The sequence below is a fragment of the Elgaria multicarinata genome, chromosome 10 (genome assembly GCF_023053635.1).
Source record: "Elgaria multicarinata webbii isolate HBS135686 ecotype San Diego chromosome 10, rElgMul1.1.pri, whole genome shotgun sequence".
Taxonomy (NCBI): Eukaryota; Metazoa; Chordata; class Lepidosauria; order Squamata; family Anguidae; genus Elgaria; species Elgaria multicarinata.
In genome coordinates this window covers 1,163,747-1,740,462 of record NC_086180.1, presented here as the reverse complement: position 1 = coordinate 1,740,462, position 576,716 = coordinate 1,163,747, and the positions used below count along the sequence as shown (strand labels likewise).

Genomic DNA, 576,716 nt, shown 5'->3' with positions numbered 1-576,716 from the left:
GCGTGTGTGTGTGTGTGTGTGTGTGTGTGTGTGTGTGTGTGTGTGTGTGTGCAAGTAGCTTGCCTTGCCTAGGGTGTAAAATAGTTTGTCACCAGCCCTGGAGCCCATCTCTGCAGTGTGCAAGTGGCAAAGGTCGCGTCATGGAGTGCCCGCGAGGCCTTGGCTCCCACTGACCAAGCAGAGATGGTGTCGGAACGGCACTACAAATATGACGTAATACTTCCAACTAGAAATGTTGGCAAACTTTTCGGAGCTCTACACTTTGGACCTTGTAAAAGTCCACCTCAAAGGTCAAGCAAGCTTTGAAAACTGAGCCAGAGAGAAATTTGCAGCTCAAGCACTGAGTCGCCCCAGACCTAAAGACCTCCCCTCAAGTCCCCTGGGTAGAGCAACGGGAGCAGGAACAGCTCTTGAACACACTTCCACCTCCCAAGGGCTGCCAGGAGGTTTTCCCCGAGCAGGTGAGCAGTGCATCAGAAAGGGAGGCCCGGAAGAGATCCAGTCAATTGCCCGCCTGCTCTTAGGGTGGCTGCAGTGCTGCTCTCCTGCTCTAACACCCAGGAACTGACCTTGGAAGCGAAGACAGGAGAAGGTTATTAAGGATGGGGGAGTGTTTGGGGGAGCAGGTCAGAGAGGGCAGGAATGGGCAGGTGACTTTAAAGTCTGGACTGGCTCAGAAAGTAAGCTGGGCGGTTTCCAACTTCTGGGGAAATAGCTGGTCTTATTTCCGAGCCCATCTGATGCGAGCTGAGGGGGATGCCGCCATGGCTGCCCTCCACCACCAAAGAGCACTGATCTCCCTCCTTTACCCAAGGTGTGTTTTAAGTCAGTGGTACAGGAGATCAAGGAGGGTTTATTATCATGAAAAGAAAAAGGCAGAAAAGTTAAATGAGCACTTAGTCAGAGATGCTGGTCTTCCCGCAGCTGTCTCCCATCTTCCTCCTCAGATGGTCGAACCCTGACTCCGTTGACAGCGAGACGAAGACTGGGGCTTCGAATGACCTTTCTGTCATCTGCATCGGGTCTGAATCTCAGCCTACGAGCCAAATGCCTTGGCATCGCCTGCTCCAGATTCTGGATTTCGACATACTTCAAGCAGCATCTGGCAGCGAGGGAGCAAGAGGAGCCAAAGGCCAGGAAACGTCAAGCGACGTTGATGACCGAGCGCCACTAAGTGCTTGGTGCAAGGAATCTAATGGGAAGCTAATGCCACGTCAAGGTTGGCTTAATCCATTCTGAAGGCAACAGCGTAGCCGTGGCTTCAAGGAGGCTGGAACAGGCTGCGAAGAGACGACCCTCAGCCTTGCCGGTCGTATTGTGAGCTGCAGCTGGCCATCTTGGGGCAGCCCAGGAATGGGTCTTCTGCACAGTGGCATCCGCCTCATGGCATCCCATCCCCCCTGGTATTCAGGAGGTGCCAATTGGGGTGCATTTTAGGTGCCTGTTAAAGGCTCATTTCTTTATTCAGGCCTCCACAGGCTTCTTTGTTAGCTAGGGTGTTGTGAATATTTCATTTGAAGCTCTATGTGTGTGCATTATATAAATGCTTTTATGTTCATTTAATTATTTTAATGTACTTTATGTTTTGCAGGTAAAGCACTTAGAGATATTTTTAAAACAATGGAAAACAGTGCATTTATTATTTATTTATTTATTTATTACATTTCTATACTGCCCAATAGCCAGAGCTCTCTGGGCGGTTCACAAAAACTATTTAAAAAATAAATTGCCATTGTTGTCGTTATCACCATCACCATCATCATCATCATCATCATCATCCTCATGCTCTGCATATTAAAAGGCCAAAGGCCCAGGTTGCAACAGGGCTTACAACCGTCAGTGCTTGCTGCTGTGTGGCGTACCACAAGGTGCCATCCTTTCCCCAATGCTATTTAATATTTACATGAAACCACTGGGAGAGATCATCTGGAGGCCTGGGGCAGGGTGCTATCAGTATGCTGATGACACCCAAATATATCTCTCTATGCCTTCAATAACAGCATCAGCTAAGGAAGGTGTGTCTCCTCTGAATGAATGCTTGGAGGCGGTAATGGACTGGATGAGGAAAAACAAACTGAAGCTGAATCCAGACAAGACGGAGGTGCTTGCTGTCAAAGGTCATAACCTGGGTTTGAAGGTCTGTGAAACAGTTCTGGATGGGGCTACACTCCACATGAAAGACTGTGTCCGCAGCTTGGGGGTGCTTCTAGATCCGTTGCTCCAAATGACAGCCCAGATAGATGCGACGGCCAGTACTGCCTACTATCAGCTTCAGCTGCGCCCCGTCCTAGAGTCAGAAGACCTAAAGACGGTAGTGCATGCACTGGTAACTTCGAGGCTCAACTTCTGCAATGCACTCTACCTTTGTGACTAGTCTGGAAATTTCAATTAGTTCAAAATATGGCACCCAGGCTGGTCAGCGGTACACCTAGGGGTGAGCATATTACCCCAACATTAAAATTTCTCCACTGGCTGCCAATTAGTTTCCGGATGAAGTACAAAGTGTTGGTCATTACCTTTAAAGCCCTGTCTGGTTTAGGTCCAGGCTACCTGTGGGATCGCCTTCTCCTGTACAATCTGCCCCGCACACTTAGGTCCTCTGTGAAGAATCTACTTCAGTCTGCCAAAATTAGGCTGATAACTATTACCCAGAGGACCTTCTCTTCTGCTGCTCACAGACTGTGGAATGGCCTGCCGGAGGAGACTCAACAACTTAACAGTCTTTTAGCATTTAAGAAAGCTACAAAGACTGATCTATTCCGGCAGGCCTATCCAGTAGAATTTTAGGATGTTTTTAAGATGTTTTAATAATGTATACTATGTTTTTAATTTAGATTTCTGTATTTTATTAGGGCTGTGCTCCGCTTCTCCTCGGACCGGAGAAGCAGAAGTGGATCGGGGTGCTTCGCCAGGCGAAGCACCCCAATCCGCTTCTGCTTAACTATTTTATCAAGATTTGTCATTGCTCTCCTCCCAAGAAGTAAACGTCTTCTGATTTCCTGGCTGCAGTCAGTGTCTGCAGTAATCTTTGCGCCCAGAAATACAAAGTCTGTCACTGCCTCCACGTTTTCTCCCTCTATTTGCCAGTTATCAATCAAGCTGGTTGCCATAATCTTGGTTTTTTTGAGGCAGTTTTTTTAACTGCCTTTTACAGATATAGCACCGCAACCATGAACAGTATTTTACACAACCCAATATACAACAATGTGTACATAAGTCCATTCCTGAACAGCGTTTTATCATTTACAACCATAAATAGCCATAGAATAAACTTCACATAAGTTGGCAATTGCTATGGCCAAAGAATAGAAAGGCCTGATATGGGATTGCCCTGCAATGTACAAAGGATATAGTCATATAAAACAGTTAATATCTAATAAACTATTGTAAGAAATCCGTATGTATTGAGAATGATGGGGATCCAGATAGGGGTGGAAAAATCTGTCCATTTTGGGTTTTAGTTTCTTGGTTTTTTCCAGTCTTAAGTTTGGTTCATCATGAATTTTGAGTTGTTATTTTTTAAATGGCATTAAAATGCATTTTTGTATGCATTTCTGCCCAAAATACATACTCATGAAAGCAGTTTTCCTAGAATGATGCACTGTTTCCCTTAATATGCACATTTTGTACACTTCCTCTATTGGAGAATTCAACTGCAAAATTCGGAGAAGTGTGAATTTTGAACGAACGGAGCTTTGGTTCATAAAGTGGTTTAATTCTCATTACAATGTGAACTGAACAAATTGCTCCCCCATCCTTAGTTCCAGTCCAGCACATCTGGATGACACCAGGCTGGGGAAGACTGCTCTAAAGGAGGGGGTGGACAACTTGTGGCCCTCCAGATGTTTTGGCATACAACTCCCATAATCCTTTACCATTGGCTGTGCTGGCTAGAGCTGAAGAGAGCTGTAGGCCAAAACATCTGGAGGGCCACAAGTTGCCCACCCCTGCTCCAAAGCAGCCCTCTACTGCTTTCCCATTCACTGTGCAGTCACAGCAGTAACGCTGCATATTATTTGGAACTTCCCAAAACCATGCTTTGCAATATCACACTGAGAAATCGCAGAAGGTGAAGGGCACTGCAACATCAAAGTGTTCCGCCTTGTGCACATTGAGAAATCAAGGCAGGCACCTGGTGAAATGAGCTGGGTGCGTTTTGTACTGAAGATGGTTTCTTTTTCCCAGGGGAAATGTGGGTCAGTTTTTGGTTTGGTAAAAGCAGACTCCACACCCTTTGAAGGCCACAAACCACCCAAGGCCAAAATAATGAGAGAAAAACATTTTAATTCCCATAGGTGGAGTTCGGGTGGGTGGGTCATTATTATTATTAGATGTAAAGCAAAGGTGCAGAATCTCTTTCAGACGCGGACTGCGTCCCATTCAGGAGCAGCTCTCCGGGGCCATATTCCAGCAGTGGGAGGGCCAAGGAAACAAGCACAGGTTTGCTTAAACTCTTATTGCCAGTAACGAAGCATTAAGAGTGGCATTCCAATCTTTTGGGATGGGGGAAAACTGTACAAAAATTGGGGAACTGCCAATGATTGAAGGTCTAGGGAAAGGGAGTGATGCCAGAGCAAAGGGACCTGGCCGCCTGGGGAACTGAATTGGGTCGCACTCAGGCCAGCTTTGGCCTATGGGCCTGAGGTTCAACACCCCTGATGTAACTTACGTCATGTAAGGTACTATTTCTACCATAGGTCACCATCTCTTCTCCTAGTTCATATCCTGACACATTTCCTATCTCTGTTGCCCGAATTGCAGACAGACCCAGGATCCCATCTTGGAATGGCCCGCAATCCTGGATTGTCGGATTGTAATGATTGTCGGAACCAACCAGAGAGAGAGAGAGAGAGAGAGAGAGAGAGAGAGAGAGAGAGAGAGAGAGAGAAAGAGAGAGAGAGAGTTGTGTTTTCCCACCCCTACCCCCAAGGCGGTGAAATACCCACACCCGTTGCAGCGGGGTTAGCAGGCATCTGCAGTGGTTCCTGTGTCATCTGACAGGAAATCTGTGGCATTTTGCCCTCATTCCAGCAAAAAGAAGAAACAATTAAAAAGGGCAGTGTCCGTAGAGTCCGCCAGCAAGAGCAACCACCACTTCCGGCGATGCTCTGGCCAGCATAGACTTTTTCTATGGTCATGTAGCCCCGCATGGCCGGGGCGGCTGCCACGGTCTGAATTGCACCACAGGCACATCGGAGGGAGGCTTTGAAGTTATCCATGGAGCCGGGAGGGATAAGTGAAACATGGTGCTCCACAGGAGTAATGGTCATGTGAAGGGTGCACAAGTCTTGGTTTTCTTACCCTTTCCCACCCCACACCCCCCGTGAATGGGTGAATGTGGCCAAGGTGTATAGTTGTGATTAAGATAAAGAAACTGGGGTTATTGCTAAGACGAATGTTATAAGTAGTCAGATTTTGACCAGAGAGACCCTGGGAGACTGAGAAGCATATCAGACATGATTTACTTCTTCACACCGCACAGAGTTAAATTAAGGAATTCACTGCCACAAGATGTGCTAATGCTCACCAGTTTGGAGGGCTTTAAAAGGGGGTTGGATTCATTCCTGGAGGCGAAGAAGGCGGCTATCCATGGCTACTAGTCCTGATGGCTATCTGCTACCTCCAGTATCTGAGGCAGTAAGCCTATGTACACCAGATGCTGGGGAACATGGGTGGGAGGGTGCTGTTGCACCGTGTCCTGCTCATGGGTCTCTGGTCAACAGCTAGTTGGCCACTGTGTGAACAAAGTGCGGGACTAGATGGACCCTGGGTCTGATCCAGCATCAGGGCTCTTCTTAGGTTCATATAATTACTTAAGCTTTGTGACCCATACTTGCCACATAGGTAACTATACGATCTTAATGCTGACTGCTTTGTGGTTGTGAGGAATAGGACTTTAATTTTACTAAGAAATATGCTAGCCATGATTTCTATTAGGCTTCTAAGCATCTTAATTGCATTGCATATAGCAATGTGTTTTGCTTGTTTCATCATTGCAAAGATTTGTTACTCTTCAATACTGTCTTGGCAATAAATACATATTTCGTGGTGCCACTTTGTGTTATTTAGCTTGAGGGGTGTTTCAAGAATCAGAACCTAGACGAATTAATTCTTGAAGCCCAAAATACTCAGCTGGGATTCCAACATTTGTTGCTGAGTGGGCTCTGGGCATATAGCTGCTGTTTTCTCCCTAGGTCAGGTGAGTCACAGACACACCTGTTCAAGTAAAGGAAACGAGCCAGTTGGATGAAGCAGGAATGGTTTATCTGTCTCTGGGTTCTCAGGCAAGCAGAAAAAGAATTTGAGGAGCAGATTGCTAAAGATATAAAGATAGGGTGACCATATGAAAAGGAGGACGGGGCTCCTGTACCTTTAACAGTTGCATCGAAAAGGAAATTTCAGCAGGTGTCATTTGTATATATGGAGAACCTGGTGAAATTCCCTCTTCATCACAACAGTTAAAGCTGCAGGTGCCCTGCCCTCTTTTAAATCTGGTCACTCTAGTATAGCTCCTGCAGCTTTAACTGTTGTTATGAAGAGGGAATTTTACCAGGTTCTCCATATATACAAAATGACATCTGCTGAAATTTCCTTTTCTATGTAACTGTTAAAGATACAGGAGCCCTGCCCTCCTTTTCATAGGGTCACCCTAATAAAGACCAATAATAAACATTTCTTTAAATATTGCAGTAGCAGGAAACCAGCCACAGATAATAAACATGTGAAAGGGTCCCAAAGGAGGATCGAGGAATTGCAGAGGGCTGATTTATTCTTTGCACCTGTCTTCTCTGCAGGTGTTGTTGGACAGATGCCCATGTCTGAGCTGCTTTATTCAGACAGGGCACCTGAAGAACTGCATCAAATGCCGAGAGATGTTCTAGAGCTTGTTAACAAATTAAAATTGAACAGATCCTTCTGTGGAAATGTATTGCCATAGAGCATGGGGATAAATCAGGGACACCAATTTTGCATCAAAGCCCTGAAAGGGGCTACAGATGGAATTTTAAAATACAAGGTGTTCAACAGTTGAGCAAAAGGAAACCCTCCTGCCCCCCGAAGAAAATCCTTGCATTGGTCTAGAACTGGCCCTGGTTTGCCTGAGGCCACCAAGCAAGGCCGTGGTGGAGACAAAGTCCAGACATGGGAACTTTTAGGATGCTTTGAGAGTGACAACAAGCATGCAGAGATAGGGATGGTCCAGCAGAAATCATGAATGGCCCATACAAAAAGCTTAGGACAAAATCCCTCACCAATGGATCCAAGTAAACTGGGCAGTCATGAGATAAGAGGGCAGTTCAGCTGGACATCAGGAAAAACTTCCTGACGGTTAGAACAGTCTGACAATGGAATCAATTGCCTAGGATCTCTCCCAACTAAGTCAATAGCTTCAGAAGGATCTCTCCCAACTGAGTGAATAGGCAACAAAATGGCAAGTTTCAGAAATAAAAGCCACGATAAATCAGTGTGAAACCTGTCATCTTCATCCTGAATGTGAAAATAAATTAATTTCTCATTTATCCCCACCACTCAAAACAAGTACATCCTAGACCACTCTTTCAATCTTGACATGGAAGAACAAAGACAATGATCCCCCAGTCTCTGGGATCTACAAAATTCTGAATGAAGGTGTGGTTGTACCATTGGGCCTTTTAATTTCTTCTCCTGTTTATGGAAGGATTTCAAGTCACTTTTTCTTAAATGAAAAGATTCCAGTTTGCATCTGGCTTTAGAAAACAGAGTTGCCTCTTCCAAGGAGATGAAAATGACCAAAACAGATAATTCACAGAAAGGGTGTAAAGGACACCACAAGGGAGGGAAGGAAGGAAGCAATTCTCCCATGTGGATTAAGTCTGTGATCATAGATACATTTACCTGGAAGTAAGTGTCATTGAACTTAATGGGACAAACTTTTGAGTAGACATGTATAGGATTGCAGCATGTATCAAGCTCAGTGAGAGAGGAGAGAAAAGAGGAATTTTGACTGGGCCCAAGAAAATTCGGGTGACTAACCCTCGGCTTAAGAACTGGCAGAAGATTCCACCCGAACCACCAATCTACTGGATGCCAAAGAAAATCAGAGAAAATAAAACCCCAACTGTTACGTTTGGGGGCGTGGGTTTGTGCCTCCAATTCTAATTCAAAACTGCCCAAATGAATTCCGGAATATGCACAGCAACATCTGTTTCTCATTGGAAGAGCTCGGCTTTCTCAAGTAGCACCTTCCATCTTCATCATCATCCAAAGATTCCCACATCACAACTTGTCTTCTTGCCTTCCACCCCTTCAGCCTCCTCCCCTTTTCCTCCTTTCCAAAAAATGTGACTTTGAACTTTCGACTCCATGTAAGATGGTTGGAGGGAAACCGTGATAAGTCCCTGGGGATCTATTCCATCTTTATTCCCATTATCTGGCTTTATTCTTTGTAGCTTCTTGGTTCTTTAAATACCACTTTGAGCTCTTTGACGCCAGGGGCTCTGCGATCAAGCAGGGAGAAGGAAACATCGAGGATGGACTTGAATGCTGGATATTGAACATGGAGGAACAAAGACAACTCCCCCTTTCCCAAAGGCTTTGCTTTGGCCAAACTCTTTCTCTGCTCTAAGGTTAGTTGAGGTGCAGACAGATTTTGCTGGGAGCCAAAACCAAAGTCAAGTTTAATCTGTTCACCTCCCAACAATTTCATTGTTCTGTGGGATTGTGAACTATGTCCAAGCATGGAAGCCTTTACCAAGGGGTGTGGTGGAGCCTGGATAGAGAAGAGTCTTAGACAGTGTGGGAAAGGAGATGGGAGGCGGCTTTTTTCTGCATCTTACTATATTCTGGTGAAGTTATCTCATGATATGATGACTCTTCAAAATATTGGGTTACTATTCTCTTTTATGTGACAGTCTTATGTGTTGTATCCAATATTAGTCTTTTAAGTCCTATTCATTTCAATGAGTCAACTAGCATTTGATAAAACACGGCCTTATGCCATATCAGTTTAATGAGGTTATAGGTCCAACTAGTCCAGTATGCTGGAGTAGACAAAGGTAGGTCCATCTTGTTGGTCATCCAATCAGATAGTCCTGGGAAGCCCACAGGCAGGCAAGCAATAGCCCTCTCCCAGTGTAGCCCCCACTGAACTGAGAAGTTCTATATTTACCTATCATAAATTGACCAGCCACCTCCTCCTCCATCACCATGAATTGGGTTGCTGTCCCTTTAAAGCCGTCTACCATAAATTTGTTTGTTGTCACTGAGAATAATTTGCAGAACCATGAGGCTGCAAATTATTCTGTGACAAAAGTTTCTCCAAGGTCTTAGGCATTGCTACCTGAGATCCTTGAAGTAGAGATCCCAGGAACTGATCTAGACCCACCTTCCCCAATGTGGATCCATCCAGTCCTAGAGACACAGAACATTTGGCAAGACCCTGCAGGAAGAGTTCTTCCATGAGCTCCACTGAAATAAACAGAAGCTCGTGCAGAAAAGCTTCATTCTGGGTCTTTCCCATTAGCTCTGCTGCTATGTTGGGGTCCCACCCGTTTTCTTACATGGAGTTTGTTACATCACACTTAGAACCAGCCTGGATGGAACAACCTTCTATTTGCACTGAGACCATGGCTAGACCAGGCTTATATCCCAGGATTGTCCCGGGGAGCCTCCCTGTGCATCCAAATGACACACAGGAGATCCCAGGAGCAGGCAGGGACGACGCCTCCATTTGCCTGGGATAATCCTTAGGTCTAGCTAAAGCCTGAGGCCGTTGCTAGATGAGGCATTAGCACGGTGTGAGGCCTGGTCTCCCTCCTGTGCATCCAGATGATGCACAGGGGATTCCGGGGTCAGGCCGGGCTAACGCCTCCCTTAACCCAGGATAAGCGGATTCGCTTATGGCCTGGCGACTTCCGTGGCTTTTCCTGGCTGCTCGCTTACACGAGTAGCCGGAAGAGGCCACGGACTGGGCACAGCACTCCATAGGAGCGCTGTGCCCATCGGGCCGGGGGGAGGGGAATCATGGGGGGGCATGGAGGGGGCATCGAACATGACGGACGGGGACAGGGCATGGCAGACAGGGGGAGAAGAAGAATGGGGATGGGGGACAGGGCATGGCGGATGGGGGGAGAAGAAGAACGGGGACGGGGGACAGGGCATGGCGGACGGGGGGAGAAGAAGAACGGGGACGGGGGACAGGGCATGGCAGACGGGGGGAGGACGGGAGAGCAAGTGGGCGGGGGGGCATCACACATCGTGGGGGGGAAATCAGGGGGAGCGGGGAACCCTTTATTTGTTAAAAAAAGCACTTACCTTTCCGGCAGTGCGCTCCTGCGCACATGGCCCTTTAAACGGAGGAAAAGCGGAGCAAGCGACGGGGCTTTCCCTTGCCCCGTCGCGTGTTGACGTGTGGAAAAGGGCAACGGCGCACGCTAGCTGTAGCGCGCCATCGCCCCTCCTCCCAGACGGATTTTCTGGTAGGTCTAGCAAGGCCCTGAGTTCTGTGGGTTTATCTTTCACATTTGGTGTTTAAAATAGGCTCACGCTGCCCAACATTCTCTCTTATCTTCTCTTAAAGTACTGTATTTCAAGGAAGAAGATTTCACATGCATTCCGTTGGATAATATATTTTAAGCAAGGAATCATATCCTGATGTGCAGCCCAAAAACTTTCTCCAAAAGCTGTCTGCTGAAACTCCCACATTAACCGACTTCCACACTGAGTTCAACATCCGAGGCGCTGCTCTGTCTTTTTCCATCTTCAGAGATGTGCTTGATGGAGACACAAGAGTGCACCTTTTCAGTAGTAGCACCAAAATTGTGAAACTCCTTCCGGAGAGAGGTTCTATTAGCGACTTCTCTCTCTTGAGTCTTAGGAGGGTAGCAAGCACTTCTAAATTCTGCCATACCTTTCAACTCCTTTAAACTGATGTGTTTTATGTCCACCTTGTATTGCAGTTTTAATAATTTAATTGGCAATTTGTATTTGTTTTTAATCTCATTTTTACTATATTTTTGTGGTTTTAATCTGGACGTTGTGTGTGTGTGTGGGGGGGTGTCTTTTGAAGACCAAAGGGTGTTTTCTAAAATAAATAAACAACAAAATTCATACTCTTTCCACCACTGTTCCTAGCAAACAGATACAATCAAGTGTCAAACAACACAGCAAACTTTAGAATGTGATGTCTAATCTGGATTTACAATTATCACTGGGTCCTCCCTTTCCTTAAACTTACTTTGCTGCATTTTTAGACAAAGACATTTCAAAGCCTTTTTTTTTCTTTGCATAAATTGCTGTTGATGAATGAAGAACACCTTTGTTTGTTTCAAACTTGTTTAGAGTAAGATGTAGGCAAGATCGGCTAATATTGCCCCTGAGGTAGAAGCTTGCAAGATGGGATGGAGGTAAAAATAAAAAATGTACAAACAAAAACTTGTTTATGATTCTCTTTTTCATTTGTTGACTAAGTTCTCTCACTTCAAAGGCTTCTTCTCCAACTCAGTACTTGCCTCCGAGGCATCAAACACGTCAGTATTTGTAGGGCAGAAGGCAAGGTGTTGCTCCCAAACTCTCCCAAAATCTCTTCCTCTAAGTCTTGATCGTTTGCCTAGGGAAAGTTCACTCCCCCAAATTCCCTCTGAGGGGCTTGGTGTCCTCATGCCAGGGACGTGTCTCATCTGGTGGTGAGGAGCTCTTGGAGGTATTGTTCCAACACAACACTTGTGTAATTTCTTCTTTTTGGCAAGCCCACAGTTGTTCATTATGACTGTCTTTGTTTCTTTGATATGGATAATAGCCCAAAGGTAATGTTGATTGCATGCTTTAGCCCCTTGATGAACAGAAAAATAGCTTGTCCACAGACTGGGAAGTGAAAATTGACTCAATTTCTTGCATTTTATTTATTTGTTCGTTTGTTTTATTGAATGTATTCCTTTATTATGTATGGGAGGGTCCCACCCTTAAGAATGCCCTAAAAACAGATTAAAATGGAGATTTAGTAATTTGGTATAGAGAAATGGTGTCCACCCCCTGCCTTGTAAATTTGAAACATACCAGAAGTCAAACATCATGGTTCTCTTTAGTCTAGTGTTCAAACCCTGATGACTAGAAGCCATATATTAGGACACACTTTTGCTCTAAAAAGCATTGTATCCACCCTTTTCTCCAAATTAAGCCTGGTCTGGAGAAAGTGGCTGGAGAGATGTCTTCTCCCCAAGAAGGGCTGTTTGCATTGGCAAACAGGTCCACCATCAAGACCTGGACCAGCATGCAGATGCTAGGGCTCACTGGGAGGGAGCCTGCGTGCCACGACATCCTTTCCTTCCTCTTACTTTTTTTTTTTAAAAAAAAAGCATTTTACAGTCTTGGGAGGCCAATTGGGCATGTACATGCTTACAGATGCTCATTTTATTATTTTTACTTTAAAAATATATTCTCCTTTTCTACAAACCCACACACACACAAAAAACAACGTTGCATAATCCCATATAAATGTATTTAGCATAAAGACAGCAGAAGCAAATACATTTTATTCCTGTAGTCAAAAGGATGCTATGATTTACGTGAGTTTAAAATGGGAAAGTGCACACGTACCTCTCCTTTTTATTGCGGTTGGCAAACAGAGATTGGTCAGGAATGTAGAACCAGTTGCAAAGCACGGAATAGCAGGAGTGGAGAAGAGAAGTGTTAGTCTTGTGCGACAAAACCAAAGTACTACTCAAGGTCATCTAAAGCCCTCTCCCTGCACCTGAAGACCATTAACTCTAGAGTCTAAATGTGTCCGACTGTGCCACTCTGAACAGTGGACTCAGGAAAGAAAAAAAAACCCAATGTCTTCAGCATGACACACATAATTAACACAGGTGCAAAAGAGACAGGCTCTGGTGCTGAAAGAATTTATACAAAATATTTTTATTTGTAGCCAAAGGTGCTCAATGTTTCGGACTATGAGTGCTTTGTCAGGCGCTATAACAATTCAAATCTTTCCTTTTCATCAAGCCCAGGTGAGGCAGTGGCTGTTCTGAACCAGTGCCTGGGCACGGTGGATGAGGGCTAACAAACTGAGACTCAATCCAGACAAGACGGAGGTACTGTTAGCGGGTGGTTCATCTGTCCGGCGAGGGGATGTTTACCCTGTCCTGGATGGGGTTGCACTCTCCCTAAAGGATTGGGTCCGTAGTCTGCGGGTGCTCTTGGATCCAGAACTGTCACTGGAAGCACAGGTGAACTCCGTGGCAAAGAGCACCTTTTATCAGCTTAGGCTGATATACCAACTGCGCCCTTATCTGGACAGAGATAGCCTAGCTACAGTTATCCATGCTCTGATAACCTCTCGTTTGGATTACTGCAATGCGTTATACGTGGAGCTGCGTTTAAAAATGGTCCGGAAACTTCAGCTGGTACAAAACAGGGCAGCCCGTTTACTAACAGGGACTGGCCAGCGAGACCACATCACGGCAGTCCTTCTACAATTTCATTGGCTGCCAGTCCAGGTCCGGGCCCGATTCAAAGTGCTGGTATTGTCATTCAAAGCCCTAAACAGCTTGGGGCCAGGTTAATGTAATAAATAAATAAATAAATAAATAAATAAATAAATAAATAAATAAATTTGAAGGAACGCCTCCTCCCATATGTGCTTGCCTGGACCTTAAGATCATTCACAGGGGTCCTTCTCCGTAAGCCCCTACCAAAGGAAGTGAGGTGGGTGGCTACTAGGAGGAGGGCCTTCTCCGCTGTGGCACCCGTTCTGAAGCCACCACCCCAACCCCCAACCCCAGCACCCTGGCTTCAAAGCCAGGAGCGGGCACTGGCTTCGAAGCCAGGACACTGGGGTTGGGGGGCGGCCGGGACGGCGGCTTCGGAACAGCGCACCTGGAAGCAGCTTCCAGGCGCACCGTTCGGCGCCTTCCTTTGCTTGGCAGCCACTTGAGCTGCCTCTATGGCAGCGCCGGCCCTGCCTGCTTCACTACTTGCAGCCTTTTGGGAAAATTCCAGGATGCTATTGTTTGCAGCCTTATCTGCATCACAGCCCACACAATCCTATCAATAGGCTTGCATTGTCTTCTGCGTTGCTCACTCCTGTCCTAAATTCCGTGGCCTGCGGTAGAGCCCATGTCCAGTTTTTCCAGTCTGCTGCAGCTAGCCTGCTACACTGCGTGGCCCTCTTGAATCCGAGATTGCTGGGAGACTGACAACGTCATCTGAGTCCTTTGCATACAACACACAGCAGCAGCAGGCTATAACGCTGGTGTGATGGAGCTCTGACAGCCTTGTGGCCGTGTTGCTGTCTGTTGCTGAGCTAAGCAAGGAAAAGTAGAAATGAGAAGGTGAAGAAGCAAGCAGAAATGAGAGAAAAGATGTGGGGGGAGCTGGAGGTGGTGTGAGATATTTGGAGTTAGGAAAAAGACATAAGGGAAGCTAACAGAGACAGGGGTACAGGGAGGCCTGTGGGATGAAGAAGGTAACACTTGGACCTGGGGGTGAGGAGAGAAAAAGGTTATGAGAGAGATGGGGATACAGAGGGAGCTATGACTGGGGGAAACAGACAGGTGATGGGGATGAGAGAGACGGAGGGTCAAGAGACAACACTGTTAGGTCCAGAGAGAAAGGGATGGCAGAGACAGAAAAAGAAGAGCATGAAAGGTTAGTTAATAATAAATACTCTGATCAACAGAATCTCATGCCACTATAAATCTATTTGTCTTTCTGTTGTCTGCCACAAGATTATTGCCAAATTGCAATACAGCTATCCCTCTGGGATTTGTCGTCTCACGCTGGCTTTGCCTAATGGACTGGCAAATGGGTTGGCAACTCAAATTCAGTTTATTCCTGTGGCCATGAAACTCAGCAAGCCTGGGGAATGTCTCCAGCCGTGGTCCCAAAGAACCGAGCAGCTGCACCCTGCAACAGCTGCAGCTTCTGGACCAAGCATGAGGGGAGCCCCACAATCCAAACGGGGGGTTACCAATGCAAGGACTGCAGTGGCCGGGGGGAGATCATAGAATCATAGAATAGCAGAGTTGGAAGGGGCCTACAAGGCCATCGAGTCCAACGCCCTGCTCAATGCAGGAATCCACCCTAAAGCATCCCTGACAGATGGCTGTCCAGCTGCCTCTTGAAGGCCTCTAGTGTGGGAGAGCCCACAACCTCCCTAGGTAACTGGTTCCATTGTCGTACTGCTCTAACAGTCAGGAGGTTTTTCCTGCTGTCCATCTGGAATTTGGCTTCCTTTAACTTGCTTAGGAAAAGGGCGCAGAAAGAGGGGGAATCTTTCCAGCCCCCCTTCTCTCCGTTTCTCTCCCCTCCAAGCACAGACCAAGGGGCAGCAGGTCACGTTGGCAGTTGAAACCAATGGGATTTACTTTTGAGTAAAGTAAATCCCCTCACCCTGCCTGGACGCTCCCTCCCTCCCTCCCTCCCTCCATGGCTCCTGCTTAGGAAAAGCTCCCAGGTGTGGAAAGAGGGGAAATCTTTCCACCACCACCACCCTTCAGCGTTTCTCTCCGAGGAGGGACAATGGAAGAAAAGAGGAAGTGGGAGGAACAATAAGCAGACGGGGACTTGAGGGGAAAAAACGTTACAGCATGCATTACGTGGCCCAGAGTGCTGCATTCCTACCAGAGAGGAAAACGGTAAGAAACGTCTTAATACCTACGTGTGCCCAGTGACATTTTAAATCAGTATAACATATTACGTTTACTGACTGACAAAACGACGTTATATATACCGATGTAGATCTGCTGCAGGTTATCACTGCCTAGGAAAGAGCAGCGCTGATTTACCAACCTGAGTTAGCAAGAGGCGTTCGTCACCACAGGAGCAATTGGGGGACAGTCCCGGTTGCCCTGGAGATCTCCGTTTTTCCGGAGGTCTCTGGGGGTTCCCGGTTCATCTGGGCACTTGAACCTCTAATGACAGTGATGGATCCAGGAGTATTGCCAAACTATGCACCTGTGCTTTCTGAGGAAGTGCAGCCCCATCTGGAACAAAAAACTGCACAACTCTCACCCCTGGGAACCCCCCAACCATGGAGCATTTTAAATAAATGCTACATTAAAAAAAGACTAACTAACTAGGGCAGTGCATGGACCCCCCAATCCGCTCCACACCTGATCCACAAATTCCGGATCAGGCCTGCTCCACCCCACGTCGATTCGCCTACGGGCCGTTCCGCTCCACTGCAGAGCTCCAGCTCCGAATCGGAGCTCCGCAGCAGCGCTGCCAGGTAAGACCCCCCTTCCTTCTCCCCCCTTACCTGCGTCCGTCGTGACCTGGTCTTCCAGTTTGAGCCTCAGCCTCAGGTGAAGCCGCTGTCGCCGCACAGACTGCGGTGGCAGCAGCGGTGGCGGCAGGTAAGGCCCCCTCCCTCCTCCCCCCTTACCTGCGTCCATTGCATTCCGGCAGCAGCTTCACCTGAGGCAGAGGCTCAAAGCGGAAGGGCAGGCTGCGGTTACAGCCTGGTCTTCCGGTTTGAGCCTCAGCCTCAGTTGAAGCCGCCACTGGACTGCAACAGAGGCAAGTAAGCCCCCCTCCCTCTGTCCCCTTACCTGGCTCTGCCGCCGTCGCCGCATGGACTGTGGCAGCGCCAGGTAAGCCCCCACTTACCTTTTTTTCAGAGTTCCTGATCGAGGCGAAGGATCCGCTTGGTCTCAATCCTCTTTGCCTCGATCTGCAGCCCCTCGATCCGCTTCATCTCCGCCTTTGTCAGAGGTAAATCAGGCCGCCTTGCTATCGCTTCTACACTCCGATGCAAAGCGGAGTACAGCCCTATAACTAACAGGGGTTTCTATTTAGGAGCCTGGAAATGCAAGCATTGGCCTGGTGTTCAATGAAGCTACTTTGTGTGAATGCATAACCTCTACTTAGAATCATAGAATAGCAGAGTTGGAAGGGGTCTACAAGGCCATTGAGTCCAACCCCCTGCTCAATGCAGGAATCCACCCTAAAGCATCCCTGACAGATGGTTATCCAGCTGCCTCTTGAAGGCCTCAAGTGTGGGAGAGCCCACAACCTCCCTAGGGAACTGATTCCATTGTCGCACTGCTCAAACAGTCAGGAAGTTTTTCCTGATGTCCAGCTGGAATCTGGCTTCCTTTAACTTGAGCCCGTTATTCCGTGTCCTGCACTCTGGGAGGATCGAGAAGAGATCCTGGCCCTTTTCTGTGTGACAACCTTTAAAGTATTTGAAGAGTGCTCTCATGTCTCCCCTCAATCTTCTCTTCTCCAGGCTAAACCTGCCCAGTTCTTTCAGTCTCTCTTCATAGGGCTTTGTTTCCAGACCCCTGATCATCCTGGTTTCCAGACCCCCTGATCATCCCTTAAATAATTAATTCTGAATGCTAAGGATTGGGTATCTCTTCTTTAAAAAATGTCCAATAAATATGCCATCTTTCAGTGCCATCCTAGGCATCCACTGCAACTGAGGAAAGAATCCAGTTTTAAGCATCTCTTAGAAGAGGCTTGAAGAACGGGGCTGCTGCAGTCTAGGAAGGCCAAGCAGATGAAGAATCATCAAACTCTAGGATTCTGGAACCCGAAAACAGACGGAATGAAATTCTTGATCCATCCTATGAAAAGATTCTCAGTGGATGGTACAGTGTGGCCAAAGGTGTCTTAAAGATCTTTTCATCTCTGAGGCTCCTTTGCTTCCAACAGGAGAGAGTCTAACATGAAAGGGTTAAAAGGGAGACAGGATGAAAACAGTGTGACTTGGAACAGGCTTCCAAAAGCCTTGGGGGTGAAAACAAAATGGAGAGGGGGAAAGGGTGGGGGGAGGGAATGAGAAAAACAAGTTTTGTTTCCAAATAAACATGCTTCTCCTCCCAGTGTTCAGGTACAAGGTTCGCGTAATTAGATTCCGCTCCTTTGCCAAGTCTCGCCTCCACGGGGGATAAGAATACCAACCCAGCAAGCATTTCTGTAACGAGCTAGGCCCAAAGCAATTGACCTCGCCTCAGTCCCTGACGTTCCCCTGCAAGGCCTCCTCCCAATGGCACACATCAGTCTGGCTTAATTTCCCAAGCCCAGCCCCAAGATGTGGGCCCTGGTCGTCATTTCGTTAGTTAACGGCCTCTGGGCAGGGCGGTTGTGTCTCTGCAACAGAATCTCTTTTACGAACACTAGGGTGGAAAGGGGAAACAAAAGGTTCTCACCAAGAAAGTCCCAGCGTTACTATGAGCAACCACCTTCAACCTACTTCACATTTTCCATGATATTTTTTTTTGCTGGAGCCCTTCGTGTGTGTGCGTGTACCTGTGTTTCTGCATGCATGCAAACATACACACATGCTATAGCTAAAATGGAAATGCTACACAGATTCAACATTTGGGGAAGAAATTATAATGTTTGGTGGGGGGATTTATTTGCAGTTAAGAAAAATAATCCTGCATTTTCTTGTGGATTGCCACTGTGCCAGGCTAAATGTACCTCATCTAGAGTATTGCATTCAGTTCTCGGCTCCACAATTCAAGAAGGATGCAGACAAGCTGGAGCATGTCCAAAGGAGGGCAACCAGGATGATCAGGGGTCTGGAAACAAAGCCCTATGAAGAGAGACTGAAAGAACTGGGCATGTTTAGCTTGGAGAAGAGAAGATTGAGGGGAGACACGATAGCACTCTTCAGAGGAGGGCCAGGATCTCTTCTTGAGCCTCCCAGAGTGCAGGACACAGAATAACAGGCTCAAGTTAAAGGAAACTAGATTCCAGCTGGACATCAGGAAAAACTTCCTGACTGTTAGAGCAGTACGACAATGGAATCAGTTACCTAGGGAGGTTGTGGGCTCTCCCACACTAGAGGTCTTCAAGAGGCAGATGGACAACCATCTGTCAGGGATGCTTTAGGGTGTATTCCTGCATTGAGCAAGGGGTTGGACTCGATGGCCTTGTAGGCCCCTTCCAACTCTGCTATTCTATGATTCTACCCACCTCGTAGGACGTTCTCCAACCCTTGCATCACTTTCATATCCCTCCTCTGGACAAGTTCCAGTTGGTCAATATCCTTTTCAACTTGGGCTGCCCAGAACTGGATACAGCAGCCCTCCAAGTGAGGTCTGAACAAAGCAGAATAGAGTGATTGTATTAATTAAGGTTTATTTTCAATGTTGCATTTATTTTATTTTATTTATTTAAAACATTTGTATCCTGCCCTATATCATTAAGATCTCAGGGCAGCGTACACATAAAAGCATACAGTATAAAACAATAAATATACACAGCTAAAAACAAATTAAAACATGAACCAGGTTAAAACAATATATAATTTAAAAGCAGTAAAAACAATTAAAACAGTTAAAACAATGTGCCACCTCAGTGAATTTAAACATTAAAGGCTTTGTTAAAAAGCCATGTTTTTACTTGGCGTCGAAATGCAATCGACGTTGGCGCCAGTGGGGCCTCCAAGGAGAGGGCATTCCACAGTCGGGGTGCCACCACAGAGAAGGCCCTCTCCCTTGTCCCAGCATAGCGTATGTGTTGCGCTGGTGGGATGCGGTTAACTGTTGGTAGCTGCTTTGTGCCATTTCCTGGCAGAAAGGCAGGGTATACAATAAATGAAATAAATGAATAAATAAATGCTGTGGGCTTATAGAATCATAGAATAGGCAAAGCAGGAGCTCTACCACTGAGCTATGGCCCCATCCTAACTGGGAGGGCTTAGCAATTCTTCTGTTGTTATTAATGCAGCATGGAATAGTCTGATCTTGGACCTAGACCTTACCATCTCAGTTCATAGAATCATAGAATAGCAGAGTTGGAAGGGGCCTACAAGGCCATCGAGTCCAACCCCCTGCTCAAGGCAGGAATCCACCCTAAAGCATCCCTGACAGATGGTTGTCCAGCTGCCTCTTGAAGGCCTCTAGCGTGGGAGAGCCCACCACCTCCCTAGGTAACTGGTTCCATTGTCATACTGCTCTAACAGTCAGGAAGTTTTTCCTGATGTCCAGCCGGAATCTGGCTTCCTGTAACTTGAGCCCGCTTCTCCACATTCAGCAAAAATCCCACCACTTTACCAGGGCAAAGTCTTGTGAAGTTTCCGCACTTTGACCAATTGGCAAAATACATTCGCTCCCATTCCTTGTTTTTGCCAGTTGCTTCCCAAAGGTTTCAATTCTACCGCCAGCACATGGTGCTGTTTTATGGCGCATTTTCCATTTATTACTGCACTTTCAGAGTTTTATAACATGTTGGATTCCCACTTGGAAACAGCGCAAGGCATCGGAGGTTGACAGCATCATGAAAAGGACCCGCAAACTTCTGTAAGTGACCGATCAATGAGCGTGTAATAAATCACCCATGTTTTGAAGCTCTGTTACTTCTCATGATCTAGACAATATATTTCTGTTGATGCAACCTAAAGAGGCATTAGCCTTTTTAGCTGCTGGCTCATATTTAACTCTACTAAAAACCCTAGATCCTTCTCAGCACATGTACTGCTGTCAAGCCAGTTGTCATTCACCCTGCTGCATTTGTGCAGCTGATTCTTCCTACCTAAAGGCAAAACTTTACATTTGACTTTGTTGAAATCCATTTTGTTGGTTTTGGCGCAGTTCTCTATCCCTTTTGTGTTGTTTCTCTAAACTAAACAGCCTTCAAGTTATCTTCACAGGGAAAGTGATCCAACCCTTCCAAAACACTGGAAGTGGAAGCAACTTGTCAAGATGATGAAATTCCCATAAAAACAGAAACGTTGGTTGGGTGAGGATGAGGTAAGTGAGGAGCGGCAGGTTTGATGACAAATACAGTAGAAGTGGGGAGGGGGGAGCACAGGGGCCCAACAGCCCCGATACTTGGACATGGCGCGCTGCTGCAGGCAGGAACGTGTTCGGAGGGGAAGCACTTACTTGTACTGAAAGGTTCAGGTGAAGCAAGAGGCCCCAGACGTTTGGCAGTGAAGAGGTGAGACCTGATAGTGGTGTCATCTCTTCCTAGGTGGAGAGGTCTGGAGCAACATTTCAAGGGTGGGGGGAGGCACCTGGGGCTGACTCCGTGAGTGTGTGTGTGTGTGTGTGTGTGTGTGTGTGTGTGTGTACCTGTGCACAAAGTGCTTTGGCAGCCTCGTACTCAAATGGGAGACCCTGGAGGCCGTGGTGCACACAGGCGGATGGTGACAGCAAGTAGCCCCCTTCCGAAATTAGCCTCCGGAGCATGTGCAGAGGAGGAGCTGGCGCTGCCCCCAGTCCCTGCTAGCTTCACCTCCAGACCTTTGTCCAGTTGGTCTGGAAAGGGGAACTAGGCACATTTGGCAGAAGGCCTGCAGGCTCCCCACCAGGCTCAGGGGCCCAGCACAAACAGGCCTGCTGGCGGCACAGAGCTCCGTGGGCACGCTCAGCTGAATGGGCAGAGTTTCCCCAGAGTTGCTTTCAAATTGTTTTTGTTTTGGTTTTAATCTGTTTTAAGGGGGTTTAAAAGATGGCTCAGATGAAAAGTTGAACTCGTGTAAAGTGTAATGCTTCTTGGTTATTTTAAATGAATTTTAAAACTGGGTTTCAAACTTTGTTGATGGCTACTAGTCATTATGGCTATTTGCTACCTGCTGTATCAGATGCAGTCTGTCTTTGTATGCCGGTTGCTGGGGATCGTGAGCTGTAGCACTCATGTCCTGCTTGCGCAACTTCCCACTGGGTTTCTGTTTGGACACTGGGGGAACAGAAAGTGGGAGCAGATGGGCCCTTGGTCTCCTCCAGCACAGCAGTTCTTATATTCTTATACTCTGTGTATAACTTTTGTCTATGTCAGTGGTTCCCAATTGGTGGTCCACAGCCCCAGGGGGTCTGCGTAACCCACCCAGGGGGTCCGTGGCACCATTCACATATTCACCATTCATTTCTGGAGTCCACTGATGACGAATTCCTACCAGAAGTAAAATATAACATCACTGAGCACCTGCATGATTTAGCGACTAGCTTCAGAGATTACTTCCCTGCACCTAATCATGAAAACTCCTGGAGAAGGAATCCTTTTGAATGTGGTGGTGTACAACTAACAACTCTGTCTGCAGAAGAGCAAGATGCACTTGTTGACGTGATTTCTGATGGTTCATTGAAACCATTTTTCAAAGAATATAGACTGGACCAATTCTGGGTGAAGGTTTTTCCCAATTATAAGAAGTTAGGTGAAACAGCTTTGAAACATCTAGTTCCCTTTTGTTCCACATATCTTTGTGAACAAACACTTTCAACATTTTCTTATTTGAACAAGCATAGAAATCGGCTCGATGTTGATCCAGATTTGAGAATAAAAGTAGGAAATATTGAACCGGATGTGGAAGGGATTGTTTGGGACAAAAAGGGGCATGATTTCTCCCATCACATTTAGGTTTAGTAGCTGCTAGAAAAGTCATAATTTGTTCAATTGTAAACTAGACGTTAGTAAAGTTAAATTCGTCTTTATATTCCTAACTAAATCATTATCATTTTTGCATGGTAATATCACAAATTTTATGGTCTGTTTTTTAGTATACCTCAAATCCTTTGCTTGTTAGGGGCTACCCCTCATTTTCTCAAAAAAAAATTTGCTTCACACAGGTAACTACCATAGAGATAACCATTTTTTCAAAAGTAGGGGGCCCATGGCTTGGCATTTGAAAAACAAAGGGTCCGCAGTACTTAGCTAATTGGGAACCACTGGTCTATGTAATTGGCTAAAACCTGTATTTGGTTGCCATCAATAAATTGATTGATTGATATATTCTTAAGCCATTTTTCATGTTTGCACATAATTTATGGTCTTTAAAGCAAAATGAACAAATTCTCTCCCACTCCTTACTGACACCAAGCAATAACTGTGGTGCAGGATTGGTCCCTGGATCACTGTACAAGTGCAATGAGGGTGGGCGGACAAGAGGAATTCTTCATGGCATCCTCATCCCTCTACAAGAAAACAGAGTGGTGAGATTGACTAGACTAGACGGTCTGGTCAATTTTACTCCCAGGAGTGCTGGATGGAGGGATGGGTGTGTTCAATTCAAAGAGAAATAAAATTTAAAAAATAGAAGTTGAAAAAACCAAAAAAACGAAGATTATGGCAACCAGCTTGATAACTGGCAAATAGAGGGAGAAAACGTGGAGGCAGTGACAGACTTTGTATTTCTGGGCGCAAAGATTACTGCAGACGCTGACTGCAGCCAGGAAATCAGAAGACGTTTACTTCTTGGGAGGAGAGCAATGACAAATCTTGATAAAATAGTTAAGAGCAGAGACACCACACTGACAACAAAGGTCCGCATAGTTAAAGCAATGGTATTCCCCGTAGTAACCTATGGCTGCGAGAGCTGGACCATAAGGAAAGCTGAGTGAAGGAAGATAGATGCTTTTGAACTGTGGTGTTGGAGGAAAATCCTGAGAGTGCCTTGGACTGCAAGAAGATCAAACCAGTCCATACTCCAGGAAATCAAGCCAGACTGCTCACTTGAGGGAATGGTTTTAAAGGCAAAACTGAAGTACTTTGGCCACATAATGAGAAGACAGGATACCCTGGAGAAGAGGCTGATGCTAGGGAAAGTGGAAGGCAAAAGGAAGAGAGGCCAACCAAGGGCAAGATGGATGGATGATATTCTGGAGGTGACAGACTTGACCTTGGGGGAGCTAGGGGTGGCAACAGCCGACAGAAAGCTCTGGCGTGGGCTGGTCCATGAAGTCACGAAGAGTCGGAAGCGACTGAACAAATAAACAACAAATCCTGCCCTATATCATTAAGATCTCAGGGCAGCGTATAGATAAAAGCATACAGTACAAAACAATAAATATACACAGCTAAAAACTTATTAAACCATGAAATGAATTTGGAAACAACCAAGCATAGCTTTGCAAAACAATATTTATTTATTTATTTATTTATTAATAATATTTCTACACCACCCAAGAGCTGAAGCTCCTTTTAAATAAGTGGGTTCTTCCAAAACACATAATTTGTAGCAATTTTAAGCTAGTCATAAGTACAAAAGGGATTTTATTATTAAAATACGTTGGGATCATTGATTACATAATTAGGGGGGAAATGCTGTACATTTGATCACTCAGTGAATACTAGATCCCAGTGGGGTCATCCCATGAAGCTGATTGGTGGGAGATTCAGGACAAATAAGAGGAGGGACTTCTTCACACAAGTGCATAGTTATGGAACTCACTACCACAAGATGTAGTGACAGCTACCAATTTGGATGGCTTTAAAAGGGGGTTGGATGAATTCCTGGAGGAGAAGGCTATCAATGGCTACTAGCCCTGATGGCTATGTGCTACCTCCAGTATCCGAGGCAGTAAGGCTGTGTGCACCAGTTGCTGGGGAACATGGGTGGAAGAGTGCTGTTGCACCATGTCCTGCTTTGTTGGGCACTGTGTGAACAGAGTGCTGGACTAGATGGACCCTTGGACTGATCAAGCATCAGGGCTCTTCTTATGTTCTTATGAATTTAAAGTATGGCATAAAAGGGCCCCCCAAAATTGAAACTCAGCTCTGATCTGAATGGAATATATTATTTCCAGATAATACAATTGTTCTGTAGACTTTGCTACCCTTCCATACTTCCCTAAGCAAAGAGTCATTCTGCCCCCACCTCACAGAACCCCCAGCCATCACCAGCTATAACCAACTTTTATTGTTAAGTGGATTAAAATTATACTCCTTCACCCTTCATATTTGACTAAGGACATACAGATTCTGTTAGATCTGTCCTGTCTGTGTTTCTCAGGTTGTCTGATGACTTTTAGTCCATTGATGTAATCAGATTTTTTTTGTATGAGAACTTTGTTTATTTGCAAATGCACTAATGTGCATTTGTGCCATTACACAATTGAGAACATATGAAGAGCCCTGAGGCTGGATCAGACTTCAGACCTTCTTTCTATCCTGAACCTAGAACAAAGCTTATTATGAATCTGTTACAGGATCATATCGCAGGGAGATCCTAGAATAGCAGAGTTGGAAGGGGCCTACAAGGCCATCGAGTCCAACCCCCAGCTCAATGCAGGAATCCACCCTAAAGCATCCCTGACAGATGGTTGTCCAGCTGCCTCTTGAAGGCCTCTAGTGTGGGAGAGCCCACCACCTCCCTAGGTAACTGGTTCCATTGTCGTACTGCTCTAACAGTCAGGAAGTTTTTCCTGATGTCCAGCTGGAATCTGGCTTCCTTTAACTTGAACCCGTTATTCCATGTCCTGCACTCTGGGAGGATCGAGAAGAGTTCCTGGCCCTCTTCTGTGTGACAACCTTTTAAATATTTGAAGAGTGCTATCATGTCTCCCCTCAATCTCCTCTTCTCCAGGCTAAACATGCCCAGTTCTTTCAGTCTCTCTTCATAGGGCTTTGTTTCCAGACCCCTGATCATCCTGGTTGCCCTCCTCTGAACACGCTCCAGCTTGTCTGCGTCCTTCTTGAATTGTGGAGCCCAGAACTGGACGCAATACTCTAGATGAGGCCTCACCAGGGCTGAATAGAGAGGAACCAGTACCTCACGTGATTTGGAAGCTAGCTTCTTCCTAATCATACTAGCTTCTTTTTTTCATTACTAGCGTAATGCTGGTGTCACTTTAGACACTAGTAGTCTGCGGGCGAAATATACTGTTCCTCGACTCCCGCTAAGTCAGTCCTTCAGTTCCTGTATGAAGGCTACTTTCTTTCAATGCAACTGAGGACTTTTGGCCCCTTGCTTCCTCACAGTCGTTACTGCTGAACGACATTCGCTTCTTCCCCTCAGGCCTCAAGCCCACCTCTTTCCCTCTTCCCCCACATTTTAAAACCTGGATTTTCCTAGAGCTGGTTCCTTTCCTTTGCCACCACTGCCTCAGAGAATTTGCCACCACCACCACCACCACCACCCCTGCTGCCAATATGGCCAGCAGGCTCCACTCACAAAACCCAAGGCCCTGCCTCTGTCTGGGCCATTGTGAGCTACATGGGAACTGTAGTTCCCCAACCACTTCAGGCTTCTGGTCAGGTGCAGAAGCATACTGTTTAACTATTAAAGCTTGAGCTTTGAACTTTTTCAATGCTTCAAAAAAAATTGCATGTCTCCACTGCTCAAGCTTTAGTTTAAAACAAAAAATGAGCAAAATTGGCTTGGTAGATCTCAAGTAATAAGCCTTATACTACTGTATTCTTATACACAATTTAAAACTATTTGAATTGTAGAATCATAGAATAGCAGAGTTGGAAGGGGCCCTAAGGCCATCGAGTCCAACTCCCTGCTCAATGCAGGAATCCACCCTAAAGCATCCCTGACAGAGGGTTGTCCAGCTGCCTCTTGAAGGCCTCTAGTGTGGGAGAGCCCACAACCTCCCTAGGGAACTGATTCCATTGTCATACTGCTCTAACAGTCAGGAAGGTTTTCCTGATGTCCAACCGGAATCTGGCTTCCTGTAACTTCAGCCTGTTATTCCGTGTCCTGCACTTTGGGATGTTCGAGAAGAAATCCTGGCCCTCCTCTGTGTGACAACCTTTCAAGTATTTGAAGAGTGTTATCATGTCTCCCATCAATCTTCTCTTCTCCAGGCTAAACATACCCAGTTCTTTCAGTCTCTCTTCATAGGGCTTTGTTTCCAGACTCCTGATCATCGTCGTTGCCCTCCTCTTGTCTGCATCCTTCTTGAAGTATGGTGCCCAGAACTGGACACAATACTCTAGATGAGGCCTAACCAGGGCCGAATAGAGAGGAACCAGTACCTCACGTGATTTGGAAGCCATACTTCTATTAATGCTGCCCAAAATAGCATTTGCTTTTTTTTTTGCAACCACATCACACTGTTGGCTCATATTCAGCTTGTGATCTACAACAATTCCAAGATTCTTCTCTTTTGTAGCATTGCTGAGTCAAATATCCCCAATCTTATAACTGTACCTTTGGTTTCTTTTTCCTAGATGTAGAACTTGGCATTTATCCCTATTAAATTTCATTCTGTTGTTTTCAGCCCAGCACTCCAGCCTATCAAGATCACTTTGAAGTGTATTTCTGTCTTCCAGGGTATTAGCTATTCCACCCAATGTTGTGTCATCTGCAAATCTGATCAGCGTTCCCTGCACCTCCTCGTCCAAATCATTAATAAAAAAATTTGAAGAGCGCCGGGCCCAGGACTGAACCCTGCAGTACCCCACTCATTACCTCCCCCCAGTTTGAGAAGGTTCCATTGATAAGCACTCTTTGAGTCTGATTCTGTAGCCAACTGTGAATCCACCTAATAGTTGTTCCATCTAGCCCACTTTTAGCTAGTTTGTTAATCACAATATCATGGGGCACTTTGTCAAAAGCTTTGCTGAAGTCAAGGTATATTACATTCACAGCATTCCCACAGTCCACAAGGGAGGTTACCCAATCAAAAAATGAGATCAGATTAGTCTGACAGGATTTGTTCTTGACAAATCCATATTGGCTTCTAGTAATCACTGCATTGTTATGGTGTTTTGAGAGAAAAGTCACTAATTTCATCTTTTCCTCTTCTGTTTATAATTTCTGTAACTCTTTGCCATGGCCCCCCTCTCTCCACCACCACAACTACAAGCTCCATCCTTTACAGGAAAGATGTTCCAGACCTGCCCTGTATCAATCATATCCATTGCCTTTATTCTGTACATTTCTCTCTTCTGGTCTCTGACAAGTCACTAGGTATATCAGATTCCAATATTTTGATTTTATAGCCAAAGGGGCTGCTAGAGACCTGGCCCTGAGACCCAAGGGAAAGGCATTCTCCAAGATGGTGGCTAAGATATATGGAATTGAATCAGCTGAGTTACAAGAACTCGTTGAAGTTTAATGTACAATTGAAGAAGGCACCGGATCTTGGAGAAGGAGGGAGGGAGCCTTGGAAGGTACACAGCATCCAAAATAAACACACACCCTGGACTTGTCCTGAAAGATTCATGGAACTTCAGTCACAATGAGAATGAGAGAGAGAGAGAGAGAGAGACAGACAGACTTTGAGATTTCAACCCAAGCACCGTGGCTTGCCTTGTGACCTGGTGGGTGGAGGGGTGAGCCCTGCCCTGATGGGAAAGCTGGCACCTGAAGGAAAGGTACAGCCCAGGTTTTTGCGAAACACCATTTTATGCACCCAGCTATGTCTTCTCTGCAATCCACTCAGGCGCCCTCTTGGCCAAGACTTGGCCAAGCAGTTACAGGGTTCCCTTGCATTCAGACTTTCTACACCAAGAGATTCCACAAGAATGCTGCCCCTATGGGAAAGTCTCCCACCCCACTTCTCCCCACAGCTGCCATATTTTCTTTCTAACTCCTTCTAAACAGCATTGGTCACTCTAGCCAGTAAGAGAAACACACACACACACCATTTTGTGACTGTATAGCTTCTAGTCTCATCTTGCTTGTATAGCACCACTGAGCATCTCCAAGAGGCCTACTGTCTAGCTCTCCGAATGTTATCACTGACTCAGTATCAGTCGATCCCCTCAGCTCCCCCTCCTTTCTTTTACGTCTCTCCACCCAGCAACCTCCTCGTGTGTTCTCCCCTCCCCCAACCCCATTCTTCCCCCATACAATCTCCTCTATCACCTTCCATTTCCCCCCTCTCTTTGCCTTTCGGATTTCAGGGGGGTGGATTCAGGGGGCTCTCAGGGACACACTCTAGGGGTGACCAAAACGACTGAAGACCACCGTCACGTCTTATGAAGTTCTTTCTGCCAGTAATGAAGCTTTGGGAGGGGCATGTCAGCCTTCTAGAATGGGGGAGGGGGAAGCTGAGAAACACCCAATGATCTGCAGGTGGGGGGAAGTGGGTGGGGCCAAGGGAAGGAGGTGGAAACCCCAGTGGGCCATATTTCGCTCATGAGCCTGAGGTTCAACGTCCTTGGACTTGAGTGTTCCTTCTCACTGCTCTCCCTCTTCATCCGACGCGTCCCTCTGGCCAACGCCCACAGCAAGACCATGGTCTGCAGGAATGCTCCTGTTACCTGCTGCTCCCTGAGCTTCCTCTCCCCCAGTCCTGTTACAGATCTGTCAATGCCTTGTCAATTCACTGTAGAAAGAAACACGAAAGAAGGTTCACCTGCAATTAAGTTCAGTTACAAAACACCCAGGGCGAAACCCATCTCTATTCTGCCCATCACCTAGCACTACCGAGGTAGGTACTAAGTATGAGTTGGATCACAACAGCTAATGATTAGTAGGGTGTGACAGGGGCGGCCTTTCACAACAGCCCTTGCAAGAGATGGACAGAGATGCCAAACAGCTGTCAGAAGATCCCAGGATTGGAGACTCCCTACCCATAGCTTTGAGGGACCAGCTGTCCTGTTGACTCTTCAGAAATGCCTCCTGATACCATCTACCCTTACCTTTAAGTCCATGGAAGCCACCACCCATGGGTCAAAGAAATGTCAAGCCATAGGCAGGAGTGAAAGCCTTGCCCAAATGTTAACATTATACTCACAGTCAAAGAAACATGGCAGGGTCCAATGAAAAATGCAGCCCCTGTGGCAAGACAGGCCGCCATCTGCAAAAGATGGCTTTCTGGCAATGTGGAAAGAAGCAACACACACAAACATGCCACACAGAACAGAATGAACACAGATGGAAAGGGCAGTCTGGAAGGGACTCCTAGGATACATGCAGTAGAAACAGATGCAGAGAGTATTTCGGAGGCCTTAGCTGCATGAAGGCCGAAATTCTATATACAGTTAACTGGGAGTAAGTCCCATTGAATTGAATGGAGCATGCCCCTGAATAGGATTTTGCTGTGAACATTGCTTATGTTGGAGAGTATAAGAAATTGTGCTAATAACCACAGTAAGGGTTCCAACACTGTAATGCAGATGGACATTCACAATGGCCTTACGTGAGGTGGGTAGACAACCAAAAGAGCATGGTGGGCTCATGGTTGTTACGATGTTCAACATGATATAAATCACACCTATAGTACTGAGTGAAGAGACATCCAAAGACCCCTTGCTCACAGAAGCAGCTTTCAGAGATGACAGGAGCCAGACCTGCCATCCAAGTATCATTTCCTAAATGGACTCCATGCAACATTGTTATCTTTTCGGCACCTGGTTAAGACCTTTCTCTTCACCCAGGTGTTTAACAACATATGCTGAGTTTGTTTGTTTTTAACGGACCCCAGAATAGCTGTTTTTATAAGGATACTATGTTTTTATGCTTTTAAATTTTGTATATTTGTTTTAATGTTTACTGTTTTTAAGTTTTGTAAACAGCCCAGAGGGCTTCAGCTATGGGGCGGTATATAAATGCAATAAATAAATAAATATAAATAAACTTGAAAGATGTCCTGTTTGTGTGAAGAAACGCTGGCCATGTCTACACCAGCCCTATATCCCGGGATCATAGAATCATAGAATAGCAGAGTTGGAAGGGGTCTACAAGGCCATCCTTTTGTCGCCAGCTGAAGACCTCTTTATTCTCTCAGTTTTTTAACACTTAATTTTAACTTAAATTTAAATTTTACTCTTCTAACTCTGCATTTTAATCTTATATCGATTTTGCTTTGTGGTTTTATCCTGGTTGTACTTTTTATACTGTATTTTGTATTTGTGCTTTTAACCTGTTGGTTGTTTTATTATGGTTTTAATTTTTGTGAACTGCCCAGAGAGCTTCGGCTATTGGGTGGTATAAAAATGTAATAAATAAATAATACATAAATAAATAAATAAATCAAGTCCAACCCCCTGCTCAATGCAGGAATCCACCCAATGCAGGAATCCATCCATCGTTCCTGTGCATCCAAATGACACACAGGGGATCCCGGGAGCAGACAGGGATGATCCCTCCATTTTCCTGGGATAACCCTTAGGTGTAGAAAGGGCCTATCTGACAAGCTAAGTGATTGACTGAATTAAAGGATCACTTAATGAGATATTGCAGAGTAGTTCCTTAGTTAGAATTGTTCAATGTTATCGTGATAAATGCCCCTTCGGGGTGTTTTCAATTAAGACATATGTGGCGCTATTTATTTATTTATTACATTTATATACCGCCCCATAGCCGAAGCTCTCTGGGCGGTTTACACTAATGTATATGTTCCATGCCAACCCTCTAGAGGGCTTCTGGAGTCAGTGTATGTTGGGCCAGAATGAGCAACAAGGGGCATTCCTGCTCTGCGAAAGAAGTAGTCCCTACAGTATTGTGTGCCAGAGTTGTGAATGGGAGATACAGACGTAGCAGAGGGGCTTAAGCCAAGGCACTGCCTGGCTGCCATTGACAATGGGAAGGGCCCGATCCACTCTGTACAGATGAGCCATCTTTACACGTCCAAACCTGGCTCTTCCCACTCTAGGGATGTTTCAAGATGGCAGGGCAACGCCAGCAATCAGAAGGCACTCAGCAGCAATTCTGCCTTTTCTTACTTAATAAATTTTCCAGGGTGAAAATTCAGGAGGACTACAAGTAGGAGACCTAATCCCCTAACACAGACCCATGACACCCCCCCACCCTAAAATTCCATGAATGGGACAGGATAATAGCAGCATAAAAACCTCGCCTGGAAGCTCCCTGGGTGTTGCTGGGTTCGTCGGAAATGCATGAATCACTGTCGTTCAGTCAGTTGCACTGGGTTTGTATTCTGATTTACTAGAGCCACAGATCTGAAGACAACAGTGGTTGGTTCTCCACCAAATCCATAGGATAAATGAAAAGGAAGGAAGTGTTTGGCGTCTCTGGAAAAAGGGCAGAACCCCAAAACACACACAAGCAACCTCCCGTCTGCTTCCTGCTCCCCTCCCTTTGGCTCCATACAGTTCTTGACGTTATAAGAGTTTATGGGAGCAATTCCAAGGAAGGGTGGATAATGGCTGAGGTGGGGGGAAGGAGTAAGGAGTGTCCTTCTATGTAATTTACCAGCCTGTTTTAATTAAGCCCCTGAGGCAAAGATCCTGAAAGTAAGTATAATTTGTTGCAGGAAAAAGAAAAAAGGAGAGGAGAGGAAGACACAACATATATCTCCCAAGTTTCTGTGCATGATGAATTGAGTGTTAAGAATTTAGGGTGTTACCTGTTGCTGCCTCCTATCATTACCAACCTGTGAAATCAGCCAACATCAAAGAAGCATGCATGGTATGCACCATTTCCTCATCATTGTTTATATGGAAAATTAAGCTTTAGCAATGCCAGCCATTGTGTGTTAAATATCCTGAGGCATGAAAAGGATGGTCTCAGAGAGGTGAGCAGGACTGAGGTCTAAGGATGGCAAGGTACACCTGGGTTCTGGAAACTGGGAACCATTCGCTGTCAACACCACCACTCCTGACAAAATGTGGAAAGTGGAAAAGCGCTGAGATCTGGGTGCCTTTGCTCACAGAGGGCCGGATCACCTATGCATACAGATCTCTGGACCTCTTCTCACTTTCCATGCCTCTCATCCTGAAGTGGCATCTGGGATGATTACTCTGTGGTGCCCATTCATACAAACAGGTTCTCACTTGATAATGCTAGAATCGACAGCTGATGAGCGTCAAGTGTTGAGTAACAAGACTGCATTTTGCGGAAATGTAATCTTTTCTCTTTTCATGGGTGCTTTAAAGCGTTGCTATTATTGTTGCTATTTATTTATTTATGTCTATGTAGCACTATCAATATGCATTGATCTTTCCAAAAGTGGGAGATGACGGGTGTGACGAAATGATGATTTCTTTTATTGTTTCTATGTGTATGTTTGAGTGTTTGGGTCAGGTTTGGATTTGCCAAATAAAATTCTTTTATTTTCAGGAAATGGTAAGTAAGTGGGAGGGGGGAGTTAGAATGAAGAGCAGGGTGAATGGTGTCATCCGATTGGTTGGTTGAGTTAGTTAAGGAGAGTTAGAGGAGTCAGTCAGGAGTTTTGTGGAGTCAGGGTTGAGGAGTTAGTGAGGGTAGGAGATTTTGTAGAATAATTCTTAAAGTGTCATTTAAAATCTGTTTCTACATGAATAAACTTTGTTCTTAATCTGTTAAAAAAAAAAGCCACGTCTGCTCTGTCATTGGCGTTACCTCAGGTAGACAATACACTCTCACACACAAAAGTATATTATTCCCTCGTTCTTTTAGAAAATGAAGAATAGGCAGCGAAAGACGGGTGTGATAATAGGCATCACTGAAGTAGGTGATGCTACAAGGGGGCACTGCCCCAAGGAGGTCACAATTTAAAACAGGCTTCCCCAAACTGATACCCTCCCATCAATTGGAATAAGCAACTGCCATTAGTTAAAACCCACTGCATAGAGGGGGAAATAATTGGTGAAAAGGCACTAAATGATTAAGAAGGAAAAGGGGGAAATGGCACAGGATGCTATAGACAACTTTATTGTGAACAAGCCCAAGGCATTTTGGCCTCTTGCTTTCTCTTAGGCCTTCTTCAGGGGATTGTAACAATGTCTGCAGACATTATTTAAAACAGGTTGTCTTTGCCCGCTTTTGCTGTAAAAAGACAAAACTTGTTAATAAATAGCATATTTATTATTATTTATTTATAAAGGGCCATCAATTTTCATGGCGCTGTACAGAATAAAACAAAACAAGACAATCTGCCGTATGGCTAACAATCTAAAATCACCGTAACAGACAGGGGAGGGAGGGGGGAAACAGTAGGGGTAGGGACATTAAAACTAAATCTAGACTAGTATGACCACGCTACGGTTAAAAAGCTTTCGAGAAAAGAAATGTTTTCAAGTGAGATTTAAAAACAGAAATTGACGTCGTGGTCCGCAAATGCACTGGAAGAGAATTCCAGGCATAGGGGGCAGCGAGCGAGAATGGGTGAAGACGAGCGAGAGATGTGGAAACTCTTGGGCAGGTAAGAGACACGGTGTTATTGGAGCAGAGGGCACGAGCAGGGTGATGAAGTGAAATAAAGGACGAAAGGTAGGGAGGAGCCAGATCATGACAGGCTTTAAAAGTAAGAAGAAGAAGCTTGTATTGGATTCTATAACAGATAGGAAGCCAGTGGAGGGATTTTAGAAGCGGGGTGACATGATCAAAACGACGAGCCAAGAAAATAATCCTAGCCGCCGAATGATGAATGGAGTCCAGTGGAGACAAATGAGAAGAGGGAAGACCGGTCAACAAAAGATTACAATAATCCAGACGAGAAATAACCAAAGCATGAACAAGGGTCTTGGCGGAAGAGACCGATAAGAACGGTCGATTCTAGGAAAGTGAAGAATTAAAAATAAAACCAAGGCTACGGGCTTCCTCAACAGGATGGAGTGTAACATTATTAATGGTGATAGAGAAGGAAGAAGAAGGAAGAGATTTAGGAGGAAAAACTAGCAATTCTGTTTTTGCCATGTTCAGTTTCAGTCGGCGCTGCAGCATCCAGGCTGAAACATCCGCGAGACAGGCCAGGATACGATCCTGAACATCAGAGGACAAATCTGGGGATGAAAGATATAGTTGAGTATCATCAGCATATAGATGGTGTTGAAGGCCATGGGAACGAATAAGATTACCCAATGATAGCATGTAAAGGGAAAACAACAGCGGGCCAAGCACACAGCCCTGAGGAACTCCGACTGAAAGGGAAAAGGAATTATTGCAAGTTTAATTTACTATTATGTTTATATACTGTGTTTCATTCTCTTGCAAGGAATCCAAGGTCACCTAGTAATGAGCTTCATGGCCAAGTGTGGACTAGAACCTGGATCTTCCAGATCCCCATCCAACACTCCAACCACTCTTATTACATGAAGGCAAATACAACTTGATAGGTATAACTGAAACTTGGTGGGATGACTCCCATGACTGGAATATAGCAATTGAAGGATATAACTTGTTCAAAAAGAACAGAAGAAATAGAAAGGGAGGTGGAGTTGCACTATATGTTAAAAATACCTATCCCTGCACAGAAATACAGGCGGATCAGACTGGGAGCCCCGTCGAGAGCGTCTGGATTAAAATAAATGGGGCTAGGAATAAAAAGAATATGATAATCGGAGTCTACTACCGACCACCCAATCAAGGAGAAGACGAGGACGAAACTTTTGAGAAACAAATTGCCAGTGTTTCAAGGAAGTGTGATGTAGTAGTGATGGGGGACTTCAATTACCCTGATATCTGTTGGGAGACCATTACTGACAAAAGCGGCCCTTCCAAAAAATTCCTGACATGTATGGCTGATAACTTTCTCCTACAGAAAGTGGTGGAAGGAACTAGAGGATCGGCAATCCTTGACTTGTTATTGACCAATAGGGATGACTTAGTGGATAAAGTGGCAGTTACGGGAACTCTGGGGGAAAGTGACCACGTCATACTTGAATTCTTGATTATGAAGGAGACAAAAGTCGAGCGTAGCCATACACGTACTCTGGATTTTAGGAAAGCTGATTTTAATAAACTCAGAACTATAATAAGTAAGGTCCCGTGGCAAGGGAGCCTAAAAAGAAAAGGAGTGCAGGATGGGTGGGAGTATCTAAAAAATGAAATTTTAAAGGCACAGTTACAAACAATTCCAACGAGGAGAAAAGATAGAAGACAACAGAGGAAACCAATGTGGCTCCACAAAAAGCTTATTGATGAACTGAAAACAAAAAGGGCTCCATATAGGAAGTGGAAGGAAGGCCAGGCTACAAAAGAAGAGTACAGACAAGTGGCGCAGAAGTGCCGAAATGGCGTCAGGAAGGCTAAAGCTGTGAATGAGCTGAGATTAGCGAGGGATGCTAAAAGCAATAAAAAGGCTTTCTTCAGATACGTGAGTAGTAAAAGACAGAGGAAAGAAATGGTGGTTCAGCTGCTTAATGAGGATGGCAAATTGATAACAGACGACAAACAAAAGGCTGAAGTGCTCAATTCCTACTTTGCCTCAGTCTTCTCCCAAAAGCGGGTCTATGACCCCCCTGGAAAAAGTGAAGCTGAAGTTGAGGGGGCAGGATTGCAGTTTGAGATTGATAAACAAATGGTCAAAGAACACCTAATTTCCTTGAATGAGTTCAAATCTCCAGGGCCCGATGAACTGCATCCAAGAGTAATGAAGGAGCTAGCGGAAGAACTCTCAGAACCTTTGTCTATTATCTTTGCAAAATCATGGAAGACGGGTGAGGTGCCGGATGACTGGAGGAGGGCTAACGTTGTCCCTATCTTCAAAAAGGGCAAAAAGAAGGAACCTGGGAACTACAGACCAGTCAGTCTGACATCCATCCCTGGGAAAATTCTGGAGCAGATTATAAAGAAGTCAATCTGTAAACACCTTGAAACCAATGCAGTGATTACTAGAAGCCAACATGGATTTGTCAGGAACAAATCCTGTCAGACTAATTTGATCTCATTTTTTGATAGGATAACCTCCCTTGTGGACTGTGGGAATGCTGTGGATGTCATATATCTTGACTTCAGCAAAGCTTTTGACAAAGTACCACATGACATTCTGATTAACAAACTAGCTAAAAGTGAGCTAGATGGAACAACTATTAGGTGGATCCACAGTTGGCTACAGAATCGGACTCAAAGAGTACTTATCAATGGAACCTTCTCAAACTGGGGAGAGGCAACGAGTGGGGTGCCGCAGGGCTCAGTCCTGGGCCCAGTGCTCTTCAACATTTTTATTAATGATTTGGACAAGGAGGTGCAGGGAACGCTGATCAAATTTGCAGATGACACAAAATTGGGTGGGATAGCTAATACCCTGGAAGACAGAAACAAACTTCAAAGTGATCTTGATAGGCTGGAGTGCTGGGCTGAAAACAACAGAATGAAATTTAATAGGGATAAATGCCAAGTTCTACATTTAGGGAATAGAAACCAAATGCACAGTTACAAGATGGGGGACACTTGGCTCAGCAATACTACAAACGAGAAAGATCTTGGAATTGTTGTAGATCACAAGCTGAATATGAGCCAACAGTGCGATATGGCTGCAAGAAAGGCAAATGCTATTTTGGGCTGCATTAATAGAAGTATAGCTTCCAAATCACGTGAGGTACTGGTTCCTCTCTATTCGGCCCTGGTTAGGCCTCATCTAGAGTATTGTGTCCAGTTCTGGGCTCCACAATTCAAGAAGGACACAGACAAGCTGGAGCGTGTTCAGAAGAGGGCAACCAGGATGATCAGAGGTCTAGAAACAAAGCCCTATGAAGAGAGACTGAAAGAACTGGGCATGTTTAGCCTGGAGAAGAGAAGATTGAGGGGAGACATGATAGCACTCTTCAAATACTTAAAAGGTTGTCACACAGAGGAGGGCCAGGATCTCTTCTCGATCCTCCCAGAGTGCAGGACACGGGATAACGGGCTCAAGTTAAAGGAAGCCAGATTCCGGCTGGACATCAGGAAAAACTTCCTGACTGTTAGAGCAGTGCGACGGTGGAATCAGCTACCTAGGGAGGTTGTGGGCTCTCCCACACTAGAGGCATTCAAGAGGCAGCTGGACAACCATCTGTCAGGGATGCTTTAGGGTGGATTCCTGCATTGAGCAGGGGGTTGGACTCGATGGCCTTGTAGGCCCCTTCCAACTCTGCTATTCTATGATTCTATGACACTACGCCACACTGCTGCTTTAAGTAAAGGTCCTAATTGAAGCTTGCAGTTGTCTTTAGTCTCAAGAGTGGTGAGGCACAACCTGCGTTGCAGCACCATCATTCTCAGCCAATGGCCATTGGAGTTGAGCATTGCAGTCCTACACAGATGGAAGTCGCCAGTTTGGGGAAGTCTGGTCTAAAACTTACGGGGACAACAGAGGAAGGGGCAGCAGAATGGAAGCCGGACAACTGTGAAGCATTTGCACGTCTAACGGTTATATGTACTTAGCATATGGAGGCGAGGGTGTTGCGCGAAAGGCATCCAAATATTTGTAGATGTAGATATACAGAGCCAGGGGAACCTGGAAGTGGAAACATTTAAAGCTGTGGAACCTGGGCTTACTCTGAGTTGGCTTGCACAGGATTGCACTCTTAGTTATCCAAATGCAGATTCCTCCCATTACTTGCCATAGCAGGGCCTGGCGGCTAGAAACCAAGGATACCTGACAACAATTGATACTTCATTAATCATGTTATTCTGTTTAACATTCAACTAGGAATGATTTAACAAGCTGCAGGAGCCCTGCCCTCTTGACCAGATACAAAGGAGGGCAGGCCTCCTGCAGCTTTAACTGTTGTGATGATGAGGGAATTTCAGCAGGTTCTGCATATATACCAATGACACCTGCTGAAATCCCCTTTTCATCACAGCAGTTAAAAGATACAGGAGCCTGGTCCTCCTTTCCATAGGGACACCCTACTATTCTTATTTCTCCCAATGTAGCCAGGTTTGCCACTGACACCACTAACACCTAGATGAAGGCAACCCTGCTAAGCTAAGCACCTTTCTGGTTCCAGTACTTAATCGATTCACTTGTGGCAACCTTGCTCCATTTCCCAGAATGCTTCTCACAACACAGAGATCACATCTTTTTTCTGATCACTTACAATCAGCGAACACTGATAATTAGGACTAGCACTCCTGTGAAATACAATGAATTCTTACCAACAATGCATGTTACATTCATACTCTGCGACACATTCATATCAGAATTCACAACAATTGAGTCCCCCAAGCATAAGAATATAAGAAGACCCACACTGGCTCAGACTAAGGGTCAATCTAGTCCAGCATTCTATTCACACAGTGGTCAACCAGCTATCTGTGGGAAACCCACAAGCAGGACATGAGTGCAACAACATTCTCCTGCCCATGCTCCCCAGGAGCTGTTGGATGTAGGCATACTGCCTCTGATACTGGAAGTCAAGTAATATAGAGCCATCATGGCCAGCAGCTATTGGTAGCCTTTTTTGTTGTTGTTTATTTGTTCAGTCGCTTACGAGGAATCTGTATAACGACCAAGTAGCAACGGTAAGAACAGACCACGGAACAACGGACTGGTTTAAGATTGGGAAAGGAGTACGGCAGGGTTGTATATTCTCACCTTACCTATTCAACTTGTATGCAGAACACATCATGCGACGTGCTGGGCTTGACGAATCCAAGGCTGGAGTTAAAATCGCAGGAAGAAACATTAACAATCTCAGATATGCAGATGACACCACATTGATGGCTGAAAGCGAGGAGGAGCTGAGGAGCCTTATGACAAAGGTGAAAGAAGAAAGTGCAAAAGCTGGGTTGCAGTTAAACCTCAAAAAAACCAAGATTATGGCAACCAGCTTGATGGACAACTGGCAAATAGAGGGAGAAAACGTGGAGGCAGTGACAGACTTTGTATTTCTGGGCGCAAAGATTACTGCAGACGCTGACTGCAGCCAGGAAATCAGAAGATGTTTACTTCTTGGGAGGAGAGCAATGACAAATCTTGATAAAATAGTTAAGAGCAGAGACACCACACTGACAACAAAGGTCCGCATCGTTAAAGCAATGACATTCCCCGTAGTAACCTATGGCTGCGAGAGCTGGACCATAAGGAAAGCTGAGCGAAGGAAGATAGATGCTTTTGAACTGTGGTGTTGGAGGAAAATTCTGAGAGTGCCTTGGACTGCAAGAAGATCAAACCAGTCCATACTCCAGGAAATAAAGCCAGACTGCTCACTTGAGGGAATGGTATTCGAGGCAAAACTGAAGTATTTTGGCCACATAATGAGAAGACAGGATCCCCTGGAGAAGAGGCTGATGCTAGGGAAAGTGGAAGGCAAAAGGAAGAGGGGCCGACCAAGGGCAAGATGGATGGATGATATTCTGGAGGTGACAGACTTGACCTTGGGGGAGCTAGGGGTGGCGACGGCCGACAGAAAGCTCTGGCGTGGGCTGGGCCATGAGCCCAATCCCCCTTTTTAAAATTTATTTATTACATTTTCTATATCACCCCATAACTGAAGCTCTCTAGGTGGTTTACAAAAGTTTAAAGCCATCCCAGTTGGTGGCCATCACTACCGCTTGGGGTAGCAAATTCCACAGTTCAACTCTGCGCTGGGTGAAGAAGTCCTTCCTTTGATCTGTGCTGGGTCTCCCACCCATCAGCTTCGTGGGATGACTTTCCAGCCAAGTTGTTGCACGCGGCTGCTGTGTGCTGCCCCAGAGCCAGGTGCATTTCAACAGTAGGCAAGGAAATGGTACATTTTATAGTATGTTAATGCTTTTTTATGAGCTCCGTGGATATAAAGAGCGACTTGAGTGTCAGGTGTAATAGCCTGCGACTTCCTCTCTACTTTTGAAAAATGCTTCCTTTCAGAGCGTCTGAACTTTTTAATGGCAGGGTAAGAGCCACAACCGTATGTTACAGCCGTGCAAATTACAGGGTGCTTTAGGCAACTTGTTAATTCCGCTTTATGAGCGTTCATCGCATTCTTGGGCAAAAGTTGAAAGCACATTGTTGGCCGTCTCCCCCCTAAATTTATTCTATGACATCCAAAAAGGGCTTCCAACATCTAATAACTAATTTATGAGTATTAATAACTTGTCGTTATGTAGCAGCTTTGATCCAGAGATATTATAAAGGATGGTGCATGTACCTAAGTACATATAGAAAGATGACATCCTAAAATGAAATTTAAAACTGCAGCCCTGCAACTAAAATCCCCACTCCAAGTAGTCATATTTCAATGAATCAACGGAGACAATTCCTTGGGAAGTCCTTGTGCGCAGGCCTCATTGAAAGGAATCTGGCTGCAGCAGGAGAACTCCCTGGTGGATTGTGCCCCATGACTTATCCCCCAACTGACTTTCATGGACACCCTTTATTCAGGAGCTGTGATTAGGAGTCTGTCTCAGACAGACACTAACATGGTTCCCCATCCGAAGAGCGCTGCAGCTGGATCACACCACGTCCAGCCACCCGCCTCCCACAGTGGCCAACCCGGTGCTTCCAGGAAGACCACAGGCAGGCCATGAGGAACACAGTCCTTGCCTCCTTCCTTCGTTCCTACCAGCAACTGGCATTCAGCTGTATCCTGCTGAAATAATGGATGGCCCAGGCAGCCCTATCGTCACTCCATGGATTGGTCCAATCCCATTTGAAAGCCAGCTGTGCTTGTGGCCACCCCTGCATCTTGTAGCCGTGGATTCCATAGCTTCATGGTGTGTGAAGAAGAAGACCTTCCTTTTAGTTGCCTGGAATGTGCTGCCCATCAGTTTCATGGGACTCTGTTTGACCTAGGAACACGCTCCTCAGAGAGACTCACCTAGCACCACCCTGAGTGTCTTTTAGGTGACCTTTTTATTTGCTCAGACCTTGGAGGTATTCTGCCTTTAGGTGTTGTTGTTTTAAGAGCATGTTAGAAATTTTCTAAATAAATGTTTTAAACAGAGGATGGCACTAGCTTTTAATATTATGAGATGAGAGAAAAACTCCAGAGTGCCCAATGTGCAATGAGAGGAGCTGCTGCTGCTGCTGCTTCTGGCTTGACGTTGAGGTTCGACAGTTTAGCCTGCATATGATCCCTGCCTAATTAGATGCTGCACAGACCTGGCGCAGACTAAGGCTGGGTGAAGTGAAACAATGCAAAGGAAAAACAAAGGGGAGCAGTGCAGAATCTGAGATCATGTGACGCAAAGCAAGGCAAAAGCGAAGTGGTTCAGGCCTGAGGCAAGCACGGAAGAACTGCCCTCCTGGAGCAGGCGAAGGGTTATCAGTCAGTCTCGGGGCTACGTTTCTACAGATGCCTCTGGCAAGCCAACAGCAGAGGGGGAGATGGCCTTCACCTGCGGTGGTCCCAAGCATTTCATGCTCAGAGGTTAGCTTGCCACAGACCACTGAGGCTCCATTCAGCGATCATGGCTAAATGGAGTCATTCGCCACGAATGACTCCTTTCGAAAGCTTTCTGAGCCAAGACAATATCTAGTGGTGGTGAGTTCTGCAGACTGGTTGTGCTTTCTGTGAAGAAGAATTTTCTTTCTCTTCTCCTGAACTGACTACCAGTCAACATCCTTGGGTGATCCCAACTTCCAGAATGATAGGGGGAGGGGTGTGTGGAAGCTGAGAATTCTGTAATTAGGGTGACCATATTTGGGAAACCAAAAAAGAGGACACCTAGTGTGTGTGGGGGGGGAAGCAGCTTTCTGAGTCCTGCAGAAAGTACTTTATTCCCCCGCCACCTTAAAGAACCCGATTGGAGTGGAGGAGGGGAAAGGATTTCATTCTGCACCACCACCATCCACTCCAATTGGGGCCTTTTCTATAATGTCCACGAATGACCCACTTTCCCCTTTAAGACCTCAATTGGAGCTCAGGGTGGGGGAATGATGTGCCTCAAGAAAGCATGTCATTCCCTCCTGCCATGCTAATGGCAGCCTTAAAGGGGAAGGTGTGTCATTCCAGGACATTATTGAAAATTATAGAAAATCCCCCCTGACACCATGGAAAGAACAAAAACCAGGACAAATCCGGGGAAATCCTGACAGTTGGTCACCCTACTGTAATACTTTTATAGGCCTGTTTCATGCCCAGCCATCCTGAAATATAATCTTAAGCATTGTTATTCAAAAGTAAGTCCCTCTAAATTCAATGTGATCTACTCTTTAGTCAATGTGCATAGGACTGCAGTGGTAAACATTTTTCTTTCTATTTTATTTTTAAAAAACTGGTAACACCAAGCACCAAGTCCCTGCTCTGCTCACACCCAGTGCTCATAGATTTCCTTTAACGTGTTTCTCTCTGCATGCCAGTGGGAGCTGGCTTCCTTCCCTCGCTGCTGTGGACCTGGTCCTGATCAGCCCCCCCACCCTGGATGCTATTTGCAGTTGGGTTTTTTGGTGTGTGTTTTTAAGTATAACCTTCAGCCACATTTACTGTTAATTGTTTTAGATTAGGGATGTGCTCCGCTTCTCTTCGGTTTGGAGAAGCAGGAGCGAGGCGGCCTAATTCGCCTCCGGAAAAGGCGGAGGTGAAGAGAGTCGGGGGGCTACGGATCAAGGCGAAGAGGATCGCCTCAATCCGGAGCTTCGCCTGCAGGTAAGTGGGGGGGAGGGGGACTCATCTGGCGCTGCTGGCACCGCCATCCAAGCGGCGTGGGGGGGCAGCGCCAGGTAAGGGAGCAGGGAGGAGGGATGCTTACCTGCGTCCGTTGCAGGCTTCAATTGAGGTCCCGGTTGAAGGCGGAAGTGAAGGCCGAGGCCTCTTCCAGCTTCAACCAGGGCCTCAATTGAAGCCCGTGATAGATGCAGGTAAGGGGGCGGGGGGCTGGCCTACCTGGCGCCGCCATCCATGCGGCGGCGGCTCCAGGTAAGGGAGAAGGGAGGAGGGACACTTACCTGCGTCCATCACGGGCTTCAATTGAGGCCCCGGTTGAAGGCAGAAGTGAAGGCCGAAGCCTCTTCCGGCTTCAACTGGGGCCTCAATTGAAGCCCGTGATGGACGCAGGTAAGGAGGCGGAGGTGGCTTACCTTGCGCTCTTGCGCTGCCGCCACCCATGTAGCAACGGTGGTGAAGCTGGATCTCGCTCTGCAGAGCGGAGCAGGAGACGGGCGGAGCAGCACGAAGAGGATCGGGCCCGATCCGGATTTTCTGGATCAGGCCACAAAGCGGATTGGGGGGTCCATGCACACCCCTATTTTAGATGTTTCAAACTGTTTTATTTCTTTTATTGTGTGTTAAAGGTCTTATATTATGTTTTATCATGCTGTATTTTAGAGTTTTAATTTTTCTGATCAGCGTTCAGAAAACGCTATTGTGCGTTATAAAGATGTAATAAATAAAACGAAAAGAAATGTGCTCTGCGTCGTATGTAATCTTTGCCTGGCTGGAGGTTTCCCATCTAAAGGTGTGAACATACAATGCTGAAAAATGAAAATGAAATAATTTGAGAGACTCTGTGCAACTTTAAAATGACAGCAGCAGCAACTTACATTCAAGCTCAGTGTGAATGAAGTTAGAAGATGGTTGACTTTTGGTTGGGCCCTCCCCAAGGCGGCTGGATATTTTCCCAAGATACGGATTGTTCTCATTTCAGACTTCGATCCCCCGCCCCCAGCCCCTTGTTTTGTGTCTGGACAAGGGAGAGAAGGAGCCCTGAGCAAAGGCAGCCATCAAATCTGCTCCAAAGCAAAGGCACCTTTCCAGCCTCAGTCCGTTGCCAAAGATGGCAGCCTCTGGGTGTTTCGAAACCACTTAGCAGTTCAAAAGAATCCCTGATCTTTGTTATTGCAACATCCGTTCCAGCCTATAGGGTTCTTTCAGTCATGATCAGTTTACATAATCATTTTAAAAGTGATAAAGGATTTAAAACCATAAAAACATGCAACATACACAAAAACATCCGTCTAAAAACGACTATAAACAACTTTAAGCTGTCAGCCAAACCTAAAAACAGATCTGGGGATCAGTCAGGCTCATCTCATATTGCTAAATGCCTGGGAAAAGAGAAAAGTCAGGAAGATCATTCTGCAATGGGGGGGGGCACCACATAGAAGGCCCCCTCTCTTGTTGCCGTCCTCAGAGCTTCCCTCGGGGTAGGCACCCAGAGGAGGAACTTAGATATTGAGCGTAGTGTACAGGTAGGTTCATGTCAGGAAAGGCATTCCATCAGGTATTATGGTTCTGAGCCATGTAAGGCTTTATCGTTTAGAACCAGCACCTTGAATCAGGCTCAGAAACATGCAGGCAACTAATGCAAGCAGGACAGAGTCAATCTTATATGTTAGAACATTCTGGTCCCCATTATAAGTCTGGCTGCTGCATTTTGCACAAGCTGTAGCTTCTGAACCATCTTCAAAAGCAGACCCACATAGAGAGCTTTGCAGTAATCTAACATGGAGGTTACCAGAGCATAAACAACTGAAGCCAGGTTATCTCTGTCCAGATAGGGGCATAGCTGGGCCACCAACTGAAGATGCTAAAAGGCACCGTGCCACCAAGGCCACCTGAGCTTCAAGTGACAGAGATGGTTCTAGGAGAACCCCCAACTATGAACCTGATCCTTCAGGGGGAGTGCAACCCTGCCCAGAACAGGTTGATCAGCCTCCATCCAGGCAGAAGAACCACCCACTAACAGCATCTCACTGTTGTCTGGGTTGAGTTTCAGTTTGTTAGTCTTCATCCAGTCCATTGTTGCAGCCAGGCACCAGTTCAGCACATCTACAGCCTCACCTGTTGAAGATGAGAAGGAGACATAGAGCTGTGTGTCATCAACATACTAATGACAATGTACTCTGAAAAGCTGGATGACCGAACTCCATGGTTTCATGTAGATGTTGATCAGCAAGGGAAACAAGACTGACCCCTACAGAACCCCATACTGGAGAATCCATGGGGCCGAGCAATGTTCCCCAAGGACCACCTTCTGGAGCCGGCCTGCCAAGTAGGAGTGGAACCACTACAATGCAGTGCCTGCCACTCCCAACTCAGCCAGATGTTCCAGAAGGATACCATGGTCGATGGTATCGAAAGCCGCTGAGAGATCAAAGAGAATCAACAGAGTCACACTCCCTCTCCTGTCTTTCTCCTGACATAGGTCGTCATACAGGGCGACCAAGGCTGTTTCCGTGCCAAAGCCAGGGGCAACGTCACGTGAGCACTGGGCTGCAAAAACACATACCAGGCATGGCGAGTCTGCGATAAATCGCTGGTGTGATGGAGCTCTAGCTCAAACTATTTCTCCATCTAGGCCAGTATTTCCTGCTCTGACTGACAACAATAATGTTATCTCCTGCCATCCTTACCATGCATTTGTATGGTAGGGGATATAAATCAAATAATTAAACATTAAACAGAGAGTTCTCCAGCAGAGGTTTTTCACCTCATGTGCCACCTGGTCCAGGCAGGGACTGAACCTGGGAACCTGGCGTTCTGGGGACAATACAGGTGCTCTATCTCCCCCGGAGCTATGGCCCCACCTCTGTACCCACACCCTTCTCATTGCAGGGCCCAGAGGTGACCTAGGACCTTCAGGTTAGAACCCACAGAACATCAGCAGAGACAAGGCACAGGGAGAGAGAGCGTGTGGTGCAAATCTAAGGAACGGAACCTCCCTTCCCCCACCCCCGCCCCCGCCCTTCCCTTGTGCACAATTTCTTCTTCCCACCCCCAGCAGTGTGAAAAATGAATCTCGGCCCATCCATCCATCCATCCACCCTTGACACGCACCTGCTGAGGCTCCACTGGCAGGACTGCGAGGCGCTGAGGGAGCCTGTGCCAGTTCCTCTCGCCTTCCCCCCTCCCGCTGCTTGGCTCGCAAGGCAGGCCCGGTGGTTTTGTGCGTGTTTTCACAAGGTGCCACTCCCACTCCCGAACTGAAGAGATGACAAGCATCATCCGTCAGGCCCCCTGAAATCTTGTAACCGCCAGGCGTCTCCTGCCAAACAGAGCTTTAATCCTATTTGGGAAAGATTAGGGAGATATTTCACATGACAGCTCCTTACTACAAGATCCTTCTGAGAGGTAAGGGAGCTGCTGTCCACAGCGGAGGCAGCGAGACCAGAAGGGAGGCTGAGGCAGTGCCAGAATCCATTTGCAGAGCTTTCCAACCCAGGGCTCAGCCAGGGAACGTGGAAAGTGACGTTTTGAGTGCCCCTGAGCCCACGCAGAGTGCTTCCTTGTCCTGCTAGAGTAAACCTCACCTGCCCCCTCCCCCACCCCAGCCTCCGTGAGTCCCAACATGTTTCAGGCTGAACTGGCTCTTCCTCAGGCGAAAGCAGCGGCTGGGAGGTGATTTCCCTGCAGCAAGTGTCCTCGGGTTCATTTCCTGGCATCTATGGTTAAAAGTTCTTCAGGTATCAGGAGATGAGAAAGTCCCTCTTCTGCCTGAGATCTTGGAGAGTCGTTGCCAGTCAGAGATGACACCCTTGTGGCAGATGGACCAGTGGTCTGGCCATAGGTCAAGCCCAGGGTTCCCGCCTGGCAAAGAGCAAGGAATAGTGCTGCATTCCCACACCTGCACACACATGTTTCATGCACTGGAAGTTCTACCCTGACAACCTTCCAGCATGACTGGAACTGACGCCTGGTCTCCTCTTGCGAAAAATGCAGATACGCAGAGGACACGGAATGAACATCCTCAGCTTTTATGCAACAAAATCCCTAAGGAATCATCAAGCCCTGTTTTGCCGGGCTAAGAGATGATGTTGACAGAAGGAGAAGGCACCTGTCCACATGATAAGCCAGGGGGCACCAGGGGGAAGGATCGCAGGTGGGATGGTGCAATGGTACCGGCCAGTCAAGCATGGTTCATTCCATAATCATTCCACTCAGTCAATGGGACCATGCAGTAAATACTGCAACAGGTTCACCTGCAGAATTTTCAAAGTCAGTGAGAGATTTGGAGGAGACTCTCTACGATCAACTGCCTGTGCTTCAATTCTTACCTGGGTTTGTATATTGATACTCCAGTTCTAGCTGAGGTTCTTCTTCCCTCCAAAGCCTTGACAACAGACTCAGATGAGGAGATCCTTTTGTAACATTCTTTTCCGACAAAGTGTTGTTTTTCAGCTGCAGGCTGTCAATGAAAGCTTCCCCACTTGTACGCAATCATAGGGGCAGCAGTCATCCAACCCTGGAAATAGGCATGGCTGTGTTTCCTGTTCGTAAGATGTATTTGATCAGGGAATAACAGGATGAACAGACAAACTGTGCAAAATTTGTTTGAACCCAACTAAACAAGTAATCAAGATCACCCTTCTAGAACTTCTTGCACAGCCTTCTTGCACAGTTACAAGATGGGGGATACTTGGCTCAGCAATACTACAAACAAGAAGGATCTTGGAATTGTTGTAGATTGCAAACTGAATATGAGCCAACAGTGCAATATGGCTGCAAGAAAGGCAAATGCTATTTTGGGCTGCATTAATAGAAGTATAGCTTCCAAATCACGTGAGGTCCTGGTTCCTCTCTATTCGGCCCTGGTTAGGCCTCATCTAGAGTATTGCGTCCAGTTCTGGGCTCCACAATTCAAGAAGGATGCAGACAAGCTGGAGCGTGTTCAGAGGAGGGCAACCAGGATGATCAGGGGTCTGGAAACAAAGCCCTTGAAGAGAGGCTGAAAGAACTGGTCATGTTTAGCCTGGAGAAGAGAAGATTGAGGGGAGACATGAGAGCACTCTTCAAATACTTCAAAGGTTGTCACACAGAGGCCAGGATTTCTTCTCGATCCTCCCAGAGTGCAGGAACCGGAATAACGGGCTCAAGTTAAAGGAAGCCAGATTCCGGCTGGACATCAGAAAAAACTTCCTGACTGTTAGAGCAGTATGACAATGGAACCAGTTACCTAGGGAGGTTGTGGGCTCTCCCACCCTAGAGGCCTTCAAGAGGCAGCTGGACAACCCTCTGTCAGGGATGCTTTAGGGTGGATTCCTGCCTTGAGCAAGAAGAAGAAGGTCAGACAAAGTTGTGTGGGGACCCACCAGACTCAGCTCATGCAAGATATTGTAAATCTGCACGAAGTCAATGTGGAGAATTTACTTACAAAAGCAGAATCCCATCTTACTCACAGTGGGCAGGAAACCATTGTTCAGTCTGACAGGAAACCTATGTACATAGCAATTTTGGCAAACTAATATTTAGTTCGTACTACGAATTTGTTATTTATTGGAAAAGATGACTATATGAACTAGTGTGTCAATTGGATTCACTAGAAATACGCACCCTCAGGAAGGTTGGGTAACCATATGTAGGGGAGAGGTCAACACAGGGAACAGACCTCTCCAAAGATGACTTCCCTGCTGTGTCTTGCTGCTCAACTTTCCTGTGTTTCCAAGGAATCCAATTAGTGGTCATTGTTAACAACTAAAGACATCATCTGAGATCAATTGTCCCGGAAGACAACAAGGACTGGCAAAGGGCTTTCTTCTCATGAATGTTAGCAAAGCAGATGATCTGAGAGGCGGGAAGAATCTGTGGGCCATCTGTAGGCAGGCAGGGAGATGCATGTGAGAGAGACTGATCTGCAGGATCTCCACGGCTGCAATGAATCCACAGAGTTCTTTCTTAGGGCTCTGTGCAGAATCGGTGCTGACATGCACTTCACACTATGCCCAAACACATGCAACAGCCACGTCTTTAGTAATCAGGAAGTCTGAGAAATGTGTGAGCTTGAGGAAGGTGTGGATATCCCGTGTCTGGCATCGCAAGGAGGGGGCTCATCCATAGGATAATCCGCTCCTCCAGTACTTCCTACAGCTACGTGTCTGGACCATGGATAGGAATGGGAAGGCCCTTGTGGGACTACAGTGGCCCAGTGGCTACAGTTTGGGCACAAGGAGACAAGAGCTAGATCTACACGACTGCTTTATGAAGTGCACTGATAACTGTTGGAGCACATTAGACATTCCATATACTGCTTTCATAGTGATGTTTCCTGTTTCTATTTCACATTATCCAAAATACCACGCCCTATGATGTATAAATGTGCAAGAGGGATATAGCATGACGGGATCATAATGATTTGACACGTGGGGTAGATCTGGCCCCCATCTGAGAATTGGGATTGAGATCATCTTTGTTTCCCTGGAGAACCCCAAGTCCCCAGGAGGAGACTGTAAGTTTCTGGATTTCTTTTCACGGGGAAGGATCAGGCTCCTTCTTGACAGTCCTTGTCCTGATTTCCTGCCCCACATTCAGGCACAGTTGTTGAAGGCCAGGTGGCACAATATGGCACTGTTGAAAAGTAGGTCTGCCTAGGTTGTTCAGGCAGAGGCCACCAGCAGAGGGCAGGTAAGGTCTTCTGGAAGGAGAGTCAGCTCCAGTGGAAGGCTCCATGAGAGGCCTTGGCATGCCATGAGGCAGCTGCTTCCTTGGAGGAGGCACAGGGTGGCGGGTGGCTTCTCCTCCACAGCCTGTTTGCTCTTCCTTCTTCCAGCCACCAATTTTCCCTCCATCTTCTTCCTTCAAAACCTTTTGAACTTCAATTGCCCGCCTTAAACATATTGTCCCTTCTCTATTTCATGGAACTGTCCATGAGATGATGATGATGATGATGATGGGGATGATGATTTAAATCATCCCCTACCGAGAGAGACAAAGACAGAGACAGAGAGGCCAATACCACCCCTTTTTAAAACCTACAATCTTTGAGGCTCTAGAAAGCCTCTTCCAGTGACCTCACAACCACGTCATGGACACAGCGCAACGAGATGGGACTTTGAGAAGCTGACCTGGAAAGTCTGGTACAAAATGAGGCTCCCATCTCCAAAGCTAATTCAGATTAATGGTTGCAAAGGAAATATCTGTGGCGTTACACCACACAAGTCAGTTCCCTAATGCACATCTAGAATTTGTAAGTCTGGTGTGTTAGAATGTTGACCTGAGTGGGTGGAGTTAGAATGTCTTGGGAGGGCGAGGAGTAATATATAAGGGAAGGACTGAGGGGATTGTGAGCTCTCTCTGGGTTAGCTCTTGGTGTGTAGAGTACTTAGGTTCTGGAGAATTTGAGGTTCACTGTAGAGAGTAGTGTCTATTGAGGGTGGTGTTCAGATAGTCAGTTGGTGTATATTAATCAATACTGATAATAAAGTTCAAGAGTGAAGGTGTGAGAGAAAGGAAAGTGTGTATGTGAATGAGTGAAAGGATTGGATGAGAGGTTTTAAAAAGTTTTTTTTTTAATGTTTTATTATGAAACAAAGCTTGTGAACTTTTAAAATCAAATTTTAATCAGTTTGTTTTAACTACCACAAAAATCCCACGTGTCTGTTTGGCATTTATCATCTGCAGTTATTTACATTTTACACCCACTCTGACAATAATTCACCTCAGTACGTATAGTTCACAGTGCTTTGATTTATTACTGAAATCCTTCCAATTTAACCCCTTTCTCCACATAGTTTGGAGAAAGGCGGTGGTTGTTCCTCGTCTCAGGCTCCTCAAGTGGTGGGGCTTAGCTTGAGAAGGGAGTGTCCGCGGCCAAGCCTGTTGTTCAGAGCCTGTGTCGTGGCAATATCCATTTTTCATCTCTCTGGGATCAGTCTAGCCAGGGACTGGGAAATTTGTTCAGGATACTTAACTTGAAGGTGAATGCACATTCACTGACCAATTGGTGAGGTGTAAGAAGGATGAGATGTGGGGAAAGATAAATGTTGCCATCTAAGGTAAAGTAGCAGGCAAACAAATCCCATAACAAGTAGGATTGACCAACTTAGCTTCATGGACTCCCAAAATAGAGTCTAGACAGTTTAAACTGTCTGTAGATATTCATCCCAGGAATGTGAGAGAACAGAAATTCCAGTGTTGTGGACATAACTGAGTTAGGAGAATTGGCCTGAAAATGTTCCCCAGCCCCTTCTTCCTAACATCATGGAGGTCTTACTATGATTAGCAAGCATCCTGGAAACTACATTTCCCAGCAACCCTGGAAATTCAGATGCTGGCATTCCAGGGACGGCAGGAGAAATGGAGACCTCAAAGGAAGGCTTCCATGAAATCTCCTTCATGCAGCTTCCACCACAATGTAAGTGTGAAGATAAAGGGCAGCTCCATCATAGAATCATCGAATAATAGAGTTGGAAGGGGCCTATAAGGCCATCGAGTCCAACCCCCTGCTCAAGGCAGGAACACCCTAAAGCATACCTGACAGATGATTATCCAGCTGCCTCTTGAAGGACTGTAGTGTGGGAGAGCCCACAACCTCCCTGGGTAATTGGTTCCATTGTCGTACTGCTCTAACAGTCAGGAAGTTTTTCCTGATGTCCAGCTGGAATCTGGCTTCCTGTAACTTGAGCCCGTTATTCCGCGTCCTGCACTCTGGGAGGATCGAGAAGAGATCCTGGCCCTCCTCTGTGTGACAACCTTTTAAGTCTTTGAAGAGTGCTATCATGTCTCCCCTCAATCTTCTCTTCTCCAGGCTAAACATCCCAGTTCTTTCAGTCTCTCTTCTTGGCTCTGCCCACCCAGGTTAGGGGTGGAGATGGGGAAGGCAGGCAAAGGGCTCGGTATTCACCCCACCTCTCTCTATAAACCCCCCTTGCATTGAGCAGGGGGTTAGACTTGATGGCCTTGTAGGCACCTTCCAACTCTGCTATTCTATGATCCTAAGATGGCCAACCTTTCTTCCCTTGCTCACTTTAAATACATCCTTTTGGGGGTGGGGGGAATACTGGCCAGGACAATAGAAAGGAGGTAGGACTAGAGCTCACCACATGCTTGGCATACAGAAGGTGCTCCTAGGTCCGCCTTTTCCAACCTGGGACTCTCCACATGGGAATGATGGACTCTGACTCCCACCGTCCCCAACCAGCATGGCCAATGCCCCACATTTTCCTTCCAGCAACACCATGGACCGCATTTATTTACTTTTTCTCTCTGGGGTAAACTGTTTCATATATTGCCATCTGCTTGGCAGCCACAGACATTTTGACTCTGTGCTTTGTTCCTTCGCCTGTGTGTCTTTTTTTCCTTTCCCCCGGCCCTTGGAGTGTCTTGTGCAAACTGCAGAATGCTGGATTTAGCACCCTGAAATTAGCAAACCAGATTCCTGCTTGCTTCTCGTGTAATTAGCACCTGCAGAGATGCCCCGGAGCAGGGCGTTGTCCCTTTGTATACCCATAAAATTTGCTGTTGCTTCTTGCAGTGCTAAAAGTTGCAAAACGCCTCGTGTTTGCCTCCCTAGCAACCAGCACCGAGCCAATGTGGTCCAACAGACAGAGAGCCGGTCCGGGTGATGTTCCCAGCTCAGCCATGTGCTCTCGCTGCGTGTCTCAGAGCAAGTTTGCCACTCGAAACTACAACTCTTCCAGCTTGCTGATGGAAGTTTTGAGCATTACTAGGAGCAAAAGGCTAAGCTTCAATGAACTTTAGCCTAGAAACTCCTGCAAGTGCCTGGGTGTGGAGATGTCCATGTGTCTGTATGCTCAGCCTCAGTGAAGAGGAGCATTTTTTTACTTGGCTCAGCAATACTACAAAGGTGACCATATGACCGGATTTGCCCGGATTTGCCGGGATTTTTGATGGCAACTCCGGGAAGGGGAGGGGAAATCTGGATTTCCCCCCCCCCCCAAAGAGCAGCTCTAATGGGAATTAACAAAAATGCTTATAACTCTGTCATTTTTTAAGATAAAGACATGAAACTTGGCACAATGGTAGCTCTTAGGAAGGGCTTTAGTCATACCAAATTTGAAAAGATCCATTAATTCATTGATTTTTTAGGAATTTTTTAATAATTGAGGTTTTAAAATTATTATTTTTTAAATCGTCATTTTTAAAGATAAAGAGATGAAACTTTGCACCATGAAAAGATTTAGGTAGAGCTTTAGCCACACCAAATTTGAAACAGATCCGTTCATCCAATGGTTTTTTAGGAATTTTTTAAAAATTGAGGTTTTAAAATTATTATTTTTTAAATCATCATTTTTAAAGATAAAGAGATGAAACTTTGTACCATGATAGGATTTAGGTAGACCTTTAGCCACACCAAATTTGAAACAGATACGTTTATCCATTGATTTTTTAGGAATTTTTTTAAAAATGAGGTTTTAAAATTATTATTTTTAAAACTGTCATTTTTAAAGATAAAGAGCTGAAAGTTGGCACCATGATAGCTTTTAGGTAGAGCTTTAGCCATACCAAATTTGAAACAGATCTTGGGCCAGTAGCAAACCCTGTTAACAACAACAGCAGCTTGCAATGAGTGAAGATACAGTCAGAAAAGATATTTGAGGGAAGGGGAGACTGTATCACACAGAGTATAGCAAAAGCTTCAAAGTACAGCAAAACCTACAAAAGTAGGAGTGAGTGAAGTTAATTTCAGATATATTGAATCTCTCACTTGTTCTTTATTTCAGTGATTTTAACATTAAGATGTTATGTAGAACAGATTTGTCTTAAATGTGTGCTGTAAAATCAGACATGTGACCAAGGCTATGTTTGGGTGGGCACGCCCCCTTGGTACTTGACACGCCCCCTTGGGGGCGACCATGTTGTCCTCCTTTTTGGTTTTCAAAATATGGTTACCCTAAACAAGAAGGATCTTGGAAGTGTCACAAGCTGAATATGAGCCAACAGTGTGATATGGCTGCAAGAAAGGCAAAGGGAGGTACTGGTTCTTCTCTATTCGGCCCTGGTTAGGCCTCATCTAGAGTATTGCATCCAGTTCTGGGCTCCACAATTCAAGAAGGACGCAGACAAGCTGGAGCATGTTCAGAGGAGGGCAACGAGGATGATCAGGGGTCTGGAAACAAAGCCCTATGAGGAGAGAGTGAAACAACTGGGCATGTTTAGCCTGGAGAAGAGAAAATTGAGGGGAGACATGATAGCACTCTTCAAATACTTAAAAGGTTGTCACACAGAGGAGGGCCAGGATCTCTTCTCGATCCTCCCAGAGTGCAGGACGCGGAATAACGGGCTCAAGTTACAGGAAGCCAGATTCCAGCTGGACATCAGGAAAAACTTCCTGACTGTTAGAGCAGTATGACAATGGAACCAGTTACCTAGGGAGGTTGTGGGCTCTCCCACACTAGAGGCCTTCAAGAGGCAGGGATGCTTTAGGGTGAATTCCTGCATTGAGCAGGGGGTTGGACTTGATGGCCTTGTGGGCCCCTTCCAACTCTGCTATTCTATGATTCTATGATTCATAGCCCACTTTTCTTTTCCTTTTTCAAGAAACCCAAGGCAGTTCATATAGTCCTCCTCCTCCTCTCCATTTTAATCACAGCAACCCTGTAGGTTAGGCTGAGACTCAGTGGCCCAAAGTCAGCTTCCTGGCCAAGTGAGGGGGGGGGGTGGCTGGAATCCAGAACTCTCAAGTCCCAGTCCAGCACTGCAGCCAACTACACCACATCCACACATTTTCACTCACTCTTCTCCCCCGACCGAGCTCCCAAACGTACAGACAGTAGAGGAATATTCCCGCTTTCAGCCTTCCTCCACCTGATGCCCTCCAGATTTTATTTATTATTTATTTATCGATAAATGACGTTATCTACCACGTTATTTGCTAAAAAGCCATCAAGGAGGTGCACAACAGTTTAAAACAAGAAAAAAAACCAAGAAGACTGAAAATAGCAAAGCATTAAAAGATAAATAGCTTACTTTCAACGGCTAAACTGATAAGACATGTCTTCACATGGCCATTAACCTGCTGGCTTTGGGTAATGGGAGTTGTAGTCCAACACATTTGGAGGGCATCCTGTTGGGGAAGGCTGCTCTAGCTATGCCCTTGGGGGCTGTGGTACCACTTTGGGGGAGGGGCTGCTGGTCTATGTGGTTATCGGAAGATCTCTCTCACACACACCCCAACTTGCTGGTTCTCTTCACTGAATGCCTATTCTTACCACCGAAGAGGGCCCAGGCACTCAGAATGTGTCTCCAAGACAGAAATCTCTTTGCTTTTGCAGGTGTTTTTAAAGTAACTGTTTAATCTCTGTTGAGTACAACGCTCTAGTAACTATGTATTGTTATTATGAGGATGAAACAGGCAACCACAACTCTTAAAATACACTGGGATTGTGGTGGCGGTGTTTTTGACATTGTTTTGCATGTGGGAGGGGTGTTGCCATTTATCCATAAATATATTGAAGAGCCAGCTTCTAAATGTTGCTTGGAATGTTGTGTGTATGTCCCCCCCTCTCCAACACACACCCACACCCACGTATATCTGTAGCAATACCTGCGCTCAGAGGAAAGACAGCTTTGCAATGAACTCCTTGCACAGCCCTCCTTTATGTGTGAGTCTACAAAGAGTAGAGGCAGCCAGCTCCACCATTGCAAGTGGCATGCACCCTGCAGACCCATTCATCTTCCAACTCTTGAACCCTCTTTTTCCTGGGCATGAAGCACCCAGCTTTCTATTGCTTTTGTCTGAATCTTCCTGGAAATCTTTCCAAAAGCAGACTTCTGTGTCCATTTTCACATCTTTTTCAATGACGCAGTTCATTGATTGTTTTATAGTGTCTTCAGTTGACCTCTCCTGGCCTGCCTCCCAGCCAGCCACCCCGGGAGTCCCGGGAGGGGGGTGTTCTTGCATGTCCCAACAAGTATGACAGAAAACATCTTTGCAGAGTCTCCTCTCAGCTTTCTCACAGCTGAAGGAATTCCATGCTGCTCCCCCAAACGATCACACCTCATACAGAACTCGATTAGCCTGCGTCTGCTGGAATTGAGCAACTCCAAGAATCACTTACCGAGAAGAGTTTTACAGAGCAGTTTTCCCCAAGCTGATGTCCTTCAGATGTGTGGGCCTGCAACTCCTCAGACTCAGGGGTAGAGGGGATTCCTCATTCAATTTTTGTGAACCGCCCAGAGAGCTTCAACTATTGGGTGGTATAAAAATGCAATAAATAAATTCCTGACCCCTGAAAAAGCTCAGGACACTCACTGAAAGATGATAGCAATTGAACTGACGGTGGCATTTCTAAGAGTACAACAATCTAAAGCTCACAACTAATCCAAGAATATTGACTTAATCAATCATGGCCCCTGACCCCCAGATGTGGCCCATCTTTGGTCTAGGGAATAAAAGCTGCCCTTCTTGGCATCTTCCAACCACCACATCGCATCCAGAGAAGTTTGGAAAAAAAGGAAGAAGGTAGCAGGACGCAAGGATTCCAGTGGGGCTGATCCACACCAGACTCAATCTGGGCCCATATTACTTGGCCAAATGTTGAGGGACATTGTGCAAAAAAGAGTGGTCCACCCATAACCAAAGACAAGCTTCCTCCTTATGTTTTCCTCCATTGTGGAATTGGGGGAAATCTCCACAGCAAGGGGTCCTAGTTCACCTGGACATTCTGCTGGACAGTCTCCACTGAGAAGCCTGAGAGGCGAATGCTCAGGCCTTGATTTTCCTTCCCTCTGTGGGCCTTCAGAAGTTCACTAACGCCCTCACAACGCAAAGGGTTTTGCCAACCTACCTGTAAGAGTCAACGATTACATAACGTTGCCTTTGAAGCTTTTGGAAGCTCATGGGAGCGCTTGGCCTTTATTGCAGGGCGTGGAAGGCTGTAGAAGGGATGCCTGATGCAGCCCTTACAAATTGATGCTCTGTTTTCCTTTGAGTAAAAGGTGCTAATTAAATGTGGGAGGTGACGAAATACACTTTTATAGGATGGTGTCACTTAGCCTGCCAACCTTTGCCCTTGAAAGGGATTTAGATTCCTTTGTTTTAAATGCAGGCTTCTCAGTATGTATATTCATCGCCACTACAGTGATTCTGGCTTTATGAAATGGGGTTGACTTCTCTTTAATTGGTGTTATGGCTATACTTTGGGACCCTAAGGAAGGCTATATATTTAGGGATGGTGCAGGCATCTGGCAGAGGCCTGAGGCCCAGTGATTTCTCACCACCTCAGCCTCCCAGAAGCCAGTTCGCAGAACCCTGCACTTGCACAAGATGGCCACACTCTGAGTCGGGCAAGTGAGTTGGGATCTAAATAGACCATTTACACCTGTAATTTTGCATAAATGGGCCCCTTACAGCTGCCATTTACACAAATGGGCCTTTACTGAAAAGGCCAAGCCTCCATTTTTATGCAAAATAGTGACTTAACAACCCTACATACATTTAAAATAAAACAGAGTTTTCTTTAAAATGATGGGTACAGCTGCTTCAAAAAACAAACAAAACCAATAACAATTATGCTTGTGTTTCATTACTTCAGTGCTTCTGTGAAATTGCTTTGGCCACCAGCATAAAAAAATAAGATACATCTAGGATAACCTAAAAAAGTAAACAAAATAAAAGGAAATTTAAAAATACCCTATTTTATATTGCCAGATGGGAGGAAGGCCCCATATTTCAGCCATATCTTTCAAAGAGCTGGTGGGGGTAGTTTCACTTGCTTTTAAAATAAGAATAACTAAATTTCAGTGAGTCATCTGGAAAGAACCAGACGCTTATCTTCCCTGGATATGGCACCTTCTGAGCCAAAAGTGGAATCTGTTGACATCTTTTCAGTGTTCCAGTTTTTAAAACCAAGACATAAGGACGAATTAGAACAGAACGAAGACGGAAGAGACGGCTGCAGCTGGTCTTTCCACAATGGAAGGTACCATGGACAGCGATGGATCGAGGTGACCTTCCCCTCATCAAGTGCAAATCATTGCATCGGTTAAGTTGAGACTGAGCGTGGCAGGAGGGCTCAGCTGGGTGAAGGGTCCTGCGTGGACCAAGTGAAACGAGCCGAAATTTGACCTGGCCCAGTCTCCAGGCTGCAATGAAGTTTCACATCTTTCAATGCTGGGAGGAAATTATGTACTGGTTTTAAACCCCCTAGAACTCTTTACAGATAAGGTGGAGAATAAATGTTTCTAAATAAATAAATGCTGCACTCCATCTTTCTTGTTTGCTTGTTTTTATTTCCTGTGAACTCTCTTTGCCTAGAAAGCTAGCTAGCACATCAGGGAGAAGGTTTGTCTGAAATCCTCTCCCTGATCCACTCATTTTAATTTTGCTTTTAAATTCAAGCTTGCAGTTGCCATACTTACAGCCTGAAGTCATACAGTCCAGGAAAGATTCTGCCATGTGCTGTTTCTCTTTCTTTTTACTTTATTAACATTATTTCTAGGCCTAGAAATAATTATTTTTATTCATTTATTTAGTACGTTGAAAGTATTTCTTTACTATTATTCTCCGTGAGCCCCTGCCAAAGGAAGTGAGGCAGGTGGCTACTAGGAGCAGGGCCTTCTCCGCTGTGGCACCCCGGCTGTGGAATGAGCTCCCCAGAGAGGTCCACCTGGTGCCTACACTGTACTCCTTTCGTCGCCAGCTGAAGACCTTTTTATTCTCTCAGTATTTTAACACTGAATTTTAAATTAAATTTAAATTTTACTGTTCTAACTCTGTATTTTAATCTTATATCAACTTCTGCTGCGTGGTTTTATCCTGGTTGTGCTTTTTATACTGTATTTTGTGTTTGTGCTTTTAACCTGTTGGTTGTTTTATTATGGTTTTAATTTTTTGTGAACCGCCCAGAGAGCTTTGGCTATTGGGCGGTATAAAAATGTAATAAATAAATAAATAAATAAATAAATAACCACGTTATGTCCACACATTTGAATCAGCACTCAAACTTAGAGGTTCACAGGAAGCTGCCTTATCCCAAGGCCTCTCCTAGCTCTACCTGGAGATGTCAGTGATTAAACCTGGGACAAATGTTCTACCTCTGAGCTGTGGCTTTCCCCAATCTATAAAGGCTACCTTGCTAAATTACGCCAAAGGTCCCTTGAATCCAGATTTCTGTTTCCAGCAGCCAGGTGGCTCAAGGATGTACTGCCCATATCACATTTGTTTAGCTGTGTGACAGCTGCAAGGAAAATCAAACAGCAAAAGCTTGCAATTTATCTACGGTATCTAAATATTAGATGTCACAGGATGATATTTCCAATGACACCCACAAAAATGTTTCCAACTTTTCAAAATAATTGAGATCTAATTAATGTTTACCCAGTTTGAGTAGATATATCAGTATTGCACAGGGGGTGGAGTGAAGGACCATGGGTAAAAGCCCAGGGCACCCCTGTGCTTCATAGGAAATGCAGCCGTCCAGCATGTCTAAGTTTATAGAATCATTGAATTAAGCCGTACATCATTTATTATTTATTTATTTATTTATTTATTTATTTATTTATATAGTACCAACAATGTACTTGGTGCTGTACAGAATATACAAATAAAACAGCGATACCCTGCCTAGAGGCTTACAATCTAAAATCACATTAAAACATATGAAGGGGGGGAAGGGGTTCACAAAGCAGAAATAAGAGAAAAATCATAGTAATAAAAACAGTAAATCAAGCTAAAATACCAAAAGCTTGTTGGATCCTGGAATGGATCTTGGTTATGTTTTCCATTGATTTATTAATTGCTGAGGATCTGGAAGAACAGAAGACTCAGCAGAAACTTAAAGGTCAACTCTACAACTGGACATTGAGTGTCATAATTGAATAATTGTCTAACTGATTGTCTCCAATTAAGGGTTGCAAGGAGTTGCATCATTGTACAAGTTGTCTATAAAAGTAAATGTATTTTCATGTTCACTACTACTTCCATGTCCCTTACCCAACTTGATGTGAGCTGTATTGACTGACCGTTTGTAAGTATTTGTATCTGTACTGCCATAACTAAATTATATATTTATTTGCCAGTAAAAGGTTTATTTTAACCTACATAAATCTCTGTCTTAATTCACGTCTTTGCTGACTTGGCTGAGAACCGCTGCAACCTCTGCTAGTCTCTGGAAGGCCCAGACAGAGACTTAACACAAAAGGTTATGTGCCAGAAACCCAGTCTGTGCCATAACTAATCAGCTTCTAAAGCCATAACTCAACAAAGCTATGGAAAACAAATGAGTTTTCAAACGCATTTTAAAATCGACAACGGAACTCATGGTACGTAGTTGCTCTGGAAGAGCATTCCAAGCAAATGGGGCAGCCAGAGAGAATGGGCGAAGCCGGGCGAGAGAGATAGAGACTCTTGGGCGGGAAAGCAACATAACATTTGTAACTGAGAGCTTCGGCTATTGGGTGGTATAAAAATGTAATAAATAAATTTGAAGAACGGAGGGTACGAGGGGGATGGTAGAGTGAAATGAGAGAAGAAAGATAAGAAGATGCAAGACCATGACAGGCTGGATCTTCAGGAAGGTCTCCTGCACAAGCCCCATTTAAATTAGTGGGAGATGCACAATTTGGGAGGAAGTTTAAAAACTGGTTTGCAAGGAACAGGCATAAGAACTCCACGTTTCTCTTGAACGATGGTGGCTGCAACTTGGCTATAGCTAGGAATGAGGAGCCTAGTGCTAAGATGTCCGTATATGGCCTGGCCCATCTCCCTTGGGATGCTGAATGGAGAAGAGTTGGCAAAAAGTGCAAAGATGAATTCCTTTTTCTTGCTTGGATTCTCTGGTCTGTTTTGGCTGACAGCTGAATAGGTGGACACTAGAGGACAGACATCCTACCTACCACACACATGGATACTAAACGCCTTCAGTGGGCAGGAGAGGAACAAGTCTGGGCTGTTTGTGCAGGCCTGCTGCTTCTTGGCTTCCCTATAGCAAGGCAGCCTGAATGGTGGGGTGTGTCTTGGGGGGCTGGAGGAAGTTCCCTCCTCTTCTTCTCCCCCTGCTTCTGCCTCTCTGCTGTCAGGGAGGGGTGGCAACGTATCGCTTTACCCTATATACCCTACAGCCAATTTCTGAATTCAGCCTCTTTTGGCTAAAGATCGAAAATGGGTGCACCCAAGAGATGGAGGTCAGGGAATGGCTTAGTTTGCATCTATGCTGTGCTAACACTTTGTCTTCGTTATGCAATCAATGCTCTCGCTATTATTATTACTATTAATAACAGAGTTATGAATTCAGTTCTTACCCTTACCTAATCCAATGATGCTCTGGGCAGCTTCCATCAACCGTCCATGGCAGGCTAGTATTATTCTCCCCACATTGCAGCTGAGCAGCTGGGGCTCAGAGGTGGAGGCTTGTTTCGGGCCACCCAGAAAGCTTATGGATGAACGGGGGGCTGATCCTTGGGCTGGCAGCTCCACATTAATGCAGCAGCTGAGCAATTCGCAACAGCAGCCCTCTAACTCCAGAGTAATACTCGCACAAACTTTCACAGAACTGCTGTGGGTTAGTGGGCAGACCTCCGCTGCCGCCACCACCCACCCCACCAGTAATTCAGCTGGTAGCCTCAGCAAGTTACCATCAGCTTCAGAACCTCACCCATAAAATGCTACTCTATAATGGTTATAATGATCCTTGATGATCTCGCAACTGAACAAGGTAAATGGAGTGGAACATGTTGCAGGTGCATGGAGCCACATAGGCAGACCGGAAGTAATCCTCAGCTTCGAGTGTGGGCATATCCTTGTAGCACAGGAAAACCAGAGTGAGATGGGAATGTCAGAAGAGGCCTGCTGGAACACACCAAGGTGGTCCCATCTGGTCCAACCTTCTGTTTCCAGACACGATTAACCAGATTCATAGAATCATAGAAAAGGGGCTGGGGTTGCTGATGCTGCTACTCTGAAATAGTGGGAAGTAGAAGAAAAGTTTCTGAGGATCTCTGTGCTCCAGGAATTGTTGAAACATAGAATCATAGAATAGTAGTTGGAAGGGGCCTACAAGGCCATCGAGTCCAACCCCCTGCTCAATGCAGGAATCCACCCTAAAGCATCCCGGACAGATGGTTGTCCAGCTGCCTCTTGAAGGCCTCTAGTGTGGGAGAGCCCACCACCTTGCCAGGTAACTGGTTCCATTGTCGTACTGCTCTAACAGTCAGGACATTTTTTCTGATGTCCAGCCGGAATCTGACTTCCCAAGAGGAGCATAACAGAGCTTCTCCTACTGTTTGTCCCAACCTGCATCCAGAATCCAGAATCCAGGAACAGCTTGAAGGTTGCAGGGATTTGTTTATTTATTTATTTATTGATTGATTGATTTCATTTATATACTGCCCAATAGCTGAAGCTCTCTGGGTGGTTCACAAATGAGTGAGTGAGCACAGAGCACAGAGGAAGCATCTGGCATTTGAGCTGGAGATGCAAATGCAGACAGTGTTTTGTAACCCTTTGCCGGTACGTGTGTGTGTGTGTGTGTGTGTGTGTCTGTCTGTCTGTCTGTGTGGTGTACATGTGGGCAGCCCTGACAAGCTCCTGTCCATCTCCAGGCAGGTTAAGGCAGGATGAGGCTCCAAAGGGTTGTCAAGCCAGAGTCAGGCTGAGGGCACCCCAGGGATCAATTCCAGGGTGAGTCACTAAAAAGGGCAGACAAGCATCAGAGTCGATGCACAAGGGCAGAGTTCACATCCAGGGCAGAGGTTTAGGGGTGTGGACAATGGAAAGAGATTATAGGCAGCAGTGGGTGCAACTGTCCTTCCCACCTCGTGTCGAGGCCACCATAGCGAACCCTTGCTGCTCTTCCATCCTGCGGTCCCTCCTTCTCCTGTCTCCAGGATGCCACAGCAAAACGCATCTCAGAATCACACGTGCCCCTCCCCAGGAGATCCTGGCCCCCCATCCCAGTATTTCTACGAGAGCTTCTGCAATCTCCTTGCTAGTTGCAAGGAGATTGCAACTCCTTCGCTCCTCTGATGCCCTGTTTCTCACCTGCTCAAGGGTCTCTCCTTCCCTTGCTCGGCTTCGTCCATTTTCTTCCGCTGCCCCTTACGCCTGGAACGCTCTTCCAGAACATTTGAGATGAGAACTACAAGTTCAATCACAGCTTTTAAAGCTCAGCTAAAAACTTTTCTTTTTCCTAAAGCTTTTAAAACTTGATTTTGTTCCGACTTTATACTGTTAGTTTTACCCTACCCAGTGCCTGTTTGCATTCTCTTCCCCTCCTTATTGTTTCATTATGATTTTATTAGAATGTAAGCCTATGCGGCAGGGTCTTGCTATTTACTGTTTTACTCTGTACAGCACCATGTACATTGATGGTGCTATATATAATAATAATAATAATAATAATAATAATAATAATAATAATAATACTTGGAAAGAAGCGTGACCAGAGCATAATGTGACGCAAACAAGCAGCCCCTTCTGAGGATGAGAATTTTGTTAGTTTCATTAATTTCTTTCCACACAGAGAACTGGGAATGATTGTTCCACATCTTACTGGTAGAGACCCTCAGAGGGATTATTGCAGTGCAATATACATGCTTTTTTTAAATGCAAGACGTACACTATGGCGGGATGTGAGAGAGGGCTTTCTCGGTGGTGGCCCCCAGCTGTAGAATGCCCTCCCCTTGGAGGCCCCAGTGGCACCGGCAGTGGCTTCATTTCAGCGCCAAGTTAAGCCATGCTTTTTTAATTTATTTATTATTGATTGATTGCATTTCTATACCGCCCAATAGCCGAAGCTCCCTGGGCGGTTCACAAAAATTAAAACCATTAAAAGTATAAAACAAACAGTATAAAAACATGATATAAAATGCAATATAAAAGCACAACCAGCATAAAATCAGCAGCAGTGCAGAAATACAAATTTAAAAATACAAATTTAAAACAGCAAAGTTAAAATTGAATTTATAGACTGTTAAATGCTGAGAGAATAAAAAGGTCTTCACCTGGTGTCTGAAAGAATATAGTGTAGATGTCAGGTGAACCTCCTTAGGGAGCTCATTCTACAGCTGGGGTGCCACAGCAGAGAAGGCCCTGCTCCTGGTAGCCACCTGCCTCACTTCCTTTGGCAGGGGCTCACGGAGAAGGACCCCTGAGGATGACCTTAGGGTCCGGGCAGGTACATATGGGAGGAGGCGTTCCTTCAGATAACCTGGCCTCAAGCCGTTTAGGGCTTTGAATGTCAATACCAGCATTTTGAATCTGGCCCGGACCTGGACTGGCAGCCAATGAAGTTGTAGAAGGACTGGCGTGATGTGGCCTCATTGTCCGGTCCCTGTTAGTAAACGCGCTGCCCTGTTTTGTACCAACTGAAGTTTCCGGACTATTTTCAAAGGCAGCCCCACGTATAACACATTGCAGTAATCCAAGCGAGAGGTTATCAGAGCATGGATAACTGTAGCTAGGCTATCTCTGTCCAGATAAGAGCGCAGTTGGTATATCAACCTAAGCTGATAAAAGGTGCTCTTTGCCACTGAGTTCACCTGTGCCTCAAGTGACAGTTCTGGATCCAAAGCCTTTGATGGCTAAATTCATCAAGCTTGCACATACATAGATCTAATTGTTTCTTTTGTTTTAAAATTCTATTCTAGTTTTAGTTTGATTAACATTTTAATTTGTTTTTAGCTGTATATATTTATTGTTTTATATTGTTTATATGATTTTATCTGCATGCCACCCTGAGATCCCAGTGATATAGGGCAGGATACAAATGTTTTAATAAATAAATGAAATAAATAAATAAATAAATGCTATGGTCTGGAAACTTCAGCTGGTCCAATATAGAGCAGCAAGTTTGCTAATAAAGACTGGCAAACATGACCATATTATTCCAGTATTTTTCCATCTGGGTGGGCTGCCTGCCCATGTCTGGGCCCGATTCAAAGTGCTGGTACTGACTTTCAAAACTCTAAATGGCCTGGGGCCAGGTTACCTGCAGGATCACCTCCTCCCATATGTGCCTGCCCAGACCCTAAGGTCATCTTCAGGGGTCCTTCTCCATGAGCCCCTGCCAAAGGAAGTGAGGCAGGTGGCTACCAGGAGGAGGGCCTTCTCTGCTGTGGCACCCCAGCTATGGAATGAGTTTCCCATAGAGGCTCACCTGGCACTTACATTGTGCTCTTTCCAGGGGCCAAGTGAAGATCTTTTTTTTTTCCCTAGGCATTTTAATCTTTCAGTTTCTGTTCTTTTAAATCTGCTACTGTATTTTATTTTTTGCATTTATTTTGCCTTTTACTTTAATTTTATACTGTAGTTTTAAATTTTTAGACGTTTATATTGTATCTTATATTGTACTTGATGGTTTTAATTGTTGTGAACCACCCAGAGAGCTTTGGCTATTGGGCAGTACAGAAATATAATAGATAAATTATATTAGGAAAATTACTTGCAAAAAAAATGTGTATATTGGGCAAAAATGCATGCAAAAATGAACCAGTTAGGAGACATGCAAAAAAATGCTTATAAATTTTAATATGCAAATGAGATGAATGGAATGCCGCCATGAAGAACCTCAGTGGCAGGGCCTTCTCCGTGGTGGCACCCACCCTCTGGAGGACCCTCCCTCTTGTGGTTCGGGAGGCGGAAAACATAATATCTTTTAAATGTCTCCTGAAGACATATCTTTTTACACAGGCTTTCCCTGGTTTTATATTGCCTTTTTAAACTTTTAATGTTTAAAATGTATACTTGTATTTTATGGTTTTTAATTGTGCACTGCCCAGACAGCTTCAGCTGATGGGCAGTATAAACATGTAATAAATAAATAAATTGTTAAAATCTCAAAGTTTGAGATGACCCAAATTTAAGACTGGAGAAATTCTCAAAAGTTCAAGGTGAACTGAATTTAAGACTGAAAAAAATGGGAACCGAGAGAAACTGTTACGGAAAGATCCGTCCATCCCAACTCAAGTGTACAAAACTTTGCATTCACTAAGAGCTTTATCACACCAGTGTTATACTGTGCAATCACTGTGAATTGTGGGCAAAGGACTCCGAAGTTTTCCAGCTTATAATCTGCTTTTATTGTGAAGTACTCCCACGCATCCTGCTTTAATTGTGCTATAAAGGGAAAAGACCCGCCCTATTTTGCTACTAGTTTTTGAGCGAATCATTTGTTGTTTTCTGAGCGGCCACTGGGGGCACAGCAGCAGGATTTGATATGTTTAAAGAAAAATTAAACAAATGCTTACATCTGTGTAAACTTTAAAGCTAAAGACATCAAAATTGGCACAGTAATAAATACTAAGGAGAGCTTTAAGGATACCAAATTTGAATTGGATTGGGTCATCCATTGATTTTTTAATGATTTTTTCACATTCCCCCCCTTAAACCCTTTGCAAAGGATCTTAGGAGTGCTGCCACCCAGGGTGTGATTTAGCAACAACAACAACAACGCTGACAGCTTAGCGCTATAGGGGATAATTCGAGGGAAACTGGTATGTGGGGTGAAGCTCTAATGGGGAAGAAAACTCCAAATAACTCAAGGCAGACAGTTTGTTACACCCACAAGCAGCTCCCAAACAAGACACCAATTTGAGGGGGGCTGGAGACCCCAGTCCCTGACCGGTAGAAAGAAGAAAAATGCAGCAGCCAGATTGATTTCGGGAACCAGAAGGTTTGACCACATAACACCTGCTCTGGTCCGCTTGCACTGGCTGCCTGTATGTTTCCGAGCCCAATTCAAGGTGCTGGTTTTGACCTATGAGCCTTACACAGCTTGGGACCACAACACCTGATAGAGCACCTCTCCCAACGTGAATATACCCAGTCACAGGGTGCCTACTCTGAGAGAGGCTCGGAGTGTGGCAACGAGGAACAGGGCCTTTTCAGTGGTGGCCCCCAGTCTGTGAAACGATCTCCCTGATGAGGCTCGCCTGGTACCAACACTGCTATCTTTCCAGCGCCAGGTTAAGACTTTCCTCTTTGCCCAGGAATATGGCGGCACATCTTAATCACCCACATGTGTTTTTTTTTTAACGGTTTTTAATGCTTTATGTGTGTATGTTCTGTATTTTAAAACTTTTAATTTTGTATACTTGTTTTTATCTCAATTTTGGAATTTCTGTAAACTGCCCAGAGAGCTCTGGCTATGGGGGCGGTATATAAGTGCAATAAATAAATGAATAAAAAAAGAATAAAGAAGTATGGGGAACAATGTCACATAGGAGGCATGTTGCTTCACCGCCTGGTTCAGAAAGAAGTCACGCTCCCCGATTGCAAAAGCTTGTTTACAAGAAACCATTGCGCAACGTTCTCCACCAACACACCTCCATCTTGAACTCCAGCAACAAGTGTCACATCGACAGCCCTGCCAAGTCGTGTTAACGACTCGGAATTCATTTCCCAGATGCTGCTCACAGGAAACCTGCCCACAGGTGTTGAGAGGCCCGCAGCCTCCCCCATGAAGTAGGCGGCTATATAGTTCAGGAAGGGTGGCTGGTTTGAACCCCCCAGGGAGGGTGCAGGGCTTGTGTGCACAGGCACAGATTTTCATATGAATGCACATGGGCTCTCCGAAGAAATTCCCTTCCCACACCCAGAGTCTTGGCCTGCTTATCTCACATATGCAAAAGCCATGATCTCCAGAGTAACACACAGGTTGACAAGCCCTGTGGGGCAGGGATGGGGAGCCTGTTCCGTGCTGGGGGGGCATGAGAGAAGTGAACCTAGAGATGGGAGAGTTACAGCTCATTTGCACATTTTCAGTGGTGCAGTGAACATAACTCACCCGCTATATCCGTGAAGCTGAATTGCGTGCTTTATAGTATCGACTGAGGCCTTAGCTAGACCTAAGGTTTATCCCAGGATCATCCCTGTTCATGTAAATGACACACAGGATATCCCGGGAGCAGGCAGGGACGATCCCAGGATAAACTTTAGGTCTAGCTAAGGCCTTAGTTTCCTTAAAAAGGTAGCTTCAGATGTGCAGTTCCCAGGCGCAAAAATCGTCATTTTCGCTCTGTCTGACTCTCCTCACCACATGGAATAATAGAATAGTAGAGTTGGAAGGGGCCTATAAGGCCATCAAGTCCAACCCCCTGCTCAATGCAGGAATCCACCCTAAAGCATCCCTGACAGATGGCTGTCCAGCTGCCTCTTGAAGGCCTCTATGGAAACAGTTCTTGGAATTTGTACTATTAAAGGGGAGAGGGAAAACACCTCCAGAGGAAGTAATGAGATTTTGGAAATATGAATAAGATCCCGTGGTTGGGGGGAGCACACTTTTGTTAATTATGATTATGTTAAATGGAATTAAGTTAGAATATATGTTTATTAAATTGTTTACTTTATATTATTGTGCATTATGGGGTATTGTTTTATATTGTATTGTTGTATTATTTGGATGTTTTTAAAATTTCTTTTTAAAAAAAAGAAGAAGAAGAAGGCCTCTAAGGTGGAAGAGCCCACAACCCCCCTAGGTAACTGGTTCCATTGTCGTACTGCTCTAGCAGTCAGGAAGTTTTTCCTGATGTCCAGCTGGAATCTGGCTTCCTGTAACTTGAGCCCCTTATTCTGTGTCCTGCACTCTGGGAGGATCGAGAAGAGATCCTGGCCCTCCTCTGTGTGACAACCTCTTAAGTATTTGAAGAGTGCTATCATGTCTCCCCTCAATCTTCTCTTCCCCAGGCTAAACATGCCCAGTTCTTTCAGTCTCTTTTCATAGGGCTTTGTTTCCAGACCCCTGATCATCCTGGTTGCCCTCCATTGTCGTACTGCTCTATAAGTCAGGAAGTTTTTCCTGATGTCCAGCTGGAATCTGGCTTTCTTTAACTTGAGCCCGTTATTCTGTGTCCTGCACTCTGGGAGGATTGAGAAGTAGGGTGACCATATGCCCGGATTTCCCCGGACATGTCTGGAAATCCCGCCCCCAAGCAGGATCCGGGGGGGAGATTTCAAAATCCCCCCAAATGTCTGGGAAAATCGCGGTCCTGCCACTCCCTCCCATGGCCCAGGCCTGCGTTGCTGGTGGGGAGGAGCTGGGAGACTTGTCCTCTGAGAACATCTTTCCCTACCCCCGCCCCCCAGCAACACTCTACCCTTCTCCTCTGTGCTGGTGTAACCACACCAGCACACAGGAGAAGGCCTGCGTCCTGGGAGCAAACACGGAGCCCCGCCCCTTACCTCTCATTGCTTTGATGCTTGCGTCAAGGCGATGAATGGTAAGGGGAAGGGGCACATTTTTGCTCCCCTTACCTCTGAGCGGCTCTGGGAGGGCTGCGTTTTTCATTCCCCGTCCTACTCTACCCTACTCTACCGAGAATGGTAGAGTGTCGCTGAGGGGCGGGGGTAGGGAAAGATGTTCTCAGAGGACAAGTCTCCCAGCTCCTCCCCACCAGCAATGCAGGCCTCGGCCATGGGAGGGCGTGGCAGGACCACGATTTTCCAGACATTTGGGGGGATTTTGAAATCTCCCCCCAGATCCTGCTTGGGGGCGGGATTTCCGGACATGTCCGGGCAAATCCGGACATATGGTCACCCTACTTCTCAATCCTCCCAGAGTGCAGGGCACAGAATAACGGGCTCAAGTTAAAGGAAGCCAGATTCCAGCTGGACATCAGGAAAAACGTCCTGACTGTTAGAGCAGTATGACAATGGAATCAGTTACCTAGGGAGGTTGTGGGCTCTCCCACTTTAGAGGCCTTCAAGAAGCAGCTGGACAACCATCTGTCAGGGATACTTTAGGGTGGGTTCCTGCATTGAGCAGGGGGTTGGACTGGATGGCCTTGTAGGCCCCTTCCAACTCTGCTATTCTATGATTCTATGAAATCAAAATAAAGCATATTATTGTTGTTGTTGTTGTTGTTGTTGTTGTTGTTGTTGTTATACCAGAAAGAGTCCTTTATTTCAGGGGTAAAGTGCATAGGACTTTGAAGTGTAAAGTAGCACTTCATAGGGGTGATGTTTTGCTCACAGCTCTGTCTGTCAAGAAGAGAAGCAAAACTCCTTTGGGACTTTTCCAGTGCTAACCAGTTCCACCTGTTGCTGAGACTGTGGGCACACTTTACTAATTTCTAACCATCTGTACTTCTAATTTAGTTTCTCTCTCTCAGCCCAATACATTATCTTATTTGTTTAGATTACTTTTCCAGATTCCTCTTCAGAAACAGAAAACGTGTCTTATTTCCCCTCCACGCCCTTCGCCGGCTGCCATTCAGTTAATCTTCCTATCTGGATGAATTATTTCTCTTGATGGTCCATTTATCAGGCTCATGTTAGTTCTCTCTCTGATGCACTTCCAAAAAGAAAAGAAAATAAGATCCAGACAACTTGCCCCCAAAGCATCCACTTCTCATAATTCCTTGTTATTGCTAAGATGCACACTCAATCAGAGTTGAACCATGTCGGCCAGCCTTCTCTGCCGAGTTCCCGGGCCACCTTGCTTGACTTCTTTATAGCTCTTTCAACCCATTTCCAAACCCTTCTCCTCCACCACCACCAGCCCTGTTTCGCAGACAGGACTTGCTTCACGTGAAGCTTTTCTGAAGGGAGAGGAGGTCAGCCACAGACTCATATGACATAATTTGGTCTCTGATGTAATTAGAACCTTCATTCATATTTGTGAGAAACCCAAAATGGTCCCCTGGATTTAGCATGCTTGGAAACACCCACATACTCCAAGCATAATTCACAATGTTGGTGTTTACCATTAAAGCCTGACACAGCTTGGGACCTGGTCAATGGAGGGATATCTTCTCCCACATCAACCTGCCTGTACACCAAGATTTTCTTAAGGGGCTCTCTGGAGGAGAGGCGATATCCATGCCATCTGAAGAGGTTGGTTGCTATGTGGGGGGGGGGCAGTGACAGCTCCAGTTTTTGGAGGTTCCTTGAGCAAGACCCCCTCAATGGGAGGGGGACTTTCTCAGTGAGTCTACCTTCTCACCAGCTGCTACTGCTTCTTATCCTCTTTCTTACCATTGCTAACACTTGCTTGCTTGACTGGAAGAAAAAGCCAGTGAACAAGGAGACACTGATGATGAAGAGAAGAGTAACTCTTGTCTGTGTGTCCCACCTTGGGTGGGGCCCCTCGGCAGGTGCCCTACCATGGCTACCTTTGCGGCCAGCCCTGATGGGCAAAGAGGGCCCTATTTGTCTGTAGGCAGCGTAGGCTTGCCTGGCACCTACACTAATTTCATTTATTTATTTATTTATTTATTTTATTATATTTTATTTATTTAGAATATTTATATACTGCTCCCCACTGAAAAATTTCAGAGCGGTGTACAAGGTATAATGAAAATAAAAACAGAATAAAACACTTAAAACAAATTTTAAAAGAAGCAAATACAGAGACTCAAGGCTGCATATTAAGGAAAGGCTTCCTGGAATAAAGATGTTTTCAGGAGGCACCAAAAGGAGTAAAGTTTGGAGCCTGCCTGACCTCCAGAGGCAGTGAATTCCATAGGAGGGGAGCCATCACGCTGAAGGCTCTTCCCCTGGTGGATTCCAATCGGAGGATGGATCTATGTGGAACTAGGATAACCTCAGTGACTGGGCAGGTTGGTAAGGGAGAAGGTGCTCTCTCTCAGGTATCCTGGTCCCAAGTTGTTTAGGGCTTTGTACACAAGTACAAGAACCTTAAACCTGGCCCAGTAGCGAATAGGCAGCCAGTGCAGTTACCTCCACAGAGGAGTTACATGCTGGAAAGAGGCAGCTCCAGACAACATCTGAGCTGCAGTATTCTGCACTAGCTCCAGCTTCCGGAGCAGCTTCAAGGGCAGCCCCACATAGAGCGCATTGCAGTAATCCAATCTTGAGGTTACCAATGCCTCTACCACCATGGCCAAGCTATCCCTGTCCAGGAGAGGCCATAGTTGGCGAACCAACCGAAACTGGTAAAAGGCACTCCAAGCTTTGGCAGCTACTTGAGCCTCCAGCGACAGAAATGGGTCTAAGAGTACCCCCAAACTACGAACCTGATCTTTCAGAGGCAGTGCAACCCCATCCAGAACAGGCAATGAACCTGTCCCCCGGACTCGGGAACCACTCACCCACAGGGTGTCCATCTTGCCAGGATTCAGTCTCAGTTTATTGGCCCTCATCAAGCCCATTACTGAGTCTAGGCACTGGTCCAGGACCTGCACAGCCTCACCTGATTCAGTTGTCACTGGGAGATAGAGCTGCATGTCATCAGCGTATTGATGGCATTTAGCTCCAAATCCCCTAATGATCGCTCCCAACGGCTTCTTATAGATGTTAAATGACATTGGGGACAAGATAGTGCCCAGCGGCACTCCATAGCTCAATTGCCAAGAGGCCGAGGACTGGTCACCCAATGCTACTCTCTGAAAACGACCCCGTAGATAGGACCGAAACCTCTGTAACACAGTGCCTCCGATGCCCATCCCATGGAGTCAGTCCAGGAGGATACCATGGTCGATGGTATCAAAGGCCGATGAGAGATCGAGCAGGTTTAACAGGGATGCATTCCCCCTGTCCCTCTTTCGATAAAGATCATCCATCAGGGTGACCAAGGCTGATTCAATCCCGTAACCAGATCGGAACCCAGACTGGAATGGGTCTAGATAATCAGTATCCTCCAAGAGTGCCTGCAGTTGCTCCACCTCAACCCTCTCAAGTACCTTCCCTAAAAAGGGGGTGTTTGTGACTGGGCGGTAGTTGTCTAATACCACTGGGTCCAGGGTGGGCTTCTTAGTGATTTTAGGCACCAACATTAGGGTGACCATATGAAAAGGAGGACAGGGCTCCTATATCTTTAACAGTTGTATTGAAAAGGGAATTTCAGCCGGTGTCATTTGCATATATGGGAAACCTGGGGGAATTTCCTCTTCATCACAACAGTTAAAGCTGCAGGTGCCCTGCCCTCTTTTAAATCTGGTCACTCTAGTATAGCTCCTGCAGCTTTAACTGCGGTGATGAAGAGGGAATTTCACCAGGTTCTCCATATATACAAATGACACCTGCTGAAATTCCCAAGGTGCTAGTCCCACACGCTGTTCACACAGTGGCTAACCAGCCAACGGCCAGGGATGAACAAGCAGGACATGGTGCAATAGCACCCTCCCACCCATGTTCCCCAGCAACTGGTGTACATAGGCTTGCTGCCTCTGATACTGGAGGTAACATTTAGGCATCAGGACTAGTTGCCCTTGATAGCCTTCACCTCCAGGAATTTGTTCAACCCCCTTTTAAAGCGATCCAGATTGGTGGCCATCATGGCCACCATCATGGCCACCTATCTGGATGGCTTTAAAAGGGGGTTGGATAAATTCCTGGAGGCGAAGGCTATCAAGGGCTACTAGCCCTGATGGTTGTGTGCTATCTCCAGTATTCGAGGCAATACTTCCCAACCTTTTCATCTCTAATGTATTTTCCCCTTATTGTGATTGTTTCAAGAACTGCTATTTACTTTCATTGTGTTTTATTATGTTTTCATTGGTTATTGTAAACTACGCTAGACATTTTATGCCCCTCCCTTGCAGACTAGGAATGTGTTAAATACATGAAATGACCCAATCTTATAGTATAGGGTGACCAAATGAAAAGGAGGACAGGGCTCCTGTGTTTTTAACAGTTGCATAGAAAAGGGAATTTCAGCAGGTGTCATTTGTATATATGGAGAACCTGGTGGAATTCCCTCTTCACCTCCACAGTTAAAGTGCAGGAGCTATACTGCAGCTATACTGTGAACAGATTTAAAAGAGGGCAGGGCACCTGCAGCTTTAACTGTTGTGATGAAGAGAAAATTTCACCAGGTTCCCCATATATACAAATGACACCTGCTGAAATTCCCTTTTCAGTACAACTGTTAAAGATACAGGAGCCCTGTCCTCCTTTTCATAGGGTCACCCTATTATAGTATTCGATGGGTCTACGTTTGCAGCTACAAAGCCCCTAGGACAGTGGAAAGTTGAGGATCCATTGGGTACAAAACCCAATCTTTGCTCCATGGATGGGTCAACCAATGAAGTGGATTTGCAGTTAGTGGGTTCTGTAAAGAGAAAGAAGAAACACACTTCTTCACAAAACACGTATTTAATTGGTGGTGTTCACTGCCACCAGATGTGGCGATGACTCAAAGGGAAACTATAAGAATGATAAAGGGGAAAGCAGAAAGGAAAAGAGAGAGTGTTTGAGGAAAGGATTAAGGAGCGACGTGTGTTTAACCACATGAGAGAGAGATGAAAGGGTAGACACGGGGCAACTTTCAAAGTATTACAGAAAGGAAAGATTTTGCACTAAAGTACTAAACCAGAGAGTGCAGGAAATTCAACCCAAAACTGGGGACAGGTGAGATTTTTGTTGTTTCAGCTGACATGAGAAAGACCTCCTTGCTACGATATGTGCATTCATTCCACAGATTATGCAGGTCTATGCAGTGCTTCCAAAACCTGCAAAACCTGTTATTTATTATTTATTTATTTAAAATATTTATATCCCGCCCTATATCGCTAAGATCTCAGAGTGGCGTACAGATAAAAACATACAGTATAAAACAATAAGTATACACAATTAAAAACAAATTAAACCATGATCCAAGTTAAAACAATGTATAATTTAAAAGCAATAGATACAGTTAAAACAGTTAAAACAATGTTCCAGTGAGTTTAACCATCAAAGGCTTTGTTAAAAAGCCATGTTTTTACTTGGCGTCGAAATGCAGTCAATGCTGATGCCAATCGGGCCTCCAAGGGGAGGCCATTCCACAGTCAGGGTGCCCCCACAGAGAAAGCCCTTGTCCCATCATAACGTATATGTTGCATTGGCGGGATGCGGAAAAGGGCTCCTCCAACAGATCTAAGGTCTCGGGCAGGCATATATAAGGAGAGGCGCTCTCTCAAGTATCGAGGTTCCAAGCCATTTAGGGCTTTAAACGTCATTACCAGCACCTTAAATTCCAACCGGAAGCGTATAGGCAGCCAGTGCAGTTCCTTTAAGACCGGTGTTATGTGGTCTCTGTAAGATGTACCCGCCAGCAGTCTAGCTGCTGCTTTTTGCATTAGCTGCAACTTCCGCGTCGTCTTCAAGGGCAGCCCCACGTAGAGTGCATTGCAGTAGTCTAATCGGGAAGTTACCAGTGCATGCACTACTGTGGCTAGGTTGTCCCTGTCCAGGAAAGGCCGTAGCTGGCGGATCAGCCGAAGCTGACCCTAAGCACTCCGTGCCACAGAGTCCACCTGGGCCTCCAGTGACAACGATGGGTCTAGGAGTAGGTGATAAAACAAAATTAATTTATGTGTACTCCACTGGAAGTGGTGACTGAAGGAGGAGAGGGTTCACATTGGCTACTTCCATCCCCTTTCATGTGCAGAACTGACAGTTCCTCCTCAAAAGGGTGAATTCAGCTTCTGTTATCACACCAGCTTCCATTCTCCTATAGATGTTTGCCTCCCTCCGTCAGAGGGCTTAAACTCTATGAAGAGCATCCTAAATGTTTGCCAGTAGCTGCACACTGACTACAGAGGGGATTGAATCTCTTGCTCTGGAGGTTTCCAGGAAAGGAGTTGAGTGATCGTCAGTTGTTGTGGTTTTACGCAGGGCTGTGTGCTGCATCAATGTGTGGGGAAACTGGGCGGCATAGCTCACTGAGACTCTTCGTTTTCATCTATTCCCACCCCCCAAGGATCAAGTCTTTAACTGTGCATGAAAGTGTCTGAGGCAATAATAATAATAATAATAATAATAATAATAATAATAATAATAATAATTTTATTTATTTATTTCTTACCCGCCTCTCCCTTTGGATCGAGGCGGGGAACAACGTTAGTACAACAATACAATATAAATTAAATACATAAAATTAATTAAAAGAGCATATAAGACCAATACAAAATAATAATCAACACATCTTTAAAAATTCTTAGGTTTCAAATTCATCTGGGTAGGCCTGCCGGAAAAGGCTAGTCTTTAAAGCTGTCTTAAATTCAGAGAGAGAGTTTATTTGATGAATCTCCTCTGGCAGGCCACAATCTGGGAGCAACAGAAGAAAAGGTCCTCTGGGTAACAGTTGTCAGCCTAGTTTTGGCTGACTGAAGTAAGTTCTTCCCAGAAGACCTGACTCTGCAGGGCGGATTGTACGGGAGAAGGCGATCCCGCAGGTAACCTGGACCAAACCATGTAGGGCATTAAAAGTAATGGCCAACACTTTGTACTTCTCCTGGAAGCTAATTGGCAGCCAGTGGAGGGAGTTTAATGTTGAGGTAATATGGTCACCCCTAAATGTACGGGTGACCAGCCTGGCTGCCATATTTTGAACTAATTGAAGTTTCCGAACGAGGTACAAAGGTAGCCCTATGTAGAGCACAGTGCAGAAGTCGACCCTCAAAGTTACCATCCAGAGGGGAGGGGAGGGGAGGGGAGGGGGGATCAGATTTCCCATGGCGGTGGTGGTGGAGAGAAACTATGGGGGGAAATCTTGATTTCATAACGTAAAACATGAACATGTGATGTTAACCTTATGCTAAGTCATGCCGTTGGTCCAGCAAGGCCAATATTGCCTCCTCTGAGTGGTATAGCTTTCTAGGATATCATCCTTCCCCATCCTTTAGAATCATAGAATCATAGAATCATAGAATCATAGAATAGCAGAGTTGGAAGGGGCCTACAAGGCCATCGAGTCCAACCCCCTGCTCAATGCAGGAATCCACCCTAAAGCATCCCTGACAGAGGGTTGTCCAGCTGCCTCTTGAAGGCCTCTAGGGTGGGAGAGCCCACAACTTCCCTAGGTAGCTGATTCCACCGTCTCACTGCTCTAACAGTCAGGAAGTTTTTCCTGATGTCCAGCTGGAATCTGGCTTCCTTTAACTTGAGTCCATTATTCCGTGTCCTGCACTCTGGGAGGATCTGGGGCTTTATGCCTGCCAGGCGACTTCTCGGCCACTGAGATACACAGCACTTCTTCTTCCACTGGGATCCCAGTCAACTCTGATTCCGTGTCAGCCACCTATCAATTGAAATTGAGCAATGTGAAGCAATCTGAATAAGAGTCAACTTTATGTTTATTTATGCTTCAGGCAATCACCATCACCTCCTGCCTTCCAGAAACCTCCGGAAGGCATATTAAGCAACCCCAGATCTGTTGGGATGCGGCTGTGTCAGAAAAGGATGAAACTCTACTGGAGGAAACCGGAGGGACATAAGCTAGTCCAAGAATGTAAACAGCCCACCATGGATAATTGGTGAGGAACTCCCAAGTGGTGAGCAGGAAACCGCCAAACACCGGGGAAGGCAAGAGCGCCCCAAGAGGGTGTGGAGCCCAGGCCACCAGGCCAGGCTGGTATGCAAAGAACAGAAGGCAAGCTTCAGGAAAGGCTTCAGGAAACTCAGGCCCTTTCTACACCTAAGGATTATCCCATGCAAATGGAGGGATCGTCCCTGCCTGTTCCTGGGATTCCCTGTGTGTCCTTTGGATGCCCAGGGATGATCCCGGGACAATCCCGGGGGGAAAGGCAGGTGTAGAAATGGCCAGAGACTTGAGTTGGGCTCTACAGGAACGAGAGAGAGAGAAATAGAGAGTGAAGGGTCTCTGGAATAACAGGATAAGAAATCTCCCTGTGGAACCCAGAAGAACAGAGTAGGGGACCTTGTTGCTCATTTGGTCCAGTTCCCCGCAAGCAAGCAGTAGGAATTGTCCCTCAAAGTAAGGGGGAAAAGGAGAAGGGGGAGATTCTTCTTATCCACACTCATCATCACAAGTGCTGGACCCTCCAGGGGAAAATCTTACAAGACCATCCAGCTCTAGATGATGAACTGTGTCCACCTACATCCGCCCAGCCAAAGACTTGCCTGGCGTCATCGCAAATGCCTCCCAGTGGCAGAGATTACCAATATATTTTCCCCCAGGAGTCCTCCTGGCCCAGTGTTTCACCACTCAAACAGCCACATTCTTCCTGATAATCAATTTCAAACCATGTTGCTGTTTTGCCAAATTGATCACTATGAGGTATTACTAGCCCAAGCCACAAGTCTAGGAGTGGGCAACCTTTTAGGCCCATGGGCACATTTGGAAATTTGAGAAACTGTTCTGAGCACAACCATGGAAGGCCTACCTGGGGTCGTCATGACTAGTCACAAAGGAGATGCCACCTGCCCAGAGGCTTTCATGGGGGATTATGAGTAGCAGCTAGACACTCCCACTTCATAGAATCATAGAATCATGGAATAGCAGAGTTGGAAGGGGCCTACAAGGCCATCGAGTCCAACCCCCTGCTCAATCCTAAAGCATCCCTGACAGATGGTTGTCCAGCTGCCTCTTGAAGGCCTCTAGTGTGGGAGAGCCCACAACCTCACCAGGCAACTGATTCCATTGTCGTACTGCTCTAACAGTCAGGAAGTTTTTCCTGATGTCCAGCTGGAATCTGGCTTCCTGTAACTTGAGCCCGTTATTCCGTGCCCTGTACTCTGGGAGGTTCGAGAAGAGATCCTGGCCCTCCTCTGTGTGAAGCAATCCCAGAGCCCAGTGAAAAAAATATTTTTTTAAAAAAATCTAAATAAAAATTGGATACCTTGGTGGGCACCCAAGGAAAGCATCTAATGTTGGTTACCCCTGAGCTAGTCCTTTCAACCAGCATTGCTGCAGTTCATGCAAGTCAGTGGATGGTGATACACCTCTGGTTCCTCATGGGCTCTTTGGGAATGCCAGTTCGAGAACCTGTTGAGGAACCCCTTGGCTGAATGAGGAGCTGCGCCTGAGTTTCTAGCCTCCCTACCTAATATTCTATGCATTGCATCATGTTTGTCCCTAAGGAACCATTTGAATATGTGTTGGAAGGATGCATGAATTGTCCTCAGAACTGGGTAGGAACTTGGCTTTGGACATATCAATGCCAAGTTTCATTAAGGCTTACTTTTGTTGTGGATTAATTGGGGTGGGGGTGGGGTGGCTTTGGCGGATCACTATTCCGTCGCCTCAATTCCCCATCAGTAACAAGGGAAGGCCCAGAAATGTTGTGACAGTGAATGCAAAAGAATGTGGTGGTTCTTGTTAACTGACTGTGGTGGATAAAAGGTGAGTAGCAATGGTTGGGGCATGCGCAGATGCCTCAGTCACTGAGATGGCCATACTCTGAAAACTCCAAACGTAGCTAACTAGATGCTTCCTTCTGGAGAAAAGATGTTGTCAAGTGCAGGAAGGCTCAAGGGCCCTTAACCTAGGAAGTTATTAAATGTCAGGGCCATTAACTGTCATTATTGCCATTACAAACTGTGGAACTGAAGAAACATCCCCTCGCTGCACCTCGTGCACTTCATCCCCTGTGTGTGCACACACAGAGAGCTATAATGACCTTTTCAAGCAATGGAAAAGCTTCAAACTCTGCCGTGCCTTGTCATATGCACATCATGCTCTCATTGCAATCCAGAGACAAATTTCCCGTCTGTGCAAGCAGGTCAGCGCCCCCTCAGTGCTTCCTGCCGTGGGGTACGAAGAGCAGGGCAGCTCATACTTCACGCAGAAAGCTTCCTGACTCCCCACTGTTGAAATGCCAGGCTCCTGTTTCTGCATGCAAACTCAAGCACGCGCCATGCAAATCAACTAGGTTTCTTGCGCCCCAGTCTCTGGGGCCATGGGGTTTCTCAAAGAGCGGCAGAGGGGATAGCATCGCCATCCAAAGGGCCTCGGTACGGACGTTCACGGGAGGGAGCAGAGTCTGCAGGGGTGGGCCAAGAGTAGGGTGACCATATGCAAAGGAGGACCGGGCTCCTGTATCTTTAACGGTTGTATTGAAAAGGGAATTTCAGCAGCTGTCATTTGTATATATGGAGAATCTGGTGAAATTTCCTCTTCATCACACCAGTTAAAGCTACAGGTGCCCTGCCCTCTTTCAAATCTGGCCACTCTAGTATAGCTCCTGCACTTAACTGTGTTATGAAGAAGGAATTTCACCAGGTTCTCCATATATACAAATGACACTGGCTGAAACCCCCTTTTCTATGCAACTGTTAAAGATACAGGAGCCCTGTCCTCCTTTTCATAGGGTCACCCTACCCAAGAGGGACCCAGTCCACAGAAGCTCCAACCTGGGAAACCGGAGGCCTTTTGCAACTGCTAAATGCCACATCATCCGTCCACAGCAGGCTAAAATGGGGGCGGCAAGTTGCAGAATCCAGGCTGGCATCCTGAGTGTCAGTCCAAGAGATCCATGGATAAACTGGGGATCTACACTACTGCATTTAAAGCGCTTTAAAGCACTTTGAAAACGTTTTGAAAACTGTATATGCAGTGTGTCCTGGGCCCAAACAGTTGTCAAAACTGTTATAAAGTGCTTTAAAGTGCTTTAAAGCAGTAGTGTAGATCCTGCCAGGGTCTGTCAAGCACACTGCAACACAAGGCGCCCTGAGATACCTGAGGGGGTTCCAATCTCAGGCAAGAAGACGTGCTGTGACTCGAGGCATTTCCCCAGGGCTCCTGGAAGTCGTTGTTGAGTAAGGAACACAGGTGGAGAGATAATAACTTGCTTAAGGCTACACAGGGGGTCTGTGATGAGATTTGCCCATCTGCAAGCTTCAGCCAGACCATCCAAACACTAGAGTTTTATTTCCGTAAGCAGTGGGTCTGCTGCTGCCTGCTTTGTCGTCATTTTGGCTGCCTGAATGAATGTCCGGAACACTTCTGGAAGCTGCTGTTTGAGACCGCCAGCGTGTCAGGTGGTCAAGCTGTGCTTTTGATTCCTGCGAAGTCCTTCTGCAGGTGCTCAAAGATCTTGAATCGAAACGTCTGGTCTGAGATGCACTTCCTTGTCCTTTTAAAGCCCCTCAGGACAAGTTTATATCTCCTCCTTTTTAGTCTAAGACAGCTTTATACATGGACTTCACCAGATGGCCGACACCGAAATCAGATTGACTACATCCTTTGCAGCCAAAGGTGGCGGACATCTATACAGATGGTAAAAACAAGACCTGGAGCTGACTGTAGTTCAGATCACAAACTTCTTTTTGCACAATTTAGAATCAAACTAAACAAAATAGGGAAGACCCACAGATCAGTTAGATATGAGCTCACTAATATTCCTAATGAATATGCAGTGGAAGTGAAGAATAGATTTAAGGGACTAGATTTAGTAGATAGGATCCCGGAAGAACTATGGACAGAAGTTCGCAACATTGTCCAAGAGGTGGCAACAAAAAACGTCCCAAAGAAAAAGAAAACCAAGAAGGCAAGATGGCTGTCTGCTGAGACACTGGAAGTAGCCCAAGAAAGAAGGAAAGCAAAAGGCAACAGTGATAGGGGGAGATATGCCCAATTAAATGCAAAATTCCAGAGGTTAGTCAGAAGAGATAAGGAATTATTTTTAAACAAGCAATGCACGGAAGTGGAAGAAGACAATAGAATAGGAAGGACAAGAGACCTCTTCCAGAAAATTAGAAACATCAGAGGTAAATTCCAGGCAAAATGGGTATGATCAAAAACAAAGATGGCAAGCACCTAACAGAAACAAAAGAGATCAAGAAAAGGTGGCAAGAATATACGGAAGATCTGTATAGGAAGGATAATAATATCGGGGATAGCTCAGACGGTGTGGTCAGTGAGTTAGAGCCAGACATCCTGAAGAGTGAGGCCTTAAGAAGCATTGCTAATAACAAGGCAGCAGGAGACGACGGTATCCCAGCTGAACTGTTTAAAATATTGCAAGATGATGCTGTCAAGGTGATGCATGCCATATGCCAGCAAATTTGGAAAACACAAGAATGGCCATCAGACTGGAAAAAATCAACTTATATCCCCATACCAAAAAAGGGAAACACTAAAGAATGTTCAAACTATCGGACAGTGGCACTTATTTCACATGCCAGCAAGGTAATGCTCAAGATCCTGCAAGGTAGACTCCAGCAATTCATGGAGCGAGAATTGCCAGATGTACAAGCTGGGTTTAGAAAAGGCAGAGGAACTAGAGACCAAATTGCCAATATCCGATGGATAATGGAGAAAGCCAGGGAGTTCCAGAAAAACATCTATTTCTGTTTTATTGACTATTCTAAAGCGTTTGACTGTGTGGATCATAACAAACTGTGGCAGGTTCTTGGTGGTATGGGGATACCAAGTCATCTTGTCTGACTCCTGAGGAATCTGTATAACAAACAAGTAGCAACGGTAAGAACAGACCACAGAACAACGGATTGGTTTAAGATTGGGAAAGGAGTACGCACGGTTGTATACTCTCACCTTACCTATTCAACTTGTATGCAGAACACATCATGCGACGTGCTGGGTTTGACGAATCCAAGGCTGGAGTTAAAATCGCAGGAAGAAACATTAACAATCTCAGATATGCAGATGACACCACATTGATGGCTGAAAGCGAGGAGGAGCTGAGGAGCCTTATGACAAAGGTGAAAGAAGAAAGTGCAAAAGCTGGGTTGCAGTTAAACCTCAAAAAAACCAAGATTATGGCAAACAGCTTGATTGATAACTGGCAAATAGAGGGAGAAAACGTGGAGGCAGTGACAGACTTTGTATTTCTGGGCGCAAAGATTACTGCAGACGCTGACTGCAGCCAGGAAATCAGAAGATGTTTACTTCTTGGGAGGAGAGCAATGACAAATCTTGATAAAATAGTTAAGAGCAGAGACACCACACTGACAACAAAGGTCCGCATAGTTAAAGCAATGGTATTCCCCGTAGTAACCTATGGCTGCGAGAGCTGGACCATAAGGAAAGCTGAGCGAAGGAAGATAGATGCTTTTGAACTGTAGTATTGGAGGAAAATTCTGAGAGTGCCTTGGACTGCAAGAAGATCAAACCAGTCCATACTTAAGGAAATAAAGCCAGACTGCTCACTTGAGGGAATGGTTTTAAAGGCAAAAGTGAAGTACTTTGGCCACATAATGAGAAGACAGGAGACCCTGGAGAAGAGGCTGATGCTAGGGAAAGTGGAAGGCAAAAGGAAGAGGGGCCGACCAAGGGCAAGATGGAGGGATGATATTCTGGAGGTGACAGACTTGACCTTGGGGGAGCTGGGGGTGGCGACGGCCGACAGAAAGCTCTGGCGTGGGCTGGGCCATGAAGTCACGAAGAGTCGGAAGCGATTGAACGAATAAACAACAACAAATTTTTATAGAATATAGCAATGTGGGATGTAGTGATCTCATACCCACTTACCTTGGAGTAATCCCCGTTAAATGCAATGGGACTTACTTTGGAACATGGGATTTCACTGCAAGCGTGCCATATACTCCCACGCTTGGGAGTATACGGCACCAGACGCAGCAGGACTTACTTCTGAATACACAGGCATGGGTTTGTGCTGTGGCACTCATGTTCTGCTCTGTAATCTAAATAAATGTAATATCTGTAAAATGCCATGAATGAGGCAGGGTCTTACAGGAAGAAAGCCTCATCTGGAAGCAGCCATAATTACTGGACATAAGTCATTATTGTCCATTGGGTTCAAGAGGCAGCCGGACAAGCATCTGTCAGGGATGCTTTAGGGTGGATTCCTGCATTGAGCAGGGGGTTGGACTCGATGGCCTTGTAGGCCCCTTCCAACTCTGCTGTTCTATGATTCTATGATTCTATTAGTCCTAAAGACTAATACCTTCAGTATGCCTCTAAATACCAGTTTCTGGGGAACACTAACAAGAGGGTGCTGTTGTACTCCTGTCCTAGTTCTCGGCTTCCCAAGGGCATCTGGTTGGCCATTGTGGGGACAGAAATCTGGACTGCCAGCAGGGCTCTCCTCATGCTAACTAATTTCCTCTCTAATCCAGATAAGATAAACCTGACCTTGCTGGGATAGAGGAGGAGAAGTTAGTTCTGAAAGGGCTTCCAGGCCTGTGACAGAGCGTCAGATCAATGCAGAACCTCAGTGCAGACTGCCGGGAGCAAAGGCAAACTCGCTCCCTAACAGACCAGACCGGTTCAGATTGCGAGTTGTTTGAAAGAATGAATATCCACTTCACATGTCCTGGGCCAGAACCTTGGCACTGGAAATGAGTTCCTTCCTGTCTCAAATTAAGCTCAGCTCCCTGAGGTTTTCCCAGAGTAATGCCAAGGTAACTGAGATGAATATCTCTTACGGGAATGGTAACCACACCAGAAAACCAGAGCATCATTCCAGGCACGCCATGTGGCTTCCAAATTCACTTCGTTCATAGATTATTTTCATGTTGTGTAAGTTAATGGTTTGTCCACAATGACAAATTTCAGCTGCAATTGAAACATTTTGTAGCTGTGCAACAGGAGATAGGTAAAGCTCACCCACCTGCCAGGGCGGATCCAACGGGACTCGCATTCTTCTGGGGGATGCGTGTGCTGGAGGAGGCAGGCGGGGTTGAATCTGGCCAGGGAGAAAAAGGAACGGAGCTTCGGAGATGGCTAGAAGCCCCAAGGCTGCATGGGGAAAGGTCTGGCATTGCTTCCAACCATTACCATTCCATGCTCAGAGCTCACGGACATTTGCATGCCTGAAAAAAACACAGCAAGAAAAACCTTTAAATCAATGTGCGACCAGGCAGGTTTTACAACGTTTTCTTTTACATTACTTTTTACTCAGCCTCCGTGTTAAGCTGGGGATCACTTGAGGATCACGATTGTTATCTGAAGGGCTCTCGCCTGCTCAGTTCACCATCCCTTTCGGAAAGTGTGGAGAAGGGGCAGCCATAGCTCAGAGGCAGAGATCCTGCTTCCAATGCAGAAGGACTCGGGTTCGATCCCTGGCATCTCCAGGTAGAGCTGAGGGTGGGGAAGAACCTGCAGTCAAGTTCCGAAGGTCCAGAGTTCCGAACTGGGGGAGGAAACCCAAGGCAAGCCATGTGCCCGAACACCAGCTGGACACGAGCTGTCACTCTTTCTCTTTAAGCAGAGATGGCAGAGAAGACCTGGCTGCAACAGCTGGACAAGAAAACAAGAAAAGGGAAAATGAGGCTTTTTCTGTCATTCGGCAGCTGGGGGGAAAGGAGTTGCTTTGGGACTTAATGAAAGGTGATTATTTGGGGGGATCGGGGGGGCAAAATTAACTATTGGAGTAAATGAATTGAAGGAGAATTGATGGATGAGTTCATGGATGAAAAACAGACTTGTTTTCCTTCTGTAAAATGGGTGGTGTGCTGTGATAAAGCCAGGGATTTGCACCAAAAGGTGTGCCCAGAGAATGCTCTTCTCCCGACCGCACAGGCAACATGCAACATCATCACCTTTCTCTGAACCTCCCTTGCGTGAGACTATTGACACATTTTTAATGTGTTCTGAATTAATTAAGAGTTTGGGCTGGGCGCTTTATCCCTTATCACTCATTGTGGGACACCCTTGGGGAGATGAATTTCTTTCAAAAGACTTCTCTAAATAGAACGGAATATAAGCAGTGTGATTCCCTCAGCAGCTCGCACAGAGAAACTAGGCGATACCTGAGAGATAGGAGAATCTGGCCAGGAGGGAAAGAACCAATCAGATGCAAAATTTCAGTTGGGCTGGTTGAGGTAAAAATGTAAGAATCTGAACCCCACTGGGTCATAGAATCATAGAATAGTAGAGTTGGAAGGGGCCTACAAGGCCATCGAGTCCAACCCCCTGCTCAATGCAGGAATCCACCCTAAAGCATCTCTGACAGATGCTTGTCCAGCTGCCTCTTGAAGGCCTCTAGTGTGGGAGAGGCCACCACCTCACCAGGCAACTGATTCCATTGTCGTACTGCTCTAACAGTCAGGAAGTTTTTCCTGATGTCCAGCTGGAATCTGGCTTCCTGTAACTTGAGCCCCTTATTCTGTGTCCTGCACTCTGGGAGGATCGAGAAGAGATCCTGGCCCTCCTCTGTGTGACAACCTTTTAAGTATTTGAAGAGTGCTATCATGTCTCCCCTCAACCTTCTCTTCTCCAGGCTAAACGTGCCATAAAGCCACCTCCATCCATTTATTCTGCCCTGTGTAAAGGAAACACGGTCTTGGGTTTAGCCTGGTTCTCTGGCCCATCAATTTCACTGGATGACCCACAAGTTCTAGTATTGTAAGGGGGCAAAAAGAAATCTCTGTCTACTTTCTTCATACTCTGCATAACTTTTTTTCTAAACCTCTCTCATATGCTCCCCTTGGTGACCATTTCTCTACATTGAAAAGGCCCACATCTTTTAGCCCTTTGGAGAAGTCATCTGCAAATGTGCATAGAGACTTGTGTCTCACACTGGAGAGGGGCACATAAGCTTGTCCACCATGCTGCTCCCCCTGACTTCAGATGGGTTCTGAATAGCCCTGGTCCCTCCCAATGCGGAACCTCCAGAGAGAGCCTTCGCTCCTGGATGTGCTGCCCTTTCATGGTTCCTCAGCGAGGCTTCTCCATCTACACGTTGCATCATCATTCTAGCTTATGCTACTGAACAGCTCCATCCATTCATGGAGCACCCAAGAAAGTCGACAGCAACCTGAAAAAAGATGTAATATGAACACCAGGCTCCCCTTTCTCTGTTTAAAATAGATATAGGCCGTGTGTGTGTGTGTGTGTGTGTGTGTGTGTGTGTGTGTGTGTGTGTGTTCAAAACTGCATATAAATAAAACTATGCAAACAAATGGAAACCTCATCAATCAACTCAACGGGAGCAAGCCTGGCCAGGTCAACACTCAGTCCTCAGAACCCAGGTCACCCTGGGAAGACCTCATGGCCCGGAGGCCTCTTTTGGCCCACCTGCCTGCCTGCCCCCTGGCTGTTGGGTTTCCTGATGGCAGTGCATGGGTTTGGAAAGCCTGCCAGCATTTTAGGATCCCCAAAGCTGGGTTGCGGATAAACCTCAAAAAAAACAAGAGTATGGCAACCAGCTTGATTGATAACTGGCAAATAGATGGAGAAAACGAGGAGGCAGTGACAGACTTTGTATTTCTGGGCACAAAGATTACTGCAGACGCTGACTGCAGCCAGGAAATCAGAAGACGTTTACTTCTTGGGAGGAGAGCAATGACAAATCTTGATAAAATAGTTAAGAGCAGAGACACCACACTGACAACAAAGGTCCGCATAGTTAAAGCAATGGTATTCCCCGTAGTAACCTATGGCTGCGAGAGCTGGACCATAAGGAAAGCTGAGCGAAGGAAGATAGATGCTTTTGAACTGTGGTGTTGGAGGAAAATCCTGAGAGTGCCTTGGACTGCAAGAAGATCAAACCAGTCCATACTCCAGGAAATCAAGCCAGACTGCTCACTTGAGGGAATGGTATTCAAGGCAAAACTGAAGTACTTTGGCCACATCATGAGAAGACAGGATCCCCTGGAGAAGAGGCTGATGCTAGGGAAAGTGGAAGGCAAAAGGAAGAGGGGCCGACCAAGGGCAAGATGGAGGGATGATATTCTGGAGGTGACAGACTTGACCTTGGGGGAGCTAGGGGTGGCGACAGCCGACAGAAAGCTCTGGCGTGGGCTGGTCCATGAAGTCACGAAGAGCCGGAAGCGACTGAACGAATAAACAACATAGTGCCGCCAGAGAGATTTTGCCTGGCACATACCTAACAATGCAGGTGCCAGCACTGCCATTTGGCTTTGGTTCATGCTGGGGAAAGCCAGGGTGCACCAAAGCCTCCCCACAGGCTAGATGCGAACCTCTGTGGATAAGATGAGACCTGGAGGCTGGAGGTTCCCCTTGCCTGCAGGACCTCTCCTTATCACCTGAGGCCATGCTCCAACTGCCTCTGCCCTCAGAAAAAATATCAGGGGGGAGGGTCTTTCTAGCTGCAGCACTCCATAGAGGACTTCCCCAGGAAAATTATCCTGGCACAAAACGTAATGGCCTTTAGGAACCATAGCAGGTTCTTTATCCAGGCTTTTTTATACACTTAATTGTGATGTTGCACTCCTGTTGTTTTTCACTTCTCATGGAACTGCTGTGCTGCGTTTGCCATTTTGCAGGTTGTGGTTTTTGCATTGTTCTTTTCTCTTTTTTTAATTGCTACTCTTGATTTCCTCAGCAGCATCTGTGTTAATCTGTTGCTACAAAAGAGTCTGTTGCTGCATGATGAATGGACTCAAGTCCACGAAAGCGTCTGCCAGGATCAATGTGTCAGTCTCTCAGGTGCCACAAGTTCCTTCATTGTTTTTGTTGCAACGGATTAGCACAAGGGCTCTGGAAATGTTTAGAAGATTCTTTCTAAAATTTATAAGCTGCCTTGGATGTTGTTAAGATGAAAAGTGGGATGTATAAAACAAATAAAACAAATGTTTTAAACAAACCAATGTATCTCAAGTCACCTTGTTCCTCTCTAAAATCTGGGAGAAGTTGCAGCTCAGGGAAACAGCACCTGCTTTGCCCAGCAGCTCCAGGTAGAGTTGGGAAATCACTCTAGTCTGAAACCCTGAAGAGCTGCTGCCAGTCAGTGTTGCCAGTACTGGGCTAGATGGACCAAGGGTCTGACTTGGTATAAGGCAGCTTCTGATATTCTAGAAAGCCTTCCATTGATAATATAGAATCATAGAATCATAGAGTCATAGAATAGCAGAGTTGGAAGGGGCTTACAAGGCCATCGAGTCCAACCTCCTGCTCAATGAAGGAATCCACCCTAAAGCATCCCTGACAGGTGGTTGTCCAGCTCCATAATGCATATGGATATTCATATGGGAAAAGGTGTGGCCCTCTTCTAGGTTTCGGGGTCTCACAGAGGGTCCCTTTTCCTCAGAGCCCCCAAATCCCGTAGCCAGTACAGAGGAGGCTTGTGAGCCTTTTTCTCCTGGAAAAAGTTAGTAATGCACACCAATTTCAGAAGCTCATGATTCTCCTGGGCAGACTTCTTGACAGCTGGATGGCCTTCTTGCTCATTTCCTCTCCTTATTTCTAGCTCTCTTGATTTAGAACTGGAATAATTAGGACAGCCCAAGCTCACAAATCGAGTTCAAGTATCTGCCCTCTTGAATTAGTTCTTAAACTAGAGAGCTCTCGTTGCTCTTGGCTCATTCCTAGAATTTTGCCTACATGTAATTTGCTTGGAGAACAGTTTTGACCACCATCATCCTCATCCTCAAGGAAGAGAAGGAGGAGGAGAAAAATTGCAGCCTTTTCAACCTGCAAGTAGCGAATTACAAACTTTTAGGATGAGAACTAAAACTCCACTGTTTCGGAGATCTGTAAATTAGGTAGGGTGACCATATGAAAAGGAGGACAGGGCTCCTGTATCTTTAACAGTTGCATAGGAAAGGGAATTTCAGCAGGTGTCATTTGTATGCATGTCGCACCTGGTGAAATTTCCTCTTCATCACAACAGTTAAAGCTGCAGGAGCTATGCCGCAGCTATACTGTGACCAGATTTAAAAGAGGGCAGGGCACCTGCAGCTTTAACTGCTGTGATGAAGAGGAAATTTCACCAGGTTCCCCATATATATATACAAATGACACCTGCTGAAATTCCCTTTTCAATACAACTGTTAAAGATACAGGAGCCCTGTCCTCCTTTTCATATGATCAACCTAAATTAGGTGCATGATCCCGTGGGAGGTTCTCCTGTGGAAGCCCAAATGCAATGACTACAGTCTTGCACAGCTCCTGTTCACTGCAACAGGGCTTGCATGGGAGAAATTCCTAGAATTATAGACTCCTAGATTTGGAAGAGTTCTCAAGGGCCATCTAGTCCACCCCAGCCAATGCAGAAAATCCACTACCCTGGCAAGTGCCCGTTCAGCCTCCTGCTGACCAAATGAAGGCAGCTTGTTCCACTGTCAAACAGTTCTTCCTCATGTCTAATCAAAATCTCTTCTCTTGTAATTTGAACCTATTGGTTTGGGACTTGCCATCTGGCGCAAATTTGGTCCACCATCAATCCGACAGCCTTCAAATATTATTAGGGGTGTGCACGGACCCCCCCCCCCCGCTCCGCTTCACTTCCAGATCCGCGATTTGCAGATCGGGCTGCTTCGCCCTGCCCCCACTCCGCCTATGTCCGCTCTGCTCCGCTCAGAGCTCCGGATCCAGATCGGAGCTCCGTTTTCCCCCCCCATAGGGTTGCATTGAAAGCTAAAAAAGTAAACAACTTTTTTTCTGTAAAAGTTAGAAACCTCATGTTTGGCACCATGACACCTCATGGAGGTATACACACACACGCCAAGTTTCAAGGCAATCCCATCATTCCCTGATTTTTGGGGAATTTATGAAAATCGGGCACCCCATTCACACCCCTTTCCATAGCTCCGTCAGAAACCTCAAACTTGGCACCATGAAAGCTAATCCATGTGTCCACATGGATGCCCAGACTCAAGGCAATCCCATCATACCCTGATTTTTGGCGCGGCTCTAACCTCTAACGCACCACCCATAACCCTAATTCACACCCCTTTTGATAACTCTGTCAATTTGCACGTTCGAAACCTCAAGTTTGGCACCATGATAGCTTATCCATGTGTCCACATGGATGCCAAGTTTCAAGGCAATCCCATCATCCCCTGATTTTGGGGGAATTGTTGAAAATCGGGCACCCCATTCAGACCCCTTGGGATAGCTCTGTCAATTTGCATGTTAGAAACCTCAAACTCGGCACCATGAAAGCTAATCCATGTGTCCACATGGACGCCCAGACTCAAGGCAATCCCATCATCCCCTGATTTTTGGCGTGGCTTAACTCACCCCAAATTGTCCCATTCTACAACTATGTAAATTTGCATGTTAGAAACCTCAAACTTGGCATCATGATAGCTTATCCACGTGTCCACATGGACGCCAAGTTTCAAGGCAATCCCATCATCCCCTGATTTTTGGGAAATTTATGAAAATTGGGCACCCCATTCACACCCCTTTCCATAGCTCTGTCATTTTGCATGTTAGAAACCTCAAACTTGGCACCATGAAAGCTAATCCATGTGTCCACATGGACGCCCAGACTCAAGGCAATCCCATCATCCCCTGATTTTTGGCGCGGCTTTAAACTTTTTAACTCACTCCAAATCAAGTCCCATTCTACAACTACGTCAATTTGCACGTCAGAAACCTATCCTTTGGTCCCATGACAGCTTACCCATGTGTCTCCATGGACGCCAAGTTTCAAGCCAATCCCATCATCCCCTGATGTTAGGGGAAGTTTTGAAAATCGGACACTCCAGTATGTCAGGGATTTTAAAATGGCAATGCAGACAGCTCAATGGGGCCAGTTGAAAGGAAATCCCAACATGCCATGAGATAACCCTAAATCTTCTGGCACACTTGAAAAATGGATTTTTGAACTTGATAAAGTCTAAGTGAGCACAGGAAGGACTTCTCCCCTGAGTCAAAGCAAGACACATACACCATCCCTGCGATGGTGAGGGAGAAGGGAGGGAAGGCGAGAAGGGAGGGAAGGCAGGCAGGCAGGCAGGCAGGCAGCATGCATTGTAGTGCCGCAAGGATGGCTTGAGCACTAACGCATAGCAAACCAACCCGTAAGCGGGCGCAAGGAGCAAGTGAGGCAAAGATGGCTGGTTGTTTCTTTCTAAGCCAGCAGTTATGCATTGAGGGGCACAGAGGAGGACGACTGGGAGCAAGCGTGCCGGAGGGTGCTGGGCACGAACCGCAAAGCCCATCTCCCAGGCACCAGGTGGGCAGAGAGGCAGGCAGAGCAGGCAAGGAGTCAGTCCTGGCAGATGCCCCACCACAGCAGCACCCCGGGGGAGGCGGGCAGACAGGCAAGCAGGCAGGCAGGCAGGCTGCGGGCATTTCTGGGGGCACAAGGAAGTGAGGCAAGGATGGCTGGTTTCTAAGCCAGCACTGCAGTTAGTCACGCATTGCAAATGCAAACCATCCCAGCGAGTCAGTCACCGAGGAGGACAGGCTAGCAGAGGGGCAGGCAGAGTGACATGTCATCAATCTAGTATTGGGGAGGAGTCAGTCCCGGCAGATGCCACACCACAGTAGCACCCTGGGTGGGTGTTGGAAAACGCCATCTTGTGGGTCCATACTTCCCCCACCCCATGTCCTGCAGGGTTGCCTGCCTAACCCTCGTGGGGATGGGAGATGGAGAGCTTAGAGTGGCAGTGCCAGCAGCAGCAGCAGCAGCCTTCGGCTTTCCCCTGGAACCAGTCGCCTTGCCCGCCTCTTTCCCCAGCAAGACCGACTGGTGCTGCCTGTGAAGATGCATCTTCATGCTGCTGGTTCCATAATGCCCTGTTGATGAACCCCTGCTTAGGGTGAGTTTGCAGTGGCGACAGACAGCAAAGCGGGGATCCGCTCCCAACTCAAAGTGGTCCCACACTATGCTTGTCTTTCGCTTCCGTGGTGACACCACCAATTGCCCGCCTGAGCTCTCTGGTGTTGCCACAGAAACAGGGTTTGCAGTGGAAGAGGTGTGGGATGAGACTGGGGAGAGAGCCTCGGCCTGCTGCTGCTCCTCCTCAGCCCCCACATCCTGGAGGACCACCGCCTCTTCCTGCTCGTCTAGGAGGTCTGGAGACAGGTCCAGCAGCGGGCTCATGGGCTCAAACGATAATGAAGGAGTTGGGGATACTACTACTCCTCCGCCTACTGTAATGGCACTGCAGCCACGTGCCTCTTGCAAAGGGGCACTTTTCCCATTCCCACCCTCAAAAAGAGAACGCTGGGCACAAGTAGCAGAAGAGACTGCCTCTGCCTGCTGCTTGTCCTGCTTTTGTTGCAGAGCAGCCAGCCAAGGACTTGCCCGTTTGATTTTCACAACAGGAGAGGCAGCCTGCTTACTGGTGCCAGCCTGAGCCTTGCCTTGAACACTGCTTTCACCACGCCCCTTCACAGACATGCGCCTGCTCCCTCTTCTCATTTTGATTATACTAATACTAATAATAATATGTACAAGAATATACTATATGTAGGGAAATGGGACAAGAAGTGTGTGTATGCTTTGCCCAAACAGGATTTGATTAAATGCTCTATCTGTGGCTGTTGCACAGCAGACTCACAGTCCAAGTAACACAGAGCAATAGAGAGAAAAAATTTTTTTGGTATTTTTTGGGTTTTTTTGTATATAGATAGAAGGAACAAGGAAGATCAAACACAACCAGGCTTTAAGAGAGGGGAGGGGGGGAGAACCAAACAAACAAACACACACTCCAAAATTTAAAAATAAAGTTTATATTAAATCAAAGTAAGGGAAAAACACAGAGCAAACTAAGCAAAAAGTCAGAAAGAAGCAAACACACGCCAAGCTAAATCCTATCTCCAAAGTCCAAACACAGCAGCAGCTAAAACTACCTCCTATCCCCACGAACGCCAAAACCCACAAGACGCTGAGAGCTCTGACTGTGAGGGTGACTCTGGCTTAGTCCCCCCCCTCAAACGCTGGGATTGGAGGATGCTTCATGAGGTGATCAATTCTCATCAGGATTGGGAGTTGAATGTGCCTGTCATCGCTTCAAATAAACCCCGCCGCGCCGCAGCCGGTTTACCCTACCGTTTGTATTGTAAATGTACCCGATTTTTAAAAAAAATATTGCACATGAACCACAGGATGCAGAAAGTTGAGAGTAGGCTCAAAATGACCCCCATCCACGACTCTCTGAGCACAAGAATTTTCAGAACGATAGCTTCAAAAACAACCCAGTTATCCGCGATTCTTTTCCGCAATGCAATCCTATGGGCGAAATGTTTTCAAGATGGCGATCGGAGCGGTCCGCCTGAAAGAGGAGCTCCGAAAAATGGGCGCTTCTCTTCGCCTTGCTTCTAGGGGTCCGCGGTCCGCTTCTACTCCGCCTCTGGGCAAGGCGAAGCAGGCCAATCCGCTCCTGCTTCTGCGCTTCTAATCGGAGCGGAGCACATGCCTAAATATTAGTATTAATAATCTCCTCTCCAGACCCCTCACCATCTTCATCAACCTCCTCTGAACAAGTGCCAGTATGTCGTTATCCTTCTTAAACTGAAGTGCCCAGAACTGGACACACTGCTCCAGGTGAGGTGTTGATGTGGCCTAGAACTGCATTAGCCATTTTCGCTGGTACATCACACTGCTGACTCATATTTAGCTTGTGGCATATTAAAACCCCTAAATCCTTTTCATATGAACTGCTGTCAAGCCAAGGATAACCTATGCTGTATTTATGCACCTGATTCTTCTTACCCAAAGGTACATTTAGCTCTGTTGAAATTCATTTTGTGGATTTCAGCCCAGTTCTCCATCCTATCAAGATTACCTTGAACCTTCTTTTCTATGGTTGCCCCACCAGGTTTGATGTCACCTGCAAATTTTAAGAGCATCTCTCTATCCCAAATCATTCCTAATAATGTGAAAATACACATTGGATGAATCTTGTTTGATTATTTCCTTAGTTGGTTGAATTCAGATTTTGCTCAGGTAAAAGCTTTAATTCTAATTCTTCACCATATAACAGCAGCCAAAAAATATTTCTAAATGTGGCTTTTCTACAGAATCAGAACCTCACATCTTGACATCCCAACAGTCCTACAGGGACATTGCAATTTTACTTGGATTCTTCTGCAGGAGCCCCCATAAAATGACACAGACTTGATCATCCCAGAGTGCAGGACACGGAATAACGGGCTCAAGTTACAGGAAGCCAGATTCCGGCTGGACGTCAGGAAAAACTTCCTGACTGTTAGAGCAGTACGACAATGGAACCAGTGACCTAGGGAGGTCGTGGGCTCTCCTACACTAGAGGCCTTCAAGAGGCAGCTAGACAACCATCTATCAGGGATGCTTTGAGGTGGATTCCTGCATTGAGCAGGGATTGGACTCGATGGCCTACAGGCCCCTTCCAATTCTACTGTTCTATGATTCCATGATTCTATGATTCTAATAGGCTTGCACAGTAGAAGTTTACATTTGCGTATACAGCTTTCATCTCATGTGCAGAAGTCTGTGTATGCCATCCCAAGCTAAGACTTTAGTTGGGGGGTGCAGAAATTATGTATCCGAGAAATCTTCACTTTTTTCTTTCTTTCTTTTTCTTTTACGAAGGCAGCTTTCCAGCCCTTCAGCTTGGAAAAAGTAGGTTTCAAAGCATGAATCCAGTTTTCAAAACTTAACGTGACCTTTTAAAAGTCAGTACCGGGTTGTATTGATACTGTTTCAGGTCACAATGTCGACTGTTGATTTTCACGAACGAATTTAGAGACAGTATAATTGTCTTTGGGTTTCCCACACACACACACACACTTCATTTTAGTTCTAGCTTCACTAGGAGAGAAAGCAGATGGGGCAGTAATCCAAAGTGGCATTTAGGACCCCCCTGTCTTCTGGGGTGGGGTGGCATGACTCCTCCTGTTGCCATTGGCAGACGTGGCCCTTCCTCTGTGCCTCCGCTCTGCCTGGATGCCTTGTTGTTTTTCTCCAGCCAAACTGCTGAATTCTCCCCCTTCTAGCCTGCAGCATGAGGACTTTGCCAGCCACACAGTCCCACACTTCATTGCCTTGGCTGTAGCAAAGCAATAGCTAGGGTGGCCACTTATGCACTGCCAAAAAAGAGGAAACACATCACTCAAAAAGAGGACATCAACATGCATAACCTTTGCATATCATATTATATTAAAGGTGCACTTTTAAAAAGAATAACTACAATTTCAGTAGAAGCACTATACATTTCACCATAGTCAAGTAGAGTGACCAGGTGCTCAAGTCAGGAAAAACTTCCTGACAGTTAGAGCAGTACGACAATGGAACCAGTGACCTAGGGAGGTTGTGGGCTCTCCCACACTGGAGGCCTTCAAGAGGCAGCTGCACAACCCTCTGTCAGGGATGCTTTAGGGTGGATTCCTGCCTTGAGCAGGGGGTTGGACTCAATGGCCTTGTAGTCCCTTCCAACTCTGCTATTCTATGATTCTGTGTTTCCATGAGCTGGGTGCTCTGCTCAGTTATGTCCATGTAAGTGCGACATGTGAGCAGCACCTGCAAGGGCCCTGCTGCTGTCCCTCCTTGGGTCCTTCGATGTGAAATCAGGCTTGGACTGGGCAGGCCATCAAATACAGACATCTTGAAATACAGGACAGTCCTCTGCCAACTCTGCAAAATAGAGGACTGTCCCCGGTAATGTAGGACACCTAGCCACCCTAAGTGCTCACAGTCCTAGCCAGTCTGCCACCTGATATCCATTCTTTTTGCCTGTGTTGGAAAAAAACCCAACCAGGGCTCTCATCCTAAAAAGAAAGAAAGAAAGAAAGAAAGAAAGAAAGAAAGAAAGAAAGAAAGAAAGGAAGGAAGGAAGGAAGGAAGGAAGAAAGAAAGAAAGAAAGAAAGAAAGAAAGAAAGAAAGAAAGAAAGAAAGAAAGAAAGAAAGAAAGAAAGAAAGAAAGTGGGGGGGGACATGTTCTTGCCTGTGGCTTCATGGGAATTGTTGGAAGCCATCTGATCCCAACCGGGATGTTCAAGAATGTTGGTATTTGCCATTGAGCTATTTTAGACATGTGCGGACGGACAGACACAAGCGATTCCCACCCCCTCTCTCTCTTTCATTATTCCTTGCCCATGCAGTCCCAACAAAAGTAGGACTTGAGGAGAGGTACGCCATAAATCAGGACTTGCTATGCCTGGCACCTCCATCTGCCCAGAAGAACGTGCCGCGAATCCCAAAGCAAAATGCAGGAAGTTCAAGGTCTGAGTGCTGCTCCAGTCTTCCGGGGCTTGGAAGCCAGAGAGATTGGCCCAGAAACCTGTCAGGCGGGTGGGAGGAGAGAACAGGAGAGATATTTTGAATTATTGTACTTAGATTTATGGTCCTGGAATTTCTGCTGTGAGCATTTCAATTAGAGAGAGAGAGAGAGAGAGAGATGAAAAACTGCATTGGCAAACAGCTCATTACTGCCTGGCTGCAAATAACTACCTTTAACCCTTGCCATACCCAAGCACAATGATAACAGGTTCCTAAGAGTTGCAACTGGAGCAAGCTGGCTTCTTCCTATTTGAAAGAGACATTGCCTGTAATGTCTTCGATTTCAATCTTTTTATTATTTCCAAACACCAGTAAATAAAAAAACACTAAAAAACAAAATATAAAACATATGAAGACACAACCACAAAAATGAGATAAAACAAAATCTAACCATCAAACAAAACACCAAATAAAATGTTCTTCCAATATTCTCCTCAGCAAAAATATATACCAATGTTGTCGTTATTATTATTATCATTTTTCTTTATCACTGTCAAATCCAAATCTCTAATGTCTCTTTCAACCTTTCCTACACTATTGGTCCACAGATATACAAATCCACAGATATACAAATCATTTTTTTCTTGTCCCTTCATAAAATTTACAAAAGGTTCCCATTCCATTATAAATCTTACAGTCGATTTTTCTCTCATTATTGCCGTGAGTTTCACCATCTCCGCTAGCTCAGACATCTTCCTCAGCCATTCCTCTATTGTGGGCACTATTTTGCCCTTCCATCTTTGTGCATGTATCAGTCTTGCAGCTGTCATGCCTGTAATTTCTTTGGTGAAACAATAAGTATATCATTAAATTAAATAAGAAATGTATTTTTGTAAGAGTGATTATTAATGAGAACAGAACAAATCCCGGTTACTGGAATGCCAACGGAAGGAACATAAAGCATGGAGAGATCTGCTGGGAGGCCGCTTGGTCGCCTTCCCTTTGCTCCCAAATGCACTTGGTGGTTGTGGTGGCAAATAACTGCTGCTGCAGTAGCCAGGTTTAAGCCCAAACTCTGCAGGAGACCACAACTACTGAGATTAGAATCGTAGAATAGCAGAGTTGGAAGGGGCCTACAAGGCCATCGAGTCCAACCCCCTGCTCAATGCAGGAATCCACCCTAAAGCATCCCTGACAGAGGGTTGTCCAGCTGCCTCTTGAAGGCCTCTAGTGTGGGAGGGCCCACAACCTCCCTAGGTCACTAGTCCCATTGTCATACTGCTCTAACAGTCAGGAAGTTTTTCCTGACTTGAGCACCTGGTCACTCTACTTGACTATGGTGAAATGTATAGTGCTTCTACTGAAATTGTAGTTATTCTTTTTAAAAGTGCACCTTTAATATAATATGATATGCAAAGGTTATGCATGTTGATGTCCTCTTTTTGAGTGATGTGTTTCCTCTTTTTTGGCAGTGCATAAGTGGCCACCCTAGCTATTGCTTTGCTATTAAAGGCCAGGGAAAGCCTGTGTAAAAAGGTATGTCAGGAGGTGTTTAAAAGATATTATGAGTTCCACCTCCTGAACCGCACTAGGGAGGGTCCTCCAGAGGGTGGGTGCCGCCACAGAGAAGGCCCTGCCGCCGAGGTTCTTCATGGTGGCATTCTGTTCGTCTCGGAATGGCCAGCAGGGCCTCCTCTGAGGATGGAGTTCTGGGCGCCACAATTCAAGAAGGATGCAGACAAGCTGGAGCATGTTCAGAGGAGGGCAACCAGGATGATCAGGGGTCTGGAAACAAACCCCTATGAAGAGAGACTAGGGCGTTGCTAGACGTACCGGGTGTTCCGTCGTTGAGGAGCGGTGAAAGCGGCTTTTCCCGTTCAGCCGTGACGCCTCATCATCCACACCTGCCTTCGATTTGTGGCGGAAGTTTGCGCCGGTTGTGCTGCTGCCGCCGCGAGAACGGTTGCGCAGCCACACCGGCCTGATTGCCGCGGCTTTTTTTTTCGCTCGCTGCACGGTTTGCGCACGTCCGAAAGACCGCAAACTTGCGCAGCCGTCAGCGATGCCACCGCCGGCCCTGGCGGCGGCAGCGGCGGCAGTGCCAGTGCCAGCCGAAGTGCTGCTGGTGCTGTTGAGGGTCAACATTGATGCGCTCACTTCCTGATGGGGGTCGTGGCGGGTGTCATATGACCCGAGGTCAATCGTCTGCATGGCCACTCTGTGCCTACATCTCCCATCATGCCTCTGAGGTGTCGGCGGCGATGATCGCCTCTGTGCCCTGTGCCCCATCCCAAGGAGCCAACCCACATCTGGCCGTAGCCATGGCAGCAGCCCACAAACAGCTCTGCCCTCTGCCAGCCTGGTACCCACACTAACAGGCAGCGTACAGCACCGCCATTATGCGGCCACGGTAGCTGCCCACCGCAAGGAGTCACCAGCCACTTTTCCGGTCCTCCGTTCCTGCGCAAACTGTCACTGGGGAAATAAAAAAAAAAAGCCGCTCCGCCGCGCTGCCCCAGCTGCCGGACTGCGCGCAAATGGCGGAGGCGGCTTGACCGAAGCCGCTGACCACTCCCCCTTAGCACGCCTTTTCCTGCCCAGTGCGGACCGCAGTGACCTCACATCCTCCCACACGTACTCCGAATTACCGCGGGACAGCAGGAAAAGGCGTCCTAAAACTCACTTTTTTAAAGTCGGGAGAAAGAGGCTTCACCGCGGGATAACGGCGGATCCTCGTGAACGTCATCTGGAAGCCTCGACGTGACTGCGGAAGGTAACGCGCGCTAGAGCCTCGTCTAGTAACGCCCTGAAAGAACTGGGCATGTTTAGCCTGGAGAAGAGAAGATTGAGGGGAGACATGATAGCCCTCTTCAAATACTTAAAAGGTTGTCACACAGAGGAGGGCCAGGATCTCTTCTCGATCCTCCCAGAGTGCAGGACACGGAATAACAGGCTCAAGTTAAAGGAAGCCAGATTCCGGCTAGACATCAGGAAAAACTTCCTGACTGTTAGAGCAGTACGACAATGGAATCAGTTACCTAGGGAGGTTATGGGCTCTCCCACACTAGAGGCCTTACATGGACTTGTATAGGTCTTCCATTAGAATTCAGAACACTTGAGCCATCTAGTCCAACCCGCTGCTCAATGCAGGAATCCACCCTAAAGCATCCCTGACAGATGCTTGTCCAGCTGCCTCTTGAAGGCCTCTAGTGTGGGAGAGCCCACAACCTCCCTAGGTCACTAGTCCCATTGTCATACTGCTCTAACTGGCCTGCCTTGTAAGGTTGTCGGGAGGGTAAGTGAGAAAAAAAATAAATGAATTTAATTTGTTTAAAGGTTAACTCACAGGCCTAGCACCAGCCTGCTATTTTAAGATGATTACCTGGAAGAAATATATCTTAAGGGGGCCCGAGCAACACCAGGTAGAAACTTGAACCTTGGCCTGCTGATAGTTCTGGCTGTACAATGTACCAGAAAAATTTAAAAACATGAAGTTTGGGGTTTAAAATATTTTTAAAGAATTTAATAAAAATCTAAGGCTTATGTCTACATCTCCCAGCATACCTTGGGTAGAACTCCCAAGAGCCTTCTCTTGCACCAAACTATGACTCATGGTCATGACCAGTACAAATTGCTATTGACATTCCATAAATAAAATTTCTTCAACAGGAGATATTGAAAATTGCTTTATCCTCTATGTGGCTCCATAGCAGTGGCATAATGCCACCAGCACCATAAGGTGGTCGGTTGGCCATTTAACAAAAAAATTAAAAATTAAAAAGTGCCATGGCGCATCTTCAGAGCACGGATATGTCGGATAAAAGGCCCAAGTGGCCTTGACCATCCTGGGTCTCCGCCAAAACCTATTAATTGTAGATATTATATAGTAAATTATGCCAATAAAGTTAGGGTGACCCTATGAAAAAGAGGACCGGGCTCCTGTACCTTTAATGTTTGTATTGAAAAGGGAATTTCAGCAGGTGTCATTTGTATATATGGAGAACCTGGTGAAATTCCCTCTTCATCACCACAGTTAAAGCTGCAGGAGCTATACTAGAGTGACCAGATTTAAAAGAGGGCAGGGCACCTGCAGCTTTAACTGTTCTGATGAAGAGGAAATTCCCCCACGTTTCCCATATATACAAATGACACCTGCTGAAATTCCCTTTTCAATACAACTGTTAAAGGTACAGGAGCCCAGTCCTCCTTTCCATAGGGTCACCCTAATCAACCAACAAGAACCAATGAAGTGGAGGGGGAAGGAGGAGGGAATGAATGAAGTGGAGGGGTAAGGAGGAGGAGGAGGGACTGGGTGGGTGCCATAATGGCAGAGCAAACAAGTGAAAAGAGAGCCCCCCAGTATAGCTACGATCGTGAAAGGAACCAGCACTTGCTGCGCTAAAGAAACGGAGGTCAAAATCGTGGGTGCATCCCAGGAAAAGGAAAGTAGGTGTGATGGAGCGCTACACAGGAACAGGGTCAGACCAGTACTGTCAACACTGACAGGCAGCAATGGCTCTCCAGGGTTTCAGGTGGGAATTTCCAGCCCTATCTGGAGATGCTTCCGGGGATCAGACCGGCATGCCAAGCAGGTGCTCTGCCACAGTGTTACGGCCCTTCCCCTGCCGTGAGCCTTTTTTAAAAAAACTAGTTCTGTTGTTTTCCCAGCAGGAGATGAAACTGGTAAACGTTTGTGGACACACCTTGTGATCCTAAGATTGAGAAATAGGATTGGTTTGGCCCAGTGACCATACAGCTGTCAACGGAACATCTGTTTGTGCCTTTCTCACTTAATTGCCGTTTATCATCCAGTCTCCCGCAGATCATATCTCTCTACTGCATCAAATGGGAAGTGCTCCAATTGGGAACGTTCCGGAAGAGTGGGCAGAAGCCCTTTCTGACAATGCTTGGAATGGAACGGAGTCGGCTCAGAGGCATGGAGGCTGGCACTTTGTTGAGACTTGATGAAAACCAACCTGAGTGTAGCCTCACTCCCCAATGTCTTCATTGTTAAAGCTGTTTGCTTTTACAAGACAATACATGATAAAATTACAACCTGTGACAAAACTGATGTATCTTACAAACAGCCTGCATGATAGATCTATACAGATACTAGCTGATATGCCCGGCGTTGCTCGGGTCCTTGAATAATGTTTATAAATAACAAATTTCTCTGCAACTTATTCATCTTTAGTTGGGTTGCTTTTTTTTTTTTTAGATTGGTTGAGTTAGTAAATTGTTTTGTTAGAATAAATGGAAAATTGTGCTAATAAGAACTGTATTTTACATTAGAGCTTTGTGAAAAACCATATTTTTTCTTTTACCTGAAATGCCTACACCTCCCATCATGCCTTGGCTGGAGCAGCTGTCTAAACTTCAAAAACACAATATCCTTTCTACTAGGGTGACCATCTGAAAAGGAGGACAGGGCTCCTGTACCTTTAATGTTTGTATTGAAAAGGGAATTTCAGCAGGTGTCGTTTGTATATATGAAGAACCTGGTGAAATTCCCTCTTCATCACCACAGTTAAAGTGCAGGAGCTATACTAGAGTGACCAGATTTAAAAGAGGGCAGGGCTCCTGCAACTTTAACTGATGTAATGAAGAGGGAATTTCACCAAGTTCTCCATATATACAAATGACACCTGCTGAAATTTCCTTTTCGAAGCAACTGTTAAAGGTACAGGAGCCCTGTCCTCCTTTTCATAGGGTCGCCCTACGGTTGATGGACGTAGGAGCCCCCTCCCCCCCCCCCTGGCTTTGTTGTCTAGCATTTTTCCAATTCAACGTTTAATCGGCTGGGCGCCATTTCTGCAGGCAAGGAGGGTGGAGTTGGAGCAGCCAAAGCCCGTTCAACCAGCTCCGTTCATTCGACACGGTGCGTGGGAGGAGAAGAACCACCCCGCACTGATAGCCTCCAGGAATTTATCCAACCACCTTTTGAAGCCATCCAGATTGGTGACCATCACTACATCTTGTGGTAGTGAGTTCCATAATTTAACTATGTGCTCTTTCCCCAAGGGCTTGCACTGAAAGAATTATCGAGAGGATGGGACCTAGCAACCCCATCTCAAGTTCCTTACAGCCCACAGCTCCATCCAGCCCCACCATTTGCAACTGACTGCTCTAAGCCCTCAGCCAACAGATATGGAGAAAGATGCAGCCTGCGGTGACATGCATAACATCGGATTCTCCCATGGTTGAGAAGCAAACAGCGCTGTGACAATTGGTGATAAGGCAGAGGAGGAGTTATTGCTTAAGAATCAGTGATATCCTACTCAAGTCTCATTCAGTGCCTTCTTAGTTATTGCCTGTCTGTCCATCTGCCTTCAAAAGCACCACAAGAGCCTAGTGTGGACCAGTAGGGTGGGAGACAACATTTCAAATTAATTAATTAGACGGGTAGAAGAGTTGCTTATCAAATTTTCAGATGACACACAGTTAGAAGGGATAGCCAACACGGTTCAAGAATAAGGTTCAAAAGGGTCGAGACAGCCTGCACTTCAACAGAGAAAGATTAAAGACACAAATATAGGATGGGGGAGACCTGGCTTGGCAGCAGCACATGTCTTAATGGATCTCAAGCCAAACATGAGCCAGGGCTGTGATGCAGCAGCTAGGAAAGCTAATGTGATCGTGGGCTACATTAACAGAGGCATAGTTAGGCTTTGAAAATGGTCCAGAAACTTCAACTGGTACAAAACAGGGCAGCACGGTTACTAACAGGGACTGGCCGACAAGACCACATCACGCCAGTCCTTTTCCAGCTTCATTGGCTGCCAGTCCAGGTCTGGGCCCGATTCAAAGTGCTGGTATTAACATTTAAAGTCCTAAACGGCTTGGGGCCAGGCTATCTGAAGGAATGCCTTGTCCCCTATGTATCTGCCCGCACCCTAAGGTCATCCTCAGGGGTCCTTCTCCACGAGCCCCTGCCAAAGGAAGTGAGGCAGGTGGCTACCAGGAGGAGGGCCTTCTCTGCTGTGGCACCCCGGCTGTGAAATGAGCTCCCTAAGGAGGTTCGCTTGGCACCTACATGATATGCTTTTAGATGCCAGGTGAAGACCTTTTTATTCTCTCAGCATTTTAACAGTCTATAAAATTTAATTTTTACTTGGTGTTTTAAATTTGTAATTTTGCATTGCTGCTGTTTTTATCTGGTTGAGCTTTTATATTGTATTTTATATTATGGTTTTATACTGTTGTTTTATATTTTGAATGTTTTTAATTTTTGTGAACCACCCAGAGAGCTCTGGCTATTGGGCGGTATGGAAATGTAAGTAATAAATAACTAAATAAATAAATAGTGTCCAGATCATGGTTTTTATCACCTCCTTTCCCTACCCACCCTGGTAATTTCCTTATATTGGAGAGAATATAGCTTGGAGAGGAATTTATTGCATTTTGGAGACAAGCTCTTCTGTATTTCTATCGCTCTGAATCCCAAATCTTCAGAGGTATTCAGATTCAGCTGGCTTCAGAGCCATGATTCTATCTGGACATGTCCCAAATCTGTCCAATTCAGCCTGATTCAGAATTTCAGAATTCAGCTAAATACCTGGTATACATACATGTTGCAGTGCTGAGCCCTGGATTTGGAAACAGGTTCCGGGGATAAGGCCAGAGGGGTTCTGGCTCAGATGTAGTCTGACAAGCATAGAGGAAAGATTTTCTCTTGCTGCTACTCTACTAATTTGCAAAATGGAACTCTACTTGTGTGCTTCAACGACCAAAGTAGGAAGAGAGAGTCCAGAGAATGAGTCACCCATCTTGTGTTAATTGCATCAGGGTCGGGGGAACATTACAAATGAGCTGCTGAAATAAATGCCACTAGGAATCATGTTCCCTAACCACAACAGCCACTGAACTCTGCTTCCAGTACCCTTGACTTTCCTGGGAATTTAGAAGTGCCTCTTCAGACATATGAAACCAATTAGTGATGCCTAATAATATCCCCTTTCAAGGGCCTCAGACGTAATATGTGGGGGTTTCCCCCTTCCTTATGAGCTTCCAAGTGTCAATCAAAGGGAAAACAAGAGGGGGAAAGCAAAGGGGAAATGACCCTAATGAAGACCCCTGGCTTTGACTATCCTGCTAGAAGAATACAACAAAAAGGCCAACGGAAGCCAGTGTGCTTCGTCCATCTCATTGTCTCGTTGTTTCATGTAGATTCAGGACTGATTCACACAACCCCTTCAGTACAAGGACACGTGGGTTCATCCAGTGCTTGACAGGTCTATGGAATCTATGCTGCAATGGTTGTGTCCCGCTCCTGCACCTTAAGTTCTTGTCACAGCACCACTATCCCTTGGAGTTAGTTGAACATTGTAGAACTAGGTGCAAGGAATCTGAAACCACTTCATTGCAGGTTCAGTGTTAACACCAAGCGGGTAATCTCCAACCAAAATTCATAGACGTGCGCACAGGGTGTGCCAGGTGTGCCCAGGCATAAATAATTTTCCAGGCCCACCTCTGCTTTCCTGCCCCCTCCCCACTGCTCTGATTGGAGCGAAGGAGGAGAAAGTGCACTTTCCACAGCCTCCGTAAAGTGTGTAATTCCCCCCGCTATTCTAATGGCAGCCTCCATTAGCATTGTGGGGGAGAATTACGCACTTTCTGGAGGCCCCGGAAAGTGCACTTTCTCACACCCCACTGCTCCAATCGGGGCCTTAAGTGGAGGGGCGAGAAAGCGCACTTTCCCCTTCTCCGCTCCAATCGGGGTCTTTAAGGTGCTCACCCTAATGAAATGAGCTGCGCACGCCTATGCCCACATTTTTATGCTGAAAAGCTTGTTTGTACCAGCGCATTGTTTCAGAGTCCTATGGGTAACAAAACAAACAAATGAGAACTTCAAAAACATGTGTGGGTAATGGTGGCTTCCCAGAACTCTCTAGCAACGTTGGTGGGCATTGGATCTGCTTTTGGGACGGGTGCTTCTTCAGGTGATATTTCTGTTGCACCTGCCAGGAACCAAAGCATAATATGGCTTCGTAGAGGATGCCTCATGCATTCTTCAGTGGAACTTCCATATGCCCAGCTGCCAGTCTCAGCACCCCACAGTGATGTTAGGCCAGGGCCTAGCCTGCCCCAAACGTCTGAGGTGAGGCAAATGAGAAATTCCATAAATAAATGTAGCTGTACACTGGGTCAACATTTTCACCTACCTGTCCCCCACAACCCCAAGATCGTTTTCCTGTCTGTCACCACTAGCTGATACCCCATGCATGTTCAGGTGAAGTTGGAATGGGTGAGAAATGTGCTCCATCAAGACCTTTTTAATGGATTTACCCAACACACACCTCCCTGAATAGATCACAGAAACAGATGCAATTTGCAGTCAGGAATCTGTACACTTCTGGACTTGTGTTGCATTCTGCAAAAGAAAGAATGTGTTTGACCAATATGGGCACATTTGAAAAATGTGCAGAATACACTCCATGACTTTCTAAGATGCAGACAGACACACTTTAGTCAGTGTGGCAGATGAACTTAAGAAGGGCCATGCTGGATCAGACCAAGGGTTTGATGCTTATTCCCCGCCAGCTATCAGAAGATGTAGTGATGGCTACATACCAATTTGGCTGTTTTTAAAAGGAGATTAGACAAATTCATGAAGGGAAAGTCTATCAATGGCTACTGTGGGCTTCAGGGCTCTTCCTTCTTCTAGACCAGACCTGCTCTCACTTCGTTCAGGACCTACAGTCAGTAACGTAAATTGAAAATAAGAACCAACGTAGTGCAACCTTATAGCTGCTGCTCTAAGAAAATGGCCCAGAGAATGAGGCAGATCCAAGCTCCTGCAGAAGGGAAAGCCTTGTACCCCGGCATCAGTCCAGTGGCCCCGTTCACCCAACACAGGCCCAGGGTAAGCCAGGGCCCCTTAAAAGCACGTGCCATTCACACTATTGGGAAAACGTTAAGGGCTCCAACTGAAGCAGGCCAGCTGAGAGGCACATCCAATTTTCCTTGCAATATTTCAGTGCATTTTGGAGGCACGATTCTCAGATAGGGATTTATGTGAATTTCCTAACAGTTCACAAATCATGTGAACATGTCCCATCTGCAAGCCCGCATGCAAACGCGACCAGGAGTGCGATTCTTGGGAATTTTTCGCAATTTCCCAAACTTCCATTCATGTTTGAAAGTGTGCACTTGCACTTCCAAAAATGTGTCTGGTCGAAAATACACATTTTTCCCAATTGAAAAAAGAAGGCACTTGTGTTTGGGATGCCAAGGAGGCAAACTGAGAAGGAATCTGGAGCACCTCAATGAGTTCAAACATCATTTGTTCCCCTTTCATTACTTGCTGAAAACTGGGATAATCCGTGGGTTCCTTCCCAGCATCAACATTTCCCATGCTTCTCTGGGTCCCTTAAAACTGTGGTTGTCACACACATCAGCATCCAGGATTTCAAGCTCCAGGTCCCTGGTGCATGCTGACAACATGGTAACACTATGCATCATGCATCCAGTCTTCATCTTTTGTCAGATGTGAAACAAAATAATCAGTTTCCCATAGATTATTTCCAGAATGGATTTAGGGAAGTCAGTCCATCTCTGTAGAGCATCTTTGAGAAGTCTTGTCAAGCTTAGTTTTTCAAATGTGACTTTAAGCTGACAGCAACTATGGGAATCAGGATGACGTATTCTGCACTGAATGCATCTATTTTATTGGGAATCATTAATTGGGATATGATATGATATGATATGATATATGATATTTTGATAATTGATATGTTGTTTGTAATGTAATTACTTGTTATTTCTCTGTGAGCCCTTGACATGAACAAATGCCCAGAAATGGATGACCAAAGTTGCAACACCTTGAACACCAGACTTTCCACCGTCATCGCCTGGCTGGGAAGGAAGGTGCCACTGATTTCTTGTGACCTGTACAAAACATACTACAGGATAACACTTTCTCCCACTCATTCATTTCTGCACCACGCCCAGGACTTCTAGCCAAAACGCATCATATGGAAGGCCCATGCACTGAGACGTTCCCAGATCCAGGAGCCAGTGGGACGTTTGCAATGGAAAAATGTGTTCTGGCAATGTCCCTCTCTTTTGGTCTCATGGGTAGCCTTGATCTCAACCCAGGCAGACATGGAGGGTTCTACAAGGATTTTCCCATCATCATGGAGCCAAGGACTACATCATCCTTACGTTCTTCCTCTACCTCCAGGGACATTGGAGGTTGCATTTGCTTCCGGATACCTCCATAGTATTCAGATGCCGTCAAACTGGAGCGGGTTCAAAGGCCCCGAAAAGATGATTAAGTGGCTGGAAGGACTGAGTTATGAGAGGAAAAACAAACAATGCATCTCTTGGCAGCCTATGAGGGCAGGGACAATGGTCTGGGATGCTTCTGAGGGGTGCATTCAAGGATAGTTCTTGCTAATCCAAATGGGGGAGATGGTGGGGAACAAAAAAATCATTCTAGGGAAGGATTGCCCACCATGAACCACTTTACCAAATCACAACCCTAACGACTTCAGAAGGTATTGCTGGTGCACATCTGCTGCTTCTGTGGAGTAGTGCCAATAGTTACAGCAGGGTTGATCCCTTGTCCTGGCGGCTGGGAGGATTGTGCGCCCCTTTCCCAAGCATGCATAAAGCTGCCTTATTCCAAGTCTATCTAGCTCAGCACTGTTGACGCCAGGGGTGGGGAAACGACTTGTGTCGAGTGCCGTGCTTCATTGGAGGTCATCTGCCAGGGGCCGTGTGCCAACAAGGTGCAGGGCCAGAGCCAAACACGGCAGGGGGGGGGGAACCCTTTTGCCTTCCCCTTCTTCCCTGCCCAGTGATCTGGGAGGGGAGGTAGAGATCCCTCTTGCCAGGAATCTGAACTGAGGGCTTTCAAGGAGAGGCTGAGGACCACATGTGGCCCAAGAGCGACAGGTTAAGAACATAAGAGCATCAGAAGAGCCCTGATGCTGGATCAGACCCAGAGTCCATCTAGTCCAGCACTCGGTTCACACCGTGGCCGGCCAGCCATCGGCCAGGGACTAACAAGGCAGGACTTGGTGCAACAGCACCCTCCCGCCCATGTTCCCCAGCAACTGGTGCACACAGGCTTATTGCCTCGAATACTGGAGAGAGCACACAAGCATCAGGGCTAGTAGCCATTAGTACACTTACTGGCAGCGGTTCCCCAGGGTTCCAGACAGGAGTCTTCCCCAGCCATATTGAGAGATGCCAGGGACTGGAGCTGGAGCCTGTTCCATGCACCGTGCATGCTCTGCCAAAGAGCTGTGGCCCCACTCTCAGTCCTGCTCTGCAGCTCAGCCCAGTCCTCCCCAGGGGCCATGGAACCTCCCCATCTCACCCCAGATGCTGTTGCTGCTGCCATCCTGCTCCTTGCATGTGCTTCATAGGGAGAGGGTGCTATTCCAACCACTCTGAAGGAGGAGTCCATGGTCTGACCAAGCTGAAGAAACCGTCAGTGGATCCCTATCAATGATTAGCTCTCTCAAAATATTCTGTACTTGGGCAAAGGGTTGGTGACCTAGCTTCGCCTTTTCCTGGATGCTACCCACTGGCTAAATCAGCAGTGCTCAACCTTTTTGGCCCCAAAGGCTAGAGATGTGAAGGCCTGGGGGAGGGGGGAATGGAAAAATCGGGGGGGGTGTTTTTCCCCCGTTTTTTCCCAAAGCCTTTTTTGTTTTGTTTTCTGAAAAATTGAAAAAAGAAAAAAGAAAAAATGGATTATGGGATGTTTTATTTTAGCATGATGAATAAAATGTTTACGACAAGGTGTTCAGATATTTACTTCTACAAATAATTTCTAAAAACTGTACAGTATCAGATTATTACAATTTCTGTGCACCAAGGACAAGCAAGACGTAGATTGCAAACTGAGACTACAACTCTCAAATGCATGAGCAAGATGCATTTCTGCCTCTAGGGGGCAGCACTGCCATTGAAGCAGACACTGATAGCTGCAGCTCAGAACATGAGTCTGATTAGATTTCATGCATATTCATTGAATCTTGCTCCCCCCCCCTCCATTTTCCTCAGTTCTTTTTGTGGGAATGGGGGCTTTATGTCTGCTTGACACTGTAGAGAACTAGCGGAGATGTACATAATTTTCTTTGTTACTAATGTTGATGGTTTCCTCTGTTGTTGTTTTTAATTGTTTTTTGCCTGCTCCTCATAAACTGGCAAAATCAAAGAAGTTCCTTACCATTCAGGTGTTCCTAACAGTTCAGGAGCTTGTAGCTCCATTTGTTACCATTTAAAAAATAATTTTTAAAAAAGTACATTCAATTTGTAATAATTGTTTAAATACACTGTACTTTTAATATACCAAGCGTAATAATTGTATGCCAAACCAACCTGGACATAATTACATTTTATGTTCCTAAAGTAACAAAGTGACTTTCAATCTGTAAAAAGTGCTAATATTGCATTATTTAATTTTTTCTGAAAATTTCTGCTTTTTTCGAGGGAAAAACAGGGGGAAACCCATTTTTCCCCCATGGCTTCACAATTTTGGGAAATTTTACATCTCTACCAGAGGCCACATCTGGGAGGGGGAGTCAAGTGCTGCACACATCTGTGGGTTCACACACACACACACACACACACACACCTGTCTTTAAACCAGGTGACCCATGATGCGCGGTCTCCCTTCTTAGCTGATCAGCCCAGCCCAGCCCAGAAGACATGGAGGCCCAGCAATGGCATCTTCTGCACAGTAGCGCTGGCAAGCACAGAGCGCGTCCACAGAGCCTGGATGCTCTGCCAAGCTGAGCGGCATGAGGGGAGGCGGAATCCCCTTGGAGCTAATTTCAGAGCTATCACATCATCCTTGCCTTTTAAGTCTCAATTTCAGCAGCTGGAATGGAATGGAGCAGATTGGACGGCTCCACTTCTGTCCCTGTGGTTTCCTGGGGAGGGCAGGCGCACACGGCTTCAGCATCATCTGGACGGCTGGGAAGTCAGGGTGGTTTGTTTTCTCAAAGTTCTGGACTGTCACATCCCGTCTCTTCAAAGTCCTCCGGGAGGGTGTTATCCTTCTTGGTGTTAAAATAGAAACATTCAGTAAGTCATTCCGACCCTCTAAGTGAATAATGACAGAGGCAGGCAGCCAGCCCTCGTGGGCTTCCTCCTCGCCCAGTGAGGCTTGGAAGGGGCTTCCATTGGAAAGGCCAACGTCCCCTCGCTCGGCCCGGCCCTTCCATGGCGTTGACTCATGGCTGAGGGTGGATTCCGATGACCTGGCTTTTCCCACCGCGCCTTGACTTTTGCAATAATTGCCTAGCGGGATCCCCAGCACGCCTGTAGGGATCCTTGAGCCTGATGGAATCTGGTTGATTCAGACCCCGCCCCCTCGGAGACACCCTCCTTCCCTCTCTTCCTCCATCCACATTATTGTCTTGCCTTGCCGGTGCCCTGCGCGCACCTTCTCCAAACAGGCCAGATGTCCCACACCCACACCCACCCCACACACGCACTGGCTGCTCTCTCCAGCCTTGGGACTCCCTTCTTGCAGACTTCTGAGGAAGGCCAAGCCTGGAAAGAAAAAAGGGGCAACGCATCTTCCAAAGCGACAGAAAAAAGCTTATTAAGCTGGCCAAGTATTTTGTGGCCGGTGATGAGTGGGAGGCTGTCCTTTTAGTGGCTAGGGTGTTCTTTAAATGTTTTTAATATAAAATCACGTGTTTTTCTCATTCCACGCATTTTTAAATGTGACTTGGTCTCACATCCTTTGTGGGCAAGGCTGGCTAAAACTCCAAGGACACAATAAGCAACGGGAGCTCCTTGTCTTTCCAATGAATCACTTGCAACTGGATTATGTCCCAAAAATTAATTCTCAGGCAAAACCTGAAGACCAGAACATAGGAAGAGCCCTGCTGGATCAGGCAAAAGATTCATCTAGTCCAGTCTCCTGCTTCCCACAGCGCCCAACCAGATGCCCCAATGGGAAACCCACAAGTGCAACATCCCTCTTCTATTGTCGGTTTACCCAGGCCAGCGTTGTCTCTGCAGTTCATAGAATCATAGAATAGCAGAGTTGGAAGGGGCCTACAAGGCCATCGAGTCCAACCCCCTGCTCAAGGCAGGAATCCACCCTAAAGCATCCCTGACAGAGGGTTGTCCAGCTGCCTCTTGAAGGCCTCTAGTGTGGGAGAGCCCACCACCTCCCTTGTTGGTCCCCATCAACTGGTATTCAGATACATACTGGAGATCCTGTACAGTCATGTCACTTTATCCTCTATGAACATGTATCATCATTTTCATAAGAACGTAAGAAGAGCCCTGATGCTGGATCAGGCCAAGGGTCCATCTAGTCCAGCACTCTTTTCACACAGCGGCCAACCAGCCATCGGCCAGGGACCAACAAGCCACAACGATCTTCTCATTGGAAGTCAATTCCAAATTCCTCCTCTAATGTTGTCTTGGGGAATGCCTACACAGTACACACGCAAGCTTAAACTGATGTAAGAGCCATCCCCTCATCTCAGGGATCTCTGGGAACTGCAATTGGGATGAGGGGGGACTAGAGCTTTGCAGCCACGAAACTCCTGTCTGTCCCACCATAAGACCCCCTTTTCTGGCCCTTCATGAGTTCCCCGCCCTACTTTGCATCCGTTCTGGAGCTTCTAGTGTTTATTTTAAAGCACATCATTTGCCTGCCCTTGGCTAGATCTCTTCTCTCATCTCCACTTCTGTTCTGTCCAAGCTCCTCTATGCTACTACTCTGATCTCTGCATTTTCTGTCACGCGTGGAATAACTTACTAGACCTCTCCTCCTTCAGGGCTGCTTCTTTAACCAAATCTCTCCCTAACTGAGCGATAATTCCCTGTGTTTATCCTTGCTTCTGCCATAATATCACTGAGTCCCTTCTGCATCCTGTAGCACCTAGCACATTGCTAATAATACTAACACCAATGTTTAGTATTAAAGATGGCTGTGCAGCACAGAAGACAATATGGATGCCATCAGCCATATGTGATGCAATCACATGGGCAGTTCTCATCAACACATGAGTTATGTGTCTCAGTAGGTGGTCAGCTGTGAGTTTCCGGAGCCTCATGTGATTCAGTCCTGCACATTGCAGAGGGTTAGACTAGATGAACCTTGTGGTCCCTTCCAACTCCACAATTCTATGATCTATAAAAACATCATGTCGGTAATCTTTGTGTGTGGTTGTTAGGGTGGTCAGTTACATATGGCCAAAAAAGAAGATGTGTACCACACAAAAAAGGGAGACACGTGTGCATATAAATTTGCATATACTGATGCATATGCCTATATACACATTTAGAAATAATTATTATTAACATTTAAATTTCACGTAAGGAAACCAATTAATTCCCCAGGCACACCACCCCAAGTAAATTTTTCAATTAATTTGTATTCAAACGGAGATCACCCAAAGCAGTTCTTTGCTAATTTACTCATTATCCCATTCCATTTCCACCCACTTACACTCTTGTATTTCGAGGGGGATTTTAGGATGTTTTTAGGATGTTTTAACAATGTATATTATTCAGTTTTATGTATTTTGAATTTACTGTTGTTCCCCATCTCAATCAAAACGGAGAGGCGGGTAAGAAATACATTTTATTATTATTATTTCATTATTGTAGCCAGGCTCAAAGGGATGGCCCGAGTTTGTCTTCCAGCTTGGACTCTAACCCAATCCAGAGAAGAATTTTGGGAGTCATCACATTGAAGGTGAGCATTTTATGAACCACAGAGATTCATATTCCTGAGTGAGGAACTATAAAATTGGTGGCGCGGCAGTTTGGGACAGATGAATGTGCAATCCTCTGATCTTCTGAATTTATAAATTAGGGTTTGCTCTTGACACAATCTTCTATCAGCCAGGCTCTCCAAGGCCCTGTTCAGCCACATGCCCAAGGGAGCGATACCCATAAAGCTGGGCTTCCTTGGAAGTTTCCACTGCAGGAATGCCAACAGCCAAGAGGGGAAACATTTGCCTGCAATTTTAGAGCTCCATCACACCTCCTTTTCCCCCCTGCTTTGAGTCTGCGGTTTCCCCCTCCATTTCCTTAGCGAGTCAAGCACTGGGCACTTTCACGTCTGTGCATTGTTGCGCTATTTCAGCTCATGTATCTTTTCACCTGTATCACTATTGTGCCTGCGAAATCTATCACCCTGCCCCCTACATTCTCCTTCCCCCTGCAGATAGATAGATAGATAGATAGATAGATAGATAGATAGATAGATAGATAGATTTCGTTTTTATTTCTGGGCAAATACAATAGTACAGCAGCCTGAAATTGTGCAGTTACAGTAAAACAACACACTATGCTTTCCCCTAAGATCATATTAAACAATATAAGTGAAGAGAAAGTATTACAATTAGTTTTTGGAGAAGTTTGTGGTCAATGTTGGCATGGCAACAGGAAGCTGACATTGTTCTGGTCAGGAAACCTAGACATGCTTACTCAGGAGTAAGAACCAAAGAGTTGAATGGGAACAAGTCTGGGCATGAGCAACAGCAGCCTCACTCACCTTCCCTGTGGGGTGTTCAGGTGCCCTCTCTCCCTCCCCCCTCCCCCCTCATGGTTGGGCAGATGAGAGGAGAACTGCCCCGCCCTCCTGTTTTGCCAGCGAGACCCACCCTTTGACACACACGTCCCCAACAAAAAAACAGGATGGTCTGATATAGCACAAGGACAGCAATACACGGGACGGAGGAGCAGCTTTATTGCACATGGAGGGGGGAAAGCTGGACTTTCCCCACTCCAAAATAAGATGGAAAAGGGAGGGGAAGAGGTGAGATGAGCGCAGGACAGGGATGACGTCATGTGAGTCCCGCGCTGCAAAGACACATACCAGGCATGGCAAGAGTGAGATAAATCACTGGTGCGATGGAGCTCTTAGAGGAAAAATCCTACTTGCAGCAGACTTAGAAGCACTTATTGTCAATGACTTAAAACACAGGGAAGAAGCCTCACTTCACTGAGATGTCTATGAAATGAAGACATTTTGCTTTGGGTGGGCTGCTGGCCCCCAGAACCACCACCGTAGAGTCAGCCATAGCTTGCTTAATGACCCCCCAAAAGGGAGGGGGTTGTTCCGTCTTCCCACTGACGGATGAGCCTGACCTGTCCTTTGCTTCTGCTGTAGCACAAAAATCCAAAAAAGAGAGTAACCGGCCAGCATTGCTTCCCTCTCGGAGGGCAGCCCAGCCAGCCGCGGAATGTTTCCCGCCTCGCATGGAAGCACTCGGAGTGTAAATAAACCGCAATGTGCAAAGCAACAAAGATCTTTGAGTCCCACGGTCATTCTTGAGGCCTGGGCTAGTGTGAGCCGTCCTTCCTCTTCTGTCTGCTCCAGAAAACTCTGCAGCTGGTACAGCACCAAAAGCGGCCAGAACTCGCTGTCCGTTTGGTTTAGCTGTCTGCACCACAAAGCTCCCAAGCCAGCCTGCCACCCAGATGGACTTTCCCTCCCCCACACTTAGCTGTAACGTCGAGTGGACTCCCAGGGCTCTGAGATCAGCCACTGCAGCCTGGCTACCAGGCAATGTCAGTATTCCAGAATGAAAGTCGGAAACCTCCTGTTCGGAGCCTAAGGCCCTATATGATAGATTTCTTCGAAATCTAAGGCCCTATTTTTGTGAACCGCCCAGAGAGCTCCAGCTATTGGGCGGTATAGAAATGTAATAAATAAATAAATAAATAAATAAATAAATAAATAAATAAATATGGACTTCAAAGTCATAGAATCATAGAATCATAGAATAGCAGAGTTGGAAGGGGCCTACCAGGCCATCGAGTCCAACCCTTCCAGACTCCCCTCCATCACTTCTGAGCGCCCTGCTGGAACTCCGATCTCACAGTTTTGCATTTCTGTCTGTTTCAGCTTCGGTGTTTCCTAAATAATGTTGCTTGCTATCACTCTGCCCAACAGCTACACTTGCAAAATCAATGTTGTACTTTGCAGAACAACTCAGTCCTTTCCAAGCTCATTTTAGCATCAAGGGAGCTGAGCTGTGTTACAAGTCAATTTGCTTTCCTTCAGGATGGTGGTTTTCAAACTTTCTGCCATGAGGGAAATCTTCCAAGGTCAACTTGCTTGCCAAGGAACTCCTGTGTTCACAGAGAAATCTGGAGTAAATTCTAGGTGTATGTCGTGGTGTACATTCATTTTATAACAAATTGAAATGTGAAATGGATGCTGTGCATAACAAATGTTACTTCCATGTGTACCTATTCATAGCCATATGGGGTGCAGAGCTGGAGCTGACCATTCTCCTGGCAGCCACCACTTTATTTTCCCAGGAATCCCCAAATGTCACATCTTTTACCATCTGTAACCTTTGGCTAAGATTATTTTTTCCACTATCCTGTTTGAGCTCCAACATTTCCCTATAAAGGGCTTGACTGACTCCAACCCCTCAAACACACCCCACTTAACCCTGCGATACTCCGCTTGTTACCTCCCCCCAGTTTGAGAAGGTCCCGTTGATAAGTACTCTTTGAGTCCGATTCTGTAGCCAGCTGTGAACCCACCTAATAGTTGTTCCATCTAGCCCACTTTTAGCTAGTTTGTTAATCAGAATATCATGGGGCACTTTGTCAAAAGCTTTGCTGAAGTCAAGCTATATGACGTGCACAGCATTCCCACAGTCCACAAGGGAGGTTACCCTATCAAAAAATGAGATCAAATTAGTCTGACAAAATTTGTTCTTGACAAGTCCATGTTGGCTTCTAGTAAACAATGCATTGTTCTCAAGGTGCTTACAGACTGACTTCTTTATAATCTGCTCCAAAATTTTCCCAGGGATGGATGGCAGACTGACTGGTCTGTAGTTCCCAGATTCCTCCTTTTTGCCCTTTTTGAAGATAGGGACAACGTTAGCCCTCCTCCAGTCGTCCAGCACCTCACCCGTCCTCCATGATTTCGCAATATCTTTGCCTGGCCCAAGTCGCACAAACCAAATCTCACGATGGGCGGGGCGTCCCACTTTTCATAAGGTTTCCCATCTTTCCAGTGCTGCCATCAAGGGTAGGCGTGGTTGGGCACATGCCGAGGGCTCACCCCTCAGCAGGAACCTACTGACAAGAGGCCTCTGGAGCCACACCTCCTTTTTGTCATAGCAACCTGCTTGTTCACCTCCTTGTCGCTTTGGCCCGGGTAACAGTGGGGGATGAGAAGGAGGAGGAGCAGCTGCCACGGCCTCCTTGCTCCCTGGTTCTCTATCTGTCTGTCAAGCAAACAAGTGATAGCAATGATGATGAGAAAGAGGAGAGGAAGATGAGCATGAGCAGCTGGGGTCCAAGGTGGTGAGAAGAGAGACTCTCACTGAAGGACAGGGTCTATTGAAGGTGCCTCTTGCCCAGGGGCCCTCCAAACATTGGCAGCAGCACTGCATTGCAAGGGCAGCGACTGAGTGATAGCCCTCTTCAAGTACTTGAAAGGTTGTCACACAGAGGAGGGCCAGGATCTCTTCTCGATCCTCCCAGAGTTCAGGACACGGAATAACGGGCTCAAGTTACAGGAAGCCAGATTCCAGCTGGACATCAGGAAAAACTTCCTGACTGTTAGAGCAGTACAACAATGGAACCAGTTCCCTAGGGAGGTGGTGGGCTCTCCCACACTGGAGGCCTTCAAGAGGCAGCTGGACAGCCATCTGTCAGGGATGCTTTAGGGTGGATTCCTGCCTTGAGCAGGGGGTTGGACTCGATGGCCTTGTAGGCTCTATGATTGTATGACCCTCATGAACCTGGCCTCTGAGAGAACAAGGCGGGTGTTTCTGCCTTCTCTGGCCACCATAATCTTCGCTGCATCCTGACTGTGTGTTCTTTAGATTGTAAGCCTGTGTAATTTAAAATTATTGTAGAGATTTAGCAATAATTGCAACAACAACAACAACAGCAGCAGCAATAACAACAACAACAACATGCAGTTATCCCCTGAGTAACTTACTACCCTGGTGGCTCCTACATTGTGTGACAACCTCCCTCCCTATCTCATCAGTCAGACTGCAACTCCCATCATCCCCAGCAAGCATGGCCATTGGGCATGCTGCCTGGCTATGATAGGCGTAATAGTCCTAATGCTCTAGAAAGTACTGGGTGGGGGTGGTTTTACTGATGCCTTTATTGGTTTTAATTACTATTTGTGATCTTAGCCGCTTTCCACTTTGTAAAAAAAAAAGGAAGTGGAATATACACTTCTAAAACAAATAAAGTATTGAGCATGATTTATTGTAATTCTTCTATGATTGGTCTATGTCAGTGGTTCCCAATTAGCTAAGTACTGCGGACCCCTTGTTTTTCAAATGCCAAGCCATGGACGCCCTACTTTTGAAAAAATGGTTATCTCTATGGTAGTTATCTGTGAGAAGCAATTTTTTGGAGAAAATAAGGGGTAGCCCCTAATAAGCAAAGGATTTTAGGTGTACTAAAAAACAGACCATAAAATGTGTGATATTTGTGATATTACCACGCAAAAATGACAATGATTTAGTTAGGAATATAAAGACAAATTTAATTTTACTAACATCTAGTTTACAATTGAACAAATTGTGACCTGCTGAGCAGCTACTAAACCTAAATGTGATGGGAGAAATCATGCCTCTTTTTGTCCTGAACAATCCCTTCCACATCCGGTTCAATATTTCCTACTTTTAATCTCAAATCTGGATCAACATCAAGCCGATTTCTAAGCTTGTTCTTCATATAACAAAATGTTGAAAATGTTTGTTCACAAAGATATGTGGAGCAAAAGGGAACGAGATGTTTCAAAGCTTTTTCGCCTAACTTCTTATAATCAGGAAAAACCTTCACCCAGAATTGGTCCAGTCTATATTCTTTGAAAAATGATTTCAATGGACCATCACAAGTCATGTCAACAAGTGCATCTTTCTCTTACGCAGAGAGAGTTGTTAGTTGTACATCACCACATTCAAAAGGATTCCTACTCCAGGAGTTTTCAGGATTAGGTGCAGGGAAGTAATCTCTGAAGCTAGTCGCTAAATCACACAGGTGCTTTCATGCATGACATCACCATTGAAGCAAACCGAGTGCGGGAGACGGCGTCTTTTCTTTCATTAAAATGCGGACCTTGCAGAGCTAATATGCGAATGGTGCCACGGACCCCCTGGGTGGGTTACGCGGACCCCCTGGGGTCCGCAGACCACCAATTGGGAACCACTGGTGTATGTGTGTGCTAAGGCAGATGGGGAACTCTGGATCAAAGGGAAACGCATATCTTTTACTACAATATTTGAAATGTCAAGATGTTAGCATTATATAGGAATAATATAGAACTCATAAGGTTATGATACAGCCCTTTTTGTGTAATCACACAAATGTTTGCACCTTTTTGGTCTGCCTTGTTTGGTAACTGGAAAACCCCGAATACTCGCTGCATCTGATGAAGCTGATGCCATCGTGGTGTGTTTTTACACTGCCCATGGGCTGCCTTGTCACACAAGCTAATCTTGCAAAAGCTAATCTTGTGCAAAATATTTGTGTATCCAAAACATTTCTATGAACGTTATTACCTCTGTTAAAATGGCCAAAGCCCTTCACTGCTGAAAATTTCTCTGTGGGAGGATCTGTAGACAAATGTAAAGGAAAAAACATCCTAAATGTATAATAACACCAATTACTCTTGGTGGAAAGTACACCCACTGGGTTGACTTATTCATTGGTAATTAGATAATTCCATTGAGATGAACCGAACATCTTATCAATCTGTCACATACACATCCTGTATGGCATCATCCTGCTTCTCCTGTTGTGGAGGAGATGATTCCGGTGAGAGCATCATGGCGTGTGCGTCAACGAAGCTTGAATAATCCACCAAGACATTCAAATGTGAATGCCTCATTTAAAGGAACAGCAGCTGCAAAAGAGCCCTGCTCCAGGTCCTTTCCACAGAGCTTGTGCAGGAGAGCTGCCCAGCTGCTCTGTGTAAATTGTTAGGCCTGTGTGTGAGGTGTCCAATGACATCATCAAAATCCCTTTTGCTGTCCTATACAGCTGCTTCATATAGATAGAGAGTGCTATCAATGGCTTCTCGTCCTGATGGCTATTGTGCTATCTCCAGTATCAGAGGCACTAAGCCCATGTACACCAATTGCTAGGGAACATGGGTAGTAGGGTGCTGTTGCACTCATCCTGCTTGTGGGTTTCCTGTGGGCATCAGGTATGCCTACATTCCCCAGCAAATGGGGTACATAGGCATACCGCCTGTAATATTGGAGCTCGCTTGTAGCCACCAAGATTAGTAGCCATTGATAGCCTTATCCACTATGAATTTGTCTAATCTTCTTTTAAGGCCAAATTGGTGGCCATCTCTAAATCTTGTGGTAGGGAATTACATAGTTTACCTATGCATTGTGTAAAGACGGACTTCCTTTTCTCTGTCCTCTGTCTCCCACCAATCAGCTACATGGAATGCCCTCTCTGGGTTCTAGTATTTTGGGACAGTGAGGAAAGCATCTTCTTATACACTTTCTGCATACCAGGCAGAATTTTATACACCTCCATCATGTCCCTGCACCACCACTTACAATTTTTCCCATCTAAAAAGTCACAAATTTTGTGCCCTTTCTTCACAGGGGACTTGCTCCAGATCCTTGATTAATAATAATAATAATAATAATAATAATAATAATAATAATAATAATAATAATAATAATAATAATAATTCTTACCTGCCTCTCCACGTGGATTGAGGCAGGAAACAACAGTGAACATAAAACACATTAAAAACTGATAAAAAACATAGCATACATAAAAATTGGCAATTTTATTTTCAACTCCTTTCCTAAAGATGCAATTGAGATGAACATGCAATCTGCCTTCCTCATAAGAGCTGCACACTGGGTGATATTTTCATTGAGGGAGATATTTTCATGACCTAAACCCACTTTTTGGTCAGTCAATGCCAGCTCAGACCCCACCCCCCATCAGTGTATATGTGGTAAGGGTTTTATTTTATTTTATGCCCCAATGTGCATCACTTTACACTTGTGTGCAATGAAACACATTTACTATGTTAATGCCCATTTCCCTCACTTAGGAGAGGTCTTTTTGGACTTCTTTGCAATCCCTCTTTTTCTTTTAACTACACTAAATAATGTTGCTACCAGCAAACTTTGCTGCCTGACATCTCACCCCTCTAGATCATATATGAACAATTTTTAAAGAGCTGGTCACAATACAGACCCACTGTTTACACCCCTCCATTGGGAGAATTGACCATTTATTCTTACTCTCTGCTTTCTGTTCTTTAACCAGTTCCTGATCCATAAGAGGGCCTCTCCTCTTATTCCATGACTGCTAAGTTTGCTCTGGAGTCTTTGCTGAGGGAGTTTGTCAGAAGCCTTTCAGAAGTCCAAATAAACACTACCAAATCATCCCTAATACTTCATCCTTTCATCTCTCTTTGCCTCAGTTCCTCAGATGCCCTTCCTGAAAATATCAGTTTAGGCAAAAATAATACTGCCCTCCTTCTTCTGCTGTGAGGTCAGAGGTAAAGAATTCATTCTGCTTCTCTGCAATCTCCTTATTCTCCTTTAGTACCCCTTTGACTATGTTGTCATCCTGTGTTCCAATGACCTCTATGCTTCTGATGTATTTATGGAATTGTTCAATGCTGCTCTTAATGTTATTAGTGAGATGATCCTCAAAATCCTTTTTGTGACCCTTATTGCCTGCTTGTATTACATTTGTGCAAGTATATGTTCCTTTTTGTTCTCCTCATTTTCTGAAGAAGCCTTTTCTCAAATAGCTTCCTAAACCCTACTTGTTCACCATCCCAGTAACCTCATGGACCTAATGCTACAAATCCTGGCCTGTGGTATATACATAATAGCTGAGCTTCTATTATTGTGGTTTTGAATAACCTCCAAGAATTCTGAAGAGATTTAAGCCTTTTGAGTCTCCCTTTCAACTTCCTTTTTACCAGTTCCCTCACTTTAGAGACACTTCCTCTTTTGAAGTCAAATGTGACTGTATTAGACTTCTTTGGCAATTTTCCACTTACACATCCATTAAATTTGATAGCACTGTGGTCACTGTTTCGAATTGGTTCAACAACACTCACATTTCACAGTAGGTCCTGGGTGATACCACATAGGATTATATCCAAGGTTATCTCCCTTGTAGTCACCTTTGGGACCAACTGTTCCAGAGCACAGTCATTTAGGATTTCAAGAAATTGTACCTTTGTTGAGGCCAGAACACACATCTATCCAGTTTGTATGAGGGTAGTGGAAGTCACCCATCTCTTCTGTACAGGCCCAGCTTGGCAAAATATGACATCAAGTCAGCTTTCAGGATGTCATGAATTGTATTAATTAATTCAATTAAATAATTAATTAATTCAATTAATTTTTGTGAACCGCCCAGAGAGCTTCGGCTATTGGGCGGTATAAAAATGTAATAAATAAATAAATAAATAAATAAATAAATAAATAAATATTCTATGGATTTCAATCTATTGGGCTTCATGTTTTATTTCAATGAGGTAGTGCCAATAGGTTGCTCCATCTCATGCTATGCCTTCAAGGCTTGTAACACATTCCTTGTCCCAATGTACTACACAGTTGCTGAGTGCAAGCACCTCCCAAGCCTGGAGGAAGCATCACCTGCCCTTGCGTTCATATCATTAGGACATGATCATAACTTAGGGTGACCATATGGAAAGGAGGACCAGGCCCCTGTATCTTTTACAGTTGTATTGAAAGGAGAATTTCAGCAGGTGTCATTTGTATTTATTTATTTATTTATTTAAAACATTTATATCCTGCCATAGATCAATGAGATCTCAGGGCGGCATACAGATAAAAGCATACGGTATAAAAATAGTAAATATACACAGCTAAAAACAAATTAAACCATAAACCAAGTTAAAACAATAAATAATTTAAAAGCAGTAAAAGTATTAAAACAGTTAATGTGCCTAGTAAATTCAACCATTAAAAGCTTTGTTAGAAAGCCATGTTTTCACTTGGCGCCAGAATAAAATCAGCGTTGGCGCCAGTCGGGCCTCCAAGGGGAGGGCATGCCACAGTCTTATTTGCAGCACCTGGTAAAATTTCCTCTTCCTCACAACAGTTAAAGCTGCAGGAACTATGCTAGACTGACCAGATACAAAAGTGGGCAGGGCTCCTACAGCTTTAACTGTTGTGATTAAGAGGGAATTTCACATGGTGCTGCATGCATATAAAGGACACCTACTGAAATTCCCCTTTCAGTACAACTGTGAAAGCTACAGGAGCCCTTGTTGTCTTTTTCATATGGTGATCCTAGAATTGCACCAAGAAACTGAAGGTCCATTGAAATGACTGGTTGAACTTAGATTGTGTGGAATGTAAGGAAAACCATGGGCTGATTTCACCCATGGTGGATCTGTTGCATTAATATTCCTGAGAAATAGAATCATAGAATCATAGAATAGCAGAGTTGGAAGGGGCCTACAAGGCCATCGAGTCCAACCCCCTGCTCAATGCAGGAATCCACCCTAAAGCAACCCTGACAGATGGTTGTCCAGCTGCCTCTTGAAGGCCTCTAGTGTGGGAGAGCCCACAACCTCCCTAGGTAACTGATTCCACCGTCGCACTGCTCTAACAGTCAGGAAGTTTTTCCTGATGTCCAGCCAGAATCTGGCTTCCTTTAACTTGAGCCTGTTACTCCGTGTCCTGCACTCTGGGAGGATCGAGAAGAGATCCTGGCCCTCCTCTGTGTGACAACCTTTCAAGTATTTGAAGAGTGTTCTCATGTCTCCCCTCAATCTTCTCTTCTCCAGGCTAAACATGCCCAGTTCTTTCAGTCTCTCTTCATAGGGCTTTGTTTCCAGACCTCTGATCATCCTGGTTGCCCTCCTCTGAACACGCTCCAGCTTGTCTGCATCCTTCTTGAATTGTGGAGCCCAGAACTGGACACAATACTCTAGATGAGGCCTAACCAGGGCCGAATAGAGAGGAACCAGTACCTCACGTGATTTGGAAGCTATACTTCTATTAATGCAGCCCAAAATAGCATTTGCCTTTCTTGCAGCCATATCGCACTGTTGGCTCATATTCAGCTTGTGATCTACAACAATTCCAAGATCTTTCTCGTTTGTAGTATTGCTGAGCCAAGTGTCCCCCATCTTGTAACTGTGCATTTGGTTTCTATTCCCTAAATGTAGAACTTGGCATTTATCCCTATTAAATTTCATTCTGTTGTTTCCAGCCCAGCACTCCAGCCTATCAAGATCACGTTGAAGTTTGTTTCTGTCTTCCAGGGTATTAGCTATCCCACCCAATTTTGTGTCATCTGCAAATTTGATCAGCGTTCCCTGCACCTCCTCGTCCAAATCATTAATAAAAATGTTGAAGAGCACTGGGCCCAGGACTGAGCCCTGTGGCACTCCACTCGTTGCCTCTCCCCAGTTTGAGAAGGTTCCATTGATAAGTACTCTTTGAGTCCGATTCTGTAGCCAACTGTGAATCCACCTAATAGTTGTTCCATCTAGCCCACTTTTAGCTAGTTTGTTAATCAGAATGTCATGTGGTACTTTGTCAAAAGCTTTGCTGAAGTCAAGATATATGACGTCCACAGCATTCCTACAGTCCACAAGGGAGGTTATCCTATCAAAAAATGAGATCAAATTAGTCTGACAGGATTTGTTCCTGACAAATCCATGTTGGCTTCTAGTAATCACTGCATTGATTTCAAGGTCTTTACAGATTGACTTCTTTATAATCTGCTCCAGAATTTTCCCAGGGATGGATGTCAGACTGACTGGTCTTTAGTTCCCAGGTTCCTCCTTTTTGCCCTTTTTGAAGATAGGGACAACGTTAGTCCTCCTCCAGTCGTCCGGCACCTCACCCTCTTCCATCATTTTGCAAAGATAATACACAAAGGTTCTGAGAGTTCTTCCGCTAGCTCCTTCATTACTCTAGGATGCAGTTCATCAGGCCCTGGAGATTTAAACTCATTCAAGGAAATTAGGTGTTCTTTGACCATTTGTTTATCAATCTCAAACTGCAATCCTGCCCCCTCAACTTCTGCTTCACTTTTTCCAGGGGGGGTCATAGACCCGCTTTTGGGAGAAGACCGAGGCAAAGTAGGAATTGAGCATTTCAGCCTTTTCTTTGTCGTCTGTTATCAATTTGCCATCCTCATTAAGCAGTTGAACCACCATTTCTTTCCTCTGTCTTTTACTACTCACGTATCTGAAGAAAGCCTTTTTATTGCTTTTAGCATCCCTCGCTAATCTCAGCTCATTCACAGCTTTAGCCTTCCTGACGCCATTTCGGCACTTCTGCGCCACTTGTCTGTACTCTTCTTTTGTAGCCTGGCCTTCCTTCCACTTCCTATATGTATCCCTTTTTGTTTTCAGGTCATCTCTAAGCTTTTTGTGGAGCCACATTGGTTTCCTCTGTTGTCTTCTATCTTTTCTCCTCATTGGAATTGTTTGTAACTGTGCCTTTAAAATTTCATTTTTTAAATACTCCCACCCATCCTGCACTCCTTTTCTCATTAGGCTCCCTTGCCATGGGACCTTACTTATTATAGTTCTGAGTTTATTAGAACTATCCTAAAATCCAGAGTACGTGTATGGCTACGCTCGACTTTTGTCTCCTTCATAATCAAGAATTCAAGTATGACATGGTCACTTTCCCCCAGAGTTCCCGTAACTGCCACTTTATCCACTAAGTCATCCCTATTGGTCAATAACAAGTCAAGGATTGCCGATCCTCTAGTTCCTTCCTCCACTTTCTGAAGGAGAAAGTTATCACCCATACATGTCAGTGTTTCCTTGAAACACTGGCAATTTGTTTCCCAAAAGTTTCGTTCTCGTCTTCTCCTTGATTGGGTGGTCGGTAGTAGACTCCGATTATCATATTCTTTTTATTCCTAGCCCCATTTATTTTAATCCAGACGCTCTCGATGGGGCTCCCAGTCTGATCCGCCTGTATTTCTGTGCAGGGATAGGTATTTTTAACATATAGTGCAACTCCACCTCTCTTTCTATTTCTTCTGTTCTTTTTGAACAAGTTATATCCTTCAATTGCTATATTCCAGTCATGGCAGTCATCCCACCAAGTTTCAGTTATACCTATCAAGTCGTATTTGCCTTCATGTAATAAGAGTTCAAGTTCGTTCCGTTTGTTTCCCATGCTCTGGGCATTAGTATATAGACATTGAAGACCATGTGTTTTATAGTCTGGCTTTGTTCCTACATTGTTGCAGACACTATTTGGGGGCACTATTGGAGCTGTTCCCTGTACTGTGGTGCCTTGGCCTTCATCCATTGTTGCCTCGAAATTTACGTCTCCCACCCCCGTAAGATTCAGTTTAAAGCCCTCCTGAGCAAGTTCTTCATGCTGTGGCCGAACTCATTCTTTCCAGCCCTTGTGAGGTGCAACCCATCCCTTGCCAGCAGTCCATGTTCCAAGTAGCGTAGCCCGTGGTCCCAGAATCCAAAACTCTCATGACGGCACCACCTTCGAAGCCAGTCGTTCATCCGGAGTATTTTTCTTTCCCTTTCTAATCCTCTTCCAAGAACCAGGAGGATGGATGAGAAAACTACCTGGGCCCCAAAGTTCTTCAGTTTCCTTCCCAGAACTTCAAAGTCTGAAATGATTTCTTCGTAGCTCTGCTTGGCGACATTATTTGTTCCCACATGGATGAGAAGAAGGGGTATGTGTCCGTGGGCTTTATGAGCTTCGGTAACCCTTCAGTCACATCTCTAATCTGTGCTCCAGGGAGGCAGCACACCTGGCGAGTCCATGGGTCTTCACGACATATGTGGGTTTCAATCCCACGCAGCAGGGAGTCTCCCACAACAACTACTCTTCTCTTCCTCTTGGTTGACCTACCTTCTGCTCCTTGGTCACTGTTGCATGGTGTCTGCTGTACTTCTTCCTCTGCAAACTGTCCTTCAGTCTCATTCTCCAGAAGTTGAAAGCGGTTGCTTAACTCTAATGGTTCCACCGGTGCAGAATGCCTTCTAGTTCTTCTGCTCCTAACTGTCACTCTTTTCCAGAGAGTTTCCTCTTCATTGGCTTTCCTCCCCTCAGCATACTCCACTTCTGCTTCAGCTGGCTGTTGCTCTTCAATCTCATGTGCTTCTTGTTGCTGTTGCAGTTCCACCGTTCGGTCTAACAACTCCTCGACTTCTCTTATTCCTTGGAGGGTGGACACGCGCTGCTCAAGTCCCCTCACTTTTTCTTCCAAAAGTGCCACCAGCTTGCACTTGTTGCAGGTATACGCCATGTTGAGCTCAGGCAGAAACACGAACATTGCACACCCTTTGCAGGTCACCACCTCTAGGGGCTCCTTTCCATCCATATTGTCGATTTCTGCTTTGGTTTTTTTTTTTCCTTTCTGATTATAGTGGAATTGCCTTTGCTTTGTCCTGTCCTCTCTGAAGGTACACAACTATATGAGGATGTCTTAAGGGAAAGTAAGATCTTATTTTTATTTTTATTTTTATTTTTGGTGGTGGTTTTGTGGGTGTTTTTTCTCTTTGGTTTTCTTTGGTTTTCCCACCTCTTTTTTATTTTATTTATTTATTTATTTATTTATTTATTATTTATTTTTTATTTATTTTTATTTTTTATTTTTTTTAGAGGCCTCCCCCTTGACCTCCCCTGCGGAACTCCCCCTGTCAAACTCCTGTTTGCTCTTCCTGTTCGCTCGCTCCCTGGGAATCTGGCTTACTTTTATAGCTCCTACTTGAGCTGGGCCAGCTGCTCTTCCCTGCTCCTGCTCAGCTCCAAGTCAGGAACCAGAATGAGGTCACTGAAAGGCCAACAACAATCAACAGCAATTAGGCACTGATTGCTGAGTCCAACTGACAATCAGGCCACTCCCCCTTCAGCTCCTGCAGCAACTATCCACACCGACCCTCTTACTCAGCACTCAGGAGCACATGGCAAGCACACGGCCTCTTTGAATTGGCAGCCTCCTGGGTTTCCTTGAGGCTTCTCTTCTTCCCCTTTCCTTGGTCTCCTCTTCCCCTACACTCCCCCTGTTAAACTCCTGTTTGCTCACTCCCTGTTCACTCGCTCCCTGGGAATCTGGCTTACTTTTCTAGCTCCTACTTGAGCTGGGCCAGCTGCTCTTCCCTGCTCCTGCTCAGCTCCAAGTCAGGAACCAGAAATATGTGAGGCAGCCTTTCAAAGACTGTTTGGAAACTTCAGGTAGTCAAGAACGCTGTGGCCAAACTGTTGATTGAGGCCGGTTACAGGTAGCGGGAGACTCTCTTGTTACAGCAAGAGGCCCTTCTTTTGAAACCACTGCCTTGAGAGGGGCATTTCAGAGTGACCGGAGAGAGGGCCTTTTTGGTGGCTGCTCCCAGGGTGTGGAACTCCCTGCCGAGGGAGGCTCAGCTTGCTCCCTTTCTGCTGTCCTTTCTAGTGGGCCTTTGGCGTGTAAGCGGGGCTATTGAACTGGATGTTGTTTTTACTCTATTATTGTGTTTTTAATTGTATTTTAACATACTTGCTTATCATTGCTTCTGTCAAGTTTATTCATAATTGTAAGCTGCCTTGAGTGCCATTTTTGGGAGCTAGGCAGGGTACAAATCAAATCAATCAATCAATCACAGAACCACTCCTGCTCTTGATCTTGGGCCTTCAGTGCATGTGCAGGGGCATTCATGTGGCTGTTTTGGCCAATTCCCAAACTGGAATGATGCCTAAACTAAACTGTGCCTTGGGAAAGGTGGGTTGGCTAGGAAGGTGCAAAGCTCAACACTTCTTGTCCATGTGCCAATTTAGTTGTGGAGAAGCAACCAACGTTTAACCGAGTGAGCTAAAAACCACCTGTGGGGTTGCGTATAGGTGGGGGCCTCCCTTTTGGACTCACAGTTTTGGCCACACAAGCAGTTGGTACGATATATGCAGGGGTGGTGTGGAGAGGCAGCAACCAGCAGCTCTGTTATACACCTACGTCAGTGGTATAGTTGGGGAAGGACGTGTCTACTGGACCCTCTGCCTCACAGGCTGGCCTTTGACTATCCTGGCACCTCCTCGAAAACCAGCCCACCTGGCAAAACTCAGCCCATTCAGCACAGGATGAACCAACGTGTGAACAGCAGCTGTTTGCCAGGAAGCCCCCAGCAGGGCTGCTTCCCCTAATTTTACAAGACAATTACCAGATGAAATGGTGGAACATTATCAAAGAGAAATTATGCTTATATGGGCTCTCTACAGAACATCTACTAGCCATAGGTTTAGAAAAAGCCAAAGACCTTGTTAAGCAGCGTATATGGGATATTGAACTTCAGAAAGATCTAAGTCAAATCCTATATATTTACCACTCTCCCCAAGATATACAGGGTGGTGGCCCTGCGGCCTATCTGAGCTCCCTTACATATTATAAATACAGGTGGGCATTCACTAGGGCTCGCTATAATTCTCTCCCTTCCAAGTTCACAGAAGGCAGATATCAGGGAATTCCAGTCCCCCAAAGGTTATGCCCATGTGATTCAGGTGAGATAGAGACATCCTCTCATGTGCTTTTACACTGCTCGTTCCACTCAGAGGCCCGGTCAGGCTTAATCCATCCTCTACTACAGGACTTCCCAGGTAACACTGAAGAATTTTATACCAAATTTCTCCTTGCCGATAGAAACCCCTCAGTTACTTATAAGGTTGCTAAGTTCTGCCACTTGACTGTGAGGACATGTCATAACCTATTAACCTCGGACGACTGTTAAATCTCTGGGAGATGGATCTAATTCTGTACTACTTTGTATGGGTGTTGTTGCTGGATTAATGTTGTGCTGGACTTGGACCGTAAGAAAGTGATTGATTGATTGATTGATTGATTGATTGCCAGAAAGCAGGAGATGGTGAGCCTTAATCCTGAGAGAGAAGTCGCTGTTCCAAAATCCCCCCAAAAGTAAAGGGAACACATAGTGCATCACCATGTAAACAGCTTGTAAAAATGGCAGGTTTTGGGACTTTGCCTACACAGAAGTAGATGAAGCTCATCAGCCAAATTTGATCCACAGCCGCTTGTCCCGAGTGGGTGTAATAATGCCTGTTTGTGAACTGCAGATTAAATCCAGAGCGCCAAAAAGTAAACTTGCTCCCTCATTCAACACCATTTCATTCCAGGGCTTTCTCCCGAGGCTGGGCTTTGCAAATACCCCCTTCAGTGCTCACAGTGTTAGGAGGTGGGGGCAGGTTTTAAAGAGAGAAACTTTCCAGGAGTTCAGCTAAAGTTAAAACAAACGGGAGTAACGTGAAACTCCGGCCTGAAACAGAGTGGAAAGTATGTTTCGGCTACATCGCCCACCATATGGAAGGCCCCGCGAGACAAGCCCATAAAGCGGTGAGCTTCTGTTGGCGTGAGGCTGGCTACATCGGCGCACACGCCCCCCCCTTGCCCCCCTCCTCTCCCTCCCTGTCTCTCGGGGTCTGCTGCAGCTTTTCAATAAAGCTGTAAATTAGAGGCAAAATAAATAAAAGGGAAGGGAGGAAGACGAAAATGGCAGAGGGGAAAGGCCAAAAGGAAATGACCTTCCCTTCTATTAAGTAGGTGTGAGGTGGGTATTCTAAAGGCATCGTGGCTTTGGGGAGATCAAGGAGCTGCACTAGCCCCCCTTCAACTGGGGCGGGGGGTGCAGGCGCAGGAGCCGGAACGCCCGTCCCACGGCACTGCTCTTGGCTGGGGCGATAAAGGGCGCTTCACGTTTGTGTCGCTGGCAAGTTGTAGTCAAGCAGGAGGAGGAGTGGGCCTCTGAGGGTGTGCGGGGGGGGGGGGGCGAGATCAGCTTTCTCTGGTCCGCTGCAAGGAATGGGGCCTTTGGACTAGAGCATGTCAGATTTTCCAGTGAGCCATAAAGCACCGCCATTAATTCCTCCAGAGCTTTCTCTGACTAGAACAAGAAGAAGTTTGTACAGAGGAGGAAAGGGCTTCCTACACAGGAGCTCCGGACTCTGTGGGGGGGGGGGGGCAGCGAAACTGAGACACCGCTTAGGCCAAACCACAGCGTTTCAGATACCAGAGAGAGAGAGACACAGAGAGACAGAGACAGAGAGAGAGAGAGGGCACTCTCTTTTTTGAGAACCATTCTTTCCCTATCCCAAAAGACATGATAGGAGTTATAAAGGCCCTCCTTAGTAGAAGAATGGAGGGGTGTGTGTGATTTTTCTTTTTCTTTTTGGACAGAAGCTTTCCTTGTGATTCTCTGGAGTTAATCAGATATTGAGCTCCTTCACATGAGCAAAATAAGGCACGCTCATGACTGACCACTCACAGGAGTTCACGGGTCCTTTTGACGATGACGTTAACATCCTGCACTTCTCCTGCGCCTTCCCCCGGTAATTCCATTCTAAAAAAAAAAAGAGGGAACCTGGATATCCCGAGTCTGCTGGAATATCTCAGGATTTCCTCGTGTGCAGGGGAAGATACGCAGGGGAAGGGCGCTGTCCCATTCAGGGCTATGAGCATCAAGAGGAGGGGAATTTTCCCATTATAGAACACATGGTCGCCCCCTTCTGGCCATGTAATGCAGCCCCATTACAATTGTGCAAGAGAAACAGGAAGCAAAGCCCCAGTGATTTCCCCTTATTGTCAAGCCCATAAACTCCACCTCAACTTCTCTGTCAGAAGGGGTGCAGAGCCTCACTTCTTTGCACAAGTTCCCACTGCTACCAAGGAGAGCATGCCCAGTTCTGCCCTGTGGGAAACGTTTGCCTCCCTCCTGGGCATTCCATTGCCTTGGTTCCCCAGTGCTCAGCCTCCGCCTTCTTTTGCAGTGTGCAGCTACTCTTGCGTCCTTAGCTCCTGTGTGAGGTTCTCTCTCCTCAGGCCAAAATGACCTTCTGCTTTCCTTATGGAAGCTGCGGAGCTGGGTTTGCACTGCAAAAACTGGGGCAGAGTGCAGGTGTTTCAATTCAGTCTGCAAACCAGCTTATCCAGGGAGGGAAGTGGGGAGGACTTAATTTCTCCTCACACACCCCGAATCAGAGGATTGGTGCCATGTTTGGTCCTGGTTTCTGAACAGAACATTTCAGCCCAGGGAAATGCACGTCGCAACCACTTCAATCATGTTCAATTGAAGAAAGAAGATTTTTGAACTTCATATTATGTTCTCCAAGGTTTTTGATGGGTAATTTTATTTCTGCTGTTTCTGCTTGGATTGGTCTTTTTAGAGACACACTCGAGGCCTTCAAGATGCAGCTGGACAACCCTCTGTCAGGGATGCTTTAGGGTGGATTCCTGCATTGAGCAGGGGTTGGACTCGATGGCCTTGTAGGCCCCTTCCAACTCTGCTGTTCTATGATTCTATGATTTATGAGTTTAGCTGCATTAACATTGTGGGTGAGTGTTGAATTTTACTTTAGCAACACTTTTTTTTAAAAAAAAAAAAAAGTATTGTATTGCTTTATTAGCCACCTTCGAAGCTGCAACTGGACCTCGATCCAATAGAGATTCCCCTCTCTCCCAAAAAAAGATCAAAAGTTCTGGAGATTCAAGGTTTTTTTTTATTATGGAAGTCTATAAAATAGCCACGTTGATTATTTCTTTTATAAGATCACGAAATACACAACATTCATTGTTTTGCAACACATCACAGACACAGGCCCACCCGGATGTCCTTGTCCATGCCTGAGCCGTGCCGAAACTAGAGCGCCTCCACGACCTCCGACCCTTTCAACGGAGTGGGCGTGAGAGAGAGAGAGAGAGAGAGAGAGAGAGCTTCCTAGAGGACTGACCGCCAATATTATATACACATCAAAAACCACATGACACAAAACACATCTACACACTGCACCAAAACAGGTGCTTATTTCTTTTAATATTAAAACAACAAACCCAATGGAGTAGGACGTTCTCCTGCACACACCTCACTGAAATGAGCAGGAGCAATGCCAGTGTGCTGCGCTTGTGCCACTGCTGTTCATTTCAATGAGGCTTGTGCGGGAGAACCTCCCACTCCACGGCGTCCCATGCTGATAAAACCTATTATTTTTTCTTTTTCTTTTCCAGACAAGGTTTACAACAAAGAAAAAGGAGGAGCAGGGCGATGGGGATAAATCATATTTTACTAAATAACAAATATTTAAAAACAGCAACACTTTTTTATACTAAATATCTATTTGAATTATAACAAAAATAGTACTTATAATTATAATTATTATTATTATTATTATAATAGTTTATAAACTCAGACAAAAAAACACCACCTTTGTGTATAAAATAATATAGCAAATTGGAACTGTGCTAAGAAATAAAAAGAAACACAACATATTCTGAGTCTCGAAAGTGCTTTATCCTGCAAACCCACTGCAGTAACATTTTAATTTATTTATTTATTTTAGTCAAGTTATATTAGTTAGGAATGGTAAATCAAAGAGGAGCTATCCTTGCCTAGATACAATACACACATGTATACAGATATATAGATATATAAAGTTTATAGATGTATACCTCTTACATTTCCCCCCGCCCGCCCGCCCGCCCCCATCATCACTGGTTGAATTTTTAATAAAGCACCAAACCCTTCCTCGGTTCCCCATCATAACAAGTACTTCGGTGTCTAAAGCTTCACGGCTGTTCATCTTCTCCCCCTCCACCCATGCCTGGGCCAACCGCAGGCATTTTGGCAGTTCAAGGGAGGCATTGCGCAATTTGAGGGGTGGCGTCCCTCAACAACTCTGCGAAGGGACCTTGGGATGCACCTCTCCAGCGGCAGGCAACTCCACTGATGCCCGTAGAGATATTGCTGCCCACCCTGGCAACCAACTGGGTTACTTAGGGGATGCTGATCCCCTAAGGGATCAGCAGGAGGAGAGGCCTGACGTATTGCGAAAATGACCAGAGTTCTACTTTGGAAGCTTGTGGGGTAAAAAGTGAAATCAGGGGCCAATTTTTAAGAAAGACACACACAGCCAGAAGAGATCTGTAAAAAGGACTGCTTGTAATTGCAACGTGACCATTTTATTATGCGCATCTTAAGACCACAAAGTGTGCAAAGATGGATTAAGAAGGGCAACAGGCACGCAGTGGTTAATTTCCAAGGATGGAGAGGGAGGCCGGGGCCCCGACCCGTCAAGCAAGTTGTGTTTTGTGACCTGGCAGTCCCACCTCTTGATGCTAGATCAGTGGCGGTGGACCGCATTTGCGCAGTGGTGAATCTCAGCAGGCATCTGGACGGACGTGTCGCTTCTGTGCTAACCAGGCATTCGAGGCCACCAGACTGGGCTGCAAGGATGAGCCTTAAGGGCCCAAATTTGGAACAGATGAAATGGTGCAACCCTCTTCAAGTGACACTTTTCACCGTTTTCAAAAATACAAGAAATGCATGGGACCCAATCCATCAGGAGGTGCCCTTGTGAAAGTTCCCCAGCAATGAACGCGAGTTGCATTCGCACAGCCCCAGGCATCTCAAGGGAGGTTGTGCTAGAGAACCTCTCCATGGTTTGTGCCCCATGCAACTACCAGGGCTCCACCACAGGTTTTCCAGCTTTTAAAGTCAAAGAGTTTGCCAAAATATAAAGAAAGCATTGTTGAAACACTTGCATTGTTTCAATGCTGTTCAGCAGCCAGGAGAACCCAGGGGCCGCCGATGCTGTTCCATGGCGCCCTTTCCCTCCCCCATCTCCCTCACTGCCCACCTGACTTCGTTTGCTCACACTGCCATTGAACCTGACTGGCTGCGACAACATACCTGCTTCTTATTTTATGGGCATCCATCATCAAGTTGAACATAGTGCCCTGATATCATCAGCAGAAACTAGCTAGGTCACCATAGCCAATTGGACGATAAACTATTGCATAGACAGTGAGGGCAAAAAGATGAGAGGAAACTGCTCAATTCCTGCATTGAGCAGGAGGTTGGACTCGATGGCCTTGTAGGCCGCTTCCAACTCTGCTATTCTATGATGCTATGATGCTATGATGCTAACAGGAGCAGCCTCAAAACAACATGAATGTAAAGGTGGACGCCAGTTTTCAAATAAGTGTGAGAAACAAGGTAAGTCGTTTTGGCCCAGCTGCAATTCCTAAGTCCTTTTCAGGCCTCCTCCAAATTAAAGGGCTTTGGATGAACTTTACCATCCTCAGTCTTTTCCACATCTTCATCCCATTGACCATTTTAATCTTGCCACTTTGCCACACACTTGCATACACACAGACTGCCCATCCAACTGACGCACGGTTAAAACTGTGCACAAGATGGCAGCAAACTATTTGGCATTGAAATGGCTTTGATAAAAGAATCAAGAACAAGAACTAGTCCATTCATTCAGGGGGCTTTGAAACTACCTGCAAACTAGGCACGGATTTTGCTCCATTGGCTGACCTCAGTGAACAAGAGAGAGAGAGAGTGGTTGTCAAGTATTCTGGTTACATGGAAAGCATTGCTAGAATAGTCACACACACACACACACACACCCCAAGTCCCATTTACCCTGTTTCTCCTTGGTTTATAAATCCACTATCAGCCATGATGTGTTTTGAACTCCTGTGACTGATGAGGAAAGTGTGGCCTCTGAAAGCTTGCAATACTCCAGAACAGCCTTCCTCAACCTAGGGCGCTCCAGATGTGTTGGACTGCATCTCCCAGAATGCCCCAGCATTCTGGGAGTTGTAGTCCAACACATCTGGAGCACCCCAGGTTGAGGAAGCCTGCTCCAGAACAACTACTTGGTCCAGTATCTAAAAATATTATTTTTCCCCTTAATGTGGTTAATTTGGCTATTAATGTGAGTAATCACAATTTTGAATTCAAATGATGGCCCTAGAAATATGGCCGTTTAATTGGAACACCTGCAGTTTCCAATGAACAGGTAAACTCATTCCCGAATCACTCCAGGCAAAGAAACAACTTTAGGCACCTGAAAACATGCCACGGCTTATAATACACAGGTGGGCTACTGAGAGACGCCCACAGCCCCTGCGGAAGCCAAGGTCTGTCTTGAAGGTTGTATGGCAGGATGGAGCCTGCAGGGGATTTAAATACAGGCAGCATAGCAGCAGTTGGGCAGTTTCAGAAAACGTTATTTGTTCATGATCTTCGCTCTCTTTGCGGCTTCCACCCTCGCTATACTCGAAAAGGAAGGTGGGCACAAGCTTTGGAATTTGGTTAAGAATTTGGGCCTTGGAGAAGGGTGACCAAAGAGTTTTCTCAGTCACCAGATGTAGAAGCATTCCTCTCAGGAGCCGAGAATGCACAGGCCAATTCTTCTACATCACACTTCCCTGATAGTATTTTTAGAACAGGTATAGGGGAAGCAGCCACAAAATAGCCAAAGAAGCACATATTGATGTCAGAAGGATGAGACACAAGGTTTGGTTGCACAGACTCTATAGATTCATACTTGTGCCTAAGCCTTTAGGTTTTAGAAAAACGCTTGTCTTCCTCAGCCATTTTTTCCTAACTTCGCCACACACATTTTAAACACGCAAGGAGGTGAACATCAACATGAGAAATGTCCCGTGAGCATTAACACTAATGGTGCAGCAGTCCCAAAGTCACCGCTTGAGACCTCACACACCCAGGTGACACAGCAAAGCACTCGCTCTGGAACCATGAGAAAGGGCCCCATGGCCACCATCGCCACCACGACAAGACAATACTGATTTGTACCAGGGCCTGCTTGGGGACTCCCTTGGCCATTTTCAATGAGAAAGCAAACATACTCCCCAAGTGCTGTTGGATCTCACTGGATGATTTAACACTGTTACTTTATTGGTCACGATTGGCCAGAGGTCACACACTGCACTGCGGCTAGGGAATATACCTCCCACAAAAGGACAGAACAGCTGGACTCCAATGGCTAGCTAATTGCAGAGGTCTTTCTCCAGAAGCAGAAGCAGCAGCAGCAGCAAACCTCTCCTTGCAGCAGAAATGTTTCCATTTCAGAGAATATATAAATGTTTATATACTGTTTCTACGATCAAGACAATCCCTTCTGCTTTGTGTTCAGAAAAATGAAACAAAATCCATCAAGGTGAGCTCCTCAATCTGTCCCCACCCCCACCCCCCAATCACACTAAAACACCACCATTGTTTTGGCATATTCATCAGAGAAGTTTTGCTCAAGGATGTTCCACAAAAGGTGGTGAGGTGGCGTATCTCCATCAGTGGTGGGTTTTGCTCTTTCCTTTCCATTCCTCCATTCTAGGCCCCTCAACCTCCCCAACCAAGAGAAGCGGACCAAGGATTTGGCTTACACAGTGGCACCCAACATGGTTTCTGTTTCTGTCAAGATTTCATTCTGATTTGAATCAAGTCCAAAAAACTTGACCTTGAGTCCATCAACCGGGTGGACAACAGGGACCAGCGTGATCCGAGGGAAAGTCCTGGTGGCTAATTCAAATCGGCTCGTGCTGGCCAGCTCAATGGCTAGTGCCTTGAGGAACAGCTTGGCAAGATGTTTGCCAAGACAGGTCCGTACACCTCCACCAAAAGGGAGGTAATGGAACCTGCCGTCTTTGTCTTCAGTACGGTCCTGTCCAAAACGGTCGGGGTCAAACACGTCCACATCCTTGAACACAGGAGCTGTGTCATGAGTGTCCCGGATACTGTACATGACACTCCAGCCCTTGGGGATTTGGAAACCCTGTAGAGAAGGACAGGGAACAGAAATTAGGAAGAACACCAGGGAAACAAACAGGGCAGGGGGGAAAAGATGAAGGAGGGTGCCCCTCCCTCCCTCCCTCCCTGCCTGCCCGCCTCCCTGCCTGCCCTGGGGCTCTAGCACCACCTGTCTCCAGACTACACAAGACACCCGTTTCATATGTGGTAAGCCTTTCCAACACAGCGGAAGAGAAGACTGAGGTGGGCTACTACCAAGTCTTCTCACTGCATGAGTGAACTTTGGTCAAGTGCAGAAAGGCCCAGCCATGGAAGTGCCTTTTGGAAGCCATTCTGCAGAGGAGTTCTGGACCAGGCACCACTAAAACCTACATAAGTCAGTCCTCATTATGAAATAAGAGACAGAGTCAGGACTTTGGTCCATTGGAAGGGAGAAGCAGTTCTGTAGAGTCCCAAAACAAGGTAGCAGCAGTAGGCATATCTATACATGCCATGAAAGTCTTGCCAGGTCGTAAGCCATAATATGAAGGCACTTGCCACTCTTAGCTCAGGGTTAAATGCACATGCTGTAGATGTGTTGAGAAATAAGTGTTGGATTAAAAACTGGCTTCCAGGGACTTCAAGTGCCAAGATTTCCCTGTAGGGAACGTATCAGCTGCAGCTCTGGTTTCAGTTTACTGAAAGGAGCACATGCAAATTCTGAGCATGCCCAGCTGGAGGGAAGCCACGACTGTTTCACTGATATTTGTGGCTTGTCCATCGTGCAGCAATCAGGTGTTCCTCAAAGCCCATCAGGCAATCAAGTTGCCCACAGCTCCAGTCAGCTCGTAACTCTATGTCAGCTGTCGGCTGGAGCGGGTAGGGGAAGGGTGGTCTGGATCTATCCTGTGATTCACCACAGCTTTAAAGCATCTGAGAAGAAGGTTAAGCTGGGATATGTTGAGTCATGAGCTCAGCCTATGTCAGAGCCCTTCCCATGAGCCGAAACCCCATGGAAACAAGGCAACAGAGGGTGGCTTTGCAACATAAAGAGGACCATATGAGTAAGCGCTGGGTCAAGTTCTCTTACTTCTAAGGCATGTCTCCTGCACAAGTGCCCACAGAATAGCAGCTCTTGGTGTGTTTCTCATGTGTGGCTGTGCGCAGCAGAGCATCAATCACCTGGCGAGCCCATTCAAAAGGGTACGAACTCAGTTCTTGACGCTTGGGAAGATGTATGGGCTGTGACAGCCAAGCCATGAGATTGTGTTTTGTTAGATGGAAATTCCATCTGCTCTCAATGAGTAATCCCCATGCCATCCAAACATCTGGATCCAACCCTCACTTTTCTCATCCCAATTTAGATGTTTGGTTACAGCAATTATGTGTCTGCAGACCCCCAATTTTGATATCAAATTGTGAATGGGCCCCCAAGGATCTCCGGAAGAGGTGTCCCCCAAGGCCAACTCTGAGGGCTACGACACAGGATACCAGCTGCACACGGCTCACACCAAAGAGCTGCCCCCTTCCCCAGTGAGAGACGCCACCCAATGAACTTAGAATTGTGTACAAAAGGAACAAGGCAGCCATGTTGACTGTAAATCCATAGAGTGCAATCCCTTTATTAGGCCAACTCAGAGATCACAAAAATGTGCAAGATTTGGGGATCTCCAGATCTCTTCATCAGGCAAGATGTTGCCAAAATGATGTTGGCAGGGGAGGGGGAATAAGGGGTGGGGGGAGGCTGATTAGATATTGGCGTCAAGCTGTCTGCATGGTCAGACTCAAGATGATATGGCGGAGGGGGGTAGCGGGCATTCAAATTGGGCTCTGTCAGGTAATCTGACAGTTTTGGGTTTCGGTGCACCTGGACCACTGAGAAGAAGAAAGGTTGAGACAATTGTAGGTTGTCCAGCTTTGAATATATAAAATCCAGCTGTTGCCTCAAACCTGACATCTTGATACAACATCTAGTCAGTCTCTTTCTCTCTCTCTCTCTCTCTTATTCCCTGCCCACACCTGCTTCTGGTGACATCTTGCCTGATGAAGAGATCTGGAGATCTCCAAAGCTTGCACATTTTTGTGATCTTTGAGTTGGCCTGAAAAAGGTGTTACACTTCATGGGTTTTAGAATTATATACATTTCTAATAATATTTAGGAACCAAGGAGCACAGGAAGCTGCCTTATCCTGGCTCAGAACTTTGATTCATCTAGCCCAGCATTGTCAACACGGACTGGCATCGACGGTTCTCCAGGGTTTCAGGCAGGCGATTTTCCAGCCCCACCTGGAGAGGCTGCTGAGGATTGAACCTGGGACTTCCCGTGTGCAAAGCAGGGGGCTCTCTCATTGAGCCCCATCAGGCCCTCCCTGAAGGTTAGATACAAACTACCTTCAGTTCATAGCTTAAAAGGGTGGTTACAAATAAACCATTTTGATTGTGGTCCATTTGATCATTTCCACTTCTGTACATACGTCACCTTGGGCAATTTTTACAGAAAGTGACTGATAAGCCCTAAAAATAATTAAATGTAGACAAACTCGTCTGCTCCCGCAAAACCCACACGGTTTTCCCTAGATAGAGCACCAGCAGGTACATGCCAGACCCACTTTCTCAAATGAATACATGCCAAGGGGGACTCGTTTGATCTGGGAGGGCTAACGGGAGATCTCTCTACTCACATCCAGCTCAAAGGTCTGCAGCACCGTCCTGTACCCTCCGGAGATGGGGGTGAAGAGTCGCAAGACCTCCTTGATTACGCAGTCCAGGTAATGGAGGCCACTGATGGTGTCCAGCTGGATGGAGCCCTCACAGAGGCAACCATTGTGGAGGATCCCTTTGCTCCTCAGCTCTTCGCGAAGCTTCTCCAGGACCCCGGGATGTTTCAGGAGCTGCATAATCAGAGTGGTGCTCGCACTGGCTGTGGTAGCGTAGGCAGCAAAGATCAACTCAAGGGTGCCATCCTGCAAGGCAAAGAGGGCCACAGGTTGGAGATCTTCAACTATTGGGTGGTACAGAAATGTAATAAATAAATCAAATAATAAATAAAGGCAGTGCACCCATGGTCGGCACTCTGTAGGAAAGCGTTTGAACTTGGGAACCATCTTGTTCTCCCATCCCAGCAAAAAAAAACCATGCCATGGGGACTTGAGCTAACCTTATCACAACTCTTTTAGCACCCCTCAAAATTCCTAAAGATGTTACATCTGAGCAGGAACCTCCAAATTCACTTTGGATTTCGTTTTAGGTAGAAAGAGGAGTAAGGATGAGATTTATTCGAGAGAACTTTGAACACTACAAATAACTGAATTGAGACATGACGCCAGAATGGACAAACAGCTACTCCTTATGAAGCAATAATCCTTCGCAATTCTCAAGTCTCTACTGAAGTGCGTCTGTGTTGCACTGCAGTAGAGTTCAGCCTCCACTGTGTTCATTCTGTGAGATGTTTCTAACAATCCTTCATATGCAAGAATTAGTCTAGTGCCCCTAGTGGTATCAGAAAGAGCTGCAGATCTCTGGTTGGATGGGAAGAGGAGAAAGTCTTTCCATACCTTCAGTTCCTGCATGGTCAGTTCCTTGCCATGCTCCTTGCCACTTTCTATCAGGAGGTCCAGTGCATCAGAGTAGTCCTTGCCCTGAGTGTTTTGCAGCTTTTCCCGGATGGCTTTCTCTAAACCCTTTTGCAATAGCTCTCGAGCACGAATCCCCTGCACAAGAAAACAAAATGATGGTTAAACCCCTGAAATAGCTGTCGGACAGCAAAACACAGGTAATAGGGCTCGCTGGGCAGTTCTCTTTCATGGTTGGCCTATCCTCTCCTGTAGAAACATTACTGGCTGAAGAACCCCACACATCTGGGCTGCCAGGACAAAAAGAGCAAAACAGCCCACCAAATCCCACCAAATAAGAGCCACCTGGACATATGCCAAGTAACTATGAAGATATGTAGCTGCCTCCTGCTGAGTCACACCTTTGGTCCATCTAGCCCAGTATTGACAACACTGACCGGCAGAGGCTCTCCAGGGTGTCGGGCAGAGACTTTCCCATCAGCTATCACAACCTGATCTGGTGAATCCCAGAGACTAAACCTAAAACCTTCTGGAGTCAAATCAAATGCTCTACCACTGAACTATGGAACTTGCCCCAACCTTCCAAGCCATGCCCTGATTGAGGCATCTCTTACCTTCCGGTAGCCACTAAAAGGCAGGTCTACAGGTAAAGAGAAGACATTCTCCACAAACTGCTGGTAGACCTCAAAGAGGTGGCTGAGTTCTTCATCTGGGATCCGGAATCCAAGCAGGACCCGGATGGCCATGCGGAAGGTGAGCTTCTGTGCTTCATAATAGACATTGATGGATTCTGGGTTGCTGCTCCAAGCCCTCAGCGTGTCTTGGATCACCAGCTGGATCTTTGGAAGGTAGCTCTCCAGGGCTTCATGGCTGAATATTTTGGAGAACACCTGAAAGAAAGAAAAAAGAAACAACCATATAATTTAGTGGTGATTGATTGATGGCTTGATTGATGGATAGATATGCATGCCTCAAGATTATGCACATAGGGACACAGAGCTACCTTGTGAGCCACCCAGAGAGCTTCGGCTACTGGGTGGTATAAAAATGCAATAAATAAATAAACAAGTTGTCCCTTGACTAGTATTTAGTCATGGACAGAACTGCCCAGACACAGACGCAGCCCAAAGCACTGGTTGGGGGCATCAAAACTTTCCGCATGTCAGTGAAACTGCTATTCAGTCCGATCAAGCGCCCCTTCGGATCCCTTGCACTATTGCAAGGATACTGAAGTCTTTCCCAGACTGTGCAGCATGGCCATTTGGACAACAGGGCGTCTCTGCTTAAAGGTAGGCTAGATGGAGAGTGAAGATCAGAGCAAAACCCAAAGTGAAGATCCGTATTTTATGATTCTCTCGCTTGCTGATACACATGGGCTGAGGGAGAATGGAGCATAAAGAGGGACAACAGAAGTCAATGGCAATTCAAGCCAACGGCAAATTCAATAGCTGGGCAGTGTGTGACTCAGTCCTGACAGTCATCAGGGGGCTTTCGGCCAGTCATTATCTCTCAGCTGAATTCAACCCAAGGATGGAATGGGAAAGGAGAAGCCTACGTACAACCGTGAGCTCATTGGAAGGACCACCTTCCACAGGTGGTGTGAAAAAGGCAAGCCAATCAATGGAATAATACATAAATTGCAATTGGCAACAGGAAACCCAGTTCACTTAAAACCCAGCCTGACTTCTGCAATGCACTCTGGGCTGCATCTTATGAAAGGGATTTGCTTTGGTTTTAAGCTGAGCACTACCCCTAGCTACAAAGCATAGGCATATTGCACCAATTCTGAATGACTCACACCTTAATAGACCACCTCTTTTTTCTTTGAAAGAAACACAGCCAGGAGAAGGATTCTCCCTGCTTGTATGTTTTGAAGAGAGAAGTGACCGTTTTTACATGAACGCATCATTCATGATGGAAGCAGTGTGTCCTCCTTATACAGTCTGTATTCCAATATCTGCAGCTTTTGGCTAATTGGCTTCTTTCAGCCTCATCTATGAAATGAGAATAATGACAACCCACCTGACCGGGTTGTTGGGAGGGCAAAGAACGGAACACAGTGCCTGTGACGTTTCTGCAAAGTGAACGTTCTTGAAAGCTCAGCAGTGAGCCAGAGAGAGAGAGAGAGAGAGAGAGAGAGAGAGAGAGAGAGAGAGAGAGAGGAACGCCCTCTCCTCTAGGAGAGCATCTCAGCTGGACCATTGTTTACTCTTTCATGGAGGGACCAAGGCAGGCAAACAGCAGAGCACAGCAACGCTTTTTGGGATGCCCAGGAAGCCAGGTGCAATCCAAGAGATGTGCCTGCTGCACCCAGTCCAGGATGTTGGACTAGTTGCCCGGGCTCTGGGGTTGCGTGGCAGAGACATCTGGCCCAGCAAAATGCCTTGGCCGGCCTTGGCCAATGTAAACTGCCAGTGGCCTTTGTCGGCAGCGGAGGGTGCCACTTGTGGTCCACACAGTAGCATCTCTGGACAGCAAGCAAAGCTCTTGCAACCTCGCCTCCCGCGAGTGCTCAGCTCGGCAGTTCGTGTTTACGTCCTGCCCCACGTTGCCTCCCCCTCTTCCCAGAGGGCCTGGGCGGAAAGAGAATGCTGGCTTACTTTTTATGAACGTACACGTGCACTGCCATGCTCTGGGCCTCCCAGCTCCAGCAGCAAGGAAGCACGCGCCAAGGTAAAGGTCAGGCGGTCCTGTACGACTTCTGCCGACATCCTGCTCATGTCGCGGTCTTGGGGGGTGGCAGGGGGAGTGGGGGGAGGGCTGAATTCAGGAAGGCAAAGGGAGCCCCGAGCCCCGCTTTTAGCCAGCAAACGCCAGCGGGAGGCTAACCCTTTCAAGCTGTAAATGTGAGAATTCCGCCACCCCACCCCACCCGGCCATCAGGAGCTGCACACAGAACGTAACAGTTTCCTGAACGGGATTGTTAGATCAATGTTCTTCACCCAGGGACAGGATCCAATCAGCGCCTAAGCACGACTCCACACTTCAGCGACAGAGGGTATTCTGTCCCTGGGTGTCCCTGGGATCCTGTCCCTGGGGGAAGAACATTTGTCTAACAGGATTGCCCTGCTTTGCTAACGTACAGCACCTTTCATGGGGGGGGGGGGTGTTATTTGATCAAATAACAGCCCTGATCTTTCAATGGCCATTGTGTCACGACCAGCCATGTCCGGTTCATAAGCAGAGCCAGGCCTTACCCACCTCGGCCAGGGTTGGGGGGAGGGGTCCAGGGGCAGGAGGCATCCTCTGCCCCCATGCCTCCTTATAGGTAAACACAGAACAAGATGGAGGCCAGAGCCGAAGGAACAGACCCAGGTGGGATTGCCCTCCTAGAGGTCTGTGCCACTGAGAGGTTGTTTTTTTTAAGGTCCATGGCATATAGAGCAACTGGCAGGTCTCCAGACGGTCACCCTGGGAAGACCCTTTGCCTTGGAGAGTCACTGGCAGCCAAGCTGAACGTTACTGGCATCAATCGACCATTGGCCTGAGCCACTATGAAGCGGATCTTTCTGTATCCAAGGAGATTTTAAAAAGGAAACAGCCTTCATGGGATTAGGCCCTGTGATGCAGCTGCCTTTTTTTCATCGTCTGGAAGAGAAGAGGTGAGGAGAAGTAAGCCTAAAAAACACGAGGGAGGAAGATTAATCCCGACAGGGCTGAACATCAGGACTGAACCTGTTCAACGGCAGGCTCAACTCACAAACCTACAGTGAGTCTGAGCATGCCTCTGCCCATGTGCAGAGTGCCTTTCTCTCCCCTGTGGACCTCTTTGTGTGTCTGGAATTAAGAGCGAGTTCCAGGGTAGGAGGTGGCATTTCTAAGCAGACCCGATTTCAAATGGCTTTCCTTTCGGACAATTAAGCACCAAGCCTCAACACGGGGCATCGTCTACCCCCAAAGAGAGTCAGGCAAGGTCATGGGCCTTTGGGTGCCTTACACCAACACCAAAGCTAAACTTGTCACCGAAGATGTACTCAATAGGCAGTTGTGGCCAGTACGGACTCCCCACCGAGAACAGCGTCCCGGTACCCTGTACCTGTTTGCAAACACCCATTTCCTGCATTCACACGTCTGCCATCAGCCCAAGGAGGACAAGCAGCCCCTTTCGTAGTCCTTTGGGCTGCCTCTGCTCTCCTTGCAAGACGGGGGCAAGGGCAGAGCTCATGTTCATCCCACGCCGGTCCATGGGGCCAACGAAGAACAGAGCCAATCCAAACCTCCCAGCCTGATTGAAATGCTGTTACCCTTCAGATTTCATACTTCGCCAGAGTTTGTGATGTGGTTCTCATCGCAAAGAATTAATGCTTATAAATGCATGGTCAGAGAGAAAATACATTTCAAAGTACTTTTTATGAGAAAACGCATTCAGAGATATGGATTTATAGATGCACTTGGTGTGGGTTTTTCCTTTTAATTGCAGATTAACTCCAAAGTGGGATGAACGGACTTACGAATCGACACATGCAAAACTGGCATGAGCAGGAATGAGGCTGATCCATCCAGCCACGATGACCAGCCAGAGGGAGCAGCAGGGAAATGACCGTCCATTGAGGCACGGGGGGCCGCTCTTGATCCCCACAGCTAGAGCCATCCGGGTGCCCCAGGAGTGAAAGGAAAGTGGAAAAGACACCAGCCAGGGCGTTCTCCTTTCCGGAGAATCGATTCCACACTTGCAGAGGTTGCTTCATTGGTTCTATTTTTACGTCAGCAGAAGAACACTCTGCTCAGTTCCAAGAGATGTGGGTGGGTGAAGGGTGTGTGTGTGTGTGTGTGTGTTGAAGCTGTCACTAGTAAAATCTGACAAGAGCACTGCCTTGCCAAGCCTGGGCAAGGTGGCAGTGTGCCCCATGGAGGAGCCCAGCCCTGCCAGATGTCCACTGCCAACAATCACAGGCTGGCCATAGCACCAGCCTTTTCCCTCCCCAAGCTCGAGGGGGGGGCGGATAGGCCTCTTTCACACTCCCAGGACCACCTGAGGAGGGAGGGAAGTGTGAAATACCCTTGTGATTGGGCCTGTCAGGATCAGTAGTATTTCCCTGGCATTCAGTGCCAAGGGCAGCCAGGCCCCTGTGATTGTTGGCAGCAGACATCTGGCAGGGCAGGGCTCCTCCACGCGGCACACTGCCACCGTAGCACAGGCAGGAAGGGGAAAGCGCAGGAAATACTGCAGCCCTCAGGCAGACGCAGGCACGCGGCGTGGTCCACCTACTATGCACTGGGCAGACCCAGCTGAAACATGCAGACTGTCTTTTCCTGAGGACGTGACCAAAGCGCAGCTGACAGAGGCAGAGGCACTGACCACACTTTCAGCAAATCCGGAGAGGCTCACCTGGCACCGGCCTGATGGGGAAGGCCCTTTCATTCTCCCTCGCATTTGGGAACTGAGTCTAGTGCATCTTGCTGGTCTTATTTCCATCCTGGTACTTGCTTTTATTGTTTCTTGGTATTTTATGGCCACCCGGGGAGCCCCGGAGCACCAGGCAGGGTTCCACCACCCTGCTTTCTGGAATAAAACCAGCCAACGGGCAGAGCTCTGCCCCAAGGAGCTTATATTCTAAATTTCGGCTGGGAGGAAGTCAACAGAGAGAAGGGAGAGATGCTAGTTGCCGCCTGCAGTTTCACCCAGTAGATTCTCAACGGTGCTTCCATCATTTAGTTACACTGGTTTTGTTTTCAGAAGGGAAGCGCTACGCTAACACTTCACTTGGACGTCTGCAAGCTGTGCCTCTGGCCCCGGACATAAGAGAGGAACCCGCTCCAGACTCAATGGTGAGTGGGGGGGGGGGACGGGACATGACTTCTGCACAGTCTCAGAGGCACCCTTCTTTAGTGCAGCGTTCATGGCATTTAAAACCGGATCCGGATCAGCAGCTTCAATAATCTTTGGCTCCCATGTTTTCCTGCAGGAGATCCACAGACCCTAAAAAGGCTGCCACTGTGGCTTCTCCCGCCCTGCTCCACCGCCTCCTCTGCCCTGCCCTGCCCTGCCCTGCCCTGCCCTGCTGTAGGATGCAAGAAGCTGCCCAGCAGGCGGAAGAACCACAGAAGGAACTGGGGCAGAAGAAGGCTGCAAATGCAACCTCTGGTCTGGTTGTAATCTGGCAACCCTCCTCCCCAAAGAAGCAAATGCAGCGGCCCCCTCCTCCATTGCCGCCCCAAGAGATTTTGCGGCCTGAAGCAGAGCCCAAATAGCGCACACTTTAAAAGTCTCATTGCACCATTTGGACCCTGTTTCTGGACCCATCCTCTGCCCCTCTGTCACCTGAAGCAGGTTGCTTCTTCATCCCTGCTGCGTCTCAGGGCCAGCCGTGGCCCCCTCTCCCTACAGCAAATAAGGGATGAAGTGGAGGGGGGGGCTGAGCCCTGCATCTCTCCAACTCTGCTCCAATCCTTCCGTGATACTCCAGCTTGCTGGGATTTTGCAAATCTTCCCATGGAGAGAAATCCCGCCGTTCTCTCCACCACCCGCACCATGGTTCTCGCAGACCTTTAGGCTAAAACCCCTGCGCCCTCTAGTGGGCATTTGCTGAACCGTTCTTGCCAACCCCTTCTGTCCTCTGCCCCCCCCGCCGCCCCCCCCCCCCCCGCGCCGCATAAGGTTATAAAAGTGGAACAGACATTAACCTTGAGGAAATTTGGGGGTTAGCTGAAAGAATAGGAAATACTTCAAAGCAATGCATTGCATTTCTACAAGGCGATCTAGAGAATCCTAAGAGAAGATATTACCAGGGGTGGGTGGGGGGGGTGCTATTGCTAAGGATTTAAACAAAAACCAAAAAAACCATACAAAGCAATACCTTCTCACAAAAAAACTGAATATGCTTTTTAGAAAAACCTCTCAAGGACATTGATTAGATGCGACTAGTAGCCCATAAAAAAATTAATCTATCTTCAAAGTCTATATGATGACCACAATCTCTTTAAACCTCTTTGCGGTTGTTTGAAGAAGAAATAATAATAATAATAATAAGAAGAAGAAGAAGAAGAAGAAGCCCACAGTAGCAGAACTGCCTGCTTGAATCCACCCTGAGGGTCTAACATCCTTTTGCACATTTTTACCCCTGATCCAGACTACAGTGAGGGACATGTGCAGAGCTCAGATTCCTGCCCAACTCACCCCATCACCCTATTTCCTGATATTAATTTGATTGGGGACAATAGAGGTGATCTTGAAGAAATAAATGCCTTTTTAGAGAAACTAGGCAGCATCACCTAAGTCGTGGTTCAGCTGAGGCATGGCTCATTATGCCAAATTCTTAACACAATGTTTGTGAAGGAGACAACTCTGTTGTGACAAAAATGCCTGAACTTAGGGAGCTTTTGTACTGTGTGCGTGTGTGTAAGTGCAGCAGTTCAATACAGCCAGTGACAGGTGATGTTTCTATGTGGTTGTGGTCATTGGATATACAATATTTGCATCTACTGGAGTGACACTGCAACAAAATTGGTAGGGTATCTTGCTATTGGAAGAGTTTCGTTCTTCTGGACTCCCAAGGCCAATCTTACACTTCAGTGAGGATGGAAGAGTCCACCCAATGCACCAAGCAACCCAAATGGTTGCTTGCAGTAGCAACTGTTTAAAGACTACGGCCACCATCCTGCAGGGTTGTCCAAGACACTTGACTGTTCCAAGTGGCTAGACCACATGATTTGAGAGGAGCACATAAGGAACAGAAGATGCTGGGATGCAACCCTTCATCACACACGGCTCACTCAGGTTCTGAAGTTGTCTTCCCTAGATCCTCTGCAATACTGCAAAGAGTCCTTCCTGGATGGTTTAGGGCAGACAGAATGTCCTGTCCCGGACCTGCAGATCAATTATTGCCCTGATGCATCCAGGAGATGACTGGTGAATGAACGGCTGACAGCGAAGGGTCAGTCTTAAAAAATAATAATAAATGGGTATGTGTTTGAAACTCATTGGACTATGTTCATCCACTTTTGGAATTCATGTATGTCAAGAATGTTCTCTATTATTATTATTATTATTATTATTATTATTATTATTATTATTATTATTTACATTTATATACTGCCCCATAGCTGAAGCTATCTGGGTATTGGATAATCAAGGGCTGGAAGGCCAGGCTACAAAAGAAGAGTACAGACAAGTGGCGCAGAAGTGCCGAAATGGCGTCAGGAATGCTAAAGCTGTGAATGAGCTGAGATTAGCGAGGGATGCTAAAAGCAATAAAAAGGCTTTCTTCAGATACGTGAGTAGTAAAAGACAGAGGAAAGAAATGGTGGTTCAACTGCTTAATGAGGATGGCAAATTGATAACAGATGACAAAGAAAAGGCTGAAGTGCTCAATTCCTACTTTGCCTCGGTCTTCTCCCAAAAGCGGGTCTATGACCCCCCTGGAACAAGTGAAGCAGAAGTTGAGGGGACAGGATTGCAGTTTGAGATTGATAAACAAATGGTCAAAGAACACCTAATTTCCTTGAATGAGTTTAAATCTCCAGGGCCCGATGAACTGCATCCAAGAGTAATGAAGGAGCTAGCGGAAGAACTCTCAGAACCTTTGCCTATTATCTTTGCAAAATCATGGAAGACGGGTGAGGTGCCGGACGACTGGAGGAGGGCTAACGTTGTCCCTATCTTCAAAAAGGGCAAAAAGGAGGAACCTGGGAACTACAGACCAGTCAGTCTGACATCCATCCCTGGGATAATTCTGGAGCAGATTATAAAGAAGTCAATCTGTAAACACCTTGAAATCAATGCAGTGATTACAAGAAGCCAACATGGATTTGTCAGGAACAAATCCTGTCAGACTAATTTGATCTCATTTTTTGATAGGATAACCTCCCTTGTGGACTGTGGGAATGCTGTGGATGTCATATATCTTGACTTCAGCAAAGCTTTTGACAAAGTACCACATGACATTCTGATTAACAAACTAGCTAAAAGTGGGCTAGATGGAACAACTATTAGGTGGATCCACAGCTGGCTACAGAATCGGACTCAAAGAGTACTTATCAATGGAACCTTCTCAAACTGGGGAGAGGCAACGAGTGGGGTGCCGCAGGGCTCAGTCCTGGGCCCAGTGCTCTTCAACATTTTTATTAATGATTTGGACGAGGAGGTGCAGGGAACGCTGATCAAATTTGCAGATGACACAAAATTGGGTGGGATAGCTAATACCCTGGAAGACAGAAACAAACTTCAAAATGATCTTGATAGGCTGGAGTGCTGGGCTGGAAACAACAGAATGAAATTTAATAGGGATAAATGCCAAGTTCTACATTTAGGGAATAGAAACCAAATGCACAGTTACAAGATGGGGGACACTTGGCTCAGCAATACTACAAACGAGAAAGATCTTGGAATTGTTGTAGATCACAAGCTGAATATGAGCCAACAGTGTGATATGGCTGCAAGAAAGGCAAATGCTATTTTGGGCTGCATTAATAGAAGTATAGCTTCCAAATCACGTGAGGTACTGGTTCCTCTCTATTCGGCCCTGGTTAGGCCTCATCTAGAGTATTGTGTCCAGTTCTGGGCTCCACAATTCAAGAAGGACGCAGACAAGCTGGAGCGTGTTCAGAAGAGGGCAACCAGGATGATCAGAGGTCTAGAAACAAAGCCCTATGAAGAGAGACTGAAAGAACTGGGCATGTTTAGCCTGGAGAAGAGAAGATTGTGGAGAGACATGAGAGCACTCTTCAAATACTTAAAAGGTTGTCACACAGAGGAGGGCCAGGATCTCTTCTCGATCCTCCCAGAGTGCAGGACACGGAATAACAGGCTCAAGTTAAAGGAAGCCAGATTCCGGCTGGACATCAGGAAAAACTTCCTAACTGTTAGAGCAGTGCGACGGTGGAACCAGTGACCTAGGGAGGTTGTGGGCTCTCCCACACTAGAGGCATTCAAGAGGCAGCTGGACAACCATCTGTCAGGGATGCTTTAGGGTGGATTCCTGCATTGAGCAGGGGGTTGGACTCGATGGCCTCGTAGGCCCCTTCCAACTCTGCTATTCTATGATTCTATGATTCTATGATTCTATGACAGGTGCGGGGGGGGGGGGCTGTGTCTTGTTTGCACCTGGCAAGGAGAGGAGGTGGGGCAGGGGCAGCAGTAAAATGAGGAAAGCGAAGAGAGAAATTATTGGCGTAGTGCGATGTACGTTTACTCAGAAATCTGTACCTTGGCACTTGATAGGGTTTATTCTCTAATGCACTCTTCCCCAACCAGGTGCTCTCCAGATGTGTTAAACTGCAACTCCCATCACTCACAGCCTGCATGGCATAGTGGGCAAGCTTAGGACTGCTCCCTCAGCCTAGCGTGGAAAGCCCCAAACCCACAGACTTCTCTGGCAGAAGCTTATGGGACTGGTGCCTTCTAGAAAAAAGAGCACCAGTATTTGAGCAGAGGGGTGCTCCAAAATAAATGGGCAATGCTTTAAGAGCAAAAGGAAATGCGGCAAATCTAGCAAGGCCCTTTGCAGCGGGCATCAGATCCTGCGCACGCCCGAAAGAGGCCTGTGTAGAGAAAGAAGTTCACTCCAAGGGCTGAATGAGCCCAACTGCAAATGTCCAACTAAGCCACTGTGTGGGATGAAAACAGGATATTTCAAGCTTTATGGTTTTCCTTAGGCAGAACATTCTTGCCCCGGTGTCTCGGCAGCAGGATGTACAGAGCACTCCAGGTATGTGCAACACGGAGCGCTTGCTGCTGGGAACCTCATAGCCTCGTTCTTGTTTGGATTTTCCTTGGATGGGGGGGGGGAGAAAGGGGAGAACTCCTGGTGACCTTTGGGTGGAGAGTGAATTTCAGATCCAGACTGGCACCAAGCAAATCCCCTCCTGGAGTTGCCAGATACAATCTTCTCACAAATATTCAACCCAGTTCTAGACAATTGTAGCAAAAGGAAACACTGTTAAGTGAAAACATCAAATGGAAGTCAACACAAGCCCTGTTTACACGATCAGCTGCCCACGGACAACAACTCCTGAACTCACGTCAACCTCCAATGTGTCTGCCTGCCCAAGGGGTGAATCGAAGGTTGGAGTAAGTTAAGAGGGAGTCAACAACCCGTGGCAAGACCAGACACCCTTGAGTCTCCTCCCTTTCATCCTGGTATAAATGATCATATGAACAACAGCTGGGCTGCTATGGCTAGTAGGTGGAGCTTGCAGGTTCCAAGGGAAACCCAGAGCAGAGCAAGGAAAGCCTGTGTGGTACCCTAGTAGCGTGTGTTGGCGCAGGGTAACAACCCTCTACATCCCAGTCGACCCTCTACATCCCAGACAACAAACTGAAAACGAGCCAAGGCTGCAATGCTGCAGCACCAAAAGCTAATGCAATTCTAGAATATGTCCACACATTAAATCTTCCTGCCCATGGCTTGGGAAACCACAGTACTGATCTAATCATTACTGATAAGATGGCGTTGGGATAGGTTCCAAGAAAGATTTTGACAACTTGAGAAGAATTCAGAAGCGAGCAAAGAGAACAATGGCCTGCCTGGTTAATGCGTTCTCTTAACCATTTTGTGGTTAAGCAGCATGGTTTAGCGTGTTGCCTGAACCAGGCCAGTGAGTCTGTCTCCACCTTGGTCAGCTTCTCATTTTCGGTGTGCATCCAAGCCAAGCAGACTATAATCTGCCACAGTTCAGCTGCACATCAGCTGCACACTGATGAACAATCTAACTGCATGGTCTACACTGCAGCTGGATGCAGCCACAATCCAGAGGGCTTCACAACTTAAGAGTTCAAGGTTGTCCTACGTCAAGAGAAGACTGAGGGGAGACATGAGAGCACTCTTCAAAGACTTAAAAGGTTGTCCCACAGAGGAGGGCCAGGATCTCTTCTCGATCCTCCCAGAGTGCAGGACACGGAATAACGGGCTCAAGTTAAAGGAAGCCAGATTCCAGCTGGACATCAGGAAAAACTTCCTGACTGTTAGAGCAGTACGACAATGGAATCAGTTACCTAGGGAGGTTGTGGGCTCTCCCACACTAGAGGCCTTCAAGAGGCAGCTGGACAACCCTCTGTCAGGGATGCTTTAGGGTGGATTCCTGCATTGAGCAGGGGGTTGGACTCGATGGCGTTAGAGGCCCCTTTCAACTACTATTCTATGATTCTATGTTCCAACAATTTCTGGAGCACAGAGATCCTCAGAAACTTTTCTTCTACTTCCCACTATTTCAGAGTAGCAGCAGCAGCAACCCCAGCCCCAGCCCTTGATTTCTGATGGGTGCACAAGTTCGAATGCAGACATGGAGTTTCCCTTGCCTACAACAGGTTTATTTTTCAGTGGAGGAAACAGACCTGTGCACATTCCTTTGCATGCCCGGATGTGCTCCTCCGTTAAAAGGAGTGAGGCCCAATCGCCTAGGCAAGATTCTCTCTCTCTCTCTCTCTCTCTCTCTCCCCTCCCCGCTGCCCCCCACCCCTGCTGGGTGCCATGCATGCTGGAGGGCACACAGGAGCTCTGGAGTGGGCAACTGTCTAAGGTAAATTTATGAGGAACGGAAGGGGGGTGTTAGCTTTCAAGTACCGTATTTCTTCGATTGTAAGACGCCATCGATTGTAAGACACACACTAATTTCAGTACCACCAACAACAACAAAAACCTAAGACACACCCGCAATTCTAAGATGCACCCCATTTTTAGAGATGTTTATATGGTGGGGAAAGTGCATCTTAGAATCGAAGAAATAGGTACATTAGCAGGAACTGCGCGAACAAGTGTTCACCATACGCTCCAAAGCAATGTGTTTAAATTAGAGAAGACAGATTTCGGTTTAACAGTAACATGAAAATCCAGACCCTCAGGGCACTTTGTCCTCCTCCTTAACACAGGCAAGCTGCAGACCATATTCACACAGCAGCGGATGGCCTCCTTCCTCCGAAGCCGCCTCGGGTATTGGCTATCGCTCAAGACAGGATACCCAACTTGATGGTTCAGTGGTCATGCTGGTATTTTTGGCTGGCGGGGCAGCGCACACGAGCAGGAGCGCGCCTCGGGACTGCCAGGTCCAGTGGAACAGAAAACAAAATGTGGGCTCCCTGGTCATGCACTTGGCCCATGAGCCGGGAGGCACCGGGGAAGAAAAACACCTTCCCCAAACCCTGCTTTTTCAGCTGCCGCTTTGCACCATGAAAATCATACAGGGAGGAGGGGAATAGAGTTGCTGAATTTCTCAGAGCCATGCGCAATGAGCATGATTTACGCAAGACCAAAACTGAATGAGACATTGAAATGGATGAGGCCAGAACAAGAGTGGAGGACTTCACAAAGACACGGGGTATGCCACACCGCCGGTAAGAAGCTACCTGGAGAAGAGAAGATTAGGAGGAAGCATGGTAGCACTCCCCAGACCCCTGCGCTCATCCAGAGACTGGATGGCCATCTGAATGGCATGCTGGACTCGCATTCTGCATTGCAGGCTGTACATTGATTTGGGGGTGGACTAGATAATCTCCAGGGTCTTTCTCAACTCTAAAATTCTATGATTCTGTGACAGGGCATCCCTGCTGCAAGAGATGGCAAGTACCACCCAGCAGGATAAGTCCACCAGGTCCTTCAAGTCGGGCACATTCTGCTCCCACAGTGGCCAGCCAGTGCAAATGCCCTTGAGAAGGACGCTGTCCATGAAGAAGAAGGAAAGGAGAGGGGCACTCCCGACTGGGATAAACGGCAACAGAGAGAATTAAGCTGGTAGCAAAAAGCATCACAATTATGCTTTTTAAAGCCAAGTTTTCAAAGCCAAATTCTGTGCCAAAAAAAAAAAAGAAACAGACAAATTCTGTCACCTGAATCAATTGTTGCAATAATTAAGTTTGTCTATCACCACTCCTGGCGAGGAAGCTGTGTGTGCAATGCCCATTAATCTCAGGGAGAATAATGCCCCACGCCACCCCTGTTTGTTCTGCATTGGGCAATGTGCTCAGTTTTATCTCCAAGCCAATTCCTAGCTTAGGTCACCCTCTGGGGCTAGAAACTGCTTGCATGTGATTCTTCAAACAGGAGCACCCTCGCAACCGATGCATGGAAGGCATCAAACAGCTGGAAGTGTGGCGCACACCTGGCCTGACCCTGAACATCTGGAAATGCCAGAATTAAGGAGAAACCAAGGAAAAGACTCCCCTAAACAGTACGAGCGGTGGTCTTGGGGCTCATCTATACCAAGCAGCTATTCCACTATGAAAGTGGCATGAAAGTGGTATATAAAAGGCAGGAGCCACACAACTGCTTTATAGCGATATTGAAGAGCACTGACAACTGTTGGGGCCCATTGACACATGCCATACATTGCTTTCATAATGTTATAGAGAGAGCCAGTGTGGTCTAGTGGCTAGAGTGTCAGACTGGGAGTTGGGAGATCCGGGTTCTAGTCCCCACTCGGCCATGGAAACCCACTGGGTGACTTTGGGCCAGTCACAAACTCTGAGCCCAACCCACCTCACAGGGTTGTTGTGAGGATAAAGTGGAGAGGAGGAGGATTATGTATGCCGCCTTGGGTTCCTTGCAGGAAAAAAGGCAGGATATAAATGCAATGATAAATAAATAAATAAAAATATCCTGCTTGGTCTAAATGCGTCAGTGGACCCCAACAGTTGTCAGTGAACTTCAATACCACTGTAAAGCAGTAGTGTGGTGCCTGCTTTTTATATACTGCTTCCATACCGCTTTCATAGTGGAATATCCTACTTGGTGTAGGTGAACCTTTCGACTCACTGTGTGAGGCTGATGCAAGATGTTACCTGCCTGGCCCTACTTGGTGTAGGTGAACCTTTCGACTCACTGTGTGAGGCTGATGCAAGATGTTACCTGCCTGGCATCGCACCGGCAGCATCTCCTTACAGAAAGGGCCCACCGGGCCAATCCCCACCCCCACCCCCCGTGTGCTTCCTTCCCTTCCTTCCCCTTTCCCCTCCTCCAGCCAGAGCTCACCTACCCTCACCTGATCTCTCCCTTGCTCAGCTCAGCCTCCTCTCAAACGGAAGACAGCATCTTGGATGCTAACAGGGGAGGAAGCAAATGTGCAGACCTCCTTGCTCCTGGGTCTCCAAAATAGAATTCAAGGTTTTGCACAGCATGGCGCAAAAGCCCCTGGGCTCCCTGGAAGGGGCTGCAAGACTTTGACTGCAGTAGCCTAGATTGTACATCCCTCAGGCTGCAGCTGAGGAGGGGGGCTGGCACACCCAGCTCCAAAACACATGCCATGCCAGCTTCTGATCCAGAACCCACAAGCAAGGTGCTGGTCTTAACCTATAAAGCCTTACACGACTTGGGACCACAATACCTGATGGAACGCCTCTCCCGACATGAACCTACCCGTACACTGCGCTCAACATCTAAGGTCCTCCTCTGAGTGCCTAATCGGAGGGAAGCTCGGAGGATAGCAACAAGGGAGAGGGTCTTTTTGGTGGTGGCCCCTCGACTGTGGAATGATCTCCCCGATGAGGCTCGCCTGCCACCAACATTGTTATCTTTCAGGCGCCAGGTCAAGACTTTTCTCTTCTCCCAGGCATTTAACACCATTTAACAATGCTAAGTTTGTTTTTTAACGGGCCCCCCAGAACTGTTGTTTTTAAATGGATACTGTTGTTTCTATACTGTTTTTTAAAATTTTGTATACTTTAAATGTTTACTGTTTCTAACTTTTGTAAACCGCCCAGAGAGCTTCATCTATGGGGCGATATATAAATGTAACAAATAAATAAATAAATAAATAAGCAAGACACAGTGGAACAGCACCCTCCTACCCATGTTCCCCAGCAACTAGTGTATACAGGCTTACTGCCTCTGATACTGAATGTAGGACACAGCCATTAGGATTAGTAGCCATGGATGGCCGTCTCCTCCTCCTCCTCCAGGAATTTATCCAACCTTCTTTTAAAGCCATACAAATTGGTGACCAACACCACATCTTGTGGTGGTGAGTTCCACAGTTTGACTATGTGCAGTGTGAAGAAGTCCTTCCATTTATCTGACCAGTCCTGCCTGACCTTCTTAACCTTGTTGCTTGGTCTCTCAATCCTACTGAGATTTCAGCAAACTGAACTTTGTTGGCAGCGGGAGCAGGGGCCGGGGGTGGCAGGAGGAAACCTCTGCCTGTTCCAATGGTGCAGGGGAAAATATTTAGATGTACCTGAAAGTAATTGGCTGTGTGACCCTTGCACATTCCTAAATAGGAAACTCGAGGGAGTTCAAATTGAAGGGTTCTTCAACAACAACAACAACAGCCCCTCGCTTCCTTCCTGCTCACTGCCTTCAAATGAGCACACCCTTTTTCCAGCCCTCCGCTGTACAACAAGACTTCCACTCTCCAAGAGGGAAAGGCAAGATTCCAACGTGGAGGCCACAAGGTCACTCCTCGGCTCTGCAGCCTCCCCCACCAGCCGGCCCAGGCGCTTCCTAGACAGGGTTCCATTCAAAGAGCCGCAGTGCTGGTGGAAGTCACCCAAAGGCTACAGATGCCGTGGGGCTTCTATGGGTGCCTTGACTCTGAGCTAAGGGGAGGTGGTGCAGGCGTAGCCCCACTGCCGAGTTAAAGGAAGGAGCAAGACCAGGGCTGTGGGTGAGCAGAGCAAAAAGCAGGCGCATCGAAGGCTTTTAAAGAGTTAGAAGCAGGCCCCAGGCCTCGACAGACACACAGGCTGTGGCAAGGTCATCTGCTTTCCCCCACACCACCCACCCACGGAAAGGAACCACCTGCCCAAATGACGCCAACCAGTGAGCCAGGCCCATTGCGAATGCACGAGGCACAGCCAGAACCACAGCCATCTTCTGGGGAGCGGACTTTGGGGGGATCTTTCATGGCCAGGGACGGGACAGTGGCCGTTTTAGTAGCTGAGCTTGTTTTCTAGAATGACACTGGATGGTCTCCTGCCTCAGCCCCATCATGCACTTCTTGCCCCAATCCTGGGTTGTGTCCAGGCAAGGCTTCATCACGCCACGCTTGTTCAAGGGGTTTTAAGGCCGTTTCCCCACAGCGTCCGCCATCTTTTTCTCTTACTGCAGAAAATCCATTGAGAAGAGAGAGAAAAGTGGAAGAGCACCACAACGCCTTCTAATCATTGCTAGTGCTAGGAGCCCCCACCCCCACCGAATCAGGATGCAGCTTTGTCTGAGGAAAAGGGTGGGGGCCACGGCTCAGCCGTATAGCCCTTGCGTTGCATGCCCAGGTCCAACAGCCCAGGTCCAACACTGGCAGCCTCTCCAGGTAGGACAGAGAATATTCCTGCCTGAAACCCTGGAGAGACATTGGCGCCAGTCTGGGTTGACGATACCAGGTGAGATGGAACCCAGGGGGGGGGGGGCTGATGTGGGGGCTGTCTTCACAGCACCGTGTTGGTGCTGTGTCCCCCCTAAACTCTGTGGATTCACTCCTGCGGGGTGGGTCAGGTAATCTCCACACCAAGGAGGGAGTGCAGGGTTTCTTTCCGGCAGGCATCTGGGTACTGGAGTTCATAGAATCATAGAATCACAGAGTTGGAAGGGACCTACAAGGCCATCGAGTCCAACCCCCTGCCCAATGCAGGAATCCACCCTAAAGCATCCCTGACAGATGGTTGTCCAGCTGCCTCTTGAAGGCCTCTAGTGTGGGAGAGCCCACAACCTCCCTAATAGGGAGCCCACAACTGCCCTGCCCCCCTCTTCCTGACTTCCAGCAACCAATCGCCAGGCACCATTCTCCAGAACGCTCCCTAAATCGACCAAGTTGCAAGGTCAGAGAGCAGAAGAACCGGGGTGACCTCACTCCCACCAAAACAGTCGGGGTTAATCCCCAACTTTTTTAGCACACAGCTTCGCAGAAAAGCCTGGCAGTGAGTGCAAACCCGCAGCTGTGTCGTGTAACTGATGCCGCACAGATTTGCGGCCACCGTGGGGCTTTGAACACTCATAGGCAGCCCCTTGGTCTAAAGCAGCTTCTGATCTTCCTAGACAAGAGAGTTTCGAGGTGGAATGTGCCCTCTTTGTTTTAAATAACTATTACTCTGAAGGGGGATCCTGATAAAACTGAGGTTCTGGGGTGGGGGTTTCTGCACAGGTAAGCGGTGTTGAGCCTGTTCTGGGACAGGGCGGAACTTGCCCTGCAGGATCAGGGCCTTCACAGCCTGGGACCCAGCTTTTCCACTGTAGATCCAAGTGACATACGTGCCATGGAGGTCCTTCCACGTGTTGGGGCCCATGTGCCTGAATGGACCGGAGAGTGCTCAGCTCCTGGTTCGGCTACTGCAATTCGTTGCGTGGAGCTGCCTTTGAAGGCTGCTTAGAAACTGCAGCGAGTGCAAAAGTACAGCTACCAACTGGGACTGGCCAACAAAAATACACCCGGCCAGTTCCTAAACCTCTTCTCTGCTGCCGGTCCCTCTCCTGGCACAGTCCCTTGCCAGCCCTATACAACTGGACACCCACGTACCCCAAGGATCGCAGTCCTCCCACACGGACCCCCCCCTTATCCTAAGGTCACGCTCGGCGGCCCTCCTCCGGGCGCCCTCGCGTCTACAAAGGCCCCGCGCGACACGCGCGCGCCCGAAGAGCACGGAGGTGGCCCCGCCGCGGGCATTGCCCTTTTAAGTCTGGAGCCGCCGGCGCGCTCGCGTGCTTCCCAGGTTACTACAGTTCAACCTCCACACGTGCCGCCCCGCCCGCGAGGCCGGGCCGCAGGAGCACCGCGCGGCCGGGCCGGGAGGGGGAGCAGCGGGGCGCGCGGGGGAGGGTCCTGCCCCCCGGTCCCCGCCGCGGAATGCCTTTCCTGGAGCCCTCATCAGATCCGGAGGCCTCGGACCGATCCCCCGCCGGGAGCGGAGACAGCCTCGCCGCGGGGCTCGCGGGGGGACAGCTGGGGGGCTTCCCCCTCGCTCCCCGACTTCGGGCGGCCGCGACGCCTGCCTGCCTGCCTGCTGGCCGCCGACCCCCGAGCTCGGCGCGCAGCGAAGAAGCTCCTCGCCGGCTCTCCGCCTCGCCCGCGGCGCTGCCCGAGGAACGCGTGTGCGGCGCTCGGCGCTGGCGGGGACGCGGACGCAGACGCGGACTGCCAGCCCAGCGCCGGCTGCAGGCTCGGGAGCCAGGACCCGCCGGGCTGCAAGCTCAGGCTCGCTTCGGGGCGAGTAAATCCCACCCAAAGCAGCGGCGCTCACAGCACAAGAAGGGGCTACAACTTTTCATGCCCCGCTCCCTCGAGAAAAGCACTCTGCACATGCCCAGAGGCACTCCCCAGGTCGTGAACACAGACTCCCGCGAACGGTCCCAATCGCGGCCCACACCGGAGTCGAGGTCAAGCCTGTTTATAGAGTTACTCGGAAGGAAGACCCAGCGCGTCTACAGACTCGCAGCGTCCGTCTGCTTCCACGCAGGCTCTGCATGAGCTTGCCGGGCCGGCGGCCACGGCTAAAGCGCTCGTCCGTGGAAGCGTTCCACGTGCGCGCGATCCTCCACGTGTGAACGCGCTTATCTGGCGTGCAGACTCCGCACGGCCGACACGGATCTCCGGCATAGAAACGCTACACGCGAACGTGGTCCACCCGGGCTGAAAGGGCGTTGTGCCGTGACCCGGGGCTGGTCAGCCACGTCTACTTACGGCCCCAGCGCGCTCCGCGCATCGCCCCTTTAAATTCCTCAAAGGCAGTCGCCGAGCTTCGCGTTTCGAATGCTCGGGCTCCGCCGCGTTCCACGATCGAATGTTGAGACAGCCGGGGGCGGGGAGAGGGGCGCGGAAAAACCACGTGGGGTTCGCCAAGGCGCGGCACCAGGAGTGGCAGCTTACAGAAGGCGGAGGGGGGGGCGGGCAAGACCTCAGAAGAAGCGGCAGTGAGGGCCCCCTCCCCTGTTTCCACTGCCAGCAGTGCCAATGGAGAGAAAAGCCCAGTGCGGGCGTGGGGAGGGGAGTACCAGCCTGTAGCCTACTCAGAAGTCACCTCTTCCTGCATTCCTGGGTGTGAGACAGGGAAATGCACTTTGGACACGCTCAGAGACACACAGGCTCAAGGTCCTGGGCTCAGCCCACCGAGTGGGCACTCCACCATTCCCATCTGGTGCTGCATCCAGTGGCCACCAGCCACCTTCGGAATGCACTCTGCACCTACTCAGAAGCTCCCCTTCCTAATGGCAGGCAGGGCTGAGCCCCAGCCTTGGGCAAGTCTGAGGACTGAGTCCTGGCTGGGTCAGGTGATCGTCAAGGCTCCCTCCTTCAATGCCCGGACAAGGTTGCCTGAAGGGCTTTTGTCAGTGCGAAGGGAGGAGAGGCCCTTTCTCTCAGCTACACCCTGTCGCAGGTAAGGGGGAGGGCAGAGAACGAGGCTAGAGCTGAGCAAATTTTGGACATGGCCCTCTCCCAGACCCACGGGTCTTCTAGGCCCCTTGGACGCAGCCTCCCCTCCCCACACAGCCACAAGGTTCTCCCCACCTGCAGGGACCCCCCCCCCCCCCACAGGCCCACAGGATGCCATGAGACGGAGGGCCAGGAGTGGGAAGGTGCTTGCTTGCTGCGCCCCAGCCATGGGCTCCTCCATGGAGGAGGCCTCGTCCCCTCAATCCCCTGGAAGACCCCACAGAGCTGGGGCTGCGAGGAGGTCCAGGGTCTCTTACCTTCCTCTTGTGCCTGTGGATGTCCCCGATGGAGTTGGCCACAGTGTTCGGGCCCAGTAACATGCGTGTGCTCCGGGGCCACTCCGTGCTCACTAGGCTGTGCTCCCCCATCAAGATCTTGCGCACGTTCTCAGCGCCCGTCACCCGGATCAAGGGGCGCCCCAGCAAGTGGGTCTTGAAGACGTTCCCATATTTCTCCCTCCTGGAGGACTGGAAGCAGGAGCCCTGAAAGAGGAACGCAGACAACTGGAGTGGGGATAAACTGGCAGAACCCTGTTCTAACATCCCTGGGCATCTCACCGCCATTGACACCAAAGCACACACACACACACACATGCCCATTAAGCTACTGTCCCCCCTGGGTTCTTCTGTTCTCCCAATTTCTAGTTAATACATACTCATTAGGACAGGACTAGAGTTTTTGGGTGGAAACTGCAGGGAAAGAGATTTCAGCTAAACATCAGGAGAAATGTCTTAACAGCAGGGGCTGTTTGACAGTGAAACTGCCTGGCCTGGGAAGTGACAGGCTCTTTCTCGACAGAAGAGCTTAGGCAGAGACTGGATGGCCATCTGACAGGGATGCTGTAGATGGATCCTGCACTGTAGATTCTGCATTGCAGGGGGTTGGACTAAATGAACTCTAAGGTACCTCCCAATACTATGATCTTACAATAGCCATTTTACCAGCAGCTAGCAGAGATTCAACTCTAGAATATATACAATGATGAAGAGTCTTTGAACATGTTCAGAGTGCTTTTTCATTCCATTGCTATACTCAGGACTCATACATATCTGGAATTGAGGAGAAAGACTTGAAGATAGCTAATGCAACTTCCCAGCTGGCTTGGACCTTGATTTTTGCCTCCTTTCAGCTTATAGCAAAACTCTATGCGTGTCTACACCACTCAGTTCAGATGGATTGCACACTTAAAGCCTTGGGAAAACCTTTCTTAAGCAGCCTTGAGTGTGTCCATGTTTTCAATGAACACTTATGTGGAGGGGGGGCTTTGAAAATCACAAAGAACACCACAAAGACAAATACTCCAACACTCTCGCTAAGCAGATTGGATAAAAAGTATTAAGGCCTCTCTTGGGAAGGGGTTGGGCTAATTAAAGCCCAACGATCTCAGTTTGTTTAGGAGCGATTCCTTCCTGAAGTAGCCATATAAGCAACTTCTGGCATTTCCTAGTGGCAATTCCAGATCTTCCTCCTCCCCACAAAGGCAACAGTCCAGTGCTTAGAGGGAGATTCCCATCACCCAACCAACTGCAATCCCAGAAATTTAGGAGGGAGACGCCACGCAAAAAGCTTTTGTCCCACCTTCCCTGCATCTCTACTGTCCATTCCTAATCCCATTTAAGAACAGCTGTGCTAGATCAGACCAAAGGCCCATCTCATCCAGCATTCTCTTCTCAAAGTGGCCAACCGGCTGTCTTTGGGAAGCTCACGACTAAGGTGTGAGTGCAACAGCATCCTATTATAGCAGAGTTGGAAGGGGCCTCTAAGGCCATGGAGTCCAACCCCCTGCTCAATGCAGGAATCCACCCTAAAGCATCCCTGACAGATGCTTGTCCAGCTGCCTCTTGAAGGCCTCCAGTGTGGGAGAGCCCACCACCTCACCAGGCAACTGATTCCATTGTCGTACTGCTCTAACCGTCAGGAAGCTTTTCCTGATGTCCACCCTCTCACCCATTTCCTCCAGCAACTGCTGTACATATACACATACTGTCTCTGACACTGGAGGTCGCATAGAGCCATCAGGACTAACAGCCGTTGATAGCTGCCACCTCCAGGAATATGTCCAATTCCCTTTTACAGCCATCCAAATTGGTGGCCATCACTACATCTTGTGGAAGTGAATTCCATAGTTAAAGTCTGCACCCCTGTGAAGGAGGATTTTTTTCCCTGTCCTGAATCTCCCACCCGCACTTCATGGGGTGAACCCACTGGGTTCTAATATGATGAGTGTGGGAAAAGCCACATCTGTGACTAGGACAATTCCTTATCTGTCCAATGGACCTCAGGGTGTCCCAGTCGTCTCAGGATGGTTGTGCAAAGAACAAATGATATGCTAGCTTGACCAGCACTCATGGGCTGTGACTAATTCCTAAAAAGAAAAGTACCACAGACAACCTGCCCTCCAAGATATCAGACATGACAGCTGTGCTGGCTCACCTGTGAGGAAAGGACTCCCTCTCTACACATGCTCAGACACACATTGTGTCGTCATGCAACACCTTGCATGGCTGAGGCCAAGCACTGCAAAGAGGAGAGAGGTCCGTCCCAGGTTGATTAGCACAGCCTCTGCTGGTGTGATGCCCCATACAAGGGCCCGAATCTCCACACATGGACCACACACACACACAGCCAAGTGACAAGCTCCCTTGACCCTCCACCTTCGTCTATTTGAACTGCTGCTGAACCTGGCCAGGGCTCCTTAAACATTGGGTAAGGCTCTTCCATGCATCATAACAGCAAGCAGTGGGGAGGACGACCTAGCAGAACCCATTTAATTTCCCAAACATTTCTTCTAATCATCATCAGAAAAATGAAGAACTCGCTCATCCCCACCTCATCTCGCTTTTGCTTCCAGCCCCTCATAGCTGCTTACGTGCATTTCCCCCCACCCCACCCCACCCCACCCCACAGGACAGACTGCTGCTTTATTGCACTCCAATTATCCTTGGCTAAGCAAATGGACAGAGTTTGGGACTTTTAATAACTTTCCCACATGCTGGTCAGAAACGGTACAAAGGGAGGGCGCATGAGTGCAAGGAGCGGTAAACCTCACCCACATCTCTGCCCCCCCCCCGCTACATTCAACTCCACTACTGGGGTGTTTTGGGGGCGTGGGGGCTTTTCCCCATAAATTTTTGAAGAAACGTTGCTAAGGTATCTGCCCCTTTAAATGGAGTTCCCTTGGAAGGAGGGTGACCCTCTTCCCTCTTAACCATTGCAGGATCTCTAAGCAAAGGATGCTGCAGGGACTTTGGGTCAGGTGGGGGAGGGGGCGTTGGGGGGGTTAAAAACCAAAAAGAACAAAAGCACAGTTGTGAAGTTCAGATGTTCAGGTGACCCCTGTGTCTTGATCTACATAAATATAATTAAAGTACTTTTTGTGGCATTAATAAAGGGTTATTTGTACAACATTTCCATGGCTGCACAAAGGCCACCTTTATGTGGCAAGGAGTTTTCGAGTGGAGTCCAATTTATACAAAATTTTTGTATTTTTAGTCCTGGACTCTGTTTGGATGGGGCCTTGTGGAAAAAGGAAAACCCTTTCTCGGCCCCCCTGTAAAAATCTGATAAATTTCTTTTAAAAATAAAGCCCTATTGAGTGAGGGCTCTTAACCCTTTGGCGGCCGGGCGGCCGGCAGGGACCTCTCCCCCCCCCCCCCCCACTCCGGTGCTCCATCTATAGGTCTCAGGCTATTATTCCTGGAGAGGGGACACGTAATAAATTTGCCCCGGCTACGACGAAAAACCCATTTTATTTTTATTCTGTCACGTATAATCGGCGGGGGGAGGAAGGAAGGTGTTTCAGACACGCACCCTCCTAATTCGAATTCCTTGTGCGCGTGCACACTCATACGCACGCCGGGGAATCCGCACCGCAAAGGGCGCCCTCCTGCCACAGCCGCTTTGAAATGATGCATTCATGTGGGGGGCGGGGGGAGGTTCTGGGGAGCTGCCTCTCCGTAGGGCTGGGAATTCTGGAGCAGTTCGCGTGAATTGGGGGCGTGGGGGGGGGAGACACACGAAAGCATGATCTATCCTCCCGATTCCTCCTCCCCTCCCAAACTCCAGATTTCTCAAAGAGATTCGAAAGAGGAGTTTGGGGGTGGAGTGGGGTGGGGTTGTCAAATATTCAATGTTGGGGAATACCCTGATACAAAGGAGGGGGGCAAAGTTGTTTTTGCTGATGGCTGGCCAGGTTCTCTTCTCTCCGCCTCCCGGCCCGCTCCACCAGCCTTCGGGGCAAGGGGTTCTTCGGCACCCGAGGAGGAAGGTGAACCCCGGGCTGAAGCTCACCGGGCTCCGAACGAGCCCGCGGGCCGCCCTGCTGTGCTTCTGGGCGGAAAGAGGTCCGTCCGGGCCACTCGCTCGGATCTCGGGACTCCCGTTGCCCAGTTGCGACCAGCCGTCCTGCTTTGGGGCGCCTCCTGCCCCCACGTCAATTTAGCCGGTCCTTACCTGGTTAGACGGGGACCAATAAAGTCCCAGAACCTTAAAGGGGCGATGGCAGCCCTCCGCTGCCTTTTCTTCCTTTCGTTGGGTTGCAAAAGACTCCCCACAATCAGGGGCACGGTCTTTCCGGGGGGGGGGAGGTGCAGTTTAGTGTGTGAAGCGCGCAGGGCGCCCCCTTGAGATGGTGCCCTCCCCCCCACACACACACACAAGCCCCGAGACGCAGCGAAGAGCCGGAGCTCGGTGGCCGACTACACGCTTTGCTCGGGGAAGGAGCCGGGGTCGATCCCCGCCGTCGCCAAGTGGGGCTGAGGCGGGAGGGGCTCCCGCCACGGACCCTGCTAGTCGGAGAAAGCCGTTCGGGGCCAGATGGACCGGTGCTGCGACTGGGCATGAAACTGCTGCCCTCGGTCCTGGAGAGTCGAAAGGCAAAAAGCACGCGTGGGGGTGCGGGCGGGCACAGGGGGGGGGCGGAATTTCACATTTTAAGAGCCTCGAGGATCGCGTTCACTTTCGAAGTTTGCCTGCCCGTTTAAGGCACACTTACCTGGGAATAAGCCCCACTCAGCGCAGTGGCGGCTTACTTCCGAGTAAGCGTGCGTAGGATCGGGCCCTCGCCTGCCCTTCTGCTGCCCTGCGCGCGCGCCCCTCCATCCCCCTGCAATGCCAATGACAGACCGTGCGGGGGGGGGGGGGACGGGACGCATGAATGTACGCGCTTCACTTCGCGAACTCCCACGTTTTGCCCGGCCAGACACCTCCTCGGAGGCGTCCCGCGCTCCGCCCGTGCGCAAGGCGCTGCGCATCCGGCCCGGCGCGGTGCCTCTTTGGCCGGCGAACTCTCTTTCCCGGACGGTGCGCTCGCCCGCCCGCCCGCCCGCCCGCCGAGTCTCTCCTCTCTCTCTCCCTCTCTCCCCCCTCCACCAGCCCTGACGCAACGCCTCTCCCCTCCCCCTGGAGCGCCGGAGAAGCGGGGAAGCCGCCTTACCTGCAGGAGCCAGTGGAAGGTCTCTCCGACCAGCGGGAAGCCCATCGATCCCTTGGGGATGGGCAGCTTGCAGCTCTTGTCGCGGGTGGCGGCCCAGCGGAGCTGCCACAGCTGCTGGGACACGGCCAGGAGCAGAGTCACGGACACCAGGCAGGCGACGAAGGTGGCCAGCGCCGAGACCAGGTCGAAGCTCTGGAAGAGCATCTTGCGCGGCGGCGGCGGCGGCGGAGCGGGGCGGAGCGGAGCCTCTTGCTGCTGCTGCTGCTGCTGCTGCTGCCGCTGCTGCTGCTGCCGACGGAGTCGGGGGCGTCTCCCGGTATTCACCCACTCGGAACCACGCGGGTGAGCTCGGGGAGGGGGCTTCGACCAGCGGGGGTCGTAAAAGCGCCACCCACGTGTGTGCGCGCGATTGGGGCGCTTGGACCGAATGCCAGGAGCTTGACAACTTGTGCGTTTTATAGATGCATATGGGAAGTCCGCCCCTCCCCACGTATAAAGGAATGCAAAAAATAAAGGCGATGCGGTGGCGGGGGGGGGGGAGAGAAAAACCCCCGAACTCCAATGCCGAAGGTGACGCTGTCCAATTCTCGCTGCTGCTCCCCGAAAGCAAACTCTGCTGAATGAGAATTGCTGCCCCCGAAACTCAGCAGGACTCCTCGAAGAATGAGATTACTTTTTTTTCTTTTTCGCTTTGCACGAGAGAGAGAGAGAGAGAGAGAGAGAGAGAGAGAGAGAGAGATGGGGTATAAATAATGAGTGAAGAGAAGGAGGGGTTGGTCTGTTTTACTCAAAGCCGGGTGTAGGCGAAGGGACTCGAGAGCAGCAGCAGCAGCACGAGAGGGAGAGAGAAAAAATATAGAAACACGGAGGACTTTTGCCCCCAACCCAAGCAGAGAAGAGACGCTGGGGAAAGGCAAAGAGCGCGCGCGAGAGCAGCAAACTCCGGAGCGGGACGTGTCGCTCCCGGCGGCCGCTGGCTGCGGGTGTCGCTCCGTCCAACTTGAGCGGCTCTCTTGAGCGCCTGTGCCTGGGGCCGGGCGGGAGGCTGGGACGGGCTAGGCTCGCCTGGGCTGGGCTGGGCTGGGCGGGGGCACGAGCGGGCGGGCGGGCGAGCGAGCGAGCGAGGAGCGAGGGGGGCGGAGGAGGGCGCTCCGTTTCCACTCAGCCGTCGGGAGGAGGAGCCGCTTCGCCGCGCGCCAGTTTGTGGGGAACAGACCAGGCGGGTGTTTATATAGAGGCGGCGCGGCCGGGTGCTCGGCGGCCGGGCGGGCGAGGGGGGGGCGGCCCCTCCTCCCCTCCCCTGCGAGGCGGGGGCGGAGGAGGGGGCGGGGGCGGCCGCGGCGGGGGGCGAGGCCGGGCCGGCCCTTGGAGCGTGCCAGCTCTGGCGGCGGGCCTGCCGGGCGGGACGCGCCGCGCCGCGCCGCCTCCGGCTCTTCTGCCTGCCCGGCCAGCCGTCAGGCGAGCCGGCTGCGCTGCTGCCGCGGCGAGCTGCGGGGAGCAGAGCACACGGGAGGCGGGCGGAGCGCCGGAGCGGGACCCCCGCCTGGCCCGGCAGAAGCCTGGCGGAGCCCGTGCGCCCTCCCGTCGAGCAGCCGGCCAGCCAGCCAGCGCCGCCGCCGCCTCGCTCCAAGGCGCCCGGGAGGGCGGGCGGCAGCCAAGGACCCCGAGGGCGGCGCAGCGGAAGCCCGGCGGCCCTCGCTGCAGCAGCTCAGGAGCGATGCGCCAGCAGCAGGGCCGCTGGCTGGACCCACGCGACGGCGCGCCTTCGCCCTCGCCCGGCCGGCCGGCCGGCGGCTCCCGACGTGGCCGGGGCCCCCGAGGTGAAGCGCAGCGAGCAGGGCGGCCGGCCGGATGCCCGGCGCGGCGGCGGCAGCAGCAGCAGCAAGCGGGGAGCGGCGGCAGGCCGGCGGCTCCGTGGGAATGGCGCCGAGCGCAACCGCCGGGCCCTGGGGCTTGCGGCCCGGAGAGCCCGCTGCCCGGCCAGTCTCCTTTCGGAGCGCAAGGAGGCCCGAGCCCCCCCCCCCTTCCCCAGCAGCGCCGGAGCCCCGCTCAGCGCGCGAAGCGTGATCCCTCCCAGGGGGCGCAGGGAGGGGGGTTGTTCCGCTCTGGGGGGGCGAGCGGTGCTTGGCGCTCCTCGGCATCCTGCGCCAGGCCCTGAGATGGGCTCCGACGGCAGCCTGGGGGGCCACCCAGCAGCCGACCCCTAGGGCGTCATCCAAGGGGCAGCGCTCCCGCACAAGCCCTCCTACGGGGGGGGGCGGGGAGCAGCCTTCTCCAGCCGGGCGCCCCGGGAGAGTTTGGGAGGCGACGCCGGTCTCCGCGGGGCAAGCGGACTGGGCGTGACGGGCCTTCCAGTCCAGGCTGGGGCCGGCTCCTCGGGAGCTTCTCGCCTGCCCTTCGAGGGCGCTCCTGCTGAGGGAAGCTTTGCCGGGAATCCTGGGTCAGTCCTGGCTGAAGCCGAAGGGAGGCACCGGGCGGGGCCGGATTGCCGCCTTCTGGATACATGCTAAAAATGGCTGCTCCGGTCGGTGCCAGGATCGGAACCCACCTGGGACCCCAACCCCAACCCGCGCACCCGCCCCAGGCACTGGCTTGAGGTCCATGGATGACTGGCAGGCTGTGGATAGAAAGGAGAGGTGCGTTATGGGAAACACTGCCGGGAGACCAAGTGCAGATTCCGGGGGGGGGGGTTGGGGGGGGATCCAGTAGGACCTTCCTCTGTGCGTGCCCGGGTGTCAGCCTCCCCCGCCGCCCCCCAACCATCCTCCCCACAAGGCTGTAAGATTTGACACTGTGCTGTAGGGTAATAGGTGAGACACATGTTTCAGGGCCATTATTATTATCATCATCATCATCATCATCATCATCGTCGTCCACACGCACATTCCCTGCACTTCTAAACTTTAAAAAGTGGCTCAGGACCCTTTGTTTCTTCAGTAACTCCTTCAAAGGGATCCAAAGGGGGGGAGGGGGAGGGGTCGTTGACAGAATCACCCCAATTACATGACAAGCCTGTGTTTTCTTCGTGTTTTCTGACTTTCGTTGTACTGTGTAATGTTTTGGTTTAGGTGCTTTAGAAATAAATATTAAATGCGAGGACATTTGCAACCCCCCAAAAATCCCAAATCTGGACCTGTCATTGCCAGGGTGAGGCAGCTGCCCCCGGGGTGACGGATGCGGGCGTCAGGAAAGGGCAGCAAATGGTTGCGGGTCGTGTTTGTGATTTCACTGCCAGGCTGGGAGGGAGGCGGTTGTGGGATTTGCTGTCTCGGGTGCCACCATCAGTGCTTTAGCCTCGGCTGTGGTGCGCCCTGCCGGGTGGGGGTGGGGGTGGAGGGCAAAATATCAGGCAGCAAAGTATCTTGGGCCAGGTCAGGTCGGTGCCAAGGAGCAGTTGCAAGCTGCTCTCTGGTGACCTGGTCGATTGCCGAATGCTTGGGATCCCGGCTCGCCAAAGCCCCGGCAACCCAGAACGCCTGGAGGTTTTCCCTCTGCCCATCCCGGCTCTAGGACTTGCTCCTGCTGGCAGGGTTTGGAATGTGATGGGAGGCAGCAGGGCATTCTCGCAGCGCTTGGCTCAGTCGAGATCTCCGGTGGGTTCACACAGCCAGAGCGATCGCCCAGTAACTACAACATCTATTGCTGAATTGTATGCGTGAAACACCCTTCAGGTATCAAACTAAGGAAACAGAACTGACACTGACACACACACACACACACACACACAACAACAACAACAACGACACCCAAATGCCATCTGACACCACCACTCAAAACTGGATATCTGCAAATCAGACTGCAAATCATTGGGTGATGAGATGACGCAGGACAGAAAATCGATTCACAAACAGTGCGGTAGATATATTGATTTTTAGCCCTCCGTGACCTTCCCTTTATGTGGTCTGGGAGTTCAGTTCGGGCGAGCCAAGCCCCTCTGGTTGGTCAACCAGCCCTCCGTTCCCACGTTGTTCTCTGCACTCCTCAAGAGCCTCCGGGAATGGCAAAAGCCACCACGGTGGGAAGCCCCGCCAGGCAAGTTAACCGAGTAGCGGACTTTTTGTTCGCCAGATGTAAGGTGGCCTTGGAAGACCACTGGCATTACCGCTCAGCACACAGGACCTGGGTAGGTCCCATGATAAAACTATCCCCGGTGGTGTCATTTTGCCGTTTGTAGGGAGGACGGCCGGGGAAGGGAAGGAGGAGCGGGGTGCTGAGCTCCATCAGCAACAGCAAAGGAAAAGTGGGGGCAGCGTGGTCCCCCAGGTGGGTTATTCATCGTGGGTAGGTCCCAGCCATTTGGGGCACCTGCTTGCAAAGAGCCCACAGCCCGCTTGCAATGAAAGCAGCTCCCCTGATCCAAGCCCCCCGCTGGGGACCACCAGCCCTCTTTCCCCGAGACCCCAGGGAGTGGAGCCGATTTGCAGGAAGCCACTTCATCCTCCAGGGAACGCTCCAAAGCCTCCGGGAAGAGGGGCGGGGAGCGCCAACCGCCGGGCGTGGGCCAGGGGAGCGGCTCCCTACACGGCCTGGCGACCTTGTGCCCCTCCGGGGGCAGCGCTGCCTGACCTGAGGCGCCCCCGCCCCGCCCCGCCCCGCCCGCGCGCAACGCCCCCAAGGTGGCCGCGGAGGGCCGCGGGGGCGGGAGCGCCTCCGGTCAGCCCCATCCTGAAGCGGGCCGGGGCAGTTTGCGCGCTACTACCATCGCTGGCTGGCTGGCTGGCTCACCCCGGGAAACGGTCCCGCGTTGCTGGGGAGCGACAGCCGCCGCCGCCGCCCCCGCGGCCCGAGGGGTCTGCTCGGCCGCCTTTCCGCCCTGCTGGTTCTGTGGGCTCCAGCGAAGCGCCTGGTTGGCCATCCTGCGAGCGAGCGAGCGAGCGGCAGGAGCCCGCCGAGGAGGTGGGCCGCTTCCTGGGGCTCTTTGGCACTCGCCGCCCTTCGGACTGACTGGCTGTGGGTCGTTGACGGTCAGCCGAAAGCGGGGGCCTTTGCGCGCGGAGGGCTGAACGGCCCATCTCGCGGCAGAACCCCGTGGCCAAAGCTGCGGGGCACGAGCCGCCCGCGCGCGCCTCCTCGGCTTCCTCTCCTGCGTTTACGGAAACATCACGGAGCAAGAGCGGCTCAGCGGGGATTTGATGACTCCCCGCTTTGGCTGAGTTCGGACGACGCGCTGATCCACGGGTGTTTCCCGTTCTGCTCCTACCCCCCCCTCCCCAGCGAGTCGTCCGAACTGAGCCTTTGAATCTCGCTTCATTATTCACCTTTTAAAAGAAATGAGTAAAATGCATTATTCTTCACACTGGATGAAGCAAGCAAGAAATTTAAATCCCCAAGATTTTATGCAGAGGCAGAGGTGTGAATTTAAAACCAACCGGGTGGCCAGTGTCGCCCACTTTCCCAGTCCATCGCCACCCACGCGTCCCTCCAGATGGGATCAGAGTCGTCAAGCTGTCAGGGCCAGGCTTTTAGCGCTACCCCTGTGGCCCCTAGGAATCTCACGCGCAGCATAGTTGGCACGAGGAATTCCCGAAGCAGCAGGTGATCTGGGCCAGCTTCCATGCCCTGGTGGGCTGTGCTGGATCAGGCGCAAGGGATGTGTCGTTTGTCAGGATTACAGACCCCGGTGGGAAAGGCCAAGGAGGTGGGAGAGGAAATCCCCCACCCCCACCCCCACCCCCACCCCGTAGCTTTTGCCTCCTGCCACACTGCCCTGGAGTCTTCCGCACAGACCTTAAATCAAGGAAGAGGCTTTCGCCTCCAGGCTGCTTGGACCATTCAACATTCACTAGATCTCAGCAGGCAGGCAGGCCAGGCCAGGCCCAAGGTCTGAGCCTTCCCATCCCTGAGATTGGGGAGTGGGGGGCGGGGAGGAAGCGCGCGCGCGCGTGCCTGTGCGTGTTTGCCCCAGCCACCACCAGATGCTCGTGGGGGGCTGAAAAGGTCGTGCGCTGCTGCCTTAGAGTATGAACGGCACGAAAAGTTGCTTCTGCGTCCCACATTTTGGAGATCCTCTTCTCCACATTGGCCCCAAATGAGAAAGTCTAACGTTAAAAGGAAGCAGGCAAAGGATCCGGTGCCTGCCCCCTTTTCCCTCCGATCTGGTTAATATTTCCACTTAGGTTTGGGCTAGATCACAGGAAAATAAAAGGACGTGGGACCCTTCCACGCTCTGGGGAACTGTGACCACTGGGCAGAATGGTAGAAAAGCCCCATAAGAATGAACGGGAACTCCACAGGCGAACAGAGCTCTGTGCCAGTCAACGAGAGGGCTTTTGAGAGAGGGGGAGAAGGGCCTGTAGCTTCCTCCCCGCTCCTCCGGATCCCTCCCCCCGCCCCACGCGCTCACCCCCCGTTTACCTAAAACGTCTCCCTGGTATTCCCCAGAATCACTTCGCATCTCCAGGAAGGTGATGCTTGTTTCATTTGCCCCAGAAGCTATTAACTCGGACAACCAAAGCGACCTTCTTCCCAGTCTTCAGGGTCTGCGGCCGGCAGGGCTGGCCGTGGGCGAGTGGCCACAGCGGGGCTTGCCACGCAGCGCTCCGGGTTCCCACTGGGGGTCTCTGCGCGCGGCTGCTCTGGTCTTCGCAGCGTTGCAGCCGCGCGCCTTCCTCGTCCACTATTTGCCCTGCAACCCCACCTGGTGGACAGTTTGGGCAGTGCAATGTTTTGCCATAAACTCTCTCCTTTTAATTTTTGTATTTGGAAGGAGGAGGACGAGGAGGAGGATCCGATCATTATCAGCCAGGAGGCTGGTTTTTAACCACATGTTGCAACAGGAAGACCTTTAAAAAGGTCTTCCAATTGCAGTCTTCCATTTTTAAATGCCGGTTTTGTACTGGTTAGTGGTTGCCCTGATACTGGCTACAACACGAACACAACGTGCTTAACGAACTCCGTGCCTTAAGCAGGGAATTCCGTTTTGGAGGAAATCTTGAGGGTCTCGTTCCAGTGGTGGGAGGGGCCAAAGGCAAAAGGGGGCAGGTCAAAAATACCAAAAATACCAGCATATTTTAGCTGAAAGCCTTTACTATTTATTTTTATTTAATGCATTTGTACTCCACCTTTTTTCCTCCAAGGAACCCAAGGCAGTGTAATCCTCCTCCTTTCCATTTTATCCTCACAACTACAACCCTGGGAGATAGGTGGGACTCAAACCTGGATCTGGACATCAGGAAAAACTTCCTGACTGTTGGAGCAGTACGACAATGGAACCCGTTACCTAGGGAGGTGGTGGGCTCTCCCACACTGGAAGCATTCAAGAGGCAGCTGGACAACCCTCTGTCAGGGATGCTTTAGGGTGGATTCCTGCACTGAGCAGGGGGTTGGACTCCATGGCCTTGTAGGCCCCTTCCAACTCTGCTATTCCATGACTCTATGATCTCCCAACTCCCAGTCAAGTACTCCAGCCATTAAGGCTGAGGAAAGGCATTTCAGCTTTTGAGAAGGGCAAAAAAAGATTAATGGGCTCAAGTTACAGAAAACCAGATTCCAGCTGGACATCAGGAAAAACTTCCTGATTGTCAGAGCAGTATGACAGTGGAACCCATGACCTAGGGAGGTTGTGGACTCTCCCACACTAGAGGCATTCAAGAGGCAGCTGGACAACCATCCGTCAGAAATGCTTTAAGGTGGATTCCTATACTGAGCAGGGGTTGGACTCAATGGCCTTAGAGGCCCTTTCAAACACTACTATTTCAAACACTACTTTCAAACACTACTATTCTATGATTCTATCACACACACACACACACACACACACACACGGAAAAAGTGGGAAACTACAAGCTCATAGGTATTCAGGGACAGGGGTTAGTGCCCAGGAAAGGAGGTTTGACCATCTGGAGAATCCGGGGGGGATGAACTGGGACCCCAGTGGGCTGGATTTGGCCCACAGACCAGAGGCTCAGCACCCCTGAACTAGCTACTAGGTTTGCTTTTCATGAACTCCATACAAGCAGCCTGAACCCTCATTCCTCCCTTTCTAACTTTGAGACTTGACTCTTGTAGCTCCCTTTACATGGAGCTGCCCCGGCAGACTGTTCAGAGATTAGAGCTGGTGCATCAATGGGGGTGGGAAGAGGCTTCTCTCTTCTGGCAGCAATGGTCATGCAGAAGAGGACATCCGTTCAGACCTCCAGCATTTTGGATACCCTGGAAGTGTGGCACTTTTCAATGCCACAGAAAAACCATCGGAAAAAGCATCCTCCGCCCCTTCAGCTCAGCCCCAACTCCAGTATTTATTTATGACCCAATACTGACAAAGGTGCACCAGCCTCTCTTTTAACGTGTTATCGAAGTGAATGGGAGCGCGTTGAAATGGTTGCCCAGTACACGGTGCCCAAGCCAACACAGGCACGTTTAGCACTCCTCTTTCTGTTTCCAGGGCCTCTTACACGTTTCCCGTTCATTCCAGTGCTGGAATTCATGGAAGGCCTCCCCATATGGACCATGCCCACCCTAAAGTAAGCAAAATTACATCCTTATCATTGACCTCATGCACACACAGCCGTTTGAAGGGCACATTAGGACTGCTTTTAAAGCCACTAATGTCCCAGTGACAGTCCCAGATGCCTGGCCAGAAACACTGAACAGAGAAAGCAAATGTGCCATTACAAGTGGGAGCGGGATGTGGCATGGGGTGCTCCCTGTCAGGGTGTCCGGACACTCCGTTCCATTCCACCCCACAACAGCCACTACACCGTGACCAATGAGCTTGCTGTTTTGAGGGTTGCCACTTCTCAGGGGATTTTTTTCCCTAAATATTTTTCTTCTTTCTCCTGTGCAAATTTTGGGATTCTCCCAAGCCTGCTGATAGCCCCCTCTGGTGCCTGAGTGTTGTCATGTTGGCTGCATATGGACTGGCACTCGGAGAACGGACTGCTATTTGTATATCTGATTTGTTCACTTTGCAAAGGAATCACAGCAGACACAATGAATGAGCTCCTCCTCCTCCTCCTCCTCCTCCTCCTCCTCCTCCTCCTCCTCCTCCTCCTCCTCCTCCTGCTGCTGGAATAATTTGCTCCTGGCATGGCTGTGACTTCTCTCCTTAGCTGTTTTTGCCACAGGAGGCCAACTGGAAGGATGGGGGGGAGGGATCCAGTAGGACCTTCCTCTGTGCAAAGCCCATGAAAATGAATGGGATCACAGCCACATGTACAATCCTGAGGTTAGCAGGGAAGGGCGGGATGCAACAATAACAGATCATAGAATCATAGAATTGTAGAGTTGGAAGGGGCCTACGAGGCCATCAAGTCCAACCCCCTGCTCAATGCAGGAATCCACCCTAAAGCATCCCTGACAGGTGGTTGTCCAGCTGCCTCTTGAAGGCCTCTAGAGGCAGATGGACAAGGCAGAGGCATGTGATGACTCTTCTGGCATTTTTATTTTATTTATTTATTTATTCCATTTATATACCGCCCCATCGACGAAGCTCTCTGGGCAGTTTACCTTTACATTCGCCTTTTGGGTCTTCACAGCTGTGGATTTGCCATAATTCTGGGAGACAGGAGCTTGGATTACAAAAAAATACTGTCTGTGAATCACTTTGGGATGTTCAAAGTGCTATATAAAGGTGAATAATGCTGCTGCTGATTATGTTAACTCTCCCACCCTAGAGGCCTTCAAGATGCAGCTGGACAAGCATCTGTCGGGGATGCTTTAGGGTGGATTCCTGCCTTGAGCAGGGGGTTGGACTCGATGGCCTTGTAGGCCCCTTCCAACTCTGCTATTCTATGATTCTATGATTCTATGAAGTCTCCAAATTTGGCCAAATGTGGCATCAAGCAACAAGGTTACTACGATATTTTAAATGTAGTCTTCATTCTGTAATTGTACCCCAGAACAGAACCCAATCAGCTTGATTGTGAGAATCCGGAGAATCAACGGGAACATTAAATGGGTGTATCGCCCAATGCAGCAAAAGTGCCTTCTTGTTCTTGGGAGCCCCATGATGGGGTTGCTGGATACTATTTTTTGTCGTCCCCCCCACTTAGGTACACCTTCAGCAAACCCGGTTCTGGGTGTGGAAGGCGTTTGTTGAGCAGGCTGGAAATATACTTTTACAGTTAAAGGCGCAATCCAGTCACATTTAGTCACCATGAATAGTCCTATTCATTTTTCAGTAAGAGGATTACACCTGTGCTTAATAATTGCATGACTGAATCCACAGGGCTTCAAGGTGTTTTGTGTGTTTTCAAACAACAGCATTGAAGTCTCTCTCCTCTCCTCTATTCTGGCCTATTAAAATGTGCTCTACGGGTTAAATTCAAGCACCCCAATCCTGCTCTAGTCATTGCTCAAAATGGCATTTACTCATGACTAGATATGCCCAACTGTACACAGGTTTGCACATTCTGATCCATATCCAAATGCACAGCCCTCCCCTCCCCAACATATACACACACACACACACACACACACACACACACACACACACACCAATAGGCCCTCTTGTTAACTGCCACAATCTAGCAGGAACATCTCCTGCACAGAGCTCTGTTCTCCTGTGGCGCTCCCATTCATTTCAATGGGGCTTTTCTACAATTATGCCCAGTGGCCACAGTTCTCCAACACCCCAGAGCATTGAAGGAACCCACGTCCTTTTATTTTCCTGTGATCTAGCCCAAACCCAACTAGAAATATTAACCAGATTGGAGGAAAAGAAGGCAGGAAGTGGATCCATTGCCTGCCAACTTCCAGTTTGTGCTCCCATTTTCAAAACCAAAGAGAGAGAGAGAGCAGAGAGATGAACAGAGGAACCTCCTTGCATTCACAAGTCTCCTTACCTGGAGTGAGTTGAAATATATCACCACAATCCATCATCATCTGGCACCCCTCGCCCTTGTTAAATTAGGATATGTTTCATGTGGATAAAAAAAGCACATTTATCAAGTTAATAACGAAGAAATAATTACTCAAGTGTTCAAGTCGGTGGTTAAATCAAATGTAATTGTATTTAAATGTTATTGAGATTTTCTACACCTAATCCCACAGGAATTGGTTTTTTAAAATTAATTTTAAAGTTTTATTGAAGGGGGCAAATTCTTGTCTGTTTTAAGTTAACGCTATTGAAATTTAAAACTTTAGTTTATACTTGCTAGAGACTTAAGGTTGTTACCATCAGAATGTTGGGAGCCGATAGAAACATGTAATTGCTGTTCTGATTCTTTGATATAAAAAGAACAAAGTGATTTGAAAACATTCAGTGAAAAGGAAGAAAGTGGGAGGGTGGCAGGAGAAAGGAAATATAACATTTTGGAACCAAAAATGGCTGATTCCAGTTAAAAATGTTCTCTACAAGTCTGGCATCTCAAGATGGGTGGATGATTTGAAGAGATGAAAACTTGCAACTTACCAAAACTGAAAGCCCTTTAAGTCTGTTCCAACCCGTCTCGCCCCACAGGCTTTCTCTCCTGCCTCTTCTACATGCACCCTCTCCAGCAAAGAGAACTTGAGGAGGGCCTTTTATAGAAGAAATGGAGAGGCAATGTCCACCCACAGCCCAACCCAACAAAGATCCATAGGCATTTCAGAGTGGCACACACACAGTGGCTACTACTTCCAATGTATTTGCACATTGCAGATGGTGGACATTATTTTCCCTCTGCTGCTTCCCTCTCCACTCTCCACTTTAAAAAGAAGCAGAAGCAGAAGCAGAAGCAGAAGAAGAAGAAGAAGAAGAAGAAGAAGTTCAATTCAGCTTCTCAAATATCTCATCCTCTTCTTCCCCTTTCTCCTTCCCCTGTCGGTAACAGTTTTTGAAAAGAATCGGAAACCGGTGTGCGTTTGCAAAGAGTTTATCAAATTACATTTGGTGACAAAGAGTTAGAGTGCATTTTCTTGAAGGCTCGACAATTGGGGATCCATCAAGGAAATGAAAAGAATGACAGAAAACCAGGGGCTTTTGTCAACTGCAGAGAACACCCCTCTGAAAAGCTCTTTAGGAGTGCAGAGTTTATTTCTTGCTTTGGTGGAGGGAGCCTTGTTTTTATTTACCCCTCTCTGGCTTTTGAAGTCTGAGCAGCAGTTGAGACTGGAATGATGATGGGGGCATTGGGAGGGTGTGTGTATTTTTTTTTTAATTAACAGAGAGAAGAGAGAGAGAGAGAGAGAGAGAGAGAGAGAGAGAGAGAGAGAGAGAGAGAATGACCCACCTGACAATCTCACTTGGAACAAGATGTCAGTGTCTAAAGAAGCTCTTTAGAAACGTGAGGCTTTGGGGATAATGACCCCGATCTTTCCAGGATTATATGAGAACAGGTGATTCTCTTCCTTTTCTCCTTGTCTCTCCTTTGTTTCATATGGATACTAAAGAGAGAAAGGAGCTAGATCGTCCCGATATTCTCCTTTGTGCCCACATTGTGATTTTGCTTGAGAAAATTGCTTCTTGGTCAGCGTCCAGACTTTATTAGAGGCGATGGCTGTGGAACACAAAGGCACTCACTGGTTTGCCTTTGGTCCCTGACTAAAATAACCCCCAGCCTTTTTTTCTTTTTTTAAAGGCTTATTTGACATTTCAGGGGTGCTTTGGATAAGTTGTCGAGGACAGAAGTTTCTTCCTTTATGACGTGGCTGTTTCCACCTGCCGGATTTACGCAGCGCTTCCCTTCTGGTTCATCCACCTTTAGGCAGGCAGACATGGGCCGCAGCCCAGTCACCGGCGGCCACCATAATACGGATCGCTTCTCTGTTCACTTGCAGGGTCATTCGTGCTGCCAAAACATCACTGACGGATATGACTGCTTGTGTTGTTTGTGCAGGAGCTGGGCCAACCCCAACTGGATCAGAACAACAGTACTTTTAGTGGTGTCCTTTCCCAGCAACTGGTAATCAAAGGTGGGTTGTCTCTAAAACAGAAGTCACCATCTTTGTTATCATAGCTTAGGAGCAGTGACTTCTATGAATCAATAGAAATGATGTTTGTGAATCAATTTTATGAATCACAAGATGAATCTGTTGTCTCTGGCTGTATCCATTGATGCCCAACATGTTAAGCAAAGCAATTCCAAACAGTTCATTATGCACTGTATGAAAATGCTGTGCTTTTTATAAACTGGTTGCTTGTCCATTTCAGTGGATGACCCAAGTCACGGCCACCCAACAGCACGGACCTCAGCAAGACTTCATGGATTCCAACAAAGCCAACTGAAATCTAAGAGCTCTACCCCGGGGGGGGGGTCCGGAGGAAATTCGCAAGAGCACTTCCTGGTTCACACAGCTCCCATTCCTTTCATGCTGAACTTCCTGCTGGAAAGTACTGAGTCTCATACTGGATCTCTGTCATTTCCACCCTCACATCTTAAACCGGCTTCTCTCCAAGCTGGGCCCTCCAGATGTCTTGGAGTACAAATCCCAGCATCCCCCAGCCAGCAGAAGCACCAGGGAGGGCTGTCTTATACACCTGCTCCGGAATCCCCTTGTGAAGTCTCCACAGAACCTCCTTCCTGAATCAATGCAATGATGGGTTTTGTGCCATCATCCCACATGCATAGCGGCTGGAGACCATCAATAAAGCAGACCACACTTTTTAAATTCTCCAGCCCCCCTTCTCACATTTATCACACTAGTATCAACTTTCATTCCAAAACCACATCACACACACAAACACGCACACACCCAGCACACACATTCATAATTATACTTATTGCTCTCTTTTTAATTGCAGTACTCTACATTGCCCAATAACAAAAGTTCTCTTTACAAATAAGAAATAAAAACTACAAAATACAGAAATAAAACATGAAAATAATATATAATACAGAATAAAACCTAAAACAGAATAATGGAACTGATGTAGTAATGCACTGATGTTAAAAAGCATGAAGTCTTTTTTTTTACTTATTTTTAATTTCTTCATCATAAAAATGGTAACAGAATAACATAACCAAAGACTCTAGGGCAACATCTTGAGAGATGTTCTGATATATACAAAACTGACATGTGCAAAGGGTTTATGGCCATACAACTTCTTCTTGTTATTTTGGCAGTAAAGCTTCTTTGCTTTTTACAAAAAAGAATCAAATCCAATACAAATAGGAAAACATTATAGCAAAAATCTAAATATTTAACGTAGAAAAGCCTGGGGAAATTTTTAAAAAAGGTCTTCATTTGGTGCTGAAAAGATGATAACGTCTGTGCCAGGTGAGCATTTTAAGAGGTTGTTCCATAACCGGGGTGCCAATACTGAAAAGGCCCTCTCTCTAGAGCTATATCCAATGGACCTTTTTTTGGGCAGGAGAACTCTGAGAAAAGACAATGTCTGGAACAGAGAGAGAAGCAAAAAAAAAAGAGAGAGAGAGAGAGAGAGAGAGAGAGAGAGAGAGAGAGAGAGAGAGAGAGAGAGAGAGCACATAATATAACCTGAAAATGAGAAAGGAGTCTTGGCAAAGTGGAGGCAACTAGGGGTTGCCACGAAAGAGAGAATAACCCTACAAAAACACAGGGGCAGCACAGCTCCAACAAGCCAGGCTCCAACAAGCCCAGGTTCAGACGCCATGATAAGCCATGGCAGGGGAAGGGGGGGCGCAAATTGCACCCAGCACAGGCCACTGCTCAGAACAAGCCACAGTGGCTTGTTTTGATTGTGTGAACTGGGTAGAAATCAACGGAGGGCCAGGAAATGTTCCCAACGGTATCAAGTTCATTAACAAGCCATCGGGGTCTGCAGCACCCACATTTCAAACAAGGCTGTACCCTGTGCACCCTCTCCCTCCCTGCCAGCCTTGTCAAACCACACCCGTCCTTGATGTGTGGCACACTTTTATGAATGACCTGCAATATTTCCTGATGAATGCACCATCAGACGGGGCAGCGCTCGCTCGCTCGCTTGCCTTTTGTGGGCTGGGCTGGGCATTTTCCATAGTTTGCCCCTAACTAACTAACTACCCTTCGTGGCCCTCCAGTTTAGCTGCAGCGCCTGCAAGGGAGTCGCCAAGATCCCATGAATGCAATGTCGCCAATTGCTGTTTCACCTCAGCCTGGGTTTCTGGCAGTTACCAAAAGAAATAGATCTCGTGTAAAAAGAAGTCTTTGCTTAGGATTTCTTCACAGACCCGCCGGACTGTGGAGGGAGGAGAGACTCTGAATTGCAGTCCCTTTCTTGGTTAACTGAGAATGTTTTGTGGCCAAACAGCTGAAAAACGCAGAAAGAGCAAGCTGGTTTTCTCACCAGTGTAGCAGAGGTGGAAATGGGTGTGTGGGGGTGTGTGCGGGGGGGGGGGGGTTGCGCTACCCTACACTGTGGATGAACTGCAATTTATTAATAATATGCACTTTGTTTATCTAACTTCGGGATACTTGGGCTGTTCAATTCATCACCAGGATTTCAAAATTTTCTGCAGAGTTTACGTCTCCAAATTTATTTCTCTTCCTCTTTCCACCCCTTAATTTTTTAAAGCACTATAAAATATATAAAGGCAACCCTACAGTCACTTTCATGCAAAAAGATTCCTTTTCTTATCCTTTATAGACGTTGCCCTGAAGCAATGTTGTTTTCCATTTAACTCTGATTTCTGTTTTGATTGAGCTGTTTAGACCATTCTCACCACCTTTTCCCCTATCATTTGCTCTTGCATAATTAATACAAGTTGTTAGTACTATTCATAAACAAATCCAAAATATATTTTTGCTGATAAATAGAAGTTTTTTTCAGATTAAATGTAATCATTTTAACACAATTTTGGAAATCATTTTGACACAATTTTGGAAATATCGTTTCCCATTTTTTTCTGAATTGTCACAAATTGTCATAAACTATTTATGAATCATCGCTTATTTTAAGAAAGTTCTTTAATTATTGTGTAACTTTTTGTAGATGTCTTTTTATTTAAACATGTGTGGAAGTGATAGAACTTTAACATAAATCTTCCCTTGTGAAGGGGGGGGGGGAGTTATCAACCAGTTGAGCAAAAACTTTATCTTCACCATTAGTATAAACTCATTTAGATACCTTAAATAACAGGATCACAGACAAGGAAAAATACCCACACGCCCAGCCCAGCCTGCTCAGTTTGGCATTTTAATTTCTTTTTCTTTTTAGGTTTTTTGCATCACTGCAAGAATACAGCTTCCATTATTCTACACAAGAGGCAGCCTTTGATAAAATTAAAAAGCCATAATGAGAAACATCTTATGCAGCTAATGAGGGAAAATAACTCAGCTGAATTTTCCTCTGTATTTCAAATGCCAACGTAACCTGAGACATGCACAGGGAGTGGGTATGGGGCGACATATCCTCATTACATATATATTTTAGATGGGTGGTGGAATCTTACTAATGCTACTTTTTTTAAAAAAATATCCAGATTTGTTAGCATTATTATTTTGCAAATACTTGGTGACTCTAAGCGTTCTGAGGAGTTTAAAATTTGCTTGCTGAATAGCTCCAGGTTTTTCTAAGTGGAAATGAATATTGCATGGCAATTCGAATAATAGATTCTGAGGTCAGGAGGGACCTTGTCTAGAAGGAAAACTCCTGTAGAGCTTCCATTGCTAATTCTCTGGACCCCTGAACCATATCTTGGAAAAAGCACTTTGTCCAATTAATTTCAAGACAACCAGGCAAGTCATAAATTTACCAGCCTCTGCTGTGGTCCATAGACTTTTATGATGAGAAACTGAAACAAAGCAAAAATATGTGGGCCAGATCCTGCTATTTGCTAAGTCAAGGAAGGAGGCATATACACAATGACCAAAACAACTGATTAAATGTAAATGCATTGGATTGATATTGTTTGGACACAATTCACAGGGCACCCTGTGCTGGAATGAAAGATTGTGCAGGATTGGGGCTTGGGATGCACCATTGTCTCTTCCCTGACACCCACCCATACACCTGTTGTATAACTCCCACTTTACATCTCAAGTCCATAAATGGAACGGGATGGTTTCGATTGCCAATGAAAGGGGAAGCTGGACATCCACAGTCTTGCAGCTGTAGTTCTAAAATTCCCTTTCCAAAAGATTGCCCTTTCCTCTCCAGCCTCTTTAATCCACGCTTAAATCATCCTTCATTAAAAACATCCTTTCTTTGCACAGAACATGGGACGGAGCTCAGATAGCCTTTCCCTACCTGGTGCCTTCCATGTGTTTTGGACCACATCCCCTATCATTCCTGACCGTTGGCCCTGTTGGCTGGGGCTGATGGGAACTGTAGTCCAAAACATCCGGACGGCACCAGCTTGGGGAAGCCTGAGCTGTGCCATTTTCAGTTCCAGGACTCAGTAGGCTCCATGAGCACAGCACTTGCCCTCTTCAGAGCTTGAGCACCAGTGCGCTCGGCAGAGGGGAAAGGAGCATGCCACTCAGCTGCCGTGCCTTCTCCTGGCGCACTTCCTGCAAGCATCCAGCCAACTGATGTGTGTCGAAGTGGCCGCCGGCACGAAACTCCGTGCTGGAGATCTCCAAAGCTCACTCTGGTTTTCCTAAACAAAAGAAGATGAAGAGACAAAACCAGGGGGTTGTGGTCTCCAGGACCTCAGTGGTGAAAAGGGAGTGAAAAACAGCCTGGAAATGGAAATACTTAACATCTTGGATGGCGAATTCATGTTTCCTGAATCTGCAAATAGTTATAATATTTACGAAGGATAGCTTTTGCCTCATGCAACCTAAATTGGTTGTGGGATATTTTTTTCATTAAAAGTGAAATAACACCCTCACCTTTCTGCATGGACAGGTATTTCCCATACCCTCTTTATAGCATTACTCTCAGCTTCTTCTCCTTTTTCTAATGCATGCTTAATAATTACTTTGCAAGTTGCTAACAGATATATTTGAAATAAAATAATTAATATTCCTATCAATGACTGGAATACTGAAGCACAGCGGAATGGTGTTAAATAAATGAACACATTATAAATAGTTACAAGAAAGTTACACAAACAGTGTGGGAAGTTTTGTGTGACATGGGAGTCTATTTTAGATTCAGACATTCTTTGTATCGAACTTCTGTCACCCAGAATTCTGTCTGCTCTTTGTTGTAAATAGGTCTTGGTCAGCCTTGCAAATCCTCTCAACCGTAATAAAGACAGAAATGTAAAACAAGGCGAAGCCACACACGAAATAGTCGCGGGTTCACATTACTCCAAATTTTACTTCCCTGAAATGAGCCCCTATTCCAAGTGGGAACAGCTCTGTGATTTGCGTTTTTGTCCAGGTTCTAATTTGGTAATAGCGCCAAACAATTTATCTTTAGAAATGCCAACGTTATAAAGCACAATTCAAGTCAGCTTCACCGTCGGTCACATTCCATTGCAGGTGTCTGCTGTGTAAAACTTTGTTTTTCAAGACAGCTTTAATGGAACGCGCTGCCTCCCCCCCGCCCCCACCCCATCTGAAGTCAGCCGTGCAGCCCAGAAGTAACTCTACTGGGGCAGGAGAAGCAACCTCAAAAAGCTAATTTCATTGGGCAGATAAGTTAACAAATGCACATTTTAAATTGGCTGGAGTGGGGGAGTTCATCACCTTGGAGGAAGGGGGGAAATCCACAACAATTTAAACATTTTCAGTTTTTATGGATGATAAAGTAAAAAACAAAACAAAAAAAACAACCCAAATTGTTCACATTCCTCCTCCTCCTCCTCCTTCTTCCTCTTCCTCCTCCTCCTTTCTGCTTAAGGCATTTATATGTATGGCAGACATAAAAGATGGATAACATCATAACATGTCACACAATTAATTATTACATGATGATCATGATTATGACATTTTTTTAAAAAAAAAATGGCATTTATCAGGACTTAGATGTTGCGCTTAATATAAATTGTTACCTGTCAGGAGCTTTCGAGATGGGTTTGTAAATCTGAGAAGAAGAGAAGAGCGTTTAACGTGGTCACAAGTTGTCAGCAGAAGTGGCACCATCAGGCTGGCGAAGGCAGTAACCCCATCATTCGCACCCCTGCAGCAAGAAGGTTTCTCAGAAGTGAATCGTGAATTGTTCCGAAGCTTTTGCTAGAACAAAAGGTGCACATAAATTGCTTGCAGTAATCACCATGATTTAATAGCTATTTTAATGTTTGTTTGTTTGTTTGTATTTATTTATTTATTTATTTATTGCATTTTTATACCGCCCAATAGCTGAAGCTCTCTGGGCGGTTCACAAAAATTAAAACCATAATAAAACAACCAACAGGTTAAAAGCACAAATACAAAATACAGTATAAAAAGCACAACCAGGATAAAAACCAAGCAGCAAAATTGATATAAAATTAAAATACAGAGTTAGAACAGTAAAATTTAAATTTAAGTTAAAATTAAGTGTTAAAATACTGAGAGAATAAAAAGGTTTTCAGTACAGTGTAGGCGCCAGGCGGACCTCTCTGGGGAGCTCATTCCACAACCATTTTAACAACATTCTTCTCCATCCCAGCTCCCCGCCCCCCCCCGCCCCCGGACTGCCTTAATTTAAAATGAACTTTCAGCTTTCCTGCAGTTACTGCTTTTGGGGGCTGCATTTATGGCCTTTAATGAAATGCCTTCTACCGGAGGAGTTCTCTTTTGGATCTTCGTAAATGTTCCAGGGGTGAGTAAGAGAGACAGGTCTTGGAGAATCTTGTGCTGCGTTTTATTTATTTGTGTCCTTGGTGAAGGAGTCGGGTGTCTGCCATGTCAGGAATGGATGCCCTTTCCATTCCAGCTTGTCATTGTAAGGATTCTGTAATGTTTGCTTATTTGGGGGGCCTGTCAGCACCACCACCACAGCCCACCATTGGCTTATTTAAGCCATGGTGGGCTGTGGCTTGTGCCGGCAGCCAGTGTGAATATTCGAGTCATGATGGGCAGTCTTCGTGGCTTACTGTGCCATGCAAAGCCATTGAGGCTGGGTTATTGACATAGTTAACAAACCACTCATAGCTAGGGTGACCATATGCAAAAGAGGACCGAGCTCCTGTCTCTTTAACAGTTGCATAGGAAAGAGAATTTCAGCAGGGGTCATTTGTATGCACGCAGCACCTGATGAAATTCCCTCTTCATCACAACTGTTAAAGCAGCAGGAGCCCTGCCCTCTTTTGTATCTGGTCAAGAGGGCAGGGCTCCTGCAGCTTTAACTCTTGCATACAAATAACACCTGCTGAAATTCCTTTTTCTATGCAACAGTTAAAGCTATAGGAGCCCTGTCCTCCTTTCCATAGGGTCACCCTACTCATAACCCATTTGGCTGTTTTGGGGTTGTCAGTGATTTGTTAACCATGCCAACCATCCATCCTGCACCAGGTTCACACATCACGAATGGTCCTGTTCAGAAAACACCTTAAACCACACTTTTAACCACAGTGCTTAAGGCTTTTTGGCTTAAGCACCCTGGTTAAAGCCGTGGCTTAAGGTGTCTTGTGAACAGGGCCAATGGCTCCCGGCACATGGCACAGCTCTCAGGAGAAGGGAAGGGGCCATTGTCCACACACCCACCTGCCAGCCCTTCGGTCTCGTTTGCATTCATCTTAGGAAAGGTGCTCTGAGAGATCATTCAGCTGAAAAGCAGACTGAACGTGCTTTTGATAGACAGACAGATAGCTAATTAAGGCAGATTTAACTTCAAGAAATTGTACCCACACTGGCCAGGATGACCAGCCAACCAATCTCCACACACACACACACACACACACACACACACACACACACGCAAGATCCATTAGGAGAGGGAGATTCAGTGACAATGTCCTGCAGTTTTCAACGGAGATCATGGCAAAGAGCTCAAATGGCCGGACTGGACGTGAGGATGATTGTATGAATGCAATTAATATGCAGGCTTTTGTGAGATGAATAGCAGCGGAGTCTTGGGACCAGGACTGTGGAAAGGGAACCAGGAGGGGAAAGTTTTCTCTCCCCCCGCCTCCCCATCCTGGTCCAGATAAAAGCCGCCTTGGGAGCCGACCCAGGTTTCTCTTGAAATGCAGGTAGCAGCTTCAGAGAGAGGGTTTTTCTAGCAACTGCAGGCACAGGGAGCGCTTGTTTGGATGACTGCAAGAGGGGAAAGCAGCCACCATGGCTTCTTCCCCCACCCCCGCATGTACCGCCCACTTGACCGCTATTTGCATAACACACACACCCTGCTGCAGCGGGGGTGGGGGTGTCGTCCGAACCTGGAGCCTGGCATGGTGGAGGTGACTTTGTATCCATCCTATAACCTGTACTGCATGTCGTGGGATGTATGGTGGGTACGAAGCCACCCCCGATGCGCAGTGGGACAAGCTCAGAAGACCCGCGCCAACAACCACTGCAGTGTGAGGAATTATGCAGGTGGTGGTCACACATTTGGGGGCAGGAGAGAAGCCACAATCGTCCAGTCAGAGAGAGAGAGAGAGAGAGAGCTCCCCTCCCTACTTCCCCATCCTGAGGCTGCTCAGGTATCCCCTGGGCTGCTGTGCACATATCCCAAGCATGTCAGTTGGTTGCAGTCACACAATCACCGCCACCCCCAGATTGGCCCAGCCCCATAGGTGGCCTCCCTCCTCCCCTGGGCCAATATCCTGCCTGGGCCACTGTTTGCCTCCTGCAGCTGCTGCTGCTGTTGCAGATAGACATTGCAGGCGGTCATCTCGTGGGAGAGCCACTGCTCTGTCCCAATGCAGCCAGAAACTCAGGTCTGCATGTGTGGTGAGCGGGGGGGGGGGGGGCAGGGCTAGCACCGCCAGCTGCAGTGGACTCCCCCAAACGCTGGCAGAAAGGGGCCAGGGCTTAGCACTGTCCGCAAGGAGCACCCAGGGCCTCGGGGCTCAGCAGTGGATGAACGGTGAGGCAGCAGTGGCCCCCCTCTCCACGAGGCCTTCAAGCAACCTCCAGCACCAGCACAGGGAGCCCCCCAGAGGCATGCGTAGCACATTTCACCAGGGTGGGCACCCAGGGAATTGTCTATTTTTTAAAGGGGAACATTTATTGAATACGCAGTCATCATGAGTATCATAAGCTCCAGCAGGGGCCCAGGGGCTGAGGGGGTGCGGCCCCCAGCAGAGACATTCCTTTTCGCTCCTGCTGCCAGCAGCAATGGTACTCTCTCAGGGGCAGCAGTTCTCTGGCTGCTCTCAGGGGCAGACAGAGAAACATTCCCACTGCGTCTGGATCCCCCTCAATGCCCCCTTTATAGAATCATATCATATAGAATCATAGAATAGCAGAGTTGGAAGGGGCCTACAAGGCCATCGAGTCCAACCCCCTGCTCAATGCAGGAATCCACCCTAAAGCATCCCTGACAGATGGTTGTCCAGCTGCCTCTTGAAGGCCTCTAGTGTGGGAGAGCCCACCACCTCCCTAGGGAACTGAGTCCATTGTCGTACTGCTCTAACAGTCAGGAAGTTTAACCCTTAACTCGGCGCTTATTGCTCAAGACGTTAGGATGTGCCTGGGCACACCAGGCACACCCCTTGCGCATGCCTATGGAGCCCACCTGGGGCTTCCCTTCTCCCTGTTCCATTGTGCAGGAGCACCACCCTTGCAGGCGAGGTTGAATTTGCTGCCAGTCAGTTCACTGCAGTTTGCAGACGGGCCGGCAGGCCTCAGAAACGGACACGTACAGCGAGTGCTGCTGAGCCGTTTTCCAGGGCTGCACTAGTTCGTGAATCCATTACTACTTCTCAGTTTCTTCTCCCATGGCTTGAAGTTTCTCATTAAATGTTGCCAGTGCCCCTGCCGCCCACCCCCCAACACACACACACACAAATGCACAAAGCCCCCCTCCTGTCTCCCAAAGGAATCAATCTGGATTTGATTTCTTGGCCCTTTGTCATTTTATTCTTATTAGGATCACTTTCATGGGCATCCCGTTTTCCAGGGCAGGACAATTCCCTCACTGCCATTTCAGCTTCAGTTCTTTGTTCTCCATTACTGTGATTTATTGAATCGTTGTATCCCGTAATTTTTTAAAAATGTTTTTGCTTGTTTCTTTTCTAACACTTCGTGTGTGTGTTTTGTGTGGTGTGTGTGTGTGTGTGTGTGTGAATTGGTTCTAATTATTCCTCCCATCTCTGCAAGGGGTCAGAACCCAGCCTAATTTGATCCAGGCCTTAGCCCCAGAACCTGTCTGTAGTGCCACAGCTTGACTCTGGAATTCATGAAGTAATAACGCAGCATTACCTCTGGCCACACGCAGAGTGCATTGCCTTCACCAGTTAACAAGGAAGTGCAATCCTGAGGGTGGCCATGGGTCTTCTTTCATAGAAGGCAGTCCGTTGATCTGAAAGGCTGCCTGGCCCAAAAAGGAAGGATTATAAAAAGGCCTTGAAATTGCCCAGAAATGACTTCCACATTATGGTGTGATGTACTGTATTTCTATTTAAGTTTTAATAATCAGGTCTAAATTTGCATCTATACATATGGGTATCATATATGCAAATTTTATGCAAATTGCTTATCCTCTTTTGGTGGTACATGTCCTCTCTCTTCCTGATTCACAAGCAGCCACCCTACCTCTAGCCTTCCAAGAAAGTAAGTTCCAGCGCGTCTTCTTTTTAGAAATTCACTTCTGGCTCAAAGGTTTGGTGAAAATCATAGAATCATAGAATAGCAGAGTTGGAAGGGGCCTACAAGGCCATCGAGTCCAACCCCCTGCTCAAGGCAGGAATCTGTCATTAAAGCCGGTTTGCTTTCAACTTGTGCTCACTTGAGGTCTACTTTAGAATCCGTTTTCTGTTCCATGGCTCAGCTCAAGAACATGCAAAGCTGTAATAACAGAAGTACCACCTTTGAAGCCCACTTTTCACCCAAATCCTGATTGCTACCAACTTGCTCTGTCAACAAAACAAAGGAACTCAGGTTCTCAGGCCCAAGTGGTCAATGCCAGGGAGTCCTGGAAGAAACTGATGATCTGGATCCATTCAGCTTGTCTTCAGGTCTGGGCTGTCTCCATTCCAGAACCAGAGTTGTCCTGGAGGAAGGAGATCTATGCCCAGAAACAAACAGGGCCGGGCCTCCCTCGTGGTTCTGCTGGGCCTTTTGGCGGCTTTCAGTACCATCAGCCAAGATGGGATGGGGCTTGGGCACATTGCATATTTATATTTGTTAATTTATATACCATTCATGTGGCATCTTCTTTACAGGCCCGGGTCAAGAGCCTTTGTGCCCAAATAACTGTGCCAGGTGACTCTGCAAAGCTGCAGAAACAAAAACCACGAAGCCCCCGTCGTGAGCCAGTCCGCTTCCATCCCTGGCTTAAAGTGCTGGCTTTAGCCTTTGGCTCCCTAAACGGCTTATGACCAGGCCCTGCTCCAAGGGGGCCACCAAGGGAGAAGTGGTGGGTGGGAACTAGGGCAGCGGTGGGGCAACAGGCAGCCCGCAGACAGCACACAGGCACCCCCAGCTCCCAACCGCCCCCAAATCGCCACTGCAAAATTACCATCAAATTCTGGCACCATGGCAGTAAAACGCTGCTTTTTCAATGTAAAACAAAGGCTGCGAGAAGCAGGAGCGTTCTTTTAATGGAAATTCGCACACAGCTCCTCCCCCCCCCCCCCGGGTTTCCAGGAGGAGAGCAGCAGGAGCATGCATTGAAATAAGGGCCTTGCTTTTTAAAGTGAAAAGGTGGGGGGCGGGGGGGCTGCGACCATTCCGGGGGTGGGAAATTGGCTGCTGGACCCTGCGAAGTTACGGGCTCCTGCACAGGGAGAGGGCCTTTTTGAGAGTGGCACCCGGCTGGAGAAGCTTTCTGCAGAAAGGCCTCGGCCTGAGGTCCTTTTGGGCTCCAGGTGAAGAAGACCTTTCTGGTCTATCATTCAAGTCATTGGGGCCTCTCAGTTTTAACACCTGTGTGTTTAATTTGGGGTGCTGCACGTCTGGTTTTGTTGTCGTAGTTTCTGTTGGTTTGCAGTTTATGTTCTGTTTTGGATTTAAATGAATTTTAAAGTTTGGCTTTTTTGTAAGGTGCCCACCAGAGATGGGCACCTTTATGTTATGGGATGGGACAAACATTCCATAAAAACAACGAGCCCCCCAATGCTGGGTAGCACAATGCAAAGGGCGGACCGTCACCCATCCCAACACAGTTTGCCAACCCCCTTTGCTTGTGCGCGAGCAAATACAAGCAGCAGGGGCCCCCCTCTCTTCTCACCCCCCCCCCCGCACCCTCCGCCTTATTCCCAGCCAAACTTTGATACAGGCGGCGACTCCCAGGAGCAGCCTGGGGTCCCTAATGAAGACAGATGTGCCGTGCCGTGTCCCGGCTATCCTTCTCTTTCCCCAGATCCTTTCGGTTTTATTGATGGGCTGAGGGGTGAAAGGCCAGGAGCAGAATGCGCATTGAGACGGACGTCAGGAGAAGGGGAAGAGTGTAAGGGAAGCTCCCTGGCCGGGAGACCGGCTGCCAACCCAGCGCTTCCCCATCCATCATTCCCAGGAGGCTTTTGCAAATGCAGATTAATGGGCCGAGCTGCTGTTAAGTCTCTGTGTAATGGAGAAGGGGCTGTTTGAGCACAATCGGCCCTGAAAAGAGCTCCTGTCCGCCTGTTTCCAGGCTGTGTATCAAAAACCAATCAGGGAGGGCCCTCGCCCTGCCCAGACCGGAACGGCGGCAGCAGTACGGTTCGTGCTGCCAAGGCTCAGCAGCCGTGCAGAGCGCTCTTCACCCAGTGGAGGCCTGGCTGGGTGGGCGGGCAGATGCCTCGCTTCGCCCCCACAGCACACAGCCCCCCATGGCGCAGCTCAGCAGCAGCCCATCCAAGTCAATTCCAAAACTGCCCCAGCGCAGTCGGGGAGACCTTCCTCGGCCCTCCATCCCTGCCCCTTGGCCGAGGGCTGCGAGGGCAGGTCACCCGACTGGGGCCAGGCTTCAAGCGGCGGGGCAGAACATCAGCAGGCTCGCAGAATGCAGACGCTGCTTGTTCGTAGCATTTATGCATTAGGTGGGTTGGGTGCCGGGCAAGGACTAGGGAGATCCAGGTTCGAATCCTCACCTGCCAATGAACCTCCCTGGTTGATCTTGGGCTGGTTGCCACGTCTCTGCCCAACCTCCCCGACAGGGCTGTTGTGAGGATACAAAAGGGGGAGAATCATGCCCAGTGCTCCCTGAGAAAAGAGCGGGATAGGAATGCAACAAACCCTGGGAAGACGCCCTTGTTCAGGGACTGCCAAACTAGAGCACAGCACGTGTGTTCATGCGCTCATGCACCCACCGGCAGGCAACTGCTTTGGCCATCCTGTCTCAAGATGGGCCAGAGGCTGCCGAGCTGCCAGTATCCAACGTGAGCCCTCCCTACCAGTGCCGGAGAATCGCAGATGTGGCGTCGAAGCTCAGGTGAAAGGGCAAGGGCCCCGCGATCAGCTGCTGAGCACGGTTCCAGCATCCCGCCTCACCAGCGCTCCGACTCCGTGCACCTGTGGCTACTTTCTGGCCAGCTCTCGACACATGTTTCAGCCTGGGAAGGGAAGGGGGGTGTTGCTGGGACCGTGCAGATGGACGAGCATTCCCCCCCCCCTCGGCTCTGCAAGTGGAGGGAGGAGAACAGGCCACTGAATGAAGACTTTGGGTGGGTGGGGGAGGCAGTCCTTTGGTAATCACTCTTGTAATGGATTTCCCAGCAATTACCCCACCCTGCCTGAGCTAATAGGTAGTTTCCGGCACCCAGGAGTTCATTACTTTGTCATTTTTCTTCCTTGTTTGCCAGCAAGTCTCCTGTGAGAGGCCGGCGGGCCGGGCATCACACTCCGGGCCCATTTGGCCAGAGATTGACCTTTAGAGGCGGCGCTTTGGGGGCTCCTGAGAAGGGCTCAGTCCCACTCCTCCTCCTCCTCCCCACCCACCACCCACCCCGGCTATGAATTTATACATAAAATTCCCCTCCAGGTTTGGCCTTTCACTTTCAATCAACGGAGCCCAGTCCTCAGTCTTAGACACAATTATGAATATTTCTTTAAAAAAGAGAGAGAATGAAGCTGGAAAACACACACACAAAGAGAGAGAGAGAGAGAGAGAGAGAGAGAGAGAGAGAGAGAGGAGAGGCTGGCTGGCTGGCTGGCTGAATTCAAATAGATGCAGAGTCCCACAGGTGTCAGTGGGAAATTCTTCTAGGGATGGGTTGCTGAGCAATTCAAGCATCAGCGTCTAATGATTTGAGTGAACGGTTTCCCCCAATACCAGGAAACTATCCAATGGCATAGTAAAATACAGTAGTTCTGTTGTTTTAGTCTGTTGTGGTATTTGCCAACAGGTTCTATTTTGGTTTTTATTTTTATTTTATACTGTAGTTTTAAACCTTTAAATTTTTATAATATACCTTATGGTATATCATGTGGTTTTAATTGTTTTGAACCACCCAGAGAGCTTCAGCTATTGGGCATTATAGAAATCTAATAAATAAAGAATTATTGCACAGCTTTGGTGGGAGAGCAACATTTTCTAAAAAAGAAAAGAAAAAAGTAAGCATTGTTGATGTTATGAATAAGGCATGTTAGTCAATCTTTCTTTTCTTCTATATATTACATTACATGTGTTTAGATTGAACATAAACAAGATTTTAAAAAGAGTAAATTAATACATTTATTATGGCATAAGCATTTGTGGACACAGTTCACTTCTTCAGATGCATAAGGTGTTAACTTCAAGTTGGCAAATTGGGGGTAGGGGGTGAGAATGGTAAAGAATGAGGTCAGAGGGAACTGAAATGCAGAAAGTGCAGACAGTGTTAAATAACTTAAGGCTGGGAATTCACAAAATGTTGGGTGACAACACAGACATTCTTGCATTGTTGAGCTGATTAACACGTCATGTGATTTATTTTTTTATTTATTTTTAAAAAAACAACTTTTGTCATTGTAAATAGAGCTGAATCTCTTGATGAATTGTTGATCATCAGTTTCAAATTGCAATCTCTATTTTTGAAGCTCCTTTGTTCAGGAATGGCCACCTTAAAACTGCAGTCCTATGCATGTTTAGACACACACACACACCCCAAAAAAGGTTGTGCTGGGTGGAGCATGCTGGGAGTTGGAGCCCTTTTTTTCTGTCTAAACATGCATAAGATTGCAGGTTTAAGATCGTTAACAGAGCATCCTCAGAGGCTGGCATATCCTCCCACTGGTTTTAAAATATTTCTCTTAAGTATTCCAGTTTAATCTTCCTAAAATGCATATATATATATATATATATATATATATATATATATATATATATATATGTTATTTAGGAACACCTAATTGTATTAAAAATGAACCCATGCCCAAAGACACTGTAGAATGCTTGAAAGTATTCATTCCACATACTGAATCTTATTTTAAAAGGTACCGTGGATAAGTACCATGGGTGAGTATCTTTATAAATGAACACTCCTCAAGATAAGCATTGGAGGTTATCCAGCTCTTTTCACTTGCAGGACAGAAGAATAAGGGACTCTACTCCATCTACTTTTGCAGGCATCATTAGAGTCAGAAGACCTAAAGACAGTAGTGCCCACGCTGGTAACCCCATTCTGCAATGGGCTCTACATAGGGCTACCATTGTACCTAGTGCGGAAACTTCAACTAGTTCAAAATATGGCAGCCAGGTTGGTCACCGGTACATCTAGGGGTGAGCATATTACCCCAACATTAAAATCCCTCCACTGGCTGCCAATTAGTTTCCAGGCAAAGTACAAAGTGTTGGTCATTACCTTTAAATCCCTAAATGGTTTGGGTTCAGGTTACCTGCGGGATCGCCTTCTCCCATACAGTCCGCCCCGCACACTCAGGTCCTCTGGGGTGAACTTACTTCAGTCAGCTAAAAGTAGGCTGACATCAGTTTCCCAGGGGACCTTTTCTTCTGTCGCCCCTGGATTATGGAACGGCCTGCCGAAGGAGATTCATAATATTAACTCTCTGTGTGATTTTAAGGCAGCTTTGAAACTAGCCTTTTCTGGCAGGCCTACCCAGATTCATGTAAAATCAAGAATTTTTAAGATGTGTTGATTCCTGTACTAATGTTGTTCCCCGCCTCGATCCAAAGGGAGAGGTGGGTAAGAAATAAATATATTATTATTATTATTATTATTATTATTATTATTATTATTATTATTATTATTATAATGGAAGAAGAGCTCTGCTGGATCAGATCAAGGGCTTATTCAGTCCATCATTCCATTCCCAGGGTGGCCAACAAGATGCCTTCAGGCAGCCCAGAAACAGGACATGTGTCCGACAGCAGCCTCCTTCTGCTGAAACTGTAAACCAGAATTTGGTATGCAGGGCTGTACTGCTGCTGATGTTGGAGGTACTATATAGCCACGATGGCTAATAGCCATTGATAGCCTCACCCTCCATGAATTTATTAAATTCTCTGTTAAAGCCATCTAAGATGGTGGCCATCAGCCCATCACAACAACTTGTGGGAGCAAATGTTATGGTCCTTTCTTTCATCTGTCCTGAATCTCTCACCATTCAGCTTCATTTTATTTATTTATTTATTTATTTATTTATTACATTTTTATACCGCCCAATAGCCGAAGCTCTCTGGGCGGTTCATGGGATGACACCATTGTATTCTAGTATTATAAGGGAGGGAAACTTCTTCCAATCCACTTTTCCCACACCATGCATTATTTTATTCACCTCTATCATGCCCCCCGCTTTACTACTCCTTTTCTGACCTAGAAAAACACCAAACGTTGTAGCTTTTCCTCCGAGGGAAGTTGCCCAAGTCCTTTGGTCATTTTGGTTTCCCTTTCTTGCATCCTGGAGGACTCGACTTTAGAAAGGAGTTCCTTTCAGTTCAAGGGAGAATTTCATTTTCAAACATTTGGAACAGCTATGGGACACAATTTTGCCTTAGAATTAGCCTATCTATTCATGGATCATTCTGAACAAGAACATATCCTGAAACAAAACTTTGAGACATCAGATTGTTATATCAATAGCTTGAGAATAGTTTCAAAGGGAGCAAAGAATACGCTTTTAAAAAACTTTTTGAGGTGTTTGATTTTATACAAATAATAGGAACTTAATTTTGACAAAATAAATATTAAGTGAATTGAAATCTGGGAACCAAAAATGGATGACGCACGCGTCCAGAAAACCAACAGATGCAACCTCATTTGTTCAATATGACAACACTACTCAACACACATGGGGGGAAAATATTCCATACAGTTGCAAGCTGACACAGTGTCACCGGAGCCACCGGAGGGGCACAGACAACTCCCCATCCACCCCGCCCCACCATCTCCCGCCTCACAGCCACATTGTGGAATAGGTTTCTGGTGTTGCAGCTAACTGCAATACACTGCCAGGGATATAGAAGCCCCTGCCAGAGAACCCACATCTCTTCTGTCAAAGTATGCAGCACCACTCTGCTCTCATATTCCTAGAACTTAGAGCACACCGATGGATATTTGATGTTGGTCATAGAAGAAGGGCCCCCGTTTTGCACGAATGAATCACCAAGCCTCAAAGGGAGACGGGCAGGCTGCTAACACTTGCTTTGTTTCTCTTGCAGGAGCCCACCTTGCAGGGGACTCCGGGTAGCAAAATGTTGCAGTAGTGTGTGTGTGTGTGTGTGTGTGTGTGTGTACGTGCACCCATCCATGGGAAATTTGGATTTCCGGTGGAAGTGCCGCCCAAACACCCCAGCGTAGAAATCCTAATGGAAACAAAAAAATGAGCCCAGCCTGGCCCTCCGCGGGGGTCGTTCACACTTCTCTTTGTCACAGCGACGTTGAGCGATAACGCCGCGTGTCTCCTTTTGCAGCGAGATCCAATAACTGGCCCTGTCAGTGCAGAGATGAACGGGTTTGGAGGAGGGGACGGAATGATGACCATTTGTCATCCTGGCACAGCTTAACCTTTGGCAAGGCAAGGCACCGGCCGGCAGCACCTCTCCTGGCACGACAGCCCTCCAGAGGGGGAGAGCGGGGTCTGATTTACGGCCGCTTCACCCTAATTGCGTTCTGCCCAGCGGGAAGATGCATAGAGGCCCCCTCCTGATGGATGGCTCTCAGGAACCCTCATTCAGTTAGCGTGGTCTAATAAGTGCAGCTCCTTGGGAAACAATGAGAAGATGGAGAGCATGTCAGAAGGAGAGAACCTGTCTGGACCAGAGGAAAAAAGTTAAGAAGAGTCCCACAAGAGGTGGCTACAGAAGGCGACGGGAAAGGGGGTAGCAGGCGGCGTCGCAAACAGGTCCTTAGCGGGTGCTTGCTTGCTAGAAGAACCAACATGTTGCTGCGCTGGATCTGGCCGAGGGGCCCGGTGGAGGCCTTAGGGACGTGCGTCAGTGGGAGGAGCACCGTCCCCCCTCTGGTTCAAAGGAGCCCTGGAAAGCGCCTTCGGCTCAGTCAGTGTTTCTTCATCCAGCCCAGTATCGCCTATCCTGACTGGCAGCAGCAACAGCTCCCCTGCAATCTCAGGCAGGCAGGAAAGGCTCTTTCCCAGCAGCTGCTACTGGAGATCTTTTAACTGGAGTCGTGGAAAACCGAGCGTGTGGAAGCTGTGAAAAACACAAACTTCACTTTTGGTATAATTAGAAAAGGAATTGAGAACAAAACTGCCCGTATCATCCTGTCTTTATACAAATCTATGGTGTGACCACACTTGGAATACTGTGTACAGTTCCGGTCGCCACACCTAAAGAAGATATTATAGAGCTGGAAAAAGTGCAGAAAGGGGCAACTAAAATGATTAAGGGGCTGGAACATCTCCCCTATGAGGGAAGGCTACATCAACTGGGATTGTTCAGCTTGGGGGAAAGGAGGCGTAGGGGAGACATGATAGAGGTGGACAAAATTATGCCTGGCGAGGAGAATGTGGACAGGGATGACCCCTTTGGGTTCTAGTATTATGGGAAAGCAAGAAAAATGCCTCCCTCTCCACATTCTTCTCGCCAGGCATAATTTTATACACCTCTCTCATGTCTCCCGTTCGCCTCCTTTCCCCCAAGCTGAACAATTCAAGCTGTTGCAGTGGGATGCACCAGGTTGCTGACTGTTACGCCCCTGCCTGGAGAAAGCAGACTTTGCCACAGTCATTCATGGCTTGCTTGTATCCAGACCAGACTACTGCAATGCATTCCGTGTGGGGCTGCCCTTGAAGGTGCTTCGGAAGTTTCAGCTGGCGCACAACGCACCCGCCCGGCTGCTCGTGGCGGTCAAAAGCATTCTGAGCACATCACACGGACTCTGTAGCAGCCCAACTCAAGGTGCTGGTTGTCACCTTTAGGGCCCTTAACAGGTATGGAAACTAGTTTTCAGAAATGCAGTGTGCACCTCCACGAGCCTGCCTGGCCCTTAAGATCGGCCACGCACGTACGGTCCATCAGGCTGGTGGGCACAGGACAGGGCCTTCTCAGTGGTGTGAGATCTTTCACATTCTGTAAGGTTAAAGGTAGGCTCTTCCCTGGGCTGTAGGGTATGTTTCATAGAATCATAGAATAGCAGAGTCGGTAGGGGCCTACAAGGCCATCGAGTCCAACCCCCTGCTCAAGGCAGGAATCCACCCTAAAGCATCCCTGACAGATGGTTGTCCAGCTGCCTCTTGAATGACTCTAGTGTGGGAGAGCCCACAACCTCACCAGGCAACTGATTCCATTGTTGTACTGCTCTAACAGTCAGGAAGTTTTTCCTGATGTCCAGCCGGAATCTGGCTTCCTTTAACTTGAGCCCATTATTCCGTGTCCTGCGCTCTGGGAGGATCGAGAAGAGATCCTGGCCCTCCTCTGTGTGACAACCTTTTAAGTATTTGAAGAGTGCTCTCATGTCTCCCCTCAATCTTCTCTTCTCCAGGCTAAACATGCCCAGTTCTATCAGTCTCTCCGCCCAGAGAGCTCCGACTATTGGGCGGTATAGAAATGTAATAAATAAAATAAATAAATAAATAAATAAATGTCTGTCATCTCTCAGTAGTATCCAGTAAACATACTACTGAAAGGAACCACCTTCAAAAATGTGCATTATCATTTTATGCATTTACATAACATCAAGGTGATTTTTCAATGGTGTTCTCTGGGTTTTTTCATGCTAATCTCTGTCTGGGACGGGACACCACAGCCCTCTACACCACCCCCCATTTTAAGTGGGCTTTTGTTGTTTCCATTGCATTCCACTGATAGTTCCTCCACAGGGGTTTCTGAACAGGTAAAGAAGGGGGGGGTGAGGAGAGAGGTCAGCTTTTCAACCACTTTTTAATCATTTTAAATGGTTTCTTTAACGAGAGAGACATGACGTGACTCCCATTACTGCAGGTGAGCCCCAGCACAAACTCTGTCTGTTTAGCCTTCCTTGTGGTGATTCCCCAGTGGAGGGGGGTGGGTGAAGGGAGAAACACCCCCCCCCATCTTGCAGTCACCAATGAAGAAATGCACAAACAAAATCACACATTCACGGAGCTCGATGACATGGTTTTAATCAAAGTTACAACCGGATAATAAACGTACAGTTGAAATCAACATGCTAATATCTAACCTGTAAACCCATGCAGCCCCATTTTTCATCTTCTTAAATCAGTAGCTGTTCTAGCCTTCCCCAAGAGAGATCCCTTTAAAGTTAAAACTTACATGTACTAAACATTCCCCTTTTTGTGCAATGACTTGTGCAAAAAAAGCTGCTTCCACCACATTAGTTTCTGAAATAACTCTCTCCAAAATAAAAACAAGAAACAACCAAAGATACCCAAGAAAACAAAACATATATGTATGTGTGTGTGTGCATATATATTAGCAAGTAAAATAAACTACTACTGAGAAGCTTGTGTGTTGGGAGTGGCTGTGGCATGAGCCAAGGGTGCAAGGTTTAAACCCTCTGAAAGCATTGGGGGGGGGCTTTTCTCCTGACTGCCCACCACCCTTTTATATGGAGAAACACTGGACTTGCAGAATGCTAAAGCAGCCTTGACCTCCTATGCACACGGCCGTTTTCTTTTTTTGACATGGTGCACTCAAGTCAACGTTTCTGAGTACTTTTGGTATAGCAAGCTGGTTTTCTGCATGCCCCCCAACACATGGCAAATTCAAGACCCCCACATGCCTGGTGCAACCCACTTTATAAAGGGTTTCCAGGTTTGTGGTGAGTCATGCCAATAGCAACTAGTGGGAGCGCTCAGAAGACTGCTTCACCAGAGTCCATCCAAAGTCACCATCAGGAATCCTCCACCCCCAGCCCTGCAAAAAGAGAAAAGGGCGGTGAGAACCCGGGTGTGAGAAGTGCAGAGCGGTCCATGGGTCGAACCCGAAGGATGAGCACAGTTCGCGGACGAGTTCTCTGGTGCAACTCCCATCAAAATGAGCGGGGTCTGTGCAACATCGGCCGAGGCTGTCCCATAATCTTCTCTTGTGGCACCAAAACATACGCTTCAAAATGCACCCAGCAAGCTCTTCTGCAACCACCCAGAACTATCACATTCAAAAAGAGTTTCTGTTTGAACAAACAGCCTTGCTTTAAAGAAAATAAAAAACCATATACAAAAGACATAAAAATAACACAGTAACGATATAATGGAGAGATATTCCCTTGTGAGGATGGATGGGGGGGGGGGAAGGTTTCAGACATAACCCAAGTGCAAAAACAGCAAAAAAAGGGGGGGGACCTTTTGTTTTGATCTCCAGCAACATGTTGAAATGGGGGCCGCTCCCAGGAGGGGCCCCTGAAGGAGCCGGTGCTGCAGAGAAAAACATCTCTGGAGCAACTGGTCCGAGGGATGTTCCCAGAGGATTTCGCCCGTCCCTTCCAGAATTTTTCAGGTTTAGCGGCAAACCCACCCACCCCCGTCCTGTCCCGTCCCGTCTGCACTGCATGCGCTGTCCAGTTATGGAGGAGGAGGAGGAGGAGGAGGAGCAACAACAGCTTCGACTGCACCCATTGGCCCTCCAAAGTGGCTGCACAGGCACAATCCCAGAGGTGCACCACAGCACGCACCCAGCCCTCGTAACACTGTGGACACAACCCCCAAATGGCGCACACTGATTCATGGGCACACACACACACACACACACACACACACACACACACACCAGGTTTGCCCTTGGATTGCCTGGGCAGCCCAGGTGGCAGTCTTCGTTCACACCTCCATGTTATTTTATCAGTCACAACGGTGTGTACACAAACACACACACACACCTCTATACCAAGCAGTCCACTGCAGAGGAGGTGAAACTTTAATGAGGATTAAAGAGGATTTTTTAAAACCACCTTTCACTTGACTTTGAGTGCACGCACACAATTTGTTGAAATGATTAATTTTCTTTTGAAAGGATGGGGCTGTATTGCTTGGAACAAAATGTTAATTAGGAACAGAGCACCGAAATTCCATTTTTCATCTCCATTATGTGAGTGGCGGTTTGGAGTCTGACCCTCCTGAAACCGGACACTCTCCAAATGACTCTCCGGCGTGTTGAGCCAAAGCTTTCGCGTGCACCAATCCGTCTGCTCTCCGGATCAGGGCCAAACCAGGTTCATTTTGGCTGCTGCTCCATGGAGAAACCAGCCGCACCTAGATCTGGCGATTCTATCATGCTCTTCTTTAAATGGAGCATCACAGAGACTAGATGGCCCAGTTGGAGGTCACAGAACGTTCGTGGCTGGTTGGAATTCCAGCACGGTGTTCCGGTATGTGAGAATTCCCTCTTGTTTTGCTCAAGAAGGCAAACTGAACGGGACGGTCCCTGGTACGAAGCAAAGGGTGCACCTTGAAGCAACTGCCATGGAAACTGGGGGGGGGGGCTGCCCAGCTTTCCCCTACCAGCCTAATAACTGCCACTGCCTCCGCAGCTGACCGGATGTGACGAAGCCCCAGTTTACCATGGGTGCCACTTCCTGCGCTTAAAACGGGGAGGAGAAGCAGGAAGTAGCACCAGCAAACACCCTACCCTGGCTAGCAGCAAAGCTGGCGACTGGCAAATGCAATTCAGACTTGAGCAGACTCACACAGCAGACAAACACCCAGGGCTCAATTTTGCTCACAACATGTGCAGTTGTGGCAACACCTGGCTATGCTCCGGTGAAATCCTTTGCACAGTTAACGGCCTCTTCAGGGCCAGGGCAAGAGCAGCACCGAACCCACGGGCTTGTTTAAGGTGCCAGTGAAGCAGGATGGGACCAAAGAGGATCCCTGGACATGTAGCAATGGATGCTGGGGCACCGCTCTGGATTCGGTCGGCACAGCCGCTCGGGGCAGAAGCACGTCTTGGGCAGGTCTGGTTCAGCATTTGGGGGTGGGGGTCTGTATCCTGAATTCCCAGGACCTCGTGGCCAACAGCTGCCCCACAGAAAGCAGAGGCTCCGAGAAACCCGAGGGAGGAGTTAGAAGAATGGAAAGGGCTTACCAACTGAGGAACAAATTCACATGCACTGGTGTAACTGGGGTGGGTGGTGGGTGGGGAGAGATCCTCTCAGCAATCTGGGGCATGATTTCTTTCTCTCACCCCCAGTGAAAAAGGTCATGAAGCCTACATCTGCACCCTCCCCAAAAGGAACTTGAACTAGAAACAGTGAATCAAACTCTGCTCCAAAGGTGGTGCTGGTGTGTGGAAAGCTCTGGAAGGCCTGGGGAAATTATCCAACTCAGCAATGCCCTCCGGACGTATTTGGTGGCGACAGGAACGTTGCCGCCAAGGTAGCGGCCTCGATACCTTTCTTACACCCCTGGAGACTCACACCCCTGAAACAGCCAGGATCATCCTGATGGAGCCCCGTGAGGGCAGGGTGTCCTTCTTTAGCCCAGTAGCCTAGATGGTTCTCCATCACTGGGGACATCCCAACATGCTCGCTTTGCTCAGAAAGACAGGCCCACCCTGGCCCACGCTAGACAGGCTCTGGGCAGGCTGCAGCCTTTCATGGGACTTGTGTAACACACCCTGGCAACATGAGACTGACTGGTCAAGGCTGGCGGTGGCTCAGTCCAAGGCCTCCCTGTGTAGCTGGACCACCAGGTTCGAGGGGAAGGATTTCTATCGCCTTGACAGCCAAGACACAGGAGCCAACGAGCCCAGCCCCGGGGAAGTTTCCTGTACAAGCGTCATGGAAGTGAATGGGAAGGCTGCACAACTCCCTGGCCAACTGTGGAACCCTGACAGGGCTGGACAAATGGCCGACCGGCCCTTCCCTCCCAGGCCAGGCGTTTTCTCCAGCCCTGTGGGCACGTCCTCAGGTCCTTGATCATCAAAGAAAAAGGCAACGTCTAACACCGGCGCCAACCTGGTTTTTTGCCTGAGAGAAGCTGGAAAGTCCAAGTCTGATTTTACCAGGGGTGGGGGGGAGTCCGAAAGGGGGCAGGGCTTTGGCATCTCTGGGCCCCACATCCTGCTCAAAAGCTCTCCCTGCCCCCTCTTGATTGTAAGACCAAAATAAAAGAGAGTTCCTTGGCACACACATTAACCATGTGGGCATTTGGGGGGGGGGCACTGTATGGGTGGCTGCACAATTCATGCACTTTCTCTTTCACACACACACACACGACTTGCACATATTTGAGCAAGCCCCACCCCCACCCCAAATGCTGCTGGGGCTGCTAATGCTCTCACCTTTGGCTGGCATCTTTGTAAGCACCCTAGAAGCTCTGGAGCTGCGCAGCATGGGGGCTCCTTGGCAAACTCAAATATACGCCCCCCCTCCCCTCTTTCCTTGAGAAACAGACCGGGCACAGTCCGCAGAGAGAAGTAGCACAACTGGGGCAAGAAATGGGAGCTCTTCAAAAGCCCTGCCGCTTTCTCAGTGGGCTGGGCCTGCCGAACGATCCTCACAGCCAAGCCGTGGCTCCTGGCCCAGACGCTGCAGCGTTCTTACAGGTGGAGGGAAAAGGTCTTCATAAAGTTGGAAGGATGAATTTGGAAGCCGGGGACAGAAGCAGCGGGCCCAAATAACGGAGGCTGGTGGTCCCTTTAGGGCTATACGATTCCCTTCTTTTGGAACACCCACATTTGGAAGAGGTTTTTTTTTTTAATCTTAAGGAAGGCTTTTGCGCAGTGTTTCCCACAAATATTAAAGAAAGGCACCATAGCGGTTCCTTCCTAGCCCTGAAAACAGCCAAGAAAGGAAGGTGGTCCCAAATGGATCGCTTACAAAGAGGGCCACAGATACTCGTGCTGACAAATCCTTGTTCGTTTGTTTTTAAAAAAGATCACTGAGGAATACGGCAAAAAACACATATAAAATAAGCAGCTTGCATTTAAAAATGTTGCCGGGACACCCACTGGGGCAGGGCACAGCCCCCAGACTAAAAATCTGGGAGAGGACGACCCAGATGAATGGAGGCCCAGGACCTGGCAGGCTGCAGCTGGCAATCCCACAGCGTGGCCGTCGGTACGTGCCCCCACTCCCGGCCCCCAACAATCCCATGGAAGGCTTAGAGACATTAAACGGTTTTATAAAAATGGTTGGTTTGTTTTTTAAAAAATGGCTGCATTTTGAGTAAAGGCAAGAAGAAAACCAAAAGACGCCGTGCAAAAACACAAGGCAATGCAGAACCATCTTTGTGGCCTACTCCAAAGGCCTTCACTTGTTCCCTTTAATGCCATGACTCCAAGGCAAAGGTGAAGCAGGGGGACAGACGGACGGACGGACGGACGGATGGAGGGACACGGAGGCTTCCCAATGTGGCCAGGATGGGGCCCCTCTACTCCGACTCACAAAAGCACCGCAAGAACTTGCAAACTGTGAATCCCTCTGAAAGTCTTTGCCTCCCTGGAGCCATCAAGAGGGGCGGGGCTCAGGCGTGCCCTCCGCCAATGGCCTTGCTCGCCTTACATGGCAAGCAGCTCCTGTACCTAAATGGCACTGTCAGGTGGAGAAAGCAAAAGATCTCCATTCCTGCTTTTCACAAACTCTTCACTGTCGACCTAACGAAAACCCCTCCTATGCAAAAAGCCAGGCTCCAAAAGTGTGTGTGTGAGAGGGTGTGTGTGTGTGTGTGTGTGTGTGTGTGTGTGTGTGTGTGTGAGGGTGCGTGTCTTCTACTTCTCAGGCAGAAGAAGGGGCAATTCACAGAACCATTTTTCCAATGGAGGAGGAACCTCTGGCTGCTCGTTGGGGCATCGCAAAGAAGCCCTCCGGACAAACAACTTTACATTTCCTGGAGGCCCTTCCTGAAGCAAGGTGCTGGAGGCAAAGACCGGTGGCCCACCGGCCCACCAAGGCATTCCGAAGGCCAGCAGCCCCACAACGTTAAGGAAGAGACACGCGCGCCCCCGTAACACCTCTGCCCTCTGAAGGGGCCCCAAGCCACCCCGCCCCCATAACCACACGGCTCCCATCCCAATCCAGGTTCCACACAAATAAAATGCTCCGTTGCAAAACACACCTTGGATCCCTGGGCGCACATCCGAAACCCCAGCCCTCCGCGAAAATGGCGCTCTGTGCAGTAACCAAGGCAAGTTTCCGCCGGCATTTGGCTTCCCAAAGGGGCCTTTGGCCTTCTGGGTCACGTTCTAGCTTTTACAAAGCAGTTCCAATCTCATGAAAACTGGTGGCGATGGCAGAAGCAGCTGGTACCTCCATCCCTGCAAGGGTGCCAAAGACTCCCAGGGGATGCTGGCCAATTCCCTCAAGGAGCTACACCAGGAAGGGTGCTGGGAGGGGCCCAGGTCAGGATCCGCCTCCTTGCTTCAGCGTGCCGCAGGGCACAGCCCCTCCCTCCCCCGACCCAGGCAACCACCTGGCCAGCCCTCCCTCCCTCCCTCCCTCCTTCCCTCCTTCAGGAGTGGTGGCTGCTGATGAGGCCACGCAGCTGCTTGGCCACCGTATCAATCAGCTTCTGCTTGTCTCTCTCGTTCTTCCGGAACTGTGCAAAGACGTTGTTTTTGCGGCTCGTGTCCTTCATCCTGCACAAATGGAAAGCAAGCTGGTCAGCTGGTAGAATGCACCCAAACACACAGCGTGGAATATTCGGCTGCTGACGTTTCTGCCGCAGCACCACACCCAGGGCCACGTGAACCCGTAATGCATCGCGCATTTCATTTTCTACATGTGAGGAACTGTGACGCTCCTCACAAGTGTCCATGGCTGAGAGGCGCATGGCTCCTCTCACCTACAAAGGGACCAATGCGTCACCAGAGCAGTACGACAATGGAACCAGTGACCTAGAGAGTTGGTGGGCTCTCCCACACTAGAGGCCTTCAAGAGGCAGCTGGACCACCATCTGCCAGGGATGCTTTACGGTGGATTCCTGCATTGAGCAGGGGGTTGGACTTGATGGCCTTGTAGGCCCCTTCCGGCTCTGCTATTCTATGATTCTATGAAACTTCCTGACTGTTAGAGCAGTACAACAATGGAACCAGTTACCTAGGGAGGTGGTGGGCTCTCCTACACTAGAGGCCTTCAAGAGGCAGCTGGACAACCACCTGTCAGGGATGCTTTAGGGTGGATTCCTGCATTGAGCAGGGGGTTGGACTCGATGGCCTTGTAGGCCCCTCCCAACTCTGCTATTCTATGATTCTATGCACAAAGATGCTTCTTCTTTACATCCCCTCATTCTAGGTCTGTCTCATTACTTATTGCACAAATGACAAAGCGCATGAGTTTTTGGAAATCCTCTCAGATCTGGCGCACTTGGGCCATTCCGATGTCGTGGGAAGGGGTTCACCATGGGCAGCGGGCCGTGCGTAGAGGGAAGGATGCCCAGGGGATGCAGTGCGTTTCTCAGTGTGCTATGCACGCATGAGGACACCGTGCCCCTCCCCCCCACCCCAGTACACAGTCCTTGCTGGCACAAGCCAGGGTTCCATCAGTCACACCTCCGTGTGACACAGAAGCACCATCCAGGACAGGGCTCTGGAGATTAAGCACTAAGATGATGCAGCCGGGGATATGCCGAATGGCCCCCAAGCCAGGAAAGTGGCCCCAAACTCTGTGCTTTATTTCCACCCACAGAACAGCCACCATTCACTTAGAGTGCAGAAAGCAAAGGAGTGCAGAGTGGAGGTGTGTGTGTGGGGGGGGGATTGCAACCCCAATCCCTGGCCCCTGAGAATTAAGCCTGTGCCCCTCCGGAATCCTGCCCTGCGCCATGCTAGAATGTGACAGAACTGCGGGACGCGGTTGTGACAGACCTGTGGTGAGACTAGACAGATTTTTGAACGCACGTTATTAATCCCGAAGTTGCTAGAGGGCTCAGCTGCCACCTCCTGAATTTGTCCGTCTCTTATGTGGGCCTGTGTGTTAGGAGGTGCAAGGCGGCTCGCCTGTCTGGCTACTGGCTGCATTCATTTTTAAGCTGATGAGTAGGGAAACGCAGCATGGCGCATCGCCTTCAGCCCCAGGACGGCCGTCGGGTGGGCCTGCACATCAGGAATACATTATGCGATCCGTGGGGCACGGTCCGGGAGTGCGTTTTAAGCCTGACAAAAGGGTCTTGATACCCAGCTGGGTCCCGGTGGGGCTATCGAGCTACAAATAACAGCACAGGTAAGAGGAAGTTAATGGGGAGGCTCCTCGGCCAAAACGCTCTTCAAGCCACTCCACGCTTTGCTGGGAGTTCAGCTATAAACAGACGGAGCAGCCCAGGGAAAGCGACTCCACTTTAGCAGCAATTAGCGGATTGGAGATGATAAAGTTACAGGCGGAGGTGGTTTCAAGAGACCGTGCCCCAGCGCTCCGTTTACATTCAACAATAACAGGACTCGTTGTGAAGCGAGGCGAAGAAGCCACATACTTACTCTCGGGATATCCTGCGAGGAGGGAGTGAGCAGGGAAAGAGAGAGAGAAGCCAAGACAACGCGTTAAGTGGTGGCTTGTCGGCCGTGGGGCCTGGCGGGCAAATCTGCGCCCGCCGCTGCGGAGCCCTTCCGGTCTTGGCGAGGAAGGAGGCAGAAGCCGAGCGGCAGCCACCGGCCGCCGCCAAGCCAGGATGCCGCAGGCGCTCAGCGGGGCCCTGTGGCAGAGAACGGGCGCCATTTCGCCAGGGGCAAGCCTCTGCCCAAGGCAAGAAGCTGCCTATGCAGACAAATCGGGGGGCGGCACCTGGATGGGCCGGCAAGAACAGCGCCGGATGAGGCCGCTGCCTCCTGCCTCCGCCTCCTGACCAGCCCGCAGCTGCCATTCAGCAGAGACAGCCAAGCCAGGCTGGACCATGCAAGCGCAGCCAAGCAACACCCACCAAGCACCACACCAGCGTCCGGATACGAATCGGGGGGCGGCGGGGGGGCGGGGGGGAGGCATGCCGGCCATTTATTTCTAAGGCCTGCATGCTAGGGTTAACTACGTGGCTGACGCCCCATGGAGCTTGGCCTGGGGTTGCCCCCCGAGTGCCGGAAGCGGCCCATGGAGTTCCACTCCTTTCTGCCCGCCGATGGCAGCCAGAGCTCAGTGCCTCTGCGAGGCTCACAAGCAGGGCCCTGAGAAGAGAAAAGGAGCCCTGGAGCAGCCTCAGGCCGGTGGAAGGGGGGGGGAGGTGGAGAGAGACACAGCTCACCTGGCCTCCTGTTTTCCCAGCAGCCAGCCCGATGCAGGCTTCCAGGAGGCTCCCCCAGCACAGCAGGCAAGGAACAGCCCCTGGGTGTCTCAAACGAACGCACGCCAGAACTTGGGGAGCTGCCTGCTTCGCGCAGAGTCGGCCCATTCTGGCTCAGCAAACGCCACACCAACCTTCCCCGACCTGGTGCCCTCTGGATGCGTTGGGAGTACAATTCCCGGAATTCTGGGAGCTGTACTCCAACTCATCTGGAGGGCAACAGGTTGGGGAAGGCGGGTTGGCCCTGGCCCTGTTTAGAAGACACCTTTAGCCACGGTGGTGAACGCTTTTTTCAATAACAAAAAAAGCCTTATCCACGGTGGTGAATGCGTTCCCCACGGTGGTTTGAGGTGGCTTCTGATTGGGGCCACGGACCGGCAGCCGTGGCTCTCCAGGACTTCAGGCAAGAGTCTTTCCTGGCCTTATCTGGAGAGGCTGCCACTGGAGATTGACGCTAGGACCTTCCGCCTGCAAAGCACGGGCTCTACCTGTTGAGCTGTTTGCACTCAGGGACGGCCTGGCTGTGATTCTGGAGGACCTCCTCTGCCGTCATGATTCACAGCCACAGACGGACCTCTCCTCTTTCTCCATAAAGTGGCCTAACCCTCTTTTAAAGTCGTCCAAGTGGGTGGCAGCAAATTCCATACATGAGTTCTGCGTTGTCCGCCCTGAATCTTTTGCTGGTCCGTTTTGTTAGATGGCCCTGATGAGTCCTGGCATTTTGAGAGACGAGGGGGGAAAGTCCCCTCCTGCACATCAGGCCGACTTCGCGGGGAGACCCACCCTGCTGTTAATCCCCGGCTGCAAGAAGGAACGCTGTCAAGAGGGATCCCCTCCAACGGTTCCTCCTCAAATCCTTTAAAAGATCTATTAGTGCCAAGTTCTATAAGTGGACCACACCGTGCAAAGTGGACTGTGGCAGTGCTTGCATACCAACCGTGAGCACGGGCACATTTCCCCCAGGTATAAGCAACGCTTTGGGACGGGTGCTTCACCTGCAGTCTGTTCTCAATGGCCCTTTGGCCTCTTCCGGCTCTAAGAGATGACCAAAGGCCTGTGGAGTCCAACCCTCTGCCCACCCACATCAGCCTAACCTGGGGGGCTGGAACTCAGGGGCAAGGCTTTGCACGCCGGTTCAATCCCAGGTGGCATCTCCAGGCAGGGCCTGGGAAGAGCCCTGCCCAAAACCCGGGAGAGGCACGGCTGCCTGCCAGTGTCAGCGATACTAGACAGACCGGGGATGGGGGCTGACTCGGTATAAGGCAGCTTCCAATGTCCCCTAATGCATCCGGAGCAGAGAACCACATGCAGAGAGCTGCTGCACTTCCCAGCGGGGGATGATGATGATGATGATGATGATGATGATGATGATGATGATGGAGAAGGAGAAGGAGAAGGAGGAGGAGGAGGAGAAGGAGAAGGAGGAGCTGCAGAGGTCTCCAGCGTGTAGCACAAACCACAGGCTGCAGGTGAAGGGAAGGGAAGGCCCTTTGGGAAGTTGGGACAGGGCAGATAAGAGGATCTGGACCACGAGCCCAGCCCACCTGCTGAGACCCCCGGAAGCTTACTCCGTGCGGGTCCCACAGCCAAACCACAGGTGAAGGAACGTGAGTATGTATGTGTAATGCCTTCCGTGGGGAATGCGCCTCCGCCTGGGGGATTGTGGCGATTCCCAGGAAGGCCCGGGCAGTAGGCACCAGCCAGCACTGTGAGCATCTCCAAGCAGCGTTGGAGAATGGGCGCTGGTGGGCAGCGCCAGTCAGGTGGTGCCTCTGGGTCACTGAAGCGAAGGCGAGGCCGTTGACGGGGGCAGTCGGTGAAACGCCTAAGACGGTCTCATAGCCAGCGTGCAAAATGCCCCACTGAGACTGCCAATAGGCACACGCACCCCACGCCTTCATGAGAAACACCACGGTTTAAAACACATTCATCTGTCGACACACATTAACCTGAAAACGACTTACAGATGACAGAAATGCCACAACGGTGCAACATACACAACTCAGCACTAAAAAGCTGCAGCCATGACAAGAGGATCTGCTGTGCGGGGGGAGGCAGGGCGGGGGGGGGGGCGCACGCCACATGAGCAAAGCATCTGCCCTCTCCCTTGCGAACACGCAGGCCAGGCAGCGTGGAAAGCGGGGAGCAGCATAGCAGGGGACGCTTCTGCTTGTTAAAGCCAGCACAGCAGTCAGAAAGCCGTCTAAAGAATGGCTTGGTCAGCACTAACTTTTCTAGCAAGATCAGCGCCGTTGTCGGGTTCACGCGAAGATACTTGCAGGTCGGTTGTCCGTAGTCAGCCAGGTACGTCGACCAGTCCCACTGGAGAAACAAATCTAAGAGCTGAAACGCACAGAGGGAGGGAGAGAAATCACGCCACCGGTCATTACTAAGAACAACATGGAAGGGTCACATTGCGGGATGCAGAGTTGCCTCCAGAGGATGGGATGCTGGCCGTGAATCTGGATTAAAGACCCAACTCTGCATGGACTCCTACGTTGGCCTTGGCCAATGCACTACCCCTGCCTCAGTGCTTTATCTGTAAAATGGGGATGTTAGCAGCCTACCTCAAAGGGATGCTAGGAAGGCAAATGGGAAGAGTAATCAAGAATGGTTTATTAACAGGCATCTCTTTCTTGGGCCAGGGGACGGGCAGGATCCACCAGGGTTGTCCTTTGTTTTGTTTTTGCAATTCTGTTACTATTCCACGCCAAAGCACTTCGTAATTGCAAGGCACTACAGAAATGAGAAAAAGTAGAGGCATGTTTTGCAAAAGAACCAGAGGATCCAGTGGTGAAGAAACATCCCTTCGTTTAGCCTTTGAGGCAAGCAAGCCACGCCGCTCCGTCTTCCGTGAAAGGTCTGCTCAGGTGAAGGTGGGAAGAGAACAAGGTGCAAAATGCCAAATGCAAAGCCAGGGTGCGGAAGAGGTTAATCTAACCCTGCCTTGTCTCCTTGAGAATTAAGCAGCCTGGACCTGGAATTACTCCACGCTGCCCAAAGGTAGCCTAGTCCTGGGAGAGGAACAAACTCCATCGCCTAAAAAGGAAAGGCCTTGCAGCTTGCATTATGACTCAGGAGCGTGAAGCTGGGGGGGCTGAGGATGAGAACTCAAAGAAATCCCAGGGGCGGGGGGCGGGACGATGACACTGATGGGGCTCAGAGGAGCTAGCTTTCAGCTATAGCAAAGTGTATTTGTGTTTTCAAAGTTTAAATGTTATCTGGAAACCTCTCTGCATATGAGCCTTGGGCATCTCAGGCAAACACCTTTAGGCTAAGTGCCTGAAGAAGAGGAGAGGCCAGGAACCCAGGACATAGGGAGGTCATGGGCTCTTCTCCCACACTAGAGGCCTTCAAGAGGCAGCTGGACAATTTATTTATTTATTTATTGCATTTATATACTGCTCCCATAGCCAGGGCTCTCTGGGCGGTTTACAGAAATTTTAAAATTGAGGTAAAAACAAGTATACAAAATTTAAAACTCTAAAACACAGAACATACACACATAAAACATTAAAAACCGATTAAAAACTAAACATGTGGGTAATTAGGATGTGCCGCCATATGCCTGGGTAAAGAGGAAAGTCTTAACCTGGCGCCGGAAAGATAGCAGCGTTGGTGCCAGGCGAGCCTCATCAGGGAGATCATTCCACAGTCTGTGGGCCACCACCGAAAAGGCCCTGTCCCTTGTTGCCACACTCCGAGCCTCTCTCGGAGTAGGCACCCGGAGGAGGACCTTATATGTTGAACGTAGTGACCGGGTATATCCACGTTGGGAGAGGCGTTCCGTCAACCACCTGTCAGGGACAACTACCTGTCAGGGATGCTTTAGGGTGGATTCCTGCATGGAGCAGGGGGTTGGACTCGATGGCCTTTCAGGACCCTTCCAGCTCTACTCTTCTATGATTCTAAGGCAAGCCAACAGTTGCCAGAGCTGTGTAGATGCCGTTCAAAGAGAGACCCATCGCTGGCGTTTCCCAAGGGGCAGCGCAGGAATCGAGGCTGGCAGGAATAGGCTTGGGGGGGGGGAATGCATGAGGCACAAACTGCCGTCACACATGGCTCCCTCAAAGTGTGCAAAGGATCATTGTGTCTGGCATGTGCGTGTGCATGTGTAAGAGGAGGGGGAGGAGGGAGAGAGAGAGAGAGAGAACTGGTTATAGCCCTCCATATTCCCAGTCTACTCCCAGTCCCTAGTAGGACTAGGAGACCTGATAGCACTCTTCAAATACTTAAAAGGTTGTCACACAAAGGAGGGCCAGGATCTCTTCTCGATCCTCCCAGGAAGCCAGATTCCGGCTGGACTTCAGGAAAAACTTCCTGACTGTTAGAGCAGTGCAACGGTGGAATCAGTTACCTAGGGAGGTTGTGGGCTCTCCCACACTAGAGGCCTTCAAGAGGCAGCTGGACAAGCATCTGTCGGGGATGCTTTAGGGTGGATTCCTGCACTGAGCAGGGGGTTGGACTCGATGGCCTTGTAGGCCCCTTCCAACTCTGCTATTCTATGATTCTAGGAGGTGGACTTTGCAAGAACTAAAGACTGGGACACCTTTGACGCAGCAGATCTGGATTCAGTGGCCTGCCTCCAGAGGCCCTCCCCCCCTCCCCCCCAACCCAGCCCCATGTTGACTCTGGGCCGAGAGAGGAGCGAGTCCAATTTGTCCTCTTGTCATTTAGGTGTCCCCAGCCTCCATGTAAACCGAAGGGGCGCTCCCGGCGGCAACGCACCCACCCACCCTCCGGAGCCGAATCCCAGCTTCCTTCGGCGCACCCGGCGCAGGAGCCAGGAGCGGGACAGTGATGGATGGCCTTGTGTGTTTTACAGCCGCTTCGCCCGATCAATCTTCCGGACACGCGGCCTGGCTGGAGATGCCTCCTCGGGCTCCCTCCGGCTCCCTCCCTCGCACAGGGCTGCGTTTTCAAAGCAACCAGAGGGCGGGAAGTTCTTTCACTAAGAACTCTGACAATGCAAGACGATTTATCTGTCACATAAATGTGGTTTTATTGGTTTTACTGTTTAAACTTTTCACCTCCGCAACTAAATCAGGAGCGGTGGGAGGGATATTTCGCAGGGGCATCCCTGAAGGAGACTGCTCCTCCACAAAATCTGCCGCTGCCTTCTGGGGCGGATTCCAACATAAAAATATGCAAATACCATTAATTCTTCAAACTAAAGAGTCAGCCGTGCAGCTCCATAAATCAGCCTTGACAGCCGGGTGGGGGAAGAGCAGCCGCGGGCACATTCAGCAGGGGAACGGGGCGCCCGGCGTGCCGCAAACGCCGGCCGGGAGACGTGCAAGACGGCCGGTGACCGTGAGCCTGGTGCACGTCAGAGAGGCAAGGTGGTGGGGCCCCCGAGGAGCCTGCGCTCCCCCTCGGTGGAAGACGGGTGGAGGTCCTAGGAAGGAGGGAGGTCCTAGGAAGGCCAAGCGGCCGTCATCATCTCCAGGTCGTCCCTCAGAACATGCCCCAACCTAGCGCGGTAGAATCCCAGAGCTGGAGGGAACAAAGGTCTTCAGCCCCAGCCGCACGACAGCCCCCCTCCCGCAATTAAGCTCCCAATCCACACCCACACACTCACTCTGGGCATCACCTGAGCAATCCCGGGAGAAGCAGACCAGGTGTGGGGGCTTTGGGAAGAGAGCAGAACCACACATCCGAGGCACGACGCAACGGGCGCAGCCTGCAGAAGGCGCTGGGCCTCCACGGTCAGCCCTCCCTGGTGGTCCCAGGAAACCCTGCGCACGCCAGCCTCCCTTTCTAGGCCCTCTCCCTCTCCCTCCTTTGCCACCTCCTGCAGCACTGGCTAACAGAGACCCACAGCTACTAAGGGAGGCACAGGCAGCTCCACCCCAAACGCTTTGGCTGAGTGACAGTGCAGAAAGCTTTAATGCTGCTCGGAACCTCCACGTCTGTGCCGGCGTAATCGTCGTTCGGAAGCCACAGCGGCTGTCAAATCCGTACCGGCCCTGTTGCTGCAAGCTCCCCCAAGCCACGAGATGGTCTCAGGGCAGCAGCACTGCAGGGTCTTCCCTTTGAGGAGAGACCGGGAAGGGCCGTACGCTCAGTGGGAGAGCAGGCACACGCTTTGCATGCGGGAGGCCCCAGCCTTGACACCCAGCATCTCCTGGCAGGGCGAGGAAAGACCGTGTGCAGAGGAGGGCGACCAGGAGGATCAGGGGTCTGGAAGCAAAGCCCTATGAGGAGAGACTGAAAGAACTGGGCATGTTTAGCCTGGAGAAGAGAAGATTGAGGAGACACATGATAGCACTCTTCAAATACTTAAAAGGTTGTCACACAGAGGAGGGCCAGGATCTCTTCTCGATCCTCCCAGAGTGCAGGACACGGAATAATGGGCTCAAGTTAAAGGAAGCCAGATTCCAGCTGGGCATCAGGAAAAACTTCCTGACTGTTAGAGCAGTATGACAATGGAATCAGTGACCTAGGGAGATTGTGGGCTCTCCCACACTAGAGGCCTTCAAGAGGCAGCTGGACAACCATCTGTCAGGGATGCTTTAGGGTGGATTCCTGCATGGAGCAGGGGGTTGGACTCGATGGCCTTGTAGGCCCCTTCCAACTCTGCTATTCTATGATTCTAGGACTCCTGCCTGAAGCCCTGGAGAGCCGTTGCGGCCCAGGAGTCGACAATCCTGGACTAGGTGGACCCATGTCTGGGAATAAGGCAGCTGGGAATAAGGCAGCTTACTACATTCCTAACTATGGAGGCAACTGTTCCGCTGCTCCATGCCAGGGTGGGGGGACACCGAGCCCACCCCTGCCCTGCCAGGGACTTCACACCCAGCCAAACCACAGCTCTGGGGCTGCCCAGCCTCAGACCCACCCCGTCCCAGGTGAACTGTCCATTCAGGGCACCATTCAGGGCACCATAGCCATGAAGACGCATTTAGCATTTTATTGTCAAATCTGGGACACTAATCTGGCATCGCTTGGGGCAAATATGTAGTGAAAGAAGCACTCAGGGTAATTGGACAGAGACTGAGCGCGGGATCCCCAGATGGCCCTGCGCCACTTCCTTGGGCAGGTAAACCTGAAGGTTTAAAAGAAAGAAGGTGATTCACAGCCAGCTAGTCATTTATTAGCTATGTACTTCCCCAACATGAAATAACTTCTCCTCCGGTCACACATTTCCAGCCACGGCAATCAGTTTCCCATTAACAGAACAAATGGCAACATTTAAGCCAACAATTCACCAGTCAGGGTCAAATCAGGCAATTAGCAATGGCTTGAAGGGCTTTCAATGGCCACCTTGCATGGGGGGGGGGAGAGACAGGGGGACTTTAACCACTCCCTCAATGTGGTCCCAATCCGGATCTGGCCTGCTATTTGTATCCAAAGAAAAGCCTATGTAAATGCAAATAGACTAAAGCAGAGGAGGGGAGAATTAAATCCACTAGGGCAAAGGGCTCCTGATCTGAAGCGGAGCCCCTGCACCCATTTGTGTTTTAAAAGCTCAGCGCATCAGCCGTGTCTTGCTTCGTCCTTTGGCCTTCCAAGGTCAAGCCTTCGGGTCACATCTCTTGTTTCTTTGACGCTTCCTCCACAGTGGCTGAGAGCAGACTCATATTCCCCATTCCGCCAGAGAGGCCTGGTCTTCGGTATCACTACCTTCGGGCGCTGTAGTGCTACTGAGGCCTGGCTAATCTAGGCAAGGCAGAGCAGCTGAGGCAGGACAAGGGAAGCTTCTCTTTGGCAGCCTCTGAGGGCCCGACTACTCAACACACACCCCTCATCGTAGCCTTGGCTCATCTCCTCGCTCCACTAGACTAGAGGGACCCATTTTGGCACAAGGCACACAGAATGGGACCAGGAATGTAGGCTCAAATTCCACCTCAGCTGTGGCTCAAAAGCAGGTCACTTTCTCTCAGACTGTTCATCAACATGTCAACGAACATACTTCGCCTTTAGCGCCAAAGGACGTATTACAGCCCCGAGTCAGCGCCAACTCCAGAATTGGATCAGGGCCCCCGGTAACTGCTTTTTAAAGCGCACGGTTAATGCAACAGTTTATCTGACCCGTGCAGCGAGCACCTCGCAATTCTTACCACCGCCTGTCAGAATGATCCCCTGCGCCGCGCAGGTGGGAATGGGGAGCGAACTGAGGCAGCGCATGGCTAGGCAGAAGCAAGGTTTGGAGCAGCCGGCACTTTTCCACTGTCCCACGCCGGGGGGGGGGCATTCAGGAGTCCGTGGCCAGGACAAATGGGGGGGGGGAGAGAAGGGCTGGTAGGTGCTCCTTGCAAACGAAAAGGGTGGCCGTTGAAGCGGCATCAGACATTTCGTAGCGTTGCTGCCTGCTGCTTTCCAAGAGCCAGTTCCTGCCAAGGACATCTGCTTATGTCCTCAGAAGGCCACGGATCCAAACAGGAGAGTCTGCCTTCAACAGCAGAACGTCTCCTGTCCAGCCGCGCCCATTATCTCCCCTGTCTGGATTATTGTTGGACTCACTCCGGGGCCTGGTTTTAGGCTTCTGTCTTTATTAAATTAGGTTTCCAGTGGACGGATTCCAGAAACCCTCACATCTGCACTTGCCGTGGATAAAGCTCTTTCTTTTTTTCCATCTGTAAATGCTCATAATTTATTCCCAGGAATATCGCTCCATTTCCAGTAACTCCAAAGTGTTATTGTGAGAAGGCAACCTGAGAGTCTCTTCTGACCATTCCCATCCTAAGGCCGTTCGTGTCAAAATGCCGCTTAAGAAGGGAGGGTCTCTCTCTCTCTCTCTCTCTCTCTCTCCAAGGAGGCGCTCTCACCCTAAAAGAAGCTGATCCGCATTTGCCACACGTCTAGAGTGCTTCATAGGGGATTCGTGGGAAGAACCATCATGCCAGGAAGAGACCTGGGAATGTGCCTCTCTAAGGAAGATGCCCCACCGCCATAAGCCAGAGCCGAGTGCTGTGGCGGGGAGGCTCCACAGCTCAGGTTCAAACCCCACCATCTCCAGTGGAAAAGGGGCTCTGGCAGCAGGTGCTGGGACGGTCTCCTGACTTCCTGGTTGGATCCTCTTTTAGGTCAGCAAGAGTCCTGAGGATCCGACCAAAGGCCTCTCCACTAATCCGGTCTCCAGTTTCTCACAGGAGTCAACCAGATGCCCGAATGGGATGCTGGCAAGCAGGACACGCGTACAACAGCGCTCTGCCAGTCAAATCCCCCAGGAACGGGTGTTCAGAGGCATACCCCCTCTGCCACGGCCACTCCGAAGGGGCGATCACGGAGACCTCAAAGACTGCTGGTTTCATCAGACCTCAGCTGGAAGAAGAACACCTGACTTCCGATGGTGCCCATCATCTCCACAGATGCAGCCTGGCTTAAGTGAGAAGTGGTGGAAAGGCTGAACATTGATGGCGACATTCAGGAAGCCCTGAAGCCCCAGGAGTGGGGAAACCACCAGAAGAGGGGATTTTCTTCCTGACTCTCATACCTCACATTTTTGTCTCCAGACTTCAGGAGCCAAAGAGCTTTTGGAATCTGTCACCAGCCTCTGCAGCTCAGCACCTGCAGCTGACAGCCGACAGCTGGAAGCCGAATTCCAAAGCGAGGGCCGCCTCCTACGGGTGGGACGGTGTCAGCAGAACTGGGCGGGGAGGGGGAGGGTCTGGAACCACCAGGGGCCACGTGGGAAGGTGAAGCGGAGCCCTTCCAAATAACCTCAGTGCAGGAGATGGGACTGATTCAGCCCCCACACATCGCCCCATCCCACGGCGCACATGGGGCAGGGTGCTGCAGCCCGGTATTCCTGGCAGGAAAGGGTTTGACACAGCTGCATGGAATGGGAAGCACTGGCAGAAGCCCCCTACCCCACCCCTGAGGGTTCGGCAGAGGATGCCCTGTGCTGCCAATGCAACAGAGGCTGGCCAACGAGTCCACCTTAGGCCAGAACACTTCCGGCTTCTTCCAAGTCCGGGCCTGATTCGAAGTGCTGGTATGAACATTCAAAGCCCTAAACAGCTTGGGGCCAGGTTATCTGAAGGGTCTCCTCCTCCTCCTCCTCCTCCCCCTGCCAAAGGAAGTGAGGCACATGGTTACCAGGAGGAGGGCCTTCTCTGCTGTGGCACCCCGGCTGTAGAATGAGCTCCCCAAAGAGGTTCGCCTGGCGCTTGCACTGTACTCTTTTCGACACCTGGTCAAGACTTTTTTTATTTTCTCAACATTTTAACATTTTAACATCTTAATCTTTTAACCTTGCTGTTTCAAATCTGTATTTTAAATCTCTGCATTTATTCTGGCTGTACTTTTATAGTGTACTTTTAAACTGTGTTTTTGTATTGTGGTTTAAATTTTATACTTTATTGTTTTAATTTTTGAGAAATGCCCAGAGGGATTTGGCTATTGCGTGGCATAGAAATGTAATAAATAAATAAATAAATAAATAAATAAAAAAATAAAAAAATAAATAAATAAAACATTCCTTTGTCTGTATGGACGATGCCACCCATGGCAGGCAATCAGGGCACAAGGATGCTACAAGATTTACATTTGGGAGTTGGGGACACAGGGGCCCCTGAAAAACTGCCCCATCAAGAGCTCCAAAGGGATGTCTCTCCAAGCTGGGAGGGTGGGCATCCAAATGGCAGGTGCGGTTCAATGGAAGCAGGTGTTAGGTGATGCACGTCGGGGCAAAACAACCCCAACTTCAAGTATAACCTAATGGGATCTGAGCTGGCAGTGACTGAGCAAGAAAGAGACCTTGGGGTTGTGGTGGACAAAATGCCCACCCAGTGTGCAGCTGCTGTAAAGAAGGCAAACTCCGTGTTAGGCATGATAAGAAAAGGAGCTGAGAATAAAACGGCCAGTACCGTAATGCCCTTATGCAAATCTATGGTGCGACCACACTTAGAATACTGTGTGCAGTTCTGGTCACCACACCTAAAAAAGGATACTATAGAGTTGGAAAAAGGGCAGAAAAGGGCAACTAAAATGATGAAGGGGCTGGAGCATCTCCCCAATGAGAGAAGGTTACAACAGCTGGGATTGTTTAGCTTGGAAAAAGGGAGACTAAGGGGAGACATGATAGAGGTGTACAAAATGATGCCTGGTGTGGAGAATGTGGACATGGAGACATTTCTCTCTCTCTCCCATAATACTAGAACCCAATGGGGTCATCCCTTGAAGCTGATGGGTGGGAGATCCAGGACAAATAAAAGGAAGTACTTCTTCACACAGTGCATAGTTAAATTATGGAAATCACTACCACAGGATGTAGTGATGGCCACCCATTTGGAGGGCTTGAAAAGGGGGTTGGATAAATTCCTGGCTACTAGCCCTGATGGTTGTGTGCTATCTCCAGTATTCGAGGCAGTAAGCCCATGTGCACCAGTTGCTGGGGAACATGGGTGGGAGGGTGCTGTTGCACCATGTCCTGCTTTGTTGGTCCCTGGCTGATGGCTGGCTGGCCACTGTGTGAACCGAGTGCTGGACTAGAATCATAGAATAGTAGAGTTGGAAGGGGCCTAAAAGGCCATCGCGTCCCACCCCCTAGATGAACCCTTGGTCTGGTCCAGCATGGCACTTCGTATGTTCTTATGTTCATAAGACGAGGCTCAGAGGTCCTTCTGGTTCCTCTGTAAATTTGTGGATGAAAATGCTTCACCTGCCCTTGATTCCTCCCTCCATGCACACCCTATTATGATGGGAAGGGGGCGTGAAGGCTTTGTCCCCACCTCACAAGAGAGAGCAAGAGGGAGGCACAGGTCTCCTTGTACCAGCTTGCTTCCTTCTTATACCCTCGGTGTTTGGCAGCTAGTGGGCCAAATCAAATCCCCTCCAGGGTCAGAGGTGGTCGAGGGCATGCCGGCTACTGACGGCTAGAACACACCAGCTGTCCATGCTACATTAGCACCACGGCTCAGAGTGGTACGGAAGATGGCTCTAACGTGCACTCGTCGCATAAAGAGGCACCACGAGCATCAACGTTAGCAAAAAATAGAGCGCGGGACTTGAACCAGAGCGGCCTTTGAGTGGATAAAGACATAAGGAAGCCCTGCGGGCTCAGACCAAAAGGTCCACTTGGCCAGCGTCCTGTTTCTGACAGAGGCCAGCCAGATGTCTTTGGGAGCTCACTAGAAGGGCATCAACAGCCCTCCTCAACGGTTTGCTCCCCAGCACCTGGCATTCAAAGGTACACGACCTGTGAACACGGAGCCCACATTCAGGTAGCATGACGAATACCCATTGCCAGTCCCACAGTCCCAGGAACGAGGAAAGCGCCCTTCCTTCCGAGCTCACGCTGCAACTACGATGAGTCATGTTACACTTGAAGAAGTGAACTGCGCTTCCAGTTTGGTGGTAGTTGGTGTAGGAACAAGCTCAGGCTTCAAACCCCCAACACACCTCGCTGCCTAAATGACTGCGCCAAGCAGGCCCATTTCAGGCCTTCCAGACAATGGTCTCTTGTAACATTACTGCTGAAGTTGGTAGACAGGAGCGATGATGGATCCCTCTCTATCCAGTCTGGCATTTCTACCTGCCTCATGCTTCTGCTTGGATGACTCATGCCCAGTCTGTATGGGGCAGCTCAGCACGTCCAGGACTGGACTTCTCATCATCTCCCACCAAATCCATTGAGAACACCCCTACCCACCCTCCTGGCCAAGCAGAGAACCTTGGCTTTATCTTATCTTATGTATTTATTTCATTTATTACATTTATATCCCACCTTTTTTCCTCCAAGGAACCCAAGGCGGCATACATAATCCTCCTCCTCTCCATGTTTTCCTCACAATAACAACTCTGTGGGGTGGGGTGGGCTGAGAGTCTGTGACTGGCCCAAAGTCACCCAGTGGGTTTCCATGGCCGAGTGGGGACTAGAACCCGGATCTCCTGACTCCCAGTCCAACGCCTTAGCCACTACACCACACTGACTCTTGGGCTCCTCTCTCTCTCTCTCTCTCTCTCTCTCTCTCTCTCTCTCTCTCTCTCTCTCTCTCTCTCTCTCTCTCTCTCTCCTTTCCTCCCCAAACTCACTCTATTGACAATTCATTGGTCGGCTGATTGGCTGTATGTCACATCTTTGCCCAAAGGCACCCGAGGAAATGGGCAGCACAAGGTCCTGGCCACTCCTCTCCCGAGGGGTCATGTCACTGAAAGCAAGGCTCTGCACAGTCAGCCCCTGCTCTGGAGTGCCATTAACTTCATAGACCCCAGAATTGTTGTTTTTAAATGGAAACTGTTGTTTTTATACTGTTTTTATGTTTTTAAAATTTTTGTATACTTTTAATGTTTACTATTTTTAATTGTTGTAAACCGCCCAGAGAGCTTCGGCTGTGGGGCGGTATATAAATGTAAATAAATAAATAAATAAATAAATAAATAAATAAATAAATAGAATCATAGAGTTGGAAGGTGTCTCTGAGGCCATCAAGTCCAACCCCCTGATCAGTGCAGGAATCCACCCTAAAGCATCCCTGACAGGTGGTTGTCCAGCTGCCTCTTGAAGGCCTCTAGGGTGGGAGCACCCACGGCCCTGGCTCCCTCCCGTGTCATGATTCCCCGTGTCATCTCCGGCCACGATGTTGTTATGTCATTCTGTGAAGTGTCACGTACATCGATGGTGCCATTCAAATCGCCACCCTCAGCATCCTGTGGGAGGGGCAGCTCCGTGAAAGCTATCTGCCATCTCTCAAAACTGGCGTCGTCGTCATAACCACAGGTAAACACGCTGGCTCTCCGGCAGCACCTGCCAGGTACCTGGCGTGGGCCGCCACTACGCCCGGTTCCCATTCGAACGGTGCCAAGTTCTTTGTGAATTGCAGGTTTCTTTTGTTTACCCATGGAGGGTGGGGCAGCAGAGGAAGAGGTGACCTCTCCCTCACCCCATCCTGTCTGTATGGAACCGCGGCTGCCGTCACCTCCCCATGAACTTCCAGATTATCTCAGAAGAGCTTCACCTTGCCTTGAACTTGTTCGCTGCTCTCCAGTGCAAGTCACGTAGCAGTGCTCAACACCCCATTGGCGCTATGCAGCCGACAGCTCTGCGAGCTTTGGGGGGGGGAGAGGTAGGGAGGGAGGGGGGATTCACTCCGGCATGGCTCTCAAGGCACAGCTCTGACGTACTCTGGGGAAGCCCACGAGAGGAGGTGGGCGGGCGGGCGGGCAGGCAGGAGAGCCGCTCTTGTGCAGCCCTTTGGAATCTGGCACAGGTGTGGCAACCGGCAGGGCAGAGGTGGCCGCGGTGGGCTGAGAGCTCCCCTGCGAGGACCAGCAGAAGGGAGTGGCGATGCAAGCCACCGTGAGAGGGAGGGAGGGAGGGAGGGAGGGAGGGAGGCTCCTGGCGCACCCACCCCTCCTGCAAAAGCACGCCGGCCAAACAAGGCCCTGCAGGTGCAGCCCAAAGCAGGCAGCCTGGCTTTTTAAGCCTAGTTCACCTCCCGAGTGGGGGACAGAGGAGCCGTTTTTGGAGTAAAAAGGGGGCACAAGAGGAACGGCGCTTGCAGCCCTCCTTGCACCAGCTGCTCAGTTGCCCCCCACACACACACACACCCCAGCTGGGCCGGATCTACACGACTGCTTTAAAGCGCTTTATAACAGTTTTGAAAACGGTATATGGAGTGTGTGTCCTGGGCCCCAACAGTTGTCAAAACTGGTATAATGAGCTTTAAAGCAGTTGTGTAGAATCCTGCCCAGCTCACTGCTGATAGTAGAACACAGCTGAGAAGAACTGGAGAGGGTGTGTGTGTGTGTGTGTGTGTAAAGAGTTAAACCGCAGGCAGAGGGAATGTCTCACAGCCCACGCCCACATCGCCTTCACTCCAAAAACACAAACAATAAGTAAAAAAATCCACCCTCTTATACACAGTCGGAGAAGACATGACCCTAACAATAAATTAAAGTCGTTGAGCAGGGGTTGGACTCGATGGCCTTATAGGCCCCTTCCAACTCTACTAGTCTATGATTCTATGAAATAAATAAATAAATAAATAAATAAATAAACAAACAAACACACAAACCCCAACGAAACAGAATCACAACTGTCGCACGTCTAGGAGGCTTGGCCTTCCTCACACATGCTTCAGGAGCATTGGCTTCCAGAGGCAGAGAAAAAAATCTCTCAGTTATCGGAAGTTGGTAGAGGGAGCTGGAGGGTAACTGAATATGTGCTTGGCCCAAAGCAGCCTTCCCTCAACTGGGGCCCTTCAGATGGCCATGGCAGCTGGGCAGGATGCGAATTCCAGTCCGACGCATCTGGAAGACACCAGGCTGGGGAAGGCGGCTCCAAAGGCCTCCTAGTCCAAAACCAGGAAGAGCACATGGAGGCCCCGTGACCTCCGCCAAAAGGGAGGGACTCAGGAAGGACTGCTCAATCAGCAAGCAAAACAAGAGACGGACTTGGAAGTTGGGTTGGTCAAGAATTTCATTTCAGTTCGCAAATTCCGTTCACAAGATGCCTCCGTTCGCAACCCCGAACACAAACGGGAGCGTATGTTCTCCAGAAATGTCCCCAAACTCCCAAAGTTGCATTCGAAATTTGCAAAATGCACACTTTTAAAAACCGTCTCTTTTAAAAATCCGCAATTCCACATTTCAGTCAATGGGTAAACGTGGACACTTTGGGGGGAAATCAGATCCCAAATGAGAAGGGGAGGAAGCCAAGTTTTGAAGCGAAGTTCAGAGAGTTTCAGTGAACTCAAGCATCGTGGCTCTCCTATTCATAGTTGGAACCTGTCCTCGTGTTCTGCTGCGCTGAACTTTGTGTGTGTGGGGGTGAGTGAGTGAGTGAGGGCTCCTCCTTTGTGTTTAGGAAACAGCTACAGATAGACTTTCCAATAAACAGACATTTCAGAATGTAACGCTGATCCCTTAGAATCCATTCCCAATTGCGAAGGGAGTTGCTGATGGGAGCAGGGGCAGCGAATGTAAACCACAGCTTTAAAGCTCCGCATTAAGGAATTCACCTGCCTTCACTTCTACAAATCAGTAGACTCAACCTTCGCTGTAGCCAAAATGCAGAACACGCGCCCTCGTGTCGCTCCTCGTGGAGAGAGAAGCTTTAGGGACACCCTGAAGCTCCTCATCAGAGCGCGGGGCTCCTGTGCTAGCGTGCTTCTTGGAGCACGTGGCCGGGGAGCTGGCCGGCTGTTCCTGGACTGCAGAAGCGGCTGCCGCCAACCACAGGCTCCGAGAAGCCTCCTGCAATTGGTCAGCACGCGTCAAAGTGAGTGGCAGAAGATGGCAGGGCGGAAAGGGAACGCCAAGGGAAAGGCAGCCCTGGGTCTCGCTTGACACGTCCGCAGCCCGACTGCGAGCAACGTGTGCACTCAGAGGGCAAGGAGGAGCCGTGTCTGGACGCCGGTGTGAAGAAGGAAGGCCCGTCACCGATTGCGGCTTCTGCCAAACGCTGCCATCGTTGGCAGGACAGCTCCGTTAGGAGCTAGCTGCGAAAACGCAGCCTGCCAGTGATCGCCATGTTGCAGACGCTAGCGAAAACCTGCTGAAAGCCAATCAACAAGAACCGAACCTAATCAGGCCTCACATCGCCCGGATCATGCTCGGTTGCACGCGAAAGAGCTCCAGGCCCAGCACCCCCTGGGTGAGCTTCCGTTGGAGCCCTGCAAGCAGTGGCAAAGCCCTGGATCCAGATATTGCATCCGTTGGGGCTTGTTGCAGCAATAGCCGTTGTAGAGGATTGCCTTTGGCAGCAAGGGAAATAACAGGATTTATGGCTGTTTATTGCAAACTAAGAATACATCTGAAACCGGAGTAGGAATCTGAACTGAAGCAAGCGGTTTTGCCTTCTGCTATGTCACCCTGACCCCTGGATGGCCCAGCTGCCATTTTTTGTATTCCTGCAAGCAGGTCACAGAGGTCACAAACCCATCGGTTTGACCAAGAGGCAAAATGCATGCTCAAGTTATTGTTCTGGATGACCACCGCCGCCGCCACCCACCGCCTAGTGACTGCAGGTTACCAACAACAACTAGATTTATGTTGTGTGCACAAGCTTATCTACATGGAATAAAACAGATTTACAACTTGAGTAGTCATTATGAGGAGAGAAGGAAGGAAGGAAGGAAGGAAGGAAGGAAGGAAGGCAGGCCAGGCTTAAGAGGAGCCGCGGCATTTGCGTGACTCGGCTCCCAAGTAATCGCATCACTACAAATGGCATTTGTTCGGTTCTCTGTAAACCTCTGGCCATGTTGTTTACCTTCCTTGCCTCTACACAGGTGCGACACTCCTAAGAACCAAGGGCGATGGCTGAGGTTTTACCCTCTTGTGGAATCATTTCAGTGGAGGAAAAGTATTTGAAACTCAGACGTGCAATTAGAGGGTTAGGGTTAGGGTTAGGGGTGCTAATAAGACAACCATCTGTCCGGGATACTTTAGGCTGGATTCCTGCATTGAGCAGGGGGTTGGACTCGATGGCCTTGTAGGCCTCTTCAAACTCTGCTATTCTATGATTCTATGATTCTATGATTCTAAGATGCAAGACATGCTACATATAAATGGTGAAAAAGAACTAAGTTCCAGTTTATAAAAGGCCTTGGAGAGGCTAAAGAGGGAATTGGCTGCAGGAGCAGACTGGCTCCTGGCGGAGGCTACCAGAGAGAGCCAGAAGACTGGCAAGACAGTTCCATGGGTGTTGCATCCTACTACATGAACACTCACAGGTTTATGCTTTGTTTGTAAGTGATCAGACTGTGCAACGAAGAGCAGAGCATTGGGTTGTGTGGACATGAGCGCCCATCCCATTGCTTCTCGCCGTTTGGGCTGCATCTCGGTGTTTCTTGAATGCCCGAGCAAGTACTATTCTTCCCCCATCCATAAATTGCTCTGGGGATTGTAGCCAAACTGTGGGTCTGCTTAATTCAAAGGAAAGAAAGCCATTGCTGAACATGAACACCCACAAGTGTGCACTTTGCCCTGGCATGGAAGTGCAAAGAGAGGAGTCTGTGGGGTGGGCTGACCAAACAGGGGCTCATCTACACCAAGCAGAATATTCCACTATGCAAGCGGTATGAAAGTGGTATACAAAAGGCAGGAGCCACACTACTGCTTTATAGTGGTACTGACGTGCACTGACAACTGTTGGGGCCCATTGACACATCTACACCAAGCAGGATATTCCACTATGAAAGGGTTATGAAAGCAGCATAGGGCATGTGTCATGGGCCCCAACAGTTGTCAGTGCTCTTTGATACTGCTATAAAGCAGTCGTGCGGCTCCTGCCTTTTATCTACCACTGTCATATTTATTTATTTATTTAGAATATTTATATACCGCTCCCCATTGAAAAATTTCAGAGCGGCATACAAGGTAAAATGAAAATAAAAACAGAATAAAAACAGTTAAAACAAAATTTTAAAAAAGCAATAACAGAAATCCAAGGCTGCATGTTAAAGAAAGGCTTCTTGGAATAAAGATGTTTTCAGGAGGCACCGAAAGGAGTACAGAGTTGGCGCCTGCCTGACCTCCAGAGGCAGGGAATTCCACAGGAGGGGGGGCCACCACGCTGAAGGCTCTTCCCCTGGTGGGTTCCAATCGGAGGATAGATCTATGTGGAACCACCGGGAGCAGGCCCTCAGATGACCTCAGTGACCGGGCAGGTTGGTAAGGGAGAAGGCGCTCTCTCAGGTATCCTGGTCCCAAGTTGTTTAGGGCTTTGTACACAAGTACAAGAACCTTAAACCTGGCCCGGTAGCGAATAGGCAGCCAGTGCAGTTCCCTCAGCAGAGGAGTTACATGCTGGAAAGGGGCAGCTCCAGACAACAGCCGAGCTGCAGCATTCTGCACTAGCTCCAGCTTCCGGAGCAGCTTCAAGGGCAGCCCCACATAGAGTGCATTGCAGTAATCCAGCCTTGATGTCACCACTGCCTGTACCACCATGGCCAAGCTGTCCCTGTCCAGGAGAGGCCATAGTTGGCGAACCAACCGAAGATGGTAAAAGGCACTCCGAGCTGTGGCAGCTACTTGAGCCTCCAGCGACAGAGATGGGTCTAAGAGTACCCCCAAACTACGAACCTGTTCTTTCAGAGGCAGTGCAACCCCATCCAGAACAGGCCATGAGAGCCTGTCTCCCGGACTCGGGAACCACTCACCCACAGGTCATAGTGGAATATCCTGCTTGATGTAGATGAGCCAAAGGAGCCACATCAATGGCAGGACAAGAAGTAGGATGAGGTGCACTGCAATATTTTCCCAACTACATTCTTGAGCCCCTTTTCCTTTGGGGCAAAATACTGCCCCTCACCCACCCATCCCTGAGGACAGAGAGAGAATAGGGTCCGTGTACGGCCGGAGGACTATGGCAGAATCTCGCCTGCTGAGGAAGGGAGTGTGCCAGGTAGCGGAGCTCAGACTGTTCCCTGACACTGACCAGAAGGGTTACAAGCAAGAGACAAACACGGCTGCATCACTCTGTTTACTCCCGGTCTCGAAACTGTCTATTTGTCATTGCCAGGCACACAAAACAGGCTCCCCCTACCACCTTGTGGGTGGTGTATATGTGCACATGTGCATGCTTGGGGGGGGGGGGGCCTTGCCGCACCAGGCACATTGCTTTTGCTGGGTTTTTTTTTTTTTTTTTTTGGTGTAAACCTTTTTGGAGGTCATGAACTCTTTAAAACAAACAGAACTGAGGTCATTGTTAGTGAGAAATAAAACAAAATGTGAGCCACTGGCCAGGACGGCAGAGAGGCAGGAAGGGGGAGCCAAACGTGGTGTACAATGAAAGCTCTTAAAAGCTAATGAAAAACCTCATTAATCATTGGGATGAAGGAACTTGGAAATGGGGGAACAACAAACTGTACTGATCCAGCTTGCGTCTATCAAACCCCTCACTTCCACCCAACCACTTGGGAAATCAGCAAGGAGGACAGCATTCTGGACCAAAACGGAGTTTCTGAAGTCAGCCGGCCAGACGCGGACTCCCTTCGAGTAGCGAGGGCCCTCCGCTCAAGCACTGTGTTACGCTGTACGGTCCAATGGGCAACTGTAAAGAAGCAAACCCTGAGCTGAACTTGTCAAAGGTGCCTCCTACTGAAGACCACCTAGTTTTGATTTGAAGTTTCAGGAAAATGGGAAGAACCCACCAGCCCTTCCCTCTCACCACAGGCAGGTGCAATGGCCAACGGGCATTTCTATCATAGGATCATAGAATCGTAGGGTTGGAAGGGGCCTCTAAGGCCATCGAGTCCAACCCCCTGCTCAGTGCAGGAATCCACCCTACAGCATCCCTGACAGATGCTTGTCCAGCTGCCTCTTGAAGGCCTCTAGTGTGGGAGAGGCCACAACAACTGGGTGCAATCTCTGAGCCAGACACAAGGAGCAAGCTTTAAACCAAGGCCCCTTCTTAATGGCTGAAGAAACATTGATTTTTTTTTCCACAGTAGATCCGTACCAAAAGCCATGCCGGTCTTGTGAATTTTTCCAGATAACGGATCAACAAACCTTGGCTCAGGTTCTTAGGACACTGTTATCCCGTGTTGGAGCACTCGCAAGACTAATGTGGCATGTTTCATTCCTTTGATTTCATTTCTTATATTTCTATACCGCTCCATAGCTGAAGCTCTCTGGGCAGTTTACAAAAATTAAAAACCATAGAATAGTTGAGTTGGAAGAGGCCTATAAGGCCATAAAAACACACATGAAAATCCACTGGAAAGAACAACTACTGTTCACATCAACATGGCTGTGAGATTCTCTTGACACTCTTAGCAGTAATGACAACAGACACTGACCCTGTTCAGACAGCATGCTAAGGCAGGGTGGTTAAGTATTTTGAGCTAAACGTTATGACTTAGCGTGTTGTGTGAACCATTCCTGACCATGGTGGCTACATAGCCACAGTTTAAACGTGCTCACTAACCATTTGGTGCAAAACGGTTAGTAGATTAACCATGGCTTAGCATGTTGTCTGAACAGACCCAATGGAACAACTTTCTGGGAGGAAGATAAATGTTCTTGTGGGCTCCCCCACACTAGAGGCCTTCAAGAGGCAGCTGGACAACCATCTGTTAGGTATGCTTTAGGGTGGATTCCTGCATGGAGCAGGGGGTTGGACTCAATGGCCTTACAGAATCATAGAATCATAGAATAGCAGAGTTGGAAGGGGCCTACAAGGCCATCGAGTCCAACCCCCTGCTCAATGCAGGAATCCACCCTAAAGCCTCCCTGACAGATGGTTGTCCAGCTGCCTCTTGAAGGCCTCTAGTGTGGGAGAGCCCACAACCTCCCTAGGCCCCTTCCAACTCTACTATTCTATGATTCTATGATTTGGGATCTCCACACTAGAATATTTAGCAGGAGGGATGTTTTAGTCCTCTATCCAGGCTCAGTCCTAAAACATCCTCTGCACACAGGAGATCTGAATAGAGACTTAGAGCAGATCCTAACTTGCATTTATTTATTTTTTAAAAATAACTGTATTGGGCATCCACTGCTTGTGGGAAGAAGGAAAATAAAGAGTCGATTATGTTGATTAGAACTCTTCTGTGTGATGGCTACTTTATAGGCTCAATTCTGCCCCAAAGATGAACAAATATGAATGTAGAAAACTCTTGGATGGAAAAGTACACCTCTAACACTACACAGCAAACTACATAGAAGAATGAGAGGAGATGTTCTTTTTCCAGCAGAAACATTACAGGGATATTTGAATGTACAGACAAAGCCAACCATAGGGAATTGGCTGGGCTGGGCTGGGCTGAACTCAAGAGGAGGAGGAGGAGGACGAGGACGAGGACGAGGACTGGGGCACTTGGAAGTAAAAGGAAATGCTTGGAATTGGTGAGCTGACAAAATCCCAGTAGAGCAGGATTGAGATGGCTGAGTGTCCTGTTCCTGCCTGATATTGCAATGTCAGAGATGGGCAGACAGATTTCTCTTGGCCCATCCTTATTATGCAATCGCTCTTATCCATCAGGGATAGAATTACTTGCACACATCCCTGGAGGCACTGATGTACACGGTTCCATTTCAAACTGCCAGCGATACTACAGTTTCCACTCAGCAGGATTGCTCTCACCCCTTGGTGAACCTGCTTAGGATTTTGTTGAAGAAAGTACTGAGCAGAATAGGGGGAGATGGATTTGCCCCATGCGATGTCAGACGCGGTTTTAGCCACACCGGTGCACGATGCTTCCATACGACTGGGTCCCCAGTCCAAGCTGCCACAGGAGGACAGTCCCAGAGGCGGCTCTATGGGAACCAGGCATCCGTCCCAGAGCCACTTTTGAGTGACGTCACACCTGAAGGACTGGTGGGCTACCCAACTTTTAGACTGGCTTCCAATTCAGAGTAGCACCAACCCAAATCCTCTTTTACAGCCAGGCAGACAAGGTTTCCTGGAGATGCCCATCAGTGTCAGTAATAAAACATCACTTCTGTCTATTTCAAATTAAACCATGAAGCAAGAGTGGAAAGCCCAGCTGTATCACTGTCAAACTACCCCTTTCTCACTGCATTCAAGTACAAAACACTCAGGCCTCTGCAGTGCAGTGCAAGAGCAAGCCTCTGCCTCTTGGAACACTGGCTGTACCACCTCGCTCCCATGAGCACATGTCCCCAGCCTTCCACATCACCTGGCCCCTACCTGTGCCCAATCACGCCTTACACAGAGTAGGCGGGGCGGGTAGGGAATCCGGAGACCTGCCCCTGGGCCCCTCATAGAATAATAGAATAGTAGAGTTGGAAGGGGCTTCTAAGGCCATCGAGTCCAACCCCCTGTTCAATGCAGGACTCCCCTCCCACATGGGGAGCCGATATGCCTGGCCATCTTGTGAGCTGAGCTAGCGATGGCTTTTGAGATCACGGTTCACCCCTTGCCTGTATGTTAATAGAAAGTGGCAGAACTTCAAGTCGATTTGGGGGCTCATCATTCTGCCTCCCACTGGTATTGGCACGTTAGCATTGACAGGCTATTTGTCCGGCTTTAACTCCCAGCATCCTCATGGGCAGGTGGCCATCCTCATGGGCAGGTGGCCATTGATCCTACAAAGGATCTGGCCATAACCAGGTCTGGGTTGTTCTCAAGAGGCAGGCAAGTTCTCTCAATCCAAGTAGGACTACGGCTATGCCACATACCGCCATTTGACTGCGGAGTTTGCCTTCTGAGCAATCCTGAATCACGAGTGCTTTCTTTAGGAATTTTTTTGGTAAGGAAATGAAAACACATGGGGTTCTCTCCCTCTCCGCCAAATACCATGTTAATTCTAAAAAGGCCTTTTTCATTAGATGATCTATACACAAGGGCTACAGATTACAAAAGCAGAAAATTAAATTGTAAACTGTACAATGATGCCTCGAAGAAAGAAATGAGGGGGGAGCCAGGAGGGGGAGTTAATCAGAGAGGCCAATTCCTCCTCTTGCCCTCGCTGCGATCCGGCCTTCACATGGAGTGAGCGCCAGAGACGGCTACAGGGTTTCATAATGTATAAACCGCCAAGGATGGGTTAGATCCTTATCGCCTTTAAACTGTAACTCAGCCCTAACTAAAGTTCCCAGAGTTCAGTTCATTTTAGAGGATGGAAGGGCTTAATGTGAATTAAGGGGTTTGATTCTCCTCTTTCCCTCCCTTTATCTCCCCCCAGTTGTGATTTCCATATACATTCTTTTCTAGCTCCAAGTACGCACACCCAGGTTAATACAGGAATTCATTTTCGACTCCAGCATTTCTCAAGAACGAGAGAAAAAGAAAAGTTACCGCATGAAGTTCATTCCCCATCATATTCTTGCTGAGAATGCCTGGCAATTGGTGGAGTGGCCCACGTCAGCTGGTCTCGAGCCACAGAGGTGCCCATTCTTCTTCATAGAAACATAGAATAGCAAGGCCATCGAGTCCAACCCCCTGCTCAAGGCAGGAATCCACCCTAAAGCATCCCTGACAGAGGGTTGTCCAGCTGCCTCTTAAAGGCCTCTAGCGTGGGAGAGCCCACAACCTCACCAGGCAACTGATTCCATTGTCGTACTGCTGTAACAGTCAGGAAGTTTTTCCTGATGTCCAGCTGGAATCTGGCTTCCTTTAACTTGAGCCAGTTATTCCGTGTCCTGCACTCTGGGAGGATCGAGAAGAGATCCTGGCCCTCCTCTGGGTGACAACATTATAAGTATTTGAAGAGTGCTATCAGGTCTCCCATCAATCTCCTCTTCTCCAGGCGAAACATGCCCAGCTCTTTCAGTCTCTCTTCATAGGGCTTTGTTTCCAGACCCCTGATCATCCTGGTTGCCCTCCTCTGAACACGCTACAGCTTGTCTGCGTCCTTCTTGAATTGTGGAGCCCAGAACTGGACGCAATACTCTAGATGAGGCCTAACCAGGGCTGAATAGAGGGGAACCAGTACCTCACGTGATTTGGAAGCTCTACTTCTATTAATGCAGCCCAAAATAGCATTTGCCTTTCTTGCAGCCATATCGCACTGTTGGCTCATATTCAGCTTGCAATCTACAACAATTCCAAGATCCTTCTCGTTTGTAGTATTGCTGAGCCAAGTATCCCCCATCTTGTAACTGTGCATTTGGTTTCTATTTCCTAAATGTAGAACTTGGCATTTATCCCTATTTAAATTTTATTCTGTTGTACCCATGGATTAAACACCCACCCACCCACTTCGCTATGCTTGAGTCTAAGCAATCTGGATGGTCTCCTTGGAGGGAACACCTTTCCTATCTCACAACTTGCTTCATATTCACTTCACCCTCCTTAGATATCCTACAGAATAGCCCAGAGTCTCTGCCCAGATGTAGCTGCCCCCAGCCAGAACAACTGTAGGCAAGTTAATATCCATTTGTAAGTGAACGTACAAACAGAAATGGAGCAGAAAGATCTCACAGTGCAATCTTACGCAAGCCTACTCAGACGTTCTGTCCCGCTGTGTTCAATGGAGTTTACTTCCAGGTAAGTGTGCCGACTGCCTCAGTTAGCTAAAGTAACGTTTAACGTTTTATAAGCCGCCCTGGGAACCTGCTGAAGGCCAGAAATAAGAGATATTGGCTGGGGGGAAGCCACCACACTGCAACACTTCACACCACTGATATGCAAGATGGAGCAATGCTCCATAAAAGGAGCATCGTGGGCTCTGTTTATTCTGCTTCCAAATAGAAGCACTCTGCACGTCCTCCTTTTCCAGTGGTGCTCTATGAGAAGTCTGAATCACATGGATGCTCCAGGCAGTTACCTGGAATGGGCTTTAATGTCATGAGGCCTTGATCTGGAAGGGGTTGTGCCCTGTGACGGTGGCAGGGGTGGGGAGAGAAGGCAGAGGGCACCGTCTATGAGATGACAAACCAAAGTAGAGGATTAGGAAGAGAATTAAAATGGTTGAGGGCCTGGAGTATGCAACCCACAACGAAAAGATGAAGGAATTGGGAGACAGAGACAGATGCTGGCAATTTAGATCATAATGTTACACCGAAAAAGCAGCCGGCAAGGAGAGGACAGAGAGATGGCTCACAAGGGTGGGACATTCAGTAAAACAGATGTAGTCCAGACTGAGAAAGAGCTACACTACCCAGAAGAAGGACCAGGCCACTCACCCGGCTGCCCAAAGAGAATCATAGAATCATAGAATAGCAGAGTTGGAAGGGGCCTACAAGGCCATCTAGTCCAACCCCCTGCTCAATGCAGGAATCCACCCTAAAGCATCCCTGACAGAGGGTTGTCCAGCTGCCTCTTGAATGCCTCTAGTGTGGGAGAGATTGCAGCATCTCCTTTCCCCAAGGGACAGGCTGAGCTTGGCATCTTTGGAGCAGCACACGATGCAAGAATGTGCACTATCAAGAGCCCTTGCACTAAATAGTGCAGGAGAAGTTGGATGTTGGAGACGCCACATTGACGCCAAAGCCACGTCTGTGAGATGGCACAGGATCCACTAAATCTCAGATTGTTTAGTGGACCCCTGTGGAGAGGCAAAAAGGCCAGGGGGCGAGGGTCCTCCCTGGAGATTTTTAAAGGGGAGGCTGGATAACTATCTTCTGGAGCAATGTCTCTCTCTGCGGCAAGGACTCTGGGCATCCTTTCAAATTTAATTTCTCTTTCTGCTTCTGGAAGGTGCCTCAAAAGGATGCTTTGGTCAGCTGGACTTGCAGTCCGCCCCACTTTTCCATTTAGGGGTTCCTGCTCCTCTATCTGCAACAGCAATCAAAGCTTGGTTTCTATGGGGAAGAAAACGGGAGGGGTGTTTTTCTGTTACGGGGTTCTTCCAGAGTGACACCTTGTAAAGGAAAGCATCATCCCAAAGAGACTTTTAACACAGCAAGAGGAGCCGTGTGATTTGGTAATTTCCTTGATTTTCATCAGCTATTCAAAAACGTTTTGGCAACTGCTCCTGGTACCCAATACAGTTTCTACGCTGGCTTTGACCTCATGCTGTGTGAATTGTAAACTGAGTGCTCTTCCAAGGTTATGACCCTGAGACAGGCGAGGGGAAGGAGACGCTGCTGGAGAGGAGGCAGGAGTGAGCGGCTGTAAGGGAAGTTTTCTGTCTTGGCAATCATGTAACTCTATTCAGTGCAATTTATTAATTGTTCTCCTAGCATCTTTAGAATATTGTGTAACATGGGGGTGCACGGGAGTTACACCGAGGGCGTTCTAGAGAGCATGTGCAACTTCATACTCTCTGCTCAGCAGAGAAATACTACAGAGACACTCAAAACTGCAAATGTTTTAAGATACTTCCAGTGTGTGTGGACAGGTGGGCGCACCTTTGCTTTGGAATGATGCTGTCGCCAGGCAGCAGATCAACAACTGGTCCTTAGTCAGGGAAGGAGATCATACAATTCGTGGGTAAAGTGCTGATCAGGCTGGTGCAGTAAACCAGGCAGATGAATATTTCATCACATACATGTTGATGCTCCCCATCTCAGCAGTGACGTAAGACCTCTTGCCCTGTGGGGAGGAGCTGGAGGGGAAGAAGTAGGTGAGACATCACCGTGGGATCCTTTGCAGAAACACCCCCACTCCCAATCCTATCTGCCTGTTCTTTGTTCGAACTTTGTGCCATGGCCTATTTCACTCCTGATAAGAGCCTTCCAAGACATATGGATCCACATTTTTTTATCTGCTTTATGTGGGGATGTGATTTTCTATAAATCCAAAACAGTGAGTTGCTTAAGCAGTAGCCAGCCCAGCCCAATGAATGGAGTATGCTGGGAGTCAAGTCCAAATCCAGACTTAGTCAGGAAGCTCACTGAGTAGCCTCACATGCCACATAAGGCTACAGAGATGCTGAAAGGACCAAAAAGGAAAGCAGTTGCTGTTTTTAAAAGGCAGCATAGGCGGACTTCAGGTTTTCCTGGCTTGAAACTACAGCTTTTTAGGAGCAAGTCTCCTCTAATCCATCCACCGAATTTCCTGTCGATGTGTGCAATAGTTGTCAAGCCCTGAAAGGTCTCAGTTTCGGAAAGTGTTTTGTGTGTGGTTCGTTTGATATCAATGGAGGCAATTTCAGCCAAAGCGTTGAGCGATTCCTCCACACTGTTATCAGAGCTTTGCCCTCAAATCCCACCGACTGTTTGAACCTCGGGTATTTTGTATGTGCAACTGTCTGCCCCAGCAATGCACAAGAAGCTAAAAGTTCAAACACCCGTTGCTTTGGGAGTGTGAAGCATGGAAAACTAATCTTATTTTAACGGTCTCATATACCAAGCAAATTTCTCTGCGGTTCCAGGCTCAATCATTTCGGCCTTAAAGATGTCGTCGCTTTTCTCCCTATCATATTTATTGATCCTATCACACCGATAGGGCCCAGTGTACAGATAACTAAAACAATTAACCCAGAGGTGAACTCTGGAGCCCAGAAGAATCTGCACGCAACGCTAAAAGCTGATTGGGTGGGGGATTGCTTGGCTATATGCAACCCAGAGGCGCTCCAGTGTAAACAGGCTATTCCAGAACAGCCAGATTTCTCCAGGACTGCTGCTGCCAGGACACAGATGGTGCCATGGACACACACACACACACACCTCCCTTGGAGACTGACCTCCATCATCACCTCCCTCCCAGCCACTTCCAAGCTTTAGCTATGGCTGACCAGCTTCTCCTCCTGCCTGTCAGGTTTTGCATCACATGCCATGAAATGTCCAGCCCTTCACCAAGCTTCCATAAACGCTCTTTGTAATTGGCTACTATGAGAAAGAAAGCCAACTGGGCAGGAGCTGAGGTAGTGGCTCAAACCAGACGTCCTTCCAAGGACTCGGTTCCTTTGCAAAGCTTTAATCTTATTCCATTTAACGTGATTACCTTGGTTACCTTATGAACCCAACAGAAGAAGAAGCGACGGATGTATTGGCTAAGTGTTGGCATGTGTTTGGGCTTTTAGTGGCGGTTTAGGGATGCTGTTCTTTTCATTGCTGGCATTCAAATACCTGGCCCAGGTGGGGTGTGCCCCTCTCGAAGTCCAACCCAAAGGATTGCAGGAAGTGGTGGCGGCGAGTTCTTTCAGGCACTGTGTTAGAAGGTTGGCACGTGGGGCTAGGAGGAAGCGGCCCAAAGGCAGCTGAGCTTGTGCAGACTGAAGAGAGCAAAAGGGGAGGGGGGTTTCCAAAAAGTAAGTAAGGACTAGAACCCTTAAAGCAGCAACAGAAAAGGAAGCCTAAAACAGAAATGCAAGGGCAGAGGTAAGAAGATGAGCTGGAATGGCCTTGAATAAAAACACTTGTTTTAAAAAGAAGCACGAACTTCAGATCGAATGCCTTAAGATGAAATGTCAACCATAGCAAGAGAAGGATCTGATCCACAGCACAACCCACTTTCCAGCGTATCGAGGCTAAATGAGGAAACTTTCTGCCACACATAGGTAAGAGAACACCAGCAAGGCGCAACTGCTAACACGGCAACAAGAGGTCCATTCCACTTGCGGTGCCTTCCAAGAGCTGACGGAGGAACCACAACCGACCCATTTCCTTGCATCCCATTTCCAAGGACTGATTTTTCACAACAGCAGCTAAACGGCCCCACTGAAGGTTTTACTGAGTTTGTGTCTGAGCAGGACCTCCGTTAGGGGAGATAACTCCTCATCGCATCTCTTGAGGCCTCCCCAGTTTTTATTTGTTTTAATCCAACTTTAAGAGTGATCAATCCATGCAGCTCACACAAAGAATCAACCACTCAAAGTGGTGTTTATACTAGTTTTCTCTAGAAGTTTTAAACTTAAGCCGAGTCACCTTCACACATGACAAGGAGCACATGCTTTGCATGCACAGGTTTTGAGGTCCAACCCAATAATAATAATAATAATAATAATAATAATAATAATAATAATAATAATAATTCTTACCCACCTCTCCATTTGGGTCGAGACAGGGAACAACAGTAAGTATAAAATTCATAAAATACTGATTAAAAGGTGGGTGGAGACTTGATAGAGGTGTACAAAATGATGCCTGGTGTGGAGAAAGTGGACAGGGAGGCATTTTTCTCCCCCTCTCATAATACTAGAACCCAATGGGGTCATTATCCCATGAAGCTGACTGGTGGGAGATTCAGGGAAGATAAAAGGAAGTATTTCTTCACACAGAGCATAGTTAAACTATGGAATTCACCTCCACAAGATGTAGTGATGGCCGCTAGGGGTGTGCACTCCACCCTGGAATAATCTGGTAACTGCGAAGCGGAACATTCGATCTTCCAGAGCGGAGGTTGGCTGCTTCCAAACCCATTGATTAATATCAGAGCAGAGACGTGCCCAATCAGAGCTTCTAAGGTCTCCGAAATTATCCGATTCTTTTTCAGGCGTCAATGCTGTGTGTGTGTGTGTGTGTGTGTGTGTGTGTGTACTGAATATCTCCATATTTGGAAGACGCTGAGTGGGGTGATAGGTAGCTTTGATATTGACATCTGTTGCTAACCAATTAGGAATTGCCACAGCGCTGTCCGTGACCGTGTCCTCCTCCAATCGCAGTGTTTGGGGGAGTGGGAAACACTAAGTGGCTACTGGTTCTGGCCATGGGGGAGGGGGAGAGAGAGCGTTTCTGCTCGGATTCATACAAGTCAATCATCTACAGTGTGAAAGTGGTGCTGGGCTGGCTGGCATCATGCGTGAGTAAACTTCTACACCTCAGGCAGGCAGGCTCTTTATTTCAGTTAAACTATTACTCCTATTGGACGACTGGGCTTCCAGTGCAGGGGGCGGGGGAGGCTCCATCCAAACTCTGGGCGGTTTTTGTGAACCACCCAGAGAGCTCTGGCTATTGGGCAGTATAGAAATGTAATAAATAAATATATAAATAAATAGATCTGGAGGGCACCAGGTTGGAGAAGTCTGGAATAGAAACTTCCACCACCAGCAGTGGAGTTCTGCATCAGCAAAGTAAAGGATAAAAGCTCCCTCCATAAATGTGCAGGGGTGGATTAGTGTGTGTGTGTGTGTGTGTGTGTGTGTGTGTGTGTGTGTGTGTGTGAGAAAGAGAGAGAGAGAGAGAGAGAGAGAGAGAGAGAGAGAGAGAGAGAGTGAGTCTGTCTGTCTAAGGGGGATAATGGTTTGGGGGGGTGGGATTTAAAAATTCCTAAAAAAAATCAAGGCATGAATGGATCTGTTACAAACTTAACATTCCTAAAGCTCTCCTTAAGAGCTATCATCGTGCAAGCTTCATTTCTTTAGCTATAAAAATGACTTTTAAAAAAAATTAAAACCACAAACGTTTTAAAAAATCCTTTAAAAATCAAGGCTTGAATGGATCTGATCCAAACTTGGCATGTCTAAAGACCTACTTAAGAACTATCACTGTGCCAAGTTTAATCTCCTTATCTTTAAAAGTGAGGGAGCTGCCTGAAAGCATTTGATTAATTTCCAGTGACTAGAGCGGACCTCTAAAAATGGGTAGTTCTCCGACGGGTAATCCAATGGGGTGGAGGAAGGGGAGCTGCTCTGAAATTGGGGCCGAAAATCACCCCAATGGAGGCAGAGAAGACCCACTTTGCACACCCCTCATGGCCTCCACTTTGGATGATTTTAAAAGGGAATTGGACACATTCCTGGAGGATAAGGCTATGGATGGCTACTAGTCCTGATAGTTATGGCTACCTCCTGTATCAGAGGCAGTACGGCCGTAGCTAGACCTATATCAGAGGCAGTACGGCCGTAGCTAGACCTAAGGTTTATCCCATGATTGCCCTGGGGTCAAACCTGTTCATCTAAGTGCCACACAGGTCATCCAGCGCTCAGGCAGGGATGAACCCGGGATGATCTTGGGATAAACCTTAGGTTTAGCTATTGCCTAAGACTAACTGCACCAGTTGCAGGGGTGGGAAGGTGCATGTCCTGCTTGTGGGTTTCCTGGTTGGCCACTCTGAACAGAATGCTGGACTAGCTGGACCCATGGTGTGATTCAGCATGGCTCTTATATTCTTATGTCCTTGCACACTACAGTGGCCCTGAATGCCAAGAGAACGAGGAAGGGAGAGAGGCAAAGACACTGCCACATGACTGCTCCAGGAGTTTTGATCTTCCTGAGTTCATTTTTAGGAAAAACTTATTTTGAACATGTTTCCCTTCATCCTTTTGTTTTATGGTTGTTTAATAGAACTGTTGTATTTTATTAATGTTGTGAGCCACCTTGGGTAGAAGCGGAATACAAATCTAATGAATGCACAGATAAATAATTTCCATTATGGCATTGCCTGGCAGATCTGTCTGGACAGGAAGGTCCAAAGTGAAGATAAGACTCAGTGCCCCACTCTATAAATGACTGCTGATCTCTGTGGGAGAAATATGTGAGAAAAGGACACTCCTTAAGGTACAGCAGGCCTGGTCTGTCCAGGGTTTTAAAAGGTTAACAACAAAGCCCTTCAATTGGGCCAGCACAGGTGGCTAAGGCTGGAATAATACCCTCTCTGTGTGGCCAGTCCTTGTTGGATGGGCTGTAGAATTTTGCACTAAGCGAAGTTTCCAAAGAGTCTTCAAGTACATCCCTATGTCAATCATATTGCAGTAATCCAAGCAGGTGGTTTCCAAAGCATGGGTGAAATAGGTAACGCTGGTGCAGCAGGCATAACTGGTAGCAAGTGCTCCTGGCCTGCCCGTCACCACCTGAAATTCCAGGGGCAAATGAGGCCCCAAGCGGCACACGCAACAGCTCCTTCGAGGGAAGAGAATTCCAACACCCGCAAATCAATAGATCTAACAACCATCAACACTTCTGCCATGTCTGGATGCAGCTTTGATATGTATGCCCATGTCCAGCCAAAACAAGCATCTAGGCACAGGCTCAGAACGAGAGAGCTTGCAAATTAACAAAGAAAAAAGCAAGAAAACAGCAGCCATCAATGTCATTCCTTCAGTCCACCCCCGCTCAGGTTCAAACACCTCCAACCCCAGGTTTCAGATGTACCCCAGCCCTCAATGAACTCCAAAGGATGACCCTGGAGAGAGCAGGTGGAGAAGCAACCCAGTGTCTGCCCACCCTTCAGTGGCTGCATGTGAGGAGACCTGCCCCAACCCAGCAGGTAGAGCCGCCATGCAAGGCATCATGACCAAACCCCACGTCTTTGCTCATCTCCAGCGGCAGGAGGAAGTCCCCTGTTGGGGACGGCACCCATTCGCCTTCCTCTCAGCAGCCCAAAGGGACTTGGTAGTAGAAGCCCTGATGTCGGGGTGGGCTGTGATGTTCAAGGAAGAGAAATAGTTATTGCAAATCTTCCTCTTTATCTGGTTGACTGCCAAAGATGACAAGGGGCTGGGTAGAGTTTGCGGTTTGGCCTTTACGTGTTTCGCTTCGCTTCGCTTCGCTCCCCCCCCCCAACCTATGCACACACTGACACAGCTCCCCACTGGAACCTCAACAGTGTTATCGGGGACTTTTCTCTCTCTCTCTTTTATCATCAGCTGCAGAGTTCAGGGAGAGCAGGAAAGGAGGGGTCAGGTGCAGGTCAGGGCGTGGTGCAGCCCTGCTGCCTTATCAGCAGCTGAAGAAAGTGAATCCACCTGGTTTGTTTCTGGCTGTTAAGTGCCACAGGGTCAGCCAGCATAGCAGCAGGTCACACAGAGTTCACTCTTCCTCGGGCAGCCTCGGTTATCGGCAGCCTTTAGTTCATCAACTTTTTCCACCTTGCAAAGGAGCGATTTCCTGATCCGCAGCTTCACCCCTCCTTGTAATCTAAATAGACAAGCTCGGAGCTCAGCCACAGCCTTGCGCATAATGCTCTGGCTCACACTGGCCACTCCCCCAGCCCAGTGCTAATGGGATGACAACCCCTGTTAGCAAAGCTTCAGTTGTTTTCATCTGCCTCCCTGATAGTCCCCAAAGGGCAAGGCGTGTCTCAGGAGGAAAGGGCGTTCTCCAGCTGAAGTTGCACCAAGAGCTTAATCCGTCCGCATATTAGCAAAGGCCCAGTTCACAGCGGCTCAGAACAGACTTGCTCCCGTTGGAAATGGCGGGTCCTTAACTGTGGATTCAAGAGTGATGCACATTCTTAACCAAACAGGAAATGTACGATGACCTGAAGAGCCTTCCAGGGCTGTACATTCATGGGATGGAATGAACCAAGAAACAAAAGGCTTACAGTTCAAGCCAGTAAACTAACACTTAGGAAGAACCTTCTAACTGGAGCCATTTGCCTTGGGAAGCAAAAACCTTCTCTGTTGGGAGGTTTTCAAAAGGGAGATGGGCAGGTACCTGTCTCGGGGGGCTGTGTGCGCAGCTGTGGATGTTGCTAGCCAGATACAGTGGTTATTGGGGATTTCTCATGTTCCGCTTCATGCCAAAGTCACTGGCAGTCGAGAGAAGGCGGCTATGTTCCATTATGCCCAACAGGATGTATATTTGGATCCATATCCCAATCAACTGGTTGACAATGTGCAACTGGATTGGGTTGAAGAAGCGCTTGTCCTATTGGCCCAGTTTCTTTGGCCACAAGGACTGTTCCCTCTTCATCCTACCATCGCCCCCCCCCACCGGGGAACATGTCCATTCTCACTGTCAAAAAAGAAAGGGACTTTTTGCAGGGGAAGGGGGGAGTTTGCAAAAAGGTTCATTAAAAGCATCCTCATTTCAACTCAGTCTTGTATACTAAATCTTTCCCTTGATGACCCTGCCGACTCGATTTTCTTGCTCCATTTCACCCACTGGGATTTCACCAGGACTCAGTGGAGTTCAACCAGCATGTCAATAGGCAGTGTAGAGTTCAGGCAACACCTCTTAGCCCTCGCTGGGTAATTACAGCTCCGTTCAAACCACACAGAGATTAAATGCTATTTTCAGCGCTTCGTAATCTTATTGGGTCACCGCAGCTCCCCCCCCCTCCCTGCGCCGACGCCGGGAATCAATTCTGTAACTGGTCAAGGGGAGTAATTTTCTCTGCGGCTTTTAACAAATTGCTGCACCTCGTACCACCGGATGGCACGAGCCAAAGGCCACTTGCATTTTCCGATTAGCACTGCTCAATTAAATTCCTCCTCTTGCTGGCACTGAGAGCTAATCTGCTCTAAACGGGCAGTAAGTTACTCTCCCTGTGTGAAATTGGTCCCAGATTTCCACCGCGGTTTCCACCTGTTTGGGGTCCTGCCACGCTGAAGCAAGGCAGGTTCAGCTAGAGTGCCAAGGGACCAGGCAGAGTTCACGCGCACACTTCCACTACCAGTAGGTTAATTATAACTTCATTCTCAAACACACACACACACACACACGCGTGCGCGATTGTTTCAACTCCCAGTGACCTTACCTACTTAATTTTTTTTTACATCTGTAGAGTAAATTTCTGTCAGCAAAACTGAAAGGCCAAGCAGAGTTCAAGGTAACAATTCACTAAAAAAAAAGGTTGCCCAGAACGAAGTCCCGGCCTTTCATAACAAACCTCCCATAAAACACACAGTAGCTTTCGATGAGTGCTGCCATTTTCCTAGAACTACAGAAAACTGAGTGGGCCAGAACACCTGCCAAATTGCTCTCTCCAAAGTGCCGTGCCAAAGGAAGCCAGCCGACGGCCTCTGGACTACGAGGCATTGATTCACAAATAAAGCTTCCCCTACCAAGCTGCCTTTACTGTGAGGAATTCTCGGCAGCATAAATCAAGCTTAAGGTGTATCCAGACTGCAGCTTCCTTCAAACTTAAATTCACGTGCAGAACTGGAATCACAGAATAGCAGGCTCTAAAGCAGTGGTTCCCAAAGTGGGCGGTGGGATTGCATAGGGGGGCATTAAGAGGCAGGAGGGTACTCAAGGTGGTCTTTTCCAAGAAGCGCCTCTCCAGAAGTTCTTAAACCCCAGGGACATTTTTATGGGAGAAGGTAGTTTGGTCCCAAGCCATATTGGGGAAGAATCCATACATGTATTAATACCGTTTAAGAAGAGTCCTTTTAATGGTGAATTGAAATGTTTCAAAAGCACCAAAATGCGAATGAAGAGACATACCCTGCTTGGTGTGCCCTGCCACGCTGGCTGCAAAACAGAGGCGTTCGCTCTCTTTTCCCTCCCTCCCTCGGCAAGCCTGTGGCGTGTGCTCCGGATTTTGAATTATTATTATTATTATTATTATTATTATTATTATTATTATTATTATTTATTTATATAGCACCATCAATGTACATGGTGCTGTACAGAGTAAAACAGTAAATAGCAAGACCCTGCCGCATAGGCTTACAATCTAATAAAATCATAGTAAAACAATAAGGAGGGGAAGAGAATGCAAACAGGTACAGGGTAGGGTAAGCAGGCACAGGGTAGGGTAAAACTAACAGTAGAAAGTAACAGTAGTAACAGTTAATTCAATTAACTGTTACAGTTTTGAATTTTATTGTTATTATCTTCCTTAGTGGGTTATTGAAAACCGCTATTCTGAATAATTATTTTTATAGTGTAGGGTAGGGGGCACTGGGAATGAGTTTGTGGAATCAAGGGGGCGGTTACCTGAAAAAGTTTGGGAACCACTGATCTAAAGGAAGCAAACAAAGTGGGCACCTGGAGCACGCAACATCTACGTGGGCAGAGGGCAGATGACCCCCAGAAGCCAGTGCCTGTGTCAAGTTAAACCACGTGGAAGCCGCTGCACTCTTACAGGGTGTCCAATGTGTGGCTCCTTGCAACCCCACGTAATAAGGGCAGCAGAACTGGATGGATGGAGCGGGGCCAGGAGTCCGTCCAAGCCGGCGGGCTGTTCCCAAAAGTGGCCGACCAGATACCTCTGAGGGTTCACAGGCAGGGAAAGAGAGTGATTGCCTTTGCCTGTCTTATGTACTTGTGCACATGGCTGTAAATCCACAGGGTGGTTGCGATGAGTATTAATGAACAGAAAAATCAGGTAACGCCACAGGTCAGGTGAGCTGTAAGATCCAGGCAGCAAGTTAGTGAGAGATCTGTTGAAGGCTCTGGATTCCCATACATTGTATCTGCTGCCTTCCTTAGTGTATCATCAAAGCACACCGTCTTTCAGCTCATGGAATGAGCAATATGGTGGAAAGTGTGTTGCTGGATTCAAGGGGCCTTTGATCTGGCTCAGCAGAGCCGCTCTTCTGGCCCTCAAAAGCAACACGTCCACCTTCCCCTAAACAAAGTGACTCAGAGAACAGCATCACTACAGCGGACACCAGTTCTCATCGATACAGAGGCAACAGTGTGTGAGGCACAGTAGGCAGACGTGACATGGTTCCTCCTCCCAGGAGGGTTGCAACTTACACTAGGCAAAGACAAAACAAGGACGGGGAAGGGTCAGACAGGACCCTTCGTGGGACAGGAAAAAGTCAAGTGCCGAGAGCAGGAAAAGGTTTTGCTGAAGAGGAGAGAGCAAGAATATGCCAGGCCTAACTGGCGGATCTAATGCAGTGTAAGGTGAACCAATTGCATCACTGATGAAAACTGATATCACTGAGTCAGAAAAGTTGGAGAGGGATCAAAGATGTGCAAGAGGATTTGTAGACATTTCTCATCTCAAACACAGGTGACCCAAGGTACTGAGGAAAGCTAAGAGTAGCAGTGGCAGGTGGATTCTTCCAGCTGCAAAGAAACTCTTCTAGCTTGGTAATGGGAGGTCACCTGGTGATGCTACAAATACTTTCCAGATGTGTGCTTTGCATACTTTTCACAGCCAGTGTGGAAGGGAGTCTATAGAAGCCAACAGAAGGAAGCATGGATAAATTGATCTGGCTTGCATATAACGCTAATCCATGGTTTATTTAACCCATGATTAGTTGCCCTACCCAGCGTTTATCTGGCAGATGATCAAACAAAACATGACTTGTTTTCCAAATCCTCTTTTGCCCACAGCCTTCCTGTATCCCAAATGTCTTTATGGTGCTGTAGTACTGGCATGGAGAGCAAATGGCGTTGTTTTTTTTTACCTCTATTGACTGCCACCTCTGTAGCCTGGCAAAACAACCCATGAACAGCCACATTTCTGGGTTTACATGTAACAACCACTCATGGTTCAAACAACCTAAGGCTCATCTATTTTATTATTATTTATTATTATTTATTTATATAGCACCATCAATGTACATGGTGCTGTACAGAGTAAAACAGTAAATAGCAAGACCCTGCCGCATAGGCTTACAATCTAATAAAATCATAGTAAAACAATAAGGAGGGGAAGAGAATGCAAACAGGTACAGGGTAGGGTAAGCAGGCACAGGGTAGGGAAAAACTAACAGTAGAAAGTAACAGTAGAAGTCTGCACAACATCAAGTTTTAAAAGCTTTAGGAAAAAGAAAAGTTTTTAGTTGAGCTTTAAAAGCTGTGGTTGAACTTGTAGTTCTCAAATGTTCTGGAAGAGCGTTCCAGGCGTAAGGGGCAGCAGACGAAAATGGACGAAGCCGAGCAAGGGAAGTAGAGGCCCTTGGGCAGGCGAGAAACACCTACACCTGCAGCCCTTGGTGGAGCGGGGAGGGATAATCACAGCGTTTTCCACTTCTAGGATCGTCCCTCAGGGGCCACACACCAGCAAGTTCTCCCAAAAGTAAAGAGGCACGTTCCGGGGTGCCAATTTGTTTTTTAAAAAAGAGACATTTGCGCAATTGCATGGGTGCGATCCTGCGCGAAGGAACTTTTTTAAAATACACACACACACACACACACACACACACACAACAAACTCAGCTGAGCACCATGCGTGTTTCCTGAGCCCCACTGCTCATGGAGAAGAAGGAGGGAGAGAGACACCACCCATGGAGCTCAGGATGGTCCCGAGACAGCGGGAAAAAATGGGGAAAAGCAGTCCAAGCTATCCTGGGAGAACTGAGTGCTCAACCCCGGTTCACCCCGGGATCACCTGTGCATCTTTTGGATGAGCAGGGACAACCTCGTGACCACCCTGGGATAAATGGCAGGTGTAGACAAGTCCCTAGAGTTCACAACCCAATAACAAGCCTTGGGTTCTCTTTCTGGGCTGTTTGTAGTTAACAAACCATCACAGCAACCCAGAATTCAACAACCCATGAGTTAAATAACCATGGATTAGCATTATATGTGAACCAGGTAGAAGCCTACTAGCAGCTGCACTGGTTTCCAGTCTTCTGTGACTGAACCATTTTCACCAGAAGTCAGAATATTTGCAAACATTCTGTGACAATAAACTTGCTAAGCCAATGAGGGAGGGATTGGGAGTAGCAGAGAAGGGGAAGTTCTTGTGACTCTTGTTCACGCTTCGGTCATTCCTTGGCAGGCCTATTGTAACCTTCTTCTGACTGGACTTCCTTCCTCTCACGTTAGTTCGTTGGTCTCTATTCATCATTCTGCTGCTTCCAGTTCACCTCAGCTTCTCCTGCTGACTTTCAAAGCTTGTCACAGTCTAGCTCCTTCCTTTCTTCTCTCATCTCACATTATTGCCCCGCTCGTGCTCTTCGTTCAATGAATGCCATGTTTCTAACCCGCCCAAGGGTTCTCTTGCTCGGCTTCCTCCATTTTCTCTCGCTGCCCCTTATGCCTGGAATTCTCTTCCAGAGCATTTGCGGATCACGAATTCAATTACTATTTTTAAAGCTCATCTGACAACTTTTCTATTTTCTAAAGCTTTTAGAAGTTGATTTTGATCTTACTTTTACACTGTTAGTTTTATTGCCCCCTGTGGCCGTTTGGTGCATTCCCTTCCCTTTCTTGTTTTATTACAATTGTATTAGAATGTAAGCCTGTGTGGCAGGGTGCTGCTGTTTTATTCTTTTGCTATCTACAACATCATGTACATTGAAGGTGCTAAATAAATAAATGTGCAACTGCCCACTTACGTATATGCAACAGCAGCTTGTACATAATGTGCTACACAGAAATAGATCCAGGTATATTCTTTGGGGCAACTGGAAATGCAGGTGTCTGCTCTGCACCGTCACTTATATAAAACCAGTGCCTCTTCCCTCACATTCCTCCAACGGTAACCTTCCCCCCCCAAAAAATCATAGAATCATAAAATAGCAGAGTTGGAAGGGACCTACAAGGCCATCGAGTTCAACCCCCTGCTCAGTGCAGGAATCCACCCTAAAGCACCCCTGACAGATGGTTGCCCAGCTGCCTCTTGAAGGCCTCTAGTGTGGGAGAGCCCACAACCTCCCTAGGGAACTGATTCCATTGTTGTACTGCTCTAAAAGTCAGGAAGTTTTTCTGATGTCCAACTGGAATCTGGCTTCCTCTAACTTGAGCCCGTTATTCCGTGTCCTGCACTCTGGGAGGATCGAGGAGAGCTCCTGGCTCTCCTCTGTGTGACAACCTTTCAAGTATTTGAAGAGTGCTCTCATGTCTCCCCTCCATCTTCTCTTCTCCAGGCTATACATGCCCAGTTCTATCAGTCTCTCTTCATAGGGCTTTGTTTCCAGACCCCTGATCATCCTGGTTGCCCTCCTCTGAACACTCCTCTGAACTCCTGTGCGTGCGTGTGTGTGTGTGTGTGTGTGTGTATGTGTGTGTGGTAGGGAGTCCAGCAGCTGTTTTATAAGTCACTGGCCACGGGGATTATCCTTGGAGTGGCATTCTCAGATTTCGTAGCACTTTTCAAGATTGTCAGCAGGACAGGACAATATAACGGCACATTTGGCCAGGTTGTTACTGCATTCATACCGCACATTTAGGAATTGGTTGTAGCTTGTGACACTCTGCAAGTGCGCAGTGATGGCAATTACATCCGACAGCAATGCACACCCCTCACCGGGCTCGGCCACATTTTTTGGGAGATTATATTTCTTCTGCGTCTCTCCATCTCTGCTTTTTACATTAGTCAGCAAATCAAATCCGATCACTCTTTATTCAGAGTGCAGGATCTGGACGCTTAAAGTTTTGAGGGGGATTTGATAAGGGGTTCTCAGGGCCCAGCTAGATGTGATGTGATGGGGCAGGACGTCCACATGTTTGCCCAGTCCACATACAAAGCAGAGGCAGGGTGGTCTGGTCTATTTCACTTTTACACACACTGAATACAAATCAGAAATTACAAGAATTTCTCTTGGGACGTCTATGTCCAGAAAGCAGATTCGGTCAGAAATCAAACAAGCTCATTTATTGGCAACGTTGATTATTTGATGGAATTTGGATCGTCTATGAATTACTTCAGTTAATTTGTCTACAAACTCAAGACAATTTAGAGCCATTCCCAAACAACTGAGGGAGACTCAGATTTTTTTCCAGGATTTTGCCCAAATGCTTTTAGCAGAAATAATTAAATTCTTTACGAGGGATTATAAAATGCTAGACATCCCATCTTCTGTTATATTGAACAGTGTCATTATAGAACCCTTCAGAAATTATAACCTACAAGTGGGACCTGCAACAAAATGCCGAATTGTATATCCTGACATTCTTGCAGGGGTTCTTGCATTCTTGCATTCTTTTCAGGGTTCCTTCCAGCTTTGCCCTTGACCAGCAAACCATTCTATTCCCTCTCCTCCTGCCTTACGTTTTCCTTTTCCAATGGTCATTCTCCATTATGTGGCCACTGAGCCTGTTCAGCCATCACTGGGCTGTCGGTACTTCTGTAAATGTGAGACTAATTATGCCACTACCTCCTTATCTTAGTGGCCTTATTTTGGCTATAATCCTGTTGACACTCACCACTAATTTTGCTATTAGAAGGAGTGACCCTGCTTGAGAGCATACCTAATATTTGCCTCCAATAGCTTTGTGCCATCTGACATGCCTGCCACAGATGAAGATTTGCAAGGAGAGCCATGCATTTCCAGCATTCAAAATACCTAGTAAAAACATCCTAATTGAACTACCTGGTGTAAATACCAACAAAACAGGAATTTGCAGTGTTGCGCGAACCGGCAGACTTAGGAATGATGTCTTGATAGAATAATACTCTGTTTTTCTTCAGAGATTAATGTCCTAAGATCCCTGACCCATTGCTACTTAAATTTCTGCCTAGCATTTCACAAGTCATAATTTTGGCACAAACCTTAGCCAGCAATCCTTTAACATTAAAGTTTCACAAAGTGTTGATTTCCTAAATGAACTGTTCTTGGAGAGCGATATTTTTACATGGGTTATGGGGAAAGAAGCAAAGCCGATACCCCTCCACCCTTACCTGAATGTGCTCCATTGCTTCAAGCAATTTGTCCCCAGTTACAATTCCAGAAGTAAAATGGGTGGGGAGAAAATTGCTTAAAAGCAACAGAGCACAGTCAATTTGGCTCCCCTGCCTTGAACAATCCTCTCTTATGCAAACAACAGCTCCCACACAAACACACACACACACTTTACAGCCAGATTCCAGCTGGACATCAGGAAAAACTTCCTGACTGTTAGAGCAGTACGACAATGGATCAGTTACCTAGAGAGGTGGTGGGCTCTCCCACAGTAGAGGCCTTCAAGAGGCAGCTGGACAACCATCTGTCAGGGATGCTTTAGGGTGGATTCCTGCATTGAGCAGGGGGTTGGACTCGATGGCCTTGTAGGCCCCTTCCAACTCTGCTATTCTACAATTCTATGTGAACAAGGCAGACATCTCTCCATGTGGGTGTTCATCATGTCAAGTTTGGCCGGAAGATGCAAGATCAACTGCTCGTTGCTATGTTGCTCCCTAAAAGTTATTGCCTAATTCATTTTTAGCCAACCTGGGGACCAGTTCTCACATTTTTGTTTTGTTTTTTAATTCGCAAGGACTGAGATACATGTGGGAAACATTATGTCAGAATGGAGCAGTCAAACAGATTTTGTAGGATAGATCTGCAAGCACTGAGGACAGATTCCTGCCCACTGCCAAGGCCGGCACAACTGCTCAACCCACCCAGCCAGTCTCTTGGGACAATAATCAAGCACTACAGCATTGGTCACACACCAACGTTCTGTGCTGTGTTGCTGTCAGGGATGGAAACGCACACCTCCCCAGCAAAATACCGTTGGCCAGCTCTGCCCCTTTCTCATGAAAATGTCTCGCTAAATTCACGTGCATTCCAACAATATTGCATCTGAACTTGCCCTCTTTGCCAAGAAACCGGTTAAATTTGCAAGAAATACATATATGAAATTACTCAGATTTATGAAGGTTACAAAAAGTACTTTTGAGCTTTAAACTATGCAGATTGGAAACATGTACAAACAAGCAAGATCACTGTCACAGTAGGAAAAATGTTAACGTTTCTCAGCCTCTTAACATGGACAAGTCCCAAAAAGCTTTGCACTGCTCAAGCCAATTGCTCTTCCAAGCAGTCGTGATATTCCCAAGAAACTCCGATGGGGAGAAATTCTGGATTTCCCATCCCAGCCAGAGCAACAGTCAAAATCTAGGTGGCCCTGGCAGCAGCACCATCAAAGAACCCTTGACAGGACTCCATTGATTGGCTGTGCTGTCACTGAGCCATCCACCAGGATGTTCAGAGGTGTATTCGAGAAGCTGCCCTTATCAGAGCCAAACCACCAGTTCATCTCGCACAGGACCTCCTACTCTGACAGCAGCGACTCTCAGAGGCCTTTCGAAGCACTGCTACTTCTACACGGACCAGCCGGGAGATGAAGTCCAGGTCACCAGCAGGCTCCCTGAACTGGGTCTTGTTTACGTGAAGTGTCAGAGTAATTATTTATTTAAAATAATTTCTAGGCTGCCTTTTCTAGGATGAAACCTTCTCAAGGTGGCATACAAGGTCAAAGCAATACAGAACCGATGCAACAAATATGTAATAAATATTCAATCAAAGTTTCATAAAAACAGTGATTACCAGTTTTTTAAAAGATAAATAAAAGAAGTATCACCAATAAAAACTAGCAGCCCAGGACACTATGGGAAGGCCAGCGAAAGCAGGAGAGTCTCCAGAGCTTTCCTGAAGACCTGCACAGAAGGTCTTCAGGAGAGAAGGTCTTTCAATGGTGGCCCCTGAATTATGGAATGATCTCCCCGATGAGGCTCGCCCAACGCCAACGTTGTTATCTTTTCAGCGCCAGGTCAAGGCCTTTCTCTTCTCCCAGGCATTTAACAGCGTTTAACAACATATGCTAAGTTTGTTTTTGTTTTTAATGGACCCCAGAACTGTTGTTGTTTAAATGGATACTGTTGTTTTATACTGTTGTTTTTATATTTTTGATGGTTTTAAATTTTGTATACTTTTTAATGTTCACTGTTTTAAACTTTTGTAAACTGCCCAGAGAGCTTCGGCTATGGGGTGGTATATAAATTTAATTAATTAATTAATTAATTAATTAAGAAAGAAAGAAAGAAAGAAAGAACACGCCTGATGGAACCATGATGGGGCTTATTAAGTGTCTCTCATAAATTGTTTGAATACTGTGAGCCGCTTGAGGGGCTCTCCTCATGAACTGGGATACAAATCAGCTAAAGAAATGGCAGGGGAAAGCTACCGAGTAGCACTGCACCTACCGACCTTTTAAGTCTGGATCAAATAGGACCCTGAATAATGGGAACAAAACTCATACAAAGGAGTAGAATCAAAACTGGCAGTTTATTTATCTGGTTGTTTTCTTTTTATACCACTCCTTCACTGCCAAAGGCAATCCCAGGGCAGTGTACATAAAATTATAACAATTGGTTTAAACCCCTTGGTTTAAAAGCATCCTGGACAAATGCCTACAGCTATATTGGATCCATCCCAATTTTGTTCTGAAAGTAGTGCCAGCACAGAGAGCGAGAGATGCCTCGGGACTAAGCATTCCCTTCTACTCCCTGCCGCCACAAGTAGTTGCACCTCTGGCTCAATGGCTACCAGTCCTGATGACTCTATGCTCCCTCCAGGAGCAGGAGCAGTAGGCCTATGCCTATATACGCCAGCTGCTGGGGTCCATGGGCGGGAGGGTGGTGTTGCACTCGTGTCCTGCTTGTGGGGTCCTGGTCAACAACTGGTTGGCCACTGGGTGAACAGAATACTGGATGAGATGGACTGATCCAGCAGGGCTCTTCTCATGTCCTTGCATCATTACGAAAGACGCTACGGTGCAACTCTGGCTGTGCACAGTCCACCAGGAAGGTCTCCCACGCCAAGCCCACGGCGTCAGCTGGAGCTACCCAAGTCCTGGGGCACTCATCCTACCGATGTTCAAAACCAGAGCAGGCCCTTACCCTGAATACAAACATACTGACATGGGCTCTCCCACCTCCAAATCCAGGGAATAATAATAGGGTTAGGGGTGAGATTTCCTTGACAGAGTTCCCTCGCCCACCTGCCCCCTTCCACAGAATGACAATTCCCAGAATTCTGTCGGAAGAGGAAGGAACCACAGCTCCGTGGTGGAGCCCCGGCTTTGCATACAGAAGGTCTCTAGGTGAGGCTGGGGGGGAAACCTGCCTTAAACCTTGGAGAGCCACAGCTGCCCGTCAGTGCTGACAATACTGGACTGGATGGATCCAGGGTCTGGCTGAGGAGAAGGCAGCTTCCTGTGTTCCTCACAGGGAACGACGATGAAGCCTATTCTGGTCTGGAGGGCAGATACGTCCAAGGGGACTTCCTATCTTAAGAGATGGGGGGGGGGCTCCAGTTGCTGCTGCTGCTGCTTGGGGGCCAGCAGAGAAATGGGTGTGGCGGCACTGGCCCTTTCCTCCCGCGAGGCACAGAAACGCTGACAGTGGCCCATGAGCGCCTCCACACCTTTTGGGCTGCAGCCTGGGCATCCGCAAAGGAAGACAGCACAGATGCCAAGACGCCTTACTGGTGTCCTTCCCGTCTCTCCTCCAAGTGCCTTTTCTAAATTTTCACTTCCACACAAAACTTGCCTCGCTCCTTGCTTCTCTCCATGGCACTGCTGGGAACTCCCCACACACACACAGCCCTCTCCTGCCCCCCCACCCTCCACCCCCCAGGAGTGCTCCAGGCAGAAAGCGCCCCCAGGGAAAGGGTGGAGGCAGCACCTGCCCGGCGATTTCCCCCCCTCGTACTCTCACAGTCCTTTGGAAGCGCCGGAACATCACGCACCTTCCCAGACAGGTGCACCCCTCCCCTTCGAGGCATTCCAAGAGATTAGCGAAGGTGGAGGGGGGATCCCTTTGCAATAGTTGGTGTCCAATCACATCAGATAAGCGCCAGGGAGCAGGCCCGATTTGGCGGCTTGGCACTGAGGCTTGGCACCGGTCCTAAACCGCAGGGGGACTTTCGAGGCACAATGTCTTGTTCTGATAAGGAATCTTTGGCCTCCCCTCGCCTCTGCCTGAACATGCCGCAGTTGGCAGGCCCGTGGCTCTCTAGCCGCATCGCCGTCTAACCCCAAAAGGAAAAGGAAAAAGCGCAGCCAGGGAAGCCCTCTTTCCGTCTTTCTGCCACGCCAGAGGAGAGAGAGTGGCTCGAAGGACTCTTCCCCAGGGCTTCAACACACACCGGAGGGCGCTGGGGGTGGATTCAAACGGGCCTTTAGAAGAGCCCTGGAGGCCCCTTGGCTTCAAAGGCCACACCGCGGCACGCTCCTCAGGTTGGCAATCAGAATGGGGGAGGCAGGAGAACACCCACTCCTGCGGGGGGGGGGGGTCCTTGCCTTCTTGGCCCCTGAAGGTGGGAGCCTGAGCACCGGGGGAGGGCCTGGGAGGGCACCGTGGGCAAGCCGGGGAACGTTTGCATCTAGGGTGCTGGGGAAGCAATCCCGAGACGTCTGAGCTGGGGGGAAGCAAGCTCAGCCATCGGGGATGAAGGGGCGACATCTGAGCGGCTTGTGAGAGTCCAGGCACTCCGCCGTCTGTGTGCTGTGAAGACAAAGCCCACCACGCCCGGGGGCTTTGGCTGAAACCAAAGGAGGGTTTGACCCTAAAAGGCCATCTCGCAGGCTTCTGGGAATCTGGGTATGAGACATTTTTTCCAGTTTGTATTTTTGCCTTTTTTTAAAAAAAGGGTGGGGAGCACATTTCCAAGCTACACCGAACACAACTCCTTCGTCCTCCAACCCCTGAGAGAAATATTGCACTTATGCTAATCTTTATACACGTTTAAGCTCAGTTAAGTCACTCCTTTACCCTCCTCCCTTCCTCCAGGATCTTGAGAAGAGATATGCAGGAGAGATATCTTAATCACCCACGTGATTAGTTTTTTTAACGGTTTTTAATGCATTATTATTATTATTATTATTATTATTATTATTACTTTATATAGCACCATCAATGTACATGGTGCTGTATATGGTGCTGTACAGAGTAAAACAGTAAATAGCGAGACCCTGCCGCATAGGCTTACATTCTAATAAAACCATGATAAAACAATAAGGAGGGGAAGAGAAAGCAAACAGGCACAGGGTAGGGTAAACAGGCACTGGGTAGGGTAAAACTAACAGTATAATGACACTGTATAATCTATATATAATCTATATAATCTATCTATAATCTATACTATATATACTGTATACAGTATAATCATACACTTTATGAGTGTATGTTCTGTGTTTTAGAATTTTAAATTTTGTATACTCGTTTTTATCACAATTTTAGATTTTCTGTAAACCGCCCAGAGAGCCCTGACTATGGGGGTGGTATATAAGTGTAATAAATAAATAAATAAATAAATATATACAGAACTACAGAAAAGTTACACTCACAACACACACACACCTTTTCTCAACCTGTCTGCGCCTTTGCAGCTGGCGTTTAGGCCACCAGGACTTTGTGCAGCAGCTATTTTTACCCAGAAGTAGGAAGTGGGGGGGGGGGGGGTTACAGAAGAAAATGCATATGCCAAAGACATTTGGAGAAGGACCCAAGCCAATATGGGAGTGCTGAAATGCTCGGCTTTAAAGGAGAAAGCAGATATAGTGGGCATAGTGGGACCACGTGGCAAAGGGAAGAATCCGTGGGATACAGTCACCTCTGCATATAATCTCTCTAGGGCAGCCTTCCTCAACCTGGGGTGCTCCAGATGTATTGGACTGCATCTCCCTGGCTGGGGCATTCTGGGAGTTGTAGTCCAACACATCTGGAGCGCCCCAGGTTGAGGAAGGCTGCTCTAGAGAGAGCAGGGGCTTTCTGGGGGCCGCGTGGCTCTGCATGTCCAGGGGGGCAGAGCATCAGACAAACTAGGAAACTCAGAGGGAACAAAGCCCTCCACAGAACCAGAAGCTTGTCTACACAAAGGGTTTGCCCCAGGGTGGATTCAGAGTAGTGACAAGTCATCTCACACTATTGCCCCGCTCTCATCTCACACTATTGCCCCGCTCGTGCTCTTCGGTCCTCTGATGCCATGTTTCTCACCTGCCCAAGGGTCTCTACTTCCCTTGCTCAGCTTCGTCCATTTTCTTCTGCTGCCCCTTATGCCTGGAACGCTCTTCCAGAACATTTGAGAACTACAAGTTCAACCACAGCTTTTAAAGCTCAGCTAAAAACTTTTCTTTTTCCTAAAGCTTTTAAAACTTGATTTTGTTCTGACTTTATACTGTTAGTTTTACCCTACCCAGTGCCTGTTTACCCTACCCTGTGCCTGTTTGCTTTCTCTTCCCCTCCTTATTGTTTTATTATGGTTTTATTAGAATGTAAGCCAATGCGGCAGGGTCTTGCTATTTACTGTTTTACTCTGTACAGCACCATGTACATTGATGGTGCTATATAAATAAATAAATAAATAAATAAATAAATAATAATAATAATCTACATGATGCAGCCGCCATTGCGAAGCCATCCAGGGGCAAACCCCTGAAGCTCCGCTGAAAAAGTCAAGCACTTACCCTGACTTCTTTTGGTCTGTGGAGACGTGTCACAGCCGATGGTGCCCCCTGATTGGTCACCATCAGCTGGACAGGGAAGGGGTTGGACCTTCGGGAGCTCAGGAGAGCCCCACGTGTCCCTGTAAATAAAAAATAAATAAAAAGGGGGGGAGAAACGGGGCCCATTCCTCTCCCCTCCCCCGGTTGTTGTTTTTTTAATCTGTATCTGCAAAGTGTAAAAAATGCAAATACTAGAGGAAATAAACTAAAATGTTTATTTGCATTTTATTTGCAAAAATTCGTATTTTTAGGATAAAATGCATGCAAAAATGCATTCATTAGGAGAAGTGTGCCCAAAAACGCTTACAAATTTCCATCAGAGTCTTGTGGCACCTTAAAGTCTAACACATTTATGATGGCATAATAAAGCTTTCATGGATACCGCGACATATTGCTGCCAGAATTTGTTAGTCTTTAAGGTACCACAAGACTCTTTGTTGTTCTGGGGCAACAGGCTAACACGGCTACTCCTTGGGAAATACATTTTCATGTAAACTTTTTTTAAAAATGGAATGAACCAAACTGAAGACTGGAGAAATTCACAAATTTCTATATGAACTGAACTAAACATGAGGAGAGAGAGAGAGAGAGAGAGACTGGGAATAACCAAAATTGACAAATTTCTCCATCACTATTGGGGACATGGTATTACCCCCATGGCCAAAATACCAAGGGTAAAGTTGAGATGGCAAATGAAATCCAGGAGATATCCAAAGGAGAAAGAGTTGCAGGAATGTTTGTCTTCAATTTCAATTACCCTCACCTACATTGATAAATGCATGTTCTGTTCATGACAAAGAGGTTAAAAAAAAAATTTCAATGCCCCAAAGGACTGTACACTAGTCACGGGACTGAAAAGACGGGAGGCGACCCTGGATTTAATCCTCTGTGGGCCCCAGGACCTACTATGAGACCTCACTGTTGTTGCCGTGACTAGAAACAGTGACTTCAGCAGTATCAAATTTGATGTATATGTGAGAAATGGCCATGGAAGTCCAAAATGGCTGTATTTGACTTTAAAATAAATTAAGAGAACTGGAGTCTGAGGAACTGAGGCAAGTAGTGGTGACAAAGTTCTAAAAGTTATTGAAAAATTGAAAGCTAACAAATCACAAAATCCAGACGGCATCCATCCATTCTTAAAGAACTCAGATGTGAAATTGCTAATCTTTTAACAAAAATATTTAAAATGTTCCCAAGACTGACCTCTGTGCCAAAGTACTGGGAAGTGGCCACATGTAATGGCAGTATTTAAAAGAGGATGCGGAAAGATCCAGAAAAGTACGGGCTGGTTAGCTTACTGTCAGTTCCAGGTAAATTGGTGGAAAGTGTTATTAAAGATAAATTACCAAGCATGTAGAAGGGTAAGTTTTCCTGAAGAAGAATCAATACAGCTTCCGCAAAGGTAAATCTGGTCTAACTAATCTGAGAGTATCAATAAACATGTGGACAGGGGTAATCTGGAATCATAGAATAGCAGAGTTGGAAGGGGCCTACAAGGCCATCGAATCCAACCCCCTACTGAAGGCAGGAATCCACCCTAAAGCATCCCTGACAGATGGTTGTCCAGCTGCCTCTTGAAGGCCTCTAGCGTGGGAGAGCCCACAACCTCCCTGGGTAACTGGTTCCATTGTCGTACTGCTCTAACAGTCAGGAAGTTTTCCTGATGTCCAGCCGGAATCTGGCTACCTTTAACTTGAGCCCGTTATTCCATGTCCTGCACTCTGGGAGGATTGAGAAGAGATCCTGGCCCTCCTTTGTGTGACAACCTTTTAAGTATTTTAAGAGTGCTATCATGTCTCCCCTCCATCTTCTCTTCTCCAGGCTAAACCTGCCCAGTTCTTTCAGTCTCTCTTCATAGGGCTTTGTTTCCAGACCCCTGATCATCCTGGTTGCCTTCCTCTGAACACGCTCCAGCTTGTCTGCGTCCCTCTTGAATTGTGGAGCCCAGAACTGGACACAATACTCTAGATGAGGCCTAACCAGGGCCAAATAGAGAGGAACCCGTACCTCACGTGATTTGGAAGCTATACTTCTATTAATGCAGCCCAAAATAGCATTTGCCTTTCTTGCAGCCATATCACACTGTTGGCTCATATTCAGCTTGTGATCTACAACAATTCGAAGATCCTTCTCGTTTGTAGTATTTCTGAGCCAAGTATGAGTCCAAGATGTTGTTTACTTGGATTTCCAAAAGGCTTTTGACAAAGTCCCTAACAAAGACTACAGAGCACATTTAGCAGTCATGGAAAAAGAGGTTTTAGTCCTCTTATGGATCAGTAAGTGGTTAAAGAACAGAAAACAGTGTGGGAATAAGGGTCTATTCTCGGAAGGGAAGGATATAAACGGTGGGGTTCCACAGGGATCTTTATTAGGATAGGTTCTTTTTAACTTATTCAGAAATGATCTGGAATTAGAGGTGAGCAGTGAGGTAGCCCAGTTTGCTGTTGGCATCAAATTATTTAGGATGTTTAAAACACAAAAAGGATTGCAATGAGTTCCAAAAGAGTCTCTCCAAAATGGGAGAATGGGCATCAAAATGGCAAATGGAGTTCAATGTAATGAAGTGCAGTGATGCAAATTCGGGGAGGGGGATCCTAACCTCACACAGACACTGATGGCGTTTAAGCTGGCAGTGACGGATCAACAAAGGGATCTTGTGGTTGTACCAGAGATCTTAGACGAAAACATTGACACAGCATGAGGCTGCGGGGGGGGGGGGAGGTAAATTCCACTTTGGGAATCATTAGAAAAATCAACAGTATTGTGGCACCTTAAAGGCTAATATTTATTATAGCATAAGCTTTCGTCGACACTGTCCACTTTATCAGGTACTTGAACAGCTATCCTCCATTGTCAGGTATATATACTCATGGGGTTTTTTGTGGGGTGGGGGGGAATCGTATAAACAGTGAGGTCAGAGAATTGAGATGCATAAAGAACAGACCTTAACAAAACAATCCTTGCATTGGTGTGCTACCATGTAGTCCGATAAAAAGCCTGTCTCTCTTCTCTTCAAGCCATAGGAGGTGGAAATGAATATGTCTTGATGAACTGTAGCTCATCAATTTCATATTGGGCCTGTTGAGACGATGCTACAGGCTCTGTGGATAGCGAAATTGTGGTTGTCTGGGGCTAGCACTAACCACACTTTAAGCCATGGTCAGAGCCGCTAACCCTGCTGCAGACGGTCCGACTGTGGTTATTGAGTGAGCAGGGTTTAGCAAAACACATCACACAAGACACCGTAACCCCTGCCACTGAACCAAAAGCCTTGTCAGGGTTTAAGGTGTCTTCTGAACAGGTCCATTGACATCTGTCTTTGAAATTCCGTTTTTCAAGAATGGGCATCTGAAGGCCATTGATGCCTGGCACCGCCACTATCATCTTTTTGGTGCCATGTAAAAACTGCCCTCTTGTCCCAGGCATTTTTAGACACACGTTGTCCATGTGTGTATTATCTGTTCATATGTTTTTATCAAATGCTTTTGATTAAAAAATAGTGTATTTTAATTTTTGTGAACCGCCCAGAGAGTTTTGGCTATTGGGTGGTATAGATAGAAAAGTAATAAATGAAATGAAATTGTCAGAGTCTCCTGAGAGGTTGAAGCATTCCCCCACTGGTGTGTGTTTTTTTATTAAATTCTAGCATCAGATATATGTACATCTCCATTTATTCTTCGGTGCGAGGGTGGCCTGTTTGTCCTATGTAGGATGGTCTGATCCTGTCCATTTGCCAGGCTTTAATCAGGAAGACATGAAGCATTCACAGAGGATGGGATCTGGTACGGAACTAGTGCATAAGTAGTGGAAGGCAGCAACAGCAGTGGGGAATTTGTGGCCTTCAGGTTCCTTCTGGGGCTACAATCCAGTGATAGTGGAAACATCGCAGCCCTGTACAGGTATTCACCTGCAGTAGGAGTAGGGCTGAAGTGTGGAAAGGGTGTGGGTATGCACGTAAGCCCCATCTCCACCCACCCAGCTGCCTTCCAGATTTTTGCTCATTTAGCATGAAGATCTGAAAGAAGGCTGTGGGCACATTTGGCTGAACATGCCTGCAACATGTCCTCCATCCAAGAACCCCGCTAAGTGCACAACAAGCTCTAAGCTGGGCATGTGGGGGCAGACGCTGGGGGGTGAGGCTTCCATGCACGCACATTTCCCTTCCATGCTTTAGCCCTACTTGCACGGCAGGCAGCCGCCTGTACAGCCCTAGGTGGTAAACATGAACGACAAAGGCAACCCTCTCTCAGCACACTCCCCCTGCTAGGGGAGGGAGGGAGAAGAGGAGGACGCTTGCGCTTCGGAGTGAGCCCAAGGAAGCCCTGCGCTCTCTGCTCGCTTCTCCGATAACAGCACGGCAAGCATCTCCCCGCTCAGCTGAGGAGCGTGACCCAAAGGGTTGAAGGTCCCTCACTTTGCTACTGCAGAAAATGGGCTGGAGCTTGTGCTATGGTGGCATTATTTATACAGTGCTGGCTACGCACATGACTCACGTCCCTGCCCAGAGATCTGGCTATCACCATTTCAACCATGGGGACAGGCAGCAAAGGGAAGGGACAGGGAAGGATGGAGGGCCAAGACGAGGACAGGGAGCAAGTGCGCTTGCGAACGCTGGAGCCTCACTTCTGTTGGGGCCGAGGGGTGAAGCCAACCACTTCTCGGAAGGGGTGGGAGCATCTTCAAGCAAGAGAGAGGCGGCGCCATAGGGACAGGGAGGGGGAACGGGCAAAGTGAAGAGCACAGGCCCCATTGGGGCAACCGGGATGGTAGAGCGAAGGCAAAGTGACCAACGCTGCTGCTTGGGATGACAGCAACAGCAGCCTCATTTGCAAGTCCCAGAGAGTCAGCGCACTGCTCAGTACAGCACTGGAAAGACCCCGCTGGGAGCTCCGGATTCAGGACAGGGCTCGACACTTCAGAACGCCGCTGCTGCGTTCGAACGATTTCCAAGGAGAGCGACAAGTGGGATGAAAAGAAAGCAAAGCCTACGTGGAAAGGGCAGGGTGGAGTCCAGAGGAAATATGGTTAAGGGAGGCATCTCATGACAGCTTTCGAATATTTAGAAAGGTCTCCGTGAGAAGAGGGAGAAAGAAAACTGATTGGTTTAAACCGACGTGGAGTAGGCTGGAGCCGAGCAGGGAGGAAATGTTCCCTTGCTTAAGGGCCATCCAGCACAGGGGCAGGTTGGGAAATCTTCAAATGCAAGACTGGGAGGGAGAAAATGGGTCATCCAAACCCAAGATGCCCAGAGCCCTCCCAGCACCCAGAGCCCTCCCAGCACCCAGAGCCCTCCCAGCACCCAGAGCCCTCCCAGCACCCAGAGGTCTCCTGCGCTCTAGTCTTCTTTTGAAACCTTCCAAAATTATGAACTCTCTAAAAAGAACCCTTGGAGGATTTTTTAAAAACGTTGACCGGGATTGGGCTACTTGTGGCCCTGCAGGTGGATTGGCCACAACTCCCATCAGCCCTACGCTGGCAGGGGCTGATGGGAGTTGAAGGCCAAAACATCAGAAGGGCCACAAGTTGCCCACTCCTTGCCTGAGACAAACTCTTGTCCGGGATGCTTTAGATACTGGGTCCTCTTCTTGTGACGGGGGGGGGGGGATCCTGGAACCATTTTTTCTGGTGGCATTTCCTCATAAGAACTTCAGAAGAGCCCCGGTGCTGGATCAGACCAAGGGTCCATCTAGTCCAGCATTCTGTTCACACAGTGGCCAACCAGCTGTTGATCAGGAACCCAGAAGCAGCACCCTATCACCCATGTTCCCCAGCAACTGGTGCACACAGGCTGATTCCCTCGAATACTGGAGATAACACACAACCATGATGGCTAGTAGCCATTGATCGCCTTCTTCTTGTCCAGGGATTTATCCAACCTCCTTTTAAAGCCATCCAAATTGTTCCTCAGCCCCTTTCAAACCACACTGTCCTCCTAAACTCTCCGACTCAGCCTGTGCCTCTCACCATATCTATTAACAAAAGGGTTCCTTGTTACCTAAGTAATACCCCTGTGGGTGAGGTTACACGGCCCAGCTACCCTGTGCCCCTCCCCCTGCCCCCCGCCCCCACCCGCCTTCTTTGGTAGCAGACACCACCTCTCCTTGCTGGTCCCTGATGAAAAATTCACCACGACTCCAGCTGCTGCGCCAGGGATAGAGCCGGCCACTGGGATCTCTTTTTACCTTCCTCAAATTACAGCCCTGACCCATTGGCATAGTGCAGACCTGGAAATGTGGAGCAGCGCATTCTCAAAACCAGCCCAACGCACGAGGCGAGGCGATCCGCGCGGAGGAAGCCTCTGGCATTCGGAAGGGCCACCCGGCTTCAAAACGGTGCCAGTGCTGGAACGGAAGATGCTGAATTAGGGCTACAGGGGTCCATCTGTTTTGCGGCAGAGGCTGCTAAAAGGGACCAGGTGGAGCAGAGGTGCGATGGACCTCGCCACAGGTTTTGTAGGCTTGTGAAGGAAAAGTCGTGATCAGGTCCGTCTGGGCTCGGCACCAAAAGCTTTTGTTTTGTTTTTAACCAAATTCTGGACCAAGAAAGCACCAAATCAGCAGTCAGAAGAACTGCATGCAAATTAAGCACATCTGCACCCATTTTGCATAATACACTTTGCTTCCAAGATCAAGTTTTTATGGTTAAGAGGGGAAATAAAAGATGGGAGCAGCACTGAGAACGGGGGTCCATGAGCCAACGGGGGGCACAGAAATTCTATCCTAAAGTGCCTGGGTGCCCCCCCACCTCCCTTGCCACCTCCACCTCCCCCACTTCACAGCCATGGAGGATGGCCTTGGTAGAAGAAGAATGGGGGGTGGGGTGGGGTTCGGAGCTCATTCTGCACCAGACTCCTAATTCCAGATCCATGCTTCAGGCATGTGCTTGATAGGAAACAGAGGCAACATTTACTCCTCGTTGGTTATGTCTTGCTGTTGAAATATTTTATTATTGCTGAATAAAGCCATAATGTACCACTACCGTCCCCTGAGGGAGGCATCTGTCTACCCCTTCCCCCTGGGGAGGGGGCTCTGGCACAGCAGTGGGAGGGGGCAGCTATACAACCTCGCCCCTTGGGCTCCTTCCACCTGGCTTCAAAACAGATCAAATGCAAACCTATGCGCTAGTTAGGGAACTCTGCCACATACTGATGGCAGCTGGTACAGCAGGCTCCAAACATGCCCACACGTCTAAATTAAATTAATCCATGTCTTTTAAATACAAAATTCCTCTGAAGAATCCACCCCTACAGTCCTCTTAGCGTGCAGGTCAAGTATCAGACGTCTAGGTCTCATGTTATCGGCGCTAGTGGGCTGACAGGCAGATGGACAGATACACACATCAATTAATAATAATAATAATAATAATAATAATAATAATAATAATAATAATAATAAGTTTTAGGTGATTAATTGGTTTGGGAACCCTTTGAAATTGTTTCTTCATTTCTGTTTACTAATCCTCTTGGGAGGGACCAAGCGACTGGCAATGGCAACGAAAGCCAACACTAGCCCAAGGTGGAACATTTCCGTGGAGGGATGTGAAATGCCCCACCCCACCCCAGACCCACGGAGGGAGGGAGCGCAGGGGCTTTTTCAAGGGGGGCCCTGCTGCTGCTGCTGCTGCCGCCGCGGTTTCAGACTGCTGAAGGCCGCCACACAGCGCGCCTCGTCGGCTCAGCAAACAGATGCAGGTTTACTTGAAGGCAGCTGGCAAGCCATTGCCAAGCGTCGAAATGTTCCTATGCCGTGGATCCAATTGTGTAAATACTTTGCATGCATCTCTTGAAGTCACCCAATCAACAGCTCCAACAGTTTTAATTCAAAACGTGCCCTTGGAATTCAGGAGGAAGAGGACGGCTTTGCAAACCTGGAACTCAAGTCCCTTCGGCTGCCAGGCCCAGTTGGACTGGCAGGAGGCTGCCTCGCTCTCGAACAGAACGCGGTGTACCCTCCCTCCCTCCCGTCCCTTGGAAAAGGGGTGACTGGTTACTGCTCCCACAGCACCCCCTCCTGGCCAAAGGCCTGGGGGAAACCACCCAACTCCACCTGGGCAAAGGTTCTGGATAGCAAGTCAGGGAGGAATAGCAACCCTCCATCCTTTACAGCCCAGGGAAGAGCTACGCCCTTAAGACCAGAACAGCAGTTCAGAATCTGAGTCAAGTTGCACTTTTGAAGCTCACTAATTTTAAATATAGCAGACACTCTTGTGGGCTACAGCTGGCTTCCTCAGATGGTGGAATGGGACACTGCATTAAAACCGGCTGCAACTAACTTTGTTCCTTAGGCTACCACTGCAACCCCAGTAATTTGGCTCCTAGTGGTGCCAAAATATTTTAGCAATCCTCCTCACTGGAGTCCCTTCTGTCTATACAAGAGAATGCCCATAGAATCATAGAATAGCAGAGTTGGAAGGGGCCTACAAGGCCATCGAGTCCAACCCCCTGCTCAAGGTAGGAATCCACCCTAAAGCCTCCCTGACAGAGGGTTGTCCAGCTGCCTCTTGACCAGTTCCCAAGGGCTTAAGGGTGGGCAATGCACCCAGCCCCCAAGAGTGCACCACTTGCCAACACAGAAGCAAGAACGGCACGCTTCAGAAGGCCCAGGAGCTGCAATGCTGAGAGGCGGAGGGGGGCAGATCCCTCCCCCCCGTGTCCATTCCCTCCTCAAAGCCTCTGGCCCTCTGGTAAAACTAGCTGCTGACCAAGGTTTCAAAGCAATGGTGTGCAACTGGTGGACTGCAGATGCTCTTGGACTACAACTCCCCTCACTGGCTATTGGTCATACTGGCTGGGGCTGTTGGGAGGTGGGGGATCTGCTTTAGAGTAAACATACAACGGGACAGGACAGCAGAGCAGTGTAGCAATGTGAGGCTGGGCTCGACAGGGCAGGAACTTGGGGGAGAAATCCTGATCTACCTCGGTTCCACAATGCCCCTCTTGACATCATTTCCTCCCATTTATCACAGACTTGACTGCTTAAGCCGGACCCCTTAGGTAGGGGTTGGGCCAGTTGGGCTGACCCATAGCAAGCAGTAGCAACTTTCCCATTGGCCGGGAGGGAGAGGTGCGGGCGATCAGCCAAGAGGAACACTTGTCATGGGCCTGGAATCCAACTGGCAATGACCAGAGCGCCAATGAGTGCCAGCAGGAATAGTGAGAGGACTATATAATGTGGCAACCATTCTGAGCAACATGGAGAAGGACCTGAGCCTTGAGCTTGCCCTCAGATGGGTCCTCAAATAAGCCCCAGTTCTAATCACAAGAATAGACAAACGGTTTCCACTGCAGGCAGCTGCACAAAACTTCCTTTTGTGGAAGGCCCCAGTTTCCACCAAGCTAACCTCTAACGGGGGGGGGGGGAAGGCTGTGTGTCCTGCTGCACACTACCAGACAATAGTCCCAGTGAGCGTAGATTCCGGTGGTTGGCCAAAGTGGAACCTGGGACAGAAGTGCAGGTCCTGACCGGGAACTGTGGGCTCAGGTTCAGGACCGTGGAGAGCGATCCTACAGTTAAGGTCAAGACCCAGCCCTAGCCATGAGTGACGGAGAGGGCTTTATAGCCAGGCCAGGGGAGGCCTTCTGGGAGCTCCACTTCCTCAAGTGCTCCGTTGGGCTTCTAAAGGGCCAGGGCCCTTTCCCACAGATGCTGGATTCTTGGGGGGGGGGGGGGGTCTGAGGATGAGGAGCTGGTTAGGGAATGCTCCCCAGGGCCTCCCTATTCTCTGGGTGAATCCGAAGTCTAGTTCGAGGATGGCGGCACCTGCCAGGGATTGAGTGGATGGGGGGAGGGGTGACCCAAGGTGGAGGACGGCATTTGCAAAGGCCTGGGAACTGGTTCTGATTCTTCCTCGGAGTCGCTGCTGCTGCTTCTGTTGCTGGAAGCCTCCATCTCTGGGGGCTCTTGGTCCTGGGCCGTGACACGGAGATGAGTGCTGGCTCTCAGGTCCAGACACCGCTCCTACGCCTGGATGATCCTGGCAACTGCAAACACAGCCACTGTAGAGGTTGGGTGCGGGACAGGAGGAATCTGGCTAAGATCGGGGCCTCCCCATGTGAAGCAGAATGAACAGCACCACACAGCCAGGACAGAGTCAGAACATTTCCTGTGATCTGCTTGTCGTCAGCCCAGGACTAAACGGAAGAACAGGCACTTTTCTAAACGCATCAGGAGCCAGGTGCTCCAGGCCACTGGGAAAAATGAAATGAAATGTGCTTTTCAAGTTGTGCTGCTGCAGCTGTAAGGCATACGGCAGGTGAGAAGCGTGAGGGCACAGAAAGCCCCTCTCTCTGCAGCTGCTTCCTCAGCTTGGAACTTTGTGAACCGCCCAGAGAGCTCCGGCTATTGGGCGGTATAGAAATGTAATAAATAAGTAAATAAATAAACAAATAAACTCCTTTCCAGGAAAGGCCTGACCGAGCCCAGACCTAACGAAGCACCGCAAGACTTCCCTGCTCAGGAAAGCGATTCCTGGATGGTGAGCAGCTGTATGGCCCCGGCCGTGGGCTTTCAGGTTTTTCCAGGGTTGCCAAGGAGGCAAAAGTAGCCGGACTCACAGGTTTGCTTACAAGCAGACTACATTTACTGGCTTATCTTAATAAAAGTGGACCAGACTGCAAAAGCTTCCTGCACAAAAGACCCTTCGGCAAAATCTGGACCCCCAGCCCTGGGCACAAGAACAAGGACAGCATAACTGAACTTGGCATCGCTGCCGAGTTAAGCAAGTGACGGATTGCACAGCTACTCACAACAAAAAGCAGCAGCTCTTCTCACCATAGGAATCTATAGCGTAAGTCTACATTGTTGTGATAAACAAGGCACTACTTTGGCACACATAAGGATCCTCTTCACCGAGGTGCACTTACTAATTGGATGAAGAGGCTGGAATGTCACCTCGTTAGAGCCTCCAGGTAGAGTACCAGGTTACATAGATAAGGCTCTTAATGTTCACATGAGATCACTGTAATTGTGCTTTGACCCATCTTTCCCACAACACAAAGGAATGTTGCTGACTGGTACAGAAGAGCATAACCGTTTGCTAGCTTAGAAGCAGAAGCAGCCATTCACCCAGAAGCCTTTGCAGGCAGCCATGGTTTGCTAGCCTCCAGGCCATACCAGCAGGGGCCATTTTCAACGCAAATTCTCCCTCTCACAGACTCAGGGTTCAGACCTTTTACCATTACTGCCTCTTACGAAATAAGTTAGAAGTATAAATCAGCAACAGGATGATTCCATACCAATAAAAAGGTGAGGTGTGAACAAAGACAGGAATCCAGGGATGATGGAGGCCACCAGCCAAGTCTTTAGGGGTAGGAGGAGGAGGAGATGGCGGCTCTGCTGGGCTCTGGTGCAGACAAGGCCCACACAGGCACGCCTCAAGCATCTCCACTGCAAACCGGGGTGGGGGTGGGCGCTGCCTGAGCTCAGACCATCTGCGCACCCTTCCAAGAGAAGGGAAAGGGATTTCCATGGGACTGGCTAACTGATTGGACTCGACGTTAAAGTGATGATAACGTAATTGCTCTCCCTCAAAGGCTGTGCTCAAGGCTGGCTTAATCCCTCAAAAGCAGGGGACAGTCACAGTTAAGATTCTAAACCCAACATAAACCCAGGCTGCAAGTGACAACTTTGGCAGAGCAGTGAGAGCGGAACACGTGGCAGGAGTTGGCCTCTGGGGTGGAAGCTGCAGAACTCCCTTTCTTTTTGGAGTCAGGTGCTACCTGATGCACTCGTGTCCTGCTTGTGGGTTCCCCATCAACAGCTGGTCGGCCACTGTGTGAACAGAACGCTGGGCTAGATGGACCTTTGGTCTGATCCAGCATCAGGGCTCTTCTCCTGCACTCTGGGATGATCAAGAAGAGATCCTGGCCCTCCTCTGTGTGACAACCTTTCAAGTATTTGAAGAGTGCTGCCATGTCTCCCCTCAGTCTTCTCTTCTCCAGGCTAAACATGCCCAGTTCTTTCAGTCTCTCCTCATAGGGCTTTGTTTCCAGACCCCTGATCATCCTTGCTGCCCTCCTCGGGACCCCCTCCAGCTTGAATGCATCCTTCTTGAAGTGTAATACCCAGAACTGGACGCAACTAATCAACAGAAGTGGCTGGCAAATTTGGAATACCCTGCATTCTCCTTTAATTCTCTCTCTCAATCTGGACTGAATTTGGATGCATAGGGGGGCATCTTGAAAATGGGTCAGCAAGCTTTTGGACGGGAAGTATACTCACACTTCCGGCTCATCCACACCAAGCAGGCTATTCCACTATGAAAGCGGTATATAAAAGGCCGGAGCCACACAACAGCTTTATAGCACTACTGAAGTGCACTGACAACTGTTGGGGCCCATTGACACCTACCATATACTGCTTTCATACTGCTATATCCTGCTTGGTGTGGCTCCTGCCTTTTATATACCGCTTTCATAGTGGAATAGCCTGCTTGGTGTAGATGAGCGCTTCATCGGTCCACTTATAACTGAGGATGAATTGACATGCTATGTAGTTCATCTCGCTTGAGCAGTCCAATACCTCATTAGGTAACTGATTCCATTGTCGTGCTGCTCTAACAGTCAAGAAGTTTTTCCTGATGTCCAGCTGGAATCTGGCTTCCTTTAACTTGAGCCCGTTATTCCGTGTCCTGCACTCTGGGAGGATCGAGAAGAGATCCTGGCCCTCCTCTGTGTGACAACCTTTTAAGTATTTGAAGAGTGCTCTCATATCTCCCCTCAATCTTCTCTTCTCCAGGCTAAACATGCCCAGTTCTTTCAGTCTCTCTTCATAGGGCTTTGTTTCCAGACCCCTGATCATCCTGGTTGCCCTCCTCTGAACATGCTCCAGCTTGTCTGCGTCCATCTTGAAGTGTGGAGCCCAGAACTGAACGCAATATTCTAGATGAGGCCTAACCAGGGCCGAATAGAGAGGAACCAGTTCCTCACGTGATTTGGAAGCTATACTTGTATTAATGCAGCCCAAAATAGCATTTGCCTTTCTTGCAGCCATATCGCACTGTTGGCTCCTATTCAGCTTGTGATCTACAAGATCCTTCTCGTTTGTAGTATTGCTGAGCCAATATCCCCAATCTTGTAACTGTGCATTTGGTTTCTTTTTCCTAGATGTAGAACTTGGCATTTATCCCTATTAAATTTCATTCTGTTGTTTTCAGCCCAGCACTCCAGCCTATCAAGATCACTTTGAAGTTTGTTTCTGTCTTCCAGGGTATTAGCTATCCCACCCAATTTGGTGTCGTCTGCAAATTTGATCAGCGTTCCCTGCACCTCCTGGACCAAATCATTAATAAAAATGTTGAAGAGCACTGGGCCCAGGACTGAGCCCTGCGGCACCCCACTCGTTGCCTCTCCCCAGTTTGACAAGGTTCCATTGATAAGTACTCTTTGAGTCCGATTCTGTAGCCAACTGTGAATCCACCTAATAGTTGTTCCATCTAGCCCACTTTTAGCTAGTTTGTTAATCACAATATCATGGGGCACTTTGTCAAAAGCTTTGCTGAAGTCAAGTTATATGACGTCCACAGCATTCCCACAGTCCACAAGGGAGGTTATCCGACATGGAAATTCAATCTTGGTTGACTGACCGCATGAATGCAGGTTAACAAAAAATCAGGAAAATGGTCAAATGATTGGGCCATAAATCCTTCCAACTCACATGCCAAAGTATATACCAGATTTTAAAATCCATTTTTAAAGTCCATGTCCAAGTGCCCACCCCACCCCACCCTGGTACAATGAGAAACTATTGAATCCTGAAGCAAAAAGAAACATGCCAAAACGGGCCGGGTCAAAGCAGCTTGAAGAAGGGCGCACAGCTGACCTGCCCCATTCCGGAAATGAGCATTTCCACTCTGTTCCGGGGTTACTTTAGGAAGCACTAGCCAGCTTCCTGTTGCACTAGTGGTGGATCCCACTGGCAGAACAGAACCAACGGGGGTGCGCCAGCAGTACCGGATGCTGCCCCATATTTGCGTAATACCTTTATTAGGCCAACTCAAAGCTCACAAAAATGTGCAAGCTTCTTAGATCTCCAGATCTGCTCAGGCAAGATGTTACAAAAAGCAAGCTGATGGGGGAAATGCAAGGGAGAAAAAAACAGGCTGACTTGATGTTGAAGTCATGGTGACTGCATAATCAGAACGTTAAAATGACATGGTGGAGAAGGGTTTGTAGACATTCAGATTGGGCAGTGCCAGGCGCAGTGAAGTAGCAGTCAATTGTCGATCCTCCATCTTTGAAAATACAAAATCCAGCTGTTCACTTAAAACAGTGTTCATCTTGGGTGAACCAGACAAGTTCTTTGGTTGGAGGAAAACAGAATAATAGAATCATAGAATAGTAGAGTTGGAAGGGGCCTCTAAGGCCATCGAGTCCAACCCCTGCTCAATGCAGGAATCCACCCTAAAGCATCCCTGACAGATGGTTGTCCAGCTGCCTCTTGAAGGCCTCTGGGGTGGGAGAGCCCACAACCTCCCTAGGTAACTGGTTCCATTGTCTGACTGCTCTAACAGTCAGGAAGTTTTTCCTGATGTCCAGCTGGAATCTGACTTCCTTTAACTTGAACCCGTTATTCCGTGTCCTGCACTCTGGGAGGATCGAGAAGAGATCCTGGCTCTCCTCTGTGTGACAACCTTTTAAGTATTTGAAGAGTGCTATCATGTCTCCCCTCAATCTTCTCTTCTCCAGGCTAAACATGCCCAGTTCTTTCAGTCTCTCTTCATAGGGCTTTGTTTCCAGACCCACGATCATCCTGGTTGCCCTCCTCTGAACAGAAGTAGAGCTAAACTGGGCAGTCTTGATATTACCAAAACTAGAGATTATTTGAGATGCTGCAAGAGGTAAAAGAAAAGGGGGAATCAAATTGTGTCCCTTTATCTAGTAGTTGGAGGGGTGGGCCCTCAGAAAATAAAGTTCCACTTGCAGGTGTTATAAAATCATTTTCCTGCAGTGTAGGGACTCACTGTTGAATGGTTACATTTGGTATTCTCCAAGTCATAAAAAAAGTAAAGGTAGCCGAATACTTTGTTTTTTTATAACTAGATTTTAAGACAACTAACCTCTGGATGGGAGCAGAAGATCCTAGCTGCTCCTTCTAATGGTTCTGGACAAGAGATTTCCAACATATTAAAATTTATCTAAATCCGTCTTACTCTCTCCCTGAAAAATGGAGGTACTCAAAGCATCTAACAAGGCAAAGCATGAATCCAACAACAAAAAGCATACGAATAAAACAAATCACTAAAAATACAAAACGCAAAATACAAAAGTTAATTAGTATTAGTATTAGTATTAGTATTATTTCTATAGCACCATCAGTGTACATGGTGCTGTACAGAGTAAAACAATAAAATAGCAAGACCCTGCCGCATAGGCTTACATTAAAGAATGTATTCTCCCTTATGAGCCTGCCCGTGCTTTGAGATCTTCTGGAGAGACCCTTCTTTTAGTCCCACCTTCTTCACAGGCACGCTTGGTGGGAACATGGGAGAGGGCCTTCTCGGTGGCTGCTCCGGTGCTCTGGAACTCTCTTCCCGGGGAAGCTAGGCTGGCTCCCTCCTTGATGGGCTTTCGGAAGCAGGCTAAAACATTTTTGTTCAAGCAGGCCTTTGGAGAATAATCCAGCCCTCCATCTATGTTAATGTCTTATAATTTTGTTGTGTATTTTTTAATTGTTTATGGTTTTGTTTCCCTCCCCACCCACCCCAATGTATATTTTAAACTTTGTAAGGCCGCCTTGAGGCTCAGCATTGGGCAAAAGGCAGGATACAAATAAATATAATAATAATAATAATAATAATAATAATAATAATAATAATAATAATAATAGAATCATAATAAAACAATAAGAAGGGGAAGAGAATGCACCAAACTGGCACAGGGGAGAGTAAAACTAACATTATAAAAGTAAGATCAAAATCAAGTTTTAAAAGCTTTAGAAAAAAGAAATGTTTTTAGCTGAGCTTTAAAAACTGCGATTGAACTTGTGGTTCTCAAATGTTCTGGAAGAGTGTTCCAGGCGTAAGGGCCAGCGGAAGAAAATGGACGAAGCCGAGCAAGGGAAGTAGAGACCCTTGGGCAGGTGAGAAACAGGGCATCCGAGGAGCGAAGAGCACGAGTTGGGCAATAGGGTGAGATGAGAGAGGAAAGATAGGAAGGAGCTAGGCAGTGAAAAGCTTTGAAGGTCAACAGGAGAATATACCTTAATATACCCCAAAGCACCCAGGACTAATTTTTTTTTTAAAAAACCACCATCTGCCACTGAGGTGCCCCTTAGCTTGATTCAGCTGGGCCAGAAGCCTCCCGTTCTATCACTCTAGATGACAGCACAAGCCAGCAAGAGGAGCTACACCCTAGTCCAGCACATCAACTCTTCACATGGCAACAGTGTTCTCCACACATGGACCTACTTCTCCAGATCAGGACCTGTGGCCTAAATTTATGGCACATTGAGATATTCACGCTTATGCAGATGTTGTCTCTCCACACTTGTTTTGATTTCAATTCGATGCACATCCAGTGGTGCAAATTGCCACGGGTAACTATGTGTGTTTAGAGCTGGATTGGGGACACAGACCCCAGGGACGAGCACCCTCAACGTCTCACCCTACAGGTGTTTTTGTGTTGTCATGGAAGTGGTTTGAAGCCGAGGAGCGGTTCAGATCTGAACAGCTGCACCTCTGTGGTCTTTCAAAGGCTAGGCCAGATGAACGGGAAATGTGGTTACAAATTACGCCTCACAGCCCTAATGCTTGACCTCTGGTATAAATCAGGACCAATTATCCTCCAACCAGTACCCCTATTCTGCTGAAAATAAGAGGCTGGATGAGGACAAAGAGCTAAATACCTTTCCCCAAACAAAGAACAGGAAGATGAAACATTTCTTGAAAGGTTGAAGCCAGGTGGAGGTGGAGGAGGGCTACTTTGAGAACATCGTGTACAACTTAGCACTGACTAATAAATGAAATAAAGCACAAATTCCTCGGGTTTTACTGAAACCATAAGTACAAAATTGTACTTGTTTTAAAGTGCTGGTACTGGCCTTTAAAGCTGTAATGGTTTGAGATCAGGTTAATGGAAGGCCCACTTACGCCCATATGAGCTTGCCCGGGCATTAAGATCGTCTACAGAGGCTCTGCTTGCATGCACGCCAGTAGGACCAGCGGGCACAGGAGACAGGGCCTTTTTAAAGGTGGCACCATATGTTTGGAACTCCTTCCCACAACAGGCACACTTTCAGCGTTCCCCCTGTTTTCTTTTAAGTGGACTTTAAAAGTGTTTTCAATTTCAAACAGCCTGTAGCTAAAGAAGGTAGGCTGGATTTTAAATTGTTAATAGCTCCTGTGTTACACTGTTTTTAAAAGTTTTTTAAAGTTTACTGTATTTTATACCTCTTTTATACTCAGTTTTAATATTTTAGATACCAATGTTACTTTAAAAAGATTGTTTATAATGACTGTACACCACATTGGGGGGAATTTTAATGCTTTGAAAGTTAGCTAGAAATACTTGAAATAAATAAACAAGAATGTTACTGTGCAGTCTATATTTTAAAGCCTTTGATGGCATCACCTTAGTACTTCATCCAATACGTATTGTTCTGAGAAAGGGTGCATAAGAAGGTTTTCCTATCAGCTTGGAGCAACAGCTTCATGATGTAAGTATACTAGGCTAAAATGCCTTTATTGTAACCAAAGTTCACTGACCTGTGTTTGTCTTCTACCCTAATTTTTTTTTTAAGCGGGTCTTGGATTTGTTTTATCATTGATTGTTTAAAATTGTTTGAGATACATGTTATCTCTGTCTGTTTTTGTTTTCATGGAAAAGGTTTTTACACCTTATATAATGTGTTTTTGATGTTTTCTAAACTTTGTAAAATGCGCAGAGAACTTTGGCTACGGAGTGGTATAGAAATGTAAAACTAAATGATAATAATAATAATAATAATAATAATAATAATAATAGAGTTAAGAGAAGACTCAGGGTAAACACAAATGCCTTCTTGACTACTAAGGCTACTATCCGATGCTACTTGAGCACATCAAGACCTACCACTACGCAACGGGGAATCTGAAATGAGTGCAAACACTTATCTCTGGAACCGGGCAGGTCAGCAGAGCCTGCAGAAGCGAGGGCTACCGTCCTGTCCCGATTTGGAAATGAGTCTTTCTGCTCATTTCCGGGGTTAGTGCTAACCCCCTGTTGCATTGGCGCTGGGTCCCGCTGCGCCAATGAAATGAGCGGAAGCAAAGCGGCAGTATTTAAAGGAAGCCAGATTCCAGCTGGACATCAGGAAAAACTTCCTGACTGTTAGAGCAGTGCGATGGTGGAATCAGCTACCTAGGGAGGTTGTGGGCTCTCCCACACTAGAGGCATTCAAGAGGCAGCTGGACAACCATCTGTCAGGGATGCTTTAGGGTGGATTCCTGCATTGAGCAGGGGGTTGGACTCGATGGCCTTGTAGGCCCCTTCCAACTCTGCTATTCTATGATTCTATGATTCTATGATTCTATTGCATCCCGCCCGATGTCACTGCCCTGGTCAAGGTCAATTGGCCCATCTGTAGCCTTGGGAAGAAACACGGTCCAATCGTGAAGCATCCTCACCTCAAGATGAAAGGGTGGTTTGAAACACCACCTTGGCACCCTTTTTGACCCCCTTTATTTTTATTTCTTTTAAAATATTCTTTCAAGGGAGGATCCCTCCCAAGGAGGCTTGCAACAATGAAATCCGATATAATAAAAAACCGATGCAGCAATAAAAGAGCACAAATTCGTAAAAGCAAGGAACACCAACAATAAAACATCTGACTTAGACAGTACTAAAAAGCCTGCAACACAGCTGCAGCTACAAACCAGAACAGACCAATAAAGCATAATCAGAAGAACTTTATCCAAAATGCCTCTCCGTACCCGCTTAGCCCACTAGCCTTAACTTCATCAATTAGCCGGCTAGCAAAAGGAGGGTGTTTATTCCATCCCTGAGACCAGCAAATGTATCCTTGCTGCATTCTATCCTTCGTCTGCCCAAAGTCATCGCTCCTTTTTGCGCTCTCAGCCTGTAGTATTCTCAGCGCCCTTGAACTGGGGCCCCCACCATGCAGCTCCAGCGTCTGTCGCGAGGTCTGCCGGGTTCTTCCCTTGCACTCTCCCTCTTCCAGTCTGGGGCCTGACCTCCATTTCCGGGGCCAGAGTTCCTCCTCTCGCTCTGCCTTTGGTGCTCAGAGGCTTTGCCAGACAGAGCTTCTCCGCCTGTCTCTCAGAAGAAAGGCTTTTGTGCTGCTCCGCCGCCTAGCCCACTGCTCCATCCTCCACCCCACCCCATTTCAACGTGGTCACCCACGGATACTGGGAGCCTTGCGGCTCATCACAAGAGGGGTGTGAGGATATTTCCAATGGGTGTGCGTAGCCACGTTCAGGTGGCCTACCATCTTGGGACTTACAGGGCCACTGTGTCTCTCGCAGTGGGGTGGGGTGGCAGCTGGGGCTGTGGACTGAGCTCAAGGGGGAGGGTGGGGGGGCAAGCAAGGGCATCGTGCTGAGGTATTCCTAGGCCTCAAGCCAAACACAGACCTACACACACACACACACACACACACACACACACACACACACACACAGGGCTAGCTTCTTTCCCTTGCCTCCTTGCCTCAAGCTGCCTTGCTTGTCTCCATGTTTGCTATTATCCTTCGAATAGTAATCATCCAAGGGGAACCCTTTCTTCAGAGTTCTCCATTCCAAATTTTATTTTTTGCAAGCAAACTGGGTGTGCCTCAAGGCTCCCTAATAACATCTTAGCCAGCTCTACAGTCTCCCTGCCATCACCTTTGGGTCTCCCTGTCATCACCTCGGTGCACCAAGGCCTCCCGGCAGCCAGAGAGATCACACCTTTTTTAAATTCATGACCAAAAGGCTGTAGACCAGAGGGCAGCCTGCACCTGCAGTGTGTTCCCAGGTATTTGTAACCAGCTGGGAAGCGAGTTCCCCTTGGGTTTTCCCCTTACTCTGAAACCAGGCAAATATTTCAACTTTGACTCGGTTTCGCTTTAAATCCAGCCATTTGGCCCCTTGTGCAGCCCCCCCCCCCTTTGCCACGAAACACCAGATTTCCTCTGCTCCACACAGCTTCCCAAGCTGGGCCTTGGCGTTTCTCAAGCCCCCTGCCTGCTCCTGATGGGGAGAACTAAAGCTCCCCGCCTCTCTCTCTCCTTTCTCTGTCTCTATGATTAGGAATAGTTTGCCGGTCCCAGTCATGGGGGATTGGAATACTAATCAAGCCCTCTTCTTTCTGTAAGCATTGATGGTAATATCAAACTTATATTGCTCACTCTTAATCTTTGTCAGTGAGCTAATTTCCGTACTTTGTCAAAGGACAGTGTACGATCTGCCGCGTATACCGCCACACCTTTGCAAAAGACTCCCTATATTTCAGGATTTACGGGTATACATGTGTAAAAGAGGATGTGCAAAACCACAATGCCATGTTAAGAGTTGAAGGCACAAAGCAGCTCTTTCCTAAGACACATAAACTTTTATTAATAATAAATAATATAAGTAAAGTATATTCTAAGGGTGCGGTAGGGAGAAAGCAACTTGAAAAGAGGAAGCCATAGCACTGTAGGCCTTTAAAAACATACACCAAGGTCACCGTTATCAGATAGGAACCGAAGAAACTCCTGCTTCAAGAGAAAACTTGAAAAAACAAACACCCTTACAACATAATTGATAGACCACAATATTATCGGCCCAGTGTTGGGCAAAAGGCTACAAACAAATATAATAATCATGATGATGATGATTACTAATACATTTTGAAATTTAGTTAAACTTTGTAATACCAGACTCTTCTTAATGTAGTATATCATGCTATCCATAACAGTTGTGAATGTTACGTAGATAAGATGAATCAGTATGTGTCAGTGATTAATACACAGCAACAGGTACAATTCAGCCAAAGCCTCTACAATTTAATCAAAGAATTAAGCATATATTTAGCTTTCTCCCAATGGAATCAATAAGGCTGAAGTGCCTAACTTTGAATGTTCGTGCCCAGTATACTTTTGAAAATATCAGCTCTTGCTTTCTCTCTCTTTTTAATCAGAATGCTTCTCACTCTACATCTAAGGCTGTTTTCCCTCTCTATCTTCTCCCCAAATTTCCAGTTATTCCACATTGGACTTCAGGGAAGGAAACACACAGAACCACACAAGGAAACGTTCCCCGCATGACAGGCTGCCATGACTCAGGATCTCTTCCACACGTACACAGGCCCGCATCAAAGGACATAGGATGGTCTTCTGAGAAATCACTGCATGTGGAATTCCACATATTGTTCTCACAACAGTAAAAGCTTCAGTTGTTGCTTCCTGGAGTCGCTCATGAGAACTAAGCCTTCTACATACAAGACACCTTTCCAGCACTGACAGGAAAGAAGAACACCCCAAAAGCACTGGGATCGGGGAACAGACCATTGTGAATAAGACTGAGATGGGGTGGGATGTGGAAGGACAGAGGAAAATTGCCAAGGAAACACAAGGACCCAATCATAAAATGGATACTTGTAATACAGCTTGTTAACCTCCTCCTTTACTAGCAAAGTAACCCCTTCAAGAGCCTTTCAAACATTTATTTATTTATTTTATTTACTGTATTCCTAGAGCTGCCCCATAACACACGTTCTCTAGGCAGCTCACAGCTCACAAAACCAAACCAGCATTAAAATACTGTATGTCCACTTTCTCAGCATTTCTCTCCTCAGCTGACTATATGCCTTCAGAACCAGGCTGCCCTCTGCGAATCCAAGAGGTTATTGTATTTTCCCCTCTCTTCGCCTATTGTGATTGGATAATTCAGCCATTTTTCCCTACTGTATTCCTACAGAACTTGTGTGCACCAATGGGTTCCTCATGAGCACTCAATGGACATAGGTCATGACTGTCCAAAAGCCATCTGTAGCTCAACACTGGTTAGGTCAGATTGTGCGCCTTTGGGGAGCAGCAACATGGCTCACACAAAATTGTAGCACCACCTCTCAGCAATTTGGGATGGGATGGCCACAGCGGATAAAAAAAATAAGCAAGCACATATCTCCAAGAGGCTGCCGAGAGCAGGAGCAGAAAGCCAGACCTACCGAAGGGATGGCTGCCACGTGCTGCAATGGCAAATTTATGAACAGCTTTTAAAAGGATGATATAAATACACAGACACTAGGTCCTACTGGTGGTTAGTCTGAGAAAGGAACTGCATGTTCCACAAGAGGAGGCTTGACCACAACGCTAGTGGAGCACCACAAGTCTCCGCCATGCTCTGCTTGTAGACTTCCTTGTGGCTTCTCACCGGTCACTGTCTGATCTGGCTGGGCCACTGGTCTAAGCCACGGTGGCAACATCAGCTCTTCTGTTCCAGTTCAAAATGGGGCTCCTCTCTTTCCTCCATGATATTTGGAATCGTTTCATGAAAAGTTTGGGAACAAGGCAAAATGGCCACTCCGGACCAGGAAGCAGACGGCTTGCGTTCCCAGGTCCACACTGTCACACATTCTAGGATGAAAGGTGTTCTGGGATGAGCGATCGCTCTGCTTTAGAGAGGCTGAAAGCCGCCTTGGCACAGAATGGGATGGTGGGGAGGTGGAGGGAGGGGAAGAGAATGAAGCTGATCAATCCAAGGGGGTTGGTGAAGGTTTCAGAGACACCCCGTGATCCAGAGAGTGCCATTCAGAATGCAAGCCTACGTCAGCCTTAGAAACCAACGGCACTGCATCATCATGGCAGCTGAGACAAAGCGGGGTGCCTTTAATGGACAAAGATTGTTTTAATGAAAAAGGGCATCAGTCATTGCATCTTGCCTCATTCAGACCTTCTATCCTACCCCATCCATCTTCAGTGCCAAGAGATGACAGAAGCTAGACCCCCCCCCCCAATCACACACCCCACACAGACTGGTATATTAACCCCCACCCCCACCCCATTTCCCTCCATAACAAATGACTGGCTGGAAAATGGCCTCTTTCCTGCCTATGTGAGCTTGCCAATCCCCAGGGACATCCTATTACCCACCACAACGAACAAGGCGGTCCCTTCAATGGGCGGAGCCTTTTGTAACCGTCTTGATAAAGAGATGCTTTATAATTTGGGACTAGAGGCTGTGCCTGTGAGAAAGAAAGAACATTAGCCCTCCCCAGACATATGCCCATGACACACACACACACACACACACACACACTGCAGAATGCAAATCCCTCCCCCGGGCATTATGCGCACACAAAAAGTCAGGCCCGCAGGAGCAGCCTCTGCATCAGCGGTTCTTCTGTTAGCAGCCTCTGCATCCGTGTCCATACAGAGCAAGCCAAAATCACCTTCCTGCCACTTTGGTAGGGGCCCAGGAGAACTCAACGCACCCAGGGCCTGTAGTCATGGCTGCCCCCATTTTCTCACCAGGCCACCCACCACCACCACCACCACCTCTCTCCTACTTCCATCAGTGCAAGAGGTCCAGATAACTACACCGCAAAGGTGGACGCACCCTCCAGGAACTGGGCGGGTTGATGGCAGTGGTGGAGGTGGAGAGGAATAGAGGTCTCCGGCCCGGCCCGCCAACCGCGCCCCCTCCTCCCGTCTCCCTTCCGTAAGACCTGATGGTCTTCAGTCACACATCTTAAAAGAAACACAAAAAACAAGAACACAAAGACGTACTTGTCTCAAGTCGATGAAGGCCAACTGCAGTGTGTCCCCTTGGAACCCAGGCACTGGCCCGGATCTGGCAAACTCTGTGGGAAAGAAGAGAGCATAAAAAGCGCCTTTAACTAACCATGGACAGGGAGATTGGCAGACGGATGACAGCGAGGACAACAGCAGCGGGGGGGGAGGAGGGCCGCACTTCTAAGGAGTCAGGTCTCCCTCCCTTCGGGCTTTTTGTTCACCCTTCAAAATTTGTGTCATCAAAACACCATTAATTCCACCATCCTGACAGCAAGGAAACTGTACTAATTCGACCTGAAATTTATTCCCATGAGCCTCACTGGGCTCCGAAGTATTTGTTTTGTGAATGGACAAACAATTTGCAAAGAAGAAAAGCATTTGGGGGGTGGAGGGAAAGTGTGTTGGGGGGGGGGCGGTCAATGGAAAAAACTTTTCCTCTCAACACAATAAAATCTTCAGCTGTGAAACCCTTTTCAGTTCCGAAAGCTATTTATATTTGGGGGCACTCGAGGAATTTTCTAACTTCATGCCTGTCACCATGATCTATGCACATTTGTCAAAAATAAATAAGCCAAGCTGCTCCATTAATTATGTTGACGCAGAATAACTTATCTGATATGATATCGTTTCACAAAGCACAGAAAATGGGGAGAAGCAACACCGCTGTGTAGAATATCAGTTTATTTTGAAGGCAGCCGGTTAACTAGCAGTGGACAGCAATAAGCATCGAGGAGCGTCCCTTCTCCAAGGAGAGCCCCTTCCTTCGACGGTGTCCAAAGCTTTACGTTCAAATGAATAATTTCATATCCAATTGTTTAAAGCACATACAGCACAGGAAAAGGAAGTCTAGTATGGCTTGAATTTAAGATGGTCTTGGCCACCACCTCCTCTTTAATTCAGCGGTTGTAGGTAGGCATGACAATACCACCTCATCTTCAAGGTAAGATTCCTGCTTCACTGGCAAACAGATCATAGGAGACTCACATTTAATTCCCTGATTATGCATCTACATGTCATTGGCTGGTTGGTGGAATTGCCCGGGACAGCGAGCGTCGCCGAGTCAGAACTTTGAGTCAAGCGAAACATACAAGGTTGCTCCCGAAGTAGCATCACCTTAGGCGGCTTCATGGCACACCGTGTTCTGCCACAGCACCCTCTGAGACCTTCCAAAGCATCCCTGGGGGGCACCTTCAATTTTCTCTTTCACTTTATTGGGGCCCTGAATGAATGCTTGGGTTACTTGAGCCAGCCTTAGCAATACAGCATCACATGGAGGGTTTTGGTGACCTGGGAGGCTGAGAACGAGTGACTCATTGCAGGACTGGCAACTTGTAGCTCCTCCCAATACCTGGAAAACTGGATAGACAGAAGCCTGTCCAGGTGAGAGGTTCTTAAATCATTCCAACCACTCATTAGGAGCCAACGAATGCACGTTTCCGACGTTGACGTCTCCTCGCTTATTAAGGTTTAGGGTAAAAGTCTAAAGCCGGGGCTTGGGGGGTGCGCACAGGAGGGATTCTTTCTCTGGTTTTCTAGAAAACGACCACACAAAGAATAGAGCCAACCTATTGTTACAAACTGGTATTTTGGTGTTGGCAACTAGTTGAACTCACCTGACAGTAGTTCCAGACTCTTTTTAGATTATTATGCTAGCTCAGCAACAGGCTACAATTGCACATCCAGTTTAAACATTTTGAAAGATTATTTTTTTATAAACAGATTTTTAAAATGTGAGACATTTCACCATAAAATGCCAGCTTTCAGCCACAAGCAAGTGTACACTACAATACCACTTACAAAGTGAGCCAAACCCAATCAGGAACAGACCATAAACAAGCCAGAAAGGGGGGGGGGGATAATTGACAATCAGCACCTGTGTTAAAAACCCATCCAGCTGCATCAATACACATCATGGTTTAATTCGTGCCACCCTTCACCTTGGCACAGGTGTCCATAGATCCATAAACGTGGCCTCCTCAATCCTTCTCCCTTGGAGGTTCCGTTGAATTGCCAGCACGGAGCTCTTGACTGGGCCTGGCCTACCAGCCTGTTTCTCCCTCATGTGACGAGATCATGATCGAGCACATCTCTCGTTGTGCTAAATATCAGCCAGGTGCTCCTTGTGTCTTTTCAGGAAAAGTCTTCTGGTTTCACCATTGCAAATGGCGCAACATCATAAACACTCAATTTTATAGACAGCACCCTTAACTGCACCCTCCCCTTTATGAATTAGACATTCCTGCGTCCAGAATTTGCTATCATTCAACCGAGACTTCACAAGATGTTGTTTCAGTGTTACTGGGGCAGTACAAAGAACATTAGCTACGATATTATGATGATCAAAGATCTTATCATGAGCTTTAGCACATGTTTCATTTAGTTTTGTAACTGTGAGATTCTCTAAATACGTTCTCTTTCTCAGATGCTACTTGTACCCGAATCTGGGATTGAAGCAGGCTGTTATGTTCAAATGAATTAACTACATGAAAACATGAGATCATCTGTGACAAATGAACTTCCCAATGGGTTGTGCACTATAAGCACATTGTTTAGCACTCAAATCAGTGTGCTCCATCGTCTTTACTTGTCAACCTGTTAATTCGGTTCCTTTCAGAGGTACAATGACCCACGTGAATATAAATTCACAATAGTCTACATCACACGCCTGTTACCTTCACAGGATCATGTGTCCATGGACTGGGAACTTGTCTTTGGCAGCGTGTTTCATGTTCGGCTTCTCGACACTGGCTGATCAGTCGGGGGTTCTGATGAGGCCATGTTGCTGTTGCTGCTGCTGCTGCTGCTGCCACTTTGCATGGCTCCTCCTCTGAGGCAGGCAGTTGGCCAACTGCTAAGGAGGAATCCTTCTATGACAGGCTGCCATTCTTTGCCCAGGGTAACTTTGCCAGGTACTCAGGTCCTGCTGGTGCCCTTGGGTCACCCTCCCTTATAGAACGTGATGCTTGCATGCAGCGAGGGTGGAGCATATAAATGCAGGCAGTTGCCTTACCTAATGAGTCAGGCAGCTGGTCCATTGAGCCCAGCATTGGTAGCGCTTGGCCATGGAAGAGAACGGTCTCCGCTAGCCCCGTGCGCCCTGAGCTCCTTTTCCAAGTGGAGATGCTACCAGCGACTACTGGACCTGGGACCTTTGCCCTGCAAGGCATGCGCTGGCTACGGTGCTCTGGCGCTCCTCCTCCTGCTTCCTCCCACTGGACTGTAGGAACCAACCGGAGCGTGCTCATCCTTCCCTGAGAGACCTGACGGCGGGTCATTTTGGCTCATGCCTGTGCTCGCCCTTGTCGTTCGCTCTTAGCCTCTGGCCAGCACCGTTCTAGAGTCCTTCTCTGCCTGGACCTCCGTCTCAGTCCTGCTAGCAGGAGCCGTTGGGGGCAGCCGCCACAGGCCGACGACAGCTCAGCATGGGCATCATATCACGGCGAACCTGTTAAGCCTCAAGAGGCCACAGCCTGATGGGACAATGTTCCAGGAATGTGCCCGGTGCCCCTGTCAACAGCCAGGGGTCATACTTTGAACACACACTTGCCGTTCACTGGCAGAGGATACAGAGGGTACAGAGCCTGCTGCTTAATTCACGCCACCACCCAGCAAAGGAGGGCACAGCCAGTTCTTCCCTTTCGCCTCCTCTGTCAGGTGTCACTACGATTAGCACACGGCGGCCCAAGAGCCCAGTGGGGCATTGCCCAGGAAACCGCTTGATCCCTTTGCCGTGCCATCCCTGTAAGCGGGGCGAGATGGAGCAAGCCACCTACAGCTCGGCCCCTGGAGCAGAAAATCGCCAGAGAATAGCGCTGGTCTCGGGACAAAGGCCCGTGGCAGGCTGGAGGGCTGGAAGACTTGCGTTCAGGCCAAAGAAGTAATGTCTTCGCAAGGCCTACAGGCAGGGGCCACCCAGCCAGGGCGGGTTACAGGGGGACTCTAACCTCTTTCCCAAAACGTTCTCCCAAAGGCAGGGCTGAGGAATAGGAACAGCTAAGCCTTTTACAAAGGGCAAGGAAGAAAAAGAGCTCAATAGAATTGGGGTGGGGGGGAGAGAAAGACCCACATGGGTTGACTATACGCAAGGGGCGTTTTTTCCCTTTCATAAGCTATAAAACAGAAGCAAGACATATGCAGAGAGAGACCCCTGTGTGTTACAGGCTGAAAAGCGTGGGGCGGGGAGGGATACCCTCTGCAAATCCCCATTCTTCTAAGGGTCTAGAGGGCAGCCTTTCCACTTGGGATGTTGCCATCTCCTGGTTGGGTCTACCTTCTGCTTTTCCTTTCTCCCAACGAGAACTGGAAGAGCAAGAAAACCCTCATCCCATGGCTCAACCTCATCAACATGAATCTATAAGTGAAGGACAAAGATGTCCATCAACTCAAAGAGAAAATGATCAACGCCTTGCAAATGCAAGCGCCTGCTGGTGCCTCCTCCTCTTCCTTCTCCCTCTGTCCCCCCACCCCAGGGCCCACACATGTGACCTCCTGCAGTAGAAGAACGGGGAGGTGGCATCCATTCCCACCAGGCAGGGAACTGGGATCACAGCTCCAGCTTCTCATGCAGGGAAATAGTGCTGGTCCCCAGCAGGGTCAGAGGCTAAATTTATGTATTTATTACATTTATATACCGCCCCATAGCCAAAGCTCTCCACTGGGTGTTGGGAGCGCTCCCCGCTTTCTCCATGGCCTTCCCCACTGCCTCAGGTAGGTTGCTGGGCCCTGGAGGGCGGGGGAAGTGTCCTTCTGCAGCCAAAGAGATCATAGAATCATAGAATAGTAGAGTTGGAAGGGGCCTCTAAGGCCATTTGAGTCCAACCCCCCACTCAGTGCAGGAATCCACCCTAGAGCATCCCTGACAGGAGGTTGTCCAGATGCAGAGCTTCTTCCTGCCTGGCCACAAGGGGACACGGGGGTGGGGTGGGGATGAGATACAATTCAATCCAGGTCCAACTCAAAGGTGAGTGGAGAGAGGGGACAGCAGTAGAGTGGGGGTGTCACCACTTGATACCCCCACTCTGAGTGCCATCTGCTCCCAATTTTTTGATAGATAAGTAGAAAGCACAACCCGTGGGACATTTCTAGTATTAGACATTCATTCTACTGCTTTATGGCCGGCTGGATCAGCTCAAGAGATTAAACCCTTCATATAGTCTTTTAAGGTGGCAGGAGAGAATTTTTTGCCACCAAAATTTTTTGAGAGCAATGTGGGTTGTTGAGTCTTGTTTATGGCAGTTTTGTCTACTGATCTGAACAATGCTGGCTCTGTACCAACGGGATGGAAATGTAATTGCCCAAGGGCTTCGGCTACTGGGCAAACAAGTATTGCCTTCAGTCATTGCCAGAAACACGCTGCACTACGAGCCCACTTGATCTCCTGAGGGAGATGATTCCCCGTGATGGGAGCCACAGTTGAGAAGGTCCTCCTCCCCATCATGGCCAAGTGACCTTCTGTAGGCTGCGGTATTATATGGTGCTTCTGACTCTTCGTGACTTCATGGACCAGCCCACGCCAGAGCTTTCTGTCGGCTGTCACCACCCCTAGCTCCCCCAAGGCTGAGTCCATCACCTCCAGAATATCATCCATCCATCTTGCCCTTGGTCGGCCCCTCTTCCTTTTGCCTTCCACTTTCCCTAGCATCAGCCTCTTCTCCAGGGTAGCCTGTCTTCTCATTATATGGCCAAAGTACTTCAGTTTTGCCTTTAATACCATTCCCTCAAGTGAGCAGTCTGGCTTTATTTCCTGGAGTATGGACTGGTTTGATCTTCTTGCCGTCCAAGGCACTCTCAGAATTTTCCTCCAACACCACAGTTCAAAAGCATCTATCTTCCTTCGCTCGGCCTTCCTTATGGTCCAGCTCTCGCAGCCATAGGTTACTACGGGGAATACCATTGCTTTAACTATGCGGACCTTTGTTGTCAGTGTGATGTCTCTGCTCTTAACTATTTTATCAAGATTTGTCATTGCTCTCTAGAACCCAATGGGGTCATCCCATGAAGCTGATGGGTGGGAGTTTCAGGACAGAGAAAAGGAAGAACTTCACACAGCGCGTGGTTAACCGCCCAGAGAGATTTTTGTAAACCGCCCAGAGAGCTTCGGCTATTGGGTGGTATAAAAATGTAATTAATAAATAAATAAATTAAATAAATAAATAAATAAATTATGGAACTCACTACCACAGGATATAGTGATGGCCACCAATTTGGATGGCTTTAAAAGAGGGTTGGATAACTTCCTAAAGGAGGAGAAGGCTATCAATGGCTACTAGCCCTGATGGTTGTGTGCTATCTCCAGCATTCGAGGCAGTAAGCCTGTGTGCACCAGTTGCTGGGGAACATGGGTGGGAGGGCGGTGTTGCACCATGTCCTGCTTTGTTGGTCCCTGGCCGATGGCTGGTTGGCCACTGTGTGAACAGAGTGCTGGACGAGACGGACCCTTGGTCTGATCCAGCATCAGGGCTCTTCTTATGTTGTTAGGGACTCTACCATAATGATACGCCCCCTCCCTTACAACCTAGTAAGGTAGGCAATTTTTCATTAGTTGCCCAATCCACAAGCTTCATTGCAACGAATGGGAGCAGCCCCTTTCACTCCACTGGTGGCTTACACGGGGTGCCTTGGGCGCGAGGTAATCATGCCACTGTGGCTGCAAGCAGTGGGACTGTGAAGGCCATCAAAACAGCTAAGGTAGATCACTCGGGAAGTGGCACCTTCCGTTTCTTACTCTTCCATAAACACGTCACTTCCATCTGCAACAAGAACCGTCAGGTAGGAGAAGAGCAGGACACGCTCGGCTGTGAGAAGTCCTGCATGCCGGTGGAAGCACCCAGGCAGGCACGTCTCCTGCAGCGCACGTCCAGGTCCCCTGTGCTGCTCAGCAGTGCTTTTGTTCTAAGACCTGCGTGAACGTTATACGCCCCCCACCCTTTGAGAGCGGGCTCATTGTTCATGCCGTCAGCAAAAATCCCAAGACAAACAAGATTTGGGGGATGGATGGATGGTGGGGAGCAGTGAAGGCTTGTGTCTGCGTTTGCCCTTCTCAGGGAGTCTGACAGTGACGGATCGGAAGGTGAGCGCAGCAGCATCCATCTCAATTCCACCAGCTCACGTGCCGTTTCAGGGCCGGACGGGGTGCAGCAGGTCGGCTGCCCCTGCCGCTCAGGTTGGCAGCCCCTGCCGTGGGGGGGGGGGGATTGAATGCCCCGGAGCATCTGGCTGACTAGAATTCCAAGGGCCTCTGAAGCGTGCAGCAGGAGCCATCCATTCCCTCGGCCTCATAGAGGAGGGCAAAACGGCTGCAAGAGCCCTTCTGGTTCTGCTGGGGGCAACCAGGTGCAAGCTCTCGCCAGGTGCCAAGCTGGCCCGGATCAGGTACAGGCTGAGAGGAGCTCAGCAGCAGCGGCAGCAGCAGCAGCCCACCCACCCCACACTGCGGCCCTAACCCTCTTACGGTAAAGCTACTAAAGGGCAAATGAGACATGGCTTTCTTTTAATTAACGGGAGGCACTGGAGGGGGTGCAGGATTTTCAATGGGACTGTGGTGAACTGGAGCAGGGTTTAACCCTAACCCTCCCCTGCTGCAATCTTGACCAAAATTGCCTCCCACCACCCCCGCTATTAGCTTTAGGAGGGAAGCTTCCCATGGGGGCCGAGGTGAGCTTTCTTCCTGGGGGTAACAGCAGATATGGGGGCAAGGAAGGAGGGGAACATTGATTTCATTTCGACGCCAAGTAAAAACATGGCTTTTCAACAGAGCCTTTGATGGTTAAACTCACTGGCACATTGTTTTAACAGTTTTAACTGCATCTATTGCTTTTAAATTATATATTGTTTTAACTTGGCTCATGGTTTAATTTGTTTTTAACTGTGTATATTTATTGTTTTATACTGTATGTTTTTATCTGTACGCCACCCTGAGATCTTAGTGATATAGGGCAGGATATAAATATTTTAAATAAATAAATAAATAAATAAACTGCAGCAGGGAAGACTTCACCACCTCCTCACGGTCCCAACGAAAACAGGGGGGGGGGCTGCACATGCAATTAATTTATACATCAAAACTGCCGCCCATGAAGTGACACATTAAGCCTCATATCATGGCTAGATCCACACGACTGCTTTATAGTGGCATTGAAGTGCACTGACGACTGTGGGGGCACAACCTCCATGCATCCATACACCGCTTTCATAGCATCGTTTCCTGCTTTTCATTCCACATTCGAAATGGTTTGACAGCAGGGGTGGACCTGGCCCCTGTCTGGCTTTGAACTGTGGGGAAACCTTCCAGGGGCTGTTAGGGCAGTTCCTTACTCTTCTCCCCCCTGCGGTGTGTATGCCTGCAGCGGGACTTGGCTGCTTCCATGGGCTGGAGACCTGCAATGTTAACAGCAGGCTGATTTGGCAAGACCGGTGCCTCATGGTAGCACAGTGAGAGATGGCAGGAAATGCAGGAAGTTAATGAAAAAAACACAAAACATTGCAGTCAAGAGCAAGAACCTGAACTCCAAATATCTGACGATGGGGTGGGGTGGTAACCAGCACTGCAAGGGCATCTTCCTTTGGTGGATCTAGCAGGCAGGTTCAGAAATTTAGTCTGAAGCCAACTAGACTGTTCCGTGGGGAAAGGGCGTGGGTCAGTTGGAGCAAGCTCAGAAGGCAAGTTACAGTCCTGGTGGGTTGGAGGAGGGAAGAAGTCTGAGGGTGCCCGGGCTGCCTGCCCTGGCAGCTGGGCCCATGCACCATCCCCCTCCCAAAGCACACCCGCCGGGCACCAGTCCCAACGCACAGACAAGGGGAAGCCTTACGTTCGCACACCACCACGTCCAGGTTGAACTGCTGCAAGGCCCCCAGCGAGAGCTGCCGCACTTCGGCTTCCAAGAGCAGCTGCATCAGCGAGGTGGACAAGTGCTTGCAGGCAGACATGCAGGCGGTCTGAGCCACCTTGCCCTGGAAGACAAATGGAGACCGCCAAGAGGACTGTCAGGTGAGGCCTCGACACAGAAAAATAAGCGCACATAGATGGGAAGGGCCGGCCAGGAGGAGGCCACCTCACCAAGCCCAACATCATGGGTGGGTGGGCGTGTTTAGTTACGTCTTACATATCTAAATTGTTGTGAGCTGCCCAGAGAGCTTCCGCTATTGGGCAGTACAGAAATGTAATAAATAAATCAGCTGCCTTTTAAGACTGCACTGTTCCTTACACTATAAAACATCCACTATCCGTTGCAAGTTAACATATCGATCCTCCCAGAGTGCAGGACACAGAATAACGGGCTCAAGTTACAGGAAGCCAGATTCCAGCTGGACATCAGGAAAAACTTCCTGACTGTTAGAGCAGCATGACAATTGCCTGGTGAGGTTGTGGGCTCTCCCACACTAGAGGCCTTCAAGAGGCAGCTGGAGAACCATCTGTCAGGGATGCTTTAGGGTGGATTCCTGCATTGAGCAGGGAGTTGGACTTGATGGCCTTGTAGGCCCCTTCCAACTCTGCTATTCTATGATTCTATATTTTAAAAATCAAAATCAATTTTAAAGAACAGCAGCTGGCAAAGGCATCCTGGCTCCTGCCCCCCAGTCCAGAAAGGTCTTCAAACTACACGTGGGCCTCTTCTAGGGGAAGTGCAACCTTCTCCAGATTAGCAGAGCTCCCATTCAAACCATGTCCTGCTTGTCTGGATTAAGCTTCAGCTTGTTCACCCTCATGCATCCCCAAATCACCTCCAAGCACCTATTCAGGAGTTGCATACCCTCCTTGGGATTAGCAGGTGGAAAACCAAGGTAAAATTGCATCTCAGTTGCATACTGGTGACACTGCAGCCCAACCCTTCACATGTCATCCCCCAGGGGTTTCATGTCGCTGTTAAATAACACAGGGGGCAAAATGACACCTTGTGATATTCCACAGGGCAGAACAGTGGCCCTCCAGCCCCATCTTCTGAAACTGACCCAACTATTTAGAATGGAGCCACCATAACACAGTTCCCCGGAATCCACCCCAGTGAGGTGATCGAGAAGGACATCATGGCTGATATTATTGAATGAAAGAAAGAGGGGAGGGAGGGAGAGAGAGAGAGAGAGAGAGAGAGATCCAGGAGGACGGAAAGGGTTGTACTCCCACCATCCAACCTCTGGCATAAGTCAGCCACCAGGGCACAACCAAGGCTGTTTCTGCACCAAAACCATCCCGGAACTGACTTGGAATGTTCTGCCTGGCAGCGCTCCTTCAAGTGATCAAGGGCTTCATACGTCTAGACCCTGAGAAGGATATGATGGCACCCTCAAAGGCATGCTGTGACAAACTTGCCAGGCTCTTCTGAAGGTAAAATTGCTTCTGTTTGCCCTGACCTAGACAACATGATTGATGCAGTTTCAGAGGAGGTGTCCAGAACGTCATCTGGCTGGGTTTTGTGGGATCAGTTTTAGTTGTTGTGGACTGAGGATGTGAACAATGTGCAGGAAAGGTTCACCCAACCACCTGTATTCTCAAGCCTTGTTCATCTTGGCTTCTGTCATCAAGCTGAACAGGGTTGACTGAGTGGATCCTTGTCGTTATTAATCCTGATGTGTGGTAAAAGGAGGTGGTTGGAAGACCACTTCTTAAGAACCCTCACTGGAACTGGAAGATGGCCTCTGGTGGGAGAGAGGGGGTAGGTGCCTCTATTGATTCTGTTTGATCCCTCAGCAGATTTTGTTATCATCGTTCAGGTCTTTTGCTGGACTGGCTCTATGGGATGGTGGGCACGGTTATACTATGGTTGCAGACTTGCCGTCAGGGTCAATTTCAGAAAGTACTATTGGAAGACTTCTGCTCAACCCCATGGCATTGGAGCTGTTGGGTTCCACAAAGCTCCATCTTATCCCTATGATCTTTCACACCGATATGAAGCCACTGGGTGCGGTACCATCAGTATTCTGATGGCACCCAGCTCTATTTCTCCTTAACATCTGAGTCAAGCAAGGCTTTGTAGGTGCTGAACCAGTGTTTGGACTCAGAAATGGGCTAGATGAGAGTCAATAAACTGAAACCGCAAGATGGCAGCATTGTGGACACATGGTCCCCAGGACCGGGAAGTTGGTGTATTCCTAGTTCTGGAATGGGGTTGCAGTCCCATCCCCCACCCCCCGAAGGAGTAAGTGCACAGCTTGGGAGTGCTCCTTAATCCAACATTGTCACTGGAGGCTCAAGTGGCCCCAGTGGCTTGGCACACCATTTTCCAGATTTGGCTCGTTCATCAGCTGTGACTTTTCCTGGAGAGGCATAGCCAGACTATAGTGATCCATGCTCTGGTAACCTTCAGTTGAATTGATGTGTAATGCATTATGCATGAAGGTACCCTTGACGATGGTTTGGAAGCTTCAACTAGTACAGAATACTAGTTGAAGTATTCTTTCAAATACTTAAAAGGTTGTCCCACAGAGGAGGGCCAGGATCTCTTCTCGATCCTCCCAGAGTGCAGGACACGGAATAACGGGCTCAAGTTAAAGGAAGCCAGATTCCAGCTGGACATCAGGAAAAACTTCCTGACTGTTAGAGCAGTACGACAATGGAACCAGTTACCTAGGGAGGTCGTGGGCTGTTGCACACTACAGGCCTTCCAGAGGCAGCTGGACAACCATCTGTCAGGGATGCTTTAGGGTGGGTTCCTGCACTGAGCAGGGGGTTGGACTCGATGGCCTTGTAGGCCCCTTCCAGCTCTGCTATTCTATGATTCTATGAATATGGCTGCTAGAATCCTAGCTGGCTTGTCTATATGGATCAATTTTTAAGGAATTACATTGGCTCCCTATTTACTATCAAAGTCCAATTGAAGGTGCTGGTGCTTAGCTTTAAAACCTAAAGGGATTGGGCCCCAAATCTCCGAAGGAGCACTTTCTCCCATGCCATGCTGTCCATGCAATTACGATCATGAGAGGAGACCTTACCCCATGATCCACCTACAGGGCAGGAGCACCATGCATCTACAAAAGAGAGGTCCTTCTCTGTGGTGGCGGCCCTCCGATTTCCCTGCCAAGGAAGGTATCACAGGTGCCATTCCTGTTAACTTTCTGGTTAAAAGCTTCCTATTTGCCCAAACATTTTAAATGTATTGCATTTTTAGGAGGTTGAATAGTTCTCTACTTCTCAATTTTACTGTATTTCAAGTTTTAGGTTATTTTATATTGTAGTTTGGCTGCTTTCCATCAATAGCACTTTTGGTAGAACTGTGGTTTATATATCTGTTAAATAAACAAATAAATCAAACAGAACTAGACACAAAGTGTTGGGAGGACATGAGAAGGAATTGCTACTTTTCCTTTCTGCATAAAATCCTGATGTGGCACAGAAGGAGGAAAAAAAGAGTTCACCATATAAATTCTCCGCTGTGGCACCCCGGTTGTGGAATGAGCTCCCCAGAGAGGTCCGCCTGGCGCCTACACTGTACTCCTTTCGTCGCCAGCTGAAGACCTTTTTATTCTCTCAGTATTTTAACACTTAATTTTAACTTAAATTTAATTTTTACTGTTTTAACTCTGTATTTTAATCTTATATCAATTTTTGTTGCGTGGTTTTATCCTGGTTGTGCTTTTTATACTGTATCTTGCATTTGTGTTTTTAGCCTGTTGGGTGTTTTATTATGGTTTTAATTTTTGTGAACCGCCCAGAGAGCTTCGGCTATTGGGCGGTATAAAAATGTAATAAATAAATAAATAAATAATCTCTTCTCGATCCTTCCAGAGTGCAGGACACGGAAGTAAAGTGTAAAGTGTAAAGTGGCCCACAATCTCAAGTTGCACATTTTGTGTTAATATTGGGGGCTTCTTAAGAATGCAAGTTGCACTGGGAGGATCACCAGTTTTTCCAAAATACTGAAAACAATCCTCATTTGTAAACTTCTCTGTAAATTTAGCTCACTGCGTGCAAGCTACAGTGACCGTCACACTCTTGCAGTCTGGTAAAAAAAAAAAAGGGGGGGGAGAGATACCCAGAAGCTACAAACTTGTAAGCCCCACAATTTTCCTTCTGAACCATTTATCCACTGAAAACTATATATATGATTTGTACCAATATAGCTTGCTACAAAAACACCAGCAGCCATTCAATATCAGATTTCAGAGCAGCAGCAAGATAGGGAGATTATCAGGAAATTTTAATGAGACATTCAAAATTGCTGAGAGTTTAGAGAAATGGAGCAAAGCCACGGAAAACCCAGCACCTGTTGGGGGGGGGGAACACACAAAAACAAGCACACACACTAGGGTGACCATATTTGGGAAACCAAAAAAGAGGACACCTAGTGTGTGTGTGGGGGGGGGAAGCAGCTTTCTGAGTCCTGCAGAAAGTACGTTATTCCCCCGCCACCTTAAAGAACCCGATTGGAGTGGAGGAGGGGAAAGGATTTCATTCTGCACCACCACCATCCACTCCAATTGGGGCCTTTTCTATAATGTCCACGAATGAGCCACTTTCCCCTTTAAGACCTCAATTGGAGCTCGGGGTGGGGGAATGATGTGCCTCAAGAAAGCATGTCATTCCCTCCTGCCATGCTAATGGCAGCCTTAAAGGGGAAGGTGTGTCATTCCAGGACATTATTGAAAATTATAGAAAATCCCCCGTCACCATGGAAAGAACAAAAACCAGGACAAATCCGGGAAAATCCTGACAGTTGGTCACCCTAACACACACACACACGAAACAGCTAAAATGGCCGATCTTCTTGCAACCACGTCTGGCCTTGTCCGCTGCTCTATTTCCTGCTATGTTCCTTTCCCAGCTAATATTCTGGGGAGAGGCTGAGATTCCAAAGCCGCCGTAGCCAGACAGCAACCGAGGCCAACGGCGTGATTATTTGGGGCGTTGCACCAAACATGGAATAGGGAGTCCCTCTGCTCCTTCACATGCCTAGTCATGCCTCAAGGAAACTGATGATCCGAATTCTCCCTGCCTCTCACCGTAGGTAAATTTTCAGTGATTAATTAATTGTGGCGCCTTAGGGGAAATGACACTAAGGGAGAGGTAATTACCAACTAAAGACCCATGGAGGTAGAGAGATATTAGATGGCGCAAATTAGCCAACAAACTGGGTAAGGCCGGTTACACTGCCCTTGGTGGCTGATCTTGGGGAAAAGTAGAAAGAAAGGGGCCCGCTTCCCTGACAGCTACTTCCTCGGCAAAGAGCAGAGTTTTTGTAAGAAATAGCACAGTAGCCAAGCTTTCAACCTCAGCAGGTTACAGGCACACAGAGAAATGGCCAGGCCAACCCCAATCTAATTCCAACCCTGTGCTTTAAGAGAGGCTACTGCATCCCTCAGATGTACAGCAGCCTAGGCTCCTCTAGAGGAGTCCATAACCTCTCTGTGGACTATGGTCCAGCACATCAGATGCATGAAGCGCTATCCCATAATACATTCGTTAATCTTTAAGCTGCCACAAGATTCTTGGTTGCGTTTGCTGGTACAGAACACCGCAACTGCTCTTCTGGAGTTCAACACTTTGAAGTTTCTATTCAATACTAACAAAGACTTGTTGGGAGTGGGGGGAAGCGTTAATTATCATTATTACTTATAATATTTGGGATGAACACAACTTTTTCCCCTCTTTGCCAGGTAAGGTAGAATGAGGGCTTTGTTCTAAAAACACATTAATACCATCTCATCTCAGAAAGCTGGAGAGCACCACAAAAAGACTTACTTCAGAAGAAAGAAAACAATTCTTTATTCTATTTCAGTGAAATTAGACTGCAGAAGAATAAAGTAATCCTGAAAGTGGGCTACAATTGTGATTCAACATCTTGCAGTGTTAAAAATATCTTGAAATTCAAAGCAGGATTGGACAAGCTTTGAGATCGACACTGGAAAATTGTTTATTTTATTTATATTTCGGCATTCCTCACAAAGAGGCCAGGGCAGCTAACAACCTATGTAAAACACAGTATGCCACATAAACCACGTTAAATTCATGACTCTAAAATCGTGTGTGTGAGAGAGAGAGTGATTGGGTGACCCTGCCACTGATGTGCCCATTCTCTCTTGTGCTTCAAATTCACCCCAAAACTTCTCTTCTTCTACCAAATACTTTGTGGAACAAACATTTAAGGAGCAAATGCTAAAGAGATACAAACTACGCACAAAAGCATCACTCACAATGTGCAGCAGCAGGTGAGCAGCAACAGGAAGACAAAAAGAGGAGGATGGATGGATGGATGGAAGGAAGAGGAGGAGGTGGACATGCAGAGAAACTAAATGCATTCTTTGCATCAGGACTGGACAGGATCTGAGATCAACACCAGAAAATAAATCTTGGGACAGAAGACGGCAGAGACCCCGGTGACCCTCTTTTTTCTAGTAACACATCTGAACAACCCTTGTTTAAGGTTGGTTTTAAGGACCAATTAAGCTCCAGGCCCCTGGCCCTTTCAAAGTATTCACTTGGAAATCTAACGATCTATTAAATGAACCTCACTAGCAGAGAATTGGAAGGCAGCTAATATTAATTTTAAAAGTAAATAAACAAATGAACGAAGGGTTTGGGATGGAATGGTCCTCATGAAATTCCAGTCTTATCGCCCGCCCCCCTTCTGTGCCAGGTAAATGGATGAAAAGCATTATTAAAGGCTAGATTTGTCAAACTGACAAGCAGGAGATTTAGGGCAGACAAAAGAAAGCCCTGCTTCACACAACACGTAATTAATTTATGGAATGTGCTGCCACAAGATGCAGTAATGGCCGTTGGCTAAGATGGTTTTAAAGGGGGATTAGACTAGTTTACAGAGGAGAAGGCTACCCAAGGCTACGACTCATAACGGCTGGATGCTCCCTCCAGGTCGAGAGGCAGCCGGCCACTGAGGACCAGCTGCTGGGAGCCACAGGAGGAGAGGGCTACTGCCCTCACATATGGTCTGTGGCCTGCCCAGGGGCAACTGGCTGGCTACTGTCAGAATCAAGATGCTGTACAGAAGGACCACCTTGATTTGATCCAGTAGGTCTGCTCTTCTGTCCTGCAACACACACAGCAAGTATGGAGCGTGCTCAGAGGAGGGCAACCAGGATGATCAGGGGTCTGGAAACAAAGCCCTATGAAGAGAGACTGAAAGAACTGGGCAGGTTTAGCCTGGAGAAGAGAAGATGGAGGGGAGACATGAGAGCACTCTTCAAATACTTAAAAGGTTGTCGCACAGAGGAGGGCCTGTGTGCTTTTAACCTGTTGGTTGTTTTATTGTGGTTTTAATTTTTGTGAACCACCCAGAGAGCTTCAGCTATTGGGCGGTATAAAAATGTAATAAATAAATAAATAAATAATCTCTTCTCGATCCTTCCAGAGTGCAGGACACGGAATAACGGGCTCAAGTTAAGGGAAGCCAGATTCCAGCTGGACATCAGGAAAAACTTCCTGACTCTTAGAGCAGTACAACAATGGAATCAGTTACCTAGGGAGGTTGTGGGCTCTCCCACACTAGAGGCCTTCAAGAGGCAGCTGGACAAGCATCTGTCAGGGATGCTTTAGGGTGGATTCCTGCATGAGCAGGGGGTTGGACTCGATGGCCTTGTAGGCCCCTTCCAATTCTGCTATTCTATGATTCTATGATACTTGTATTAGGCAAAGTTGCTTAAGGGGCTGGAGCGTCTTCATCACAAGGCAAGCCAAAAAAAAAAAGGGGGGGGGCTTTTTAGGTCAGATGGCACTGAAGTCCGATTACTACAGCATGCTGCTGGTCACAATGGCTGAAGGGCTTACATATGAAAATACGTGGCAATTACTCAGCCAGTTGCTAGATACATCAATCTGTGCTGAACTTAATATGACAGTGTTTTAATCCAAAATAGTTTCCCAGGCTGACTGGGGGCAGGCGCTGAAAGGCTCACAGCCACTGCTCACCTGGGCCACTCAGGTGTACAGATCCTGTGGGTCAGCTGTACCTCCTCCACACGAGGATTTTGATCAATGGCCGAGTTGGAATAAAATCGCACCATCGCCACGGGATCCAACTGTACTCCTCCCTCCCCACTGCCAACTCATAAACCTGCACTACCCTGCGCCTGGCTTGTCATGAACGCGGTGGCGTGCTTATGGAATAGGCTGAAGGCAGGCATCCTGCCCTGGCACCCGCTGCACCTACCAGCCCGGCTGAAGAGCACCTCCATGGAGATTCATCCTCCCTCAGCGGCCGCTCCCACCAGGCCCTCAGCAGGCTGAGCTGAGGGAGGGGAGAGGGAGAGGGAGAGCACGGCCCTCCCACCGGCCCTGCTGAAAGAAGAATTCTTTCCCCTCTGCCCTCTGCATCTCTCTCCCCTTGTGGGCCGTGTCTTCTGATGAATCCCAGTGACCCTGCACTGGCATCCTCAATGAAGGGGAGCACATTCCTTCTGGAGCTGGAGCATCGGAGGTGGGTGGGCAGAAGGACGCCGTGCCTCCGCTACCAGTGGCTCCTGGCTCTTCTACAATCCAGGCAGGAGGGACGAGGGGTTAACTAGGTGGAGAAAGCCATATCCGCTGCTGCAGTTGGGACTTCGCTTAGCCTCTTTGGGCCAAACGTTCAACCATTTCTCTGCTTTCCACACTTCACAAGCATCCGTATGTGCCTATTACTCACGGTGAAAGGAAGAGCCCAGGCAGGCAGGACCGGCAGCACAGCTCCCTCTCCCTCCGTGCCACTCCAACAAGAGCAGTTATTCAAAGTTATCCAAACTTTAATGAACTTTGCTAAACCCCAAAAGCTGCCTTACCGCAAGTCAGGTCCTTGGCCTACCCATCCCAGAATTGTCTGTCCTGACAGGCAGCAGCGGCGGCGGCAGCTCTCCAGGGTCTTGGCACAGTCTGGAAGCCTTTCCCATCAGCTGCTCCACCTGGTCCTTCATGAACTGTCCCGAGAGACAGTGCCAGGCATTGAACCCTGGGCCCGCCTGAGTGCCAAGCAAGGCCTCCACAGGGGCTGAGCTGTGGTCTCTCCCCAAGCGATCTCTTCAGGAACCATCAGCTGTCTTTCACATGCCTCAATCCAGTACGAGCTGCACAGTGGTTTCTTCTGGGCCTCCGTATGACACTGAGGATCATGGGGAAGAGGGTCACCATGCATCTCTCTTCTCCTGTCACTGCGAGCCATGAGCAGGCCACCATGCCAAGGTTCTGCTCATGGGCTTCCCAGCAGGGGATCTGGTTGGCCACTGCGTGAACAGAACGCTGGGCAAGAGAGGCCGTGGGCCTCGTCCAGCGCAGCTTCTATGTTCTTACTTCTCAAGCTGAGGGCAGCCCACCCCAGCCCTCACCTCCCAAGCCTTCTCACCCGCCTCAGCCACTTTCAGTCTTACAGCCGCTTTCCTTCATTACTTATTGGATTACATTTCTATGGAACATCTCTTCTGTGGACCTCAACGGAGGCAGTCTTACGTCTAGGACACTGACCAGATCCAGACCGACTTAAGGTTCAGTGAAGTTGCTGTATTAAGATTACAGGGTTGGGCATGAGGAGGACAGGCAGGGATGAGAGAGGTTTTGTAAGCCTGGCCTGGCCTGGGGGGCACCTGTTGAGAACCAGGCAATCGGGACGGCCCCAGCACCTTTCTACAGCCAATGGCCCCGTTCAGACAACACGCTAAACCATGCTGCTTAACCACAAAATGGTTAACGGAATGCTTAACTGTGGTTAACGGGGTCGTCTGACGCTCACTGCGGCTGCCATTTTGTGTTCCACATTAATTTTGGGGAGCGTTTTTTGCTCTCCTTACAGTAGAGCTTTTTAAATTCCCACTTGCAATTTCCCCGTTTCTCCTACCTCGTTGAAGCACCATTACACCCCTCAGGTTCGGATTACTGCGGCAGCAGTGCCTGATGACGCAGCTAGCGCAGTCGTCCTGGAAGGCTTCCGCTTCCCCTGTGATGACTGTCGAGGTCTAGCAGGCATGGCCATGCAGACAGCAAAGGAACCGCTCCCTAAACGGGGCGATGCAGGCATGGAATGGCGGATTTCATTGGTGCCTGCTCTAAAATGACGGCCGTAACTGCCAGGGCTCCTAGCGCTGGAGCTGCCGGGATCCAGGGTGGATCAGTTGGAGGAATCAGGGGCTCCACTAACCACTTCGAGGTTAGCGTGTGGTTAAGGAAAACGTAACCACACATGGGTTAAAAGTGTCGTCTGCAAGCATTCCACATGTGGTTGACATTAACCACAGCTGAACATGGTTCAGCTAACCACAATGCCCAGAGCGTTGTCTGAACCAGGCCAATGACAAACAAGGCCATTCAGCAGGCTGCACAGGGCAAACTATGCAAATCCTGGAGGATCCCATCATGTTTCAGAACTCCAGGGCTAAAATTATCTCATTTCATTTGGGTTTCAGGCCCTGGGCAGTAGATTGAACCTCCCGGCTGCCAGAGGAGGTATCAGAGATAGTGTGGTGTAGTGGCTAAGATGCTGGACTGGGAGTCAGGAGATCTGGGTTCTAGTCCCCACTCGGCCATGGAAACCCACTGGGTGACTTTGGGCCAGTCACAGACTCTCTCATACTCTACCTCACAGGGTTGTTGTTGTGATAACATGGAGAGGAGGAGGACTATGTACTCTGCCTTGGGTTCCTCGGAGGAAAAAAGGCGGGATGTAAATGAAATAAGTAATAATAATAATCACCAGGAAGGCCAGCAAAGGAAGCTCTGAAAGCCTGCAGTTTTCCTCGTGACAAGAACACACACTCGAATCAAGGAAATGTGTTAACTATTAAGGGATTAGGGGTCGAACTGAAAGGCTGCCTTGTTAATCAGGGAACCTGGCTATCAAAGGCCACATTAGGAGCTACTGAAATCCAATGACTGTTAAAACAAACATCCATTAATTCCAGTCCACAATCAGGATCACGCTGCTGCTACCTACCTCACTGCGGAAGGAAGGAGGGAAGGAAGGAAATGGGGGTGGGGGTGGGAAGGAGAGACCTACTCTCCAGGCAACCACATCTGGGCATTTGGCAAACACACACAGTTCTTTGCCAGGCATGCAACATGAGGGGCAGAGCCCAGAGGGTCTTCAACACGCTCACACACCACAGCGTAGGTTGCAGACTGGCACATCCATCGGAAAACTGACCCATGGCTTTGTGCTAGTTATCAGGTAATAACAAACAGGCGTTTGGCCTCTACAGACCCACAAGACCAGCTCCTTCCTTACGTCTCCACTTTCCAAGGGATTGCAAAATGGCCTCTTTATGCCATCTCTGAACCAGTATGCCTCTGGGAAGTGATGCGGAGGCCTTTTTATCTCATGGCCAGGATTACCAAGTGTTGGTTCAAACCCACCTCAATGTGGCTCAAGGCTTCTGTGCTGCAAGAGGAGCCCACATGATCTTGAATCACCTCCATCTGTAGCCTTGTTAACACCAGCTGAGATGTGCATTCCATTGCCTGAGTAATTTGGGACTCTAAAGTACACACACACACACACACACACACACACACACTTTGAAATAAGTAATCTGGAGTTAAGGGTGAGCAGTGAGGTGGTAAAATCTGTAGATGATGCCAAATTGCTTAGGATGGTAAAGACCTTAACAGGCTGCAAAGAACTCCAAAATGCTTTCCCCAAATTGGTTGAATACGAAACCAAATGGAAAATAAGGTTCAACACAGTAAATGTGAAATGATCCACACTGGGACCATATCTATCTAGGCAGGGTAGTTTTAGAAGCCTTTACCCCCAAGGGCCCTTGGCCTGCAGAAAACTAAGAGGGCCCCAGACTTTCTTGAGGCTCTGCCCAAATCCAGAGAATGATGCAGAAAGAGGCAACCAAAGTGGTCAAGAAGCTCAAACACCTTCCCAACAGTGAAAGCTTTGGAGATTTTAAGTTTAGAAAAGAAATTAAATATAATAGATTGATCAAGTTATGAATGGAGAGAAAACCTCTCTCTCTCTCTCTCTCATAATATTGAAACTCAAGGTCACACGAAGAAATGGATTCAGGGTTGGGAAAAAGGTGTGGAATTTGCTGCCACAAGATGTTGTGATGGCCACTAGTTTGTTGGCTTCTGAAAGGGGATGAGATAAATTCATGGAGGATAATGTTAAGGGTCCCTCCAGCATCAGAGGCAATATGCCTTTGACCACTAGTTGCTGGGGAGCATAGGTGGGAGAGTGCCATTGCACTCATGTCCTGCTTTATGTTCTTGTTATGATTGCTAATTGGAACCTAAAACCCTTTTGAAGCCCATCTCATTGAGTTCTGAGAACTTGGGTGATCTCCTTTCAGTGGCAAGATGTGGCAGAACCTTAAAACCCACAAGGTGCCATAAAGCCTTTGCCCCACAGAACTGTACTGCTTAAGCCATTCCCATTGCCAGCAGGATCTATAAGCACAGAAGTCACTTGTAGACAGACACGTCTGCACTTTCCCTTCTTTATAAAGTTAAATCCATTTGGATATTTGAAGGCTGACCTTTGCAGGTTATTTTATTTGAATCTGTCCTACTAAATTTATTTATATTGTGACCAAAAGAAAAAGAAAAAAACATTAGCTGCTTTCAAGCAAGAACTGGTGTCTCCTTGCATCAGACGTGGCAAGCGTAGGATTTCAAAGAAGCTGATGACTTCACCAAATAGACTGGACATTAATAGGCTCTATTTGATTGGAGATGGTGTCCAACTCAGCATTTGATCTGGGTCCATGGGAAACAATCACAAGTGGCCAACACTGAAGCCAGTGTATGGAAGAGACTTGGACACAGGAAGAGACAGCCGGCAGGCGCTAAACTACACAGAGTTCACTTGGGTTTGGAATTAACTGAGAAGATGTTTTAGGCCAGTAAACTGGAGCCAGTGTTTATACAGCACAAAGGTCACCACCATAGAGCCACTGATACAGAAGCTGCCATTTTGCTGGCCTGTCTTAGGCCTCACCTAAATGAATGGGGCTTGCACCAGAGAAGTTCCTGGTTGATTGGACCTCAGGACTCTGCTTATGGCAACTTAGGATTTCCAATTCCCACATGTAACGAATGTGGCAAATGTACAAAGGCTATCATTGCTTCCAACTTCACAAGAGCCACAATTTCTGTGCCCCAAGAATCCAGGCAAGAAGCAAAGGAGGATGAATCCCATCCCGACACACCTAAATAACAAAGCCCCTTGGCCTTCAGCATCCATTGTAATGCAGGGCACATGGTTTGGCACTACTAGCTAGACACCCATACCAAGCTGCACTGCTGCTTGCCACAGTCTTCACGGTCGATTCCCGCTGTTGTTATCGCTGTGGGTCTTCTGAAGGTTTGCATTTTTGAGAAGTTCCCTATGGACAATCACTCCCCCAGCACAGCACTCCTGCCTCTGAAGTACCCCAGGGACATAGCCATTGCTTGCGTAAGCTGCCACTGACCAACCTGTTGGCCTTTTCTTTGCAATTTCTCTCCTGCCCAGTTTGCTGCCTTTGGTTCTGCAGACCCTGACAATGTCGCACCATGAAACTGAGCAACCAACCAACCAAGCAGACTTTTGTACTTTTGTGGGTTGTATTGTGTGCCGTGCAGTTCGAAGGACAAACGGCTGCAGTGACTTCATTCATGAAGACTGCAACATTAACGAGGGCACTTAATATAGGACACGCAGACCAGGCAAACACCACAAGTGTTGGTTTTGGCATCATTTCACTTCCAGCTCATCCAAGCTTGTCTCTGTTATGTCCACCCTGTTCGCTCTGGATGGCAAAAGCCTTTCGGTAAAAAGCAGCCTGGGGAGGAGAGCAAAGAAGTGTCCTTACAGAACAATTGGACAGTTCGGGGAGAGGGCAGGTGTGCATGACAGCTCCCAGGGGCAATTAAAAAACCGAGTGTGCATGACTGGGGGGGGGGGACCTGCAACTCACAATGGCTTTATGGTTCAAACATGCATCCCCTGGTGAGAACTGGCTGGTTCAGCAAGGTGGCACCAAAGACTTGGGCTTAATATCAGTAGAAGTCTTCTCCTTGCCAAGTCATGAACATTTACTATAGAGCTAGTTTCTGCTTCTAAAAGTAGTAATTACAGTACAGAAATACCAATACTGTACAGAATTGTTCTAAGGATAGAACAGTGGTGGGGTGCAACCATGTATACCACCCTGAAATCCTTCAGAGGAAAGGTTAGATATAAGTGAACCAGAACAATGACAAAATAACTGGGGGAGGAGAGAGAACATTGGAGTTCCAACTTTGATAGTTCTAGCAATGGAAGAGCGCCGCCCTGAATTCCTCCCCGTGGACGGGGGCGTTTGCCGAGGATTGTTCTTCCAAACACCACAAGAGCTGTTTTCCTGAAAAGCCGAAGGAGCTGCTGTGTGTGGATGCTGGTTTTGGGAGACCACCATCCCAGTTCCAGCTCAGCCACGGATGGGTTCAATGGGTGCCCAGGCCAAGTCCTGATTGTAGGTGAACAGCATTCCAACCCAATGGTTTTTTTTTTAATGTAATAGGAGAGCCGGGCCACATCTTTTGTGGAGCTGTTACAGCCATACAATGGAAAAAGGAGAAAAGTTTAGCCTTGCCTAAGCTTTGGGGATACAGCCGCTCCATGAGGGAAACCCCAGGCTATGGTGAGGTCTGGTCTGGCCAGTGCAGAAGTGGGCGACTACGTCTTGACCTGCCAAGGATTCTGGCCACAGCCGTGTTGCTGTTGCTGCTCTTGATGCATGACTCAGGAGTGTACAAATATGTAGTTAGGCAGAGACACGCCTCAGCGTAGCCAAGTTTGACTTTTCTGCCAGACAGATGCCACCAATGTGGCTCAGGCCAGGCGCAGACCCTGGATTTCATGCAACTGGGAGAACAATCTAGCAACACTCTTGGATCCAGGGTCAAGCTAAAGAGTTAAAACACAGGAAGTTCATAGGAGCTGCTGAGGAGACGACCTGGGCGTGGAAGGAACTCCGCAAGAAGAACTCGGGCTGCAATCGCAGCTAGATTAAACTGTGAAAATCTTTTGGTCAACTAACAGGGCGGCACATTTTAAAAGGTTAATTATTTTAGTAAGAACCTATAAAAGCCCTGATTCAATCAGACAACATGTTTTAAAACGGTTTATTTCTAGTACTTATTAAAACCATCGATCTTCAAAAGGGCCGTCCCCCATCACCTTCGCACAGAGAGGAATACAGGCAACACTAAGAACAAAGAATGTCAGCTTTGTTGTCTTATGCAAACTTATGGAGATTTAATCAAGCCACTGATTAAAGCTGATGTGATTAATTGACTAAGATTTCTGTAACTGGCTGCTCAGTCTAGCAAGACCATATGGAACATAGATTAGAGTGTTGGATGGGGAGACCCAGGTTGTCGTGAGGACAAAATGGGTAGGATCGCCTTGGAGGAAAGACAGGAGATGAATGTACCCCCAAAAAATGAATGTAAAAGGGCATCCAGTTTCTACAGGGAACACCTGCCTGGGGCAAAGGGCTTCAGGTGGGCCCCCAACCATGATGCAGGTGGGAACAGGTGCTTGTACCATCCCCCTCTTCTATTGGAGGAAACAAGAGCCTCTTTCTGCAGCCATCTCATGTAGTTCTGCATGTCCTGAACCTAGTTTTGTTCAGCCCCCCACCTGGCAGCCAAGTAATGCTACAACTGGGGCACCGGTGGGACCATTCCACAGACCAGGTCCACTGACAAAGGCATGGCACGCGGAGTTCAACATGAGCCCATAGGGTTAAGAAAAACACTAATAATTATCTCTGTTTCCTCACTCGTGGCGTTTTTCTAGGCGGACATGGCGGACTTTGCCAAGTCATGCTGTCTTTTACTGATTCAGAAATTTCCTGACTATTGAGCATGTTTTAAGTATGACCGCTTTCTGGATGAAGGTGTGGATGTATTTTGGTAGGCTGAAGGTTTTCTGTAAAGTTTTTTGATGTGATGACGGTGGCTGATGTGACTAACGGAATAACTGTGACCTTTTCGTGTTGCCATAGTTCTTTGACTTCCATAGCCAGTGGTGTATATTTTTCTTTCTTTACTTCTTCCTTTTCTATAACATTTTTGTCATTTGGTATTGCTACGTGGATGAAGTGTGTTTTTCTTTTTTGTCTATAACTGTTAAGTCTGGTCGATTGCAAGGTATTGTCTTGTCCACGTGAATTGTTTTGTCCCAGTATATTTTATGATCTGCATTTTCCAAGATTGTTTCGGGTGAATATGTATAGTATAGTGTAGGTTGTTTGATGAGGTTGAATTTGATGGCCAGTTGTTGTTGAATTATTTTTGCAGCTGTATTGTGTCTGTCTGTATAGTCCGTTCCTGCCTGAATTTTACATCCTCCTGTTACATGGTCTATTGTTCCTTGGAACTGGTGGCATTTCCTACATAAATTTGTTGTTACTCTATTGTCATTTATGATGTATTTTTGGTAGTTCTTGGGTTGCTATGACTTGAACCAGTATGGCTATTAGGAATCCTTCTGTTTCAGGAAACAGCTCGACCTTCCTTAGCCATTCGTACGATTGTTCTTTATTTGTGGGTTCTGCATTATGTTGTAGTGCTTCCTCCCAGAGTGCAGGACACGGAATAACAGGCTCAAGTTAAAGGAAGCCAGATTCCAGCAGGACATCAGGAAAAACTTCCTGACTGTTAGAGCAGTAAGACAATGGAATCAGTTCCCTAGGGAGGTTGTGGGCTCTCCCACACTAGAGGCCTTCAAGAGGCAGCTGGACAACCATCTGCCAGGGATGCTTTAGGGTGGATTCCTGCATTGAGCAGGGGGGGTGGACTCGATGGCCTTGTAGGCCCCTTCCAACTCTGCTATTCGATGATACTATGATTCCCATGTAGTGCTTTTTGTGCCCAGTTTTATTTTTTCTCTGCGGGTGTGAGTGGTCATGTTCGGCCTTCGTTTTGTAGTGCAATTTTTATCTGCTTTTACTATAACTTTATGAATGTGGGTATTATTATTGTAGTTGTTGCTGTTGTTGTTTAACCTAAGATAGACATAAATTTGTAATTTTGCATTGCTGTTTTTATCTGGTTGAGTTTTTATATTGAATTTTATATTATGGTTTTATACTGTTGTTTTATACTATGAATGGTTTTAATTTTTGTGAACCGCCCAGAGAGCTCCGGCTATTGGGCGGTATATAAATAAATAAATAAAATACAAGTTAACTGTTTGTCAAAATAAAGTTAAAGAAGGGGGAGGAGGGAGGCAAAGACAGAACCGTCTCTGTCGGTGTGTCAATTAGCAACTTACTTACTCATGAAAATTGGTCCTTTGTATGTGTATTAAGGGCCTTTTTAAAGGTATTCACGAGACTGTCTGGTCTTCCTTTTGAGAACCCTTCTAAACCCTTCTCTTCTGTTGGCCTTGCAGCAGAGAGCCACGGGTCAAACATGTGCTTTGCAAAAACCAAGCATTTCCGTTTGTCTGCTTTAAATTTGCTGCCTTTCATTCCTGATGAATGTCCCACACTCGCCCTTTGTGTTCTGAGAAGGGGATGAGCCCACAGGCCAGCTGAGATTTTGCATCCCGTCTTTGGGACCTGCTCCATTGTCCCCCGGCATCGGCTAAAGGGTGCTAGTTCTGCAGAGAAGACCGAACCACGCAAAGCAGTCAGCTCAGCCCTATATACGCTCATCATGTAATCTGGCTTCCTAATTAAGACCAATATATCTACCCAATGAAGTGGGGCTTTGAAGAACTATTGCCATGTTTTATCCATTTTGATACCTCATTGAAAGGATTTATTTATTTACTTATTTATTTCCGTCACAAGGACTAGTATCTTGCATTTCAGGGGAAGAAAATAAAAGGATGCCAACATCCTTGAGAAGAAAAGCTGTGGGCAAGACAGACAGGGCAGCCAAAATTCCTTCTCATGCTCTACAAAAGATACTTGAGGGATTGGAAATGGCTTCAGACAGTAATGAATGAAACAGCTATGTGTATTTCAGCCATCCAACACCTTTCCTCCATATTAGATTTTTTTTTAAGCGACTCAAATGGCAGGAGAATAACCATTGAGGAGCTTGAAAGACAGGTGAATGACAGTTTCTTAAAATCCCACTGTTTACGCTAGTTCTGTTTTCAGCTCTGGTATAGAGTCACTGAAGGATCCCAAAACAGACTGAATAATCTATTCATTGTAATATGACAAGAGGAATTACAGACTGAACCAAATTAATGAGCATTTGCTGATAGTTTGAGTGGCCTGGTTTACATTCTTGTCTTGAGACACAAAAATAGCATCCACTCAAGGGGCATTTTAAATGGAAGGCAAATTCTCTCGTGATAAATGTAGATTTCCCAAAAGCACACAACGCTTCTTCTACAACTCATAGATTGTCTCCAGTGTTAACAGTTGAACATACCAAAGAGGAAAACCTTCCACCAATCCAAGCTGCCCTTCCTATACCCTGAACAGGGGGTGGTGAGAGGCTGGGGGGGGGGGGTGTTGACGCACTCTGAAGATGCAAGTCAACCACCACCCAAGAAGAAACCGGGATTTCTGGTCCTCGACCATAACCGGAACGCTATGACGGCATCTTTTCATGCAGCTCCTCTGTGGCTTTTTCCTTTCTTCAGGACTTGTTTTTGAAACAACATTCTTTCCACTGGGCAGATTTTCCATGAAATACAAAGCAGCTGCCATCTTGGTAGAAGGAGGCGGCTGATTCAACACAGATAGGAATTACACACACACGGACATTCTCAATGGCCTTCACTATTCGTTGCTGCTTTCCTATACGCCGTGTTGTGCACGTGTGATGGGGAACAGCAACGTTTGCACATTCAGCAAACAAGAGGCACATGCGCTGACACAGGAGATCCCACCCGGGAAATTGGTCCTTTCTGAAGCAGTAACACTGAGATGTGTTTGACCCTGAAAGGGCTGCAGAAGCACCGCCCCAAGAAGCCTGGAACTTGCTGCCGCAACTTGATCGCCTTGGTGAGATGAAACAGTGTCACTGTACACCTGGCCCCTCAGAAGTCTACTCTCACGGGCATCATGGAAGCTGCGCAGGCAAAGCTGGAATCTCTGCCGGCCTACTCCCCACCGCGCACCTGCCGGCCAGAGCAAAGGGGCCTCCTGCAGCTGGCAGGGCTCCAAGGGCTCACCCTGACTTACAGCCAACGCACACAAGCACACAGCCTCGTGGGGGCTGCTGCAAATCAGCCCATGCAGCGGTGGATCCATGTGGAAAGCCGTGTGAGTGCCCCGGATCATTTGCATGGGGGCAAAAGTCACCCGATTCCACCCGGTGCCTGGCAATGACCTGATGGAATGTCCCCCCTGTCAGCCCCCATAGGAGCAGCACAAGCAGAGCCCTCCTTTCCCGGTGCGCTTCCTTGCCTTTGGCTATTTCATCATGATGCAAAAGCGACACGCACATACCCAACCAAACGTGATTTTCACTTGGTTTGTGGGAGTTTCATTGTTTCTTGATGTTATGCTTGTTCGTTCCAAGATTCGCAGCATCCATTTTTTCCATAAATCCTTTCGATTCAAGAATGAGCAATTAACTTCCTGCCAAGACGAATGATCCAGACAGGCAAAGGAGCAAACCTGTCTGAGCAACTCTGAAGCCTGAGACGTGTCACTCATATGGACCAGACACGGCTGGTGGCAGCATGTGGGCGGCCGGAGCCTGCCAGCCACAAACACACAACCCCACACGGTGGCCAGCCTGGAACTGTGGCTTCCCTCTCCGGCTCTCTGCGGCCCGGGACTCCGCCACACGGCAATGGGGACTCAACAGCCAAGGCGCAGGCTGGCCCAACGGACCTGCCTCACGCCTGTGTCATCTCTATTGACCTGCTGCTCCCCTCCCACCCCCAGCAGCAGAAGCAGAAGCCCACTCCGCGCTTTACCGCAGCCCCTCACTGGACCATTCAGCCCAGCACAGCCTTTTCCGACTGGAAGCAGCCCTTCAGGGTCTCAGCAAGAGGAGTCCTGCCAAGGCTCCTTGAACTACAGGCCTCTTGGGCCGGACCATGAGATGGGGCACATCCATCAATGCACTGGGCTGGAGGGCAACATCCCCGTGTCCCTGAGACAGTGCAGGAATGGAGCTTCTTTTGTCGCCCCCAATCACAAACAGAGAAAGGGAGGGGGGCTGAGCACTCGTCAAGGGCAAAAGCAGCCCAGCCCAGCCCCCAACCCACCCCAGTTCTTCTACGCAGTGCCCAAGAGGCGGCCTCTTGCCTCTTCCAAAACATAATCCACAATTAGGTCGACGGGGGGGGGGGGGGGCGAGGGGGGTTGGAATAATCCAGGCCCTTCAGTTTGAGAAAGGGGCCCATGTGCTACATCAGGTGAACCGCGCCCATGAGGGCAGAGCTCAGGGGAATCCACCAGAGAGGTGTTGAGGGCACAAGGGCTTAATAGACACGAGCCCCAAGACCGCTGCGCCACGGCGTCTCTGACAAGAGACGGAACAGGTGGGAAACGAGCTGGACCCAGAGCAGCCCTTGGGAGCAGCGTGGAGAAGGCATCACAGAGCTCCTCGTCGCTCTGAAACTGCCAGCTGGACTAGTGACCTGCTGGCTCCGTTAGCGGAGAGGAAAAGCAACATGAATGCGGAGAACGGTGGCAGTTCAAACGCACACGAAGGGAAGCCTCCTCCTCACGTACACGGCACCGCGTCCCTCCACACATCCTGTGGGAGGAGTCCTCCGGCAGCACACACACCCCTGTGCAGAAGCCAGGCTCCAGCACTGAACGCCACATGCAGCAGCGCGCACCCATGCACACCTCCACACACACCCCACTTTCCACCATCCCTGCAGCCTGAAGTGCCACCAGCACGGCACAGCTCGCTGGCCCAGGACAGGCCGGTGTTGGAAGCCCCCGGGCCCTTACAGCTGGGCTCTCTGAAAGGGGGGGGCGCCTGCTCCCAGCTGCCCCAGCGAATGCTCCTAGGACAGCAGTGAAGCGCAGGGATGGGCAAGGGGGGCCCCTCCAGTCGCTTTGGCCGACAGCTCTCACGACCTCTCATCACTAGCACAGCTAGCTGGGGCTGATGGGAGTTGTAGGCCAAAACCTCTGGACTTGCTGCCCACCCCGAGTTAAAGGTAGAAGCTTACAGGTGGAGGAAAGAGACCTTCCCTGCATCCATTCTCGCGTGCCAGAAATGCAAATGGGGAAGAAACCGCCCCTCGAGTGACGACGCGCTGGTGGTGTCAACGTGCCCCCTGGCTGGCGACGCCTGAAGTAGGGAAAACAAGGCAGCCGGTTCAAACGATGCTTCTGAGCTACCCACAAAGTGCCTCAGCTGCTCTACTAAATGTGAACCAAGCAAAAGTGGCAGGGACTGTTAGAAGCGTTCATCGAACCAGAGGCCTGCTTTTCTTTCTGCCTTTTAATGAGCAGCGTGGACCAGCAGGGTCAAAACAGCCCAGTGGAACCAGAGGCCGGGAAAGGACTTCTGGATAGGTGGGTGGGTGGTTGTCTGTCTGCACGCCGAACTGGAGGTCCCAGAACTCCAACGGCGGCCGAAACCCTTTTCCCGTCCATTTAATCAGGTGTCGGCACAGCAGCAGCGACTCCCAGCGGACCGATCCCCACAGTTCCACCTGGGGGGGGGGGCACTCCCCTTTGAAAAAAGGAAACTGCATGGCCTGCTCTAAGGAGGAAGCCTGAGGGTGCACCTTACAGAAAAGTCTCCTCCAGCTCAGGTCAGTGCCAGGCAGGGTCAGAAGTGGCCCTTGGAAGCTGAGAAGCCCCTTGCCTGGAACGACCGCAGGGCCACCTGTCACAGGCCCACCGGCTGCCTTCCTGCTCCACGGGGCACCGTGTGGCCAACCAAGCCTTCTCTGCTGCATTGTGCTGTGGTAGAGTCTGCCTCGATTTCTCGCTCCTTCAGTCTGGGAACTGGGCTTGGGGCTCTCAGGGCAGGCCGGAACTTAGGCCAAAGGAGGGGGCTGCAGGGAGGAGAGGGCCGTCCGAACGCCTGGCTGGATGCTGATAGGAAGAGCCCGTGGCCACGGCTTCTGCACTGGGCTCAGCCCTCCTGCCCTCCCTTCCAGGAGCACAGCCTGGCTAGAATTGATGGACGGGGAGAAAGGCAGCGCGGCCCATGGCACCTAGCAGCCTATCTGGAGTGACTCTTCTTTGCCCCTGAAACAAAGACACAGGATTCCCTCTGGCTGGCTGCGTGCGTGCGTGCGTGCGTGCGTGCGTGCGTGCGTGCGTCCGCCCTCCTTCTCAGAACGCAGGCCTCTGCGGATTCAAGTCACTTTCTAACACATGAGAAGCAAGCAGGGTGCAAGGAACGCAGACAGCACACCAGGCAGACTCACCGGCATGGCCGAGTGGACGGGGGCGACCCCCTGCAGAGGGAAGGTCAAGACAGGAGGCGTCAGAAAGGAGCCCAGCTCACAGTTAAAGGCGACAAACAGTTGCTGAAGGCAGCTGACCAGACCAGACCAGACCAGCAAGCAGGAGGTCGTTCAGGCAGCCACCTAGGCCATCCTCTGAATGAGCTGCTCCATTCACTGGGGAGAAGGAAACGCGTCGCCTGGGGACTGGAGAAGGCTGCTTCACTGTGGTCGTGAACAGCCACCCGGACAGGGAGCGCTGGGGGGCCAAGGCGGCAGGACGGGACCTCTCTAGTCAGAGGCAGCCGTAGCCCTCCAAGCCCCAGTAGCGGAGGCTGTGAACTGGGGGTGGGGAGGAGGCAAACTCGCGTGTGAACATCCTGTTGGACTAGCCGCATCTCGGCTTGGCTTTGAACAGGTCTCAAGCGGAGGGCTCCGTGGAAGGGCACCGCCGTGCTCCTCCAAGGCTCCAGTGGGTTTCCAGGAGGTCTGCAGCCCTCAGCAGAGAGCGCTGCTGCTTCCATCAGCGGTGCAACAAGAACCAGAGCGACAGCGTGGGACCCTTCGCCCAGCGCTCCCCCTCCTCAGAGCAGCCGAGGGAGCCGCCTACGCTGATGGGTAGTGGTTCTCCAGGGCCTCAGATGCGGGCTGAACCTGGCATCTCCAGGCAACGCAGGCGCTCTGCCACTGAGCTCCTGCCCTCCCTCTGAATCCCCTTCTCCATCTAGTATCCATGTAGTGCTGCGGTGTGTTGAAAGCACACTCCGTCTCTTGCCGCTTCCTTCCTGGCAACAGCCTTGCAAGGTAGGCCAGCATGATTGCTCCCATATGGGGATGTGGCACATGGGCAGCTGAGAGACCCCGGCTTGCCCAGAGACCCGCGGAGTTTGTGGCTGAGGCACAATGTGGGCCAAGGCCTCGGTGGCTCACAATTTAGCCTCTTTGCCACCCCACTGCCCCAGCCACACCGGCTGTTGGGGCAGGAGGCGGCTTCTGGATCCACACTGGGAGCTGCCCCGTTGCCCTCACGTTTCGGAGGCCGAAGTGGGGCCTTGTGGCAGATGCTCTCTAGGGCTCGTACAAAGTGGCGCATTGCCTTCCTCGGGAAAAATCAGCACACTTTTAAAAGTTGCCCCCCGCCCCCCCACAAGCGCCAAGGCAGCTTCACTGGCTTGGTGCAGAACGATGAGACCGTTGGGGCCCAGACCCAAGCAACGGCTTTTAAAATCTTAACACGGTTCCATCTGAAATCTGCGCTCACCATCTGGCCAGAAGTAAACAGCAGAGGAGGAAAGGCTGGGGGGGGGGGGGATGGAGAAGAGAGAGGCGGAGGGGAGCGGGGGGGGGGAGAAGGGAGAGCGCCAGGCTCCCATCGCAAGGAGTTCAGGCTGAACTGCTGGAGTCGATTAGGGCCAGGAGGATTGCTGAAAGATTACTTCCCCTTCCCAGGTCACCGTAACCTCTTGACCTGCCCTGATTACCTTGCAAAGAAGGTTATCAAGATACAAGCCTCTGAGGATTAAAGGAAACTTAAAATCAAAACAGAAAAACACCCCTTTCTCCAACAAATAAAAAACTTCCTGGCTTTGTTAAGCTGACAGCCCCACCGTAGGTGTTGACATAACCTTCCATCTCCAAAAGGCTTAAAGTCAACAAATCCCTGCGCTCGGTGCAGATCTGTCAATGCGATTTACATTAACTTGTCTGACATGAAATTAAAACAACAATCAGCCACAAGGAACAAAAGGGCGGGCGCGCTCTCTTGCTCTCTTGCTCTCTTGCTCTCTTGCTCTCGCTCGCTCGGCTCCACGATACTCATCTCCTGCAACTGGCGCTCCATTTAATGCTCCGAAGAGCTGGAGACCAACTCTTTTTTTTATTATTAACTTGTTTAATTTAAGATTTATTTATCTTTGCTGGGGGAGGTGAGGGGGGAAGGTTTGCCTCACAATAGTAGCAAACCACGACTGCTCCGCTCGCTGAGCGCAGACGACGGAGGTCCCAAGGCCGGGCTTCGACTTCTGAGCGCGTTCCATTCGCTTGGACCATCTGAAAACTGTTAGCCGAAACCACCGCGGAGATTCTGTGCAGCCCACCTCCCATGCGGAGGCTGGTTCCCTCCCAACGCCCTGGACCGCATTCAACGGGGCAAAAGTTTGCTGCCCTCTTCACAAACCGGCACCGATTTTTCTCCCTCTCTCAAAATATTAGAAACAGGGGACATCCCATGAAGCCGATTGGTGGGAGATCCAGGACAAATAAAAGGAAGGACGTCTTCACCCAGCGCAGAGTTAAATTACGGAACTCACTACCACAAGAGGTAGTGGTGGCCACCCATTTGAATGGCTTGAAAAGGGGGTTGGATAAATTCCTGGAGGAGAAGGCTATCAATGGCTAGTAGCCCTGATGGTTGTGTGATAACACCAGAAGTCGAGGCAGTAAGCCTGCGTGCACCAGTTGCTGGGGAACATGGGTAGTAGGGTGCTGTTGCACTGTGTCCTGCTTGTTGGTCCCTAGCTGACGGCTGTTTGGCCACTGTGTGAACGAAGTGCTGGATTAGATGGACCCTTGGTCTGATCCAGCATCAGGGCCCTTCTGAAGTTCTCATGTTTTTAATTTAGGAAGCACTCAAATGGACAAGCATCAGACTCAGAGGAGTTGTTTCACTCTCATGAGAAACAACTGTCCTTTCCAGACTTTCCTACAGCAGCCAGTTGCAATGCACGCACACACACACACACACATGCACACACTCTTTCTCTCTCTCTCTCTAAGCCGAACTGGAAAATGTGTGATGCGTGTTCTGATTAATTTGGGAGAGCATCATTAATGGTTAAAGGGAGATTAATCACTCTAGACCCGTCCCATAAATCACTGTGGGCATCTCCAGCATCCTGCACGCCTCCACATTAGCGATGCTTCAGGCTTGGATGGAAAGGGACCAGGTGGAGGCATGTCTCCCGTGAGACCACCAGGTGTCATGTTTCAGAGGCCAGGCCCTGACTTGGAAGCAGCAGCACTTCCTCCCCACTCGGGGAGACGGTGACGGGGGCGGGGGCAGGTGAGGCAAGGTGAGGCGTGGGAAAATAGCAAGTCGGGCTTTACAGGCACCCCAGAACAGAGCAATTCAAAACTAAGCATCATGACAGGGTCTCCATTTCTGTTTACAGAAATGCAGCTATGGGAGGAAAACATATCTAGATTTGTCTCCTTACAGGAGTAACTGCAGTGTGTGTGTGGGGCGGGGGGGGGGGAGATTTCAATCAGGAAACACCCCCCACCCCTTGTCCATACAAACGGGCAGCCCTTCCAGTGGCTGCATAGAAAAATTCCAGGAATCCCATCACAGGTCTCTCATTTAACAAGTAGTGATTCCATTATAAATTACGTAACTCTTGCCCTGTTTGTCATAAACATTAAAGCAACTTCCAAACTGGGGTCTTTCTCACTCATTTATCAACACGCACCACCGCCAGGGTCCTTGACTCTCTCTTTGCACTAACAACCATCTGTCAGGGATGCTTTAGGGTGGATTCCTGCATTGAGCAGGGGGTTGGACTAGATGGCCTTGTAGGCCCCTTCCAACTCTGCTATTCTACGATTCTATGGTTCTAACTATGTTTCCCCACATAAAGTATTTCTCATTCACACCATCCCGGGCTCCACATGCGAGGGCTAGATATTTGTCTCCCTGTCCTCTGGAGACTTGCTGGAGATTTAGTGAGCCGGGGTCCAAGTTAAAGATGGGTCCCTTCACATCTTCAGTTCCCATACAGACCAAACACTAGAGGCATTCCCACCCAAGAGGCCTTCAAGGGGCAGCTGGACGGCCATCGGTCAGGGATGCTTCTAGGTGGATTCCTGCACGGAGCAGGGGGTTGGACTCGATGGCAGGCATGGACTCTCCCAGATTAGTCCTCTGTATTGGGCTGAGCGTCTTCAGGACGACACGGCTCTGTGCCGCACCCTCCCTCTCCCTCTGCTCAGCCCATATTTAGGAAATGCAAGTTGCCCACAGATATAACCTCAAACAGGGAACAGCAGGAGGTTTTCCTCCGGCTACTGCTCAGCTTCCCCCGGCTTTCACACGGCACTTGAGAGACATTCTAACCCCTGAACGCTCACCGAAATGGTCTGATAGGTTGTTTGCCTTTAAACAAGTGTGCAGGCTTGTTTTTGAAGTGCAGCACGTATGTTCGTTTATCATTAATTCGTTGTTGTATTTTAAACCATTTGTGTGTGTGTTTTAAAAAAGTTGAAACAGTTCTCCCTCTCTTAAAATACTAGATCCCAATGGGGTCATATCCCATGAAGCTGACTGGTGGGAGATCCAGGACACATAAAAGGAAGGGCTCCTTCACACAGCGCAGAGTTACATGATGGAACTCACTACCACAAGATGGAGTGATGGCCACCCATTGGGATGGCTTTAAAAGGGGGTTGGATAAATTCCTGGAGGTGAAGGCTATCCATGGCTACTAGCCCTGAAGGTTGTGTGCTATCTCCAGTATTCATAGAATCATAGAATAGTAGAGTTGGAAGGGGCCTATAAGGCCATTGAGTAGTAAGGTAGTAAGCCTGTGTGCACCAGTTGCTGGGGAACATGGGTGGGGTGGGAGGGCGCTGTTGCACCAGGTCCTGCTTTGTTGGTCCCTGGCCGACGGCTGGTCGGCCACTGCGTGAACAGAGTGCTGGACTGGGTGGAGCCTTGGCCTGATCCAGCCTCAGGGCCCTTCTTATGTTCTTATTGTTCAGAGGTGTGTGATGTTAGAGATGCTAGTAAACTGGCATTGCGCACAGCGTGATTCTGCTGGCAAACAGGCAGAGCTTGATTGCAGAAAGGGGACTGGTTGCCTGGACAAAATACAGCAAATGTGCTTCCACGGCAGCCGCACCACTCTGTTTATTTCTATGCACATGCCTCCGAAAGCCCACGTCAGCTTATGGCTCAGCTCACGTGGTCAAACCCTTCATAAGCTGCTCTCTGTTCCTAATTTACACGTTGCTGTTCACTTGTGGGGTTCGTCTACAGAAGCCTAGTAGACCTGGCAGCAAGGGGCATTGAGCAGGGGGTTGGACGCGATGGCCTTTTAGGCCCCTTCCAACTCTACTATTCTATGACTCTATGGGCGGCTCATGAAAGAGGCACTTGCAGAGTAAATTGGATGCCGTTCTAAGGCTAGGATACCCAAGAGCCTTCCAAGGGCAAGAGTGGCAGGAAGGAAGGAATACAAAGGGAGAAAACAGAGAGGGAGGATTGCAGAAAGTAACAGAGGAAAGGAAGAAGTCTTGCCGGAGTAGGTGGACGCTTCTCCCACTTCTGAGGTCCTGTGGGCTACCACTACATCGGCTGTTGAGAGAGGGCCGGCCATGTTCCCTAAGCAGTGAGCTCACAAATCAACAGACAAGGATGACGGAGAAGTTAAGAACATCTGGATTTTCACAAAGATCTTTTGGTATTAAAATGTTTATAGACAGCCCCATTAAACACCATGTAAAGGTGGGGGTGGGGGCTGAATTTCTGGGAGACAAAGCTGGCAGCCGTCTACAGAAACTGCCACCATCACCCCCACCCCACCCCACCCACCCACACTTAAGTCAGCTGCATTAGACAATGACTTTGGCTCTTTAATTATGTCTTAACCATATTCGGGGATACTCCCAACATTTTCCTCTCCCCATAAGCAAGTGAGAATGAGAGGGAGTGGATATGTTTGAAGGCACACATGTGTGGCAGTTCAGCATGCGTGTGACCATATCGAGGTTGGCTCCCAAAACTGAGGAAGCCAAAGGCGGAGGGGCCACCCTGCTCCAAGTCATACTTACAGGCAGGTGTGTAAAGACTGCGAAGGTGCTGCATAGGAAGGCAATGAGGTCCACCAGGTAGTCGCTGGCCTTAGAACGGGGCTCAACGGCCATCCAGTCATAATCTGCAAGCTGCAGGAACTGGTCAATCTTCTGGTTCAAATTAGTGTAGATCTCTTCCTCTGCAGCATGGCGGGCGTCCTGGGGACAAAAACGCAGATCCCATGTAAAACGAACCATCTCCACCAGAATCCCACATTCCTTGGGTAAGGTGTAGCGTCAGCATCTCTTGACTGCCTCCGTGACCCTTCAGGAAGAGGTAATCCTCTGAAATGGCTGGGGGGATCAGTACACACGGTCTGGGGGATCATGGGATCTGAAAGCCCTCTGCGGACGGCTAGGTTGATATGGGCCAAGATGTTCATCATCTGACTTCTGCTTTCAGAAGATAGGCGGGTGGCTCCCAGAGACAGGGCCTTCTCAGAGGTGGCAACCTTGACTGTAGAACCGCCTGCCTGGGACCTTTTGCCTGGTGCCCGCGTGATTATCATTTTGGCACTGGCTAAGGGCAGTCCTGTTCTTCTGACCCTTTAGTGACAAATGGTGCAAATGGGAGACATGATAGCACTCTTCAAATACTTGAAAGGTTGTCACACAGAGGAGGGCCAGGATCTCTTCTCGATCCTCCCAGAGTGCAGGACACGGAATAACGGGCTCAAGTTACAGGAAGCCAGATTCCGGCTGGACATCAGGAAAAACTTCCTGACTGTTAGAGCAGTACAACAATGGAACCAGTTACCTAAGGAGGTTGTGGGCTCTCCCACACTAGAGGCCTTCAAGAGGCAGCTGGACAACCGCCTGTCAGGGATGCTTTAGGGTGGATTCCTGCATTGAGCAGGGGGTTGGACTCAATGCCCTTGTGGGCCCCTTCCAACTCTGCTATTCTGATTCTATGATTCTTTATTTACTTGTTACAGATGCAACAGATGTTCTTAATATTTTGGACTTTAGACTCTATTATTTCAAATCAGTTTTAAAGAGTGTTTAGTATTATTCAACATGAATTGTGAGTTGCCTTCGACATCAATCTAAGAAGGCAGCAAAATAAAGGGTAATTTAGACTGTTTTGACTGTGTCTTATGTATTTTATGAATTTCGTTGTTATTTTAACTTTGAGTTATTTTATGAAGAAAAGCAGGGTGTAATTTTTTAAAAAGTAAATAAGGAAAATATGAACTTCTCTCTCCTTACTCATTAAGCACCTCAGGCAAGGACTTTCCCCCAGATTCTGTCTAGCTGTGAAGGAAGATCTCCAAGGGATACAGTGCTGAGACACCTCAGACATGGGGGTCCCGGCTGGGGCATTCTCTCTAGAGCCAAGGCCAAGTAAGCCAGGCCTCACAGGCACTAAGGGGCAGGGCAGACGCCCACATAGACTTCTATTCTGGTGGAAACAGAGGGTGTATAGTGTATGCGGGTACGAATATACGTACACACCTAAACGTTCTCACGCGCACACACGTCTCCCCAAAAGTAAGAGAGAGATAGTATACATGCACATACTTACATAGAATTTACACCCGGTGTTTCCACCAGAATGGAATCCCATGGGGCTGGACCACCTCTACACCCACGGTGCTCCGCTACCCTTTGCTGCCTTTGAGATCTCACCTCCTCTGCACGTCCGCATTTCTAACCATCTTGCTGACCCGGCCCTATGGGTGCTCTTGCCTTCATCTCAAGTTCAATATGATGAAAGCAGAGCTCTCCGTCTTCCTGCTCAATCCCTCCCAAAACATCCACTTTTCTTCATCAGAGGCATCAATCCCTTCTCTGAGAAACAACACCAGGGACTTCGGTGAACTCCTCTGGAGATGTTTCCAAAACCCTGTTGTTTCTTCCAATGTTCACCACATACTGTCTGTTGTGCACTTGGTGGCTGCACGCATGACAGCAGGATGCTGAATGTTGGCATAGATTGATCAAGGCTAGGAGTGTGTGTGTGTGTGTGTGTGTGTGTGTGTGAGAGAGAGAGAGAGAGAGAGAGAGAGAGAGAGAGAGAGAGAGAGAGAGAGAGAGAGAGTGTGTGAGAGAGAGATTCCTTGTGACACAGGCTTGGACACAGATGGTAACAAAAGGCCACCGTTGGCCCGGCAGCCCACAGCAGCAGCCTCACCTTGAAGGTGGTAGTTCCATATAACTTAGTTGTGTGAACAGTTTCCGGAAGGACGTTCGTAATGTTGGTAATGAATTCCTCAAGGAACCTGCAGGATTTCTCCAAGTGTGTCGTGTTGATAATAATCTGGACCAGCTGCAGAAGCAACACACACATTTTACACGTTGGTTTCACAACCGTCCACCGGCAGGATCGATAAGGCCCTGGCAAACTACAAAGAACACCTGACTTCATCAGGACGCAGCCTCCAGCAGGGCACAGGATGCTGCTTGGGAAAGAGCTGCAAAGGGGCCCTCCTTTTCCTAACAGGTGATGCTTCCGAGGCACTCACCGCTCTCTGGGAAGAAATCTCCCCAGGATTTCTGCTGGAGGCAAAAGAAAGGCTCTAATGAATTTTCTAAAGCCAACTCCTCTCATTACACTCCAAATCCCCTTACAAGACAAGCTGGTTACAAAAAAAACAAGACAGTCGGTCTGAGGCCCATTGCCAAGAAGTCTTCAGGGATGGAGGCCTGAGTGACAGCCCCCGTCCCTCTGCCCAGCCCAGACGAGGCTCTTTAGGGAAACCTGCAGGCACTTCGAGGGGTAATTAAGAGCCAATTTGGTCGTCTCAGAACTTGAGCTGTCGCTACTGCTGCAAACCATTGAAAAAAGAAATGCTCCAGCACCTGTCATTAGAGGTGGCCCCAGGTATTTAAAAGGAACAATCATAAAACAAAAGAAAAATTCAATGTGGCCCTCCCCGCCACATTTAACCACATCACAGAGATGATTTCATGATTCACCCGTACGTTACTCACTCTCTAAACTGATCAAGGAGCAAGAAGACAGGGGAAGATCACCTTGATGGGATAAAGAGACAGGCCCCGTGCAAGTTGCAAGGTTCTCTCTTACCCCCTGGGGCATCTGTTTCATTTGCTCCTCTCTCTCTCTCTCTCTCTCTCTCTCTATATATATATATATATATATATTCACACACACAAAACCATCTTGCGTCACAAGATGGTTCAGGGATCAACAGTTCAAGCCACTCAAAAGTCACTGGTCACACCAGGCATCTCAGAAACTCCCACCCACCTGCCTGCGCCGAGCAGGGGGCGTGTTTCTGGCTGACTAAGACAGGGTGAGGCTGGGGTGGAGAGGGGTGCAAGGCACATGGCTGAGGTCCCCTGGAGGTCAGAACCTCAAGGCCCAAAGCAGAGCAGCTCAAACCCGGGGTCCTTCTGCCAAAGGTTCTCACTGCCCCAGCTAACACAAACAGAAATTTAGTAGGGATAAATGCCAACTTCTACATCTAGGAAATAGAAACCAAATGCACAGTTACAAGATGGGGGAAACTTGGCTCAGCAATACTACGAATGAGAAGGATCTTGGAATTGTTGTAGGTCACAAGCTGAATATGAGCCAACAGTGCGATATGGCTGCAAGAAAGGCAAATGCTATTTTGGGCTGCATTAATAGAAGTATAGCTTCCAAATCACGTGAGGTACTGGTTCCTCTCTATTCGGCCCTGGTTAGGCCTCATCTAGAGTATTGCGTCCAGTTCTGGGCTCCACAATTCAAGAAGGATGCAGACAAGCTGGAGTGTGTTCAGAAGAGGGCAACCAGGATGATCAGGGGTCTGGAAACAAAGCCCTATGAAGAGAGACTGAAGCAACTGGGCATGTTTTGCCTGGAGAAGAGAAGATGGAGGGGAGACAGGATAGCACTCTTCAAATACTTAAAAGGTTGTCCCACAGAGGAGGGCCAGGATCTCTTCTTGATCCTCCCAGAGTTCAGGACACGGAATAACGGACTCAAGTTAAAGGAAGCCAGATTTCAGCTGGACATCAGGAAAAACTTCCTGACTGTTAGATCAGTACGACAATGGAACCAGTTACCAAGGGAGGCCTTCAAGAGGCAGCTGGACAAGCATCTGTCAGGGATGCTTTAGGGTGGATTCCTGCATTGAGCAGGGGGTTGGACTTGATGGCCTTGTAGGCCCCTTCCAACTCCACTATTCTATGATTCTATGAAACGGGGCGTTCCTGAGCTTTTGAGAAGCTGCACCAATAGACAGATCCGATCACGTTGGGAGGGGGGACACCTGGCCCTGGCCCCCGCTGCATTCCATCCTGGGAAGTTAACAAGACATGCAGAATATCCCAGGCCCGGTTCCTCCAGTAGAACTCCCACGGCTGCAATGGCTGCATGACGGAAAGCCGCTCCCAGGCCTGGCCCACAGGACCCCAGCAGCAACTGACTCTGAGGTCCAGTTGTGGCGGGTGTGAGAACGGTTAGCCCCTCCCTCCTCCCCCAGACCTAGGCTGTGTGGGTGGGGCTGCCCTAACAAGGAGAGAAATGGGAGAGACGTTTGAGATGCGGACACGAGTTTCTTGGGGGCGGGGGGCAGCGATGGGGGGAGAGATGGCCAAAGCCACAGGGCGTGTAAGGCTAAGCGGGGAAGGAGGTGGCGAATGCAGAGAGAGATGCCAGAGGTGGGTTTCTACAGGCTTGCTGAGAGCCCCTCTCCCTCTCAGAGAAGGCCCAGAAGAGCACAACGCTGCATCCTTCCTTCCCACTTCAGTAGGGCGTCCAAAGGAGTCCTGGAGGAGAAAGAGCGGCAGCCTCACAGCCACATGCACCCACCCACCCACCTGCCCACATCCCCGAGTGAAGCACTCGCCTCCGTCAGGCCGACGTTTCTCCTCTTAATGACATTCTGTAAACAGTTGCTCAGCGTTCGAGTCAGCAGCAAATTGGTAGATTTCCGAATCATGTCGTCAACCTCTGTAGAGCTGAAATGCAGGGAGAGATTAACAGAGCAGCCCTCAGCATGCATTTTAGTTGAAAGGCAAGATATAAATTGAAATAAGTAAATTGATGCAATAGAAAGCATTGCTTTGGGTCCAGATAATAAAAGACGATGGCGTGGGCCATCCCAACACCCCAGAACAAAGAGCACGTGGATGCCACGCAGGCAGGCGAAGGCCCCGAGTTGCTGCTGGATGGCCTTGTAGGCCCCTTCCAACTCTGCTATTCTATGAAATCCCCCAGCCCCCAAACTGTGATGTCGGCAAACTATAATCCTGACTTTTCATGAGGGTGGAGCACGATCAACCAGAGCCCCCCAGGCCAGAAAACAATGGCTGCAAACAACACCTTGCAATCTCTCTCTCTCTCTCTCTCTCTGTGTGTGTGTGTGTGTGTGTGTGTGTGAGAGAGAGAGAGAGAGAGAGAGAGAGAGAGAGAGAACAAGAAAGCGGGAGGGAAGGAGAGGTGAACGGAGAGTATATGGCAAAACAGCAGAAAGCATTGATGGTGGTGGGAATTTCTGCCCACTATCCGGTAGGAAGGAAGCAACGTACTGGAAGAAGGCAAATCCATCAGGATGGAGGCCCGGATGGTGGAGCAGAGCTAGAAGGAGAAGTATGGATAGAAAGAAAACGGACAAGAGCGGTTTTATGACAAATGGCATTTCGTTACATTTTTAAAATCTCTGTAGGCTCTGATACAAATACTAGAATAAAAGTTAGAAATAATGCAAACACCAGACATTGGCCCAGATTTTAAAGAATGGGAAAATTAAATGAAGATGTGAAGGGTTGTGACTTCAATGCGTGCTGAGAGTAACAGACACTAGCTGGAATCCCAAGGAAAAGGCAACAGATAGGGACTTTATGACAGAAAAAGTGGCCCCTTAAGTAAAGCCCAAGTCACCGTCTCCCACCAAAGGAGCAGAACCCTCCACTGACAGGGCCCAGGAAGGAGGGTGTTGCTGTGTGCAGCCAGCAGTTTGAGTCAGCCACAGCCAATGGCATTTAGCACACAGACACACACACACACACACACCCTGCTTGCGTCCAAAAAGTTCCCAACTCTCAATCCTTGGAAAGATGCAGGGCCACAGCCAAGCCACAACCGATGCGTGACTGACTGGTCAACTGGCCAAGTACTTGTTTGACCGGTCCAATGACTAGTCCAGAGTGGCAGGGAATCAGTCAGTGTAGGATGAGGAGGGGGCGGCATGAACACAGCGGCATGTTCACAAGAGGCAGCCAATCTGCCCAGAGCCATGGCTGGCGGGAAGGAAGGGGACTCGCTGCCTTAGTATTTATTTATTTATTTATTTATTACATTTATATCCCCAGTGGGTTTCCATGGCCGAGTGGGGACTAGAACCCTGATCTCCCAACTCCCAGTCCAACTCCTTAGCCACTACACCACACTGGCTCTCCCCCTGCCTCTATCTACTCAACACTTGATTTTTACTATGTAAAATTTATTATTACTTATTTATTTCTATAGCACCATCAGTGTACATGGTGCTGTACAGAGTAAAACAATAAAATAGCAAGACCCTGCCGCATAGGCTTACATTCTAATAGAATCATAATAAAACAATAAGAAGGGGAAGAGAATGCACCAAACAGGCACAGGGGAGAGTAAAACTAACAGTATAAAAGTCAGATCAAAATCAAGTTCTAAAAGCTTTAGAAAAAAAGAAAAGGTTTTAGCTGAGCTTTAAAAACTGCGATTGAACTTGTAGTTCGCAAATGTTCTGGAAGAGCGTTCCAGGCGTAAGGGGCAGCGGAAGAAAATGGACGAAGCCGAGCAAGGGAAGGAGAGACCCTTGAGCAGGTGAGAAACATGGCATCCGAGGAGCGAAGAGCACGAGCGGGGCAATAGTGTGAGATGAGAGAGGAAAGATAGGAAGGAGCTAGACCGTGAAAAGCTTTGTAGGTCAACAGGAGAAGTTTATATTGGATTCTGAGATGAACTGGAAGCCAATGAAGAGATTTCAGAAGTGGAGTTACATGGTCAGAGCGGCGAGCCAAGAAGATGATCTTCGCAGCAGAGTGGTGAACAGAAACCAACGGACTGATGTGAGAAGAAGGAAGGCCAGTGAGAAGCAGGTTGCAGTGGTCCAACCGAGAAATAACCAAGGCATGAACAAGAGTCTTGGCAGAGGAGACAGACAAAAATGATCGAATCCTGGTCTACAAAATAGTTGGTCTACATGTTAGTGCAACGACTTGTGCTTTTAGCCCCTTGGAGCACCTGGTGAGAAACCCAGGGAGGCGTTGTGCAAACAGCTGAGCAGAGCGCAGGTGCGTGCCAGGGACAGGGGAGCTCTGGCGAGCCCAGGGAAGGGAACAGGGAACAAGCGGAGCTGATGCTCAAGCTGTCCGGGGCCCAGAGCCCGTCCCCACTTGGAAGAGCCGCCCTTGCAGATTTGCACCTGGCGGGGTGACCTCCGGGGAGGGGCCACGCTGAGCTGGGCCACGCAAGGAGCATTTTGCACATCTGCGTCGAGGGGCTCGAAGGCCCGGCCAGCTTTCCTTAAGTGGCTCCGCCTTGGGGCTGTTTCCGAGGGGCCTGCAACACCGCCCTCCCTCCCTCCCTCCCTCCCTCCCTCCGCAAACCTTTGCACTTCCAAGCCAGCCCCTCCCGCCGCCCCCTCCCCCCGGCTGGGCGCAATCTTTCCTTTGCCAAGCGTCTTTCTGGCAAGGGGCTGCACTGCGGGCTCGCCTTTGATCTTTCGTCGGCCGCGCATTAGCCTCGAAATGACAGGCACCTTTATCTGCCAAAGGAGGATGACAGGCAGCTGACGGGGCGGGGCGGGGCGAGAGGCGTTCAGGCTGGAACGGTTCAGCAGCAGCCGTCAGCAGCCGAGGGCTCCCGGCAACCCTGCCTGCCCCGTGACCTTTTGCTCCACAGCCTGTTCTACCTGACACATGGCGAGATTACAGAGCCGGAGACGACAGGGTCAAAGCATCCGTCCTCCCTCCGCCCGCTGCCGTGGCAGGCCGGCCGTCCGGCCTCCTGCGCCCCACCTGGCCAAGGGAACGGGCCCGGCACTTCGCCTCCCAGGCAGCCCCTGCCCCCCCCCCTCGCCCGGCTGCCAGTTGCCAACAGGGTTCAGTGAGACTTGGGCGATTCCAGATTTGCCATCACAGAACGGGAAGGAGCCAGAGCCACCTTCGCTCAGGCCGTGTCAGGACAGGCTCCAGGATCTCCGGAGGAGATGCCGCCAGCCAAGATCCTTCAGCCTGAATCACGGATTGAGCCTGGGAAGGCCTTCCGCAAGTCAAGCAGCACTCTTCTTGCCAGCCCTCGCGGCTGGCTTGAAGCGGCAAAAACAGGAGCGAAGCGCAGACACCGGAATTTCCCCCTGAACGTGGAAACCCAAAGGAAAGAAAGGCCGGCAGCGGGGAGGCTCAACCGCTAGAAAGGCAGGCTGCCCACCTCCCAGAATGCAGAGGCAAGGGGAGATCCGGACACGTTGCAGGGGCCACACTCCATCCACAGGAGGCAAGCGCTGCTCGCTCAACAGGAGCGCATGGCCCAGAGCGGCCCTCCGGCACCTCTGCTCCTTGCCAGGGCCCCCTCCTCAAGGGGGGGAAGCCCAAAGTCTCTCAGCTCAAAGCCAGAAATGCCCACCCTTCTTGACCGGAGGAGGGTGGGGGATGCTTCTGTCCCCCTCAGAGGAGGCGTTTGTAGCTTGGAATCCTAATTAACAAAAAACATGCTCTGTGCTCTTTGCCGCAGGGTCCGCTCTTTGTAGGGAAAAGCCTCTTGAGCAGAGAGAGAGAGAGAGAGAGAGGGAGAGAGACGCCTGTGACAGTGACGGCCGACAGCCCCAGATCCTGCAACAGTAGCCGTGACCTTCGTGACGGCTGTGATGGACAGCCTGACCCCAATCACTCCAGGGTGCAGCGTAAATGACAGGGGGAGAAAGACAGAAAGAAAAAGCCCTTGCCGGCTTAGGAGGCAAACTTCCTAATAAAAACTAATTCAAGCTGTCAAGCTGAAGAGAAGCGTCAACGGCGGCTTGAAAAAGAGGAACAGCAGCCTGGGATTCTCAACGGCCCTTGCTGCTCTGGCCGAATCCTGCGCCGCTCATCCAAGGCTGAAAATGGCAACGCTGGTGCCGCTCTTTTCTCTGCAGGAAAGCCCCAAGGTGGCCAGCGGGCCAGGGAGTGAGGGCACCTCGCTGCCCCCGCCTAAGGAAGCCCCCGGCGGGGAAAGGACGGAGCTTTCAGGCCAAGTCCCTTGGAGGAGAAGGCAGCAATGTTGGCCTAGGCCCGATCCATGGGAGGCGGGGGCAGGTGTTGCACTGACAGCCACAGATGCAACACACACACACACAGAGAATATATTATACACATTTTTAACGGAATCCAAAGATGACTGGAGCAGAAGAGCAACAACCAACCAAAGGGAACCCTGCAAATTCTTTGAGGAGTCCATGACAATCATCACAGAAACCTTGGCTGCTTGTCCCTTGCACCAACCAGCAGCAGCCCTAAATCCCAGACTTGGTGACCCAAATAAGTGATGCATCTGACAGGTGTGTCTTTTTTTAAAAAATAAAATAAAAATCTGCCGGCCTATTTTTGCAGAGTTCCTCCTACTTCTGCTTCACTTTGACACGGCTGAGATTCTCCCACTCACGTCCCGTCCCCCAGCAACGTCCTGCTCAATTCAAAGGGTTGGGGGTTCTGCCATTGTTATGACACCACGTGAAGGAGGCTTTCCATGTGTCGCTGTAAATTATGTTGGTGGATGCTCTCCGGGAGGAGAACAACAAAGACTCCAAGGTGTCTTCCAGAAACCTCCTTTGCGGTAGACGTTGCCATTCAGCCTCCAGGCATTTAGCTGGAAGAGTTCTGGAGGAGGGCGCACGACTGGTCCCTGAAGCAGCAGGTCCTTTGCCACGGGCAGGTGCCACTGTTCCTGCACTGACAGGTGAAGATGCTCTGGGAGCCATGCCCGTCTTGGCTGCTGGGGAGCTACATTTCTTCTGCCTTTTCCCTGTGGGGGGTGGCGGAAGAGCAAGGCAGGCACAGCGCAGGCTGCCTGGCTGATTGGGAGGGGGGAGGGGGGCAACGTCCTGGGTGGACAATCTGATATTCGAATAGAGATGCTCGCCACACGTTCAGCCTTGACTGAAAGGAGGCTTGCCTCTGCCCAAGACAGGAGTGGGCGAGGTCCAGCAAGGACCATTAGGTTGATGGAGCGCCCCTGGTGCCTCTGGTGGGCAGCGACAAGACGTGGCTGGAAGGACAGGAAAAACTTGAGAGGGGTGGGCGGGGTGGGCGGGAGATGGCTCTGCATGGCTGGTAGCTTGATGTCCTCCTCAGAAAGCTTCTCTCTCCTCTCAGCTACTGGAACAGAGCGTAGCCCAGGATTGGCTGGCTGGCTGGCTGGCTGGCTGAAGTGGTCTTTCCTTGGAAGGTTTTACACTTGTGGGGAGGGAAGAGAACGGAGATCCCCTGGACGAGGGTGGACTTGAGGGGCAACGTTGGGCTGCTCTGAGCCTTTGGCCTCCCTGGTGTTTGTACTGGGGCCTGCTGCTAGATCCGGGCCTCTTCCTCCTCCTCTTCCTCCTCTTCCTCCTCCTCGTCCTCCTCCTCCTCCTCTTCCTCTTCCTCTTCCTCTTCCCCCTCCTCCTCCTCCTCCTCCTCCTCCTCCTCCTCTTTGAAGGGCTTTTTAAAAAAAACCTCATAGCTTTCCCCACCCACCCCCCAAAATCCCTGAGAGCTGCACGTGGCCTGGGGAGGGTGTTGCCCACATGTGTTTTAGTTCATCAGCTCCATATCCTGCCTCAAGCCCACTCTTTGTTCAGGGACAGCTAAAGAGTGAATGAAACAACAGCTGTCATTGCCCTCTGTCTCCCTGGTCCCACTGCGTGGCAATAGTGGCGTCAGGCCATGGGCCCCGCTGCCCTCTGTGGGGCCTGAAAAACAGGCAACCAAAGAGAGAACAGACGTGTTTCCACTCAGGCCTCTTGTGACTCTCCGCTGAACGGCGCAAGGAAAACGCAAGGAATTAATCGGGCGTGGAGAACTCGCTTGTGTTCGGTTATCATACCTTAGATGAAGGTCTTCGGAGAACTTCAGGCAAGCGTAGATAAATTCCTTGATCTCGTTGTAAACTCTAGGCACAAACTCGGAGAAGGGGAACTTCCTGGGGAAAGGCTGCTGCAAAATGAAGAGGCGAATGAGGGGATACGGAAGCCAACCAAGGAGAAACGCCCCACGGCCACGCACCCACGGAGAGCAGCAGCTGCTGCGCTCTTCCGGACCACTGAAAAGGGCTCCACTGTTCAGGGCTGGGCCTGCCCGGCCCCACGCTGGCCTCTGGCCTTCTGCCACAGGGTTCAGGGTGATAGAACCTGCCCTCAGCCCAGGCCTCCGCTCTCTAGGCCTCCTTCTTGCTCCGCCATCTCCTTATAGGACGGGTCACCCTGTGTGCACTGGGGCACGGGGGTGGAAATCAAGGCGGCAGGCTTGCGAGCAGCAGAGGACTCACACAGGAGCAAGCGGATGGAAGCCAACGCCCGTCTGGGCATGCAAGCATTTGGCTCCCCATCTGCACTCTCTTCCACCACTGGGGCTGGTACAGAATGTGGGCTCCTTCCATATACCCCCTCTCCCCATCCCGAAAGCCCACTTCTGGCCCTGGAAGGCGTGGCAATCAGGGGCAGGCTCTCAGTTCTGCTCCTCTACCTACCTACCTCTACACCGCCACGCCCTGCCCCCAACCTGGTGCCCTGGTCTGGTTCTCTACGCACCAAAACATTACTTCCACAAAGCTGGAGGAGCTTCTAAACTTAGTCTGAGCCCTTTTCCCTGAGCTGGCCTGGGCGGTCCTGAAGACAACCGCTCAGCGGAAGGCCGTCTCCTGGGCCTCCTGGCTTAACCTCTTCACAGAGGCAGAGAATTCTGAACTGAAAGCCCCCCACCCCCACCCTGGGACAGATGCTGGCCCAACATTTTCTTGAAATGACTCTAAGGGAAAGTTAAAAGCCTTGAAGCCCCACCTCCCATTGCCCCCACAACTCCACACACACTTACTTTTTCAAGCTCTGCATCGTGGAACGGAAATTGTCCTACCATTTTCTGATACAGCTCTTCATTGGCCACTGGGATGGGACTGTAGTTATCTGAATCCAGAATATTTCTGTAACGTACAGGAGGTGCCGGGTGGAAGGGCGGCAGTGAGAAACAATCCTCAAGGTTCCTAAGTGGTTTAATCACTACTACTACTACTACGTGATTTATTCACATCCAATCCATTTCAGAGCAAAACCCCTTCTTCAGGGGTATCTAAGCATACATCAAATTATTCATGGGACACTGAAACCCCTTCTCCTGGAAGTCAAGTAAGACTGTTACTCTAATTACTGAGAATAAACAAGATCCCACCTGGTTGTATAGACCTTAAATAACTGCAGGCGTGCACGGAACAGGCCACTGATCCTTTCACTGGACAAGAGGTTTCACTGTGTGCGTGTGTGTGTGTGTGTGTGTCTTACAAGCAAAGCTGGAGACTGTTTCCCATATGGTTGGGAAGGGCACAACCATTTGCATCACGGAAACACCTGGAGGACGCTTCCCCATCAGTGCAACTCTTCACCCTCAGCAGTCCTGCCTCCTGCCCACCAGAGCCCTTCCCACAGTCTAAACTGTGGGCAAAGCATCCTGAATGCTGCGCAGAACTACCACACAACAGCAGCAGATATAAACATAAAACACCAGCACACCATTCTCTAAAAGCCCCCCAAAGTTTCCACCTGGTGCCTAAACAGTAACTGGGCACGTGCCAGTGGGTGCAGGTCCTCCTCCTGTCCCTCCCCCTCCTTCCTCCCCCCCTCCACATTCAGAGCAAAAGCGTCCAGGCAACAAGCGAAGGGGGCTTTTGAGCTGCCACGGTCTGACAAACCACGGCCCCTCCGCCCCGGTCCCCCCACCCCAGAAACCCTGAGGCCGCGTTTGGCATCAACAGGTGTGACCCAGCCCTAAAGCCATTTTAACCCAGACCACATCTATGGTACAAGGCATCCCAACGGCAGAAGAGGAAAAGCCTCGGTCAACCTCCGATCTCTCTGCACCCAAACTCTTGGTACCAGCAGAAGGATACCCTAAAGCCACAGAGGCAAGTTCACCCAGGACCTTCCCAGGAAGACCAATGCTTAGAGCAACAAAAGCCCTGCACGGGTGGACTGAGAGGGGGCCCTTTCCAGGCAGCGCCAACGGACAGCTTGCAAGCACGGGGACTTGTCCAAGTCAGGGAATACGCCAGGGACGACGTTGCTAGAAGCTGATGGGCTTTATGTGAAAAACAAATGACATAGAACAGGGCAGGACTTCAGGTACTGGGGGGAGGGGGATAGTTTGGGGGGACCCCAGCAGCCAATAAAAAGGCTGGTACTTCTCTCATCAGACATATCAAAGGGTGGAACCGTTTTCGTTTCGTCCGAGGGCAAACCTCAGCTCCCGAATACAATTCATGCTCATTAAGGAGAGTCTGTAGGGAATTGCCGCTTCAAGAGATCGCTTCCTACTCAAGTTGAGGGCCCTAATTTGAAGCCCTGCACTGTTCAAAAGATCTACTGTCCTACATATACATACACATACATTCCGTGGTTTTAGCCTTTGTTTCATGGACTGCCCAGAAAGCTTCGGTTACTGCGTGGGAAGAGAAAGGCAGTAAGTAAAGTGACTGAATCGAAAAGAAGCCTCACCTGAAGGCTCCGGCCCATTTCTTCAGCAGTGTCTCGCCATACTGATCCCGGATTTCCAGCAGCAAGTCGAAGAGCTGGTTGACGGGAAAGCCATAGCCCTGGGCAGAGAGACGCAAACATTCGGACGCACGGAGGGGAAACGGGCCCTCCGCAGGCAGCTGCAGCTGCAGCCGACGTAACTCAGGCCTACGTAACTCAGGTTTGCGGAGGAGGCCTGGCCACAATCCACACTTCGCATCTCAAAGTGCCCCCCTCCGCCAGTGAGCCACGTCTGAAGCTGCTCCAGAGCGCGCTCCTTGGTTTCTGTGGGAGACTCGGGGCTTGGCACGGGGGCTGTGCGGGAGCTTCAGCTCTGGGATGGATGGAACGCCAGGAGCTACAGCAGAGAAAGCTCGCGGCAGTCCCATCCTCGCAGAGAAAACCGCGGGCGGCATTCCAGGGAACGAAAAGCGGACAAAAGACAGCAAGACACCCTCTGAGTTGGGGTCACTGGGCAGCCGAGCCTCTGACCTTTGCCTCTCCGAGGCCCTCCCCTGACGGGCGCTCAGTCCCAAAGTTCCACGGAATCAGGACCCTTGGGGCTGGGTGCTACCAACTACTGCAAGCTCCTGGAGACAGGGCAGGGAAGGAGAAGCGACCAGGGCTCAGAAGGCTGGACGGCAAAGGCCCAGCGGCTATGATTTGCCCAGAAGCCACCTAGTGAGGGATGCATCGCGCAAGGCGGGCAGAGCCCGGGGGCGGGGGGGCAGAGCAGATTGGCCACCCACCTGCAGGGTATCCGCAAAGAGCACAATGAGGTTCTTCAGGTCCAAGACCAAGTTGGGGTCAGAGCAGTAGGACTGAAACCGAGAGAGAGAGAGAGAGAGATTTATTGACTTGCTGTATTTCTATCCCATCTTAGGGCACAGTGTAAGGGCTTATTCAGGAGGAGGGGAAATCACAACGTATTTCTAACTTCCAGCAGTCAACCCAACCCTATACATAGGTGTATGTGTGCAGTCATCCATCTGTGTCTGTTTCCCAAAACAACGCCCAGACTCGTAACTTTAAGATATCTTAATTACGATACTAATTCCGGTTACTTGTCCAGTTGCAACTATTCCACACTAAAGGCCGCAAAGTTGAGCATCAGACTCCGTGGAACTTACATCCTATTAAATGTTTATTTATTTTATTTATTTATTTATTACATTTCTATACGGCCCAATAGCCGAAGCTCTCTGGGAGGTTCACAAAAATTAAAACCATAATAAAACAACCAACAGGTTAAAAGCACAAATACAAAATACAGTACAAAAAGCACAACCAGGATAAAACCATGCAGCAAAAATTGATATAAAATTAAAATACAGAGTTAGAACAGTAAAATTTAAATTTAAGTTAAAATTCAGTGTTAAAATACTGAGAGAATAAAAAGGTCTTCAGCTGGCGACGAAAGGAGTACAGTGTAGGCTCCAGGCGGACCTCTCTGGGGAGCTCATTCCACAGCCGGGGTGCCACAGCGGAGAAATGTGTGGAACACATTGGAAATGTGTTCCAATGTGGGCTGTAGGCTGTTGAGGTGAGGGCGGCCGAAACTCTGCCTAAAGCACATTGTGCTGTTGGTGTCGTTTTACACCAGCAGTGGCTAACATGTGGCCCACGCCTCTCCCAAAAATGGGGGGAGGGGGAGAATCTGGGTGGGGGGGAATGCAAACAGAATGGCATCTGTAGCTGCTGCAGGGCACCAAAAGGGTCAAATTAGCTTGTATGAAACCTAATTTTGATCCTTTTGATGCTCCGTAGCAGCTCCGGAAGCCGTTTTGTTTCATTTGGGGGTGGGGGTTATTCCCCCCTCCCCTGCAGGTTGTCACTCACAAAGAGGGGGGTGAGGCCCACAGATGTCTGGGGGGAGCAAACATGAGCCCCAGGCCTCCCAAAGTTGCCCATCCCTTCTTTACACAATGTAGGAGTCCCACCTCACTGAGAGGGGCCATTTCGTTGTGGACAACACAGAACCAACAGAAGAACTGGACTCTCCATCCATCCTATCTGAAGCTGCTACTCACCGAATGTGTCCGGAGGGCAGCGATGGTTTTCGACAGCGCCATGTCCCACAATTCATCGATGTAGGCTCTGTCCACCAAGCCCTGGCTTGTATGCAGGACATGATCCTCAATGACAAAGAAGCTACCGGGAGAGACAACAAGGCATGCCTGTAAGGAACCGAGTCCAGCCGCCCACGAGCTCACATGGAGCCGGGAAGAAGCTAACAGTTGGGCGGGAGCCCTGCCAACGGCAGCTTCCATCGGGCACCTCTATGCACTTCCCTGGGCTCTTGGGAGTGGTAGGAAGAACCACTAGCAACTTTCACTCAGATCTGGATCTGATGCACAGATTTCCCCCACTCACTTCAATGCCAGGACAGTCTCATGTTTTATTTATTTATTTGAAGTCTGTTTATGACCCTCCTGGGCCAAAGAGGCTCCCAGAGTGGCTTACGTATAACCCCCGATCCGTTCCGGTTCCCGATCCGCAACTTCCGGATCGGGTCTGCTCCACCCCGCATCGATCTACTCCACTGCGGAGCTCCGGATCCAAATTGGATCCAGCACAGAGCAAGCTAACACACAACCAATAGAAGAAAAATGAAAGCAGATGAATAAAAACAATACTTACCCTACGATCTGATTAAAGTATTTTCGATAGCCACCCAACGTTTCATGCTGGAAAGGGGCAGGGGTGGTGGGGTGGTGGGGAGAGAAACAGAACAAGATGAACCCAAGCTGGGAAAAAGAAGAGAAGCCAGGGGCGACATCCCACCCCAGGGAGCCTCCCCCAAAGCTGAGGCGCCAGAGAGCCCTACCATGTTGGAGGGGGGCTGCAGCACCAGCCGGGCCTGCTTCCTCCTCTGCTTCCTGTAGTAGTTCTCAAAGGTTTCTCGGGCGCCCTTAAAAGAAGAGATGTGGTCAAGGCCTTGTCCTGAGATGGGCTCCCAAAGGCACCCCGCAGAGGAAACGCCTGCCTGCTCCCCAAAGCTAAACGCTCCTTTTGGCTAAGGATGAAGAATGAACACAACCTGCTCTAGCGATGTCGGAACACCGCCACACAGTCTTCTGGCACAAGCAGACCCGAGTTTCTGAGTTGGAGAGCAAGCTCTGAGAGCAAGCTCTGAGTTGGAGAGCAAGTTCTGAAGTTGGAGAGCAAGCTCCAGGGCTCACCAAAGCCTTCAACCTCATCCAGCAACCCTGGGAGGGAGGAATTGGAGCCCCTGAGGGACGTGGCAGAGCCTCATATGATTCCAGGCGGCTCCAAGACCAAATGCCTTGGCAAACTCTTGCAACGTGGAGAGGCCCAACATTCATCCTTAGAAACATCAAAGTGGTTTCCAGGCCCAGATTTGTCCGCCTCCCTCAACTTGGTGCCCTCCAGGTGTGTTGCACTACAATTCCCAGCAGCCCCTGCTGGTTGGCGGATGTTGGGAATTGTAGTCCAACACGTCTGGAGGGCGCCAGGTTGGAGAAGGCTAGGATGTGTAATATCTGCGTGGGGAATGGGACTCATCTCTTTCTGCTCCTCCATTGGGAACAGGAGTTCGGTGTTTTCCAAAGCGATGCATGCCCAAGGAACCAAATGCCTATTTAAATACACACCATTACTTAAAGCCTTTAATTTCCCCCCGCCTGGCTGCAGCTGGAATTCCTCTTTTAACTGCCTGGCCAGGGGAAGTGAAGACAGTTTTATACAGAGAGAAGTTCTAAAGGCTGGTTTAATACGTTCTTCACATGTGAAGAGGGGAGCGTTTTCATGCAGCTCACTAATGAGGGTCAGCGGGATATTACACTTGGCCATCTGGCTCATTTGCACAGCAGGACCGAGGCTTGCTCTGCACATCAGGCTGCACAGCCCCCCCCCCCCGCCCCCGTGCCCCCGCCCAAGTTAAAAGACATGGGTAGGTGAAAGATTCCCCCTACTGGCCACACCTGGGAACTGCCAATAAGGCCACCATCCCAACTGGACAAGCGCCAATGGCAGCGGAAAGGCAAGCATCCTTCCAAGAACATGTGAAGCTGGCAGGCTCTGGAGAGCATCACTAGCCTGGGGGCAAAGTAAGGAAAGAGGGGGCTCATGTATAGAATCATAGAATAGCAGAGCTGGGAGGGGCCTACAAGGCCATCGAGTCCAACCCCCTGCTCAAGGCAGGAATCCACCCTAAAGCATCCCTGACAGATGGTTGTCCAGCTGCCTCTTGAATGACTCTAGTGTGGGAGAGCCCACCACCTCCCTAGGTAACTAGTTCCATTGTCGAATAGAATCATAGAATCATCAGAGTTGGAAGGGGCCTACAAGGCCATCGAGTCCAACCCCCTGCTCAATGCAGGAATCCACCCTAGAGCATCCCCGACAGATGGTGGTCCAGCTGCCTCTTGAAGGCCTCTAGTGTGGGAGAGCAACATCCCTTCCTGCTACCCCTGGTCTGCTGCACTAATTTATTTATTTATTTATTGCATTTCTATACCACCCAATAGCCGAAGCTCTCTGGGTGGTTCACAAAAATTTAAACCATTCAAAGTATAAAACAACAGTATAACCATGATATAAAAGCACAACCAGGATAAAATGAGCAGCAGTGCAGAAATAACACGTAACCACATTTAACACGTGGTCCGCTGCCTAGCACACTGCTCCAAGAAGCAACTGCACTAGAGAGTCTCACACTGAGCGCGTGGCCTGAAGGCACGTGGTTCAGCAACCCCACGGGAGCCAAGTGGGTCACCGTTTGTCCTGTGCCTGTTCGGGAAGGTCTGCCTGGCATTCCCAGCTGTGCAACTCAAGAGCCATCGTGGAAATGAAGCAGGACGCAAACCTGACAAGATAAATGTTACGGGAAGTACATCAAGAGCAAGGACAGAGATGGGCAAGGTGATGAACTCGCAGCCTAAGTATGTGAACCTGTGCTGGGCCAGACCAAAGCCCTTGCTAGGGGAGCACTGCCCCCACAGTGGCCAACCCCCTGCCCCAAGGCAAAGCCCTCCTCTTGGTCATGTACCCCAGCAACTGGCGTACGCAGGTACACTGCCCCTGATACTGGAGGTAACATGTAGTCACTACGACTAGTAGCTCTATCCTCCATGAATCCTCCTCTAATCCTCTTTTAAATCTGTGCATGTTGGTGGCTGTCGCTACACTTCGAAGAAGTAGATTCCACAGTTGAAGTATGCACTTTGTGAAGACATACGTCCTTTTTATCTGCCTTGAAATTTCCCACCATTCAGCTTCATGGTTTCTAGTATTACCTATTTCTTCGATTCTAAGACGCATTTTTTCCCCATATAAACATCTCTAAAAATGGGGTGTGTCTTAGAATCGCACGTGTGTCTTAGTGTGTTTTTTTTCTGTTGGTGGTACTGAAATTAGTGTGCGTCTTACAATCGATGGTGTCTTACAATCGAAGAAATACGGTATTAGACAAAGAGAAAAACATCTCCTTATTCACATTCTCCATTTTTTAAAGAATGTCATACACCTTGATTAAGTCTCCTTTTATTCACCTTTTTCTAAGCTAAAAAGCGCCAAACGTTCCAACTTTTCCTCACAGGGAAACAGTTCTAACCCCCTGATCATTTTGATTGCTCTTTTCTACATCTCTTCCAGTTCTACAATATTATTTTTGAGTCGCAGCGACCAGAACTGCACAAAGTATTCCAAGTGTGGCAGCACCATGGATTTGTATAAAGGGATTGCAGATTTACTTCTGATGCCTTCCCTAATGGCCCCCAACATGGAATATGCTGTTTTCACAGCAGCCGCAACATTCTGATCAACACTTTCATGGACCGATCCACCACAACTGCAAAATCTGTTTGCTTGGTCAGTCACTCTCAGCTGAGAGCCCACTGCCGTATATGTGAAGTTAGGATTTCTTTTCTCCCCAACATGCATCACTTTATACTTGGTTACATTAAACAACATTACCCATTTTGATACCCATTCCCTCTTCTTTGAATAGATCCTTCTGGAGCTCTTCATTGTTCCTTTTTATTTCAAACACCAAAAATCATTGGGTGTAATCCACACACTTGGCCATTACACTGTTCACTCCTAATTCCAAATAATTTATGAACCAGTTTAAAAGCACTGGTCCAATACACATCCTTGGGAACCCTATTGTTTATAGCCCTCTATTGAGATAATTTACTATTTAATTCCTACTCTCTGCTGTCTGTTCTTTAAGCAGTTCCCAATCCAAAAGAGGCCATCTCCACTTATGCCATGACTCCTAAGTTTGTTCAAAGGTCTTTGCTGAGAGACCCAGTGAAAAGCCTTTTCGAAATTGCAAGTAAACAGTGTCTACTGGATCACCCCTACTCACAGGCCTGTATATACTCAAATACAAGGTTAGTGAGGCAGGACTTATACTTGAAGAGGCCATGATCATTATTCTTCACTAGACTTGTCCTTCTATAATATAGAATCTCGATACTTGATCATTTTATCTTTATTAAGCCTTTCCACCAATTTACTCAGAGGAGACATTAAGCTGACCAGCCTGTAATTTCCTGGATCCCTTTTTAAAAATTGGGATCACAGTGGCCACAGTACAGTCTTCTGAAGAGAGGCTGATCTTAAGGACACATTGCATAGTTTGGTTGAAAGATCAACATTTTCACATTTGAGTTCTTTTGAGTTCTTTTAAGAACTCTTGGATGGACATGGTGATGGGTTTATTTTCAGTTTCTCAGTAAGGTCTAGAACACCATCTCTTTATCATCCCCATTTACCAGTAACTCCCCAAGTTTTATACTTTGAATGTTTTTAATTTTTGTGAACCGCCCAGAGAGCTCCAGCTATTGGGCGGTATAGAAATGTAACAAATAAATAAATAAATACATACATTTACTTTATTTCCTTTCTGAAAATATAAGTTCAGGCACAGATACCTGCCCTGCATCTTCTGCACTGAAGACAGATGCAAAGTATTCATTCAGCTTCTCGGAAATTTCCTAATCCTTCTTTAGTAGCCCTTTCATTCCCTTGTTATCCAATGATCCAACCACCTCCCTTGCTAATTTCTGGCTTCTGATTTATTTTATCATTTTTATTTGTTTGGGGCATGTTAGTGTTTCTCTTTGTTCTCCTAATTTGGGGAAGACTTCCATTTCCAGAAGTAACCCTTTTTTCTCTATCCGCTTCATTGAACCTGCTCATTGACCATGCTGGTGACCTCTTGGACTTACCTTTCCTGACCTTCTAGCTGAGCTTCTATTATTGTAGTTTTGAGTAACTCCCAAGCTCTCAAGAGACAACTGGCTCTCTCTTGAGATTCTCTTTCAACTTCCTTTTTACCAGCCAAATGTGACTAGCTTGGTTAATTTCCAATTACATATAAATTAAATTGTGGTCAGTTTCTAATTGGTTCAACAATATTCACATCTCACGCTAGGTCCCATTAAGGATTAAGTCTAGGGCAATTTCCTCTTTGGCTGGTCCTATGGCCAACTAATCTAGGTCACACTTGATTAAGTTATCAAGAAATGTTACCTCTTTGTTATGACTGGAACATGCATTTATCCAGTCTGAGGGTACCTGAAGTCACCCATTACTACAACACTTTCCCCTTTGGCTAGGGGGAACTCCACATAATGTGATGTTCTGGATGGGATCCTCATGTCTTCCATAACATAATTATTCCCTATGGCCTGCTATAAATACCTCCCTGCCCTCCTTTGGCTTCCAAAGTGGAAGCCTGCAATCATAGAATCATAGAATAGCAGAGTTGGAAGGGGCCTACAAGGCCATCGAGTCCAACCCCCTGCTCAATGAAGGAATCCACCCTAAAGCATCCCTGGCAGATGCTTGTCCAGCTGCCTCTTGAAGGCCTCTAGTGTGGGAGAGCCCACAGCCTCCCTAGGTAACTGATTCCATTGTCGTACTGCTCTAACTGTCAGGAAGTATTTCCTGATGTCCAGCTGGAATCTGGCTTCCTTTAACTTGAGCCCGTTATTCCGTGTCCTGCACTCTAGGAAGATCGAGAAGAGATCCTGGCCCTCCTCTGTGTGACAACCTTTTAAGTATTTGAAGAGTGCTATCCTGTCTCCCCTCAATCTTCTCTTCTCCAGGCTAAACATGCCCAGTTGTTTCAGTCTCTCTTCATAGGGCTTTGTTTCCAGACCCCTGATCATCCTGGTTGCCCTCCTCTGAACACGCTCCAGCTTGTCTGAGTCCTTCTTGAATTGTGGAGCCCAGAACTGGACACAATACTCTAGATGAGGCCTAACCAGGGCCAAATAGAGTGGAACCAGTACCTCACGTGATTTGGAAGCTATACTTCTATTAATGCAGTCCCAAATAGCATTTGCCTTTCTTGCAGCTATATTGCACTGTTGGCTCATATTCAGCTTGTGATCTACAACAATTCCAAGATCCTTCTCGTTTGTAGTATTGCTGAGCCAAGTATCCCCCATCTTGTAACTGTGCCTTTGGTTTCTATTTCCTAGATGTAGAACTTGGCATTTATCCCTATTAAATTCCATTCTGTTGTTTTCAGCCCAGCACTCCAAACTATCAAGATCACTTTGAAGTTTGTTTCTGTCTTCCAGGGTATTAGCTATCCCACCCAATTTGGTGTCATCTGCAAATCTGATCAGCGTTCCCTGCACCTCCTTGTCCACATCATTAATAAAAATGCTGAAGAGCACTTCATCTTCCCTTCCCAGCTGAAGGTTGCTGGCAGGCTGGGCTGCTCCGCAACAAAAAGCCCCCTCGCCCGTTTTACTAGCACAGTGGCCCCTTGTAAAAACTCGTGTTTGTCTTGGTAAGGAGCGTGCCCCAGGCCTGACCTAGAAGAACGTCTGCTCGGAGGGCCTGCCAGCAGCCGACGATGACGAGGCAAAGGGGCCCAGGCCTTTGAAGCAGCTGATCACTGCTCTTAATGGTCTGCCCCTGTTAACAACTACCGTCCCTCCTAAATCAGTGCTAATTTATGAAATGCCTTAAAAGGCTCCTTGATGAGCAGGCCTCATGCAGCTGGCCGCTTGCAAAGCATTACTAGCGATGCTTAAATGCGCTTTAATTGATGACTGGTTTCCATAAATGTTGACACAGGATATTAAAGAGTCGAGCCAGACAAAACTATGGTTAAGCTAGGATAGGAGTGGGTGGAAGGTAGATCAGGGTCTGCCAGTAGATCTCTGGATGATTTGCAAGTAGATCAGCAAGGACTTCTAACTCCCAATTACTTAAAGAGCAGCAAGCAACCCACCCACGCACCCCCACGTTATACTGCCGAAAGAAAGAAAGCTTGGGGATAACCAGAAGTGCATTTGTCTGTGGAAGGGAGGCAAGTTCCATTTAATTCAAAGCAAAATCCGGAGCGCAGAATTCTTTAAAATCTAAGCAAATGCCTTTTGTGTCCTGCTCCAAGTGATGGACCTCAGGCTTCTTATCAAAAACACAGCTCATTCCTGAGCTGGGAAACCCAGACCCTCAACCTTCAGCCAGATATAACGGACATTTAAGCAAGAGGATGGCTTGCACGCTTCAAACAGAAATGCTGGCCACTCTGCACCAGCCAAGAGGAGCACTCCAGAACCCCTCGCCAGGCTGCAGCTGCACACAGCCTGCCAGCCGCAGGCCAGCAGCCTCCAACACTCTACAGGGAGCCCTGGGAGGCTCCTCTTCTGACCAGACACGGCCCTGAGCCAGTAGTGGGGTTTTCCCGTGCTCTGAAGGGGACCAGGGGACCGGCCAGAAAACTCTCATGAGGACGCTGCGTGAGAAATCTGTCCAGATCAGCTCAAACCCATTCTTCAAGCCGTTCTTCTGATTTGTGCCATCAACTCCCTGTCATTTGGGCAACAGCTGGAGAAGCAACGAGGCTGGTTTTCTTTCTGCCTGTTCTCCAGGTTCAGAATGGAGACCCAAAGCCTCCCTGTGAAACTTCCTACCCGCATGGAACACATGCCTGCAATGGAAATGCTAGTCTGTTCCTGTGAAAACCCCGGTCATAGGGTTAAGCAAGCAAGAGGGCAGCTGCACAGGGGGGGTGGGGTGGGGGGGTGGGGAGCAGGGAAGAGGAATTCCAGCCCTGGCTGCTGCTGCTGCTGCTGCTGCTACCCAGATTCCAGGGGTCTGCAGCCATCCAGAGCGGTTATCACAGGTCACTGACACCCGTTCCTTGTCATGGCTTTTCCTGTGTCCTTATCAACACAGCGCACAAAGCCTTCGGCCTTCCCCTATGATCTCAGCCCCATGTTTACAGCTATCTAACTCCACCAGGCACCGCTGGGTCAGCCAAGTCAGGAGACACATGCCAGGGCAGGCTGATGGGGCGCCTGAGATGGATGAAGGAGGCGGCACCAGCGATGCCTGAGAACTTCTGCTCTCAGCTTTTGCTCCTCCAAGGACAGAGGCCGAGAACAGCCCCAACGCAGCCACAGAAACGTACGTTTCGCAAATATGCCAACGCCTGGAAACATCTTTGGGCCCAGCTGAGAGCTGCCCACCCCCCACCCTGCAACCGCTCTTTTAAGGCGCAGAAATATTGCAAGGATCTGGCAACAGCCACACAGGGCACAGGGACGGCAGGGCAGCCTCATCCCCTCGCCCGCCGCGGCTCTGACTCAGCCCTGACGCTGCAGAGCACCAATAGAGGGGAGACTCAACGGTGCGGTTTGTCCGAACGACACGTGGCCCAGTGGCAGGTGCCCAGGTGGGGCAGAGCATGCGCCCAGCTCACCCTTCAGCTGCACCAGGGTCCTTCTGGCCACAACGACCACCCCGCTCAGGACCTGCTCTATCTGGACTCATTTCCTCCCACGGATTAATCCAGGGAGTGAACAGGGCGCAGAGGCCGACTTGTGCAAAGGAACCCAGAGTTTCCCTGACAGGAGCGTGATTTGAACACTGATCCTCGCACAGTTAATTCCCCACATGCCTGGCGCAAGGAACTCTCAGAAACGGGGAGTGCTGTGGTGTCTTCGCTAAAGGACGACGCAAGCGCGTGCCTAGGGTCGACAGAGGCAATCAGAGAGCTTTCCAACAAGAACAGCCCCCAAAGCCTGGAGAGCAGCCATCGTCTGCTACCGTTCTCCCCCCCCCCCACCCTGCCCTCGGCCTTCCATCATAACATGGTTCCTTCTGCACAGAGCCATGGGCAGAGCAGAACCCGCCATCGCTGCTTGGGCCGGTGCTGCCCTAATTGCCCTGCGGGCAGCACCAGACGCGTGGGGAGCGTCGTTTCTGGGCTTGCCTCAGTGGCTTCGGCTCTGCTCAGCCCACGTGGGGAACTGCTTTGTGCCGGGTCGGCTCCGTCCCTCTGCCTGGGAAGCCTTATAAAGTGCCGGCGGTTATTCCAGCTCTCCCGGGCATTTTTGCCGATGGGTTTTTGCTTTTGGACATAAGGAAGGGGATGTTCAGGTTTAGGATGGGGTGGGGAGGGGGTCGTTTTAAACAGTCGTTGTGACATTGCTGCTTTAAACTTGCATTTCAGTGTACTGTTTGAAGATTGCATTTGTATATTTTTGTGAGCTCCTTTGGGGGCCTTTTTTGGTTGAAAGGCGGCATGGAAATAAACTGCAGCATAACACAACGCAACATAACCCTTGCTCCATCCAGCCCAGTGCCGTCAACACCAACTGGCAACAACGGCGCCCTGGGATTGCAGGGAGGATCTTCCCCAGCCCCCGCCTCACCCGCCCCGGCAGCCTCCTTCATGCCCGTGGCCCTTCTACATGCAAAGCTGGGGTTCCGCCACTGAGCCACGGCCCTTCTCCACTAAAGCCGAAGCACCTCTATCCCAGGGGATCGAGAACCTGAAATCTCAGCAACGCAGCATGGAATGGTTGGCCGAGGACAGCCAAGGAGACGGGTGGAGCTGCTCACAGTGAGATCCTCCAGGCAGGCCGTATAACATGAACCGGCTGTGTATGTGTGTGTGTTACACATGCACCAACCATGAAGTGGCCTGCTTTCTTTTGGACAAGGAGCGCCCTCTACCATGACACCCGGCGTGCGTGAGAGGGGGCCATCAAGAAATGTGCGGGGGCGGGAGTCCAGTGGAAGTCACACTCTTTAGAATCATAGAATAGCAGAGTTGGAAGGGGCCTACGAGGCCATTGAGTCCAACCCCCTGCTCAATGCAGGAATCCACCCTAAAGCATCCCTCACAGATGGTTGTCCAGCTGCCTCTTGAAGGCCTCCAGTGTGGGAGAGCCCACAACCTCCCTAGGTAACTGGTTCCATTGTTGTACTGCTCTAACTGTCAGGAAGTTTTTCCTGATGTCCAGCTGGAATCTGACTTCCTGTAACTTGAGCCCGTTATTCCGTGTCCTGCACTCTGGGAGGATCGAGAAGAGATCCTGGCCCTCCTCTGTGGGACAACCTTTCAAGTATTTGAAGAGTGCTATCCTGTCTCCCCTCCATCTTCTCTTCTCCAGGCTAAACATGCCCAGTTCTTTCAGTCTCTCTTCATAGGGCTTTGTTTCCAGACCCCTGATCATCCTGGTTGCCTTCCTCTGAACACGCTCCAGCTTGTCTGCATCCTTCTTGAATTGTGGAGCCCAGAACTGGGCGCAATACTCTAGATGAGGCCTAACCAGGGCCGAATACAGAGGAACCAGGACCTCACATGATTTGGAAGCTATACTTCTATTAATGCAGCCCAAAATAGCATTTGCCTTTCTTGCAGCCATATCGCACTGTTGGCTCATATTCAGCTTGTGACCTACAACAATTCCAAGATCCTTCTCGTTCGTAGTATTGCTGAGCCAAGTATCCCCCATCTTGTAACTGTGCCTTTGGTTTCTATTTCCTAGATGTAGAACTTGGCATTTATCCCTATTAAATTCCATTCTGTTGTTTCCAGCCCAGCACTCCAGCCTATCAAGATCACTCTGAAGTTTGTTTCTGTCTTCCAGGGTATTAGCTATCCCACCCAATTTGGTGGCATCTGCAAATTTAGCCAGGTGTGGTTGTAGTACCAGTTCTGGGCACTTCCAGGCAAAGCTGTTATGGTGCTCTCTCCCTGCCTCCTTGACGGACGTTTACGGGGGACTCAGACAACGGCCATCTTCTACTCCTGACTTTCCCGCATTTCCTCGCTGCTTCTTCCATCTTTTCCTTAATGCAGAAAATCCGTTAAGGAGAAAAAGACAGAGCAGAGGCACAAGGGCCTTCTGGCCGCTAGCGCTACGCGCCCTCTGTCTGGAAGCACCCTTGGTTAGTTCCCTGCTTCTGATTTTACCCCAAATGTATTTTACAATTCATTTCACTGATACCAAAGTAATCATGGAGACGCTCCCAAGGGATGCCCACATAGGCAGCAAATGCTAAGCTTTAATACACCATGTTAGCTGAAGGTCTCAAGTCAACTCAATTAGCCCATGTAACCACATACAGACTCTTCAAATGTAAGGCTTAAAATCTTTTTCCTGTGCCAGGGATCTCTATAAATATTGGGGAGTACACGTACAAAACGCACCGCCACTGACGGAGTGGCAATTGCAGGTGTGAACCCATCACAAGCCAACAGATTACTAGTAAAGAGTGCCTAAGAAGAAGCCTAGGGGCTCTGGCTGCTCCGTGGAGCAATCCGGACTCTCCCATTTTGCCAGTGGTGCCCACTGCGGGCAATGCCAGCTTCCCAATGGGCTTCTTGCTGATACCACAATGAACGGATTCCCTACAGGAAAGATGCCGCTGAACAGAGAGGTTCTCTTCTCCCCCAGCCCAAGACACGCACAGGCACACAGGCATGCACAGAGCCAGTCTCTGCCAGCACCTGATGCCCTGAGTCAAGCGGACGCCCACTCTTTGCCCACTCTTTGCCCACTCTTTGCTCACCACAGCCCAGCCCGGTCCTGGGTTGGCTTTCTTCCCCCCTCGGCTGCCCTTCCTGCCAAAGTTCAGCACTTCCTGGAAAGTCTCCATGCCTGTTTGATATTGTACTTCGCCTCCGCTGCTGAAGGAAGGATTTACAGGTGCCTGGCCCTGTCTCCAAGACCATGACCGAGTGCTGACCTTGTGTTACAATAAGTGAACTCCTGCACTGCTGATAAGGAGGGCTGGCAGATAGAAGCAGGGTGGGTTTTTTTCAAATAATCCTTTGGGAACTTATAAGCTGCTCAGCCATAAAAGTGAGGTGACAGGAAGGTCGGGTTCACTAAAATAATAAATACTGCACTATTTATTCAAAGTGGGCCTTTTCAACTACAGGCCAAGCACTCAGATAACGCTATTGTAAATGACAAATATTAGCATTTTTGGGAACCTATTACATTATGATCCTTCCGGCTGAAGCCGATGTGAACGTTTTCGCCGGTGCCCGCCTGACCGCTGACATGATGTGCTCGAAGAGCAGAGCCTCAAAAGCCTATTCAGGAATTAGCCACAGGTCAGGGGAAATGCCTCGCCTTCCTCCTGGGTCTCTCCGAGGTCAGACTCAACTGCACTGTCGTAAGACACACTCTTTGGCTCCGAGCGAAGAGCTGCTTCAGGCACGAGAAGTTTCTCAACATTCACTCTAACGATGCATCTCAAGGAAGCAGGACTTAGTCACTAGAAAACAGGAAGGGGGTGAGTGATTGTGTGTAACCCTCCAGATGCGTACAGACAACCCCTGGAGATCGGTTGCCCACCCAGAGACAGGACAGACGAAGAAAGAGAAGCACGTCGTGGTAGGTAAGCTACCAAGCCATACATTTTAACGCATGAAGGGAAAGCAGAGCTAGTGAGGTTGCGTAGATAAGGACGGGGGCTCAGGGTTGGGAACGCAAGGCTCAAAGTTCCACCTCCAGGCATGGACACTAGAGGCACTAACTCTCAAAGACCAGAGGCAACCAATGAAGTACACGTCAAGGCCCATCTCCAGAACAAAGAGCTCATATGGGGCACACACTCGCCTGCTGACTTTACAAAAAGGCACACAGTCTCATGCAGGATTAAAATGGGAGCAGGGGGAAAGAATGCTGTCAGAAGAGACACCAAGAGCAGCAATACTGACATCATGGATGAAGATGCACAACTCAAAGTCACGAAGCATATGGTGTAACCTCAGAGAAGAATGCCCGGGCTTGCAAGCCTGATTAATCCTACTGAACAGGCACAAGAAAAGCCACCTGCCTCCAGTTGGCCAAGAATATTCCAGTACCAGCTGGTGAAGGCTGACCGCCCCAAACACCTCAATTCCATATTGCTAAGTTGGCCAAGAATATTCCAGTACCAGCTGGTGAAGGCTGACCGCCCCAAACACCTCAATTCCATATTGCTAATGACGCAAGAGCCTTGTGAGGATGGTGCTGTACTATGCCTCAATTACCATTAAAATCTGCACCTCATGTATTTTTATATCTTTTATCATGCATTTGCACCATCTGCATTCTTCTTTTATATGTTAACATTTACACTTCCTGCTAGCTCCCTGCCACCGTACTTTAATAACTACAATTGGAGGGGGGAAACACAACAATACTTGAAGAGAGAAGAATGAGGGAGATATGGTAGCGCTCTTCAAGTACTTGAAAGATCGTCACCCAGAGGAGGGCCAGGATCTCTTCTCGATCCTCCCAGAGTGCAGGACACTTGACCCTGGCCCTTGGCCTTCCATCATAGCAAGGTTCCTTCTACACAGAGCCATGGGCAGACCAGAACCTGCCAAATGATGGGCTCAAGTTACAGGAAGCCAGATTCTGGCTGGACATCAGGAAAAACTTCCTGACTGTTAGATGGAACCAATGACCTAGGGAGGTTGTGGGCTCTCCCACACTAGAGACCTTCAAGAGGCAGCTGGACAACCATCTGTCAGGGATGCTTTAGGGTGGATTCCTGCATTGAGCAGGGGGTTGGACTCGATGGCCTTGTAGGCCCCTTCCAACTCTGCTATTCTATGATTCTACGAAAGCCACGTTTACCACCCACCCTGCCCACCGCCAGTCCAGGCATTATACTGAAACACCTGTTTCAGGGCCAATTCTGCCATTGAAGTCAAGATTCCAAGGGCTTTGGAGCGGCCGTCTGGCCTGAGCCAACATGCAAGAGCAGAACTGCCTTTGACGAGGGTGTCAGCCTGCAGTGCTCACGTTCTGGCAGGAATGTGAGAGGGTAATCAGCACTATAACTTTGCATTCACTTTATGACAGGAGGGTAAAGGGGAATTACAATTTCAACTAGGAGATGAGCCTATGGAGGAGATGACATATGATAGATAGACAGACAGACAGAGGACGGGCAGACACCCGCTGGTTCTTCAACAGCGTCTCGAAGGTTCCAGGCCTTCTTTCAATATTCTTACAAGAGCCTGACAGTGGAGGAGAGATGTAAGCTCACTTACCAATACTGAGTAGATATGCAAACAACGGTACACGGGTGAGAAATCCACCAAATCCTGGGCACCAGGCACCTAGGGCGATATCAACACATGGATCAGCTGAAAACATGGAGACATATCTGGGCACAAAACATGTATGGGGTTGGGTGGGGGGGAGAGAAAAGATGATGACCATGAAGAAGAAATGTTGGAAATCATGGGAGGGAAGCAGAGGGGCCGGGAATGCAGAGATGGGTCTTGCCCCTGCAGGTCACATGCTGGCAAAGGGAGAACTTCCTCTCTGCCCCATCTCATATCGCCGGGGGCCAGAGCCACCTTCCCGTCGCTTGCCTAATCTGGAGAGGGATGGGAGGAGCAGGAGGGACTGGGAGACTGAAGCAAGACCAGGGATTACTATTCCAAGGTGATGGATCCTCTAAGCAATTAAATGGCAGCACAGGCAAGTAACCCTTAGCCAAATTTGGTCAAACCAGTCTCTCATATTGGAATTCAGCCAGATGTCTTTAAAAAAATTATCAAGCAAATGTCAACTTTGCCCTCCATAAATCTCATACTCAACTACAATGCTCAGCAAAAGCAGGACAATGAGGAAATGCACACACCACCCAGCACCGATCCCGGATATTTTGCTGAAACAAGAGGGCTTGATTCTGCCTTAGCTCTGCATTTCTGTCCTCCTGGAAGGCAGCAGAATGGTCAGCCTGGCAAAGGCTCCACCGCCACCATCAGAAGCAGCCTTTCGGCTCAACCATTAGGGAACCTGAGAGCCAGCTTACCCAGCACAGCTATGTGGAAAGTAGTCGTGAAACATAACTTAGGTATTGCTCATGTAGAAATGAAAGGAAGCTTGAGTATGCTGCTAACATGTTGGGTCACGGGGAGGCTTCAAGAAGCATCAGGAAGGGGTGAGCAAGCAAGGGCAAACAGGCTCTCGTTGAGAAAATGAGCGGTTTTCCTCTGACAAATCAGACAACTATTCTAGCCTTGGGCTTCGTGACCGTGGCATTGCTTTGCTCCTAGGTCACTACTTGCCCCACTGTTTAGTTCCATTCACTACAACAGTCTATGGCCAACCACAGAACCATGGGGGGTCTGAAATAATGCAAGGCCTACAAAGAGTGGGAGTCGATGCCAAGTGGTAGAAGTATACAGATTATTGAAGAAGGTTATGTGGTCATTGGAACAGGCAGCACTGGGAGATACCGAGGGAGAGCTTCCCATGATAGGAAGTTCTGTAACGGTGGATTAGACATGCATTCGCCTGAAATGCATTTTTGTATAATTAGTGGTTTAAAGACTGGAATGTTGTAACTATTAAATGTTTGGAAAAGCTTTCCAATTTTCAGAATAATCAAGCAATGGAATACGTTTGTTTATAGATTTATTTAATGTATATAAATATGTGTGTGTGTGTGTGTGTGTGTGTGTAAGCTTTTAGGAGAAGTTTTGAGATTTACATCTTTGCAGGTCTTTCATGGAATGGCCAGACAGGACTTGGTGAGAGATGCTTCCTTAAGAGAGGGAATTTCATTAGATGACCAACTGGGTCTCTGACTGCAATGCCAAAGACCCTGAGACTTAGACTCTTAAATAGGAACTTGACACCACACTTTATGGACAATGGTTTCTAGAAATATTAAGTGTTTAGTTTCCCGCTGTGTTTGCAACACCACCAAGGCTATTCTCACTCAGCTCAGTCTGACTAACAGATAAACTTATTATTATTATTATTATTATTATTATTATTATTTATTTATTTATTTATTTATTTATTTATTTATATAGCACCATCAATGTACATGGTGCTGTACAGATTACACAATAAATAGCAAGATCTCCTAGTCATCCTGAGTTTCACATTTCAAACTCTGATAGGATGGAAGGGAGGCTTCTGTTCCTACGAGAACATTTGAAGAGCCTTGGAGCCTTGGTTTCTGCTCTTCTGCCACTGGCTGGAAACATTTGTCTCAGCAGGACTTTGGCTTGACCGAAGTTTTACTTTTTAATCCCCTGAGAACGGTTTTGTTGATTGTTACTCTTTTTTAAATGCAGCAAGTTTTGGTATAAGATTATTTATTATTATTATTATTATTATTATTATTATTATTATTAATAATAATAATAATAATAATAATAATAATAATAATACATTTTGTTCTTAATGTGATGTGAGCCTCCTTGAGCATTTTGTGATTAGAGTGAAAAGGTGGGTTAAAATTGGAGAATAAAAAAAACATTTGAAGCTGCCTCTTTGTAAGCCAGGCCATGAATCCACCTTTGTGCAGCCTCGCCCAGTCCAACTGGCATCAATTCCTCAGGGACTTTTCTGAGCTAAAAGCGGTCCTGCAACGAGAGGTGCTGGAGATCAGAACTGGGACCTCCTGCAGGCAATGAGGGGCTCTCCCTCTGAGCTCCAGCCTCTCCTCCAAAGGTTTAACACGATCAACAGAGATCTCCATTTCCTCCAAGTGGAGCTCACAACTGGAAGTTGAGGTACTGTTTCCCCCATGGAATCAGTGGGGCAGCACTGGAGTGCAGAGGCAATTCTTCACAGTGCTTTGAGAAGAAGCATCCCCTCCCTCTCTGTGGCACTCTTCAGGCAGACCCCTGTTCCAACGCCTCACCCCTGTTCCAATCCATCACCAAGGACAGCACCTACTCCCTCCAATCCAGGAACAGGCCACCTTTGGGGAACCCGCTGGATGTCTTCGCCGGGAATGGAGTGTGAGGGAGCGAGAGCCTGTTACAGCGCCACCCAGCGCAAGGCTACACCGCCCTCCCACACTGACCAGCCATTTCAGGATGCTTTACTTGGAATCCCTTTACGCCGTGGTCTTTAGCAGCAGGATGCTTCCATCCATGCCACCCTGCAAAGCTAGTCCAGGGGTGCTCCTCCATCGCATTTCCAAAAATGTGTCAGAGAGCAGCCAGACTGACACTCATCCCTTTCTGTTGTGCAGGGACAGCACACCAGTCTCATAGCACAAGATCAGGGGCAGCATGAGGACAAATACTTGAAAGGAGACACAGAGGAGGGCCGGGATCTCTTCTCAATCCTCCCAGAGTGCAGGACACGGAATAATGGGCTCAGGTTACAGGAAGCCAGATTCTGGCTGGACATCAGGAAAAACTTCCTGACTGTTAGAGCGGTATGACAATGGAATCAGTTACGTAGGGAGGTCATGGGCTCTCCCACCCTGGAGGCCTTCAAGAGGCAGCTGGACAGCCATCGGTCAGGGATGCTTTGAGGTGGATTCCTGCATTGAGCAGGGGGGTTGGACTCAATGGCCTTAGAGGCCCCTTCCAACTCTACTATTCTATGATTCTAAGATCCATAGGGATTTAGCATCATCTGTGGAAGGCTCTGGGCAAGGTGTAAACTTGGACACAAACTGGAAACTTAGACGTAATTCATGCAAACCAGAACTCAGACATCAGGGCTTTGGTGGAGACTATGTTTTATACTCTGAACGTGCCCATGGGTACTGCCTCGAAGTCTTTGCTCTCCATTTATTTCATTCAGAAATGCCCTGCTGGCTGTTGACTCATGGAAGAGGAGGCCCTGCCTTTGCCTGGGAAGGACAGTCTCCCTGGTCATCTTCTGGCTGCCCAAGGGAAGGGCAGGAGTGAGCCAGAACTGACAGGGTGCAAAGTCAAACAGGGGACAACAGAAAGGAATGGGAGTGGAGAGGTCATTTAAGATGTTTTCAGGATGTTTTAACAATGTATATTATGTTTTAATTCAGTTTTATGTATTTTATATTCACTGTTGTTCCCTGCCTCGATCAAAATGGAGAGGCGGGTAAGAATTTTTTATTATTATTATTATTATTATTATTATTATTATTATTATTATTATTATTATTATTTCTGCCCTCTTAGGAAGGCTCAATGGCTCACCCTGACTAACCAGAGGGCACAAAGGAACAGCTACTGACAGCACTCCAAGGACCCAAGTCCCAAGGCCAGGCCGTTGCTTCTCCACCTTTCCCCCCGTTCCCTCCCCAGCCATTCCCATGGAAGGATCAGCCTCTTGGGCAACCCTCACCCACAACCCCCACTTGCACTACAGATGTACTTGCCTCTTCATCCTCCTCTTCATCTTCGACATCCAAGATCCCAGAATCCTGCTCAGACACTGGGCTGGTGGTTTTGACCTCCGGGTCTGAACTTGCATGAGTGTCTTTCTTGAGTCTTCTGCCACCAGCTTTCGAAGGCTGGGACACGACACTGTCCAGGTTTCTTTGCTGTTGGGCCTAGAGCAAAACCAGATGGAGAATTCAGTCCACAAGCACCTCCTGCCATCATCCTATGGCAGAACAAACGTCAACCCACAGAACTGGGCCGTGTGTTGACCTCCTTTCTATCCCACTTGGGAGATTATGCAAGTGCACAAATCCTGCTACGGTGCTCTCATTCACAAATCCCTTTCCTGAGCCCAACACACTGCCAGAGTGATCGGCTTACGGCCCAGCTGCATTGATGTGGCAGCCATCACCGGATGCATTAAGGACCAAGAGTTACTTTACTTTTGGATATGTTCCCCTTTTTATCCCATGTCAGTAAAAGCCTTCCACATCTGGGCCCCAGAGATCCATGAAAGCATTCTTGCAGCATCCTGGGAAATCTGAACAGTGCACTGTTGATTGACACCGTCTGCAAAATGCATTCTGCCAGCAGACTTAAGTTGAGGGTTCTCCCAAGACCCTGCTTGATGGAAAGGACAACTTGGCAGGAAGGGGGTCCCCCCACCCCCACCCTGGCGTTATCACACTCGTTCATAATCCTAACGTTTTAATCTGTAGGAAGCATAATACTAGGGGGCATGGGGGAGGGGGCAGCTTGCGAGGAGCACTGGGGATTCTTCTAGCAGCACAAAAAATAGGCCTCTGAGCCGTCCACTTAAACTGACAGCCTGAAACAGAGCAGGGGTTTTCTTGTTAGATGGCACCGCCTGCACGGCCGAAAGGAAAATCCATACGCCCCAAAGGTGTGTGCTGCACTGACAGGCTGGAAGGGAATCAGCACACAGCGACAGGCCTCCAGAGCTGCGTCTGGACAAGGTCTACGGGGGCGAAGCCCACTCTTCACATTGGGCGATAAGCGACTCACCCACCTTCCCCAGTGCCGGGGGGGGCTTCCCCAGACGTGCAAGCGGCAGGTGGCACACCGCCCCCCCGCCCGCCCCCCCAAATGGAGACTCCGCGTTGCCCAGCGTGAGCGTTTGTGCAAGCCCCCGCCCCCTGGCGACCCCTGCAATTTGGCAGGTAATGAGCACAGCTGCTCAGCAGCTGGCAGGACCACAAAGGTAAAATGGGAGCCTTCAAATGGGACCCTTTGCAAGCCTTGCATTTTTACGACAAAAAAGATTTAAAACAGAGTCTGTTGTGGGCCCAGGCCGGCTCCGGGCACAAAGAGGAGGCCCCGGGGCCCTGTCCTCTCATATGCTGTGCGGAGGAGGGTGTGTGGCTGCACCTTCCTCTATGTCAAGGTTGTCCCCAAAGCAGATGTTCCACATTTTAGACCTAATTCTGAAATATCGGAGGGGAACGACACACCTGGCGATATTGAGGCAACTTTTGTAAAATGTGGGTGCGTGTAATAAAGGTTCACCCCAAGTAACCGCTGGCCACAAAGCCAAGGGGCCCTCACCGAGGTTGGGGGTGGGGAGCTTTCCTTGCAAGATGCCAGTGAGGGCGGCAACCCTGTTCCTGAAGCACATGCCAGAGTACCACTGAAAGCAAAGGAGAATTAAGCATCCCTCGGACTCCGTCAGGGATGGTGCCCAAAACATGACCGCCCTCTCGGCAGTCCGTGCCAGTGAGAAGGCCCGCTTGCTCCAAGAGAGAGGACTGCCCGAGCAGGATGGGTGGACGGACCCAGTCGGCAAGGCTCTCGCAGAGCAGCCCTGACCTCTAGTGGCAAAGCAGAGAAGGATCTACACCAACACATTTCCCCGGTGACGCACACGTGCGCAGGAACGCTGCGAATCTGCCCAAATGTTAGGTCCTCCTTCTCCTGCTGCTCTTCCGAACCCAGCTGCCTGCCTCAGCTCAGGGCAGGGGTGAGGTGCCCACACCCCAGACACTCTCAGCAGCCTCACTCCGCCTCCTTTGTCAGCCCTTATTTCCTCTTCTGCTCTCCAATTGTACTACACCCACCCACCCCCTCCCCCAAACATCTCCTGCCCCCAAACTCTGCCCGCTGTCCCTCAGTGCCCCACTCAAGCTCCCCCGATCACCCTTCCCCCTATATAATAATAATAATAATAATAATAATAATAATAATAATAATAATAATAATAATAATAATTTTATTTGTTTGTTACCCGCCTCTCCCTCTGGATCGAGGCGGGGGTACAACACAAATAAAAACACCATAAAATACATACAACTAATCCAAACGTTTAAAATCAGTGCATCATTAAAAGCAGCACACCATTAAAAAAAGGCATCTTAAAATTCCACTGGGTAGGCCTGCCGGAAGAGATCAGTCTTTATGCCTTTCTTCAATTCTGGAAGACTGTTCAGTTGACGAATCTCTCCCGGCAAGCCATTCCACAAACTGGGAGAGGCAGAAGAAAAGGTCCTCTGGGTAACAGTTGTCAGCCTTGTTTTTGTTGGCTGGAGTAAACCCTTCCCAGAGGACCTGAGTGTGTGGGGCGGATGGTACGGGAGAAGGCGATCCCAGAGGTAACCTGGACCCAAACCATGGATGGCTTTAAAGGTGATAACCAACACTTTATACTTCACCCGGAAACTAAAATTGGCAACCAGTGAAGAGATTTTAAGACCCCACTCCACAGCCTGCCCATTTGGTCTCTCCCCACAGTTCTCATCCCCAACTGAAACAAAAAACCCGAGTGTACGCGAAGGCAGGAGCTCACAGACCCCCGCCACCCTGCCCCACTCGCTACTCCTCATCTCCCCACTGCCAAAACTCAGGCTGTGCAAACTCAGATTGGGCCTCACAGATTCACTGGTGCCAATAATAATTTAATATTTGAAAAGTATGATATTGTGTGACAATAAAGAACTCCTATCTTGCCCTCTATAGATACCGTGTGTTGCTTCAAAGGCGGTGGGGAAGGATGTTGGGAGCCCAGAGAGAGGGGGGGGGGGCGGAGAGAGGATGCCTGTGAATGCACACCTTCCAAAAGTGAATGGGCACAGCAGGCCAGACGGAGCCAACGTGAGCTGCTCAATAGCGTACTACTGTAGGCCATTTTCGGGCAGTGATCATATCCGCAAAGAGCTAAAAAGGCCGTAGGAACCCAAGTTTGCTTTTGACCTCGTACTAGAAGGCAGCTTGACCTGAAGAAAAGAGACCATGATGAGAGAGAAAAAATCTTGCTCAATAAAGTTCATGCCCCAGGCAGGTCTAAACCACAGAGAACAAGTTGGGAAATTTCTGCAGAACCATAGAAGTAAAAACAAAACATTATCAAATATGAATAAATTTAATCAAAGCACAGCGAGCAACCCCTTCACATGTCAGATTCAAGTGTAGAACTATAGAAGTAGAGGGACGATACTGGGTGGTGATCCATGCATTATACCTGTTCTCGTCTCCTGTTTTAACCTTTGTCAACGAATACCACAGTATTAATTTCTTTCTGCAATTGTCTCAAATAAATGCGCTTGTTGTTGATGTTTTAAAATATATAGTCTTTGAGCATCTATTTATAAAAGAGTTATGTTGTCTGTGAATGACTCAGTCCTTCTCAGCATCAGAAACAAACGTATCTTTCTGAACAAAGATTTAGAAAGGAACTAAGAGCCTATCATGAATGAACCAGAGTTTGCTTAATTAGATTTATTATCCTGGAATCGTTTTACTCCACACTAGAATCATAGAATAGCAGAGTTGGAAGGGGCCTACAAGGCCATCGAGTCCAACCCCCTGCTCAATGCAGGAATCCACCCTAAAGCATCCCTGACAGATGCTTGTCCAGCTGCCTCTTGAAGGCCTCTAGTGTGGGAGAGCCCACAACCTCCCTACGTAACTGATTCCATTGTCGCACTGCTCTAACAGTCAGGAAGTTTTTCCTGATGTCCAGCTGGAATCCGGCTTCCTTTAACTTGAGCCCGTTATTCCGTGTGCAGCACTCTGGGAGGGTCGAGAAGAGATCCTGGCCCTCCTCTGTGTGACAACCTTTTAAGTAGTTGAAGAGTGCTATCCTGTCTCCCCTCAATCTTCTCTTCTCCAGAAGTGGCTGTCCAGGCAGGATTCTTTCTTCGGCCCCCCTGAAGATGCTGGGGGGAACGAGACACTGATTAGGGTAGCCTAGTGTGCCCCTAATGCGCAGCCCCTGACTCCCAAGCCAGTGTCACACCTGACCCTCAGGCCCCTCCTCTAAGCAAAGGGATGGGCACGCACACACATACACCCATTTAGCTTCACCAGTTTGGATGAACGGAATGTGGGTCTCGTATCCTCACATGTAAAATCTCAAAGCCGAAAGAAGCCTAGAGGAAGTTTGCCATTCAGCCACGAAGGACAGCGCACACCCCTCCTTTACCCTTACGGTTTGGGGGAGGAAGCGCTGTGCACTACAGTTGACACTGCACATAAAGGAAGAAAAACGACCTGCCCAGCCAGCACATTTCGATTCTCAGCGTTCTGTTTCGCATAAAGGCATCTGCAAGGAGCCCAATGGAGAGGCACACTTGGAAACCACATCAAAGTGCAGGCGATGCTCCATCCCGCCCTCAGAAATCTGAGCAACCTGGGGAGGGAGGGAGGGAGGGAGGGAGGGAGGGAGGGGGACCAGGAAACCTTTACCTTTTGGTGTGGTTTACATGAAAGCCGGTGCATTTTTTTTATGATTCTGGTTTTTGGTTTTTTGTTTTTACTACTGGGTGAAAGCATCCCTCTCCCACAGGAGCCATCAGTCTCTAAGCCCCCTCCCCTCTTTACTGCCCTCTTTCAGCAGAGGGTGTAAAGGGAGCCCCGTCTGGTTCCGGGACCTGGAGCAACAGCCCAGGAAGGTGCCGGTGCCACGTACTTCCCAGCCCCTTCATGAGATGGTGGCTTTCATTCACGCACAGGGCTAGCTGGGGGTCAAACGCAGATTGGGAGCGTGAGCCGCAATCTGGCTGCAGCTCGCATGCACCCCCCACCCCAACCAAAGCATCCAAAACGTCTGGAGCAGTTTCAGTGACGTGGGCAGGAGATGTCTTTACAATTACGTTAAAATGAGGCGCTGGAAGCAATCCCCACCGCCTCTCACATACTTTTTCTTCTTGAGGCTCATTGCCTGTTTGAGGCTGCTTCTTCCTTGGGTCTGCAGCTTGGGTACTTTTTTAAACAAACACACAAACAAACAAACAAACAAACAGGGACCACCTCCTGAAATTACCCAGGATCACACAGCCAGTGTGATGACATAATGTTGTCCCACAGCCAATCAGCTTCAGCTATGTGATATCATCACAAAGACAGAGCAGAGTGAATGTAGGAAACATTGACCTCACTCTGAATAGGCTACGTGGTGTCATTTGGCGACGTAATAACGTCTGTCCTATTCCTTGGTTCCCTCAGCTGAACCATTTCTAAAAGGAGAGAAACGTTTCAGGGGCAGGAGTTGCAAAATGTGCCTCACTGACCGTTCTATTCAGCCCTAATGTAGTTTGTGGTTATTTTGCTTAGTGTACATGTTTTTTTAATCGTGCCATTGCTCACATTTAAGTATCCTGCACAGAACAAGATGGGTATTTCAATGGATGCATGAACAGCAGTGGAAGAATCAGAGAAATTGTCTTTCTTTCCCTCTCAGGACCCTGAAGAAGGGAGAATTCAATGAGAGGAAGATTGAGGATTGGTTGAAGAAAACACTGGAGCAGCCCGGGCGCTGCTCACTCCGGCAATTCAGTGAGTGCCACATGATGCAATCAAGAAGTGCTACGATGCTAATGAGACTCGGGACGGAATTCGGATGGGCAGAAAGGACATCAGGAGCACGTCCAAAATTGGGCAAGGCCATAATGGGGAAGTGAAGGAAAACCCTAAAAGGCCAAGGAGGGGCTCAACGTCAGGATCATCAAGCCACCATAAGTGATGAGGGAACCTAGCAGCAACCGGTGGGCCACAGGAAACCAGAAGAATGGCAGCTTGCACGAGCAGGAGCTCAACCCACAGCCAACTGGCCAGGCATGGCAAATAGAAACGCTCACCTGGTTGGGCCCGAGCTCGCTCCTATAGATTGCAGAGTACGGGGAAAGGGCTCCTGCGCAGAGCTACTGGCATGGCAGATGGCGGAGGGGCTGCAGAGGATCGAGGGCCTCTCCTAGGCCAGCGGGCTGCTTACCTTCCTGGCCCTTGCTGAAAAACGCACCCGGCAACCTCAGACGCCAAAGACTGGGCTGCCTGGGCATCCCGACCCACTGGCCGTGTCCACACTTCAGATGCTAGACCTGCCTTGCAAACACACAGGGCTGCTCGGTGCCAAAGCGGGCTCCCTGCTCAGATGCCTTCCGCTTCTTCTGTTCCTTTTTTCTAACCTCTCACCAGGCGGAACGGGTTTCATAAGCCGAGGAGGGAGGCCTGTGGGGTGATTGGCCGCGCCGTGCTGAGTGCAAGCGAGGCTCTCAGATCTCCCATCACTTCCACACGCCGATCCCACCAACAATGTTTGCTCTGAACTTGGGCCGCTAATTGGCTCTTTCCTGATGAGCTGGGAGATAAGGCACAGGCAGCGGCAGCTGCGGAGGAGGAGGAGGAGGAGGAGGAGGAGGAAGAGGATTTATTGGGGCCGAAGGCCCACTGGAGCTCTTGTCAGTGGTTTTGATTAGTTACTGAGAGTTTGCTGCTGCTGCTGCTGCTGCCACAATTGTTTTATAGACTCCTCTAATGGACTGAGACACAGAACTTTCAGATACCATTTCACAATATCCCTCAAAATGGAATACATATTCCTTAGAACACTATTACAGAAAGCAGGCTAGCTGGGGAGGAGAAAGGAAAAAGCTAATAAAAAGCGACAGTGCGGTTGGGCCTCCGCCAGAGACGCATTTGAAAGTTATAAAATCCCTCCAAGATCAGATAAGAGGGGGTATTATTACTGCAAGGTGTAAACTCAACACATTGACATGGCTTCTGGTTTAAGTTTTAACTAAAATCCAGCCACACATGAAGACCATCACGGGTTATTAGTTGGTTATCAAGGAGGGCAAATTGTCCAGGGGACACGGGGAGGAGAGAGCAGGATGGCCACAGCTCACTGTGACTTATTTAAGCCATGGTAGGTTGTGGCGTGTGAATATTCAAGCCACGGCAGGCGGGCACCACGCTTCTCAAACACAGGGTGGGTTGTTACCGTGGTTAACAAAACACCCACAAACAAAACATCCACACGGAATAACGGGCTCAAGTTAAAGGAAGCCAGATTCTGGCTGGACATCAGAAAAAACTTCCTAACTGTTAGAGCAGTGCGACGGTGGAATCAGTTACCTTGGGAGGTTGTGGGCTCTCTCACACTAGAGGCCTTCAAGAGGCAGCTGGACAACCATCTGTCAGGGATGCTTTAGGGTGGATTCCTGCATTGAGCAGGGGGTTGGACTCGATGGCCTTGTAGGCCCCTTCCAACTCTGCTATTCTATGATTCTATGAAAAACAGCCCATGGTTTGTGGGTGGTTTGTTAACCACGGTAACAACCCACCCTCCCTGGGGTCACACGTCTAAGCTGTGGTGATCGCCTGCCATGGCTTGAATATTCGTAACGGCTGCCAGCACGTGCCACAATCCAACATGGCTTTAATAAGTCCCGATAAGCCGCAGTTATTGTGCAAACCAGGCCAGACTTAACCAAGTTCATGCCAGAGGAATGAAAGGGCAAAAAGGGACGTGGCCACAATTTTCTGCTGTGTTCCCTTCCACTCAGGGAACTTGACATTGCTCGTCAGTGACAGATAATATCAACCATGGTATCCATCTTCCTGGAATGAGTCTAGGAGGCACAGTGTTATGGCGATTCTATTCTTTAATGGTCCAGGTGCTGGTGCTGGGCCACCTGACGGCCGTTTTGGATGCCTCAGGGTTTCTTCTTCTCCCCCATACATTTTAAGATCTACATGAAACTACTGTAGCCCACAGGCTTGGGCTACAGTTTCATTAGAAGGAGGCTCTACCTGCTTCCCATCTTCTGGTCCCAAAGAGGCTGTGGAAATTCTGAACCAGTGTCTGGAGGTGGTTTGGGGATTGATTAAAAAAACACTGATGGTATAGAACCCCAGTGCAAATGGCTCACATCACCTCAGATGGGAAGTCTGATTGCTGGCAGGGGTGATCCACCAGAGGCACATACTGTCACCTCTGGTGGGAATGTCCACGGGTTCAACGGTTTTGGCATATGGTGCATCAGGAACTATGACAGATTATATTCATTTTACCCCAGAATTATTTTTATTATCCTTGTATTGTAATAAAAATGAACCTATTGTAGCCATATTATTATTATTATTATTATTATTATTATTATTATTATTCATTGCATTTTTATACCGCCCAATAGCCGAAGCTCCCTGAATTACTAATTGAATTGAAGCCGAAGTTACAATTAGTAACTTTCTTAATAGCAGCTGCGAGACAAACAATAGTACAACAGTGGAGAAATTTGGATCATCTTGACAAAGAGGCATGGTATAAGAACATATGGTCTACTGCAGTTTGTGAAAAAATAACACACAAGTTATGAGTACTACAAGGCAAAGATGAGCCACTAGTATTTAGTGCTATATGGTAGAAATTAATTTCACTCACAACTGATTCTGAGATGTTGCCGTATATGTCGAACACAGCTAGGGATATATGGACTGTATAAATGGCATGAAATTTCCGATATGGAATAAATTTATAGTAAAGTTACAATAATATCAAGAATTTAAAAATGTAATAAGGGCAATAAGCTTCACTCCATTGTTTTCTTATTTATTATTATTAGTAGTAGTAGTAGTAGTAGTAGTAGTAGTAGTACTATTATTCGTTTAGGGGAGGGAGGGAGATATATTATATTATACTATAACGTTTGTGATATGTTGAATATATGAAAATCTTTAATAAAAACATTATTTTAAAAAAATAAGAAGAAACACACTGAGGCGGAGGTACTGTGGGCTTGGACTTCAGCATATCTGGATGGGAAACTCCCACAAAAGACCAGATTTGCAGCTTGAGGGTCTCCCCGGACTCAAGCTATCTATGGAGGGGCAGGCAGGGGCAGTGACTACGAATGCCTGTTACCAGCATAAAATGGTTTGCCAGCTACTACGCTATATAGAGAAACCAGCCCTCGCCTCAGTTAATCATTCCCTGCTTACATTTCTCATTTATTTTTATTTATTGCTGGGGATTTCTATAATGCTTTTCATTGAAAAAAATAATAAAAATCCCAAAACAGTTTACAAGTTAAAATCATGATAAAATGCAATAAAACAGTGATAAAACAATAACATCTCATTAAAATAATCAAGGGTAGCTGGCAACACTAGCAGTCAGGAAAACACCTCGGCAAACACGTGTGTTTCAAGTCGGCAGTAGAAATTATTATTATTATTATTATTATTATTATTATTTATTTATTTATTTATATAGCACCATCAATGTACATGGTGCTGTATAAATGGTATGAAATACCCCACATTTGGAGCCTGCCAGATCTCCATGGGGAGATCGTTCCACATGGTGTGCTCCTCAACTGAGAAGGCACATTCGTCAAACGTGACTCAGTGAGCTAGAGCACAGCAAGCAAGCCCCCCCCCCCTCAGAACGCAGAGACCGGGGCAGCCAATACAGGAGAAAGTCATCCAGGCTAGACTACACTAATATACCCTATTTCTTCGATTCTAAGACACACTTTTTTCCCCATATAAACATCTCTAAAAATGGGGTGCGTCTTAGAATCGCGGGTGTGTCTTAGGGTTTTTTTTCTGTTGGTGGTACTGAAATTAGTGTGCGTCTTACAATCGATGGCGTTTTTCAATCGAAGAAATACGGTAATATATATTAGACATCCAGACTAGATTGGTACAGAATGTGACCACCCAAACGCTTATTTCCATCCTAAAACCAGGCTAAAAGCCAAATTGATAAAAAAAACAGTACCCCCTTAGACTGCCTGGATCCACCATCCTCTCTATATGTTGCTCCAAATATGATAGATCAGGCACTGGCTGATAATTATCTAGGATCCAAATTTGGGGCTGGGGGGGGGAGTTTCCAACAAGGATCTAGCTACTGCTTCCTTAAGGGCAATTAGAAAACACACTCTACGTCAGGTAAACATTCCTTCAAGGCTTCCAGCATCTGTCCCTCTGGAAGAATGCCTTCGCCAATCAAAAAAGCTATTGACATTGTCTAGATAAAATGGTGGCAGAGACGTAAGTTATCTTTGCTGCCACCACTGCCACAGAGTAAGCCTTAATATGGGTTCTCACCTGTGTTTAATGGTACTTGCCACAAATCTTTTGCCATTTGCGCTCCAGTTGTTCAAGTGAATCATTTCATTGCCCTCAGAATACCGTGGACCCATTAAGACTCTATAATTTGGTTGAAGATATTTGGGAGCAAAAGTATCAATGAATCATTTCCTAATTTCAAATAGAGACCAGAGCCTCAGCAGGACTGCCAGCTAAAAATGCAGGAAATCAATCAATTAATCAATCATATTTCTATACTGCCCAATAGCTGAATTGCCCCAGAAGCATCAGAAAATCATCTAGATCCATCAGCCTCCTGGGCCTCTGAAGCCCAAACTTGATCAGTTAGTAATCTATGGATGACAACAGAGTCACCATTGATTTCCCCCACCAACAGATCCCTTTTTCCTAATTAGTAAAGAAAACCACACCCAGACTGCATCCCACCACATAATTTGAGACAGGCCCATGATTGTCATAGTGGCAATGAAATCCTGAGTCACTCCAGGCAAGGGGACTTTGGGGTCTTCAACAATAACAACAACAACACTTCCACCTGCTCAGGCATGAGGATTGTTAGGCAGTAGGGTAGACCAACAGTGTCCCAATCCTGTCTCAAGCTCCTAATTCCTGAAAGACATACTTGAAACGAGTAGACTGTTGGGACAGGATATCTGACCAGGGAAACGGAATCCTTATAGACCCAACCTCTCCTGCCTCCCAAGCTGTGCTCTTGATGCTGCACTTGATACCTGATGGACACATCTGGGAGAGATTTACACCTCCTCTTTCATCCAACCACGTTTCAGTTATACAGGCTAAGTCAGCATGTTTTTCCTGGATAAGATCAACGATGATTTACGCTTTTCCATTAGATGACCTGGCATTCTCTAGCAGCACCTTAAGGCTTGAGAAGGCTGCAGTTAAGCCACTAGTGTTGGAAGGGGAAATTCACAGTGCATCTTACAATAAGGAATTGAAGATTATGTTCAAGGTGGGAGTAACAGCCCCATGAAAAAGCCCAGGTGATGCTTATAATGCGTAATGGATTGCTAGTTTAGCTTGTATTCATAGAATCATAGAACCATAGAGTTGGAAGGGGCCTACAAGGCCATTGAATGCAATCTCCTGCTCAATGCAGGAATCCACCTTAAAGCACCCCTGACAGAGGGCTGACCAGCTGCCTCTCGAAGGCCTCTAGTATTGGGGAAGGGGGTCGTGTGTGTGTGTGTGTGTGTATCTGATTTTAAATAACTTCAAGCTGAAGGCAAAAGCCCTGTCCTGCTGTTGTTCCCAAGCAACTGCTATTTCAGATACAGACTCCCTCTAAATATTCATTTCTTTTAAACAGTGATCAAGATTGCGTATGCAAATTAGGTAGCCCAATGAAAATATGTTCCAAGAATAAAAGGAGAGGGAGCCGGGCACGGATACAAGTTCCTGGATCGTACCTGGATACGAGTTCCAGCTGAGAGACGCCCTCCCTCGCTGCTGAGGCCGTCAGAGGGGGAGGGAAGCAGCAGCACTTCCACTGCCCCCATCACCTGCTGGACCAAACACAATGCAGATGTTGGAAATGAAGATGTTGGCTGGCTCACATGGGAGAAGGCAGCCCTTAAGGTACCCTGGCTCTAAGCCATTTACGTCTTTGAAGGCACGCTCTATCTTCTTGTCCCTCTTGCACTGCAGGAGTTCAGTTGACAAAGAACCATGGTCAGATCAGATTCTCCAAAGAACAGATGCAACTGGCTCATCGACTGAAACCTGGCTAAGGCACTCCTGGCCACAGCCGACACCTAAACATCCAAGCTCAAGGTTGGGTCTAGAGTATTAGACTTCCCTGTCTGGGGGTGCTCCAAGAGGGTGCTACCTCACCCAAGACTGGCAGGACTGTGGCTCCTAACCATTAGGTCTACTGACCAGAATCACTTACGTCTTGTCTGAATTAATTCTCAGTTTGTTCATCATACAACCCATTACCAACCTCAAGCACTAGTTTCCAGGAATGCAATGGGAAGGAGAAGGTTGGATGTCAGCCTTATACTGAGGACATCATACTACAAATCCCCAGGTGATCTCTCCCTGTGGCTTCATGTAGATGTAAAACAGCACGAGGACAGGATCCAGCCCTTTGAAGCTCCACAAATCAAAAGCCAAAGGGTCAAAAAAGAGTTCTCCAGTAGCACATTCTGGAACCAACCTGCCTGGAAAAACTGGAATCACTGCAAAACAGTGTCTTCAAATCCCATCCTAGGCAGATAATCCAAAAGGACATTGCAGCCAATGCTACTGAAAGCAGCTGAAAGGTCCAGCAGAAAAATTATACATTTCCCCAGCCTGGTTCCCAGCATAGATTATCCACCAAGATGATCATTTATTTATTTATTTATTTATTTATTTATTACATTTTTATACCGCCCAATAGCCGAAGCTCTCTGGGCGGTTCACAAAAATGAAAACCATAATAAAAAATTTAAGTTAACATTAAGTGTTAAAATACTGAGAGAATAAAAAGGTCTTCAGCTGGCGACGAAAAGAGTTCAGTGTAGGCGCCAGACGGACCTCTCTGGGGAGCTCATTCCACAGCCGGGGTGCCACAGCGGAGAAAGCCCTCCTCCTAGCTGTTTCCATCCCATAACTGCTCCTAAAGCTGGACTGAAATGGATCTAGATAATCTAGATAACTTGTTTCATCCAGGAAAACCTGGAGTTATTCATGACAGGTTCAAACATCTTGACCTAAAACAGCTTAAATACTTATTCAATACAGTGGGGTTAAAGAGCTTATTTTTCCACACACACACAAAAAAGAGAGAACAGGAAAACCACGCCCAGTCTCACGACCACCTCCCTGAGGCGTGCTGGAACCACGCCCTGCCATCCGGAGGTGCTGATCCCTCCCCTTACCCCACTCCACCAGTCCATCTCTGGCTGCCTTTATCAGCTAGAAAGGGTCAGGCTGGGGGGCACTGGTGCTTGGCCTCACTGCCCCAAGAATCCTGTCCGCACTGCGGGGTGGGTGGCTGGGTGGGGCTTCCTTCCCTTCCCTGTGAGAACTGCCCATTTAATCCTACTCTCTGCTTTCCTGCCCTTTATCCTGTTTCCAACCTGTTGTCTTAATCCCATGACTTTCCCCACCCCCACCCCCACGCCTCCCCTCTCCTTTTGTCTCATGTCTCTTTAGACTGCGAGCGAGTGGGCAGGGGCGTGCGCTCTGCTCATTTTATTCTGGGACCGTGCCTAGTACGTATTAGGCACTTTTATAAAAAATAAATTGTGTTGATGGATGATGATGACTGCTAAGTTTACTCAGGAGCCTTTGATGAGGAACTCTGTCAAAAGCCTTTTGGACGTCTGGGTCTATAATGTCTACCAGATCATCCAGCCCACATGCTTGTTGGCACTCTCAAGGACTCCAAAAGCCCGCCGAGGCAGAGCGTCGCTTTGCTTACTTTTCCTCGGCAAGGGCACCTAGCAAGCCCAAGGTCGTCCCGCTGATTGGCAGGGGCTCCGCGGCGCCTTCGCCCGAGCCCTGCCGATCAAGCTCCTTTCAGAGGCGACGCCAGCAGCCGAAGGCCTCCAGAGCCAGCGCTCTGCCCCTGAGCTGGGGGCCCAACAACTCTTGCTAAGGACGCCGTTTGACCCATGCCCTCCGCAACCCTGCTTTAGGCTCAAGCAACCTCCTCTTTGCCAGACTCCCCTCCGGTCGTCTGTTCAGAATGCCCAGACTAAAACTGCCTCTCCCTCCCGTACCGGACAACGATAATTTCTCAGCTCTACAGAAGGGCTCCCTCTAATTTTTAGTTTCTGCATTATTGGACATTTCTGATCCTTGCATTCTGAACGCCAGCCGGCCGAAGGCTCTTTGCTCATTGCTCCTTATCCCACTGTTTGCTCTTTCCAGTCTGCCAAAGTCCTCTTTGCCTCATCATGCTAAAGTCAGGCTAGGAAAGCCTCCCCTGTACTCATCTGTCACCACTTTTCCTCCTTTGAAATCACCCTACTTTTTCTAGTTTGGATCTACCTTTTTGCTATAAAGCTGCCCATTAAGCCTTTCCAGCCCCTACTCTGCCATCCATGGGTTACAACCACACCCGTTTCATGTAAATATGAAACAGCATGGGGGACAAGACTGACCCCTGCGGAACCCCAGGTGCTGGAGAATCTATGGGGCCGAGCAATGTCCCCCAAGCACCACCTTCTGGAGCTGACCAGCCAAGTAGGAGCGGAACCACTGCAATGCATTGCCTCCCACTCCTAACTCAGCCAGACGCTCCAGAAGGATACCATGGTCGATGGTATCGAAAGCCGCTGAGAGGTCAAGGAGAATCAACGGAGTCACACTCCCCCTGTCTTTCTCCTGACATAGGTCATCAGACAAGGTGACCAAGGCTGTTTCCATACCAAAACCAGGCCTGAAACCCAACTGAAATGGACTCAGTAATTGGTCACATCCCAGAGTGTCTGGAGCTGGCCCGCAACCACCCGCTCAAGGACCTTGCCCAGGAATGGAACATTGCCACCAGCCTGTAGTTATTAAGATTTTCCTGTTCCAGGGAAGACTTCTTCAGGAGTGGTCTCACTACCGCCTCTTTCAGAGAGCCCAGGACCACTCCCTCTTGCAAAGAAGCATTAATCACTTCCTTGGCCCAGTTGGCTGTTCCATCCCTGCTGGCTTTAATTAGCCAAGAGGGGCAAGGATCCAATATGGAGGTGGTGCGCAAACCTGTCCAAGTACCTTGTCAACATCCTCGAGCTGTAGCAACTGAAACTCATCCAAGAAAACAGGACAAGACTGTACTCTGGATACCTCGCTAAATTCACCTGATATAACACAGGAGTCTAAGTACTGGCGGATGCCAAAGATTTTACTCTGGAAGTGCCTAGCAAATATATTACAGTGGGTCTCAGAGGGTTCGATCATGTCCTTGGGGCCAGCATGTAATAGCCCCCAGACAACTCTGAAAAGCTTCGCTGAACGGCAGATTGGTGATTTGAAAGGGGCAGCAGGGTATTGTGGGGTTTTTTGCCTTTGGCTTGTCCACCCGAAATAGAGTGAATGCCTTCTAGAGGCAGGCTCTGTATCACATCTACGTTCTATACAATACCTAGCACAATACTCCGTAGACGAAGTGGCCATAACTGCCCATTTAAACATCCATTCCAGCTATTTGTTGTCAGGGGCTGCTCTATGCACCCTAAATCTTGGGCTACTTATGGCAGTGTGTGTGTGTGTGTGTGTGTGTGTGTGTGTGTGTGTGTGTGTGTTCCCTTTACAAATCATGAAACATTATGTCAACAAAAGTATCACTCCCATAAACCTGCAAGCAGTCCATATTTATTTCTCCCCAAGGAGTTGACAGGGTCCCACTCTGGCTTAGAATACCTTCCTTTCCTGCCTTCCTGCATACTCAGGATATCACAGAACTGAGCTAAATAATTCCCCTTCCATTTATGAAATATCAGTGCAATTTCAGCCAATATTCCATTTCAACTGACAAAAGGTTTTTCACAGTGGGAGGAAAATCAGGCAGGCTACAGAACGTCCAAAAGAGCAAAGCAGAGAACAGCTTGGGAGGGTTAAACTCTCAGACAGTGGAATTTCTCTGTCCTCCATGAGCCCCAGATCAATACCTGTCATCTCAGACTCCCGTTCCATCCCAGGTGAAATGCCAGGCTGCCTCTGCAGGCACTGAAGCAAGTGCAGCCAAAGGTGTGGGGGACACATGTTCACAGAATGGCCTTTACTCTGTTTGCTCTCAGAAAAGTTTGCTTTGCAACAAGGGAGAGGGTCTTTTCGGTGGTGGCCCCTCGACTGTGGAATGATCTCCCCGATGAGGCTCGCCTGGCGCCAACATTGGCGCCCGGTCAAGACTTTTCTCTTCTCCCAGGCATTTAACAGCATTTAACAACGCTAAGTTTGTTTACTAACGGACCCCAGAACTGTTGTTTTTAAATGGATAGGAAAGGAAAGGAACCTCTCGTGCAAGCACTGAGTCATTACCGACTCTTGGAGGGACGCCAGCTTTCGCTGACGTTTTCTTGGCAGGCCTTATAGCAGGGTGGTTTGCCGTTGCCTTCCCCGGCCATGATTACTTTTCCCCCAGCTAACTGGGTACTCATTTTACCGACCTCGGGAGGATGGATACTGATGTTTTTATACTGTTGTTTTTTATGTCTCTGGTGGTTTTTAAATTTTGTATACTTTTTAATGTTTACTGTTTTAACTTTTGTGAACTGCCCAGAGAGCTTTGGCTGTGGGGTGGTATATAAACATAATAAATAAACAAATAAGCTGAACCCCAACAACTCCAGAGGACCATTCAGCTCTACTCAGGATATCTGACATGTCATCTCAGATCCCCATCTGAACTCTTAGGTATTCCTTGTAGGTGTGGGGGAGCTAAATAAAAGGTGAGGTAGCAGGAGAATACAGGCCCCCCTTCTCCCGAGCAGGTCTCGGACTATCTGCACTAGACATCTGCTTAAATCTGGGACAAACTAGCTCAGCAGTGAAACTTTTGGCCCCTGGAACCTCCCATTTTAACGCTAGTGATTCGGTGGATAATTATGCAAAGGACACTGCGCTCATGAGGCTGTTTTAACACCTGGTTCCTCTCCCCCCCCCTTGCCATGGGAAACCTACAGAGAAAAACTCATTGTTCTTCTACAAAGAAAAAACACACAGCCCTCTTTCAAGAACGGCTGCATAGTTCTATCATACTCAACACCTTACGTCGAGGAAGCAACATTAAAAACACCCCATGCTCCCCATTCAGTACAGAGGATATCCCAGAAGGACAACAGGATTATTATTTTTGCGGGGGGGGGGGGATTAATTATGCTGAACTGTGGGAACAACGTGGATACGGTGAAACGTGATTCATACATCTTGTTTTCAAAGTCATCTTTGTTGTAGTTGTGATTAGGGTCTTTTTTATGTACAAAGCATTTTACAACGTTGACTGAATATTTATTGTCATTTCCTTAATTCTTTTACAAAGCAGAAAATCAAGCGTAAGTTCAAACATTAACAGAAAACTCATCTTCCCATAATATTATCAAGAAACATGTTGTATAAAATGGTTGCTAAATATTTAGCCCTGAAAATATGTAGCGTTTGTGACCTATGAGATCAAAAGGCAAAGATCTCATACCTGATGGAAGAGGGAAGTATAATCTTTTCCCCATAGAAATAAGCTGAGAAAGTTATCCGTATAATCTTTGTCACCTTTTTTAAAAAAATAACCTGACAAAAAAGATTAAAGTCTAAAAATGGTGGACTTCACATTTTAAAACACTCAGTGTAGTCTCTCTGTGTTCAGTGTAAACCATTCACATTTAAACAGGTTGATTTTTTAAACAGGTCAAGTTTAAAATGAATGCTGAAACTAATATTTTTCCCAAATGTGTGTATTTTTCTTTCCTTTTTAGATATAATGGGAGTTTTTACTCCGCCACAGAATGTTTCATTTGAAAATCTGAACCTAAAAAACATCCCTTCTGCATTTTCCTGCAGATACCTGAGTTCATCCTGAGCTCATGTGCCTCTCGGTGGTCTGGATTGTCCGTGGCATGGATCAGTAGAGGCTGATACAGGTGGAACAGAGGAGGAGGAGACGGGGCTTGATGGCTTTTGTCCTATCAGCTCTTTTGAGGATTCTGTGACTCAGACCTGTACCTTAGAGGATCTCACAATAGCCAGGTTCTATTTATGCATGCATAAACCCCATTCCATGCACCCTAATTCAGGGTAACTGCTCACATGGTTCTATTTTCTATCCAGAGCTTGACGCATTATGCCATATTCTCCCAGAAGTTTCAATGTGCTCTTTAAAATGCCAGCCGCTTCATGAACTACAAAACAACCCGCCAGCTCTTGTTACTGCCTTCCATTCTAACAAACAAATTCATTCCGAGTTTTCGAGGTGCTCAGCAAAGGTGCATTAGACCTCTCCTACTTTTAAATTCAAGGCATCCAGGTGCTAACATGCATTTAAAGACTGCAGAACTGGCAATCGCATATAAAATGCCAAAGTAAACATCTCCTTCAGAAACCGCCATTTGAAAATTACCCTTGCAACTTCTGTCTAGTAAAACTTTTATAACCATCTTGCATGTGGCTCTCAGCTATAAAACACGATTGGAAGAGCAACACCACGGACTATATTTCATCAAGTATAGTTTTCAGCAGACTTTGCCTGGTTCCTATTATTCTCTCTCCCTCTCTCTCGTTCTTCATTTTAAGTTTACTGGTTAATTTTATGGAAACAAATAAAGAGACCTATATATTCTAGATGTAATAACGGCAAAAACATAACCCTGAAAGTACCACAAGTCAAACTCTTCCATCTTTCCAATTTTAAGTTATGAGCCATAAACCTCACTTGTGCTGGCGGTTCTTGCCTCTCTGGAATTCCTCCCACTGAATGACACATGGTACCCAGGTGTGCTTCTCAAATGCAGGTGTTGAATTCAATGTTACTGGGCAGCTGAGAAGCACAGGAGGACCCAGGACAAATACCTGCAGCTGAACTGATCCACAGGAAAAGGGTTGTTAATTTCTCAGGGTGAAGCTGATGGAAAGAGCTTCCCACCTTGGCCCAGAGTCTGTGGCAGTGGCCGTAGTAGAGAATTTTGCACACCGGTAAATGTACACCATCCATCACCCAAGTAAGTGATTGCAAATTGTGTCTACATAAATATTGTGCGTGCCAGTCCACAGTTATTGCCTGAGTGACAAGAATATTGTGGATGTTATTCATGTATACAGGCAGCCCTTCCAGGATGTCTTGAAACTAGGACGTGGGATGATGGATCAGCCCCATTTCTTCTCTAGAGGAGTAACTACTGTACAATGGGACCAGCTAGATACCACCAGTTTCTCATCCTCACTATATTCAAGACCTACTCAGAGATTCATCCTCCCTTCCGATCACAGCAGCAAAACCACCTAAAATGCCATTTTCAAATCTCTTCCTTAAATCCTATTTTTTTCCTGTTTAGCTTTTCTACAGCCACTTGTCTCCTATCTTAATTTCTATGTTTGTACCGTGCCAAGCACAACAGTGGTGAGGTGAGGAGAATCATCATCAAATTAATGATGTGTAGGCAACCTCACCCCCGTCATGCACCCACCACCTGCTGGGAAATAGCTCAGGAAGAATTTGGTATGAGTGCTGAGGGATAATTCAGTAGCCACTTTATCTCTCTAATCAGCAAGAGCACTCCAGTTTCATGAAGGCTGCTCAGAGAATCTCCAGGTTTAGCCTGTGAGGAGATAACAAAAGGTGATTTTTGTGGCCTGTACAAGTTCAGAGAAAGAAGTTAACTCTAAGTATTTCCTTTATCAAGAAAAGGGATTCCCTCAGCAACATTAGGATTGTTCTAAAGTTTCACCAGCCAGTAGAGTAGGTCAAAGCTGCTTTCAAAGTCAATCGCTGCTGCTGCTGCTGCTGCTGCTTCTTCTTCTTCTTCTTCTTCTTCTTCTTCTTCTTCTTCTTCTTCTTCTTCTTCTTCTTCTTCTTCTTCTTCTTCTTTGTTTAAAGGGGGATTATATTCAACACAGAACATTCTATAAATCCAGGCTTTAACACTAGACCAGATTCCAGCAAACGTCTCTGCATTGTTCAAGAAAAGATCCTTTCTCATGACATGGTCTCCTCTGCATATGGGAACTTCATCAAAGAGGGTAACAGGGATTGCTAAGGGAATATATATGCATCTATCAGAAACAACATAATAGCTATGCTGGATCAGACCAAAGGTCCATCTAGTCCAGCATTCTGTTCACACAGTGACCAAACAGATCTTGACAAGAAAGCAGGACATGTGCAATAGCACCCTCCTGTCCATGTTCCTCAGCAACTGGTGTACACAAGCTTACTGCCTCTGATTCTGAAGATAGCACATAGCCATCAGGATTGGTGGTCATTTATAGCCTTCTCCTCCATGAATTTCTCCAACCCCCTTTTAAAGCCATCCAAATTGGTGGCCATCACTACATCTTGTGGAAGTGAATTCTATAATTAAACTATGTACTATGTGAAGAACTTCCTTTTATCTGTCCTGAAGCCCCCACAAATCAGCTTCATGAGATGACCCTGAATTCTAGAACTTCGAAAGAAGGAGAAAAATGTCTCCCTATCAACATAATTTTGTACATCTCTATCAGGTCTCTCCTTAATCTCCTTTTTTCCAAGGTAAACAATCCCAGCTGTTTTAACCTTCTTGACAGTGGCCGCACACTGGGTGGACATTTTCATCAAGTTGTCCACCACAACCCTAGCTCTCTTTCTTGGCTGGTCCCATCAGGTTATTCTTGAAGTTGGGTTTTTTTGCCCCAGGATGCATTACTTTATTGTCCTTGTCAATTACGGAACGAATATCTAAAACACTAAGGTGAACATGACCTTTGTTTCTTCAGATCACTCCACAAAGTCTAGTCTTGAGTTGCAGGACTGCTAAAAAGCTGTTCTGGGGCAACTGTGGTCTCTTGTGACCCTTTTCCCTTGCAAGCAGTAAAGGAAATGCTTCCTGTGAAGTGCACATGCTAGCCACCACACAATGGACATGCTTGATCCAGCAGGAAGGCGTCCTACACAAGCCCATTAGTTCCTACGCCTTTGCGTATCTCCCATTCATGCCAATGGGGCTTGTGCAGGAGACCTTCCCACCTGATTGCACCCTGTGTCCTCCCATGCAGACGCCCTCAGAATGTTGCCCTGACTGGGTGGAAGCCGCTGCTCCTTGAGGGGCGCCTGAGCAGCTGAGGGTTTAAACGACCCAGGCCCGTGGGCCGGGGATGGCTACGCCGATCATGACCATGGCGCCGGCAAGTCGCACAGCCACACGAGTGCCGTGCAGCGAGCTTCGGCATGCAATAAATAAATAAAATAATAAATACAGCTGCCGGGTAGCACGAGTGACGTACAAAAAGCCTGCCAGGTTGCTCAGGAAAGCTCCACAAGCAGGAATGAAAAGTCTTCTGCTCATTAATGCTTTCAAGTCCAGGAGGGGGCTCCACATGGAGACCAATTCGAGAGCAATACGATACCAGTGGATGAAAAGGTTACCCCAGAGCCCCCACCAAGCCAGCCGCTGCCTCTAGGCCAGAGCTCAGCAGGTACAGGAAAGAGAAGACCGATTCCTCCTCCTCAACAAACACACACACAGCACTTCTTCTTGGAATCAGCCAACATATTATTCTTTCTTTTCTTTTCTTTTACGATCCATAACGCACCTTTTCCCCCAGTATGAAAGTTAACAGCAGGTCACAACAAATCAACAGCAAAAACAGACGCTTCAGAATAAAATTAGCTCCAGCTGCCCCCTTCGCCACCCAACAGGTATCATACAAAGCCAGAGGCACCTTTACCAAGCACAATAAGGTGCAATAGAGACCTTTGGCAGCAGCATTTGTGCCTTTGGGACAGCTGGTTTTGTCCTTGCGAACACGAACACACACACACACACACACACAGAGTTTTTAAAAATTGCCTGCAGAATAGAGTAAGGGGAAAGTGAAGGCAGGAAAGTCCTCCAAAGCTGTGCCGAGCACATCTTGCACAAGGCTCCAGCCACAGGGCTACCACACCTTGGTTCCATGCAATGGCAGAGGCTTGTTCCAGATGCCACATTCCTCTTTCAGAACATCTGGCTCCTAGGACAAGTCATGTAATCGACTAAGGCAGATCACCCCATGATAAGATGTGCGTCACACACTGCCCACACTCATTCTGTATCAGTGCACAGGCATGCATACAAACAGCACACACAAGTAGAAATGTGTACCCACCACACTGGCCTCACCCCTTGAGCTGTCTTCCCAACAGGGAACTCAAACAAATCAAAAACAGAAGTGCTCATGATAAATTGTAATGCAGAAGAATTCAGACACCCCTACAGAGATATTCTTGCACTTACACACACAGTAGGTTTTAATTATATTGTAATAAAGGGCTAAATACATGTACATTTTTCTGATTTACTAGATCAGATTTTTTTTCTTTATTTAAGCCAAGATGTGTATTTTGAAATTTTTCTTCTTCAAACAATTAAAAAAAATATATAGAAACAGCACTGTGGCAAGCATTTGGAAAATTTTCATCATCAATTGTTTATTGGGGCTCCAACTGATTTTAATGAAAAATATGGTTACAATTTGAAAAAAAAAAAAAAGAGTGCTTTTATGTTTTGCACAAGGAAAAAAGTTTCTACTATGCAACCTTCAGGGCAATGAAACAACAACAAAAAAGAAAACAAGAAGAAGAAAAACCCAAAGTGGTCACAGGGCTCTTGGGCCAGGAACCCTAATCGAAAGCCCAAGATGTGGGTTGCAAAATATTCCAACTATCCACAACAAGTGAAATTGGATGTAGAAAAATATGTTCTCAACATTTACTTCTGTTTATGATGAAACCAAATCCAGATGCCCTCTGAGAATATCTTGTGTGAACTTGTAATTAACCATCTACAGATGATGGGGGGGGGGGGGCGTTGAGAGCTCATCCTGATGTTTTCAGCAACCAATCAGTTCCACCCAGCTCTGAAGGTCAACCAGTGGGCAAACTGGTATACAAGCACCCAAACAACCTCCAGAGACTGTGTGCAATCCAACCCAACTGTAGATAGATGACAGCACGGCTCTTTTGGGGCTCCAAATGAGTCCTTACTGCAGCAAACTGCTGTGATAAATCTACACTCACCTTCTGTCATGATTCCAAGCCCTCCTGCCAAGATGTGAGATAATAAAGGTCTGCTGTATAATCCACAAACCTTTATTCAGCAAATAGACATCTCTTCACGCCTGAATGGAGTGTGAATGCTAGGAACTATCCTCTAAGCTTTCTCTTCCCCTCCTTATTGTTTTATCATGGTTTTATTAGAATGTAAGCCTATGCGGCAGGGTCTCGCTATTTACTGTTTTACTCTGTACAGCACCATGTATATTGATGGTGCTATATAAATAATAATAATAATAATAATAATAATAATAATAATAATAATAAGCTTAATTAGCTTAACGAAACAAGGCAGTTGCCTATCTACTAAATGGAGAGTTTCCCATCTTTCAATGGCTACTAGCCCTGATGGTTGTGTGCTATCTCCAGTACCTGAGGCAGTAAGCCTGTGTGCACCAGTTGCTGGGGAACATGGGCGGGAGGGTGATGTTGCACTCGTGTTCTGCTTGTGGGTCCCTGGCCAATGGCTGGTTGGCCACTGTGTGAACAGAGTGCTGGACTAGATGGACCCTTGGTCTGATCCAGCATCAGGGCTCTTCTGATGTTCTTATGTTGAAGCAACCAAAATTGAAGCATGTTCAATTTTCTCCTATCCCGGAATCTTGAGTCATCCTCAGCTGAATCAGGACTTAGTTCATTTTCTCGCATTGTCACAAGTTTAAAAACTTAGGAATGTTCTACTGTCAAAATTCAGTATTTTACTCTATGCAGAAGAAAATTGAAATTGGTATGGGAAAATACTACAGCAATGTCCATCAATCAACAAAACAATATCTACACAGAACTGAGACATTCCCAGTCACAAGCCAACATTGTCTCTTAATAGAAATGAGAGGATTTAAGTAAGTCCGCACTTAACACAACTCAGCTTTAAAATGGCTTTAAGAGCATTAACTATACGACTACATTCAGCCAAAGCAGCACAACTAGAACGCGATGGTATTCTCAAGACCACACAACAAGGCTCACCAGAGCCAGAGAAAAAGCCTGGATCTTTTTTTGTTTGTGTGTGTGTTTAATGATTTTTTTTTTATTATAAAATTTCAACAAAGGAAAAGAAAGGAAAAAAATTCATCCTGGAATTTCTTACTGCCTCAGTTGTTGTGCTGGAACATCTAGCAGACCAGACAAATCCACTCCAGCCCTTGTCCCTGTCAGAAGCTGCCAATGGAATGCTGCCGTCCCTTTGCCAGGCCCCCCTTTCGGGGCCGGGGCCGCCCAGGGCACAGCTGAAGAATATAGGCAGCCTTCATAGGCCCAGGGGAAAATATGGGGACACAGACGTGGAGATGGTTTCCATCTTATTCATTCATTCATTCATTCATTTATTTATTTATTTATTTATTTATTACATTTTTATACCGCCCAATAGCCGAAGCTCTCTGGGCGGTTCACATTCAAGCAAGGCACCAACACTTTCTTGCTGTTTGCTTGGATTTTACATTGAAAATAGCCGTGCCCCATGCGTGTGCCTGGCACCCTTCATGTTGGATGTCTGTTTTGTAGTCGGCCATTATCAGGACCTTGATAAGTTCCTATCGTGGCCTCCCACAATAATATTTTTTACTAAGCTAAAAAAATCCTAATCTCTTATGTCTTTCTTTGTAACAAAACTGTTCCAGCTCCACGATAACCTAAATTGCCCCCTCTTTTTTTTAATCCCTTGTGCAAATAGATCCTTTTAATGGCAGAACCACTTGAACGGTACACAATAGTCTAGAGCAGCGTTCCTCAACCTGGGGCGCTCCAGATGTGTTGGACTACAACTCCCAGAATGCCCCAGCCAGCTGGCTGGGGCATTCTGGGAGATGCAGTCCAACACATCTGGAGCGCCCCAGGTTGAGGAAGGCTGCTCTAGAGATAACTATCTCTAAATGCTTCCTAAATAAAAAAATATCTAAATGTTTGCTGGGTTGGATTTTGTTTTTTTAAATTCCCTTATAATTTTTACCATCAAATTTATCTTTTTCACTCCTGCAGGGCAATGAGACCAAGCTATCAGTGAACTTTGCACTATTTTATTATTTACTTATTTATTTTATTTATTTAAAACTTGTGTATCCTGCCCTATATCACTAGGGTCTCAGGGCAGCGTACAGATAAAATTATACAATCTAAAACAATAAATATACAGCTAAAAACAAATTAAACAATTAATCAAGTTAAAACCAGTATACAATTTAAAAGCAGTAAAAACAATGAAAACAGTTAAAACAATGTGCGAGCTTGGTGAATGTAACCATCAAAGGCTTTGTTAAAAAGCCATGCTTTTACTTGGCGCCGGAATAAAGTCAGCGCTGGCGCCAGTCGGGCCTCCAAGGGGAGGGCATTCCACAGCCGGGGTGCCAAGTTCACTTCCCGCTCCCAGGGAGTTCACAAGCCAAAGTATCCGGGGTTATTGGGTCAAATACTTTGCAGAAATCAAGATAAATTACACCCACAGCATTCCCAAAATCCATTAAACTAGTAAACTGGGTATTGTTTATTGGATATTGTCGGGGTTTGGATGTATTTTATGCTTTTATGGTTTTAAACTTTATATATTTCTTTTTAAAGTTCACTGTTTTTAACTTCTGTGAACCACCCAGAGAGCTTCAGCTATGGGGCGGTATATAAATGTAAACAATAATTATTATTATTATTCAGCATTCAAACAAGCTGAATGAATAAGTTTATTACGGTATAACAACCAGCACTCCAAGTTTGCAAGCTTGTGAGGGTTAAGGGTGCCACAGAAACTGCGACAATGCATAGCGATGCTTCAGCTGTCACAGGTAGTCAGCGGAAGGCAATGAGACTGGAGAGTTACAGAAGAATCTACGTATTTGTCCTGCAGGTCTTTAGAGAGCTAGCAGAAAGAGCTGGCTCTCCAAACAGACAAGTCCACACTAAACGTCTTTCAACTCTTGCAGAAGGGAAGACTCCACCTCAATATTAAAAATTCTAAGCCCCCCTCCCCATACCTGCAATCACAGAGCAGAATAGTTTCCAGAAACATGACTACGACCATCGGAAGTTCAAAGCTTCAATCAGCTCTTTTACATAATGGTCTATATACAAAGTGTGCCTCCTCAGGCAGCTCCCAAATGAACACCAGCTTTCATTCCCCACCACCCCATTATTGTCCTCGATGCGGTTTATTCAGTTCAGGGAACGCTCCCAGCTTCATGCAGCCACTGCTCAATGCAACATCTGGAACGAGGATTGCTTTCCAAACCCAAGCAAGCACCAGCTATTACCTCCACATTCCAAAGACACGGAAATGTCATCAAACAACCCACGGGGACCGGACTGCAGGGACATCTGAGCGGGGGGAGGGGGGGCTTCCTGAGACCAACCTCTCTGGGCACGGCCGCCTGACCTGTGGCTCACATTTGGCCAGCGTTCCTGATAAGTAACCATTTCCAATGGGTTTTTATTGTGGTTTATGCCAGAGCTACAATTTTCTACGTCTTCAAAAGAAACTCTCTTTGAATTTTGGCCATCCTTCAAAGTTGCACTAAACTCTGTCTGAATCTCCAGTAGCCCCCTCTCTTGCTATGCCTGCCTCCGAACAACAACCAAATAGTAGTTTCCACTGCCCGTGTTATCCTGGAGATGTGATCAGAACATGATGCAAACTAAAAGCATAAATTTCTCCCGTTAAATGGGGATCAGAGAAAGTAAATAGGAAGAGTAGCCCTGGGTAACACTGCCTAGTTATACTTGTTGCATAACATGACAACTAAACAGGTGTGTGTGTGTGTGTGTGTGTGTGTGTGTGTGTGTGTGTGTGTGTGTGTGTGATCCTGCCCTCCATCTCAGGGATATTTTACTAGAAGCACATTTCCTCTGCAGATGAAGCACACCTATACTGTAATATCTGGAGGGCAACTGTGGTTCCCTCGTGTTTTCAACGTCTTAATGCCTTGATACGCTGCAGAAAAGGATAAGGGCCAATCCATGGGGGAAAGATGGAAACTTCCCTGCCGTCTTTGGTATTCCTTTCACATCTTTGTTATCTTAATAGTCACACTGGCTCTGGCAGGTTTCCTGGTTCTGGTGTATTTCAATCATTTTTGTTTGCTTTTTCTATCTTTAGCAATTTGTTCCTCAAATTCCCTTTTGGTTCGCCTTGCTAATTTACATTTGGTTTGCCAGAGTTTTGTTTTATTTTTATTTTTTTTAAAAAGCACATTAAAGCTTGCACTTCAAGAAAATTCTCTTTGTTATTGACGGCTCCCTCGACTCTGCCATTTAACCAGCCTGGCATCTCCTAGGACTCTTGTTCTAGTGGTTTTTCTTGCAGGGCCAGGGAGATCCTGTGTCCAAGTAAATCCTTCTCCACAGCGTTAGAGGAACAAAAGAAGAATCATAAGCCGAAGGGCCACCTCCCATGGAAAGATTTGCAGAGGCCTTGTAGAATCATAGAATCATAGAATAGCAGAGTTGGAATGGGCCTACAAGGCCATCGAGTCCAACCCCCTGCTCAATGCAGGAATCCACCCTAAAGCATCCCTGACAGATGGTTGTCCAGCTGCCTCTTGAATGACTGTAGTGTGGGAGAGCCCACATCCTCCCTGGGTAACTGATTCCATTGTCGTACTGCTCTAACCGTCAGGAAGTTTTTCCTGATGTCCAGCTGGAATCTGGCTTCCTTTAACTTGAGCCCATTATTCTGTGTCCTGCACTCTGGGAGGATCGAGAAGAGATCCTGGCCCTCCTCTGTGTGACAACCTTTTAAGTATTTGAAGAGTGCTATCATGTCTCCCATCAATCTTCTCTTCTCCAAGCTATACATGCCCAGTTCTTCCAGTCTCTCTTCATAGGGCTTTGTTTCCAGACCCCTGATCATTCTGGATGCCCTCCTCTGAACACGCTCCAGCTTGTTCAGAGGAAAGTTACACAAACCACAGAAGAGCCTCAAACCCAGCTCAAATCTGTAGTATGGACATAATAATGCTGGCCTAGCTGTACAAGGCTGGGTTAAGGATTTAGCCCCCATCATAACATGGCTCTCAAGTACAGCAATTTTATTTTTCCCTGGTGGTAGTGGGGAGTGCACCACATGGGTATAAGCTAAACCTTACTCCTGGTGACCCCAAATTATAACTAAGAGAGCCAGTGGCTAGAGTGTTGGACTGGGAGTCGAAAGATCCGGGTTCTAGTCCCCACTCGGCCGTAGAAACCCACGGGGTGACTTTGGGCCAGTCACAGACTCTTAGCCCAAGCTACCTCACAGGGTTGTTGTTGTGAGGATAAAATAGAGGAGGATTATGTATGCTGCATTGGGTTCCTTAAGAGGAAAAAAGGCAGGATAGAAATGCAATAATAAATAAAAATAAATAAATAAATAAATAATACTTGGGCTGCGTCCTCTTGCTCCTTCCTCCTCCTCTTCGCCTTCCTCCCCCTCCACCTGAGTCTTGGCCCTACAGAACTTAGCGGGAAGTCCAAGAGCTCAGCCAGGCTCTTCCTTTGCACATCCCAGCCTTGTTCCCCACAGCTCTGTGACACGAGGTCGAGAAAACAGGCAGCAACCGGCACTTTTTCTTTTTCTCTTTGCCTGGGGGGAGGCAGAGAATAAGCTGGCGGCAAGAGAACATACTTCGCACTCAGAACACACAGAGATGGCCCCCAAACAGCTAAATAGCCAAGGTCACGTGACAGCAAAACCGTTGTTATTACATTGCTACCCAGCCTTTCAACCTAGAGAGACTTCCAAAGCAGCTGACGATTACAATCCGCACAACAGCACACTTCAAGCAAGCAAGTTTATTACAGTAAACAGCCAGCATGTCGGAACAAATGAACAATAAAATACAGTTAACAACAACAACAACAGTAAAATAGAGTTAAAATTGAGAGATTAAAAGTCAAAATATACAGGCACCACAGGAGAAACGTGACAAACCCATCTGTAGAGCATTTAACAATGTTAATTTATCACCTCTCTACGACGGTTTATAGCTGCTGAGCAAAATCTAGCCGCTTTAGCTGTGACCTGAGAGTTCAGGCCTGACAAAAAGTACTCTAGATAGAATTCATCCAGCCTACCTGGATATTTTTGTATGAGTGGGATTATAAAAGAAGATCTAAGACCTAACAGGAGTACGTGGAGATACACAGAGCCGGCACTTTGGGTGCCTGGCATCTGATGACGCAGGAGACCGATGGGACCCCGAAAGCCCAGGGTTTTATCTGGCATCCCAAAGCACTACGTTCCCGGGTTCCAGACTCTTCCTGCTAGAGGAAGGACCTGGAGGAACTCAGAGGCTGGCGGACAGCAGAAATGCCAGCACACAAAAGCAGCCTCCTGCTCAATCTGCCATTGATCTGACCTCTCCCTATAGCAGGGTTGTCGCCCGGCATCTCCCACAGTCAAATGCCAATCTCTAGAAGCCCAGTCAGCTGGGATGTTATCCTCATTGAGGTTTGAGTCTTACAGTTCCATTTTTAAAAATGTATCACCCGCTTTATCTGACAGGTAACTCAAAGCAGATAACAATAGCCATCAAGCTACCCAATGAAGCAATAAAAAGACCACACCCCCAATAGCAAATTGGGAGTGGAGGGGAGGACAGTCACTATAGGCCTTAGCTAGACCTAAGGATTATCCCAGGCAAATGGAGGGGTCGTTCCTGCCTGCTCCCGGTATCCCGTGTGTGTCATTTGGATGTACAGGGATGATCCCGGGTCTAGCCATGGCCTCAGTCAAAACTCAAGTCAAATCAACAAAATGGCCTTGAATCCCAGAGGACAGCAGAGAAACAGGTGACCTGCGTGACCCCAAAGGACCACGGTTTTACCTGGCATCCCAAAGCACTAAGTCGGGCACCGAGGGGGGGGATATTTGGCCCCAGGCCAGGACGCCAGGAGCCGTGTCATGCCAGCAAAGGCACGTACACACGCACACCCTTCCTCCATGCAGAGCAATGGGCGGGGGGGGGGGGCATTTTCCCTGCCCAGCACTGGGAGAGACAAGCCCCTTTCCCTGCCCCAGTCCTGAGAGAGGCTCTCCCAGCACTGGGGAAGGGGAAATGGCTGGTGTCCAATCAGCTGCTCTTCAGAGGCAAGACCTTTTGCCTGTGGGAAGGGGTGGTGCTTGGGGGAAATGCTGGCAGGCTGGACGCGTTTGAAGCCAGGCAGGCCTCTCAGGGGATGGTACCCGGTCCCTGTGGACTCCACAGAACTTCAATCGGTAGGTGGCCCACGGAGCAGGGCCTCAGACGCTGAGTGGAGCGCAAGAGGGGGGTACGCCCAGGAGAAGTGGCTTGGTATCACTGTGTCCTTTCACCACGGTAGGCGCAGCCTGCTTTTTAGGAGGTAGGTTATGCCATTCCAAGCAGGGGACTGACTCGCAACGCTTCATGAATTGCAGGCCCCTTGCTGAACCTGGCTGATGAAGATGAACGATCCACTGCTACATTTCACAGGCGACAGAAGGGACATTTCATCCATGGAAACATCTGCTGATCTATGGTCTGGCAGGAACAACGGCTGAATTGGTAACAGCAGCGTCCTTCTCCTGGTCCCTGTGGCTCCTTCCCAGCCCACGCTGAGCTTCGGTACAAGCTGTCTCTGGCCCCTGCCGTGCTCTGGTCCCCCGTTGGGGTGCCCTTCTCCTCCCAGCAAGGAAGCCATGGGAGCAGCCGCCATTGGCACAAGTGGCTCGGTCCCCTCCACATGTGCGTCACCAACAGGACCATCTTACGAGGCCAGGCAGTTTCACAGCGTGAGCTAGTTTCCTTCCACATGGCTCCACCATGTCCGACAGGAGGCCGAGGGGCTCAGTGCTCCTTCCATCCCTCCACCTTGGAGAGCTGAGCAATGACATGACAAGCCTTGGGTGGGTTTTGAGCACCGGCTTCTTACATGTAAAGAACTGCTCCAAGAAAGGGTGATGGCGGCATTTCCATTCCGTAGCCTTCATCTAAAGTGTTAGAAAGGAAGAACACGCGAAGCCAAATATTCTCAGCCAGGGAAACTGCAGCCCAACACAAAGGACGGGGTTTGCCCAAAGCGACATTGCAGATCACACTTCCTCCTGCACCCGCCAAGCTACCAGCAAAACAGAAGTCCAATTAAGTGCATTTGAGATGCAGAAGAGAGAAAGAGATGGCAGCACTCTTCCGATACTTGAAAGGTTGTCACACGGAGGAGGGCCAGGATCTCTTCTCGATCCTCCCAGAGTGCAGGACACGGAACAATCGGCTCAAGTGACAGGAAGCCAGATTCTGGATGGACATCAGGAAAAGCGTCCTGTCTCTTAGAGCGGTACAACGATGGAACCAATGACCTAGGGAGGTCGTGGGGCTCTCCCACCCTAGAGGCCTTCAAGAGGCAGCTGGACAACCATCCGTCAGGGATGCTTTGAGGTGGATTCCTGCATTGATGGCCTTAAAGGCCCCTTCCAAGTCTACTCTTCTATGGATCTATGCTCCTTACCCCTAGGGTCTCTTCTCACCTCCACCCATCCCACCAAGGCTCTCTAGTAACTGAAGGAGCCCCTCCCTCTCCACTGCCTTCCGAGTCTGCAGCACTTCAACCAGACTGAATGCCGAGAACCTCAAAATGGGAATTATCCAGCAGCAGGCAACAATTTTGATGTGAAATGAGAGGTGTGGACTCTGATAATAGGTGTGTGCATGGGGAGGGGGGAGCATTTCAAAATGTTTGCTGGGTTTCAAAAATCAGTTACAAGATTTAGCCATTTCCCAGCAACTCAACAAGGTACAAGTGAAGAATGCGTTACCTGATAAAAGGATGTGCTCTGGCACCTCCAGTTAAAAAGGACCAGTAGTAGGTGGTGTGAAAGACATCTTCCTGAGACCTTGGAGAGCTATTGCTAGACGGAGTAGGCAAAATTGGGCTAAAGGGACGCAGGTGCGGTGAAGGGGAACGAACCAGTCCGTGCTGCCTTATATGTATGCATAAGACGGCAGAATCTTGCTGGAAATCATTTTACCTCAGATAGCCAGGCTATCTGAAGGAATGCCTCCTCCCATATGTACCTGCCTGGACCCTAAGGTCATCCTCAGGGGTCCTTCTCCGTGAGCCCCTGTCAAAGGAGGTGAGGCAGGTGGCTACCAGGAGCAGGGCCTTCTCTGCTGTGGCACCCCTGCTGTGGAATGAGCTCCCTAAGGAGGTTCGCCTGGCACCTACACTATATTCTTTCAGATGCCAGGTGAAGACCTTTTTATTCTCTCAGTATTTTAACAGTCTATAAATTTAATTTTAACTTTGCTGTTTTAAATTTGCATTTTAAATTCGTATTTCTGCACTGCTGCTGATTTTAACCTGGTTGTGCTTTTAGATTGTATATTATATCATGTTTTTTTTAATACTGTTTGTTTTATACTTTGAATGGTTTTAATTTTTGTGAACCGCCCAGAGAGCTTCGGCATATTGGGCGATATAGAAATGCGATAAATAAATAAATAAATAAATAAATAAATACTCCAGGGATTATTTTAGGTTTGCTTCACTGCCTTTCAATGTCCAAAAATGTTTTGCAGAAAAGGGTTTGGGAAAAGGTCTGAAAGCTTTAGAATTATTTCTAAGAGCAGAAAAATATTAGCAAGTATTAAACAGTGTCCCTTATTAAACCCAGAGGAAAATAATAAAAAAGAACTTTGCCCTCATTTCGCAACTGAAACGGAATGTTCTCTACTCTCCATTCTTTATTTGAACCAGACACACTTCCTGCTCAAGGGAAAGGGCGGAGCTACTGCCACGCAGGTCTGCCTCGGAGGAACAAGCGCTGCATCAGGGAGGATCCGGAATAGCCTTTACACCCTGGATTCCGATTCTGACCCATTTGCGTAACTAAAGCCAGCGCTCCTCGGGGGGTAGGGACCGCGGCCCACGTACTTGTGTAATGCTACCATGGACGTAGCACCAGGGAGTGGCCGCCACACAGCCCCTTATGCGACTGGATATAAATGCACATTGGTGGAAGCTGCTGGGCTTTGAACCCTTGAAGGCAGTTCAGAAATGGCCACGGCCTGGGAAGTCTGGGGTGGGTGGGGAATGCACTGGTTACTCATTCGTTTCTAGAGGCAACCCTACCCCCATCTATTCACTGAAGTCTTGAGTAACGCAGAGAGTCAGATGCAATTTGAAAACCCGTTCTTCTGCCCACAGGCAGGCCGGAGCGAAGCACAGCGCTATCAAGACCTTGGCTGGGAGCCTTCATAACACATCGGCCAAACTGACCAGCTAGGCTTTCTCAACAGGGACCTTGGGATGCTGCAGTCATATACTATGGTGCGATTCTCATGATACATTTTCTGCTGCCGTAGCACCCGTGTCAGAAGGTTTTAAAAAGCCAGCATCCCAAAGAAAGAAGAGGAATTCCCCCACCTGGGGCTTTGCTAAATCTTCAAGCTGGGGGACCCATTGAGCTCTGGCCAAGTTTGGGAATTCCAGGAAGACGCTGTGCGCCTTGGGTGAACCAGGTTCTTATCCAACACAGCTCCTGCCACATAAGCAGGGCAACTAAGTGGAGGTCCTATGGGGCAGCAAAGAGAGCACAAGCCAGGAACGAGACACGACTCTTTGTGGCTCTGCCCAACGCAGTAGACTTGATCCGGAAGTTTTTATAAAAAGGGCCAGGTGTTGTATGATTTGCTCTGGGTGATTGCAGCATTCTAGATACCTCTTGCAGGACTGTCAGATCATCCCACGATGCCTGTGCCCAGCATGTCAAAAGTACCAGGCTAAAGACCTGCTGCAGACTTCATAGTCCTGACAGTACTTTGGTTTGAACCATCGAGGGATCTGGCACACTACTGCTAGCTGTTTCTACTCTGCAAAGGCCACTTCAGTCATCCTTGGTGGCAGGATGTGTGTGTGTGTGGTGTGATGTGTGTGTGTGTGTGTATGTGCACGCACACACACAGTTCTGCACAGACATCTTGCCAGTGTTTTTTTATTTGTCTGTTTTTTAAGACCTGTGTTCCGTTTGAGTTACACACACAGCGTATCCTGGTATTCTGTATCCTCTCAGGGTTGCACCGCTTGCAAGCTGAAAAGATGTTTAAAAGACCCCAAAGACTCCTCAAGATGAACAGCCCCAGGCATCTCCACAGCCCTAATTTCCAGCCTGCTCAAAGGCAAACAACCGAGCAACTTCACTTACCCGCAAGTAACCTCAGCAGCGTGGGGAAAGCCAAGCCCTTACAAAATAGTTTGCATTTACATCTGGCTACCACACAATGTCTGGGAAAATGTTATTGTTCAAATTGAGTTTGATTTACTTGTCAAGCTAATTGTTCCAGTATTAATTAAACGTGCTTCATTGCAGCTGTAGAGAAAGCGCACTTGGAGAAGGCCTCCCTCTTTCAAATCAACAAGGCCAAGGGGTCATGACTCCCCCAAGAGGCTGCTTATAAATATTCTTCTAAAATGTCTAAGCATTTGCTACCACCTCTATGCCCGCCAGCTCTAGAGCGCATGGTGCAGGCACAGAATGCATTTCAGAAACCAAGAGATCTACTTGGGAAGTAAAAGCATTTGCAAACTAAAAACTTGCTCCATGTCAACACCAAGTCCCTTGTTCCTGGGCAGGCAGGAAGAGCTGGGCCAGATCTGAGCCTCCCGTGGGCCCACAACTCCACACTTGCCATGTGCCAACCTCAGGATCCTGCGGCGTCGCAAGAATCAAACAGCATGGATGGGCACAAGACTGCCACAATCCCTCACGGAAGATGCATCCCTCCGAAACGGGCAACTCCGAAATGGGAGAGAAACAGCCAACTCAGCTCCTTATGTGGCTTTCAGTGTTTCCAGAGAGTAAACAGCAGCCTTTCCCCTGTTCTTCTCCACAGGCAGTTCAAAGGAGTTCTGGGGCATGAGCAGAGAAGTTATTTTCAAGGAAAAGGCAACTAGCAAGGCCAGCGACTTGCTGCCAGGCCTAACACTTCACCACACCCCCCCGAAATGAAAGACAACCACCAACAGCACAGCTTGAAATCAGAAGCCTCAGATCTTCTGTGGACCATGAAAGAGCTGGGGATACTGGCAGCAAAAGTGAGGGTGAGGTGCCTCTGGCCAAATAAAGAGCATGTCCTTCCTACGGAGGCTCTACAGAGCTAGGAAAGTTATTGTACGCGTCAAGAATATTCTGAGATAAAGCACATTTTCTAACAGTCACACTCTTGCCAAAAGAAAAGTATTGTTGGTACATCTTGCAGAATACGGAGCTGGCTGTGGGCGTCGGAGGTCCTTTTGAAGGGTGAGAATATGAGTAAATACTATTCGACCGCTGATCATTCCCATTATTTCAGTGTCATTTATTTCCTCCCTACACCTCCTTAAGTTAATCATCCAATTTTATGTTCTTCAAACCTTCAGAAGGATCAAGTCTTACAATGCGTTAACAAAGAGTTCAACGTTTCTATTGACAACTGCTCTGTGACCGCCTTTAGGAAGATGATACAGCCCATAGCTTACGGTGACCCTATGAAAAGGAGGACCGGGCTCCTGTAGCTTTAACAGTTGAATAGAAAAGGGAATGTCAGCAGGTGTCATTTGTATATATGGGGAACCTGGTGAAATTCCCTCTTCATCACCACAGTTAAAGCTGCAGGAGCTATACTAGAGTGACCAGATTTAAAAGAGGGCAGGGCACCTGGAGCTTTAATTGTTGTAATGAAGAGGGAATTTCACCAGGTTCCCCATATATACACATGACACCTGGTGAAATTCCCTTTTCTATTCAACTGTTAAAGATACAGGAGCCCTGTCCCTCCTTTTCATAGGGTCACCCTACCATAGCTCTGAACACAAAAGGAGAAACAACACATCTCCAGATGTCATCGCATTAGCCTCAGTTGACTGGAGCGTGTTCAGAGGAGGGCAACCAGGATGATCAGGGGTCTGGAAACAAAGGCCTATGAAGAGAGACTGAAAGAACTGGGCATGTTTAGCCTGGAGAAGAGAAGGCTGAGGGGAGACATGATAGCACTCTTCCAATACTTGTAAGGTTGTCACACAGAGGAAGGTCAGGATCTCTTCTCGATCCTCCCAGAGTGCAGGACACAGAATAATGGGCTCAAGTTAAAGGAAGCCAGATTCTGGCTGGACATCAGGAAAAACTTCCTGACTGTTAGAGCAGTATGACAATGGAACCAGTGACCTAGGGAGGTTGTGGGCTCTCCCACACTAGAGGCCTTCAAGAGGCAGCTGGACAACCATCTGTCAGGTATGCTCTAGGGTGGATTCCTGCATTGAGCAGGGGGTTGGACTTGATGGCCTTATAGGCCCCTTCCAACTCTACTATTCCATGATTCTATGACTCACCACACGCCATTATCTTCCTCATGAAATGGGCTCAGTTAGGGGCCAGCGTAATGAAGTCCATCATATTGGTAATTCAAGAGCTCCTCGCCCCCTCAAAGGTATGATGTCATGGACTGACAATTGCAGCTACCACAACAAGCTTTATAGGGCGCAATCCTATTGCAATGATCATAGGCTACCCAACTCAGGGCATATGGTCATCCTAGGCAGGGCAGGAAAAGTGGCGGAGGCGATCTTTGCCTTCCTGTCTTCCCGCCCTGCATTGTTGCTAGACGGGCTTTTTTGCCAGTCTAGCAAAAGCATCTCAGAGGGGGAGGGGAGGAGGCTGGGGAGACCTCAGGATAGATTGTGTCCTGGCCTCTCCAGTCTCCTCCCATCGAAATGCCCCCTTCCCCCCCCCTCCAAGGTTGTGTTCCCAATCTCAGAGAGGCAGCTGGTGCAGTTCTTTCCATGCTGGCTGCAAGGGGGAAGAGAATCAGAGCTCCAATTCCAAGTTCCGAGCACTGTCTCTGACTTCGACTCTGGGAATCCAAACTGTCCTATTGCACCTCAGATGCTTTCTCGGGCCATAAGATCATTCCCTTATTGAGATAACAGCCAAAAAGGGATCGCAACTCCTGTGCAAAGTGTTTCAAAGCCCTGGTTTTCATGGATGTTTCAAACTCCTTTCGAGGAACAGCACACTTGAGTGTAGTGATGATTGCCAATTTCGCCTCTGCCTTTCATCCGCAATTTGAGGGGTGTTGAGGAGGAGCAAGAGCTGGTTTTGAAATGGAGCTGACGAAAGCTGCTCAGAAGGCCTAAGACACCGGCTTGAATTATCATGTAAAGTCTGTTTAACTTTTGCCTTCCAGAATGCATCGCTTGTAAGGATCAAACTCACGAGAGGATATATCCATTGACAGCTTCACTGACTATGACGGCTCTGAAGCCAAGGTTTACGCATGGTTTAGATAAGAGGTCTAGCTTACTCTGAGAGTGGCCCAAGACGCTTTTGCCTTCCTATTCAGAAGAATGAGCTGCTCTTCAAATTTGTCCATTTAACAGCTTCTTCTCCCCTGCTTAAGAGAGTCACACTACGTTATTTTGTTAACACTCAACCCACAGCACAGATTTGTCTTGCTGTGCCTCGTAGGGTGAAGACCAACACAGACAGATGAGCTGCTGAAAAGGAAGGAAAGGAACCTCTCATGAAAGCACTGAGTCATTACTGACTCTTGGAGGGACGCCAGCTTTCGCTGACGTTTTCTTGGCAGGCCTTATAGCGGGGTGGTTTGCCGTTGCCTTCCCCAGCCATGATTACCTTTCCCCCAGCTAACTGGGTACTCATTTTACCAACCTCGGGAGGATGGAAGGCTGAGTCGACCCGAGCCAGCTGCCTGAAACCAGCTTCCGCTGGAATCGAACTCAGGCCATGGGGAAAGTTTCAGCTGCAGAAACTGCTGCTTTTCCGCTCTGCACCACATGAGATGAGCTGCTGAAGGTCTGCCTATTTCTGTTGACTTTCCAAGGAGTCATCAATCCAGAGCCTCCATGATGTGCATTTTCACAATCCCAGCTCAGAAGGACAGAGAGGAGTGATAGGCAAATGAGATACAAAACTGACCCTTTTCTGGGAAGAAGTAGTCCTGGTTTAAAAAAAAAAAAATCCCCATTGCCTGAAGTATAATTCTGTGCCATAATGGGGAAACAAACCTATGGAGTGCCCCACCCTAGTCTGAGGCCACTCAGCTCCAATTCCAAGTAAGAAAACAATGGTTTCTTCAGCTGCAGATTTCCAAGGTGCTCTTAAGTGGAGGCTTAATAGAGTTTGGGTGTGCCAGTTCAGCGTGTCCAGCACCTGCACGCCCACTGCCCAAGAGGTGAGCGAGATCAGTACTAGTAGCGCAGCATATCTGGTGGGCAAAGTGACAGCTTGTCTTCCACCCCACGCCCCCTCCCCGTAGCTCTTCCTTTTCCCTCACTTTGAAAGTGGCCACACATAAACGCAGCAGAAGAGGAGGACAGGTTGTACTGTAGCTCTTCAAGTGGTCCTCTCTGCATTCACACACGTGGGTTCCCATTTGGGAACATTCTAGAGCTGAGAAGCTCCTGTTAGGAACCTGCCCCTACCCTCCTGCACAGGATCAAAGGCCATAGTCCCACTCTTGCCGCTCAATTCTCAGAGTCGCAGGGACAAAGCGCTGCTGCTGGAGGCTGAATAATCAGCGCACTGCGCCATTTCTGCCATTGCTCGAGATAAAAGCATAGCAGGGGTTTCCAAATGCTTTCCGTGATGCAGAATGTCTGAATCAGGGAGTCCAGACACCTTAGCGGATAGTGCATATGCCAACAAGCACTAGGTGAAGTTGATGGTGATCCACTATGCCAGTACCAAGATGCCCAATACTATTCCTGATTTTTTAAATCACGTTTTTTTAATGTATTTGTTTTATGACTGTTTTAGCTATTTATTGATTTAAAATATTTATATCCCGCCCTATATCACTAAGATCTCAGGGCGGCGTACAGATAAAAACATACAGTATAAAACAATAAATATACACAGTTAAAAACAAATTAAACCATAATCCGAGTTAAAACAATATATAATGTAAAAGCAATAGATGCAGTTAAAACGGTTAAAGAGAGCTTCGGCTATTGGGCGGTATAAAAATGTAATAAATATATAAATAAATAAATAAATTAAAACAATGTGCCAGTGAGTTTAACCATCAAAGGCTTTGTTAAAAAGCCATGTTTTTACTTGGTGTAGAAATGCAGTCAATGTTGGTGCCAATCAGGCCTCCCAGGGGAGGGCATTCCACAGTCAGGGTGCCCCCACAGAGAAAGCCCTCTCCCCTGTCCCATCATAGCGTATGTGTTGCATTGGTGGGATGTGGAGAAGGGCTCCTCCAACAGATCTAAGGTCTTGGGCAGGCATATATAAGGAGAGGCGCTCTCTCAATGTTTTTCTTGTAGTTTTTGTTCTTATTATTGTTAGCCATCTTGAGCACCATTTCTTTGGTGGAAAGGTAGAGTATAAAGCAAATAAATCAAATAATAAGTAAGGATTGCAATACCTCGTGTGAGCCTCATGTGGCGCAGAGTGGTAAAGCAGCAGTTTCTGCAGCTGAAACTCTCCCCACGGCCTGAGTTTGATCCCAGCGGAAGCTGGTTTCAGGCAGCCGGCTCGGGTCGACTCAGCCTTCCATCCTCCCGAGGTTGGTAAAATGAGTACCCAGCTAGCTGGGGGAAAGGTAATAACAGCCGGGGAAGGCAACGGCGAACCACCCCGCTATAAGGCCTTCCAAGAAAACGTCAGTGAAAGCTGGCATCCCTCCAAGAGTCAGTAATGACTCAGCGCTTTCACGAGAGGTTCCTTTCCTTTCCTTTCCTGCAATACCTTCAGCTGGAACAGTGAGAGACACCGCCCAGAGAGCTTCGGCTATTGGGGGGTATAAAAATGTAATAAAAAAATAAAAAAATAAAGACAACCCACCTTCCAACTTTGCAGTAATCTCCAGTCCTGTAAGGCTAGTAAGTTCTGGAGTATTAATGCCAGGGTGGCTCCCTTCAAATTGATCCCAGGCTTCTTGACACAAAATAAAGGCAATCTGAGCACTTATTGTAGAAGGAGTCTGGAGACCAATGGCGGAGAGCCGGCACGCCGTTCTGAGGGCAGCCTGCAATCAGGGGTGAAAGTGAGCGAAGCAGGACCATTCCCCATTTCTGCCAACTGAGGGTCTAGATGTCAGCAGGCAATGGAAGGTCCTGTACTTGTCACACCTTGTCCAGCACGGGTGGAGGGGAGCAGGACACATTTATGGGAATCGAGCCAGAGTACTGCATAGGATCGAAAGGCAGGACTGAGACTGATGAGTCCACAGGGCCAAACTGTACCTGTTCTTGTTCAGCGGAGGGTGTTTTTATGGGCATTTATTCTTTTGTCTCTGGCTCAGAAGGAGGGGTGCTTGGCCTTGCTCCTTTTAGTCTTGCCCCATCTTGGAGGCCTTCTAGAATCATAGAATCACAGAATAGTAGAGTTGGAAGGGGCCTACAAGGCCATTGAGTCCAACCCCCTGCTCAATGCAGGAATCCACCCTAAAGCACACCTGACAGGTGGTTGTCCAGCTGCCTCTTGAAGGCCTCTAGTGTGGGAGAGCCCACAACCTCACCAGGCAACTGATTCCATTGTCGTACTGCTCTAACAGTCAGGAAGTTTTTCCTGATGTCCAGCTGGAATCTGGCTTCCTTTAACTTGAGCCCGTTATTCCGTGTCCTGCACTCTGGGAGGATCGAGAAGAGATCCTGGCCCTCCTCTGCGCAACAACCTTTTAAGTATTTGAAGAGTGCTATCATGTCTCCCACCTCAATCTTCTCTTCTCCAGGCTAAACATGCCCAGTTCTTTCAGTCTCTCTTCATAGGCCTTTGTTTCCAGACCCCTGATCATCCTGGTTGCCCTCCTCTGAACACGCTCCAGCTTGTCTGCATCCTTATTGAAATGTGGAGCCCAGAACTGGACGCAATACTCTAGATCAGGCCTAACCAGGGCCGAATAAAGAGGAACCAGTACCTCACGTGATTTGGAAGCTATACTTCCTTGCCTAGGGTGGGCAGGTCAGGAGACAGGACTTGACTGAGCACTGAAACTGCGGGACCCATCGTAAACAATAGCATTGAAGGTGCCACTACTGAGTGTGCCAGTAGCATAGGTACGGCCGCAGAAGAATGTGAGGGGAAAATCGATCCCAACTGCAGAGATTTATTTATTTGTAGTATTTCTATCCCTCACCTCAGCCCAAAAGGCTCCTGGAGCAGCTTACAATTGATCAGCTAAGAAGACAGTCCCTGCCCTCAGGCTCACATTCTAAAAAAGACACGGCACGCAAGGAAAAGGGGATGGCGAAGGAAGAAGGGGGAAAGAAAAAGAAATTAAGGAGACTGACTCAGCAGGGCTGGAACTGAGATGCCTGAGGTGATCTGCTGGATCCCGATAACATGGCGGAACAGATAGTTGTTGGTGTTGGAACCTGCAATGTTGCTTCTGGGCCTGTGGCCTTAAGCGCTGTTCCCAAAGGAGTGCCCCCAGTCAGGAAGAATGATTGCATCCTACCTCCCGGCAAAGGCCTGACCAAAAGGTGCAAGAATCCACCTCGTCACCATCTCCCAAGCAGGGAATTGAGCAGGGGGTTGGACTCGATGGCCTTGTAGGCCCCTTCCAACTCTGCTATTCTATGAGTCTATGATTCTATGAATGCCTGTCTGGGTGTGCAGGAGGGGGGCGACTTGCTCCAACAAATAGAATTCTTCCTGAACGGGGGCCTTCAAGCACTGAGGCAAGGGACGAACATCCCAGGTGAAGCAGATTGAATAAAATGCAAATTGGGCAGATAGAAAAGCACTGAGGTACATCTTATGTTCTTATGAGAGGAAAGGAAGAATAAACAGAAAGAAATATTAGACGGACTCAGCTCAACTCCCCCCATGAGAGAGAAGTCCATGAGGCTGCTCAGGGGGCAGGCGGAGCAGATAGGAGTGGGACCTTGCACATGGTTGGAGAGTTCCCACCAAAAGCTTCTCAGCTGTAGAATTCGTCAAACAGCAGATGCATGAGGTACAGAGACCCTGAGGAAGAACTGGGGTAAAACCCAACAGCCGGTGGAAGCTAAAATGGCAGGGAAAACTGTGATGAGGTGCACCTGGCACCAACACTGTCCTCTTTTCGGCACCAGGTTAAAACGGCCCTCTTCTCCCAGGCATTTGGCAGCATAAAAAAAAGAGTCTTTTTGATCATGTCCTGGATTGTCTCGGGCCGATGGTCTAGAATTGTTTCCGATAGGCGTTGTTGTCGGGTGCTCTCTGTTTTATGTCCTTGCGTGAATGGCTTTATGCTTCATATAATGTGTTTTAATGGTTTTTAATTTTTGTGAACTGCCCAGAGAGCTTCAGCTATGGGGCGGTATAGAAATAGAAGAAATGAAATGAATTGGCAAAGGTTTCCTAGGCAAGGAGACTGAGCAGCAGGCCGGATGGTGGCTGCAATGTTAAGGGTTAAAAGGACGAACGGGAAACTGAGGGAAGACCAAACCATGGAGAAGGCAGCGGGCTACCCGAGTTCAAATACTTAAAAGGTTCAAACATTTCAAATACTTCAAAGGTTGTCACACAGAGGAGGGCCAGGATCTCTTCTCAATCCTCCCAGAGTGCAGGACACGGAAGAACGGGCTCAAGTTAAAGGAAGCCAGATTCCGGCTGGACATCAGGAAAAACTTTCTGACTGTTAGAGCAGTACGACAATGGAACTAGTTACCTAGGGAGGTGGTCGGCTCTCCCACACTGGAGGCCTTCAAGAGGCAGCTGGACAACCCTCTGTCAGGGATGCTTTAGGGTGGATTCCTGCATTGAGCAAGGGGTTGGACTCAATGGCCTTGTAGGCCCCTTCCAACTCTGCTATTATGATTCTATGATGGGGGGCAGGGCTAGACAACGTAACAGGACCACTCTTCCCCTATCCAGTGTTTCAGGGTGCAAATCACACACCTCGGAAGAGATCCTGCATAATATTAATTCCATGGAGCGGTACAGAAAGACAAGCTTATGGGATGAGCATGCGACATCTCTAGGTCCTAATAGAAATGATCAGAAATACAATACAAGGGTTTGTATCTGTCTTATGCCAACTCAGACCTCTTGATCGATCGATCTATCTATCTATCTATCTATCTATCTATCTATCTATCAATCAATCAATCAATCACCCAGTATGCCTATTCCAACTGGCAGCAAATTATCCAGAGCAGCAGACAGAAATGCAGGTTGCTTACCTGTAACTGTAGTTCTTCGAGTGGTCATCTATGCATTCACACATATGGGCTTTGCGCCTGCGCAGAGACCAGACCGGAACCTTCTATAGCTGAGTGGAACGTTTTTGGCGGGAACCCCTCCCCCACGCTACTGCGCATGTCCATGGGGTTCCCGCCCTTCCCTCAGTTTACAGGAGTCCGACATTGTGCCCCCATAAACCTGAGTGTAATTTCAATAAAGTACATTCCACACATAACTGTGTCATTTGTAAGTCTCACACCACCAAGTGGGGATGGTGGGTGGGTTGTGTGAATGCATAGATGACCACTCGAAGAACTACAGTTACAGGTAAGCAACCTGCATTTCTTCTTCGTGGTCTCTATGCATCACACATATGGGCGAGTAGCAAGCTGACATACCTTTGGAGGTGGGTTGGTGCATCATCTGAAGATCTCTGAAAGCACTGTCCTCCCAAACGAGCAGTCCTGCCTCGCACGAGTGTCCAAACTGTAGTGCTTGACAAACGTGGATGGAGTGGACCACGTTGCAGCTCTACAGACTTCAGTCAGTGGAACACCTCTGGTGAAGGCCACAGAAGTTGAAACAGCTCTGGTGGAATGAGCTGTCACAGGTTTCACTAACTCCATTTTAGAAATAGAGTAGGCCAATTCAATTGCCTCCACTATCCAACGTGACAGTCGTTGGCAGGAGACAGGGAGTCCCTTAGAAGGCTCCCCATAACAAATAAACAACTGTTTTGTCTTCCTAAAATTGTCCGTTCTGTCCTTGTAAAAAGCAAGAGCCCTTCTTACATCGAGAGTATGCAAGGAAGACTCAAGAGGTGTAGATGGATTAGGAAAGAAAGCAGGCAAAGTAATGTGCTGGGACAGATGAAAAGTTGACACTACCTTAGGTAGGAAGGCTGGATCTGTGCGTAGCACAACCTTATCCTTATGAAAGATAGTGTATGGGACATCTATCCTAAGAGCTCTAAGCTCACTTGCTCGTCTTGCCGATGTAATGGCTACTAGAAAGACAGTCTTTAAAGTAAGTAGCCTAAGGTCTGTCGAAGCCATGGGCTCGAAGGGCTTGCGTATCAGTGCTTGCAGCACAACTGACAGGCTCCATGGCGGCACGATACTCTTCACAGTCGGTATCGTGTTCTTCAGACCTTTCAGAAATTTCTTGGTTGTTGGATGGGTAAAAGGTGTAAACCCATCTATACCTTGGTGAAAAGATGTAATCGCAGCAAGGTGAACCCTGATGGATGCGAGCTTAAGTCCTTGCTGGAAGAGTGTCAATAAATAATTGAGGATGAAAGACAAATGGCAAGATTCTGGTATTTGACCATCTTTTGAAGCAAAGTTCTGAAATCTTTGCCACTTTGCCGCATAAGCCTTTCTTGTGGAAGGCTTTAGTGCTGCTAATATAATGTGGTCCACAGTCAAAACTCTGATCCCAGAGGAGGAGTGGCTATTATCCTCCATGCAGTCAACTTGAGGGTCGACAAATCTGCGTGTCGAACCTTGCCCTGGTGTCGAGACAGGAGCTTCGGTATCGACGGAAGCCTGATGTAATCCCCTCTCGATAACCGAAGAGCGTGGGAGAACCACGTCTGTCGAGGCCACCACGGCGTGATCAGGATGCAATCGGAGTTGTCCATCTGGATCTTGGCTATCACTCTTGTCAAAAGTGGAAAGGGAGGAAACATGTACAGGAGATTTCCTCTCCAAGTCCTGGTGAAAGCGTCTCCTAGAGAGCGCTTTCCTTTTCCTGCCCTGCTGCAAAACTTGGCGCAGACCGCGTTGTTCTCGGTAGCGAAGACATCGACAGCAGGGCGGCCCCAGTACCGAAAAAGGCTTTCCCGCACTTCGACGTCGAGCTCCCACTCGTGGTCGACATGGAAGGATCTGCTGAGAGAGTCCGCAATGACGTTTTCCTTGCCGGCTACATGGATCGCAGTCAGGTAAGTCCTTCTCTTTATGCACCAGTTCCATATCCTGAGTGCAGAACGGTTCAGAGGGTGCGATCTTGTTCCACCCTGCCTGTTGATGTATGCCACCACGGTAGTATTGTCCGTCGCGATCAAGACATTCTTGCCCTCGATCAACTGTGCAAATGCTCTTATTGCATTTTCTACAGCCATGAGTTCGAGGTGATTGATGTGCTGTTCTCTCTGTGATCGAGGCCAACGACCTTGAGCAGTAAGGGAGTCGCAATGAGCTCCCCATCCTTCTAAGGATGCATCCGTCGTGATCGTTACCGAAGGCGCCTGTTGTTGGAATGGAACGCCTTCGAGAAGAGTCGACATCGAGAACCACCATTTCAGCGATGCCCTGACTTGCTTCGGTAACGAAAGGTAAGTTCGTCGGGCATTGAGCCTGAGATCGAAAGTCCTTAAAAACCAGGCCTGCAATACCCTCATTCTGAGTCTTGCAAACCTGATGACTGCCGTAGTGGCTGCCATCAGGCCTAATAGTCTCTGGACTGTCCAAGCCGATACTTTCCGACGACTTTCGATGTCGATGGCTAACTGCTGCAAGGTGTTTGCCCTGGTTGAAGGTAAGTATGCTCTCCCGTCTCGAGAGGATAGGGTTACCCCTATGAAGTCCAATCTCTGCTGCGGAGTCAAAATGGACTTTTCGTGGTTGACCCACAGCCCCAACGAGTCCAACAGGTTGAGGGTGGTTAGTATATCCGACTGGAGCGCCTCGCTGCTGTCCGCTACGAGAAGCCAATCGTCCAGGTACGGATAAACATAAATGCCTTTCTGCCTTAGGTGGGCGCATACCACCGCCATGACCTTCGTGAAGACTCTCGGTGCCGTGGCCAACCCGAACGGAAGAACGGTGAACTGGTACTGGGATGCACCGATCGAAAACCGCAGGTAAGCTTGATGCGACTTCCTGATGGAGATATGGAAGTACGCATCCTTCAGATCCACCACTGCGAACCAAACTCCTTTTTGTAGAAGCTGCAAAATTGAAGTAACCGTTGTCATACGGAACTTCTTCGGGGTGATGAACTCGTTCAGTTGTCTTAAGTCCATGATCGGTCGAAGACCTCCATCTTTCTTCGGGACCGTGAAGTAACGGGAGAAAAAACCTTGGTTGATTTCCTCTGTAGGTACGGGAGAGATGGCTCCTTTCGATAGCAAGGTCTGTACCTCGAGTAGCAGAGGAGGGGATGGAGTCGTTACTTTCACGCCGGAAAAAGGAGGAAGGGCATCGAGCTCGATGGCATAGCCCGAGTTGATGATAGTGAGCACCCAGGAGTCTGATGTTATTGACTCCCATTGATGGTAATGGGGTGCTAGGCGGTTCGCAAAAGGGAGTGGATCTGGGGCCGAAGAGTCAAACCCGCTGCTTTTTAGAGAAGTCGGGCTGACGTTTTTCCTGCTGGAAACGACTCTGATAAGGCCGTTTCCTTTGAAGTTGTTGCTGCTGCTGCCTTGGTTGCTGGTATTGAGACCGCTGCTGGTATTGTTGTTGTGGGGGAGGCCTTGTCCATCTTCTAGGTTTGTATTGTACAGAAGGGGCAGAAAAACCCATCTTTTTAGCAGTCGTACGAGCCTTATAGATGGAATCTAAGGTCTCGTCAGTTTTTGAATTAAACAACCCTTCGCCATCGAAGGGCATGCTTTCAATTCTGGCTTTTGTCTCGGTAGGGAGGTTGGCTGATCGTAGCCAGGCATGCCTCCTCAAAGAAATGGCCCCCATCATATTCTTTGAGTGGCAATCGACTTGATGCCTCGCAGTTGACAATTGTTGCCTCGCAATCGCCGAAGCCTCCGTTTGGAAGACCCTCGCTAAGTCTCTTTTATCCTCTGGGAGGTAGTCACATAGTGACCCCACTTTCTCCCAGAGGAAGAGCTGGTACCGTGCCATTGTTGCTTCGTACGTTGAAGCTTTGATACCGAGGGAGGATGCCGCGTAGATCTTTCTGCCTGCCAAATCCAACTTCCTACCCTCCTTGTCAACGGGAGCAGCATGAGCTCTTTGAGAATGACCCTGGGCTGATTCAACCACAATGGAATTCGGTTTTGGATGCTTAATTAAAAATCCAGCATCCCGTTCTTGAATCCTATAAAGAGATTCTAATCTCTTTGAAGCTGGTTGTGTTACCGATGGTGTCTCCCATGCGAGTTGTGCTGTCTGTTTGAGTGCCGGCGGAAAAGGGATCGCAATTGACAGACTAGTCTTTGTTTGAAAGACATCGTAGATGGGATCGACCTCCGGTTCGACCGCTTGTTCCAGGTCTAAGCCGAGTGCACGGGCCATCCTTAACATATGGTCCGAAAACCTCACCATATCATCCGAAGGTGATGAAGGGTCCTCTCCATGTACGTCATCATTAGGTGACGGTACCGATGCTGCTACAGTGTGTATTGAGTCCGAATCAGATGGGTAGTCACCCTCTGGGGATGATACGGTAACCAGTTGCATAGGATCCCGCTCCGTCGGTACCGTGGCAGCTGCAGCAGCTGGTGTCGAAGGGTGGCTTCGACGTCGAGATGGAGATTGATATGCTGATGGAGGCCGTAGCGGTAATTGGCAGACCCTAGTGGTAGGAGGAGGTTGAGGAAAACATTCCTCCTGCGGATAATGATAGGCTTGATCTGTATCATAGTATCTTTGGGTACGGTATCGATCCCAATCATAGAAACTCTGCCTGTCTTGGGGCTCAGAATATCGGGAGACTCTGTCCCAATCACGCCTCGGTGTTCGTCTAGGCGACACCTGCAGAGGGATTACATTCTGGGATGTTTGAGGTCTTGTAGGCTCCCGAGCCGAAGCTGCTGATGCGGAGTCTCGTAACTCACCCTCTGATAGACTAGGAGGGTGTGTCGGTACCGTCTTCCTCGGTATCGACTGAGGTCTCGGGGTCGAGACATGCCTCGATACCGTAACAGCGGTAGGAGGAGTTGTTTGCCCTCGAGGGGGCTCAGATAGTCTGGGAGAGCCATGAGAGGTTTTCTCCGCAGATTTCTTCTTCTTTTTCTTTTTCTTCTCCATTTCGGAGGAAGATTTTGGCGTTCTGGCCTTTTTAGCAATCTTTTTGGCTGCAGAACTTGCCAAAGACCGGCCAGGCGTCAGGGGTATCTGTGCCCTATCAATTGCTCTGGCTTGCACATTCGTCCCTGTGCTTCGGTCAGAAACGGACTTATCAGTTGCCGTTTTATCCATTGGAGCTTCTGTAGCTTTGAGGGCTTTCTCCCAAAGTATTGAGCGAAGGCGGTCTGCCCTGTTCTTTCTGGTCTGCTTCGTAAAGGACATGCAATGGTGGCACGCCTGTACAATATGGCCTTCGCCCAAACAAAGGACACAGAGGGAGTGTCCGTCCGTAGGAGGTAGTTTGGCTCCGCACTTGACACACTTGCGGAACGGGGCCTTTACTGCCATGCGGCAGTCGCGACCGTAGTCGCTAAGATAAACTATCTACAAGAATATAATAATAATTTTTTTTTTTTTTTTTTTTTATATATATATGAAAAGAGAAAAAGGGCGAAAAAGAAGAAAGCTGAAGAAAGCTGAAGAAAAAGGTAAGTAGAAAATATTTTTAAAACAGATTTAAGCAGAGAAACGCTAGAGGTTCAGTCTTTTGGTCTAGGCACGATGGCGGACGACGAAGAACTGAGGGAAGGGCGGGAACCCCATGGACATGCGCAGTAGCGTGGGGGAGGGGTTCCCGCCAAAAACGTTCCACTCAGCTATAGAAGGTTCCGGTCTGGTCTCTGCGCAGGCGCAAAGCCCATATGTGTGATGCATAGAGACCACGAAGAAGAACCTTTCCAAGCACTGCTACTTTGGGATTACCTAGGGAGGTTGTGGGGCTCTCCCACCTTAGAGGCCTTCAAGAGGCAGCTGGACAAACATCTGTCAGAGATGCTTTAAGGTAGATTCCTGCATTTAGCAGGGGGTTGGACTCAATGGCTTTGTAAGGCCCCTTCCAACTCTACTATTCTATGATTCTAACTGCAGATACTAGGAAGTGTGGCAGAGTACCTGCTTTGCATGCAAAAGGTGCCAGGTTCAATCCCAGGTGGCATCGCCAGGTAGGACTAGGAAAGAATCCTGCCTGAAACCCTGGAGAGCCATTGCTGCCAGTCAGTGTCGACAATACTGGGCTAGGTGGACCCACGGTCTTACTCTATATAAGGCAGCTTCCTACAGTCCTATGAACCTGGGAGATTCTACATGCGAAACACTGAATTCCAGCCCCTTCCCTTTGTTAAGAAAGGAACACTGCCAAGATTTCTGCTCCGTGAATCATTTCAGTATCTCATGGCTCAAGCGACCAAGGTGGTTAACAAGCATAATTTGCTATACTCAGAAGTAACTTGGTTTTTTGTACCAAAAACATATATGATTTTGATAAGTACCAAGATAGCAAAGCTAGGCCCCAAACTTACACTTCAAAATCACACACTACGAAAAATCCAAACAGATCCCCCGCCCCACAACAACCAGAGATTCACGGTAGGCTGGAGCCAACTGTTCCCACCACAGCCAGAGTTGAATAAGAAACCCACTCAAGACAACGCTGCTCTCAAGTGCATCCCATTTGAGACCCTCCCCGCGCCAACTCCCACAAGGTCCTTTATCTTGTTATTCTAATGCAAACAGACTTCTGAAACTCCTTTCACATCCAAAGTTTTACCACGGCAATAACCACAATCCTGGCAGGCGCTCTCTGGACCTGGAAAGGGAGCAAACTTTCAAACTGTTTAGAAATAACCATTTAGGCTTTTCAGCTTTCATCCTCACGAAAGGCGGAAACTTTGCGCAGGACCACAAGCTGTCAACCTCCCAGCAACCCCCAAATCCCGCTTAGCTCTCTAGTGTAAACAGTGTAGTAGCAAGCTACCACATCAATACAACCAGTTCTTGAAGGAATTATTCTGGCGTTCTATTCACATTTGTTCTGCACATGCCACTGAACTCAAGGTATTCTCATTGTTAAACTTCTAAACCCTCAGCTTTCAAAAGGGCCACGAAAAACAGCAGACAAAAAGAGAAAAGAGGGTTGCCTCCCCAAGAACCCCCTCTTTGGGAAAACGACACAGCTTCAGAGGAAGGCATCACCCATTGACTCAGAACTGCCTTAACAAGATGGCAGACTACTCGCGAGGGCTTTTCAGGAAGGACCACCACGCATCTTGATGCTTTATACACCCACCAAAGACATAAATACATGAAAACATAAGAACTTAAGAAGAGCCCTGATGCTGGATCAGACCAAGGGTCCACCTAGTCCAGCACTCTGTTCACACAGTGGCCAACCAGCCATCGGCCAGGGACCAACAAGGCAGGACATGCTGCAACAGCGCCCTCCCACCCATGTTCCCCAGCAACTGGTGCACATGGGCTTACTGCCTCGAATACTGGAGGTAGCACACAACCATCAGGGCTAGTAGCCAGGAATTTATCCAACCCCCTTTTCAAGCCCTCTAAATGGGTGGCCATCACTATATCCTGTGGCAGTGATTTCCATAATTTAACTATGCGCTATGTGAAGAAGTACTTCCTTTTATTTGTCCTGGATCTCCCACCAATCAGCTTCAAGGGATGACCCCATTGGGTTCTAGTATTATGGGAGAGGGAGAAAAATGTCTCCATGTCCACATTCTCCACACCAGGCATCATTTTGTACACCTCTATCATGTCTCCCCTTAGTCTCCCTTTTTCCAAGCTAAACAATCCCAGCTGTTGTAACCTTCTCTCATAGGGGAGATGCTCCAGCCCCTTCATCATTTTAGTTGCCCTTTTCTGCCCTTTTTCCAGCTGTATAATATCCTTTTTTAGGTGTGGTGACCAGAACTGCACACAGTATTCTAAGTGTGGTCGCACCATCGATTTGTATAAGGGCAGTCTGATACTGGCCGTTTTATTCTCAGTTCCTTTCTTATAATGCCTAACATGCCTTCTTTACAGCAGCTGCACACTGGGCTGACATTTTCATCGCGCTGTCCACCACAATCCCAAGATCTCTTTCTTGTTCGGTCACTGCCAGCTTCAAGTATAACCATCTAAATCCATGGAAGCAGTTCTAGTCCCAAATAAATGTCTGGTGTCGGTAATGGGCTGAATGAGAGAGAACAAATTTTCTTGCTAGAAAGGCAGGGCACAAATCAAATTCATTCATTCATTCATTCATTAAACTGAGGGGGTGGGGGCTGCCATGCGCAGCACCGTCACTTGAACGTATGTTAGTCTACTCTATTCAGGCATAACAACTGAATAGAATAAAGCAGAGAGGTGAGGACCATGTAAGCCACTTTGCATTCCTTGCCAGAGGAAAAAAGGTGCAATATAATTGTAACAATAACTAAATAAAGTAAAATAAAAAATAGCTTTCATAGAATCATAGAATAGCAGAGTTGGAAGGGACCTACAAGGCCATCGAGTCCAACCCCCTGGTCAGTGCAGGAATCCACCCTAAAGCATCCCTGACAGATGGTGGTCCAGCTGCCTCTTGAAGGCCTCTAGTGTGGGAGAGCCCCCAACCTCCCTAGGGAACTGGTTCCATTGTCGTACTGCTCTAACAGTCGGGAAGTTAGATCTGTCAATGATTTGGACATTATGTTTCTTGCAAGCAAACTGAAACGTGAGCGTCTTGCAGGGAGTGCAGCTAGCATATGCAACGTCTGAATCAGTCCACAGAGGGACAGTTTTTTATCCAAACCGTAGCTGAAAGCCAAATGACAGGAAGGGGGAGATTGTTTTCGGTGTGAGTAGAAATCTGTGCCAAGAAGCCAAGAACAGAGCCGACTAATGGTGTGTTTAGATTAGAGCACTAATTTCTTATATTCCTGGAGTTCTGACCCATGGAAAAACAAACGAACAAATGAAACTTTCTCTCCCTTCAAATTAGAAACATTCACTTTGCAAAAGGGAAAAAAACCCCACTAAACTCAAAGGCAAGATGATGGCGTTTATTCTCTTGGACTTCCAAACGGGCAGCTGCTTAAACGATCCTTCCGTTGCCCAACTAAATCTCCAAGGACTTCTGAAGTCCTTCAACTGAGGCAGGAGGAACTTGTTGCTGTCACCTCTACCTTGCTCTGCCACACAGGAACCCCTGCAAGAGTGCGGGGGGGGGGGGGACTTACGTACATAAGGAAAGACAGACGGGGTTTGGGGAAAGACGCCTTCCTGGGTCTTGGGTTCTTTCCTCAAATCAAAGCAGAAGGCTTCCACAGCCCAGTCGATAACTTACCACCAACCTATTTGCACAGTCAACCTTTCACGCCCTCCCCCCTTTTCATCTTGAAGGTAAACTTTCCCACCATATTCTTCACTTGTTTAGGAGAAAGATGTGCCCCCTCTGATCAGCAACAGGTCCAAAGGCAGGTCGGGTGAAATATGCCCACCTGCTTGGTCATCATCATCATCATCATCAATTTCATTTCTCGGTTTCCCAATAGCCAAAACTCTCTGGATGGCTCACAACTCATAAAAAAATAGAAACGCCATTATACAACATCACAAAATACAACATTATGATAAAAACACATTTTTATCATACAACATTGAAAACAATTTAAACAGCTAAAAACAATTTCAATTTTTTAAAAAATTAATAATAGACCTGTAGAAGAGAACTGACATAAGTGCCCCTTCTGATATGCCATTAAATGCCTGGGCAAAGATGGCAGTCTTAACATGATGCCGAAAAGATGACAGCGTCGCGCCAGGCAGGCCTCAGTGGGGAGCTCATTCCATAGTTGTGGGGGGAACCCTCCACTGAGAAGGCCCTCTCCCTCGTTGTCACCTTCTGAGTCTCTTGCAGGTGGCACTTGGAAGAAGGCCTCAGATCGTAAGCCTCCCATGGCAATTCAGATACTTTGGAAAGAACAATTACCTGATGGGTACGAGTTCTTCGACAGTGACTGAGTTAAGACAACATGATAACCAATGGTGGTTTAAACAGTCAATCGTTGGTTATTTAACCCACCATGGGACATCAGATTGTGCGGTGGGAGTTTTTTAACCAACTGTTGGTTATTTGGCCGAAACAAGCAATGCAAATAACTAATGCTGTGCAGAATTGGCTATTTGAACCATCGTTGGTTATTGTGTCATGTGGAGGGCACCACTGGTTATTTCCTCAGCCACTGTTGGTTAGTTCGTCAGCCATGGAGTCACAAGGCAAGAGTGGACAAAGCAGCAGCTGCTGCTCTAGTCAAGCCGGCAGGGTAGATTTTCGGCAGCAATGGCTGATGGGATACTAGCAGGGAGGGAGGCAGGGGGATGAGTGAGTCAACTCAATGTAAACTAACAGTCAACTCAACGCTGATCCTAATCCACACTACAGTTGATTATTATTATGTCGTGTGGGGAGTATCCCCTAGATAAACAACTGTCGAGTTGATTATTACCACACCATTGACTATCTTCTGGTCTGAATGCAGCCAGTGATACAGACTGCCACCACAGTGCTGGAGCGTGTTCAGAAGAGGGCGACCAGGATGATCAGGGGTCTGGAAACAAAGCCCTATGAAGAGAGACTGAAAGAACTGGGCATGTATAGCCTGGAGAAGAGAAGATGGAGGGGAGACATGATAGCACTCTTCAAATACTTAAAAGGTTCTCACCCAGAGGAGGGCCAGGATCTCTTCTCGATCCTCCCAGAGTGCAGGACACGGAATAACGGGCTCAAGTTAAAGGAAGCCAGATTCCGGCTGGACATCAGGAAAAACTTCCTGTTAGAGCAGCGCGATGGTGGAATCAGTTACCTAGGGAGGTTGTGGGCTCTCCCACACTAGAGGTCTTCAAGAGGCAGCTGGACAAGCATCTGTCAGGGATGCTTTAGGGTGGATTCTTGCATTGAGCAGGGGGTTGGACTAGATGGCTCAAGTGTTCTGAATTCTAATGGAAGACCTATACAAGTCCATGTAAGGCCTCTAGTGTGGGAGAGCCCACAACCTCCCTAGGTAAATGATTCCATTGTCGTACTGCTCTAACAGTCAGGAAGTTTTTCCTGATGTCCAGCTGGAATCTGGCTTCCTTTAACTTGAGCCCGTTATTCTGTGTCCTGCACTCTGGGAGGATCGAGAAGAGATCCTGGCCCTCCTCTGTGGGACAACCTTTTTAAGTATTTGAAGAGTGCTATCATGTCTCCCCTCAATCTTCTCTTCTCCAGGCTAAACATGCCCAGTTCTTTCCGTCTCTTTCAGTTTTGCCTAGAGAGCACTTGGGGAGGCTCTACATTTAACATTCCTCTCAAAAATGTATGGCTTACTCATGAATAGAACCCCGTTCACAGCATCTGTAGCTGCCACAGAGTCAGAGCATTAGTGCCCATTTGATGCTACCAATCTGTCCATCAAGGATAGCAATCGTTTGAATCTGACCACATGCATTGACTCTGTCATTAAGGGATTTTTTGCTTTCTAATACAGATTCTTTAATACAGATGTTCTTGGTGGTCAGAAGATGTTTCTGATTGCTTTTGTTTAAAATTCTAACACTCGGAAAGAACAGCTTCTTCCAAAAGGGAAGGCCTGCATGAGAAACAAGCAGGGTTCATGTTCTCTTCTTATCATAACCTCACAGTAATCACAGACACTTCAAGGACAACTGGGAAATGCAAAGACACTCATTCCCAAACACTTCAGAGATGGAATAAGCCAAGTACTAGATGCAAAAGCCAGCAAGAGAAGGCAGGATTGACATTCAGAGGAATGAGAAGGGGGGTGGAGGAAGGTCATTTTATATGGATTTCATATATGACTTTAAAGGAAAACTGGACAGCCACCAAAACGTGTGGTAGGAAAAACACACCATTAATTTTTAGCATGTTACAACCCATTCTGATAGTTCCTAAAGTCCCGTCTGGCATCTGAACTCTGAATGCACCTTTTAGCCAGACATTAAAAGAATTGCTCCAGCACTACAAAGCACTTCCTTTCGTGAAATGCACTTTAAATACCTCTCCAAGTGCTCCCTGCTGGATCGAAATGTCAGCAAGACATTCAAAGCACGACCCTGCCGCATACCAGAGAACAATTTCAACCCGCACTGCACATTTGGATCGGGCAGCGTTGTGCTCTCTTGTCTGGCAAAGCCATTTTTCAAACCAGGGGTTTCAATCCTTTATCCCTCAGCACCACACAGCAGAGAACAATCTTCCGCACACGAGGCCTGGACACAATGGGCTTTGTCTTGTTAAATAAAAGAATATGGGCTTCTCTTCAATTGTTTCCAGCTGTTGGAACCAGGCTGCACCGAGTCCCCCCACCCCCAACAGCCTGCATCTCGCTACCTGTGCGCAGCACAAGCCCAGAACACCTGAAGCGAGCTGCTGGAGGAGGAGAGGGCTTCCCAGAGGCAGCTCCAGAGCCCACACGGCACCTGCTCCCAGCAGACAGAGAGGGCAGCTTGCACCAGGGCAAGCAGGGATTTAATCCGCCTGTCCGTCTCTGAGCCCAGAGCCCCGGCACCAAGAGAGAACAAACCCATCAAGCGACCTGCTCTTCACCCTTACCATAGTTACAATTCAGTTGAGTGGGGCACACAGGTCTGAAGAAGGTTCATATTACACCTGCACAGATTCAGGGATGCTGAAGGCTGTGCCGACACATTGCTCTAAGCTGTTATGGCTGGATAGTAGAGGCCTCCACACTGGCATTTATACATCTGCTTGTGCAACACACACACAAACGTATGTACTTACTTTCCAGTGTAATGTCAGTGTTATTCAAGGGAAAGCGGAGAAGCCCCACCTTAGACAGCTCTCCCCTACCAGTGATCATCAGTGGGACCACCATATAATGGATCTCTCTCTAAAAAAAGCAATTCATAGAATCATAGAATTATAGAATAGCAGAGTTGGAAGGGGCCTACAAGGCCATCGAGTCCAACCCCCTGCTCGATGCAGGAATCCACAATAAAGCATCCCTGACAGATGCTTGTCCAGCTGCCTCTTGAAGGCCTCTAGGGTGGGAGAGCCCACAACCTCCTGCAATTCCCTCTTGCAGAACTGACATCCACTCTCTGAATAAACAGAGAAGCTTTGACTGCTATGTCTGCCTGCCTTCGCCTCCTCGATGACTAAATGTGATGGTGGAATGATCCAATTTGGGTCATGTCAGATTCCTATAAAGCAAAGCTTTAAAGTGTAGTGTGAGCAGGTCGGGGAGGGCACTGATCCCCTCTCTGTCCCCCACCCCCAAAATGCAGTTCTTCTCCCAGTGGGGCTCCAAGAATACAGTAATCCCCATTGGGAAGGCATATGGCCAGCTTCAAGGGGAGAAAAGGACAAGAGGAGGTAAAGGGTTCTCTACACACACACAGAGAGAGAGAGAGAGAGCGCATGCGGAACTTTATAAAGTTCCCTACCCACTTTGTAGAGATCTTCAGGCAGACCTGACACTGACAGACAGGCCAGCAGCCACTGTCATGTATTTGGCCATGGCCTGTACATTTTCAGAGCCCTACTTTGCCAGCGGACCAGAAGGTAGAAGCACTCTGGAAGCTCCTCAGCTCCACTCCCATTGGAGGAGGAATTGCCAGGTGAGCTCTGGTAAGGCAGCCATTTGGTATTTATTCACAACAGCAGCAGAACACACATGCGCACACCAGCAGCTGCCATCAGGAACTGCCATCAGCTTTGCATGCTCCACAGCTGGAAAACCCTCTCTCAGAATCATGAGAACGACGATGGATGAAGCCAATAGTCGGAATGCCTCACTTCACCCACTTTGGAAAGCAGAGGAGAAGCCTCGAGACTTTGGCTGTTTCAGACCTGGTGGGAGCCACCTTCAGCCCAAACATACATTTGGACGCCCACTCGATGGTAGTGATGCTGTTGCAATCCACCTTAGGTCAGGCTAGGACTGAGTAGTAGGGGCCAACCCACCAGCCGAAGATCCTAGTCTTAAGCCACTAAGGATAACATTCAAAGATGGTGGGGGCGGGGGGGGGAGCAGAGAAACAGGGTACGCTTCCAAAACACAATCTCCCTTAGAAAGATCTCCCGAAAGCAAACACACCCGCATCCGTGGCCCGTCATTTGTCTCCTGCTACCAAAGCTGGACCTCTTGCATCCTCAAGTCTGGACAGATTCACCTCGAGGGGTGGAAGCACACACATCTGCCAACATTTTAGTCAGGCTTTTCCTGTTAAGGGTAATGAGAAGCATCTAACATCGCCCAACTGTGTTGTCCTACTTCAGGAGATTTATGGAATATGGAAACCATTAAAATACTCACTTTCGCTCTTTAAAGAAAGAACGTAGACCTATAAACAAGGCCTTTGGGGCATTTCGGCAGCTTAATCCACACAGGGAATGTTTTGTTGTTTAAGTCAATCAGAAACGGTTGAGCCCAGGAAGCTGTGAGTGACAAGCACTTGGCCAGGGTGGCAAAAACCCCGGTTGCATTTTTTAAAAAATACACATCATTCGGGGCTTGTAAAAAACCTTGTTTGCGATAAAGCTCCACTGTATACATGCTGTCCAGCTAAGATGCAAAGGACCATTATGGAAGTTGTGAGAAGACCCCCAACATTGTCATCAGATATAACTTGTATGAGAAAAGCACACAGCCTGGGAATGAGTCTCCAGGCCCCCGTGTAAAGGGCAGCCATTTTGGAAGACTTTTCACCTCAGAGGTGGCAGAGAAGAATAGAAGCAAGAAATGGTTGCACTGAACGAGGGTGGGGGGGAGCAGCCCATTCAGATAACATCTCCTAAGTTATTAATAAGTTCATAAACAACAGGTCTATCAACAACTATTAGTCATGATAGCCAAGTAGAACTACTATCTACAGTGTGCCTCAGATATCAGTTGAAGGAAAGCAACCACAAAAGAACGTTGTTACTTCCATGTGCTGTTCGTGGTATTCCTGGAAGGAACGGGCCGGCCCCGGCTGATAACAGGGTGCTAGTCTAGAGAGACTCGACTCCTGGCCTGATCCGACTTCAGGGCCTTTCTTGTCTTCTTACCTTACAGAGAATACTTGCACATCTGCATACCTGCAAGTAGTACATCACTGATGTATGGTTTCAGCTGAGGTCGGACCTGAGGACTCCAAGAGTTCATTTTAGCACTGATTCAAACAGAAGTGAAACCAGGAAATCGGTGAGACAGCGGGTAAGCAAAGGCACGAGACAAGTCGTGTATGCTGCCATGGAAGAGACGGATCTGCTCAGTAGTTTTAAAATCAGTTTTAAAATCTCTTCACTGGCTGCCAGTTAGTTTCTGGGCAAAGTGTAAAGTGTTGATTATCACCTTTAAAGCCCTACATGGTTTGGGTCCAGGCTCCCTGCGGGATCGCCCTCTCCCATACAATCCGCCCCGCACACTCAGGTCCTCTGGGAAGAATTTACTCCAGCCAACAAAAACAAGGCTGACAACTATTACCCAGAGGACCTTTTCTTCTGCCGCTCCCAGATTATGGAATGGCTTGTCGGGAGAGATTCGTCAACTTAACAGTCTTCCAGATTTTAAGAAAGCTATAAAGACTGATCTCTTCCGGCAGGCCTACCCAGTGGAATTTTAAGATGCCTTTTAATATCGTGCTGCTTTTAATAATGTATTAGTTTTAAATGTTTTAATCAATTATATGTATTTTATGGCATTTGCATTTGTGTTGTACCCCACCTCGATCCAGAGGGAGAGGCAGGTAACAAATATATTATTATTATTATTATTATTATTATTATTATTATTATTATTATTATTATTATTATGGCACTTGCCTGGCCTTCACCGCAAATGGTCTTTTTTATTCTTTTTGAGGTTTCTAGCACACTTTTACTCTCTTTTTTGCTCAAGACAACTTATAACATAAAAACAGTACAGTGAAACACACACACACAAAGTGCTGGAGCTAGACAAAGAAAATGGGCTACTAAGCAAGAGGATCTTCAATCAGAAACGGAAAACCACCAGAATAAATGAAATAAATAAAGAGGTGACTATCTCAGGGCAGGGAATTCCACATTCTGAGTACTGCTGCGGAAAGGCCCTTCCCCTCTTCCCCAGCAGCTGTGCTCCTGGTAGAGGTGGGATGCAGAGAAGGGTCTCTTCTCCCCTGGTGACCGTAATGGATGAGCATGATCGTACCGGAAGGGTTTCAGAGTTGCTGCATTAGAGTTCTCAGAGGACCGTGAACTCCAGAGTCTCTGGGGCCCTGCTTCCTCAGTAGTCTCCAGGCAGCCATTACAGCTTTTACAGAGAAGGTTGCCCAGGGGTTCCCCAAGGAGCCTCTCTTGATCAGTCAGCCAACTGAGTTCAAGAGCTGCTTCATGTGCAGCTTGCAAGGAGCTAACTGGAAAATACTTTTGAGTTCATTCTCATGACCAAAGAGCAGACCCATTTTCTAGCAACAAGGTTTATTAATTATATTTGCATCACATCCTTCCTCCAAGCTCAGTGGTGCACATGGTTCTCACCCCCACCTCCATTTTGTCCTCACAAGAACCCTCTGAGATATGTTAGATTGGGAGAAAGTGACTTGGCCCAAGGTCACTCAGTGAGCTTTGTGGCTGAGTGGAGATTTGAACCCAGTTTAGGCCAATGCTCTAACCATTACACCACCCTGGGAATTTGCCTGGACGAGATGGACTTGTGAGAATACATATAAATGCATTCTTCTGAATGGCTCATCACATACGTGGTTCTCCTTCCAACAAGAAATGTCCCAAGCAATTAAGGGCTGGGGGGGCTAGGAGACGCAGTTTCTTTCTTCTCCACAGCATATTTTCGTTGCAAAATGAGCTTTTTTGTTCTTAAGATTTATTCACAACAATCCTGAGTGATCATATTAGGCTATGAGTGCACATCCTGCCCAAAACCAAGGAGGCAGCACCCTGAACTATAAATGCCAGAACCTGACACCATTGACGAGACTGCCCGTTCCCCGCTCCATTTTATTTCAGCCTTCTTTTGCAGGTTATGAGAAGGCAAACGGGCGCATACTGGAGAAACCGCAAGTGAAGGCTGGCAGGATTCATCCTCCCCGATACACAAACGTGGTGTTGAGATGGTTTGTCCAAAGACACTGGGAGTAACTCATGAGTAGTGAGAACCATCCGCAGGCAGATGTAAGAGAGGGTAGATGTCTCACGCACTGCCATGTTCAGAGTCGGAAATGCCAAAGACGACCAGCCATCACCGGGGGTGGGGGGCAGGCCCATCACTTTCACAGCCTGCTTGTGGGCATCCCAGAGGCATCTGGCTGGCTGTTATTGGGAACAGGGAGCCAGAGTAGAGGGGCTTTTGGCCTGATCCAGCCACAGGGCTCCTCTGTTCACACCCCTAGAGTGCATTAGCCACAGTAGCTAGCTATGCAGTCGCCAGTTGCAACTAGAGAGAAACTTTAATAGACTGTTTGTTTGTTTGTTTGTTTTAAAGAGTTAGATTTATTGAGCCAAAAAACCCTGCTTAGGTATCTGGCCGAATAATAATCGCACGTACGCATGGGCAAAGGTGGCTAATAAAGCCTGGGCCTTAAGCTGCTCTGCCGTGACAGAAATGTCTGAGCGAAAACCCAACCCCTCCACTTTTCGACTGCATGTTGATCAGATTGCCCTCCAGAGGCAGCCCAGTTCTCCCACAGACTCTGCCAAGAACTTCCAGAAAGTGCATCTTTGGCATTTGTGCAATGTCCTCTTGCCCCTCATGGGTTAACACAACCTCTGAAAGTCTACCAAGAGGGTTATTCGCTTCAAGGCAATGCCACCAACCCTGAAATAAGATGAAACAGAAAACAATTGTGTTTGCCAACTTGGCAAGAAAGAAAGAAGCTTATTAAAAACATATTTCTATTTGCTGCTAATAGAAACAGGACAAGAGAAAAGACATAAAAATCCTTTTTCACTCGTTAATATATAAAAATTATAATATACAACAAATTTCTTTGATCCAGAGGAGCCAAATTCCCTTTTCCTACAACTCCGCTCATTAATGTTTTCAGCACCCTACGGTTACACCCTTCCATCCGCCAAGAACTAGGAGGACGACCAAACACAGATCTCTGCTCCTTTGTTTTCCACGTTGTTTCTGGATGGTTCCGAGAGCAGCCGGGGCAGCAGAAGCTCGGTTTACCACACAGAGAGATCACTCGTCATCCGGAGATCGCAGAGTGCTTCCAAACGCCAATTAATAATAGCTCTGCGGCATTCCCAGGAGGTGGGTGGTAATCCCATTCCCAAGGGAAAGGACAGCGTCCCCGTACGGTTCAGCAACTTGCCCTCCAAAGTCACGTAGCAAGCAAGCAACAGAGTTGGGAGAAGGAATCGGGAAGCTACCACTAACACCAGGCCCACCAGTTCCTTCTGGCAAGAACATGCAACCCCTTCCGTGAAATTCGGCCCAAACAGCCATCGTTCGTCTCCTGGTAGCCTCAAGCAACAGCTGCAACATTCTCTAAAGTGACCGTTGGCTGAGGCAGGAGAAGAGCAGGCCTCGTCTTCTGATGAGCAGCAACGCTGGGGACATGAAGCCCCGGCCTCTGCAGGGGCTTCCAGGCCAAGTTGGAAGTGCCGGCTTGAACATACATGGCAACCTCTGCCCCCAAGAGCCGCGTGGGGCGATGGCCTTCCATGCAGCTGCGCAAGTCACTGCCAGCAGGGAGGAAGGCATCTTGGGAGAGTCATCCCTGTGCATCTTCCACACCACATAGCTCCTGCTGCACAGGGAGCACACTCACACATGCACAGCCTGCACCCGCAAACACACATGCATGAAAATACACACACACATATCCAGACACAGAAACTGACACACACACACACACACACACGTTCTTACCCGCCCTGCCCCAATCTTAACATTGAAAACAGGGACCGTGTCAGGGTGACAGTCAGTGCGAAGCTGGCTTCCGAAGGCGCCCCCTGCTCCAACCCATCAGAGGTCCATCGTGCCCCTGCCCAGCCCGCCAAGCAGCTGTTTGACAGCTTGGAGCACAATCTGCAGGGGGAGAAAAGCAGGGCGGGTTTGAGTCACCCCATACGCCTCCCCCCAGCCTGGCAAATAGCCCCTTGATGTATGTGGGGAAGAAGGTGCACAGGGATGGCTCCCCCAAATCCGCCTTTCCTTCCCAGTGGCACCCGCAGACCACACAAAGGCCATCGATTCACAGCCACCTTAGGGGTGAGCTACGCCTTACATGCAAGTGAGTGGAAAGAAGCCCCAACAGCCTCCTCTTTCAAAGAAAAGCAGCTCTGGGAGGATGCAGATTGGAACTAAGCAGCAGCAGCAGCGACAGACTTGACCCTTTCATTGCCAGCTGTCTTTCAATCCCAGATCAATTCACATTCACAAAGGGCCTGCTCTGGGGACAGGGAGGAGAAGTGGAGTGGGAAACAGCAGGCAAACACAGAAGCACAGAATAATAGAATAGCAGAGTTGGAAGGGGCCTAAAGGCCATCGAGTCCAACCCCCTGCTCAATGCAGGAATCCACCCTAAAGCATCCCTGACAGATGCTTGTCCAGCTGCCTCTTGAAGGCCTCTAGTGTGGGAGAGCCCACAACCTCTCTAGGTAACTGGTTCCATTGTCGTACTGCTCTAACCGTCAGGAAGTTTTTCCTGATGTCCAGCTGGAATCTGGCTTCCTTTAACTTGAGCCCGTTATTCCGTGTCCTGCACTCTGGGAGGATTGTGAAGAGATCCTGGCCCTCCTCTGGGTGACAACCTTTGAAGTATTTGAAGAGTGCTCTCATGTCTCCCCTCAATCTTCTCTTCTCCAGGCTAAACCTGCCCAGTTCTTTCAGTCTCTCTTCACAGGGCTTTGTTTCCAGACCCCTGATCATCCTGGTACAAATATTGTATTTTGTACTATGATTTTATACTGTTGTTTTATACTTCGAATGTTTTTAATTTTTGTGAACCGCCCAGAGAGCTCCAGCTATTGGGCGGTATAGAAATGTAATAAATAAATAAATAAATAAATAAACCCCCCCCGCTCAATGCAGGAATTCACCTTAAAGCATTCCTGACAGATATTATTTATTTAGAGTCTTTTTATCCTGCACCTCAGCCAAAAAGGCTCCTGGAGCAGCTTACAATTGATCAGTAAAGAAGACAGTCCCTACCCTCAGGCTTACATTCTAAAAAAGACATGGCACACAAGGAAAAGGGGATAGGGAAGGAAGAGGGAGAAAAGAAAAAAGAAATTAAGGAGTCTGTTCAGGCTGGTGGGAAGGCCCTGCTCCCCCCTCTCATCTCCCAATGGAGGTGCAGACCAACAGCTCCTTCTACTTCCCCACAGGGTGAAGATGACAGTCAGCCCTGGGGGTGGGTGTCCAACTGAAGCAGGTTCTGGTGGTCTCTGCCTGCTCCTGTCTCCCTCACTACTTCTTCTCCACATGTACATATGCATCCTCTCACAACAGCTTTTCATTTAAGGAAAAAGCCACTGGTACTTCCTTCCACACCTTCCATACCCTTCAATGCATACATCCTGTATGCATCAGGTACAATCTCACCTCCTATACCCATGGCAGCAGCATGCAAACCAAACATTCTGCTAGTATCATATCATCTAAATGAAGGCTAAATTATGCAAAAGAGTCTTTCTCCATTGTACGTTTTGAATATGGCTTCACTCTTTAAAAGCAAGGTGAAAGAGCACAAAATCATTATGTGCTTGGTATTCAAGAGATTGTGCTTACACAAGGAAGATTAGTTAATATGCTTCCTTATTTCTTTCATTGTAACACACTATGTGCAACACGTTGGTTTTTCTTTTAAAAAAAGATCCGTGGCACAAGCCTTTCGTGTGCTGAAGAAAACTGTGTATTATCAAGAGCACAACTCTGATTTTGCACTTGGAGATGTACATTTGCCATGAGATAGTCACATTTGTTTATTTCACATAAATATGGCGTCAGTTCATGTGCCTTAGCACGAATTCACGTTTTTGCAAAATTTAGAATGAAAGGAGTATCACAGCATGACAAAATATGGGGGGCAGAGAATGGACGCTCAGGGAGGACTGAACGGAGAGGGCATCATAGGAGAACGTCTCCTTATGCAGGACATGAAAACGCCTTTTCTTGTACAGGACAGGACACTGCGTCTGTCAGGATCTGGCATGTTTTCAAACATATGTACAGAGCCATGAGAACGAAAAGCTTTGGGGGACGGGGGAGTGAAAACAGATTCTTTGGAGTCTACATTAACAGACTGATTCTGGGAAAAGGATCATGCACACGGAACACGTGAGAAAAGGCTTGTGGCTCTGTGAGTTGATGGACATGGCTTGGGGAATTCTTCTACTATACTGGGATAGGAGGGGGACCCACAGCAGCGTTTCTCAGAACGCTTGGCTGTCCCCAATGCTGCTCTGTTACCATCTCCCCTGCCTGTGAGGCTGGCTTCCCTGCATCACGGAAAAACAGCAAGGCAGTCTTTGCCGCTACTCTTCCCAAATTCTGGGTTTAACTGTTCCTATACTCAGGTAGGCCTTTGGGGGTCAGGGATGAAGGTGGGAGTTTTCAGACAGCTTTCTACCAAACTTCACTGATTTTTTTTTAGCCACAGGGAAATCAACCAACCATTCTAATGGTCCACAAGGATCACAGGAAAGTTTTAACAGCCGACAAGGGAGGTATTGGGGGGACTCCTGATTTAGAAGTAGCTGAGGCACTACATCAGGGGTCAAAAAATTGTATTTCAGCCAGTGGATTGGAAGAAGTATTTTTTTAAATTATTATTATTATTATTATTATTGGCCAGTGTTGGTCACAGACATATTCTGACCATATATAAGCCCACGAGTAGTAACTAGAAACCCAATTCAAGGACATTGCCATGGCTTTGTGCTCAGAAACGGAAGCAAGAATTAAAACCAAAAGGAACGGCAACTGGAGACCATGGGAGGTAGCAGGAAAGAAGGGGAGGGATCGTAACTCAGCGGTGGAGCCCCGGCTTTGCACGCCAACGGCCACAGCTTCAATCCCTGGAATCTCCAGCTCTAAGAATCAGGTAGCAGGTGAGGGGGGGGGGACGTCTCCTGCCTGAGGCCCCGGAAAGCCACTGGCAGACTGGTGACATCGTCCCCGTTCCCAAACATCCAAACTGGTGGAATCTCACCCAGCTTCTGCACAAGTCTTCACAGGACTTGTGTTCATTTAAGGTCTCTGGAATTGAAAGGCCAGGAAAGGAGGCCATGATGAAAGACATGCTGTGACGGCCACGTGGACTAGCCAAACAAGTGGCACTAAATTCAAATAGCGTGTGAGCAGAGGGCTCGCCCCAGCCTATGCGGAGCGCCCACATGCGTGGGCACAGCACACACAGAGATGCTTGCGCTGAGCACCCGCCCCCGTTCCTCCACTCAGTGCAACTCCGATGAGTCTCTCAGCCCCTCGCAGCTGCAACAAGACATTTCTTTGCATGTCGTTTGGCAGATGTGGCTGTGGGGCTGTGCCAGTTCACCCCCCAGCCCTCCGTTTTAATCAGTATCACATAAAGTTTAACACATGCTTTGAAATGTGCACCAGATTCAAAGCGTAGCCTCAAGGGGGGTCCTGCCGAATAACACATACCATCCCAGCCGCTGCTCCTTCAGCAAAGTTGCTCTCAACTTTGGCTGAACCACCCGGACTGTCAACGCCAGCACACTGCCAACCGGAGGAAAGGTTGCGGGGTCAGAGCCGAAAACAAGACTCCGAGCGGCTGGAGCGTGCTCAGGACAGGACGGGGTGTTTGTTTATACTGCTGTCTGCTTAGACAGGAGAACACCCGGGGGGCCTGTTTCAGGGTCGGCTCAACTACATACGGCGGAGAAAGGAAGTGCTGAAAAAGGTAGACCAGGCAAAGGAGCGTCGGCAGCCAAGGAACTGGCTCTGGGGGGCTGAGTGCCCGGGGATGGTGGCCCCTATCCCCGAAGAGGTGGAGGATTTAAGCCGCAAAGGCAAAGACATGTCACGGGCCGCTTGGTGAACATCTCCTTCCGATCTCCAACTAGCTCCTTCATTTGTTCTCCTTCACTCTCCACTCACCTCCAGAGTCCCTTCTGCACTGGAGCCCACATGCCAAAGAGACTAACGCTGTGCCTTCACAGAGACTGGAGGTCCTTCGAGGCAAAAAAAGTGTCCCTGGATCCTGAACTGCAGTGCAAAGACTCTCTTCCTGGGCCTACTCACCACCTTCCGCAGACACTCACTATGGGCACCAGCATGGGTTCCGGATCAGCAGCATCAGAGGCTGAGGTCTGGAAACCCACCCAGGCCCCAGGATTTTGACCAGGCCCTGAATCAAACCCCTCAGCCCATCAGATCAGGGCCTCTTGAGCCAGGGGCCCCTACATCAGAGCGTGCTACTGTAGCCCTCCAGCTCCTGAGCAACTGACTCCCTCCACGTGGGGACCTACATCCTCATGCTGACCTGGCAATGCGCTTGGAGGGACATGACAGAATGGAGGCATGCTCACCTCCAAGCCAGGGGCCTGCTCCTTTAAGGCCTGCCAAGCCGTAAGGAAGGAGCAGAGCTTGGGAGACTTCGTAGGAGCACATGGCTCACTGGGAGCTTCCCATGGTCCTGTGACTACTGGCCTGCCTTGTCCCACGGACTTCTTGGCATGATCAGGACAAGACACATCCCTGGAAGATCATGAAATGGTCAAACGTTCCCCCCCCCCCGCTCAGCTGTTTCTCAGAGCAACCAAGGGGAAGGGTCACATATGCCAAGATATTGAAAGGCCTGGAGCACCCAGTTATCAGGAACAAGGCTGTGTGGAGTTCAAGTCCAACAGAAGCAGAAGCAAGAGAAAGGGCAGGCCCCGTCCTGTGCAACCTGCAAGGCTAACCAAGTCCAAAATAAGCCACACCGGAAAGCCCCCTTTGTTCAGTACTGGTAAAAATGTGAGCCACCATCAGGCAGACCTGAAAAGCCCGAGAAAGCCCTCGTTCAAATGCATGGCTCCAATTACATTCCTTCCACCATCCTTGATGCCAAGGGCATTGCTCTTATGAGCCTTGAAAGGCTTTGATTTCTGTAAGAGACCACTAAGTACTTATTAAAGTGCCCGGCTCCTCTAAGCCTTTCTGCCTCCATCGCAAACCACACTCAAGGCCTGACTCTCTCATTCACACACATCCAGCCACAGCTGTGAAGAGGGCAGTCCTCTCCATGCTACAAACCCCCCTTTTCCTTGGAGATTCAAGGGGGGGGGAGGACACGTATTGCAGTATCTCTTGTAAAAAGCTATTCTAACATCAGCCGGGTAGACTATTAAACCACCATGTCAAGAGGCTCTGACAATCCGAATCTGTCAGCAGAATAAAAGCTTCTGCATTGTTGTACGAAAGAACAAGATTTGGTCTCGCTAAAGGATTTTGCTATGTGACAATCAAGCGCACACACTTTGGCAGTGTCATGTCCCACAGAGGGCAACTTGGGAGATGGTCTGGAAATGGCACCCTTAATCACGTTTCTTTGTAAGCTGTACAAGTAAAATTCATTTTACTATTCACACATCCTCAAGTTGCGGACACACTAGCTATCTGAAATGCTGACTACTAAACTGGGTGTTAAGCCATGCATGGGGCAGAAACGGGTCCCAGAGACAAAAATGGTTGAAATGTTATCTTCTGGGCCAATGAGTTACTTTAATAAATAAATTAATTAATAAATAACATAGACTGGGGAGGGGCTCTCAGTGGCAGAAGAGCCCCTGCTGTGCATCCAGAAAGTCTCAGGTTCCATCCGCAAAAGCATCTCCAGGCAGAGCTGGGGAAGTATCCTGCCTGAAACCCTGGACAGCCCTGGCTGCCGGTCCGTGTCAACGATACTAGGCAAAATGGACTCAGTATAAGGAAGTTCCAGCTGCTCCACGCATCACTTGCTCACCTCTGGAACACACGTCTGCCCTGTCACAGGTGGCAAGTGGGGGTGCGCTAAAAGTCCCACCAGGGACAGAAGAGCAGCCTGAATCTCTTGAACTGGAACCATATCAAGACACGGGAGTCAGCAGCACTTTCTAGAGAATAGCTGAGAGGCCCAGGAGCCAGGAAAGAGCCTCGCTCTGGCTGGGGACAACTACAGGAGCTCCCACACACCTAAAAGGAGAGTTGTGGCTGTTTTTACTCTCTGGTTAATAACAACGGCAGGAGTTCAGTCCTTTCTGGGTGCATCAACAACAGGTAACGTTGCGGGAGGCAGAGAGAGAGCATTAGCTCATGCCTGCTTCAAGGGCCTCATCCCTTAGATGGACGTCCCCAAGGAGGCATCTCTTTTGATTTTATCAACTGTAGAAATTCATGCCAGCAACAAACTTCAGGGGAATCCAGAACAAGGAGACCACCACGTATCCCAAAGCTGCCAGAAAAAGGACTTCCCACTTCCCTTGAGAAGAGTAGCTGCCCTCCACCTATATCTGGGTAACCCTGTAGCTGGAAGTCATTGTCATCACCAAATTGGACTAGGAGAACAAAATGAAGCGGAACATAGGCTGATAGAATTTTGCCAGGACAACTCACTGTGCATAACAAACACTCTCTTCCAACAACCGAAAAGACGGCTTTATACATGGACTTCACCAGATGGCCGACACCGAAATCAGATTGACTACATCTTTTGCAGCCAAAGGTGGCGGACATCTATACAGACAGTAAAAACAAGACCTGGAGCTGACTGTAGTTCAGATCACGAACTTCTTATTGCACAATTTAGAATCAAACTAAAGAGAATAGGAAAGACCCACAGATCAGTTAGATATGAGCTCACTAATATTCCTAATGAATATGCAGTGGAAGTGAAGAATAGATTTAAGGGACTAGATTTAGTAGATAGGGTCCCGGAAGAACTATGGACAGAAGTTCGCAACATTGTCCAAGAGGTGGCAACAAAAAACGTCCCAAAGAAAAAGAAAACCAAGAAGGCAAGATGGCTGTCTGCTGAGACACTGGAAGTAGCCCAAGAAAGAAGGAAAGCAAAAGGCAACAGTGATAGGGGGAGATATGCCCAATTAAATGCAAAATTCCAGAGGTTAGCCAGAAGAGATAAGGAATTATTTTTAAACAAGCAATGTGCGGAAGTGGAAGAAGACAATAGAATAGGAAGGACAAGAGACCTCTTCCAGAAAATTAGAAACATCAGAGGTAAATTCCAGGCAAAATGGGTATGATCAAAAACAAAGATGGCAAGGACCTAACAGAAACAGAAGAGATCAAGAAAAGGTGGCAAGAATATACGGAAGATCTGTATAGGAAGGATAATAATATCGGGGATAGCTCAGACGGTGTGGTCAGTGAGTTAGAGCCAGACATCCTGAAGAGTGAGGTCGAATGGGCCTTAAGAAGCATTGCTAATAACAAGGCAGCAAGAGATGACGGTATCCCAGCTGAACTGTTTAAAATATTGCAAGATGATGCTGTCAAGGTGATGCATGCCATATGCCAGCAAATTTGGAAAACACAAGAATGGCCATCAGACTGGAAAAAATCAACTTATATCCCCATACCAAAAAAGGGAAACACTAAAGAATGTTCAAACTATCGGACAGTGGCACTTATTTCACATGCCAGCAAGGTAATGCTCAAGATCCTGCAAGGTAGACTCCAGCAATTCATGGAGCGTGAATTGCCAGATGTACAAGCTGGGTTTAGAAAAGGCAGAGGAACTAGAGACCAAATTGCCAATATCCGCTGGATAATGGAGAAAGCCAGGGAGTTCCAGGAAAACATCTATTTCTGTTTTATTGACTATTCTAAAGCCTTTGACTGTGTGGATCATAACAAACTGTGGCACGTTCTTGGTGGTATGGGGATACCAAGTCATCTTGTCTGCCTCCTGAGGAATCTGTATAACGAACAAGTAGCAACGGTAAGAACAGACCACGGAACAACGGACTGGTTTAAGATTGGGAAAGGAGTATGGCAGGGTTGTATACTCTCACCTTACCTATTCAACTTGTATGCAGAACACATCATGCGACGTGCTGGGCTGGACGAATCCAAGGCTGGAGTTAAAATCGCAGGAAGAAACATTAACAATCTCAGATATGCAGATGACACCACATTGATGGCTGAAAGCGAGGAGGAGCTGAGGAGCCTTATGACAAAGGTGAAAGAAGAAAGTGCAAAAGCTGGGTTGCAGTTAAACCTCAAAAAAACCAAGATTATGGCAACCAGCTTGATTGATAATTGGCAAATAGAGGGAGAAAACGTGGAGGCAGTGACAGACTTTGAATTTCTGGGCGCAAAGATTACTGCAGACGCTGACTGCAGCCAGGAAATCAGAAGACGTTTACTTCTTGGGAGGAGAGCAATGACAAATCTTGATAAAATAGTTAAGAGCAGAGACACTACACTGACAACAAAGGTCCGCATAGTTAAAGCAATGGTATTCCCCGTAGTAACCTATGGCTGCGAGAGCTGGACCATAAGGAAAGCTGAGCGACGGAAGATAGATGCTTTTGAACTGTGGTGTTGGAGGAAAATTCTGAGAGTGCCTTGGACCGCAAGAAGATCAAACCAGTCCATACTCCAGGAAATAAAGCCAGACTGCTCACTTGAGGGAATGGTATTAAAGGCAAAACTGAAGTACTTTGGCCACATAATGAGAAGACAGGATACCCTGGAGAAGAGGCTGATGCTAGGGAAAGTGGAAGGCAAAAGGAAGAGGGGCCGACCAAGGGCAAGATGGAGGGATGATATTTTGGGTACTCCACAGCGATGACGAGAACCGCGTAATGAAGAGCCATGCCCCGTCCCTGTCCATCTCCTGCTGGCTGGAGGGCCTTTGGAATCAGGGCACGCCTTGGAGCAGCTGGCTCACAGGAGGAGAAGCCTACCGGACTGGAGACCAGTCAACAGCCACGGGCACGTACCACTGGAGGGGCAGGCGCTGCCTCCACCATGTGAGGCAAACGCCGTGTGGACAGTAGCAATGCGTGGCTAAGATCAACAGAACCTTCAGGGTTTCACAGTTTCTTTTCTGAGGTCATAAAAACAATACTGAGGAGTACCTGCTAATACATTTCTATAAATTATAAAAAGTGTTATAAACACAGTCTTAAAGGCACAGAATTCCTGTTAAACAAACATGTGAGGTTTTCCACAGAAAGCCAAGAAGTGTTCAAATAAAAAAAAATACTTTTTATGATAATAAGCATATTTGTGCTCTGATCTTGTGATGTGGAGTGAAACAGAATCAGAAGAAAAACAGAGAGAGGCATAAAAGTCTCCAACAACGAAGGCCCAGAGATCAGAAACACGTCCGTGTCTGCAAATCTGCCACCGCCATCTGCCCGGCCTCCCCTCCTCCTCTCCGGGAATTTTTATCCAGAGCCTTCATCTTGTACTTAACTTGTAAAGTGGTGATTGAAGTCACATGGAGCTATGAAGCCGCCTTCTCCCAAGTGAGCCGGTTGGTCCGTTTAGCCCAGCGCGGCTGCCAACGCCAGCTGGCAAGGGCCCTCCACGGTTTCACAGAGGCTTTTCCAGCACGGATGACCTGAAACGCCAGGGACTAAATGCTCTTCCGCATGCAAAGTATGCGGTCTACCACCACATCATGGTCCTTTCTCCCACCCCCTCTGCAAGCCCAGTCCCCCAAATCTGAGGCTATCGCGATGCATGAAAAGCACCCTACTTATGCCAAAAGGCACTTGCCAGGTAAGCACACTCCTAGCAAAAGAGAGGCCCAAGTCCCAAGATCAAAGTCAGCTTCAAATTGAGCACAGAGGCTAGGCCTATGAGGGCTTCGTGTCCAAGGGCCAACCACAAGGAAGTCACGTTTCGAGCACAACGGTCTTCTAAAGTTCTCTTATGAACTTATGGCAGGCAGCCACCACCTCTTCTCGATCCTCCCAGAGTGCAGGATACGGAATAACAGGCTCAAGGAAGCCAGATTCCAGTTAGACATCAGGAAAAATTTCCTGACTGTTAGAGCAGTACGACGATGGAATCAGTTACCTAGGGAGGTTGTGGGCTCTCCCACACTAGAGGCCTTCAAGAGGCAGCTGGACAACCATCCGTCAGGGATGCTTCAGGGCGGATTCCTGCCTTGAGCAGGGGGTTGGATTCAATGGCCTTGTAGGTCCCTTCCAACCCTACTATTCTATGATTCTTATAAGGCTCAGGCCCAATCTAGGCTTCACATTTCCTCTGTGCCACTGTCTGTCCATCTTTCCTTCTAGCATGTGAGGAGCCCACAGAAGCCAAAGTCCTCCTTAGGAGCAGCAGGACTGTCCGGTCACGTGCTGCACAAGCTTACTGTTTCAGGGCCGGCCCTATTCCACACACGACTGTATGCACTGACCCATATAAGCCTAACCGGAGAAGGATGCATTCAGTCCCTCTGGCTGGGCGCAAATCCCATAATACTAGTGATTTGGGGTGATTGACTGCTACCATTTGGAAGGGGAAACATGGCCGCCCAAAACTAAGGGAGCCCCTTCTACATCGTTGGGGCGGGGGGCTTCCTAGGTATGCAGATGTGGGTTTGTAAATTAAATTTGGGAGAATACATCATTAAAACACCTCCAGGGGTTGAAGTGGTCCTGGACTAAGATCAAACCACCACATCAAATAGTAAGGGCAGCACAATGGGAAGGATTCTGTGGGCTCTCAAGTGATTCAGCAAAATAAGCTGTTACAGAAAGAAAGCTCTGCGTTTTCCAGAGATGGAAGATTTCCGTTAGCATGGAGTCATGGTGAGGAAACAAAACGTCAGTTAATCATGAGTTGTGCGCCTGCAATGCCTGTGATGCCATGCCTCTTCCTCTGCTCAGGTAGGACATGGTTTGTATGGAACTGTGTTTTGTACCTCTCACTTTCTCCACTGAAGTGGTCATTCACCCAATAAATCTATGTCCCTCTGAATCAGTCACCTCTGCTTGCCTGGAATCTCTGCTTATTCACAACCAGGATAATCAGGGGTCTGGAAACAAAGCCCTATGAAGAGAGATGGAAAGAACTGGGCATGTTTAGCCTAGAGAAGAGAAGACTGAGGGGAGACATGAGCGCACTCTTCCAATACTTAAAAAGGTTGTCACACAGAGGAGGGCCAGGATCTCTTCTCGATCCTCCCAGAGTGCAGGACACAGAATAATGGGCTCAAGTTAAAGGAAGCCAGATTCCAGCTTGACATCAGGAAAAACTTCCTGACTGTTAGAGTAGTACAACAATGGAATCAGTTACCTAGGGAGGTGGTGGGCTCTCCCACACTAGAGTCATTCAAGAGGCAGCTGGATTGAGCAGGGGATTGGACTCGATGGCCTTGTAGGCCCCTTCCAGCTCTGCTATTCTATGATTCTATGATTCCATGTTTTCAAGGAGGATGGTTTGGTTGGATCCTTCTTAACATGAAGGAAAGCCAGACATTATCCTAATTCAGAGAACACTGAAGAAACCCACACAGAAGTGACATTCTGCATGCATCACTTGTACTCAAAAGCAACTCCCTTTCATTTCAATTTTTTATTTATTTTATTTATTTATTACATTTTTATACCGCCCAATAGCCAAAGCTCTCTGGGCGGTTCACAGAAATTAAAACCATCATAAAACAACCAACAAGTTAAAAATACAAATACAAAATACAATATAAAAAGCACAACCAGGATAAAACCACGCAGCAAAATTGATATAAGGTTAAAATACAGAGTTAAAACAGTATAATTTAAATTATAACAGTATAATTTCAAAAGGGTCTGTAAAGGAAAAATCCCCCCAAGATCCCATGAAAGACCTCGGCACTTTGGCCTCAGGACAACCGGCCACCAAGATCCCATGAAAGTTTCAAGGGCTCGTCTCAAATGGCACCTTGAAGCCACAGGGCCATGAACCCCCGGAGGCTAGCAAAGCCATGGCTGCAAAGAGGCAAGCAAATGAGTGGGGTGAAGAAGCTACCACCGCCTGCTTGCTGCTGCCGCTGACAAAAGGCTAACAAACAGTAAAATGAGGATGCTGTCTGCACGAACAGTTAAATCTAATTTTCTATAAAGTATACATATTGAGGGAAAAAGCTCCAACAACTTCCATCTGTGTTGAAGGAGATTACACAAGGTTTGAAAATCTTCAGCTTGAGGATAATTAAAAACACTGTCCAAAAGGCACTTTTAAACATTGTTCCGGGCCACTGAAAGGCCAGCCACCGGCATCTGGAACGCGAGAGGCATTCGGCGAACATGTCATTCCATCTACCACATTCTCAAGCCCAAAGGGGAAAGGAGCCCACATGGAGCTTTGGAGGAAGAGCACATTGGCGCTGAAAATGGAGCACAAATGGATCCCAGGGTGAACAATGCTGAAGTTACTGCGGCGGTGGCAATGACAACCGCAGGCATCTCAGCACAACCGACTGAGGAAAACTTCGTTAGACTCCCTCCAAACACATGGAAGCCACTCTCCGCAGCAAAGCGGGTTTCCTCATCTGACACCGAGGCAGCAAAGAGCGGCCTGAGGAAGGGCCCCAATCGATCGCCTCACCCAAGTCTCTTAGTGGCAGGATGGCAGCGTGCCTCTTCCTTGGCAAAGGAATGTGCCAGGATGCTACTAGCATCCATTGGGGGGCAGGGAGAAGAGATTGCACTGCCGTGACCCGTGTTGCACCGCCTGGTTGGTTGGTTGGTTGATTTAGCACAAGGCGTAGTGATGGATTATGTAGACTGGTGGTTGGCTTGCCGCAGGCACGTGGTTCGTGACTGTCGGAACAGAATGCTGGACTAGATAGGCCTATGGTGTGATCCAGCGTGGCAATTGTCGCATTCTTAAATAGAGTTTGCATAAGAGCATAGTACAGCTTTTGCACAGACTCATTCATTTCCATAGGGCTTAAGCAGGAAACTCTCCTGACGGATCTATTGATTATTTATTTATTTATTTAAGCACTTTTACTCCACCCTTTAGCCAGAAGAGGCTCTCAAGGCAGCTTACACAAATGTTTCTTAAGGCAGTCCCTGCCCACAGGCTGACACTCTAAAAAACATGTCACAAAAGGATCTTGCCCCTCCATTCACACAGCGGTCGGCCACTGTGTGAACGGAACGCTGGACTGGATGCACTCTTGGTCTGATCCAGCATCAGGGCTCTTCTGATGTTCTCATAGGCATCAGAATGGCAGTTGCCACATTTTCTCCTCCCATGGGATGAGCCTGGCATCATGTCACACATCACTTTGTAGAAGACAAACACACTTACCAGCAATTCCAACAGTGTCATTAATTGCTAATCTCTCCCCTCCCGCTGTTCCAGGTGGGCTCTGCCTTTTTAAAAATTTAAAAATTTTTAAAAATCTTTATTCAATTAACATTCAATTGGCACCTAATTTGTAAAAGAAACAGATTTTTAAGTGGTTATAAAACTTCTCTGGAAATTGAGGACTGGGTGGAAGAGTTGGAGTCATAACATCATTACCACCAGCCAATCCTCAGTTTGCACAAGTGGTTTCCATTGCCATCTGGCACAGCTGGGTGTCCCCAAACTCAACCCAGGAGAAAGGGAGATGTGTCTAACTATAAATATGGCACCTGTGCTTCCAGAATGCAGCATTTGCTATTTTAATGGGTCTTTATTTGTGCATAGCTTTGCGGACTTTTTTCCCCCCCAATGATGGAAGCAGTTCATTTTTTTTTTAAATGGAGCAAGGGAAAACTTCCCAATATTTTTTTAGGACAATTTATCCCACAAACACACAGAGATAAAACAAACAGCTTCCTTTTTAGAAGGGAGAGAGAACTAGTGCTTGCTCAACACCACTGAATGCTGGCCACTACAAAACAACTTCCATGTGGCATCTGAGTCATAACTAACCAGTATCGGCCACCTTGGTCTTCTTGCAGAAATCTAGAATGATGTGGTATGAACTCAAATGCATAAAGCATTCTCTCCCACAACAGTCAGCATCGGCCAATGACTGTTCATTGATGCCAGAACCCATCTTTAGGAAACAGTGAAAGAATTCAAAAGAGGGATTTATGGACTGTAGCATGGCCCGTGGAAGCCACAATTTCATGTAAAAGGAAGAGCTATTCTTCTCTTCAGCTCCATCAAGAACAAACAAAGGCAATTAGCTCCTGCTCATCCAAAGAGCCATAGAAAGTTGCAACAGAAGGGCAGGAAAACTCTCACTCCACCTGAATTTCAACTGGACATAATATTGTTGCCATTTTGTCCAAATTAGGAACCTAGGAAGAGCCATGGCTCAGTAGTAGAGCACATGCTCTACCTGCAGAAGGTCCCAGGTTTGATCCTCAGCATCTCCAGGTAGGGCTGGAAAAATTCCAGCCTGAACCCCTGGAGAGCTGCTTCCAGTCAGTGTCGACAATACTGGGCTAGATAGACCAATGGTCTGACTCAGTATAAGGCAGCTTTGTTCGTTCCTAAACTTTCACTCCCCCCGAATTGCAACTGGACATAGTATTTCTGACATTTTATTCAATTTTTTGTGGAGTGCCTGTGCAATATCACTCTGAAATGTTTTTTGTTCAGACTCAGCAAATCTTAAGCAGTAGAATATTCCTTCCTGATATGCACAAGACCACTAAAGTTGAAGATCTTTTGGACAGATAGCAGTGAGTAGGAATGCTGAATCCATACCATTCAGCTATCAAGCATACGCCGAGTTTGCAAAAACTCAACCTGCCACATTTCTGACCTTACATGCACACAACGGAACGAGGCAATATATTGATTCACAGGCAGAACTAGAAAATTTCACTTGCAAGCAACAACACATTCCACTGATCAGCAAAGACCAAACTAAAGCTAACGAAGTAACTGTCAGCCCTGAGAGCAGATAGAATCATAGATTAGCAGAGTTGGAAGGAGCCTACAAGGCCATCAAGTCCAACCCCCTGCTCAATGCAGGAATCCACCCTAAAGCATCCCTGACAGATGGTTGTCCAGCTGCCTCTTGAATGCCTCTAGTGTGGGAGAGCCAAAGGCCTGCAGATATTCAATCTGATATTGTCAACGGTTTCATCCTTGAACAATTAATTTTTAGCTCAAGACAGTTCAACACTCATTGATATACTGATAACTGGAAGACAAGGGACTCCTGAGCTGTGCTATTTATTTATTTATTTATTTATTGCATAATTATACCGCCCAATAGCCAAAGCTCTCTGGGCACTATGGCAGGCAACAGAACAGAAATTCTCCACGAAGCCCTTCTGCCCTGTCAACTGTCAGCTAGCAGAATGGAAGGAGCTGAATTTGGAGGCATGGTGTGAATCCAGAAGAGCCCTTACGAGAACCAACGGAATTAAGAACAGGCGAAACCTCCAATGACGATGAACACAGCAAGGCTCTTCAGTTACAGTGATCATAGACTAGTAAGAGGCGACCAGGTGAAGGATCTCTCCAAACTGGGAGAACAGGCATCCAAATGGCAAATGCGGTTTCATGTAAGCAAGAATAAAGTGATGCATGTTCAGGCAAAAAATCCCACATCACACATCGCAGTTAGACTATGGAATTCGCTACCCCAAGATGTAGGGATGGCCACCAATTTGGATGGCTTCAAAGGGGGGTTAGATAAATTCCTGGAGGAGAAGGCTATCCATGTCTACTAATCCTGATGGCTATGGCTACCTCCAGTATCAGAGGCAGTGTGTCTATGTATACCAGTTGCTGGGGGATCATAGAATCATAGAACAGCAGAGTTGGAAGGGGCCTACAAGGCCATCGAGTCCAACCCCCTGCTCAATGAAGGAATCCACCCTAAAGCATCCCTGACAGATGGTTGTCCAGCTGCCTCTTGACTTTAGAGTCTAGTGTGGGAGAGCCCACCACCTCCCTAGGTAACTGGTTCCATTGTCGTACTGCTCTAACAGTCAGGACGTTTTTCCTGATGTCCAGCTGGAATCTGGCTTCCTTTAAGTTGAGCCCGTTATTCTGTGTCCTGCACTCTGGGAGGATCGAGAAGAGATCCTGGCCCTCCTCTGTGTGACAACCTTTTAAGTCTTTGAAGAGTGTTATCATGTCTCCCCTCAATCTTCTCTTCTCCAGGCTAAACATGCCCAGTTCTTTCAGTCTCTCTTCATAGGGCTTTGTTTCTAGACCTCTGATCATCCTGGTTGCCCTCCTCTGAACACGCTCCAGCTTGTCTGCGTCCTTCTTGAATTGTGGAGCCCAGACCTGGACACAATACTCTAGATGAGGCCTAACCAGGGCCGAATAGAGTGGAACCAGTACCTCACGTGATTTGGAAGCTATACTTTTATTAATGCAACCCAAAATAGCATTTGCTTTTCTTGCAGCCATATCGCACTGTTGACTCATATTCAGCTTGTAATCTACAACAATTCCAAGATCCTTCTCGTTTGTAGTATTGCTGAGACAAATATCCCCCATCTTGTAACTGTGCATGAGTGGGAGGGTGCTGAGTGCACTCATGAGTGGGAGGGTGCTGTTGCACTCATGCTCCTGGTCAAAAGCTAGTTGGGCCACTGTGTGAACAGAATCTTGGAGTAGATGGACCCTTGGTCCAGCACAGCTCTTTAGAAGTTCTTATGAAGAGGAAAGATCAGGAAAAGCTTTCCTGAACAGCTTTCAGTAGTATTAACTGTGGTATCCTTCTGGACAGGCTGTATGGGTCGGGAGCACTGCACTTCTGTAACTCTTTTCCTACCTCTCTGGTTCCAGAAGGTAATGCTGGTGGACTACTGCTCTGCCCACTGAAACTGTGCTCTAGGTGCCAACGACTAGAATTTGCCTTCCTCGCTTTTTAAGGTCTACTGCTGGGAGACTTTGTTGAGAGATCCAGACTGAACTGTCAGCAACATGCTGTTGACACTCCCTCCTCTCTCTCTCTCTCTCTTTTTCATAAGTCACGTGAGGTGGTGGAAGGGCTCAAACAGGCCACCTGCTCTAATATGTATCTAGACAACCATTTAAAAGCTTCAGAGGAGGCCTTACTGGTTGTTCTGGGACCAACAGAATGTCGCTACGTAATTATCTGGAATGCGGGTCTTCACAGGGGTGGCGCCTACCCTCTGGAAAACCCTCCTCAGCTCAGGAGGCAGAGAATGTTGTATGTTTCAAACACCTCCTGAAAACGCACTTGTTCAACGAGGCCTTCTCAGGCTTGTAAATAATTGCAATTAATCATACGTTACTACATTGTAAGCCTATGCGGCAGGGTCTTGCTATTTACTGTGTTATCTGTACAGCACCATGTACATTGATGGTGCTATATAAATAAATAATAATAAAATAATAAATCTTACTGTTCCTTGTATTCTTTCTCAATTGTTATTGAGTGTATTTTAAATGTAATTGTATTGTAATTGTAACTGAAATTATTAGTAATGTAACTTTTAATGTTTATATGTCAACCACTTAGAGTATTTTTATATTAAGTGGTATATAAGTATTATTTAAAATTAATTAACGTCCCTGAAGTCAGTAAAAAACTGAACAATGTAACTAAAGTTAAGTTCAGTCCAGACAAAACTAAGGAGGTATTGGTAGCGGATAGCTCAATGGATTGATTGATAATATTTACTTATTTATTACATTTCCATACCGCCCAATAGCCAAAACTTTCTGAATGCTGTATTTATCCAGCTTTAGAGTCTTTAAAAAGAGAGACTCTCGGTGCAGGCCACAAGCAGTGGTTAACATAAGCAGTTGCATCTCAGGAATCAAGAGGCAGCTGGACAACCATCTGTCAGGGATGCTTTGAGGTGAATTCCTGAATTGAGCAGGGGGTTGGACTCGATGGCCTTGTAGGCCCCTTCCAGCTCTGCTATTCTATGATTCTCTTTCTTCATATCATGCATTCAGTACCAGAAGTTTAGGCTCCTGGGTAAATAGGAAGCTGGAAATTTAAGGGAGCAGATTTCCGCTGCTAGTGCACAAGACAGCAACATTCAAGTGGGCCGGGTGGGGGCATTGTATTATTATTATTATTATTATTATTATTATTATTATTATTATTATTATTTATATAGCACCATCTATGTACATGGTGCTGTACAGAGTAAAACAGTAAATAGCAAGACCCTGCTGCATAGGCTTACATTCTATTAAAATCATAGTAAAGCGATAAGGAGGGGAAGAGAATGCAAACAGGCACAGGGTAGGGTAAACAGGCACAGGGTAGGGTAAAACTAACAGTATAGTCCAAACAGCATCAAGTTTTAAAAGCTTTAGGAAAAAGAAACGTTTTTAGCTGAGCTTTAAAAGCTGCGATTGAGCTTGTGGATCTCAGATGTTCTGGAAGAGCGTTCCAGGCGTAAGGGGCAGCAGAAGAAAATGGACGAAGCTGAGCAAGGGAAGTAGAGGCCCTTGGGCAGGCGAGAAACATGGCATCAGAGGAGCGAAGAGCACGAGCGGGGCAATAGTGTGAGATGAGAAAGGAGAGATAGGCAGGAGCTAGACCGTGAAAAGCTTTGAAGGTCAACAGGAGAAGTTTATATTGGATTCTGAAGTGAATTGGAAGCCAGTGAAGAGATTTCAGAAGTGGAGTAACATGGTCAGAGCGGCGAGCCAAGAAGATGATCTTAGCGGCAGCGTGGTGGACAGAAACCAACGGACTGATGTGAGAAGAAGGAAGGCCAGAGAGAAGAAGGTTGCAGTAGTCCAACTGAGAAATAACCAGTGCATGAACAAGCATCTTGGCAGAAGAGACAGACAAAAAATTGAACAAGAGGTGGTACACAGTGGCCATGGCTACCTCATAGTGGAACAGCAAAGCACTGGGAATGTTTAGCCTTGAGAAGAGGAAATTGAGGGGAGATGATATTCTTCAGATACTTATAGAATCATAGAATAGCAGAGTTGGAAGGGACCTACAAGGCCATCGAGCAGTACGACAATGGAACCAGTTACCTAGGGAGGTGGTGGGCTCTCCCACCCTAGAGGCCTTCAAGAGGCAGCTGGACAACCGTCTGTCAGGGATGCTTTAAGGTTGATTCCTGCAATAAGCAATGGGTTGGACTCGATGGCCTCATAGGCCCCTTCCAACTCTGCTATTCTATGATTCTCAGAAGGGCCTGCCTAGGTGACTTTGCCCGGAGAGATGTGCTGATCCTTTTTCTGTACGATTCCAAGCAAAGCACGAGGAAGGGAGCATTCTTCATTTGAACAACGAAGATGTGGGACTGCAAATATACACCGGAATTGTCCAGTCCAGTGGACTCCCTGTGCCATCCTCCTTCCACCCCACTGCGCCCCAATGATGGTCATCTACGGTGAAGAAACCAAGCAGGGCATTTACATAGCTCAGACATAAAAGGGAACAGGTGCCTCTGAGCTGACTGAGATTTGGCTCATGAAACGATGCCACCTGCTTTCATCCCCTGCATCATAACCTTTTATCCCAGACCGGCTGATCTAAATTCAACCTGGCCAGTTTTCAACCCACAATTACCAAGTTTACAGCCACTGCTTCTCACAAACATGCATTAACGATACATCCTTGTTGCGAGAATTGGCACAAAAAGGAACTAAAAAGATTAAGATCTGTAAAGCAATGCAGACAAGAAGTGTTAGATCTAAATTCAAAACCCACACTGATTTTGCAGGACAGACCCTTAAGCAGGAAAAGCCAGAGCCCGTGTCTCCTATTTGCAGATATTTCCTATAACATTTGCATAGACTCTTTATTCCGTGGAAGGATTCTCACCTGTACTCTTCAAAAGGGTCCCTCTATGGAAGGAAAAATGTTAGAACAGCAACAGAGCTACCCAGAATCTGTGGGTTTAAAAGGAGTCACAGAAGTGTGACAGAGAGCAAGTCACCCAATTATTTATCCAGCCGTCTTGAGCACGATCTCCCTCTTCTAACTGGAGCAGAGCACAGTGTTGTGCCTAGAATCATAGAATTATAGAATAGCAGAGTTGGAAGGGGCCTACAAGGCCATCGAGTCCAACCCCCTGCTCAATGCAGGAATCCACCTTAAAGCATCCCTGACAGAGGGTTGTCCAGCTGCCTCTTGAAGGCCTCTAGGGTGGGAGAGCCCACCACCTCCCTAGGTAACTGATTCCATTGTCATACTGCTCTAACAGTCAGGAAGTTTTTCCTGATGTCCAGCTGGATTCTGGTTTCCTTTAACTTGAGCCTAGAGGGAGGGCAGCTGGGACAACCCTTTTCCCCCTGAGTGCTGCACTCCCCGGTGGCAGCACTTCCAGGGGCCACGTGCCAGGAGATGGACAGGGCCAAAGCCATCAAGGAGATCCCCACCCCCATGCCCCCACCCCAGAAATTAGGCTTTGAAAAAGCCTCTAATTATCTTCAGTGGAAGGCTGCAGTGGAAGGCTGCAGGCAGTGGGGGCCCATGGAGGGGGGCACTGGCTGGCAGGAAATAATAATAATAATAATAATAATAATAATAATAATAATAATAATAATAAATTAATTTGTTACCCGCCTCTCCCTCCCTGGAAAGACATCATGAGCTGCCAGCTCCCCAGAAGATAAGGTATTTGGGGGGGGGGGTTTACAAAAGAGGAGGAGGAAGAGGAGGAGGGCAGCAGTGGGTCCATTCAAGCACAGACAAAACAGACCCTCTTGGAGAAAGCAAGCTGGATGATATTTGGGAGAAACCACAGAAGGGTGAGATATTCACACACTGGTAGCAACATTTCATTTAGATTACTGCAGTCCGTTGCCTATGAGACTGCCAGTTGAAGAATGTCAGCTTATGAGTAGCTAACAAACCATCTAAATAAGTGCATGAATGGCCCAGTGCACTCATGATGCGCTTCTCCAACAATAAGCAAAAAGAGCATGAATTCAAAACGTCTTTGCTTTGGTCACCCCCAAGGCAGGAAAGAGAGCCATTCCACCAGCAACGGGCTTTTAGCTGTGGTGACGAAATAGCCACTGGAAGAAACAAGCCAGCCCTGAAGTAACAAAAGCCTAGCATCCTCTTCCTTCTCAATTACTGGTAAAGCGCTTCAGCTCGTGCCGTCCGGCTTTGTGGGGAGAGGCATTCCCCGCCAGCCGGGCACCAAAGGACAAGTGAAAGCTATTAGCGCTTTCCATGAGCACACAGAGTAGCTTTTCCAGAAACATGGTTGCTTTCAGGGCCAAACATTAAATATTTCCATAAACAATCAAGCTTCTAATGGCTTGCATCAGGTAAACCTGGATCATTTTAATAAGGCCAATTTAAATACTGAGAGGCGAAAAGCACCTTCTAGATCTTTAGTGCCTGCAACAGTTTACTCGCTTTGACGGACTTAGAATCACAGAACAGCAGAGTTGGAAGGGGCCTATACGGCCATTGAGTCCAACCCCCTGCTCAAGGCAGGAATCCACCTTGAGAGGACCCCCACGGTCTGTTTTTGATAGACCCACCCCCCAGAATGGCTTTCTCTGTCAATGGAGTGGCTGGAGAGCCCTCTGTTATTAATGCACAAGGGAGGGGAACTGCGTATGGTGGAGGGGGTGGCATAGTTTAGTGGCAGAGGCCCGGCTTTGCTTGCAAAAGGACCCAGGTTCAGTCTTGAGCTAGGGCCAGGAAAGCCCCTGCCTGTAACCCTGGAGAGCCACAGTTGCCCATCAGTGCTGACAAGGCCAGGCTAGTTGGGCCAAGGGACCGGCCCAGGGCAGGGCGGCTTCCTGTCTTCCCATGCATTTGTTCAGACAGGGCTGGGATTGGCAAGAGATGCCCCCTGCTCTTACGAAGGGCATGAAGACAGCACTGCCCTTTATTTGTGCGCATTGCAGCAGCATGTCCCCGTCCCCGCTGTCCCCACGCACACTTATCCCAATCCAAGGAGGCTGCCCAATAACTCTTTCACCGTGCAGTCCGTCAAGTGGCCGCCCTGGCTCAAAGCGTGGCCATGCTGCCGCATAAAGGGTGTTGTGGCGGGAGGTCCTCTGCCAGGCCCAGAGCCTAGTGAGAACTTTGCAGCACCTCCATCCATTCCCATCCTACTGGTGGCAGCTGCTCTGCATCCTTGCCCTGATGCAGCCTCCCATTCAAGCTGGCAAGTGGTCTTCCACCACTCACGTAGACACCTCCGATACACAACCGTCTCTCCTACCCGGACTCCTTTGCTCCCTCCCTCCCCACCTGCCCCCAAAGCCAGTCCCCTAGCAGCAGCCAGGCCCTTCCTGTCTTCTCCTTCACCACTCAAGAGAGAGAAATCTGCTCTTCCTCACCCCATATGCTTCCATCCACAATCACAGACTGAGTGGCACAGGGCAAAATTTCAAGGGGGGCAACTTTCTTGTGAGCATTCCGCATTTAGCTTCAGCAAAGGCACCGGAAGCTGTTGTTATAATCTGGCATCAAATCCAGGCCTGCATGATCAGTTAACCAGGTTGCCTTTACAAAGGCACGGAATTGCCCTTGACACAGGACCCAGAATGAAAGCCACCCAAGTATGGAGCTGGCTCTGAATCCATGAAACCAGACAGCTGTTCCTACCTGCACTGCAACCTTTCCAAACACACAGCAGAACATCCCAATGGCCTTTTACAATGTTAAAGTGGACCCTCTGGACGAGAGTAACAAAAGTCACCTTCCTTGATGGTAGGTTCTGATAAGGCGTGGGGAAACGCGCCTGGATACATACTGGCAATCCCAGGCACCATAAGAAAGAGGGAGGAGCCTCCTGCAAATAGGGGCTCAGAAAGTGGCGTCCCTGGCCCTCCACAAGCCACAGGTGCGCTTGAGGTGAGAAGGAAGACGACTCCACTTGATAAGGCACCTGCCTTGTCTCTATAACTCAGCTCCTCACCTGTTTCATTGCTGTCTCGCCAATCTTGTCCGAGTGCTTGCGGATGCTCTCCAGGAAATCTTTGAGGTCAGACATGGAAACCTCCTTGATCTCCTCTCGCAGTTTTGGGATGTTGTCCACCATGACCTTGCAGAAGCGATAATGGCTCACTTGAGGCAAGTACATGTGCTCAAGGTGTTCCAAGGTCTTCAGTGCAGGATAGTGTCTGGAAGAGAAGACTAACCTTCGTCAGAGGCAGGCAAGGTCACACAGTTCAGCCACAACCCATCAGAGCATGGTCAGCTGGCATCACTTTTCACCTCTAAGATGAGAAATACCAGGATCCCATCGGGCTATTTTTCTAGTTCAACTGAGACTTGGAAGCCCACCACCCATGCCTATAAACCCATTGGACAGTTTGTGTAGAAGACACAAGAGGCAGCTGGACAGGCATCTGTCAGGGCTGCTTTAGGGTGGATTCCTGCATTGAGCAGGGGGTTGGACTTGATGGCCTTGTAGGCTCCTTCCAACTCTGCTATTCTATGATTCTATGCTGGTTCTTCCTTGAAATTCAAGCTCCTGTTATCTCCCAGGCTATGGTACGTACACACACACACACACACACACACACACACACTTCTCTTGGATCATCTGCCAGGAGAACAAAGTAAAAGCTACACTGAATTAGGGAATGCAGCAGCCTCACGTTCAGCACTAAGTCGCAAGGTTAAAGGGCTGGTGCAAGAGTACAGAGAGAAATAAAAGCTAGGAAGCAAGAGAGAAGGAACAGAGGCACTGGCAGCCTCTACAAAAATGAGAAGCAAAAAAAGTGAAGGCCGGTCCGGTGCAGGATTCAAGGAGGCATTGGAACATGAACTAAATGGCAAGCGAGCCAGTGATTCTAGCTGACACAGGAAGTATATGATAGCTGGGCAAAGAAAGTCATACAATCTATTAAACCAAATGTAGATAAGAGACTCAATCCAAGAGGAATATTTCTTGTGCATGTTTTGCATGCAGAAAGTCCCGGATTCAATCCCTGGCATCGCCAGGTAGCCCAAGGGCTGGGAACTCTGGAAAGCTGCTGCCAGTCAGTGTCAGCAATACTGGGCTAAATTAAAGGGGAGCCTGACTCAGTGTAAGGCATTGGCAAGGCACACCTCTTGCTATTCCTAGGTACATCAAAACAGCAACGTCACATACTTGACGATTACATCATAAGCCCCCATCAAACAAAGACCACCAACAGCACTTCTGCTGTACCATCTGGGAAGTAGCCACCACAATTCAGAGGGCCGCTTCACACAGTCAAATAAGCTACCGTGGGCAGCCATTTTGAATGCACAAGTCACCCCATGTCATCTCATCGGAACCCAGGCAACAGAGTTGTTTAACTCTTGCATAACCCACAGTCCCCAGGTTCACACTAGGTGAGAAGTGGCGGCTGGAACATTCAATAATCATGCCGCAGCTCACTGTGGCTTAAACGAGGATGATCAGGGCTCTGGAAACAAAGCCCTATGAGGAGAGACTGAAAGAACTGGGCCGGTTGAGCCTGGAGAAGAGAAGATGGAGGGGAGACATGAGAGCACTCTTCAAATACTTAAAAGGTTGTCACACAGAGGAGGGCCAGGATCTCTTCTCGATCCTCCCAGAGTGCAGGACACGGAATAACGGGCTCAAGTTACAGGAAGCCAGATTCCGGCTGGACATCAGGAAAAACTTCCTGACTGTTAGAGCAGTACAACAATGGAATCAGTTACCTAGGGAGGTTGTGGGCTCTCCCACCCTAGAGGCCTTCAAGAGGCAGCTGGACAACCACCTGTCGGGGATGCTTTAGGGTGGATTCCTGCATTGAGCAGGGGGTTGGACTCGATGGCCTTGTAGGCCCCTTCCAACTCTGCTATTCTAAGATTCTATGATTCTATGAAACCAGGTGGAGGGGTAGCTATATAAAGGATTGGAGGGAGGGGGGAATCCTCTCACAGGCACACACATCGTCCAAAGAGAAATGCACAACAGTACTTCCAGCACCCCCAGTTCCAGCCTCCCATTCTCGCCCGGGTGCCTGCTGCTGCTTTCACATCCTTATGAATGCAAGAGAAATACTTCTCATGCCTGCTTCACTTCCTACAGGAGCACAGCACAAGACCATTTCTGAACTCAGTGCCATCTCTTGCCAGGGCAGGCAACAACACTTTCCTTGCCAGCAACAACAATTTGTGCACATAAATCGTGTGCTGGGGGTGGACCTGTAAGCTTTTGAGGGCCTGAATGGTGTCTGCCTTTATTTGTCGGGCAACAAAACAGATTTGCTCCTTATGGAAAAGCCATTCCAACCTCAAGGGTGAAATCAGGGAAGCTCTGGGGGTCTTGAGAGAAGGATTGGGCAAGAACGTAGCACATGCCAAAGGTATTTGGTCAGGACACCCGCTACCACTAAAAATGTGCCTAGTCAGAAAGTGAGCATGCCGGTGTAAAAACACACAGAGAAAACGTACTCAAATGTCCTCTCCGAACAGGGTTTGCATAACGTGCAAATGGGAGAAGGGAAAGTTGTTTTAACTGAAAACCGTAGAGGCCATCCTGTGCACAAAGCTCTGTTTGTGTTACCATGAGGTTTATGTAAAGCTATTTCCAATAAAATGCAACCCCCTCTGGAGAGAAACCAAAGGTTACGCGAGTAGCCAGACATTAGGCCAGGGGAACAGACGCACGCACGACTCGCTCCATTTTAAGACACTGTTAGTTCAAGTTATTACTAGAAGGACCTGTGAAGTATGCCTACATTCGTCACCAAGCCCCCCACCCTGATGGCCTGTCAGGGCAACAAACGCTCATCCCGCTGACAGAGGTCTAACACCAGTGAGATCACGGGGACTCAGACATACCCCCCAGCCGCCATCCCCCACTGCCCCTGGCGCGCCGTCTGGATGCCAAGCCTTCCAACGGTGCCCTACTCAGCCTCTCCACAGCTGCGGCACCTCGCCTGTGCTCAGGGAAGGAGCCTGCAGGCCAACTCTGCATGGGGCCATCTTTCATCCTCAAGGACCCCTGAGACACAGAGATGATAAAAAGGCGGGAGTGTCATAGCAACTTGACAATTCTGTTTTGCTCCAGCGACTCACACGGATACAAGTATCGTAAGGGGAAGCCAACTCCCTGGGAACTCAAAGAAGGTTGCAAAGTGCAGAATGCAGACGAAAGGGAAGCCCGCAAGGAAGGCTCTCAAGACTTACAGACAAATTTTAAAGCTATTCCACCCTACTGGGTGTTGGACGAGCGGGCAGAGAGCTCCATTCTCAGCCAAACAAGTCAGCATTGGGCTCAAAGGGCCTCCAGCCAAACTGGGCCCTCTGAGAACGTGCCTGGGGTGGGTGGGAGGTGGGATAGTCCCCATGCAACTTGCTTCACATGTGTGAGGAGACTGAAGCTGCTGCACTGGCAAGGGCAATTGATTTAGGGAATGGAGACTGTGCACTCTCGGTCTCCAAAGAAACACAAGGGGGCTTACAGCAACAGAGGGGATACAAAAACCACACAAAGCTGTTCCAAATGGAATTTTAAAAGGCAAGCAGGGAAGGCAGGGGGAACAAATATCCGTTTTACGGACAACAAAAGAAAACTGACCTGTGTGGAGAAGCTGCTGGCGTAACGATTTCAAGGGGCTACATTTGCATGGGACCTTTTTTAAGTGGCATCAAATCAAAAGTGCATCAAATGTGCATGTTCCAGGAATCATTGTCACAAGACAGCGGGAGGGAAAGGGGGCAACCCTTCTGTACTGCAGTGGATCAAGGGACAGAGCCCATCATGCAATTATATAGCCCGTGCAAAGTGCCGGTAAATCCAGCCATCCCTCATCCCTAGTCTGGGATTCGCTAGATCCAAAGGTAGAATGTAACTCCTTCAATAAACATAAAAAGGCAACCAATGAAGGAGTTTAGCCTTAAAGGGTTTTACAAAGCTGTTCAGTTTTTAAATGCTTCTCCTCTCCTGGCTACTCCACCCCACCCCTGGTCATGGAACCTATTTCTTTCTCCTATCTGCCAGAAACATGCAGAAAAATCATAATTCCTTGAGTGATTTATGCAAAAAAGAGTGATGGGTGGCATTGCACATGGATTAGGGTGCAAAAGAACCACACTAGCGAGGTAAAAAAAATACTGCAGGTGGCTGCGCCTGCTTTGCCTGGGAGATCCTGGAGCAAGAGAAGCCACAACTGTCCCAATCTGTCCTTTTACATGGCTTAACAGGGAAAGGCCAGGACTCCACAGTGTCACAGCCAGCAGCAATGGCGTTTGCCAGAAGTAGCCCCCACCACCACCACCACCACCACCACCAGGAGAGGCAATGCAAAGCAGCAGAGACAGAGATGCAAGTTCCGGCCTACAGAGGACCGTCTAAGTGGGGCTTGTGCAAGTGAGCATCCCAGGGAAGCGAACCAGGTGCACTGCTGACCGGTGCATTTCCAAGCCCAACTCAAAGTGCTGGTTTTGACCTTTAAAGCCTTAAACAGTGTCAGACCAAGTTACTTGAAGGACCACCTTCACCCCTATCAGCCTGCCCCCACCCTTTAAGATTAGAAAGAGAGGCCCTTCTCATTTGCCCACCTGTGGAAGTACTGAGGTAGGTGACCACACCTGAGAGGGCCTTCTCTGCAGTGGCCTCACACCTTTGGAACAAGCTGCCATCAGAGGCCCGCCATGCTCCGTCATTGCCGACTTTTAAGATGCCCTTACAAAACATACCCTGGTCTTCTCTTGCTGTTGTTGCTGTTACTGCCTTGGTCGCCCTGTGGGATGACCTCTGTCGGGAGAGAGACAGGGGGAGTGTGACCCTCCCTGTTGGTTCTCCTGGACCTCTCAGCGGCCTTCGATACCATCGACCATGGTATCCTTCTGGATAGGTTGTCTGAGCTGGGAGTTGGAGGTACTGCGTTGCAGTGGTTCCGCTCCTACTTGAATGGCCGATTCCAGAAGGTGGTGCTGGGGGATTATTGCTCTGTGCCGTGGCACCTAAGCCATGGGGTTCCACAGGGCTCTATCTTATCCCCTATGCTGTTTAACATATACATGAAGCCGCTGGGGGAGGTTATCCGGAGATGTGGACTGAGGTGTCATCAATATGCGGATGATACCCAGCTCTACCTTTCCTTTTCATCAAACCCAGGTGAGGCAGTGGCTGTTCTGAACCAGTGCCTGGGCACGGTAATGGACTGGATGAGGGCTAACAAACTGAGACTCAATCCAGACAAGACGGAGGTACTGTTAGCGGGTGGTTCATCTGTCCGGTGAGGTGATGTTTGCCCTGTCCTGGACGGGGTTGCACTCTCCCTAAAGGATCGGGTCCGTAGCTTGGGGGTGCTCTTGGATCCAGAACTGTCACTTGAGGCACAGGTGAACTCAGTGGCAAAGAGCACCTTTTATCAGCTTAGGCTGATACACCAGCTGTGCCCTTATCTGGACAGAGATAGCCTAGCTACAGTGATCCATGCTCTGATAACCTCTCGTTTGGATTACTGCAATGCGTTATACGTGGGGCTGCCTTTGAAAACGGTCCGGAAACTTCAACTGGTACAAAACAGAGCAGCGCGGTTACTAACAGGGACTGGCCGACGAGACCACATCACGCCAGTCCTTTTCCAGCTTCATTGGCTGCCAGTCCAGGTCTGGGCCCGATTCAAAGTGCTGGTATTGACATTTAAAGTCCTAAACGGCTTGGGCCCAGGCTATCTGAAGGAACGCCTACTCCCGTATGTGCCTGCCCAGACCCTAAGGTCATCCTCAGGGGTCCTTCTCCGTGAGCCCCTGCCAAAGGAAGTGAGGCAGGTGGCTACCAGGAGGAGGGCCTTCTCTGCTGTGGCACCCCGGCTGTGGAATGAGCTCCCTAAGGAGATTCACCTGGCACCTACACTATATTCCTTCAGACGCCAGGTGAAGACCTTTTTATTCTCCCAGCATTTTAACAGTCTATAAATAAATTTTAACTTGGTGTTTTAAATTTGTAATTTTGCATTGCTGCTGTTTTTCTAGTTGAGCTTTTATACTGTATTTTATAGTATGGTTTTATACTGTTGTTTTATACTTTGAATGTTTTTAATTTTTGTGAACCACCCAGAGAGTTCCGGCTATTGGGCGGTATAGAAATGTAATAAATAAATAAATAAATAAATATTGCCTTTGATCTTGTTGCTGGTTTTATTGTTGGCTTTTATTGCCATTTTACTGTGTTCATGATTTTTTCGCTTTTAACATTTTAACTGTATTTATAAATTTTATTGCTGTAAGCTGCCTTGGGAGGGCTTCTGCCCTGAAAAACAGCCAAGAAATATTTTAAATAAATGGGACAGACACCCTCCCATTCGAATGGCTTGCACAGGCGACTTTCCCGGTGGATGATGCCCCACCTGATAGAAGAGAGCCGGGGGGGGGGGGGGGAGCATTTGGATTTTCTACCTCAGACCCAAAAATGCCATCAGCTACTCCATTCTTGAGATTTCTGCATGTGCTTTAGTTAAGCTAAGATCCCCAAATCAACTCCTTTAAATCTGTCACATATTCATGGCCTTACCTTTTAGATTTCATTTGCTCTCTTAATTTGCTATCCATCTCCAGAACTAGGGCAGAAGAGACACAAAGACACAGAAGTCAATAAGAGAAGGCATTTTGGAGACAGGCGTCATATCAAGAACCAGGCAGGTGCACAGGGCCTTGCCCCATTTCAAGTCTCTCACCAGGAAGGCACTGCGTGAGCTTATCCACCGTGGCAGAAATGTTCCGCTGTTGTAGACGACACTGCTTCAACTCTTCCATTTCTCCCACCAGCTGTAATAGAAAGAAACCTGTTTTGCCGCCAGCAACACATTCTGAGCTGTTTCCACCAGGTCTACAGCTAAGCACCGAGAACACAGCTTAAAGACTGCAGGCAGGCAGGAGGGGACACTGGACAATTATCCGTTGCATCCATTCAACCAGAGGGGACTGAGGGATTAGGACTCAGGTGGGCCAGTGTTTCACAGCCTTATGTAGACATACCGGCTGTTAACAAGTACCATTCCAGGTCCCTGTGCCTAGAATCACTCTGATTTATCATGGGACAGCCCTGAATCTTTTTCTACCCAGAGCAGCTATTTTCATATATGTAGAGTATGAAAGGACAGGTCCCTGCCCTAAGCTGTTTACAATCTAAAATTCAACAGGCAGGAAGGGATGGAAGGGAAAACAGGGGGAAGAACGTGCCACTGGCAGCGTTCGGACATCACTTTAAGCCATGATGGGTTAATAAGCTACTCACAGCAGCTCAAAATAAACTACTGTTATCTCCCAAACGATCAGATAAATGAGCATGCTGACTTCTCCCACACTCCAAAGTGTGGAAGTTGGATTTTGACCATTCTCCTGGCCTGGGATCAATACAAATCTCACCAAGTAGGCACAGAACACACCTTCAAGAGAAGCAGCTTCACCGCGGGAGGAGGCAAGTGAGTCACAATACGCTGACTCTTCCCTTCCCCCTGTCCCCACTGGGGGGTGGGGAGGGGGGGTGCTTTCCCTGCCCCAACACGCCTGGTATTAAAACCCAGCCCAAGTCCAGAGCCCGCACAGAATGCTTTTTCAGAAAGAGAAGCCAAGGCTTACTTTCTTGCTTTCCATCTGCAGTTTTCTGTTGGTGTCCGTCACTTGATTCTGCGAAGAGAAAACCACGTCAGTTCCTGATTAGCACACACTAGGCAGCCTTGCCCCCTGGCTGGCTTACCCCAGGTTGTATGAACCAGGAGACACACCATGGCCTAACCAGCCCACATGCAATTTTTCTATGAAAACCGATCCTATATACAGGGGGGAAATCAAGTGCAGTTAAAATGTCACTGAAGGTTTCAGGAAGCGTAAAGAGAGACGGCTAACAAAAAAAGCAGTTATTTTCTTGTTATTCTTTCTAAATGGAGGGGCCCCCTTCGTGACAGAGCTCAGAAACTCATCAAGCAGCTGGACAGTCTAGGGTGCGTCAGGAGGTGACAGCCTATCAGGGGTCCACCAGGAGGAAAAATTATCTCTTCTCCCAATCTCATAACAGTATGTAATTAGTCTGCGCTCATAGAATCATAGAAGAGTAGAGTTGGAAGGGGCCTATAAGGCCATCGAGCCCAACCCCCTGTTCAATATAGGAATCCACCTTAAACCTAACCTGACAGATGGTTGTCCAGCTGCCTCTTGAAGGCCTCTAGTGGGAGAGCCCACAATCTCCCTAGGTCATTTGTTCCACTGTCGTACTGCTCTAACAGTCAGGAAGATTTTCCTGATGTCCAGCTGGAATCTGGCTTCCTGTAACTTGAGCCTATTATTCCGTGTCCTAGACTCTGGGAAGATCAAGAAACTTGTGTTTCTCCTTTAGACCATCTCATCTGGAGTTGTGGTCCCCTCCCAACACATCAAGTCATAGCTATCCCAGATGGTCTGTTTAAAGGGCAGCATTACTTTCACCTGAACTCCATTGCTTACCTTGAGCTTTTGGGCTTCTGCCCTGACTTTCAAGAACTCTGTGATTGCATCCACAAAGCCCTGGTAATGGAAGTTGCACATCTTCTCAATCTCACGGTCGTGATTCCGAATCCGAGCATCAAGCTTTTCCATGAAACGTCCATGCTCCTCGCCATCATAGACAGACCTGTATGAAACACAAGATGATTGAATTGGATCAGACACCTTCCAAATCCACTCTCAATGGAGAAGTATTTGATTTTATCTTAGTCAATCCTCCTTTTACTGCAGGCGCGGGAGTATTACAAATACACACGCACACACACCTCACTCTGTCTGCTGCAGCTCAGCTTCCTTCCTGCTTCATTTTCCAAATCACAGAAGGGCAAGGAATTACTCAAGGGATAAGGGACTTACAGGGGTAGAATTACCAAGGTATGCAGGAGAAATTAAATGATGGCTGCCGTCCCTACATAGAGCTAGGATCAACTGAAGCTTTCATCACATGATGATTCACTGCCATGGAATGTAGGTTCTTCAAACCCATGCCCAGACCTCGACAATGGGAGCCCCCACACCCCTGCTCTATAAAGCTCACACACCACAGCCAGTCAGACAAGATACCTGAACAGCTGGTGATGACTGGCGAATGGTGTCTCCCTCCAAGGCCGACACACAACAGAAGTCTTGCAGGAAGGATCCGTGCAGTGGCACCGTCGCCAACTACAGCCCCCAGCCCCAACATGGTGCCCTCTATCCAGATGCTTTGCACTACAGCTCCCATTAACCCCAGCCAGTCCAGCCAATAGTCAAGGATGATGGAAGTTGTACTCATCTGGAAGGCACCACATTGTGGATCTAGAGAATTCAACGCAGATCTGAGCATACTTTTTTGGTGGAAGAAGGATGCACGAGGGCTCCTCCAAATTGCTCCCAACACTCATCACCAATCGGGAGTTCTTCAGAGCGGCATCCCCTCCTTGTAGCTCCCATTTTGTGTCCCCTCGGAGATGTGCAAGTATCGCTACGTTGCTGTGCCAGTGGCCCAAATTGGAGGCCCCCCCCCCCCAAAAAGTGGCAATGTTTTTCAAAGGTATTTTCTCCCAGTGTTCACCTATGCAATCATCCATATGAGAGCCTGGAGAATTACAATCAAACAAAGTGGGGGGGGGGGATACTTGGGATGTTTCTTGCTCCTCTGATGATACTGGAAAGGAAATGTTGAACCTTTAAACAAACAACCTGAAGAGGCTGTGATCCCACGTATGTCCCACCCCCTAGCTTTCTTAGATAAGATAAATAACTACTTTATGAACGTATGTCTTTTTTTTAAAGGATGGAGTCTGCCATCTAGTGATAGCTTGAGTTAATCTTAACACAGTAGCCCTCATTACAATGCCAGATGTTAGCTGCATCTGGATAGTCATATGAAGAGGAGATACGAACAAGCCTTTTGCGCATGCATGCAGCCTTATTTACTCCTTCCTCTGTGTAAGCTGCAAGAAACAATTAAACTAGGAAGCCTCTGCTTAATGAAGGGACCAGCTTCAGAACAAGCCAGGATCTTAAATTATAGTTCAGTTGATTTAGGATCCTGGCTTCTTCCGAAGTAGGTAATCATTTTTCATTGTAAAATTTCAACAAAAGCTGGTAAAGCATAAGTCCCTGATTCAGGTGAAATAGAATAACGATGGTTAAGTAAAGACTTCCTGAATAAGTGCAGCTTGCAGAAAGGGAGGAACAAAAGGACAGAAGCTCATTCATATCTCCACTTCAGCTGAGAGACAATCAACCAAACTGGGCCACTGTGTCAGCTACAATTTTGCATTAATCAACCAGGAAGTTCTCCTGCACATGCTTCACTGAAATGAATGGGAGCTGTGCAAGAGGGCAGCAGGGCTCTTGTACAACTCTTATCCATGTCGGTCGGGCTTGAGCTAGAGAATTTCTTGCCGGACTGTGGACAACTTGTTTGCCCATTCACATAAAAATAGATGAACTAAAAATATATATCCTACTTTAGGTGCCTTTGAGCAAAGAGAGGGACATAGTTTTTTTTTAAAAAAAAAACATTCAAGAAAAGGCAAATACTCCTTTGAAATATCGGTTATTCAACGCATTTCCAAAAATACGAGAGCTTAAGTGAAAGGCATCTTTCAACTCTCTCTGGCTGCCACAAGATCTTACAGTCGGAAATGAAGTAGTTGCTGCCCATCTTTTACTGCATTTATGTGGTCATGGAAGTAGGAGAAAACATGCTCAGCCATGTTCTCTCCTGAGCTCTCTGCTCCTGGTACACAACAGGGGCCTGAATTGTGGGTCAAATTGGGAGCCAGGACCACTGACGTCTTCATAGAATCATAGAATCGCAGAGTTGGAAGGGGCCTGCAAGGCCATCGAGTCCAACCCCCTGCTCAATGCAGGAATCCACCTTAAAGCATCCCTGGCAGACGGCTGCTCAGGTGCCTCTTGAAGGCCTCTAGTGTGGGAGAGCCCGCAATCTCCCTAGGTAACTGGTTCCATTGTCGTACTGCTCTAACAGTCAGGAAGTTTTTCCTGATGTCCAGTTTTTCCTGATGTCCCTTCAGCTCTGAAGCTCTGAAGTTGAGCTCCCTGTTGTCCCACCTGCGAGCTTCAAGGCTACCCAGGCCTCCCAAGGAGCCAGGGTGACCGTTACGGCACTTTCCCGTTTGCTTAGAACGTAGGAGCCCCGTGCAGGCTGGAGCAGTCGCTGCTTCTCCCCCAGCCCCCTGCTCCCCAGCCCCACCACGTCGCAGGGTAGTTATGGAACAGGCTTGGCTCCAGTACTCCACTTTAAGCTCCTTGGAGGAAGAGCAGAGGACTAGCGGTGGCTTTGGTCACAACACAACTGGGTGGACACAAAGAGCAGAGGCCCTGCCTGACCCTGAGAGGCAAACCGGATCGTGCCACCGTCACCTCTTCTTCCTCACAAAGGATGAGCCACGAGCAGAATTTGAAATCCATTTAGACAGGAGGCGGCAGTAGAGAAAGCTGCAGCTCCATGGACCGGGACAACAAGACCACTTTCTGGGGACAAAAGTGTCTTGCTTTTTGGTTTCAATTAATAAGTGGAACAAAAGCCTGGACTTCAATTAAAAGGCAAAAAATAAATAAAAATGCCAGGGTGGTTTGTAACCCTCAGACATTTTTTTCTCATTAAGCTACATAAAAGCATTAGCGTTTTGTTTATTAGGGAAGTTAAAAATAAAGTGGAACAAATAGTAAACTACTGCTTAAAGTATGCAAATTGTCACAATATGCCCTGGAAGAGGTCAATAAGAGTTTGGATGCCCCAAGCCCAGCAATCCAGCACCAGAAACGCACATGCTTTCACTGGGGGGGGGGGAGACGCGGGACGCACGCTTTCACAGGAAATACGTTCTGTTCTTCATGGAACATCTAGCAGTAGCAAAAGATAAAGAAATACTACATTATTTATTGAATTGAATCATTTAATTAACATAGCACCATAAATGAGCATGATGCTTGGCAGAACAAAGACAGGTCTCCGGCCCTGAGGAGCCTACAATCCAAAAGTTGACACAAGAGAAATGAAAGAACCGGCGGAAATGGAAGCAGAGATAAACAAGGATGGGATATTGTTTCAATTACTCTTACTTAACCATGCAGTGTAATCCTATGCTTGTTTACTCAAAAGTAAGTCCCATTGTATTCAATAGGGCTTACGCTCAGGGAAGTGTGAACAGCTTTAGTCACAGCAGGACACAGGAATTAAAGATCAGAGGCAGCTGACGCCCCTGGGGCTGGTGGGGCAGAGCAGCCAACCAGAGGTGGAGCCCGGGGTCACAACAGGCAGAGCAATTTCAAAGGTAAGTTCCTTCAAGATCATGATGAGTGCAAAGCAGAGGTCTAAGCCGTACAGCAATTCAAAAGCACTGCTTAGAACCCAGATTTTTTTTTCTGTTCCAGCAGCATTGCATTGCACAGGAAAGGCAAATTGGGGTTCAGTTTTTTAAAAAAATACGTTAAAAGCTTTTTAAAAATGTGCAGGGGGAAAGAGCTCCCAGGCATGGCAATGGCTACCAAGTGATCGCTAGCGTACGCCCAGCACGGTTTACCAGGTTTAAGAAAAAAACAGGAAAAGGGTAGGGAAGGAACAGTGAGGTGTTGGGGGCTCCCCACAGCTCCCAGTTTAAAAAGTTTTAGAAATTACCTACCTACTGCTTGCTGCAGTTCTCTCCCCCCGACCCCCATGGGATGAGTAGCTAAGGTTTCCTTCCCTATCTCCAGTGCTTCATGATCCTATCCCAAACTAGGCATGCTCAGAATTCCCGTGCTCTTAAACTGATTGATTCTCTGCACGATCCACCCTAACTTGGCTCTGTAAGATGAGATAAGGTGAGGGGGGTTGCCACCAAAGAAAGGGCCATTTCTGGGATCCCCCTAGAAACGCTCGCCTGGCACCTTCGTCGTGGTCTTTTTCAGTGCCACATTAAGACCTTCTTGTTCTCCCAAGGATTTTAGGATTATTGTTCTTGTAGATCGCTGCTCTGTTCTATTTTTGCTGCTGGTTTTACTTTGGGATTCATTATGTGCTACATGGCGGCTGATGGTTTTAGTTTGTGCTGTTTTATCCTCACTGAATTTGGATTTTATATATTTTAATTTACCTATACTCTGCCCAGAGACCATTTTTGTCATTGGACAGTGTAAAAACATTACATAAATGAATACTAATTCAATATCTGTATATGGTGATAGGTAGCACATGCAAGCAACCTTAGCACACAAATTTTTCTTCCCTCCGGAGAACACGAAGAAATTACAAGAAGTGTTACATAAAATATAGGCCAGGAAATGAAGAAAGCCACATCCAGTTCAAACTGCAGGGAAACTTTTCAGGAAGCAAACTTAAGTGTCTGCAGGTGGGATTTGGCCATGAAGCCAGAGTTCATGCCCCAACACCAGCAGCGAGCAAAACGGCAGTAAGTACCTGAGCTGAATACGCCATCGGTGTCAGAGACTGCTCCACGAAACATAGCTGCCGGCAAAATCAGCCAGAAGCAGTTCATCGTAGGCTGCTCCATTACAACCAGGCAGGCAACTCTCTGGCATTCCCACCAGAGCTGTGAAAGTACTTATGCCCTGTTTCCCTTCTATACATCCCCCTCCCACTCTAGTGTACTTGGGAGCTTGCCCACTGAGCTCCCCTGTCTTGCAGTGCTGCTATTTAATGCCAGGTTGCTCCACAAAAAGACTGCACTCATCTACAATGTAATTGTGGTTGAGAAGGCCAATCTAGAGTGTATTACTGGGTGGGTGAGCTGGATGAGGTTGACCTGACTCAGCTCTGCCCACCTGGGTACTCGGTGCAGGACCAACACAGGCAGGAAGGTCGGATGGGGGAGAGTCGCCATGGTTTTGCAGAACTTACATCTCTCTCACCAGGAAGCCAATCCGCTTTGGAGCAGGCCTTGGGGGGGTTATACCTGACGTTGGGCCACAGAGACTCATTTGGGATGCTGTTGGTGTACGCCCCACCCTGCTACCCAGCACCTTCCCTAATGGAGCTGGCGGAGGCGAACTCAAGTGCAGAATCTGAGGAACCCAAGACAGTGGTTTTGGGTGATGTTAACTTTCATGCTGTGGCTGTCTCTGGAGCTCCAGCTCAGAACTCCACGGCCTCCATGAGAACCATGTTTTTGTCACTGGCCCAACGCATGAAGCAGGACGCACTCTTGATTTGGCACTCTCTCCTAATCTGCAAGGCCAATCATAGTATTTTTACACCAAAAGGTAAGCAAAAATCCCTAGAATAAAACACCACAAAGCCAACCAATGCCCTGTGCCACCTCAGGTACCAAAACCCTGCTTAAAGAGGAGGCGGATTATACACAGTTTTCAAAGTCTCCTCAAGAGAACTGTGCAGCAGTATCCAAGAACACAGTTCAAGGAATCTGGGACTTGACAAAGCGGTATTTTAACCAGAATGCTGCTGGACCGTTCTCAGAGTAAAGAAACAAAAAACAAAAACAGATAGGAAGGATGTGATCTGAAATGCTCATGCCACGGGCAGTTCATAGCTCCACGGGTCAAATCTGGTTGTTGTTGGTTTATTTATTAAATTTGTATCCCACCTTTCCGCCAAAAATAGCACTCAACCTGTGTTACAGTGAAATACAGATTTAAGAATTCTCAATTAAAACAAATCTATTAAAAACACAATCAAAAAGCTAGTAAAGGGATGATTGGTGGAAGCTAAGCGGGGAATGAGTAGACTGCATCCCATTTGCTCACCACTATCAGCCCCAGGAGATGCTAGCTAAGGTAGGGCGCTCTTCCAGATCCAATGTTTTTGTTAAGCCTGAAGGAAGCAATACACACATTTTCCCACTTGCTCAAATTATTTGGCTGCGTGTTACTTAAACCAGTACTTGGAGGCACATTCATACCATTCTCCTCTCTACTTATGAAAATGCTAATCTATTTCGGATTTCACTACAAAGATTCAGTGCTGACAGATGGGCTGAGCAGGGCAAACCTCAAGCCCATTCCAGACTCAGTTCTGCGTGGGAAGAGTTTGCAGAAGTGCCCTTTCAGAGATCAGTGATGAAGACTGCTAGACCTCAGGACACTCATCTCCTACTTCCATTGATCAAAAAACTCTCCCTGTAAAAAGGTTTTAAACCAATGCAAGTGAAGTTCTTACTACCAATTTCTCACACCTGGAACTAGAGGTTTTAATGTTCCACGCTGGCTTTTCTGAGTTTGCTGTTTAATAAAGAATTGATCTAGGAGAAGAAAGGACTCCCATCTGATATCTTCAGGACACTACTAGCCATTGTATCAAAATAAACAGCCCAAAAGATGATTATAGGAACCTGGAATCAAGAAGGACACAGACATGCTGGAGCGTGTTCAGAGGAGGGCAACCAGGATGATCAGGGGTCTGGAAACAAAGCCCTATGAAGGGAGACCGAAAGAACTGGGCATGTTTAGCCTGGAGAAGAGAAGACTGAGGGGAGACATGAGAGCACTCTTCAAATACTTGAAAGGTTGTCACACAGAGGAGGGCTGGGATCTCTTCTCGATCCTCCCAGAGTGCAGGACACGGAATAACGGGCTCAAATTATTCTCTGCAGATTTTTTTTAAATTATTTTTTGCCTGCTCATAAACTGGCAAAACCAAAGAGGTTCCTTACAGTTCAGGTGTTCCTAACAGTTCAGGCGCTTGTAGCTCCATTTGCTACCAAAAAGGTTTTTAAAAAAATCAATTTGCAATAATTGTTTGAATACACTGTACTTTCAATATACCGTATTTCTTCCATTGTAAGACGCCATCAATTGTAAGACGCACACTAATTTCAGTTCCACCAACAGAAAAAAAAAACCTAAGACACACCCGCGATTCTAAGACGCACCCCATTTTTAGAGATGTTTATATGGGGGGGAAAGTGTGTCTTAGAATCAAAGAAATAGGGTACCAAATGTAATAATTTTATGCCGAACCAACTTGGACATAATTACATTTTATGTTCCTAAAGTAACAAAGTGACTTTCAATCTGTAAAAAGTGCTAATATTGCATTATTTCAATTTTTCTGAAAATTTCTGTTCCCACCCCCAAAAAAAAACAGGGGGGAAATGTCCCCGTCCCCCCCACGGCTTCAAAATTTCCAGAAATTGTACATCTCTAAGGCATCCGCTGAGCCACCTTGGAGGGGAAGGCAGGAGCTGCCGGGTGCCAGGAGCTCCTCCAGATGCAGCTTGGGAACGAGGAATGCCAGCTCCACTTGGAACTCCACGAGAGTCCTTTCGGTTACCATGTTCTTATTAGGAAACATGCCTTTTATTGTCTGAAGCGGGGAGGAAGAAAAATTGAGGGGAAAGGAGCCCATGGCCACAGCCAGAGCCAAGAAATGCTCGGAGGGACCCAGAAGGCAGGCAAGGCAGCCAGCGCTGCTGCAGCCCACACGGATCCCCCCAACTGAGACATGGATGGAGAGGGCTGGCCACCAGCGACAACTTTTCATTTCCCTCCTTTCTGAGGACACAATGGAAACAATTCCCCCAAGAACAGGGGCGATGCGTCAGCAAGCGAGCCTGCCTCTCCCAGGCCCTTTCAAGTTGGAAGGACAGTTGATTCGCTCCATGTGTAGGATCGATGGGAACAAGCCCTACAAGCAGGCGAGATAAATTTTAGCCCCTCCAAGCTGGTTGATATTAAGAGAGCAAGTGAATCATCTTTACGATGCGCGGTAAACAAAACACACTGGCCGCCACAACACGGGATAGCCAGCAGCGCGCCACAGCCATGCTGCGAAGCTTTTGAAAGTGTTCGTGCCGTGCGGGCTAGGGCTGGGGAAAAGTGTTGGCACGGAATGAGAGGCAGGCTCAGGCCGAAGCGGCTGTGGTGACCTTCACTTATTTCCATTTCCCCCTTGCAAGACGTCCCAGCACACCCAGGAGGAACCGTGGGGGTGGCGGAAGAGCAACGCCCCACAACAGATGCTACCCAGAGGTCGAGGCAAGAGAGGCACAGACGTCGTGCGAAAGCCGACTTGGAAAAGCTGGCCTGGCCAGGCTGGAGGTGACCAGACAGCCATGGAATCTAGGCCAGCCACTCCTCCGCCCCTCAGAAAACAAGGGTTCAGCTAAAATCCACACACACCCTCTGCGCACAGACGTTAACCAACACTATCCAGACCAGAATGCACTGTACTCACAATAGGAACAAACCTGTTGTCATTACGCTAAGGTGCCTACAAATCAAGAGTTTTCCAGCGGGTTCACAGGAGGGGAAACAAGCATAGGCCAAGCCATGGTTTTCAGGATGGTTTGTAAACCACCCCATCCGCCCAGCCCATACCCGGCGAGGGTAATTATGCTAATTAGGCAGCTCATGACCAGCACAAGTGGGGAGGGAAAATAATAATATCCTTCTGTGGCTGTGTCAACCTGGTCCTTTTGTATCTAATATGGTTTGGCAACAAAGGCATTACATCAAATTGTTTGCTTAAAAAGTATTTAAAAAATCAGGTTTTGGGGGCAGCAAAGGTATGTCGGTTTTGGGGACTGAAGCCTGGTGCGGCTTATAGAGCATATTATTCCATCCACTCTCACTCTTGGACTCTTCTGCATTTTAAATTCATGCTTGTAATCAACAAATACGTAACTCGGTTTTCTGAAGTTTGCGGGTGCTTAACTGTGTGGATTGCTGTCTGTGCCGTAGACATCCTGTTGCCCAAGTCTAAAGGACCTTTTTAATGAAAGCATGTCCTGTAGCATGTATGCAGGTTTGTACACGTTTCTAGGAGGAGCGCATTCAGTAACGGACAAAGTAATTCCATGTAACTCAAACACATCTGGCAAAAAACATCCTATAACCAGCCACTAAGTATGCTGACCAGTTACACCCAAAGCCTGAAACAAGATCTATCAGCCAAAGGCAGTTCCTGCCAAGTGCAATCCCACACTTGCTCCTCACGTCAATCTCATGCCCAGAAAAGTGGGCCGGGGGACCCAATAATCAGGTGAAGAAAATGCCTTCATGATCCTAGCAAGTTCAAATTCAACCACGAAACAATTTGCTACTGGTCAAATTTTCAACCAGCAACCAGTTGAATGGCAAAGAGTGGTACCATTCCATTGGCTTGTAATGGGTGAATCGCATCGTACCACAACGGGAAGGGAACTAAGGAATGGGGGAATTGCTGGGGAGAGAAGTACATTATGCAGAATCCATTAAGAATGCCTCCAGATCAAGCCCAACAGGTGAAGGAGAACTAGGTAAGAGCATGCTCTCCACGGGTCCTGTACAGAAGAGGTAAGCTTTTGAACTATTCATAAGGTTACCATGAGCTTGACCTACATAAGCCACAAATGGCACAGGCATCTATAATAACCCTCATTAACTATTTAAGGCACAATTAATTACTCAAGTTAACTTCAACTGCAAACGCCACCCCTAGCAAGAAAGAGTTTCTAATGACCCCCAATTATCATCTTACCCAGCAGTTTACAATCCCAGTAAGACAAAAGGACTGATGTAGCCCAGAAGCAAACTGGCAGGTACCCATAAAATAAACACTCAGCCCCTTCAGAAGACTGCTTAATGAGCACACACATGCGTGCGTGCGTGCGTGCGTGTACACACACACACACACACACACACAGGCATGTAGTCACACAACTGCCTTAACCTCAGGGGTATTTATTAGTAATTTATAGGGCACTTTTTCACATGTGGATTTTCAAACAGAGATTTCAAAATAATTGCAATCTCTTGCCCATTCCTTAACTTCTCTCTTTCCTGCGGTGTCACACACAGGAAGAACAACCCACTCAGCTCCATCATAATCCCTCTCCTTCCCTACATTGCTTCTCGGCAGCTGCTGGACCTTATCCTTTTTCGCAGCAGCAGCTGCACACTGGGTCAACATTTTCATCAAGCTGCCACTACAACCCCAAGATCTCTTTCTTGGTCAGTCACTGCCAGTTTGGATGGGGCTGCTCCAACATTCATCGCTTCACACTTGCTTACATTGAACTGCATTTGTCATTTTAATGCCCATCCTCCCAGTTTGGAGAGGTCCTTGTGGAGCTTTTCATTATCCCTTTTTGTTTTAACCACCCTAAATAATTTGATGCTGTCAGCAAACATGGCCGCCTCACTGCTTACCTAATGCCAAATCATTTATGAACAAGTTAAAAAGCACACGTTCCAATACAGATCTTTAGGGCACCCTACTGCTTACATCTCTCCACTGTAAGAACTGCCCATTTATCCCTCCTCTCTGCTTATTTAACCAGTGACTGATCCATAAAATGACTTCTTATCGATTACTAAGTCTTATGCCACAACTGCTTTTGGTGACGGAGTTTGTCAAAAGCTTTTTATTTTTTAAATCCAATATCTACGGGATCACCTTCCTCCACCTCCTTGTTGACATTCTTAAAGAACTTTAAAGGGCTAGTAAGACAGGGTTATACCATGTTGATTCTTCTTTAGCAAGACTTGTCCCTCTATAGGCTTGATAATTTTATCTTTAATAGAACTTTGATGCATGATGGCTTAGCCATTTGTCACTAAAGAGGAAAAAGGCTCTGAAAGGCACTGTATCTGTTAGGTCCAAAGCCCTCCATTTGCAAGGGTAGATACTTATTCTCAAATGGAGGTGGGGGAAAGATAGATGGAGCAGAAAAACACCTAGCAGGGAAAGCGCTAAGCAAACCTTCCCCATGTCCCCCAAAAGTTGCCATTTTTATTAAAGTTATGGCTTATTTACATGCATTTGCATGTAACTTTGGCTTGGAGGTGTAGGTAGGTATTATATATACACACAGAGAGGCTCAGATACATTGGAGCGAAAGTCATCCTAATTCATTAGATGAAAGGGAACATAAATCTTCCCAATTAATCTATTAACAGATGATACAAACTTACAGCAAGAGGAACGCAACAAAGAAGGCCACCACATCCCAAGAGATGGAATGCTAAGCAAACAGAGAACAGTTGCCCACCTTCCTGCCAGGGGCAGGGGTAAAGGTAGTGGACGCGGCACTGCGGGCATTGAACAGGGCAGGTGAGTCTACATAAAAGCAACAGGGAGGAACACACTACAGTAGTGTTGCCCAAGTGAAAAGGTAAGGAGGAAACTGCAGCCCCAGGGTAAACATTCCTGGGTACAATACATGAACATGATGCTACAGAAGCATATTATGAAATTACATTGCCACCTAGTGCTGCAGACAAAGAATTGCTTACATGGGAAGCCCCCCAGATACAACACTATGCCTCCCAACACGGTACTAGCATTTCCCAAGGGAGCTGGAAGAGAGAGCAGGAGATGCCAGGTCCTTCCACCCACGGCAGATCCAGGCTGTAATTGTACGCATTCATCAGAGCAAGCCCAGATACACAAGGAGAACACCTTGAATTAGAGCACAGAAGTATCCCCAAATTTACGAAGAAATGTGCTAACACATTCCCCATGGATATGCTGTTCAAGTCACCATCTACATTTAAACACCAAAAAGTACGACAGGAGTTAGCAGCTGGAAATTATAACACCAGCAGCAAGAATAGTTCATGTGCTCAAAGGCAAAATGAGTTTACCCTAAGAGGTGTGGCAGAAATCACAAGAGCAGAGGAAGTATTTGACACTTTTAGATCCAGCCTTCCTATTCCCACCAACCCACAACGCAGCAATGCTCCTGCTAGAGCAGAGCTTTCCAAACTTTTCATGTTGGTGACATACTTTTTAGACATGCATCATTTCACGACACAGTAATTCAGTTTTACTAGCAAACTGGAGGTTAAACTAACTCCTTATAAGAGATACGGACACATACATAAATTGTAATAACGAAATGTATGGTGACACAACATATCTCATGAAAACCTTTCATTTATATTTTTAAAAATATACGATTTGAAAGATAATAACATACATTTCCAAGACTTTTCACATTGAACCAATTGTGTCGAGCTGCGATCGAGCAGCGGTTGAGACAGTGTTCTAGCAAAAAGCTGGATCCATGGAATTTCTTGAATGCGTCATTCCAGGTGCAGCTGCGTCACAGGAAGTGACACGGAATCAGCTGTTTCGACCCAATTATGCATGTTGCGCATGCACAGTACCTGTATGATCCCTCGACCGTGGTGTGCATACACGGATACGACGGAAGGGGAATATACCAGTGCACCATACTAATTGGCACCTTTGCTGCGTAAAAATGCATGAAAGTTGGTCTTGCTTATTTCACAAAGACTCAGAGGTTTCTCATTACGTTCGCGTGACACACCTACACACTGCAGCTGACACACTAACATGTCGCGACACACAGTTTGGAAAGCTCTGTGCTAGAGGTTTCCTTCATCTTCCCTAAGACAAGACTGTCCACAACTTAATGCATTGCTCGAATGCACCACCTCTGATTTTTAACTTTCATTTACCTTCCCAGGGGTTAAACACATTGCTTCCCCTCTTATCCATGGCAAGTAGTCTGAACAAGCTGCAACATCCTGGTCAATATTTTGCTTTGTTTTGTTTATTGAAGTACTTATAACCTGGTGGTGGTTGTTTTGAAGCAGATAAATCAACAAAGCAGCAAACAACATTAACATCAGACTGAACACATGAAAACAGAACATGCTACACAAAAATAAGAGAGCAACTAAAGAAAACTCAATTCTAACAGGTGTAAACAAGAAGCAAAAGCTAGCAGAAGAAATCCCGTTTGTGGTTTACGTAGCAGAAGGCGCTCCCTCCAGACTTGGAAGTCTCCGTAAGCTCTCTGAATGGAGTACAGTTTTAGCCTGTGTCGAAATGCCAGCAATGAGAACAAAACAAGCCACCAGTATGGGACTCCCAAAACAATGGCACCATTGTTAAGAAGGCCCTATCCATCCCAAGTGTGGGGGACCACCTTCACCCCTATCAGCCTGCCCGCACTTTAAAGTCAGAAAGAGAAGCCCTTCTCATTTGCCCATCCTTGGGAGCAAACGATGGAGCTATTATTATTATTTATTTATTTATTTATATAGCACCATCAATGTACATGGTGCTGAAAGGAAGATCTCAAAAGTATGGGTAAGTTCATATGGGGAAAGGGGGTTCGTTAGATATCAAGGACCCAGACGGTTCAAGACCAATGGTCCACAGCAGCACTTGCTATTAAGCCACGGAATTAGGCCACAGCAGCACTTGGAATTAGAATCATAGAATAGTAGAGTTGGAAGGGGCCTAAAAGGCCATCGAGTCCAACCCCCTGCTTAAGGCAATGGAGTTGTTTCAGAACTAGCCTCGCATGTCCTCTTTGGCCCACTTCAGTCGACAATCCTGAACCGGTGTCTGGAGGCTGCTTTGGGATCATAGAATCATAGAATAGCAGAGTTGGAAGGGGCCTACAAGGCCATCGAGTCCAACCCCCTGCTCAATGCAGGAATCCACCCTAAAGCATCCCTGACAGATGGTTGTCCTGCTGCCTCTTGAAGGCCTCTAGTGTGGGAGAGCCCACAACCTCCCTAGGTAGCGGGATTCCACCGTCGCACTGGTCTAACTGTCAGGAAGTTTTTCCTGATGTCCAGCCGAAATCTGGCTTCCTGTCACTTGAGCCTATGATTTCGTGTCCTGCACTCTGGGAGGATCGAGAAGAGATCCTGGCCCTCCTCTGTGTGACAACCTTTTAAGTATTTGAAGAGTGCTATCATGGATGAGGGTAACAAGCTGAAATGTAATCCAAACAAGACAAAAGTAGGACGGGTTGGGAATTCAACTACTTCGGATGGAAGTTTAAAACTGGTCTTAGATGAGTTCACACTCTCCCTAAAAGACCGAGTGCGCAGCCTGGGAGTCGTCCTGGACTCTGAGCTAACTGGGGAAGCCCGGCTGGCTGCAGGGCCCAGGAGTGCGTTCTACCAGCTTAGGCTGGTATTCCAGCTGCAGCCCTATCTGGAGAGGATGGACCTTGCCTCAGTTATCCATGCACTAGTCACGTCCAGGCTGGACTACTGTAATGCGCTGTACGTGGGGCTGCCTTTGAAGACAATTCAGAAACCTCAGCTGGTGTATAATGCTGCCACCTGAGTATTGCTTGGGGTGAGGCAATTTGACTATGTGTGACTCTACTACACCAGCTGCACTCATTACTGAGTGTTTCTGAGCCCAATTTAAAGTGCTGCTTTTGACCTTTAAAGCCCTAAATGGTTTGGGACCAAGTTACTTGAAGGACCTCCTTCACCCTTATCAACCTGCCCCCACCCTTTAAGATCAGAAAGAGAGGACCTTCTCATTTGCTCACTCATGAGAGCAATTAAGTGGGTGATGACACAGAAGAGGGCCTTCTCTGTAGTGGTCCACCACTTTTGGAACAAGCTCCCATCGGAGGCCCACCATGCTCTGTCATTGCAGACTTTTAAGACAGCCTCGAAAACATATTATTTTACCATGGCCTTCTCCTGATATGAGTACTGCTATTGCTGGTATTGCTATCGTAGTTGCTGGTTTTATTGTTGGCTTCTATTGTTTTTAATTGCTATTTTATTGTGTTTTTTTATTGATTTTAATATTATAACTGGTTTCATGCATGTTATTCTTGTAAGCTACCTTGCAAGGGCTTCTGCCCTGAAAGGCCCCCAAGAAATGTTTTAAATAAATAAAAATAAATAAATCTGGTGGATTCATTCTGAACCAGCTATTTCTGGTTCAGAATGAATGTTTTCTTTAAAGCAAGGCAGCCCCACATAAGCCACATAGATTCAGTAATCCAGATTGGGCGTGACTTAAGCACTCTTTAGTCATTCTTCAAATACTAGAAAAGTTGTCACACAGAGGAGGGCCAGGATCTCTTCTCGATCCTCCCAGAGTGCAGGACCCGGAATAACGAGCTCAAGTTAAAGGAAGCCAGATTCCGGCTGGACATCAGGAAAAACTTCCTGACTGTTAGAGCAGCGCGATGGTGGAACCAGTTACCTAGGGAGGTTGTGGGCTCTCCCACACTAGAGGCCTTCAAGAGGCAGCTGGACAACCACCTGTCAGGGATGCTTTAGGGTGGATTCCTGCATTGAGCAGGGCATCAGCATACCAATGATGCTACTCACCCCAAACATCCAGGTGACCCTGCCCAGCATTTTCATGTCTCTCGAGGGAGGGAGGATTTGTGGCCCTCCAGATGTCACCAGACTGAAGCTCCCATCAGCTCTAGCCAATGGTGAGGGCTGATGGGAACAGCAGTTTAATGACATCTGGAGAGCCACAAGATGCCCACCCTTGATCTAGATGTCAAATAGGGTGGGTGAAAAGATGAAATTTTCGGCAACCCATAACCCAACAGTATTTCTGGGATCTGCCCTCAACCGCAGCAGAATGGTGGGCCCCCAGCCCAGCCCGGTGATCCAGAGGAATGCCGTGGCTGATTGTCCACTAGGGCAACCAAGGCAGTCTGCCCCCCAACCAGGCCCAAATGGGCCCAGATATTGACTGTCCGTGCCCACGTGTACCTGGCCTTCCCTAAGCCTTTTATTACTTCTCTTCTAGACATCTTCACAGCTTCCTTCACCTAGTCACTGTGGTGACTCCGGCAAAGAGTGACAAGCTGCCTCATCACTTTCCCCTGGGCTTCCCCTGCTTTGCATATCTGCCCGGTGCAAAAAGTGGCCAGCCCAGGGGCAAAAAAAGCAGAAGCATGAGCCACCACTATTTCCCCTTCCCTAGAGAGGCAGATGCAGTGCAACTTAGGCTGAAATACCAACTGCGTCCTTATCTGGACAGAGATAGCCTAGCTACAGTGATCCATGCTCTGATAACCTCTCGCTTGGATTACTGCAATGCGTTATACGTGGGGCTGCCTTTGAAAACGGTCCCGAAACTTCAACTGGTACAAAACAGGGCAGCACGGTTACTAACAGGGACTGGCCGACGAGACCACATCACGCCAGTCCTTTTCCAGCTTCATTGGCTGCCAGTCCAGGTCCGGGCCCGATTCAAAATGCTGGTATTAACATTCAAAGCCCTAAACGGCTTGGGGCCAGGCTACCTGAAGGAAAGCCTCCTCCCATATGTACCTGCCTGGACCCTAAGGTCATCCTCAGGGGTCCTTCTCCATGAGCCCCTGCCAAAGGAAGTGAGGCAGGTGGCCACCAGGAGGAGGGCCTTCTCTGCTGTGGCCCCTACATTATATTCTTTTAGACGCCAGGTGAATACCTTTTTATTATCCCAGTATTTTAACAGTCTGTAAATTAATTTTAACCTTGCTGTTTTAAATTTGTATTTTAAATTTGTATTTTTGCATTGCTAGTGTTTTTATCTTGGCTGTGCTTTTATATTGTATTTTATATTATGGTTTTATACTGTTGTTTTGTTTTGAATTGTCTTAATTTTGTGAACCGCCCAGAGGGCTTCGGCTATTGGGCGGTATAGAAATGCCATAAATAAACAAACAAACCTTGGAGGTAGTGCTCTTGATCCGACACACAGCCCTGAACCACCTGCGGAGTCCCTGGCCTCGCACCCTCTGGAGCTGGTGGTGCCACCCCCACCCCCACCCCACCCAGGCCAGCCTCAAAAGGGGCATTTTATGAAAAGGAAAACATGCGGAGATACAGAGTACAAAGAGAACTCTGAAAACGGTTGGTTGTCAGCCTCAGGCAACAGCAGAGTATCTTGGGATGCTTTTCAGTATCTATTACTACCAGATCTTGCCGAGATCCAGCCAGAAGAGAACATGGACAAGGAAAAGGGTAGGAGGGACACTTTTCAGGCATGTATTTAAGGGCAAGCACTTGGAGGCATAGTTCAACAAGTTAGTGGTAGAAGGGACCCTGCTCCAGTTTGCAACACGCCCCTCCCGGATGGATGAGCTCAGCAAGCAGTTACTGGCACACTGCTTGGCATTCAGTTTAATATCCAATTGATGGCTGTGGCAAAAACGTTAATTTATGTTATTGTTTATATGTTTGGTTCAGGTTTGGATTTGCTGTGGCCAATTCTTTTATTTTCAGGAAATAGTAAGTAAGTGGGAGGGGGGAGTTAGAATGGTGAGCAGTGTGAATAGTGTCGTCTGATTGGTTGGTTGATTTGAATGGAGAGAGAGAGAGGAGGGGGAGACAGTTAAGGAGTTATTGGGGAGTTAGAAGGGTCAGTCAGAGTTAGAGGAGTCAGGGTTAAGGAGTTAGAGTAGGAGTGAGTGAGGTTTAGTAGAGGCTTGCTTCAGGATAGTATTAAGAAAGTGGGGTTATAGAATTTGGAGATTGAGGGAGGTAGAAGTATGTAGATGAAGTAGAATAATCTTAAAGTGTCTTTTAAAATCGTTTTTCTATATGAATAAATTTTAGTCTTATTTTGTTTAACAACCACGTTGGTATTGTCAGGTGGACTATACACATGCACACTCTCACACAAAAGGTTTATTATTCCCTCATTCTTTCAGAAGAAAAAGAATAGGGTGGTGGCAGCGATGCAGAGGTTTAATACTAGACATCACAGAGGCTGATCGTCCACTAGGGCAGGAGGAGGGCCTTTTCTGCTGTGGCACCCCGGCTAAGGAGGTTCGCTTGGCACCTACATTATATTCTTTTAGACGCCAGGTGAAGACCTTTTTATTCTCCCAATATTTTAACAGTCTATAAATTAATTTTAACTTTGCTGTTTTAAATTTGTATTTTAAATTTGTATTTTTGCACTGCTGCTGTTTTTATCTTGGTTGTGCTTTTATATTGCATTTTATATTATGGTTTTATACTATTGTTTTGTTTTGAATTGTCTTAAATTTGTAAACCGCCCAGAGAGCTTCGGCTATTGGGCGGTATAGAAATGCAATAAATAAATAAATAAATAAACAAACAAATCATTTATTCCAATGAGACTTGGATGCAAGACGTTGGCCGTGAATACATCCAATTTCCTCTAGATGGCAGCAAAGCCACAGTTCTCTCCCGAAATCAGGAGCGAAGGATTTCGCTAGCCAAGATGTCCCTTTGCAAGCTTTTTCGGTGTGGTTTTCTCTTTCAAGCTCAGATGTCTAGATAGTGGCAGACTCATGTAGCTGCCAAATGCCATGGTAGATAAATTTCAGACCTCTACGCAGTTCTCACACATTTCTATTTAAACTCGGTATGCACAATTAAGAAGAAAGTGTCCAACAAGCTTTAATGCTGTTGCATTAAATATGACAGCACAATGGCTTATTGAACTGGCTAATTTAGATATGCATCCCACAGAGATTTAAGGGAAGACAAACACTGGACTGCTAGTATACAGACACCACCAGCAAAAGGGGCTTGATGCCTGGAGTGCACGAGGACGGCTACTGTGTTCGAGATCATAAGCGAAATCATGACCAGTCATGATCATTGAATTTTTAAAACACCTCTCAGGATAAATTATCCTGTGATGTACAGGAGGTGGCTGCCATGCCACCTTAAGATATGTAGGGCCCAAAAGATGTAGGCCTGTATAGATCAGGCCATCACTTTGAATTATGCTGCAGTGAGCCAGGCAGTGAAGACTGAAATGCCAGCCATGCATACTGACTGGGGCCCTCTGTTCCGTACAGTGAAACAGGACAGGCAGCAAGTAGGAAAATGTGAGCCAATTTCAAACAAAGCCAAACACCACCAGCAATCAAGGTGATCAGATCCAGCGGCGGAAACATCCCTCCCAAGGCAAGATTGTACGGCTGTTCTGGACAGGGATGCCATTTAGAGAGAACAGGACTTCCTTGCCCTGTGTTTCAAACCAAATCAGGAGCGCCCACATTAAAGATTATTACGAGGTACAAAAAGTAGCCACAAGAAACACTCCCAATGAATCCAGATTTTTCCCCACTTAAAATCTTCAATCCATCCAAAAGCAAGCTTTGGATTTTTGTCGTGAATCTTGCTCCTTCCCCACCAACCCACTACCGCCCCAATGACATAAATTCATGACAACACAAAGTCTGGTCTTACAGGCCACGTTCCGACCATACAGAACAGGCTTCCCCAAAGATAGATGCGACGGCCAGGAGTGCCTACTATCAGCTTTGGCTGATACGCCAGCTGTGCCCTTTCCTAGAGTTGGAAGACCTAAAGACGGTGGTGCACGTGCTGGTAACTTCGAGGCTCGACTTCTGCAATGCGCTCTACATAGGGCTACCTTTGTGCCTAGTCCGGAAACTTCAACTAGTTCAAAATATGGCAGCCAGGCTGGTCACCGGTACACCTAGGGGTGACCACATTACACCAGTTTTAAAACCTTTTCACTGGCTGCCAATTAGTTTCCAGGCAAAGTGTAAAGTGTTGGTGATCACCTTTAAAGCCCTACATGGTTTGAATCTAGTATCCCTGCGGGATTGCTTTCTCCCATATAATCCACCCTGTACACTCAGGTCCTCTGGGAAGAATCTACTTCAGTCAGCAAAGACTAGGCTGACAACCATAACCCAGAGAACCTTCTCTTCTGCTTCTCCCAGACTGTGGAATGGCCTGCCGGAGGAGACTCGACAATCTATTAGCATTCAAGAAAGCTATCAAGACTCATTTCTTCTGGCAGGCCTATCCAGGGGAATTTTAGGATGTTTTTAGAATGTTTTAACGATGTATATTATGTTCTTAATTCAGTTTTATGTATTTTAAATTTACTGTTGTTCCCTGCCTCGATCAAAATGGAGAGGAAGGTAAGAAATTATTATTATTATTATTATTATTATTATTATTATTATTATTATTATTGATGGGCTATGGTTGTCACCTCCTAAAACAGCCCTGCTATGGATCCATTGCCCAGGCTACCCTTGGTGCCTACAGACATGCCTGGCTTTCCTGAATTGCCCTCATCTCACCTCACCTGCTGGCTCTCCTTTACCCCCATCTCCAGTAATGAGCCATGAATTTAGTACAAAACTACATCAATCGTAGGACATTTGTGTGAGAAAGTCCAGCATGCAAGTCACCAGCTAGAACAGGCAGCCTCACAACAGAATTCCACATTTTGGGTCAATTCAAAGTCCATTCCTTGGGTACAGGGATGGAAGGAGGGTGGACACCATTCTCTTAGGAGCACAGAACCTAAACCCACTCAAGCCTGGGAAGTGCTGACACAAGGCAGATGGGATGGTAACCATCATGTGGCCATTCCCCAAAAGGGTGAGCTGCGAAGGCCACCAAGGAGAAGGTCAACACTTCAGCTGGCTGCTGTCTTTGATGCCGCAAAAGCTCCTGAGGCTGTTCCATACGTGTTGGCTATGAACCAGGAAGGATTCAGGTCTAATCACTCTACTTCTCCTCAAACTTGTGTACCCTCAGGAACCCAATCCAATTACCTGAGTTTGTCAAATTGGTCCCTCATCAGAGATGTCATTTTCCATAGAAAAAGGAGCCCTTTCTGGTGAAGCCAACAGACTCTCAGCAACATTATAGTGTCAGTGACATGACTGCCAAAGTGCCAGAAATATTCTAGATAGCGGTGGGCTGCTTGTGCGACCTCTCAAAAAGAGTTTCTGAGGCCAACAAATGTGAAACATGCAGGCAATGAGAACCTCCTGACCCATCTTGTCCAGTATCCCATGCATGATGCCTGGTGCTGTTTTGCTGCAGAGTAAAGAGCGCTCCTGACCACCTCCATTCCATCCAACAATTAACACCCCGTCTCTGAACACGAGATGTTACCATTAAATTGTATGGTTTCTACATCTTCTAATTATTGTTTATAATCCTCTCTCTAGGGTTTATTTGTCTTTGGAGCACATTTCTAACAATTACTCATGACTGGGCTAAGAGGCAAAGTTCATCTTGAGAACAGCAGTTTAAACCCACTGTGTATTCCTCCCTGTGACTCTGTGAACGTGAGAGGATAATTCAAGAGCATTCAGTGGTCATAAATATGTGGACATTCCAAGGCTGGTGGGCTCATGGGGGGGGGGGGAACTTTGGGAGCCCTACACAAGGCAAAATGGATTTAGATAAGAAATTGTTTAAGTGTTACAGTGACTGAGAGTTTCATGAGTGCCTTTTAAACCTACTGTGGATTCATAAGAGAAGCAGAAGACACCCCATCAGATTGCCAAAGGACAAAAAAGGCTCCTTGGCCACTTCGTCTGATGCCTTTATCTTGGAATTCCAAGAAGTATTAGCTGGAACGGAACGAAGGGGCAACCCAAGGGCCAGAAATTACACACCCCGAGCGCCAAACGAGAGGACATACCCCATTCAGACCAAAAGCTTCCCTTGACAAAAATTTAGAAAGGAAAAAATAAAAATTCCCCTTCTTCCTGTACATTGGAGAGAATAAGAGCCCACCAGGCCAATAAAAACACAGGATGTATAAAAATAGGGCCATCTGACCTGATCAGGACAGCCAAAGAGGAGTCCTGCCTCCCCCGTGACTATAGCCTCCATTCTTGCCTGCCCCCATTGCTAGGATAGAATTTTTCCACAAACATCATGCATCCAGTAACGCAACCTTAGTGACTCACAGCCCAGCACCATCTTCCATTGAAAGGAAGATTTTGGTTTTCCAAATCAATGCCTTTGTATTCTTGTTATCTATCCACACAAGGTTGTTGACAGCAGGAAGAGCTGCAGGGGAGACTAATTTGTCTTTGAGAGATCCCTACAGTTAAACTAAACCTCATAGGACGAGGCCATATGTGCTCACACTGTTGATTTCAGAAATACGTTCAGCCTGAGGCGCAAAAGCACTGCTCCTGTAAGAAGACAAGGCCTTAAGTGGTTGAATTATGAACGCCAGCACAGATGAATTTCCTTTTGCTTACTCACTTTGTAAACATTTAATTCGGATTCCAAGTGCTTTGAGCTAAATTAGCCAGTTAAATAGCCATCTGCTTTGCATCTCATTTCCTTCTTTTGTATTTCCACCTCCATCTAGCAGCCAGCTGTGCTGGGGTTCATAATGTTATGATAGATCAGTACGTTCTTTGGCTGCTCCATTTCACACCAACTGAAGCTTCCAGACTCTCTTCAGGGGCTGCCCCATGTAGCTCATTCCAATGGTCTAAATGTGATGCCAGGTCAAACCAATTCAGGAAGGGTCACCAGGAGCTCTCCCAAGCTAGGGACCTGATCCTTACCGGAGAGCACAACCCCTTCCAGAGCAGCCTGAATCCCAATTTCTGAGTCAGCCTTTATATGACCAATGACACCTCTAGATTTAACCCCAGTTTGTTGACCCTCATCCAACCCACTATCAAACCCAGGTGACCTTCAAAGGTTTCAACTGCTTCCTTGGTGTTAGGTGTCATGAGTATTTTGGTGGCACCTTATTCCAAAGTTGCAAATGACTTCTCCCAGCGGTTTCATGTAAATATTAATTAATATGAGGGACAAGATAGAACCACGTGGGATTCCACAGGCCAATGACTGTGGAGTTGAACAGCAATCCACCAGCCCCCACCTTCAGGACACAGCCCAACAGAAAGGACCAGAACCACTTCAAAACAGGACCCCCCAAAGGCCACGCCCCACAACACCGTCTAGAAGGATACCATGGCCAATGATATCAAAAGCCCCCAAGAAGTTGAGTAGAACTAATAGGGTCATACCCCCACATCCAATTACCAGCAGAGGTCATCCACCAAGGTGACCAAAGCAGTCTCAGCCCCATATCCCAGCCGAAAGCTGTACTGAAATGGTCAAGATTATCAGTATCATCCAGATACATCTGGCGTTACAATGCCACCACCTTCTCAATCACCTTATTCAAGAGTGGTACATTTGAGACTGGCCTACAGTTAGACAAATATCCTAGGTCAAGGGACGGTTTCTTTAATAAAGATTGTATTACTGCCTCTTTTAAGCAAAAGGAAACAACTCCCTCTTGCAAAGAGCTTCTAAACACTACCCTCAGGCACGGCACCTCCAAGTAGGTCTGGCAAAACTCCTACCTGAAACCCCAGAGAGCCATTGCTGCCAGTCAGTATCGACGATCCTGGGCTAGATGGACCAATGGTCAGATTTGGTATAAGGCAGCTTCCCATGTTCCTATCAATCTCACCTTGACCAATTAAAACAGCCAAGAAGGGCAAGGATCAAGTACACAGGTCAGGCCACCACCGCTCAATGTCAATGCCACATCATTGACATGTTAAAAAGAATCCAACACAAGTGGACAAGTGGTTGCTGTGGTTGTTTCAAGGCAATTCTCATGGGCACCAGGTAGGAAGCAAAAAATCCATTTCCCAAGAACCATGCTGGCCTCAGGATTGCTGATGGGAAAGGGCCGTAGCTCAGTAGCAGTGCACATGCTTTGCATGCAGCAGGGGCCAGCGTTAGTCCCCAGCACTTCCTCTGAAAGGACTGCAGATAACAAGGTTGGGGAAGACTTGTGGTCAACACTCTAGGAAGCTACTACCAGTTAGAGCAGGCACTGGACTAGATGGACAAAAGGCATTACCTGGTATAAGGCTGCTTTATATGGAAAGACCTTTCATCCCAGCAGAAAAGAAGGTGGCAGCGTGTCCATTGTGTACGCAGCCATGCTATTCAAAGGAGATCATAGAATCATAGAATAGCAGAGTTGGAAGGGGCCTACAAGGCCATCGAGTCCAACCCCCTGCTCAATGCAGGAATCCACCCTAAAGCATCCCTGACAGATGGTTGTCCAGCTGTCTCTTGAAGGCCTCTAGTGTGGGAGAGCCCACAACCTCACCAGGCAATTGATTCCATTGTCGTACTGCTCTTACAGTCAGGAAGTTTTTCCTGATGTCCAGCTGGAATCTGACTTCCTTTAACTTGAGCCCGTTATTCCGTGTCCTGCACTCTGGGAGGATCGAGAAGAGATCCTGGCCCTCCTCTGTGTGACAAACTTTGAAGTATTTGAAGAGTGCTGCCATGTCTCCCCTCAATCTTCTCTTCTCCAGGCTAAACATGCCCAGTTCTTTCAGTCTCTCTTCATAGGGCTTTGTTTCCAGACCCCTGATCATCCTGGTTGCCCTCCTCTGAACACGCTCCAGCTTGTCTGCATCCTTCTTGAATTGTGGAGCCCAGAAATGGACGCAATACTCTAGATGAGGCCTAACCAGGGCCGAATAGAGAGGAACCAGGACCTCACGTGATTTGGAAGCTATACTTCTATTAATGCAGGCCAAAATAGCATTTGCCTTTCTTGCAGCCATATCGCAGATGGAACTGGACAAAGCCCTGTGAGCATGCGGAAGCTCAACTTTGCCTTAATCAACAGGCATCTCTTGGGGGTGACCAAGCAGGGGGTCAGACTAGATGGCAGTTTCCTAAAGACACTTGGTAGAGAAAGCAGACAAAGGCCAACTAGGAAGAAACTCTCTGACCAAGTCCTCTGGGAGCAACTTCCCTTTTAAAAGCAGAGTCCACAGGCAAGCAGACAGATCCACCTTACTCAAAGTTTCACACAACAGGAGCCAAGCCCTCTGTACACGGAGTGTAAGTAGACAAATGGCAAAAAGGAACACTATTTGCAAGATGGTGCCACACACAAAAAGTGTCGTAGCTAGTGATGTGGGGTGGAAAAATTTCCAGTGCTTTATTTTTCGTTGGAAATTTCTATGTTTCATAAGTTCATTAATAAAAAGAATGTATGCCAATTGCAAATGCAATATTAGGTACTTTTGGTCCTTGAAATGCATATATGTCTCAGAGAGAAACGGAATTATTATTTATTATTTATTTATTGTATTTTACACCCTGCTCCTCAGCCAAAAAAGGCTCTCGGAGCGGCTTAGTCAGTTAGCAAAAAAGACAGCCCTTGCCCTCAGGCTTACAATCTAATAAAGAAATGACACACAAGGAAAAGGCGTTCAGGAGGGAAGAGGGAAAAGAGAGAGAGAAATTAAGTAGACCTGGAACAGGGCTGATGGGATTAATACATAGTGACAGTGAAAATGAAGATGCCCCAACAACCATAGTGGAAGACAGTTAAACCCTGTTGAAATAGATGACTGGTTTTTCCTCCTAAACCTTCTCCTCATCTCTCTTTCTCTCTTACTGTCAATGATGTTACGCTTACTCCGGTCAAGGAAGCTCGTAGCCTTGGCTTTATATTTGATTCCTTGCTCTCCTTTATTCCTCATATTGAGGCAGTAGCTAAATCCTGTCATTTTTTCCTGTATAATATTGCCAGGATTCGATCATTTTTGTCTGCCTCTTCTGCCAAGACTCTTGTTCATGCATTGGTTATTTCTCGGTTGGACCACTGCAACCTTCTTCTCTCTGGCCTTCCTTCTTCTCACATCAGTCCGTTGGTTTCTGTTCACCACTCTGCTGCTAAGATCATCTTCTTGGCTCGCCGCTCTGACCATGTAACTCCACTTCTGAAATCTCTTCATTGGCTTCCAATTCACTCCAGAATCCAATATAAACTTCCCCTGTTGACCTACAAAGCTTTTCACTGTCTAGCTCCTTCCTATCTCTCCTCTCTCATCTCACACTATTGCCCCGCTCGTGCTCTTCGCTCCTCTGATGCCATGTTTCTCGCCTGCCCAAGGGTCTCTACTTCCCTTGCTCGGCTTCGTCCATTTTCTTCTGCTGCCCCTTACGCCTGGAACGCTCTTCCAGAACATTTGAGAACTACAAGTTCAACCGCAGCTTTTAAAGCTCAGCTAAAAACTTTTCTTTTTCCTAAAGCTTTTAAAACTTGATTTTGTTCTGACTTTATACTGTTAGTTTTACCCTACCCAGTGCCTGTTTACCCTACCCTGTGCCTGTTTGCTTTCTCTTCCCCTCCTTATTGTTTTATCATGGTTTTATTAGAATGTAAGCCTAAGCGGCAGGGTCTCGCTATTTACTGTTTTACTCTGTACAGCACCATGTACATTGATGGTGCTATATAAATAAATAAATAAATAAATAAATAATAATAATAATAATAATATCATGCACATTTCTTGGGTTGCTAAATTATGTCAACAGTTTTCAGTACCTCTGGAGGTTTTTCTTTAAAAATTAAATAAAATGTACATGCCATTGTCTTTAAATTTTTACATATTTTGCAATAAAAAATTCTACGTAACATTTAAATCACTGTAAACATGCTTTTATCCACCACCCCCAGTTCAAATGTTTCAGGTCAAATATTTGTGGTGTATTGGGACAAAGAATTAACACGAAGTACTTTTTTTTAGCTTTGTTCACTAAATACAAATAAAAGAAACTTGCTCAGTTAAATCTCTCTAGGGCAGAGGGGGGCAACTTGTGGCCCTCCAGATGTTTTGGCCTATGATGGCCTATGTTTTGGCCATCAGCTCTAGCCAACATAGTCAATGGTGAGGGATGATGGATCAAAACGGCTGAAGGGCCACCAGTTGCCCAGCTCTCCAGGGCATCAGAACATTTTCCAACACAAACTCACAATTTTCCTCTGCAAACGATGCTATTCCATTCAATCCAATTCAAAATTTTCCGGAAAACCCACATCAAAGGCTGCTTTACCACAAAGATCAACCATGCCACAAGAAAACAGATTTCTCCTGCCAGACAACAGTCTTTAAAGAAAGACCCCATCCCCATCACACAAAATAATGTAAGAATGAGTGTGTTTTGGAGCACTTCTCTTACAGATGTTGGGCCAAACTACTGCAACAGTTTTCAAACTGGGAAGGATTCTGCAACTTGGATTCAAACATTACAATCTGTAGGAGAATCCAGGAACCTTTTCAAAATATACAGATTTCGTAGCTTCATAGTAAACAAGTTATTTCACAGCTTTATCAAAAAGACATTTACATAACTTTTATTATTAAGCCCAGAGTGGGTTTGTCATTTTTTATTATTATTATTATTATTATTATTATTATTATTAATTTATATACCGCCCTTCCTCCAAAGGAAGGTCTTGCACAGAGAAGAGTCTGGAGAAATAAATGTAATTCTGAATTAAAAGCTTTTAAATAAACAAACAGCTAAACATTAGCTTGGATCCAAAAGGTCACAGAGCAAACTTTTTCACACAGAACTAGGGCAGTCCACAAGGAAAGTGAAAACAAATCCAAAGTTGTTCTTCCACTTGCTCAAGAAGTAGTATGAGAATTGATATCAAATTTACCTATGTGCAACAGCACACAGAGTCGCTGGCTAGCACAAGCAGTTGGAGAAACACGCTGGCAGCTATTTTCATTCTATTGCTTCGGATCCAAGCCTGCGTATTCGAGTGATAAACATGCTAACGCACCACATAAACCACACTGCGCCTCATGAATTATAGCAACCAAGCAGACTGACACACCCAGAGCAAATTGCTTTCAGGTAAAGTAACATGCCCAACAGCCATGGCCCTCACCCAGAATATGAAGAGGCCAGCTGAGAATTTTTTGTTGCTTATCTGCAGGCTTGGCTTAAGATGACCTTATAACCACACCGTGTAAACCTCACCCCCTACTCCCCCATCTCCCAAGTAACCCAAACACAAAATAGAAGGAGCTTCCCATCCCCCAGACTTAAGAACAACCCAGACCCTAAGAATATCTGCATAAAATGCCTGGCCTCCAACCAGTCTTACAGGGAAAGCCCAGGGAAATTAAGCCAGCCAGCTGAAGTGTCTGCAGTTTATTTCCTCTGGCAGGGAGAGGATGGTCTAATCCCCCCCAAACACACACACACCCTTTCAGTTCAACTGGATCAGCAACTCCTTTGGCTGAAGTGGCTGCCCGGGGGAAAAATTGCTCAAGGGCTCTTCTCTGAAGCAGGCCTAGCAAGTGACCACACAGGATGGCACTGTCTGTACTCATGGGAACCTGAGGTCCTTCAAGCACCACTTCTTGGCTTCATTATAATTTCTGTGCACAGGACTCCAGTCCCGTTCTCCAGCCACCTCAGCAGGGCTTTATGAAGATGACAGCTATTCCTAGAAGAAAGCCTGTTTTAGTAATCCAGAGGATTCATTCTTCCCATACCAAGTGAGTCACCATGAGTGAGCTTATGGGTTTTTCTAATGACATGGTCCCTTTTTTTGTATTTTCCAATGTAGCCCATTTTCTGCAGCTTCACACACAAGTCTCTAAATAAAATTACTATTACCACAATGACACAAAGATTTTGGGGTCCTTTCTGTGCAATTTTCCTTATCAAGCAACATTCATGCAGTATCTTTTGGGCTTTTAGTCCAACATCTGTTGCTGTGTGTGCCAAACAAACTAAAATTGGAAGGCTTTAAAAATTACTTCTGCAACTTATAAAATAAAATAAAAAACAGTTTTCATCAGGTTGCTTGACAATGGCCTTTAATCATTGTGCCTTTTAGCTCATAAACCAAACCTCTCAACTTAGCCACCAACTAAAAGGTTAATCACTGCCCTGGTTCAGCCAAGAGAGAATCCCAAAGGTTCAGCAAAATGTCAGAGATCTAATACTATATATAGTCCTGAAAATACAGCTGGATAACCTAAATTTGGTACCTAAATCCAGGTAGCAGGGTTGTTGTATTTTTCAAAAGGAGTAATCACTTCTGATAGCACAGAGTGTCTTACAGAGTTTAGCTCACTCATCCTCACAATAGTTTTGAAACAGTCACTGGTATCCCCATTTTACAGATGAGGAACAAAGGCCAAATAGTGATTATTAACATGTACGGTAGGGTGACCATATTTGGGAAACCAAAAAAGAGGACACCTAGTGTGTGTGTGGGGAAGCAGCTTTCTGAGTCCTGCAGAAAGTACGTTATTCCCCCGCCACCTTAAAGAACCCGATTGGAGTGGAGGAGGGGAAAGGATTTCATTCTGCACCACCACCATCCACTCCAGTTGGGGCCTTTTCTATAATGTCCACGAATGACCCACTTTCCCCTTTAAGACCTCAATTGGAGCTCGGGGTGGGGGAATGACGTGCCTCAAGAAAGCATGTCATTCCCTCCTGCCATGCTAATGGCAGCCTTAAAGGGGAAGGTGTGTCATTCCAGGACATTATTGAAAATTATAGAAAATCCCCCGACACCATGGAAAGAACAAAAACCAGGACAAATCCGGGAAAATCCTGACAGTTGGTCACCCTAATGTACGGTTATGCAGGAAGACAATGCACAACTATTCACTGTACTCCTCCGGCGCACAACAATATAGCCTGGGCACCACATTCATCTAGAATTTACTAGAACTATAGTATTCTTTTCTTTACAGACTCTACCAAAAAGAAAATATTGCATATACTATATGAAAAATACATACAACCTTCCAGCTCAACCTCACAACAGCCCATTAGGATACGCCAATAAGATTCATTCGTAAAACCAGTATATCACTTTTCACAAAGCTATTCAAAGTAATAGGGGTATGAATCCATGAACCTAAGAGAACCACATACAATTGTGTAAGTGTAATCCTAAAGAAGTTACTCAGAAGCTCTATAAAGCTGAAAGGAGATGTGTGCATGGAGGATTGCAGCCCTCTGTCATAAAAAGCCCACCATTTAGTCAAGAACAGGCAGATGTAAAACGTAAAGGAGCAGGTTTTGTGCAAGCATTTCTAATTTTTAGACGAGTCTAGCAGCAACACTTGCCGTTTCCTTCATCACAACGAAGGGGGAAACATTTAAGTCTAGAATCAAACTCTCGGTAGCTTTAGGGCTCCAACCTCAGATTGCATCCACCAAAGAAGTTGTCTCATCTGAACACACGCAGCTCTCTTCATATCAAACCAGCCCATCTAGTATCTTGCTCCCCAAGGTTTCAGAGTCTTTACAAGTCAGCCCTATTACGAGAGGCCCTTTAACTAGAGATGCCAAAGGCTGCATCTGGAGCCTTCCATAGGCAAAGTCTGTGCTCTCCCACTGAGCTATGGGGCCTTCCCAAACAGATAGGTCAGAATTCCACCCTTGAGACACTGAGCAGGTTCTGCTAGGAGGATCTGAGAAGGTATAACAAGCAAGGGAGAAGCTCCAGAGGGAACACCCAAAGGCGACATCTCCTCCACTCCTTGTATGAGACTGACAGTCCACCGAGATCAGCCGGTGAGTCTTTCTGTACAGCTTCCACCTTCTGACATGGGGTTGATGAGCATATGCAACACGGCCTTATCTGCTGTAGCACGCAGGACATGGAACTCCCTACCTCAGGAAAACCACCCTGCGCCCTTGTTTTATCATCCTTCATTGGCAGCTGAAAACATTGCTGTTCAGGCAACCCTTTGGTTTATCTACTGTTAACGACAATTGGCTCTCTCCTGCTTGACTGGTTTGTCTGTTTTATATTCTTTAACTTCTTTGATTTAATTTGTATTCACTGTTTTGTTTTTGTTTTGACCTTAGCTGCCTTGGATACTTTTCTGAGTGGAAAGGTAGGACTGTATTTTGTATTTGGGTTTTTAGTTTGTTGCATGTTTTATTATACTCTTAATGGTTTTAATTTTTGTGAACCGCCCAGAGAGCTTCGGCTATTGGGCGGTATAAAAATGTAATAAATAAATAAATAAATAAATAATCCCTTAGAAATACTTGTCTGCTGCAGCCCCCTTGATCTGGGGTAGGTGTACTACCACTGAGCTGTGCCCTTTTGAAAGAGATACAAAACTCCTCAAATTATAAGAGAGAAAAGACAAATAATTAGGACAGGGGAGCCGCTTATCAAAATTCTTTTGCACTATTCTTGTTGGAAAAATGGTTTGCATCAGGTATAGTGCTCAAAGGAAATTTAATATGAACCCTGAGGCTACAGAAAATATTGATGTTGTAACATATTTGCCAGCGGAAGCTGTAGGATCCATGTGCAAACTGACAGCGGCGCCTTTGCAGCAAAAGGGTTGCTTCCCGGGTCAGGTGTTGGATGTGTCACATCATTCTGTTTTATTATTATTTTAACTCGGACCTATCATAATGTAAGCAATGAACACATTGGTCAGACCCTTCTGCTCCTGCCAACGAGTGTGTCCTGTTAACACAGCCTTGCAGTAGCAACGGCTGATGTCCCGGCTCTATTTTTGTTTGCACTCTGGAAAAGAAGAAAGGAGCTTGGAGCAGTCCTTTCGAAGGAAAGAACAGGGGTATCACACAACCCCCTGGGAAACATTCAAAGAACAAGGAACAGAAGCACAAACTCATATCACTGCTGGGACGTAACTCCACAAACTACGGCCTTGGAATTAGTGAATGGTTTGAGAGGTTTTTCATCACAAAACAGCTCCAAGCACATTCTTATTTGTAAGGAATCCCTGGCACTTAATCTCAAAGTATCGCATTGGGTACCTCTCTACTGTTATCAAAGTATTATATAAATACTTCAGAAGGCGTTGTGACAAGACTTAAGGAGTGAGCACTTAAAAATAAAACAGTCTAACACAAAACAGGGTCACAAGCCTGCCGTTTGAAATGAGACAGGAATATACATCCCAGGCCCAGTGATATAACAGCCAAACTACGTGAGCCCAAATGGCATAAGCAGCACAATGGGAGAAAACAACAGACTTTGCTTCAGGGTTGCAATGTTCTTGATCACAGGGTCACTTCTCAGCCTGACTACCAGTCGCATTGCATCACGTATTTTGGATTTTAATACTGTCTGGCCTGGATTTTTTATTAGTTGTGTTTGTTGATTTTATTAATTTTTGCTGTTTTGTCACTGGATGGAATTTTAATATAAGGACCTTATTGTGAAAGCCACCTTGGGGTGCTTTTGCCCTTAAAGGTGGCCTAGAAATATATTAAATAGATAATTATGAGGTGAGTCTAGAAGCCAGAGGGAAAGTGGGGCAATGAGACAATTACTTGAGCAGAGCCCTGGAACAATTACTGCCAAACGCCACAAACAGCCAAGCACGTTTTTCAGCACTTCAAAGTAAAATGTGAGAAGGAGGCGGAAGTGATCGTAGTGGGGGGGAGGGGAGGGGAGGGGAGGGGAGGGGAGGGGAGTAGAGGGTCTTAATGCTTTGAGAGAGTTGCCCAGGGATTTCAAACATTTTTCTCTTGCTCTGTGCAAGTGGCAATGAAAGGGCTGGTTTTTCTTTTTCCTTAGTCACCCATCAAGAAAGAAATACCCAGATAAAGGCCAGGACATTTAAAGCCATTTGCATCTTCCTGTTATAGGACCTTTCTCATAGAATCATAGAATAGCGGAGTTGGAAGGGGCCTACAAGGCCATCGAGTCCAACCCCCTGCTCAATGCAGGAATCCACCCTAAAGCATCCTGGACAGATGGTTGTCCAGCTGCCTCTTGAAGGCCTCTACTGTGGGAGAGCCCACAACCTGCCTAGGGAACTGATTCCATTGTCGTACTGCTCTAACAGTCAGGAAGTTTTTCCTGATGTCCAGCCGGAACCTGGCTTCCTTTAACTTGAGCCCGTTATTCCATGTCCTGCACTCTGGGAGGATCGAGAAGAGATCCTGGCCCTCCTCTGTGGGACAACCTTTTAAGTATTTGAAGAGTGCTATCATGTCTCCCCTCAATCTTCTCTTCTCCAGGCTAAACATGCCCAGTTCTTCCAGTCTCTCTTCATAGGGCTTTGTTTCCAGAGCCCTGATCATCCTGGTTGCCCTCCTCTGAACACGCTCCAGCTTGTCTGCATCCTTCTTGAATTGTGGAGCCCAGAACTGGACGCAATACTCTAGATGAGGCCTAACCAGGGCCGAATAGAGAGAGTAACCAGGACCTCACATGATTTGGAAGCTATACTTCTATTAATGCAGCCCAAAATAGCATTTGCCTTTCTTGCAGCCATATCGCACTGTTGGCTCATATTCAGCTTGCAATCTACAACAATTCCAAGATCCTTCTCGTTTGTAGTATTGCTGAGCCAAGTATCCCCCATCTCGTAACTGTGCATTTGGTTTCTATTTCCTAAATGTAGAACTTGGCATTTATCCCTATTAAATTTCATCCTGTTGTTTTCAAACTCGTCTAAACTCTACTCCCTGAGCACACCTCCACTTGCTAGCCTTGGCTCATGTACCTTTAGTGCAGTGGTTCCCAAAGTGAGTGGTATTGCCCCCTTGGGGGCGGTGGGATTGCATAGGGGGGCGTTAAGAGGCAAAGGGACGGCAGGGGGGCGCTCGAGGTGGTCTCTCCAGGAGGGCCTAAAACCCAGGGACCGAGCAGGAAAGAACGGCGAATTCAGCTGCTCTCCCCACACTGCTCCTGCTCAGGAAGGACTTTCTCATTCACGCAGCCGCTCTCTCCTCCTATCTCAAGCCCACAGCGGCCCCACCAGAAGTAGGGGGTGGGGGAAGCGCCCACAGGAGGCAGCAGAGCAGGAAACAGCGGCGAATTCAGCTGCTCTGCCCACTCTTCTCCTGCCTAGGAGGGCCCAGGGCTTCTTTCCTGCTGGAGCCACCGCCACCACCACCTGCCCGCTCCCTCCCTCGGCCAGAGCTGCTCCCTCCTACAAGCTGCCCCGGCAGACCTCTTGCAATAGTTGCTGCATAAGGCGGGAGCAGCAGCCATGTGCGGAGAGGAAGGAGCATGTGGAGGACGGCGGGCGGCAGTGCAGCTGCCAAGAACGGCCGGCTGGGTGGGGAGCAGGACTGCTTGTGCTGCTGCAAGGTATCACCAGGCTCCCTTCCCCTGTCAGGAGTTGCAGATTGGGGCCATCTCCCCTCTGAGCTGCTGCCCTCCTGTCCTAATCAGCCTGGCAGCTATTGTGAGGCTTGGGGGCAGGGGGGGTTGGAGAGAGAGGGAGGCTTGGAGGGAGGGGGGGTTGGAGAGAGAGAGAGAGAGAGAGATGCTGTGTGTCTGTGTGTGTGCTCCCACCCCCCAAAAAATCTGGACTACAACAGGATTGGGAGAGAAAAGAAAAGGGGGAGGGAGAGAGAATTGCAATTCCCCAGGTCCTTTCTGGCTAAAGAAGATTCAGCAGCACCTTTTCCCAGAATGCTTGCTGAAACCATTCCTATCTGCCCTTGCTTATTTCAGGGTGTCCAACCCTCTTTTTTCAAGCGTTCTTTTGGTAAACATGGTATGTGTGTATCTTGTCTCACCATAAAAACAGAGCTGCAGCACAATCCTAAGTATGTCTACTCAGAAGTAAGCCCCACTGAGATCAATAGAACTTACTCTGAGGTAAATATGCATAGGATTCAGCCTGAAAACGAAGAGAGGGTGAAGAAAAGACAGGAGAAAATGAATTGTAGAAATAGAATAGCAAGGTAATTGTGGGATATTTAACCATATTTAAAGACAATAAGTACAGTAAAATTAGTCCCCCTCTACTTCAGTCCCAGCCAGGTTTTCCATAGGAAAACTCTGTACCAGGTGGCAGATAATTATTTTAAAATTTTAATTAAAATCATTATCCTTTCCTATAACAAAATGTTGCTTACTCCTAAGTAAGTGTGTTCCACTGAAGAAGGAAATCCTATTTGATTCCTGTACTCATGCTAGTGTGACATGATAAGTTAAAGGCACAATTTTTGTCAAAAAATACTTTTGTAAGCCGCCGTGAGAGCCTTTTTTGGCTGAATGGCAGCATAAAAATGCTTAAATAAATAAATAAATTTTATGCATGTTTAGACAGAAAAAAGTCCTTTAACTCCTAGAACCCCCTCTAAATGGGAAGCACCTGCCCCAGGCTTGCCGAGGGAGGGAGGGAAACGAGAGCGAACGCCTCTGTTTGCAGCCAGCATGGCAGGGCACACCAATTGGATTTTGAATAAGGTATTCAATTAATTGTTACTGTTTTGAATTTTATTGTTATTATCTTCCTTGGTGGGTCATTGAAAACCACTATTCTGAATAATGATTTTTATAGGGTAGGGTAGGGGGGCGCTGGGCATGAGTTTGTAGAACCAAGGAGGCGGTGACCTGAAAAAGTTTGGGAACCACTGCTTTAGCGTCTTCCTCTGCAAGTGCTCTTCTCAAGGATACCACCCCTCATTCCTTCACACAAAGTTTCAGGCACACCCACCACTCAGGCACACTCACTCACCGGCTCCCTCCCTCCCTCGGCCTTGTTACCTACTTCGAGTTACTTTACAAACCAGAGACATAGCTTAGCTATTCACAAGGATCATGCACTTTTTCCATAAAAGATTTATACCATCTATGGACTAATACATAGTGAACATTTTCAGATACAGAGGCATGAAATACTACATGCATGTGTTAATGTGTAGTAGATCGAATATCCTACTGGTATCCGTAAACACAGTGACTCATATATGACACAAGACTAAATAAACACAGTCCATGAATCATTAAAAACACCAAGACAGCTTTGCAGATTTTTTTTTAAAAAATTGAGCATAATACACATTAACACAAACATTTGATATAATTCCTAGAGTGGTAGTCATGTTAGTCTTTTGCAGCAAAAACAATAGAGACTTGTAGTACCTGAAAGATTAACAAATTTATTCTGACATAAGGTTTCAGGACACTGTTTACTTAAGGTCCTTCAGACAGGTAAAGTAATGTTTTTAGCGAAGTTGATGGCAGAGAACATGACTTCACCTGTCTGATCCACAACTGGAGGGCTGAGACACACTTCTGGGCCACAGTCTGACCTAAGGAATCCCAAATGCTTCTTCTCCACCACTGTTGCCCTGCTAAGGCCGCCCTGTTCCCCGCTCAAGATTTGGCCTTCTGATCCCATGTTTAAAATGAACCCACTTACTTTGACACTCTCTCGCTCTCGCTCTCCTCCCTTCAGACATCTCCCTCTAGCACCTCCTTCTACCATTTCTTCTTTCTCCTGACACATTTGATAAGTTGACTACCCTGATATCCTCTCTGTAAACCGCCCAGAGAGCTTGTGAACCACCCAGAGAGCTTCGGCTAAGGGGCGGTATATAAATGTAATAAATAAATAAATAATAATAATAATAATAATAATAATAATAACAACAACAACAACAACATCAACAACAACCACCATTCCTCCTTGGTCCTGTTCCCTTCCAATTTCTAATTGCCATCTCCCCTGCTATTATCCATCCTCTCCACCCCATTATCTACCTTTTTGTCTCCTTCTGTTCCGCATTCAAACTGTATACTCAAAAAAGAATCCCTTGATACCTCCTCCCTCTCCAACCACGATCCAATTTCTCTTCTTCCCTTTACCCCAAATTCCTGGAGTGTGCTGCTTACTCCCACAGTCTTAATGTTCTCTCACCCCAAGTGTGTTTTTGACCCGCTCTTATCTGGCTTTTGCTCAAGGCTCTCTCCTCTGAGACTGTCCTCATGAAAATCACTTAGGACCTCCTCACTGCCAAATCCAAAGACCTTGTCAATACCTTTGAGGCAGTGGATCACGGTCTCCTACTGGACTCCCTTCATGCTCTTGGTCTGTGTGATTCTGGCCTCAGCTGACTAGATTTCTACTTGTCTAATTACTCTTTCAGTCTCTCCAGAGGAGGAAGCCCTTCCTCCACTTTCTCTCTACTGGGGTCACTCATGGCTCTGCAGGCTGTCCTCTACTCTTCTCTGTATATATGAGGTCTCCAGCAACAGTGCCTGTGGGCACCAATGTGCTCGTGGACACCTCTCTTGATGCCCACCAGCTTCCCTGACCCTCCTGGTTTTTATTTCATTTCTTAAGATTTGTTAAAATTGCAAATCAAAGAACTACCCTCCAGCACAGATACACTCCTAATAAAAAGGCGAGAGAATGTGTAAAGTGCTACAAATCAACAGACAATCTGGAAATATAACAACCGGAATTCTGTATTTCATGCTATGACCAAGTAAAATGTGAAGTAGCTACTACTCTGGTGGAACGTGACAGAAAATTAAAGTACGGTTCTTGTCCGAGTCTCACCAGGAACAACAGAGCTCTCTTGTTCTCGATAAGATCGTCCCTTTGGTATTGATTCACTACGGAACTAACAGGGTCCTCAAAGAAAGAGGCAGCCTGGTATTTGCTCCCAATGAACTGCTACAGGGTAAGGAGACCTTAGACAACTTGTGAGGGAGAAGCTCCAGTAGTGGAACCTCCTGGATTATTATAAGAAAAGTAGGAAGGAAGAGTGACTGGCTCAGAGACTCTGGAGAGAGAGAGAGAGAGACTTCTTTGGTTGTGCCAAAGGCACACACAAGTTTTTGACCCTTGGCTCTCCTGTCCCAAATAGCAGGACTGTCCGTTTTCTAGGTTAATCCCATCCACCACTGTAAGGCAACCCAAGTACCCCACCAAACCACTACAATCTGCTTCTGCTAACATTTTACTTCCCTTCTTACAAATCAAGCCAACCAGGAACAGAAACCCAGGCAGGGGTATGCTCTAGCACAACAGAAGAAAAGCCAATGGAAGGGCCTCAACATTAACCCTTTGCTGAACAATATCCCCTTCCAAATAGAACAATCTACCCATGCAAAAGTGGCTTCTTGTAAGAAAACATAACATATGAAGCAGCCCTAAGACTGTGGGCAAAGGCCTGATCTACAGTAAAAAGTATCAGCCAAGCTGTGATCTCTAGCATTAAAACAGACAAAGCCAGAGATTGCAGGTGTGCCAAGTCCCAACAGGCGCTACACCAGGAACAGGTGCTACACCAGAACAAAATCCACGTAAAACAATTAGGTAGGACCATGCATTTCTTGAAAAATACGCACAAAGTTAAGATACCCAGCACACAGCGTCTCAACCCCCGTAGCAAGCAACCGAAACCCCTTTACCCCATCAAAGTCGCTGTCCACTCCACGGGTTGCTGCAAGGTGCAGGCACACCCACAACAGCAGGGGCAAGAGGGCAGGCACACAATGCTGCCCTTCAAGGAAGGAGCAAGAGGGTAAAAGTTAACTGCATTCTCAAGAATGAAATCAACAGCCCCAGGGCATCGCCTGAATGCACCTGGTGCAGCCACCTCCTGCAGCTAAGCAGATCTGTCTGATCAATGCCTGGATGAAAAACTGTATAGGAAGGCCACGTCTGGATGGACAGTGGGATAGCTGTAATAAATATATGAACTTCACTTTCTAACCAGGGAAGGAAAAGTTAAGGGCTTCCTATATATCAAAACTGAGACAGGACAGGCAACAGCGCCTGGTCAGCCATCCTTACCAGAGGGTAGACTGAGGCACAGCCACTCTCCCAAGGTGCCCAGGTGCAGGCACACCCTCCTCCTTTGTAAAGAATTTTTGGCAAGCCCCTCAAATGGAGCGCACCATGTCCTGCTTTGTTGGTTGCTGGCCGACGGCTGGTTGGCCTCTGTGTGAACACAGTGCTGGACTAGATGGACCCTTGGTCTGATCCAGCATCAGGGCTCCTCTCATGTTCTTAGGGTCCCCTTTTTCAGGGCTTGCATGAGTGGGCAACTTGTGGTCCACCAGATGTTCTGGCCTACAGCACCCATGATCCTTCAGAATTTGGCCCTTAGCAAGAGTTAAGGGCCAAAGCATATGGCGGGCCACCAGTTGCCCAACTCAGGCAGAGGAAGAAGGCTGCCTGCAGGTTCTTCCCTCCAAAGAGCCTTCCTTTGGGAGAGGTCAAGTGAGACTTAGGGCCGCCGGGGGTGGGGGGGAACTGTACAGACCGACACCGGGGGGGGGGGGAACTGTACTGACCGACACCGGGGGGGGTGGAACTGTACTGACTGACACCAGGGGGGGAACTGTACAGACCGACACCGGGGGGGGGAATTGTACTGACCGACATCGGGGGTGGGGAACTGTACTGACTGACACCAGGGGGGGAACTGTACAGACCGACACCAGGGGGGGAATTGTACAGACCGACACCGGGGGTGGGGAACTGTACTGACTGACACCAGGGGGGGAACTGTACAGACCGACACTGGGGGGGGAACTGTACAGACCGACACCAGGGGTGGGGAACTGTACTGACTGACACCAGGGGGGGAACTGTACAGACCGACACCAGGGGGGGAATTGTACAGACCGACACCGGGGGTGGGGAACTGTACTGACTGACACCAGGGGGGGAACTGTACAGACCGACACTGGGGGGGGGAACTGTACTGACCGACACCAGGGGTGGGGAACTGTACTGACTGACACCAGGGGGGGAACTGTACAGACCGACACCGGTGGTGGGGAACTGTACTGACTGACACCAGGGGGGGAACTGTACAGACCGACACCAGGGGGGGGCTGTACAGACCGACACCGGGGGGGGGGGGAACTGTACTGACCGACACCAGGGGGGGAACTGTACAGACCGACACGGGGGGGGAACTGTACAGACCAACACCGGGGGTGGGGAACTGTACAGACCGACACTGGGGGGGGGGGCGGGGGGACTGTACAGACCGACACCAGGGGGGGGGGGACTATACAGACCGACACCGGGGGAGGGGCACCCAAAAAAGCAACGAGGAAAGAGGAAGGAGGTGCAAGTGGCTGAAGAAAGAAAGAAAGAAAGAAAGGAACTCCTGCTGCTGCTGCTGCTGCGAGCCCTGCCCGGGTCCAGGCTTCGGTTCAGGGCCCCCCCTGGATCCACGTGCAGGGTGGGACCGGGCCTGCCTCTGGTCTGCCCTGAGGGCTCCCCTTGTGCTCTTTGCCCCCCCCCCCTCCCGCACCCAGAGCCAGAGGGAAGCTGCGGAGCCCTTCCCGGACCCCGCTCTTCTTCTACGCCCACCCCCACCCCCGCACCCTTTGTAAGCCGGGTCCGTGCAGCTGCGGCCAGTGAGCCTTTCCACCTGCGGACGGGGGGCGGGGGTGTCTAAGGACCCCCTCCCCTCACCCCCAGACCCAAGGCTTTGCAGGTGCCCGAGCGACGTCGGCCTGGACCCGCGGAGGGGGGGGGAAGAGGGGCCCCCACCCCGCCCCGCCCCACCCCTCCCCCCCGGGCTGTGAGGCAGGCAGAGCAGCGGCCCCCGGGGCCAGGGCAGGCAGCGTGAGGGGAACGGGGGGGGCGCTGCCAATTTCGGGCGGGGGGAGGCGGAGGGGGGTCCTCCTCACAGGGCGGGCGGGGGGGTTTCCATGGAGACCGAACGCCCCGGCGGGGGAGGGGCACCTGAGGGTGGGTCCCAGGCAGGCCGTGTCGGTGCTGTCGACCTCGCGCAGGATGCGCTCGTGCTCGGCCGCCGTCTCCAGGCTCTCCAGCTCCGCCATCCCGGCCACAGCGCTGCGGCGCGCCCAGCCCAGCCCAGCCCGACGTAGGCAGGCAGGCAGGCAGGCCGGCCAGCTAGGCCGCGCCCCTCTCCCAGCCGTAACAATGACAACGCCGCGCCCCGCCGCCTGGCCTGTCGGGAAATGTAGTCCTAACCCCCTGGAGGGCGGGAGGTAAATCAAGAGGAACTCGGCGAGCGTTTGGAGGCCGCCGCTGACCGATCTAGCCCTTCGTGTCTCTATGGCGAAGCCCCTTTCTACCTGGCATTGGAAGTGAGCGGAGGTGAGAAGGGAAGTTCCAGTGGAGGCCGGAAGTGCCCCCACCGGGCTGGGCGCGACTCACTCCCTCCCTATCTCTATTGTGGAGCCCAGGAGAAGCGCAGGCGGAGCCCGATCCTGCGAGCGAGGCACAAAGCGCCGCCGTTACACCGCGGGTGGGGTGGCCCGTGGCCCCCGTCTCCTCCTCGGTCCGCCTCCCGCGGAAGGCCCCACGAAGGCCTGGGGGCCACAGGAGGGGAGGGAGGCGGCCAGGTCTCCGCCTTCGGCTGGATCTTGGGGTGATTTGCAGCAGATCGCTCAAGATCCCAGATTCCCCCCGCTGTGGTTTTGTACAACCTCTAGCGCAGCCTTCCTCAACCTGGGGCGCTCCAGATGTGTTGGACTACAACTCCCAGAATGTGTTGGACTGCATTCTGGGAGATGCAGTCCAACACATCTGGAGCGCCCCAGGTTGAGGAAGGCTGCGCTAGCGGGTCTTTCTTATTTATTGCATTGCATTGCATTGCATTGCTCTACGACCCCAATAGCAAAAGCTCTCTGGACGGTTCGCAAAAGTTAAAACCATGAAGACAATGCAAAGCACAACACAAACAACAGTATAAAAAGCCCCCTCAGCCTCCTTCCCGCCCCCCCAGCTGAACAATCCCAGTTGTTGTCACCTTCCCTCATAGGGGCGGTGATGCTCCAGCCCCTTCATGGTTTCAGTTGCCCCTTTTGTGCACTTTTTCCAGCTCTATAGTACCTTTTTTGTAGATGTGGTGACCAGAACTGTACACTGCATTCAGAGTGTGGTGGCACTGTAGATTTGTATCAAGGCAGTATGATAGTGGCAGTTTTATTCTCAATTCCTTTTACTACTAATATACGGTGACCCTATAAAAAGGAGGACAGGGCTCCTGTATATTTAACAGTTGTATAGAAAAGGGGATGAAAGCAGCTGGTGAAATTCCCTCTTATTCACAACTGTTAAAGCTGCAGGAGTGCTGCGTTCTTGACCAGATTCCCTTTTCTATACAACTGTTAAAGATACAGGAGCCCTGTCCTCCTTTCCACATGGTCACCCTAACTAATGCCTAACATAAGAGTTTGCTTTCTTTACATTGTCATCAATCTGTCCACCACAACCCCAAGATCCAGTGGTGTGAGGCTATCCATCACATTTTGCATATCATGTGTATGATCAGGTTGTAGGTGATGAAGAGGGACTGTCACCAGGTGCTGCATGCATGCAAATGACACCTGCTGAAATTCCCTTTTCGATACCACTATTAAAGATACAGAAGCCCTGTCCTCCTTTCCATATGGCCAGCCTACATTTGGGCAAGGCTCCTGTTTTCTGAAGGAAGCCTCCTTTTTTCCAACAGTGTTGTTGACTCTGCACATTAACCATTTTGGTGACCTCTTGGGACTTTGTCCTACTTTTCCCAATCTGTGGTAAACACTCTAGTTGAGCTTCTACTATTGTAGTTTTGAGAACCTCCAAATAGTTTGCAGGGATTTTACCTCTTGACTCCCCCCCCCCTCCCAATTCAACTTCCTTTTAACCAGTTCTCTTATTTTGGAGAAGTTTCCTCTTTTGAAGTTAAATGCAATTCTGTTGGACATCACTGGAAATTTTCCACGTACTTATACATTCAGTTTTATAGCACTGCAATCACTGTTTCCAGTCAGTTCAACAACAGTGGCATCTCACACTAGGTCTTGGGCTTAGGGTTAAATCCAGGCTCACCTCCTATGGGGTATTTGCTCCCAGCACTGCCATCAAATTAAACCCTTTGTATCCGATATGACTCAGTTGCCTGATAACTAATACATAGGCGTGGGATTAACACCACCACTACAGACAAGTTGAACAAAACCAAGAGGTTTATTAAGGGAAGAGAATGTTTTTTTCAAATTACAGGATAGGAATGCTTAAAAGCACTTCAATTAAATAACCTTGGTTACTATAACGAATAAGAGAGACCACCCTGCTAATAAGCTCTCAATGGCTTTCCTCCCAGATCCAGTCCCCCTACTCTCCATCCCAGCCAAGCCCTCGGCTATCAGCCCCTCCGGTTGCCTCTGGGATGAGAGGACCCTGCACCACCAGGGGTCACTTGCTGAAGCTCCGTCTGGCCAGACCTCTGGCTGCATCCCCCTGGCGCTGGGCTCTCCTGCCTGCCTGAAGTATCACCACCACCTCAAAGCCCAGCCTCCTGCTCTCCAGAAGAGCTCCCTTTCTGTTTTCCCAGTTCTCTTCAGCAAACTACTCATAACCCCAACTCCTAGCCGTCCATCTTCCAACTGTCCCTGGCAGACTTCTCCCTGATCCTTTAAAGTCTCCTGGGCAATCATGTTCCTTATGGAACTTCTAACTACCAATCACCTTGGTTGACCCATCTTCCGCACTGAAAACAGACAAAAATATTTAATTCAACTTTTCTGCAATCCTCTTGTCCTCCTTCAACTCCTTCGTTGCCCAATGGTCTAACTGCCTCCCTCTTGACACACTCTTTCAACTGTCTTTTAAGCAGTCCTCATTTTTTAGGAATTCCTTCTTCTGAAGACCTTTCCGATGGAGACCAGTCTAGTCATAACTAGTAACATTCTGTTGGCAGGGAAAGATGGTGGGTCCGTCCCCCCCCCCCCCGACTCCCAGACACAACTTTAGTCTCAAAAACTGTAAACTGCCATTGCAAATGTTGGAATTTGGTCAACTGGCAGCTGTTCTTTGTTGGTTTATTGATTTGGCTGATGTTTTAACAACCTGTTTTCATGTTTTGATAATTATTTTGTATTTTACTGTTATTAGCCACCTTGAGTGCCACCTGATGGAAAGGCAGGATACAACAAATAGTCAAAGAACACCTAATTTCCTTGAATGAGTTCAAATCTCCAGGGCCCGATGAACTGCATCCTAGAGTAATGAAGGAGCTAGCGGAAGAACTCTCAGAACCTTTGTCTATTATCTTTGCAAAATCATGGAAGACGGGTGAGGTGCCAGACGACTGGAGGAGGGCTAACGTTGTCCCTATCTTCAAAAAGGGCAAAAAGAAGGAACCTGGGAACTACAGACCAGTCAGTCTGACATCCATCCCTGGGAAAATTCTGGAGCAGATTATAAAGAAGTCAATCTGTAAACACCTTGAAATCAATGCAGTGATTACTAGAAGCCAACATGGATTTGTCAGGAACAAATCCTGTCAGACTAATTTGATCTCATTTTTTGATCGGCCAACCTCCCTTGTGGACTGTAGGAATGCTGTAGACGTCATATATCTTGACTTCAGCAAAGCTTTTGACAAAGTGCCCCATGATATTCTGAATAACAAACTAGCTAAAAGTGGGCTAGATGGAATAACTATTAGGTGGATTCACAGTTGGCTACAGAATCGGACTCAAAGGGTAGTTATCAATGGAACCTTCTCAAACTGGGGAGAGGCAACGAATGGAGTACCGCAGGGCTCAGCCCTGGGCCCAGTGGTCTTCAACATTTTTATTAATGATTTGGATGAGGAGTTGCAGGGAACGCTTATCAAATTTGCAGATGACACAAAATTGGGTGTGATAGCTAATACCCTGGAAGACAGAAACAAACGTCAAAGTGATCTTGATAGGCTGGAGTGCTGGGCTGAAAACAACAGAATGAAATTTAATAGGGATGAATGAAATTTAATTAGGAAATAGAAACCAAATGCACAGTTACAAGATGGGGGATACTTGGCTCAGCAATACTACAAACGAGAAGGATCTTGGAATTGTTGTAGATCACAAACTGAATATGAGCCAACAGTGCGATATGGCTGCAAGAAAAGCAAATGCTATTTTAGATTGCATTAATAGAAGTATAGCTTCCAAATCACGTGAGGTACTGGTTCTTCTCTATTCGGCCCTGGTTAGGCCTCATCTAGAGTATTACATCCAGTTCTGGGCTCCACAATTCAAGAAGGACGCAGACAAGCTGGAGCGTGTTCAGAGGAGGGCAACCAAGATGATCGGGGGTCTGGAAACAAAGGCCTATGAAGAGAGACTGAAAGAACTGGGCATGTTTAGCCTGGAGAAGACAAGATTGAGGGGAGACACGAGAGCACTCTTCAAATACTTCAAAGGTTGTCACACAGAGGAGGGCCAGGATCTCTTCTCGATCCTCCCAGAGTGCGGGACACGGAATAACGGGCACAGCATTGAAAAAAATATCCCACAGCTCTTTTGGGCATTGTGTTTTGCCTGGATATCTGGCCTAGGGAAGTGCTTTGGCAGCAGAGACAGACCCAGCAATGACACCAGCTATATGTAAATTTGGTCCTGTTCAACTTCAGAATCTACCCAAATGGATCCGAAACACCCTGGTGGGGAACCAGTACTGATCCAAACAGACAAACATCCAATCCCAATGGATAAGCATCACCACAGACATAATTGTATATAGCATTTTTTTTTATTTTAGAAAATTGCAAAAAAGCAATGGCGGTGGTTATATAAGAGTAAATAAACTAAACATAATTGTTAAACTCCCCCTTTACCTCCCCCTGCACATTATTTGAATATGAAAGCTAAGCTAAAGGATTGCTAATTACCTCTAGGCACGCGAAGAATAAAAGTAGAAGTTTGAGTGAAAGAGAAAACCCAAGACTTGGAAAGAATTCTAACTTCAGGAACTATTCTAAGTTCTAACTTCAGAAAAATATTAGAAGTTCTAAAATCTAAAAGCTTAAAAAGATCAATAGTTACCCAAATCCTCAGGTCTGTTGGTCCAAAGAAAATCAGAGGCGAATCAGGCCAAAATGTTAAGCGACCTGCAGCCCTCGCTACCTGTGCTTTCTATACACTTGTTCTGGTCAAAGGTGGGGCCCCCAATGAGTGATGAGACCACCATCTTCCAACCACAAATGGGATGAATAAGTGATTAGACCACCACTCACCAATCAGAAGTTAGGTGCCAAATGTAAGAAGGTCCACAGCCTTTCCTCAGGACCAGGACCAGTTTTCTATTTCAGAAGAGGGATACCAATCAACCACATGTCTTCCATTTCTCCATAGCGAGGCTGAATTCTAGCCTTTACCATGAAGAGTGGCAGTTGTTAGATACAGAGATAGCTCAAATGGATTGGGCCAGTAACACCCCTAATTCACTGCAAGGGTTGAAAAGACACAGCAATAGAGCCCTGCAGGCGTTGGAGCCCTGCAGAATAAATGTATCAAAGATTAAAGTTACCCCCTGATTGCCAACTTTCTGAATATTCCCTGGAACTCTGTGAGAAGGTCTTGTGGTAAAGGCACATCAAAAGCTCCTTGGCCCATTGACTCCATCAGAGACACAACAGCTAGAGGGAGACTTTTAACTCAAAAGTTTAGTAAGAGAGACTCTCCTAGTTACAGCACTAGCAGTATTCAAACAGAGCAGAAACAACTGGGGAAGAGCTCATTCTGACAACCACCTGTCAGGGATGCTTTAGGATGGATTCCTGCATTGAGCAGGGGGTTGGACTCGATGGCCTCGTGGGCCCCTTCCAACTCTGCTATTCTATGATTCTATGATTCGCCAGGAGAATTTTCTCCCCTTTCATCTTTCGGTATAGACTGACACCGGGCAGGTAAGTAATCCCCACCCCACCCCAGTTTGTCTCCGCCAGCGACCCCCCGGAGAAACAGTGCCCACAGCTGCCAAATCTTTCACTGCTGTCTCCTCCCAGTACCTTCCCAAGAGACACCGACTTCTCCCGTCCTCTGTAGTAAAGTTAGTTGAGGCCTTTTTGGAGCTGGTCCTTAAAGGGGCAATGTAGTAAGAACAGACGGTCTCTTCTCTCCCCAACAAGTTGACCAGATAGAGGAGGAGCAGTTGGCGTTTCCCTTGTAAAAAGCCGTTCACCTCTCTTGCCTGGTCTCCCTGGCTCCTGCAGAGTTGCCTCTCTGTATGTCTCTCGCTCGCCCGCTTCTCTGTCTCCCACCCCCACTTGCCCCCCTTTCCTCCTCTTTTATCCAGTACTGGCTGGCTTTTCCTCCTAGTAATGCTTTCACCCTCCTCCAGGTGACTGTCATCAAAGTGATAAACGCAGTCCTCAAGCCTGTGCTGACCAGAGCTGCTTGCAGCTGTCCCACCACTGCCAGACTCAATGAGCCTCTTGTCTGGAAGGGCGTGGGGGTCTCTGGCAATGCAGTGATGGGGCTGATGGGTGCTGTGTAAGAGGCGGAGAGCCCCTCACAAGCTCCTTCACCATCAATAATCCTTTACCATCCCCCACCTGGTTACTGTGTGGAAAATCTCTTTGAGAATGCTTTAAGCCTACTACAGAACAGTTACACCAGATGCCTTTATTCCTCATGCTACCTCCTACCCAGAATGGAGCAAAACTCTTTCCCCGTGCAATAAAGGGCACAGAAAATACAATTCTGTATGGCTCTTTCTCATGCTTGAATCCCTTCCCTTCATATAATCGTTTTGAACTTTGCAAATGCTTCCATGACACCCGCAGATACAAGACTGTACAGCAGTCATTGCATGAAGGAAGAAATTAGAATGCAACAATTCCTATACTTCTGGCAGTAGAGAGCAACAATGAAGGGTTACTTGCAAAGGAGAAAAATCCAAGGGTGACCCTATGAAAAGGAGGACAGGGCTCCTGCAGCTTTAACAGTTGCATAGAAAAGGGAATTTTAGCAGGTGTCATTTGTATATATGGGGAACCTGGTGAAATCCCCTCTTCATCACAGCAGTTAAAGCTGCAGGAGCTATACTAGAGTGACCAGATTTAAAAGAGGGCAGGGCCCCTGCAACTTTAACTGTTCTGATGAAGAGGGAATTTCACCAGGTTCCCCATATATACAAATGACACCTGCTGAAATGCCTTTTCAATACAACTGTTAAAGATACAGGAGCCCTGTCCTCCTTTCCATAGGGTCACCCTAAAATCCAAGATAGTGCTGGGAGAAGAATGGCATTTCTCAGATGTCATAGAAGTCAACATGAGCCCCTGATTCAAACGTGTTTGCAAGGAGAAGATTCAACAGCTTTTGGGACGATACATCACAGTCTAGCAGTTGCCCACACTGTTTCATGTGAAGGAACTTCTGCCTCATCTCTGGGTCCCCTGATCTAGTGCGCGCCACTTCTTGCATATCGGTGTCCAGGGGGCCTGAAGGAAGGAAGAAAGGAAGGACCAATTAGAGTGACCAGTCAAAGATGGTGGCTGGGAGGGCAAGAAGGGCAGCCAGCACACACACCCCACTCACCTGGCGCATAGCTAAGCACCCTGACATCCGGCTCTTCTGCTGCTAGAACCTGGAACATCATATTCCGGGCCGCCTTCCCAGTGCAGTAGAGCGTCCAGGTCTTGAAGGGTTTCAGGGCGCAGAGCGAGGAGATGTTGATGACCATTCGGCACAAGCCAGGCTGCGCAGGAAAAACCTTCAGAATGGAGGAAGTCAGGCACAGTGCAGAGACAACATTGAAGGCCAAGTAGTTGCTGACTTCAGCTGGGCTGGTGAAGTCCAAGAAGGATTTCGAAACATCACCAAGTGATCCTAGAGGAGAAAGAAACAGAAGATTGCATGCTCACCCATAAGCCCTCCATGGGAACTGAATGCCCAGAAAAATCTATGGAATGGGAACTGGCCAGGTTTGCTCCAAATTTAAATAAAGTCACTCTAAGGCAAGCATTGAAGATCCAGGTTCACAGCCAGTAAAAGCATCATTTGGGGACTGCAAGAGCCACACTGTGTGACTGCTGCGAAAAAGGAAAATTCTGTGTTTGGCATAATTAGGAAAGGCATCACAAATAAAACTGCCAAGATCACGCTGCCCTTATACAAATCCAGGGTGCAACCACACTTGGAATATGGTGCACAGTTTGGCCTCCACAACTAAAAAAGGGCATTGTGGAGTTGGAAAGATTGCAGAAAAGGAGAAATAAAATGATCAAGGGGCCACAATAACTCCCCTATCAGGACAGGTTAGAATGTCTTGGACTTAGCTTAGAAAAGAGGTGAGTAATGGGAGACATGATAGAACTGTACAAAATTATACATGGAGTGAAGAGAGTGGATAGGGAGACATGTTTTTCTCTTTCTCATAATACTAGAGCCCAGTGGGGTCATCCCATGAAAGTCATTAGGGAGAGATGCAGGACAAATCAAAAGAAGGACTTCTTCACACACCAGTTTGGATGGCTTTAAAGGGTCACCATCAATACCTCCAGCATCAGAGGCTGTATGCCCAGGCACACCAGTTGCAGGGGGACACAACCAGGAGGGGGCTCTTGCACTTACGTCTTATGATTTTATATGCTCTTTTAATCAATTGTATGTATTTGGTTTATACTGTATTGTACTAATGTTGTTCCCCGCCTCGATCCAAAGGGAGAGGTGGGTATTATTATTATTTGTGGCCCTCCTATTGGGACATCTGGTTTGCTGTTGTTTGAACAGAATGCTGGAATAGATGGACCTTTAAGAGAGAGAGAACTGGAGGCACCAATACAAAGAGGGGGCATTAGCCTAAACAGAATAATAGAATCATAGAATAGCAGAGTTGGAAGGGGCCTACAAGGCCATCGAGTCCAACCCCCTACTCAGTGCAGGAATCCACCCTAAAGCATCCCTGACAGATGCTTGTCCAGCTGCCTCTTGAAGGCCTCTAGTGTGGGAGAGCCCACAACCTCCCTAGGTAACTGATTCCATTGTCGTACTGCTCTAACAGTCAGGAAGTTTTTCCTGATGTCCAGCTGGAATCTGGCTTCCTTTAACTTGAGCCCGTTATTCCGTGTCTTGCACTCTAGGAGGATTGAGAAGAGATCCTGGCCCTCCTCTGGGTGACAACCTTTTAAGTATTTGAAGAGTGCTATCATGTCTCCCCTCAATCTTCTCTTCTCCAGGTGAAACATGCCCAGTTCTTTCAGTCTCTCTTCATAGGGCTTCGTTTCCAGACCCCTGATCATCCTGGTGATCAGGGGTCTGGAAAGAAGAGCCCTGATGCTGGATCAGACCAAGGGTCCATCTAGTCCAGTGCTCTGTTCAGACAGTGGCCAACCAGCCATTGGCTAGGGACCAACAAGGCAGGACGTGGTGCAGCAGCTACAGCTGAGCTTTCCCCAAGCCAGTGCCCTCCGGATGTGTTGGATTAGAACTCCCAGTGGATGCTGGAAATTGTAGTCCAACTAATCTAGAAGACAATAGGTTGGGCAAGGCTGAGCTATTGGCCTGGATGGTCTCTGGTTGTCCCAGAGAAGAGGGTTCTCCAAGAAGGGGGTAGACAAAGCAAGACCTTAAAATTACATTAAACATGGAAGAGGATATTGCTGACTGAGCAGGGCTAATTGCTACAGGAAGGTAGATATCACATCCGCTCTTGAAACATTAAGGGATAAGAGCAATCACATGTCATCACATGCCTCCTGACTTAAGGCACATAAAGAAGAACACTAAATGAAAAATTTGTTTCCCCGTCATAACCTTTGAACATCTGCCACACATAAATGAAGTGGGAAAGGAAATGGCAAAAGGGTGGACAGTTTTTGGGCAAAGAGGGGAGCTAGATTAGTCAGGGAGCTTCTTTCCTATTTTTGCATGCAGGAACTCAGCATGAGGGGGACAAGCTGACATATGGAAGAGGCAGGGACCAAACTCAGCCTAACAGGACAGAGGCGAGGAGCAAGTCGACAAATGTGCCAAGCTTTAGCGGTTTCCGAGCGGTGCTTTTATTCCTTCCTGAGGGATCTTTCTGAAGCTAGAACTACATCTGAACCTTCCACAAACGGAAGTGGGCAAATCCGAAGCAACAACCCTGCTGTGATCCTTGCTGCGGACTTCAGAACTACAAGCATGAGCATGACATGTAACAATAAAAGTGTATTTATAGGACACAGTGTGAATACAATATGCTCTACAGCACACAGCCCCATAAAGAGCATATGGCACTTTTCAGAGAAGCTCATAACCTAAACATCTGACACAAGGGTAAAACAGTGAAAGGGGAGGCAGGGCGCTCACCCGGGAAGGAAGGAACATCAGCACGTTAAGAGCCCTGAGGCTGGATCAGACCAAGGGTCCATCTAGTCCGGCATTCCGTTCACCCAGCAGCCAACCACTTGCCCACTGGAAACCCAGGACATGAGTGCAAGAGCACCTTCCTGGAATCCATTAGCCTCTGGGGGCGGCCCATTTAACCACTTCACCCTTGCATAGGGGAAAGGCTGCCAAAAGTCATTTTCTTAATAGAAAATGATCTGACCGTGACAAGGGGGCAGATGTTAATTCCCCCACTTTCAGGTCACCATCCTTCTGCCCAATCGAGAAAACCAAATCAAGTGTGTGTCCCTTTGCATGCGTTGGGCCGATGACATGTTGAGACAGTCCCATAGTTGTCTTGGCAGCCATGAAGTCCTGCACCATCCCAGATACAGGAGCCTCAGCATGGAAGTTGAGATCCCCCAGAACCATCATCCTGGGGGTTCTCAACACCAGGTCTGTGTACATAGGCATACTGCCTCTACTACTAGAGGTAGCACGTAGCCAACATGGTTTTAATTTCTGTGAACTGCCCAGAGAGCTTCAGATATTGGGCGGTGTAGAAATGCAATAAATAAATAAATCAGGAGTAGTAGTCACTGATAGCTGCCTCCTCCTCCTCCTCCAGGAATTTATCCAACCCCCTTTTAAAGCCATCCAAATTGGCCATAACTACATCGTATGGTAGTGCATTGCAGAATTTAACTCTGCACTGTGTGAAGATGGCCTTCCTCTTATCTCTCTGGAATCTCCCATCAATCAGCTTCATGGGAGAATGACCCCACTGGGTTCTCGTATTACAGGAGAGAGAGGGAAATTAAATAGACCGGGAACAGGGCTGATGGGATTAATACATAGTGACAGTGAAAATGAAGATGCCCCAACAACCATAGTGGAAGACAGTTAAACCCTGTAGAAATAGATAACTGGTTTTCATTATATCATGCACATTTCTTGGGTTGCTAAATTATGTCAACAGTTTTCAGTACCTCTGGAGGTTTTTCTTTAATAATTACGAAAAACGTACATGCCATTGTCTTTAAATTTTTACATATATTGCAATAAAAAATTCTATGTAACATTTAAATCACTGTAAGTGTTCTTTTATCCACCCACCCCACCAGTTCAAATGCATCAGGTCAAATATTTGTGGTGTATTGGGACAAAGAATTAACACGAAGTACTTTTTTTTAGCGTTGTTCACTAAATACAAATAAAATAAACTTGCTCAATTAGATCTCTCTAGGGCAGAGGGGGGCAACTTGTGGCCCTCCAGATGTTTTGGCCTATGGATCCCATCAGCTCTAGCCAACATAGTCAATGGTGAGGGATGATGGATCAAAATGGCTGAAGGGCCACCAGTTGCCCAGCTCTCCAGGGCATCAGAACATTTTCCAACACAAACTCACAATTTTCCTATGCAAACGATGCTATTCCATTCAATCCAATTCAAAATTTTCCGGAAAACCCATATCAAAGGCTGTTTTACCACAAAGATCAACCATGCCACAAGAAAACAGATCTCTCGTGCCAGACAACAGTCTTTAAAGAAAGACCCCATCCCCATCACACAAAATAACCTAAGAACAAGTGCCAGATTCGATCATTTTTGTCTGTCTCCTCTGCCAAGACTCTTGTTCATGCATTGGTTATTTCTCGGTTGGACTACTGCAACCTTCTTCTCACTGGCCTTCCTTCTTCTCACATCAATCCGTTGGTTTCTGTTCACCACTCTGCTGCTAAGATCATCTTCTTGGCTCGCCGCTCTGACCATGTAACTCCACTTCTGAAATCTCTTCATTGGCTTCCAATTCACCTCAGAATCCAATATAAACTTCTCCTGTTGACCTACAAAGCGTTTCACTGTCTAGCTCCTTCCTATCTTTCCTCTCTCATCTCACACTATTGCCCCACTCGTGCTCTTCGCTCCTTTGATGCCATGTTTCTCACCTGCCCAAGGGTCTCTCCTTCCCTTGCTCGGCTTCGTCCATTTTCTTCCGCTGCCCCTTACGCATGGAACGCTCTTCCAGAACATCTGAGATCCACAAGTTCAATCGCAGCTTTTAAAGCTCAGCTAAAAACTTTTCTTTTTCCTAAAGCCTTTAAAACTTGATGTTGCTTGGACTTTATACTGTTAGTTCTACCCTACCCTGTGCCTGTTTACCCTACCCAGTGCTTGTTTGCATTCTCTTCCCCTCCTCATTGCTTTACTATGATTTTATTAGATTGTAAGCCTATGTGGCAGGGTCTTGCGATTTACTGTTTTACTCTGTACAGCACCATGTACATTGATGGTGCTATATAAATAATAATAATAATAATAATAATAATAACAACACCCCCTTTCCTGTGTCTGTCGTCGCAGGCTTCAATTGAGGCCCCGGTTGAAGCCAGACCGGGGCCTCAACTGAAGCCTGCGACAGACGCAGGTAAGCGTCCCTCCTCCCTGCTCCCTTACCTGCCTCCGCTGCATAGATGGCACCACCGGTAGCTCCTTCCTATCTTTCCTCTCTCATCTCACACTATTGCCCCACTCGTGCTCTTCGCTCCTTTGATGCCATGTTTCTCACCTGCCCAAGGGTCTCTCCTTCCCTTGCTCGACTTCGTCCATTTTCTTCCGCTGCCCCTTACGCATGGAACACTCTTCCAGAACATTTGCGAACTACAAGTTCAATTGCAGCTTTTAAAGCTCAGCTAAAAACTTTTCTTTTCTCTAAAGCTTTTAGAACTTGATTTTGATCTGACTTTTATATTGTTAGTTTTACTCTACCCTGTGCCTGTTTGGTGCATTCTCTTCCCCTTCTTATTGTTTTATTATGATCCTATTAGAATGTAAGCCTATGTGGCAGGGTTTTGCTATTTTATTGTTTTACTCTGTACAGCACCATGTACACTGATGGTGCTAAATAAATAAATAAATAAATAAAATGTTGGGCCAAACTATTGCAACAGTTTTCAAACTGGGAAGGATTCTGCAACCTGGATTCAAACATTACAATCTGTAGGAGAATCCAGGAACCTTTTCAAAATATACAGATTTCGTAGTTTCACAGAAAACAGGTTATTTTACAGCTTTATCAAAAAGTGATTTACATAACTTTTATTATTAAGCCCAGAGTGGGTTTATTATTATTTATTATTATTAATTTAATTTATATACCGCCCTTCCTCCCAAGGAAGATCTTGCACAGAGAAGAGTCTGGAGAAATAAGTGTAATTCTGAATTAAAAGCTTTTAAATAAACAAACAGCTAAACATTAGCTTGGATCCAAAAGGTCACAGAGCAAACTTTTTCACACAGAGCTAGGGCGGTCCACAAGGAAAGTGAAAACAAATCCAAAGTTGTTCTTCCACTTGCTCAAGAAGTAGTATGAGAATTGATATCAAATTTACCTATGTGCAACAGCACACAGAGTCCCTGGCTAGCACAAGCAGTTGGAGAAACACACTGGCAGCTATTTTCATTCTATAGCTTCGGATCCAAGCCTGCATATTCGAGTGATAAACATGCTAACGCACCACATAAACCACACTGTGCCTCATGAATTATAGCAACCAAGCAGACTGACACACCCAGAGCAAATTGCTTTCAGGTAAAGTAACATGCCCAACAGCCATGGCCCTCACCCAGAATATAAATGTATTTATTACATTTATATACCGCCTCATAGCTAGAGAGAGATAGGTAGGATCTTCACTACTACTTTAAAACGGTTTATAACAGTAGTGACAACTGTTGGGGCCCAGGAGGACACACTCCATAGTACGGCTGTGCTCCGCTTCTCTTCAATTCAGAGAAGCAGGAGCGAGGCGGCCTAATTCGCCTCCGGAAAAGGCGGAGGCGAAGAGGGGGGGGGCTGAGGATCGGGGCGAAGAGGATCGCCTCAATCCGGAGCTCCGCCTGCAGGTAAGTGGGGGGGAGGGGGACTCATCTGGCGCTGCTGGCACCACCATCCAAGCGGCGGTGGTGGCGGCGGCGCCAGGTAAGGGAGCGGGGAGGAGGGACGCTTACCTGCATCCGTCAAGGGCTTCAATTGAGGCCCCGGTTGAAGCCGGAAGTGAAGGCCAAGGCCTCTTCAGGCTTCAACCAGGGCCTCAATTGAAGCCCGTGATGGACGCAGGTAAGGGGGTGGGGGAGCTGGCCTACCTGGTGCCACCGGTGGTGCCATCTATGCAGCGGAGGCAGGTAAGGGAGCAGGGAGGAGGGACGCTTACCTGCGTCTGTCGCAGGCTTCAGTTGAGGCCCCGGTCCGGCTTCAACCGGGGCCTCAATTGAAGCCTGCGACGACAGACACAGGAAAGGGGGTGTTATTATTATTATTATTATTATTATTATTATTATTTATATAGCACCATCAATGTAGATGGTGCTGTACAGAGTAAAACAGTAAATCGCAAGACCCTGCCACATAGGCTTACAATCTAATAAAATCATAGTAAAGCAATGAGGAGGGGAAGAGAATGCAAACAAGCACTGGGTAGGGTAAACAGGCACAGGGTAGGGTAGAACTAACAGTATAAAGTCCAAGCAACATCAAGTTTTAAAGGCTTTAGGAAAAAGAAAAGTTTTTAGCTGAGCTTTAAAAGCTGCGATTGAACTTGTGGATCTCAGATGTTCTGGAAGAGCGTTCCAGGCGTAAGGGGCAGCAGAGGAAAATGGACGAAGCCGAGCAAGGGAAGTAGAGACCCTTGGGTAGGTGAGAAACATGGCATCAGAGGAGAAAAGAGCACGAGCGGGGTGGCAACGGCGGCGAAGCCAGATCTCCGCAGAGCAGTGCGAAGCGGATTGGGCCCGATCCGGATTTTCCAGATCGGGCCACATTAGGGGGTCCGTGCACAGCCCTACTCCATATACCGTTTTCAAACCGTTTTCAACCTGTCATATCCTGCTTAGTATAGATCTGGCCAGAAGAGAGAGAGATGCCACCCTCTGCACATGCTCCACACACCAGGCATCGCTTTGTACCCCTCTCGCAGGTCTCCCCTCGGCCTCGTTTTCCCCAACAACCCAAACGATCCCCGCAGCTGCCGCCGCCGCCGCCGCCTTCCCTGCGAGGGGAGCCGCTCCGCTTCCCCGCCGCCCGCCCCTCCCTCGCTCACCGGCGTTGTTGATGAGCAGCAGCCGCTCGAGGCGCCCCCCCGCCCCGCCGAGCGCCCGGCCGGCCTGGACCACGCGCTGCAGCCCCTCGTCCGAGGCCAGGTCGGCGGGCACGGCCGTTACGCGCAGCGCCGGGCACGAGGCGCGCAGCTCGCCCTCCAGCTCGCCCAGCGCGGCCGCCGAGCGCGCCACCAGCAGCAGCGCCGAGCCGGGCGCCAGCCGCGGGGCCAGCGCGCCGGCCAGGCTCCGGCCGAAGCCCCGCGAGGCGCCCGTCAGGATGCACAGGGCCCGGCCCAGCCCCGCCGCCGCCGCCGCCTCCGCAGCCCCGGCCATGGCGGCGCCCGGCAGCAGGCAGCGGGCGCGGCGGGCGCGGCTTCGGCAAATGCGCCTTTACGCGGCGGCGGCGGCGGCAGCAGGAGGCGGCGAATTGGCCGCCCGGAGCCACGCGCAGGGGGCCGCCCCTCCCCTTAACCCGGGCCGGCCGGGAAAGCCCTCCCCCGAGCCAGGGGCAGCCCAAGGGCTCCGCAGGGCGGTGGGCGGAGCGGCCAGCCCTGCCTGCTCGTGGCGGGCGCGGGGAACGCGCGAGCGGGCGGCTGTGCAGCAGGCAGCCCCGTGCCCGGCCGGCTGCTGGGGTTGCCGCGGCGGGCAGCTGACCGGCCACCGTGGGAGCCGAACGCTGGCCTAGAGGCCCCGGGCGCCTCCTGTCCTGTTCCAACGGGCCCGATAGAGGCGCACTTTACCCAGTTGGCGGCCTCGCCGCTGGAGCCCTGCTGCTGGGCCAGACCAGAAGCCCTTCGACGGGCGGCGGCGGAATCAGCGCAGACGGAGCGTACAGCAAGGAGAAAGCACCAATGCGAATGAGGCAGCGTCGCCTTTCCGAGAATGCGCTCCTTTCCATTCTCAATGTTTGCCAGGTCTTTCCCTCCCCTTTAAATCCCCATCCATTTGCACAACTGGAAAAAGGAGCCAAACAGGGGTTGTGTTAGGGTTAAAAAACCCAACCAGAAAGGAGGGAACAGGAAAACCAGACAAGTGCAGATTCAGTGAACATTCTTGATTGAACTACACGTGTAGGAGGAAACTCACCCTCCAGGGATGGAAGACGAGCTTCTCTGCCCATCATCCACAACCAACCTCTTTTATAACATCCCCTGACCCTCCTGATGAGCTCATGGCTCCTCCCTTCTCCCATCCCTTCTTGATTGCAGAGTTATACATTTTCCATAAATGAAACTATTTCTAACAGCTAACAACACATAATATTGCGACAACTGTGCCCTGTTTGTGTAACTTACTGTACCAGGTAAGCCCCCCATGCAAGGGCGGGAGAAGATGACTTTGCTGATCATTGGGGTGGTTTTCATGATAACAAGGAGCGGTGCACCAAAGTGTCTGGGAACATGGCAACTTGGATTCGGGATCCAAGCCTTAGCAGCTGTGTTTTTGGAAATGGCTACATTTGACCAGGCAAATTAGGGGCATTCCCTACAGGGGTGGAAAGTGCAGAGCAACCTTGAGCAACTGGCCAACTGCATTCTGATGACTCTTTATTAATGAAAGAGGGGAAGGGAGGGGTCTGGTGGCAGAGCCCTGAGCGCTTGGTGTACACTTTCCCCAGAGAAAGGGGGTCTTTTGATCACCTTAACAGTTGGAGCCCTTTGCCTATGATGAAAGGCTGATGTAGAAAACAGAGGACTCACAGCCCAGCATGTTCACACGTTCAGGAAAGTTTGGAAACCATGGCCCAAGGGGCTTGCTCAGCCCAGCAGCTCTGAGTCATGGCTGCATATATTCAGAAGATGAAAAATGAACCAAATATGCACAGAAGCAGCCCTGAAATAATTTCCCCCTCTTGATTAGAAGGAAGCCTCCTCAGGGTGTAAGTAGGAGAAATTGAACACTCTGAAAAGGGTTTTACAACTTTGCCAAGCTGAGAAACCCACTCATTCTCCAGAAGTTCTCTCTGTTATTTATTTATTTATTTATTTATTGCATTTCTATACCACCCAATAGCCAAAGCTCTTATATTTTAATTGATGACTCTGGTAGTGATCCATCCCACTGTTTTCAGTCATGAGCGGCAGTTCGCCATATTTGGCAATTCTCCTTCCATTTTTCTGTTTCAGCGTGATAGACATGACATCAGAGCCTTTGTACAAAACGTGTCAAAACCTGGAGTTTTGTGCAGTTACTGCTGGTTTTCTGACCTTTAGCACCTGGGCCCTTGATACTGGATTCCTAGGACTCCTGCTACTATTTAGTGTAGGCTACCTTTTCTTGGTTGAACTATTCTCTTGTAAAAAGCAGTGGCAGGAACTTCAGGAGGTCCAAGGGGCCGTGACACACACAAACACACACCATCATCTATACAGCCTAAACTAAAGAGTAGAAGAACACATTTCTTTCTCAGGGGCATCACACAATATTACAAAAAACACCACCATACTTAAAAATGGTGAATGATGGCCACTGTCAATGTAGAATCATTGAATAGTAGAGTTGGAAGGTGCCTATAAGGCCATCAAGTCCAACCCCCCTGCTCATTGCAGGAATCTACCTTAAAGCACATCTGACAGCTGCCTCTTGAAGGCCTCTAGTGTGGGAGAGCCCACAACCTCCCTAGGTTATTGGTTCCATTGTCATACTGCTCTAACAGTCAGGGAGTTTTTCCTGATCACCAGCTGGAATCTGGCTTCCTGTAACTTGAGCCCATTATTCCATGTCCTGCACTCTGGGAGGATCGAGAAGAGATCCTGGCCCTCCTCTGTGTGACAACCTTTCAAGTATTTGAAGAGTGCTCTCATATCTCCCCTCAATCTTCTCTTCTCCAGGCTAAACATGCCCAGTTCCTTCGGTCTCTCCTCATAGGGCTTTGTTTCCAGACCCCTGATCATCCTGGTTGCCCTCCTCTGAACATGCTCCAGCTTGTCTGCATCCTTCTTGAAGTGCCCAGAACTGGACGCAATACTCTAGATAAGGCCTAACCAGAGCTGAATAGAGAGGAACCAGTACCTCATCCAATTTGGAAGCTATACTTCTATTAATGCAGCCCAAAATAGCATTGGCCTTTCTTGCAGCCATATCGCACTGTTGGCTCATATTCAGCTTGTGATCTATAACAATTCCAAGATCCTTCTCGTTTGTAGTATTGCTGAGACAAGTATCCCCCATCTTGTAACTGTGTATTTGGTTTCTATTTCCTAGATGTAGAACTTGGCATTTATCCCTATTAAATTTCATTCTGTTGTTTTTAGCCCAGTGCTCCAGCCTATCAAGATCACTTTGAAGTTTGTTTCTGTCTTCCAGGGTATTAGCTATCCCACCCAATTTTGTGTCATCTGCAAACTTGATAAGGATTCCCTGCACCTCCTCATCCAAATCATTAATAAAAATGTTAAAGAGCACTGGGCCGAGGACTGAGCCCTGCAGTACCCCACTCATTACCTTCCCCCAGTTTGAGAAAGTCCCGTTGATAAGCACTCTTTGAGTCCAATTCTGTAGCCAACTGTGAATCCACCTAATAGTTGTTCCATCTAGCCCACTTTTAGCTAGTTTGTTAATCAGAATATTATCGGGCACTTTGTCAAAAGCTTTGCTGAAGACAAGATATATGACGTCTACAGCATTCCCATACTCCACAAGGGAGGTTACCCGATCAAAAAAATGAGACCAAATTAGTCTGACAGGATTTGTTTTTAACAAATCCATGCTGGCTTCTAGTAATCACTGCATTGTTTTCAAGGTGCTTATAGATTGACTTCTTTATAAAGAATGACTTCTTTATAATCTGCTCCAAAAAAATTCCCAGGGATGGATGTCAGACTGATTGGTCTGTAGTTCCCAGGTTCCTCCTTTTTGCCCTTTTTGAAGATAGGGACAACGTTAGCCCTCCTCCAGTCGTCCGGCACCTCACCCATCTTCCATGATTTTGCAAAGATAATAGACTCGATGGACTTGTAGGCCTCTTCCAACTCTGCTGTTCTAGGATTCTATGACAGCGGTTCTGAGAGTTCTTCTGCTAGCTCCTTTATTCCTCTAGGATGCAGTTCATTGGGCCCTGGAGATTTGAACACGTTCAAAGAAATTAGGTGTTCCTGAACCATTTTTTTTTATCAATCTCAAACTGCAATCCTGCCCCTTCAGCTTGTACTTCACTTTTTTCAGGAGGGTCATAGACCCATTTTTGGGAGAAGATTGAGCCAAAGTAGGAATTGTACTAATCAGTCAGTGGATGATAGAAGTACATCAAATAGATTTGAAATGGTAGTCTGTGTGGTGGCTCCAGCAGTCTTAAATAAAATAAAATAATTCACAATTAGGAAAAATTTCCTGACTGTCAGAGCAGTACAACAATGGAACCAGTTACCTAGGGAGGTTGTGGGCTCTCCCACACTGGAGGCAGCTGGACAACCATCTGTCAGGGATGCCTTAAAGTGGATTCCTGCATTGAGTAGGGGGTTGGACTCGATGGCCTTATAGGCCCCTTCCAACTCTATTCTTCTGTGATTCTAGCATCCATTTTACATGAGCAGAACCTTGATGATACCAGATCCTGTGGTGGATCTGTCAGATGTTACAGACATGTCCTCTTGCCTAATGTTTTCCAATGTGGTATAGGGACTACTTGGTTTGCAGAAACCACTGGAGGTCCATAGCCAGCATGACACCAACCCCACCTTAAATACCTGGCTGGGTAGGTACAGAGGCAAACACAGGCTCAGGCTGCAGGTCCAACGGGCACAGCAAGAGTCAGGCAGCTCCTTCCCTCAGGCTCTTTCGCGATGGTGGAAGTAATGACTTAAGTCTAGGGAATAAGAGTTATTTGTATCTCTGGCATGTCACCAGCAGAGGGGGCTGGAAGACCAGCCAAGTGCCTTTCAAAGGCTCCAGACCATCGTCCTGAGGGAGGCAGGGATGGAGCTCTTTCTAGCAGCACATATGAGGCAATCCGCTGAAGGGCAGCACACATTTTCTCGATAAATGGCATTAAATCTCCAGTTGATTCAACTGCAAAGATTCTAAAAAATTGGCAACACTTCCAAAAATGATGGGGAACATTCAGGGAGAGATTCCACCTGAAATACAAATTGATTCTTTTTAATACCCTTTTCTGAACTTTAAAAAATGTGTTAAATTAGCCACGAACAAAACATGTCCTTCAGCTGTGGCCCTTGCATCTTTCTGCTATATCGCTAATCAAAGGAAGGAAGAAACGCCTTCTTGGCTCTTAAATCACGTGGCCGTGCCCAGGCTGTGGCTAGGCTGATCCTTTCCATGGTGGTCTAAGCACTCGATGGCCAGAGCACCACTTTCCTTCCATAGCTGCCAATCGAGATCCTGCAGGCTGCCAAAGGCTTCTGTTTGCTGGGATGCTGCTGCCTCATCCTGCCCAGCCTTGTCTACTCTGAGGAGCAGCAGCAGCAGCAGCAGCAATCCCATGTCTCTGGCAGGGACCTTTTGCCACCGGGTCCATGCTAATGGGACAACCTGGACAGAGCCTGGGACCATGGGCACATCCAGCATGCTCTTGGTCATGGACGGACGGTTCCCTCCCAGCCATTCGACTGTAGTCAGTATAGCTGAATCCGGCCTGAGATTTGATAGGTTGATACCCCCAGCCTTCCCCAACCTGGTGCCCTGCAGGTGTGTTAGATTACAGCTCTCAGATTCTGGTAGTGCAACACATCTGGAGGGCACCAGGTTGGAGAAGACTATTAAATATCCTTCAGTTGTTTTTAAAAAGGAAGCATTTTGTTCCATTTACCAACTCAGCCTCCATCAGATGGCAGGTCAAGACATGTTAATGCAGTAGGGATAGGCAACATGTGGCACTCATAGAATCATAGAATAGCAGAGTTGGGAGGGGCCTACAAGGCCATCGAGTCCAACCCCCTGCTCAATGCAGGAATCCACCCTAAAGCATCCCCGACAGATGTTTTGGCCTACCTCTCCCATCAACCCTCACTATTGGTTATGTTGGCTGCAGCTGATGGAGATTGTAGGCCAAAACATCTGGAGGGCCTGCCCTGAGAATGCAGGTTTTTGCAGCAACAGCAGAAAGCAAAGAGCCTTTAACAAGGTAAGAGTGTAGCAGGCGGGTGTGGAGGGCTCAGGCCTTGGTCCTTTCCTTGGAAATGGAACAAGTGACCCAAGAGGGTCCATTTGCCTATTTGGGTTACCCATGCAATGGGGCCTTTCTCTCAGTGATGAGTGTGCCGGACTCTGAGACTGCAGGGTCCTAGCTCGAATCTTCACTCAGCTCAGGGATTGACCTTGGACTTGTCTCTCTCTCTCTCTCTCTCTCTCTCTCTCTCTCTCTCTCTGTGTGTGTGTGTGTGTGTGTATGTGTCTCTCAACCTAACCTACCTCCCAGGACCATTGTGAGGATTAACTGGGAGAATCATGCATGCCACTCTGAGCTCCTTGGAAGACAGGTGGGCTAAAAACAAATTAAAGATAATAAATACACAGAGCTGAAGAGCTGCAGGAATGTTCTTCCCAAGGATTGTTGTCTGGCGTTTCAACATGAGGAGGTACTTTTGTCTCATGGGTCCTATCTTTTTCTTCAAAACTAGCCACAGGTAACCAGAAACTGCCCAGAGCCTGGAATAGCTCCCCCACCCCACTGGAAGAGTAAGGAAAGTCTGCTGCCATCAGGGCTCCCATCATGGCCCACAGGCGAGGGCTGCTCCCATCCTTTGGGAATCAGCAAGTGCTTGAGAGGAGAACAGCTGTTTGCAACTGGCTGCATCAAAGAGAGAGGGATTGATGATCAACCAGGCGGAGCTGAGGGAAGAAGGTGTCTGGGATGGTCAGGTCTTGTGGGAAAGGCTTTCTTGACATGATTCCTGTTTTGCCCAGTGCATCTTCCCTGCACCTGCCAGTGTTTGATCCTCCAGTCTCATCTGTAGTTAATCATTCCTTTGTTTCACACAACTCTTCTGGCGGCATCAAACCAAGTTTTGGTGTGTCTTCAGGGCTAGGAATGATGCTGGCTGAGAAGACATGAGAGGGCTGCAGTGCCAGATGGCCCAGCTTATTCTCTAGCAAGGCTCCAAAGAGACCTTCCCCAGCCAGGCAACCTCCATACGTCTTGAAAGACAACAGCCACCGTCCCTAGCCAGTATGGCCATTGGAGGCATCCCCATTCAATCTCACTCACTCCCCAGACTGCACGTGGCTGCTCTCAAAGCCTCTCTTCCTTACTGAGAGAGTGGAGAACTTGTTGTTGACTCTGACTGGTTTCTTGGCCAGTGGTCCAAATGGCCTCAGGGTCCAATTGCAGCCTGTTTTCTACTGTTGTTTGACAGCCCAAACATACATTTTTTGGATACCTCTCAGTATCAGAGGCAGTAAGCCTATAGTTGTTGGGGAACATGGGTCGGAGGGTGCTGTTGCACCTGTGTCCTGCTTGTGGGACCCTGGCTGACAGCTGGTCAGCCATTGTATGAACAGAGTGCTGGACTAGATGGACCTTTGGTCTGATCCAATAAGACTCTTCTTATATTCTTAACATTTCTGCTGATGGCCTGGCTGATGAAGGCATGCGAACCCAGATAGAATAAAAGGCAGGTCACCCTCCCAGTCGGCCATTTGAATGGACTGGGTCAAACTGATGCTGAATGAACAGAGGCAATATTCCTATGTACACCAGTTGCAGGGGAACACGGGTGGGAGTGTGCTGTTGCACCCGTGTCCTGCTTGTGCGTTTCCTGTCAACAGCTGGTTGGCCACAGTGCTGGATTAGGTGGACTGATCCATGATCTGACCCAGTACGGCACTTCTTATATTCTTATGGTCAGCTCAGCTGAGACTGCGGCTCTTAGAGGAGGCCTCCCACTAAGCTGGATCTGGGAAAGATGCCTGTCCCAGGTGTGGCCCCACTTCTCCTTGGCGATGAGCATTATCACTTGGAGGCATTTCTAGGCCCAGCATCTCTGCTGGGGGTCTAGGTATCAGCTGCAGACAGGAACAGGGGCAGCCCTACCATTGGGCTGAGTGAGTTTGCTGCTTCAGGTGACAAATACTGGGGGGTGGGGGGCAGAGAGTGGTGGGGAGGTGCTGGAGGACAGCGTTGTGCTTGCCACATGGCCTGCCCTCACCCCCTAAGCTGGCCTGTTTCCCTCAGCTACAGTGGACGATGCAGTCCCACACCCAATGCTGAAGCAAGATTCAATGGCCACTCTGGCTGGTTTCCTTACATGGAATGTGAGGGGAGATTTGTCCTTTGCTTCAGACTTGGCCTGGCTTTGGCCAGGAACACTTGTTGCCCACTTCTTCTGGCTTACGTATCTGGAGGCAAGGGACCTGGCCACCATCAGCCATGCTCTGGCAACTTCTCAACACGACTACACTAATGTGCGTGACACGGGCCCATTTTAAAGAGTTTGGAAATGTCAACCAGTCCAGAATGTGGCAACTGACCCCTAAATGGAGCCAGCCCTTAGGTGCCTGCAAGACTGATGCCGCATGACCTATGCGGACGACTAGTCGTTTTCTAGGACAAATCCAAGGTACTGGTTTAAAATGTAAAGCCCTGGAGGGCAGGAAGCCAGGATATTTATTTAAGGGCACTCACAGACCCTAAACTGGAGCCGTGCTGTGCCAAAGCAACACTTCCATCTGAAGTAAGGTTAACCTTTGTTTCAATGTGTTTTTTCCTCTTCTTGGACACTGCCTTGAGAGCCATGTTCGGATGGGCTGAAAGGCAGATGATAAATATTTGAACTAATGAAATAATAAATAAATAAATAAATAAATAAATAAATAAATATTTGCTGGAAATAGAGTTTTCCCATTGTATCTCCTGGACTGTGGGCTTCCCTTTCTATGGAAATCTGCCAGAACTGTTACATCATCATCATTATCATCATCATCTGTATTTGACACCTTGCTTTTAAGAAATGATTCATTTTTCTGTGTGTTCTTTTATGGTGTCATCCCTCTAGTAAAGGGAGGCAGTCCACGGAAGCGTATTGGCATTATGCAATTTTTGTGTTTATTTACAGATTGCAATGTATCCCGGTTGAGCATAGGTGGAGATACAGTACTGAACATTCCAACAGATATTCCAAAATCCACCCCCACAAATTCTCTTAGCTAGCAGAGTCCTCTCTCTCTGTCTCTCTGTCTCTGTGTCTCTGTCTCTCTCTCTCTCTGTCTCTCTCTCTCCGTGTGTGTGTGTGTGTGTGTGTGTGTGTGTGTGTGTGTGTGTCTGTATGTCTATCTGTCTGTCTCAGTGACTCAAACTGCACTTACTGACCTTTTCTCACACAGACCCCTAGATTACAGCATCCTTATCCAGGATGAAACACACACACTCCTTTTGGCTGTTTCCTACTCTTTCCGAAGGCTTCAGGAAAAATGGCCTAACAATTCCTCCCCGTGGCAATAGGTTATTGCTCCCCTTATGTCCAGTCAAAGGCACCCCTCAAGGCCATCCTGTCCACAGGACCCTGGCAGGTGGACCCCTAGAGCCAGCAATCCTCTGCCATGAAGGTCCCCAGAGAGAGGAGGGGAGTCTTTCCCCGGAGTTCACACCCCTCCTCCCCCATCTCTCAGCATCTGCTCTTCCCCAGCTCAGCTGCTGAGATGAGGATGCCAAGTTTCCTACAGGGGAGCTGTGACTTCGGTGAGGAGGGGCACTGTGGGGGGGGGATCTGGGCAGTGGCAAGTCCAATGGGTGCTCACTTGGCACAGAGGACCAGCTGCCTGTCATTGCATCCCACTCATGCAATTTGATCTGGAGCGGTTTTCTCTCCTCCTGATCTCAGCTGCTCTGATCTTGTTGCCTGGCCAATTTGCCTGGTGCTGGGCAGGGCGGGGTGGGGGTGGGGGTGGTGGGGGTTGGGCCCTTTGTAGGAATATGGTTTGGGGCATTAACACGTCCCTCCTCATAGGTCTGGATTTATCCTCTGCCCTCCTTGGGCTGGAGGGGGAACATTTGCACTCCGCCCTCCTCTCTCTCTCTCTCTCTCTCTCTCTCTCTCTCTCTCTCTCTCGCGCGCGCGCGCGCGCACACACACACACGCACACACACACACACACACTGCCAAGCCCAAAGAGACTCAGGATTACAGGCCAGCTAATCAGGTTATTATCAAATGTAAATGATGCTGAAGAGTCTGATGCTATCAATCAAGCTAAACCCTTGCTTGGAGTGCTTTTTAGACTGCCGTGTCAACAAGTTGAAAGGGGACGGGCTGATGGTTCTATGGTAGGAGAAAGCAGAGGCCGGACAGAGCTGTCCCGAAATGCCACATGTCACCAATGGCGTGTCCACAAGGTCACCACAGTTCTGCTGTCTGACCTACAGCAGCACTTCCTCGAAAGCCCTTCTTCAATTCCCAGGTGCCCGGCTTTGATTTCTTAGTATTGAGAGAAACAGGCCCTGTCAAGATGGAGGGGGATTTGGCAGTCTTGGTGTTATAATCATCCTGCCTCACAGGGTCAGTTGGGGTGGGTGGGTGGAAGTATCACATCATGTCATGGCAGTGGCTCCTGCCAGCCAACTGTAGGAAGGGTCGTGAGAATGGTCAAAGAGAGATGGTTTCTAGGTCAGAGGCCTGCGGTCCTTGTAGAAGGGAGGCTGACATGGCCTGGAGCTGCAGCCTCAAGGCTGCGCCTGAACGGGGGGGCCGGGCCTGGCCTGGGTGCGCACTACGCCCAGGCCTTTGGGGGAGGTGTTTTCCAGAGCCACCCTGAAGCCACCCACGATCTGAGAGGCAGATTTCAGGACCTCTCGGCCAAGCCTTGGGCCGCGTGCGTCGGCCCTTCTCATGCTCCGCCCAGGAGCTCCCAGGGGGGCAAAATGTCTTGGCCAATCCTGGTCCCGGTGAAGCATTTTAGGCCTACAGCTGGGGAGCAAGAAGGACACTCTTCCCTGCCTGTATTTTGGGGGAAGCCCAAGCTCCCCTCCAGCAGCTCCTCCGGGTCCAACCATCTCTGCTCCAGGGCTCAGCCTGACCTCCATCCTGCTCTCTGGGACCTGGGCACCGTTCGCCAATTTGCTGACAAGGCTCAAAACTCCAGCCGCAACCTGCAAAGCCCTCCAAATTAAAAACAGAGCTCAGCTCTGGCTTTCCAAATCCTGGGCCTGACCCCAGGCTGCTCCCGGGTCACGGGGCCGCTGTTTCCAGCAAATTAAAAGGGTCTTAAAGGGATTGTTGTAGGCAAGTCACACGTGTGTGTGCACCCCCCACCCACCCACACACCATCTTCAAGGCATCCTGTGTTGTCTATCACAGGGGAGTGTGTATGTGTGTGTCCGCTTTCAGTGCTCCAGCATCTGGCTAGTAGACCTCTGCAGTTCCTTCCTTCCCCAGCAGGGGGAACTTTGGGATTCAGCTCGAGTCATGTGATCCCTACCAAACGTGCTCCCTGCGGAGACCCTGTGTGCTGATTTCAAGCATGGTCAGCCAAATGCATTGGGTTCAGCCTAAGCATCACCTGACACCCAGAGGTAGCCTGCTTCTCAGCATGGCACAATATTCTATGATTCTATGTGGGTGTGGGTGTCTCGCTTGGACACCGCTAACCTGGCGCACTGGCCAGGCTTTGCGGTCCCGGTCCCTAGGTCTCACCATGGCTTCCCCAGTGAGCATAAATAGCTATCAGGGCTGGGCTAACCCCACCTTTTCTTGGGCCTTTTCCAGCTCCAGGCGCTGTTCAACTTCAGCCCCTCCCGGGCTTGGAGAACCCGCATCCTTTAAGAGTAGCTGATGAGAAGGGCTCCAGGTGTCTGCAAGTCACAAGCCCGGCCCGGCCCCCTGGGAGCTGCAGCCTGGAAGAGAATGGAAGTGGGAAGCCCTGCCTGCTGCCCCACCAACAGAACCTTCTGAGGCAAACATCAGACACTCGTTGGCTGCACTGATGAGATTGTACAATAAGGTGGGCTAACCACACATCATCTGGTGATTCCACCTGACCCCTGAAGGTCCCAGAGTTCAATAAAGAAAACAGGGTTTCATGATGAGCTTCAAAAGATGATAGCAACAACATGTCGCTTCCATCCATAAGGCAGGTGGGGCAGCATTTTTTGAACCAGCTGTGACTGTAGGGGGTCAATCCGGATGGTGTGTACCTGTCTCTGCCCGAGTATTTTTATTTATTTTATTTATTTAAGGATTTTTATGCCGCCATTCAGCCAAAAAAGGCTCTCATGGCGGCTTACAAAAGTATTTCTTGACAGTCCCTGCCCACAGGCTTACAATCTAAAAGACATGACACAAAAGGAAAGGGGATTGGGAGGGAGGAGGAGGAGGGGGGAAAGGAAAGCAAACTCAGGCACTACAATCTTAGTTGGAAAGTTCAGCAGTTACAGGGGACAGCAGGAGGGAGGGGGCTCTCAGCTGGAGCTGGACCCAGGCACGGTGGAGAGGTGCCTGGCTGCTGCTTCCTCCCTCTCTGGTGGCCTCTGCAGTTACAGTTGGTAGCAGGAAGGAGGGGGCTCTCAGCTGGAGCTGGACCCAGGCACGGTGGAGAAGTGCCTGGCTGCTGCTTCCTCCCTCACTGGTGGCCTCTGCAGTTACAGTTGGTAGCAGGAGGGAGGGGGCTCTCAGCTGGAGCTGGACCCAGGCACGGTGGAGAAGTGCCTGGCTGCTGCTTCCTCCCTCACTGGTGGCCTCTGCAGTTACAGTTGGTAGCAGGAGGGAGGGGGCTCTCAGCTGGAGCTGGACCCAGGCACGGTGGAGAGGTGCCTGGCTGCTGCTTCCTCCCTCTCTGGTGGCCTCTGCAGTTACAGTTGGTAGCAGGAGGGAGGGGGCTCTCAGCTGGAGCTGGACCCAGGCACGGTGGAGAAGTGCCTGGCTGCTGCTTCCTCCCTCTCTGGTGGCCTCTGCAGTTACAGTTGGTAGCAGGAGGGAGGGGGCTCTCAGCTGGAGCTGGACCCAGGCACGGTGGAGAGGTGCCTGGCTGCTGCTTCCTCCCTCACTGGTGGCCTCTGCAGAGGCAGTTGGTAGCAGGAGGGAGGGGGCTCTCAGCTGGAGCTGGACCCAGGCTGAGTAGTACTAAAGCACTGAGGCAAAGATGGAGGAAGGTCACCTGTAGATGCATCCCATGACTGAACAAGTCTGGAAGGATATCCAGCATGGTATGAGGGGGGCCTTCGTACTCCCCCCCCCACTGCCACCACCCATGCCTCTCAATCCCAGTACCAAGCCCCCAGCCGTCCCTGGGAGAGCAAATTGCATAAATTAACTACGCACTCCAATAATCATTAGCAGTTTTGCTGAATTTGGGATGATAAGCTGAGTTTGATTGATTTCTTCATCAAATAACAAGTTCTTATTTATTTATTTATTTGAAATATTTCTTGGCCTCCTTTCAGAGTACAAGCTCTTCCAGGCTGCCTTACACCAATAAAATACATAAAAACATTAAAATCTTAAAAGCAATAAAAACATAAACACAATAAAATAGCAATGAAAACAACAATAAAAACCAGCAATCAAACCAGCAGCAACAGCAATGGCAACATCATAAGAACATGAGAAGAGCCCTGAGGCTGGATCAGACCAAGGGTCCATTTAGTGCAGGACTCTGTTCACACAGTGGCCAAACAGCTGGTGGCAGGAAACCCACAACCGGGGCATGGTTCCCCAACAATTAGGGTATGCAGGCTTACTGCCTCTGATACTGGAGGCTGCACTTAGCCATCCAGTCTAGCAGCCATTGATAGCAGCAACAACAACAGTCATATCAAGAGAAGGCCTCTGTAAAATAATATGTTTTTAAAACCCTCTTAAAAGCCCGCAATGGTGGAACATGGCGGACCTCTGATGACAGCTTGTTCCAGACATGTGCAGAGAAGGCCCTCTCATGGGTAGTCACCCACCTAATTGGTCTCACAGGTGGGCAAATCATAGAATCATAGAATAGCAGAGTTGGAAGGGGCCTACAAGGCCATCGAGTCCAACCCCCTGCTCAATGCAGGGATCCACCCTAAAGCATCCCTGACAGAGGGTTGTCCAGCTGCCTCTTGAATGACTCCAGTGCGGGAGAGCCCACAACCTCCCTAGGAAACTGGTTCCATTGTCGTACTGCTCTAACAGTTAGGAAGTTTTTCCTGATGTCCAGCTGGAATCTGGCTTCCTTTAACTTGAGCCCGTTATTCCGTGTCCTGCACTCTGGGAGGACGTTGTCCTCCCAGAGGACAACTTAAGGGGTTGTCCTCTGTGTGACAACCCCTTAAGTATTTGAAGAGTGCTCTCATGTCTCCCCTCCATCTTCTCTTCTCCAGGCTAAACATGCCCAGTTCTTTCAGTCTCTCTTCATAGGGCTTTGTTTCCAGACCCCTGATCATCCTGGTTGCCCTCCTCTGAACATGCTCCAGCTTGTCTGCATCCTTCTTGAATTGTGGAGCCCAGAACTGGACGCAATACTCTAGATGAGGCCTAACCAGGGCTGAATAGAGAGGAACCAGGACCTCACGTGATTTGGAAGCTATACTTCTATTAATGCAGCCCAAAATAGCATTTGCCTTTCTTGCAGCCATATTGCACTGTTGGCTCATATTCAGCTTGTGATCTACAAATGAGAAGGTCCTCTCTTTCTGATCTTAAAGGGTGGGGTGTAGGCTGATAGGGGTGAAGGCGGTCCTTCAAGTAACTTGGTCCCAAACCATTTAGAGCTTTAAAGGTCAAAACCAGCACTCTGAATTGTGCTAGGAAACACACCAGTAACCAGTGCAAGAATACAATAACCCTGCAATTGTTTCAGACAGAACTTCATTCAGGTCTGGTATTCCATGCCAAACGGTGGCCGACCAGCTGCCCCCAGAACTCACTGAGTAGGAGAAGATGACCTTCCATTGCTTTTTGTCCTGTGGCTGCCAAACTGTTATTCATTCATTTGTATATATTTTTATTTTTAAGTATTTTTATACCACCTTTCTGTAAATACTGCCAAGGTGGTGTGCAACAAATCAAAATGATTAAAACAGCAACAATAGAAACATTAAAACTAGCAATAAAACCATCACCATCATGAAAACATTAAAAATTTATGTATTTGAACACGTGTTCAAATACAGAAGACTCCCATAGAAAGAAGGGGCAGGGATCCAATTTTAAGGGCTTTCTCTGCTGTGGCACCCCAGCTGTGGAACGAGCTCCCCAGAGAGGTTCGCTTGGCACCTACATTGTTTTCCTTTCGTCGCCAGCTGAAGACCTTTTTATTTTCTCGGTATTATAACACCTAATTTAATTTAAATTTAAACTCTGCTGTTTTAATCTCATATTTTAACCTATATCAATTTTTGCTGTGCGGTTTTATCCTGGTCGTGCTTTTTATATTGTATCTTGTATTTGTTTTTTTAAATTGTTGGTTGTTTTATTATGCTCTTCATGGTTTTAATTTTTGTGAACCTCCCAGAGAGCTTCGGCTATTGAGCAGTATAGAAATGAAATGAAATGAAATAAATTAATAAATAAAATAAGATCAAAAGGGGCATGCAGGCCAGGGGAGCTGGACGCCCGCCTGCCCTCCCTGTCTCCTGTGGGCTTATGCAAACCCACGCCCTGCCGCCCCTCCACCCAAACCCTTGTCTCTCCTCCAGGGTTGCCGGAACAAAAGGGTCTGGGCAGGGAGTTCTGTACCCCCTCAACTGCCCAATCCCCTGTTTCCTTTTAAAATTGGACTCCCCACCTTCTATATAATTGGGGCACTTCTATATTTAAGCACACAGAGCTGGTGCCAACATATCTCTGCTCTTGGTATTTCACCATCTGAAAATGGCAATTTCATTACTTTTGCTCATAGTAATTGACCTCAAATTCTAACACACACACACAGAGAGAGAATTATCTGCATCTACAGTCTCCATGCCATATGGAATTGTACAAACAAACCACTGTCATGTCCTCCTTTCCTCCTTTTAAAATCCCTTTTCTCATTAGTGTTTCTGTTCTATAACACCATCACCTCACACTTGCCCCCACAGCCTCCATGTGCATACAACACACACACACAATGCATTTGCACACATATTTGGCCACAGGAATTACTCGTGAGATTCATCCTCCATCTGGAAACTGCACTATGTAAATTAGCCCCCAGCACCACCCCACAAGTGAAAGAGGGAGACGAGACGAAGGCATGCAGAAGAAAGGGGGCAGAGACATCCGCCTGATCCTGGGAGTTTGGGGCATGTCAAATATTTACTGTGCGGCTGGTCAGTAAAGCGAGGACAGATAACTGATTAACCGCCTTTAATGCCAAGGAGCAAAACCAATGGCTGGTAAACTGTCCTGTTCCCCAGGGTTCCAAGTGCCTTTTAATGAGTGATTATTTAAGAGGCTCAATGGAGGTTAATAGAGGCTACAATCAAAAATGTTCTGTTATTAATTAAGCCATCGTAAGGCCATGCTCCCCAGCCCTCCTCCTTTGTGCCATATTCCTGTAGGGCAGGAGAACAAATGGCACTAAACTGAGGTCTTTCCCTCCCCCTCAATCCCCCCATGGGGCAGGGCAAGTCTGAGCTGGTACCAAATGTGATGGGAAAGGCTTGCTCCAGATTTCTGCAGCCCCAGCAGTGGGCCTGGATGGTGCTTGGGGCAGCGGAGTGGGAGAGGAGGAAGACCCCTCCCCTTGAGAAACACGAGCAGCCCAAGAGACGTGAGGCCCAGGGAGGGCGAAGGCTGGTGGTGGGGAAGGTGCAGCTGCACACCCGCCAGGGCTGGGATGCAGCTCTGAAGAACATTCATTTATGGGAATATTTCCACACAACCCTTTTGCATTTTATTTTATTTATTTATTTATTTATTTATTTATTTATTTATTTATTACATTTATATACCGCCCCACAGCCGAAGCTTTCTGGGAGGTTCACAAAAGCTAAAAACAGTAAACATTAAAAGTATACAAAATTAAAAAACCATCAGAGACATAAAAACAACAGTAAAAAAACAGCAGCATCCATTTAAAACAACAGTTCTGGGGTCCATTAAAAAACAAACTTAGCATTGTTCAATGCCGTTAAATGCCTGGGAGGAGAGGAAAGTCTTGACCTGGCGCCTGAAAGATAACAACGGTGGCACCAGGCGAGCCTAATCGGGGAGATCATTCCACAGTCGGGGGGCCACCACCGAAAAGGCCCTCTCCCTTGTTGCCATCCTCCGAGCTTCCCTCAGAGTAGGCACTTGGAGGAGGACCTTAGATATTGTGCACAGTGTATGGGTAGGTTCACGTCAGGAGAGGCGTTCCATCAGGTATTGTGGTCCCAAGCCATGTAGGGCTTTATAGGATAAAACCAGCACCTTGAATTGGGCTCGGAAACGTATAGGCATCCAATGCAAGCGGACCAGAGCAGGTGTTATATGGTCGAACCTTCTGGTTCCTGAAATCAATCTGGCCGCTGCATTTTGCACGAGCTACAGCTTCCGAACTGTCTTCAAAGGCAGTCCTATGTAGAGTGCATTGCAGTAATCTAATTTGGAGGTTACCAGAGCATGGACAACTGAAGCCAGGTTATCCCTGTCCAGATAGGGGCGTAGCTGGGCCACCAACCGGAGTTGGTAGCACTCCGTGCCACCGAGGCCACCTGAGCCTCAAGTGACAGAAAGGATTCTAGGAGAACCCCCAAGCTATGAACCTGCTCCTTCAGGGGGAGTGCAGCCCCATCCAGAACAGGCTGAACACACACACACCCCGTCCGGTCAGATTCATATCTTGAATACCTACAGCTGCTTATATCACACAATTGATGGGGAGGAATTCGCAATCATGAATGCAAAAACAGGGAAAACACAGAAGCACATAGCAAGGAGAAGTCAAATCTACTTTAAATTTGTTTGTTTTTTAAATTAAATTGTTTTTGAAGTTTTAAATCGTTTTAAAAGTTTTCACATCGTTTTAAGGTTTTGCTTTGCTTTGTTTGTTTTTTAAAAATATTATTATATTATTTATTACATTTACATATTGACCCGTAGCTGAAGCTCTTTGGCTGGTTTACAAAGAAGCTTTTAAAATAAGCTTTTAAATTGTTTTAAGTTTTAATTGTAAGTAATCTTGGAGACTTTAAACAGATCGGAATCATCTGTGCCCTCCAGATGTATTGGACTTCAACTCCCATCATTCCCAGACAGGATAGCCATTGGCTAGCCACACAGCTCTCATGGGGAAGGGAGTTCTGCAGCCTGGGTGCCACAACAGAGAACCCTCCCCCCCTCTCTGCAGCAGGAATAGCTAGCAGGGAAGGACAGGCGCAGATGTAGGCATTCTTCCTCCTTTACAACTGGATCCAAAGATGGAAATCTGGGTGCTCCCTCTAGTTAAAGGGATCTTGCTTGCCTTCTCCTCCGTGCTAACTGCTTGTACAGCAGTCATGAAGGTTGTCCTAGTAATAACTACATCTCCTCCATAACCACTGACATCATGCAAACACGTAGTTCATCTGAAGTGCACTAGAATTAACTGAACAGTACTGAAGTGCCCTGAAATGCTTTGTATGGTTATTCCTTTCACAGAAAGCATGTGAGTCCATTGTGGTACTTATCGGGTCTATAAGAAATGTTGTGGATAATGGAATGGTGGCCCTGAGGGACGGGCGGACTAAAGTGATGGGGAATCTGGGGGCTCAGCAGTCGCCCAAGGGGACTCCCCTTGACAGAGGATTCGTCTGGTCCTCTTGCTGTGGTCCAAAGTCAAACCTTCCAGGGAGGAACCCGACTGCCTGCCTGATACTTCCCACACCCTTGCCTGCCTCCACCTTCTTGATGCCGGCTCATCACTGTGTAACCAACAACAGGGCAATAAATAAATGAGAGAAATATAATTACAGGTCTGGAGACTCAGAAGGACTAGATCAGGGAAGGGTCAGTGACTTGACCAAGCTGCGTGGACATAAGAAAGCACGTGGCCCTCACTTGGACTTTCCACTCTCCACTTGTTAATAAGAACCCACATTACCAAACTCTGGAGTTAATTGCCGGGGGGGGGGCACCCTCCCACGTTCCCTCCCTGGTCAAGCAGCCGGGTCCTTGCTGGTGGTGTGGAAACAAACTCCACACTCTTTGTGGAAGCACCACTTACAAGAGACAAGAGGACGAGGGTTCTCCTTCTGCCCAACCCCTGTGATGCACCATACAGAGCAACTTCCTCTCGCCCCTCCTTTAAAGGTCCAGCGTGCGTGCGTGATGGCACAGGCCCCAGCCAGAGGCAGGGAACCCAGGGCTCACCTGCTCAGTTATACACATTGCACCCTTTGAACCCTGCCTGCTGGGGGTGGTGGGGGTGGGGGTGGCTAAGATGCTTTTTTGGGGGGGGGAATAAATGTTCTCATGCAGTTTTCTTAAGGTTTGATACTTTCTTTGTTGTCTAACCCTTCCCTGTTTCGGCTCTACACATATCTTGTGTATGTCAACATGGCTGCAGAAGGCATGTGGAGAGTGGGGGCAAAGGAGAAATGGTGGAACTCACCCAGACCCCCACAAATGGATATGTCACAAGTGGACTCAAGTCTGCAATACATTGCTAGGCGGCAGCACTTTCCCACACAGGCAGCTCTCTGTGCACCACAAAGGGATCAAAGTGTGATAGTCCTCCCTGGTGTGTCAAGGGAGCATGGCCATCTTTTGTTTAAACTGATTACTTCCTGTGGGAGAGGAGGAAGAGATGTTTTCCTGAAGGGACAATCCACTTGTAGGATGTGATCAGAGTTCAAGTGCTCAGAGTCTAGCTGCAGCTGGTGCCATTGGGGTGCAACTGTTACTTTGGTAACCTGGTGCATGATCAGAGGTTGTGCTGCCTGCTGATGGAGTGCTTGTTTGCTTCCACTTGACACTTCCTTAACTATCTGTAAGTAAACAGATCTTTAAAAGGCGCTGCAAGTCCCCAGTGCTCTCAAAACGCTGACACAGAGAGGAGTTGAGGAGAGAACGAGATTGTTAAGTTCGCCTCATTTCTCCCAGTGGCGAGAGGGTCCAGGGGTAGAGCACTTATCACAGAATCATTGAGTAAGAAGGCACCTTAGAGATCATCTAGTTCAATCCCCAGCTCAATGCAGGCTCTGCCATGCAGGATGCAATTACAGCATCCCTGACAGATGGCCACACAGCCTCTGATTAAATACCCCCACCGAAGGGAAAGCGAGTCCGCCGCCTCCTGAGACCATCTCTTCCATTCTCAAACAGCTTTTCGCTTAATGTTTAGCCAAAATCTGTTTCCCTACAACTTCCAGCCATGTGTCCTAGCCCTGCCCTCTGGAGTAACAGAGAATAAGCCTGCTCCATCTTCTGTGTGAGAGCCTTTCAGGTACTGGACAACTGCTATCATGTCTTCTCATCTCCAGGCTTTGCATTCCCAGCTCTTCCAACCATTTCTCATAGAACGTAGTTTTCAGATCCTTCCCTGCTTGGGCTGCCCTGCTCTGGACATGCTCCCATTTGTCAGAGTCCTTCTTAAAATGTGGTCCTCAGAGCTGAACACAAGGCTATGATGGCAGACCTTGCCATATGCTTTTCTGAAGTCAGGATGTACTATGTCCCTGGGGTTATCATGATCTATCTATGTAGCAGTCACTCAATTAAAACAGAGAGAGAAGGAGATACGGTTTGTTAGTTTGGCAAGACTGATTCTTGATAAACCTATGGCGACTCTGAGAAAGCAAAGCATTATTGTTTACAAACTGCTTACAAACTGACCACTTAACACTTCCTTCCAGAATTTTGCCTGGTGTTTACATCAGGCTGACAGGTCCCATCATCACCACCTTTTGAAGACAGAGACAACATTTGTTGGGGCTGGCCCTCTAACGCCCCCCTGGTTCCTTGGGGTGGCATTTCTACCTCCATTCTCCTCATCTTTTCTCACCAGCTTCGCCCTCAGCCAAAGAGCAAAGAAGCCAAGCGCATGAACTGCACAGCCCTGTTCTCCATGTGGACTGGCAGCATGGGCCCAAGGCGGAAGGAAGCATTTGCAGTTCTCAGCTGGAATATCCGAAGGGCTTAAAAGAAGCGCTCCTGACGCGCCAAACCAGAGCTGTGCGGCCAAACTGTGAGCTGAGTGATCTTTGTTGTTAAGAATCAAGGAACTTTCTGCCTTGCGTTCTGTTTGAAAATCAAGAACTGATCCTTGTTTTGTATTTTGTGAACCGCCCGGAGAGCTTCGGCTATTGGGCAGTATAAAAATGTAATAAATAAATAAATAAATAAATAAATGTGTCTAACCCCCTTTTAAATCCACCCAAATTGGTGGCTTTAAATAACTACATCTTGTGGTAGTGAGTTCCATACTTTAACTACATGCTGTGTGAAGAGGTCCTTCCTTTTGCTTGTCCTGGATCTCCCACCCATCAGCTTCATGGGCTATGACCCCACCAGGTTCTAGTATTTTGCGAGAAGGAGAAAAACGTCTCCCTGCCCACCTTCTCCACACCCGGCGTCATGTTGTCCCCCTCTCTCAGGTCTCCCCTCAGCCTCCTTTTTCCCAAGCTGGACAATCCCAGTTGCGTAACCTTCCCTCCTTGAGGTGCCCTTTTCTGCCCTTTTCCCAGCTCTGCAGGGTCCCTTTTCAGATCATTTCCCAGGGATGGCTCCTCCCGGACGCCGCGCTGCGCGCCCCAGCCTCGGCTCCCCGGCCTCCCCGGGGCGGGGCTCGTCGTGGTGGCGCTCCGGGCGCCGCGCTCCCGCCTCTGGCTGCTGCCGCGGCGGGCCCGTCTCTCCGCAGGCGCCTCCCAGCGCTCAGGGCCCGGGCGGGGCAGCGGAGCTCCTGGCTGCCTCGGCCTTTGCGGGCGAACGGGCCCGGGCCCGGGCCTCGCTCAGCCCCCCCCCCCGGCCGCCCTTTGCTCGGCCCCAGCCGCAGGCGGCCTGGGGAGGCCCGCCCGCCCGCGAGCCGGCCCCCGCCCCTGCCCCCGCCCCTCGGCCGGCGGCGCGGAGGCCTCTGCTCGGACGCCCAAGCGCGGCGGCGGCGGCGGGGCCCGGGGACGCCGCCCTCCAGGCCTGGGCCGGCGGGGGTCGGGGGCCCCGCTTCTCTTGGGGCCCAGCCCACGCGGGCGAGAAGGAAGCGCGGCCGGGCGATCGCCAGCCCGGGGCCGGAGGGGGCCGCGGGGCGGGCCAGGAGCTCTCGGCCCTCCCGTCCGAGCAGGAGCCCGGCCGAGGGCGCCGCTCACTGCCCGCCGCCCTGGGGCTGGATGGGGGGGTGGGGGGAGGAATCACGGGCGCCGGGCCCAGGGAGCCTCAGGGGAAACTCCCTGGGTGTTGGAGCAGGACGCCACTGGAGCCAGTGCCCCAGGGAGGGGTGGGCGCTCCCCCCCCCCGACGAGAGGCCTTCCAGAGGCAGCTGGACAGCCGTCTGTCAGCGATGCTCGAAGGGGCATGTTGGGCTCGAGGGCCTTAGAGGCCCCTTCCAGCTCTACGATGCTACGGTTGTAGGATTCTAGGGGGTGTAAAACGTTTGCTTGAGCCCAAAGTGCTACAAAGTGCAGCTCAGTCAAGATGCGTTTCAAAATTCCAGCCCAGCCTCTCCCGAACAGGTGCCCTCCAAACGTCTTCGACTGCAATTCCCATCATTCCCGGCGTTGCCTAGCCCTGCTGGCTGAGGATGCTGGGAACTGCAATCCAAGACATCTAGAGGGCCCCTGGCTGGGGGGGGGGGCTGCTCTGGCCCGCAGTGGCGTCCGGGCCAAAGGAACGTTTGCTGCTGCTCAGTGGGAGCTGTTCCGATCCAGTCAGAACCTTTGGGCTAAAGGGCGGAGGGTGCGGGGGGGGGCACCGCCTGCTGGTCCACACAGGCGTTTCTCCCTGGACCTGTGGCAGCGGTGGGTGGGTGGAGAGGAGGCAGGCAGGCAGGCGGGGAGCGGCGTCTGCCTGCCTCGGTCCCCAGGTGATTGGTGCTGTGAGGAGACGGGAGCGCTGCGTGTCTTTCCTGGGTGCGACCGTCTCACCCCTGCCTTTCTGCCGGTAAGGGACACGTGTGTGCGTGCCTAGGAACCTTTTCCCACCCACAACGAGCCCTTTGGTGGATCGGGGCGGCGCCCCGTCCTAGTTTCCAGAGGGGTGGGCTTGCAGGGGGGGAGCGTCTTGTGGCACCTTGAAGACTAGCACGTTTGTTGTGTTCTTCCTGCATTTCAGTTACCTCTGACGACACAGTTTACATCTCCCCCTCCCCCTCCCCCCTCCCACAAATCTGCCGATTGGAGGTTATCACGTGATGCATCTGATGAAGTGGTCACTGTCCCGAAAGCTCGCGCCAGAATAAATTGGTTCGTCTTTAAGGTGACACAAAACTCTGTTTCTTACACTTCCTTATCCATACATGTTAATGCGTTTAAATAGTGTAACCTTTGCGGGGGGGGGGGCAGATAAGAACGGAAGAAAAGCCCGCGGCGTTTGTAAAGATTGCGATGCTGAGACGTTTAGGTCCACCGCTCACCCAGAGAGGGTTCCTCTCCAAGCTGAAGGCGCATCCTCTTCCTGTTAAATTGGTAATTATTGGAAGCGTGTTATTCCCAGTTTGTAGTAGTACATTTTATCCATTTGGCCATAATCCTCCCCCAAACTTTCAGAAACAGAATTTGCATAGGTGCATGTCCCAATTCTTTTACCCCACAGGTTAGAAGAAAAGCATGAAACCAGACCGCCGCTTTTGCAGGGGGTGTGGAGGTGGAACCCTGTGGCGTGCACTTCATTCCCCCCCCCCACACACACACCTTCCAAGCTATAGATCTGTTACTCTCCGCTGAGAGAAATTCAGGTGTTTCTTCATTTGACCAAAGAACAGTGTACAGGAGCAGCAGCGAAGTCCTAAGCATGTCTATTCATTATTTTATTTATTCCGTTAATATCTTGCGCATCCTCACGAATACAAATCTTGAATTTTATTTTATATTTTATTTTATTTATTGCATTTCTCTACCACCCAGTAGCCAAAGCTCTCTTTTAAATTTAAATTGCTTATTCGTTGTTTTGGTACTGCCGTTTTTTACTATTACAGTGTCAGTATAATTGTTTTATTTTGTTTTGACGTATTTCTACGTAAGGATTTATCTCAGCCACTTTGCTTAGTTTCAAACAGAAAAGCAGGATGGCGCTGATCAGGGAGACCCTCATAATGCAAAGTCCCGCGGGAGACTGAAAAGGGCATTTGCTGGAACCCCGGAAGGGAAAGACTTCCCGACCGTCGGCGCTGTGGCAAAGTTTCTCATCCTCGCGGTGAAATTTCATCATCGCGCATCAAGAAGGTGATGCTACTTTGGAAACGAAGTTAGGTCAGCCAGAGTCAGTTCAGGACGACTCTTTCTTTGTGACCTTGCATCAGAAAGGGCTCAGGCGATGCTGAAGCACCGGGCTGCGAGAGCAGAGGCCTCGACGGCCAACTCCCTGGAGCCCACCGTCGGGAGCAGAGAGCATCCCGGAGCCGCCGCAGCACCGAGGAAGCGGACCAGGGGTCCCGATCCGCTGCTTTGCTCGGGCTGTGGTGAAAAAGACAAGCCGTGAAAGCCGCGTCCAAAGCTGTCGTGGAGGCCGTGGAAACCGCCCGAATGTTCTCGCACCATTTCAGAGGAGAGAGACCCCCCCTTTCCCTCCCCCCTCCCAAGGCGCGGCGCCCGGCTCGCTCCGATCCCCAGCGCGCAAGGGCCGCTCCCCGCCCGCGCTCACACCTAAGCCCGCGCGGCTGCGTCCTGCAGGCGCCTTTCAGCTGTTTCGCTCCGCCCGCCTCGCCTCTCGCTCATTCTCAAGGCAGTCACTTGCTATAGGTATGTTTTAATCCCCAGCATGGTAGATTTTAATTAGTCTTTGTACAGATGGCCAATTAACATTCATTACTTTTGCCTTGAGCGATTAATTATGAGTTTGGATAGAAAAGGAGGCGAAGACGGCGAGGAGAGGCGGGCAGGTGAATTCTCCCCTCCCCCTCCCCCGCCCAAGGGGGGGATTTCAATGTGAGACTGGGGATTGGCTGACAGTCGGGGATTTCTGTGGGACAGAAAGAGGGAGTCTCCACCCCCCCTCCTAACCCCAGCGACTCTTGTTTTGGGGTGGGGGTCGCGCGCGCGGAGGGGGGGTTTACTGGGGAGACCATCCGCACTTCCTGCACGGATTGGAGGCTGCAGAAGCCGCCCCCCCGCGCGCCACTCCGCGTTTGACAAAACAATCCCATTTAAATGCTAATTGTCTTCCTGAGTCCAGTGCTGGCCAGACCTTCGGAAGCGCAAAGGGTCGCACCAGGGCCCTCTGTGTCCGGGGGCGGGGGCGGGTCTAACTGACCCAACCCGGCCAGAGTGGAATGCTGGATGAGTTTGTGTGACAGGGGCCCTTTCGCAGTGCTCCCCACCCCCACCCCTCCGCCCCGCCAACACTGAACGCAGCCCCCTCCGGGGCCAGAACTGCGCACGCTCCGAGGGAAGGAACTGCGTGACAAATGAACGGGAAACGGAGCTCCTTCACCCGAGGACTAGGTGTGGAAATTGCACGTCTGTTTTGCCACAATTGCCCGGGTCCTGGTTTAGTGGCCAGCGGAGTAGATCCCTGGCTTTCAAGAGGCCTGATGCTTTGAGGTGGATTCCTGCATTGAGCAGGGGGGTTGGACTCGATGGCCTTAAAGGCCCCTTTCAGGTCGACTGTTCTATGATTCTGTGCTCTGCTCTACAGCTAAATCTAGACGCAGCGTGGCGGGTTTTGGAAGCACAGCCCAGGGCAGATTCCATGGGACCCAGCGCCCTGGCACCAGAGGGGCCTTGCACGTGGGTGGGTGCCCTGGGCGTTTCTACTTCCCTGCAGAGCAGGTGTGTCGCGGCTGAAGGAATCAGCAGGTGGCGGAAACTATGCAGGACGCAGCAGCAAGGCCCAAAGGCACAAAATGGGGCGGTTGACTGCTCCCGAGGGCTGCAAACCATCCCAAATTGTACACGTGTGTGCCCACACACACATTGCATATGCACCCATAGGCAGCCGATCCAGCAGGGTGCCTCATTTGGCTACTCTGGTCCGTGAGTGAAGGGCTCATCTTTCCTCCGTCCCTCCTCTTCTCCTCACTCTGTCCTTGGCTGATGACCTGGCCTGCCTGCCCGTGGCTTTGCTCCCCCTATTTAATCTCCTGCCAAGTCCTGGTGCCCCTCTCCCTGTACAAGGAATCTGCCCCTTTCTCTCCACCCTCCAGCTAAAATTCTGGCTAGGGGGCATTTGCAACCTTCTTTCTGCCTCCCTTTCTCACCCCTCAGTCCTCTTCCTACCTAGCTAGAACCCCCCTGCCCAGGTCAGTCCCCTCTCCCACCACTCAGAGAACGGGAAATGCCTCCTACCCCAAACCCCACACTGTCTCCCCATTCCCTCCCGCATCCTTCTCCTTATAGCTCTACACCCGCCTTCTCCAACCTGGTGCCCTCCAGATGTTTTGGTTTCAACCCCCACCAGCCCCAGGCAGCTTGGCCAGGGTTCAAGAACCCTGAGAGTTCTAGCCCCAAACAGCTGGAGAGCAGTGAGTTGGGGGTTACTGCTCAACATTTGAAGAGCTTGAAAGAGGAATTCCCCTTTTGCAGGGGGCGGTATTTCCCAACACTGACCTGCCCCTCCGTCCTCTCTCCCCCAACAGAAACTAAGCAAAAGAGTGCAGGCCTAACCCTGTCTAGTCAGAAGGAAGCCATTCAAAGTTCAACAGGTCTTACATCCAAGTAAAGTGTGCCCAGGATTGCAGTCCATGTAAGTGCATTTGCTCATGTTAATGCCCTGTTATCCTCCCTCCACATTTTGTTATCATTCCCACTGTCAACATTTAAACTTCAAGCTCTTTGAGGGAATTTTTTTTCTTATATTATTATATAATATAGCGCTATATTTTGATAATGTTCCTGCTGTGGCTACAGGTCAATTTTTTTCACTGTAGAACAGTGGACTTCTGGACACCCTATTAAAACCCTTTGCTTATTCAAAAGGTGCCTTAGCCAGGAAGGCAGGTTGACCGCTGGGAGCTCTGCTAGGGCACCAGTAGCCAGACAGGTCTGCCATGGCTAGGGGTGGATCCTTTGCTCATCTCTCCTGCTGGATCCAAATATGTCTCCTACCTGCAAAGTAGGATGGCAGGATATGGCCCTCAGTGAGTCTCTGCCTTTCAAATGCGCACATTTCCTGAAAGCAATATGGAGTGTCTAAATATACGGAGCAAAAATCTGTTTACCCTAATCAGGGGCTGGGAGCCTGCCATCCATATGACTGCTAGGAATTGTAAATTCAACATAAATTAGCTGGAAACAACGTGTGTGTGTGTGTGTGTGTGTGTGTGTGTGTGTGTGTGTGAGAGAGAGAGAGAGAGAGAGAGAGAGAGAGAGAGAGAGAGAGAGAATTAACTGTGACACATGTTATTGCATTCATTACCCCCTTTCTTCCACTCTGACAAGAGGATGTGCATACACAGGGAGCCAAGGAGGGTCCTGCATGGGAAATGCCTGACACATCTCTCCCGTAGGCACGTGTGTACGCAGCCCCTGCGCACACCTGCATCTGGAGAAGAGTTTTGACTGCCGCTTTAACACTGCACCCATCCCTCCTAGTGGCCAGTTTCTGGGTCTTGACAACCCCCCCCCTTGGTGTCACACCCTTTGCTCTTGACTGCCCCCCCCCCCCCGCTGTCCCAGTCTCAGATGGGCATGCTTATAGCTACGCTAATCTGACAGAAGGAGAGATGCAGAGGAAGTGTCTTTGATTAGTTGAACCAATTATCTTTGGAAAGCCAACTACTAGGACAGGGATGCCTGTAAGGACCTTCTTGTGAGTCGGGTCCATGAACCCAGTGGGGCTGGAGTTTCCCAGAGCAAAGAGCAGCCGCCCCCTCACCCTGATGCTACTTAAGGGGCCAACAGGGGCTAAAGGGGGAACTGCAGGTGTGTGCAAAGGCTAGTGCCTGCTCTGACTAAGGTATGCCCTGAAGGCTCCAGATGATCTATCTATCTATCTATCTATCTATCTATCATCATCATCATCTTCCTGGGGCCAGCAATGGGACAAGGGTGGATTCTTGCCTTGAGCAGGGGGTTGGACTCGATGGCCTTGTAGGCCCCTTCCAACTCTGCTATTCTATGATTCTATGATTCTATGACTAATTTAAGCCCCACTGATTTCAGTGGGTCTAACCGCAGGGTAAGGAACCTCTTTCAGCCCAAGGACAGAATTCTATTTAAGATGTTCCTAGCCAGGGGCTGCAATCCAGAGTGGGTGGGGCCAAAGGGAGGAGGGGCGGAGCCAGAACACCAGACTTAAAGTTCTTACTGCCAGTAAGTAAGCAGGCCTTAGGGAGAGGCATTTTACCTTTTGGAATTGGGGGGGGGGGGGGCAGGGGGAACCATGCAAGAGCTGGAAAGACACCCAATGGCGGGTAGTCAGGGGGAAGAGGTGTGAAGATTAGATTGTGACCCCCAGGAGGGCTGGGTTTGAGGTTGCTCACCCCTGATCCAAACCAATATCATTATCACCACCGTCTTAGGTTCCTTGGCAGCTGAGCAGGCCCTGAATTCTGCGACCCTTTTGAATAATAATCTGGCCAAATAAAAGCTGTAATTCTCTGTTTAGGAGATGTCATTGCAATTCCTTGTGTTTTGGAGATATTGGAATCCCTATGTCATTTGAAGAAAAGGAAGGTGCATCCTCACTCATTGAACATGTCTTTCACCTGATGCCTTAAATTAGGGTGACCCTATGAAAAGGAGGACAGGGCTCCTGGCATAGAAAAGGGAATTTCAGCAGGTGTCATTTGTATATATGGGGAACCTGGTGAAATTCCCTCTTCATCACAACAGTTAAAGCTGCAGGAGCTATACTAGAGTGACCAGATTCAAAAGAGGGCAGGGCACCTGCAGCTTTAACTGTTGTGATGAAGGGGAAATTTCACCAGGTTCCCCATATATACAAATGACACCTGCTGACATTCCCTTTTCAATGTAACTGTTAAAGATACAGGAACCCTGTCCTCCTTTTCATATGGTCATCCTACTTAAATATTCTGCAGTATACGTAAGGATATTTATTCAGCTTTCTTTCCCATATCAGGCAGGAAGACAGAGTTCTGTATATTCCAAAGCTTGCTACACTTTCTACACAGTTGGTCCAATGAAAAACATAATCCCAACCATTTAGGGCCCATTGTGAAGAGTTAATTCACACAAACAGTTTACATGGCTTGTACCTGGGTACATTTGTTTGTTTGTGTTTATCAAAGTTGCTGCCTGCTCATGGTGAATAGTTCACCAGATAAAAATTGGCACACAGATAAAAGGGAGGACTTCTTTGCACAGCGCTTAGTTAAACTATGATATTTGCTACCACAAGATGTAGTGATGGCCACCAACTTGGCTTTAAAAGGGGATTAGACATGGAGGATAAAGCTGTCAATAGCTATTAGTCAGGATGGCTACATATTATCTCCAGTATAGGATACCGTATGCCTCCACGTACTAGTTCCTGGAAAACACGACCAGGAGGATACTATGTCCCAGTCATGGGCTTCCAACAGGCTTCTGGTTGGCCATTGTGGGAACAGAACGCTGGACGAAATCACCTCTGGTCTGATCCACCATAACTCTTCTTCTGTTCTTATGCAAACTTTCCTTTCTTTCTGACCAGACAATTCCTTGCAAATCAGGAAAATACTGATTCAGAATGACCTTTTAAAAGCAACTCTAGACAAAGAATGATAGAATCATAGAATAGCAGAGTTAGAAGGGGCCTACAAGGCCATCGAGTCCAACCCCCTGCTCAATGCAGGAATCCACCCTAAAGCACCCCTGACAGAGGGTTGTCCAGCTGCCTCTTGAAGGCCTCTAGTGTGGGAGAGCCCACAACCTCCTTAGGTAACTGGTTCCATTGTCGTACTGCTCTAACAGTCAGGAAGTTTTTCCTGATGTCCAGCCGGAATCTGGCTTCCTTTAACTTGAGCCCGTTTTTCCGTGTCCTGCACTCTGGGAGGATCGAGAAGAGATCCTGGCCCTCCTCTGTGTGACAACCTTTTAAGTATTTGAAGAGTGCTCTCATGTCTCTCCTCAATCTTCTCTTCTCCAGGCTAAACATGGAAAGCTGTGGCTGAGCATTGTCTTTGATTTCTCTTGGAAATATCACCGCTTCTCCAAAGGCAAGTTTGAGCAGTGGTGCCCACAAAATGGTTAACTTGGCTGATGGTTAACTTGGCCCATGGATGGCTCAATTGGTTTTCCTGCACATTGCAGAGGGTTGGACTAGATGATCTTTGTGGTCCCTTCTAACTCCACGGTTCTATGATTCTAAGTAGCCAGTGGAGGTCAGACCTAGCTTAAGAGCAGGTCCATTTTCAGTCGGTTGCAGATTAGGCTAGGGAGAAAACTGGGAGGTTCCTTCTCCCTCCCTTTGCCTGCCCACTTGCCATTACACCAGAAACGGAAGGGCCCAAGTCACCACTGGGGCATTGCAGGCTGTCAACGTGCTTAAATGAAGGGGGAGGGGGAGTTTGGAAAATTGGCAGCCCCTTTGCACGTTCATCAAAATGCTGCAATCTTGGCTCCTGAGCACCTCAGCAGCATAATGTTAAATGGCATAAAGACAGTAAATCAGCCATTTACATATGTTGCTTATAGATGCCAAACTTATTAACACAATAAAACTGCTGTTAAGATGCTTGCCTGCCTATTCCTCTCATCATGGATGTCAGTGCTGCTCAGTGCCGTGAGCACCTAGCCGTCTCCGACAGAAACATGCCTGGTTTGCCTTTTGCACAGCAAGGTGGGGAAATAAACGGAGGCATCACCCTGCTTCCCAGACTCCTCCAGGCCATTCCCAACTCGTTGTGGAGGCCCATGCAGGCATCGCAGGAGACCAAGGCCGGATCTACACCAAGCAGGATGTAGCAGCATGAAAGCGGCATATGAGAGGCAGGAGCCACACGGCTGCTTTATGGCAGCATTGAAGTGCACTGACAACTGTTGGGGCCCATTGACACTGACCATGTACCGCTTCCAGACCATTATATCCTGCTTGGTGTGGCTCCTGCCTCTTATATACTGCTGCTTTCACACTACTGTATCGTGCTTGGTGTAGATCTGGCCCAAGTGGAGTTTCCAGCAGAGGAGGAGACAGCATTTGAAGGGGTGGGGGTGGAGGGAGAGGCTACAGCACGTTCAGGCCACGCTCTCTGATCTGAAAGCTCCACCCATTAATCCAAGCTGCATAGGAGCAGGCTGTGACCATTCTGCATGCCATCGGAGACATGATCTCCTTTATTGCTACCTCACATGTCCCAAAGCGACGAGCATTTGGGAAGAGTTCTGGGGCTTTGGTTTTAATAAAAGCTTGATTGGCATCAGCCCTGCACACTCTCCTAGTTCTCCCCTTGCTGACCCCAAGATCCCCCTCCTTGCTTTGGTCTGACTGTTGTTTTGATTCTTCCTGGGTCTCTGTTGGGTCCCATTTCCTTTATAGTTAGTTTCCCTCTGTTGCCCTGTGCAGGGCATTCACCACCCAAAGGTGCAGGGCTGCCTGCCCACTTGGATGGCTTTAAAAGGGGATTAGGCAGATTCCTGGAGGAGAAGGCTATCAGTGGCTACTAGTCCGGATGGCTATGTGCTACTTGCAGGATCAGCGGCAGGATGCTTATGTACACCAGCTGCTGGGGAACATGGGTGGGAGAGTCCCTTTGCCCTCATGTCGTACTCCTTTTTCCTTTTCTTTTTAAGAATGTTGTTATATTTGAAACTGAGGCTCTTAAAGTATGTCGTTACACGGGCGTGTGTTTGGGTTGGTGGTTTTGTTAAAATTTATAATTACAATGATTTTTAAAATGTCCTGTTCATGGGCGTCCCAGAGGCAGGTGGTTGGCCACTTTGGGGACAGAATGCTGGACTATAGATGGACCCTTGGTCTGATCCAGTTTCAGGGCTCTTCTTGGTGTTCTTATCTGACCTAGGAGTACAGGAACATTGATCCATGTATCCCAATATGGCCCTCTCCGACAGGCAGCAATGACTCTCTGGGGGTCGCAGGCAGAGCGGGGGGGGGGCATCTTCTCCATATCCTCCTAGCTGGACCTTTTTAACTAGTGTTGCCAAAGACCGACACTAAGGGACCTCTGGGTGCTGGCTTTTAACTGAACTTAAGTTGTTCAATTTTGCAGGGAGTAGGTGCTTTAAGAACAATTATTATTATTATTATCATCATCATCATCATCATCATCATCATCATCATCATCGAAATACAATTACTACTGTCCAGTCCAATCCAAATAGGGTGACAAAGCAGTGTCCATGACTTCTTCTTGAGAAGCGTGGTGGAGGGACGCCATTTTGTGGCCCAGAACCTTCTCTTGATTGCGACTGCCCCATCAATGGCTCACGAACCCCCACCAACAGGTGGCTTAGGGGGTTTTCAGAACTTGGCTCAGCAGAACCATGGCCAATGGCCTGCATGACTGCCAGGTCCAAGGAAGGTGCTCAAGGGAAGATATCCATCCTATCTAGGACTAAAATGGTGGTATTTAAAAAGTTAAACTAATAGGCATCTCAGATTCTTTCTTTTTAAAATCATTTTGGTTCTTTGAGTTGCAAAGGAAAGCTTGCTTGCACAGTGGATTCAGTTCCTCCAACTCCACTGGTTCAACTGAGACTTGCATAAAAGCCTGGATATTCTGGGTATCAATCACCTACCTATTCCCACAAGCTGCATATGAATTTCAGGTGATGTGGGTTGGGAGGGGGTAGTGGAAGCCACTTGTCTGAGTTCTCCCAGTGGCCTGGCACCTGGGCTGGAGGAAGGTAGGTGTGGTGTGCTATTGCCTCACAGCTGATTCCAGATGTTGAGATCCAGCATGTGGCAAAAATGGGCACAGCTGCTGAGGTCCAGGATCATGAAAGAAAGAAAGGAAGGAAGGAAGGAAGAAAGAAAGAAAGAAAGAAAGAAAGAAAGAAAGAAAGAAAGGAGGCAGTCCCTGGAGAACATCACACCCAACTCCCCTGTAGAACACATCTCAGTCTCAGATGGACCAAACCTCAGCTTTGGGCTGGGCTTGTTTAAACCAGGGCAGAACAGCAACAGGTTGTCCATGCCCAGGTCAATGGTTGAGAAGGTCTGGAGACCAACCAGCCATGAACTGCTTACAGATCAATGGGTGATCTGTGTTAGAAGGGGGCTTATAACCCTACACTGCAGAAAGGTTAATGAACAACATCCTATAATTCACAAAGGAGCCTCACCCGAAGCGGAGTTGCTCCTGTTCTCCTTCCAGTAAGGCTCTCCCACCTGAAGAGGTCTTGGACTACACTGTTCAGTCAATGCAGGGACCATGGTGATTTGGATCACTCCCCCCCCACACACACACAAAAAGCCCAGGTGATTTGTGCTAGCAGACCAGAAGCCACCTCCATCCTCTGCGTGATGGTGCAAATGCATCCCCAATGCAACATATGAGGCCCTCAGCGCTGGATGTAAGGGTGGATCCCCCTTCCCCATGCAACAGGCAATTACATACATGGGACCTGGTGCCGTAGGATGAAACATGTATGGACCCTTGTTTCTTTATGCCGAAGAAGCCCATTTCTACCTGTGGGTCACCTGCTGGATCAGAAGAGAGAGAGAGAGAGAGAGAGATGTAATAAACCATCTTAATAGACCACCCACTTATTCTTTGCTAAATATCTGCCCTGCTTGTTTTTAAATAGCCACATTTAAAATATGGGGCGGATTGTACAGGGGAAGGTGATCCCGCAGGTAGCCTGGACCCATAGGGCTCACGGGCTGGACCTTTGGTGCACCGCTAGTTTTTCACCTTCTCTCTCCTTTCCTGTTCCAAGAGAGAGAGAGAAGGGAGAGCCTGTCCTTGGGGTGCTGCTTAATGGTTCCCTTCAAACTCCCTGCTTTCCCGACATCCACCTGGGAGATGCCCTTTAATTTTGGGTGAGGCGTCACCTGTGTGTTGATGACACCTAACTCTTTCTCTCCAGTGTCCAGTCCCAGCAGAGCCCCTGAAGGGAGGCCACTTGGACCCAAGGGAGCCCTGCTTTGTCCAGCCCCTTTGGACAGGTTCCCCCAAGGAGGAGGTGCTCAGCTTGGAAGCTGCTGCCTGGAAGCTGCTCAGGGCGCCTCTGGCCTCCAGCCCAGGCTGGCAGCCATGATGTTTTTTCCTGGCGAAGTATAAAGTGTTGGTGATCACCTTTAAAGCCCTACATGGTTCAGTACCTGCGGGATCACCTTCCCCTGTACAATCCGCCCCACACACTCAGGTCCTCTGGGAAGAATCTACTTCGGTCAGTCAAAGTTAGGCTGATGGGTATTACCCAGAGGACCTTCTCTTCCGCTGCTCCCAGGCTGTGGAATGGCCTGCCGGAGGCGATTCGTCAACTGAACAGTCTTTTAGCATTTAAGGAAGCTGTCAAGACTGATCTATTCCAGCAGGCTTATCCAGTGAAATTTTAGGATGCTTTTAACAAAGTGGAAGGCAAAAGGAAGAGGGGCTGACCAAGGGCAAGAGGGATGGATGATATTCTGGAGATGATGGACTCCACCTTGGGGGAGCTGGGGGTGGGACGGAAGCGACTGAATGAATAAACAACAACAAAACTATGTTTTTAACCAGTATTTTATGTATTTTATACTTACTGTTGTTCCCCGCCTCTATAAAAATGGAGAGGGCAAAGTCCCAGCACACTCCAAAGCCTCCAGCAGTCGGGGCAGGCTATCCCAGGCGCGGATCCCCTGGAACACAAACCAAGCGAGGGGAAAAACACGGCCGTGGGGAGGAGATAAGCAAGAAGGTTTGCAATGCCAGCCTACGCACGCCTACTCCAAAGTAAGCCCCGCTGACATGAATGGAAATTACTTCCAGGTCAGCGTGCGTGGGATTGCAGCCTTAGTGCGACAGCTTCGGACCTTCCTTGGGGAGGGAATCCCAAAGCTGAGGCGCCAGCCAGCGTGGGGAAGGCCCTGCTCCTCGCTCGCTCTCACCGAGGAAGAGCGCAGCCTCCCCAGAAAGACCCCCGTCCCTCCCTCTCTCTAGGGGGATCACAGGGGAAACGCCGATCGCCGAGACCTGCTGGGCCCCAGGCCAGGGTGCCGGGGATGGCACCAGCGCAGCACCGAGAAGCAGGCCCGGGGCGAGGCCGGCAGCAAGGCCAGAAGCGCGCCGGGACAGGGACGTTTCCGAGTTCCAATCCCTGCTGTTGTGGAGAGAAAATGGGAGGGGTGAGGCTACGTCAGACGTGCCTTTTTTATTCCCCAAGTTTTTAATTCGTGGTGGTAATTGTTTTTCACGTTGCTCGGGGGTTTGGTTTTATTTGTTCGTTTGATCTTGCTGCTTTATCGGTTGTTGTTTTGATAATTGTCTTATTGTTGTTTCTCGATGTTGCCGTGTTTGTTTCGTTCCTCTTTACTGCGAGCCAATTTTAAAAACTGCCCAAGGGAGAAATCTCAGGCCTGGGATTTAATCTTCTTTTTTGGTGGCCTCTTTAAAATTGATTAAAATGCTTTTTAAAAAACGCACACACGTACACACACACACGCGCGCGCGCGCGCGCGCGCACGCACACACAACCTCGCCTTCGGGGTAAGATCTCTATCCAGTGTATGGGGGTGGGGGTGGTTATATTTGAATTTCATTTTGCTTATTAGTAGTGCCAAATTTCTGCCCACTGCTCCACCCAGTTTCGACCCCCAGAAGCCCCCGTGGGGTCTGGGCCAGGAAGACGGGAATCCCCCGGCTTTCAGCACCTGGACAAATCCTTTGATCGATTGGCAAACCTAACGAAAAGCAATAACAAAACGAAACAAAACCCGAAAACGGAACCTGCTTTTGAAGGCATGACTGAACCACCTCGCCTTCATGGTGAGGTCATGTGAGCAGCGGCGCTTTCCGGCCTCAGTCCTGAAACGATGTTCCAATACTTTGCACATCAAATAGCAAAACACTGAAATGCGTTCGTGTGTGTGTGTGTGTGTGTGTGTGTGTGTGTGTGTGTGTGTGTGTGTGTGTGTGAGAGAGAGAGAGAGAGAGAGAGAGAGAGAGAGAGAGATCATGCCGCCACCATCCCCTTCCACCCGGTAAATATTCCCCATCCTGGGAGCGAGTGGGTCACCAGAAGGGGAGATCAGCTAAATATCGAGCTAGAAGAAGCTGGGGGCGGGGGGGGGCAGAGCTGAGGTCGTGGCTTCGGACAGCGCCTGAAGCTACGGAGACGTCCAGCGTCAGCCCCCGCCTCACTGCAGATCACCCGACGCAGCCGGAGCCCCCAAACCCCGAAAGAACCGGGCCGGAAAAGCCCGCCGCCTCCGGAAATGGCAAAAAAACCAACACCCCCAAACCCACCATTTGCTGGCAGGAAAAGAGGCGAGGCGAGGCGGGCCCCGAATATCCCCCCGCGACACCGTTGAGGTCAACAGCGGCTTTTTAGGGACCCGCTGCAAGGGGGACTTTAACGCCTTCCGCCTCCCTCTTTCTTGCGTGGCATTTTGGACATAACGGAGTTGTATATTTTATACCATTCAGTGGCTTATTCTGGCGCATGAACCGCCTTGGTTCAGTTTACAGAAATGCCGGATAACGTTTTAGATCGGACCAGATGATCTAAAAGGTAAACAAGCGGACTAACCTTAACTGCGAAACCCCCTTTTTACAGGCGGGGGGGTGTCCCGTCCCCCCCATCTCCCTCTCTGACACGCACTCGCAGGGCTGGCTTGGTGTTTTGCTTGTTTTTAAATGCTTCCCTATGTGAAATCTAGACTCACCAGCGAAGAAAAAAATGAGGGGCCCCTCCCCGCCCTGGAAAAAAGGGGCCCGTGGTGTTGTGCACCGGGAGAGATGGGGAGGCCGGCCGGCCGGGCACGCGCCAGCGGAGCCGGAGAGAAGGGCCGGGCGAACCCCTCGGCTCTCTCGGCGCCCCTCTGCCAATGCTGGTCATGGCGCTAGTCCCTGCGGGGGCCACGTGCCCCTCTCTGGCTCTGCCTCCCCCAACTCTCCCCCTCCCCGCCCAGCCATCAATTCGATCAGGAGGGGGCGGGGGGGGCGGAAGAACGCTGTCGATGGCTGTCCTGGCCTTGTATTCGGGGCTTCCCCTGCAGCCGGGGGAGTTCCCACTTCGCTTCCTCTCGCCGGGTAAATGCAGCCCGGAGGGGGGGATTCGAAAGGGGCGAGGAAAGAAAACGGCGGGCCCGGAGCCCAAGAGCCCCGCTGCCCTGCCCTCCGGCTCCCGGCTTCGCCGCGATGTTGTCGGGCTGCTGCTTCTCTCTCGGGCCCCACCGCCCGAGCTCCCTGCGCCGCCGGCCCCGGCCCGGGCCAGTTGCTGGGCCCCCGGCCGGATTCCCACGCGCGGCGCTTCCTCCCGCGAACAACCCGGGCGCCGCCCGCGGGGCCGGGCAGCCGCGATGGCTACTCGGGGCCTCCGCCGCCCGCAGCCAGGGCCGCCGCCGCCGCCTCGCTCGCCCGGCCGGCTCCGCCACGCGCGTCCCGCCAGCGCCCAGCCGCGCTTACTGCAGCTGCTACCGCCGCAGGGCCCGGAGAGCCCCTGGACCGACCCAGCGCGACGCCGGCGGGAGAGGCCGGCGGACCCCGCGAAGCCTCCGCCAATCCCTCCCCGCTGCCCAAAGCGGCCGGGGCTGGCCAAGGAGGAGGAGGAGAAGAAGGAGAAGATGGTGATGATGATGATGGTGATGTTGATGATGATGATGATAACAGCAACAACAGCAGCAACAACAATACCGGAACGACCGTTCCGTATGGCCGCCCCGTCCTTGAAGCGCAGCCCCCAGCCCGCCGCCCCGCACGGGAACACGCAGCCCAGGCAGCAGCAGCAGCAGCAGCAGCAGCAGCAGCGCACACTGCCTGGGCTGCGGCCGGGCCCGTCGGCAGCGCCGCGACTGACACGACGGCAAGGCAGCCCGGCCGGAGAAGCAGGGCCGCGGCGCCAGGGACCGCGACGGGGCTCAGCGGGATCCGGGCCCAGCTTGCGCGGAGCCCAAAAGCGCTTCCTGGGGGAGAAGCCGCTCCCCTGGGCCGGTGCGGAGGCCCGGCGAGGAGCGCCGAGACCGTGGGTGGTGTGCGTGCGGGGGGGGGGTCCCGCTCCCCCAAACCAGAGGAAGGTCCGAAGCGGGAGAGACGCGTTCGAGGATGGCATCGCTTCCCCGGCGGCCGGGAGAGAGCGGAGCGGGAGAGACGGCCGAACGACGGAAGGGTCCCCAATCGCCTGCCTGCCAGCCAGCCTTCCGGCCGCCCTTCCCCACCGCCGCCCCCCCCCCACCACCAAAGGGCTGGCTATATTGCCGCGAAACCGCGCTGTCCAGCCGTCCCCCCCCCCCCCGTCGGCCTGGCGCGGCGTGCTCCTTTCCTGGGGGCTTTGGCACCCGCGAGCCGGCAGCGGCTGTTCCGAGTGCAGCAGTGCCGGACGCCGGAGCGCCGCGGGTGACGCCGCGGGGGAAGGGGCGCCCGGAAAGCGCCCTCCGGAGCTGCGCCCGCGGGCCCTTGTCCAGGGCAGGGCCCGGCTCAGACCTCGCTCGGCCTTCCTCGGCCTTCCGGCCCAGCGTCGCCGGGAAGCAGCCGGAGTTCTCCGCGCCGCCCTGGGAGGAACGCTGGGCTGGCGCCTCTCCCCGAGCTGGCGCTCCTGGTCTCCGCCGGCTCCTCCTCGCCCTTCCAGGCCTCCTGACCCCAGGAGAGGCCTCGCATTTGGCGGGCCGCCCCTCGGTCCACTGCCAGACGGATCCGAGCAGGGCGGCTGCCGTGCCTGGCCTGCCCCAGACGTGGCCTCGCCAGGCCAGGAAACCGGGCGCCGTCCTCGGTCCGGGAGGCGTTTTCCGGGTGGAGGGAGAGCGGCGCGCCGCCTCCGGGACCCAGCCACCTGCCGCGGCCACGGGGACCCTGGGAGCTGCGCAAGCCCCTTTGGGGACCGAGCGGGCTGGTTCGCGTCACTGGTCCTGGTCAAGAGACGCTCAGGCGCCGCGCCCCTCCCCCGGGCTGCCAGGACGGAGCCCACGAACTTCGCCATCAGCCACGGCCCCGCGAGAGGGGAACGAGCCGCCTTGACGGATGCGGGGCACCGCAAAACGTGGCCGCTCCCCCCCACCCCGCCCTTCGTTCCCCTCCCGTTCTCTGCCAGGGCTTGCGGGCCACGGCCTACCTGCTGCCGGTGCCACGTCGGGCGAGCTGACGTCGCCGGGGCTCCGGAGGGTGGCCAGCCGCGGTGCCGCGCCGCACCTCGGGCAGGGTTTCTTCCGTTCTGCCCGCCTGCTAGCCCGCCTCCTCCGCCTCCTCCGCCCCTCCCTCCTTCTCTGCTCGTCCCCAGCCCGAGGGAGGGGGAGCGGGGCGGATCCGGAGCCGCAGCGCAGCCTCCCGGGCGCTCCAGTCCGCCTTTTGGCGGCGACCTGCTCCCTCCTCCCCCTGCCGCTGCCCGCCCCTTCCCACGTGCCCTCCCCAACTCCGGGGCAGGTGCGCCTGGCCAATCAGAGGGGGCGGCCCGGCAGGTACGCGGCTTATCTGGACGGCGAGCCCGAGAGCGCGCCCACTGCGCACCGGGTGGATGGGGTGGGAGGAGGCAGGCGCGGGCGCGGGGGTGAGTGCGCGTGGGAACGGGCGGGAGTGCCGCCGCCGCCACCTCCCCGGAGCCGCCTGGCCACGGCGCGCCCTGCCTCGCGCAGCCCGCCGGCGCCCAGCTCCCGCCTCTGCCAGCCGCAGCCGCAGGGCCGCGGGGAGGCGGCTCGGGCCGCTCTTGGCTCCGGCCGCGGGCTGGCCGCGCCCGCCGTGGCTCCCGCGGCGCCCTTCGCCCGGGCGGCCCCTCGCAGCCGCGCGCTCCCCCTCGCCCCGTCGGGCGCCATGTTCCAGCCGGCAGCGGCTGCAGCAGCGGCGGCCAAGCGCTGCTTCACCATCGAGTCGCTGGTGGGCAAGGACAGCCACCCGCTGGCCGACGACCCCCTCCGCCCGGCCACCGCCGCCGCCGCCGCCGCCGCCGCTGCCCTGGGCTACCCCGCCGGCGCCGCCGTCGAGGCCTTCGCGCACGGCTTCCAGGGCTCGGCCGCGGCCAGCCGCTCGCTCTACGGCGGCCCGGAGCTGCTCTTCCCGGACGCCGTGAGCCACCCGCCCGGCCTGGCCGTCCACCCGCCCCAGCTGGGCGCCTCGCACCTGCCGCCCTCGCCGCATCACCCCTTCTTCGGCGCGCAGCCCCGCGACCCGCTCAACTTCTACCCCTGGGTGCTCCGCAACCGCTTCTTCGGCCACCGCTTCCAAGGTAAGCGCCGCCGGGTCGGGCCACGGCCAGTGGGGGCGGCGGGCCGGGCCGGTCGAGGGCTCTTCTGGGCTCTTCTCCCGGGGAGGCTCCGCCAGGCGGGGCATGGTTCGGGGCCCTCCCGGGGCTGCTCCCCAGACTGCGGGCTGGCGCCCGGTGTTCTCTCTGCCCTGGCTGGGCTGCAGGAGGGCCGGGCGGTGGCACGTGGGCGAACGTGGCCTCCTGGAAGCCGCCCTGACCCTGAAGGCGCGCGCGGGGGGGGGCGTCTCAAGGGTGCCGAGGGGCACAGGATGCGCCCCAAATGCCTTCGAGGCTGCGACCCCTGAAAGACCCGCCGCGGGGCTTGGAAGCGCCCTGACGCGCACCGCTCCTCCCGGGGGTCCAGCGGGCGCACTCCGAGCTTGACCTCCAGAACGGGGTTCCGTGCCAGAAATGGAGGGGATGTCTTTCAGGTCCTGCACGAGGCACTGCAAACTGGGAGGCTCCTGGCTTCCTGGTAGATGGGAACGAGGGAGCCGTGGCTGTGTGAGAGAGGGAGGGGGAGGGGGAGCTCAGCGGTGCGGGGAAGGGCCTTCCTCTGGCCCCGATCCCCCTGACGAGCGAGAAAGCGCGGAGACCGCCCTTCGAGCTAGAGGCAGGGGGCGGCCGAGGGTGCCCGGCCCGAGAACCCCCGCGGAAGCCGCGCCCCCCCCCGCCCCCGCCCCCGCCCCCGCCCCAACCCACACTAATTTCTAACCTCGGCCGTCTGAACGCCGACCCCCGTCCCGGCCGCCTGCGTTCTGCCGGGGTTGCGCGGGAGAAAGACCCGTGTTCCTGCGGGGGGCCCTCGCGCGCGCGCGCTTCTCAACCGAGAGGCGTTTGTCGGCTTCGTGCCGGTTGGAAACGGCGCCAGGTCCCATTTTCAGCACTTTTACGCGGAAGGAAATCGCTCTGAAATCCTTTCGACTCCTGGGAAATGTTCCGGGAGAGCTATTCAGGCATGAAAAATGAAATGAAATCGTTTCTTGACCCTCTGTAAGTAATGCTCTCTAGCAAGAGAGGTCACATCTATATGGCTTTTATTCCCCACCCTCGTTATAAAATATATTAATTATACACGTTGGGATCCATTAAATCTGGTAGACAACAGGTCTGTCCGTGAGACAAAGATTCTCCGGCTGCACGTTGCCGCCGTATGAAGCGGCGGTCCGTCTCCAGCGCGCTCCGAATTAGCCCGATTCGCGAGCCAGAGGAAACCGTCGCCTGTTGCACAAGAACGGAGGAGCTCCGCGCGGTAATGGAGAGCGGGAGGGGCGCGTGCGGAAGGGTCACGCACCCGATATACCTGTGAGCAATTCCAGTTTTTGCTCTGAGGACGGTTCCTTTACATCCCCCGGCCTCCCGGTGGCCACTTCAGTGGAATTGACTTCCCAGTAAATTTTGTTTATTTTCAGTTTTTTAGGTTTTCTTCCAGCACCCGACCCTAAATAACGTAAGATTCCCTAAAACCAGGGACCCTGCTGCATTCTGAATAATCGGGTGTTACATTCTTGGGTGGCGTTGGGGTGAAGTGCCTTTTCTAAAAGCACGTTTCACGGTCAATCTTATACCCTCTTACCTGAGGGTAAGTCCCTTTGGACTCAATAGGATTTGTTTCCGAGTAGACATGCGTAGGATTGCCATGTGAGACCGTTTGGTTTCGGAGAGAGATGAACTCTGCCAAGGAAATCAACGGGATTGGGAACCGCTACCTCGGGAGGATCGGGCCCTTCTTCTCAAGTTTAATGTATTATTCGGGGTGCGGAGAAATGTACAAAAGGAGGAGAAGTTCCATCCGAAAGAGGCCGGGAGGAGAAGTCCCACCGGACCGGCGACAGGGCGTTCCGGTATCTCCAGGGCCACAAAAAAAGGGGGCTCGATCCACCCGCATTTGGCTTCATTTAAATCTGAAAAACAGCAGCCACCCCCGGGTGGGGCCGAAGCGCAGGAGCCCGAGGCTTCCACCACAAACGCCCTGCGGGGAGAGTTTGCGAATCATTATCGCTGGTAGGAATGGAAGTAATGAGCCCCCCTCCGCCCCCCACCTCTTGGGGCCCCTTTCAAGCACGCAAAGGGCCTCCCGGCCCCCACCTGGAGTGCAGAGGAGAAGAACCAAGCGCGCTTTGCCTCTTTTTCGATGCGAGCGCCGGGCCAGGGTTCGAGAGAAGGCGCGCGCCGAGCCGGACCCTTCCCGGGGAGCAGAAGGCCGTCCCAGCCCTCCTATGCCGCAGAGGCCGCGAAAGCGGCGGGGGGAGGGCAGCCCTCGGACTGACCGGGCGCTGCCGCTGCTCCCTCCTGCCTGCCCGAGGCGGACCGGGTCGGAGAGGCGGGGGCGTCCCAGCACCTCGGCTCCTCTTTCCCCAGCTCCCCCCCAGCTTCCCACTGTCCCCCAAAGGGAGGGGAGCGCGGCTTTGGCACAACCCCCCCCCTCCGCCCTGCTCCGCTCATCGCCGCTTCTCCTTCCGGAGCCGTGCAGGCCCCTCCAGCCGCCCGCCTCGCTCCCGGCCGGCGCGTGGAAGGAGCGCGGCCCAGCAAAGGGCCTTTGTTGGGCTCCGGGAGGGGATGAGGACGCGGCTCACCGCCCCCGGCAGCGCCCCGGGAAGCCGGAGCCGCGCGCTCGCCTCGCCCGCCGCCTCCCGTCCCAGGCCCGGCCGGAGGGTCCCGCTGCGGCCGCCGTGGCGCCTGTGCCGGGCGGCCTCGACGGGGCTCTAGCTGCTGCCACTCGGGCCGGACGCCAGCCGGGCCGCGTTCGGGGCTCGGGGCCGGCTTGTGGAGAGGGGCTGGGCAGCAGCAGCGGAGGACTGCGCGGCTGAGGGTCCGGCTGCGCGGAAGCTGGCGCGGGCGCTCTTGCCCAACGGGCCGGGCAGCCCGTGGTTGCCGCAGCCCCCCGCCCCGTGCCCGGATTGCCCCGCTTTCTCTCGGCCGGGGCCCCAGGCAGCTCCTTCGGCGTGCTCCGCGGAGCCTGGGCGGGCCGGGACCCCCAAGCGCCCGCTTCCCCACCGCCAGCCAGCCCAGGGCTGCCGCCCGAGGGCACCCCACGGCTGCTCTCCGTTTCGGAGGCTGCTGCTCTGCCGCCGCCGGGTCCTTCCCGCCTGGAGCTTTGCGGCCAGCGCCAGCGCAGACCCGCGTTCCGCCGCGCTCTGCGGAGGGACTGCGAGCGCGGCCCTGGGGCCAGCCGGGCGCCGCCTCCTGCCCTCGGCCCTTCCGTGGCGCCTCCGGCCCGATCCGCGCTCTCCTTCGGGCCTGGCAGCACCCCCCCCCCCGCTGCCCCTCCGCTTCCCGGCTGAGTTGGTGCCGGCGCCCGGGTCCCAGGCCCAGAGCCCAGGCTTCAGCCCCGCTGCCCCCAGGCCAGCCCCCGAGAGCTTGCCGCCCATGGCCAGGAGGCCCGGGCCCATGTGCTGCAGGGGACGCGGGGATCAGCCCGCCGCTGGCGGCCCGCCCAGCGCTCCTCGGGGCCGCACATGCACCGCGCTGCCCCGGGGCTGCCGGGCGGCCTGCGGGCCGGTGCGCGCGCGGGGCTGGGCTGCGTGGGACCTCCGTGGCCGGGCGGTTCTCCGGACGGGGCGCTCGCCTCCGAGGGCTGCTTTGGGCGGCCCCCGCTTTCTCCTCGCCGCCCTGCTTGCTCGTTCTTCGCCCTCTGGGCAAGGCATCCCCCCCCCGCCCCGTTGGTGCCTCGTAAATGGCGCGCCCGGCCCGTGTCCGGCGCCTTGAAGGCCTGCCGCCTGCTGCCTGCCTGCCTGTGCCTGCCTGCGAGGGGGACGCGCCGGCTTGGCCCTCCTCGGCGTTCCGGGCGCTGCTGGCCGCGGGCTGGCGCGGCGGCGCTTGGGTGCCGGCCAGGTGCCGGGCGCAGAGCGGCTGCCGTGGACGGGCCCCCCTTCCCTCCCGAAAACGAGCCCCGCCCCGCCCGGCCCGGCTCCGTCCTGGCCTGGCCCCGCGCCGCTTTCCTCGGACCCGGCGCCGGATCCGCTGTCCACTCTGCCCGGGCGCGGGGGCCGCCCGTTTCTGGCCAGAGGCAAAGCGCGCGTGGCTAGCGAAACAGAAGGCCGGATACAGCGGGCATGAGCCGGTGAAAGCGGGCCTCGCCTGGGTAAACCGTGTCTTGCAGTTCCACCCTCTGGCCCCGTTCAGAAGACTCCTGAAACCACGGCGAATAAGGCAAAACGTCTCCTTCGCCATGGTCAAAACCGTGGCTTAAGGCGTCTTCTGAACACGACCTCTGTGAGGTTACAGGTGGGCCAAAGGGGCCGGGATGGCCAATGTGCAGCCGCAGGGGTGAAATCGCGACATCGCTGGCCTGCTGTTTGGTCCCCAGACCCGCTCCGACATTCTGCGTCCTGCGTCCTGGACAGACGAAGGGGTGCTCGCAGCCCTGTGTGCCCCCCACCCGCTTGGGTGTGAAGACCTTCCCTTCTCACCAGCTCCCCACATACATCTGAAGGGAAGCAGGTGCCTCTACGGCCTCCCAGAGTCTCCTTTTCACTGGCATTTAGGGAGGCTGCTGAAGACTGTTTTATTTCAGGGCGCTTTTAATCTGAATTTCAGTTAATAATTTTAATCTGGAGAAATCCGGTTTGGATTATTTCCTGGTACTGTTTAATTATTGGATTTGATAGTTTTTATTTATGTATTTATTTAATTCTTCTGTCCTATAAGCTACAATAGTCTATGCCGTTAATAAATAAGTAGAAGAAATTATATATTATTTTATATTTAAATTATATAACACCTGTAAATTCTATTTATCTGATTGGGAGAGGGTTAAACACTACATACACCTCAATAATTCTCCTTGCTGACATCAGTGGGATTTAAAAATGCCCTTTGCAGGCGGAAAATTTAGAAGTATTTAGATTCAGCAGTGGAAATAGAAAAATGAAGTCCTTTAAAAAGTCATTATTTATTTCCAATAAATAATGATGACGGTAATAAAATGGCTTACTTAGGGATAATAGCTAAAGCCTATTTATTATTATTATTATTATTATTATTATTATTATTATTATCGTCATCATCTGACAGAATCGAAGGAGAACTTCCCCTGTGTAAAGCGTGATCAGTTTGTGCACAAGAGTTTGCAAATGATCTTCTGTTCTGCACCGCCCTGTTGCTTTCACAGGAGATTTTCTCAGTGGAAGGGAAGCAGTAATTAAGCGTAGTCTTAACCTGCTAATTCACCCAAATGCATTCTCTCACTTGACCTATTTTACATCTCTCCCAAAGCAAGCAACTTTTAAAAGAAAAACTTGAGTTTCTCCCCAGGCATATTTCTGGACACATAGCAAGCTCCTTTTCTCAAAACATGCCTTTTAAATTAACCACTTGGGATGATATTCCGTGTTTACACAGAAAGAACATAGATATAAATATTGGCAACCTCTCCTTCAGATTTTTTAAAAAAGATATTTATATTGAAGAGACTTTTGAGAATTCTGTGCATGAAATCTGCAGCCCTTTTATTTTATTTGAAAACTTTACATCTCTCTCATTCATAATCGCTAAATGCAGCAAGGTTTCCAACAGGAATTTGTCTGGAAAATCTGTTATAGAACCACAATGTTCTAGTACTACACTGGAATTTGTGTATTCGGAATTTACTATTCTGCGGTTCGTCAGATTATTATTTTTATTTATGAAATCAATTAACCCTTTAAAAAAAAAGCAAAGCGATTTACCAAGTGTAAAAATGGTGAACCACCAACATGGCAGCCTAAAAATATTATATCAAATTGCAATACTACGCCAGACCAACAAAATTCAAGTATAAGCATTAACAACTGGGGCTCTGGAAAAACAAGGGCGCCTTAATCAAGTGGTGGAAAGTGCCCAGGGATTCATATCACTGGATGGGAAAGTTATTCCATGATTGCAGAGGCAACACCCGAGGGGGTCAGATTTCTTCATCTGCCTGAAGAAAGATGCGCCGAGCGGAGCCTTCCCAAACAATTCCAGGGAATGAGAAGGCAACTAGAGGTGGAGGCGATCTCCGAGGGATGCGGGGCACCGGCTGCTCCCGCCGCTTTCTGTAGATTAACCTCGGAGGTCTTTATTCTCCTGGCGGAGCTGGTGCGGAAGGTTAGAAGTGAGCAGGAGGGCGCGTGGGGGATGGGGGTGGGCAGCGGCGCTCCTGGATCGGGTATAAATAGCTCATTCCTGTAATAGCATCTCCAAAGCCATTGCTTAGCAAGGGTACAACCCAGCCAGAGTTAAGCACTCTCGTGCCCTACTGATTTCAGTGAAAGATATATATATATATTTAACGTAAAACAATCAACATGAAAACGAAGAAAACACGAGCGCGTGTGCCTGTGTGTGTCTTTAATGCTTCAACTGAAACGAACTGCATTTTAAACTGCTTTACTTGGTGAAGATCATGCCCTGAATGTCTAAAATAATACAATTTTTAAAAACAACAACCCGCGACCTCATGAGCCTTGTGGGGATGAGACCAGCAGCACACTCGACGCCTTGAGTCCCTAAACAGGAATTCGAAGCGGGCAAGATCTGGTGCCGGCGCCCCTTCCACGGGCGGGGCATCTCCTGGCTGCAAGATCCTGATTTCGGAGCTGGGACGCTCAGCGAAAAGCGCAGGGGTGCGCGGGTGGGTGTCTTTGGGCTGCCAGCTTTCCCCCCACCGCACCGTCCTTTGTGCTGCCTCTGTGGCAGAACCTCCCCTGCCCGCTCGCCCCAAGCGCTCTGCAGCTTGTCACGGGGTGGGCAGCAACAGGCAGGGCTTGAGCACCTTGGAGCCGCCGGCACAGAGGCACGCGCAGAGGCCCATGGCATGCAGCACACCCACCCAGCCAGCCCCCTCCTTCGCTAGGGGCCCTTGATCGCTCTTGGGACCCAGGCTTCTCAACCTGGAATGAGGAGCGAGCGGTGAAGTAAGTGGCCGAGTTTGCCGACCACACCAAATTATTTAAGGTGGTTAAAACCGAAAGGGATGGTGAAGAGCTCCAAAGGGATCTCTCCAAGCTGGGAGAGTGGGCGTCCAAATGGCAGGTGCGGTTCAATGGAAGCGAGGGTAAGGTGATGCACGTCGGGGCAAAAAACCCAATTTAGAACCTGATGGGATTTGAACTGGCAGTGACGGACCAAGGGAAAGCTCTTGGGGTTGTGGTGGACAGCCCGATGAAAATGTCATTATTATTATTATTATTATTTATTTATTTATTTATTTATTTATATAGCACCATCAATGTACATGGTGCTGTACAGATTACACAGTAAATAGCAAGACCCTGCCGCATGGGCTTACAATCTAATAAAGTTGTAGTAAACAGTAAGGAGGGAAAGAGAATGCAAACAGGCACAGGGAAGTGTAAACAGGCACCGGGTAGGGTGAGGCTAACAGTATAGAGTCAGTGTGCGGCCGCTGTAAAAAGGGAAAAGGAAAGGGGAAAAGCGCAGACTCCATGTCTGGCACAATTAGGAAAGGAATTGAGAATAAAACGGCCCGTATTATACTGCCTTTTAACAAATCTATGGTGAGACCACACTAGAAATATTGTGAACAGCTCTGGTCACTGCACCTCAAAGAGGACATTGTAGGGGTCAAAAAATTCAGAGAAGGGCAACTCAAATGATCCAGGGGCTGGAGCATCTCCCCTACGAAGGAAGGTTTAGACAGCTGGGATTGTTTGGCTGGGGAAAAAGGAGATTCAGGAGAGACACGCGAGAGGTGTGCAAAACGATGCATCGTGTGGAGAATGTGGACAGGCAGTCATTCTTCTCCCTCTCTCAAAATACCGGAACCCAGTGGGGTCATCCCGTGAAGCCGATTGGTGGAAGATCCAGGACAAATAAAAGGAAGGACTTCTTCACACAGCACATATTTATTCTATGGAATTCATAGATGTAGTGATGGCTTTAAAAGGGGGTTGGATAGATTCCTGGAGGAGAAGGCCATCCATGGCTACCAGCCCTGATGGCTAAATGTTACCTCCAGTATCAGAGGCAGCGTGTCTATGTATACCAGTTGCTGGGGAACATGGGTGGGAGGGTGCTGCTGCACGCCTGTCCTACTTGGATGTTTCCCAGAGGCAGCTGGTTGGCTACTGCTGGAGTAGATGGGCCCTTGCTCTGATCCACAAGGCGCTTCCGATCTTCTCATTTTTTTATTTACCTTTATTCTCTAAAATCCTCTCACCAACAAATCATTGCATGCTACCTTATTATTATTATTAGTATTATTATTATTATTATTATTATTTACATTTATATACTGCCCCAAAGCTGAAGCTCTCTGGGTGGTTCACCAAGATTAAAAACAGTGAACATTAAAAACAAATACACAAATATACATTTTTTTGGTTTTAACCATAAAAAGCATAAAAACAATGTTCATTTAAAAACAACTATTCTGGAGTCAGTTAAGAAAAAAAACGCCTCAGCATATGTTGTTAAATGTCATTACTGTCACTGCTATTTTTATAGTACTTTTAGGCTGCAGCGTGCATTGCTATCTTTACTGTGTGCTTCTTCACAACATCCCTGTGAGGTAGACTTCACTGAGGCTAAGAGAACGTGGCTTGCCGAAGGCTTCGAAGCAAGCACGTAGCAGAAACGGCAGTTCCTCAAGCCAGGCTGAAGGGGCCTGATTCTCACCCACCCCATGCTTGGATGGCCCACTGACAGCCGCACAGGCGCCAGCTGTACAATGGGTGTAATGCAAAAAATAGAAGGAGGACGGGCAGCAGCCAATCGGGAAACAGTTCGTGTTGCTGTGCCATACTCCATTGATGAAAAATAAATGGCTTTTCTTAATCAATGGATTTTCTTAAGCGGAGCATGATCAGTCGCTTTCTTTCCTTTCAATCCATTGTTTCACCTTAAGCATTTGTGTGGCTCCCTTGGAGTGCTTTTTCTGGCTTTCCCTCAGACTACCCCTAATGCAATCTGTAACTGGGGACCATGAACTGAACCTCGATTCTACACCCTTTGGGAAGGCTGCAGGTTACATGTACGCACATAAAAGGGACATGGGCCCCTCTCAGGCACAGGACGGTGCACCTGCTGGCCCCCCTTGGGGGGGGGGGGGGTGAACGAAGCATGGTCTGGGTCCAGGGTTTGGGGCGTGTCGTAGCTTTCCTTCTGCTACAGCCAGAAAGGGAGCACTCTCTGCTTTCCGATTTGGGACAGGGCTCCTCTCAGCGTCTGGCGACAAGCAGCCAAAGGCAGGCGTGTCTCCCTCTGCCCACTCACCCTCTGACGAGGGCTGGTCCAAGCATTTGTTCTGCTAGTACAAGGGGCTGTGCCACATCCTGCATGCTTCATCCAGCCCAGCCCAGCCCAGCCCAGCCCTGCTGCTCTGCTGCCGCTGGCCAGTTGGGCTGCTTCTTTCGCCAGGCCCAGCCTCCTTGCCGGGAGGAGGTCCCAGAGCCGGACCCTCCCTGGGTGCAGTTTCATCAAATGCTGCTTGTGAAGAGCAGGTGGGAGATGATTCACTGGACAAGTGGCCACACTTGGCACACCGTTTGGGAGAATCCGCCATGCGGAATGGGTGGAGGCGGCTGAATCCCTTGTTCCTTGATGCCACCCTTCTTTTGACGGATTTCTACCACTTGTTGACTGCAAAAGTCAATGCTTACCTTTGGGGGCACAAGTGGCGCCTGGGCCAGAGTTCTCTGGCAGCAGTGTGCTCTGGAAAACACAGGACGTGAGGCTTTTATTCCCCACCCCTGGTGTAATGTGCATTATTCTGAAAGGGTGGGGAGTAGTGAGACCACTCCTGAAGAAATCTTCCCTGGAGCTGGAAAATTTTAATTACTATATGCCGGTGGCAATTTTCCATTCCTGGGCAAGGTCCTTGAGAGGGTGGTGGCGGGCCAGCTCCAGACACTCTGGGATGAGACTGATTATCTGGATCTATTTCAGAGGGGTTTCAGGCCTGGTTTTGGCACAGAAACAGCCTTGGTCGCCCTGTATGATGACTTCTGTCGGGAGAAAGACAGGAGAGGGAGTGTGACTCTGTTGATTCTCCTTGACCTCTCAGCGGCTTTCGATACCCTCGACCATGGTATCCTTCTGGAACGACTGGCTGAGTTAGGAGTGGGAGGCAATGCATTGCAGTGGTTCCGCTCCTACTTGGTGGGTTGGCTCCAGAAGGTGTTACTTGAGAAACATTGCTCGGCTCCATGGATTCTCCAGTATGGGGTTCCGCAGAGGTCAGTCTTGTTCCCCATGCTCTTTAACGTTTACGTGAAACCATTGGGTGCGGTCACTCAGAGTTTCAGAGTGCATTGTCATCAGTATGCTGATGACACACAGCTCTATTTCTCCTTCTCATCTTCATCAGGTGAGGCTGTGGATGTGCTGAACTGGTGCCTGGCTGTGACAATGGACTGGATGAGAGCTAATAGGGTGGTTCTTTTGACCAAATGGAGGGTGTCCAACCTGTTTTGGATGGGGTTGCACTCCCTCTGAAGGGTCAGGTTCGTAGCTTGGGGGTTCTCCTAGAACCATCTCTGTCACTTGAGGCTCAGGTGGCCTTGGTGGCATGGAGGGCCTTCTACCAACTTTGGTTGGTGGCCCAGCTACATCCCTATTGGACAGGGATAACCTGGCTTCAATTGTCTATGCTCTGGTAACCTCCAAGTTAGATTACTGCAATGCGCTCTGCGTGGGGCTGCCTTTGAAGACGGTTCAGAAGCTGCAGCTTGCGCAAAATGCAGCAGCCAGATTGATAACTGGAACCAGAAGGTTCAAACAAATAAGACCCACTCTGGCCCACTTGCATTGGCTGCGTGTACATTTCTGAGCCTGATTCAAGGTGCTGGTTTTAACCTAAAAAGCCTCACGTGGCTTAGGGCCACAATACTTGACAGAACGCCTCTCCCGACATGAACCTACCCGTACACTATGCTCAACATCTAAGCTCCTCGGGGTGCCTACTCCAAGGGAAGCTCGGAGGATGGCAACAAGGGACAGGGCCTTTTCAGTGGTGGCCCCCCAATTATGGAACAATCTCCCCGACGAGGCTCACCTGGCGCCAATATTGTTAACTTTTCGGCACCAGGTCAAGACTTTTCTCTTCTTCCAGTCATTTAACAGCATATGTTGAGTTTTAACTGACCCAGAATAGTTGTTTTAAATGGATATTGTATGTAATCATTTTTTATGCTTTTTATGGTTTTAAATGTTGTATATTGGTTTTTAATATTCAGTGTTTTAATCTTTGTAAACTGCCCAGAGAGCTTTGGAAATGGGATGGTATATAAATGTAAATAATAATAATAATAATAATAATAATAATAATAATAATAATTGCTAAGCAGCATTCGGGGCTCTCCTGGTCACCCTGCTGAGATGGGCCTCACATGCCTGTCCCAGTGGCCTACCCTGGCAGTGCCCCATCTGATGGGATTTCATTCATTTGGTCCTGCTACTTCATCCTTGCATCCAGGAGAGTTTGCTGTGTAGCTCAACAGAGCTCTTGTTCTGTGCAGGTGGGAGGTGGCTTTTGCCATTTCTGGAGTGGACTCTGACTTCTGGCCCCTTCCCTACAGGCAGCGAGGTCTCCCAGGACAGCCTGCTGCTCCACGGCCCCTTCGCCAGGAAGCCCAAACGGATCCGGACAGCCTTCTCACCCTCGCAGCTGCTGAGACTTGAGCGCGCCTTCGAGAAGAACCACTATGTGGTGGGTGCTGAACGCAAACAGCTGGCCAGCAGCCTCAGCCTCTCGGAGACCCAGGTGAGTGCCCCGTGTCGCCCGGAGCCTCCTGGCGAAGAGACAGCGTGGGGGACATTGAGCTCGCTTTCTCTGCCTATGGAGGTTGGGAGCCACTGTGTACTTCTCTAATGCCAGGGACTTCACCAAGGTTGAAAACCTCAGAAACCTCCTTGCAGATTCACAATTAGTATTGTTGGAAGGGAACCCCCCGACGAGCACATTGAAAACAGAATTTCATCCAAATCTGGAGGGAGGGGGAAGCTTCCTCATTTCTGGATTCGGATGTTATCCATTTGCAGTGAAGAGAGATGAAAGCAGTGGAAGAGCAGGAGTTCTGAAATGCGGGCCCCTCCGTCTCCAAAGCCAGAGGCTTGGTTGTTCTCTCCTTCCGATAGCTTCAAATGCGTTGTTACGTCTTCCTAACTTATACGGAAGGCGGTTAATGGAAACATGTTATATGTGTAATATAAATATATATATGAACATCTGCTGAGCGGGGGACGTGGGTTCGTGTTGCTGGCTCTTGGTCTTTCGCGGTGATATAAGGCTTGTCCTTGCTGTGCCGTACAAACCGTCAGTTGCCTCGGAAGCCAGTTGGAAGAAGGCAGTCAGCGATCACTCTTGCTTTCTGGTTTGGTACATGTGAACGTTTCTTCTTGTCTGGTGGCTGCGTCATGAAGCACGGGCTCAGCCTTGGGGGCGGGCCGGGGGGGGGGACTGCAATCCTTCCAGCCAGATGTCCGTAGGAAGATTTCCACAAGGAAAGGATGGCTCACCAAGGGGCAGGAAGGACACGCGGCATCCAGCTTCCATTTTAGAGAGCCCCAAAGGCTTGGTGTTCTTTGCTGTTTCTTGGAGTGAAGGCCCATCAGTTGCCAGAGATGCATCACTTGCATGTGTGTCGGGAGGGAGGGAGCAACACAGGCTCCCTTCTACGCACAAAGCCACAATCTCGCCACCCCATCCATACATCCAGTCTCATGAGCCATGGAATATAGGTTTTCATTTTAATTTTGAAATTAAAATGATTTAATTTTCTTCACTTTTGAAATTACATCCTGGCCCACATTTTTCTACCATGGTCCTAAGTTTTTAGTTATTTTTGCTTAATATCCAACCTGAAGAGCAGCCCTACAAAGATTGCTGACAATTTTGTAACTTTTTGGTTGATCCTAATAAAGCTATTATCCTGTCAATATTTTGAATTTAAAAAAAATCCAGCGAACCCAAACAACGTAAGAGCATCACAAGGGCCCTGAGGCGGGATCCGACCAAGGGTCCATCTTGTCCAGCACTCGGTTCACACAGAGGTCAACCAGCTGTCAACTAACAGGACACGGGTGCAACGCCACCCTCCCACCCATGTTTTTTATTTATTAATTGCATTTATATCCCACCTTTTTTCCTCCAAAGAACCCAAGGCGGCGTACATAATCCTCCTCCTCCTCCTCTCCATTTTAGCCTCACAACAACAACCCTGTGAGGTAGGTTGGGCTGAGAGTCTGTGACTGGTCCAAAGTCACACAGTGAGCTTCCATGGCCGAGTGGGGACTAGAACCCGGATCTCCTGACTCCCAGTCCAACACTAGATAGTCTTCCTGCCTCTGATACCTGAGGTAGCCTATAGCCATCAGGACTAGTAGCCACTGATAGCCTTCTCCCACGGGAATTTATTCAACCCTCTTTTTAAATGTGACTGCAAACGTTTTATAAATAGGCCAACTCAATTTAAACCATTATTTCTCCAGACTTTTAAATTTTCATAATCGTGAATTATCTCCCCAAAGTCAGTTTCTCTTGCAAACTCATACCTGGAAGAAGAACTAGGTAGGTAGTTCAGCTGTTTTTGCCCCAGAGTAGAATGAGTGTAGTTTTTGAGTGGTGCTGGCTTGCTGCAGCGTCTTTCCGCTTCTGCCGCGGTCACTGGTAATCTGCAGCCCAGCATCTCATGGATACTGTAGATGGGTTCTGTTTACATGCCTGGTTCTTTGGCTCTTGTTCCAATTCTTTCCCTTCTCAGCCACATCCTGACAGGGCAGGGGAAGCCTCCCAGGATGCAAAGGCAGGATTTTCTCACCTGTCACCCTCTTGGAGCTCCTGGTCTATCAGTCAGCATAATCCATCTGAGAGCATAGAATCATAAAATAGCAGAGTTGGAAGGGGCCTACAAGGCCATCGAGTCCAACCCCCTGCTCAATGCAAGAATCCACCCTAAAGCATCCCTGACAGATGGTTGTCCAGCTGCCTCTTGAATGCCTCTAGTGTGGGAGAGCCCACAACCTCCCTAGGTAACTGATTCCATTGTCGTACTGCTCTAACAGTCAGGAAGTTTCATAGAATTAAAGAATAGCAGAGCCGGAAGGGACCTATAAGGCCATCAAGTCCAACCCCCTGCTCAATGCAGGAATCCACCCTAAAGCATCCCTGACAGAGGGTTGTCCAGCTGCCTCTTGAATGACTCTAGTGTGGGAGAGCCCACAACCTCCCTAGGTAACTGATTCCATTGTCGTACTGCTCTAACAGTCAGGAAGTTTTTCCTGATGTCCAGCTGGAATCTGGCTTCCTGTAACTTGAGCCCCTTATTCCGTGTCCTGCACTCTGGGAGGATCGTGAAGAGATCCTGGCCCTCCTCTGTGTGACAACCTTTTAAGTATTTGAAGAGTGCTATCCTGCCTCCTCTCAATCTTCTCTTCTCCAGGCTAAACATGCCCAGTTGTTTCAGTCTCTCTTCATAGGGCTTTGTTTCCAGACCCCTGATCATCCTGGTTGCCCTCCTCTGAACACGCTCCAGCTTGTCTGCGTCCTTCTTGAATTGAACGTGTTGAGCATGTTGAACGTGTATCTGGGCAATTCATGTCCAAGTCCCACCTGAGCCCTGGGCTCACACGTTCTTTTCCACCCTTGGTTCTCCACCTGTAAAAATAGAGCCGTGTTCTCCTGACATTGTAAGCACATGTGTGGTAGGGACTGTAAACTATTTTGCCACAAAGGCCAGAGATACTATTTCACACTATTTTGTCACAGCAACAGTGCAGTTGTGAGAAGCTGCAAGGCTAGCCTGGGGGTTTCTGACTGCACACCCTTACAACTCATTACGGTTGCAGCCCTGAATCCACTTAGCTTTGCGTTGAACTCAGTAGGACTTGCCTCTGAGTGTCAGATTGCACTCTAAGGTCGTAGCTAGACCTAAGGTTTATCCCAGGATCATCCCGGGTTCATCCCTGCCTGAGCGCTGGATGCCCTGTGTGGCACTTAGATGAACAGGTTTGACCCCAGGACAATCCTGGGATAAACCTTAGCTCTAGCTACGGCCTAAGTGAAGGTGGAGATCTCCTGCCAAGAATGTCATCTTGCAAAGGCCAGAGGTGGCCAGGAAAGGCTCCTTCCTCCCAGGTGGGTCTTGGGAATTAATGGTGTGTGTTGGCTCAGTCAGAGACCTGACTTGTGAAACAGGGAGCTGGACCCACCTCTGACAGCTGCGGAAGTTCCCTTTTTGTTTCAGATGGTTGTGATTTTAACCCTTCACTTTGCTTTATTAATTATAAGGTGCATTTTCAATTATATTCACATGCTCAGAAACCTCCAGAAGTTGGACATATTCTTCAGAAACTGGAATAAAAGCAATTAAGAGCTTTGCTTTGTTTTCAGTTGAAATTGAAGCAGACTTGACAGCCTGCAATTGCAATTACAGCAGAAATCCTAATGCCGTTTTATACATTTTCTGTAAGTCCACATTAGAATGCAGAGTCCAGTTCTGGTTGCCACATCTCAAGGCATCATACATCTAGAGAAGGCCATGCATTTAAATATTTATTTAATATTTGTTATTTTTATTACATTATAACTAATCAATTAAACAGAGAATTTAACTGAAAGTGGGGGCAGGTATTTCCTCAGTGTGGAAGGCACTATTCCCGACTGTTGGGGAAAGAACGTTAGAGCCACACAGTTCAGGTAAGACGCCGTGTTCCTACATAGCAAAAGAAAGGGAGGGCGGTGGGGTGCAGAGCTGAATAAAGCTGGATGAATCCAGAAAGGGAAGGGGCTTTGGCAAACTGTACCGGGCCATAAACAGACAGTGGTGGGCTCTCCCACACTAGAGTCATTCAAGAGGCAGCTGGACACAACCATCTGTCAAGTATGATATTGAGCAGGGGGTTGGACTCGATGGCCTTTTAGGCCCCTTCCAACTCTACTATTCTATGATTCTATGATTGGCTAAGCAACCAGAAGTATAAAACAGCAGAGCAAATCAGGCCAGGCTTGTAACAGAATGAAACCACCACTACTACTGAATATACTAATTTTCTTCAACACAAGATACTGGGTGGTAAAAAGGAAACATCTTTGGCTCCACTTGACTGCAAGGCAATTGCTTCCTCTTCCCTTGTTCGCCCTGAAGGCTCTCAGCCGAACCCAAGAGCTGTTAATTGGCTCTGCACTCTGTGTGAGCCCGGGCACCTACTAACTTCTTTACAAACTCCCGAAACAAAGTAATTCTTGGCTTGCACCTTTTGGTGGGTGCGATCCCCTGCTGTCATTATTCAAACACCTAGGAGAAAGTTATAGTAGATATACCTTGCAACATGGTTGCGCCCTTTGCCTTGTTTGCACCCCACACCCCCAATTATTGGGAGTGGAGTGGGGATTGCTATTTGAGTCCCAAGTAAAGTACCTGCTAGAGTTCTAGGAAGAGAAATGTTAGCAATGTGCTCAGGTTCCTAGGAGTACTTGTGTATTTCCACACAAAGTGCCCTCTCCAATTTTCCCTGTCGGCAGTTTTCTCCTTTGAATGCATGAAATGAGGCCAGAGAGTTTATAGCCCCATGATGTGTGCAAAATGGGCTGAGTTACGGGCTCTGAGTTTATGGGGTGCTGTGATGGGTGTGCTGAGTTGCACCATATCCTATGCTTTGTCGTGAAGACGTGGCGCTCACCATGGCCCTTCTCCCACTAAGGCCCACCGTCACAGGCTCACCTGGTGGGAACGTGGGAGAGGGCCTTCTTCGTGGCTGCCCCAGGGCTCCTTTCCCAGGGTAGCTAGGCTGGCTCCCTCCCTGGTGTGCTTCTGGAGGCAGGCTAAAACTCTTTTGTTTCTCCTGGCCTTTGGGGAGTAGGCTGGACTTCTTTTTATGCGTTATGTGTATATTGGGTATCTTTAAAAATTATTTGTATTTTAAATATTTTAATATTGTAGTTTGTTTAATAATTTTTGTATATTTCTATCTGTTTTAACTATAGATGTTTTAATTTGTAAGGCCACCTTGGGTCCCAGTATTGGGAAAAAGGTGTGATATAAATAAGGTAACCGCATTACACAAATTTTAAAATCTCTTCACTGGCTGCTGATTAGTTTCCGGGTGAAGTACAAAGTGTTGGTTATTACCTTTAAAGCCCTACATGGTTTGGGTCCAGGCTACCTGCAGGATCGCCTTCTCCCGTACCATCCGCCCCGCACACTCAGGTCCTCTGGGAAGAATCTACTTCAGCTAGCAAGAACTAGATTAGCAACTGTTACCCAGAGGACCTTCTCTTCTGCTGCTCCCAGACTGTGGAATGGTCTGCTGGAGGAAATTCGTCAACTTGACGGTCTTTTAGAATTTAAAAAAGCAATGAAGATTGATCTATTCCGGCAGGCCTATCCAGAGAAGTTTTAGAATATTTTAGAGATGTTTTAATGTTTTAAAGATGTTTTAATCATGTATGGTATGTTTTAATCAGTTTTTAATGATTAAAACTGATTAAAACACACACAGTCATTTGTGTGTGTTTTAATCACACACAGGCCACAAATGACTAAGGCAGGTACGCGTGGGCCGATGGGCTTGGAACAGATGGTGGGAGCTGCACCTTGGTGGCCAGAATGATGAGTCCACCTCCTCTCTGCTCCATGGACCATCGAAGGTTCAGCAAGATGCCAGCATGGGCGCTGTTGTGAGGCCGCTGGCCAGGATCTTCCCTTCCGCCTCAGCCTCCATGTCTCCCTGCATCAGTTTCTCAATGGCACGGTTCTTTAGTTGCAGATAGGGTGGACAGGCGGGCTGTTTGGACGTGAGGAACAGCACAGGAGGAGGAGGAGAAGGAGAAGGAGAAATCATGACAGTTACTTGGAGATGAGTCAGAAAACCTGAGGGGAGGAGGGGGAGGAGGACCTCTGTGTGGCAAAAGTGGGCTACTCTTAAAAGCTGCTCGATGATTCGCAACGGAACAGCACCGCTCCGTAAATGCCCTAAAAAGGTGGCCCTTTCGTGGAGCTCCAAGAGCTGATGCGGCAGGAAGGGCCCCAAAGGAAAGCCCCCCCCCGACAACTCAGCACAAAACGCTCCTTTTTGGAAGGTAGAACGATAGAAGCAGGTGATAAAAATGCTTTTCGCAAAAGGGCTTTGGATGTGAGCATTGGATTTCAAAATGAAGTGGCATCTCGCCTGAGGAAAGGCCTGGATGCCTTCCAAGGAAGAGCAGGGAAGGACCTTGCTCTTCCCCCCGCCCCCCTGCCCCTCCGGATTTCCTACCTGTCGTTTCGGCTTCTCTACTGGGGACCAAGGTTAGGGAGGCAGCTGGAGAGGAAGTGCAAAGCCAGGAATCAATCCAGAGGAAAGACTGTCGGGAGAATTGCAGGGATGGTGGGAGCTCAATATTGGGGGGGGGGGAGGAAAGGGCATAAGCACAAACCCACTCATGAGCCTCAGGCAGGGCTTGGGGTGAACCAGGGCTCAGAGGGGCTCAGGCTTAGAAGAAGCTGGTAGGGGTCAGTTCTGAAGCACGTGCAAAGTTCATTTCCTACACAGCTGCCCCCTTTTGCTTCTGGGTCTGTGAGAAGAGCTTCCAAATCACGAGTGGGGGTTCTGTGGAGCCCTGGGCCAGTCCCAGCACCTCTCCCTCTCCCTCCCCCCCCCTCGCAGGGCTATTATGGTAACCTACAAGCCCTGTGAACTGGGAAGTCCTCCGTTCAGGCCATGCATTCAGCCACTACCCTTGGAGAAGACCCTCTGCCTCAGCCCCACAATGGCGTGTGGGTGTGATGATAATATTGGCCCTTTTTATGGGGTGTTGTAAGGCTTACTGAGAAAATGCACCTGGACCTCTTATGGTGTGCCCTCCAAACGCTAGCGCATGCGCTGCTGACCTTGGGGGCCAGAGCTGTCGAATGATGCCGTTGTGGAGGCGAGGAAGCAGAGCTCGGATGTCGGAACGTTGAAAGCTGCCTCATTCAGGCCCTGCTTGGCCCACCTAGCCCAGCATTGTCAGCACTGACTGGCAGCAGCAGCTCTCCAGGGTTGCAGGCAGGATTTCTTCCAAATGCTACCTGGAGATGCTGCCGCCGGGGACGGAACCCGGGACCGTCTGCATGCAGAGTAGCAGGGGGCTCTTCTGCCACGGATGTTGGGATCCTGCCTCTCAGTCATGCCAATGGTCCCAATCCAGAGAAAGTTGAAGGCCCTTCGTTTTGAGGGCGGGGGAGGCTCTTTTGGGTTGGTGTTGCCCGGTTTCTGCTGTCACCCCGTGAGTATTTTAATGTTTCAGTGACCCTTGATCTGATTAGAATTTCGGTACAGAACGGCGTCATTGCTGTTTTATCAGCTGGGTTATCTGAGCATCGGTGGTGGTGTTGTGCTTTCTAGTCTTCCAGCCTGCTGCTCTTGGGTGATTTTGATGCGTGTGTCTTTTGTTGATGGTGATTATTATTATTTTATTGCTAGTTACGTCGGTAGGTTAGAAATCTCCAGTGCGGTGTAGTGGCTAAGTGTTGGACTGGGAGTTGGGAGACCCGGGTTCTAGTCCCCACTCAGCCATGGAAACCCACGGGGTGACTTTGGGCCAGTCACAGACTCTCAGCCCAGCCTTCCTCACAGGGTTGTTGTTGTGAGGATAAAATGGGAGGGGAGGAGGATTATGTGCGCCGCTTTGGGTTCCTTGGAGGAAAAAAGGTGGGATATAAATGAAATAAATAAATAAATAAGTAATCAAACAGAGCCCCATGAAGGACTTTTGCTCTTCTGAACTGTTCACCAAGAACTGCAAGGGGGTGGGGTGGGGGCTGAGCCTCTGCCGAGCCTGTGGATTACTGGATCTGGGCCTCAGCCTGCAGGCAACCCTTAGGGCTAGAAATAGCTTTAAAAATCATCTCCCCTGCTCCCATTAAAAGGAAATAACAACAACAACAACAACAACAACAAATGTATTTATTTCTTACCCACTTCTTCTCCCTCTGGATGTTAAACTCCCCATTCCTGCATTGAGCAGGGGGTTGGACTCGATGGCCTTGTAGGCCCCTTCCAGGTTTGCCAGGCGTGGGATTGGCATCGGGCGCTACGGGCCCCTTCATGCCTGCAGAATCACAGAAGAGCCTCCAGGTCTGTTTGTGGGAGGAGACTGTTCCTGCAGCTGCAACTAGAGACGAACAGGATTCCCAAGAGAAGAAAGCAGTTGGGGGCTTCTGGTGGGGGCAGAAGTGAGCCAGAAGGTGCGACAGATTATTCAATGAACTGTAGGAGTTGTTAAGAAATTACAATAAAGAGCAAATGGGGTCACTTCTCTGCCAGGCCCCACCGTCCCCACAAAACAGCATTAAACCCTAGGATGCCTGACTTGGTCATAAAAAGAGGACAGTGTGGCACCATCCAGCGGGAAGTTCTCCTGCACATGCCCCATTGAAATGAATGGGTGACGAGATGCGAAAACCCATCCCAGCGGGACTCGCACGGGTGACCTCCCCAGGTTCCCCAGGGGGCCTGTTTTGCTAGGAGAACACACAAAGCCAGGCCAGACTTTGATTTGAAACACCTGTTCACTCAGCCTTCCCCAACCTGGTGCCCCCCAGATGCACTGGATTGGTTTACGGTGAGAGTGCTGGACTGAGACTGGGGAAGCCGGATTCAAGTCCACACATGGCCATGAAGCTCACTGGGTCACTGACTCTCAGCCTAACCTGCCTCACAGGGTTGTTGTGAAGAGAAAATGGAGAGGAGGAGGAGGGTAATGAATGCTGCCTTGGGTTCCTCCCAAGAGGAAAAAAGGTGGGAACTAACTGCATTAACGAAGTAATTCCCCCTGGCCGTCCTGACTGGGAATTGTGGGAGTTGCAGCCCAGCACAACGGGAGGTAACCAGGCTGCAGAAGGCGGCAGTAACTTATAGATAAAATTTCACCTCTGGTTTATAGGTAAATAATGTAATGTATTACTTGTGGCTAATGGGTTTTTGTTTTCTTTGGATATGTTGATACGTACATGAAAAGAGCCCTGGGAGGCCACGCCAAAGCGTTGCCTCATCTAGCTTCTGGTTCCCACTGTGGCCAGCCAGAAGCCTCCAGGAATCCATCAAGGGGACTTGAGGGCATTTTCCAAACGAATGTCCATGGCAAAATAATCCCCTGCTCCTCATTTTACATAACTCCCTTCGGAAGCCATCTCAGACAGAGCCGTCACCAGATCTTGAAGAAGTGAGTTCGGTAAATAGTCACAGAATCATAGAATAGCAGAGTTGGAAGGGGCCTACAAGGCCATCGAGTCCAACCCCCTGCTCAATGCAGGAATCCACCCTAAAGCATCCCTGACAGGTGGTTGTCCAGCTGCCTCTTGAAGGCCTCTAGTGTGGGAGAGCCCACAACCTCCCTAGGTAACTGGTTCCATTGTCGTACTGCTCTAACAGTCAGGAAGTTTTTCCTGATGTCCATCTGGAATCTGGCTTCCTTTAACTTGAGCTCGTTATTCCGTGTCCTGCACTCTGGGAGGATTGAGAAGAGGTCCTGGCCCTCCTCTGGGTGACAACATTTTAAGTATTTGAAGAGTGCTGTCATGTCTCCCCTCAATCTTCTCTTCTCCAGGCTAAACAGGCCCAGTTCTTTCAGTCTCTCTTCATAGGGCTTTGTTTCCAGACCCCTGATCATCCTGGTTGCCCTCCTCTGAACACGCTCCAGCTTGTCTGCGTCCTTCTTGAATTGTGGAGCCCAGAACTGGACCCAATACTCTAGATGAGGCCTAACCAGGGCCAATAGAGAGGAACCAGTACCTCACGTGATTTGGAAGCTATACTTCTATTAATGCAGCCCAAAATAGCATTTGCCTTTCTTGCAGCCATATCGCACTGTTGGCTCATATTCAGCTTGTGATCTACAACAATTCCAAGATCCTTCTCGTTTGTAGTAGTGCAAAGTAGGACTTTGTCTGGCCTCCATCTCCTAGCAATCAGTTTCCTTGGATGATCCCAAGTTCTAGCATCTGGAGAGAGAACACTTCTCTCTACTTTCTCTACTTGCTCTGCATCGTACAGAATTCTAACCTGATGTTTTTCTAAGCGTTCCTCCTTGTTTGGAACACATGTGATGCCAGCCGCCCTGAGGCGTCAGAGCATAGTTTCCAGAAGAGCCGATGGGGTTTCTGGTTTAGGACCTGCAATGATCCACTAAGTAGCAGCAATGTCCGGCTGCTGCTCTTTTTGTGGTTTGGTCACCTGAGGGTAACAAAGGGTCCCAGGTGTGTTTGGTTCCATCTTAGGATGTGGATGTCTTGAGGGCCACTTCAGCCTTGTGGGGCAACTGTTGCCCATGGCTATGAGGACATTGCACTGGTGTTGTGGAAATGAATGGGGTACCTCTAATGTGTTTTGCCAACCAGGTGTTCTGGCACCTGCCTTTGTGCTTACTATGGGGAGCACCAATGTAGCCACAGCAAGCAATGACTGACCATCGAGAGTATTGCGTCCAGTTCTGGGCTCCACAGTTCAAGAAGGACGCAGACAAGCTGGAGCGTGTTCAGAGGAGGGCAACCAGGTTGGTCAGGGGTCTGGAAACAAAGCCCTATGAAGAGAGACTGAAAGAACTGGGCATGTTTAGCCTGGAGAAGAGAAGACTGAGGGGAGACATGAGAGCATGTCTCTTCAAATACTTGAAAGGTTGTCACACAGAGAAGGGCCAGGATCTCTTCTCGATCCTCCCAGAGTGCAGGACACGGAATAACGGGCTCAAGTTAAAGGAAGCCAGATTCCAGCTGGACATCAGGAAAAACTTCCTGACTGTTAGAGCAGTACGACAATGGAACCAGTGACCTAGGGAGGTGGTGGGCTCTCCCACACTAGAGGCATTCAAGAGGCGGCTGGACAAGCATCTGTCAGGGATGCTTTAGGGTGGATTCCTGCCTTGAGCAGGGGGTTGGACTCGATGGCCTTGTAGGCCCCTTCCCACTCTGCTATTCTATGATTCTATAAGAAGAACCCAGAGGCTGGATTAGACCAAGGGTATAGCTAGACGAGGCGATGTCCCAGGGATTGCCTCGGGCTCGTCCCTGTGCATGCATCCACATGACACATAGGGGATCCCGGGAGCAGGGAGGGACCATCCCTCCCTTTCCCCGGGATATAGCCCTACACTTCTAGCCCGCTTTTTCCATGGTCTCGAGATGATCCCGAAACCGCGGAACATGTGGGTGGGCATGATGATTTGTCCCGACTCCTCGCAAGTAACCGTGAGGAGCCGGGACCCAGGCATGGGGCACAGAGCTCTTCAGGAGCTCTGTGCCCATCAGGGGTGGTGTGGGGGCCAAGGTTTTTTTTAAACTTACATTTTTCAGACAAGCGCTCCTGCACTCATTTTCCTTTCAAAATCCAAAATGGCAGCCACGAAGTCGCGCGCCACGTGTATACCAAGGCAACAATCTCGTGATCATAAAATCGTGAGATCGTCGCCCTCCTAACCCCTCGCCTAGCTGAGGCCCAAGGGTCCATCTCGTCCAGTATTCTGTTCACACAGCAGCCAACCACTGGGAAGCTCACAAGTAGAACATGAATGCAGGATCCCCCCTCCCTCCCTCCCACCCACCCATGTTTTCCAGCATCCGGTGTACACAGGCTTACTGCCTCTGGCTCTGGAGCTAGCATATAGCCATCAGGACTAGTAGCCACTGATAGCCGTGAATTTGTCTAACCCCCGTTTAAAGCCATCCAAATTGGTGGCCCTCACTATGTCTTTATGCACTGTAGGAAGAAGTCCTTCCTTTCAACTCTCTGGAATCTCCCATCAATCAGCTTCATGGGAGAATGACCCCAGTTACGTTATTATGAGCAAGGGGAGGGGGGAAATGTCTCTTTCTCCACTTTCTCCACACTATGCACAATTTTGTACATCTCTGTCATGTCCCTCCTCACTCACCTTTTCTCTAGGCTAAACAATTCCAGACATTACAGCCTTTCCTCATAGGGGCCTTGCTTCGGCTCTTTCGTCATTTTAGTCCCCCCTTTTCTGCAATTTTTCCAACTCCCCAAATCCTTTTTAAGGTTCAGTGAGCAGAACTATCCGCAGTCTCACCATAGTTTTGGCAGTTTTATTTTTGGTGCCTTTCCTAATTATGCCTAACATGGAATTTGCCCTTTTCAGAGCAGCTGTACGCTGCATTGACTACGCTGGCTGCCCATTGGGCATCTTTAGCTTTAGGGCTGCAAGACTGAGGCCTGAGGAAGGCCCGGTCCCTTTAGGAGCTGCATGAAAGGGAGGATCATTTGGGCAGATGCGGCTTCCCCCATCACTGCGGGCCCTTGGAATGGGGGGGGGGGGGAAGCAGGATGTGAGCGCATTTTGAGGTGTGGGGGGAAGCAGTTCTTCCATGTATAAGGGGGCTCTCAGTCTAGCAACTTTGAATCTTTCTATTTATGGCAGACAGACTTTGCCTGGAGATGAGGATTCCCATGTTCGTTTTTTATTATTTAATATAACCTGGTGTGATCCTTGTTCTGTATTACTTTGTTTGCCTGACATTTCTACTCTCTGGCGAGTGATTCTGTGGATAACTGTCATTTGCTTCTCTTAAGATTTTGACGTAGTTGGACTCAGCACTACCAACTCTGCCCTTCCTACAGATTTTATATCCAGGGTATCCAAATACCATTGGTGGTCATTGCTCCACCATGTTTCTGATATGTCCACATTTTTAGATTCTCTATTAGTGCCAGAGCCTCAAATGGTTCCATTTTAGCAAATAAATACCTACTGTATATAGAGTGGTGGCTGGTGGCTCCAATTTTGATGGGGCTATAAATCCATTCTGAATGGATTCACAGCCCCACTGAAATTGTACCCACCAGCCTCCTCTCCCTCTCCCCCCCACCCCCGGTGCCATTTCTCCTATGATTCCTTAGGCCTTAGCTAGACATAAGGTTTATCCCAGGGTCATCCCTGCCTGCTCCCGGGATCCCCTGTGTGTCATTTAGATGCACAGGGATGACCTTGGGACGATCCCGGGATAAACCTCAGGTCTAGCTAAGGCCTTAGTCTTTGTGATCAGCTGCCTCTTTTCTGTATGTTCTTTGACAATGTCTATTCAGAGATCTTTGTCCCAAAGGGGTGTCTCCATCTGAAATGGATAGTCTACAGCAGCTGTTGGGTTTCATCTGCAGAATTCAGTTTAAAAATTGCTCTACTGCCTTTTTAAATGGGTGGAGTTTTAATTTTGTATATGATTCAATGTTTTGGTTGACTTATTTGAACCTTTGAGGTATATGATTGTAAGTTAATGTGATTTGCTTTGATCCCCCAGGATGGGGTGGAGTAAATATTTGTGCCAGTAAATAAATGGAACCCATCTAGTCCCTTGTGCTCAAGTTCAGGGACAGAGAAAGTTTAAAACGGGTTCTACTTAAAATAAATGAGCACAGTAGAACCCCTTTTCAACTGCTTGGAAATATTCCAAGACCATTTGCCTTAAACCACTCTCTATTTCCCAGAGAAAGGTTTTTGGGTTTGTGTGACCCTCTTTTTCTGTCTTGTCTAGGTGAAGGTCTGGTTCCAAAACAGGAGGACCAAATATAAGAGGCAGAAGTTGGAAGAGGAAGGACCCGAGTCGGACCAGAAGAAGAAAGGGTCCCACCATATCAACCGATGGCGGATCGCCACCAAGCAGTCAAATGGCGAAGACATTGACGTTACTTCCAATGACTAGAAAGAGGCGGCTGGCAAGCCGGTCCCTGCAAGGGCCACGTGGGAAGGGGGAGGGGAACAAACTCTGGAGGCTGGATGAGGACAGAGCAGCCGTCCGTCCGTGGCCGTGGCCACTGCTGGGCTCTTCTCCATAGGCACACAGAGGGGATGCAAGGCCTAGGGAAGGCCTTCTCCCCAGCGCTCCCGCCAGCTCTCCAGCCCGTGGGGCAGCCTGTGGGAACAGTGATGCACTTGGCTGAGGACAGGGAAGGCTGTGGACTCCAGGAAAAGGAGGGGGGCCGCCCCCTCTTTTCCCAGTGGGAAGCCGCCCATCAGACATTCGAGCAAATAAATGGATCAACCAAGACCCAAACCCTGCTACACACTTCTCTTGTCTTTGTTGGGCTTCGGTCGGACTATTATTATTATTATTATTATTTTTAACAGCAACAAAAAAGAACACATTTATTTTAATTTATTCTTTTGTGTCTCTGCGTTTGGTGTGACTTGTGTACATATCCCCTGTGTCGTAGATAGCGAAGAACTGTAGTGTGTGTTACTGTGCAGTAATAAAAGCAACATGGGTTTGAAATGCATTGCAGTATTGTAGCAAGCGCTGATGCTGGAGAAGACACTTGTTTGCAGGAACTGTATAACAGAGGAATCACACACCCACACACCCGGGCATGCTTTTAGAAGAGGGTGACACAGATAATTCCCCCAAGGCCTCTATTCAGATGAGAACGAACAACCCCTGTTTCTGGGCACCAGCTATTATTTTGCTTTTGACCTAGAGAGGCAGATTGTAAAGGTGGGTTATTCTGGAGCTCAACGGACCTTATACTGAAGGCACAGGGACTGGGACAGCAGTGATTGGGGAAGGAGGTCGCGGAGGAAGTGGTTTTGCTAGGCCATTGGAGGGCCTGAGGTACTTCTTGAGGAAGAACTCTGTGGCTTCAGACTGGACTGCCCAGCTACACTGCTGGACCAAGGTCACTTGGAGCACGGTATGCCCCACCAGAAATAAGACTGTTGTGGGGCTAACGATTATTCAACCCATTATTACCCCCCCCCGACCAGCAGCCCCCCTCCAAAGTCTTATTGCTGGAGCCTCAAACTGACTGAGAACAGAAAATATTCAAAACAAAACAACAACATTAAAATAGCTAAATTAACTCACTTCTAATTCAGGGGGAAAGACTGGAACTGTAAGAACAATGATGCAGACAAGCTGGAGCGTGTTCAGAGGAGGGCAACCAGAATGATCAGGGGGTCTGGAAGCAAAGCCCTATGAAGAGAGGCTGAAAGAACTGGGCAGGTTTAGCCTGGAGAAGAGAAGATTGAGGGGAGACATGAGAGCATGTCTCTTCAAATACTTGAAAGGTTGTCACACAGAGGAGGGCCAGGATCTCTTCTCGATCCTCCCAGAGTGCAGGACACGGAATAACGGGCTCAAGTTAAAGGAAGCCGGATTTCAGCTGGACATCAGGAAAAACTTCCTGACTGTTAGAGCAGTACGACAATGGAACCAGTTGCCTGGTGAGGTTGTGGCCTCTCCCACACTAGAGGCCTTCAAGAGGCAGCTGGACAACCCTCTGTCAGGGATGCTTTAGGGTGGATTCCTGCATTGAGTAGGGGGTTGGACTCGATGGCCTTGTAGGCCCCTTCCAACTCTGCTATTCTGTAATTCTATGAATGAAATGGCATTAAAACCGGATGAGAACAGGATGGGCTTTGCCCAGCACCAGAGATACTAATGAAGGCATCCTTTTCTCCAGTGCTTTAGCTGGTTTTGCTTCTTGCCTCTGTGATGTCTGGGCAGCAGCCACCGAAGTTCTAGGAGCTGAAATTGATGCATCCTCCAGAAAGTTAAACACGACACACCAGGAGCTCCTTAGCTTCATTCAAAGTTGTTAAGTTTTAATTGAACAGCATGAAATGTATTGAAATGCCCAGTGGGTGTAATTCGCTGATGATCAGCAGGTGGCACTATTGCTTAATTGGTCTCTGCTGTCAAGAATGCTGCCTTAGAGCAAGCGAACAAAACCAGCACCCCTGGGTGCTGTGCTCCAGGACTGAGGAGGAAAAGGTGGAGGCGGTGGGCCATTGGCAGGTATGCCCGTTAGCGCTAAGGGCAGCCTTCCCCAACCGGGTGCCCTCCAGACGTGCTGACAGCTGGGCCATTGCGGCTTGGCTCCAAGGGCAGAGGTCAGTGATGGGGAAGATGGTTTCTTTTTGAGGAAACGGGCCCAGGAAGAGGCACCGCCCTGCTCTGCTTGACCAGAAGCAAAGCGAGAGCCACTTGATTGGTTTATAGGCCACCTCTTCTCTGCGTTGCTCAAGGTGGCCCCAGAGGTTGCACTGAATGGCTTGAGATGGCCCCGGAGGCCTCTCCCAGGTGAGGGGGCTGCAGCGCCCAGGTGAAGTCATGGAACCCACCAGGCAGGCAGAGACCCCAACGCTGACGTCTGCTCCTGTGTAGGGTGGCACAGAGCCCCTGGGAGAACCCTGGGGAAGGGGGGGACATCAGCTGGGGTGGGGGTGGGAGGCCAGGGCATTTTGTAAGGCAACTTCAGGATCCGTTCAGCCCAGAGCCAGGAGAGGCCCCGAGTCTAGCCTGATCCCCTGCCAAACCAACGGCAGCCTGCCTCCCTCCCACCGTGGATCACCCCACAAACCGGGAAGTGGGTGCCCAGCAAGAGCAGAGAGAGGGGCACATTGGAGCAGGAGGCAGCCAAGACGCGGCCGGCCGGCCTGAGAGCACGGGCCCCCACCTGCTGCTGGTCCTGGGCGAGGGATGCTGGTCCTGGAGCTGGAACATCTGACCCTCGAGGAATCCACCTAAAAGCAGTGGCCTGCCTTTGCTTTGCCACCTCTGACCATAGTAGAGCCCTGCAACACTTTGGGCGGGAGCGGGGAGGGGGGAGCTTGGTTCCCCTGCCCCCCCCCGGGCTTTCTGAAGAGCTCCTCCGTGTCCCCTCCGCTGTGCCTGGGGAAGATGCTGGTGGTGGCAAGAGAGCGCTCTCGTGAGCCCAGCTCCCCACCCCACCCCCACCAAGCGGGGATCGCAGCCCCCTCCCCCGGCTGCCCCCTCCCCTTCCAAGGCCCTTGAGTGCGCCTGACAGGCATCAAGCAGCAACGGAAGCCCGCCGAGAGGCCTCCTCGCTGCCAGAGGAACAGCTGGCCCTTCCCAGGTATGGCAGGTATGCAGAGGGGTTTACTATTGAGGAGGGCTTCACACCTGCGCAGGGATTGAATGTCCGGGCGGGAGCTGTTTCAAAGCGCATCTGTAAGTGCCACAGGATGACTGATATGAGGCAAACCTCTTTGCGCCTGGGAATTTAAGCCCCGCGAAGGGAGCCCTGGAGTGGCATGAGCTGGCCTCCCTCACAGCGGGGTGAGGAAAAGCCCCAGAGGGTCACAGCAGGGAGGCGCGAGCCGGCAAACGCCACACAAGGCAGAGCAGGTGGCCAGAGCGAACAGGGGCGCGTTGGAGACTCCACCCCTTGTGGGTTCAAGGGAGCCCCTTGTGGGTTCTCCTGGAGCCGTCTCTGTCCCTTGAGGCTCAGGTGGCCTTGGTGGCACGGAGGGCCTTCTACCAACTCTGGTTGGTGGCCCAGCTACGCCCCTATCTGGACAGAAATAGCCTGGATTCAGTTGTCCATGCTCTGGTCACCTCCGAGTTAGAGTACTGCAATGCGCTCTGCGTGGGGCTGCCTTTGAAGACGGTTCAGAAACTGCAGCTTGCGCAAAATGCAGCAGCCAGATTGATAACTGGAACCAGAAGGTTCAAACAAATAAGACCCACTCTGGCCCACTTGCATTGGCTGCGTGTACATTTCTGAGCCTGATTCAAGGTGCTGGTTTTAACCTATAAAGCCTCACGTGGCTCAGGACCACAATACTTGACAGAACGCCTCTCCCGACATGAACCTACCCGTACACTATGCTCAATATCTAAGCTCCTCGGGGTGCCTACTCCAAGGGAAGCTCGGAGGATGGCAACAAGGGAGAGGGCCTTTTCAGTGGTGGCCCCCCAATTATGGAACAATCTCCCCGACGAGGCTCACCTGGCGCCAATATTGTTATCTTTTCAGCACCAGGCCAAGACTTTTCTCTTCTTCCAGTCATTTAACAGCATATGTTGAGTTTTAACTGACCCAGAATAGTTGTTTTAAATGGATATTGTATGTAATCATTTTTTATGCTTTTTATGGTTTTAAATGTTGTATATTGGTTTTTAATATTCAGTGTTTTAATCTTTGTAAACTGCCCAGAGAGCTTCAGAAATGGGATGGTATATAAATGTAAAATAATAATAATAATAATAATAATAATAATAATAATAATAATAATAATAAGTGCTAATCAGCACAAGGTGTGTTTGATGGGGAACTTGGATGGCAGTGAAGAGAGCTAGAAATAGGGATGTGCTCCGTTTCTCCTCAGACCAGAGAAGCAGGAGCGGATCAGAGGGCTTCACCTCTCCTTAAGGCAGAGGCAAAGAGGATCAGGGGAGCCGCGGAGCATTGCGGATCGGATCGAGGTGAAGGCAGATCCTTCGCCTCGATCCGGAGCTCCGCAAAAAAGGTAAGTGGGGTTTACTTGGCCCTGCCGCTGTCACTGCCGCCCATGTAGCGACGGCGGCAGGACCAGGTAAACCCCGCCTCCCTCCTCTCCCTTACCTGCGTCCGTCCGCGGTCCCGCGGCTGCTTCAATTGAGCCCGAGGACTCAGGCCTAGTTTTCCTGGTTGAATCCTCGGGCTCAGTTGAAGCAGCCGCGTGACCGTGGACGGACACAGGTAAGGGGGAGGAGGGAGGGGGGCCTTTGCTGACACCACTCCCCACCACTGCGGAGCTCCGATTCGGAGCTGGAGCTCCGCAGCGGAGCGGAGTGGCCCCCAGGTGGATCGAGGCGGGGCGGAGCAGGCCCGATCCGCAATTTGTGGATCGGGCGCAAAGAGGATCGGGGGTCCATGCACACCCCTAGTTAGAAGCCATCAGGGAGGAGGGGAAGATGGTTTGTGGCAGCTGTTCACTGTGTACAGAGGCGGGAAGAGACCCTGCAAACCCCAAACAGGGGGACAGCCACGAACAGAATCCCATCCGTGGCCTCCTCGTGAGCTTCCATGGCTGCCACAGTGGAAGACGCAGCGCCAACAGAGGTGGACTTTGGGCCTGAGGCAGCCAGGCTTTCCTTGTGCCCTTAAATGGAGGCAGCGGGATGGGTCCCACGCAGCCCGTTGGAGATGGCCCCATCTTCGTTCATGGGACCTGCAAGACATTCCTGTGAGTATTTCACCCCCACAGTTCTGCCAATTACCCTTAAACCAAGCATGCTACACAGCACACCCACACACCCACGCACCCAAATCTGGGCAATAATTACCTTTTTAATTGCCCGGGGAAGGGGGCGGAATTACTTCAGGGGGAATCCTTTTAAGGTGAGTGTTATTGGGTTACAGGCTGGGCTGCTGGGTGAGCCAAAATGAGCTCAAAGATTAACACAGAACATCTCAACCGTTCAGAGCGGAGTGACATGGGAACCGCAGAGTGGAACTCCCCCTTTGGCTGGGCAGACCAGGGGGCTGTTCCTGGGGCCCAGCAGTGTGGGACAGCCCCTGCTCAGCGGTCAATGGCATGGGCTCAGAGTCACCGACATGGCCACTCCTGAGTGGCCTGAGAAATAAAGTTTTTCTCCCACTTCAGCGGAGTGTTTGTCTTCTTTGTGTAGCTTGCTGGATGACCTACGCCAGGAACTGGACAGGGGGAGCGTGTCCCTGTTGCTTCTGCTGGACCTCTCAGCGGCGTTCGATACCATCAGCCACGGTATCCTTCTCGGCCACCTTGCTGGGATGGGACTTGGAGGCACTGTTTTACAGTGGCTCCATTCCTACCTGGAGGGGTGGACCCAGAAGGTGGTGCTGGGGGGATTTTGTCCATCTCCTCATCTGTTGGCCTGTGGAGCCCTCAGGGTTCCCCCATGCTATTTAACATATGCATGAAACCATTGGGAGAGGTTGTCCGGAGTTTTGGGGTGCCGTGCCACCAGTACGCTGATGACACCCAGCAATACTTCTTTCCACCCAATTCCAAGGAAGCTGTTTCGGTGCTAAACCGGTGTCTGTCAGCAGTAATGGACTGGATGAGGGCAAACAAATTGAAGCTGAATCCAGACAAGACAGAGGTGCTCCTGGTCAGTCGAAAGGCAGATCAGGGAATAGGGATTCAGCTTGTGCCGGATGGGGTTACACTCCCCCTGGACACACAGGTTTGCAGTTTGGGTGTGCTTCTGGATTCAGCCCTGAGCCTGGATGCCAAGGTTTCAGCAGTGTCCAGGAGTGCATTTGCACAGTTAAAGCTAGTGCGCCAGCTGCACCCGTTCCTAGAGATGTCGGACCTGGCCACGGTGACACATGCCTTAGTTACATCCCGACTGGATTACTGTAACGCGCTCTACGTGGGGCTGCCTTTGAACAGCGTTCGGAAACTCCAGCTGGTTCAAAGAGCTGCAGCCAGATTGGTTACAGGGAGCAGACAACTCCCCTGTTAAAACAGCTCCACTGGCTTCCAGTCTGTTTCCGGGTACAATTCAAAGTGCTGGTTATCACCTATAAAGCCCTCTGCAGCTCGGGTCCAGGTTATCTGAAAGACCGTATTCTCCCTTATGAGCCTGCCCGTGCCCTGAGATCTTCTGGGGAGGCCTTTCTCTCAGTCCCACCAACATCCGAGGCAAGCCTGATGGGTACACAGGAGAGGGCCTTCTCGGTGGCTGCTCCAAGGCTCTAGAACTCCCATCCCAGGGAGGCCAGGCTGGCTCCCTCTGTGCTACACATTCGGAGGCAGGCAAAAACTTTTTTTTTGTTCCAGCAGGCTTTTGGAACTACTCTGGACCTGTGTTGATGTATTGGATTTTATTTTATTTTTATTTACTTTGTTGCCGTTTTTAAATTTTTTAAAATGTTTTTAATTTTAGTGTGAATTTAATTCTATTACAACTTTTGTAAATTCATATTTATATGTTTTAATGGTGCATGTTTTAACCTTGTAAGCCACCTTGAGTCCCAGTACTGGGGAAAAGGTGGAAGATAATAATAGTAGCCACCCCCACCCCCACCCCCACCGCTCTTGTGTCCATGTATTTCAATCCTGGTTACTAGGGAAGTGCACTGGATTTAGCCAAAGCCCACAGCCCGAGCCAAATAGGGACCCTTTGGACGGTTTCTGGCTCTTCCCAAGCGGAAATGGACTTCCCTCCAAGGGGGCCAGAACTGAAGGCTTCACCCGCAGGTTGGCTTCAAAAGGCAAGACAGCACTTATCCAGTGATGGCCTCTGTTGCTTTCGTTTTTCTAAACCCGGGTCAGGGGAGGGGGTTGAGCGACTGACAGGTCTACCTGCTAATCCTAGGGCACATCTTATCAAGGATTCCCCTATCACTGTGTTTTTGGAGAAGGTAAGAATCAAGATTTGAGATGGAGATTCTTCCACCACCAGGCTTTAGTATGAAAAAAGACTGAAACTGCTTTTCAGTCACAATAATTCCCCAGCGCTTGCACCTAGCTTTCTGAAAGCTTGCAGGTTTCTTGCCTGGAGACACCTGTAGGAGGTGGGCCGCTTTCATACAAATGGCCCCAAACATAGCATGGGGGGGGGGAGGGAGAGAGAGAGAGAGAAGAGGAAGCAAACCCCTCACTCTGACTCAACCTCCACATCTGAGGCCTCCCCTACATCCTTCTGAAACGTTTCCCTTTTCTTACTTGGGGCTCCCTCTAGGCTCTCCGCCATTTTCAGAATGGTCCACAGGGAACCTATTGGGATGGGCCACGTCCATTTTGGGATACTGTCAAAATGCCAAGGATGTTCTTGCACAAATCTTCTTGAAGCTGTTTTTTCTGAAAGATGGCCGGCTTGATCCCCTCAGAGAAGAGGCAACTATCCTTGCAGATTTCATCCAATTCTACTAAGAATGCAAAAGTTACTGGCAGTTTCCTTCTTTTTTAACGCCCCCCCCCAACACAAAACATAAAGGGGCATAGCAAAAAACAAACAAACAACCCGCTGTACCTCCCCACCATCCGCCAAAAAATCTGGCAGATATACCTGAAATTTTATCCACTTCCGACAAACAGAAAAACATTACAGCAGTTAAAACAAACCCGCCCTGAAAGTCAAAGGAAGGCAGAACATCTTGGATTTCTAAACCTTGACTTGTCGACGTGATGGGCAGAACCAAGCCATCTCCTGAAACACCAAACCAGGGTCCACGTTACATCTTGTGGTCGGTGCACATCTTAGGGGTTACCCTCCTCAAGTCCAGCAGATAGGGCAGGCTAGGAATTTTTTTAAAAAAACAACCCCTGAAGTCAACCAGTGCTAGTTCATGATGGCTGTCCTGGACGGGCCTCCCCAGTCCAACCCTTCTGCTTTTAAAAAGGTCCACGGACAAGGCTGACTTCCAAGACAGTTGGCACTTGGGGCAGGAAATCTGACGTGTGTCCCGCCCCCCCCCCCACATGCCCCCTCACACACATACACACCATGCAGCAGAATCCCAGGCCGTCCTCCTGCGCCAGCCCCACGGAAGGGTACAGGAGCACCCGTCCTGCCCCGCTCTGGTTGAGCAGGCAATGCGCAAGCAGCCAGGCAACGGCCTTTGAACCACCCTTCCTCTGCTGCCTCTTCTTCCCCCACCCACCCACCCCAAAACGGTTCTTGCGCCCAGGAGTGTCTGTGGTGCAGCCACATCCCCTGGAGCCCTCCCAGGGGATCGGTCTATCACAGGATGTGAGACAAGCCCTGGGGCAAAGCGGTGGCACGGACACCCAGCGAGGGCTGTCCTGGGGGCACCTGGCCAGCCACGGCTGGGAACAAGATGCTGGGTCAAGGTAGCCCCACTTTGGCCTGAGCCAGCAGGACTCTTCTTAGAAGGCCGCCCCCCCTCCTGTCAGCCGCTGGGGACTAGCGAGCAACGGAGATCTTCTTCCTGCCCTGCGGCCATTGCAGCCAGGTGCCGCCCCTTCTGCGGCACAGGCAGGCCTGGAGACATCTTGGGAGGAAGGAGCAGCCCCCCAGGTTTAAAGGTTGTTGCCACAAGATGTGGAAGTGGCCACGGCCTTGCATGGCATGAAAGGCAGGTTAGACAAAGCCACGGAGGATCCACGGCTCTCACCAATGGCTAGGAGCCACAATAATGCAAGGAAGCCTCCATGTTGGCGGCAGCAACAGCAGAGGTGGTGGGAGGCATTCCGCTTAGGGGCTCCCTAAATGCCCCTGGCTGTCCACTGCTGGCAACAGGATGCTAGGCTGGAGTGGGCCCGCCTTGTCTGATCCAGCAGGGATCTCAACATTATGAACGTGGGGAAAACCACACCACCACCACACACATACACACACACAGTCACAAGAAAACAGACGTGTGGCTTAGATGCACTGAATTTTATTCCAGACATTTAGAAGACTTACATAAAGTGTCATGATCAATAAATCTACTGAGGAAGTTAAAAAGACACTGTGCGCGTTTGAGAGTGGACTGGCGTTCGCAGAGGTACCTGCACTCGGAGCGTGAGGTCATCGCAGCCGCTGGAAGACACAGGACAGTGCAGAGGCATGGCGGCTGCCGCCTCAACCTCCTCGGAGTCACAGTTTGCAGCTCGAGGCAGCAATAAGGTGCATTTATGGGGTGGGTGGGGGGTCCTGAGGAGCATCTGTGGCCCCCGGAGGAAGCTGGGCAGAAGGCCCAGAGAGGGCCAGGCCCTGGCATAACTGTTGCTCTGGCCTCGTGCCCGGGGCAGGCCAACCCGGCCAGGGCCAGGGGCATGGCCCGCCCGTGCCGAGGGCAGCTGCCACTTCCTTTCGAGGCAGCGTCTGATCAGTCATGGGCAGCTTCCCCCCCCCCCAGTCCAGCTGTCCAGCTGGGCCACCCCAAGGGCTGCTGCCTCTTCTGCTGATGGGCTACCAGCATCTCTGTCCAAACGCCAAGCTGCCTTGCCCACATCAGAGAAGATGGTGGCCGAGACAGAGGCACTGGGAGACACCGTGGATTGCAGGAAAAGGCCCAGGAGCTGGGGTGGGGGTGGGGGGTCATGAGCTCATGGGCAGGAAGGGGGGCAACAGGGGGACCCAGGGAACGCAACCCCAAAGCTCCCCAGCCTACGGCTGCCACAGGGGCCGAAGCCCGTGCGGTGAGCGCTCCGCAAAAACACTTCAGTGGCAGGAAGCAAAGGAAGGAACAAACGCCGGCCCCTCTGCCTCGATTTTGGGTCCGTGGCTCCTGTGTAACCCTGAGATTGGCAGTGCTCTTCTTGGGCATGGCTGGACTTCTCACGTGTGCCCTGGGGCTGCCTTTTGCCCTCCCCTCCCCTCCCCTCCCCTCCCCTCCCCACCCCATCCACCCCACCCCACTTTCATGCTCTTCCATTTTCATTTCGGTTTTTTAAGGATAAATTTTAGCTCCGCCACAAGTGCGACCAGGATGGGCCAAGGACACTTCTCCTCTCAGGCAGGGAGGTGAGAGGCCAGGCAATGGGGCGCCCGGGCTCTCTGCCCTCCACCTGCACATTCACATGCACGACACACACACACACATCCCGGCCAAAGTACATTCCTGGAGCAGAAAGCTCAACACGAGCCTCTCTCTGGCACTAAGCAACCGCCTGGCTGCTCGCCACCACTTAAGGCAACTGTGTCCCTGCCAGCGTGCCCTCCGCCCAGGCGGGGTCCAACAGGTAGAGCGCCTTTGCCGTCCGTGGCCCTGTGGAGGGGGCCCTGGCGCAACGGACAGGCCCTGCGCGGCTCCCGCACACACATCCTGGAGGGGCACGCAAGCCGCCCCCACGCCAGCGGCCTGTCCGTCTGGTCTGTAGCCCCACATGCTCCTGCGAGGCGGAGGCGGCACGAAGACAAGGAGGCCGGGGCCTTGGCGGCGTGAGGGCCACGCTTCCCAGCATCAGCGCCTCCTGCTCCTCCTCCTCCTCCGGAGCACAGGGGCCTCGGAGGGGCCTCTCCCTCTGGTCCCGGGGGGGGGGTTTTTG

The 576,716-nt window shown here is 48.6% G+C and overlaps 3 protein-coding genes across 3 annotated transcripts; all 3 read right to left on the bottom strand.

Moving 5' to 3' along the window:
• Positions 1 to 136,117: 136,117 nt before the first annotated feature.
• LOC134404443 (cytochrome P450 26B1) lies at positions 136,118 to 166,158 on the bottom strand. Its single transcript, XM_063135132.1, has 6 exons — positions 165,939 to 166,158; positions 160,762 to 160,986; positions 140,833 to 141,108; positions 140,201 to 140,356; positions 139,328 to 139,609; positions 136,118 to 136,692 (listed from the first exon to the last, which is right to left on the bottom strand). Exons 1-6 carry the CDS (start codon positions 166,140 to 166,142, stop codon positions 136,300 to 136,302), a joined length of 1,536 nt encoding a protein of 511 aa, XP_062991202.1. The 5' UTR covers positions 166,143 to 166,158; the 3' UTR covers positions 136,118 to 136,299.
• A 39,330-nt stretch (positions 166,159 to 205,488) lies between these two features.
• EXOC6B (exocyst complex component 6B) lies at positions 205,489 to 484,638 on the bottom strand. The gene is made up of 22 exons (XM_063135856.1): positions 484,498 to 484,638; positions 444,245 to 444,410; positions 443,384 to 443,431; positions 442,480 to 442,570; positions 442,317 to 442,362; positions 435,765 to 435,969; positions 351,018 to 351,191; positions 346,939 to 347,007; positions 333,478 to 333,561; positions 333,291 to 333,337; positions 332,681 to 332,801; positions 331,400 to 331,471; positions 330,633 to 330,730; positions 328,963 to 329,068; positions 327,977 to 328,086; positions 321,786 to 321,897; positions 319,121 to 319,255; positions 316,966 to 317,145; positions 288,718 to 288,859; positions 279,905 to 279,978; positions 210,481 to 210,593; positions 205,489 to 205,623 (listed from the first exon to the last, which is right to left on the bottom strand). Exons 1-22 carry the CDS (start codon positions 484,593 to 484,595, stop codon positions 205,497 to 205,499), a joined length of 2,418 nt encoding a protein of 805 aa, XP_062991926.1. The 5' UTR covers positions 484,596 to 484,638; the 3' UTR covers positions 205,489 to 205,496.
• Positions 484,639 to 488,627: 3,989 nt separating this feature from the next.
• SPR (sepiapterin reductase) lies at positions 488,628 to 500,286 on the bottom strand. The gene is made up of 3 exons (XM_063136056.1): positions 499,956 to 500,286; positions 492,084 to 492,374; positions 488,628 to 491,986 (listed from the first exon to the last, which is right to left on the bottom strand). The coding sequence occupies exons 1-3, from the start codon at positions 500,284 to 500,286 to the stop codon at positions 491,796 to 491,798; spliced, it is 813 nt and encodes a 270-aa protein (XP_062992126.1). The 3' UTR covers positions 488,628 to 491,795.
• Positions 500,287 to 576,716: the final 76,430 nt, after the last annotated feature.

Coding starts and splice junctions, on each gene's coding strand:
- LOC134404443 (XM_063135132.1), bottom strand. CDS start 166,142: ATGCTCTTCCAGAGCTTCGACCTGGTCTCGGCGCTGGCCACCTTCGTC. Junction 160,987..165,938: donor CCTTCCACTGGCTCCTGCAG/GTAAGGCGGCTT, acceptor TTCCTCTTTCAG/GGCTCCTGCTTCCAGTCCTC. Junction 141,109..160,761: donor TCCACAGGCACAAGAGGAAG/GTAAGAGACCCT, acceptor TCTTTCTTTCAG/GTGTTCTCCAAAATATTCAG.
- SPR (XM_063136056.1), bottom strand. CDS start 500,286: ATGGCCGGGGCTGCGGAGGCGGCGGCGGCGGCGGGGCTGGGCCGGGCC. Junction 492,375..499,955: donor GCTGCTCATCAACAACGCCG/GTGAGCGAGGGA, acceptor TTTCTCCTCTAG/GATCACTTGGTGATGTTTCG. Junction 491,987..492,083: donor GGTGCTTAGCTATGCGCCAG/GTGAGTGGGGTG, acceptor TCCTTCCTTCAG/GCCCCCTGGACACCGATATG.
- EXOC6B (XM_063135856.1), bottom strand. CDS start 484,595: ATGGCGGAGCTGGAGAGCCTGGAGACGGCGGCCGAGCACGAGCGCATC. Junction 321,898..327,976: donor TCCGAAGACCTTCATCTAAG/GTATGATAACCG, acceptor CCTGCATTTCAG/CTCTACAGAGGTTGACGACA. Junction 317,146..319,120: donor ATGGAACTACCACCTTCAAG/GTGAGGCTGCTG, acceptor TTTTGTCCCCAG/GACGCCCGCCATGCTGCAGA.